The sequence below is a fragment of the Camelus bactrianus genome, chromosome 15 (assembly GCF_048773025.1).
Source record: "Camelus bactrianus isolate YW-2024 breed Bactrian camel chromosome 15, ASM4877302v1, whole genome shotgun sequence".
Taxonomy (NCBI): domain Eukaryota; kingdom Metazoa; phylum Chordata; class Mammalia; order Artiodactyla; family Camelidae; genus Camelus; species Camelus bactrianus.
In genome coordinates, this window is record NC_133553.1 from 39,503,100 (window position 1) to 39,999,548 (window position 496,449).

The 496,449-nt window shown below is 41.0% G+C and overlaps 3 protein-coding genes, 2 long non-coding RNA genes and 1 pseudogene across 9 annotated transcripts; 3 read left to right on the top strand and 3 right to left on the bottom strand.

The window, feature by feature from the left end:
• Nucleotides 1–20,620: 20,620 nt before the first annotated feature.
• Nucleotides 20,621–301,331, top strand: LOC141573403 (uncharacterized). The gene is made up of 3 exons (XR_012499095.1): nucleotides 20,621–22,005; nucleotides 85,980–86,100; nucleotides 301,083–301,331. It is a non-coding gene; the product is annotated as an uncharacterized LOC141573403 (long non-coding RNA).
• On the bottom strand, nucleotides 106,881–131,371 carry CDC42EP3 (CDC42 effector protein 3). Of its 2 annotated transcripts, none has more exons than XM_010967662.3 (2): nucleotides 130,617–131,371; nucleotides 106,881–108,890 (listed from the first exon to the last, which is right to left on the bottom strand). In XM_010967662.3, exon 2 carries the CDS (start codon nucleotides 108,652–108,654, stop codon nucleotides 107,890–107,892), a length of 765 nt encoding a protein of 254 aa, XP_010965964.1. In that variant the 5' UTR covers nucleotides 108,655–108,890; nucleotides 130,617–131,371; the 3' UTR covers nucleotides 106,881–107,889. The 2 variants fall into 2 exon arrangements, with proteins under 2 accessions (XP_010965964.1, XP_074234835.1); XM_074378734.1 differs by lacking the exon at nucleotides 130,617–131,371 and adding an exon at nucleotides 129,951–130,560.
• Nucleotides 301,332–315,172: 13,841 nt separating the features above from the next.
• RMDN2 (regulator of microtubule dynamics 2) lies at nucleotides 315,173–373,241 on the top strand. 4 transcript variants are annotated; one of them, XM_074378737.1, is made up of 12 exons: nucleotides 315,173–315,514; nucleotides 320,967–321,434; nucleotides 342,762–342,936; nucleotides 343,909–344,011; nucleotides 345,497–345,557; nucleotides 351,890–351,965; nucleotides 352,864–352,941; nucleotides 356,329–356,427; nucleotides 361,428–361,481; nucleotides 361,569–361,649; nucleotides 370,797–370,846; nucleotides 372,116–372,922. In XM_074378737.1, exons 2-12 carry the CDS (start codon nucleotides 320,983–320,985, stop codon nucleotides 372,195–372,197), a joined length of 1,311 nt encoding a protein of 436 aa, XP_074234838.1. In that variant the 5' UTR covers nucleotides 315,173–315,514; nucleotides 320,967–320,982; the 3' UTR covers nucleotides 372,198–372,922. The 4 variants fall into 4 exon arrangements, with proteins under 4 accessions (XP_074234838.1, XP_074234840.1, XP_074234841.1 ...); XM_074378738.1 differs by lacking the exon at nucleotides 372,116–372,922 and adding an exon at nucleotides 372,959–373,241 and having other exon boundaries at nucleotides 315,177–315,514; XM_074378739.1 differs by lacking the exons at nucleotides 370,797–370,846; nucleotides 372,116–372,922 and adding an exon at nucleotides 368,586–370,737 and having other exon boundaries at nucleotides 315,174–315,514.
• Nucleotides 373,242–400,539: 27,298 nt separating this feature from the next.
• On the bottom strand, nucleotides 400,540–410,013 carry CYP1B1 (cytochrome P450 family 1 subfamily B member 1). The gene is made up of 3 exons (XM_010967664.3): nucleotides 408,548–410,013; nucleotides 407,103–408,125; nucleotides 400,540–404,342 (listed from the first exon to the last, which is right to left on the bottom strand). The coding sequence occupies exons 2-3, from the start codon at nucleotides 408,122–408,124 to the stop codon at nucleotides 403,754–403,756; spliced, it is 1,611 nt and encodes a 536-aa protein (XP_010965966.2). The 5' UTR covers nucleotide 408,125; nucleotides 408,548–410,013; the 3' UTR covers nucleotides 400,540–403,753.
• Nucleotides 410,014–424,033: 14,020 nt separating this feature from the next.
• On the bottom strand, nucleotides 424,034–439,732 carry LOC141579848 (uncharacterized). Its single transcript, XR_012511867.1, has 3 exons — nucleotides 438,106–439,732; nucleotides 429,562–430,779; nucleotides 424,034–425,205 (listed from the first exon to the last, which is right to left on the bottom strand). It is a non-coding gene; the product is annotated as an uncharacterized LOC141579848 (long non-coding RNA).
• A 23,094-nt stretch (nucleotides 439,733–462,826) lies between these two features.
• Nucleotides 462,827–487,774, top strand: LOC141579846 (small ribosomal subunit protein uS17-like; annotated as a pseudogene).
• Nucleotides 487,775–496,449: the final 8,675 nt, after the last annotated feature.

The window sequence follows — 496,449 nt, forward strand, 5'->3', positions numbered from 1 at the left end:
GATTTGCCAATAAGTCGTGGAATACAGTAGTTCACATGTGACCTGGAGCCCCAGCCACAGACCTTTTGAAAAGTGAACCTCACTGATGCTTGAAAGAACCAGAAACCTGTCTCATCTGATTCCTTTGAGCTTATCAATACTTCACTTCTAGGAGGCCTTTGTGTGCTGAGCTGATAGGCTCTGCTGGAAGAAATGTGCCAACAAACTCACAGAGAAAAGAAAACAGAAAGGCACCATTGGCACTGAAAAAATGAACTGCCACGCTTTTATTCACTCTGTGGGCCCACAGCTTTATGCCGAACAGATCCAGGGACATCAAAATGCTGGTATGGCTTCTTAAGTAAATGCCTGCTCCCTCCTTTAGATTCTCTTCTGATTAGCAATCCTATGTATAACAGGCTCCAAATGCCAATATGCCGAATATTATTAAACGGCACAAGCTTCTCAATTCGGGATAATAAAAATTATATCTATTCTTATATTTTAACTTATGGGTGCCAATAGAACTCTTGGCGGGGGGGGGGGGGGCTTATTTCCTGGGCTCTAATCCCCAGCTCAGGAGTCTAAATTTTTTTGCATTCAGTGCTGACTTTTGAAAGCTGGAGGTTTTGATGGCAAATCTCCAAACATTAAACTGCACAGCAGAAACATCCATATAACTAATCCTACTGTAAAACCACTTTTTTTGTAGCATCTCTGAAACCATCCACAGTTACTGCAATTGTCACTGTCACCCTTCACATGGTGTTGCTGTTTCAGTAGATTTACTGTCCTGCCAATGTTCTCATATATACGCATGAGGAGAGGGGATCACATTTCCAGTAAACACACTATCTTCCTTTGAATACTGTGCTTCATAACACTTGTTCTAAACTTGTTATTCCCTACTCTGCACCCTACTCTGCAAACCCATGAATCTTAACATTCCATCTGGTACACATAGCTGGAACGGTGAGTTTTACTCTGTTGTAGCAAAAATAAATTTTATACAGGGAAGAAAACTTAGCAGCATTCTTATGTGGCTTTTGAGCATGCCTTGGCACACTGCCTTTGCACAATACTGGCACTATGGATAATCAAGAAAATCACAGAAATTTTGGGCTTTGACTTCTCCTTTTTCAAAATCTGAGTAAGTTTGGTTTCTAAAGAAATACCAATGAGAGCACTGTGAGCTCTTTAATGGTAACTGGCTGTGTAAACTTACCAGGCTGGATTCTCCAGGAGACCAACTCTGAGAAGGAAATCAGCACACAGGAGGGGTACTAGGGAGTATTCTTGGGATCAGGAAGTGTGAAGGAATGGAACAAGGAGGATGTGTCAAATAGAGAGATTGGCTGTGGTTCCGTCTAATCAGGGCTCAGCCAACCCCCTAGGAAGCTCTGAGGCTGGCATGGTCCTTTGGAGTTGTGCCAAGTTGGAATGAGGGGAGTAGGCTCCAATTAGGTTGACCAGTCAGTGAATACAGCCTGCTCTAGGAAGGGGCAGTGACTTTGGGTGACATGGCTTTCTTCTGCTGAGGCACTTCCCAAGAAGGCCTCTCCATAGAGAGCTGTCATCTGACAATCTTCCCAGCAGGTGGGGAACCAATTCTCCATTCCTGAAGTGGGACTCTGGACAGCACAGCACAGTATACATGACAGAAACCAAACTAGAAGCAGCTTATGTGAACAACTTCGCTTTCCTTTATGGTGGTTTCTGATGGAGACAGAATTATGGTATGGATGGGTAGAGTGAGAATTCTTTTATTTCCAGCACCATCAGACAAAGTTCCACTATACCCTGATGCTACAGACCTATCAGGCAAGCTATAGAAGGATTCTTTCTCAGGTTGGGTTGATCTCTTTGCCTTCAACAAGCCTTGTCATCATTGTGCACTCAGCACTATGTAATCTGATTGTTTCCTAATATTCAAAGTGGAACATTTATAACACTATGTCATCTTCGTTGTTTATGCAAAAAGATCAACTGTTTAAAAGAGAGCATTGCGTTCAGTTGATATATCTAATTCTTAATTAGGTAGGACAGTGCTCCTAATCTCTCCCTTTTTATGACATTAACATTAGCATTTTGAAGAGAACTGGCCAGTTATCTTGTGTAGACTGTCCCTTATTCCGGATGTGCCTGATTGTTTCCTCATATTATTATTTAACTTTTTCCTCCTCAGGATGGGAACTTAAATAGGTCTAAAGGCTTGAGAAGATTCTGGTTAGACGTTTTGATAAGAATACTTGACTATATCTATTTTGAAAAAGAAAAGTTGTAAAATGCATTCTGGAGCTTCAAAATGTATGAAGTAAAAACTGAAAGAAAGAAGGTAAAACAGATGATTCTAAAATCATAGTTGGAGACTAAAGACTCCTCTCTCAGCAATTAATAGGAAAATAAGACAAAGAGAATTAGTAAAGACATAGGGGATCAAAACAAGACTATCAACCATCTTTACCTAATTGATATTTATAAAACATTATACACATTATACTCCAATATTGAAGAATAAACACTCTTTTCAAGTGTAAATGGTATGCTTATCAAGATAGACCGACCATATGTTGAGTCATAAAATAAGCCTCAATGATTCAAATAAGACTGAAATTATGCAGAGTATATTCTCTGATCATAATGTCATTAAATTATAAATCAATAATAATAAGATATCTAGGAAGTCCCCAACATTTTGGAAATTAAACAAAACAGTTATAAACAATGTATGGGTAAAATAAATCACAAATTAGAAAATATTTTAAACTAAAAGCAAACAAAAGTACAATCTATCGAAAGTTGTAGAAAGCAGCTAAAGTGATGCTCATAGAGAAACTCATAGCTTGAAATCCTTCCATTAGAATAGAAAGGTCAAAATTAATAATAAGAATCCACTTTAAAAGGCATGGAAAAAGAAGAGTGAAGTAAACCCAAAGTAAGTAGAAGGAAGGAATTTTAAAAATAAGAGCAGAAATGAAAAAAAGGGAAAACACAGCGACTGGAAATCTTACATATTGGTGGGAATGTAAGATGGTACATGGAAAAAGGTCTGGAACTTTCTTATGAAACTAAACATATACCTACTGTAGGACCCAGCAATTCCTCTTCTAGGTATTCATCCAAGAGAAGTGAAAACATGTTCACAAAAGCATTTGCACAAGGATTTTTATAGAAGTTGTATCTATAATAGCCAAACCTTAGAAACAATCCAGAGGAATATTTCTCAGCAATAAAAGGAATGAACTACTGATTCATGCAACAACATGCATGGGTCTCAAATGTCACTCATTTTGAGTGACAGAAGCTAACACCAAAGAGTACAAACTGCATAATTCTATTTATGTAACATTCTAGAATGGGCAAAATGAATCCATGGTGAAAAACATCAGAAGAGTGCTTGCCTCTGAGAGTGGGGCGTGGGGGAAGGGAGTGACTGGGAAGGATCATGAAAGAAATTCCTGGTAATGTTTTATTTCTTGATATGGACTTGGGTTATACAGATGTATTTGTTGAAACTCAGCAAATGTAATGTAGTATTTGTGCATTTTATTGTATGTAAATTTTCCACCAAAAGAAATAGTTATAAACAAATACTGAGCTCTATCTGATAATCTGCATACACAATATTTAAGGGTAAACTACTGACATACTTTACTTTGAACTACGTCAAAAATAATATTGATTGATGGATAAAGAATGTATATGGAGAAATGTAAAAACACACAGTAAAACAAGAATAGTAAAAAATTAATTGCACCATCTGGGTGGTGAGTATATGAGTGCACTGTAAAATTCTTTCAACTTTGCTCTTTGACAACTGTCAAAATAAAACGGAGTAAAGACGTTTTGTGGACAACCAGGTGAAGCTGAATAGGGGCTGGATATTATGTGATACTAGGGAATTTTTTTTTGCCAGTTTTCTTTAGTATTTTAGTGATATCTTGGTTACGTATAAGAGCTTATTCTCAGGAGAAGTGAGCTAAAATATATAATAGTAAAGTGTCATGATGTCTGTGTCTCATTTGGAAATGGTTCAACAGAAATTTAGATAACAAGGTAAACAGAAAAATGTTAACAATTGCTGAATCTAGACCTTAAATATTAGGATGTTTATTGTCCTTTTCTTTCATTATAACTGAAAAAGTAAGCAGTAGAATTAATGATATATTATGTTAAAGGGCAGAGAATATAAAGAATGGAATCTCTACACTTTAGAGATTTAAAATATCCAGTTCTTTTTTCAAAGGGATCAACTTTAGGTCAGCAGCTGTAGGGACCTATTGCTGGACCTGGTTCAGAAGGCCAAGTCATCAGCACTCTCTTCTTGCCTTCTGTCTTATTTTGCTTCTCTGGACTGTCCTTATTTCGAGTTTGAATGTGAACATGACCTTGTTCATGACCTTGACTTTTTGTCCTGACTCTGGACTACATTATTTATGAATTTGATGCTATATCTTTTCCACCACAGATTAGGATCTGGGTTTTTAGATTCAGTCTAGTCAATGAACCTTAATGCCTGAACTTTGTTTCAGTAAAGATCCATTAGACACTTAACAACAAATCTACTGCCAAAAAGAAATGTAGGTGGAAGAGCAGGTATAACACAGAAAGTGTCTGTAATCATTCAGGCTTAGCTTTGGCAGTAGGACAGCACCCTGAGAGATGACACAGAAACATAGACTGTGCATACAACTCTGGGCCTGGGGATGAGGCTGGGGGGCCAGATGTTCACACAAAGACCAAGTAATCATGGCCACAGTGCTGTAAATGTGTTGGGAAGCAACATTCGGTTATCTTCTTGGTCTCATTTTATGTTTGTGTCTGTGTCTGGGTACGCTTATGGCTATCTGGGTTTGCTCCAGGAGCTGGAAGGCCTTCTTTGGGAATATTATGCTTTGCTTCACTTCATTGAAAATTCCTCAGTTAACATACTTTCCTATTATGGAATGTAGCTCTCAAAGGACTTTCTGGCTGAAAACAGATAAATTTCTTGATAAAAATGTAAATACAGTGAATCTCAGAGTAGCTCAAGCTGCTTTCATTCTAACTCTGTATGATTTCTGGTGAAAACTTGGGTGACCTTTACACTGGATACTCTAGATTACTGAACCTCAAACCTGCCTGTTCCCAAGGTTTCTGTGGAGAGCTCTTTTAAAATGTAGATTCCTGGGTCCATCCAAAATTCCATAGAATCAGGATCTCTGGGTGATGGGCCTTTGAATATATACATTTTTTAAGCTTCCCAAGTTACTCAAATGGTAAGCAAGTTTGTAGACCTATAGAACAGTGCTTCTCAAACTTTAATGTGTGTGTGAATCGCCTGGATATCTCGTTAAAAGGCAGATTGTGATTCTGTAGGTCTGAGATGCTGCTGCTGGTCTGCAGATCACACAGTAAGTAGCAAGGAACTAGATCATGTCCCCAAATCATTTCCCTAAAATCAGGGTCATACCTTCCTTTGTAGAGAGTCTATTTAGCGAGCCCTCAGCATGCAACAAACTTTCTTTTCATCTCCTTGCTTGATATCTCTTTACTTTGAAATATTGCTTGAATGATTCAGATTAGGGTGATCACTCATCTCAGTTTGCCAAATTCTAGTTTATGGTTATCATCTCGGAATAATATTAGAAGCCCCTCTGCTGCATTCACTCTTAGAAGTGTCTCCATTTGGAAGATAAATTATAAAGTGACCCTTTCTAAACCCACAGACATTGAGAAGTGATATGGTAATAATGTACTGAACATAGATTGCATGACCAAAATCTTCTATGGATTGGAATCCTGGCTTCATTATTCCACACTATATCTATGACCTTAAACAAGTTAAGCCTCAGTTATCTCATGTGTAAAACAGAAGTAGTTTATTATGAGGATTTATGAAAATGATATAGCACTTTTAGCACAGTGGCTGGCATATAAAAGTAGGCACTTTTTAATTTAGGCTTCTGTCTCTTTATGGTCAATGAAGTGAACATCTATTCTACCTCGGAATGATAAAAATAGAATGCTACTATTAAGTTAGGATCAGAAGCAGCTATATTATGAAAATGATGCATCTGCTACACTTGTATTTCTGTGCAAGCCTGATGAGCCTCCAATAGAATCTATCTCTGAACCCGGGAGTCCCATGTGACTTCTGTGATGTGTGTACTTTAGTTATGTTGATAGACTAAATCCTGAACTAGAAAAATGAAAGTACTAACATTTACAGAGTTTCAACTATGTACCAGATGGAGGGACTTCCAAATTGGAACAGATCACTAACATTGCTATAGAACATCTATAAACAGAAACAGTTAACAGATTTCCTAGGCAAACTTCTACATACAGTATGTTAGACCAGAAACTTCGTAAAAGGACTTTGATGTAACTACAAAAACAAGAAGAGGTGGGCAGAAACAGAGAAAACTCAGAGCCTTGATTATACTGTTACTGCAGTAAAATCCCCATGAAAACACACTCAGCAGTGAAGGAAATTTGAACAAGATATGATCAGTGATTGGCTCCTAGGACTCCCATCAACTCGCTAGGCAGGTTCACACAGGCAGTTTCATTACCTTGCAGTAACATGACGGAGTATTTTAAAGAATCAGAAAACTCGGAATACCATTTGAGTGTTGTGGCAGGGTTTTCAATTATGAGAAAGCTTTGTGAGCTAGGCATGTGCTGCACTCACACTCTCCTATTGAATATCCAAAATAATTTCATTGGCTGAATAGTATCTGCCTCCATTTTACAGGTGAGGAAACCGAGATACAGGAAATTCAGTTTTATGCAAAGTCACATTGCAAATGAGAGACAACTGAGATTCAAGCTTGGCTAGGTCTAACTTTGAGGCCCCTCTTCTTCACCACTGTGTATGGTTTCTCTGTGTTAATTCATGCTTCCACAATCTAATGTGGAATACTCTACAATCTAATGTGATCAAACTTGGGAACTGGGCTCAGGAGCAGGGGTTATGTGAGTACATATAAATATGGAGCAAAGGCAGCAGTCCACTGCATTCACTTGAAGTCAGGTCAATTAGACAAAGGGTATTAATTTATTTTACAACTTTATTGAGGTAAAACTGAAGTACAATAAACTGCACATATTTAGAGTGTACAGTTTTATCTGTTTTGACAAATGTAATACAACCATGAAACCATCACCATAATCAAGTTAACAATTACTTCTCCCCCCTTAAATTTTCCTATAGCTCCTTTGTAATGCATCCTTCCCTCTGCCAAGATCCACAGGCAACCACTGATCTGCTTTCTGTCACTACAGATTAGTTTAAATTTTTAAGAATTTCATATAATTAGAATCATTCAGTATATACTTCTTTTTGCCATGCTTCCTTCACTCAGCATAATGATTTTGAGATTCATCTGAAATTTAAATTTGTTGTGCATACCCATCTTTTATTAAATTGGTGAGTAGTTTTGCATTATATGGACATATCACACCTTGTTACCTGTTGATGTACATTTGAGCTGTTCCCAGTTTTTGGCTATTACAAATAAGGTTGCTATGAACATTTGTGTACAAGTCTTAGTGTGGATATGTTTTCCTTTCTTTTGGGTAAAAACTTAGGTGGGAACTAGCTAGGTGATACGGTAGGTGTATATTGAACTTATTGAGAAACTGCCAAACTGTTTTCTAGAATGGTTGTAGTACTTCACATTCTCAACAGCAGTTGTCCACATCCTCATCACTTGGTATTGTTGGCCTAAAAATATAGATTCTATTGGTTGTATAGAGGTATCTCATCATTATTGTAATTTGCACTTCCCTGGTGACTAATAATTTGGGGATCTTTTCATATGTTTATGACCAAATATAGGTGTTCTTAGGTAAAGTGTCTATTTAAATTTTTTGCTTATTTTATAAATTCAATTATCTTCCTGCTATTGAGAGATAAGAACTCCTTATATGTTCTGGATACAAGTACTTGTCTGATATATATTTGTTTTCAAATATTTTCTCCAGGTTCTGTCACTTGCTGTTTTGTTTTCTTAGTGGTGCCTTTCAAATAAACACTTTAGTTTGTGTATGTATTATGTACATATGTATGTATTTATTTATTTTATTGAAGTACAGTTGATTTGCAATGTGTGTTAGTTTCTGGTGCACAGCAAAGTGATTCAGTTTTTTATATATATACATTCTTTTTTGTATTCTTTTCCATTATAGCTTATTACAAGATACTGAATATAGTTCCCTGTACTATACATTAAATCCGTGTTGTTTATCTATTTTATATGTAGTAGTTTGTACTTGTGAATCCCAAACTCCTAATTTATCCGTTTATACCACCCCCCGCCTTCTCCCTTTGGTAATCATAAGTTAATCTTCTATGTCTGTGAATCTTAAACATTTTAGTGTTGTCAAAGATTAATGAATCATTTTTTTCCTCTTGTGGCTCAGGCTTTTTGTGTGCTAGCTGAGAAATGTTTGCCTACTCCAAGATCATAATTCTCCTAAGTTTCTTGCAGAAAATTTTAGAGTTTTATGTAACAAATTTAGGTCTGTGATCCATTTTAATTTTTATGTATGGTGTGAGGAATGAGTCAATGTTAATTTTTTTCTTTTTCTGTATAGTGTATACGCATCATTTGTTAAAAAGATTTTTCTATCTCCAAAGAATTGCCTTGATATTTCTGTAAAAAAAAAATCAGTTGACCATATGTGTATGGGTTTATTTTTGGATTCTCTATTCTCTTTCCTAGATGAGTGTGTCTATCTTTTCACCAGTACATTACTTTGATTACTATAGCTTTATAGAGATTTTTGAAATCAGGTAGGGAAAGTCTTCCAACCTTGTTTTTCTTTTTAAAAAGTTCTTTGGCTTTGGTTAGTCTAGATCCTTTGATATTTCCATACACATTTTAAAATCAGTTTGTCAATTTCTACAACAGTCTGCTGGAATTTTGGTTGGTACTGAACTGAAACTACTATAGATCAATTGGGGAAAATCAAATGATACAGAGTCTTTCAATCTATGAATATGATATGTCTTCCCATTTATTTAGCTTTTCTTTACTTTCTCTCAGCAATGTGTTATACTGTTCAGTTTAGACATTTTGACTATCTTTTTCTTTTTGGTACTACTGTAAATGGAATTTTTAAAAATTTCACTTCTGAATTATTTGCTGCTCACATATGAGAATATAATGGTTTTAAAAATTAGTCATGTTTTCTTGCTAAATTTATTCATTAGTTCTAATACTTATTGTGTAGATTCTCTGAGATTTTTTTACATAAACAATTCTTTCAGCTGCAATATAGTTTTACTTCTTCCTTACTTTATTCCTTTTCTTTCTTTTTTCTTTTACTTTCTCCACCCTTTCTTTTTAAAAATTACTGCAGTGGCTTAAATCTCCAGTATAATCTTGAATAGAAGCAGTGAAAGTGGGCACTCTTGCTTTGTTTCCAATCTCAGATGATAATTCAGGCTTTCCCCATTAAGTGTGATGTTAGCTGTAGATTTTGTATAGATGCCCATTATCAGTTTGAGAAAGTTCTCTGTTATTCCTAGTTTGCTGGGAGGTTTTTTTTTTTTTAAATCATGAATGAGTGTTGAATTTTGTCAAATGCCTTTTCTCCATATAGATCATATAGATTTTCTCCTTTATTCTATTAAAATGATGAAGTTGTTTGATTGGTTTTCAAATGTTAAACCAACATCACTTTCCTGGGATATAGACCATACATGGTCATGATGTATTTTGACATTTGTTTATGTATTTCTGGACTTAATGTGCCAATATTTTGTTAAGAATTTTAAAATCTATATTCTATATTTTCAGAATCTTCTGGTAGTTATTTAAAATTTTTTCAAGAGTTTTTAGTTTACTCAGGGCAAGGGTGGGGATGCTCTCAAGTTGGCTTATGATGGATGCTATATAGAACATGTGGAAACAAATCAAATTCAAATGACTCTGTAGGTGAATATGGGATGCCAAAATTTCCAGATAATCTCAAATACTGGTAAGGAGTAAACCCTCCTCTTTTGCTGTATTTATCTAGCAAGATGCAAGCAGGACCATCCTTATGCAATCAGACTGTAATATGCTTAGGAAGCTAGATTTTTTTTGTTAGTTCATTGTTTATGAATAATGAATGTTGAGAAACATAAACTATTCAACTTCTCAACTAACTCCGGGCTTTATTCTTATAAGATCTCCATCCCAGATTACCACAGGAACTTGATCTGGCAATGAGAACATGCTAAGCAAGTAGAAGCTTATTGAGTATTATTATGCTGGTGGAATTATGAAACACCAGATTATGCTCTCACTGGAGGTGGGAGAGGTTGTCTTCCTTGGAGATTTTACATAAGGTTGAGACTTTTTTTTTTTTTTTTTGATTCTTACACAATTATACTTATCAGAGATAAAGACAGCTAGAGAAACGTGTATGCCTACTTCTAACTGATGGAAGAGGATCTGAAGCAATGTGAGCTTTTCCACTAAGATGCCAAAGACTTGGCTGAGGAAGCCAGAAGGTGTGGGAATAAATGCACAGATTTTGAATCAGATGAATGTGGGTCTGATTATTGACTGTATAGCGTATAGGCCATCTTTTGTTCTGGACGCTTTCATTTTTTAAGCCTGAGTTTCCTCTGTATCTACTCACAAAGATCTTTGTCAAAATTAAATGGACAATATATGTAAAGTCTTTGACTTAGAGCAGCAATTAAATAAACATTAATTCCTTTATTTTTGTAAGTCAGTATTTGAACATTGAAACAATATATTCACCACTTTTTTGAGAACTATTTAAAAAACGTCCAGACTTCTTAGACAGGCAGTTTTTATTCTATTTGTGTAATCAGTTAAACTGTTTTTGGTCTCTCTCTCTTTCTTTCTCTTGCCTGTAAGCTCCAGGAAGATAGCAAACTTGTCTACCTGGCCCATGGTTGCATTGCCAGATATTAGCATAGAAATTGGTACATAGTAAGCAATAATATTTATTTCTTAAACAAGTGAATAAATACTGCTTGCAAGTTATTCCTATGCAACTGTGGGTCTCTGGAAAGCTTAATTGTTTTTTTTTCCCCAAGAGAAGCCAAGATACCACAATGCATTCCAAACAGCAAAGGCTATGAAAGTGAGAAAACATATACAGATGGCCAGAAGTGGCTCAACACATTCTTCTTCATGCCAGAAAATAACTCCCAAAATAGAATACTTTTTTGGATAGAGATATTTTGTCTTGTGGGTTGACTAACAGTTAATCCAAAAAAGTCTTGGTTGTGAATGTTGTGACTTTAAGTTTTTACAAGTTTATTCTGAATGGGAAGGGCATTCCTCTTTCTGCTGTAAATTTCTTCAAGTTTAGTGTCTGTTTAACTTTGTAAAAGTTCCTGGTGTGTAATATAATGAAAGCTAGAGCCCCACCTGCAAAGTTGAGAGCTACTGAGATTCTGGCTATTTAAAACATTCAAAAGAGGCTTTGAATGACCATAAATCAGATCTCTACAGGAGTGACACAAAATAAAGGACTGCTTACATACAGTGATTGAACCCAGAAGAGTCCTTCTGAGAGACATACAGGCATGATGATGGGAGGTGCATGTAGCTAGCTGGCTTCTTGGCTGGCAGGTTAAGCCAATTAATGACAAGGTATACCTGGCAGCTGAATTTTTTCCATCCCCATCTTTTTTTTCAAGAAAGGTATATTTAAGAAAGAAAGAAAAATGCCCCCCCCCAAAAGGAACAAGAAAGGCAGCCTGCTTTATTTATTTATTTATTTTTAAACATTTGTTCTTAAATTTTTCTTTCAGAAATAAGTGCAAGAATGTGGTTTTTGGAACCATCTGAAAAAAATGTGTGCTTCTATTTCCAATAGGACTTGAGCCAGGTTTGAGATAATATTAAGCTTAATTGACAGCTCTTCGGCAGAAAGCCTGAAAATTCAAATCCTTAGTCCTCTCTACAATGGAGTTTTTCTTTAAGATTATCAAATAAATATGTTTTGGAAAGATGGTAATTAAGTATGAACAGATGGTGATTTTTAACTGAGAAATTAAGTCTTGATATTTAAGAGAATCATTTGCCTTTTGGAGTCAGTGGGTGTGTAGTATATTGGTTGGCAAAACATCAAGTTTGTCAAAGCTAATTGGGAACTTTGATAGAGATTCAAATTCCTTACATGGTTTTTAGGACTGGAGAAATGTTATGGTTGGGAGGAAGATTACAACACCGTACTATATTATGCCAAAACCTTACACTGGGGATCTGTAGACTCAAGAATGCCAAAACAGAAATATACTATTTCCAACAAACAACTCTGTGGCGGAGAGAAAAGGCACTGGATACTTGGTCTTATTACTACTTTGCCTTTTGCTGACTTTGTGACTTGGGGCAAGTCCTGAATCTTCCTGGACCCCAGAGTCCCCCCAACCTTTTTTTTCAAATGGAGAAGGGTTGGAATTAAAATGAAATTCAGTTATTTTCCAAAAGCATCATCCAGCTGGAAGGTCTTATTAGATCAAAGGACACTCCCATGCCTTTGTGCCTCACCTAGTGTACTGTGGATACTTTTCTATCTTCTTGTTAGTGAGAGCAAAGTGCTACTTGAAGCTTCTAAGCGTGAACACCCTTCTCTTTCATGCACTTTGTATTCAAGGATTTGAAAGTCTAGGGATGTGTAAGCTACAGACTTCAGAAAAATCTAAGCGCTGAGCTCATACCTAAGAATATGTCAGGGAAAGTTAAGCAGCTCTGAGGTTTGTAAGAAAGTCCATTAAGGCAGCAGAACATTCCCCACTCCTCCAGCCCATGTGGGTGAGGTGAAGGACAAATGGAGAATGAAGATCTGGGTAGCACTAGGGATTTTTCAGCTTTCATATGCCATCTACTCATGCTATGTTTATAATATATTTACATAAAAATTTTCTTTGAAAAAGTTGTGGTCAGGTTATAGGCTAAAAGATTTTTGGGATGGGAGCTGTTGTGAGGGGAACTTGGAAGAAAAGAATATTTAATGAAATGAATTATCTGGGGAACTTCTAGAAGGAAGAGGATATGATCCAGGTGCAAGACAATAGAAAACTTTACTCTTCAGAAATAATCATTAAATATTCAGAAACAATAATAGATGTAATTTCACTAAAGGAAAAGGAAGGTCATGTCTTCATAAGCCCAGTGTTTTCCAAGGACGTAAGTCACCCAGGAAAAAGGTGTTTATAGTCATAATTATCCCCAATATCTACACTCATTACCCTGAAGTACACATTCCTGCAATCATTGTCAGGAATTAGGTCTGTTTTTTAATGAATGGATGCTAACAGACTTGGAGGCAGTTGACAGCCTCCTGGGAGAGAGCAAGAGTGGGGAGATGACAGCACAATCTGACATACAGCCTCACATTTCAGTGGAGGAAATTCAGGGCTGTTAGGGCAATGTTCCTACCTAGTTGTGGCTGAATCAGGTTGGGCACTGGAACCGCTCACCCAGAATCTTTGGCTGCTTCTGTCTGAGCCTGAACAATTGGCCAGATGGATTATAGGTCTGCCTCAGGTAGTGTTTCTTACAGTTTTAATTAGACCTGAATTTATCAAATGCATGGCAACGGTCCAGAATCAGGCAAGGACAAGATGCCTTTCCAGAAAGCATTTACCTCCCTCTTAATCAATGTCAAAACACATCTTGCTTTGTATTCAATCCATCTGACTAGTGAGTCTAAAACTTAGAAGTTCATCTTAATTTACTTTAGAACAAGATTTCTCCATTCCATAATCTCTTAGCCTCTCCAAGGAGCTGCCCAGTAGCTTAGGTTATGGAAGGGGTGGTAAAAAGTGTGAAGAAGATAGTAACTGCTGTTTGGAAAGTGGAGGTGATTGGATAAACAGATGGAAACATCAGACTTTCAGAATTTGGTTTCTACCAGGCAATCAAATTCTTATATATTCTTATATAAATTCTTCCCTGTGACTATGTGTCAGATGTATTAAAAGCAACCAGGTACGGAATGTAAACAGGATTGAGACTCTCAAAGGGGAGGGAGAAATGTGCTTTATTAGTGACCTGATCTTAAATTATCACATATTATAACAATTTAAAAAACTAAACATGAATTAAAACTTTAGTTTGAAACACGCTTAGGTCCATCATGGTTGCTGGTTTTTAATTCCCTATTTATTATGGGGCTGCCTCCTTGTTGTTGTTAGGGCTTGTGTCTTCCCTGACTACTTCATCTACTACTTTATCTCAGACATTCCCATCTGAAAAAGCCCCCACTTGTCTTGTCTAGTCCATAGTACAAAAGGACAATTATGGCAGAGACCACAACTTACACCTTTTATTCCTTTATTATTAAAATAAGAGAACTCTGCCAGTTTTAGATGGGCACCTGACTGTCCCAAAAGACACTGCATTTCCCAGTTGTCCTTGTAATTAGCTGTGGCCATGTGACAAGTTTGGGTCAATGACTCATTCCACTTGGAGCCATTTAAGAATATATATAGAATAGATAAACAAGATTATACTGTATAGCACAGGGAAATATATACAAGATCTTGTGGTAGCTCATGGTGAAAAAGTATGCAGGAATGAATATATATATGTTCATGTATAACTGAAAAATTGTGCTCTACACTGGAAATTGATACAACATTGTAAACTGACTATAACTCAATAAAATAAAATAAAATAAAAAGAATATCAAGTAAAAGTTGAGCAGTAGGCCACAATACAAAAAAAGCAATTATTGATTAAAGTTTCAAGATGAGGAAGGGCTTTAGTGCAGCAGAACTGTTGAAAAAGATTTACTTTCAGCCATAATCTAGAGGCAAAAAGAACACATATTTGAGCATCTATAAACTGAGAAGAGCAGCTGCCAGTTCTTGTGAGATAGAAACATTCTGAATGGAGGGTTCTGGAAATGAGCAAAATGTGAACACACAAGAAAGAGATGAATAGAGAGGAAGATAAGGAAATACATTGCAAAAGGAAAGATACATATCTATGAGACATTTATTAAGGCATCAAAATCATAGGGATCTGTTATGGGTTACAATAGAGCTGTGGGGTTTTTTGAGTGGATTCTCAACAGGCTTATGATATATGTGGTGAGATAACAGAGTAGCAGGATTCATTTGGTCATTCATTCCACATGTATTTATTGAGGGCCTACCAGCCAAAGTGATGAATTGGTGGTGTGAAGGGGTTATTCCTTTATCCTAGTGTCAGGATAGACATCAATACATTAAATTTACTCAAAGAGTGGTCACATAATTCCCCCAAAGAAAACATACAGATGGCCAACAGGCCCATGAAAAGATGCCTAACATCACTAATAATTAGAGAAATGCAAATCAAAATTACAATGAGGTATCACCTCCCACTGTTCAGAATGGCCAGCATCAAAAAGCCTACAAATAACAAATGCTGGAGAGGGTGTGAAGAAAAGGGAACCCTCCTACATTGTTGGTGGGAATATAAATTGGTGCAGCCACTATGGAGAACAGTACGGAGATTGCTTAAAAAGTAAAAATAGAGTTACCCTATGATACCCAGCAATCCCACCCATGGGCATATATTTGGAAAAGACAAAAACTCTAATTCAAAAAGATACATGCACCCCAATGTTCATAGCATAGAAGGATAAATTAGGAGTTTGGGATTAACAGAGAGATACTACTATATATAAAATAAACAGCAAGGACCTACTGTATAGCACAGGGAACTATAGTCAAAATCTTACAATAACCTTTAATAGAAAAGAATCTGGAAAAGTATATGTGTGTGTGTATATATATATTTTATATATATATATTATATATATATATGACTGAATCACTTTGCTGTACACCTGAAACTAACACAACATTGAACTATACTTCAATTTAAAAAGGGTGGTGGTGGTGACATAGATTCATACTTGGTATATTACAAAGAGTCCTACAAATGGGGAACTTAGCCAAGAATGATGTTTACAACCAAATCTGTAATGAGGGGAAGCCACAGAGGCGCACAGTGCCATGGTAACACTTATTTGCCCATCATACCTGTTCTGGGAGCTTTTTATCTTACAAGAAGAGGTGCATTCTCTCTCACAATGAAGCAGGATGAAGTCTGACTCCCACAGAACCATATTCATAAAGTGGTGAGATATTTTATATCTAGATTTTACTGACTTTGACTAGTGAAAGTAAAATCCTTTCTTTTGCATTTTACTATAATTGGTAGGGAGAACAATAAAGCAGGTGAGAGTAGACTCTACTATGAATAAAGAAGTATCGTTGGGAGAAAACTAGGAAAGGCAGATTGAGGTTTCTGGTTGAGTAAAATCCTGCTTGGTTTCAGGGAAAATGATTGATTTCTAGAGTAGGATCCAGAATACAGTAGTTCTCAAACTTAACCACACATAAGAATATACTTAAAAATGCAGATTTCTGGACCCATTCCCAGAGATTTGGATTCAGTGAGTCCAGGGTGAGATTAGGTAGAGAAAACTGCATTTTCTATAAGCTCCCCAGGTGATTTTTGAGCAAGGTGTACTTGGACCACACTGAGAACCACTGTTCTAGAAAAACACCCAATTACCTGGAAGCTTCTGACGGGATTGCAGAGACCTGAGGCAGGTTTTGGGAAGCAACCTGGCACAGGCTTCCACAGGGCAAGCTGCTGCTTTAGTTTTCCATCCCTAATTAATAGACTCTGGAGCCTACAGTAGCTGGCATGTGATTTAGAGCTATTTCAAACAAGACAAAACAAATGATGTGCAGCTGGAAACTGCTACCTTGAAGTATAAATTCAGCTGTAATTTGCATTCAATTTCTTACAGATGTGGCACCGCAACATGATAGCACATTCTAAAACCCGTAATGCCAGAGTGGTGACTGATGAGAATTTGACAAGGACAACCTGCACTGGAACACATGTGACCATTATTATTTCTTAAAGTTATGGCCATGTAAACATGCAACATGACCAAAGATGAAGTACCTCAGCTGTTTATTTAGTGAAACATGCCAGAGGAGAAATTTGCTGAGAATGACTGTGGCTGATTTGAAATTCTCTTGGGGCTCACTCCTTGTCTTTGCCTCACTTGGCGGAACTGCTGAATGTATCTGTAGGCATGTTTATGGATTTAGGTTAGACCTATTTGGGAGATTTCATGGAAGAAATAAAGCCTAAGTGGTATTTGAAGAAAATGCCATAGAGTCCAGGACAATTTAAGTGTGTGCCATGGGCTCTATCCTCCTTTGAGGAAGCTCTTCCCATGTAGTTTTGTCACCCTTTATGTCACATGATTCCTTAACTCTTGTCACAACTGCCTAGATCAGATTCTGGTGGACAATGCAAAGGCAGTTGTTTAGAAGAAGGTGACAAATAATCCATTTGTTTGGAGAGTATGAGTGGAAGATGTGCCTAGGAAGCAATGGACATCTGTGTTTGAGGCGGTGATAAGATGTCAAAGGCACTGCCACTTAAAGGATGATCCATGATTCTGTGTCTGTCCATGAACTGTTACAGGTATATGAAGAGACAAGTACTGACACTGAGAGGAGGTAAAAATTTTCATAGGGATTAAACATTGCCAGAACACCCAACTACATGACTAGCCGTTGTAGTAATAATTTATTAATGCAAAACAAATCATCTCCAAACATAGTGGCTTAAAAAGCAATAAATATGTATCATTTTACACAGTTGCTGTAGTTCAGGAAATCAGGATCTGCTTAGCCGGTTGCTTCCTTAACTTTTTTGCCATTTTTTAAAAAATTGAAGTGCAGTCAATTACAATGTGTTGTTCTCCGGTGCACAGCACAACCATTTTTATTATACTGTGTTTTGGTGTGTGTCTCTCTGGTTTTATCTTATTCCGAACTCCCTAGGCTTCCTGGAACTGAATGCCTATTTCCTTCCCCAGATTAGGGAAGTTTTCAGCCACTACTTTTCAAGTAATTTTGCTGGCCCTTTCTCCCTTTCTTCTTCTGGAACACTTATAATGTGAATGTTATTCTGCTTCATGTTGTCCCAAATGCCCTTTAAATTATCTTCACTTTTTAAAATTCTTTTTTTCATTTTGCTGCTCTGTCTGGGTGAGTTCCATTGCTTTCTCTTCCAGCTCATTGATTCACTCTTCTACGTCATCCAACCTGCTTTTGAACCCCTCTGTATTTTTCAGTTCATTTATAAGTTCTGTTTGGAATTTTCATATATTTTCTCTTTATTGAAGTTCTCACTATGTTTGTCCACTTTCCTCCCGAGTTAAATGAGCATTTCAGTGACAATTACTTTGAACTCTACCTGGTAGATTGCTTACCACCATTTCATTTAGTTCTTTTTCAGAGGTTTTGTCTTGTTCTTTCAATTGTAACATATTCCTCTATCACCTGATTTTGCTTAATTCTCTGTGTTTGTTTCTATGTATTAGGTAATTTCAATTGGGTTCTTGTGGTCAGTCCTGGTTCTGCATTTTAAGGACAGATATTGAAAGTTAAGACCCCTCCCCACTCCCTATTCCCTTCATATTAGAAAAACAATTTGGGATTGCCAGATAAACTGATGATAAGGAGATTAGAGGCATCTTTATTGATGAGACATTCATGAGAGTACTGAATATGCTTAGCCTGGAGAAGAAAAGATTCAAGGATTGTATGAAAACTATCTTTAAATATATGATGGATTTTGAGGTAGCACAGAGATTAGGCCTTCTGCACCTGGGAAGTTACAGGGAGATTAATGTCATTCTTTGTAAGAACTTCTGAAAATCAGAGATTTCTAAAGTTGAAACTGACTGTCCCAGGAGGTAGTGAGTTCCCTATTATTGAAAATACTTAAGCATAATTTGAATACTACTTGGCAGGGATGTTGTCAGTGGGCTTCAACAACAGTTGTAAATCATGAGTTGACTTTTAATATTCCTCTTCAAACTTTTGGTTCTTTTACTCAAGAGATTGATGCCGTATAGGTAACTACTTTAGTCAGCACTTACGAGGACTCAGAATATTGGTGGGATCAACACTGATCTAGGTTCTGATTCTCACCTTCTCAGTTAAAAACACAATATTTGCAATTCTCCTTTGTTATCTTTTAAAAAGACAATATTTTGATGCTAGAATATTTATTTTAATAGGCAACGTATGTTTTTAGACGGAACACTTAAGTCTGTTTTTTAGGGCACCATTTAACCAATATCAAGGCATTTACAATACTAATGTGTCAAAAGTTTTAAACCAACAAAGACTCAAAACCATGGTTATTTGATGGTTTCAGGAAGAGCATTGAGTATTATTGCTCTTCTTCTGAATATTAGTCCTGGAATATTGGTGTTTCAATGATGACTCTAATGAAACGGATTACAAGTAAAATTTCATGGGTATTTTTTTGAATCTGAAGAAGTTATTTCAAGGATAACTAAAAGAACAAATTGGAGGACAGACAAAATTTTTGTAAGTGGAGAGTTTATAGCTGTACTTACATTTTATTAAAATGCTATAATAATTAACACTATAATACTGATATTAAATAGATAGATTGATCAAAAAGAGTCCTAGCCCCTAAATAGACATTGTTGTATAAAATAAGTTAATATATTTTAAAGGAAGCACCATAAATAAGAAAGGTAGTATTGCCAGAGTTGCTCCAAGTCTTTGTTCAAAAACCTCCAACCTCCACCTTTAGCAAAAGTGTCCTTGCCCAAAACCTGCCAACCCGCACCTTTAGCAGGAGTTAACGTAAATCTTTAAGTTTAAGGGTCCAGAGACAAGAAAGGAAGCTACAAACAAACAAACAAAAACCAGATGGAACCAGCTGGGGCTAAGATGCCAACAAATCTGACCTCCAACAGATCCTGAGTCTCATTATACATTGATTTTACTACAGCATATTAAATGACATCTACTGACAGCCGCCACCAGACACCAAGGACCAAAAAGGAATAAAAAGATGGTGGTACCCCAATCTCTTGAAAAAGCACTGCCTCCTCCACAGTAGACTAAGGCATAAGCCTCCCCATCATTAGCCTCACTCCTCCTCCCTTTGTTTGTACTTTTAAAAATTAAATCCCTATTGCCATATAGATGAGACGTTGATCTATGAACAAATTCCTGCTTCTCCATTCTTTGGTCACTGAATAAAGCTTGTACCGTATCCATCTCAGCTTCGGTTTCGTTATTTGCTTGCTTAAACCCAAATGGAAAAAGTACCCTCCTTGGCCAAGGCAGAAAGAGCCTCTGCCTAGCAAGGGCCTGAGCAGGGTACATGCGACTTAATTTGGTAACAGTAAGGAAGATTTATTCAGTACATTTTAGTTGCACACACCTAATTAGCAATATAAGAAAGTGGAGCAAGATTTAGATCCCTACTTCTCTCTTTTTTAAAAAGTCTTGAAAACATACCTTCACTCTTTAGAATAAAACTGTCAATGCTACAGAAGAGAGTGAATCTCCATTTTAATTTGACTCAGCCTCAGTCTTCTCATCCGCGAATACAGGTAAGTTTTGAACTTTTTATCAGGTAAATTAAATTGCTATGTTCGTTTCATTAATGTTCCCCCACCCTCACCCCGAGGTTTTATTTTGTTCTTTCATTTGGAGCATACTCCTCTGTTTCTTCATTTTGCTTGACTCTCTGTGTTGGTTTCTATGCATTAGGTGAAACAGCCACTTCCAGTCTTAAAGGAAAAGCTCGTGTGGATGAACCTTATTCAACCCTGCCCTAGCTCTTGGTGGTCTCTCAAGCCTCTGTGACTGTCCAGCAGCCTACCTCCTTTTAATGGCTCTGAGGCCTGGAAGGCTGTGGCCAGACCTGTCAGTGTCCCCAAAGGGAGGATCTGAGTCCGCACCCAGATTCGGGCAACAGCTTTTAAAGCACACACATATACACAGGGCTGTGGGACCCGTTGTGGACAAAGAATGCCGCCTGCCACGTCAGCAAACAACGGATGCTGTGGCCACCAAGCCAGCAGCCACTGCAGTCGCCCCCTTGGTGAGTCCTGAGGGGACTCAGGATGGGGAAGAACAGGATCCTGGCCCTAGATAGTTAAGATGCACATCAAAGGAATGATTTCAACGAGCCCAAACTCCTGCATCTTCCCATACAGAGAAAAGCACTAAAATCATTAACTTGAGATGTCTTTTTTTTTTTTTTTAATTAAGAGTATAATCTTTTTATGTTACGACTACTTTTTTGTTGTTGTTGCAAAAGCTCCTATATATCCTGGCTCCCCTCTTACCTCTTCTGCCTCCCGGGCTTCAGTCCTCAGCAAGTCCACAGAATAAAACGTTAATTCTCAACTTTCCGTTGTGCATTTTTTTCAGTCAACAACACGCAAAAGCCACCAGAACCTGGCCATGTGGAGGTGTCCCCTGTGTGGCAGGCTAAAACTCCCGGCTCAGACGCTCGAGTGTGGGAGACAGCAGCGCGCTGTGAGGAGGCGGAGGGGGAGCAAAGATGGCGGCGACCTAGTTCCCCAAGGGCAGGACCGTCTACAGCCTCTGTTGTGGCGCCAGCCCTGAGCCTGCCCCTCAGTGAAGCTCCAGGACAAGCAAATGGGCCTCTTTCTCAGAGAGATGGAGATGTGTTTCCATTGCTGTTCGTGCTGAGCCCTAGAGGAGGTGCGTTGGGAGCGGCGCTGCGGAGAACTGTCTCTCGGGTGGTTCCAGTCCCGTGGGAGCGAGGACTCCACGCCTTCCGGCCACGGGAAGCGGAGTTCAAGGGGCGCCTCCTGGGCGGCAGCCGCGAACACGGCGTCAGGAGGTGTAAAAACCCGGCCAGCAGACTCGTGTAAGGGCTGCGTTCTGGGAGATACCAGCACATTGTGTGCGGTAGAGGGGAGAAAAGCGCACCCTGTGAGAAAGAAAAGAAAACAGAAAAGTAAAAGAAAGAAAAAAAGAAAACAAAAACGGCGCCTGCAGGCTTGAGCACCCCAGCAGGAGAGCAGGAAGATGGCGCCCACCAGCTTCGCCCCCAGAGAGTGTGCCTGCCACTGAGGCCCTTCGCACCATCGCTTTCAAATTAGCAAGTGAGTTTCTTTCACAGAAAGTCCGGCACTTTTCAAAGGTCTGCGCCTGTGGCCATGGAGCGGGTGAGTCTGCAGGCTAGCCCTGTTCAGAGCCCTTTCTCAGTTCCTCTCAGCCTCCTGGGTCTGGGGGGTGTGAGCCCCGCTAGTCTTCAAAGCCAGGCGCTTTGGGGGCCAGTCGCTGAGTTTCAGGTCTTCAGAGTTGGGGTGCCCGGTATTGGGTGTGAACCCTTCAGTCTTCAGCAAGAAACTCCAGGTTTACAGTTCCTCCCTCAATGATCGATCCACATTTCATATCATATTTCAAATTATATCCTATGTTAATTAGTTAAGTGTTATTAATAAAACCATAATGAAACCTGGATTCAAATAGAAGAATATTTAAAATCTAAGTATGAGGAAGGTATTTAAGTTAAAAACGATAGAAGAAATAACAGGGAAAGAAAAATTTTGATTATGTAAACATGTAAAACATTGAGAAATAATGTACAATTGAAAGGAAACTGGTAAAAAAATAATTGGCAATATGTATGACAAAGAAATGCTTAATTTCTTAAACAGATCTTGTTCAAATTCATAAGAAAAATTACAAAACTAATGGGACAGAAGGCATGAACACTATTCACGAAAGAGAAAAATTAAGTGGCAAACATATGAAAAAATTTTCAGCTTTATTAAGGAATGTGAATTAAAATGAGGTGTAATTTCACCTTCTAAATTACCAAAGATTTAATTGTTTTGCAGACTAATCATATTGATGAGAGAGCAGAGGAAAGCAATTTAGGAATATGTGTCAAGAGCTTTAAAATGTTAATATTCTTTGGCCCTTTCGTTCTATTTCCAGAATCTATCTTGAGAAAAGAATACAACGCAGAACAAAAATTTTTCATTTTTGCAGAATATTGAAAATCATGAAAGATTTTTTAAGAACAAGAAATAAGGCAATAGTTAATTAAATTATGGCATCTCCATATTAAGAAATACTTTGATGCCATTAAGATTGTATTTATGAGCAGTGCTTAATAATATGGGGAAATGCTTATATTATAATGCTAGGGAAAAAGATAAAAGTATGTGATTCCTTACAAATATGCTTTACAAAAAAGACTAGGGGGAGGGTCACCAAAATATTAACAAAAAATGCCATTGATGCCAACTGTAATATTGCTATATTTTGGATGATGTCGGATAAACCCAGCCAAATTCTTGTTCTTTGGCTCTGTTTTCTCTTGATGCCAGGTAGCTTACCACCCTTCTATTAACTCATAATTTCCTCAGTCAGATGTTAATAAATTTACTTTGATTACAGCTTTCTTTCCATTAGTGATATCAGCAGGTAATCTTGATTATGCTTAAGACATTTTGGCCTCTTAATCAGGTTTGGGAATCTTTTTAGATTTTTGAGAAACTCAATGGCAAACAGATTAAGATGAAGCTCTTCTGTAGATGATTGCCATCACTTATTTTTAAGTTGATTCTACTAGCTTTTGTTTTAGAGACTATTACCCTATCCACAAATTCTGGGGCTGTATTTGTTTGGAGCCTATAGCCAGTTACTTGTGCTGACCACACCATCTACTATCTTTTGTCCCCCTACTCACCCACATAATCTCGATTTTTTTTTTTCTTTTGTTGGCTACAATGTCACGTTGGGCTACTTGAAGGCCTGCATGTTTGGGAGGAAATTTTCAAGCAGTCTGACCCAATTTAGAAATCTTGGTCTTTTAATCAGGAATGCAGGTGGATAAATCTTGCTGTTCAGTAAGGCATACTGCTGAACTCATCACTTTTCTTTGTTGAGCCAGTCCTGTTTGTCAGAGACATAGACAGCAATCATCGATGCACAAGATTTGCTGCCCCTTTTTCCTGATCCTAACAGGAACGAGGTTAGTTTGCCATGTCTTTCCTCAGTAAACTCATGCTGACTTCTGGCAATCACTGTGTCCTTTCCAAGTGCTTATAAACTTCTGTTTACTAATCACTCCTAACATTTTGCCAGGGATACATGCAGAACTTCTTCCTCATTTTTGAAAATTAGGAAATCTGCTTCTGTCCAGTTTCATTCTTCCTGCCTTGCTTTTCATGATTTCTCAAAGTTTACCACAGTCATACATGCATGCTATTTTAATCTGCTGAAATATAGTTAATTTGGGTTAGAGACCTAAACTCATTTAGCATTAGGTGCTTTCTTTAAAACTTACTTACTTGTATGTCTTTGATTCCCTACTGATGATAGATGTTAGTTCTGTCCTTTTCAGATAGAAAAGATAAAGCCACACTGGAATGAAATAATTATCTTTTTGTGTAATCTGTAAACCATTTTCTCCAGCAGATTCAAGACCTATTGTGTTCTTACTCCAAACATATTTAGTTGACTTAAACTTTTTTTTTATAAATCTCAGCTACTTAGTGCTTCTTGGGGATTTGTGGCGGCCTTTTACTGTGACGTTAGGCAAATTATTTAACCTTGGTTTCTTCCTTTGTAAAAAGGGAATCATAATATGATTTATATCATTGAGTTATTATGACGATTGAACGAGTATTTGTGAAGGCCCTAAAGAGTTAGCACTACCTACATATTAAATAAATTTTCTTAGAAAAAAAAATCCATGCTCTCTGGAGAACCTCTCCCTCTATTTTTTGTATGCCATCCATTTTGTTCCATCATTGGGATTATTGTAGTTGAATGATCAGAATTTATTTCTTCACCAATGAATGCCATAGAGTAGCCTCATCTGTTTATAAAGCACACAAAATGTACTTGATTATTTGGTGTATTATTCATTAGTAAGCTCCTTGAGTTGCCTAATCAATTTGATTGTAACTTATTAATCTTTTCATAGTATTTATGAATAATAACTTTTGAAAATGCTTTTATGACCTCTGTGTTCTGGGTTTTGACACATTTTCTTTTTCTTTTTTTTAAACAAAGAACTGATACCATCTCTCATTCTTACAGAGAATAGTATTAATTTAGTACAAGGCTTTTTTTTCCCCCACTGATTTATGTTTGCATGATGACAAAATGATTTAAATCTCACATACCAAGTTATTGTATATGATTTATAACCCTTATCTACAAAGTGATTAGCAGATTTATGTGCTAGAAAGTTCTGATAATTTTTATGATTATTTAACATAAATCAATTACTTCAACTTTTATGTGGAGCATATTTCTTTTTCAACTTTGACAACCTTTATATTTGGGTAAATTTCTCCATCCCAAACATCCATGGCTTCTATCTTGATTTTCCCACTCTGATTAAATAACTTATTTAATAATCAATTTTGGTCCCTTTTTTATCAGATTAGGAAAAGAAGCTAAAATGTATTATTTTTAACACATATATCTATGATGCAACCAACACATGTCTAAATGAATAAATATATATCTTGACTCTTTTTCCTTTGGAGGATATGTAAAACTCAAAGTTTGTTGAAGTTTCTAAGGTTTTTTACCCTCCACTTTTGAGCAGTAGTAGAGAAGCTCTTCAGAAATAAGAGAATGTACAGAATTTTTAGTGATTTAGAAAATGTACAGTTCCCTGAAATCTTTTGGGCAGGATTTGTCTAAGTGAAGAGCAGACTACCTCTTACATACTTAGGAAATGAATCACTCAGCTCTGTGAAAGTAGGTATTTCCAGCTCCCAGTCAGGATGACAACGTGGGGCAAAGTGTGCCTATTCTTTGCTGGTATTTCTAATCCACCCAAATGAGCAGCAAAGGGAGAGTTAGCAGCCCTTCATGCTTAATGCTTACTGCGCGCTTATTACGTCTGTGGAGAATTTGTATAAAAGTGACCCAGAGGACATTTAAAGGTCTCTTTTCTTGCTCTAACCTGGTTTGCTGGCCTTACATACTGAGACTTCCCTATAAGGGCCTGACATCTTGCCTAAATTGAAATATTTGCTACTTCCTAAGTCTCTCTCATGCCTTCCGCTATCTATAGCTTAATCATAGCTAATTAGCACACTGGATGTCAAAAAATTTTGTTTTGTTAATTGGTGAAGCTAGTTACTTGTTAATTAGCACGATAAATGCTGGAAGAGGGAGCTCGTTTGTGAAATTAAAAGTATTCAATATATGTAGGTTTGCTAAATAAAGACCACCCTTACATGAATAGAGTTTCAGAATCTGGAACAGTTTGTGCCCTGTCCCCTTAGAGATGGTGCCAGAGGCTTCGTCCCTAATTGCTTCTGTGTCCAGCTTAGAACAGGGTTTCTCAGCCTCAGCACTACTGACATTTTGGGCTGGATAATTCCTTATTTCATGGGCTGTCGTGTCCATTGTTGGATATTTAACAACATCCCTGGCCTTTGCATACTAGATATCAGTAGTGCACTCCCCTCCTTGTGACAGGGAAAATTAATGTCCCCTAGGGGGCAAAATCACCCCAGTTGAAAACCACTTGGTTAGGTAGATTTCTGATCTGATGGTATGATTCTTTTTTTTTTTTTTTAAATTTAAGGATAGTTGACTTACAATATTTCATTAGTTTCAGGTGTACAACATAGTAATTTGATATTTTTATAGAATACACACTGTACAGGATTATTACCATATCATTGCTGTGATTATTGATGAACTGTGCTGCATCATTCTGATTAGAAGAAATAGACCCCTGCCTAAGGTATGTGCCATGCCTGAGAGAATGTGTCACATGGAGATGGGAACCTAAAGGATGCTGTGACTTCCCTGAGTTACAGAGTAACAATGTAGGAGGGTTCCCTTTTCTCCACACCCTTTCCAGCATTTATCATTTGTGGACTTTTTAATGATGGTCATTCTGACTGGTGTGAGATGATACCTCGTTGTAATTTTGATTTGCATTTCTCTGATAATTAGTGATATTGAACAGTTTTTCATGTGCCTATTGGCCATTTGTACATCTTCATTGGAGAAATGCTTGGTTAGATTTTCTGCCTTTTTTTTTGATTGGGTTGTTTGTTTTTTGTTATTGAGTTATATGAGCTGTTTGTGTCTTCTGAAAGTTAGGCACTTGTCAGTCACATCATTTGCAAGTATATTCTCCCAGTCCATCCACCATTCCCTATTGATGGAAATTTAGGTTATATGCAATTGTTATTTTCATAAGCAAATGTACAGCGAGCATAGTTATCTCCATCTCCTTGTGAACATGTGCAAAATTTTCTCTGGGGTGTAATAGCTTGAAGTGAAACTTTTGGATCACGTTTTCAAAGTTACTATCTCTGGCCACATTGCTTTCTAAATTTGAGTGTGCAAGTTCATCTTGAATAGGAGTTGTGTGTGTGTGTGTGTGTGTGTGTGTGTGTGTGTGTGTGTGTGTATTTCCTGTTTCCCACATCTCACCTTTCCCTGTTGGGTGATGTGATAGCCTCCATGTGACCCACCCGGGTCCGCTGTTGTAAATCAGGTCTCCCATTAGTGATTTGTGATTCTCCTGCAGCTTCTAATTATGAGCCAGTGGGCATCCTAGATCAGTGCACTGTGGTCTGACTGTCCATGCTTCCTCCTGCCACCCAGACATCAGCTGGGGGAGTTCAGAGCAAGAGTTGCAGCTCTATTTTGCTCTCTTTTCACCACCAGGAAGTCTTTCTCACCTCCCATTTCACACGGTGACCCTGGCTCCTTTCCCTTTCCACAGTCCCGTTACCCTGCCTGACTTGAATTCCTGGCAGCCTCTCCAATATCCTGTTGGGAAGCCCAGTAAGTCTGAGTCTTTTCACCTCTGTGTACCTCTGTTCCTTTTCTGGACCACAGGAATGTTTATCCTGTTTTTGAGCACAGCTATGTCTTTTTAGTGCATTAAAAATATTTATTAATACTATATGAGTTTTTTTTTGTTGGGGAGAGATTTGGTAGCTTACAGAGTTATTTTGGCCAGAAGTTTAACATAAACATTTTTAAGATTTTGGAGTCTGTCTTTCTAGACTTTTATCCATACATTTATGCACACACATGCACATACCACACAGACACGTGAGTGTGTGCATATATATATGTATCCATGTACATATCTGTCTTAAGATAAATGGAATCATGTTATACATATTGTTATACAATTTATTGTAATAATATATCATAAAAATACATTCATTTGACACATCTTCCTTTTTTCCTTCTTTCTTTCATTTCTTACATAGTATTCCTTGATATTCGTGTAATGTAATTTATTTAGTCATTGCTCTATCAGTTGACATTTAGGCTGTTTCTAATATTTCACAATTAATAACTATGCTATAATGAGCATACATTTTTATAAATTTTTTTCTCTGAACATGTGTAAATATTTTTGCAGTGTAGATTTTCCAAAGTGAAAGTTCTGATACAAAGGCCAGACTCTACTAAATTGTCCTTCAGGAGGGCTACACCAAGCAGGTCTTGTTTCCCCAAACCCTAGACCAGTCCGATCTGGATTTTATCACAAGGAAACGTTCATATGATGTGATATTTGTACCACGCCCTGGTGTAAAGAGAAGATGCACCTGCATTGAGATGCAACTGGCGGGGAGGCTCTGTGGGTCTCAGGCAACTCCTTGTCACCCTAAGAGCGAAGAGAGAACTGTATTAGCACCTTCAACACATTCTAGCCCAACTGTGGGTGAGAAGCTCTGGCCTAGACTACATCATGATATCAACCCTTCAACTTTTGTCCACTTGATGAGTAAAAATGTATCATTATTATTTTTAATTTACATTCCCCTTCATTACTGGTGAGATTGAAATTCTTTTCATGTCTTTTCTGGCCATTTGTATTTCTCCCTTCATGAATACCTATTTGTCTATTTCTTCTTCTTACTTACTGATTTGTTAGAACTCTTTTTCATATTATGTATATAATTTTTTTTATCTAAGATATAGATACAGGTAGATAGGCTGACGCCTCTTTTTTAACTTGCACATGGTATATTTTGCCATAAAGAAATTTTGAATTTTTGAATCACCAAATATTTCAATCTTTTGTCTTTTGGTTTTGTTTGGGGACTTAGATAATTTTCTTTTATCAGGAAATCACTTAAAATAATTATCATTCTATTAATACTGTAATAGTATTAGAGCTCCATATGAAATTTATTTTTGGGTCCAATTTGACAGAGAAATCTAAGTTAACTTCTTTTGAAATGGCCATCCCAAGGTCATTATCTTCTGATTTGAACTATACCTTTATTATTCTAACTCCTCATAATATAAACATTTGTTTTGGACTCCCTATTCTCTTCCACAACCCACCACCTATTCCCTTAACAAGCCACTAGTTTTATAATATATTTTGACGTTTTGTGGACACTAAGGCTTGTTTTTCTTCCCTTAAAATCATACTATAGTTTCTCTTTAACATTATGGTCAAGCTTAGCTGCAGGAAATAAAGGTGGGGCACTTGTCCACTTGTTGGGATGAAATGGACACAAGAGGTTTGGCGCAGTGTGACAAAACTGAGAATGTGATTGGTGAAGACACTAGAGCACTACAATCTGGAATGAGAACTAACAATCAAGGGCCAGGATGTGTAAGCTCTTCCTGGGGTTCTTGTCCTGGAACATGTGCCCACTGATACGGTGGAACTGGGGACAAAATGTTAAAAAAAAAAAAAAAAAGAATTCTTTCCCAACACCAGCAGCTAGGGGCCCAAGGAGTATTTAGGTTATGATTTAGTTGACTTAGACAGTTTGAGGAAGGAATATGAGTATTGGTTTTGCTTTATAATCTTCTCCTGACACCTGGAAAAGTCAAGAATGCTTCAGCATCAAAGATTGCAGAATGATATAGATAGCAATACTATATTGTATGCTTAAAAATCTTGTAAGAAGGTAGGTCTCATGCTAAGTGTTCTTACCATAATAGCAAAAAAAAAAAAAAAAAAAAAAAGGAAAATATCAAAATTGCAGAATGGGTGTCACTTCTTGGAGGAAAATTTCAGGAAAAGGAGTGGAATACTCAAAAGAAATGCTGCACTGCCAATGCTCTTGAAGGCATGAGGAACAAAAATGGGTGGAAAATACAAACTTTGATGACTTGCATTTGAAAAATGAATTATAAGAGTTTGACTTTGAATGTGAATGCATAGGGTTCTCTATTTAAGTATCATATTCCTTTTTATGTATGTATAAAACTGACATATGATAAAACTCTAAGTAAGTCAAGAGGAGCTTTGATATGAAAGTGTTGATACTGTCAAAAATATTATCCAGAACTTGGAAATAGACAAAAGAGATGACTAGATGTTCTTTCAGTACAGTGCTGGGTTTGATTTTCTATTTACTTGGCTATTTTACAACTATGTAGGGGCAGAGGTTAGTTTGTAGATTTGTGTCCAGTAGAAATGCAAATAACTTTTGTCCAGCAGAACAGATAAGCCTAATGATTATGGATATAATCTTGTCTAACATTAACTAGTAGTTGTTGTTTTTTTAAAATCTAACCCAGCAACCTATTAAATCACCTCTGTATATCTAGCTTCTCAAATTCTCTTTGGAGTGGTTTTAACATCTTACTGGTTTTCTCAATGATTAATGAGTTAACTAAAAATTTTGACATGCTTTTTAAAAAAATTTGCATGAGAGTATAGTTCTTTAAACTTTTGAAAACTATTCTTTACCAAGTCATAGGTTACTTGGCAGAATTTCTTTAGTGGTATGTAAAATAATGGCATTCATGATTGATGACTCATGACTGATGGCATGTTTGATCTGATGAATTATGGAATTGCTACAGCATCAACTTGTGTCTCATCAGTGAGCCAGTTAAAAGAAATTAGCGAGACAAAATCACAAGTGTTGTGGGAGTGCCCATCTCAAAATATTTTGATGAAATTTTAACCTGGACACACTTTGCAGTGGGCATTTGTCCTTATTTTGCCTGCCCAGCATCTGAAACCTGAGTCCTACGTTTGGGGAATATCCTATCTCTGATATCTTATGGAACATTGAACTGCTTTCCTATTATAGCAGCTAAATATGGCACTTACTTATTCCCTTGTCTCCTTTGAAGCTGGGACTCAGATGTGTGACATACTGCTCTATACTTTAAAATGGAAACTGGTGCCTCAAGGAAGGATCTGCCTGAATCCTTTCTGGTGGTGGCCCTGGCTGTTGTATGGTGAAGTCCTCATAGTGGCCGTGGCTAAGGCAGGAGCACTGATGGGGGTCCCTGGGGCAAGCACCTAAGGTCGGACAGTGGTGGCAGCATCAGTTTTGTGGCCTGATTTGATGGCCTGGGTCCTCTGAGGTTTTGTTGCCCCTGAGTCATCCTCTCTAGCTATCTTGGAAATTCTGTGGCCCATTTAATACCCCTTTAACAACGTCTCAATCTTCTTTAGTCAGTGAGAGTCAGTTTCTGTTGCTTGGAACAGTGAACACTGAGTGGAACAGACATTGGTATAAGAACTGTCTGTAGGCAGCAGTGCTTCTGAGAATAAATTTGGTTTTCTACCTGCCCATGTGTGTTGGATGACCCAAACTAATTGTATTTGAGATGACAGAAAATGTATTACTTAATGTAAATGAAAAGAACCCAAAGACTAAGGAGATTAAAATGTTGCAGAGGATTTATTATGGAAACCTGTGCTGCCACCCCTTGCCAGCTGTGGCCCCTGAGGAAGCCTGCAAGACATCCCCTTTACCAAAATGCTGAGGGCAGTCCCAGCACCTCTAAAAAGAAGGGCCAATGAAAAACCTCTAGAACTCCTCTGTTCAAAAATTGTAAATCAAAGATAGCTGTTGTGGCCTGGCTGGGCCTAAAGGCAGTGAAAAGACACTAATGTCCTAGAATTTTCTCTTGATTTTCTGACTATTCCTTCTTAGTCCTCTTGATGATTGCTCTCTGGAGGCTGGTGATGCAGATGAAGGACTCTGCATTTGAAATGACTCCTTGGTTTCAGTGGGGATGTCAGGTTCCCCAAGATTCTGGTCCTGAGCCAACTGATGGATCCTGGGGACCTAGAATGCCATTGTAGCCTCCTGGTTAAGGGGTAGAGGTTTATTTGGTCATGTAATAAACAGAACTTTTAGTCAGGCCCACCCCCTAGTAGGCCAGAGAGGAGGGCAGGGCAGGATCCAGTTCTTTAGGGCATAATTGGAACAGATGTAGTTAGCATCTAGCAGAATTCCCCCATCAGCTCCCTGACCTATGGTAAGAGCAGCTATGGTAGGAAGGGCCAGTGAAAAACCTAGAACTCCTCTGTGCAAAAATTGTAAATCAAAAAAGAGGGTTAATGCACCTGTGGGGAAATTCTATAAGTTTACTTGGTTTTTCAGCCTTCCTGCCAATTCTTAAGCTGCTCACTATCCTTAAAAAAATTTTTCTGCTTAAATCAGCCGGAGTGAGTTCCATTTGAAGTGCTCTGATATAACCATGATGATTATCTCCTCCAATAAATTATATAATTAAACCTAAAATAAGAAAAAATAAGCTACAGTCTTGGCAGTTGGTATATGTATCAAAGTAAGTAATTGCATTTTGAGCAGAGAAAAGTAGCTCCTATGATAAGATAGCCCTAAGCTTCTGCAGGCATTTTGCTATTTACCAGCTAGTCGGGAGGCCAGGGTTAGACACTACTAGCATGTTTTACTGATTTAAACAATGTGTGCACACCCATTTATTGGACCACAGGCAAAAGTCCTGAGGTTAGGTCAAAATCAGAACGCTGCATTATTATGGAACAGAGATCTGGAGAAACATAAATAAATTCAGAGTCTCCAGGATCACTCTACTATAAACAAATAATCAAGCTTCCTGCTGCCATTCCTGGAAAAATAATAAGTGGCGTCTAATAGGAAAATAGTTCCAGGAAGAATAAGCATTTAGAAAATACAATTTGCAGACAGAACAACAAGCATACATTTGAGGGACCATAAAACCCTCTGTATAATAAGTGCAGTTTTTAAAAAAGGCAAAATTAAATTATGCTAAAAGAATTAAGATAGTCTTTTGCTGCTGCAATGATAGAAGCCATACTTATGAAGACACTGTTTATCTTTGTATAATATTAATTTATGTATTCCTGGACAAAAGCAAAAAAAAAAAAACAAAACAAAAACCTGACAGTTTTTTTTTTTAAAATCACAGTCACCAACAGCTATAGGTGATTTTTATATTCAAGCGTTTTTTATTCAATGCAATTTTCTCAGAACCTCTCTTTTCCAGGTGCTAGCAAAGGATGGCAAGGACTGGAACATGAAAAAAACATGGTATATATGGGCAATGGAAAGGAGTTTTTGGGTCACAAAAAGCATAAAGGGCTGCAGATAAGCAAGAACCAGATGATATTGTCCTTTTAGATTGCATTAGAGAAATCAGACATTATACAATGCACCCTGAGGAGATATTGACATGCTTTGAATGAGACATGAACACACTCAGATTTGCATTTTAGAAAGAACACAGCTGCCTTGTGGAAATGGATTGGAGGGGCCCAGACCTGGTGTGTCAATATCAAGAAGGATATGGTGCAGGAGCTCATGGGAGGGAATGGAGGCAATAGTTGGAAGGATTCAAGAGAAATTTAGGCAGTGAAATTATCAGGAGCTGATTAGGCAAATGTGTGTAGGAGAAGAAGAGAGGAGCCCAGATTCTAATTTGATCCAAGGTGGCTGGTAATACCAGTCCCCATTATAAATTACACAAGAAAAACAAGATTGGGGATGGTGTAAATGATGAGGTCAGTGCTAGGTCTCAGTGATGAGTTCCAAGTGCCTGAGAGACATTCGAGGTGAGATCTCCAAAAGGCTGATGGATACATGAATCACAGAGCAGAGATGCAGGCTGAAGATACAGTTTTTGAAATCATCAACCTGACCCCACAGTGAGGCTGAAGCCAAGAGTTAATGTAGGAGAGAACTTTGAGGAACAAGCTTAAGGCTGTGGACTCCACAAAGAAGACTGATAATCAGGAGACAAGTTGGGACTAGAGATGTCATAGAAGCAGAGGAAAGAGAGATTCAGGAAGCAGGGAATCAGGTAGGCTGTTGACAAAGAAATAGCCAATGAATTGAGTAATCAGGCTCTTTTCTGTGAGCTGTTGCTCGAGAAGAGGGTCATGTTATTTCTCATGACAAGGCAATTCTTCTGCCCCTTTGCCTTTCCTTCCTTCTCTCCCACCTTGTCTTTCAGAAATCCTCCATCTTCTTTTCTTCTTCTGTTTCTCTCCTCTTCCCACCCTTCCTCTCCTCATTCTTCACAGACCTCTCATACTCTGTGACAATTGGGATGTTAAAAAAGTCAGCTATGTTCTTCACAACATATGGTTCTTTGTGTGTGTGTGTGTGTGTGTGTGTGTGTGTGTGTGTGTGTGTGAAAGTATTTGCTGTAATGTATCCAGGACAGACTTTCCCATCCAAGATGAACTGTCCCTACCTTCTTTAGGTGACTGTTGTCTTAGAATAGGCCTTGAAGGGGCAGAGGGAGCTCTTGAATCACAGAAGAATTCGTAGAGAAGTCGGTTGCAAAGTTCTAAACATCAAGGGTGCTGGTGGTGAGAGAGATTCAAACATCAGCTTTTTAGGGAGAAAAAAATATTTGAGTGTTGATCAGAACGAGAGGGGAAACAGTGCAGATTAAGAGCCAGGCAACTGAATATATGCAAAAGGAAGATAACTGTTTAAGAAGTCTAGATTTTGAGAGCCAGGGATGAAGTTAATTTTTAACATTGCTAAAGTAGACTGGCAGTCATTGTTGGGTAGATATCAAGGACCTATGAATTTTCCATCTCTGAAGTCTCTTCCCTAAAGCTTCCCTCTTCTCTCACCTATTTTCTCATTGATCTTTCCTATTTGGACTATGCTCTACCTCATTTTCTATTTATTTATTCACTCATTTATTCAACAAAAATTTGTTGAACATTTATTATGCATTAAGTAGTAGTTATGTATATGGAAAGATGATGTCCCTGACCTCAAGCTATTTAAAGTAGAGATTGAAAGATTCATAGAGAGGCCTTTCCACTCATTGTAATGAGTGTTGTAGGGTTGTTAGGTATAGTTCTGCTGAGGTCCTGAAGGAGAGAACACCTAAGTCACTAGGGACGACTTCAGAGAGGAACAAAGTTCTGTGAATCTTTCACAGAAGAGAAGAAGAGATTAAGTACCTCTTATTTTGAGTAGCCTCTGAAGTGTACTTACCCAGAGGAATAATCTTTCCTCACTGCTGCACTCTTACTCTTAAGAGATAAATGTCCTTCATTTCAATGTACCTTCAAGGATAATCTCTCTTGGAATTTTCATGTTAGTTTTCTGACCTCTCATTCAGAACCTCTCAGTTTGATATTTTGTTCCAGGTCTCCATTAGCAGGTTAAGTTCTGAACTAGACACTCTCCTCTCTCTACCTGCTTCTTAGACTATTTCATCCCATGAACTCATCAAGTTACAGTCATAGAGTGAACATTTCATCCCTTTTAATCTCTTATTTATAGCAAAAAAGAGAATCCTAATCTATTTGACCCTGGCCAAACCTCATGACATTGATGATAAAGCACTTGGGAATAATAAAATAGATTGTCACTTTATGAACCAGAGTAACATCCCACTAGGAATGTCTTCCTGCAGTTACAGAAAATGAGAATCTGGCTCTTAAAACTCTAAAAGTAAACATCCAAGTCTGCTAATAATAGAGAATTTAAATTAGTGGAAATAATATTCAGGGAAACAAACAAGGGCAGTTATAAAGCCAACTGGTGTTTTTGAGGGGTGAACTACGGGCATTATTGTAGATGAGCTCAGATGAAACCCCACTGTATGGGGAGTATATGCCACTCCAAGCTATCCTTTTGTTTTTCCATAAGGATATTTTGTTATAAATTCTGTCTAATGAGGAAATCAGAAAAAAAAATTAAGTACTCACCTCAGAATAAATTAAGAATTATATAAATGCACTAAACATAAAGGATATATTAGTGCATTTTTAATGGATTATTTGCAGTCAGTTTACAGCTTTGATTATATTGTGAAAACTGATTCATGGTATTAATAAAGAGGGTGCCTATGCTTTTTTTCCCCCACAATAGTAAAAACGAATGATTGTAATAGTAAGTACTATAAAATTACTGTGAGCTTTTTGGATCATCAAAGAGAGACTATAAATATGTAGAGGATGTTACAGTGGGTGTCTTCCTTCCTCAATTTCAACTGAGGCAATAATATGATAGACATTAGACACCAAAAAGACTATGAAAGAGATTGTCATATGCAATCTCTTTACAAAAGCAATGCCCAAGAAGCAGTTCCCCAATTCCTAAAACTCTTGAGCACCCTAATTCACCTTGAGAATACGAAAGGGTAGAAAGAGAGGAGATAGGGTAGGGAAGTTTTTATCAGAAGATTTTCCTGGGAAAGAGTTGTTGCTTTTTGAGAGTTCCCACCTGTCTTCTTCACAGGAAAAGGGGAGGGTGGAGGGGCTATCTTCTAATCCCAGGTCTCAGGAGAGGGGAGTTTCAAAGGATCACTTAGAAAGGTTGCTGGATGTTCCTTGAAGGGAACTGCAGTTGAAGGGGTCATGGACTAATCCCTGGCTCAGACCTAGGAAAGCTAAGGAGACCAGTGGAAGCTGGATAGAGGTGGTCACTCCATGCCAGCATTTGTCAGGGTGAGGGATGCATGAGTGTTTCCATAAGTGGGTCAGGCAGAGAGAGAGGAACTGAAACTGTCTTAGGTCTGCGATAGCTTTTAAAAAACAGCTCCTGGTGATCCCTGCCTTCTGGTATCAATGCTTTCCTGTAATCGCCTCCCTCTAAATGTAGGCTGGACTTGGTGACTTCTTTCTAATAAATAGGTCATGACAGAAGTGATGGGATGTCTCTTCCATGATTGGGTTGCAGAAGACTGTGACTTCTGTTTTGTGGGACTCTCTATTGGCTTCTCAGGCTTCAGGCTTTGATGAAGCAAACTGCCATGTTGGAGAAGCCCATGTGGCAAAGAACTGAGGGCAACCTCCAATCAAAACCAATGGGGAGCCAAGGCCCTTGTCCATCCAATACCTCATGAAGAACTGAGTCTCAGTAACAATTATGGGAAGTGAGTGAGGAAGCAGCTCCTTCCCAGCAGAGCCTTGAGATGACTGAAGCTCGAGCCTTGTGAGGGCCCCTGGGGCAGAGGACTCGGCTAGGCCAGGTCTGGATTCCTGACCTACAGACACAGTGAGATAATAAATGTGTGTTGTTTTAAGCCATTTAGTTTTAGGGTCATTGGTTACACAGCAAGAGATAACGAATACAAATTCCTGCCCAAAAAGATAGGAGGAGGCTCCAACAGCCAGCATCTGTGTAGAGACAAGTAGAAATGGAATGGAGAGCAGCGGCCAGAGGGACAGAAGCATCACTCTTGTCAAGAAAACCCAGCAGGGGAGCCTCTAATGAGCCCTTAAAAACATCCGTGAGAGAAATGATGGATTGTGACACATTCTGGGCCCAGAGAGAGCAAAGCCATCAGCAAGGAAGGCACGTTCTTTGGACCTCTTTTCCTTCCTCCATCCCTCATACCGGCCCCAGAAGTCTGAGACCCAGTTACCAAGCAAGGAGAAGAAACACAGGAAGTGAGGGAGCGGCAACCACACCCTCAGGCCTCTGCAAGTGGTCTGCTTAAAACAGGTTCCAGATGGGCAAGGGAAGATTTTGCTCTAACTTGAGTTCAGACATTGATTAATATTTTGAGCTGGACAGTTTCAGTTTGTGAATTGAGCTCGTGTTTTGTGACTTAATGTGGCCAAAAAAGTCAGGGACCAGGGAAGGTAACCCACACCTAGTACATTTTAAACATAAAGCTGTGTTTTGATACATCACTGTGTTTGTTTGACAGGCTGGTTACAAATATGTTTTAAGTCTTTGAAAATTGATAGATTAGTTATAATGTCTACAGCAATACTCCTATGTTATTTCATTTCCCAATAATTTTAGGTAATAATTTACTGTATTATTATTGTTTGTTTATGAACCGGGAACATATGAGATTTCTTGAAGTTCAGGATATAATCTCTTGATACTTTTGATCATAATGTTTAAAAATTAAAATATGAACGAATAGACAGAGCACAGAGGATTTTTAAGGCAGTGAAAGTACTCAGTATGTTGTAGTAACGATAGATACAAGTCATTATACATTTGCTGAAACCCACAGAATATTCCACACCAAGAGTGAACCCTAAACTATGGACTTTAGGTGCTAATGATATGTCAGTGTAGGTCCATCAATTATAGCAAGTATACCATTTGGGTACAAGGATTTGATGGTTGGGGAGGCTGTGGCTGTGGCTTTGGCTGAGGGCAAAACAGAGGGTATACGGGAAATCTTTGAACCTTCCTCTAAGTTTTGTTGTGAGTATAAAACTACTCTACAAAGTAAAGCCTATTTTAAAAAAGTAAATTAAAATCTCTCCCTGGCTAAATATGTGATGAGTTACTAAACATGTCATAAACTTGTAATATCCCCAGATAACAGAGAGAAGTACTTTCTTATGTATATTTTAATTTGTAAATTGCCTTTTATTATTGAGCTCTTTGGATTCAACAATGAAAGTAAAAATTGAAGTCTCTTGAGAGAGAGAGTGAGTGTGTGCTCAGGAGAAGGTAAACAGAACATAACTAGTCTGGCCAAAAAGAGAAAAAAAAGAAAACATTTGTACACAGTTACAGACAGCATCTTTTAATTTGTTAAGGTGGTAAGCCAGCCAAATCCATTTTCTCCCTGTCTCTGCTCTATTCTCGATGGACTCTATCACCCAGGATCTCTTGCCCTCTGGTTTGCAGTTGGGTTTGTCCAGTGTGGGGAAGTGTCAGGAGATCGGAGATTGGAGGAAGAGACCAGTCCGGATATTTCTTCTTGCCACCCCCCACTTTGCTTGGCACGATTCTGACAGCGGCCATGTTCTTCCATGTTCACAGCTCCCATTGGGCTTCTTCCTCCTGTGGCTGCAGCTCTCAACAAGCTCTGGTAACGTTAGTTCCTCCCCCTGCCTCTTCCTGCTGCTGTCATCATTGGATTCCCCAACATGCATGGTGGATTCCTTAATCCTGCCTACACCACTGTGAAGAATCCCACCACTAAAAATCTCTTTCAGATTCCCAGTAGAATGTGCTGTTTGTTTCCTGCCAGGATCCTGACTGACACAGGTAGAAACCAATTACATGCCTGAAAGACACAGAAACGCCAATAAAATTGTCTAAACTTCATCTGGTTCATAGGTAGATTTTTTGCTTTTTGCATCTGTCCACATCGTAGAATTATATGACTAGTTCTGCTTAATTAATTCTAATTTAATTTTAATTAAATTTGCTTTTGGGGGAGCTTAATTTCGCTTTTTGTATCATTTAGCAACAAGTGCCTGTTGTGACCTTCTTTCAGCACATTGTAATTAGAGGAGCTTGTTTGCCAGTTTGGTCACTAGAGTGGACTCTGAGCCCTCCTCTTCTTGCTGGCCTCCCGCTGAGCTGACACTTTGCTACACACATTATACCAAGGCCTTGAATCTGGCCTCTGACCTCCCTAGAATCTTTGGCAGTGGCTCCCTTTGTTCCACATATACTGAACCCTGTCATGTCAGGGGAATTTTATGCTTTGAAGTCTGGATTCAGCAACTCTAAACTGGATACAGAAAATTAATAATAAGGAAATAAAGTTAAAACCACAAAATCACCTGTTAACTCAAATTTGCTAAAATGAAATTTCCTCAAAACACTGGTGTTAATTCAGTCCTCACATGAATGGTGGGGTGAGAAATGAATCCTCTGTGTTGTGGAGGTTGACAGGTTCAGACCTTATGGAAAAAAGAATTATAGCCAATCCCAAAACCTGGGAACTTTCCAAAATGAAAGCTGTGTCTTCTGGCACAAGACCAAATTACCCAACCTGGGTTTTGTGAGCAGGATTTTGTCTTATTCATTTCTATGGAATTTTGCTTAACATGAGGGGCATACAGAAAAATCTGCATTTGGTTAAAGTGTCAGATGAACTAAGGTTTACACCGATGGATCAAAATGTATACTTACTCTAACTTTGTAATGATGTCACTGGTTAATAGCAAAATCAGCATAGCTAAAATAGTAAAACATGTTTGAAAACAGGAGACCTTACTTTCCAAAACAAGCTTTGGTAGTCACTAGGCTTAGTTATCAGCATTCCCTCTTCTTCAGTATTGTGCTTCCTGCCTCCTTGAGATTAGGCCTGGCCACAAGGCCACTTCATTAAGTGAAATGTGAAGGAAAGTGGCATGTGTCACTCCTGGGTAGAAGCTTTATGTATATGTGCCACATTTTCTTTTCTTCTGCTATGGCATCTAGCAAGGTCCCTCACAGTGTCTACTCTATCACCTAAGTGAGGGCCAGAGCCAGCAGAGCCCCCACCAACCCAAGGCAATCATGCAGCATTATAATTGGGGCTGTATTTCTAATCAGGGACTAAGCAGCAAATAAATACCTAATAAAATTTCATTATAACTTAAAACAGCCAAGTCTTATGCAGTGTGCACTGATTCTGTAAGCAACTTCAACATTTCTGTCATTAATTTTACCTATCAGAAATGATTTAATGTCAAGCTTGATTTTGTTGTTGTTTTGCTTGCTTTCTTAAGCTTTGAATCGCTCTGGTGGAGATAGAGGACGGAGGTAGGGGGAAATGGAAATGATTTGGATGCTCCACATCTCTTTAAAAAGTCGATACCCTCTTTATTTAATCATAAATATTCCTGTGGGATTCTAAAGTCATTCAACCTCAGAGCTACACTCAAAATTACACTTGTTTATTAAAAAAAAGTCACAGCATCCAAATAGTTGAAGACCTTTCTAAGCTCTTTGTTTCTTTGGGCTCTAGGGCAGAGATTCTTGACTTGAATTTGTCTGGCCCACTTGCTTACCGGGTTTCCTTTTCTCTTTCTTCCTCCAGTGAAAAAACACTGGGTTATATTTAAGGTGAAGAAAGGTGAACTAAGAATGTCTGGAGGCTATGTGGAAGCAGGGAGACTGGCTGTCGTCCCTCTTAGCTTTTAGGATGGTTATGTGTGCTTTTTTATTGATAAACATTTCTGGTTATTTTTTAAGACAATTTTTTTAGAGCAGTTTTAGGTTCACAGCAAAATTGAGAGGAAGAGACAGATTTCCCACATACCCACTGTTTCCCCACATGCACAGCCTCCTCCAGTATCAACACCCACCACCAGAGTGGTATAGATTGTTACAATTGATGAACCTACATTGACACATCATTATCACCAAAAGTCCATAGTTTACATTAGATTTCACTCTTCATGTTGTACATTCTTTGGGTTTGGACAAATGTATAATGACATGTGTCCATCGTTACAATATCATATAGATAGTTTAACTGCCCTAAATATCCTCTGTGCTCTGCCTATTCATTCCCCTGCCCTTACCCCCTGGCAACCACTGATCTTTGTACTGTCTCTGTAGTTTTGTCTTTTCCTGGTTATTTTTTTAAACACTAGATAATAAAGACTTCGCTCTCATAACCTCCCTGAGTCAGTCCCTAGTTCCAGCATCAGTGACCTATCAGAAAGTGACTAGTAACCTCAGAGTAGCCCAAAGAGAATCCTGAATGTTTTTTAGCTGGATTTAACTTTCAGCTGGTTGCCTATTTAAAAATCTCTGTGAGGTTAAAAGTTAACTGGTGGATCTTTTCCAAAGGAGATCCAAAAACAATTCCTATCTAATGGAAGAGATAGCCCCAAAGTTTTATCATCCGTTAAGACATCAGCCAGTTTTTTATACATGTACCAAGCTTCTCAAATGTTTCTTGGGTCAGTTCTAATGTCTTACTCTTTACCTTATGAATTGAAGAGTTAAACAAAATATTTGGTAAGTGTTGTTTTTCCCTTTTCCTGAGAGTCTTGATTCTACCTTTTTGAAAATTATATTATAACAAGTCCTATTTCTGTTACAAATGTCAGGAAGCAAAGCATTGATGGTGCTCTGTGAACGGAAAGGTAGCATGAGCACACTCAGCTCTTGTATCTTATTCTCATGACACGACCTTGGATTGTTGGGTTATGAAAACAGACATCTCTCTTTAAAGCTGGAAACTTTAATCAAAAAAATAATGGCTTTGGAAAGACACCAACAAATAGGTACTGATTTTATAATCACAACAGCAGTTATTGTCAGCATCCTGCTCAGCCTCAGCTCCTGTGGTCATATTAGGTAATAGTAACTCTGTGAGTGACTGAGCCCAGGGACACATATGCTTGTTATATATGCTGTATATGTTCTGTATATTTATGTCTGCTATATCACCACTAGATCAGATTTCCTTGGTCTGCTCAGTAAGATGAATGACTTTATTGCCCTGAGAAGATAAGTCAAAGGGAAATCAATTTGTGGAGTAGACAGACAGTGGGAGTATCATATAAATAGTAAAGGTAGAACTAAAAGTTCTACAAAACCTGGGGCTGCTAATGACCTGCAGTCTGGAGTCAGAAGTCAGTAGAGGCTGGAAACCATGAGGCTCTGAGCCTCTTTAAGTGTGGGAGACATAAATAAATATTTTTATGTATCTGCCTAGCACAGCTTTTGGTGCTTCATAGAAGCTTAACAAATCTTGTTTAAATGAATGATGGACCAGAGGACTATGTGAAAGAGAAAGCTTGAAATGAAAAATAACAAATTTTAGATGGGAAAATGGTAGAAAAACTGGCTGAGGCAGGCTTCTGGAGGCTGAGCAGAGGAACAGAGAAGTGCTGGAAGGGAAGGCTGCTTGGGAAGACTTGTCTCCTGGCCCAGGGTGAACCCTGTGTCTCACTGTGCTCTGGACACGGGACTGAGCTGAGAATGCAGAGGTCTGTGCTTGCCACTGACAGCCCCAGTTGAGCTGAGTAAGTCTCTGCACTTCTCCCCAGCTGAAAACTAGAAATAACTCTATGCACTGCCTGCATCGCAGGGAAGGTGAGGCTAAAAGGAAATCTGTGTGAAAGGGCTCAGCAGGTTTCACGCACCACTCACATATGAGCAATTATCTGATCTGGTGGTGCAGCAGAGGCAGGGAATCCCTGCGTCCCCTGTCTTATTACTGGACCATGACAGAAATTTAAAGCCCAAGTCCTGGAGTGTCTGAGGACTGGAAGCAGTTTTCAAAGGATCAAAAAACATTCTAGTAACAGGAAAACGACGTTCCTTGAGAACAATTTCAGGGTCCCAGGACGGCACCAGCACCCCAAGAAGCCTGATGATTGTTGGATTAAGAAAGGTGTTCATGAAGGAAGTATCGGCTGGACTCTCCCTTCACTTAGCACTGTATCCAACCTTGCGTCTGTTTATTTGGACTGAATTTGCTGATATTCTGTGACAACCAGTTCTGGATGTTTTATAAACAATTAGCTTGACAGTTTGATGGACGAGTGTAACATTTGGGTATCATCTGTATTACAATGAAAGACAGATGATGATTTTTGACAGACACAATCATTGGCAATGAGGAAACAGAGAAGCCAGGGCCCCGAGCCTCATACTATCTTAAGGTGTGGGGTCAGATCAAAACTCATTAGATATGAGGTCCAAAACTTGAGTGACGGTCCTGATCTGGGCTAGACATTGGATGGAGCTTCAGGGCACACAGTATGTTTCAGAAGTGCCTATGTTGGCAGTGACAAATCTCAGCAAAAGAGAAAGAAAAGAAGGCAAGTTTGGTTGTGGTGACTGTAAAATCAGCAGGCCATTCTGGGACCTGGAATTCACTTTGACTTGCACTTTTTCTTTTTTAATTTTTATGTCCTGTTTTGTTTCTTAATCAGTTTTTTATCCTTTTTCAGTTTTATTAGGTAGAATTATTACAGTTTGACTCTACATACACATTATATTGCATGTAAATACATATATACAGTATACTGCACATTTTTTTTAGTTTACATATGTGTACTAATTATTGTTTCTAAGAACAGATTGGATCTTTAGCTTTTTAAACTTACATAGTTACCAAAGGAATAAAGCCAACTACAAAATAAGAATCAACAGAATGTGGTAATCCAGTCATAAAGGACAATCAAATGTGCTTACACATATTCAAGAAATCAAAATAATAATTAGTTCATTTGTATCATTATAATTTTTATTTTTTAATTTTTAAATTGATATGTAATTCACATATCATAAACTTCACCCTTTAAAAATGTACAATTCAGTAATTTTTTAGTATATTCACCAATATCTGCAACTATCACTACTATCTAGTTCCAGAATATTTTCACAACTGAAGATAACAATCACTGCCTATTCCCTTCTCTAGCCCAGCTTCTGGCATCCACTAATCTACTCTTTGATTCTATGGCTTTGCCTATTCTAGACATTTCATATAAATGGAATCATATCATATATGTGGTCTTTTGTGTCCAAATTTCACTTAGTATAATATTTTTAAGGTTCATCCATGTTGTACCATTTATCAGTACTTCATTCTTTTTACAGTCAAATAATATTCTAAATGAATATACCACTCATTCATCAGTTGATGGAAATTTGGGTCATTTCTCCTTTTTGGCTCTTAATGGATAATCCTCTTATGGCTATCCATGTACAAGTTTTTGTGTGGACGTATGTTTTCAACTCTCTTGGGTATATACCTAGGAGAGAAGGTGCTGTGTGTATGGTAACTCTTAAGTGTAACTTTTGGAGAAACCATATCTTAGTCTTCTAAAAGAACAAGGTGAGCATCAGTGCATCTCCTCATCTTTGTAAAACTCCCTGATTTCTTTGGGAAGAGGGCAGTGCTAGTAGAGAAATGTGTGGGCCAGGTGTTTGGAGGAATGATATGAGTGGGAGCTGCCCCTTCAGATGTCCAAGTCTCTGACAGCAGCAGACGTTTTTCTTTAGGAGGGAAACAGAATGCTGTGGCTGAGGACAGGCACTGCTGTTAGCCAGGACTGCCAGTAGGGAGGGAGCTAATGATTTGACAGGTGGAGTGACTGATTTCCTTATTTTGTATCACATCAGGTCATCCAAAGAAATACATTCTTATCCACTGTGTACCCAGCCCACTGTGAGGTGGCTCTGAAGGGCACACATGGCCTTGGCTCTCCATAGGTTAACCCAACGAACAAGGCAAACACATCAAGCAAAAATTTTTGACCAGATATTAAATTTTGTGGTATACATGACAGGCTTTCCAGGAAACAGAGCATTCAGTGCTGGCTGTGAATATATATGGGGGCCTTGCATTCACAGGATCCCCAGGGAGAGTGATGTGAAGCTAAGTTGGCTCTAGTTGTACAAGCATAATTATTTGGGATGGAAGGTGCATCCACTTTGCCTCTCTTTCCTCCTCCAAGCATTGTATGGCACAAAAGTCAAAGAGTCATGATCCCTTCTGGGGCAGTGATAGGATTTGTTTTGGTTATGTGGAAATCCTGAACAAAAGGTCCAGGAAGACATATGGACCTTGTTCCAATATTCTGTGAAGAGCAGTGAATCACCTGGACAAGTCATCCAGCCTTCTAGATTCTGGCCATAGGAAAACAGTGGGTCTTTCTGGACACCAGATGACTCTGCAATTTGATTTCTTTCTGGTGTATGACTCACATGGAATGATTTTAAAAATTGCTGTGAACTGAACAGCTTTTTCTGCAGCTGAATCTGGGTATGTGGAGATGAAGCTGAATCAGTGTGCTTTCCATACTTAATTCAATTTAGCACAGCAGGATCTAGATGAAACAAGAAATCAGAAAGCAAAGGAACCAGGGTGCAGCGTGCATGTGAGAAAGGAAAGTTCTGGTTCAGCTTAAAGTTAAACTAACGCCAAGGATAGACAAGGTATTATGTTAATCAAATTTTTGTTTCTGAATCAGAAGCATAGACATTTGGGGTAACAGAAATAAGAGGCATCTGAACTGCGTAGGGTTTTTTTTTTTCCCTAAGGGTCGTGTTTGAATTTCCTAGAAATCACTGTTCCTATCATTTCCCTAAAGAACATGAGGAGTGAGGGTTTGGTCTTCTAGTCACCACTGATCAATTTAATATTCTGTTAAGAGTGGTACAGCCATTTGGTAAAAAAGGAAAAAAAAATATGAGTTCTTTGGATTTAATAACACATGGTAATCTAGAGCAGATACACTCAATACCAGTGTCAAGGTCGGATACATATGGCATAGAAAATATTTTTTTTAAGTCTGTCAAATCCAACACATTTGAAAATAAGTGAATTTGGCATAAGCCTTTGAGAAGGGCAGAGTCAAAGGGATAGACCCCCAAGCATGTTGAAGATTCCATACAGGGTAGCCACCAAATCACTAGAATATGAAATCCCCATTGAACATCTGGAAAGGTCTTTGGAAACCAAGCATAACAGCTAGTATTTTATGAACTCTTACTATGCATACCAGGCATTATTTTGAGTATTTCACATGTATTAATTCCTTTAATTCTCAGAATAATCCAATGGAAATGATGGCTGCAAGTTATTTTCAAGTACTTTAGAAAGGAAATAATAGGGAAAGAAAAAAAGAATGACAAAGCAAATGAGGAAAATACTACAAAGGGGTAGTAATCTGAATAAAGAGTGGTAGGATTTCTATGTACTATTCTAGCAACTTTTCTGTAGGTTTGAAATTATATCAAAGTAAACATTTACTAAAAACATCCTTAAGAAGAAGACTGTATTAGTCTTCTCATTTTAGAGATGAGAAAAGTGAGGTGCAGTGAGATTAAGTAGCTTGCTTTGGGTCACTTGATACTAAGTGGTGGAGCCAGGATTCCAGATTGTTATTCAGAAAGATTGCTAAGGTGAGGGAGATTTAAAGATAGAACTACTATTAGTTGTTCAATTGGCTCTTTTGGTCTTTGTTGCTTCAGAAGCACAATTTTGATCTTGTCAACAAGCTCAGCTTTTGGGTACTTGGGCAACTTGAGTGGTGGTGCAGGGCAGGAGCTGGGAGGGACCAAAGATATTGCTGAGTGAGGTTGGTGTACTGCTGCTGGTCCATACACTGTTACCCACTGACAGGGAGATAAATATAGCAAGTGAGCATAAGCATTTAGAAACTCTTATAGCAATTTGACATTGCTGTGACCTAAGTTTGTTAAAGGCAAAGTGAGAGCAGTAATTACATAATGTCCCATCTCAAATATGATAGCAACTTCAAATAAATCATATCAAGGTTTTTCTTTAAAAATTTTTCTAATGTGTATTTTTAAAATTGAGATATAATTGATATGTAACATGTTAGTTTCACGTATACAACATAAGATTCAATATATGTATATATTGTGAAATGATCACTACAATAAGTCTAGTTAACATCCATTACCACACATAGTTACAGTTCAAAAAAAGTTTTAATTGAAGTATAGTTGATTTACAATATTATATTAGTTTCAGGTTTACAACATAGTGATTCAGTATTTTTGTTGATTGTAAAATCAGTAACTCCATTTAAAATGATTAAAAACAGTGACTATAGTTCCCTGTGCTGTACAATATACATTTTTGCTAATTTATTTTATACATAGTAGTTTATATCTCTTAATCCCATGTCTCTTATTTTGCTCTTCCCCCTTCCCTCTTCCTTCTGGTAACCTTTAGTTTGTTCTCACAATTTTTTTGTGTGTGTGATGAAAACTTTTAAGATCTTTTCTCTTAGGAACTTCCAAACGTACAATACAGTATTATTACTCAGTATTCATTTTTGCTGTGTTTTGCAAAGGATCAGTCCCCAACAGATTACAGGACAGGGTAAAGGAAGGAAAAATCTTGCTCCTTCGTCGTAGATAGTTTGTAAAGCACTGGTCTAGCCGTGCTCTCTATCTTGACAGATGAGAAAACTAAGGCTCAGAGCTTTTAAAGTCTCATAAGTAGTCAGTGGGAGTACAGGAACTGGGACTGAGTCTTCTGATTTTAGCCCTGGTGCCTTGCATATCTCCAAGGGATGCTGTTCCCTTTGTGCCTTCACACAATCTAGGCAGCCATAAGGACAGCCCAGGACCCCTCTCTCCTCTGTTTTCAAGTTGTCCCTGGACAGCAGAATAAGAACCAGAATTCAGCTAAAGACTACTCATATCAGTCTTTGTAGAATTCAGGTTTTGGGCTGAGGGGAAGGGAAGACTCCTCTGGAACCACTGCTGCTGCAATCTGATTGTTCCCTGACTCCACTGCTGATTGGCTTGTTACTACTTAGACAAGATTGATTGCTGGTGAGAATACATATGAATCTAGGTTATTAGGAATATTTCCCAAGGATATAGCACCTTTTTAATCCCAAAGAAGTTAATATATTATCCAGCCATGCCAGAGGCACATGGTTGCAGTGAGTGGAAGCCAACTGGCATCTTAAGTGGAACAAATGGAAAATTTTGGCTATGGAAACCAAAGGGAATTCTCCACCTTAATTAAGAAAGAAGTCTGCAATATTGAAAGTCTAGGTAGAGGAAGCCAGACCTGGTTCCTGACTTCATTAAAATGAACCCTGCTTAATTAGAAATCAGTTAACACAAATTGGAAAAAAGAAAGGCAAATGCCCATTGAACTCGGTCCAGGTCAGGAATTATAACCCGATAGTTCAACTCCTGCCCTCGAACTGTCTTAGTCTTCCACTGTCTTAGTTTATAGGTAACAAACCTGATCTGCTTCCTAAGTTACCTGCTTCCCTAGGGGAAATGGAGTCTGGTGTTTTTGAAATATTACATTTAAAGGGAAATTTTTATTTACAGTTCTCTAATTCGATAAACAAGGAATTTCACATCAACCAAGAGCTTGTTTAGGATCATTCATGCTGTCTGGCTGCTTGCAAAAGTCAAGTCTGTAAACAATGCAGGACAAAATGTTACTCAGGTTGTTGGATAACTTCATATTAATGAAATATAAATAAAGCAAGGGAAAGGGAAATTTTAGAAATCCAAATAAACACCCTTCATGTGAATTATCTTCTCAGATTCTCTCTTCTCCATGGTCATGTCTCAAGTGCCTTTTAGTGATAACCCTGGATACTCCACATTTCGGCAAGATACAAGTATTTCTCACTTCTATTCTTGTTTATGTTGCTGTTAGAAACATGAAAGCCACATCAGCTAGATGGAGATCCTGGAGGGATTTGGGAAGAAAAGATCAATTGTTTGACAGTAAACATGGCAAATCCTATGTGATTAAATAAATGCTTATAAGTGAAAGCAAGACTATTGTACTTTGAATTATTAATGGTAAAGTTAGGACTGGAAATGTTTGAGCAGGTGACCTGTTGTTGGTGGGGGGAGTTGTATTTCAATCCAAAATCCAAAAAATCTTGGATGACAAAGCAGTGTTCAAGAGATTTGTGAGAGCTGACTTTTTTTGTAACTGAGATTGTTTTGTTCTTGGCTTAAAATAGATCTGGGATAATCTAGTTTTTATGAGCTCCTACAAATGAAGTGGCTTTGGTTATGTTGCCTTTGTTGAAAGGGAATAACCCTTCTCTGTGACCTTGATGTGCAGTGTGAATTCAGGAAATGGAACTTAAGTTTGTCTTTCAGTGCTGACCAGCTAGAGGCACCATTAGTCAGGCCTATATGTCTGTCAGAAAAATCACTTCTCTCCTGGTAAAGCCTCCTCTGTCTCTGGATCATGTGAGACTCACCACACAATGCTTAGAAAACATGAGATCATCTTTACTTAGTGAGAGACAGAGAGCTGGGACCTGATTTCATATTTTTTCCCACAGATTTTGCTTTTTGTCAGTCATATCTGAAAGGCTGACAGTTACCAGGGGATGTGGCTAGGCATGAGGGAGAATGTGTCATTGCTGGCTGTGTTGGCCATAGCAACATGTCTGCCTCAGAACAGATCCAGCATGGATGAACAAACAGAAAAATGTGTCAGAAGGCTTGTAACAGAAAAAGACCAAGAGTGCTGGGGCCGTCCATCAGGAACTTCCAGTGACTAATAACAGAATATTCACATTAGTCATTTTACTTTTCAATTAATTGTCAAACTGGCCAAGAAGATAATAGGTTGGCAACTTCCCCAAAAATCCGTGGTGGAGAAGAACCCTCATTTCTCATAACTGCAGTCATTACTGAATTACAGTATCAATCAACAAATGTACTGGGCACCAAGAGCAACATGTTAGTGGAAGTTGAGGCGTCAAATACAAATAAGACATATTTCTTATTCATAAGAGAAGCTCAGAGTCAGTGGGAGAGAAAGAAAGGTAAAAATGTTTTTCCAGTGCTATAAAATTAGTGCTACAATAATATATGAAGTAGATGCTACAGGAACACAGATAAAGGGTCAATTGATTCTGCTTGGGGAAGGCTGAGAAAGGATCAGAGTGGGAAAGATTTTAGCTTCTTGGAAGGAGTAATAGAATTTACTTAAAAAAATTCTTAGTGAAGAAGTACATCAAATGTGAAGGCATTACGTGCTTGGCATTTTCAGTGTATAAGTGTAGGGCAATTTCATTGTCATTATCTCTGTGTGTCAAGAGGTATATTCCCTCAATAAGTCCAATTTCCAAGACTATTGTCTCACTTTGACTTGAAAATCTAATTTGAAATGCAAATCTGAACAATGACCTTTTTGTTCTGATTGTCTTAGTGAATGCACTGGTCCTATAGGAGGAATTATTGCCGGGGAGATGGCCAGCCTCACAGGGAAGCTCCCCAGAGCACTGCATCAGCCTTGAATAGGAGCAGGGAGAAGCAGCTGCTCTGGTGTGGCATCACCTACAGGGAAAGACGGAGAGCAGTGGAGTTCTAGGTCAGCGTGGGGTCAACACAAGGAGGTGGGGACTTGCAGGCTGGAGGCTGAAGCAGGATCCGTGGTCATCAGCTGCTGGGCAGGGGCCAGCACAGAAAACCAGGGCTGCGGGGGTCTGGGGACTTCATTCCAGTTTGTACCAGAAGAAGAGTCCCTTGGTGGGCCTCAGATCTCTTTTTTGTAAAATGAACTAGTTTGACTAAGTCAGTCATTGGCAAACTTTGTTACTTAGAGCCCTAGGGCTCGATAAAGGTGCCTCTGTGGCTGGAGATGAGAAAGAGTAAGGCCAAGTTGGAAAGGCTAAACCTCACTTCAACCAGAGAGTTTTGATTCCATTTGTTTTCGTATTGGCAATCCACATGAGATACAATTTGAAAAGAATATATTTTATTGTTCAAAAAAAATTCAGTATCTTGGACTAGAGAATCGCATTCTGACTCTATGATTCTAAGCCTCCCTTACTTCCTCTGCAATCTCATAATACTTGATTTATGCCTCTATATAACATTTATCCAATTTTACCTTCTATCTTATGTCTCAAAGATGTGAACTTCTTTTTCACTTACGGATTTTTTTTTTGCTCCATAAAGGCAAGTTCACGACTGTTAAACGTTCTGTAGTTGTACTGGCCTCATTTCTTTCCTCACGTTCACCAAGCTCATACTGTAGGGCCTTTGTACTTGCAGTTTCCTCTACCTAGAATTGTTTTTCCCAGATCGCCATAAAACTTGCTCCTTCACTGCCTTTAGTTCCCTGCTAAAATGTGACCTTATCTGATAGGCTTTCCTGAGCACTTGATATATAAAACAGAACCACCTTACCCCAACACACACACACACTCCAAAGGCCCTGCCTTCTGTTTTATTTTTCTTCATAACACTTACCATCATGTGCCTATTTTATATTTCATTATTTATTTCAATTCTGTACCATCCCACTAGAATGCAAATTTTAGGGGGCAGGACTTTCTCCATTCTGGTCACTGCTCTCTGAAATAGAGTCTGGCATAAAATAATTATCCACTCCTTGGAGGTAGTTATGATTCAGCTCCTGTCCAGCCAAGACCTCCTGTTATAAAAAGGTAAGAACCTACTTGCAGTGACTTACAGTTTAGTCAGGTTTTCTTTTTGTTTCTAACATCCAAACCAGTGACCCAACAATCTCACGTCCTCTCATTACTAAGAGTAATTGGACAGGCTGGTAAAGAACACAGCAATATCAAGTGTGGTGTGTGAAAAGTGCATTGTTTATCTGTAAAGGACAGTGTTAGATGTGACTTCTGGAGAACGAGGCAATAGAAGACCTGGACTCTAAGTTACCTTTGAGTCAATACTAAATCTGTGACTTCTGGTGCTTATCTAATTTCTCTGGAAATTTCTGTTTGAAGGCAAGAAAGTGAATCAGATTACTTAATTGAAACATCTTTCAACTTTATCATCCATTTTATGATTTTGATGAAATTAATAAAATATTCAGTAAAGAATTTTTATTGACACTACAAGGTTTTCAAATTAATCATCTCTCTAAACAGTCCCTTTCAATCGTATACCATTTGGAAAAACACCTTTATTTTGGGATATATGCTAATTTCTTTTCCCCCACATTTATACCACGTGCCTCAGCCCCATAGATTCAGAAAAACAAATCCATGTATCGGAATGCACTTGACATTTAACTTGAATTGCCACTTTCAAGAAACTATTTAATTTTCATTACCATTGATACAAAAGTCTTGAACACTTAGGAGCCAGTGTGTTTGGAGGTACTAAACACTGAAGAGAGAGTTAAGACTGAGTTCTTGTCCTGGTTCTGTCACTGACTAGTTAAATGGCCTTGGGCAAGTTGTCATCTCTCGGGGCCTCAGTTTCTGTGTGTGTGTGTGTGTGTCTGTGTGTAATAGGGAGGGAAAATCACATCAAGTGCTGACTGCAGACTCTCTGGGGGAAGAGCTGCCTCTGCTTAAGAACGCACCTTATATGGGTATGTTTGCTTATGAAAATGAGACCCACTGGGCACAGCTTCACTGGTCTAGGAGTGAAACAAAAAGAATTATGTTTCTCTGCATAATAAAAGAGAACGATATTAGTTAGGTGACCCAGGGAGAGAGAGATCCTGGAAGAGGGGCTGTGAGCAGGAGGAAGAAGGTGGGGGAAAGAAGGCCCAGCAGAATGGCCAGAGACTGGGACTCAGATGGAGAAATGGCTAAAAAACTGTGAGTGAAGGGAAAGGCCTATCAACTCTTAGAACAGAGACAGCTAATGTCCAGTGAAGAAACATTTTCTGGAAGGTCTGAGGAGCAGATCTACCAAACTTACAGACACATTTGTTCTGGAAGCTTTCCTCTTAACACATATACAGTCTCCCTTTTCTCAGCCCCAGCTCTTTGATCTAGCTCTTCTTTCCTTAGAGTTCCCATGGCTTTGTTTGGACCACCAAGTCCCTGGCACTCCAGTTACAGTTGCCTTTTTAAGAATACCTCCTTTCAAGGGGAACAGTGAACAATATTGGTGCTTCTACCCAGATCTCATAAGATCTCTCTTTTTTTCTTGACCATTTTTATGCACACTCCCTGACTCCTTTCTTGTGCATTGCTTCTAATCGACAGTATTTGAAGTTCTTTGCAAATCTGCTTTTAGTTCTACCAGAGCCTATACAGAGAGCCATCAGCCTAAAGTGCCTGGAAATTTATCTGCACAGTCCTGCCCGTGGCCCTTGATTAATGGCCTACAAGTAAGGGGCTATGGAAGCCCAACACTATTGTCTCAGTTGGTGCCACTGGGAAGTGTAACTTACACATCTGAGGTTGATCTGGCTGAAGTCATCCTCTGTGAGGGCTTTGCCTAAAGACTGCAGCCTTGCTTCACTTCCTCCCCTCCCCTCTCTGCCTCCTCCACTCTCTGGCTAGTCTCCTCAAAAAGCACTTTCTTAATAAATCACTTGCTCACAAATCTCAAATCCTCATCTCGAGAAGCCCAACCTAAAAACACCCCCTATCTCCTAATGCTTAGATCCTTTTAAGAATCTGATGAAAGTTCTGGGCACTTTTCCTAAAAGAAAATGTACATATGCATGTAATTGACTTGCCTTTGCTCCATGGTCTTGGAAGTGTAAGAGATGTCTCATCCTTAATTTTCCCAAATCCTATCTGACTCAGCCTTCCGCCCACCAGGTAGTTGAGAAATACAAGTTCAATTACTTGTGGGAGGGCCTTTCTCGTTCTTTCTAGCTATTCACATGAGATTGTACGGGAAACCTGGCCTGGAAATATTGGGGAGAGACTCAGGATTTTACTTCAGTTCTCTCTACTCAGAAGTACACCTGATAACGTGTGCTTCTGCTCAGGGATCTATGCTGAGTTCCCAGACTGCAGCACTATCATTCAGACTCTTTAGGTGTCTCTCCAAGGAAATATACAGCTAGCTATTCTCATGCCTGTCCTTAATACCTCTGGGCTATTCTTTTTGAGTCCTGTTACCAGAAGAATTTGTATGGACAACACCTCTCCCCTCACTCCTTACCCCTGGTTCTAAGGAACCATCACCAACCCATCCCATCCCCACCTATCAGCCATATTCCCCTTGTCTTCCCTTTTCTAGGGCAATTCCCATCTCTGTCCTCTACCTTCAGCAAAGTAGTGGATGGAGATGATCTTCAGGGCAGAACTAGGTCCTAGAAATTTGAAAAAGGAAGCTTGTTTATCTCTCTGGGAGAGAGGAGGGAGAAATTACCCTTATACTCATTCTCTACAGACAGAAACTGATTAAGGCAGACATTAATTACTCAACAAAATATCCCTGCTCACAATATTGTATACAACTTTAGGAAGTTCATAGTTCCCTACCCTAGATCACAGCCATGATCTAGAATCTATATCTTATCCCTGTGGCTTCTTGCTCATCAAATACCAAAGCTTCTTTAGTCGAGAGATTAAAGTGAGGCAAGAATACCAGTAAGTAGAAACTTTGATTCCCCAGCATACCCAAGTTAATAAGCAAGCATAAGGACTTTGAAATCAGGGTGTAGATACTGGGTTGGAGAGGTCTGAGAGACAATGCTCTCCCTAATCCCTGGGCTGAGTGCAAAGAATATGATGTTGGTGTCATTTTTCCTTACCATTGTTGACATCATTGCTGTTATGACAATACGTATTGAATCTATCAAATCCAATGGCATTCAGAATTTTGGCTCATAAGATGATACCAGGCCTTGGGCAGAATATTTTTGCCAGGTGATGCTAATGGTAAACCTTCCCAGTGGTCAGATAGTGGTTCAGAGATCATCAGCTTTTCATGGATAGGGGCCATATGTTATTTATCTTTATATACCTAGCAAATCACATAGTACCTGGCACTTACATTACTAATAAATAAATGTTAAGTTGTTCTGATTCATCTTATGTAAACTCTGCTAGTTTGTTAGCATGAAGAATTGTACTGAAAAACTTTGTAAATATCCCCCTTTGGGTATATTTTCACATTTGCACTTGATGTGAACTTCACCATCTTGAGGGAAATACAGGAAGTCACATCTCCTCCCTATCTCATTTTGCACAAATGTCTTTCAGTACTATAGTCCCTCCTCCTGTATAAGAACTCAAAGAACTTAACCCAATCACAAGGCAGCTGCTCCCACCTTGTTCTGCTATTGGCCAGAAATGAAGCTAGAGGACTCAGTTTGGAGAACCAGATACTCCAGAAAAAGTCATTGTGTGGTTGTTGCTGCTACCAGAGTACAAGGCCCATTATTGCTGCTGAAATGGGCAGTGTGAAGGGATGCCTCTGATCCCATGCTGTAGCAGCACAGGGCTCCCATCCCTTAGGTCCAGTGGGTTACTCTGACTGTTCTTGACTCCTTCCCAGGATAAGAACTCAGATGCACTCCCTTGGGGAGGAGGACATCATAACTACTGCTTGACATTTAAAAATAAATTTCTGCCTTGGCATTAGAGGGAGGAGGAAGGAACATGTAGGTCTATTTGGGAGTATCTATTTATGACTCTTTTCATAATGTGAAATAGTCCTTACCAGGTAGATGAACCATGCTTGTACATGTTCTCTGTTGCCCTTGTTATGTTTGTGAGGCTAAGGTTTTATTGGAAGCCACTCCTCCACAAGTGGAAGCAGAACCTGCTACCAAACACCTATTATTCATTTGATCACCAGAGAAGAGGCATATACTAACATTCCAGTAGAAAGCCTACAAAATAGAAAACGATAGCAGTTATTGCTGCAAAGAGATGTCTTGTTGGTCTTGGCATCAAGTGAACAATTATGGGAGATTCTTTAGGCTTTGATAGAAAAAAAGTTATTTGAACTAAAGTCTGTTTTTTAAATCTAATTCTCATTTTTATAAAATAGAAATTTATTTGCAACTCATGCTCTTCATGCATCTGGACCAATAAGGAAGTGGTTACAATATGGTCAAGTGGTCTTCCATTGACTGGACCAGGAAGATCTTGCCTGAGTTCCTCCACTACAGAGTAGGCACTCTGTAAACCACCATGTTGTATAAATCTCCATTTAATTGTGATGTGACACCTACTTGAACAGACACAGTGATGGGAAATTTTTAACATCACGTAAGTAAAATATTACTTTTAAAAAAATTCCTGACATTTGTTTTGTTTGGTAGTGTCATTTCTCTTGAAAGATTTACTCATTTATACCAAATCTTTCCAAAATTTATCCAGTGGTTTAAATATTAAAAAACATCAAACTGTTACGAAAAACATTGGAAATCAAGCCCCTATAGGGGAATCAGCAACAAATACATTAAACAAGAGGGCTAAACCAATCACTGTGATTAAACATTGATTCTGATCCAAGGTTTCTGGTACCAGGGCAAAAGGATGAGTAACATAATTCTTTTTTTTTTAAGTTGAGGTATAGTCAATTTACAATATTATGTTAGTTTCAGATGTACAGCACAGTGATTCAAAATTTTTATGGATTATACTCTATAATTATTATAAAATATTGCCTATATTTCCTGTACTATACAATATAGTAGCTTATTTATCTTATACATGATAGTTTGGCCCTCTTAATCCCTTACCCCTATCGTGTCCTCCCCTCTTCCCTTTCCCCACTGGTAACCACTAGTTTGTCCTCTATACCTGTAAGTTTCTTTATTGTTATATTTATTAGTTTGTTTTATTTTTTAAATTCTACACATAAGTGATAAAATAAAATATTTGTCTCTCTCTGTCTGATGTATTTCACTAAGCATAATACCCTCCAGGCTATCCATGTTGTTGTAAAGGGCAAATTTTTATTCTTTTTTATGGTTGAGTAGTATTCCACTATGTATATATATAAATCAAATTGGTCTTTTTATATTGATTTGCATGAGCTGTTTATATAATTTGGATATTTACTCCTTATCAGTTGTGTCATTTGCAAATATTTTCTCCCATTCAGTAGGTTGTCTTTTCATTTTGTCCATGGTTTCCTTTGCTATGCAAAAGCTTTAAAGTTTAATTAGATAACCTTTGTTTATTTTTGCTTATGTTTCCTTTGCCTTAGGAGCCAGATCAAAAAAAAAATCACTGCAGTTTATGTTAAAAAGTGTTCTGCCTATGTTTTCTTGTAGGAGTTTTATGTTTCTGGCCTTACATTTGGGTCTTTAATCCATTTTGAGCTTATTTTTGTATATGGTTTGAGAAAATGTCATAATTTCATTCTTCTACATGTAACTTTCCAGTTTCCCCAGCATCACTTATTGAAGAGACTGTCTTTTCTCCATTGTATAAGCTTACTTCTTTTGATGAATAACAATTCTTATCTGCTTGGATAATGCATGCCAATTCTTCATGAAACACCACTTTTCTAGTAATAAGTTTAAAAAGGAATCTGTGGTATTGAGAAGACTCAGGCTGAAATTAGCACTCTAAACAAAATTTTTAAATTTTTAAAAAATGAAATTAAATTTTAGTTCATGTCTTTTGTATCTCACTGTGGTAACAAGCCTTCAAATCCCAGTGGCTTAACAAAATTTTATTTCTTGTTCACATCACAGTGTGATGCTGCCAGTGTAGCTTTCCTAGGTCATTATCATTTAAACAGAAACTCAGGGATCTGGTTTCCTTCTGTCTTGTAACTCTACCAACTAGCAGTGCTTATTTTCCAGTATATAGATAAGAGATACATATCTGTATCTATATCTTTATCAATATCTATATTTATATCTATATCTATATAGAGAGAAAGAGTGCAGGAGAAATTTTAGAGACAAGGCCTGAGAGAGACACATATTTTCATTCATATTCCATTGGCCAAAATATACTCAATCACATTCTCAGAATTTATTTGCAAGGGCAGCTGGAATATGTGGTATTCCTCTGTTCCCTGGAGGAAAAAATGGGACGGGTGACCATCTGGCCAATTTCTGCCAAATCTGGTATTCATCTTAGGGCTTTGCTTCCTCTCATCTCTAAATCTGTTTTGAAACATTTTAGTCTCTGAGGTTCCCAGGGACAAGGAAGTCCACTAGTTATACAAATTTAGAGTAAAATTACTATATTAATATAATTTATAATGGAAAAATACAGTTTTCTGTATCAGTCAACTAAATATTGTGGAATTAACTAAAGAAACCTCAACTAAAATTGGAGTTGGGACAGACCTATAGGAGGAGCTCTCGCTCCCCACCGCAGTTACTTCAAACAGAAAGAGACATAACACCTGCATCTCCTATAGAAAGATGTTGCCTACTTTATTCTCCAGCAGGAAGAAGAAAACTTCTCTCCACCAACAGTCCAGTTAGTCAGAGATTGTAGCAGCCCAACCAATGAGAAGCCTCCAGTTTTTGGATTCATGGCTTCTTCCAGTGGGCACTTTGGTTTTATCGCAGCTACTTCTAACTACCACCTTTGCTCTGTAAAAGCAAATTCTCCTTTCTTGTTCTCCAGATTTGTCTATGGTCTGCCCTAGTTTGAATATCCCGAGCTGCAATTACTCTGGCTGTTCCTGAATAAACTGGTTTTTGCTGGTGAAATAAATGGCTATTATATTTTTGAAGTTGACAATACAAAATGTTGGGACAATTTTTTAACATATTCCGGTAAATGATGAAATTTTTATACACTCAAAATAAATATATCAAGTAATACAGTCACTAAAAGAGGTAGCTCTGTGTCCTCATTCAGAACAGCTCTGATTTTAGTTGATTATATATTAGGGTTTCAAATAAGATTCTTTCATATAAGAATTTACCTTTAAAAAAAAAAAGGATTTGAGAAGTGCTGAGTTTGGACAGGCTGCTCCCTTGGCTCAGGCTACTTAAGTAAGAATCAGAACCTTCTTCCTTGTGATACAGGAGCCAGAAAGGATCATGTCACAAATGAAAAGAAGGGTTGACCTATTAGATAAAAGTGAGAGTTTTCATAATATCCATATTATTCTTGCTTTGAGCCCTGCGTCAGCACCAGTTTGAGCTTCAGCTGATCTGAAATACTGGGCATGACGGTGTTTTGGAAAGTTAATCAGCTTCCATTCGTGAACACTTGCATTTTATGAAGTTTCACACTCATGTGTTGGCTTTGAGGTTTGCTTCTTTCAGACCTATATTGGAAAGGCTTGAATTCCTATCACAGCCAGGATTTTCTTCAGCTCCAGAGATATGTTTGGTTTTGTGCCATTTTTTCCTGACTTTTATTTCTTCCATCTGATTCAGATGTTTCCTTACCAACCCACAGTTCTTAACAAGAAGGGGAGAAAAAGAAGAAGCAAAAATGGCACCTCTCTTACACAGGAAAACATTCTGGTTTGAATTCCCTGTCAGATTTTTGGGCAGGTTAGTTGGCAACTGGTGATTTGGACACATTTCAAATTTCAGAGTAAATTTCACAGAGCTTTTATTGCTTCCCTCTGGGCCCCTGTTAGAGAACAATAAGATGCTAGGCTTAGCTTAATAATTACACTTGCCATTAGTCAGCTGCTCTTCCAGTGTACATCGCAGGTGCTTTATCTTCATCATCTTATGGCTTTTTACTCCATCTGCATGATTGGAAGGGACTCTGAATCAGCAGCAGCATTTTACAGTGCGGGGTGTGTCAAGGGTAGGGCTTAGGAAGAAAAAGCCTGATGTCACAGCATTTCCTCCCACACTACATGTCAGCCACTGCCTTTTCTGTTGTTGATGTTTTCTTAATGAGCCTTTTATTTTAGAGTAGTGACAAAGGTAGTGCAGAAAGTGCCTGTATACCCTACACCCATTTCCCCCTATTGTGGCATCTTAGATTACTGTGGTACATTTTTCACTCTGATGAATCAATAGTGATACTCTATTACTGTTAGCTGAATTTCATATTAATGTAAATTTCCTTAGTTGGAACCTAATGTCCTTGTTCTGTTTCAGGATATATCATGATGGATCCCACATGACATTTGATTGTCTTGTCTCTTTAGGTTGCTCTTCCACTGTCATCTTGTGTGTGTGTGTGTGTGTGTGTGTGTGTGTGTACCAGGTTGTGATATAATATGTAGGTCCCCCAAATTGAAAGCCCCTGGTATAGAGCAAATTATAGTTAGTTGCCCCTTTAAGTGCCTAACAATAATTGGAAGGACAGTGTTACGGAACACATCAACTGTCAGAAGTATTTCTGATGCTAGTTTGTTCCAGTCCAAAAAAAAAAAAAAAGAGAGGAGATAGTTAAATTTATAGAAACTTTAACAGCCAACAGTCAGCATCCTAGAGTTGGAGAGAATTTAGGCCTAATACTATGCAGGTCTATAGGGACCCATAGAGTTTTCAAAGTAAGCACCAATGTGTTTCCACTAGTGATGTTCATTTCTTTCAGGAATGCTGTTTGTCCTTAGTGACTCATAGCTGCCACTTCTACTGATTTTGTTTGAAGTGTCGGATGTGGTGAGTTGCCTGGGTCTAGAAAGAGTCTGGTACATAGGCTTGGGCTTCACTAGCTGCTTCTCATGGGAAAGTCCGTTGATGAGATCAAAGGTGAAAGACTGTCCTGGTCAGCTATTTTAGGCCATACACAGATGGAATGAAGCAGACAAGACAGAGTGTGTGCATTTGTCATAATACTGAGTCCAGATAATTTAACAGTGATTTCTTGCCTTGTTGGTGGAGAGTAGGAAGTGGTAAGGTCTAAGGTGATGAGAAATCCTAAAGTATTTGTTAATGCTGATAGTGTAACCTTTAACCCAACACATACTGCACTTAAGAGTGTCCTATAGGCTTTGGGGAGGTGGCAGAAGAGAGGACAGGAAGAAAGAGAGACAGAGAAAGAAGTGGATTCAGTATTTCTGGCTACCTGAGAATAAAATCTCTATGGGGTAGACAAATAGGATCTGACTGGGGTAACTCATCTTTTATGTTCCAAGCCAGAGCGAACAGAATTCATACACTTAGTGGTTGTAACTAAATAGGATTTGTATGTGTTTCAATTTTTAAAAATTAATTTCCTGAACTTAGACTCCATTGTTGGAAGGAATTTCAGAGACTTTTAATCTTTCTACTTACCTCCAGCGCTAGGTAGCTCAGTCACAACCAGCTGTTTACTTTTTTATTAAATAAAAAGTGATTTTTACTTTGATTTCCTAGGTCTTTTTCATTTTAGTAATTAAAGTGATGTTGAATAGATTACTTGGAAAAGTTAAAATAGGATAATGACATTCTAAATTGTAGCAATTTCTTGATTAAACACTGATTAAAGAGTTTATAGTGTATTCACCTCAGTCATATTTTTCCCCCCTGGCTTTTCCCGCCTATTTTGGACTGTTTCACTGAGTTATGAAAATAAAGAGGAAAACAGACAAAAAATAGAAGTGAATGCATTCTACATTACCAAATGATCCAGTAGTTTTGAGGGTAAGCAAGGGAGTTGAAAAGGTGAAATAATGCATCTATATTAATTTGTTCTCTCTCTTTAAAACCATGAGAAGAAAGTTCTTTCTAAGTTTTAAATATTTACCACCTCTGTCTCCTCCAAGAGGGAATGAACACACACACATACACACACACTCACCCTTAAGTCTCCAGTTGGGGCAGACTTTGCCCTAACATCTCGGCACCTTCTTGGCTTTTCATATTTACTTTTGATTCATTAAAGATACTTTGCTGTTTCTAGTCTGCTAAGGCTTGGTGTTTCCTTTGGGAAAGTAAATGGCAAAAGACCACATGACTGTCGAGGGCAAACACTGCTGAAGGCCACAGCTGCTGCTTAAAGGGGAAAGTGCAGGCTGGTTAGAAAGACAAGGCATTGTGTGAAGGAGCATGGAGTAAGAAGAAAAAAGTTCTGCTCCTTCCCTGTTGCCTATGTTTAGGTCCTCCAGGAAGCAGATACCAGGATGGAAATAGAAATGCAAGACGTTTGGTGGGGATAATACTTAATGAAAGAGAAAGGGAGAGGGAGCAGGAGGCAGTGGGCAGGGCCTCAGATCATGATGCAAGCCTGATGTTCTTGAAGGGAGAGTAGGAAGGAAGAAGAATTGGGTAGGAAGAGCTTCAGACCACAGGACAGCTCTGAGAAAGTCTTAGCTAGGTTGATGAGGAGCCCTAAAGCAACAGTTCTCACTAGAGAAATTCCTCCATTGGGCAGGAATGCCTTGCTTTAGTCTGCTCCCCACCCTGCCCCCATCCCATGTTCCCTAATCATTGGCTAGGAGCTGCTCTGGAAAACCACAGCCTTGGTGTGAATGCTAAAATGGATCCCAAAGCTTTGGAAGCTGCAAACTGACAGATAAGTATACTTCTCACTAGAGATTCTCTATTAACGGAAGAGCTGAGCGTCACCTCTCCATGGCTGCCACACCCGTGAATCACATTAGTATCAGAGCTCAAAAAAGGTCAGGACAGGTGAATCCCATCTTGGCTGTCTGATCATTCTGCTATCATCCCACCCCGACCCTCCCAAACACAAAATTGAGTTACAGAGCTAAGAGTTTTCCTTTATTTCCTAAAATCCTAAGACACCTTGCAAAAGTTAGCTTGACCCAGTTCAGTTTCTCCTAGCTACCATTTGTGGTCCAAAACCCATCTCTCACAATCTGCCGCATACTGAGTCAACTGTCAGAGACGGAAGCCTCTTGGCAGAAATGAGAATTATCTCACCTCTCAAATCTGTACGGAAAGGGACATTGATTCACTGATGTTTTCATTCTTTTTTCTTTTTGTCATTCTCCTTCTAAGTTCTGGAAAATGTTGGCTTTTTTTATGACTCAGAAGCATAGATCTTCTTCTAAGGTGAAGGATTAATTTTCAGGATGGAAGAAAGTTAGTCCTTTCTTGTTTTACACTTTAGGTGTGAGAATTGATTACAAAGAAGCAGTTGATCCAAAATATTACAATGGGGGAGGACAAGAGCATAAGTGAACTTTAAGCTGAAAGGTAGTTTCTGAGCACCAGTCTAGGTAATTGCAGCTTTGCAAGGAGCTTTTGAAAATCATTAGGCCACTAAAGTTCAGTTGGGCTATCACACAAATCATCTGCTCTCTTATTTTTACCAACATGTTCACAGTTCCTTCTCATATTCTGTGTCTCTGGGTCTAGATTATCTTCATGTGAGAGAGAAATTGGAGGCTGACAAGTCACAGGCTCAAAGGGACATGAAATTATACCTTCAGATTAACAGTTGTCCTCTCCCAGAGTTTCAACTTTTCCAGATCAAATTCCAGAGATTTTCCACAGTCGACCTTTTTGACTGTAGCACGTGTGGGCATCCAAGGAGTGGATGTGATGCACTTAATGCAAGAAAGATGGCCAAGCTTAAGTTGAGAAGGGATGGTGGAAGTGGGTGTTGGTGAAGATTGGAAACCTTTGTAGTGAATCTATTCTATCATGCTGCCCCTCTAAACTGAGCTTCCTGGGAAAATCATATCAATAGAAAAGAAAGGAGAGACAGGGTTTGCCTAATTTATTTCAAACCCACTACTTGACTTCTCATAAGCTGTTTTCATTTCTTTAAGATCAAGGTATGTAGTCCTATCCTTTGCTTGCTACTGATTTCATTTTTAATGACACCGTGGTGGAAATCAATATTCTGCAGTGGTTTTCAAAATCATTTTTAGAGTGGAGCTCTTGCTTTAAAAGAAATATCAAATGATGTGAGAATAGGAGATCCAGAACTCTGTCCAGCTTCTCCTTTAAAGCACTTCCTCCAATCCCAAGACTCTATGGGACATAGCTTGAAAGTCACTGTAAAGTGGGAGAGGAGTTTAGGTCTGGTTCGACTCCAGTTACTATTTCGTTTTTGTAAACTTGACCAAATAACAATAATAGCATTAATGAGTGCTGTATAAATGTTTGTTATTATAACAGGTATTAATAATTAGAAAGATCATTTGTATGGCATGCTCCATGTGCCAACCACTGAGCTAAATTACTTAACATGCATTATTTCCTTTAAATACAACAAACCTAAGAGATTTAGGTGAGGTAACTAGGATAGAGAAGTTAAGTCATTTGCCCAAAACCTATAGAGCAAGTGATGAGCAGAGAGGGGACACAAATGCAGGAATATCTGCCTCCAGAGCCAGGGCTCCAAGCCCCATGTATGTGCAGCTTTACAGCCTCAGGGTCCTAATCTATAAAATACAGAGATTGGATTAAGTGATCACTAAGTGTTTCCCAAAAAACTTATTTCCATGAGAGTTGTGTGCTGAGCTCTAAAAAGAACAGAATTGCAGCTTCTACCTATTATTGTGATCATCTGCTTAGAACTCCACCCTATTTCTCATCCCGCCGCAGGAAACAACATGCTTTATTTAACCTCTGTTCTAAAGCCCTCTGATATAAATCATTAAACCCATTACAGTTCTACTCAGTTTACAAATTTTGACTGGCATCACCAGTAACTTTACTCTCTCTCTTCGACACACCTCCTTTTTTCCTTTATCTCCTTTGGCAGAGAATTTGGCATTTTCACGAGTTAACCAAAAATCAATAGATCATTATTCATGTAATACTAGCTTGATGCAAAGGGTGGTATATGGTTATTTTTCTAGTTTTGTCAGCTGAAATTCATTAGAAGCAATGACATCCCTGTAGCAGTGAATAGAACCCATGGCTAGATCTTGGTTTCTAAATACCATTCACCACCAAAATGATCATGTGGCTATGTGTGACTTTGATATGTGCTGCCTGCCCCTGAGTGTGTGGGAAAATCACTGTGACCGAGTGGGCAGAGGGCATTGGGCATGGGATTCGCAGACTGGTTTCGTGACTCACTAGCTCAGTGAACCTGAGCAAGTCAGATTATTTATGGGGGGGGGGTCAGTACTTTATATTGTGAAGTAAGAGGGTTCTGATTGCTTCTTACAATCCATTCTGCATGGTGTAGCCAGATGTTCTTTCTGAAAAGTGAATTTGATCCATGTCACTTCTTTGCTCCCACCTGTTCATTGGCTCCACATTGCTCCCAAGATAAAGCCTGCCTCTGTGACATGGTACAGAATGGTCCCTGCTCACCTGTTCTGAGGAGCGTTTATTCTGCTCTTGTCCCACCCCAGCGTATACTCTCTATATGCTCTGTGATGCAAACTTAGTAACTTGAAGTCCTTTATGTGCTGTGCTCTCTAACCTGCACATCTTTGCTCATGCTTCTCCTTAGAACCTATACAGTTTTCACTCTTCCTCTTCTTTTCACCTATCTTTTTCTTTCTCACCTGAGGTGGATGTTATTTCCTCCAGAATGCTTTCCTGGGACCCCAAACTGAATTAAATGCTTCCCATATGTGTCGTTTTAGCCTATACACTGTGTTGTAATTACCTGTACTGTACTGGTTTGTCCTAGTAGCCTCTAAGCAATTAGAAACTGCCTTAGTCATCCCTTGGGCGTAGCACAAGCCCAGCACCTGGTTATGGACTCAGATATCTGTTAAATGCATTGGTAATTCTTTTCACCTTCTCTAACCTTCAGCTTACTCAGCCATTATGTGAAAATAATAATATGTATCTCCTGGATTGCAATGAGGATTGTCAGAGACAGGGTATGAGAAAGTGCTTTGCTAATGAGAATTGCTATCCCTGTGTAAAATAGGAGGGAAGACTTGCTTTCTTTCTGGTACAGTTTCCTCTAAATCAGGATTAGCAAACTGATTCACAGGCCAAGTCCAGATCACCTCCTGTTTTTGTATTGTCTCCAAGTTAAGAATGGTTTTTAAATTGTTAAGTGGTTAGATGAAACCAAATGAAGAAGAATATGTCATAACATGCAGAAATTGCATGAAATGAGAATTTCAGAGTCCATTTCTAGTTTTATTGAGACTCAGCCATGCTCATTTGCTATGTACTATGGCTGTGTTTGTGCTGCAATGTCAGAGTAGAGTAGCTATGACAGATACCTCCTGGCCCACAAAGCCTAAAATATTTACTCTCCAGCCTTTGATAGAAAAAGTTTGCCGACCTCTAAACCCAAAGCTTGTTCTGTCCTCACTGACCAATCCCTGCTTTGGGCTCGGGTTCTGCTTTGATGTCTTAGCCTTAGAGACATTTGATATTTCCTCATGGATCTAGAGAGTTTTTTTCTTATTTATACCCAAACAACTATATGAGTATCTATGCAGAACACAGCAGGGCATTTTCCGAAAGATATTTCATATTTGAGCGTATATAACGTGGGAGACTTAGGAATAAAATTACTGGGTTCTCCTATAAACTATCTCATTACTCAGGTTACTTGTTAAAGGAAGGGCTCTTCTGGTTTTCTCAGACTAATATCTGAGTTTGAAATTTGTTCAGATGTGTATGAATTTTTTTCCTATGTGTGGGGCTTCCTTTTTATTTCATTTTTAAAGAGAAATTAATGGAAAGGAACTAAAAGCCAAAGCAGTTCCCACTTTAAAAATGAGGGGCTTCGGGGCATTAAAATTAGATTCAGTTACATGGTTGGAAGTGAAGGGAGAGAGAAAGGAGAGAGGGAGGGAGAGAGAAATGGAGGGGGACTGGGGAGAGAAAGAGGAGAGATGGAGAAACAACTAAGAAGTATAATGGTCATCTGATGAAAAGACAAGCGAGACAGAATCCATTTTAGGAAGCTGGGAGCCCAGGGGGATGACAGAAGAATACTCCGGAGTCAGCCTGGCTCTGTGAGGACATTTTTGTGGTAGTTAAATTGCTTCCTGCAGAATCTCTGTAGCTGTTTGGCATCTGAGTCTCTCCTGTTCTGTTTCCCCTATCTGTGTGGTATAGCTGTGGCTGTACGTGAACGAGAAAACTTAAAACACTGTGTTACACAGAGGAACGTGGTGTTCCACCTTCCAGAAAAGAATCTAGGGACTGCCTGGACTCTGAGCTGCATTCCTGAGCTCCTCTGAGGATATAGTAAACAAGTTGTGAGGATCCAGAGATTCATGAGGAGAAGCTTTGACATTGTGAAATAGTTTTGACATCTTGGTTGCTCCATTTGGCACCATATCATGCTTTGTGAAAAAACAAAATTTTTGACAATGTTGTAGACTGGTCTAACCACTAAATCCACCAACTCCTCCTCTCTCTGCCTTCTAAAATTGCTCCAACAAAATAAAACTCAGTGAACACAATATTCCAGGATGATGGAAAAGCAAACACTGAGGTTTACAGGCGATAATATAAAGTATATATGTGTGCTTTAAGTTTGACCAAGTTCATAACACATGCTGTGTGTGTGAATTCACAATTTGAACCTATAAACTGGAGAGACAACACTCTGAGTCAGTTTTGGAAATTGCATAGACTTACGGAGCCAATTGCTGCTACCAAGTATTTTTTTGTTTTGTTTTGACTCTTTAAATTGAGAGTTTTTACTAGATTTTGAGGATTAGCTTCACCCGCGTTGGATGATTCTTTTATCCCCTCTCCTCCCTCCCCTTTTTTGCAATGCTTTTAAAGAGCAGTTTAAGTTATATCAACTAGAAACATGTGCTTCAACTTCATCTGTGATTGGTAGTTCTCTTTACACAGATATGGCAAATTTCTGGTGCCTATAAACATTTTCCTTTTAGGGGAAGGGACTGGATTTATGGTCCAGAATTCCATTAACCTATATTGGGTCAAAGTATCTGGGAGATGCTTATTATATAGTGTACCTGTTCACTGGGAGAATTTCTTTCTGTTTATGTGTCCAATTACATTTTAGTTTATAATAAAATGCTCTTCTTCCAGACATCAGCTTTCCAGGGCCCATTTTTTTCCCTTCCTGTTAACATAAGCAAAGCAGTATGTACTTGACTGATTATTAATCAACAATTTGTAGATGTTACTTCTTTTTCCTCCTAAGCTAGGGATAGGCAATAATCTTCCTATCAAGAACCACAAAACTGTAGGGGAAATTGCAAGTAAGACCTCAAAATAAAAAAAAAAATAATAAAAAAGAAAACTAGAAGGTAGTTTATCAATGTATTTTTAAATTTGAAATATTAAAATGTACAAAAGTAACAGTCATTAATATTTGCACTTCCCAGTGTTAAATATTTATCATTTTTGTATATTTTTATGCTTTTGAAAAAATACTGTTGTTTTTAAAAAGGGAGGATCATCATAAAGAATTTAAAAATAGAGAAAAGTTTAAAAATGGAGATGAAATAATTCACCTCAAATCCTACCACGCCCCCAAAATCATTATTAACACTAAATATCATTTTAGAGTCTATCTTTTTATTTATATATATAGACAGAGCAACTAGAAATTTTTATTAAGGTGAAATCTTATGGAAGACTAATGAAAAAAGTATAATTTTACTTGAATTTAATAGGAGAAAAACTAAAGGAGTTGTTGAATTTCAAAGAAATGTCTTTTTAAACAAGATATATTATTTCTTAAAAGTTTCCTCTCAGATTAAAAAAGGAAATTAAAAAAAAATTAGAACAGTTTTTAAGCCACACATCTTTGACAGTGTTCCCGAACTTTCTCCCATTGCTTCCCAAATTTTGTTAGTATTTTTACATTGTCTAGAAATAAAACATTTACATTTTTTCTGTAACCATAATTCTCTTAGTTCAAATAGTTCATTATTTATCTCAGTATTTAAACAGATTTAATGCTTGTCAGATTCCCTAAAATCAGGGCATTTTTATTTCTGTGCTCTTTATTTTGATTCATATTTTAATATTTGCCCCCTGAGAAGTGTCTATGAGTGTAGTATTTCCTGAATTCTGTCATGTTTGAGGTACCCACCACCCTTGTAGCATCTTGGCTGGGTACCATATTCTTGGATCACACCTTTTTCACATTGTGAATATTACTCCATTGTCTGCCATTCACTGGTGTTATGAAGAAGTCTATTTTCTTCCCCCAATGTATGTGATTTACTTTTCTGACTGGTCACTTAAAGGATTATTTCTTTATGCTTTACTTTCAGTGATATAACTGGGCTATGCTTAGTATAGAGTATTCTGTATCAAACTTTTCTGGAAAATAGAGGACCCAGTCAAGCTACAGATTCAAGTTTTTTCTCCCTTTAGTTTCAGGAAAATTCTCTTCCATTTAGCCTCATTTTCTGTTTATTTGTTGGTTTGCTACTTTAAGGACACCAATTATCCCCAAGTTGGATCATATTTATGTATCTTCCATATCTTTTAAGTTCACCTCTAATATGTTCTGATCTCTCTTCTTTAATTTTATTCAGCAGGAGTAGCTCATCTTTCTTCTATGCCAGTAATTTGATATATAGCAATAACTACTATATTTCATATTTTTTCTATGTCATTTATTAATTCCTTAATGCTATTGTTGGGGCCTCTATTTGTTTCCTCAAATCTGCAATCTCTTTTTCCATCTTGGTACATTATTATCAGGCCTTTGAATCTTTGTTTTATTGAGACCATGTACCTAAGCTATTCCATTGTGAGAAGCAGTTTTTCTTCTGATTCTTGATGTTTTCTTATTATTTAGTTCTTTGTCTTTCTTTTGCTTTCTTCTTTCCTTACCATATAATATTTAATTTCCATGCCATTTCTTTTTATCTTGTTTATGTTTGGGTGGTTTCATCCAGACATTATTTGCTCTAATGCACTGAGGTTTACTTCTTGACTTTTTTTCACATTATTTAAAATCAATTTGGTCTTCCCTGAATATCCTGTGTTCTACAGTCTTTTCTCTAATCCGAGGGAATGACAACTGAAAGAGAAAGTCCAGCTGGGATATTTTCAGCCTTTGTTAGGTAATCTAGGCCTTGCTTATTATTTGGAGATTTTGTTAATGGTTCTGAGTCAGTGTCTGCTTGATGGACATGCTTCTTTCCCATGGGAATAATATCCTTAGCCCCTGGGCTGTGTAGCTATGGAGATTTTCTTTTTGGTACACACAGTCCCTGTGTTACTCCCTTTCCCCCCAACAGCCTCCCATGCTCCCCCATTACTCAGTTGGAAAAGCGAAAAGATAATGACTGGGTTAGTGTCTTTCCAGCTTTGATTTAATCAAATCAGCAGTACAACTTCTGGGAGTCTGGGCAGGGGTGAAACAAAGCTGTATTACTTCTCATTTGATTTCACAGTCAACTGTAGCTTTCCTTTTTTGCCAGTTTTTGAAGTTTATAACATTAACCTAACCCTTTTTCTTTACTTTGTGGCTATTAAATAATTTTCCCTCTAGCTTTTAATTTTTCTTTTTTCTTTTCTCATTTTGTTAGATACTCAGAAGGGAAGTATTGTAACTCAATTGCATTCTATAATCTTAAAGCTAAGGTAGGATTTAAAAAATTATATTCAAGATACAACAGATGATTTAGATATAAGTTCATATCATAAGCAGTTAAAATGGAGGAAGTTGGGAAAAGACATGATGAGAATTTGAAACTATAGCAGAGAAAACCCATGAGAATGAAAGAACATTAGAAAAGAACAGAGGAAATAAAAGAAGAGAGAAATTTAGTTGATTGTGATAACTGCAAAGTGGTGATAAACTGCTTTGTTGGGCAATCTTGTCTCTTTGGACTGAGGGCATTGGTGCTGGAAATGTATAATCACTGTCCTTTGAAATTTTGGTAGGCTTTTCAACTTTTGAAAAACAGTCCATTCTGTTCTGGGAAATAACTTAGCTGTTTTTATTCTCAGACTGCAAAGTTTACATTTGAAATAAAGTTTTATTTTCCTATGTAACCTTGAAATCTTAACAGAATCTTGAAGCAGTGACTCGGGTTTTAAAATTTTTTTGTTATCTGAGAATTGTTGATCCACGTGCTAATTATCCTGAAAGTTCCTGTCATCCTGCATCATAGACTACAGCATTGGAGGGCACTAAGAGAGCAGAGAACATGTGAACATTGGGATGGAGAAAATGGTTAGGGTAATAGTAGAATCAGGGAGAAGAGAAGTGGGCCCAGACACTGGGTGCAGGCAAGGGATCAGGGCAGGTACCAGGGCAGGGATGCAAAGTCCTTGTAAACATCTATTAAGGGATATTGCTGAAACTGTATAAAGGAGGAAGTCAAGTGTCCCAAGTAAAATTCAGCAACCAGGAGAGCCATAGGGAACAGAGAGCAAATGGATGGAAAATCAGTGCCTACTGACAAGGAGAGGAAGCTGAGGTAGGCAGTTTTCTGGCTCCTTTATCCTATCTTGACTGTATGAAGAGGCAGTTGTGAGAAGAGAAACTGAAATGATGAGAAATGATAATTCTGGTTGAGAGGAAAGAGGGAGGGAGGGAGGGAGAGAGAGAGGTGCACATCTTATCCCTTTGACAGCACCAAACTGTCTAGTTGACATATTTCTTTTCTCTGATACTGTAGGTCTGCCTCAAGATTGCATTTGAATCAGCATTTGTGACTCTGATTTTTTAATTTTTCTTTTTCAGATTCAATTTTTGAAATTGAATTAAAAACTTGATTGGGCTAAAACTTGCATACAGTAAACTGTTTTTATTTAAAATATGCAATTTGATGAGTCTTAACAGATGTATATACTTGTGAAACCACCAACACAAACAAGATACCGTACGTTGCCATCAAAATATACAACATTCCACTCCCTTTGCAATCCCTCCCTCCCTCCCTCCACATCCTTCTTGATTTCATTTTATTCAGCTTTACTGAAGTGTAATCAACAGATAAACTTTTTAAATATTTAAAGTGTATAATGCAGTGATTTGACATACATATACCTTGTGAAAGGATTCCCACCAATGAGTTAACACATCCATCACCTCATATTTTATCTTAGCAAGTTTCAAGTATACAATATGGTATTACAACTATAGTCACCATGTTATTATACATTAGATCCTCAGACCTCATCATATCGCTGAAAGTTTGTGTACCTTACCAACCTCTCTGTTTCCTCCCAGGGCCCCTGGCAACCAACCACTGCTCTCTGTTTTTGTAGGTTCAACTTTTATTTTAGATTCCACATGTAAGTCACACCACTCAGTATTTGTCTTTCTCTGTCTAGCTTATTTCACTTACCATAATGCCCTCTAGGTTCATCCATGCTGTCACAAATGGCAGGATTTCCTTCTCATTTAAGGCTGAATAATATTCCATTGTGTATTTAGATGTGTGTGTGTGTGTGTGTGTGTGTATCTCATATTTCTTCGTCTGTTTTTCTGTTAACAGACACTTTGTTTCCATACCTTAGCTATTGTGAATAATGCTGCAGAGAACATGAGAATACAGATACCTCTTTGAAGTACTGATTTTTTTCCCTTGGGATATAAATATCCAGAAATGGAATTGCTGGATAATGTGGATAATGTATAGTTGTAGTTTAAGTTTCTTGAGGAAATTCCATACTGTTTTCCGTAGTAGCTGTTTAAGTTTACATTCCCACCAGCAGGGTACAAGGGTTCCCTTTTTGCCACTTTCTGGCCAGCATTTGTTATCTCTTGTCTTTTTAGTAATAGCCATCCTAACAGGTGTGAGGTGATATTTCCTTGTGGTTTTGATTTGCATTTCCCTGTTGATGAGTGATGTTGAGCACCTTTTCATGTACTTGTTGGCCATTTATATGTCTTCTTTGGAAGAATGTCCATTTAGATCCTTTGTTCATTTAAAAATTCAGGTTATTTATTGCTATTGAGTTGTATGAGTTCCTTCTATATTTTGGGTATTAGCCCCTACCATATATTGGATATATGGTTTGCAAATATTTTCTCTTATTTCATAGGTTGCTTTTCATTTTGTTGATGGTTTCCTTTGCTGTGCAGAAGCTTTTTAGTTTGATGTGGTCTCAATTTTTTATTTTTGCTTTTGTTTCCTTTGCTTTTGGTTTCAAATCCAATGTCAAGGAGCTTACCCTCTATGTTTTCTACCCCCTGAGAATTTTAGGATTTCAGGTCTTCATTCAAGTAGTGACAGATGGGATACTAGGCTTAGACAAGCTCCTTCCAGGAAGATATTGGTGACTTGGTTTAACTGTTAAAGTAAGCTGGGGGGGGGCAGAATATGGGGGAAATGTCCAATGTGCAGTCAAACCCCTTCTGGGGAAGACTGAGAGATGGGTGTTTCTGCTTGCTCCCTCTGCACTGAGCCCTGGGGGGATAACCATGGCAAATACTCCAATGCCAGTTAAGAACTGCTTCTGTGTTTGCTATATTCCTGTGGGTCTCATGAACACAAACCTCACTGACTTTCAGACATAGGTGATTTGGAGGCCCACTCCTCAGGTGGCACCCTTAAAAGCTGAGGGGCTAGCTGTGTGGTTGAAACCCTTCCTTCTTCAGGGAGAAGCCAGGAGTTGCAAGTTCCTTCCTAGTTGTATGGTGCTTTTTCATACAAAGTTTTATGGCAAAGAGTGTGTCTCAGCATTTCCTACCCATTTCGATGTGGGCATTTTCTCAGTTCCTAATGTGTAAGAGTCACTCAGTTTCTGGGTTTTTCTCAGAGGGACTTGCTCTGTGTGTAGCTGTATATTCAGTGCATTTGTAAGAGGAAGGAAATTCTGGAGCCTCCTATGTTGCGATTTTGGTCCAGAGTCTCAGTTAATTTTTTGAACTACTTCTATTCTTGTGGTGATAAGATACGGCATGGAATTTTTTTAAGTGGAAAAAAATGTTTGATAGTTTATACGTATTAATCACAGTTATTTTAAAGTGTAATAACTCTAATATCCAGAATACTTATAGATCATTTCTATTGTGTTTTTTCCTCTGTTTTTTCAGTCATTTAGTCTGATCGTATGGTTTATCTTCTAAGTTTTGATTGAATGCTAGATGTTATATATGAAAAAATTGGAATGACAATTTGAAGCTTTAGATAATGTTTTCTTCCATTAGAGAAGATTTAGAATAGAGGCGTATCACCTTAATCTAGCCTAGGACTGTTATGATTTGGAAGTTTTTGTCTTAGTAAGGGCAAGTCTATTTCCAGTACACCTTCACTCCTGTGGTACAACCTTTCAGAGATCTTATCTAAAAGCCTAGGTTTATTGGTTTATCGGTTTATCTGGAATCCTCTCTCTTGGTGAGCTCTGAGATTCATTTTTGCCTCCTCTTCCCTTGAAATACTGAACGTTCTGCTTAACTTCTCAGCTTCCCTATGGATGCCTATAAATTAACAAATGTCTTGGGAAAAGAATCACTGATTGTCTGGCTCACCTCAGTGTCCCTCTCTTCTCTCTAGAATCTTGGCTTTTCAAGTCCTTCCTGCTTTGGGAGTAGCTCTCTGATCTTTTTTGAACTGTTGCTTTCTTGAATTCTTTTAGCTTGCTTCATTATCTTATTATCAACCCAGTTATCTAAACTAAGATGTCCAAACTGGGTGTCATCTTCAGTTTCTCCAGCATTGTCTGCATACCATAGCCACTAAATTCTATTTTACCTTCTAAATATTTCTCTAATCTCTGCACTCCTTTCTAGCTCTGCTACTAGGTTATTATTTCAATTTAGAGCTCAGAATTACTTTCTTTGAGAAACAATGTCCTAAACAATGGGTAAATTCTCAGGCAAGCCCATGAGAGTCATATTCTGTTCAAAATGCCATCAAGGCCTAAGATATGCGCCCCCATTCCAGGTTATGGGGCCCTTGATCCCTGAGTTCAGTGTTCACTCTAAGTGTAGAAACCTGTGCTCCAGCCCAAACCTGAACACATAAGCCCAGTTGGGCAGATGGAGAAGGAGAAAGAGAGGGATAGGAGCTAAATGTAGGCCCCAGCAATAGAGGGGTGGTGGTGGGGAAGCTGGCTGAGGGAAGGCAGAAAAAGGATAAGTACTCCGGACTTAGTTCTTCAGAGAGGATGCTGGGCTAGGGTCTTGAGGTAAAATATATGCAATATTTGGGATATATTGATGCTAAAATTTTTTTCATTGCTTATCTGAAATTCAAATATAATTGGGTATCCTGTATTTTATTTGCTAAATCTGTCAACCCAATACTAGATCAAAAGGGTTAAGATACCAGAGTATGGGGATATGTGGAGAGTATCTCTGTAGATAGACATAGAGATAGAGATAGCTGGTAAGAGAAAAATTTGTTATTTAGGGGCTGCATTTATAGACCAGTTTGGTGTATAGATATGACCCAAACTGGGTCCTCAGTTGCTATATTGTAATTTTGAATTTATGTGGGCATCTTGCTATCCCTTCTTTATGAGGTAATTCTGTCATCTAATAAGTTTTCCCCCAAGTAATCTTTTTCAGATTTATGCTGGGCAAGAACATCAGTGTAAGTTCAAAAAGCATGCAAGTGGATTGATCTCTGCTATCATAATCTGATGAGCAGAATTCATTTAAATGGCTCAAGAACCTTTCATGAAGACTAATGAATGAATAACTTGGGCTAGATTCTTCCCTAGCAAAATAAACTATCAGCTGAGTTGCTTTTTAATTATATCCATGTATGTTTAGGAAATAGAGGGCTGGGCAAACTATTCAGTGATTTCCGAAGGTCTTATCACTCACCACAGCTTTCTGGGCAGCAGAATTAACAAAGGAAGTGTTGATCAGACCTTAGAGTGAGAACAAACTAATGTCTTGAAAGCCACTTCTGCCAATGTCAGGGACTGTATAAACTATCACCATCACAAAGGGCCAGAGCTTAATTTACGAGTTAATGCAAATCAGATTTTATTTTTAAGTGTACTTTCAGGAAAACTTGCAGGAATTCCTTTGCGAAATAGAGAATCTTTTTGTAATGCAAACCATTCCAAATTTGAAGAATGCAATGAGAGAGAATTTCAATGGTCTGCCAAAATCAAGTTAGAATCTGAATCAGGAATTGTGTAGTTGGCCCTTTAGTGAAGGGACTGACTTATTAAAAAAAAAAAAAATCAGTGTCATAAGTAGAAACATTTACTAGAAGGCAGCTTCTACTATCAGCAGCTAATGTCTGGCCTGGGCTAACTTTATCATTATGTTTGAGTGAGGACTCAGGCAATTAATAATTAGCAAATTAATGGCTTCTGTAAGTGAAAAGAATTTAGAGTCGTGATTTTCAAAATGTTATTGCACATTGGAATCATTTGTAGAATTTTTAAAAACCCAATGCTGAGGGACTTTTAAAAGTTATACCAATTAAATTGAAACTTTGGAGACTGGCCCTTAAGTATCAGTAGTTTTAACTATTCCCCAGATGGTTCTAATGTGCAGCCAACCTTGAGAACCAGTGGTTTCAAGCAGAGCTGAATCCCTGCTCTTTCCTGTGATTTCCTTGCTGGTACCTTGAAATCCCCTTAAGCTATTGGATCATCAGCTCACAGGCAGCAGATTCTACCAGAAAGACCAGTATCCCTGCAGGCATTTCTGGGAGAATGCTCTTTCATGGGAAAAAGTATTAAATATTAATGGGTAATTTCACATTCAGTAGGGCTTGTTTCCTATTTGTAAGTGATTTTTTTAATGAGAAATCAGGGTGGAGATGGGGAGGTGCTAATTCAGGTCACAGGGAGAAGCAGGTCAGCTTTCCCTGGCTTTCAGAGAATGTGTAGGGAACTGCTCTTTTCAGCAGCAGTCGAATCTCATGGAATGAGTAGATGGAGCCGCTTATCATGAAAGTGTATTCCCAAGGATTCCCTTGAAGAATGTAAGAGACCAGCTGGACTGAAACTGGATTTTTTAGGGTCCTGAGGGAAATGTAAAATCCAGCAGCTATTCTGAAATTGATGCTTCTGAGGAAAGATTGAATTTGGCTATGATGCTATCTTTGTACTCTTAAGAAGTACTTAAGAAGACAGAAATTGACTGTGAGTATTCAACTGTCTTCCAGAGGGCTTCTGAGAATGGAGACTCTCCCTGGAGGCACTCCATTAATCTGTTAAAAGAAGAACTCATTATGACACCCCTCCCTTTTGCAAACTGGATTTTCCCCAAAGCCTATTTATAAAATTTGTTATGTATTTTAGATGCATTTCCCTGTAAGTAATGCTGTCTTTCCTCTATCACACAGTACTGTCTCTTAGAGAACCTAACCTCCATTTATAGCAGGAATGTGGGACCCCTCACATATTCCTGCCCTTGCCTTCAGCCTCTGAATTTTTTTGATGAAAAATACTCTTTTCGCCTTAAGGGAAAAGACCATGTTTTATATATCTTCTGTATCCTTCATGGGTTTTAGAAAACAACACTTAGTTCTCAATAATTCGTTGCTTTTCTTGATGTTTCTCAGTTTATATTGGCTGCCAGGATGCTTAAATTCTATGAGTTTAATACAGCTAATGATCTTTTTCTGATACAGTTTAAATTTTGATTATCTTTTAATGGTTTCAGTTTTCTTTGTTTATTATCTGTATTTCAACTTTTAAAAGATCATAGCATATCAATTTATTAAAAGCAAAAATTTTTTTCAGTTCAGTTGAAACCCCTCTTTTGTATCAAACTATGTTTAATGTCCTATTTATTTCTAAACTCTGTATAATTTAAGGCAGAGGTTCTTATTCTGGAATACATATATAGACTTGAAGGAGTCTGAACTTCATACACACATATATAATACTTTATATATATAAAACATAATAAATATATAATACCTTTATAAAGTTATATATAAAATACTATATGTGTATATATATATACTTTATAATGTATTTATATACATATATTTTGTGTGTGTGCATTTTTGGAGGGAAAATGCCTCTCTCTTTCATTATCCAAAGGACTTACGACTCCTCTCTTGCCCACTCTCCTTCCCCAAAGTTAAAAATTACTGATTTTAGAGGCACCTAGAAATAAATATCCAATAATATGAATCCACACAGCTCTGCTCGCAATTCTTCTTCCCTAGTTAGTAAACATTATCATTCCTCCCGGCCTCTCTCAGGAATTATTCTTCTGACCAAGTAAGTAGATGAACGGTTATTGTGGATCCAGTTCAAAGAAAGGCATACGTGGCTGGTTTTAAATACTGAAGGAGGCCCAAGAGGGGAAGGGCCAGCAGGCAAACCCTGCTCTGAATGAGGCTGAAGCAGAGGGAAGGGGCTACCTCACCCCTTCCCTTCCTGGTTTCCCCAGGCACAGAGATGCCTGCTGACTGTGCCAGGCTGTGTGTAGAAGTCGGTGGGCAGCAGGAATGTAGGGCCAGAGGTGGCAGAGGGCACCACAGACCTCAAGGAGCTGGGTGTCGAGCCACAGAAATCAAATCTTCCAAGAAGGCGCAGCAGCAGCCTGTTCTGTGTAAGAAAGCTGTTACCTAGAGGCCAGGTGGTGTTTTGCAAGGATGCTCAGTGGACTCTCCTCTGCTGGCTTAGGCTGCACCATCACTTCCTCTGCATCTTGCAGCAGAGAGGCCCAGCTCTGGTCTAAGGGTAAGACTTCCGTAGGGCAGCAGGTACACACTGACTTGCTGCTCCTTGTTTCCTTTGGGAGAAACCTGGCTCTTCTACCACCTCTGCCCCCTCACTCTCCTCCCCATAGGAGGAGGGGTGACTTATCTGATTGGAGAACTTGGGAGCAACCCCTGAGAATGAGGGGCTCAGCGCTCTCCAATCTCCTTTAGATTTTGGACCAGACTGCCTCAGACACCATGCTTCCCTGTCTCCTCGGCTCCTCTGTGCTGAGGTTTACCAGGGCAGATTCCCTTGTGGGACACTTGGGGGCTGTTCAGTGCTGCTGTGGATCAGCTTAATTTAGGGGTACAGTGCTGGCATGTTCATTTGGTCCTTACATCTAAGCTACCATCTCCAACAGCGTTATCAGTAATGAAAGTGAGGTCTCCATCTGCCTGATTCCTGAGTTTATCTCTTTCTATTGGTTCTGAATATGAGCAGGTAAGAAAGGGATCTTTGTATTAATTCTCTAAAATTCCAATAATTACTTTTGAGGGAAAGCTTTAAAAAAAACTTGACACCTTCTGATTTCTAAAGGTGGTTAGCAAAGCAGGATATCAGTTATGCTGGCAGATGGTCAGTAAGCAGGAGTTCTTGGGGAAATAAGGGAGTAGAGGTGAAGCAGGCAAAGAACTCGTCACACCATCTCAGCAAAGTCTTTCCATTCCTCTCTCCCCAGCCAGACTGATTCTGAGAGATGCTAACCCCAAATTGCCTATACCAATGAACATCTAACTAGTGTATCCAGTTAAGTGGCATTTGATCTCGTGTGATTATGAATATTTTTTTCATGACTGCTTCAGCAAACCCTGTCTCGGTTCCTTCCTCCTGACTTTTCATCCCACCTTTGGATGAAATCTCATGTAAAAGTCATTATTTGGGGGGTATTCTTAGATAGTAATTGGAAAGCCCTCCAACTACACCTAGCCACAAAAATACATCTTATTTGTAATTAAAATATCCAGACTGTATAATCGCCACAACTAGAATGGGAGCTCTGCCATCCTCTGCACAGGTTGGCTTTAGTGTGTGTGAACTGGTCTTGAGATGAGTTAAGGCCATGGGACCCAAGGCCACGATCAGAGCATTGAGATGAGTTAAGGCCATAGGACCCAAGGCCACGATCAGAGCGTGTTTGTAGTATGCAGTAATTAATTGCTTCACGCATGTGTCAATTATACAAGATTTAGAACAAGAATATAGAAGTACGCATGTGCTAGAGATATTCCGTAAGCCTAACGAACAAAGAAACTCAGACTGTGCATGTGCTGGCAGAAAAACAGATAAAAGCGGGACATATGCATCATAGGCGCGCACCTCCCTGTGGCAATGAAGTGTTGTTAACCCCATGGTGTCTCTGGCTGAAGTCTGTCCGGCGGTATGGCAACTCCTCGTGCATTTTTTCGTTTGGGCCGCTCACCTCCTAGAACCCCACATCAGCTTCCCTTGGCTGACAGTGTGGATACATGTATGAAGTGGGGAGGGGAGAGTCCCTGCCTTCTTCTGTGTTTACTGGGCTTTCTTTGATGGCCTCAGCTGAGGCAGAGGAAGCAGAAGTGAAGAGGATGGATTGGAAAAGTTCTTGCGTGGTGGCCCTTATGTGATCTGGTGTTGTCTCCTCTAGCACTGGCTTCTTGAGAGATTCTCCTGCGGCATCCCACTAACTGTAGTTTCTAGTAGCCTTTCCAGCTGCGGTCACCATGCCCCTTCCAGAAAGCACTCCTGGGGAGATCATTTTTAAAATGATCCAAGTCGACAGTTCTACCATAAGTTCCACATCTGGGAGTCATATACCTGCAGCCTGGCTTTTAATCTAAGGAGGCTTCAGCTAACATTCTCTTACAACTGGAAGCAGAGGATTGGTGGCTAGTGTGTGAATGCTGGTAGTATAGCTGGCAGGAACTTGGTCCAGGGAGTTGTTGCCAGGGGCTTGGACAAGGAGGTGGGCAGAAAAAGGGGTGGCCTTGCTCTCTTTCAGCCTTCAGTGATGTCTATTTCCTGCTTCTGTTGCCTTGCCATTGGTTGCCAGTCTTTTCCTTTGCTTCTCTTAGGCTTTTGCCCTGTCCTTTGCATGGCCACATCATCTGGCCCTTTTCATAGAGTCTTGGCTTCTTCGTGGCACCAGCCTTTCTGTAATTTTTTTTTCTGGCCCTGTTACATCTCCCCGTTTCACTTGCTATATTGAGAGTGTTTTGGACAACTTTGGGAAATGAATTAAGCAAAAGTTCCCTGGGCAATCTCTGCACTCGAGGAAGTTGATTGGGATGTCAGGAAGTGTATCCGAGCTTATCTGCAGACATAAGAAGGGATCTTCTGGGCCAAATGAACAAGGGCAGGAGCACAGACACCACCAGGCAGATAGAAGAAGAGAGGAGCTGCCCCAGAGAAACAGTGTAGGCCAAGAGTCCTCAGGGTCCAGCAGCCTGCCCAACTGTCATAGGATCAGAAGAAATTACACAGAGGGAGGAGTTGGCCATCATTAAATTCTGAAGCATTTAAAGGATTCCAAACAAGATAAGTGCAGTGGATATCAACTCAATAATCCCTTCCAGTCCTAGGATTCTGAGAGAACCCATTTCACCAATCCCCTCTGAAAAGCTTCCAAATCACTTGGAAGATAGTGTGTTTTTTGCCTAAAAAACATTCAATCTTTCCTTATCAGCAAAGTTGTCCTGCCAGCAAAGGTGATACTATGTCTTCCTCTAAAGATGTGTGGGGTTATGGGCCTTGGAACAGATGTTTGAGGTTTATGACTACCCCTACTCAAGCCTGGTTTCTTTTAAAATAACATCTTTTAGGTGCCTTCTAACATTCACTGACTGCATTTGCTAATAACCTCTCTGCTTTAACACAGACACTCAACTCCCCTTCCTGTTGGCTAGGTGGTTCCAGGAATGCTTGGATTTTTGTAAAATCCTGGCCTTTGGTGAAAACTGAAACTGGGCTGACTGCTCTAATGGTGCCTGGCGAGCTAAGTCTTCCTGAACCTGGTCTTGGTGTGTTTGCCTTGATGAACTCTTCTCATTTCTGGTTAAAAGAGTGGTGCACGTTCTTTCTCTCCTGGGTTGGATTTCTGGAGCTAAATCAGGTTTGCTGAGGTTAGCATCGCCTCTTCTTCCCCGTGTAAAAGAAAAGTGAGGACAGGTGGTTGCATAAAAGGGCCCAGTGAGTAAATTTAAAGCACCTGTGAAAACTCAAAGTCAATATTTAAAGTAAAGGAAAAGAGAGGGTACCCAGTTGTAGGTCGTTTGACTCAGCTGCCTTCGCGGCGATGACCTTGACATCATCGACAGCTGGCTCCTCTAGCGGCTCAGAGTGGGTCACAAAGTTGGGCAGTGCTCTCTGCCAACTCATTATTAACAAGATATCCCAGTACTTCCAACAAAATTGCGCTGTTTCTGTTTCTACTTCAAGGAAAATAATGATATCGTTTTTACTTTTTAAAGTCTAGCTGTGAGCCTGGCACTGAACTAAATGTTTTATATGGATCATCTTTTTAATCCACACAATAATCCTATGAGGTAACTACTATTACATTCATGCCTAGATGATCAGACTGAGGCTTAGAGAGGACAATTCATTTGCCCACAGTCATATGATTAGTAATTGACTCAACGTATGGGTTTTCTGACCTGCAGTCTTCATCAGTTGAGTGGAACATCTAAATCTGTTTTCTTTTTCCTTCTCAGGTGTTTCAGTTATTTATCAACAATGATTTATTATTTCTCACACAGCTATGGGCACTTCTGCTCTCAGTGGTGTTGGTCCCATTCAGTGGGAATTCAGCTGGGGCGGCTCAGTTATCGTCCACATAACTTTTCTTTGCATGTGGTGTCTCATCCTCCAGGGCCTCTCCAGGTAGCCTCTTTCCAGCAGGAGAGTATAGACTTCCTCACAGCATGGCAGCTGGGATCCAAGAGGGAGTGTTTGGACAAAAACAAACCTTATTGTGTAAGTGCCTATGAAGCCTCTGCTTGTGTCTCACTTGCTAAAGCTTCGTTGGCCAAGTCAAGTCACTTGATCAAAAGCAGCTTCAATGGGGGAGGGGTTTTTCAAGGGGGTGAATACCAGGAGGTGTCCTTCAATGAAGAGACCACAATGGAACAGCCTACCACACCAGTAATAATAGTAATAGTAATGATAGCTCTCACTTATTGAGCACTTACTGTGTCAATATGATTTCTCTTTTATCATCATGGTAATATTATCTGTGAGCTTGGTATCTTTATCATTTTACAGGAGAGGAAACGGAGGCTCAGAGGCTCTAGGTAACCTGATAAGATGACAAGAGTGAATTCAAACACTGGTCATTCTATTTCCAAAGTCCTAGTGTAATAGATAGAAGTGTAGTATGCATAAACATAATTTTTTTTAAAAAAAAGGAAAAGAATGTATTTTTAATGTAACAATGGATCTTGGAATTTGGAAGGGGAAAAGAAAGGTACTAGTCAGCGGCCTTCCATGCTGTGTGTTATAGTGTGTTTGGGGCCTTCCTGTCCCAAGACTGACTTTCTTACATTTGCAATCATTCTTTGTAATTCTGGCATTTTGAATGGAGAACATAGTAAACAAGATTGAGCGTAATTAGGCTAATCAAAATGCAAAAAGAATATAATGCAACTTTTCTTTTAATCAGCCTCTTGTTTTAATCCTTAGCAAAAAGAGCCAGTCTTTACCCTGGCTGTGTTTTCAGAAGTTCTCCTCTGAACCATTTGGGAAGCAGAGAGCTGGAGAAAGAAGAGGAGTGGAGAAAGCTAGACCCTATAATAATGCAGATTTCAAAACATAGCTTAGATTTTTGGAAAATCCCTTCATGAGCATGAAAAGTGCAACTTATGTTCAGATGCTTTTGCCAGCTGAAAACCACCATGACACTTGAGCGTGGTTTGCAAATGTTCCCTCCTTCCCGACCAGCCTCCAGGGCCGTGTTCCAGGCGATGAACACAGTGTTTGGCCTGTCTCAGGGCTGAGTGTATGAAGCATGGGCATTGTTGGGTGAGCCTGGTTGGGAAGGCAGTTCTTAAAAGCAAGGGAATCATGTGGAAAGATTAATGGAAACTTATATTAAAATATGATACCTCCAAAAATAATTCCTTGCAAGCAGTAAGAATTAAAGCATTGTGAAACAAACAGAGCTTTCACTATTAACCTCAGGGAAGAAAAAAAAGTGGCTAGCTCAGTGGAAAATATCGACTGTGATTTTTTTTTTTTTTTTTTTTTTGCCCTTTTCCATGCTAGATGGCACTAATTGATGGAAGGGCTTGCTTGGTTGTTTGAGGAGAGGGGAGCCCAGAGAGGAAGGGATAAAATCAGACCATATGATTTTTGATATATCATGGGGGGATCCTTACTTTATTTTCACCCCTGCGTCTGTCTCATTACTTCACTTTTATTTGGGTCTCAGAGGTAATTTTAATTTTTAGTAGATTGCTTGGCTTTTCTGAATGTAGACACTTGAAGGAAAAGCTGAGTAACAGGTCTACAGAATCATTGGGGTGGATGTTGACAGATCTGACTGACACTTGCATGGCATTTCCCAGTGTCCTTTTCCCACATCCTGCACTCTAGTGGCAGTAGTTTAATGCTACGAAGATCCTGGAAAATAAAAATAGCATTTCTTAACCGATTTCTTTCAAAGTGAAGTCCAAAGAGAAAGGAGTCATTTTATCTGAGCAAATAACAAATTCTTACAGAAGCTTGTAATCGCTGTCAACTCTCCCTCTCACCCCCCGCAAAAATAGACCTTGTGGTGTGAAATGAGGACAGCAGATGATTCATAGGTAAGTGAGTTTATAATTCATTTTAGAAATAAAGCTGAGCCTGTAAAGTACAGTCCAGGAAAAATAAGGAAGAATGAATAGCTTTAAGGGCACATCAGACTGCTTGGGCCAAAATAAAAATATTTGGTATAACTTAAAATAAGTCTATATTTATTTTTTGAAAGGTAATGTGCAATTAAAGTTCCCTCTGTCTTTGGAATGGTCACTTAAAAATAGTTTTGTAACATTCGTAAAGTGACTTCCAATTAATGGAGGGATTGTATACTTTGATCCCATCAACAATTCTGTGAAGAAGGCTTCTCATGTAATATTGACAGATGACAAAGCAGAGGCTGAGAGATTTTTTTCCCTTTCCAAAGGTCACATGGGTCATACATGATAGAACCAGGACTTGAACTTGGATGTTACGGCTCTAAAGTTCATTCTCTTTCCATTAGATTGTACTACATATCCCTCTACAAGGCTTTGTGACAGTGGTAGCCATGGGCCCGCTCACTTCTGATCTGGGTGGTGGAAAGAGTTTTGGATTTAGAATTAGGAGAGCTAAGTAGATTAGAGTCTCACCTGATATTACTTAGCTGAGTACTTGAAGCACATCACTAAAACACTCCACGGCTCAATTTTATCATCTGTAAGCTGAGGGGAGGTGCTTATCTACAGTGTTGTGAGAACAAAGATCATGAATGTAAAAATTCTTTGAAGATGGTCAAGTGTTCTACAGAAGTACACTATTATTATTTTTTAAGCACAGACTGTATCCAGCAGTAGGCTAGGAGCTATGAGGAATTTAGAAGGCTTTTTTTGTAGTCTGTCCTGACAACCTCTCCTTACTTCTTTCACATCCATTCTGGGAGCTTCATGCCCTCATCACATTGAACTTTTTAGATTTTCAATACATAACTTGCCTTTTCCTATCTCTGTGCCTTTACATATTCTGGTCTTCTGTCTGGAATGCCCTTCCTCTAGGAACTCTGATGCATCCTGCAGAGGCCTATTCCAACTCTCCTGGGTAGAGTTAAATTTTCCTCTTCTGGGCTCCTATACAGTGTGTTCACATCTCTATTATAGCACTTCCCACAGCATATTGTAATTCATCTGTGTGTATATATCTGCTTTTGCCCCTTCCTAAGCCATGAACTTCTCAAGGGCAAGTGTTGCCATTGTATTTAGTGTACCTGGCACATGAAGACACCCAAAGGCTTGCTTGCTGAGTGAACAATTAGAGGTGTAAGAATTACTACCCTGACTCACAGAAACATTACAACCCAATAGAGGGGCAAGACAGATAGACGTGGAATGCTAGCAAAGTACACAGGGTAATAGATTATATTATATGGTATGTACAGGCCCTCGGATGAATTCATGCACTGCTAAATAACCAGGGCAGATCAGTAAGTTCTGTGGTATTAGTTAATGATAGGAAATGAGTGAAGGTGGCAGTTGGGGGGACACACATTAAATCCACCAGAATTTCTTTAAGGAGGAAGTCCCATTGGTTTGGAAGCCCCATTGTGTTAGACACAAAGTACTACTAAGTACTCAAGGGATTTGCTTCAGGGCAGAAGTGTTCTCCAGGAGGAAGGAGATCTATCTGAAGTCCCAGAGCAGTAAGGGAAGGGGAGAATGGAGGTGGGCTGAGGAAGATGGCTGAAGACCACAAGCCCAAAAGCTCTCTGTGAAAGTTGTCCAAATCCTGAAGAGCTTGTACTGAATAGATTTTTTAAAATGGAACCAATGGATGGACTTGAACCAGAGTGATTCCACATGAATCCTGGGGCAGAGAGGCAAAGAAAAGCAAGGCACAGGTGCTCTGAGGGTCCAAAGACATTGATTTGGGGTTTGGGCTAGGTTTAACCAAATCTCTAAGAAATGGAGCTGGGGGCTGAGGGATGAGACATTGACGTCCGGATGACAAAATCAAAATGGATTGTTCTCCCAAAGCAAACTACTGGCTGTGATTCTTCAGGAATCATTCACGTTAAAGCAAAGTGATACTTCAATTCTCCTTATAGGCATTCCTGTAGCCGCGGACCTTTTGACCCACGATCCATAAATGTCCATCTGTGGATCATGCTGAGGATAGAGGAAAAGTCTGCACCTGCTTGTGGCTAAGTGAGGAAGAACATCAATGATGTAAGTTGTTTATAACACTAAATTCATTTACCTTAAAGGATTGCGTTTATTTTAAAATCATATTCTTGTGAATCTTTTTGTTTAAAATGTCCTTTCTTTTTGAAATGATGCTTTCTTTTTGATGTCCTTACGTGGCAGAATTAAATTGTCCATCTCCTAAATTTCTTGGAAATTTCATTCATTTATAAAACCCCAAATTCTAGGAACCACCTTTCTTAATGTATAATTAAGTATAATTTCAATTAGCTCGTTTATCCTAAATGAAATGGAAGGAAGGAGACTTATTTTCAGCTCTGAAATCCACTATTGCTGGTCTTGGTTGGTGTTGTTTACGGCAATGCCTTTTGGGTCACATCATTCACAGCCTCTTCAAATTAAAATTTGTAAGTGGAGGAACTGCCACAGCCCCTCACCCCCACCCCAAAACTGTCTGCATATGAACAGGGTTTGGTTCTGTAATCAATATGCCATTTAACAAAGTAAATCTGGTGCCTAGTAAAAACAATGCCTTGCATTGTATGATTACAAAGCAGTGTTTATGTAATTATTACATATTTTAACTTACATAATTATGAAATGCATAATTATTATTACACTGCACAGTAATTGACCACAAATGGCACACATTTCATGTAAATGGCTACAATTCCTGTAACTTTTCATATCAAGGACCAACTTCTTGAGTGTGCAAGCTGTTTAGGCCCATAGGTCCCCTGCTCCAGAGAGCCTGTGTTTGGTTTAATGCTCTGATGTCACTGTCTTGAAATTGTTAATAACTTCTGAACAAGGGACCCCACGTTTTCCCTTTACACTCAGCCTGCAAATTATATAGTGGATCCTTTTTCATACCGTCCACTCTTGTAAGGAGTCAGGGCAGGCTGGGAGGTAGATATAGAAGGACTGTGCAGAGAGGAAGGAGAGAGTCTGTTCTCCACACTCTGAATCTCTTTAGCCAGCTCAGGAGTCCTTGCCTCCAGTCCAGCTGGGAGGGCTTGTCCTGTTATTCATAAGATCCTGGCCCTTTTCTTCCCCTAGGGGAAGAAGGAAGAGTTAACTTTTCAGAAAATAAGGAGCTTAACCTGTTGTAAAGGGAGAGGGCTGGGGATGTGTGTGAAAAGGAGGGACTGCTGATGAAGAGTGGGGAGAAATAGAAAAAATGCCTTTGGAGATTTGGAAACATGAGGTGATGTCAGAATTCAGTTGCAGCCCCTGAGCCCTTGGACACAGGATACAAGGGGGTCTGGAGAAGGCAGTACTCCAAAGGAAATCTTACTCAACATTTACTCCCTCTGGTATGGCCTCTGCCATAATCTGGAGGCAAGGCTTACCTGGCTTTAAGTCTTATTGAGGCTACGGTAGAAGGATGGGCAGAAGATTCTGGGCTGTTTGATTTTTTTTGCAGAAAGAATAAGTCCCCAGATATCTCCCCATGGCCTAAAATCCCATCCAACAGAGATCACTTAGGTTAATGCAGACCAGTCACCCTGGAGGGACTAAAAGGTGGTGTGGGGGTTCCTCTCCAGTCCCTTCTCTGGTATAACCCTTGTGCTGGTGGTGCCTGCAGCATGAGATGGGCTTTACTGGGGGAGGAGTAGAGAGAATAATTCACAGTGGTCAAGTGGCCAAGCAAAGGCCTTCAGTAAAACAGAAATACTTAATGGGATAAATTGTTAATTGTGAATATGGAATGCAACCTACCTAGCTCTCCCTCACTCTTCTATAACATCTTTGGTGAAGACGATACTGCTCCCGTATGGTTCTGTTAGTGAATTTCTTTGGGAACTCAAAAAAATACGAAGTACTGAATCCGAGTTGATTCAACATGAAAATAAAGATTGTTCACATGAGTCAGGAACAAGAAGACAGGTGAACCATAGGCAACTGGCCTCTGAGTTGGGTGGCCTCAGTGATAATCTGAGTTCTACCATGATGGTCCTGATGAGATCTTGAGAATAAGTCTGTGGCCTAGAGTGTAGTGGGGATAATGGGTGCCTTTATGAGCAGATGAAGCCTATGTGAGCTGTGAACTTGTCAGCTTTGGGATTTGTCAACCTTGCTCAGGCTCTTTCTAAAATTTTTGCGCTTGTTAGGGTGATGGTTTGCTTAACTCATATAGTAGACTTCAGACATCATGAAAAATAGTACTTTTATTGTTAGTTATGTTGCTTTGTAAATTCTTTAAGTTTCTTATTTTTTCTTTTTCTCTCTTTCTCCCTTTTTCCCTCTTTTCTTTTTATTCTTCCACATTCTTCGTAAGTCCACTTAAAGCTTTACCAATGCTAGGATGTTAAGTTAAGACAGAGGGTATGTTGCCTGGAGCCACAGGCCAGAACATTGGGCAGGCATGTGGGAAAGAAATATTTTGGCAGCAATATAGCTTAGGAAGCCAATATTTTTTGCCATAAGTTACAGTAAATATTTACAAATTCAATCTCATGTGGGTGTTCAGATTTTGAGTGAAAAGCAATCTCATGCACTGATATTTATTTTGAATATGTTCCCCTCTTTTCAGTAACCATGACTAATTCCCCTTTTCACAGAGAGTAGAGAGCAAGTCAGCTCTCAGTTTAAACACACGCGCACACACACACACACACACGCACACACACACACACCAATTTACTATGCACATTCTGGCAGCAGGCATAGTTAGAATGTAGGAGTAAGAAAACAAATGCAACTCCTAAAATCATAGCACCAATTAATAGATAAACTAAGCACTGTTGTTAAAGAGGCTCAGTCACAAGTCCACTGATTGTTACTCTGGCTTTCCCCAGGAAGGCAAATAATCGGTAAAGTCTGAGTGTGATGCAAATGAACTGAAGCTAATAAAGACATTTATTGAGTATTGTTGATGCTGTGAGAGATGTGAGAATAATATGATAAGATCCTTGCCTTCAAGGAACTTAACATTTGTAAAGAAGATACATCCACAATGCAAATTTAAGTGACCATAAACGATGTCAATGACACTTGAAGATAGCAACAGAAGAGAGATAGGGATGATGAATTTATAAGTGAAATGTATGGAGTTGTCTCAGAGAGGTAAGAGATTATTGGGGGCTAGCAGGAAAGGAAAATCTCTCTGGAGGAGGTAGAATTTGAGTATTGGAAAAGGGCATTGCAGGCAGCAGAAGCCATGAGCAGAATCACAGTGGTGGTGAGAGATTTGTGTGCACAAGAGTGAAATGAGTCTGGCCAAAAGAAGTTTTGGGATGTTGAATAATTGGAGATAGCCAGTGTGTTGGATTACCGAGGGCCTTGACCTTCGGCGTTAGGAGAGTCACTATGCACCATGAAAGCCTTGCTCTGACATGGTAATCTTCTCTGAAACTACCTTCCCCTCCAAACCATCTTAGCCTTCTATCCCTTTCTTCTTTTATGTTGAAGCCAAGAGTCCATTCTTATTGGCTAGGCCTGCCCTTCCTTGCTCCAGTGGTCCAAGTCTGACATAAGTTTAGGATGGCAGGTGAGTGTCCAGGCCTTGTGGAAACTCCTTAAATTTCATTACTATTTCAACTTAAGCAGGGCTGGTTTTGAAAATGGAGTGGTGAAGTCTTCTAGCCTTTAGATGTGTGGAAACTCCTGTGTGCACAGTGGAAACAGAGGGCTTCTCATATCTACTACTCCCAGAACCCACTCGGTCCCCAACCCTAAAGCCTGAGAAATAGGTACAAAACTGAGAATTTGTTCAAAGGACAAGTATTGCATAAAGATTCATTTCAATCCCTGAGCAAGGCTTTATGAATACAGACCTGATAATGCATTATTGTAAGAACATGAAAAGCACAGACTTTGTGGTGATGCCTTTAGAGCTAAGTAATTCTGGAGAGTAATTATGAAGCAGGAGAATGATTATACAAACTGCAGACTAAACATTTAAGCCCTGTGTGTGGGGGGCCAGCTGACAAGTGAAGGTAATTAATAGGCAGTTACAACATGGAGGATTCCGGAAAATAGAGTTTTGTCGTCTGAAATTCAGAGTCTCTGACAGAGGAATATTAGTAAGATGAATGTAGTTGGATCAAGTAATCTTGAGAGGAAGGGCATTCTCAAATCATTTTTGGAAAAAAAATCCCTGGTGGTGTTTGTTTCCCTCTGTCCCTTTATGAAAGAGCGTTCTTCTTGTGTATTACGGTTGGCAAGCATGTGGGTAAAAGAGATGTCACAAGCAGCTGCTACAGCTGTACAAGCAAGCCGCTGGGAGGATCAGACTCTTGTTAGTTTTTATGAAGTTAGGTGTCTGGTCTCTGTTTCTTTGCCTTCCAAAGACACTTCCTGGCAGAAAGTTACAAACAGTGCTTAACAGAAAACCCCAGGCAACATCTGCTCTGTAGCTTGGCAGGCTACAGTTGGTCCCAAGCATGGCTTGCTAATTTTCTGTGTCAGGTGTGTCTGTGGTGGTGATGGGTCTCAGCCAGATAGGACCCTCTAATCGCTGCTCCCTTCTCCTGCCCCAGATGCATTGATTACTAGAAGGTGTGACAGGGATTATTCCTGCCTTCCTTTGGGTCACAGGGGAAAAGAAAGGAGCATAATGGGCTTTTTGGACAGCTAGGAGCCCAGTTCCCATGAGGCTGACCTTTGATGACCTCCACCTTCTTCTATATTCTTTTGGGACCCTTTCCTCCATACCACTCTTATCCTCACTTGCTGACAGATCCCTTTTTCCTACTCTCTCAATGTTCAGTCTGATCTTCCTTTGGAACACCACCAAAGTCTTCTTTCCTTTTACTGTATACCCACCTTCCAAAATGATCCCTTTCCCCACCTTTTCATAATGTCCATTCCCTCAGGGCTAACCTCAGAAGAATAAACTGATTGATTAATTCATACGAATATATGAGTGCTTGGAGGGTTATAAAATTCAGATGGTTATTCATTAGAGAAAACCTTTTAAAGCCAAGTGGTTAAGAATATTTTATATTCTGCTCATCCCTGTAAAGCAGATACTCATACGATCTCAATTTAACAGATTGGGGCTCAATAAACATAAGCAACCTACTTATATAAATAATCAAGGCAGGGCTTGAACCCAGAATTCTCATTCCAAGAGGACTTACTCATTCCCTTACACTCTGCTGCCTAAATAGCTGGTGAAAATGTTTTTAGACAGTTGATTCTTCTCAACTTTTAGGACAACGAATAGGTTAATCTCTAAAAGTTAGCAATTTGCTAAGGGGGTACAGTGAACTGAGTTGTGTCTCCACCAAATAAATTCGTATGTTGAAGCCCTAGCACCCAAAAGGAAGACATTTGGAGACAGGGCCTTTTGGGGAGATAATTGCATGTAAATGAGGTATGAGGGTGGGGTTCTCATGGTGGAATTAGTGCTGTTATAGGAAGAGACACCAGACAGCTTGCTTTCTTTTTCTCTTGGCCATGTAAGGACATAGCAAGGAGGCAAGCCAGGAAGTATTCTCATCAGAACTCGACTGTACTGGCACCCTGATCTCAGGCTTCCAGCCTCCAGAACTATGAAAAAATAAATTTCTGTTGTTTAAATCACCCAGTCTGTGGTATTTTGTTATGGCAGCCCAAGTTGACTAATACAGGAGAATGCAGAGAGAACTAGGACCGTTGTGCCAGTGTGTAGCCATCTCTGTTTCCTTATCAAATGCCCACGTGATGAATCCCAAGAAACCAGGAAAGAACTAGGAAAAAAACAAAAACAAAAAACTGAAGGAAAAAACCCCAGGAAATTCTGCTGCTGCATTTTAATTAAGTTTTCTTAAAAGTATGTTTTGTTATGAAACCCTGAGTATAAGCCACTTGCTACAAGATAATCCGTAATTTCTCTTAGCCTAGTGATATCAGCTTGGAGTTTTCCCCTCCCCCGCCTTTCCTAATTGGACAAAATGTTCCCAATTGTATTAGTTATAAAAAAAAAAATACAAAAGCCATGCACAGTCATTTAAAATAATTCTCTTCTTGACTTGGTTGGTTCCATCTGGTCTTCCAAATGAAAGAAATGCCCTTGAATGAGCTTTATTCTCTGCAAGTTACTTTTTATGATGCCAAAGCCACACATCTGGTGAGTGGCAGATGGGAAAGTTTCCCCCTGGGATAAGCCCAGTGGGGATGATTCACATCACCCAAGGGTGATGTCATAGTCGAAGATCAACTGAAACTTGCTTAGGCAGAGGAATTTGCTGTCTCTCACAACCAAACCACAAGAGGATAGGGGTGCAGCTGGCTTTAGGGGTAAAGGGATTGAGGACTCAACCATAATAAGCCTCCATCCTTCCATCCCTGGACTCTTCTATTCTCTACTTATTGCTTCCATTCTGTCTGAGAAATGTCCTCCTGACAGCTGGAAATAAGACCAGCAGGAGCAACAAACCCACGCAGCTCATAGCCTGGGTCCAGTACTCACTCCCAAAACCAGCTGACATTGATGATAGCTATTTTAAACCACATAAATGGAATGGAGGAAGAGATTATCTCCCAAAGATAAGAAATGCTATTCATAAAAGAAGTGCAGAAAGGAGCTAGGTAAATTCCAAATAAATGATACTATAAAATGGTAATGGGAGTCACAAATAAATGATAGTAAAGCTGATTTTTAATGCATTACATGTATTCTTGAAATATAATTTTCAGAGAAAAATTTGATTTGTAGCATCTAAAATTCCCATTATTTTATATTATTGAAGTAGAAATATGAATGAACAGAAAATTTTTAAATACATAATAAACCCACACTTTATTTATTTATTTGACTCACACATTTTAAAGACAGTGATAGTTTTCAGATGGAAAATGACTCTAAAAAGAACTTTTGAAAAATAATGATAATGCGGAAGAACTGAAGTAATGAAATATGTTTTCACCTATCATTTTTTCTTAAGTATGTGCAATGTAACTGTAAAATAATGGGACAAAAAAAGTGGCAGGCACACAAGAACCCTAAGCCAACAAGTTTAAAATATAGTCATTTTGTTGGTATGACAGCTAATATTTATTGAATGTTTATTAAGTGTGGGTTACTGTTATAAAACTTTTATTGGCATTATCTGAATTAATACTCAAAACAAGTAGTTGTCAAAGTAACACTAATGGGCCAAATCCAGCCCACTGCCTGTTTTGGTCTAGAGTTTTCCTGGAACAACAGCAGCGCCCAGTCATTTATGCATTGTCTATGGCTCCTTTCATGCTAATGTAGAATCGAGTAGTTATAACAAAGACTATAAGGACTGCCTAAAGAATCTGTTAGCTGATCCTTGTAAAACAGTCCTCTGAAGTAATTACCATTATCCCCACTTGATGCCCAGGTCACAGTACTTGGTATTATCAAGGTGGTGATTCAAAGCTGGGTTGTCTGAATATAAAGTCTGTAATCTTTTTATGTATTTTGCACAGCAGATAGCACAGTTCCTGGGGCCAGAATATTTGGGTTCAAGTCAGCCTCTACCACCTAGTAGCTGCGTGTTGGACATCTTGCTTCGCTGCCCTATGTCTCAGATTTCTCCACAGATTTCCAGCTGGTGGCAGACGCTGCTAGTCATCCTGGGCATCAGCACAGCCCCTGGACCCCGTGTATCTGTCCCAGCCCTGCATTGCAGGGCTTCACACTCTTTGGAATGACTTCCTCCATTTTCCAAAGTTCCCCTCAGATACCCGGGAACAACTACCCAGGGTATCAGTGTTATCTGGGCAGGGACCTGGGACCAGTATCCTTGTGGACCCTGGTCCTCATTTCTCCCCTTTGGGGTGTTTTTTGGTCTCTACTCCCCATCTACCACGATGGCCAGACCATATGCCCCAAGGGACTCCAGGCTTCATTTCTTTGGGATCATTCTGGGGCCCCTGGCCTGGCCCTGATTTTAGAAGGGTGACCTGGAAAGCAGTTGCTCCCCAGGATAGCCCTGTCTTCACTAGTGAGATTTTGTGAGATTGAGCTACCATACAAGTGCAGATACACTGATTTTGATGACTCCCACAGAGGAGACATAAGTTCATGGCTATGGGGTACCCATTGCTCACTGCCCACCCTTGGGCTACCACATTTGTCAGCTCTTAACCCTCCATGTTCCAATATATGGTAGCCTCTGGTCTGTGGCCCCCTAGGGAAGCAGTAGTGGCATCATACATCCTTTCCTTTGTGTACCTCCCATCCCTGGCACCAGGTTGGTCAAATCCCCCTCCAGAGATCTGTGACATTCTCCTCAGGCAGCTTTCGAGCTGTTGCTCTGCCATACCTGTAGACCCTTCTAATTGACACCCTCTCTAGGCTCCAAATATGTGTTGACATTGAACTTCATTTTTAAGCCTCATTAGTGAGAGATGAACATTCCTCGGACAAATAGGAGCACTTATCTTTGTCTCCTCCCAGCCTTTTCCCTCCCCTCCCCCTGGTGGTGGTCTGTGGAAGGCAGAGGTGCTGCCAATGTTGGAAGAAATCACATTCTAGGAATCAGCGATTCCCCAAAGGAGTTCAAGAGAAGATATGGTCAGAAAATGTGCTGGCCTAGGTTTATTCTAGAAAATTTCAAACAGTGAATTTAACATGATCAGAAAGTAAATTAACATTCATAGTTTCCTCTATACTCTGGGTAAAGCTTGCCTTTGTGGTCACCATCCACAAAGCCAGGAACAACCTTTGAGAGAGTCACTGGAAGCTAGGATTCACAGGTGGCAGGATGGGTGACGTAACCAGCATTAAATACCTAAATAATATTAGGGAAATGTAGAGGCAAGCAGATCTATGTTGTTTCAGTACAAACATGTTCTGAAGAGCCATGATGTTGTGAGTAATAACGGCACTATTAGCCTCTTTTCCCAGGGGGAATGGTGAAATTAACATATCTAACAATAAAGAACACAGAGAGTTGTAAAAAGATTATAAGTCAATAAAAAATGTTAAAAAAAAAAAAAAAAGAACACAGATTGTTCTGGCACTTGCGCCGGAAGTGATGGTGCCTAGGCACTGTAAATAATCTTCACTCACACCCATTGGACAATAAACAGATGAGAAAATGCCTCTTTTCTACTTATTGTTCTACATTTCCACCAATAAATCATTATACCTCACGCAGGGTCATGAATTTTGTAAAACATTTAAAAAGTCAAATTGCAGGGACCCTGCAAAAAGTCTTTGCCTAGGGATACACGCCCTAAGGACAGTCCTCCTTGGGGTCATCTTATTTTCTTTGCTATTAAGGCACTCTTGCTTTTGTTTGTAGTTTCTCCTATCTCTTTTCAGGCTTTTCCTATGTGATTTCTATTTAGGTTGATCTTTCTTTGTTGTCTCCTTTTCAAAAATCAGCTTATGCTTTGTAACATTGTACACCCCTCAACTTCTCTTCAAGTACATAATACTGCCACCCTTTATCTTTGTCTCTTTGATCATGGCCTGTCTTACTCAGTCTGTCAGTCATTGCCTTTCTGTGTCACGTCCGCGTGCACACACACACACACACACACACACACACACTCTCTGTCTCTCTCTGCATACACAACACACCATGAATATGCACACACAACTGACGAATGTATTGTTTTAATGTATAGGCATTATGTTTACATAGAATTTGTCCTTTGCTTTAGAAACTATGAAACTCACGAAACAAAGAGCCTCATATTTGATGCAGGAAGGAGAGTCCAGGATTACTTACCCTCATTCTCGTATCTGGCATCTGGACAGTTAGGTCATCGTATGCTGAGAATGCCAAGATGCCCAGGATGGCACAAGTGGGGATTCTTTTAGATGCCCTGCTGTGTGCTCCTGTCTGTGATTAGAGCTTAGCTCTTTCAATCTTAACTTGCCTGTGGATCAAATGTCCTCTAACTTGTGACAGCTGCAGTGTTGGATGAGATAATGGAGTGTTATGTGTCATTCAAAGACTATGGGTACATTTTCACTATAGAAAGCTACTAAACTAAAATCACATTTTATATCATTTAGAAATGTCTGCATCGCCAAGATCTGTTTTTGCTTTCTACTAGGAGACAATATAGTCAATTTTCACATGTTGTTTCTCTTCGTTATTACAATTTATGTCTTTATTCCTGACACGATTTGGCTGTTCTAGAAATAGCCAATGCCACCAATTAGGACATAAAATCAGTTACTGCTGACTTCCTGTTCTATTATGTGTTTATGCAGCAGCAGGGTAGGGCATTTGAAATGCATTTGCTTGAGCACATTTAGATAATGTATGGTAAAGGTGACAGGCTTTTTTCTTTTTTGCCATCTTGTACATTAGCATCTCTTAAGTGGCAGCTTAAAAACTTCATAAAGCACTAACGTTGATTAAAAATGTTTGTTTAGGCTTGTTCAGGACTCTGAGTGCTTACAGGCTCCAAATCACATTCTTGTCCTTCTTTAAACCAACAGCATTTAAAAGCTTGCTGTAATGGCTCTGTCTTATTGTAGCAAACAATAAATTTCTATAAGGCTATGTTCTTCTATGAGGTAAATAATGAAAATGTATAAATATATAAAACAATCCAGATCCATGGAAACATTTGCAAGTATATATTTTAAAAAAGGTTTCAATCCTATTAGTCTCTATATCCTTTGAATATGTTGGGAAAATGCATTCTACCTTGTTTTCTTTTCCTCAAAATTGCTTTTCAGAATTTACGGCATTTTTCTCATCCAGTTAAGGCTCCTGAGAAATCTTAACTTCTTGTGACTTTATAGATTCTTGTGACTTTATAGCTGTGGACTAATGAAAAAAAATTCTTCTGATAAACATAAATTGTAGGGTCTACTTTTTATCCACTTATTCATTCTTTCATTTAATAGGATTGAAACCTTTTAAAAAATCCACCACCAACAAAATGAAACAGAAGACATTGGCAGGGGTCACACTGAAGACAGGGAAATCGTTAGGAATTTGTTGCTGTAATAGAAGCAAGGAATGACGAGGATCTGAAAGTCAGTGGCAGTGGGAAAAAAAGAGGCTGGATATGAGGACTTTAAGAGGGTGGAAGGAGAGGTTGTGGTGGGGAGTCAATTCCTAGGTTTTGTCTTGGAGAGCTGGCTGGCTGGATGGTGGTGTCTCACTAGGAGAGGAGGAGGAGAGTGGAAGCATATTACTGGTGATGGTGAGCTCTGTTTGGAATATGGTGAATTGGGGGTTCCCGCAGGACGAACAAGTAGAAGTGTGCAGTCCTTGGTTGCATATTCAGGTATGAAGCCCAGGAGTTAGAATTTGGGCAGGAAACATAGATCTGGGAATCCTCAGTACATCTCTGGTAGTTGAAGCTATGCAACCAAACTGAGGGGCCAAGAGGAGGACAAGGATGACCCCTGGGTACACAATAGCGACAGGGCACGGTAGGGGAAGAGGAACCAGGAGGGACCCGGGTGGGGTAGTCAGGGAGGAAGGAGGGTGTGAGAGAACAAGCAGTGCCCAGGGGAGTCAAATGCTACAGAGAAGGAAGCGGGATGGGACAGGAGACACCTGCGACTTTAGGAACGGAGAGTTCATTTGGACTCTGTTGAGTATAGCTTCAGTGGAGTGAGTGGTGTTGGAAGCCAGAGGACCGTGGCTCAGGGACCACGAGTTGAGGGACCGGGGACATGCTTGTCATCTACTCTCTCAAGGTCATGAGATGAGTCAAGGGTTCAAGGAGAGCTGTTTGGCTTCCCAGGGAAGAGACTTGAGTACAGTCTGTGTCCAAGTTCTCCAGGAGTCCACAGCACTGCAGACAGTTTTGGGCATGGATGGTCAGAGTCAGTCTCAGTTCTGCTCCTCCTGTTGGACGGAAGATATTTGTTGTTTAGATCTCTTTCCCAACTAACCAGATGTCTCCTGGGCCTCCCAGGCTCCTTGTCCTGGGTGCTATCTATCCACTGTCACTGGTGAGGGCCTCACTGTGCCCATGCTGCCTGCCCCTGACATCTGGCAGTCAGGCCTCACCTGTGCCATGTTTGGTATCCCCTCTAGAATCACATTTTCTCTTCACCACATGTGAGTCTCAAGACTCTAAGTCCTGTGAAGAGCCCAGTGTGGTCCCATAGGTAGCCAGGGGGCCAGTATGACAACTGGTACTCTGGAGTGGGAGTTCCCACAACCCAACTCTTGGGTGTCAGATGCTTTATAAGGGTGCAGCTGGGGCAGGTGGAGGTGGGGTCTGCATGAGCTGAAGCAACCCTCTCGTACCCGAGAGTGTCTTCAGATGTCTCCATTTCCTTTGTGAGCCATGAGGTGGGAAGGACCACCCTGCAGGGCTCCACCTCTGGCACACTGGCCATCTCCTGTCCTTGCCAGTCAGCTTCCTGAAGGGTATTTACTGTGCCCCTCGCATCACTCCTGGGTCTCAGTGAACCCTCTTGCTTCTTCTTTGATTTGCCCTTGCATACTGGGAAGGCCTATTTTTTTTAATTGAAGTGTAGCTGGTTTACAATGTTGTATTAATTTCTGGTGTATAGCTTAGTGAGGAAGTTATACATATATATATTCTTTTTCATTATAGATTATTACAAAATATTGACTATAGCTCCCTGTGCTATCCAGTAGGATCTTGTTTATTTTATATATAGTAGTTTGTATCTGCTGTTCTCAAACTTCTAATTTATCACTCCCCCCCACCTTTCCCTTTGGTAACCATAAGTTTGTTTTCTATGTTTGTGAGTCTGCTTCTGTTTTGTAAATAAGTTCATTTGTATCAGTTTTTTAGTGATACTGTATTTATCTTTCTGTGTCTGACTTCACTTAGTATGATAATGTCTAGGTTCATCCATGTTGCTGCAAATGGCATTATTTCATTCATTTTTATGGCTGAGTAGTATTCCATTATATATATATATATCTCACATCTTCTTTATCCAGCTATCTGTCAATGGACATTTAGGTTGCTTCCATGTCTTGGCTATTATAAATAGTGCTGCTGTGAACACTGGGGTACATGTATCTTTTTGAATTAGAGTTTTCTCTAGGAGTGGGATTGCTGGATCATCTGGTAACTATTTTTAGTTTTTTGAGGAATCTCTATACTGTTTTTCATAGTGGCTGCATCAAATTACATTTCTACCAACAGTGTAGGAGGGTTCCCTTTTCTCCACAGCTTCTCTAGCATTTATTGTTTGTGGACTTTTTAATGATGGCCATTCCACCTGGTAATACCTCACTGTAGTTTTGATTTGTATTTCTCTGATATTTAGTGATGTTGAACATCTTTTCATTGCCTATTGGCCGTCTATATGTCTTCTTTGGAGAAATGTCTGTTTAGGTCTTCTGCCCATTTTTTGATTGGGTTGTTTGTTTTTTTCATTATTAAGTTGTATGAGCTGTTTGTACATTCTGGAAGTTAAGCCCTAGTCAGTTGCATCATTTGCAAATATTTTCTCTCAGTCCATAGGTTGTCTTTTTGTTTTGTTTATAGTTTCTTTTGCTATGCAAAAGCTTACAAGTTCGATTAGGTCCCATGGGAAGACCTTTTTAACTTTGCTGGGCATTTGTGTGGAAAGGAACCCTTCTGAGGCAAAGAGCTACTGAGGAATTATCTTCCTAGCAATCACTCAAAGCCCCTCTGCTGTCTTCTCCACTTCCCTTTTGTTGTTATCTGAATGACAGGGATAATCTGGCCCCTGCCCACATCAAATGCTATCTGGGGCTGGAAATAAGCCTCACAACGTGTTTGAAATCCTTTCTTTCCCTCCATCTCTCCCAGGTCTGCCCACCATGCACACACTTAACTTGTGTTACACCAGCAGCATTCAATTGTGAGTGACAGTGACCCTCCTGAAGGTAGCTGACTTGGCCCCCATGGGCCAAGACATCACACCTGTGTCTGATTAGACACTGCGTTACCCCATTTGAACATGTGGCCCATGAAAGCAGCTTCTCTTGTGCACTTGTAGGGTGTGCTTTCTGGAACTGTTAATGCAGGACTGGAGTTTGCTCCTGCTAATCTCCTGCCTAGAATGTTTTCCCCTTCTTCGCCACCAGCTAGAGCACCACTGAATCAGTGTAAATTCTTCATCTTAGTAGGGAGACTGATGTCCAGGGAGGTGGGGGTCATCCTGACTTTATCTCCTTGAAGAACCTCACTCTTAAAGGGGGTCTTCTTTGTTAACAGCTTGGGCTGCCATAACAAAATACCACATAATGTATGGTTTAAACCACAGAAATTTATTTTCTCAGTTCTGAGGGTGCCAGTGAAGCTGGTTTCTCCTGAGGTTTCTCTCCTTGGCTTGCAGATGGCACCCTCTTGCTGTGTCCTCACATGGCCTTTTTTCTGTGTATGTGTATGGAGAGAGAGGTTGGGGTAGGGGAGAGAGAGAGGGAGGGAGAGAAAGGAGGTGAGGGGAGGGGAGGGAAGGAGAGAGGGAGAGAGTTTTCTCTCATCCTCTTCTAAGTCCACAAATCCTATTGGATTAGGGTCCACTTTGTGACCTCATTTAACCTTAATTACCTCTTTAAAGGTGCCATCTCCAAATACAGTCACATGGTGGAGGAGGGTGTTAGGGCTTCAACATATGCATTTTAGGGCATCACAATTCAGCCCATAATATTCTCTGCTTTTAACATACTCCATTTGTCTTCATTCTCTCCAGTGCTTGGGTATTACATTAGTTTCCTATGACTGCTTTAACAAACTACTGAAAACTTGGTGGCTTAAAACAACAGTAATTTATTCTCTCACAGATCTACAGAACAGAAATCCAAAATCAGCATCACTGGGCTGAAATCAAGCTGTCAGCAGGACTGCACTCCCTCCAGAAGCTCTGAGCTCTAAGGCAGAACCTGTTCCTTCCCTCTTCCAGCTTTTGGTGCCTCATAGCATTCCCTAACTTGTGGCCACATCTCTGCCCCTGTGGTCACTTTGTTTCTGCGTCTTCTGTGTATCAAATTTTCCTTGACCTCTCTCTCATAAGGACAATTGAGATTGCATTTAGGAACCATCTGGATAATCCAGGATAATTGCCCATTTCAAGATTCTTAACTTAATCAATCTGTAAAGATTCTTTTTCCAAATAAGGTAACATTTTCAGATACCAGGACTAGGACCTGGTATCTTTGTGGGTCATTATTCCGCCTACCACAGGTATATTGTTCATAAACTGTCATTCAGTGTTTTAATAAGTGGAGTCAGCCTGTGAGGGGAGGCCTTGCTAAAAGGGCAAGAGTCCCAATGATTCCTTTCTCAGGCATGTCCAGGCAGGATCACACACCCTCAAACCATCCTCCAGCCATCTGGCTTTGTCCTCTGCCATGGCCTTCTCCTAGGACCCGAAGAGGGTGCTTTAGGCTGGGAAGCTGAGGTGTCTCCCTGGGGGGGGGAATGCTTGGATGATCGGGGTGGGAAAAAAGGAATGTATCTTCTATGCATTCCTATTTCATGGCTGGTTAGAGGAGTAGCATCTCACTCCTGGAAGCCGTTTCACTTGGCAATATTTTGTTTCCTTCTGGTTAGAGCAATCTTCAGGTTGGGGTCTTGGGTAGTAAGACTCAGTTTCCCCTCTCTTACACAACAGGGTCTGTCCCTCTTCTGTGTTCTGTCATGATACAGTTTTTTTCTCTGGATTGCCTAAAGCACCTGATCAATTTTCAATGTGCTTATGAAGTCCAGAGAGCCAACTATGTTGAAAATTAGCAATTTTAATCACCGGTGAAGGCATCACTTCTTTTTTTTTAAAGAAGGGAGTTACTGCAGAGTGAATCTTCACAAACAGTGCTTTATTTGGTCACAGGAACCATGGTCCACTTTGAGGATGGAACTTTAGTGGATACTAATCTAATATCTAAGATTGTGTTCATCTGCTCTTCCTTCTTGCCATTTATGGTGAAAAATATGAGGCTAGAGCATGCAAATGTTTTGCTTCTTTTTTCAGATCACATCCCAGTTCATTTTCTTGCAATGAGAGGAGGGGTTATAAGATAATTAGCAATGTTCTTCCCCCACTTTTAACAACGTCTCTGCTTACTTTATAGAGATATTTCTGAATGTTACTGCTTACTCTGAAAAATTCAATATGTAATTTTAGTGCTGTTTCAGGCTTTTCAAAGTTTCATGTGTTTCTGGGGCATTGCTAATAGTTTACCTTAGAATGCAGAAAAACTACTGTAAAGGATACTTCAGTATTAAAGCATAATCTTCTCTAGGAAACCACATCACTCAAATGCCATTATTAAAGGCTGGGGTAGGGGGAGGCAGAGGGAAGGTTAGACAGTGATTTAGAAATATCAACATTTGGCATCAAGGCATTAATGCCTTTATACCTGGTGGCCTGTAGGGTGAATGGAACCATGTCAGTCACTGAGAGCTTTATATTAATCTTCTCCTGCACTATCTAATTTATGTTGATTCAAAATTAGATTTAATTGCAATGTTCACATTTACTCCTCCAGGACCAGAAACACTAACCAATAATAACCTTTATAATCTCCTCTGGTGAAGGCCACATTTGGTAACAGGTAAATCTTTTGGAAAAGCCTGTCTCCCTACCTCCCTCTTTTTTGGGATCCCAGGCAAAATAATGCATTCCATGAACTCACTCTTCATGTTTTTTGGGGTCTCGCTTACTCTCTGTGTCTCCCTTGCCCTAGTCCAGTTGCTAGAGACGTGTGCTCCTAGGATAGACATCTGTTCAGTGAGTTCACATCCTGTTGTTGATGGCTCTAAGATGCTGATATTCCTGGGGGTATTTTAAGGGGACTCCATGCCTAGTATAATGCCTTATCCAAAGGAACCCATATCCATTGGTAGATGTTCCAACCCTGGGGCAGCTACATAGAGGAGAAATCATTTTGAGCAATTTTATCTTTCTAGGATCACTCATGTTCTGTCTATTTCACTTATAAACAAGGCTGGTCATGGGTATGGGGACATCCTTTGGGGATTTTATACACATTTCTTGCGACTCCTATTAAAGATGGAATTTTCCATGGAAGCAGTACCTCAAGGGTCTCTTTGTTCCAGACCCAAACGTAATGGAAGGATCTTTCCACTTCTCACTGTGGGTATTTGCAGTGTAAATGTTGGTGACTTGGCACTGTGCTGAAATGACCATTTTCCTGATGTACCTTATAGGATAAGGGCTCATTTTAGGATAGAACTTGGTCTTCTCTGAGGGGTGGGCAGCCCAGAAGTCACCACTGGGAGCATGCAGGTCCTTAGACAGGAAACCAGACTCTGGGAGTCTGGATTTCCGTCTCTGGGCCTCAGTTTTGTGAGTTTGGACTTCAGGGAGTTTGAGAGCATTCCAGGGGCTGTTTATGTCTGCTCCATTTAATTGGTTTTCCTACTTAGCTCAGACTGTTCAGTGACATTGGGAGTTCGCTGTTTACTGAGGCACTTTCTTCCTTAATCCTGGGGCTGCTCAATCAGAAATTACAACCCAGCCTGGGAAATGATGGGTTGAAAGGGGGTGTGAGGAAACTCCCCGGAGGTACTGCTGGTGGGATAGCTGCCCAAGTGTGTTCAGTCCAGGGATGGGACTATGAACTCACTTCACCTGGTGCTGTTTCAGGAGAAACATAGCCCCTTTCATTTTTTTCATCATCATAAATGACTTTCCCTAACAACTGACAGCCTCACTGTCTGCCTTCAGGTTACAGTGTAGGCACTGGCTGGCAGGAGCTTTCACAGGATGGTGGCTTATAGTATACAAATTTCTAACCCTGGGAACCACCTGTTCAGCAGTCTCAGATTCCAGTCTTTTCTTAGTCCATGGGGAGAGTCCTCTCAGGCATGGGCTCAATCATTTCTGGCCTAGAACTGACCGTTTTCTACTTCAATCCCTGTTTCTGGACCATTTTGAGTAGAAACTCTGCTAGGATGTAGTATATCCTTTTGTTTGTTCAAAATCTTCTTCCTCCTGAGTATACCCCTTCTCCCTAAAAAATCTTACCAGTCCCTTGAGGCCCTATTTAGGTCCTGCTCTTCCATGGAGCCATCCTTGGTCTTTCCCTCCCCAGAACTCAAAGCTATTTTCCCAGTGATCTTTTGGCAATGAATCACCCACACGCCTTATGACTTACTCCAGTAATCAATTTATGGTGATCATGATGCCCACTTCACTTCAGCCTCACTAGTTTTGATATATGGCAGACATTTCTGTCTGCACGATGAGTCTCTGAAATATTAACTCTATTCTGCACAGTAGCTTTGATTTGAACAGATTTTTAAAATCTATCACCCATATCAGTCTGCTTCCCGTGAAGGAAATTTGGTTGACCTTCAGAGGATGAAGATTACTGACCCTCTCTAGAAGCCAGTGGAAGTGAATTCACCATCGAATTTTTAAAGTAAAAATGGAAGATAATTAAATGCAGCACAGTCGTTATAAAATGGATCTCATGGTGTTATACACCACTTCATAAAATTCTTCCCATTCTTCCACATGACTTTCTCTGCAGCATTTTGACACAGAATACTGACTCCCTGACAACTTAAGCAAGAAATATTTAGGTTTACTTTTTAATAAGCACTTGCCCTAAGAATAAGGTGAAAATCAAACATTCTCAGATGGACGGCTGGCTGGATGAAATGATGTGCCATCAGAATAAAGCACACAACCTTCCAGGTATCATGAGATGAAACAAACGAGCCTTAAAAATTTACCAAGGAGACTATCTTCTTCTTCAGAAAATAAATGTATTACTTAGCCAGAACCAATATGTTTCATGTGTGTGAATAGTTTTGAGTATAGTGAAGTTCTTGAGTCCCAAACAGCCAAACCAACCAGAGGGCTACCCATCTTGTTAGTAGTGGCTTATCACTTGGCATCTGGAAACTTCTTTTATTTTGCTGGATCTGGCCCAAAAGTATGGGTGGAGACACAGGGCAGCACTTAACAACCTTATTTATGACTTAATGACTTAACTAAGAAAAAAAAAAGTTCAATCATTTCATATTAGTTGGGTGGACTCATTCTAACATTAAAGAATTTTCTTTATTAGGCCTGCTAAATTTGGGACAAGGTTGGGAACATAATTTCCAAAGAAACCCTTATTGGAGAGAAATCATCATGCTAACTTGTTCTATTGTGTTGATGTATTTCACAGTAAAATTGAGTCCCACCAGGTTCCATATTAGAAGGCTCAGAACCATGTCCTAATATATAATTTTCTTCACTGTTTAAAAATATTTATCTAGTTAATTCATGGACTCATGGACTTCTTCCATACCATGACTTCAAGTGCTTTTGCAGGGAGACTTGAGAAAAAATGGTCACTTTCAGTAACATAAAAAATAGACTGACTCTGGAAACCTAGGTTCTCTTTATGTTCAACCAGTTCAGTCTTTTGTTTGTGGCTTGGACTCACTAAAATGTGATAATTAATGGTTTTACATTTGTGAAGAGTTAAGGGAAAAGATCACCCACTGGAACCTTGCCTACTACAACAAGAAGTATCTCTACTTATATACAAATTGAATGATCTTTTCTGGTTGTTGGGTCAGCAGTGGCTTGCCATTCTGAATTTGCAATGTATGTCTTGACAAATGAGGTTAAAAGTAGAATGGTCACAGGCTGAGAACGTCAGTTGAAGTCGGAAGTCTTTTTGCAGGAGAAAGCCCCCATCAGCTCTGCACCTGCTCCCTGGGGAAGGAACTGAGTATCAGAAGGGCCGCCACAGGAGAAATGACTCAACAATGTCATTCACAAGCCGGATGTGGCTTTGTTTCCTTTCTAACGGGCATGTTTGTTGCCATTTCAGTGAAACCTAACCTAATGGGGTGTCTGTATGTGAGAGGGCTCAGAAAGTCTAAGGGGTAAATACCTACAAGGACGCATTATTGCTTAAATTCTATCAAATAAACCCAATACTGGCAGAGCTGTTCTCTGTACTCGTCACAGAGGGAGCAGACGAAATGTGTAGACATTCCACATCATTTCACCTAACAGTTTAATCTTTTCCTTGAGGTCATGCTGCAGGTGAAGAGTAAAATGAGAGAATATGATCAATAAAAGTTAAGATAACAGGTTAAAAGAGTCTTGTTAAAAATGAGATACAGGAATGACTCTTCCTCATTCACCAGGTTTAGAAGAGGCTGGGAAGTCTGCTTGGAACTATGAACTGTGAGTGGAGTGTGGTAGAACAGGAAAAGAACACTGGAAAATCGTGGCATAGAAATACAGCTGGGAAATTAGGGCAGGAACTTAGTGCTCTAAGGGAGCCTGCTGCCTCTTCTACTTGGTTAGTCATTCTGTGTTTCACCTGCAGTTCAAAGGTATTTCAGATGACTAAGATGATGGAATTGCAACAATTCTCGACGCGGTGAGAGAATCACTGAAGTGTCTGGAAGAGGAGGTCATTTCAGGGATACATTTCAAGGAGAAATGAGTTATTGTGTGCAAGTGTTTGTCTTTGAGGGGAGAGGGCTGGTTGACAACGGGACAGAAATCAGTGTGTACACTTCCTTTCCCTGTTTCCTTTACCGACATCGTCAGGACATCTCTGGCTCCTTGTGGGGGGAGTGGTCTCTGCTGCCCTCTTTTTGGCCTCCTTAACCTTGTCTATGTGGCACCTGCAGCATGGAAACATCTGTCCTATAGGGATGGGATTGAGGTTGCGTAAGTTTGCAATGTTAAAGTAAAGGACGAGAGTCACAGAAGTGAGTTTTTGAGAGGCTCGCATCAGTGCTGACTTAAAAAAAAAATTCTCTCACATGTTCATTTTTCCCTAAAATTAAGGGGCCTTGTTTCCGGAATCTCAAACCTTTGGGAAATAATCAAAATTATTGAGTGAGTGGAGATCATCTCTTACCTTATTTTAAAGGCTCAGGTACACTTTAGAGAAGCAGTTTTTCTAGCCCTGGACTTAAAAGAAAATATAACTATTATCTTATGTTTCTGTTTATTATTATAACCAAGAAAATTGATTTTAACATTTACTCTTTATTGTGTTGTATGAAGTACCTATGTAATGCAAGTATGCACTGTACTAAAATACCCATATTTCCAAGTAACATTATGTGGTGTAGCCCACAGTCTCTGCAGAAGCATTGTGAGTAACCTGTGCCTTTACACTTTACAATCCGTTGTTGGCTGCTGTGAAAAGTATGGTAACAGATGAAGGAAAAAAAAAAAAAAGCTAAGTATGAATACACTTTTCTAAGCATACACAGCTTACAGTGGAACCCCAATGGAAAAAGTCAAATGACCACATTTGATGTAGTATCTATAAAATGTAGACTCTGCAATAAAAAGCCAAAGGCACATAAAAATATATTTTAACTTTAAAAATAACTTAGTTACAGTAATACTTTGCTTGTGTCTTACCAACATGTAGCTGACAGTCAAAAATTCGCAATATAGATATAATATATAGGGATATATAAGAGCTACAAGAAAATCCCCAAAACCCATAAAGTTGTTCAAATGTGAAAACAGAGAAGTTTTTAACACTGAAGATTTGCCATGGTGAGCCCAAACAACATAATATAGAAAAGAGTCTAGAAAAAAGGCTTAGGTGTTAAATAAATTTTGACTTCCTCTTGCTCAGAATATGCTGAAATGCCAGAGTACTGTAAAGGTCCTTAATGTGACTGGCACAGCCCTTCGCAGCTAAGCACTGCCAATCTTGGCCAAGCCAGATTTCTTATGGTCTGGAAACAAAAAATGTGAGCTGTACACCAGCAATGCCGCCGAAAATTGGTCTGACTCACTTCCTCTCTTTGCCAGGACAGGTTTCTTTCTTTTTCTTTTTAACTGTTTTTGCAAAACAGGGCATAATAGGTAAAAAAATATTTTGTAGGAAAGTTATTTTAGAAAACCCATCACACGATGGCAAACAGAGCCAGGGAAACTCTTCTCTTTGACTGTGGTTAGTTTTGTTTTGTTTGGATACCTTTTACCCCAAAGGAAAAGAGCCGGCGGTGTCCTGGTTACTTATTTTTATCCATGACATTCAGCACCTCATCGAGAAATGAGGGCCCAAGATCGAGCTGCAGGGAGAGGAGGGAACCTGTGAGATCAGAGAGGGACTCCTCTGATTTACTCTTTTCCTTGACGAGCTCACATGGGGCGGGATGGTCAAACATGTCCTCTGCCGCCCAGTCGGGGTACTGTTCAGAGAGGCTGGAAGAGTGGCTGTCCCTGCCCTGGCTGGACTGGGATGCGGACCCACTGGAGCCCCACGAGACATCCCCCTGGTGGACTGTCCCATTCTCCAACAGGCTGCTTTTCTCTGGGGCCTTCTCCTCCATGACTGGCTCACAGCTAAGCCGGGGCAGCTTTCCCGGCCCAAAGGACTCCTGTTTGGAATTGAATGTCACCGGTGACAATAATGGTAACATGAGTGCTTGGGACCCTCCAATGGTCGGGAGGGAGATGGCGTTTTTGAGCACCGGGGAGGGCGTTTCTGTGAACATGGAATCGGAGGTGCTGTTAGCCCGGAAGAACTCATTATGCCCAGGGAACTGGCCCATGCGTGCTTTCTCCTGGTTTCCAGGTAGAAGCTCATAGTTCCCTTGAAGAAAGGAAATGTCTCCAAAGACGTCATGCTGGCCCTCCTTGCCGATGTGAATGGTGTGGCGGAAGTCTCCAAGGGGAGGACTGATCATATCAGGAGACAAGATGTCCCTCAGTTTAAATTTCTTTCCTTTCTTGTTATTGGCAGCTTTCAGGTAAATTGGGGTCTTGGCTGGCATTTTGGAATTTGAGAATGTCGATTCTACAAAAGGGAAAAAGGGCCACTTTCTTCGCGGATGTTATATGTTTCCCAATATCCTTTTTGATAGGAACTGTCACATCATTTTCTCAAGTAGCTTCAGATGTGGCTCTGAAAAGAGACAGAGGTCTAAGAGGCCTTCCTGGACTTACAGCCAAGCAGGGCTTTCTGGAGAGCGGTTTACATCATCCAATCCCTTCCACAGCATGGAGAAACCTGGAAGAGAAACCGAAGCAGGTTATAATTAGCTGACCCTTCAGGGATCACTTGGGTCCGACTTTTTCACAAGCACCTGTAAATAATGGCAGAGCCAGTTCCCATCTGAAGCCAAGTTTTATTTTGTTGTTTCCCTCTATTAAGTAGGATTAAAAAGTTTAATCTTAACAAGGGTCCACTAATCTTAGACTTGCTTCAGGAGGTAAAAGAAAAAAAAGAGAGAGAGATTAAAAAACCACAAGCTTATGACATCAGCACTTTTAAAACATGGCCATGGACAGTTTTCTGGACATGTCTAAGATTTTAGTCCTTTTCCTCTGTTAGGACAACTGCTGTCAGCACATAACCAGAGTGATTTCAGCTCCTTAGATACAACTGGATATGTTTTAAGATATATTTTCTCTTTTGCTTTGGCCTTCACACCAGAAGACTAGGACTATTTTATTGTTGAGTTTCTTTATATAAATAAAATTAATGCAATCTGATGAGTAGTCGTGTAAGTAAAGGAGCTGGAAATTTCATTTACTAAATGACAGTGACCAACATACTAGTGTCCAACAAAATCTCAGTGAAATGCATTCTTACAGATGAGAAAACTGAGATTCAGGAGTCAAGGAGTCAAAAAAACCCAAGAAAACCCACTCCCTCTCAATAACATACAGCCAGTAGGAACTGGAATCTGGAATCAAGCTGGGGCAGAGAGAACTGGGATGTCAAAAATTTCGGGATTTGGAGGCATTCTGAAATGGAAGGAAAAGAACAAAACCACTTCTTTTTCAAATAAGTTGGGTCTTCACCCAGGAATCCTTTGGAAACATCTGCTGATAAGCTTGTACCCTCTCCCTGTGCTGGGCAGGATTCCAAGGTGACCCCCAGGGAGTGGCCTCCTAGTGTAATTAATGCCTTTGTGGGTGAAACTGTGACTTGCTTCTGACCAAGGTGATGAGATGTCACAACCCTGACTAGTTTACATTATAAAAGATTCCACCTTAGCAGACTGGAAGGAGACTTCCTTTACTGGTTTTGAAAAGTAAACCACTATGGTGACAGGTGAATTCTGCCAATAACCGGAGGGAACCTAGAAGTGCATCTTTCCCTAGTTGAGCCTCTGGTGAGACCAGAGCTCCAATCCCTGGTTTACAGCCTGATGAGACCATGGAGCTAAGCCCTGGCGGAACTCCTGGCCCGCAGACACTATGAGACAATACATGGGTGGGGCTGTGAGCCACTAGTTTGTAATTTGTTACCTGAGAAGAAGACTAACACAGCCTCCCTGCACATGCTGTGCGACACGATTAGAAGTGATGAGCTATAAAGTTTGGGGGCTCTCATCTTACAGATGAGAAACTCTTCATCTCTTGAAAACAATCCTTCAACTCTTTAGTTACATCAGCTGATGTGGAGAAGCTAAAACCTTCCCCACCGTGGGAATTCCTGACATGACTCGGCTGTGACCTCTCCCACTGGGCTCTCCTCCCCCTGGCCACAGAGCAAATATATAAGTAAATACTCTGAGGGCTGGGTTAGATGGTGGCTTGAGGAGAGCCACATTTGCTTTGTAGCAGCTGGAGGCCGTCTGCATCTGCCCTGTGCCCCAGATTTCTTTCCTTTCAGCAAGAGTTTTAAATTCATTTGCCCGTAGCAGGTGGCAAGAACTGTGCTTCAGCACCCACTGGCAAGGTAACAACTGGCTCTGTTTGGGAAGTGGCAGGGACCCAGGCCTGTAAAGGCAGAGAAGTATAAGCTGGTGAGACTGCCCTACCGTGACTTTGGGAGTGGGTAGGAGGCCAAGGTGGCATGAGGGTTTGCACCCAGAGTAGGCTACTCTGGAAGCTGCCAGATAGACTACACACTCCAAGGAGGAACCCAGCGAGACTGCCTTCCTTCAGATGAGGAAGGCACAGAGATACTGTTAAAGGAGATGCCTGATACTGAGCAAGTAGATGGGAAACCCTAGAACAGAAAACATGCTTGTGGGTCCGTCATTCTCATGGTTTTCACTTGTATATGGGTCTTATAATAGTAACAAAAGTGGAAGCCCTGGGTCTTCCTGCAAGAACATCAGAACATCTTTCCCCTCTAAGTGCACAAAAGCCCAGGGTGGCTGGCATCACTGTCCTGTCCCTGTGGGTACAAGCATGATGACTGCCTGCAGGAGCAGCTGGGGCACTAGGCCCACAGAAGGTGGAGGGTAGTAGCTCCGGGGAACAGCTGCCCACTAGAGCCGTGTTGTCGGCACACATGGCCAGGAGGGCAGCTGCCATGGAAAGACACAGTGTGTCCACCACAGTGCCAGGGCCTGCGAGGGCTGTGTGTGGTCAGCTGGTGGAGCCAGGGTTATGCAAGGCCAGAACCAAGGCAAGGCATTCATTTGAGATGCTTTGGAAAATTAAAAATACCATGAAGATGCAACCAGAGAGTGCTTCTCTGCCCCTCTGACTGGATCACTCACATTCACCCTTTATGCCTACAGTGACTGGGAATATGGGGAGCAAAAGCGAGGAGAAAAGGTAGAGGATAGGCTTGCTACACTTGGAAAATCCAGGGGAGGAACGCCCAGTCCTCAGTCCCTGCTGGGCCACGGCCACAGGCACTGCAGGCCCCTTGCCAGAGGCTCGCTCAGCCTGGTAGAAGTTGGGTTTTATGTCAGGAGAGTGGATACAAACGTGGGAGAGAAGCAACAAAAAACCGGAGAAAAATAAGAAAAGGGTTGCTGGGTAAAGGCTAGATAAGTTGCAGGCACTGAGATTCTCCAGAGTGGGAAAAGAAAGGAGATACCTTAAAAGGCATTTTTCTTATCTTTCTACAAATATTTACATAGTATTTACTACCAGACAGGGATGGAGGCTTCTAGGACTTTGGAAACAATAATTTGTATCGAATTTCTACCATGTGCCAGAGCTAAGAGCTCCCCAATACACTGGAAGTGTAGAGGAGGGGAGGAATTTGGTGCAAAAATGTCGGTTTTATAACTTTAGACGAGTTGGTGTTTGTGGTATGAGGCTGGGGAAATATCTGAGAGCTCTGACCTGTCGTCTGTCTTATCTGTCATCTTTCTGCCTCCAACTCAGGGGCAACATGCTTTATCCTAGGAGACACAATCCAATACTGATAACTTGACCCTGACCACTTCCTCCCCATCTTTCTGAATATTCTGGGCTCCTAGGCTTATAAGCCAATGGACAGCCATGCCCAGACTGAATGCTCTCAACATCTTCTCTGTAGCTAATGCAGGAACCTACAGGGCAGTTGCATCACTGAGAACAAAATGGCTGGTCCTGCAGAGGGTATGTATATGTCTCCCAGGAGCCACCAACGCTTCATATGATAGGAAGTGTTTACTGAGAGCGTCTCTATGTGCCGGGCACTGTTCCAGCCTTTGATGTGTACTAGCTCACTGACAAGAACCCATGTTAACATCCCCATTTTACCAGTGAGGCACCAGCTTTGCCAAGGCTGCACAGTACCAGGCACTGCGCCAGGTGGCCAGGCTCAGGCTCCAGACATTGAGGTCTTAACATTTAAGGAGCACACTCCCTGGGAACTCAGCTCCCAAATGTGAAGGGAGTGCCTTATAAAGTCTGTTTTAAGATGCAAATGTGTGATAACACGCAGGGCTGGCAAGGGTCGGGGAGCCTGCACAGGTCCAACCTCAGTGGAAAGTGGTATCTATCAGAACTACAGACCACATACCTTTGGCCCCAGAATTTCACTTACAGAGATTTATCCAATTTACGTATATGGGAATAAGGAAATGATATATATACAAGGTTGTCAATCCAGCATAGTTTGTAACAGCCAAGGGTTGGAACCAACCTAACTGTCCACCTTTAGAGGACTGGTTATATAAATTAAGGTGTATGCATACAAATGAATATTACACAGGTCTACAAATGGATGAAGCAGCTCTTTATATGCTAATATAGAAAGAGCTTCAAAGATGTATAGGAAAAAAAAGATAGGTGCCAAAGTGAGTAGATAATATCTGTGCTGGCTTGTATGTCTATAAACTACCTCTGGAAGCACACACAGGAGGGCACGGGGAGTGCCCACAGGGAGAGTAAGTAGATGGAAGGGGATGAGGGTAGAAGAGAAGTTTCTCACTGTATATCCTTTTATGATTCTGGATTTTTGAACCATGTGAATAATTAGCTATTTTTAGAAGTAAATTCATGGGTGGTTTGGGGCTCAGATTGGACTTTCCTGCAGAGACGGTTTTATACATACATAGATCCTGAAAAGCCTACTGAACCTATGAACTACTGATCATGATGCAAACATCATTATGGGACGGCATGTGGATACAAAGACCCTACGAGAGGGCTGAGCCTCACCTCCCCTGAGCCTGTCGAAGGGACAGGTCACTCCTTCCTGCAGTGACCAGGCCTTCACTGAAGAGGCTCCACCAGTCTGCATTTGCAAAGTGGAAAAGGTCTCAGAAGAGAAGAGTTTTTCGTCAGCAGGAAATGAGAAGAGGCAAGAGACCCAGGCTGCTGGGGCACCCACAGGGAGGGAAGCACAGGCAGGTGGAAGCGCTGGGGCTTAGGGGTACAGCGCCTTGTTTGAGAGGTGGTGGGGGCACAGATGGGCAGCATTTTATGGTGGAATGATCCTAAAGGCCACAACACAAAATCCTGTCCTTCCTCACCATGTTCTGAAAAGGAGACTTGGGCTCCCGACGCTGCTGGCAGCTGACCCACGTGGCAGCAGACAGAGTGAGGGATGAATCAGAGGGAGAGCCTGAGTCAGGGGACACCCCAGAGGAGGAAGCGGGAGAAGAGCGAGCCCTCCTGGGTGTTCTAGGAGCCAAACAAAGAGCATTTCCAGCCTCTGTTATCAGTCAGGCCTCTACCACCATCAGTAACTCTGAACCAATGGCGCACTCGGGCCTCTCCTGCTCTCCAGCTATCTTGCATTGCTATCATTCCTCCCCTCCCACCATCTCTGAAAAAAGAAGGGAGGGAAGGAGAATGGAAGGAAAGAAAAAAGAGAGAGAAATTGTCCCATGTGTAGCCTTTTCTCAAAATCCTGCCCTTGACTATGAACTCCCAAGGCTGCTAATCCTTTTTTCTGTAGTTCTTGGATCACAGTTTGCTCCTCTTCCCCTCCCTTAGGTGACACTCATCTGGGAAATAAGATTCCTCTGAAAACAAAGGTTCCAGTTGTTGTGCACTGGAGAGGACAGATTTGCCAACAAAAAGGCCCAACTCCCCAGTCAGTTGCCTGCCACCCTCTATCAAGGTTAGAGAGGATGTCCGGGGGCAGATGTGTGGGCATGGAGTCCGACAACAAAGGCCCAGGCCCTCACTCAGGAATTTGTGAGAAGCCTAAGGAGCCCAGGACACAAAAGGACTCAACAGGAAGTTAAAGGCACGGTTTTGATAAGAAAGGCAGAGTGTCAGATGGTCATTGCTGCACCAGGCTAGACAATTCCAGTTTCTTACATGTGACTGATTTAAGCACAAGTGACAGTATTAATAAGACAAATCAACACAAAAATAATGATTCAGTGAAGAAAAAAGTGAAGCGACCACCCATGGCTTCATTCCCTTATCATCCTCTTGGATGAGAATGATGCCAAAAAGACCAAAGCAGAGCAGAGGCCAGGAGGTAAGGGAAAAAGCAAGGGGTTATGAAAAAGTCACACACTGAAAAGTCAGTTCCTAGATGACCAGAGTTGACTGTACTGGCAACTCATAGGGCTCTAAAAAGAACAGAGGTTGAGATTTTTCAAAATTCCATTTATTTTAAGAAAGGAATGTTTGGTTTATCTACTAATTGTTTTAAGATTAATTCTTAGGGGAGAAAGAGGGTAAAAAATGTCTTGTGTCCTGCACAGTAGGTTACAATTTTAATTTAAAACACACGTGCATAAAAACAGGGCGGGGGACTGTCCTGAGGGACCTGTGGGCTTTTTCCTTTCTCCAACTTGGCGGGAAGTGAGTCTGCCCTGGACTTCCCCTTTTCTTGCTTAGTTGTCACATCCTTTAAGTACCTGCCAGCTTCTGCTCACCTTTCGTTTTGTCTCAGCATTGAATCAACATGCTCATCTTCCTAGCACCCGGACGCAACACCATCTGGGCCCCAAGCAGAAATACTCAATTATGCCTCCTTTGTGCCTGAACCAACAGTCCCAGGGAAGAATGGCGACCTGGCCAAGAATCTGCCACCCCTTCCCTACCCACAATCATCTTTGGGGTATTTCTCTCTGCTGACAACGTGGAGGAGACAATTCCACTGTGATAAGCCCTGGAAAAATATATTTCACCCTGGGCTCTACACTTAAAAGGGGTAAATGTGACCAGGAACATGTTCTTACATGTTCCCAGGAGTCTAACCAGGAGACAAAGGGACTCGTGACAGAGTGAAGGAGTGGAGCAGCTAAAAGAAAACTGAGGGAAAACAAATCTTTCTGGATTCATTTAATTGTAATGGAAACAGGATTAACTTGTTACTCAATGCCCTAGGGCTACAAAAGCGGAAGCTAGGGAGAAAGAGATTTTGGATCCTCCAAGGGAAAGCCCAGGGTTCTGGAAAGATGGAATGGGTTGCCGTGGAAAGAGGGGCAGTGTACCGGGCACACAATGAGGCTCTCATGGGCAGTGGCCTCCACGATGTGTATAGCGGGTGGGGTTTCGTCCCTGTTCATTCTCAGTCTGCTATGTGGGAGAACTATCACTGCTCATTTCCTTGTGGCCGCACGTCACACTCACCTATAAAGAACACGCACAGACTTTCCCAAGAAGACTTACCATTTGAAGATGGCAGTTTTTACTAACACAAGGGATGACCAGACAACCTTCTGTATCAATAACATTAAAATATTACTACATGGAGGGCACTCATGCCAATCCTTTGCAAACCTCTGTAGGAGCGCTTCTTTGGATCAAAGAATTTTAAAATGCAAGGGGAAAAAAATTGTATTATTAGAGATCCAACACTGAATTTAACATGGAAGTCTAAGACAGAAATAAATGTAACCAGAGAATACCCTAGTAAATGGCATCCTGAAGGGATGCTTTTCATATTTTTAGTCTGTTTTACTCCACTAGTGAGAAGATAAGAAGATGCCTTTTCTATTTTTAGATTCTTATCCTCTCCCCATATTCTCTGAACTGAGGACACAGCTATATGCTGCAAAGCTGTAAAATGCCATCAGCTCAGTTCCCAGCTGCCTGGCTGTCATGCAAATGAACTTATTAGCCAGACTGAGCAGACTATATTTTATAGACCCACTCAGAAAGTCTATGCTCCATCTCAACCCTCAATTATTTATAAATGGACTTCTCTTTTATGATTAAACTACAGCTTGTATTTATTTTTCTTTTACAACCCTAATTATATAGAGACCCACAAATACCATATGGGAGACTCACTGCTTGTGTGGGTACACTCCTCACATTTATAGGATCTAATTGTACTATTAGAAAGGATTTTTAGAAGCAAAATTGGAAGACAGAACATCCACCTCAAAGTACCGACCCTGCACTTTTGAAAAGAGGCCATTACACCCTTTCTCCCCATTAAATTGAGTTATTGGGGAGGACTCAAGATGGATGTGGGTCCCTGGCAGTTATAACAAGTCAGGAGAAGGGCCTGGCTCATTTATCATGACTAGTTTTACAAGGGACTCGGCCTCAGGGCTGGTTACAAGGACCAAAGCAGACGCTCTAGCTGGTGGATATGAATCAAGTAAGACCATTCCCATGAACTGCTGCATGCTTCTAGAACTAATGGATCTGACTTGGTTTGCAAAGCTGCAAGGACAATATCTATCAATACAGGATGAGAACCTGACTGAAGTTGTCAGCACTATTCAGCCAGGAATTGGCTCAAATTTGTAAACTCTGCTCAAATCAAGTAACCTGTGAAGTTACTTAGTTGCTCATCAAAAACAGACAAACAAGCAAACAAAAAACTACTAATATTTAAGTCAGTAATTATTCTCTGAAAATTCCAGCTCTAGCAATAGTCTTATCAAATGATCCAAACAGGTTTGACAGGTGTCCAGAAATTCAGGCTGTGGTCACTTGACCCATAGTACCATATGGTATGGTGTTCCTCGTCCTTTGTTTTTATAACACATCCTCAAATTTGGGCTCTGTGACTACTCCATTTCCCTAATGGGGTGAAGGGACAGATACAGATTTCTGTGCTGTTCTTCCATCCTGCTAGGGCCCTTGACAATCATCCGTGCTCACTGGATGGCCTGAAACTTGGCTTTTCCATATCACACCAACACTGAGTATATCTGGAACCTCACAATGGCCAGAGCATTCTCTGCCCACTTTCATGGAAGGCTCCCCTGTTATTTGTACATTAATATCTGTACACAAATATTTGTTGAATAAATATCCTTTCTGACTAGGCTGAGAACTCTTCAGTGAGCATCAGCTGGGTCTTATTCATTTGCTTTTTTGTCTCCCACAACACATGGCACACAATGCACTTCAAGCTAAGAAGTGTTATTTAAATCATCCATAACCCCTGCTAGACCTTCCATCATGAGAGGTAAGTTGCTTTGCCCCCAGGAACCATCCTCCAGTCCAAGTCTACATGGGAGCCTCCAGAAAGTGGCAGATTTGAAATGCCTGGTTTGCTAAAGAATTTACACATGTGAATAGCAATGGCTGGGGTGCTTGCTGTGAGCCAGGCAAGACACCTCTTAGGAACCAGTCTTAGATTAAGCCCGTGTCTTGGGTCCATCAACCAAAACGTGGAGAAGCCAGGATTTCAGCCACGGCAGGACTCGAGTCTCTGCTTTTAACCACTGCTGAATTGATAACTAATGTGAAGACTGCCATGGAAGTGGGTTGAGAATAAAATGGCTACCCAGACTACCTGTCCTGAAGTCTGACAGCACCAAGAGGAAATGATACACTATGATCTCAACATCAGTGTGAGGCAGAGATAACTTGACCTTGACATGAACTAAGAATGAGTAAAATGGTCTCAGACACCAACCAACCCCTCCAACTCTAACTCACCAGGAATTCTCAATATTTTTGCCCTTGTCAAAAAGAATCTCAAAAGGGATTTGACTTTAGGTAAAAGAAAAGCCAAAGATAAAAAATTTGAGGTAATAAAAGCCCCCTTAGCCTCAAGGAGAAAAACAAACTTCCTGTTCTTAGAAAAAAGCGTTAAGTGCCATTAATTATTTTCCCAGAGGAAGCACATGCATCGTGGCAGTGTATGGGGGTGCCCTGTACACCCACAGGGCTTCCACTGGACAATAGCTCCCTTCCCTTGCTATTGACACCTCACTTCCCTCCTAACTTTCTGAAACTAAGAACCCTGTGTTCCATACATGACTTGTCCCCCCCACCTCCTTACCATCAACCACTATTCATAACATCCTCTAAGACCTGCTTCAGTCACTTCCTTCCTGGAGGAATTCACGGACTTACCTCACGCAATCCAGGCTCAGTACTGCCTTGCTTGGAGGTTTTCTTGGGTCTCCTGTAGACTTTATATTTTTTTCCTGTTCTGTGATTTTGTGATTTTATGTCTGATATCTCCAGGTGCTCAACAAGAATAAGGTAGGCAAAGGTGCTATAAAAAGAGCTCCTTCTCTTTATGCTGGCTCACTTGTAGAGCCCCCTCTTGGGCTGTGAACACAAGAGGCCCTTGTGTTCAAATTTTATTGAATAAGCCCTTTTAGTTTTCCCTATGCCCATCTCTTAGATCAAGGGTCTGCAAATTACCATAGGTGGGCCAAATTGGGCCCCATGCCTGTGTTTGTAAATAAAGTTTTATAGGAACACACCTGTGCTCATTCTTTTATGTATTCAGTTCATTAGTTCTCAACTGAGGGTGATTTTGTGCCTCACCCCGCCAGGTGACATTTGGTAATGTCTGGACGTATTTTTGATTCTCATGACCGTGGGTGGTAGCACTACTGGCATTTAGTAGGTAGAGTCAGGGATGCTGCTAAACATGCTGCAATGCACAGGACAGCCTCCACAGCAAAAAATTATCTGGCCCCAATTCCCTGCAGTGCTGAGGTTTGGGAAACACTGGTGGAGCTGCTTTCATACTGTAAGGTCAAAGTTGAGTACTTGTGATAGATTGCATGTGGTCATAAAAACCTAAAACACTATACTACCCCTTTATGAGAAAAGTCTGAACCTCTGCCTTGGATGTTGGCATTTTCATAGGGTTGATGGTGGCTGTCCATCCCCCAACCCTCAACAATCCCCCTGCAATCACACCCCTGTCCATGGCTTCAACTACCACCTCTAACGCTAACTTCCACACTGGTGTCTTCAGCCCACGTGTATCTCAGTCTAGATCGGTGCTACTCAAAGTGGGTCTGTGGACTAGGGCCAGCCCATGAGGAGATAAGGAAAGAAACTTAAAGCTTCTAGAAACTTTTTGACATAATCAAGCATATGGATCTGTGGATTTTTCTTGTTAGTTAGGCTCTTGGCAAGTTCAAGTTCGGGAGCTGTGTACTGTCAGGTGTGCATGGAAACTGGGTGTGGTCCAAGAAGCTGCTCTGTGTGTCCAGTAGGAGCAGTACATAGTGGATTGGAAATTGAAACAAAAACAAAACACTAAAAAACACTTGTCCTTCGCATAAAGACTCACTGGACTTTTCTCTCCTAGTCTTTTAAACTTTGCCACTTTTCTTCCCTCAGGTACTTCCTATTTAACTTGTCCCAGATAGGATTTGCCATCTTTCTTCCTCTTGCTGGCCCTTGGAATAGGCCTCCTGTACTTTTCCCTCTTGGTAAATGGCAGGAAGTCACTGCAATTCAAAACTCAGTTGTCACCCCAACTCCTTCCTCTGCTCACTCTCCACATTAGGTCCTATCATGTCTCCTCTTTTTTGGGGGGTGGAGGGGGAGGTAATCAGGTTTATGTCTTTATTTTTAGAGAGCATTCCCTGTACCACTTGAGCTATACCATCCCTCCTATCATGTCTTCTCTTACCCATCCCATTGCCTTGGCCTCACTTCTAGCCCTCAAGATCTCTCTTCTACACAGGGCTTTTGCCTCCCCACCTGTCTCCTTGCCTTCAACCTCATCTCCTCCCACTTAATCTTCAATCTCTATCAGAAGGAGCCATCTAGAATGCTCCCTTAACCTACAATGGCTGGCCCACCATTACATCCTGGAGATAAGATAGACTTGAGGCCCACTATAGCAATCAGGGTCTCGTCCACCCCTGCGGCTCTAGCCCCAGCCAGTTCCCCAAGGCTGTGCTACCTTGTTTATACCTCAGACCTACCAAATCTCTCTTTATACTGCAATACTACTGTCTCCTCCACTAGGCTGCCTTCTCCTGGGGAGAGAACTATATTTAATTCATGGTTGGCACTGAACAAATAATTGTTGAATGAGCAAATGAGAAAGTTTGAAAGAGATTGCCTCAAAAAACTCCTTCCTATTCAACCCTGCCTGCCCTGCTGAAAACACAAGCCATGTCTTTCTGTGACTCCTGTAGGAAAATAAACAAATAAATAGATTCATTTAGCAAGGAGTTGTAACCTATTTCCTGGTGGAAAAGGCCTTCTTTCATTTTCCCATCTATGAGATATTTTAACCTTTCTCTATCCATGCAGGGTAAGAACTTAACAGCCTATCAGTGCAAGCCACAGTAATTCTACAGGCTCATACAGATCTTTGGGATTAAGGCAAAGAGTATTTGTTGACAGGCTATTTCAAAGGGAAGTGACTTCTATCCATGACTGCCATGTGCAAATAGTCTTAGACAGGCAAGACTAAAAAAAATTGACAATACGTTTCCCGGAATGCAGACTTACTAGTTATTTTTAAGCCAGTCTTAAAGAATGAAGCCCAGGAGAAACAATGAGCTTGCTCACCTGATCTTTCCTTTCAAAAGGAAATGGATTAAAAGAGAACTTGGGTTATTTAGTCCAAGATGTACAGGGGAACCTGCAAGAAACTAAAATGGATATTCTACAGAAAAGAATTGTTTCGAATATCAATATGTGATTAGCACAGATCAGATATTTAAACAAAACACCTATTAAATGAATGAACACATGGGCAAGCAAAACAGTAGATACAGCTCTCACTGCTGTTTTAGGCCTTAGGGGAGGAAAGAACTGGGTGAAACTTTGAACCAGCCTTGTAGGATTCTTCTACAATTCCAGACACATACAGGTGCCAGCTTCCTCCTGTGTGAGTGGAGACAATCACCCCGAACATGCCTGTCTCTCAGGTGACTTTAACAGCTGAGTGTGAAAATCTTCAAAAGTGAAAATCTTCATAGGATGTGACGCAAACACAAAGCATCTTTATCCCAAATGAAAAACCAGAAGATCTATAGAAACACAGTGTGAAAGAAGAGAACCATTCTAATTGCCAAAATAACCACATCGGTTTCTCCTTAAATGTCTGCAGCAGTCACCAGTATAATTGCAGATGGGGCTAAAATGCTTTGTGTCCACCCTGTGAACAATCGTCACCACTGGAAGGGATTCTTACCTCTAGCTTATTAGAGGATAACTCCTTCTGTTCCTATACATGTACATGCATCCTTTGTCTTCAAGTATAATTCTTCCAGCCTTGAGAACGAATGGGACTCCTTTGAGTTGGGAACATTACAACCAACCATTATCAGTCAGGTAAAGAAAAATGGAAGTGCATATAGTTATTTTCTTTAAATATGTGGTGAGCTATCAGGTGAGAGGGTATCAGTACAGTCCCAAGAAAAGAATCAGGTGTGTGATTAAGGTTCAAGGAGAGGCTGGTGGGGCTGGATATGAGGAATAAGTCTAACCAACTTGAGTTAATCAGCTCGAAGAATAGGAGAGGCCTGTCACAGGAAGTTTTTTCAGCTAAGCCTGAGATTGTGGTAGGGATTCCTGCGCCAGGACTGGAGTCTGGGGAGAGACCCCCTAGTTCATGTTCCTTCTTTAGAGTAGTAGCCCCTGGTATGTGCACGTAAGCTACAGGTACACACAAGCTACAGGTACACACAGACAGGTGACAGAATCATAGATTTGTGTTTGAGATGTATTTATACTTAATATTACAGACTAAGTATTTTAGGACAATGGGTTCCTCACACCATGTTCCCTGAAACCCTTGGGGCTCTAGGAAAGCACCTCTGGGACACTGGTGAAGGGAAGGGAGACTGAGAACTGTAGGGCCAACCAGTCTCCCTAACCATCCCTCCCTCCTCCTCTTTAACCAAAGAAATTCTGTTATTTTCTGTTAATATACTGGGCTTCTGTTAAGATTTTCTTTCTTTGCCTTGGCAAAAAAAGAATGAAAGAAAGGGAGGAAGGGAGGAAGGAAGGAAGAAGAAAGAGAAAGAAAGAAAGAAAGAAAGGAAGGAAGGAAGGAAGAAATGTTGGAAAGAGAACTGAGTCAAGAAGAGGGATTCAAGCTCTCTGTCACTCAAATTCTTAGGGACTTAGTTTTATCCTGTTAGGAGAGGGGCCAAGAAAACAAATGTTAGGGTTCTGTGATTCTAGACATTTACAGAAACCTCTAGCTTCCAGGGAATTTTAGGAAAAAAAAATAATACTTTCTAATGAAGTTAAGACTATTCTTAGAATCAAAGTACTTTTTTAACTAGCTTATAAAATTTTCATTATCTTTTCTCATCCTTCCTGGTGTTAAATTAAGGGTACAAATCAATGCCAGTGACTTTCTCTGGGAGCCTCAGCTTGCTCATCTGTAGAGTGGAGACAGTAATGATATCTTCTTAGGAGAAGACAACACACAAAGTGTTTGACAAAGTCCTGTTAGGCGATGAATTTACAATCAATGGGAGGGGCAGTTATTATTATTAATGATTCCAAAAAAACTAGAGCTGCATAAGGAACAAAGGCTGGAAATTTACCATCGGGATTTTTTCCCAAACTTATTTCTTTTAGACCTTGGGATTTGGCCACTTAAACTGTTATAAATAATGTGAAACCCCCCCCAAAATGGTCTGGTTTCAAGTATAGTCATCCCTCAGTATCTACAGGGGTGGGAGTTGGGGGAGGTGAGGGGTTGGTTTCAGGATGTCCCACGGATACCAAAATCCACAGATGCTCAAGTCTTTTATATAAAGTGGTGTAGTATTTGCATATAACTTTAAATCATCTCTAGATTACCTATGATACCTAATGCAATGTAAATGCTATATAAACAGTTGCTAGTGTATGACAAATTCAAGATTTGCTTTTGGAACTCCCTGCCTCCGAATGCTCTTGATCTGCTGTTGGTTGAGTCTGCAGATGGAGAATCCATGGATATGGAGAGCCAACTGTCCAATTCCTCATTCTGAGAAAAAGCTGGAATTGGGAAGAAATCACTGTTTTACTCCCCACACCGCCCCTGAGCTATGTGGGCAGGGGCACTCAGCCGGCAGGCAGGCGAGTGAAGCACACTTGCCCCTCAGGGGAGCCCACCACAGAAGGGCTTCCATGAGAGGAATGCAGAGCAGAGTCCACTCTTGAGTGTAAACTTGTATGCAACTTAGAGAGCACCAAAAGTCTAGGTTATTTGGGAAGACTTTTCACTCTGAAATCATCTGGGAGCAGGAAAACAGTTTCCAGTTTGGTGCTATGCTGTGCACACAGTGGGACAGGTGGTTTGAGCTGATTCACTCAGTAAGCAGCAGGCTCTGGAGAGAGCCTTCCGCATGCCTTCACCCAGGCCCTGGCTAGTCACTCACCTCCCACAACGTTCATTCAACAACAAACATCTACTGAGGACCTACTGAGTGCTGGGCACTATTCTAGGAACCGAGGCCACAACAATGATGTGGTCACTGAGCCTACATCCCCGCATGGAGACAAGTGATCGGTAAGTATGCCGAAAATGAATGGTTCACGCAGGCATGGCTGGAGAGGTCTAGATGAGCACCAGGAAACAACACTAGGACCGTCATTCTTCCAGCACCTGGGCTGCCTGGTCTGTGCTCTCAGTGGACACATGGTACTGAGACACCACAAGCACACCTGGACAGGAGAAAGCTTCAGTGGATGTTGAAACTGCCCGGCTGAGAAGACACTGAGGAAGTGCTGGTGGTGGCTTGATTTTCAGAGGACCTTGGGTGATCATTACTACCAGAACCAAAGGGTTGGAGGTGCCTCCTTTTGAATTTGAATGTTTTGGTAGCCTGGGAAGGAATAATTTTACTATGGCTGGACATAAGCTGGATAACTGAAAACGATTTCTAGCTTGGCAAGAGATGATGCTCTAGGTAAAATCAGATAATATGGGTAGGACTAGACTGTCTGCTTTTTCATGAAGTCCTATTGTAAGAAAGATGAATGCCAAGCTAAACTAGGTTCAGTCCCTACTCTCAGAAGTCGGTAGTCTACACAGCCACAAGGGTCAATAAATGATAATTTAAACGCAGTTAAGTATTACAATAGAAGGTACAAAACACTATGACAATGCCTCAGATGCAAGAGAAGAAATAATAATGGAATCACAGCAGTTTAGAGCCAAGAGAGAGCTTGGAGAACTTTTGAATGGCTTCCTTTGTAGCCCTACTCCTCCCCTTCCACATCTTCATAGACAGAGCATGCCCAGAGAAGGGCAAGGATTCACCTTGTGACATAACTGGCCAGTCAAGGGCTTAGAGCCTCATCTCCTGCTGTGTTAAAATCAATGTTATATGTCTGAACTGATCCTTGGCAAAACAAAAAAAAAAAGTTTAAAAAATAGGTAAAAAGAGAAAGAAATCACATATATTCTGAAAGGGCAAAGCCACATTTCACCAATAATGCCTTTGCTTCTTTAAAAAGTGTGTGTAGCCTAAATGATTATAATGGATTTGAACAGACAGGTCTTTTTCAACTAAACTCAGTCATCTATCATTGGCATGATGTGTCTACAAATATGACCTTCAAGTTGTCACCAGAACATGACGGATTCCCAATGTGTAAGCTGTCTAAATAGAGGCCTGACTTTGAAGTTCTCTGCCTTCCACGCTGGCTTTGGCTGCTCTGCCCAGATCTGTACCAGTCTGCTTTTCAACACAGGGTTTTACATTATTAGTAGTAAGATTGCTATGCTAATAGGTGTCACTGATCTTGGGTCACTGGATTCTAGAGCTAGAGATTATCTGAAATCATTTGGCACCAAATGTCTCATTTTAGAGATGAGAATAAGACCCTGAGTGGACATAGTTCCATAGCTTGGGTCACCAGAATCTGTTTTCTGATCACTAGTCCCTCTGTGATTCTCTCCTCTTAGTTCTGCATAAGTTTTAGCAAATATCAGATAAAACGAGGTGGTGTTTGCTGGTATCTTCCAGCATGTTCTTGTGGCTCTGTTCCTGTATACCCTATGTTCTCTAAAATGTCCTTGAGTTCCTTCAGCTCTGTGGCGTGTGGCTTGACAGTTCCTAGAGTGTTTTCTGCCAGACTAGCTTTGCCAGCTGCTCTGTGGGCAAAATGACTTGAGAGACACTATCTCCTCATGGAGGTTCACTGTACACAGTGACATGTTAAATGCTCTGAAAAGTCCTGCAGAAAGGGACCTCCATCAGACTGGTTTCCCAAAGAACGTTTTTCTGATGCTATTCATGTAGAGTTCACATTAGATGGTGTGATCTCTGTGACGCAGTTTAACAAAGAACCAAAGGCTAGAAGGCTAATGATGACTTTCTCAATTATGCAAATAAAACCCAAATCACTGAAAATCCAGGTTTTTAAACATTTTAAATTTGAGATACAAAGTCTACTATTAATTCATGACTTGATGAAGCAAATACTAATTTGAACTCATCAGCCCTCAAACTCATCAGTCTTCTTGGCTATTCAGAAATAGTAAACTTTTAAAAATCAGTGTGATTTGTATTATAAAACTGTATGGTTTAATTTCAAAAACTGCTCTTCCACCAGAGGTACTGTCGAACTCAGTCCATCATCATGAGACTGGTGAAATCTGGCATTGAAGAAGTACATCAAGGCCAAGGAAGGCTTTTTTTTTTTTTTTTTAAAGGAAAGAATATACCTGACTATTGCTGTGGAACTATTTAGCTATTTATATTATTTATTCTGGTTTGTGGGATGCCATGTTGATTTGTAACCTTTAGAGGGTAGGGGCAGGAAAAAGGAAGATTCCAAATGGAGGTAGGCAGTCCTAAGGCTACTCCCCTTGATTTTGAGGCAACCTGGGTTATTTTAAGCCAAGCCATCCTTTCCAGAATCCCTACTTCGGTCTGAGTAACCTCCCACAGCTAATCACAAACCCACAGTATCAAAGGCAGAGGAGGCCAGGCAGGCCCCATGGGTTATCCAGGGCACCCCTCTAGGTTTCAAAGGCCTCCTTACTCTATCTTTCACACCAGAAGCTTATCTGGCAGGGTCCGGGCAAGTGCAGAACTTAGAATTGTAATGAGGCCCGACTTATGCCAAGGCCAGAGCCTTCCTGCCTGGTTTACTCCTGGTTCCTGCCTCTTGCTTCAGCTTCTCTTGGAGCAACAACATTATGAAACATGTATTAAATGTCCAGTGAGTGCCAAGGACTGAAGGGCCAGGCTCCATGGATGTGGTCACTGGTCTCAAGGGTGTGACTGTCCAGATCAGTTACTGGACCCTGTAACCCCTGACCCTCTAGAACATCAAAGCAAGGATTGTGTTCCACACACTAAACTCCACTTCATCTTTGGCACCTTAAATTCCTGGTAAATCTCTTTGTGGTTACTGCTAGCAGTTTGATGCAGGATGCACTGCAGAAGACTGTTGCCATACCTGTGAGACTGAACTATCTTCAGTAAATAAAATAATTTACATGGTACTCCCTAAGGCTGGCAACTACTGTCATCTTCTGTATGGCGGTAGTGTGAGATATGGTGTACGACATAATAAGTTGTGCCAGAGGCGAAAAACCCTTGGAAGAGTCAGATGTAATAGCTTCCCTGGCCCTCCTTCCTTTAGCGCAAGGTCAAACAGACCTGAGTTCAAACCTGATTCTACTTACTTTGCTGTGTGACTTTGGCCAAGTTACTAAACCTTTCTGGGCCCAATTTCTCAACTGGAAAATAAGAACAATACTATCTGCCTCAGAGAGCAGTTGTGAATATTAAATGAGACAACCAGTATTAAGCACCTAGGGGAACAACAAAAATAATCGTAAAGCATCAACTTTTTATCGGGTGTCCTCTAGACCTGGCACTGTTCTAAAGGCATTATTTTTAAACTTATTTAATCCTCAGAGTAACATCATCTGCATTTTTGTAATTGATAAACTAAGTAATTTGTTCCAAGACCCACAAGTATTAAGCACCACGGCGAGGATATGAACCCAGACAGCCCCTGACTCAGAGGCCTTTAACCTGAGAGGATTAGCCATTCATACATGCACATATTGGGTTGTTAAATTGCATATGCGTGCTTAGGTATGTTCCTTACTGTTTAATTTTGGGCAAGTTATATATAACTTGTTCTCAGTTTCCATACCTGTGAAATGGGGATACTAATGGTGCCTTCTTCATTGAGTAATTATTAGAAATAAATGAGTTAATCAAGGTAAAAGGCTGAGAAGAGGGCTTGGCACTTAGGACAGGCTCCATGTAGGAAGTACCCTTAACATCCAAAGTCATGGAACAGTGTGATATATTAAGAGAATTCTTGGGCTTCAACGCTTGATAAAGATTTTGTTGCTCAATAGAGTAGTTTCAAATGATTATACTGTTCTTGCTATCAAACATACTGAATTTAAAAAATAAATTTAAGTTCCTTTTCCATCAATGAATAAACAGGTCTGCTGGATTCTGGTTAGAAAGAAATTATGCCAGGGCTAAATAAACTCAGGATGAAAGCAAGAATTTTAATATTAAAAAATCAGAGCAGTCTTCTCAGAGGTTTTTCAGGTTATGAATTGAAGTCCACCCTTTGGAATAAATGCTATGGCTACTGGGTAAAAAGCTTTTGAAAAATTTATGGCCTGGTAAAAATCTTTGGGTCATGTAGGTTAAAACAGCTCTATCCCTGATGCTGTTGAATCCCATGAATTTTAGTAGTGAAAAAGGGCAGCTTTTGTGAACATGTTGGACATAAAACACCACATTAAAGGAAAAGCTGGAGTGCAGATAGGGCAAACCAGTTCATGTGAGCACTTTTGCAGTGATTTTTATTACTTTGTGTTTATTCATCTTTGCACCACGTTTAAATTTACAATAAAAAGAAAAAAAATGTGCAACACTCATTACTCTAGCTGTCTTTACATGTTCTATTGAGATAGAACAGAATTTCACTCTCAGATTTTGGGGGAAGGGGGAGCTCATCTTATTTCATGTCTGTAACTGCTGCCACAGCACCATGTTCCAATCAAGGAATTCATAATGTAAATCTCTTGCAGATGATAGCCACTAGAAAACAGAAACTGCCATGGATCCAGAAACGCTTCCAAATTTCTCCTCTAAAGTTCTTATCTCTGAGCCCAGAGGCTAGAACTGAGTCTTGTATTCAATGAGTGAGGCCTTCTGGGAAATCTGCATTCTTTGGGAGACTTAATGAAGAACTTTCAACCCTTCCCTGGTTCCTTGACTATTAGGCTTTATCATTTATTTCACATATGACAATGCTAAGCATTTCACAACTGCCTAAACTTAATCTCTAAGTGTTTAAATCTAATCTGAAAACATACCTGTGTCGCTCATTCTTAACTGCCAACAAGAGCTCATACAAATTTCAGCTGGTATCAAAAAGAAGACCTCTGAAACGGTCCAGAAAAGAAGCTGCCATTTCCTGGTGGTTAGATGAAAGATCTTTTCAAAGTTAGAACATTATAGGAGTCTTCTAAATTGCCTTAGGAATATCCCGAGTCATCGCCAGAGCTTCTGGGAGAGCCTTTTGTCTCCCAGTGATGTTAAGGGAAGTCCCCAAGAAATGCTTTGCTATTCAGATGTAGACATCTGCTGCTCTCCTGATCTTTGCTCTTTTTTAAAGTCAGCACCCCCAAGAAACTCTATGATGCGGTGAAGCCAAAAAGCTGGGGGGTGGGGAGAAATCTTTGTCTCCCTAACACATTTATCAGTTCCCTCCCTCTACCTAGCACCTCCCCCTCCACCCTCAGCACACAGCAACAGTGACTCCCCCAACTACACCAGGGCTGAAAAGATTCATGTTGCAATACCCTCCTGACATTCCTATTCCCGCCCTCATTTTAATTCACTCACTCTTTTCCTTTTTTTAAAAAAAAACCAAATGTAATTACTTGACTGTCAGCCTGGGCTGCACTCTGGGGCTTTTACTCCTTTCAACACAGCTGCGCTCCCGGCTTTGATGCTGCTGTCCACGCAGCTTGTCCCAGCCACAGCCTGGCTCTCCATAATGTAACATTCAAGTGCATATTTATTTTTAAACTGACCTCTCCTAGACTGTACAGTATAAAGGAGGTCCTGCCAAAAAATATGCTACTTTCTATTTATAAGATGAAACACATGCCTCCTGAAGTCGAGAGGGGGATGGAGTATAATAATTCATAACGAAAAAATGGCCAGATCCATTCGTCCTCACATGTCTGATACTTGTCTATGTCAGAACACTTTGTTTCAAGGAGAAAGGAAAAAGAAAATCTCGAAAACGCTTCAGCTGTTCAGAAACCACCATCAAAACAAAAACAAAAACAAACAAACAAAACCCTGCCTGATCTGCAGGTTGGAGCCAACAGCCACAATGCACCCAAGTCAAGGGAGGAGACGGCACCCGGCGGTTACTGCCACCGCAGATCTGCACGGTGCACTCTTGTGCGGCTCTAGTGCCAGTCCACGATGGGAAGGGAGCGGTAGCCATGTGCGGCTTGTTCTCAGATGGAAAAATGCAATACGCACCCAGAATGGCTGTCAATAGCTCGGAGGGTGCAGTGTAGCCGTGCAGCCCCACCCTGAAAAGTGGGCACAAATGGTGGAGCTCTGCGTCCTGGTCGTGCCACCCGCAACCCCCCCCCCCCAGTTTGCTTTATGTCCCGTTTGCTCCTTTGTAAACCAGCTGGAAGGTGATGCCCTCGGTATCCCCGCTTCCTGTGCGTTTCCAAGCCTGGCACCCCACGCACGCCGGAAGGAGCCACGGCCGGGGGTTGGACAGACTCACAGACACGCAGAGAAGGAGCCGTGGGCATGCAGCAACTCACCAGTAGCGCCAAGGATCCCAGCCGCTGCCCCCAGGGCCGGTCGCCCGTCACCGATACCTCCCGAGGGCGCACGCAGTCCCTGCTTGCCACGCGCAGATCCAGCCGGGTCAGCTGGCACGGCGCCTACTCACAGCATTATCCGTTCCAAGACAGTGAAGGCGCCCGAGGCGGGGGTCTCCCGGCTCTCCCCTAACTCGGGCCCAGCCGCTGCGCTCTCCACCCTCTTGAGCGGCGGCCTGCGGCTGGGAAGGTGCGAGCTAGACTGAGCTCTCAGCGGCGGAACGCCGGGACTGAACCTGCGAAGGGCGGGGCGGCGCGGGGCGGGGCCGGCGGCGCGGAGGGCGGGCCGGGGCGGGGCGGAGGCCGAGGGCCGCGAGTTGACCAGACCCGCCGGGGTACCTGCGCCCCAGTACAGGGCGCGCGGACCGGGGTCACGAGCCGCCTGGCCAGCGGGACCCCGAAGGACAATGCGCGCTCATTGTTATCGCCCCAGTGTTACCCTCACGGATGCGGCTTCCCTCGGAGAAGCTGTGCTCGGCTCCCTCGGCACAAAGACGCTCGGGACGCTCAGTTCAAAAAGGGACCCGAGGTACTAGTGCCCGGTGTCAGAGGACAAAGGGACTCCGCCCGCAACCCAGACACATGTATTAAACCTCGTGCGCCCACCTCTCCTTGTCCAAACGAGCCGATCTAGCCCGACAAGCCTGCGCGCGGGGTGCTGGGGACTCTCGGGAAGCAGAAGCCACCTGATCGCGCCGCCTCAGCCGAGCCACGGGTCCCCGGGCCACTCGAAGCCCAGGCTTGCGGGGAGGGTCGCGCGTTCTGTCAGTTTCCAGCTCGATTCCGCTCGGAGCTGTCGCCAAAACCTGGAGAGTGGATCTGGCGCACTGGAGACGCTTGGGGGCTGCCGGTAGGGCAAGTGGGCACGCGAACAGTCGACGTTGCAGGTTTTTCCAGTCCCGGGGGAGGTGTTTCCTCTCCCGCAGTGTCCCTTGCCTAAAGCTGGGGCAGGCGGGTGGAGGCCGCCCCAGACGGCAAATGGCGCAGCGGCCAGCTCTGGAGCGTAAAATTCAGCCTTGGGCCGCACGTGCGCCCGCCGGTCATTGCGGCCACCGCCGCTGCGCGCCCCGCCCTTCCTCCCGGTAAATTAATCTTCTTAATCCATCTCGTCTCTTCCTTCTTAAGTAGTCCGCCTGCGGAATGAGTAGGCGACAGGAAAGGGCGTCGTTTTCCTGCTGTAAGGTTCCAGTCTCTACGGTAAGCCTGGGGAGAGGGCTGGAACCCAGGAGAATCGGGTGCTCTGGGCCTGGCCTCAGCCCTGCGACTCAGGCTGGCTGCAAATCCTGGCACAAAGAGAGAGCCCCCAGGTGACCTTGACTTTACAGCTTCAGGTCATCACCGCAACGCTCCTGGGTCTGTCTGAAACCTTAGAGGATGCACTTGAAACCTACGTTGTAAACCTCGGCTGACGTTAAGGTGAAATGAAAAGGAAACGGACACAACTGTTGTGGAAAGCAAAATACTTGGGTGGAGTGTTAAAAGCCTCAAAGAAAATAATAGTTGGCAGGTCAAATGGCCATGAAGTTGGAAGTCAAAGACAAAACTCAGCTGAAGTGATGTTAGAAATTTGACAAGCAAAACAGTCCATGAAGATAAGAGACCTAGCATTATTTCCTTTCTTGAAATGACAACTACTCTGAAGTTTCCTTTGGCAGATACCTGGATTTTACTCTAGATTCCTGAGAGTTTTACCAGGGATTCATATTTCAAAATATATGTTCCCTTTGGCACTAATGTATATATTTTATGTATGAATTTATTGAAAAATATTAAATGTTACTGACCTACTTAGATAAAGGTATTTTATAAATATTTATGCATAGCTTTCATTGCACATGGTATTTTTATAAGTACATATAGTATGTTTATATATTTATTAAATACATGAAAAATTCCTTTTGCACACAGACATTCTTTACACATGTGTCTTGTGTGTAAAACTTTTTTCATTTGCTCTGCTGTTAGCTGCTGTTAAAAACACTTTATTTCCACATGACTAAGTAACTTCTTTTTACAGCTTCTGCAAATATAGAGTGGCAGGTTGTTTAAGGTAGTAATTTTATTCCCAAACCCCATTTTCACTTTTCTACACCTTTCCTCAACTTCTAGAGACATTCCTTTTCAGCCCTTTCTTTATGAGACCTAACTTTTGGGCTCTAAGCAGTTTATCCAGAAGCTACCCCTTCAAGGGCCTGGTGGTGCTGATTTGATTTATTCTGGCTTCTTTGATGTTCCACGTTATTTACTTTTTCTGAACATCTTGGTGTTGCACATCTCCAGTGAGGGAGAATGCCCTTATATGGTGGAGTATCATTCCAAGTGAGGGCATTTCCTGTAGTATGATGGCTTTTAGGTTTGACGGATTTTGATTTCAATATGGAAGAGAGAGAATAGCTTTGCTTTAGGAATATTTTAAGGGTTCTGAGATTCTACTCTGGGTTACAGAAAAGTTTAGTCTTGAAAATTGGTGGTAACCTTAGAAGCCTAAGTGAGACTAGGAAGGTAGACATAGAGAAGATATTTTAATCAGGTTCAGTTAGTGCACTCATATCTGTAGAGCAAGCATCTGTCAGGCCCAACTGTGGGCTATTTTTCTGTTAGCCCCAGCCGTGGGAGAAGAGCCAAGAAGGGTCAGCAGAAGCCTGCAATCTACTTAAGGGGCAGAGAGCAACAAGCCAGTGTATGCAAACAAGTGTTGATTAGAAATACAATAGCCTCTTGTCACCAGGTATGGTCCTGGGACCAGCAGCATCAAACCTTACTCCAGAGCTACTGAATTGGAATCTTCATTTTAATGAAATTAGATGGTTCATGTGCACATATGGTGTGTGAGAAGCACTAGTCAAGAGGAGTGGTTCTCAATCTTAAAATCACAGACTCATTTTAAAATCTCATGGGGCTTATGAACACTCTTTTCAGGAAAACACACACAGAATTACACATAAACTCTTTCCTGTTCAATTTGAGGGTTGCCCTGAACACCAATTGATTGATGGCGAGGAAATCCTAAACTCCAGTCACGGCTCCAGAAGGGCCACTGAGTGTCATCGGTCAGGGGAGTTAAGGGAGGATTCTTATAGGAGGTAGAGCTTAAGTTAAGCTTTGAAATATGGGAGACATTGAACAGGGAGAGGAGTCAAGAAGGGCATTTCAGGCAGGTGAAATGCATGGGTACATGAATCCAGGAGATAAAGCAACACATACCCATTTTTATAAGGAGTAAAGTGAAAATGAGGAGACTGTAGTTTTATAGCAGGGTCTCCTTACAATTCATTATCACTGAACCCCCCCCCCCCAAATGAAACTGGACTGTGGGCTCAGTGGTTCTTCCACTTTGGGGACACCAGGAACATATGGTGACATATGGTTCTAGGTAAGACCTCATTTCCAATTACTAGCTCACCCTCTCACTCGCTCAGTCCTGCCCACTTGGCCTTTAGGCTTTTCCAGGAATTCCAGCAGTGCCTGGGGGCACTCCATCTTCCCCAGATAAGCAAAAGGATCCTTTAAGGTCTTTACTCAAATAAGACTTAAGTGGAATGGCTATTCCTTTAGAATAGCAGTCTCACCCATATTCCCTTTCTTTGCTTAAAGCAGGAAGAATTTCTTCATTACCTGACATTGTTATATTTACTTATGGATCCATTTATGGTCTATTTCCTCTGACGTGTGGACTTTGTTTGCCGTTGTATCTTCCATACCTAAAAAGGGGCCTGGCATGTAGTAGGTACTCAATAAATATATATTGAATGAGTGACCCCTTGACTACAACCAGTGATGAATGTAAAAGTTGTGTTCACAAACTCCATAGCTCCAGAAATAATAATATATTAAACATTCCTGAAACATACCACACATATGCTGAGACTGAATTTGCAACCACTTTTCTTTAGTCTAGCTGAACAAGAAATACTAAACACATGGAACATTTTAAGTCCTAAAATTCAAATGTTTTAAAGGAAGGCTTACAAAAAATGTCTTTATAGTCCATGTATAATGCATAACTATTTCTCTTGTAGCAAAGCTGAAACACACTGGTGTGTACTCAGCTGGGGTTTTCTTCCAAAATGCCACATTCAGACTGAATTCGTGTGTGTATGTTCTCGATTATCCCTCAAAGTTACATTTAGGGAAAAATTTAAGAGAAACTGGAAGGTTAGAACATTTTGAACAGGAGTATCATTACAGCTAGAGGATTCCCTTTCTTGCTATCCAATTAGAATTGCACCAGTACTGGAAATAAAGTTAACTTGTGCTAATGAATTTGGCTGAACCGTTGCCAGAAGCTAAGGAATTTTCTAACCAGTGATTTCCTTGTAAATAAAGAACGTCAGGTCACTTCTTGGTTAGGAGATTTCAGTTTCACCTAATCAAATGCAACAGGAAATAGTATATATGAGATGTTGTGAGCATGCAGACTGCAGGCCTAGTATGTAATTCTGGTCAGGTTAGACTGTAAACCACCAAATCCTAGGACTCCTGGCATGTGAATTGGCTTTTGAACTCAGGCAGCACCAATTTTATTTATGGTTAAGTCCTTCAATGACAGATAGATATACATAGTCTGTCCTGATTGTTGACTGGAAACCAGTGACTAATAAATAGCATCACCTAATATTTAAATAGCCTTCTAGGCTTAAAAAAAATTTCCTTTGAAATTAATCTTATTTCTTCCTCATCTTCGGTTGTCCATGTTGGGTAGGTGAGGCCCTTAGGGTTGATTTACACATTGTCTCTTTCCAAAAGGAATTTGAGGCAACTTAAAAGGCTTTTGTGTATAATGAGGAGTCATTCCTATTATATTCTTTGTGATGCGCTCTCTCCCAAACATCTGTATGTCTCCCTCCTTCGCTTCTTTCAAGCCTTTGCTTAAAGTTCAGCTCCCTCAAGGCCCTCTGACACTTCCTGTACATCGGCCTTCCATATCCCACATGCATCTACAGATTCAACCAACTATGGACTGAAAATATTGGGAAGAAAATTCCAGAAGTTTCCAAAGAGCAAAATTTGAATTTGCTACACACTGACAACTTTTTACATAGCATTTACATTGAATTAGGTATTATTATTATTTTTTAACTTTTTTTATTGAGTTATAGTTATTTTACAATGTTGTGTCAAATTTGAAATAGGTATTATAAGTAATCCAGAGATGATTTAAGTATACGGGAGGATGTGTGTGGATTATTTGCAATACTATGCCATTTTATATAAAGAACTTGAGCATCCTTGAATTTTGATATCTGTGCGGAGTCCTGGAACCAATCTCCCTCAGATACCTAGGGATGATTGAATAAAATATTACCCATGGCCCTTTTAATCTCCTTATCCCCTTTAGTCTTCATAACACTTACCACCCAACATATTGTATATTTATTTGTTCATTATCTCTCCTAGCCCTAGCCCACACCAGTAGCATGTTAAGCCCCATGAAGGCAGAAACTTTTATTTTATTCACTGCTGCATGCCAACAACTTGATCAGTGCTTGGCACATAGTAGGGACTTAATGAACATTTGTTGAATGAGTGAATAAACAAATTCTCAGTGCTTAGTACAGATACCTGGCATATGATAGATACTTGCTGAGTAAAATGATGCTTTAATGAATGAACTAGAGAAAGGTGTGTGATTCATTCAAGGTCATGGAGATACTGATAACTTGGTTTGTATATATTTCAATCCCTACCAATCCTTTCTCTGTTGCTTCTTCATTTGTATGCCTGGTAGCAAATCTGGACTGCTGTGTTGTGAAACTTTGTTTATTCAATTTAGTGCCTGTCAAAATGTAACATTATATAGCTATGAAAGTGATTATAAGATAAACAGGGAGGAAAATTATATCCATTAATGCTCTGGGTTAATGAGAAACAAGATGAAAAAAGAGAGGGGAAGAGAGAGGTCTGCAATGATTCCCCATTTCTCCTGTTCCTCTCCATGCATTCATACACTTATGTGGAAGAACAGGTACCCGTGTACCTCCCCTCAACACATGCACCAAACATATTCCTACCCTACAGATACATATCTTCACTGTCTCTGCCTTTCTTGTGTTTCCTTTCTTATGTCACCCAGGGTCAGGATTCCCTGTGCATAAAGGACAGACCATTTTATGGGGAGTTTATTGCAGGTCACTAAACTTGGACTCCCACAAAGAAAACCAGGAATTGGGCAGTGGGGGACACCCAGGACTGTCCTTATATTTATTTCACAGAGAACATTCTGTAGGGACGTTTGAAAACCACATCCTACAATACTTTCCTACTCTTAGGGTCCCGAGGTCACTTACGCTTGGGCTCAGGATCCTTTGCAGCTGCTCACCCTGCTGATGGATTGGACTTGTAAGCACGCCTCTCCCACCTGGCACAGTGGATGCTCTGAGGCCCTCTTGTTGGCCTTTGTCATCAATTCTCTAGAAACAACGGTAGTGGTATTTTCCTCAAGAAGGATAATAGGTAGGTGTGGCCTTGAGAGTGCTTTGAGCTGCCTAACTACTGACTGAACTGGAACAGGAGGGGGGAGGAGCCATTTCACACATTCAACACATAATTATTGGGGGCCCACCCTGTGCCAAGGAAGTGGGCCAATAATGTTGGCACTGCTCTTAGGCTGACCCATTCTTCTTTCATCTTTCCAAACCTGCTTGACTGAATGTTGAAACTGTGTTCCAAAGGCCTTTATCTTAACCTTCCTGGGACATCTAGGTGCCCCTGACTGTGGTCCAGTCACTTGTGTGAGCAGAAGGACATATTATACAAATTAGGCACCCACACAAGAGTCAACACATGGTAATCCTATGTCTTGGACCTGAGCTCAGAAATGCTGTGAAATTTAACACAAATGAACACTGAATGCTGAGCTCCTTCAAAGGTAGCTGTCTCCTTTGTAGCCCTATGTTAAAATCTCTGTTCCTAGAGAGGTCTAAGACTTCCTTTTTTGGTTTGTAAAGTACTATCTTTAAATTGTCTCTAATTATGGATATGTCTAGAAAGCAAAGGTAAGAATTGTGCACATTCATTCCATTATGTTGTAACTCTTAGGGCCTGCTGCATAAACCTGCTTATTAGTGAATGTGACCTAACATTGTTATTCAACTTATACTTGTTGAACACCAGAGTGTAAGGCACTGTGACAGGTACACTAAAGGATGCAGAGAATATGCTCCCTATTCTTAGGCAGTTTAAAATTTATAGAGGTGATAAAGCAAGCACACAAGTAACTATAAGATAAGACAATATATGATAGATGTTATTAACTCCATGATATTTTCCAAATGACAAATAGGGACACATATTCTGGTATGTTATCTGACAATGAGACAACATGTATCTAAATTGAGACCATTTGGATGATCTGGGATAGATGGTCCAGTAACACTGATATTTCACTATACATTAGTGGTTTTGAAATTTTTTTCCTTTTTAAATGGAACTATAAGAAGGACCTTGATATATGGTATGTTACAGGCGAAAGTGTAGCTGTTCTGATTGAGCTGTAGTGGGGAGCCCTTCCCCTTTTAGCCCTTCACTCTTTCACTAAGGAATTTCTTTAAACTCATGTCTGACTCTCATGGGCTCTAGGAAACACAGTTGAAACTATGGTGAGATGATGAGTAAGTGGAGAGATTGCTTTTGATTGGAGTGATCAGGAAGGCCTAATGGAGGAAGTGGCATTTGAAATTGACCTTAGTATAAAGTGATTATTGGACTTCCCATTGTATAGGGCTGGAGCATGTGGTCTGAGTACACCTACACTAGGCACAGATCTTCACAACCTGGTAAATGGCCTCAATAGAGGGTGTCAGTGAAGACCCGGCACCTGATTCATGAGTTTCATGGTGGTGAAGGATCTGCGGTTCATCTCTGGCCTCCTCTGACCTCTTCCTTGCTCCTCATCCTCCTCCTGTTGTTACTGACCAGGGTTCTTGGACTCCCTAATCAATAGAAATTGATAAGAGGCCAGACAAAAATTTCAGGCAAGGCTTTATTGGGACTCATGCTGCAGCGCAAGGGAATGAAAACAAGTAATAGGTTTCTTTGCTCGCTCCCTGAGGAGGCACAAGCTGGTTTCTTAAACAGGGTGAGGGTAGAGACAGGTGCAGGGGTTAGGCCAGAGAGGTGGCTTAGGTGGTCTGCCCAGTTCCTTGGTGGTGCTGTGTGCAGGGATCATGCCTAGGACCCTGCTTTTGCTCCCGACACCCCAGAAGTGTCAGTTGGGTTTTTGATCTTTTTGTATCGTGTTATTCACAGTTTGCCCCAACTGCCCATACAGGCAGTTATTTTTAGTCCCTTTTAGTTTCTTTGTATTTTGTTACTCAAAGGAGGAGACATTTGTCCAGGTGCAAGTGCTGCAGCAAAGGGTTCCAGGTCTCAGGTCCCACTTACTTTCTATCCCACTGTAAGGCACTTCTTATTGTTCCTTTGTCAGCTCAGATCCCCATCTTCTCTGGATATTTGTCCTTTGCCAGCAACAACATTTCAATAGATTCTAACATTTATTTCTTTAGCATTGGATCCCAGAAGCACATACCCAGGTCATGGCAATAATGGGTGAACACAGTCATCCTCAGGGAATATTGTGTTTTCTTCCAAGGAGGGCAGACTTGGGAGGGGGGATCCACTCAGCCATAGAACCAGTGAACTAGAGCCCTGGTTCTTTAGCATAGCTAATTCTGGCTAATCAAAATTTTATAGCACCTTGGAGTACAGTTAACATTGTTTGGGAAGTGGGCTGCCTACTCTGAGGTTCATGCTGTCTTGAAATACTGAAGTATTAGGATTTAGATGGAAGAATGACCAAGTCTCAGAGACCATTCTTTTCCTTAATTGTTTTATTATCCTTTGTCAGGCTAATGACCTAGTTCACTATAAAAGAAGCAGGGTTTATGGAAAACCGAAAGATGGAAGTCATACCCAGACTTACAAATGTGTGAGGTTGTGCAGAAAATTTAATTCGATTAAAAAATATATAGTTGCTGAGGTTTTTTTTTTTCTTTATTTTTTAAAGCAGTCAGGTTCACAGCAAAATTGAGCAGAAAGTACAGAGAGTTCTCATATATTCTCCACCCTCACGGAGATACAGCCTCCCCCACTATCAACATCCTGCAGCAGAGCAGTACATTTGTTACAATCGATAAACATACATTGACACATCATTATCAGCCAAAGTCCATAGTTTGTGTTAGCATTCACTCTTGGTGGTGTGCATTCTGTGGGTGTGGACAAATATGTAATGACCTGAATCCACCACTATAGTATCATGCAGAATAGTTTCACTGCCCTAAGAATGATCGGTGCTCTACCTGTTCTTCCCTCCCTTCTCCCTTATTCCTGGCATCACTGATCTTTTTACTGTCCCCATAGTTTTGCCTTTTCCAAAATGTCATATAGTTGGAATTGTATGGTAAGAAGCCTTTTCAAAATGGCTTTTCACTTATAATATACATTTAAGTTTCCTCCATGTCTTCCATGGCTTGATAGCCCCTTTCCGTTTAGCACTTTATAAATAATATTCCATTGTCTGGATGTACCGTAGTTTATTTATCCATCCTCCTACTGAGTATTTGTTTTTACTCTGAATAAAGTATTAAACTATATGCAAGTAGGAGATATAATAACATAAGACATAGTTTATAAAACAAGATGTTGTTCTGTTGTTCAAGGAGATTACACTCCATTAGGGCCTTTTCTTAAGTGGTGGACTGAAGCAAACTCGTTAGAAGGAAGGAGAAAATTCCAACTGGTTAAGTTTCAGGCTTCTTGAAGAGTAAACACATGAGGAGGGATTAAAAGGATGCGTGGGATTCCAATATTATTATGGACTGAATTGTGTCCCCTCAAAATTCATATGTTGAAATCTAAACCCTCCAGTACCTCAGAATGTGATGGTATTTGGAGACAGGGCCTTTAAGGAGGTAATCAAAGTTAAATGAGGTCATATGGGTGACCCCTAATCCAATATGATTGGTGTCCTTATGAGAAGAGAAAAGACATCAGGAATCATGCACAGAGAAAAGGCCCTTTGATGATACAGAAGGAAAGCAGTCATCTGCAAAACAAGGAGAGCGACCTTAGGAGAAAGCAGCCCCACCTGTACCTTGACCTTGGACTTCTAGCCTCTAAAATGTGAGAAAATAAATTTCTGTTGTTTAAGCCACCTAGTCTGTGGTATTTTCTTATAGCAGCCCTAGCAGACTAATACAAAGTTGAAGATGGGAAGGAGGGTAATTCGGCAGTGAGAACAGCATGGGAATGTGCAGAGGCTGGGAAGCACAGCTGAGTTCAAGAACAAGATGGAGCCTGGGTTGGCCGGTTGTTGGGGGCCATTTCACCAGGCTGTGGTTGGCCTTGGAGTACCCAGCAGAGGGGACTCCATGACGGTGCCAAGATGGGATGGACCCTTGGGATTTCCCTTGTGAGTTCAGCCAGCGTGGCGCTGGTGCCTTGGTCTTAGTAGGTTTTTGTATTCCACAAGTATCTCAAAAATGCATTGGCCTGCTTCTGTTTTACCATTGGTGCCAGCACACAATGATTTTAATAAGCTGAGCTTGCAACACTGAAAAACATATATTGACAGAAAAACACTAGCTAAGAAGATTCTGAGGCGTTTCTCGTCACCAAGTGAGCACCTGGTCTTTCCTGGCTTTCCTTCTCAACTTCAAAGCAGATAGTTCTCCACAGATATGTCTGATTGATTAAAAGAACATCAGAGCTGATGCTAACTAATGTACATAAAATAGATAAACAACAAGTTTATACTGTATAGGGCAGGGAACTATATTCAGTATCTTGTAGTAACTTATGGTGAAAAAGAATATGAAAATGAATATATGTTTGTTCCTATATGACTGAAGTGTACTGTACACCAGAAATTGACACATTATAAACTGACTATACTTCAATAAAAATATATAAAAACAAACAAACAAACAAAACAGAATCATGAGAAAAAAAAATCAGCTTAGTGGGACCTTAAACATCAGTAGTCTTGCCCTCCCATTTTACAATAGAGAAATCAGAAGCCTAGAAAAAGTTAATGATTTTCTCAAGATTATCCAGTTAGTAAGTGGCTTCTAAGTCTACAAAGTTGCTGTTTTTATTATCATTATTATTACTTTTTGCTAAATAATTTTGATTCGGTTTGGAAAAAGAGATTCATCCCTGCAAGGATGAAGATGGGAGAGTGCTCTGAATTATGTCTCTGCGGGGACCATGGCTTCAAGGTGAACAGTGTGTGCTGTGGAGTCAGACACCTGTGTTCAGACCCCAACAGCTCTCCATTGGCCAGCCATGTGACCCTAGGGTACTGCTTAAGCTCTCTAAGCTTTAGTGCTGTGTCTATAAGAATGGCAGTGATCAGGGGAGGTTGTCATAGAACTCATCTTGAGTGTGTGTATCAAGATTAAGTGAAACAGTTCTTATGCATTTGACTGGCACATTATCAAACCTCAAAAAACAAATAAAATCGCAAAAGAAAAAAACCTCAAAGTGTTTTTCTACCCCACAAGGATAGTCTTATTTGTCTCTGTGTTCCTGGAACCGGGCACAATCCCTGTCACAGAGCCTACATGCTGTAAATGTGTATTGAATGAATGAAGCATCAGAAATGGCCTAGGAGAAACAATAGCACATAAGGCTGAGAAGAGAAAAAGGAAAACAGACGATAATAAATGGATAAGGGAGAGCTGTAAATCTATAGAGTCTGAGGAAAGTGAGAAGATTTGAAAAATGTTAAATGAGAATAAAAGGAAAAGAAGAATCCACTGCCTCCAAGGGGTCACATGAGGACCACACAACAGGTGCACTTGACACGCCTTGCAAAGCATGAAGTACAAAACTGATGTGCAGGAGCCATCAATACCAGAAGCAGCCTCGTCTTACTAGGATTCAAAGGGGAGGTTGCCCAAAGCATCAGGAAAGGCTTACACTGCTTAGACCTCAGGAAGCACGGAGGTCAAGGGGGAAGGGACTGAGGACAGTCTCAGTTGGCACCAGCAAAAATAGACCCAACAATAGAGAGTCCACAAGGTGGAGTGTATTAAGCATGTCTTTTTATTCTGATGCTTTGCTGATACTGGAAGGGACTGCCCCTCCCAGGGTTAACTAATTCCCAGAGACAGCAAACAACTTGCTTGAGAGCATGTCTTTTATATACAGATCAACCAATCCAAAGGCTATACCCCACCCACCTCCTTTAGATCAGGCTCACAAAGGGCTCTCAGTGGGAACCCACCATTCCTCCTGCCCTAATCAGCTGAAAACTAGATACCAGACAAGAGACCCTCCACCCCACCCCAGAGCTCATGGAAAATTACTCAAACTAGCTGACCCTTAACCTGCTTACCCTGCCTTGCCTTGCCTTTCCCATGGAAACCACGATACAGTCTCTCAGTCATGTTTTCCTCTTGTTCCTTCTTCCTTTTGTTGGGCCCTGGTGCTTCCCCATGTGGTCCTGGATGGTGTGCTGTGGGTCCTGTTTCTAGGGATCTGTGAGTATAAAAACCTTCATGACAGTCTCTTCCATGTCTGTGTGTCTTACCACACTGGATTAAAACAAATCCCAGGTACCCTTACAAAAAGGAGCCATCAGGGTTTCTAGGATTGTGCCCTCTACCCTGATGACAATCCCCTCTTCCTTTATTGAGCATGTTTTTCATTTTGGTTTGGAATTGATATTCTCCTGTGTTCTGAGAAGTTGCTTCCTGCATTTCCCTCCCTCTATCTCTGTTTCTGTCTCTCTCATTTATTTTATTTTATTTTTTTAACATTTTTTATTGATTTATAATCATTTTACAATGTTGTGTCAAATTCCAGTGTAGAGCACAATTTTTCAATTACACATGAACATATATATATTCATTGTCACATTTTTTTCTCTGTGAGCTACCATAAGATCTTGTATATATTTCCCTGTGCTATACAGTATAATCTTGTTTATCTATTCTACAATTTTGAAATCCCAGTCTATCTCTTCCCACCCCCCGCCCCCTTGGCAACCACAAGTTTATATTCTATGTCTGTGAGTCTATTTCTGTTTTGTATTTATGCTTTTTTTGTTTGTTTTTTTAGATTCCACATATGAGCGATCTCATATGATATTTTTCTTTCTCTTTCTGGCTTACTTCACTTAGAATGACAATCTCCAGGAGCATCCATGTTGCTGCAAATGGCATTATGTTGTCGGTTTTTATGGCTGAGTAGTATTCCATTGCATAAATACAGTATAATCTTGTTTATCTATTCTACAATTTTGAAATCCCATCTATCCCTTCCCATCCTCCTCCCCCTTGGCAACCATAAGTTTGTACTCTATGTCTATGAGTCTGTTTCTGTTTTGTATTTATGCTTTGTTTGTTTTTGTTTTTTTGGGTTTTTTTCCGATTCCACATATGAGCAATCTCATATAGTATTTTTCTTTCTCTTTCTGGCTTACTTCACTTAGAATGACATTCTCCAGGAGCATCCATGTTGCTGCAAATGGCGTTATGTTGTCGGGTTTTATGGCTGAGTAGTATTGCATTGTATGTATATACCACATCTTCTTTATCCAGTCATCTGTTGATGGACATTTAGGCTGTCTCCATGTCTTGGCTATTGTAAATAGTGCTGCTATGAACATTAGGGTGCAGGTGTCATCCTGAAGTAGGGTTCCTTCTGGATATATGCCCAGGAGTGGGATTCCTGAGTCATACGGTAAGTCTGTTCCTAGTCTTTTGAGGAATCTCCATACTGTTTTCCACAGTGGCTGCACCAAACTGCATTCCCACCAGCTGTGTAGGAGGGTTCCCCTTTCTCCACAACCTCTCCAGCATTTGTCATTGCTACCTTGCTGAATTCTTCGATCAGCTCTAGTAGTTTTTGTGTGGACCTTTTAGGGTCTTCTATATATAGAAACATGTCATTGGCATATAGTGACACTTTTACCTCTTCTTTTCCAATTTGGATCCCTTTTATTTCTCTCTCTTGCCTGATTGCTGTGGCTAGGACTTCCAAGACTATGTTGGATAGGAGTGGTGATAGTGGGCAGCCTTGTCTTGTCCCAGATTTTAGTGGGAAGCTTTTGAGTTTTTCACCGTTGAGTACTATGCTGGCTGTAGGTTTGTCATAGATAGCTTTTATTATGTTGAGATATGTTCCCTCTATATCCAATTTGGTGAGTTTTTATCATAAATGGGTGTTGAATTTTATCAAATGCTTTTTCTGTATCTATTGAGATGATCATGTGGTCTTTGTCCTTTCTCTTGTTGATGTGATGTATTACATTGATTGATTTGCATATGTTGAACCACCCTTGTGTCCCTGGGATGAACCCCACTTGGTCATGATTTATAATCTTTTTTATGTGTTGTTGGATTCTATTTGCTAATATTATATCATTTATTTTATATAAAGCATTAGCCCACACATCTTTTTTACTCTCTTATTTGAGGATGGAGAACATAGAAGCTAGAGCCGAATGTGGGAAACAAGTTGATGGTTTCTACACCCCATTTCAAGCATGACCTCCAAAAAAGGTGCCTGTAGCCTGAGCTATTTCAAAACAGTTCTGAATGCCAGTGACTCAGATTTCTTCTTTAGTTTTTAACTTTTATTCCCCACCTGACAAGCTTTTATTATTTTAAAAGGTAACCAAACAACAATGAGATACTATGATTCATCTATTAGAATGGCTAAAAGCAAAAAAATTGACAATACCATTTGCTGGCAAGGATATGGAGCAACAGGATCTCTCATTCATTGCTGGTGTGACTTCAATATGGTAACAGCCACTTTGGAAAATGGTTTGGCAGTTTCTCACATAGTTAAACATAGTTTTACCATAGGATCTAGCAATCACACTCCTACATATTTACCCAACTGAGTTGAAAAACTTATGTCCATACAAAAACCAGCATGTGAATTGTTTATGGCAGTTTTATTCATAAATGTGAAAAAGTAGAAGCAATCTTCAATAGGTGAATGGAGAAACAGTGATATAGTCATGCAACAGAAAAAGCGATCAAACCATACAAAGACAGATGAATCTTAAATGTATGTTGCTAAGTGAAAGAGGCTAGTCTTAAAAGGCTACATACTGTATAATTCCACTCATGACATCTTGGAAAACGCAAAACTCTTACAGAGATGGTGGATAGATTATTGGTTCCCAGGGACTCGTAGTGAGAGGAGAGTTGAACAGGTAAAGCACTGGGGATGTTTCAGGGTGGTGAAACTATTTTTATGATGCTGTAAAAATGGTAGATGCATGAAACTCTGCACTTGTCAAAATCCATAGATTTTACAGCACAAAAGATGAACCTTAATCATGCAAATTTTAAAAATCATTTAGGAGGTTGTAGGATCCTGGGATGGAATGCAAAATATGACAAAAGAATCTAACTGTATTATAAATGCCTGAACAATCTCACTGAAGGGAGTGGGGGAAAAGTGCTGACCTAAGTACATTTTGAAATAAGTGGAATCTGTAATAAAGTTAAAGGCAAAAGGAATTGTACATAAGCACTCTAGTTTGTCAAGTCATTTTCTACAAGGTTATGGGTTAACAATTATGTGAGTGCTCTACAGTGCACTGGAATTGAGCTGTAAAGTAATGGATGGCTGAGCGTGAGAGCCAGGTTTCTTGCTGTAGGTGAGAGGATCTAGAAAGCAAAGGGAGAAGGCTAGGATCATCCACGTGGTACTGGGTTAGAGTTGGAGGCATCAATATGAACCCATATTTAGCTTAATGTAGATACAGATGGTTAGATATAAAAATATTTATAGATATATATGTATATTCATGTGTTACTGTACATACACATATATTCTTTCTCTGTTGGCTGAGAGGACCTAGAAGTGACAACACCCCAGTAGCTCCCAACACACCCAGATGTGGTCTCTAAAACCAGTCTTCCATAAAAGAACCAGGGCTTCTGGGAGAAATCCCTTATTCTAGGACCAAGGCAGGAAACATAGAAGATGAGCTTGGAGCATCTTATAGTTCAGAAAGTAAGGAAGGGCTCAAGAGAAGCCCACAGTGACTGGAGTATTTGAAGGGACACGGGACCCAACCGAAAGAGCTCTCAATGGCTGAAGCTGGAACCATTTAAGCAACAAAACAGTGTTGGGTTTTAACCCAAAGCATAAAATATATATCCGTGAGTCCATACTGATAATAACTAAATGATTAAATAAATAAGTAAATAGAGGACAACAGACAAATCTCTCCTACAGACGAATTCCAAATAATTCACGTAAATATTTCTCTGTGAAAGAGGTAGAATTTAACTTCCCACTCCTTAATTGTGGCCTGCATGTTGTCACTTCCTTTCAGAAAATACAATATGAAATGGTAGGGGAAGGTACTTTCACGGTGGAGAGGCCTGACAAACACTACCTCAGCCAGGTGATCACGATCAGCATCAGCAGTCATAGATCAAGTTGATAGTATGTAACCTTGACATTGTTTGATGAGAATGGACTTTACCTCTGTGGTCTTTTTCTCAAAAGACTCACAGCTACAGTCTAATCAGGAGAAAAACATCCGACAATTTCTGAGGGACATTCTACAAAATACTTGACCACTACTCCTCAAAACTGTCAAAGTCATCAAAAACAAGGAAAGTCTTAGAAACACAGCAACATAGAACCTAAGGAGATGTAACAACTACCTTTAACGTACTATGCTGGATGGGATCCTGGAACAGGAAAAGAACATTAGGTGAAAAGTAAAGAAATCTGAATATTTTATTCAGACTTTAGTTAAAAATAATGTATCAATATTTGTTCATTAATTGTCATCCATATATGGTATTAAAGTAAGATGTTCATAGCAGGGAAACAGTATATGGGAACACCCTATACTATCTTCGCAATTTTTCCATTAAGTCTAGATCTAGTTTGAAATAAAAAGGTTTATTTTTAAAAAAATGCTGGAAAGAGGATCTGGGCTTAATTATTTCATTCACAGCTGGCTTCTGTCTTTAACTCATTCTCTAATTTGGAGCTTGGAAATTAAACTTTTTGAATAATAAAATGAATAAAGTTTAATCATAAAGAGCTGAAAATCTTTCTCTCAGAAAATTGGAAGTAAACTGTTAGACTAGCAAGAAAAGAGGTTTCTGTGTGTACAAAAGTATAGGATTCTGTGTTTTTTTCCATACTGATTATACGGGTTGATTGCACTATTGATTTGCATTACTGAAATGACACTATGAAAATTCCATGACAAAAGTTAAGTTTTAAATTTATAGTTTATATTGCTATACAGTGTCTTTGGACATGGTTTGGAAATGGATGACTTGAGAGAAATCTTGGTGAACTCCTAAGTATCAATAAACAGGTGAGTGGATATTTTGAAATTTTGACAAGGAACTCCTGTTCACGGCACTCGCAGGTGTGTGTCTGGTAGTCTGTGGGGTCTCCTATAAGTCGTATAGGCCCTAGTGCGCACGTTTCTAGGAAGACAGGCAGCTCGGAAGCCCTCTCTGAAGGCCTCTGGAGGCAACAGCTGTGCTGAGAAAGAGCAAGACAGAGAAAGTGCCTCTGCACAGCAAGTGCTTAAAGGACTTTCGATGTAAATACTGACCCTGGCACCACCTCTACTCACTCCCCATATCCAGTTTGTCATGTCAGGTAGATCAGACCATCTCATGTGGCTTCTCATAGCCATCAGAGTAAAATACAAAGTACATAGTTGGCTAAAAAAAACTTCTTTCTTGCCCAGGCCCTTGCCTATTTCTCTAACCTCATCTTGTAAACTCTCCTCAGGTTCCAAACATACAGAGTTCCTTGTAGTATTCAAAACTGCCATGCCTCTTCTTTCTAGAATGCCCCTCCCCCTGCCCTCCATCTGACTACCACCTCCCTGTCCTTCAGGGCCCACTGCCTCTGTCAAGTGCTCTGGGGTCCTGACGGCTGGGCCACTGTCCCTCCTCTGTGTTATTATAGCTCCTTGCCCATGACTCTGTTTCATTTCTTATCTCCTGGAATGTACCGCATGCCTCCTTCATGTACTCTCACTCATCCTTCGAGACTCCCCTTTGGTAGCCCTCCCCCCATTAGTCAGAGTTAATCTTCCTCTGCTCCGGTGAGTCATTAAGATTTTTTCCCTTTATCGCAGTCCTGAGTTACGTCTGACTTGCTTTAGTTGCTGGCATGTTTGGTCTGGCTTTTTCACCTGATTGCTAGCCATTTCAGAATAGGCAGCTTATCTTCACCTTTTATTTAACACAATGCCTGGCATGGTACCTGTTGATTAAGGTAATTGCCCTTTCTGTGGTTACTTGGGCCTCTAGGCAACCAAACATCTCAAGGCAGATGCAGAGGCTGCCCTAGTTGGTCCCATTTCTGGACAGGCTATGCCAGTCTTTATATGACTCAGTGAGTTCAAGCAATAAGGAAATGGAACATACAGCACATTTATTTCTCCTCTCTGGATACCTGTTCTGCAATCATGACCAAACAGAAGGAATAAACCCAGACCAGAATCTGAAATGTAAAAAGCCTACCTGTCAATTTTACCATTGTTTCCTGCTGGAGTGAGGAAAGTGGCCTTGGCTGCACATTCCTGGAACATGAATAATACTGGTTGTGATTACACTACATCTCATCCATCATCAGCCTATGAACATTGAATATAACCTAATTAGGAAATGTGAAGGTCCCTTTGCTGGGGATAAGTGCCTGGGAAAGACATGTCCACATGCCTCTCCCTATGATGGGGACTATGAGGCTCACACACAGGTTTGCAGGGCTCAAGGGCAGACCTCACCTGTCTAGTCTGCATTCCTCACGTAATCACCCGTAAGCCAGATCGTAACACCTTGGATTCCACCCTATGTTACTCTCCTTAAATGCGTTGCAAAGGAGATAGATCACAACTGATACATCAGTCACTTTCAAATGGATGTTAAAATATTAACTAAGTGATTAACTCTGCCTAACACATTTTTTGTTTACTACTTTTGACTGGCTTCAGATAGTAATCCTGAATTTGTTGACAGTTGGCTTCTCATCTTTTATTGAATTCTTCTGAGCTTGTTTGTCTTTTCCTACACAGCTCTTAAAACGCACTCAGAGGGCTGTATTCTATCTTCCAAAGTGCAGAAAGCAGAGGACTAAGTCTGTAGGGATGAGACACCTTCCTTAAAGTTCCTTCTCGAGAGAAAAAGTACAGACTCTTCTTTATACAAAAAGCTCCTGTGTCTGAGTCCTCCTTTCCTGTTTGCAGACTTTAACTTGTTGCATTCATTATTCAGTCCTCTGCCATTTCACCTTTCTGATACTTGGCGAGCATCAGCTGTGGTGCCGATCCACCTCACCCCCACAGCGTCCTGGCACCCAGCATTTACAGAGTAATTGTCAGGAACAAAGAGGCCTGCAGCCACAAGGCAGCTATAGGGACCTACCTGCTCTGAGACTGAATGCCCCGCCAAGCACACAGAGCCCCAACCCACAGAGCTAATGGATAGGTCAACCTTAATTCTACTGGAAAATGTTTTTTGTCAAACCACCGCCTGCCCATTCAGTGTGGATTCCTATAACCTCTCTACTTTGCCCTGATAATGTGTGAGCTTCAGTGTCATGTTCCAAGGTTCTTTTGCTGCTGGCCGTGGTGTCTCAGGGATGATCATTAGAATCCTTTATTTGCCTTGAATCCTGGTTAAGCCACTCTACAGTGTCATGATAGTTTGCCACCTGTTTCCAAGTGTCCTCTGTCCCCCTCATTTCATAGAACTGGGCTTCCCTTGGATTCACATTTTGGGAATTTAGTCTATCTCTAATTTTAAATGCTAGGTTCTCTTCCCAAGGGATGGAACCTTGCTCTGGTAAAGATCTCCATGAAATACTGGGATGGTGTATTCACCACCTACTCAGTTTTGTTCACCAGGTTTTGACCACAAGTGAGGACATCCTGCCACTTCTGCCCTCTAACCTGGTGTTTACCTACGTTATGTCCGGGTGTTGCTTCTTTCCCTTGGTTGCCATGCCCTACCTGCTTGTTTGAATTTCTGTGGTCACCCTAGCCTCCACCTGTCTCAGCGGCTCCACCCCTGCTCACAATTTATCCTGATGCTGTGCCTTACTGAAGAACCATAATACGTGTTAGGGAGAATATTCTTATTGTTACTACTGTTGCTTTACTGTTAAGGAAACTGTGGTTCAGAAGGATTAAGTGACGTGGCCAAGTAGATGTGTAGTATACGGTTCAGCCCAGCCTTTAAAAACTAGGTCTTTTGTCTCTTAATAGTTTGCTCTTTGCCCAAATCTGCATTTTTCGCTCTAAAAATCTTAAGGATGGTTTTGAAAATTAGATATGATAAAAGGTAAAAAATATACAGAAGTAAGTGTTTTATTATTATTGTTGTCAGCAAGTGGGCTTCCTCTGGGTTGCAGCAATGCATTCTTCTGATTCTCTCCAAGTCTTTGAAATGAAAAAAGCTGCTGCATCCTGCATCCGATGAAGCTTGCACATGGATGTGAAATTACAAAAATGTCTACAGATGCTAGGTGTGAACCAGTCATGTTTCAAAAGTTTGTTTGTGGTTATTGAAAATGGAGGCCTCATTTTCCCAAACAAATAATGTTACAAATGGTGGTTAAATTCTTGGGTTATCCCACAAAACCTATTTAATTAATAATGTTGCTGGAGTACATTTCTAGTTCATAAGGTGGCTGAAGTAATGCATATATTATGCCATTTCATCAAGGCCCTGATCAATTAAGTAATGTTTATTTTGAGCCCTGTAGAACTGTCTCCTGACAGCAGTAATAAGTCTGTCACTATTGACTGTAAAGAATGTAGGGGTGGTTGGGAAATTTCCTGTATTTTAATAGCTGAGAGAGCTGGTTTATCAGTCGAGGAGTGAGAAGGTATTCTCGAGAGAGGTCAAGTGGCTTGAAAAAAAAAGTGCAAATGTGGAGTAGAAAAAGAGCAGGGAAGAGAAATTCCAGGAACAAAAAAATGATGGGAGCAGAGGGGTTGGCAGAAGTCAGAATTATCTGAGGATGAGAGGTAAAATCTGACAAGGAAATGGGAACTAATAAAAGGATTTAGAGAATGTAGATTTAGAAGGTTAGGGATTCATAATGTGACAGACAGAAGATGATTTTGGCAGAAGATGATTTTGAATGGCTTTGGATAGAACAAGCTCAATTTTAGAGAAGGGTATTAAAGAAAAAACTATATTACTAAAGCTTATGTAACTTAACTCTAACTAGGTGTAACCAGTGGGCTGACAGATTAGCTACAGATTCTCACTGATGAGGGACAGGGTACGACCCAGGAAGGACATGAGGTCTGAGGACTAATGGGAAAGAGTCTTGTAGGGAAGCTATATGTTACTCCATTAGAGTAAAATAAGAAAAAGGCAATCCTGCAGAGAAAAAAGTAGATGGCTTTGGTGGAATATGCATCTCTATGTCAGTCTTTGCCCTATTTTAGTCCAGCTGGCCCTCCATATCTGTGGAGATTCAACCAACCACGAGTCAAAATATTAGAAAAAAAAATTTCATAAAGTTCCAAAAAGCAAGACTTGAACTTGATGCCCTGGCAACTATTTACATAACATTTACATTGTATTACATATTACAGGTCATCTAGAGATGATTTAAAGTATAGGGGAGGGTATGTGTAGCTTATATACAAATACTGCACTATTTTATATAAGGAACTTGAACATCTGTGGATTTTGGTCTCTGCAGGGGAGTCCTGGAACCAGTCCCAGGAGAATACTAAGGAAGGACTATACCGGAATGGGAGGAAATCTTGACTAGAGTAGGATTTAGTACAAGGTAAAGAAAGCTACAGAATAGCAATTAAATTGATGACACTCTTCTCAAAGGTGCTGTAATGGGCTCCTTGGTTGGTTGGTTGGTTTACAAAGGGAAAAAAGCCTGGACAAATCTGGAAACAGAAGAACAGAAAAGAAGGATTGCTGTCTCTTTATCAGTAATAAAAATGCTATCTCCTTCTCCTGTGGCGAGCTCTGCAGATCTTGTTGCCTTTAGGGAAATGTTTCTTTTCTTTAAAATGGATTTTGACTGTACTTGCTCTGGAAGGGATAAGTGTGTGTGTCGTTTGGCTGGAAGTCCAAAGTGTTGTTCGAGATTGAACAACTCAGTCTTTAGAGGGAGAGCTTACTTTGAGCTACTATGTCTCATGGTTGCCGTAATTAGAAGTGGAAGGTCATATTTTAGGGTAAGATCAACCTTCTTAAGTAGAGGGATAACGTTTCCTAGAGGAAGGTGGAGATTTGCAACATGATAGATTTAAGAATGTTCTTTCTTTATTTCAGAGGAGGGACAGGGGCACAAGGCTAGGAATCAGGTGACCCAATGAGAAGATCTATGTGAAAAATTTAACTGGCACATTAATTTTTTTTTTAATTAAAAAATCTGGGAATGGTGATGTTTAGGGTCATTTTTAATATTATAAATTGTCATTATCTCTATCTCCCAACCCTCATTCAAGTTCAGCAGCCTTGGAATGTGATGTTAAAGGAAAATCTAATCTTCTGTTGAGGTCGGTGTGACAGCATCCTCCCTAGGGAGGGGACAGTGCCCCTGGAGATCTAAGTGGCAAGCTAGCAGTGAGTAGCGAGCGGCTCAAGGCAGATCTGGGAGAGGCAAGCCATGGTGCTGGACCACTTCAAGAGCAGATAAGAACTAAAGCAACTTTTAACAGGGGCAGCGTCCACTGGGATTACATAAATCAAAGGATGGAATCTTTCCATCTGCCCTTCCATTCAGATGTTGGAAGAGCAGATTTCTCAGGATCCTGGGTAGCTGAGTTCATATGCAACTGGGGCTTTCTCAGCAATGCTCTACCTATATTCTAGGAGGGGTGAAGATGAAAGGAGAAGGTAGGATCCAGGAGTGATCCCTCAGAGGAATCCTAACAGAAGCCAATGGGGAAGCCAAGTCAGGAAATCTTTCCACCTCATCAGTCACTATGGGGAGGTGGGGAAAAAATGCATCTCTTAAGATGTAAGATTTTGGCAGGATTGAGAATTGCCATTTCCGTTTGCCATTTATGGATACTATTTATTGTGTTTTGCTTTCTAATAATTAAATTGTATTAAATTAAATAATTGTAGTGAGAGTGTTGGCAAGAGAAACACTTGTTCTTTATTTTGTTAGTAGGCAAGTTGGGGCTATTGGCAGAATATTCTAGCACAAGCAGAATTCTATGAAACTAGTTATCTAGACAACGTGTGGAAGAGTTTGCTGTGGGAGGTGCTACACTTAGATGAGGAAATTTTCAGGAGCTGTGGAGGTCTCAAAAGGATTTATTTTTGAGATGGGATTAGCTGAAGAAGTAAGAGTTAACAGTTTGAGGTGTGTGGAGAAGAAGCAGAGCCTGAGATAATGTCCCTGCAAAATTAGAACAAAGTTCTGGCAATGCTTCTTAACCATATTATATAATTAGGCAGGAGACTTGGTGAAGAGAAAGATGGGGATTTTGGTCTCAATTGTATTGCATTTGAAATGTTGATTTACATTTCTGTTGGATTTTGCTGCATCTATTCCTTCAGCCTTTGAAAATGAAGCAATGTATCTTAACATGTAAGTTCAGCTCCATCAAAATCCTCTCTTCTTGTTGGATAGAGGGGCTGAACCCTAATCTAGTCCCACAGACCCCATCCTGGATGATGATTCATTGCTTTGGGAGCTTTTCCTCACCTCTAGCACCCACTCATACCACTGTTTAACTAGCGTTTAGCTCATGCCCCCTCTCTAATCCTGCATCTCTGTTTGTCAGCAGGATGATATTATTTGAATGTCTTTACACGTTGTGTTATTAAATAAACTCAGTTCTCTTTTAATAGTCACCTTTCATAGATTTTTTTTCATTACTGTCAAAAGAACCATTTGGTTTTTCCTAGTTCCCTAAGTAAAAATTTAGAGCCTTTTTGACATCCTATCCCTTATTAATTTTGCTAATTCCTTTTTACATAAAGTCCTACACATTTATCCCATTCAGTTCTTCATTACCCCTAATTAAACTTCAACGAAATCCTAGATCATTCTTATGTTTTCTGTCTCAGTTTTATGTATACATCTTATAGTCAGCCAGTAGCTGAATCTTCTTCAAACATGATTTTCCAATTTCATCCACATACCTCTGGCTTCAGTTCATTCATTCATTCATTCAGATTCTCCACTGTCAATATGGTTTACCTATTTTATGCCAGCATAGTTACTTGAAAATTAAGAAATACAATCCCTTTTAATGACACATTTCTATAATGCAAGTTAGCTGATACATGAATGGTAAGCAGAAGAAAGATATCAGAATAATGCAGAAGTTATGTTGGTTTATGTATTTCCCATATATTAACATTTTGTGCCACTAAATCATAGTATCGAACACTTGGAACACAAAGGACACCATCACAACTGAATGTGACAGGCCAGTAGGGTGCACAGTGCCCAGTCACTGCGTGTTTGCTCTTCCCATATTTGGTTACATGCTCTAGCTTGGAAGAGTTTATCTTGGAAGCGTTTAATATTGAAAGGGTTCTTGATCTTTGTGTATTTGCTTTTTAAAAAAAAATGCAGTTGTAGAAATAATTCTGAATGACTCCTTCTGCCATTTACCTAGTTTCCTCCAGTGGTAATATCTTATAAAAGCTATAATACAATATCACAGCTGAGGTATTGATGTTGACAGAGTGAAGACACAGAACATTTCCATCACCGCAAGAATCCCTCATGTTACCCTTTTATATCCACACCCACTCCCCTCCCTACTCTCCCTCTTGAACCCTGTAAACACTAATCTGTTCTGTATTCTATAATTTTGTCATTATAAGACTATTATGTAAATGGACACATACAGTACACAACCTTTTGGGATTGGCTTTTTTCATGCAGCATAATTTTCTGGATATTCATCCCATTGTGTATAACACTAGTTCACTCCTTTTAGTTGCTGAGTAGTATTCCATGGTATGGATATACCACAGTTTGTTTATTCAGTCACTTGTGGAAGGACATCTGGGTTGTTTCCAGTTTTTGTCCATTATGAATGAAGCTGCTATAAACATTTGTGTATAGGCTTTTGAGTGAACATAAGACTTCATTTCTCTGGGATAAATGTCCAGGACTGCAGTTGCTGGCGTGTATGAGTGGCATGTTTGGTTGCTTTTTTTTTTTTTTAAAACTGCCAATTTATTTTCCAGAGTAGCTGAACCAGTTCACATTCCCATCAGCAATCCTGTTTTCCTGTATCCTTGCTGACATTTGGTGTTGTCACTATTTTTTATTTCAGTCTTTCTGATAAGTGTCTATTGGTATCTCATTATAGTTTTAATTTTAATTTCCCTAATATCTAATGATACTGAACATCTTTTCATGTTCTTATTTGCCATCTGTATGTCTTCACCGAAAATGCTCTTCATGTCTTTTGCCCATTTTCCAATTGAATTTTTTCCCTCCTGCTCTGTAGTTTGTAGTCTTTTTCATCCTCTCAACAGAGTCTTTTGTACAGAGAACATTTTAAATTTTGATGAAGTTCAATTAATAACTTTTTTCTTTTCTGGATTGTGTTTTGCAGTCATGTCTGAGAACTCCTTTCTTAGCCCTAGATCCCAAAGATTTTTCTATATTTTTAAAAACAGAAGTTTTATAGCTTGAAATTTGACATTTAAGTCTGCTATCCATTTTGAGTTAATTTTTGTATAAGGTGTTAGGTTTATGTTAAGTTTCTCTTTTTTTTTTTTTGCCAATAGGGGACCAAAGGTCCCAGGACCATTTGTTGAAAAGGCTATCTTTCCTCTATTGAATTATTTTTACAGTTTCATCAAAAATCAGTTGGGCATATTTCTGTGAGTCTGTGTCTGGGTTCTCTACCATGTTCCATTGATCTATGTGTCTGTCCCTTTGTCAATACCACACAGTCTTGACTACTGTAGCTCTGATTGCATAGCTTGAAATCAGGTAGACTGATTCCTCCCATTTTATTCTTTTTCAAGACTGTTTTAGCTATTCTAGTTGCTTTACCATTCCATATAAATTTTAGAATAAATCTTATGAATATCTACAAAAAATTGCTGGGATTTTGATAGAAATTGTGTTAAACCTATGTATCAACCTGTGAAGAATTGACATGTGTACTACATTAAGACTTCCGATCCGTGAACATAGTATGTCTTTCCATTTATTTAGAACTTATTTGATTCCTTTTATTTTGTAGTTTTCAACCTATGAGCGCTATACATATTTTGCTATATTTACACCAAAGTGTTTCACTTTTTTGGACAATTGCAAATGGCATTGTACTTTTAATTTCTGAGGCTTTTCCTCTACTAGTACTTTGGGTAAAAAGAGCAGCCTTTTGTTTGAGGCTCTTTTCTTTTTTTTTTTTCTGCACCCATTGGCATATCTGGGACTGCTGGCTTCTTCAGCTCCAAGCCTGAGGTATATGAAGTAAAAAGAAAACCCAGGGAACTCACCTCTGTGTCATTCCTTGGGTCCCACATTTTCTAGCTGGTCCCATAATCCCTGTTATATTTTTGTGCATAATTTGGGCCGACCTTAGTTTTTTAAATATGTATATATTGCATTATAACAGAATGCCTGTATATTAAACCTGAATGCTGCCTTTTAAAAACTTATAGTTTAGAGGACTCTAAACTTCTGCCATATCTAACTCAATATTACATGGTAAATTAAGAGACACAAAGGCAAATTTTTGATTGGTAAATATCTCTACCATCTGCCTTAGTTAAAACTTAAAGCTTTACTATTTGTATTGCATTTCAGTGGATTCTGTTCTTTCTTCCAATAAAATATCATTATCACCATGTCCCAGGAGAGTTCAAACACTAAACTGCTATTGAGAATTAATAAGGTAGTGTTAATGTATTATTAGACCCTTTCCTGACACTTTGCTGCAGGCAGGATATTTTTTATGGGAGGGATGCTGGAAAGATAGATACAGAAGTGGGAATGATCCACAGAAACTGGTATGATGGAGACTTACATATTGCCTACATTCAAGCCCGACCCTCTGCTTATTACTATGTAACTTTGGGCAAGTTATTTAATCTTCTCATTAAGTGACTTGGTCTCCTCATCCGTATAATGGGGATAAAAATAGAACCCATCTGTTTTAGTTTTCTAGGACTGCTGTAACAAATTAAAACAAACTTGGCTTAAAACTACAGAAATGTATTCTCTCACAATTCTGTAGACCAGAGGTCTGAAATCAAGGTGTCAGCCAGGCTGTCCTTCCTCCAGGGGCGCAAAAAGAGATTCCACCTTTTTTCTCTGCCAGCTCCTGGTGGCCAGCAGCATTCTTTGACTTGTGACTGTTTACTGCAGCCTCTGCCTTGGTCTTCACATGGCTTTCTCTCTGCCTGTGTCTTCTTTTCAGTCTGTTGTAGGACACTTCTCATTGGATTTTGGGACCACCTATATAATCCAGGATAATCTCATCTTGAGATCCTTCATTTAATTATGTCTGTAAAGACACTTTTTCCAAAGAAGGCTACAGTCCCAGTTTTTAGGGACACCTTTTTTGGCAGGGTAAGGGTAGAGGGTGCACCATTCAACCCACTACACCATCCCTTAGGATTATTCTGCAGATAACAGCATTCCTGCAGAACACTTAGTCTGATATCTGACATAATAGTAAGTTGTGAAGGTTAGAGAAATTTATTATTATTATTATTAGATAGCAGGAGGGCATAGGATGTTTAAAGTTGGGTGGATACCAGGAGATGAAAGGAATAGGCTGATGTTTCAGTTATTTATTGCTGCGTAACAACAAGTACACCAAAACTTAGTTGTCTGACAAAACAGTGATGTGTTATTTCTCATGACTCTGTTGGTGGCCTAGGCTTGTTGGTGGTTCTTCTGATCGACCTGGTACAGCTGAGGTCACCTAGCAACTTTATTCATCTGGAGGATGGCCCATCCTTCCAAGATTGTGTTTTGTCTTCCAGGTCTCTCTCCATATGGCCTTCAATGATGAAGCCTATGTTTCTTTATGGCATGGTTATTGGCTTCCAAGGAAAAAAGCAGAAGCTTCCAGGCCTCTGCTGGAAGTAGGTCAGTGTCACTTCTGCCAGATTCTTTGGGCAAAACAAGTGACAAGGCTACCCTGGATTTCAAGGGATTGGTAAATAAACTTACTTCGTAATAGGAGGGCAGCAGTACCCAACCCCCACCCCAAGAAAAGAAGGGAGGAAGAAATTGATTTGGAGATTCTCTACCACAGTTGGTCCTAAAGACTAATTCCAGCTTCACAGATTTATTTTGTGTACTTCTTGCACGCTGAACACCTATTCTCATATCTTAATTCAGATACAAGTAGTTCTGTAGTTCTGTCAAGGAAGTGGAGTTGCTGTTTTCTCAATAGAGCTTTTATCTTCTTGTTTTTGCTCAGTTCATTTCTTTAACCTGAAATATTTTTTCTTTCTTTTTTTTAAGCCATTCATGTTCACTGAGTCTTTAAAGAAAAACCTTCCCTTCTGCAGCTGGTTCTCATTAAATTCACCCAGTTCTGATCTTTTTTTTTCCCTCTCCACTTCTCTAGACATTTAGGTATTCAGTTTGTGTTTTATTAATTTACATTTGCTGAAAGGCTTTTTAAAAATTATGTATTGCCAAATATTGCAGATGTGTATAGTCAGATCAGATTGTAAATTCACGGGGACCTGGGCTATCCTAGTTTTGCCTCCTCCCAGATCACCTCTACCAGTTATTTTGCACAAACCAGACACTGTGGTTGGTATGAAAAACTGCTTCTGAGTGAAACTGAGTTTGAGGCATTTCAAGAAGTTACTTCATTTCGAAATAGCAGATAGGTCAAGAATGCTGGATAAATAGGATATAAATATTTAGCAGGTGTTCTATTGTTAAATGAGTAAATGAATGCCTTCATGCATGAAGGCCACTGGGACTTGGCTAATCCATTTTCAGTGGAAATTATTTTGGGGCATCAAATTTTATTAAGCACCTAATATGTTCCTGTCATTTTGCTAGACCCACAGATGGAAATGTAAAAAAAAAAAAAGTTAAAAATTCAGTCTCTGACCTCTAGGAAAATAGATACAGAAGAAAGATGCATACATACTCATATGGTTAATACAAATGAAGCAGAGGATGCAGGGAGAGCACGGGGATGGTTACTGAGCTTGTCATAATTACATGAGAAATTGTTCCTGAGTAAAATGACACCAATCAAAACTTAGTTTTGATTGAGGTAGAGTGAGAAAAGGCATTTCAGGCAAGGGGAACGGCATTCAGAAAAAGCACAGGATTATTTTAGCATGATGAGTGCAGTGAAGGACGAGTTGTTTAAAGCATACAATGGGAGGCAGCAATTTGGGGGAGATAAGAATGGAGAGGTAGGTAAGGACAGATCAAGGAGGGTCTGTTTTCCCTCAGAGGGAGCTCGGTCAGGTTTGGGAGAGTCCATGGACCAGTACAGGCAGAGGAATGACATGGTCAACTCAGAGAGATTCCTCTGGCAGCCAGGTGGAGGATGGTCCTGCGTAAATTAAAGGAGTATGACCATCTCTGCAGATGACTGAGGCCTTGAACTAGACTTTAATAATAGAAACACAAAGGAGGAATGGGTTAGAGAACTATTTAGCAGGACAAATGATCAGGGCTTGGTGAGTGACAGAATGTGGAAGGTGAAAGAGAAAGATGAGTCTAGCTGGGCTGTCAGATTCCTGGCTTGAGTGACTGGGTAACTTCTGTGTCACTGTGTTGTGAAGGCAGGGGAAAGAGAATGGATGGTGTGGGGAAGATGACAGGTTCAATTAGGTTCGGTTTCATCCTTTTGAGTTTGAGGTACCCATTGAGATATTCAGGTAGATATAGGAACTCCTTCCATTGGAGAAGTCTACTTGGGAGAGTCATGTCCTTAAGGGAGAGCCCAATTTCAGTTGTCAAGAAATGGAGGGAGCATCTGTGAAGAGGTTGAAGACATAGGGTGGTTGGATTATCATGAAATAGAGTCTCAGAGGGCACAGTTGATAGCTGTGGGGTGGGAGACAGAGAGGAGTGGCTGATCAGAGACGGGAGGCTTAGAATCCTATGAGATGAGTGTGTGGGAGAGTCAGGGAGCATGGATGGCATTTTGTTTGGTGACCAGGGATGATACAGATTTCAGACTTGATATGGCTAGCTGGCTTTGAGAATCCCCCATGGAATTTAGGATTGAAGGCAGGGCAGGATTTGGGTTTGGGCTTGGGCAGCTCAGGTGAGGGATGGTTAATATTAGTGGTGATTCTGTCTTCACATAACAACATTGTCAATGGAGTCTGTGATAGTGGCCTCTAGACAACAGCCCCATGAACTTTATGAGCCCTGTGGTGAGAGGAAGCTAGATTGGCAAAAAAAGCAAATGGCTCTGAGATATCTGTGTATATAATTTCATCTAAAATTGTACATCAACCAGGAAGTCAGCCAGGAGATACACATTTAATTAGTCAGAATATTTCTAATTTTCTTCTACATTGGTAATGGAAAGAACGTGGGAGAAGATAGAGAAACTAAGAAAACAAACAAATGGCTGACAACCATATAAGTTAAACTAACTTGGCTTCCACTTTGTTACCCAGAAATGATTTTTGAAGTCATTTGCAGGAGTACAATGAATTTCTAGGAGAGATGCTTTTTCCTCAAACACTTCAACTTCTAATGACCTCTCAAACCTTCTGATTTTTGCCAGAGTGCTTCTTGATACAGATATTACAGCTAGGCATTTGACTAATTAAAAAGTTCAACAACAGATAAATACTAGAAAGTAGGAAGCCATCTTAGCACAGGAGTAATGTGTTAGGAATACCCCAGGCACCAGGCATTTAAAGGGTGGATCTTCTTACACAGTCATCATAGTTTTCTCCCAGGCTTACCTCTCACGATGACCTGTCACCCCTATGTCAAAGTCTCAGCATTTCTTCCTGTCTTTCAGAGCCTTCAATAATCTGGCTTCCACCTCATCTGTCAAATGGGAAAAGTAACCACTGCTCTGTTTATCCCATAGGTTTTTGGTCAAGACAAAGGACATCGTACATGTGAAAGTGATTTGAAAGATGCAAAAGCTATATGTATTTAAAAGGTAGTTCCTTTATGGCTATGTTTTTGCTTTATCCTCTTCCTTTAGTGCCAGAATTTCCTGTCCCTAAACCCCAGGCTCCCTAATACTGGGTGCCAGATTTCTTTACCCCCAGCTGCCTGATCAACCTCTACTAATGACCAGTTCTACCTTTGCTTGAATATTTGCCTTCCAACTTAGACTTCAAAACAGTGATTCTTAATCACCAGCATATACTTGTCTTTAAGTACTGGCTTGTCCACTTCAGACCCATTTTCAACCTCCTCTCCCATGTTTCTGAGCATAGAGTAACAAACCCACAACCTCTTTTTAAAAATAAAAAAGCAAGACCAATGATATCCATTGGCCTCTCCTGACCTGGATTATTCTACTTTCACACAAATTGTATATCTAAATCATTCTCTCCTGTGAAACATCATGGGCCCTGGGGGATCTGAGTGTAACAGAGAAACTGTCTCACTCAAAGCTGCTGGGATACTGACATTAAGACCTGTGCAAGAGTAAAAGTCTAGGAAAAAGCAGAGAGTAAACAAAGGTATCCAGGTCAATCTCCAAAGTGAAGAGAAACAAGATAGCTGTTGAAAACTGGAGTATGGGGACTGGATTACAAAGGCCTGGTAGGCCACAGTGAGGAACAGAGAGTGGACACCACCTGGGGTCATTGACAAGGCTACACTCAGTGAGAGCTCCGTGTAAGATGGCCTGTCACCCTCCAGGGTCTCCAGTAGGTACAGGCAATGCAGATAGCTAACCAAGTGTCTATCTTGAAGATCAATGTAGCTGTTTGAGATTACTAAGGGGGCAAATAAGCTGAAATATGATTTACTAAGGTTATCGGTATGGCTGCTATATGCTTTGTCACTTTAAGTCTCTGAATCAAAAAATACCTTCCTCTAAACATTGTTATCTATACTCAGTAGGGTTTTTGGTAAGACTTTAGCTCTGAGGGCAAGAGTGTAATAAAGGTATTCAGCTACTGCAGCTTTTCTTTAGAGAGTGCTTGGGCTTTAAATGAAAGCAGTAACTTTTCTTCTTCTGCAATGATGAGAAAGGCTCAAACCATTTATGTAGCATAATTGAGAAGTTATTGGACAGTTTACAAGGAAACATTTTTATGAGTGATCAAATGCAGCAGTTAAATGATTTTTTTCTTATTTCAGCTTTAAAATGCTAAGACTTCCAGTCATACTGTGAACCAACGCTGAAAGGAAAGGAGCACACCAGGAAAGACCTTGAGACCTGGGTTCCTCTGCAGCTCTGCTGCTCTCTGTCTCATGGGCAGGACTGGCCACCCAGCTCCGCTGCCTGCCTCTGCTTCTTCATTTTTCAAGTGGGGATAATAAAGTGAGGTTTGCCTTGCCTGGCCCTGCCTGCTTCAGAGGGCTATTTGGAGGCTGCTAAACAGTAACAGATGTAAACATTCTGAACACTGCAAAGTGCTCTGAATGTTGCTGTTCCTTTACGATCACTGACCTCAGTGAATGGCCAGGTACATATATAATAGAGTATCTGTCAATATCTAGCATTAAACATTACTGATTTCTTTATAGAGGCTTTACTATTATTATTATTATATCATTACTATTATTTTAAATTACAAACATCATACATAAATGTAAGCTAATTGTAAAAAGTTCAGGCATATATGGTATTTTTTAATATGGACTGTCATAATTTATAGACAGCTTCTTCATAAGTCAGTGAAATGTCTTCCATATTTCCAAATTAAAGCAATGACGAAAGGCTTTATAACTTCACTGCAAAGACTTTCTGCAAATTTCATACATATAAATTCTTTACCTAATTTATATTATTTATTTGAGTGTATTTTATTTTGTGCATCTTTGTAAGAGTTCCTTAAAACCTTTGGGAGCAAGATTTGAAATACATAAAAAATAAATATCAGTTGCTTCTGCTTCCCCTTCCCTTCCCTTGATTGCTTTGCTTTTTCTAAACAAACTCTCAAGCTGATAGCAGCTGGTGACTTCCCCCTCCCGCTTCCTTCAATATTTTCCTGGGTCATTCCAAGTTCAGGGAGTGACTTTTACCTCAAATAACCTGTTTTTCATACACAAACCAAATCTACCTTTGAATTCCTCTAACATTCTTTCATAGTTACCTCAGGAGAATCTTCACTCCCCAATTCCCTCACAGGACTAAAAACCATGACCCTGTGTTTCACTTGCTAGTGATAAATCTGCATCAGTGGAAAAGTTTGTTTGCCAACGTACTTGGGCTAAAATATTTCTCGCGTGCCTACTCTGTGCCAGACACCATGGACCACCTAGCCATGTGGGCCATTTGGGGGATCATGGAAGGCTTCTTGGAGGAATTATTGATCTGAACTGAGGTCTGGGAGATGAGGAGGAGAAGGAGAGGGAGTTAACTAGGTGAACAGCGTTTGTGTGTGTGTGTGTGTGTGTGTGTGTGAGAGAGATGAGGTATAAGGGAAGATCTAATCAGATTTGCATTTTTGAAACAGTAATTCTGGCTTCAGAATAGAACATGTTACAGGGAGACCAGTTTCAAAAGATTCAAATAAGAATAGATAGTATTTCATGACAGTGAACAGCCCCTGATAATCTTGAAATGACACAGACATTCCTTTTAAAAATCTTAAAAAATGTTCATTTATTACCTAATCCTCTGATGATTAAATCTATTTCAAGCATTCAAGTATTATTTAAGATCAAAATCCGAAGAACCTATTTCTCAATTATGATGATTCATAGTACAGCCAGATGTTTCTACTATTTTGGGCATAACCCTATGGTGGTCCTGCTACAGCCCTTTCTGTGGAAGGTGGAGTGAAGGAAGGTCCAAGTGAGGCAAGGCTTGGGGCCCAGCCTTGCGGGGACAGGAGGTCTCGTCAGACCAGCAGGAGGTACTCAGTGGGGCTTACGTTAGTGTCCTTACCTGGTCCAGGCTTTAAGTCACACCACTCGATTCATTACTTTCCTGCCTCTCTTGCTGTAGTTATTCCCAAATTCATCTGAAATCATTTATTCATGATCCAGATTTTAATATGGTCATACTTATCAATAAATACTCAGGAACCATTCGTTGAGAAGGCAGTAATAAAAAAAAAATCTATATAGTATAAGCCAGAATCCCCAAAGCACATGATTTGGCAACATCAGAGGCATGTAAAAATCAGGAGCATATTTCATTCTTGTCCTCAACAAAAAGCTCGGCAGAGCAATATTAACTATCATGGAGACAGACTCACAAACAGATCACCTATTGCTATTTAAGGATTGTCTCTCTGAGAAAAGGATTCTGTCTTCTAAAAATTTAATGATTCTGATTTAAGACACACATTAAAATAGTAAAAAAAAAACCCCACTGAAGAATACTGAGAATGGGTGCTGTCCAGGTGACATTGTTAAAATAAATCTTCATTCACTTTTGTTTCATGGGCTACTCATTTCTATTTTATTTTATTTTTAAACCACGGTTTGATGGATTTATACTCTTCAGCTCCCACTTTTGTTTCCTTTGCTGTGGTATTTCTGGACTTCATTTTTCACGGTGCTTGAATAATTGGTGATGGGTTATTTGGTGAAGCAGATTTCTAAAACAAAGGAAAGATTTTTAGGTTGGTGAATGGTTCTGCTTGGAAATACAACCTCTGTTGAGGTTGAGAACAATAAGGAAGAGTTAAAACACTGAAAAAGGTAAAGCAAGAAAAGAAACAAGACACTGTGAATAAGCAACAGTTTCATTTATGGGGAGAAATGGACAATTTTATGAGCTTTCTGTAGATGCAGCCAACTGGGAATTAACCCATTCCTTGTCTTTCTAACCACAAATGTGGTTAGTTCTAGCTAGAGAAAAAAAATTAGGTTGAAGCTATTACACACAAGAATTCATAGTCTGAGTTTCTTGTTGATACTTGGAACAGAATGGGAGACAGTGGGTAAGGAGCATTGGCTTTGGAGATTTAGATTGATAGATAATTTCATACATATACAAATACAGCATCTATCAGTTGAAGTACATACACATATATCTCTATAAAATTACCTCTATCCCTGTCTCCATATCTGTATTAAAATCACATGGTAAACACTCAATGGCTGATGCTTTTGTTGTCACTGTCAGATTGGCTTAGAGTTGTCAGGGTAGTCTGATGATCCTCTAAAGATGTCCATATCCTAATCCTTGGAATCTGTGAATGTTACCTTATATGGCAAGAGAAGTTCTGCATTTGTGATCAAATTAAGAATTTTGAGGTGGAGAGATTATTCTGAATTACCAAGGGGCTTGATGCAAATAAATGGGTCTTTATAAAAGGCATGCAGAAGGAGTCAGAATCAGAGAGAAGATGATGTGATGACAGAAGTAGAGGGACAGAGAAAAAGAAATTTGAAGATGCTAGCTTTGAAGACAGAGGTAGGGGACCACACACCAAAAAATGTTGGCTGCCTTTGAAAGCTGAAAGGGCAAGGAAACGGGGTTTCCCCTGGAGCCTCCAAGGGGAATTCAGTCCCATGGATCCACTTTAGATTTGTGACCTCCAGAAAAGTAATATAATAAATTGGTGTTGTTTTAAGCCTCTAAGTTTGAGGTAATTTGTTATAGCAGCAATAGGAAACTAATACAGCTGTGGTTGGAAGGGACATGTTGTAACTTCCCCCACAGCCACTTCTCCAGCTGGTCTGTCTGTGGAGAGTCACAACCCCAGTGCTTCAGGAGCTGGAGCTTTGAAGGATGACCTGAAGGCACTCAGAGGCAGGCTCCCCAGTGCTGTCCTTAGAGCCTTTCAGGCAGGTGCCTTGCCTACATCACCAGCAAACAAACTGTACCTGGCCCTGCACCTCCTTTTGAGCAGACACGGGATTTGGTGGGGGCTCAGGGATGCCAAGGAAGAGAGGGAGAGGCTGGGGCCCACCCACACACATTGCAAGTGGTGGATTGCTGGCTGTGGTTTTCCTGGAAGGCTCTTAAATGGCTTTCAGAACATTCTTTGTTGGGGCTCTACATTCTTTGGCAGGGCTGTCATGACCCAAGGGGTGTGGCCAGCAAGCCACATCCTCTAGGGTGTTTTGTGGGCTGCTCTGCAGCGTGGCATAGGGACCCTGGCTCGAGAGACCTGCTTCCCTCTAAACCTACTGCTCAGGAAGTATAGAGCCCTTTTCTGTTTATCCTCGAGATGGAAAAGTCTCTCTATTCTCCCACTACGAAAAGGAGTTTGTTCCTAAGTTTTAGGGAACTGTTATTTGAAATCCTTACACTTGCTAAAATATCACCCCAAGTCCTAAAGGCTAAAAATAAAAAGCAACATCTCACCCTCTCAAGCAGTGATTCAGTCACCATGGTCAGACAAGAGGCCATTATCCTATTCTGTAATATCTTGCTCACTCCTCTGTGCTTCCATATACAGTCAGTGGCTATATTCCCCTCTCCCAAATCTATGCATTCTTCAGTGCTGGAATGGTGTCTAATAAAGCCTGATATTCCCAGAGGTTAGCACTGATAATGTTTGTTCGATGAATGAACTTTACCCTATGTAGCTATTTATGTAGTTGATACCTACCAGATGTAGTTGTTTTTTTTTTAAATTGAGGTATAATTTACATATAATCCATCAAAAAGCGTTAAATATTTTGTTCAGTGATTTTGAAAATTGAATACATGATGATGATTGAATGCACCAAACAAGATACAACTGCTATTCATGTATTTTTTCACCATAGATGAATTTTGCCAATTTTAGACTTCATACAAATAGAATCATATAGCATATACCTTTTTGGTTAGCTTTTTTCCCTTAGCATAACTGGAAGTCTTAAGATTCATCCATGTTTTTCCATCATAAGTACTTTTTTCCTTTTATTTCTGATTATTATTCTAATTTATGAATATATCACTGTGTTTATTTATTTTCCTGTTGATGAACATTTGGTCTATTTCTATTTTGGGGCTATTATAAATCAGGCTCCTCTGAATATTCTTGTACAAATCTCTTTGTGAATATGTTTTCATTTCTTTTGAGAAATATTGCATATGGAATTAAGACAGATGCAAAAGTTAATTTTTTAAAAAGAAACTGACAAACGATTCTCCTAAGTGATTGTACCGTTTTCCATTCCTACTAGCAGTGTTTGAGAGTTCCAGTTTTTCCACATCCCCATCAACTTTTGGTATTGTCATACTTTAAATTTTAGACCTTTTAATGAGTGTAAAATGATACCTCATTGTGGTTGAATTTTGCATATATCATGATGATTAGTGCCGTTAAAAACATTTCATGTGCTTGTTGGTCATACTTATATCTTTTTTTTTGCAAAATGGATGCTCCAATCTTTTGCCCATCTTAAAAAATTAGTTTGTCTTGTTATTGATTTGGAGGAGTTCTTTATATATACAGGATAAAAGCCTTTGTAAAATATATGTACTGGCTTTCCTATTTATTTTCTTAATTGTGTGTTTTGATACACAAAATTTTTTATTTTGGTGAAAGCCAATTATCATTTTTAATAGTTAATGCTTTTTGTGTGCAAGTATTTTTTGCCTACTCCAAAACTGCAAAGATATTATTTCATGTTTTCTATTAGAAGCGTTGTTGTTTTAGGTTATATTTTGCTCTATGATCCATCTCAGACTGATCTTATTGTATGGAGTGAGATAGAAGTCAAATTTATTTTTGTTTTTCACATGGTTATCCAGTTGTTCCAGCACCATTTTTTAACATCTTCCTTTATTTATTAAGTTGTCACTTTAGTCAAAAATCAGTTGACCCTATGTGTGTGGATCTATTTCTGGATTCTGTTCTATTTGATATTTGCCTATCTGCATCTTAACACCACAGTGTCTTTATTCATGTAGCATTATTTTCAGTTTTGGAACCAGGTATTATAAGTCTTCCAACTTTACTCTTTTTAAAAATTATTTTGGCATTCCCACATAAGCTTTAGACTCATCTTGTCAATTTCTCTAAAAAAGCCCGCTGGAATTTTGATGAGGATCATATTAAATCCATAAATATATCTGGGGAGAATGGATGTCTTAAAAACATTGAGTCTTCCAATTCATAACATACTATGTCTCTCTATTTTGGTTGGTCTTCTTGAATTTATCGTAATGATGTTTTATAGTTTTTGTTGTATAGGATTTGTATATCTTTTATTAGATTTTTTCTAAGTATTGATATTTTTCATACTTTTGTAAACGGCATTTAAAAATTTTTGTTTTCTAATTGTTTATTGCTAGTATATAGAAATAGAATTGATTTTTGTATATTTATCCTGCTAAAGTCACTCATTAGTTGTTCCTGTATCCCATAACATTTTCTACATAATCATGTCATCTGCAAAGAATGACAGTTTTACTTCTTCCTTTATGCCTTTTACCTGTATACTTTTAATTTCTTTTGTTGCCTTATTACATTGGCTAGAACCTCTAGTAAAATGGTGAGAGTGGACATTTTTGACTTGTTTCTGATCTTAGGAGGAAATAGCAAGTATTATATTGGGTATAGATTTTTAGAGATTCCTGTTAGCAGTTTAAGAAAATTCCTTCTATTCCTAATTTTCTCACAGTTTTTATCATGAATGGGTGTTGACTTTTGTCAAAAACTTTTATGTATATACTGAGATGATCACATACTTTTCTCCCTTTATTCTTTAATTTCATCGAATAATTTTCTAATGTTAAAGCAATCTTGAAAACCTCATTTAGTCATGATGTATTTTACTTTGAAATGTATAACTGGATAATTTTTCTAATATTTTGCTAAGAATTTTTAATCTATCTCAGGAGGAATATTGTTGTAGTTTTCTTTTACTATGTCTTTGTCAGTATTTGGTGCTGAGATTATGCTTGCTTTGTAAAATGAGTTGGGAATTATTCCCTCTTTCTCTGTTTTTAAAAGAGCTTGTATTGAATTGGTATTATTTCTTCCTTAAATCATGATAGATTTAATCAGTAAAATCATCTGGGTCTCAAGTTTTCTTTGTATAAATTTTTTTGAAAATGATTCAGTTATTTTGATTGATATAGGAATAGTTAGTTATATATTCTGGTATCTATTTTGGTAAGTTGTGTTTTTCAAATTACTTTTCTATTTCATCTAAATTGTTTAATCGTGCCACTATCATCTCTATATAATTTCAGAACATTTCCCATCCCAAAAAGAAGCCCTGTCCCCATTAGCAGTTACCCCCTTTCCCTCCCCAGTCCTTGGCAACCACTAATATACTCTCTAGTAGTCTCTGTCGATTTGACTGTTCTGGATATTTTATATAAATGGAATCACACACAGTATGTCCTTTGGTGAGACATGACTCTCACCCTTTGTAATGTTGTTTTCTTATATTTTACTTCTACATATGCTATAAACTCCACGTACATTGTTGTTTTGCTTCAATTAATAATCTTGTAAAGTGTTATGTATATGTATCTATATGCATGACTATATACATCTGTATCTACATATCTATTGTCTGTCTGTCTGTCTATCTATCTCTATCTACATCTATCTGTCTATTAAAAAAGGAAAGATTCTTTTGTATTTACCCAGGTATTTATCCTGTCTGTTGTTCTGTGTTCTTTTTTATTCTTTAAAATTATTTTTTGTAATGTAGATTTGCTAGAGATGAATCCTCTCAGTTTTTGTCTTTCTGAAAATGTCTTTTACTTTACCTTAATTCTGAAGGATATTTTAAAGAATTCTAGTTTTGTCCTTTCAACATTTTAAAATTGCAGTTCTATATTCCTCTAGCCACCATTGTTTCTCAGAGAAGTCATCCTTCATTTGTATCATTTTGTACAGTATAAATGTAACATGTCCTTTTACTCTGGCTACTTTTAATATTTGCTCTTTCTCTTTGGTTTTCAGCAATGGGACTATGTTATGCCAAGGTTTGGTTATCACTGCATTTATCCTACTTGGAGTTCACAGAACTTTTGGATTTGCGAGTTGACATTTTCAGAGATATTACACTGTTTTCCACACTCCAGCAATAATTACAACATTTTGTAACACACATCTGCCCTCAAAGTTGGATACTTTCCTTCCTCCCATCTACTTTACTTGCAATGTTCTCCTTCAGCATCTTTCCATCCCAAAGCCTAACCCACCTCTAAAATAGGACACTGGGAGTACATCCCAGCCACCTGGAGTGACAGGCTTATACTTTTTATGAGCTGAAGTTGTCCTTGGCTGCTTCTCTGAACTTTCTCTAAAGCTCCACTCCCATGCTCAGTCCCTGCAGTCAGCTGTAATTTCTAATAATTTCTATTAACAGTTTCAAATAATCAACCCAAATACTTTAGTTGTTTCTTTCATATTTTGTCTTAAGTTCATATAGTCCACAGATCAGAGGACAGAAAATAATTACCAGTGCCCTGCTGTTTATACCTATGGCCAGGAAGGATATCTACTCATGTGCCAGGCAGTGTACTGCTGTTCTTGTTCCTACACTATGGAGGAAATTTTCTCAGTCTTGACATCATCTGGAAGATATCCTTCTCATCAAATCAGAGCAGAGCCCAGAAGCAGCAGACTGGAATGGGGAGTACTCAGTCAGACAAAGAGAGAAAGCTGTAGGACAGACTACATACACTAAATGGGAAGCCGGCCCTTTGCACCCCCTAAATCAGAGAAGCGTTTATCAGGGCATATGAGAAGGCATAAAAATTCCTCATCAATGTGATTGAACAATACCCTGAACTTTGACTAAAGCTCAATTCTCAGCCCAAAAGCTGAGATTAGAATTTTTTATAGATAGTAATGAAGGCCCTGGTGCAAAGGTTATCAGACTGATGTGAGAAAAGAAATTTGTGGGAGATTCAGAAGAGGGAGAGTGGGACTTAGATATCCCAAGAAGAGGCCAACATGGAGACAATCCTTTGTAAATCACCAATCTTAGTGATAGGAAATTGGAGGTACATACCAGGAACCCACTGATGACTTACAGTTTGCTCTAAAAAGTCATGCCTGGCTTTAACTACTTAATATATAGTTCTCATTCCACAGTGTAAGCTGACGCATTTTCTACTATCCCCTTCTATTACTGTCATAAATTCCCAACTTCAAGGTCCTTCCATGTCATGATGTACACAGGTGTTTGGGTTTAGGATGCCCTGGCACAAACCTTGTCGGCAGCAGTGTCTTGCCCAGAGATGGAAAACCACATGAACAGTAAAGCCCTTACAAAAAGCTCCTTTAACAAGGCTTTTCTCTGTCAGGGTGTGGTGCTTATTAGACTTTTATACCTCCTCTCCCCAAACGTTCCCCCATTTCCTGTTACAAAGCAGTGCAACTTCCCCTGTGGTAGATACTTTAATAATAGAGCTGCCTCCTACAGAGAAGATTACAACTCACTCCAGAACCACAGTCACCACAGGGTCCACTGCAGAGGTGTGTGTAATCTTGAAGCTGCGGGCAAAGCTTGAAAAGCCCACTGCTGAGCAAGAGGAGCCTGCAGACTACAAACAGACACCAAGCTGCAGGGGTGGCAAAGCAGTGGCAAGGGAGCCGGGGAGAGGGGGCCGCATATCTTGCCTTTGATTGCGCCTTTCAAACCAAACAACCAAAGTCTTCCCTCAGTGACAAATAACAAAACCAGGAAAGCCAATGCTCCTCTGGACTGGCGATCCCTTATAACAAGGTAATTGTAGGGCAAATGGCAGTAGCCTGAATAAAGGCTGATCTCAGCGTCACAGGCTGCGAGTCACAGACTGCAAGTCACAAAGAGAGCTGAGGTTCTGCCAGGAATTACTGATGTTTTCTTTCCTGGTCTGTTTGATTTCCTCTTTTTCTCATTAGCTTTTCTTCTTCTCCTCCCCCTCCCCCTTCTTCCTCTTCCTCTTCCTTTCCTTCTCCTTCTCCTTTTTTTTTTTTTTTTTTCCTGCTTTCTTTGTTCAATGGACCATGATTAGTTTGGACAGAGAACAAAGTGTAGGAACAAGTTTCATTCTTTCTACTTTCTCTTATTCTTTTATGCTGTCCCACCCTTACGTCAGATCTGACAGTGTCAGCAGCCCCTGAAGTCCCCCCCCCCAGCATGCAGTCCACCATCACAGCACCCCCTGTGAATGTTAATGGAGAACTTGTCGTGATGCTGGATGATGGTTTTCAAGATTTGACTATAGGCTCATCTTTTGGGGTAACCTCACAGGCTATGCTAAGAAAGACTACCGTGCCTTATAGTAGTAGACACTCAAGAAATATTCATTGGAATAATTTAAAAATTGAACAGCTTTTACAATGCTTTGCAGAAATAAGGTAATATTATTTGGGCACTACCAGCCAGTTGTATAGTTCTAAGGCACCTGTATGAAGAGATAGTTTCCATTAGGAGAGAATACTTCTTGCCTACACCTTGTGTTTCCATGTTGGAGAGTCTCTGGTAGAGAAACAACCTTTCCTCTCCTACAATTTGGAGCACAGAAGAGTTGAGACACATATGAAACTGCAGCTTCTGTGTTCTTTTGTTTCAGAGCTGCCTTCCTGCAAAAAGTCTGCTGTTTGCTTTTTGGGCCACAGAGTAAGCAGGGTAGGGCAGGCTGTAGCCCGTGTGTGGAGATGGCAGTTGTACAGGGCTGCCTGTGACCCAGTAGCTGTTGGCAGTGGGTAAGCCTGCTTAACTCAAGGAAGTGGCTCATTTACCAAGCTCATGTTTTGTGCCTAAAATGCATCTTCCAGACAGCATTATCACTGGGGATGCTGCTGTTTTGGTATTTCCTATTTGACTCTTATATCTATTTCTCAGCTGGTTCTGAACTTAGGAAAGGGATAAAATGGTGATACTTGTTGACTCATACCTTAAATACCAAAGTTCCTTTAGGCCTAAATCCAGTAAGATTATGGGAATAGTGATCAGACTAGGCTTGAGCCTTCTTTTTGATAAAAGAAGGCATTCTGCCCCCTCTGCTCCCACCACTTCCCGGCAAACAGCATTTCCTAAAGATGGCAAACCTGGTCCACTCCTGCAAGAAGGGCAGCTGGGACAATGTGTCTGGGTCTGTGACCCTGGGATACTTGCTTACCTGGAAGATTTTCAATCTAATGGGTTTCTTGGTTGTTAATGCTCATAATTTATTTTGTTGTTGTTTGGTTGCACAGAAGAGAATTGGTCAGAAGCACTGGCATTTGTTGGTGAGTATTCTACCAGTAAATCATGATATGTCTCGCAATTCATCTTATTTACAGCAAGTAAGAAACTCTGGCTTTTTTAAAATAAAAGTATTTATTGAGCACTGTGTCAGGAAGTTTTCTAGAGCTAGGACTACAATGATGAGCAAAACCAGATATAAACTCTGACCTCATGGAAGTTTTACCCTAGAGAAGGAGATTTAGCAGGCACCAAAAATGAATGTGGAAATGCCTGCTTTTCATTTCTTGATATCCCTGGCCAGATTGAGCTAATTTGTTATTCTATGAATCTCATATGAGGCCCTAGAAATGACTTACTCTGTTGCCATTATAAAGATTAAGCACCGCAATCTTACGTATGTATTCTCTAGAACTAGTAGAGTTACGTTTTGAAAACATTTCATTGCTATGCTTTATAATGCGGATTCAAATCTGTAAATAGGAAACTTACTTAGATTTCATTTAATGTAAGATACTGTCGATTGTAAAACCATTATTTTATAACTGCTATGAGATAAAAAAATTTGTCAATTAAACTGACACGTCAACAGATTTAAGGCATAGGCTGAAATCAGAGATACTGAAATGTGGAAAAAGTAGTTCAGCACTCTCCAAAGAGTGGTCTCTGGACCCAAATCACTAGCATCACCTGGGAACTTGTTGAGACTGCAAGTTTCCCAGCTTCACCACAGACCTCTGGGGGTGGGACCCATACAAGACGGGTTTAACAAGCCGTCCAAAGTGATTCTGATGCATGATAAAGTTTCAGAAGCACTGAAATAGTGCACTTGAGCATCTCTGGGATATGATACTTCAGCAAACATCTTGAAAGCCTATTACAGGTAAGGTATCACGCTAGATGCACAATACATAGAGTCAAACAGGATCTATTGCCAACCAGGAGTTTACAGTCTGAGAGAAGCAGATTTGTAATTCAAAAACTAAAAGATCAGACCCAATGTGATGAATGCTGTGAGTGAGGTACCCTCAAAAGGCTGGGGAAGCCCTGGGAAGAAAGAGATAAATTCTGACTTAAATATTAGTGAGGACTTCATGATGCAGGTAGAATTTGAGACGAGGCCTGGAAAGTGTTCAGGATTTTATTTTTCAGAATGAAAATAAGTGAGAAATAATATTCCACAGAAGTCTTTTTCTTCCCAGTGTACTTCTTCTCACGCATATTCCTGAAAAAGCTAGAAATTAATGAGGGAGGAATATGATGAAGAAATAAGCGTGATGATGGTAATGCCGATCCTCCCTTTGGACTCTCCGGAGATGCTTTTCACCAGCACCTTGGTGCGAATAGAAATTCCAGTGAGTGCCAGGGGAAGAGGCAAGCCTGAGCACTTCCTTTTATCAGCTTGTAATGCCCATGATGAAAATGTTGTTGATGAGAAGCAGACAGTGTCTCAGAGCAAACAATTTTTCTGAAAGCATGAAGTGAGGGAACCAAGAGACCAAGAAGCCTTGGTGTTGTGCAGTGGCAATAGGTGCATCCCCGATTTCACTGTCCCAGAGGGTCTCAAGCTAATCTCATTTACATTGTAGTCACCAACTCTTGGACACATAAAATTTAGAAGCACAGAACATTTGTGCTTAAAAGATAAGCTTAAAGTAACAAGGATAAAGGAAAAAAATTTTTTAAACCCCAGAAGCAGTGTAATGGCCAACTTGGACTACAGTCCATTCCAGAAATTAATTTAACTTTTTACATTGTTTTCAGTAGTAGAGCTCTGTGTACCATACTCATGCTGCTCGTATCTTTATGTGGGAGGGTACAGCCTTCCCATTTATTGGAGGCAGCAAGTAGCCCCAGGCTGTATAGCTACTCACCCAAGAAGTGTTTCAGCCGCTTCTCTTCAACAAGAAGAGTTGTGGATGTGAGAACTGTGAAAGGTCTTTGGAGTTAGAGCCTTTCCTGGGAGTTCCGAGAACAGTAACACCCAGGTCTGTTCCAAACTCCTGAATTTAGGAGACAAAAAGAAAGCAGAACTCTGACAAAAGGGAGAAATGTGATCCTTGCCAAGTTGTCTGAAAGCGTCTTTTAGCCACAAACACTTCTTTTCCATTTCCATTAGACATTAGCCCCCAACTCTTCACCTCTCAGCTCCCTTTTCCAGTTGTGATGGAGTTACATTGTGTATTCTTTACCTGGCAGGCATAGGATACAGGCTCTCAGCAACTCTGGAGGCTTTAGGAAGAGCAGCCTCCATCATCCCTTTCTTGGCAAATCCTCCTTGGGCACCCATGGGATACAGCCAGCCCCTCCTACCCACTGTTCCACCACCTTGGGAACCCCAAGGAATCCTTATGTTAGATAATGAGGCCGTGAGGGACCCAGAGAGATAACAGTTGCAAACTGAGCATAGAACCTTCTTGTTTGAACGAAGACATGTTTTGAAAAGTTATAAATTATTTATTCTTCTGCTTGTGATATCATTCTCAACTCACTAGGAATAACTATCTAAAGGCTTTTTTAAGACACCAGTTGATGTTTTTGAGCTGCACACACGGTACCATGTGAAGGTAACAATCTGAGACTCCCACACTATTTGCTTTTGCCTCTTTAAAATGCAGTAGACAAGAGAACATAAGATTTCAATGCTTTCATACTGTTTTTACCTTGGGGGAAAGTGGAAGTAAACAGGGTTCTGCAATCTTAGTTTTGGATATTCAGTGAAAAATGTACACTCAGAAAAATATCCTGGCCACACTAAGTACATTGCTTTTTCAGATGCAGTGATATTTCACAATGGAGAAATCAAATGTCATGCAAGGAAGGCATTATTAACAAGAGTTTTATTTTGATTCAGAATTGGACTGGGGTCTTGCAGGGCTTCTCTAGGTGTCCATGGGATAGTAGAGGAAGCCCGTAATAATTGGTTAACAGCCTGGAATTTGCATTCAGATAGGCTTGAGTTTGAATCCCAGCTCCTCTGTTTAATTGGTACCTGGAAAAGTTTTTTCACCTCATCTGTGAAACAGACATAATAATATCTATCTTGTAGAGTCATTAGAGTTGTTCCTGAGGAGCAAATATATTAATGTTTGTAAGCACGGTATCTGATATGTGGTTCATTCTCACTGAATGATATTTTAAAAATTACCCATACATATATCAAGGGCTCCACACTCTCTTAAAAACAGAAGACTCTCTTTCTAGTTAGCGGAGGACAGGCAATAGACCCATTCTCCATGGGAGGCTTACAGTAGGGAGACAAATGGGAGAGGGTGGGGAGAGAGTAGAAACAGAGCAGACAGCATAGGGCATTCTCTGAGTGTCTGTTGAAGGAAATCTTTCTCCATAATGTTGCTGCAGGAAATCAGGGCAAAGTAGGCCAATCAGTGCCTGCAGAGGGACCCATGCTGGACCCCAGCCTTGCCCCTAGTCATAAATTCCTGCTTGTAATGAAAGTGGCATTAAGTGGATGCTCTGTGAAGAAACTCTTAAGCAAATGATGATTTTATAGAAGAGGCAAAAAGAAAGTTGAACCACTGGTCACTGTGACTAGGAGGTGAGGGGCTGATGCCATTTGCTTGCAAAGTAACAATGAATACAGACTTCCCAAACTGCTCATCTGTTTTGCATGTGTTCACACTGGCATCTGAGCACGTCATTTGGCACAGATATGTACGGCATTAACATTTTCATACGGATCATGAAAGTATGTAAAAAACTGATGGCCACATGGGAAACCAATAATGGCTTTGGCTAGCTGAGCATTGATTGTTCTTTACCAGAGTGACAGCTGTACTGAGGATGGTGCCTACTCTGCCCTTACTTCCTATTTTGTAAACGGGGATCTGCACCATTCATTACTCTGCCCAGAGAAGCAACACTCTGAGCAGCTGTATTCTTTAAAAATCACAAAACTTGGCCTGCCCTTCAACCACCTTGTTCTTTTAAGCCCACAACTGGGTCACTGAGACCTGTGAGCTCAGAATTTAGGACGCAAGCAAATGCACAGAAATAAACCAACCATGTGCCTCCTTTGGGCATCTGATTTGGCCTATAAGTGTAGAATCAAAAATAACTAGATGCTTAATTGCACATCTAAACTTAGTCCATGAATTTGCATGTGTAAGTAATCTGGGAAGTATTTGCTTAGAAATGTGTTCCATTTCCTCTGTTTGCTCTAAATCAAATTGCCAAGCAGCAGATCGGATTCTGAAATACTTTTAAAAACATGTTCTCGACCCCCACCACTTCAGCCTACAGTTCTGTGGGACCTTGGGACCCCACTGAAGTAGACATAATGAGAACTCTTTTTAGGGAGTCTGCCAGTGGCGATCAAAGACATGGGCTAAAATAGGTCAAGTGACTTGAGATGGGAGTCCTTTTTCCCACACTCTCCACCCCAGCAGGAGCCAGATCTCATCCATATTGATTTTGATCTTTTAGTGACCGTAGTAAGAACATTCAGTAGGCACACGGGAGGGGCATTATGAAGGACTAGAGAAAGAGCCTGGTGTAGTATTGCCTATCTCCATTCATTCATTCACTCAGATGTTTTCAAGTGCCTATTATATACCATATTATAAATACAAAGATAAAAAAAAAATAGTCCCTGCTTTTAAGAAGGTAACAGTCTAGATGGGAACTTCACACAGATAATGGTAATACACTGTAATAGGTGCTATTAATATAGGCGGGGCAGGTTGAATTGTTGGTTCCAATTCCTCACTTCCCTGTAGAATTAGGATTATATATCCACCCTTTCTGTGGCCTCATAAGTGGAGTATACTTCCCTGGCCCTTGATTCTGGATTTGGCCATGTGCCTTGCTTTGGCCAATAGGACACAGAGGCTTGAAGTGGGCTTGCTTGATTGGGCTTGAGTTTTTGAGTTTATGCATGACCATGAGAAAATTAGGCCCTGGTGAACCGCTGCCCCTCAGAATGAGACATGGAGCAAGGGCTGTCCCAGCCAACCTGCAGAAAAATGAGTGACAAATAAGTGCTTTTTTGCTGTATTCCACTGAGATTCTGTGACTGTGTTTGTGTGCAGTGAAAGCTGACGATATACCAGGTCTAGTGCAGGCAAATCTATGAGGGGCTCCAAATCTGGGCTTGAAGGGCCTGAGGAGGCTCCCAATAGATGAGGATGACTAAGCTGAGACCTGGAGGATTAGTGGTGGTGTGACTGGGAAGGGGAAGGGAAAGGGCTGGGGTGGCGGTTGGTAGGAGGTGGAAGGAAGGGCAGATGGAAGGGATGGAGGTCTCAGAAAGTGAAGCTTGTTCTCCGAGCTACAAGTAGTGTGTCTTGGCTGAATTGGGTGGAAGCACCAATGGCCTTGCACAGGGCCACCATCCTGAAGAAAGGGGAGGCTCGCATCTGCCATCTGCTTGAGGGCCTCCCACTGGACACTGACTGCTGTACATCACTTAGGATTTCTTTGCCAGGAGTTTCTCATAGAGAAAAGAGACTCAAGGGAAAGCTTCATGTTATTTTGACCCGTATTCATTTCCTATTACCCATTTTGAAAGTAAAGGTCAAATGGACCAGAAGTCTGGTTAAAGACTAAATTCTAGTGAGAGTAATACAATTCTAGTAGATGGTACACTATGTCACGTACAATATTCCAGCTGTTTCTGGGGGAAACACCTTCTGTTTACCAAATAGCTTTTCTTAAAGACTGATCATTTTTGTTTTCAGGACATATATTCCAGAATCATAGAATTGTAGAATTAGTAGAGACTTTAGGTTTTCTTACATAACTTTCCTGGAGGGCACCAGAGAGGGAAAGTGGATATCTAGAGATCACACAGTAAATTCTTGGCAGTGCTGTAACAGGCAAGGTTTTTTACTTCAGTCTATTGCTCACGCTCCCTTACCTACCTACCTTTCTTCTTTCCTTCATTCCTTCTTTCCTTTTCCTCTTTCTTTCTTTCTTTTCGACCATGCTAGGTCTTATCTGGAGTATTTTTGTTTGTTTGTTTGTTTCTATTCATGTTAGAAACTCTACTTTTCACTATTGGATCAGAGCCACGATCAGCTATCCCGAGCACCTGCCTCTTATGAGAAAGCACCATGCATGGAGGGCCCAGCTTAACACACACACACACACACACACCCGCCACAGCAGCAATTCTGAGCAATTCTGTCTCTTCTCTATTTTACACTGAACGTAGTATTCTAAATATTGTTAAATATTTTTTGTTCTTTTCCTTTGATTAAAAAGGGCTTCATAAATGGCTTGTAGCACCCTGTAATAAAAAAGTATATACATATATATAAAAAACAGAATCACTATGCTGTACACCAGAAACTAATACAACATTATGAATCAAAAAATAAAAATTAAAAATTAATTATTAATTTTTAAAAAAGTCTTCAATATAATAACCCTTGTTGATTCGAAAGGAAGGGGATTTTTAATTATTCAAAAGTTCCAAATACTCAATACATTTCTTTAAAAGAATAATAATATATTTGACTACCCAGGATTTGGCATTTTCTTTGAATAATGCAATGTTAGAATAGCATTATAGACTTAGCAGGATTAGATGACCTCATATTTGTGTTTCATTACTCTACTGAAACCTACATCATATTAAATGGTAATAATAAGAGCCATTTCCGCCCATAACTCATACTGAAAATTGACTTCATCATGACTCACAAGCACAGCATTAACACACAGTTAAGTAGTTAAGTATGTATGCTTTTTCCTTCTTTCTTCTTCTCTTTTTCCTTTCTTTCTTTTTCTTTTTTCTTTTTCTTCTTCTCCTTCTTCTTCATCTTCCCCCTCCTTCCTACTCTTCCCCCTCCTTCTTCCTCTTCCCCCTCCTTCTTCTTCCTCTTCCCCCTCCTTCTTCCTCTTCGCCCTCTTCTTCCTTTTCCTCCTCTTTCTCCTCTTCCTCTCCCTCCTCTCCCTCCTCTCCTTCCCCTCCTTCCCTTCCTTCCCCTCCTCCTCCTCCTCCTTCTTCTTCTCCTTCTTCTTCTCCTTCTTCTTCTCCTTCTTATTCTCCTTCTTCTTCTCCTTCTTCTTCTTCTGGTTTAGAACAATTTTAACTTCAAGTGGCACACACTTTTCTGAAACTTGACTGATATCTTGACTACATACTCCTTTCATGATATTGAAACTCAAAATTCAGAAGATTTCCTTTTCTCTAACAAGTACACAATTGTCAAGATGATCTTAAAAGCTCTATGACTTCGCTATGTACTCTTGAAGTCAATAATTAAATGGAGAAACCATTCAGTTATTTGCCAAGGAATTTTACCTCTTGAAAGTGTCCCAGAGTTAGAAACTATCCAGATCATATAACCAAGAAGTTAAAATTAACGACGAGAAAAACAACTGCCTTTGCCTTTAGCATTTCTCTCTGATGAAATTTGGCTCTGGAGCAGCTTGTAATCTGGGTTCTAGTCCCTGCTCTGCCACATTCCACACGTGACCTTGGGCAAATCATATAAGCCTCTGTGGTCTCAGACTCCTCATTTGTCAAATTAGAGGGCTGAATCAAGTCAGCTTGAAATTTCTGCCTATTTCTATGTCTAACTCTTAAAATTATTATTCCAAGAATGGTTAGTTGTCATTTACTCTCCAAATCCTCTTAGTTGAGAACGAGTAAGGAAGCTGAAATTGCAGCAAGTGGCATGCAGGTTGAATTTAAAGAACTTAACCACAGAAAGAAATATTAACTACACAGCAGGATTATACAGTGAATCTGGCTGCTCTTAGGATCCTTAAGGAGGGCTCGATAATATGAAGCCTGACTTGGTTTACATATAGTTCTTCCTGAGCCTAGCATCAGTTACAGAGGAGTGCAGATTCTTCTAGAAACAAGGCCTGATTCTATCATAAGTGATTGTTTTATTTAGTATCTTTGTTGGGACTCTTCAGTTATAGTAACCACCATGAATTTAAGTGAGTTTTGGTATCACTTTTTGTTTTGAGGATATAGATATCTCATAGAACCCAAGAACAGAAATGCAGGTGAATCCCAGGAGAGGTCAGTAGCCAGGAGCAGAGAACTTGTCAGGAGCCTTGGTAGATCCCCTACTCTATCTCTTGCTACTACTTCTCTCTAATTATTGCCTTCATTCTTTGCTCTCTGCAGAATATGCATCCTCACATAGAAAGTTCCCCACTTCCCAACTACCACCCAAAACATATACACACCCTGTTCCAGAAAGCTAAATTCTACTTTGTCTTCTTATAAGGAAACAGCTTAGATTTGTTGGAAGTGTCTCTATTCAAATTCCAAATTCCTAAACGAATCTGATTGCTCTGATATAGCTCAACATGGCCAACATTCATTCATCCCTGGTCTAGTCAACTGCAGCCAAGGGGGCAGGTCATATGTTACAGATGGGGCTGTGGAGCAGGAATTCTGCATTGCACAACTCTAGGGGGGCACTTTTTACATTGTGTTGTGTGTGTGATGCCCCATGGAGTTAGTTGTGCAATGAGAGGTCCTCAGCTGTAGTCAAAAGGCTTTTATTATAGAGACCCAGTTAACTGCAGATGCTAAAAAATCCCCAAAACAACTCCCTCCCACTTTCTAGATCTTAGTAACTTTCCTCTACTTGAAGCTAGAAATCCCACCAATCAGTTGGACCTATGACACATGTCAGATACTTTACCATTCTGTATCCTTGTGCCTGAGATGAGCCTCCGGGGACAGATGGGGCAGGGATCTGAAAAGCCACCCTGATGTCACAATGGCTCTCAAGACGTCTATGACCTGTTCCCTCCTCCTCACTTAGAGGCAAGAATTCCAAGTGGGTGATCTTCTGAGGTGCTATCTTCTAGAATCCTGCATTTTCTTGGTTCCACCTCTACAAACTCAATATGCACTGAGAAGAGACAGTCCTCACAGCAACACCAAAACAGACCAGCCAGACATGAACCAGTATTACACATTTTTAATTTATTTTTCTTTGATTCAGAACTTCTTCATGTAGATTTATGAAGACTAGATGTGGAGATCAATTTAGCCCTGATTCTAACTTATTTAACTTGGCCATTCCAGGACTAAGCCTTTACTCAAGTGGCTACAGTTATGATATCAAGTCTTTGAAAAGTTGAGCTGCTTTGTTTGGTGCTTGGCATCCGGTACATGTAAAACGGCTTGGATCTGATATTTCCTTTCCTCTAAGTAAGAACATATCTCTTGAAAAGGTTTGGTGCAGGACTGCCAAAGAAGGAAGCAGGAAACTCAAGCCAGCCTGGAGTTTTGTGAGCCATGGAAAACTGGCTAAATTCACCATGAAAATAATTTGGAAACATGAAGGGAGTACAGAACAGTCTCTTCCTAGCCCAGTTTTTCATTCCAGCCTTGGGAATACTATGCATTAATGCATATTTGCTGAAAACTAACATGATGTTGAAATGCTATTCATATGAACCTAGCTCAGAGTTGTGGTCATCTGACCAAGTGCCAAAGTTTCCCTTTGACCTATCTTTAAAAAATAATGTTTGTAATGGAACTGATGACACAAATGCTAAACTAAACTGTTCTTTTTAATTTGCATATGATAAAGGTGTACATTCAAAATGATCCTGTGCTTTTATTAAACTAAGTCTAAAGTGTTAAAGAAGCAATTACACTGAAAACATCCTATGATACAGAATTTCATTAATTCAAACAGTTGTCTCACCCTTCAGTCTGAATTAGTGAGGCTCAACTGTACATAAAATGAAGGGGAAAATGTTAGTCTCATCCTCAGAAACCAACTTACTCTGGTCCTACAAATTCCTAGGAGTTTCCAAATATGCAGATCTTTGCAGAACTCAGTTAATCAACTGTAAGTCTTAGTTTTGTTCAAAATCACTCCCATATTCTTTCCCCTCTTCAAAGGTTCTTTTCTTTTTCTAGTATATTGTAAGTGGATTTTTTTGTTTATTTGATTATTTGCTTTTAAATGTTGATTTTAGCAGGTCTCATACACAGGCCTTACTAAAATCAATGGGGAAAAGCTTTGATTTTACTCAACATGAGAGCATTAATTAACTGGAGAATGCCCATTATGTGTCAAGAAATCTGTGCTCAGTGCTGAGGTCAATGAGACAAGGTGCTAGGAAAATAGACAAATGAAATGACAATGCAGGGTAGGAGATGGCGACGATGAAAGATCATAATACCGTGGGAGCACAAAGATGGGAATGATTATCTGGGGAAGTTGAGGAAAGTTCAGTGAGGAAGTAACAAATGAGCCGTGTCTTCAAGATTGTGTAAAAGACCTTTGTAGGGGAGATAAGCTGGGAAAGGTAGTTCCAACAAGGGGCGTGGGAACCCTGATATATGAGAAGTTACGTCCTTGGTAAGGGCTTGGAGCTGAGGTTATTGGGAGAAATGGTAGGAGAGGAGGCTCTGGAAAGGATGGGGCTGTCCATCTGGGGTGACTTCCATGCCATGAAAAGGAATTAGGGTTTGATCTTGCGGTCAGTAGGGTTTTTTGTTTTGTTTGTTTGCTTAAGGAACAGGCTTCCTTTTCAATAGAATCTTTCATTCAAGCTCCAAAGGACAAAAGAGATAGATGAGGAGCAGCTCCTATGATATGGAGGGAGGGAGTTTTGGGGCTTAGTCTGCTCAGCCCTTAGGGCTCCCTACAAACGGCCATCAAAAAGCCAAGCTGCAAGACAAAGGATAGACACCTATGCACAGATGTGATCCAGTGCTGTTCACATATCTTAAAGGTCCATCTGGCAACACAGTGGGGAATTAAGAGAGACAGGAAGCAGGGAAACCCATCCGGGACCTATATTCACACACGTGATGACAGGGCCCAAAGAAAGAAGGTCAGAGTGGGAATGAGCTGGAGACAGTTCTAAGGTAGGATTGTTGGTCGTTGAATGTGGGAGGAAGGGAAGGGTACATTGAGGGTGATCCTGAAGTTTCCTTCCAGCAGCGGTGAGACGAGCAATAATATTTGAGCTCCCAGATCCATTTGACAAGAATATTTCTTCTAGATTTTAGAATGAGTGGTTTTATTCTAATAAAGGACTCTGCAGTCAAGTTTGGAATGTGCTGGAGTCTCATGAAGAAAGGAAATGCCATGAATAGAGGATTCGCTTTTAAGATCTTGCCTGTTTTTGGATTTGGGTAGATGCAGAACAGGAATGAACAGTTGTTTAAACGATCCCCCTGGGCCCTCTCTTTTGTTCCTCCTGTCTAATCGGTAGTAAGTGGGAGACACCACTCTAGTACTGTCAACCAAATCTGAGCTACCTCTTTCTGCTGCAGATGTTTTTTGAGGAATACATAAAAGACGTAGATTATTGTTCTTAAAAAAAAAATCTGAGAAATTTCAAAATCAGGCTTATTATGTGGAGGGCTTGTTGGCAGTTTGAGTTTTACAGCCTCCAAGATAAAGTATTTTGATGGAAAACATTTTCTTAATTTTCATCTGTAAACTCCTGGAACTCACATTCACCAGGAAGGAAGAATGTCTTATTTCCGGAAATGAATGCTAAAACTACCCTTGTCTCCCACTTCTTGCACCTTCTGAGTTAGACCAAGGAGAAAAGTAGCATAAAGCAGCTTTGTTTCTTCTTTGGAGGAAGCAATTCTATAATCATAAAGAGCATATTCTAGCACCAAAGAATTAAGTACTTTCTGTTTGCCCTCTGCTAGTTGGCCAGAATGCACGCCAACACTGGGGTATCCTAGCGTGAACAAGAACGCTATTTTGGTCTGTTGTAAAGAACTGTGGAATGCAGATTTTGGACTGTTTCATCACATCCGTCAGCAACCACAAAACAAATGTTATTTCGAAATGAAGACTATGGATGTAGAAATACTAAAAACTAAATAAAATGAAGATCATAGAGTCATTTTTATAGTTTAATGAGTATGCTTACTACCAAAGTTTTGCCTTTTTTTTTTTTTTAAACTGAATGTTTCTACACAGCGTTGGGTGTTTGCAAAGTTTGATGAGGGCCAGGTGCAGTGCAGGAATTGAAGAATTCCACTGCTGCTGTCTCCAAACCCTGGTGGGAGAGGGGAGGACAGAACAGTCCATTATATGAGTAATACCAAACAACCTTTCTTAAAATGAAATAAAGACTCTGTTACCTAGAGAATTCAATAATTACAAGAAAATTAGATTCCTTCCTGGAGAATTTCTCTGGAGAATATGGTCATTTTCAAAGAAACAACTATAAGTGCTTTTAACAGTGGCAACACAGTCCCTGGAGAGGGAGGGGCTTCATAAAGTGACTAAAGTGGCCATCTGATGCTGCTCCTCCGACCCCGCATACCCTGTGTGTATATGTACACTTTATCTTTGTGTCTTCCTCTGGACTTTAAGTAGGAAATTTTGGTCAGGAATCTCTAGGGTTCTCTCCGTTAATGGAATTAAATGCTTGTAAGAGTCTATGATTTATAGTAGGCATTAAATGTTACCACCATTTCACAGAACTATTCATTTTAATGAGTTAACAATTTTGCTTTCCTTAAATAAATAGAAATACTATAATGATGAAGAGTATTGAACTAAATTCCACTGGTGCTGATACATCCCCCCTACCTATTACCCTACTGCCTAAAATTTTATGATTAGAGATTCATTCCTTTAGATTAAACATTATCCTCGCTCCTTTAACTTTTAGATTGCTTTCTGAGGAGATTCTCTGAGGAGAATCATATTAAATCCCTTAAGTGAACTAATTTAATCCTTAAGACAATTAGAAAGTGTGAAAATACCAAGAGTTCATGAGGATGGAGAGCAACAGCAACATCTGTACCATGTGGTTAAAAGTGTAGATTGCTACTACTTTCCAAAACAGTTTGGGAATTTCTGCTTTTGACTTCTGACTAAGATGGAGCAATAAGGGCTGAAATTACCTGCCTGCCTGAAGGAAAAAGAAAAGAGAGAGAGAGAGAGAAAGAAAACCTAAGTTAGATGAAATAATGTTTTTCAAAACACTGAATATCAGACAATGGACAGTGACCCCTAAGAAATGGGAAACAAACCTAGTGAGCCTTACAGTGGTCCCATCAATTGCCCCGAAAGAGTTTCCAGGCCACAGCACAGGGAAGGGGAACCCAGGAGGAGCCCAGTGGACTCCCTGAGTGGAGGAGACAGAGTTGAGAGTCTAGGGAGACTTAAGTTCATAGGGCTGAGTGCTGGAGAGCCCTGGAGTGACCAGGAAAGCTGTTTCTTGTGAACCCCCATGGGATACGGAGAGGTGAAAGCATCAACTACAGACACTTCTTGGTGTCCTGTCACCTCGGTGCCCTTGGCTCAGCCACCTACACTCAAGCTCTGGCTTTGGCACTGATGCTGCCAACGATGGGACAAGAGCAGTGGGATCCTTGCTAAGCAGGAGCAGCTGAGGTAGTGGCCTTAACAAACATCAGGGGACAGAACTGATGTTTTTCTTCCTCAGCAATGATCAGAGTCGCTGCCACAGCTAAGAGGGGAGCATGGCCGACAACATGGTGGCTGTAAGAACCAGTTTTCAGAGTTCAGGAGAGATATCCAGGGACACCCAGAATTATTTTCAAGGAATTTGAGGAGGGCAGGCCAGAATTCTCCCAGAGCAGGTTGGGGCAGGGCCAGGGCAGCCCTGTTCCATGGCTATATCATTGCCCTGTTCTTACATCCAAGCTGGAGCAGCCTGGGAAGTGTAAGACATATTCCTGAGGATTTTTATATTCTGCCCAGGAATTTATTTGAAGGGGTTATCATTTTGATGATAATCTTAAAAAAAATCAAATCTCTACTTAATCATCTGGATGACCACTGTCTTTGCTCAGGCTGCCATAACAAACTACCATAGACTGAGTGTCTTAAACAACAAAAGTTTATTTCTCACACATCTGGAGGCTGGGAAGTTCAAGGTCAAGGTGCTGGTCAATTCATTTCCTGGTGGGAACTCTTCTGCAGGCCTACAGGTAGCCCCTTCTCTGTGTCCTCACTTGGTAGAGAGAGAGCAGGCTCTGGTCTTTCCTTCTCTTCTTATAAGGACACTGATTCCATCATGAAGGCTCTACCCTCATCCTCTCAAAGGCACCAGTTCCAACCAAACACCATTGGATTAGGGGTTAGAGTTTAACTATGAATTTTGTGGAGAACACCAACATTTAGTCCATAATAACCACATAATAATGAAATGCTGTTATTGCTACGTTCAGTGCTGTTTGCAGTTTTGTTTTCTGCTTATATTTGCATCACACAGAAGACAATGACACAGCACACTGTTTAAAGGAAAATTTTGTAATAGAAAGAAAAAGGGGTGGTGTGGGGGAATTGAGCTAGCACATGCCCGTGGTGATACAGGCTTGCTGAAGCAGCTCTGTGCAGAGTATTGTTTTCACGTAGGTAGTGAGCAGATATATTACCCAGACAGCCTCTTTGTTCACACCAGCCTGCAGTCAGTGAGAACAAAATGCACAATGGAAAATGTTCTGTTTCTGATTCGCACCGTAGTTGTATTAGATTCCCATGAAATGCAAGTTTCAAAGATGCCACAAATAGAGCCTCAACTTTCAGCAGCATATAAGGCAGCTTTGTATGGTTATCAAGTAGCAGATCATCAAAATTGGCATTTGAGGATTGCTCATTGGCAGAATTTTTTTAAAAATTACTATTATTAAATTTGAGGTCTGCTTATCCTGAACGAGAAAACAAAGCTTTGGAATTTTGCAAAATTTTTTGAGTATACTTATCCTAATAAGTACTCTCTACAAAAACCTGCCAAGGTCAAAATGTAGAACTGGAACTAAACCTGTTATTTTCTGCTCTTAAACCATTTTGGCCATTTAGTTTCCCCAAACACCATCATCAGTTACATTAAATTGCTATTGTTAATAAAAGTGTACTTTAGTAATTTTGTTTAGATTAACCTTGAAATTTGTTTTGGTTTTATGGCTAAAAACTATAAAGATCAGGACTTTGCAAAAAGGTAACTGGTTTTATATAATAACAACAACAACAACAACAACAACAATAATAATAATACTGAGAATCTATAAGAATTCTTTCTTTATAAAGGTCTGTTCCTTTAGTTTGAGAAACACTTGATTAGTAAAATGAACGTCTTCTACTATGTATCCAGCTGGTTTTTCTGCTATTGTTCAGAGTGGAAATTATTTCAACATAACTTAGATTTATTTCCAGACCTCCTAAAACTGTGGCTAAATGTCCTTTAATATCCAAACTCCCAAAGTCCAAGCCTCTTTCTCTCTCAGATGGGTTATCCTTTCCCTCACTGGGTACCTTTCCTTTTGTAGGTTCTGGGCCCCAGGAGGCATGCTGACATGGCCCAGCATTGCCCGCAGCCCTCTCTGCACAGCCACATGTGTTTCCAGAACACTAGCCGCCAACTCTGGCTCCTGTTGTGATCACTGGCCATTTTTCCAAATGCCCAAAGCATAGTTAAAACCAGTCTCTGGAGATTAACTGAAAGCCCAGGGATAATCCAAGAATAACAGAGGATAGTATAGTTAAAACCACAAGGGGTTGCTCTTGGGGCTCCCAGGCCAGTCCCTAACCTCTGAACTCTCATTCTCCAACCCCCAGCTCCCTGCCTTGTCCCCAGAAGCTCAGAGCACCACCTCCCACCCCCACCTCCAGGCCTCTCCCCTGGTCTCCTGCTCCCTTTGCAGCCTAAATGACAGTGGAAACCTCCATTTTCTTCCCACCACCACCCAGAGAGTGATACCTACCCTCCAAATTCTAGATTTTTCAATCTTTACAACAATGCATGAGCTATTTCAACCACACAATTCCTGTCCATATTAAGGGACCAAAAATTTTCTCTAATTCTGTAAGGATACAGTCATCCTAAAAATACATTCCATTTCTATTACAAAACAGAACTTAACAGGATGGGCTGCAGCATCTATATCCGGGTTTATGATAACTTCACTTTTTTTCCAAGAAAAATAAAAGCACGTGTTTTTTATTTATGCAGCCAAAGAGTCCTTTCTGATCTTTTCCCTCCAAATATAGAAAGTCTGCTCCAAAAGCAGATTGACATCATATCTAAAATTCCTAAAGTAATGACAATAATAACTAATAGTAATAAGAATAATAGTAATAAATGAGGTGTCAGCTCTACTGGATATTACATTATACAAGGAAAAGTTTTTTTTTTTAAATGCAAAGATAGAATAAGATATTCAAAATCAATTTGTGTTCTGAGAGGCAATTTAATGTAGCAGCAGAACCTGTGAGCTCTGGGGTCAGACTATTTGGGGTTTTGGATTTGGGGTCCTGGCTCTACTACTTACTAAGCTAATGACCTGAGCTCAGTGTGTCCCTCGCATCATCTGTATAACAGGGATGACAGTATCTCTCACATAGTCTTGTAATGAAGATTTAAATGTACAAGTGCTTAAAATATTGCACAGCCTGTAATAAGTACTCAGTGGTGGTGATGATGGTTGGCATTTGGGTCCTCTGCAGGAGGTAAAATCCAGAAGGGGTCCCAATTTGTGCTCCTTGTCAACATTATGGATAATGAACACTGTGAAGTGGACACTCCCCTCCATCCCAAATGTGGCCACGTCAGATAGAACCCAGTAAGGGACTCAGAAGAAGCTGTTGTTGAACCGATCAGCTTTTCCTGACCCTCACCGTTTTCTGTGGTTTTGGTCATGAGTTACCAGGAGCCCAGGTGGGTGTGGTTCTCTGTGGTTCTTTGTGTCGGATTCTCAGACTCAAGGCAAGAGACAGGGGGAGTTCGAAGAGGGGCATCAGGCTGGGGAGCTCCAGAGGGGCAGTAAGTGAAAGGACTGTCGGGCTAGGGCACCAGAGAGGAAGGTCTTCAGATCAAAAGGTGAGCAGCTAAAGAACTTCTCTCTAAACTTCTAGAAACAAAGCACTCCTGCAATGGCTGCCCATGTAGGGTGGGCTGGCAGCCCAGGCTCTGAGGGCCTGGCCTTGGCTGCTTCTCCAGAGGGCTGTGAAGTTGCTGAACTTATTATCCATCTCTGTATAGACTCTTGGTAGGAGGCAACGATGAGATTTCTGCACGTTGATCTCGGTTCTTTCTGCTTCCTCTTCTCACATTTACCAGCACCTCTAAAAATCTTTTTTGCTGTCAGGTCTCAGTAGCAGGAAGTGGACCCCCCAAATCAGAGCCCCTCTCTCGGTCCCCATTATGTCACAGCCCAGTGGACAGAAAAGATATTCATGATGGGTTCATGAATATGGCTATTCATTCAGCCAACAATATTTCATTATGTTAGAAGTGATGAGCATCATAAGGGTTTCCCAAGAGCAACCTTAAATAATCCTCAAGTATGTCACTATATTAATAAATAAATATGAAAACAAAAATGGTCAAAAATGCTTTGGGGTCTTGAAGTAAAAGGTGATATCTGAGAAACACAAAGTCAAGTCTCAGAAATTGGAGCAAAGCATTGGGAACCCATCATCTGAAGTGGGTGAAAATGGGCTTGGACCTCCAAAAATAAGTAACTGTTCACAAACTCAGATCCACCATGTTTCCTACTGTGAAAATGTTTCCTCTCATCTTCTATTGGGATGTATTGGGAAATGGCTAACTCAGCCTTACTCCTTAACTTTTCTTATCTGTATGACAATCTTAGGGAGGAGAAGATGCTTCAGATCAAAGGCTGGGTTAGGCTGTTTGCCAGGCAAACAATAATGATGAATAACCTAGAAAACTAAATGTCTGCTGAGCTCTCCAGGCAATGATGACACAGACCCTGGGGTCTGACGGAATTAGCTTGCATCCTGGTTCTACTAGTATTTGCAGTGTGATCTTGGACAACTCATTTTGTTTTACAAATCCTCAGTTTCCTCACCTGTAAAATGGGTATATAAATTCCTACTTGGTTGAATTTCTGTGATTACTAAATGAGCTTTTCATGCTCAGTTATACTGATTAAAAATGGATGGTTTATCAATGCAAATTCCCCTTCCTGAACATCGTAGATCTGGGGCTGGAATTTCTCTTTTCCTCAGATTCCATAATAAAACCAGAATCACTTGAGTTGTAAAAGCTGAAGATGTAGTTGTTACCTCCTGCAATGTTGAGACCTGTTCTGTTTTGGCTACCTGACCTGAGGGGACAAGCAACCTTTCCTTCTCCTGATAGGCTACCTCACCAGAAATGCCCACTCATGCCTAATGCCATCTCCTCCCTTCCCCATGGTGTGCAGAGCTGGTGATAAGCAGGCCTTCAAAAATGGTTATTGAATAAATAAACAGTGTTGGCCAAGTGTTAATTTATGTCCCAGGACCCTATTGAGAAGGCTCTGTAACACAGTCTGGTTTTACTTAATTACCCAGTTAATCACACTAGGGCACAAGTGTCATTTAAGCCTAATCAGGCTTAGAGGTTGCCATGTCTCATACATTCTCAGCTGAAGGTTCAGATGCCACCTTAATATGGCAGCACAAGAACGGTTTCAGCTGAGGTTTGCAGAAATGCTAATGGAGAAAGTCGAGTCAGGATGGTTGTCTTCTTTAAACTTTAGGCTTTGCCTCTCAGCCAGAAAAAATGGCCCTGCTCAGAGCAAGGATAATCACATTCAATATATCCAGAGCTTCCTTACTACCTATCCCAGTGTTTCAGGGTTGTCACCATGCTTGATACTATCAAAGCTGTGTCAGTTTTTATTCAGTTACCTGCTGATTTCATTCAACAGATAATTATTGAGCACCTTTTATGCACTAGGCACTGTGCTAAGTATTGCATGTATAGTACCCAATACTTAAAAGCACTGTGAGGTCTTCCAACTCTTCAGTCTATATTTGATTGGCTTCGTTAGTCCATTTTCAGACTCCAAAAATTAATGGAGAACCATTACAAACCTCTTATCAAAACTCATCTCTTCTTGTGAAGGCAAGGCAGCTCTTTTTCTTCCTGGCTGCTCTAAAATGAGAAAGCCTTTCTTGTATTAAGCCTACATGTGTCTCTTGTCCTAGCTCCACCCCTCTGGGGCCAGAGAGATTAGGTTTAATCCCTCTCCATATGCTGTCCTTTCAAAGCTGTGAGGTCAGCTATCATAGCTCCCTGAAGCTTTGAGAAATGCTTCTCAAAGCCAACATTCCCAATTCCCTGTGTAGCACCACGCACGACATGTTCCCCTCCCCATCCTTGAAACGGGCTCCCAATGCCCAAAAATGGTGGACACAGAGAAAGCAATGGATACCTGTCTGAAAACCAAGCATGAAGGCAATACTCTGAAAGTTCTGTTGACCACATGAAGGAGAATGGGCACATGCAGAGTCTGACGATATCTAACATGTATCAGATACAGGATTTGGAACAAATGAATTAGCCGGATATTAACTGCAAGGAAATGGAATAAAAATAGGAGCATTTAGACAGACCTTCAGGAAAGTTCCCAACCATGAGCCTGCTCTGTGCCAAGCCCCAAACATTTGGAAAATAGCTTTAGATGTGCAGAAAATCCCAAACTCAAGCATTTGGGGATGGTTTGTGTTGTCTTAATTGTCCCTGTTTTCATTAGAATAACTTTACAAGATACTCATTTGCTGAATTTCTTCCAGAGGAAGTAGTTTCTGATTCTTCCTTATTTATTTATTTATTTTTGGTCTTTTCTTTCTCTTTCTCTTCATTATTGGCCAGAGTTCTTCCTCTCGCTGAAGAATGTTTTAATTATCAGGTATGATGGGCATATTGAGGAGGTTGATTTCTATTCAGTCTGAAGTTTCTCTTTAAGAGGGAAAAAACCAACCATGCCTCCTCTTGAGTAAAGTAGCTGGCACTTGTGCTGCAAATGTATTAAACGTTTCCAGATTAGATTCCAGCAGAGTACAGTCTATCTTTGTGCAGGGGTAATGGGCTACAGCTTCTAGACAGGCCTTTGCCTTCTGCCAGGGATTTCTTGTCTCGGTTCGGGTACAAGAGGCCCTATAACACACAGAGGACAAGGGCTTCAGCATCCCAGAGACACATGCTGGGGGTGCTGGCTGATATACCTGGGTCATCTAGACTGCCCTGGGGACTATAATGAGGAGACTGTCCTGTGGCTAAATCTGGTAATACCTTCCAAGAACGATAAAGCAGTATATAAGATAAAAACATTTCAATTTGGCTAAGCCATCCTCTCAGGACATTTGGTGTGAGTATCCTGGTGGCAGAACACCAAGCCTGATGGTAGTGCTTCCATGTGACACAATCACTAGGAAAATAGAAAAGTTCTGGCACCGAGGGATGCAATTGGGAGATGGCTTGGCAGTCAGTGACGGAAGATTGGTTTTTCCCTTTCACAAATGAAAGATTCTTTATAATCAGGAATGGGACAGGCCCAGACTTGCCAGCACTTAGGCATTTTGCTCATTCATAAAGAATTGAGATCTAACTAAATTAAAAAATATAGTGTCCTACAGCCTACTCAGATTCACAGGCTAATTCAAGCAGTGGATGGTCTATCAGACATTGCTGATTGTCTACCCAATAGGTTGTCTACCTAACCAGAGAACCCTGATTTTGTTAGGGGCTTCATCAACACCATTGTAAAGCTACATTTCCCAGCATCCCTTGCAACAAGGGCTAGACTTGGGATAGAATTTTGGCCAGGGAGGTATAAGCAGAAATCTCTAGGAATTTCAGGGAAAGTTTTCCGTTTTTGGATAAGGGTCACTATTTATTTCTTTGACGTTGCTTCCTTTTTCATCTTCCCGTTTTAAACATGGATATGGGGCTGGAAGTATTGCGTTAGTCTTGGGACCATGAGAATGAAAGTCACATACTAAGATGGCAAAGCAGGGAAATGGAAGGTGCCTGAGACTTGATGACATCATGGATCTGTAGCACCAGACCTGGACTGCATCCTTCTATAAACCCCCACCCCCACAACATGCGCGCGCACGCGCACACACACACACACACACACACACACACACACTTGCCATCTCAGGAAATGGAACCACCACACTCCCAAAAGCTTTGGGAGTCATCTTTGACTCTTCCCTTTCCCTTGCCGCCCCTCCCACTCTTCCATATTTAATCTATTATCAAGTCAGTCAAGTCTACTAGCACAATGTATCTCAAATTAATCTGCTTTTCATCTAAGCTGCCACCTCTGTAGTGGACTCATTATCCCGTAGAATATTACAAGAGTATCTTACTGGATCTCTCCACAATCTTCCATCATTGACTATCTCCATGCAGCAGCAGAAGTGCTTCCTTAAAACCCAGCATCAGATTACACCACTCCTTATACCCCTACTCAAAACCCTTCACGGCTTTCCACTAAACTGAGCACAAAGTCAGAACAACTTACAATAGCCCCTGAGGCTCACGTGGCCTGGACACTGCCACCTCTCCAACCTCATCTCTCACTGTTCACCTCTCTTCCTTCAGTTGCTTAAAACCATCCATTCCCCACCCAGAATGTTCTTGCCTTCAGTTCAGTTCCATCTCTTCCTTCAGGTCTTAGCTTAAATGTCAGAAGGATTTTCCTGCTACCTCATCTACAAGGAATTCCCCAGCTGTGATCTCTAGCCTGGTTTAGACCTTCCACAATTTATGATTGAATTGGTTTTCTTACCTGTATTTATTTGTTTTGAGACATTAAGCTCCACAAGGACAGGATCATGTCTTTCTAGTCATCTTTTATCCCCATTGTCTAGTCTATTGCCTAGAATGCAGTTAAAGCTCAGTAAGTATTTGTGGAATAAATGAATGAATGACTAAATGAATTTAATCTGGTATGATAGAGATGCGGCACATATAATTTTTTATTTGGCAGAAATATAATATGAAAATTTCTATGACGATGTTATTTCAAGCCACTATTTAACAATTATATATATATAAACTTTGTTTAACTCATTTATTTTTACTTTCTCATTTTTCAATTGAAGCTTGATTATAAAAGAGAACGTGATTTTAGCCATAAAAGCATATTAAAATAAATTGAAATTTAACTTTATGTCATCAGAAAACTTTCATGACGTGTTTGGAATTTTTTTTCATATTATTCTTATAAAAACTAGTTTCTCTTAATAACTTTGCATTTCATTTTCAAATGGAAAGACCAGACAGACATTTTGAGGCTGGAATTTGTAAATCCTTTGCAAATGACATGTGGTTGTTGAGAATAGACTTACTCCTGGTTACGAGCTTGGTCTGTGAAATTACACAACCTGGGCTCAAATCCAGCTGTCGTTTACTAGCTGTGTGTTGAGCAAATTGTGTGCCATCGTGTGCTTAGTTTTCTCAGTTGTACAATCAGGAGATAGTAACATCCCTCAGAGAGTTTGCTGTGAGGTTTCAATGAGAAGATGTGTTGTAAACATCGTCAAAGTGCCCAGAAGTGTAAACATTGCTTATTTTATCTACTTGTATCAGTTTACTAGGGCTGTCATGTCAAAGTACCACAGACCGAGTGGCTTAAACAATAGAAATTTATTTTCTCACAATCTTGAGACTAGCAGTACAAGATCGTGGCGTGGGCACGAGTTGGTTTCTTCTGAAGCTTCTCTCCTTGGCTTAAAATGGTCATCTACCTGGTTCTTCGTACGGTTTTCCCTCTGTATCCATCTGTGTTTAACTTTGCTCTTCTTCTAAGGACATCAGTAGTCATATCGGATTAGGGCCTACTCTAATCACTTCACTTTACTTTAATTACCTCTTTAAAGACCCTCTCTCCAAATTTAGTCATATTCTAAGATATCTGGGGGTAAAACTTCAACATAAGTACTTGGGGGGTGGGGACACATTTCAGCCCATACCAATATTAATATTATTCCTCCAAATAAGCCAAATCAGATATGGTGTCTATAGTTTCTTTTTTCCACATTGGTTTTTAATGAGAGTTTTGCAGAGATGAATACAATGAACAAACCCAGTAAATAGCATCATGAGACAAATTTGCAGAATGAGTAGTTATGTTTATGTTCTTCACTAACTTATTTTTAACATAAGACTTCCTTATGCTTCCTATCTGTAGCCAACAATCTATTACGTATACTTACATAATGTGAGACTAAGAGTAAATACAACTGTAAACTGTGTATGATGGTCAAACCTACCCTGGAAGTAGATAGTGTGCTGAGCTGGGCACTGAATGAAAGTTAAGTCATAAACACCTTTCCTTGATGCCCACCAGCCACCCACTAGGCCCTGTCAACATCTATGTGGACACTCTGACCCATTTCAATAAAAGGTAAAGTATTTTAAAAGTCATCTCATTGATTTTTAAAAAATAGAAATGGAAATGGATCCAGATCTGTCGTTAGCGATGTAGACATCCAGAAACCAACACCAATCTGAGTTTTCACTATCCATCCACTGAGAAATGCTAATCTAGACTAAAACTTCTCCTAGCAGCAGGAGAACTCTTTGCAACACATATTTGAAACTTGAGCAAGGACTGTGTATACTGGAATTCCTGGTCTTGAATCCTATCCTGCCATTTATTAGCTGTTTAATGGTAAGCACATCATTTACCCTTTCAGAATCTCAATTTCCTCAGATGTAACATGGGGATAACAATATATATTTCTCTTCTCCTTCACAGAACTCTTACGAGGATCAAGGAGTATAGTGAAGCACATAAGAACTATAATCAACCAACAAATCAATACAACAACCAATACAGACCAATAGTGATAGAAAACACTTACATGGTCCTTGCTTTTCTAGCAACCATACTAAGAATTTTATATGTGGTGGTTCATTTAATCTTCACAACAATCCTGTGAAGTAGGTATTGTTATTAGCATCCCATTTTACAAGTAAGGAATCCAAGGAAGGGAGAATTTAGGTAACTTAACTTATTTGTAGAGCTAATGAGTAGCAGAGGTAAGGCAGTAACTCAGGCATTCTAGGACACCATAATCCCCCACACCTGTAAATCATGTAACTGAACAATTTATCATTTAAACTAGGACACTTAGAGAATGAAGTGAAAACAGAGATATGGATGGTTATGCTGGCACAACAAACATATTGAGTTGAACTAGGCAAATAAAATAGTCACCTTTATTTAAGGAATGTTGAATATAAGACTAGCTTGAAAATTTCCTGTCCATGTGAGGATATTGCTGGGGAGGGTAGTGGCTCCATGGTGAGCTCCACAGAAATGGGTCATGCACTGCTCCTCTGTACTCCCCTCCTTCTCCAAATTCAGCCTGGAGTCCAGCAGGCACTGAACTGAATAATTTATTAAATTGAAATCTCTGTTTCCAGAAAACCAATCCACTGATTGGTTCTAGAAACATCTTTGTAGCAATGATGGAGACACAAATGGAGACAAAAACTGTGCATTTATTCCTGGCAGTCTTAGGAGCTGCCATGCACAGTGTACCCAATGGATAGGACACAGATTGGACACAAGTTTTCAGGGTTGTTCTTACCTAGATGGATTTCCAGCATTTTGTACTAAGAGTCATTTTTGTACCCTCCTGTGCATTGATGAAGCAGAGGTCTGCCATGTGAGTCTTTGGGGAGAAAGGGAGAATGGGACTTGGGAACTAGTTAAGAATATGTTCAAATACCTTCTCCTCTAGGAAGCACTTCTTACCCTTTCTCTGTCTGTGTCTCCCACTGGTTCCCATAAGTTCATTTTATATGCTTTTTAGAGCTTGTAATACAGAAAACTGTATTTTAATTGGAGAAACAGCATAGCGACATAGTTTATGGACTCTAGAGCTGTGAAGTACTTACCAATAACATGACCATGGGCAGGTAATTTATTCTTGGCTATTCTCTTTGTACAATGGGGATGAAAAATTTACCTACCTCATAGGGTTGCTATGAAGATTGAGTTAATTCATACAAAGTCCATAGAACATCGTCTTCTCCGCTTCCTATTTTTTTCCTTCCTCCAATGAGACAGAGACTGTGTTTTATTCTGTGTTTGTTTATATATTTACTTCTCCCATGCCAACACAGAGTATGGTACAGAGTGGATTTGCTTCAGCGTTTACTGAAAGAATGAAAGGAAGCACAGATAAACAAATTAACAAACAGGAGATCAGTTCCAGGACCTAAGTTGATATTTAATTGATTTAAAATGACTCAAAGTCTAAAAATATTCAGTAACACAGTCATCCAGCAATATCCAGTTCATTTGTTCTCTGTCAACAGAAGATGCACTTTAAGTGAACTACAATGTCATCTGAATGTCTTTAGGACTCTGGGCTGGCCTTGTAAAAAGAGTTGCAGACTCATGGTCAGCAATGAATAATTTCTGTGCAGTACCAGTGGGATCCTTTCAGTGCCTCCACACCCCTCTTATGAAAGAAGCAGGTGGAATTATTTCATTTGTGATAAAAACAAAATGACCAGAAATGGCATAAAGTAATATAAGTGCCTCTGAAATGAAATCAGTGACATATATACAGCTATCTGCAACCCAGTTAAGAATCCAGAGCCCAGGATGAATCTAGTTTAGGGAAGGAAAAGGAACAAAAAGATATAGCAGCTAGCTCAAGGAAATGACCATAAGAAATGCTACAGATCACAGAGATCAGAAAAGCCAGCAGGGTCAGAACACAGCTATGGGGATTGTTCTCAGGAGGTGGCAAATTTACCACATCTCCTGGCAGTGCTTGTTTGTCTACTATGCAACTCCGTGAATTCTTTGACGGTGGAGACTGTGCTTAGTCTTCCCTACCTGTACTTTTAAATTATGCACACAGATGCTCTGAGGACCTTCAGATGCAGTAGAATGACTGGCACACAGTAGGTATTTAAGAAGTATTTGTTAAGAAAATGGATGAGTAATTCAAAAAAATGGCTAAGTGAGTGATTAACTCAACAGACCAACATAGAACCCTCACCTTGCTCCTCCTGACCTTTAGAGATAAAGAAGTTTTGGAAATTGTGAATGGATCCCCTATTGAATTATCTCCACACCTTTCTTGTGATAGTTAAATTTTATGTGTGTCAGCTTGGCTGAGCTATGGTGTTGGTCATTTCTGTAAAGGTATTTTATGATGTGATTAACATATGCAGTCAGTTGACTTTAAGTTGATAGAATAATACTTTTGATAATGTGGGTGGGCCTCATCCAATCAGCCGAAGGACCAAAAATGGAGGTTTCCTGGAAAAGAAGGAATTCTGCCTCAAGACTATAACACAGAAATCTTTTGAGATGATCATGTGATTTCTGTCCTTTCTCTTGTTGATGTGGTGTATCATGTTGATCGATTTGTGTATATTGAACCATCCTTGTGTCCCTGGGATGAATCCAACTTGATTATGGTGTATGATCTTTTTTATGTGTTGTTGGATTCTGTTTGCTATTATTTTGTTGAGGATTTTTGCATCTATGTTCATCAATGATATTGGCCTTTTTTGGTAGTGTCTTTATCTGGCTTTAGTATCAGGGTGATGGTGGCTTCATGAATAAGCTTGGGAATATTCTCTCCTCTCCAATCTTTTGGAAGAGTTTGAGAAGGATTGGTATGAGCTCTTCTTCGTATGTTTGATAGAATTCCCCAGTGAAGCCATCTGGTCCTGGACTTTTGTTTGCACGGAGGTTTTTTATTGCTGATTCTATTTCACTTCTAGTGATTGGTCTGTTCAAGTGTTCTATTTCTTCTTGATTCAGTTTTGGTGGGCTGTATGTTTCTAGAAACTTATCTGTTTCTTCTAAGTTGTCCAATTTATTGCTATATAGTTGTGCATAGTATTCTCTTATGATTTTTTGTATTTCTGTGGTGTTGGTTGTAATCTCTCCATTTTTAGTTTTCATTTTATTTGTGTTCTCTCTCTTTTCTTCTAGGTGAGCCTGGCCAGCGATTTGTCGATTTTGTTTACTCTTTCAAAAAAACTAGCTCTTGGTTTGATTGATTTTTTTCTATTGTTTTTTTTAATCTCTATATTATTTATTTTCTCCCTAATCTTTATTATTTCTTTCCTTCTGCTGACTTGGGGTTTTGTTTGTTCTTCTTTTTCTAATTCTTTTAGGTGATAGTTTAGGTTGTTTATTTGAGATTGTTCTTCTTTTTTGAGGAAGGCCTGTATCGCTATGAACTTCCCTCTTAGGAGTGCTTTTGCTGCATCCCATAGACTTTGTGTGGTTGTATAACACAGAAATCTTGCTTGTGTTTTCAGCCTGCTGGCCTTCCCTACAGATTTCAAGCTTGCCATCTCCCACACTGCATGAGACAATTCCTTAAAATAAATCTCCTAACTTACATATACATATAGCCTATTGATTCTGTTTTTCTGAGGTAACCTGATTGATACACTGTCAAAATCCAACTGACCATAAGTGTAAAGGTTTATTTCTGGACTGTCAATTCTATTCTATTGATCTATAGACCTACCCTTATGCCAGCATTGGTTACTATATCTACATAGTAAAATTTGAAATCAGGAAGTGTGATTCCACCAACTTTATTCCTTTTTCTTCAAAATTGTTTTGTTTATTCTGGGTCCTCTGCATTTCCAAATGTGTTTCAGGGTCAGTTTATCAATTTCTGAAAAAAAGGCAGCTGAGATTTTGATAGGGATTGAATCTGTAGACCAATTTGGGATTTACTGCCATCTTAACAATGTTGAATCTTCCAGTTTATGACCATGGAATGTGTTTCCATTTATTTAGGTATTCTTTAATTTCTTTCAACAACATTTTGTAGTTTTCAGTACAAGTTTCACATCCCTTTTATTAAATATATTCCTAAATATTTTATTTTTATGCTATTTTAAATGACATTATTTTCTTAATTTCATTTATGGATTGTTCGTTGCTAGTGTAGAGAAATACAACTGATTTTTTTATATTGATTTTGTATCCTGAAACTTTGCTGAACTCATTTATTACTTGTAATAGTTGTGTGTGTGTGTGTGTATGTGTGGATTCTTTAGGATTGTCCGTATACAAGATCATGTCATCTGTGAATAAAGGTAGTTTTACTTTCTTCCTTTCTGATTTGGATGGCTTTTATTTCTTTTTCTTGCCTAATTGCCCTGTCTAGAACTTCTGGTGCAAGGTTGAATAGAAGTGGCAAGAGTAGATATCCTTGTCTTGTTCCTTATCTCATGGAAAAAACCTTGTCTTCCACTGTTACTATGATGTTATCTGCAGGGTTTTTTTGGTGATTCCCTCTAGCAGGATGAATAATTTCCATCCTATTTCTAATGTGTTAAGTATTTCTATCATGAAAGGGTGCTGGATTTTGTCAAGTGATTTTTCTGCATTTATTGAGATAATCCTGTGGTTTTTGTCCTCATTTTATTGATAAAGCATATAACGTAGATTGATTTTTGTATGTTGAATCACCCTTGCATTTCTGGGATAAATCCCACTTGGTCATGGTGTATAATCTTTTTTAAATATATTGCTCTAGACACAGACACAAACTTAATCTAAAACACAGTGTATTTAAAGCATTCAGCAATAAAACAAAATAAAACAAGTAAAGCAACCAACTAAACTAAATAGAAAACAAAAATAAAATTCCTCCAGACAATTTTGTAAGTTGAAGGTGCTTTTTGTAACTTTAAGAAATTACTATCTTTAGAATGTTGTCCAAAACAGTACACTGGATTTGACCAAAACCCAAAAGTGTTTAGTTCATTCATATGAATCAGACCTCGTTAGGCAGAACTCAATGTGGTTCATAGGCTGTCTCCAGATTCCTGTCACATTTCTCAAATGTCACATCCTTTCGTGCTTGTTATCTGTCCTTCTGTTTGCTGCCTCCAGAGCCCTGGAGAGTAGAGGCAGTAGGTGATGGTGCAGGGTTGGTGGGCAAGGCAGACATGCTGGAGTACTCTCACAAATGCAGCATTTTAGGGAAAGCCAGACAGGCAAGTAGAGACAGGAATGACCCAGGCATTACGTGTGTCTGGTTAACTCAGCTGCTAATCATGCAGTGGCTGCCGAAGGGGTCAGAGATCCCTTAAATCATTTGGTTCCTCAGCCTTAAGCCAAGCTACTGCAGCACAGGGCTGGATGATCATTTTCACTTGGGATTAACTGTTGCTGATCAGTTTCTACAGTTGTCTTAGATGTGTATTTGTATTCTTGTAGTATTTTGTAAGGAGTTCCATTTATTTAGAGTGGAATAGCTAAATGTACAGAGGAATGGAGGGCTGTTATGAAACCTTGGTCAAGGGCAAAGGACTTCAGCGTGCATGTAAAATTTCTGTAATCTGTGCCCTTTAAATGTGTATCAGAGGAGATGGCTTCATAGCCCTCCCTACTCTCCTCATTAGTCCCTTGATGTTATTATAGTTCTCACCGCTAAGAAGAAAAGTCTTCCTTACCTCTGACCAGACTTTTCCTCTTGTTCTATCATCAGAGGAGATGGAGAACAGCTGTTCTGTTTTATGGTCTCACAGTTAATTTAATTTATATCTGCTGTAAACATGATTTCTTAAAACTTAATAGAACATTTCAGTTTGGCATGTAGAAAGAGCTCTCTGCCTTGCCCCAGTCATTCCCAATAGTTGTGTTTTACTGCTTTAATTTATGTTTTTGTCTTGTTGTTGTTGCTTAGTTTTTTTTTTTTTTTCCAATAGTGTGATTTTATTTTTATGACCACATTCTTCCTAGGAATTTTCTGGGCACGTGGCATTCCAAAATTTTACTAATTTAATGACCCGTCTCACGGACAGATAGGTGATCTCAAAAAAGATAATGAATGCAAGTTTAAAGAGTGCTGCATGGTCTCAAAGTTAGCAAAGACTCAGGTGTTGTTTCGGCAGCTCCTCAGAGATGGTGTGGGTGGAGCTTGTGGACAAAGGGTGTGCAGGCCACTTTGGGTATCTGGCATCACTGCTGATATTTTACACAAGTAAGAAACATCAAAGAGGGAAAACATGGAATAAAATGAAGCCTCTTTCCCTTGTCGACTTGACTTAACAAAAACCACACAACATAAAAGCTGTGAGTAGAGTTTATTCAGTCTTTCTGAGGACTATAACCTGGGAGACAGCCTCTCAGATAGCTCTGAGAAACTGTTCCTAAGAGGTCAGTATATCTGTGATTTTGGTGAAGAGGGTACGTGCAATCAAGCACACATCTTGATAGAAGGTTGCTGCCAGTCATGAGGAACAGATATCTTGGTTAACGGTTTAAAGGCTTTTTCAAGTACAGGACGATGCAGGAACCCAGGTTCATAAAAAATTTCTCCTGAAGATATCTAATTATATTAAGGCTTGCTCTTCCAGCTTTCTTAGAGCCCAGAGTGTCTCATTCCTGATGTCTGCCCTGAACTCCTTTCAAGGTGTGTTAAAGGTCAATGGCTGCAGTAGATATTGACTCAATCCTTGTGACAATCAACCATCTTTAGTTGGCACCCTTTAGACGTCTTTCTACCCTGGACAAATGATAGAAAAGTCTTTCCTAAGGATGGTCTGGTACCTTCTGCACTGGTGTCTGACCTGTGGCCCAGAGGGCAGGCATGAAGAATTTAGAAATAGGCGTATGATTCCTCCAGAGGAAGCTGAATAAAGTTTAAGCCATGGGGCTAGAGTTTCTCCCGCCCTGTGGATTTATGGCCTCACACGTGGATGAGGGAAAGCACAGCAGATCTCCTTGGGGTGAAAGAGCCCCCTCTGCTTGCCTGCAATTTCTCACCCTATCAACGGATGCAAATCAGGTTACTGCCTTTCATAGCAAGGTTTTCATTCCAGCCCATCACCTAGTTTTCTGTGAGTTTAGAGACATCCCTTACTGATCAAAACAATCCCAAAGCTGATCGAGATTGTCTTCAGGAGTTTTAGAAATAAGAAAGGACAGGTCAGATGTCAAAGCAGGTGCTTTTGTTTTCATTGCTAATTCAACTTCCTTTTTTTTCCTGGAAGTAGTGTCAGTTATTTATTCTCTAGCATAACTCTGGTTTTAAAAGAAGAGCTGATAAGAAGAATCTAAGATCTTCCTGAGGGATATCTCTTGTCCATTATCAAATTCCTTGGAAAACATGAGTTCTTCTGAAAGCCTGTTTTTTCACAAAGGAACTCTCCAAAAATTGGCCTATTTTAGTTGTAGGTTTACACTATGTATTGTCAATAATTAGTGTGCTGAGTTCCACTTCATGAATTCTAATCCTAGATCCACTGCTCCTACCTCTGTGAGTTCGGGCAAATTACTTAACCTCTCTAGGTTTCAGGCTAACAATACCTACCTTAATGCACGTCTCTTAGAACAATGCCTGGGAGATGGTAAGTGCTTAGACTAATGTTGGCCACAGTGGTAATGATGGGGATGACATGCTAGGTGCTTTACCAGGCTCTTCGGATATAGTCTAACCCTGACAACAACCCTCCTTTGACAGATGAGAGAGTGAGGCTCAAAGAGAATAAGGATTCAACTCAAGGGCATAAAGTTAATAGGTGACAGGGCAAGAATTTAAACCCAGGTCTTTCTAACCCAACTCTGGAGCTCTTTTCTTTATTGTACTACCGTGTTACTGGTCCAGACCAGCATATGCATGAAGCAAGTTCTTTACAGTTTATATACATTTTTGTGAATATTACTTGTAATCACTTAGACTTCACACAAGTCTGTAGGTTTGGATTACTGGCATTACAATGAACAGAGAAAGTGGATTCAGGTAGAATGAAACTGACCTGGGTTTACCCAGCTGGTGAGTGTGGACAGGAACCCAGGACTTCTGGCTCAGCCCCTCATCTTTTGCCCATGTCACTCCACCTGAGGAACATCTTCTTTCTGAAGTCCACCATGGTTTCCAGTTCCTAACCTGAACTCCTTTCCTTGGCAATCAAGACTGCCATCTGCTCCTTCAAGTCATGCTTTCATTTTTCTTTAAAACTCTGGCCAAGAGTCCCCTCATCCAGGAAGTTTTCACTGATTTAAATTTAGCTGGTCCATTCACCAAGTGTTCTACACAGACCTTCTGCCCTTGTCATACTGCTCTTGACAAACTTTTCCTTACAACTGCCCTGTGCGGAAGGCGCTCTTATTGCCTCGTGCACAGAGCTGAGATTTGATCTAATCTGATTTTAGAGACCCTATTCTTAACCGCTCAAGAGTTGCTGCCTCCTTACCCCCAACATGTGAACCATTCTACGACAGGTCACTGGCTCTGAACAATCATGCAGAGGAAAGGGCGTTTCTGAGACAACCAGTATCTGACTGAAGTAGTGGTGGCTCTTCAAGAGCTCCTTGAAGTTCTTTTCAAAGTAAGTCAGTAGTAGCTGCAGAATAACTGAGAACTAGTAGAGGGCATAATTTGGTTCAGTTCTAAAGAAAATAGGTAGTCTGCATGGCTAGCTTGGAAATTGGTGGCCTGGGCTGCATTTGATCAGTTGGAAATTATAAAGACAAGAGATCATCCCTACATACAGAAGGCTCCCAGTGAATGCTTACTGAGTGTACTTATCAAATCTTTATTGAATACTATCTAAATGCTAAACTCTATACCAGGCACCATGGATACAATGGTGAACAAGATACAAAATCTCTGTCCTCCTGAAGCTTATATCCTATTAGAGGAGCCAGACTACAAATTAAACATGTAGTATTATATCTGGTAGTATTGCCTGCTATTGTTCAGAAAAATAAGCATAATAAGGAGATAGAGATTGAGTGTGATGGGGGTATTGTGATGACAGTTTCTGTTAGGACATGGAGGAAAGCATCTCTGACGAGATGATTTGAGTAAAATTCTGGAGAATAAGAAGAAGCTAGCAATGCAAAGATCTGGGGGAAAACATTCCCCCAGAAATATCCTGAGCAGAAAGGAACCGGGCATGTTTGTTAGACAGCAAGAAGGCCTTCCATTGTTTGTGTCCTTAAGCAAGTTGCTTACTTTCTCTGAACCTTATTTTCCTTACCTACATTAAACTTAGCTGATGTTAAAACCTATGGCCTCTCTCTCAAAACCTGGCTTAATATACCCTCCTCCCTCTACCACCACTGTCGCAATCCTGTGGCCAGTAAATGTCTAAACCCTCCTGCTCAAAGATGTTCCAGCTCCTGAGGGGCTCTGTCCTCATGCCCCTTCTGCATCCCAAGCCCCTGATTCCATATGTGCGGTTTTGACTCTTGAGATGTTGACCCAGATGGGAAACCCAGGACCTTCCATAAGAAACGCAGGAAACCCGCCCTGTTCTAGGAACTGTGTGCCCAGAGATGAATGAAAGATTTGAGGATGAAGAGAGACCCAGAGGAGCACAGCCAAGTTGGCTGGACAGGAGTGGCAGGGCCTACACCTCAAAAGGAAGAGTCCCAGGAGTTTCTCAGCTCTTTCTCAGGGCCAGTCTAACTTCCCGGCCCCTTCTCCTCTCCTTTTATTTCTTTTCCCCTTTCTTTCCAGTAGCAAAGCAACAATTTTACCTTTCAAACCTCTGCCCCCACCCCCTTTTCTGATACTATAAGAGCTCAACCACCCCAAGAACATATTTCAAAGTATTTTCTTGAACAAACACAAGTGGCCTCTTTGAGCATAATTCTGGAGCCAGTTTTAGAAAAAAGTTATTGTTCACATCCCTACACTTAAGTTACAGGTAATTGTATTAACTTTGTTGGGCTATTGGAAGAATTACCTGGGATAATATGTGCGCAAGCTTTAGCAACATTACTGGCTAAATAAATATTTGATAAGCAGAGGCAGCAACAACAGAGTGTGATAATTGTGGTGGAGGTGGTGGTGGTTGTTAACTCACTACTTGTTTGAGGCCAGGTGACTTTGGGGCTTAACTTAGAGAAGCTGAGGGAATGAAAGGCTAGGAAAGCTTTGCCACAAAGATGACAAAGAAAGTCACTGTCAAAGGAAGAAAAGAGAATAGTGAGTTTGCACTAGGAAGCAAAAAAGCAAAATCAAAAGAGCCTATATAGATTTGGAGGTAGAGAAAAGCAGAGCAAAGGGAATGAAGAAGGTGATGGATGAAATAAAAAATACACTTTATGAGACTTCAGAGCGAAGTCTCAAACTCTTATGGCCTCTCCTGTACTCTGTAACACGAATTTGCCGAATGCATCTGAAAAAGCTCAAAATGAGTTTCAGTTAAAGATCCTTGAAAATTTCAAAAAGATTGAAAAATGGAGACAGTACTTTAGTTGCCAATAAAATAAGAATATGACTACAATCTTAAACCACAAACTATGTAGCAAACCTGGTAAATGCTACGAAATATGGACCAAAATGCGGAAGAACACTGAGAATGAACAACATATCCTCAGACCTTGGGCAAGATGGACATTTCCCCACGAGCAAGTGAGGCTACCCTGCAACGCCCATCCATGGATTCCTTAAGTCATATAAAATTAAAGGGCACAGAGAGCTACAGCAGAAGAGAACTGTCCCCAGAGGGACCCCATTTGACACCACAAAATGAAATCAAGGGGAAACCAGGCCGACACACAGTTTTTGTCTACTCTCTATTTTCCTAGCTGTGGAGATGACCAAAGGTGAGCTAAGACGAAGACAGTGGAGGAAACCACATCTTCCAAATTACCAATCTCTTGAATGCCAAAGACTGAGAGGTGATACATAGTCACAGGTTAAGAAAAATAATAGATTTGGTGAGAGGCTCTAGGAGGCAGTATACTCTGTTTGAACTTACTAATGTCTTCCACTACCTCTCTTCCTCTACAGACTGTCTTTCAGACAGTGTATGAGATAAGTAATGATTAGAAAGAAAAAGAAAGAAAGAAAGAAAGCATCATCCCCCACAGATCTGCTTTGAAACGAAAGAGGAAGTAAAGAAGAAGAAAAGGTAAGACAAGGAAAGATAAATGACTAGAGAAAAGTTCCAGATAAATGGAGGAAGAGTTCAGACAAAGAGTTCTCTGTACTTGCAAAGAAATTGTAGGAGATAAATATGAATGAAAAATATTACAGAGAAGAAAGCTATACAATATGCAACAAAAATTAGAATAAACCTAGCTTAAAATAGGACTTTCACTCATTCATTCAACATATAATTACTGAATACCTGATACGTGCCAAGAGTGTTGCCAGATGCTGGGTTCCAGGAAGGTTTGAGGTTGGCAGCATCTTTACCCTCGTGGAGCTTACAATCTGGGATGGAGGTAGAGAAAATAAAATATATAGACTAAACCTATGTAGTCCTATAAAAATATAAAATAGGACTATGTAATAGAGAATGAATAGGTAGGGCCTTTTTTTTAGATTGGGTGACCAGGAAAGGTCTCTGACCGTGTGACATTTTATCTGAAACCTGGATAACATGACTGATTCAGTCTTGCAAGTATCTGGGAAGACAGTCTAGGCAGACATAATAATAGTAAAAAGAAGATTATAAGGAAGATAGCCATGAGTGACAGTTAAAGTACATCCAGCAAACACATAATTGGTATTTGAAAAAGAAAATGAACAAATAAAATAGAAAATATGGGGGGAAAAAGTAGGAAAAACAATCCCAAGATAAATGCTTAAATTTGCAAATTGAGTGAATAACGCTATAATGAAAACTTGGTATTTGAACAATCAAGATCAGTGCATAAGAATAATATGGATAACTAGGCCAGAATCTGGGCTGGTCTTATGACTTGCTTTGGCCAATAGTATCCTGTGACAGCTCAGAGCCTAAACCTCAGAGCTCTTACACAGTTCCAGTCTCCTTCTTGCAACTCTGCTACTGGTATGTGAACAAGCATGAGCTAGCCTGCTGGAAGATGAGAGATCACACAACAAAGTCTCCCCCATTGTTCCTGCCAAGAGATAACCAGCTTCCACACCTGTGAATGAGATGATCGTAGGTCAGCAATGCTCCAGTTGCCCCATGCCTTGACCACAGACACTTAGGGGATTCACCCAAGATCAGTCAAGCCAAATCAGCAGAACCACCCTCACAGACCTGTAAACCTGTGAGCTATAATAAATAGTGTTTGTTTTCAGCCACAAAGCTTCGAAATGGTTCATTAGGCACAGCACTAACTGATCAATATCTAAATGTCTTCCATACTCCTTTTCTTGCCTTTAGAGAGAGAATTTAGGACATGTCTTTTATAAGGAAATAGTTACCTGAAACTCAGCATATCTAATTATATTTTAGTTTCTTTTTTTGTTGTTGTTGTTAAATTCAAGTGGAATTACATTTACTGCTTTTTATTAAAAATGGCTTTAATATTTTTATAATACTTCTATTAAAAATAATTTCATTCCATCAAAATTCATCCAGCTATCCTCTTTAACTGTAGATAAGCATAAAGAGACATCAGGAATAATGTGTGTCAAATGTCAATAGTTGTTCTTTCATGCCATGCTCTTTCATGGTAAAATTTTGTATAATTTTTACACTGTGTTCTGCAATTTTGGGTATTACCTGAATTTACTGTAATGGATAACTTTATAAAAACCAGTTGAATCATTGTTTTAAAAAGAGCATAGTAACGAAGTGCTTAAAAAAGGACAGGGCCATGTTGAAGGATAAAGGTGCAATATGGGATCCTGGATTGATTCCTGGACCAGAAAATGGACATTAGTAGGAAAGCTGCTGAAATTTGAATCAGGTCTACAGATTGGTTATTAGTGTTGTATCACCATTAATACACTGTTTTGATCATTGTATGATGGCTTTGCTACAATAGGGGAAGTTGAGCAGAAGATAAAGGGAAGTTTGTATACTGTTTTTGTACTATTGTTAAGTCTAAAATTATTTCAAAATAAAGTTAGAAAAGAGCATGACATGGTATTAAATCACGTAACTAAAAAGTTGGATTTTGAACTACTTTTGAAATGTAGAATTTGTGAAATAAATGGAGGAACACCTTAAAAATGGCCAATTAACAAATGCATATAGTAAATGAAAATTGCTATTAGGTATGTGCTGATTGTAATTCATAGTTTTAGAGTTCCAGGATTTTCTGGGAAAGAAATTTGTTGATGAAAGTATTTAATGTCTACAACATATTATCACTGTTGTTATTAATATATTGATAATATTTGGACTGCCAAGGACAAAATCAATTCTACATTCTGTACAAGCAGAAGTTTATGTACACTGATGGGAAAACAGGTGATTTTATTTGCTTCAGTGTCCTCACTATAATCTACATATCAATCCCAGACCCCTCTTTTTTCCCCAGTTTTATTAAGAAACAATTGACATACATCACTGTTTAAGGCATACAGCATGATGGTTTGATTTACATATATTGAGAAATAATTACCACAATATGTACAGCTAATGTTCCTTTTCTCATATACGTACAATAAAAAGAAAAGAAAGCAAAAGAAAAACAGGAAAAACATTTTCTTTTTGTGATGAGAACTCTTAGAATTCACTCTCTTAACAACTCTCCTACGTATCAAAGAATAGTGTTAGCTGTAGTCACCATGCTGTACATAACATCTCTAATGCTTGTTTATCTTGTAACTGGAAGTCTGTACGTTTTGACTACCTTCTTTCATTTCCCCCTCCCCCTGCCCTCCACCTCTGGTAACCATAAATCTGATCTCTTTTTCTATGAGTTTGTTTGCTTTTCGATTCCACATATAAGGAAGATCATACTTTCGTCTTTCTCTGTCTGACATTTCATTTAGCATAATGCCTTCCAGATCCATCCATGTGTTGTTGCGTATAGCAGGATTTCCTCATTTTTCATGATTGAATAACGTTCCGTTGTCTGTCTACATGTATATGTGTTTTTGTGTGTGTGTGTGTGTGTGTGTGTGTGTGTGTGTGTGTGTGTGTATCCACTCATCTGTCTATGGACACTTAGGTTGTTTCCCTGTCTTGGCTATTGTACATAATGCTTCTATGAATATGGGGTTACAGATACCTTTTCAAGTTAGTATTTTTGTTTCCTTTGGATATATTCCTAGAAATGGATTTGCAGGATTATATGGAAGTTCTATTTTTAATTTTTTGAGGATCCTCCATGCTGTTTTCCACAGTGGCGGCACCAGTTTACATTCTCACTAAAGTGCACAAGGGTATTTTCCTTTTCTCTACATCCACACCAACATTGTTATCTTATCTTTTTGATGATGGCCATTCTTAACCGGCATGAGGTGATATCTCATTGTGATTTTAATTTGCATTTCCCCAGTGACTAGTGATGTTGAACATCTTTTCATGTTGGCCTTTCATATATCATCTTTGGAGAAATGATTCTTCAGGTCCTTTGCCCAATTTTTAATTCGAGGTTTTTTTCTGTTATTGAGTTATAGTTTATATATTTATTATACTTTTAAAGTAATTATTAATCTATTTCCAGCCTAGTTTTTTAAATTGCATTTACTTAATCAAATAAATAATTAAGAAATTAAAACACTAGGTTACATCTCCAAGATAGCAAAACATGACAAATACAAAATATGTGTACTGAAAAAAGATATGTCTGTGATTTGTGATGCATGAAGGGAAAAATCATTTGGTCCAGACTGAAACAGCAGTTTCCTTAGAAGAGGAGCACTCTATTATTTTATAATCAGTTATACTCTTCTTTGCATACATTTTGATGCTGTGACTAAACAGTATCCATTCCACATACCACATGCCAAGACACTTTAAATGTGTAAATAAACAACTCCAATACATTCCAATTGTTTCTAAAAGCAGCTATTTTTAAAAAGAGCAGAATAATTCCATACCAAATTCATTATAGAGGAATTCTCTGGTAGATTCTGAGGCAAATAGAAAGAAAACAACAAAAACCTTAGAAACTTGTAACTGACAAAATAAATTGTTTTTTTTTTAAATTTTTTTTCAGTTTGGAAACAGTACTGACTCTTTTCTTATAAAGAGCACTAACTCACACTAAGAATATTGTATTTGTTTACAAAAGTTGTGTGTTAGATCTCTAAAATACTACTGTCGAGTCAAATGTCAGGAATGTTAATTAGTAAAAGGAAGGGGAGGAGTTGACTCCAGGCCATCCGTCAGCACCAGCTCACTCTGTAAACAGAGCTGTGTGGTTTGAATTCCATAGCAACTACGCGGAGCTGTTCATTGAACACAGAAGATAATAAATGATAAAGCATCTAGCAAAGAAAATATGAAAAGTTGCTATTCAAAAACTGTTTATCAAACAAATACACTTTTATTGTAAATTGACAAAAACTGGGTGTCAGTTTGTTTAGCTTATCAGTGTGTGGATATTTACTATTTGAGTCTTATTTCAGCTCTTCTCATTGTGTTATTCCTTACTGGGATGAGTTTAGGCCTTCTGTTGGAAGGTCTCTCCAAAGTAGATTACAGAATTTAGAGATATTTTTAAAGTCCAATGATAATTTTCCAGTTCTAAATATTCTACTGTTTAACCATCAGCCATTTGCTCAGACATAAAACGAGGAAAAAAGATATTGCCACATTAAAGCCAACATGCTTTATTTTCTCAGTGCTCCTATATCTTATTCTAGTTAGATATCATATCATGGTACATGCAAATGGATGTGGTTTGACAATTTTTTAAAAAATTTCTTTTAGCCCTAGAGTTTAACCAAAACCATTTCTTCTGTGTAATGTCCCCCTTAATCAGCAGAGTGAGACCTGGCAGGCAAGCCTTGGTAACAGACCCTGCATCTGTCTCGTGTCCATCAGTGTCACAGCTAGCTTGGGAGTTAACAAGGCATTTTGCAGCATCACAGGTGCAATCCATTTAAAATTAACCCCAATTAAAACACAAAATAGCACGAATTGAACAGGGTTTTTTTTTGCATATTAATTTCATATGCACACTGTCAGAATTTTAAATCAGCTTTGCCTAAGGAGCAAAATAAACCATACTAGCATGCTATATCTTTAGGAAAAATGTCCAAAAATGACTACCCATGTTACTGTGAATTTTTGTTAAAGATAAACAAATTCTCTAATGTATTAAAAATACTTAAGAGTAGTAAAAATCTCCCCCCATCAGTGCAATTATTCACATATTCATTGGGCAAATGTTCTCTCCTTGGACCCAGAGTCTAGGATACAACCATGAATCAGTTCTCTCTCTGCCCTTCTCCCCCAATCTAAAAAATGTCTCTAACCACCTAAATACTCATATAGAATTCCAAATGACTTCAGCAGCTCAGTTGGGCAAGCAGTAAGGCACAGGTCAAACTCCTGTTGTATTTTTGACATTTGCTGATAAAGACATGCGAGTGTTATTTTTCTTTCTACCTAGGGGTTTTCCACCCATCCTGGCAGGGAAGAAAAAGTGGGCTGAGGGGACCCTTAGCCAGGAAGGTCACTGTCTATTCTGCAGATGCTGGTGGGGCAGAGGAGTCTTGACGAGAATGAGGACTTGAGACAGGGCAGAAGAGACCCAGAGGTCTGATTTGTCTTCTGTTCGGAAACCAAGTGTCTTATTTTCAAGCACAAGTTTAAAAAAAAAAAAGAAAAGAAAAAAACTTATTTGCAAAAAAAAGGAAAAAGAAAACATTCTCATTTGCAGCATGCAACCAGTCGCTGGGTGCAAGGCTCAGGACCCACCCTGAGGGATGAGCAGCACTGTGGCCTCTGAGACCACGGTGCCACCCGTGTGTTCAGATGTCATCCCTCCCTTCCGGAGAGCCAGACCAACTGCTGGACCGGCTGTGGGACCGTTATTTGTATACAGTGTTTGAAATGGATATCAGAAATGGTGACAGGCAGGATGCCCATGTAATTTATCAACCAAACTAGACACTTTTGAAAGAGGGCACTATTAATCATCACACCAGGTCACCAGATATGAATGGAGCCTGCCCCAGGCAAACTGGGACACAAGGCTGTGCTACCCAGAGGAGGCCTATTCAGGATGCCTGCATTTTCTCTTTAGTAAGGTTTGCAATGAAAACATTTATAGCTTCCCTGAAGCTCCACCTCCAGGGTTATACTGCCTGGAAATGATTTTGAGAATGTATTTTGGGGCAAAACAGATTTGTTGAAGACAATGTCCTCATTAAGTGTGTAGCAACAACTACAGAAGGAATTATATTCCCACTTTGCCATCCCAGTGTGGTTAGAGGAGATTCTAGAATTAGAAAAGAAACCCAAAAATGAAAGACCTGATCTAAGGGCTTAATTTTGCCCTTCAGGAAACAAAACACACAGAGTGGCCAGTGGCTCTTTAAAGATGTTCCCCATCAATCTTCCACCTCAAGTTCCTTTGGTCTGCCTTTGCCTGACTCTATCTTCATTTTGGGGGGGGGGGGGGGAAGCTATTTTTATCTACAGCCTAGAAACCCTGATATAGTGTGTCAACATCAAGGAAGCCCCTTGGGTAGGAATGGTGCATTTACCCTGACAGAGGACAGTTTCCTGTCCAGTGGACGTTGTTTTATGCTTTTGTGTTTCTTCATTTGAAATACCTGAGATTTACCATTTCAAACAAAAATGCAGCTGTTCAAGGAGAGAGAGAAGGAATGCCCGAGCTGTCACAGGAAACGAGACAGGGCTGGGGCTGGGGCTGGGGCTGGGGTGTGGGGGCGGTGGGAGGCGGGGGGGAGGGGGCGTGCGGGGGGAGGGGCGGGGATTGTAAATAAAGGCCTGGGCCTAAAGACAAGAAATAGTTGGCATTCTTGGCTTCCCACAAAGGGTAGGTCAAGGAGAGGGAATGGGCAGTTGGGCTGAGTGTACACCACAACTATTCTTTTTCAGGCTGAATCCAGTTCACAGTGTCACAGAAACGTCCCCAGTGGGAAGCCCCCGTGTTTACTCCACGCTGTGGTGAATGCTCAGGGTAATTAGACACGAGGCCTGTCTATACGCAGGATGGGGTCAACGTCTGTGGCAAAGACAGCTGCTGGTTTCCAGGCTGTGTGTTAAATCCACTTTGGCTAACAACTGTCAAAGCTGTATTCAGAACACCATGTGTTTAAGGGATGGAGCACCAGAAGTTTGCCTCCATGGACCCCAGTCAAAACAAAGTCCTTTTCTTCCTGTGTGCCCACAGGCGGGCTGTTTCAGAGACCTGCTGTCCACTTATTGGATTGGGATTTTGGAAGAGGAGCCATGCTTACTGTTCCCTGGATAGTGAGCTGAAGATATGCCTCTCTTTCTCTGAAACTCTAGGGGGAAAAAAACAAAATCAAAAACACCTTAGCATCAATAACAAAATAACTGCACATACACCAAGACAAAAACAGCCATTCAGTTTCAAAAAGACTTGGTCATCAAGAGGCTTTATTTCTGCCTGCCTCTCTGGTCTTTGCTGGGTAATTCAACCCCCAAAACAGGATCTATAAAATGCAGTATTGAGGCTATTTCATTAGGTTTCCAGCAGTGGGAAATTCCAGCTACTGGAAATACCCAAGGTCCATGTAAGCTCCTTTTTTTCCCCCCTTAATTCAAGTCTCCGGCTAGAGAACAAACAGCAGAGCTTACTTGTTGCTCGATGTCTAATTTTCTCAAGTGCTTCTGAGGCAAACGTCACAGGTCAAGAGTTGCATGGATGTACACATGGAAAATGGGACACCATGACCTGAGGGTCAGCAGGTAGATGGACAGCATGTAAGCCTACTCCTCTGAGTCCTTCAGATAAGCACATCTTAGGCAGTAAATCTGAGAAGGTACCTCCCAGAGCAACAAGCTGGCTTTCCTGTCCCCTCACCCATTCTCTGTCTCCACCACCCAGAGTGAAGCAGTGATTTGGTAATTGTGTTGAGTTTGATACGCGGCAAAAGTTGCTTTGGAATTGTTTTTGTTTCATTCAAATGAACAAATAATCTTAACAGAGTGGCCACATGCATTTCCTGAGACAGCCCTAATTCCTAATTTTGTTTGATCATCCTTATAAGTACACCTGAGCCAGGTTCCCTCAATTTTTGATTCAGAAAACGTGGTTGGAGACATCCGGGTGCCTCTGTGTATTTCATAGGAAGAGCAAAGAAGTAGGAGACGAGGGAGAGCAAACATGGAACACCTACTTGGTGATAGGTAACATGCCAGGAGTTTGCACAGTTAGTGTAACAGTTGTAGGCATTATTGCTCCAAGTAGCTAAATTAGAAAAGTAGCTCAAAGAAGTTTAGTGACCTGCCCAAGGTACCTGGCTATGACGTGATGAAACCAAGCTTCAAATCCAGATCTGTCTGACTCCAACACCCATGGCTCTTCTATCATTGTGTCAATGGCTGATTCTGTTCTCAGGAAGCTCAATCATTCTTAAGGAGGTAAGAATTATATGCATGGAAACTCTAAATAATAAAGATGGGAAATAATGTGTTACATTATGACAAATGATCAGTCCTATGAATCAGATAATTTACCCATCTGCTGCAAAATATGATCCATGTATTCCTCTGAGTTTTATTCCCAGTGGAATAAATTTCCTTTTTTTAAAATTATCTCTTGAGGAGGATCCCCAAAGCAATGCAGCCTGGAGTGTCTTTCAACACCACATGGGAACTGAAACTCAAAGGAATCAAGAGCCTCCAGTCAAGACCCTGTCTCTGCTCAGGAGGCCCAGCTTTCAGTCAATGTCGTGCTACATGCTTGATGTCAGGTGGCACTATCCTGTGGAGATGGAGGGAGTACCAACGGTTGCCCACTAACAGGTAGTGAGGACTATGATGCTTTACAATTCCTGTTTACAGTGAACATCTTCCGTTCCTTAAATGTTCCCTGGATATCTGTTACATACAAAGCACAATGTTGAAACCTGCTGAGACTAGAGGGAGACATAAGACCCAGTCTCCATTCTCCAGGGGCTTACAGAGGAAGGAGATAAGAAAAACCACTCAGTAAGAAAACGCCAGATGATAAGAGTCAAACAATATACTCTGGCAATTCCAGAGGGGAGTGATATCATTGCATCTACTGGGGAAATCAGTGGAGGAGACATCTGACATAGGCCTTGAAGTATGTGTAGGAGTCCGACAGATGGGGCTGGGGAGAGTAAAACAGAAGTGAAGGAGAAGAACAGGATCTGTGTAAATAGCAGTGAGTCATCCAGCTTGTCTGAATATGTGAGAGGGAGTAGCAGGAGTAAGACTTATTTTCTGGGCTTGCACTTCACCTTGAACTTCAGTCAATGTGCAGTTCATCACTTTTGGCTTGTCCTCCCAAGCAGGACCAGACTCCCCCAGTCAGCAGGCAGCACTGGCCAGCAGCCTGGGTGCTCTTCTTTGTGGGTGCACATGTGGGCCAGTGATGCAGGGGGCCAGGGTGGTTTCCTCACTTGGAAACTCGCCTGGTTCATGAGAGCCTCACTGGCCTAGGAAGCTGGCCTGGACTTCTTCCTGACCTCCTGTCTTCTCTGTCCTGAAGCTCTGATCCCCTAGACAGAAGGCTGGATCAGCTCTTTTTGCAGCCAGTGGACACTAAAGAGACCACCCTTCACAGGGACCTCCTCCTCTCAGGGCCCCTGCACTCCTAGGGTGGGCAGCCAGCATCCCTTTCCCTCTGGTTCCAGGCAACGTCTACCTATCAATTAAGCTGTAAGATGTTTGCCCTTGAAATGTGGCTTGAGGGTCAGTCTGAGGTTTAAAGCAAAACAAAACAAATTTTGCCTCACTGCATCTTAAGTTGTTGACTTCTGGTGAAGTATCTTCTGAAAACGTACGAGGCACTGTCACTCATGGGCCCAATCTTGTGAACAGAAGTAAGCAACTAAGTAAGCAACTAGCTCTTCCCTCATTTCATAGCCTCGTGAAAGTGTCTGGTTCTCAACTTGACACCGTCTTATCAGCTCGGATGTCTGCTGCACATCAACACTGACCAGTGAGTTGTTAGAAATGCAGATGCTGGGGCTCACCCCAGACTTGGTGAATTATAACCCTGGGGCTGAGAGATAGGCTTGTGGGTTTTGTTTTCTAAAAATCTGCCCCAAGTGATCATTTATACACAGCCAGGATGGAAAACCCCTGCCTCGGGCAAATGCCTTACAGCTTTTTGCATTTACATTCCCTGTCCATTGCATCCTAGAATTTCAAGAGTTGGAAGGGATCTTGGAAATCAGCTAGTACAACACTTTCCAAACTCATGGTAACAAGAAGCTGGCCTAGGAGCTGGGGATATAGTGGGTAGCATTTCTCCAAGTACGTGACTGGAAACTGTCTTCACTTGGAGCATAGATTAGCACCTCACTGCCTGAAGAACACAGCAGGAAAGGGAAAGACTCCTCATTATGTCTTTAAAGGAAGGAGAAGTAACCTATCTGATGGCGCATGGCTCAGAAACTCCATCCTCACCACCCCTACCCCTGCCTAGGCTGCTCTGCCCTACTGTCTCCAGCTTGGGGTGAGGATGGCATGTGCGAAGAGATGTGATGCTTGTGGGAACACCATGTCCTAGAAGTGTGTGAGGTGATGCATGCAGCTAGCTGGGGTGACTTGGCTGTTTTCTGAGCATTGCCTTGAGACCATCGCAACCATTGAAACCATAGAGCATCTTAGAATCATTGAAGAAAGGGGAACTTTTTTCCACCTGGAAGGAGTTCCAGATCTTGGGAGTTGGAAACCAAGAATCCTCTATTTCTACTCCAGATTGAGCACAGCTTTCTTGTTGGATTCTCAGGGCCTAGAGCATAGCCATCAGCCTCCAAACTGAGGGTCTGTCTAGGCTGAGCTCCTGCCAAATGCCAATCAGGAGTATATGTTTGTAGCAGAGAGGAACATGGGCAGCTGGAAGATCAGAGTGAGAAGCAAAAGGAAACTGGGAGCGTGAGCAGACAGAATGAGGTTGTTATGGTCCCTCTCTGGCCCAGGGCTCTGGCTGCACCTGACATTCCACGTGCCATCAATAAAATGGGCCTTTCATCTAGTGATGCAAGAGCTACGGAGTTATCTGCTTTACCACCTCAGGAAATCTAGACTGATGCCTTGTTCATACAAGTTGTTCAGGAATTGTATGAATGATGATGGACTAAAAGTGACACGGCAGGGACTGCTCCATCTTCATAGGAAATCTGCTCGTAAACTCTCCTAGGGAAATCTCTCTCTCTTCTAGGGGGCAAACCTCTCTGGCTACTTGGTGCTGCCTGCTGACCCCCATTCCTCCTCAGCCCATCAGTCAGAGGCAGAGCTATTCCTGGATACAACCCCTCCCCCCAACACACACACACTTAATCCATTTACTTTCAGATCCCTGCCCAGATGTCTCCAGGAGCCCAGACCAGGTCCTGCAGCAAAATTTCTGCAGCAAGAAAGGCCTTTCTAACCTGAAACTTTTAATAGCAAATAAATAAAGTGATCCAGGCTCCAAATGGCCCAGGCACGGCCACCCCATACAGGGCTGTGAATATCACAATAGGTGATTGTTTTAAAGTGTTTTAATGAGTCTCAAAACATCCTACATAATATCAGCCTCCACTTCGGTCCTCCTGACAGGCTCCAGTAAATAACATGAGTTGACAGGAATAAAACAGCTTGCTCAGGAGTAATTGAGTGGAATTAGAATGAACAGACAAGAAAGAAAAATTGGTGCTTGGGTCACAAGGAACTTTTTGTTAGGAACGCTCTGGGGGATTTGGTGGGATGTAGTCCCGCTGACTAATCACCAGTATAGAAAGTTTACAGTCTCTCGGCCATGCCAACATCTTTAATAACTTGAGAAGCACAAGACGTGGCTGTTAATTTCAAAGACAGTTATATGAAGCTTTTATTGAGTGTGGAGCAGAGTATGTAGTTAGCAGCCTGTGAGATAATGAACCCTTTAAATAGGGCTTTCCAAAAACAGTCTTATTTTTTGCTTGAACCAAAAGAACAGTGATTTTCTCCTGTTATTGGAAGGCAGAAAAATGTATGTGAAGTAGGATCTCTCCATTGCACACCCGGTGGGTCGTTTTCCTCATTGAGGTCATCTGCTGTGCCAGAGAGCCATGAACGTTCAGACCCACCAAGCTTGGATATTGTCATGACATGCCTTTGAGAGCAGAGTGGAAAGGAAGGGGTTAAATGTGTTGGGCTCCCTCCCTTCCCCCAAATCCCCCGTGGACATTGGCTCCTGGGCCTTCTCTCCCTGCCCTGGACTGGCAATGCAGAGTAGAGGTGGAGCCCCTTCATGCCCCCAATGTCATGATGTGGACAAACCAAAGATCAAACCAGTGGGTTCTTGGAGTTTGAGACCAAGAACCAGCCTTGAAAAGAGCAAGACTTCACACACTTTCTCAGGATCACTCTGGGGCAGGAGACCACGGGTGAGGAACAGTGAGGGTACACACTGCCCTAGAATGGTCTAGAACCATTCACCATGGCCCACTCTTACCTCTTGACACTGTAAAGAATGGATGAAGTGGGCAGGTGATGCACCTGACTTCCCTGAGCCATGGTGATGCGGGATGGGACCTCCCTCCACCTCCTAAGCAGCCATCCATGATTTCAACCCATGGAGAACCTTGTGATGTGTCATCCTCTCTCCCTCCCTCTACTCTCCCTCCTTTCCCCACCCCCCCACCCCCGCTCCTCCTCTTTTTTCACTCTCCTCCTACCCTCCTTCCCCACAACTTGAATGCATCTGTAAGTAAGTGTGTGAAAAGGCTGAGATAGAGAAATTTACTGGGCCCACTTTGGAGATCGTCTGTTGTTTCCTTATCCTCTCATTCTTGTATTTGACATTCATGAAGGACTGTGCCAAGAAGCAGACCTATGGATGTGAGAAAGGCAACAAGGCTCCCCCTCTGCCCAGCAACATGCAGGTCAGCCCTGCCCGGCTCATCCGGCCACGGGCAGGGACTGTGCTGCTGGACAGGGCAGGTGCTATCCCAGCTGGGGAGCAGATGTGTCCTGGTGTTTGCCGTCTGCATTCTTCATTCCTCAGTGAGTCTGCTGTGCCTCACAACAGTGGCCTCTGCAGTGGGGCTCTGGGCCGCTGGGAAGGCGATGCTGCACCACCAGCTCCCTGGTCTGAGGCTCAACGGGACCAAATCCCCCTGACCAAACACTCAAAACCAAAACAAAAGAAAAAAACAGGCCTTCTCTGAGCATGTCCTATGGAGCAAAGGAAATAATGTAAACAAAGAAATTAAAGGAAAAGGAGTTATTTCCTGCCTTGGCACCGGCAACAAGTACAGTTGTTCTTGTTACTTAATTCAGAATGTTGTTAGCAACGCGCCTTCTGGCTTCACTCATTTTTTTTTTAAAGGCACATTTCTGCCCTTCACACAATATGGGAATTTAGCTCTTTCCAGGGGGTTCATTCTGCAATATTCATCAAGTTTTACCTCTTCCTGAGCTGTCAGTGCTCAACAGCCAGGGAGAACCCCTTCTAGAAGCTATTGGGATCTGGTGAGCCCTGAAGGAACGCTCACAGTCTCATTTCCAGCAGTTTGGGAACTTACTGGGAGCTGCATCCGTGGGAGTCTGGAATGCTTGGAAGGCAGTTTGCAGCCCACACTGCACTGGAGTCACTGGAAGATTCTTGCTGGTCTAGGACGTAAAGAACCCAGAGAGTAGCTTGTTTTAGGAAAGGAGGGAACTGCTGCTTCTAAAGCTGTCAGGAAGGAAAATGGTCATTAGGGGTCAAATTTACTTCTCCACAGGTTTTAACAAAGAAAGGGATGTTTTAACGCACTTTTGAAGTTTTAATGCTCTAATTTTTAGTGATTCCCAGTCCTAGTGGTGTCTTAGAAGGGCCTGGGGATGCGTCTGAATTCAGGTTGCTGTTCCCCTCTTTCCATCTCATCCCAGGAAGTGTCCTGAGTGGGGCCCAGGAATCTGGATTTCCATCAAATTTCTTAAGTGATCTTTGTGCCTTCTAAGCATTCGGGGGAAATGCTTCTTTCCCCCTCATCCTCACAGGAGAGCCTCGCTCTGGCCCTCTGGCAGCAGTTCCTGGAGAAAACAGCCTGAGCAAGGTGCTTCCTCTTGCTCCCTTGATTCTGGTCTCTCCTCCTAGAGTCTTCAGACTGGAGTGGGTGGTGGGTGGCTCAAACCACTCCCATCACCCTCCCAGTCTGAGTCAAGAGGAAGTGTATTCTCCTCCCAAAGGGAAGCAGAGCTAGAATTTCATCATTTGTTCCTTCATTCATTCGTCTACCAAATATTTAGCGAGCTGCTACTAGGTGCCAGGCAGTTTCTTTGGAACCCACCTGGTAGCCTGCTGGCCCAGGTGCTCAGTGCACACTATGGGGAAGGCCCTATCAAGATGAAGCCGGGCAGGCCGGGTCAGACCCTGGGACGTCAGGTGGCAGGGCAAAGTGCAGGGGGGCATCCTCAGTGTAAGTGTTCAAGTGGTATCCAAGAAAGCTGCAGGGCTATGGAGTGTGGGGGGAAGTTAACACCACAGAGCTCCCAGGGGTCCTTCGTCATAGAAACCAGGAAAGTGGTCTGTAGCCCCTCCTCCACTGAGCTGCTGCCCACATGCTCTACCCTACACAGTGCCCAGCTTGCCTGGGCTTGAGGAGTGAGTACAAACTCAGAACAGACACTTCTCTTGACAGGGGCAGCATAGAATGAGATCCAAATGCTTAGACCCTTGTGATTCATTTCTCTTGAGGTTAGCAGGGAGATTGCAGGAGCCCTGACATCTGGGCCTGGCCCTAGAAGTTTCTCTGTCTGTGGGAGTCCCATGGACCTCCTCCCTGTAGCTAGGAGGGGGAGTCCAGGGACAGGAGCCAGTGCCCCAGAGCCCCCTCCACTGAGAAATTATGCCAAAGCATCCCAGTGGCTCCTCACTGCACATGGTGTGAAACTGCTTCTTACTCGGCTCCGTTCCATGCAGGTCCAGGCCCAGCACTTCCACATCACCATGTGTTGTCTATCCCCAGGTTACTGGAAGATGAGACTAAATGAGGCTTTTTAGATTTTTAAAGTCTTACCTCCTCCGGTTTCATAGATGCTCATAGAGGAGGATTTTTTTTTTTAATCACAGGTCTGTTTATAAGGCAGATTAAGCCTTATAAAGGTTTCATAGACTGAAACCACTAAATCATCCAATACTCAACAGTCTGGTACCAAAAACTGAAGTAAAAAGACCTTGAGCTGATTATGACATTCAAGTAATAAATCACTTTGATCAGAAAAGGATGCAAGAAAAGCAGCCGAAAGTCAGTCTCCTCAGCCACATGGCTTTGATCTCTAGGAAAGTGGCAATTCGTGCAGACAGCATTTCATAGGTCTTGATTAGCCCATTCAAACCGGTGATGGTGATTTCCCCATGGATGCAGCACAATAAAGTCAGTAAGTGTCGGGCTGGGCTTTAAACCGCTGTCTCTTCAGAGAACTGCACAGGGGGAGGGTTGCTGTGCCAGCCTGAAGACAACTGTTCTCACATACTGTGCTTACTCTCCAGTCCAGGGAGCAGTCTTGTTCGAGGCATCAAGAGGAAACAAACGCCTCTCATCTTAAATAAGTTCCCTTTAATGGGCAGCAGCAAATCAGCACCAGTGAGGACAAGCGTCCTTGACTGAGAGGATTTCCTCCTTCTGCCCCCAAAATGCCACCAACCAGGCTATAGACAGCCATCTCTTAAACTGGGGCCTCTGGCTTCCATGGTGGTTGGGTCGATTTGGTAGAAATTCAAGCCCCTAAACCCATTTCTTTGTTTAAATCTCCAGTTACTTGTCTTATATTTCTAGGCAGGCAGCAATCGCCCCCATGGTTCTATTTTGCACCTTTTGGCCAGTAAACGTAAACGCAGCACCAGTCAAGGGTTGAGTCCACAGAATTTGCAGCAGGGCCAGCAGAGACAGGTTTGATGGGGAGTAAGTGTGCACACAGGCCCCAGTCTTCCTGGGACAATCCCGCTTTATGCCTGTTATTCTAGAGTCCCACCACATCTGCATTTGCACTCTCCAGTGTTTCCAGTTTGGATGATGCATGATGGAGCCACCCTGGAGGAGACCACTTCCCCAATCCTAGGCGTTATTTGAAGGAATTGACGTGCACAGGCCCTTTTGTTTGGATGAAGGACGAGGATGTGCTTAGGTAAGTTGGGCTGAGGAAAGGGGTCCAGTCTTGGCTCTTCACTCTCTGTGGGAATCACAGACTAAGTCAGAGGCTTATCGGGCTCCACTGATGAGAGATCTTGTGAGATATGGGGGAGAAGGGCAGTCTTCACATTTTTCTGGTGAACACAGAGGCAGCATCTGACAGAGACTCGGGAGGTGCAGCAGCTGAGTGGCTGGAAAGTAGGCTCTGTCCTACAGCTCCAGCTCCCTTCCTCCCAGGGTGTGGCTGGTGGATGTGCACACTTGTCCCTGAGCACAGTCGGGACTCCCAGTAGTCACCAGGGCACCTTCATGAGAAGGTAAGATCCCTGAGATTGTGTTTAACTTACTGGATAAGCTTTAAACTTGTGTTCAAGGATTGCTTTAGAGACCCAGGTCACCATCCTCCTTCTGGAGACCTCTTGGGCCACAGAACAAGGGATGCTGGTCCTCAACTGCCATGTTGGGTCTGCATGGCCGTCAGGGGAGTCACTTTCCCTATTTAGCCACACATTCCCTGCGCAGATGGTATTTATGCTCAGGAAATGACTCACTCCTTGTCAGCATACCTTTCTATATTAAACATCCCTGTCACGTTCAAACTCACTGAGTTTCAGAGTGGGTTGGGCGGTATTGAAAGAACCTCTTCTCCTTTTCTAGGAGCTGTGTAGATTTTTGAATTTACTCACAAGATCCACTTGTCTACAGACTATGACTTTGTGAGACTTCTCTATTTAAGATCTAAGTTTAAAGCCCTGCTCTTTCATTTAACTACATCATCTTGAGATTCTTATTGCCTCTGTGCCTCAATTTAGTCCCTTATGAATGAGAACAATATTATCAATCACATAGAGTTGCTGGGAAGATTAAATGAAATAGTGGCACAGAGAAAATTTGAAGCAAATATTTTTTGAGCAAATAAATGACTAAGACAATAATAGAAAATGTGAAAAACTATCAACCAACCTGTTGTATATGATGAAACTTTTATTTACTGACTGTTGTCTATGTATTAGGAACAGTTCTAAGTTCCTGAACACATACCATCTTACAGTTAAGTGAAGGAGTTGGGATGCAAACTTATGTCTCTTGGCCACCCAAGATCATGTTCTTAGCTTGTGCCTGCACTGCCTCTTCTGTATCTTTGTCACCAGTGACGCCCTGGGAAGGAATGGCTAGGTTCTTTACCTGTGGTTCCCTTTTCTCTAATGTAAATGAGATTCCTATGGTTTTATAACTTACTGAGTTTAAAAGGAAAAGTATTCCTATAACATATGCTGATGTGTACAAAGATTTTGGTGTTTGCACTAAGGAATCTATACCAAATATTGGAATCAAGTCTCCAGCATGCATTACCTGTTACTCTGAGCAGAGAATGAGTTAGGCTTATGTCATTAAAGTGAGAAAGAAACCAGTTTTTCTATTACCTGTCTTCCAGTTAGTGAAAACCAAAGTACACAACGACTTGGTTCTGTACCTGTGGTAAATATGGGTCCTCCCTCTCTGGTCGTTGGGAAGAGTTTCCCTTTTCTTGGGCACAGTGTTTCCCTGGGTTCTCATAGACTCTAATGATTTTGAATTCATCCTGTCACTATGAAAGCATGTGCAAGTATTTGCTCAGAACTGTGTTAGATTCTGTGTGGTTGTGTCAAAAGATAGTCATCCTGGCCTTTGTTGTAAAAAACAATATAGCAACTGTCATTTGTGATGAGGTCACTACTTCTAAGGGCTATGCTAGGTACTTCAGAATGTGTTGTCATTGTCGAGGTAGGCTAGTCTATGCTGTGGTAACAAACCAAATCTCAGTAGCAAATGATAAGTTTACTTCGCGATCTCATTAAAAGTCCCGTATGGGTTGGCTAGGGGACTCTGCTCCGTATTTCTTTATATTTTGACCTGGAATAAAAGAGTTTCCATGTGTTCCATCTATGGCATTACTGGTTGCCATGGCAAGAAGGGAGCACAACTGTGTCTTACACTGGCTACTAAATGCTTCTGTGTAGAGCAACACAGAACACTTCTGCTCTCATTTCATTGGCCAAAGCAAGTCCCACGGATAAGTCCAACTTCAAGGACTAGGAAAATACAGTCTCCCATGGACCCAGAAGGAGGAAGGTAAGCACTGTTAGTGAGCTGCACAAATGACCACCACACTTATAAGATCTGTCTTAAACCTCAGGACAGCTCAGTGAGGTGGGTCTGTTATCTTTCCCATGTTATAGATGGGGACACTAAGAGAGGTTAAGTAACTTTCCCAAGGTCGCACAGCTGATGAGTAGAGGGACAAGATTTGAAAAGGGACCTAGGGCACAGGAGGGACCTTCTATAAGGCCCCTGATCACATGGGGCACGGTCCTTATGGATTCATTCTTCTCTACCACTCTGAGCTTCCCTGCCTTTGGTTCTCCTTCTGTATTATCTTAGTCCTAAGCCACAGCTGAAATGTACAATTCCCAGACATCGTCATACCATCTGAACTTGTATGACCCACTCAGGTTTCACAATACTTTACACAGGTCAGTTGTGGTGAAACAAGCCAGGGAATGGAGTCCAAGATACATGGACCTCTGTGCTGGAAGGAACCTTAGAATGTCCTCTCCAGCTACCTTATTTTATAGGTGAGAAGGATCTTGCCCATTAACCAAAAACCAATGACCTGACTTGCAATTCAGAGTGCTTTGATTTGTGGGACTTTGCCTAGATATTTCTATGCATGATGTGTTTTTAAAAAGAAGGAGAAGGCATGGAGTGTAGCCCTGGTGGGATGGCTATGATGTGCTTGAACTTGAACGCAGCTGTAATGGGATGAGGACTGAGTAGAGGGGTTAGTATCCCTAAGAGTGTGAGATTTCAGAATCCCACCTCTGGAATTCTTGTGTAGGGTACATTATCAGAAAGCCTCCCTGAACTTTCTTAACTTTGCCATCTTGAGCTTTTAAAGAAAACACTAATTGTATGTTTCGAAATCCAGAAAAGGAAAGGGGGTGAGGGACACTGAGACCAGCCATTCCAGCCCTGGCTAAGCCTCCCCTGGCACTGGCCTTAGGGGTGAGCTTGCCTCTGTGGATTCCTAGCTGGGAAGCACCACCCTGGTTTATTTTCAGAGGTAGAAATTCAAGCAAAAATTATCTCCTCTCACAGCAAATTAAAAGCCCAGGCTCATCCATCCCGGGAGCGGGGTGAGCACAGCCGGTGGCCGGCAAAGGGCTGTAATGACAGGCTGAGGTTGGTGTATTTCCTTTAAAGGCATGAGCCACTCACGAAACACACAAAGTAAACAGAGACATAAAAGTCCATGGAAAAGGCCCACAAATGAGAGCAAGAGTCTGAGCCAAGATCAGAGTGTATTTTGATTCTGAGGGTGATCGAGGATTGTGGCAGCAAGAATTGCTCAGTGGAAGAAGAGGCTGGGTCTGTGTTTAAGATAATGTGGAAGCTGTTGTGCATGACATTGCAGAGGTGGGGTGAGGGGCCCTGCCTGTCACACATACATGCTCACACATACACATGAACGCTCACATATACACACACGCTCACACACACAGGCACACACACCCTCATTGTTATGACCTTAACAGCATCTCCTCCTTCCACTGATTCTCTTTCCACTGATTCTCATCAGAATCTCCATCTCCATCTGGACTCCTGCCTACCTTCCCGGGAACAGGGCAGCCTGGCCCTGCTGGTCAGTGTTTCTGCTTGGAATACCTCTCCTCTCTTATATTCTGTACCTGCCATATTGCTGAGAACTTAAGCAAACTTAAGTCACCTCTTCCATGAAGTCCTCCAGGACTGGTGCTTCCGGGCTCCTGCAACTTCCCTTTTTGACCTTTTTGTGTAGCTCTGCCACTTCAGTGAGGACTTGTGGTCATGTCAGTTTCTTGGAAGTTAGTTTGGGCTTTGTTATAAGATCTGCAGGAGTTGAGATTTTAATTTTTCCTTATTATGCCTCACACGTTTAACTTTCAAAAGCGTTTTCACATCTATCATCTGATTTTGCCTTCAGTATGACTTGATGAGGTCAGCGGGTGGGGAAAATCATTCCAATTACCAATGGGAATTTTTTCAACAAGATGGCTCAGAACGTGAGTTTTGGCTGGTTGGGTTTCTCTGATCTCTCTAAGCCTCAGTTCTCTCATCTGTAAACACAGATGAAAATAGCTCCTGCCCACAGGTTATTTTAAGGATTAAATGAGATAACACAGCTAGCGCGCTTACCTCACACAGAGACAGTGTCCAGTAAAGTTGTCATTATTTCAATGATGATTGAACTCCGACTTAGAGAAATTAATGTATAAGGGATGGTAGGAAAAGCAAAAGAGTTGGAGGCAGCAGATTCTGGTTCTGTTTGCCATGTGCCTTTGGGCAGGTTGCTTTGCCTCTCTGAACCTCAACTTCTTCATCTTAGGTAGGAATAACAACACGATACATCATGCATGTCACAGTGGGCTTGATTAATTGGGAGGATTAATTCAAAACTACTTTTGAAAGCAGATTGTAAATTGAGACAAAAATGTTAATTTATTAATCTGCCTAAATTCATGCAGCCTATCAGTGCTGGAGCCAGATTTCCTGATTCCTGGTGTCCTTTCCAGCAGGCTGTGCTTTCCCCTGGAGCCCCCTCACCGCCCCCATGAATGCTGCTGACTGCCTGTGGGCTGGATAGGTGGGCTGCACACCACAGCTCTGAGCGCCCAGCACTGAGCACTGGGGGTCCCCAGCTTGGGCCACCCCTCTTTGTCCTGCCTGTCCTCATGGGCAGTGGAATTGTGCAGAGAAAGCAGAGCTCAGAAACCAAACAGCCATTTCTGCTGTCCCGACTCTTTTGCCTTATCTCTACCGTTGGCCGAGAGACCAAGAGGGGAGGGTGAGAGAGACCTAATAAAAACGGATCTTAGCCACTGGGAGGAACCTTAGAATCTACGCAGCAAACTGTGCCTCTATACTTCACAAGTGACTTGTGACCTATGTTATTAATCTCACTTTACTTAAGGGGAAGCGGATGCACACGTGAATATTTTACTAGTGTTTTCCCAGTGGCCCATGGATTAATTTCTCCAAAGCCAGTCTTTTTGGCCTGCAGGGAGAATGTGGTGTGATCTCCACTGCATGAAGTCACTTCAGTCTTCTCCCTCGCCCATGATCAGGTCTAGGGTTGGAACTACCTGAGAAGTACCCCTGGGTTTTCCCTGCTCAGGGAAGAACAGGTTACTTTGGACATTTCATTCCAGTTGTGAAGTTCTTCAGGGACTGTTTCAGTCCCTTCAGACCACAGTTCCTCTGAAATGTTTATGTCGACCCAGACAGCGTCAGGTCTGGAGTAATCAGTTCAGCCTACCCTGAAATATCTTGTTTCCATCCTTCCTGCTTCTGTATCCCCTTTCAAAGCATTATTTGCTCCAGAACAATTTAGAGGTCTCTGAAAGTCTGATTAGATGATGGTGAAGTGACCATGCTCTCTCCACATGGTCAAAGGGACTGATGAGGGTCAAGGACTGAGAGATTTGGTCCCAAGCTTGACTGTGGACTCCTAGCATGATGTTGGGAATATTCCCAAAACTTTCTATCAGAAATAAATGGTCTGGTCCTTTATTGGTCATAAAGATGAGGTGGGAATCAATGACTCTGAGCTTGAGCCCCCTGGATGTAAGATCCTACCATATCTAGTAATCTAAACAATTACATGTATTAGAGCCATAAGTCCTCACAAATTCATTTGTTCATAGTTCTATCTTTAGTCAAAAGGATGACCAGATGGTGTTGAGTCAACCATAATTTAAAGGAGAAAGGTGATACCATGGGGTCCTTTTGTACCTGATTTCAGTATCTAGGCAAACTTACAGACACTGTCCTAGCATCTGATCTTAGTCATGTATCAGTTTTCTATTTCTGCTCAACAATCCACCCAAAATTTAGTGGGCTAAAACAAAGATTATGTATTTATTCATGATCCTGTAATTTGGGCCAGGAACCTGGGCAGTTCCTCTGCTGGTCTCACCTGGGCTTGTGTATGCTGCAGTCACTTGGCAGGTGAGGGGGTAGGTACTGGGGAATGCTGACTAGGAGGCTGACTAGTCCAGCTGGCCTCAGTCATATCTGGGGCCTCAGTGGTGATGGCTGGAATTCCTAGGGTGACTGGGACTCTTTCTCCATGTTGTCCCTCATCCTCAAGGAGACCAGCCTGGGCTCCCTAACGTGGGAGTCACAGAGCATCAAGAAGGTTAGAATGGACACTCAAGGTCCAGTGTCACACCTGCCACATTCTGTGGATCAAAGCAAGTCATAGGACCAGCCCAGATTCAAGAGGGAGGGAAAATAGACTCCGTCTTTAATTGAAAGGATGATAATTTCACATCACAAAGAAGCATGCACCCAGGGATGGAAGCTATTGCTAGGGCCAGCCTTATACTCTATCACGATCACTGAAGCTGCCTGCTTATAAACTATTCCTCCCTTCTCTCATGAATGACTTGCTCCTCAGTGGCAAATACAGACGGGAACTCTAAATCTGCCTTTCTCGGGCTGAGTAAACTGTGGTCAATCATTTAAGTCGAAATATAGAACGAAGATTTATGGAATGATAACTGTGTGCAAATACTGTGTACACATAACCCTATATAATTCTCAAAACAACTTTGTCCTAAGTCTTCTTCCTATTTTATTGCTAAGAAAGCTGATATTCAGAGAGAGTTAATGATTTATTCAGTGTCACTCAGTTATAAGGGATGGAGCTGGAAGTTTCCTCATCTATAAAATGGGAATCATGAAGTTTACCACAAGTATAGTTGGGAGGATGGAGTGAGATACTATATGTGGAAGTGCCTGTTAAACCCCAAAGCACTGCACAAATGTTAGATGTAGTTTTCATCAAGCCAGGCAGACTTTTTTGGGGGAGGAGGTTGTCTAAGAAGGCGCCAGAGCCATCTGAGCCAGACGCCAACTGTTGTGTGTCTCTCAGCTGCTATTTGCTTTGGCTTCAGACCAAATCCTTCACCAAGTGCCTTTGGTGGTGATGGACAAGAAAGAACCCTGTGGGCCAGGTGGCAAGCCAGGGCATGCTACAGGTGAGGACACAGACTTTCCCTACAGGCATGTTTCCATTGAAAGAAGGGAGAGACCTAAGCAAAACTCCAGCTGCCTTAATACTGCCTTGCATTGCCTCAGCAGCACATCAAGGGTAGAGGAATTGTATGCTTTTAATTGACTCATGACCACATACATATCCTTGAACTGCCCTGAGATTACTTTCTCCCAACTCTCCTTTTTACTAACGCTCATTCCACTTCTTTCCACTTCACCTTATTTAAACTCCATTCCCTTATAATGAATACTTCACCTCTTCAATCTCCATGCCATTGTTTCCTCCACCTCCTTGTCTTACCTGGATTGTTTCCAACCTAATTCTGTGGCCAGGAGGCAAGGGCAGCCTTCCCTGATCTTCTCATTACACACCCACCGTCCACCCATAGGCAAAATCTCTTCCTCCTTTGAGCTTCATGCTCTTCAGATGCACCATGTTCTCCCTGCTCTGCCTTGTTGCTGTCATCTGCTAACCTCCCATCACTTACTACCATCATGCTTTGAGAATTCTGGCATCTCAGCCACATCCTACCTGCCATCACCAAAGACAACTATGACACTCATTAACATCCTAGACTCAGAGTTCCTGAACTTTTACAACCCACTGCATTTCATCTATACCCCAATGACAGCTGAATACAAAGTGTCAAAGGCCTCATAGGGGGAAGTAAAATTAAATCTATGCCATGTAGCTGAAGATGGCAGAACCAGAACCTGTGGGAAGATTTAAAGGAGGCAGGTTTCAGCTATTAATCAGGAGTCTCCCAGTAGAGTCATCAGCTAGTGAGATAGGCTTCTTTGCAGATTCATTACAGAATGTGTTCACCAAAAAAGCCTGGAGTCAGAAAATCTGGCTTTGAGTCTTGTCTGAGCTCCTTACCGACTCATGGAACTTGAATCGGACTCAACTCCTCTTAGTTTTTTCATACTTAAAACAAAAGAATAATATTTTTCAGAGTTTCTACCTCACTAGGTCATAGTAAAAACCAAATGAGGTCAAGAGTGAGAAAATAACTGTAAACTGTAAGATCTCATCAAATATCACTATAATCCTTGGGAAGACAAAGCCTGAGCATATAACTCATACAAATCCAAGTTTTTGTCTATGAAGCCAAAAGGAAGAAAGAAGACAATTAAATAATGGATTCTGGTTAAGATGATGGATTAAATACATACATCTATTTTCACTTCATCCCCAAATCCTGGAATTTTTTTTAAAGGCATAAACCAACAAGGGTGGGAAGAATGAGAGAAGAGATAATGACAGCAACATGTTGGAGGCGTGACAGCAAACCCGAGAAAGCTGACTCCTCAGGCAACTGTGGAAAAGTGAAAAGGGAACTCGATTTACCCTACAAAATTCTGAACCAGTCAGCTATCAGAACACCGATGGATGGGCCTTCACCCTCCAGGCAGAAGACTGAATATGTCTTCTCTGGGAAACCTGACCAAATCAAGAGGAAGCAGCACCTCAAGATATTGACACTGGGGTTTCCAGCCAGATCACCCTATAAGGAAGCTAATATTTAGTAAGAGCCACTCATGATTTGAAGCTTCCAGTCAGCTTTTTAGTGCCTTAAATAGTAAAGACAACCAAGGATCATCAGACATATGAGGGAAGCCTCATATGAAAGACTGAAAGTGAAACAAATTGTAGAAAAATAAAGGAATTTAGAGGAAGCGGAGACTTTGTAAGAGGGAAGAGTGTGTGTGTTTATGTATCCTAACCCTATGTCAATAGCTTTAAGGAGATAAGATGTTGCAACCATGAAGCAAGATAAGGATGCTTTATTAAAAAGAAACATTCATGGGGAAAAAAAAAGCTCTTAAAAATTAAAAATACGATAGCAAAAATGAAAAAATAGGGGAGCTGAAAGATAAAGTTGAAAATTTCCAGCAAGTAGAGCAAAAAGACAGATATAGACAATAGAAAAGTTTTAAAAAGTTAAGAAAAACTATCCTAAGGAGTCCAAGATGCAAACAATAGGAGTCCCAGAAAAAGAGAAGAGGTAAAATGAAGGAAGAAAATCAATAAATAAATAATCTGAGAAAAATTTCCAGTAAGATATGAATTTCCATATTGAAAGGACCCACAAAGTGCCCAGCCCAGTGAATAAAAACAGACCCATATCAATGCAAATTATTGTGAAATTTCAGAATGCTCATGACAAAGATAAGATCCTACAGGCTTTCACAGAGAAAGCACATTTACAAAGAAACAAATCAGAATGGTATCATTCTTTTCAGTTGCAATGTAAGAAGTTAGAACAGAGGAGTTTCATGCCTTCATAATTCTGAAAGAAAGTAATTGGCCACCTAAAATTATACACTCAAACCATAAGTAAAGTCTGAGATAGAATAAGGACTATTTTTGACATTCTACATTTTTTAAAGGTACTTCCTCTTCACCCTTTCTCAGGAAGTTCTAGTAAGATACGTTCTACTCTAATGAAGGGCTGAGCAGAAGAGGAGGAAGCCATGGGATATAGGAAAGAGGAGCTCTAACACGGGAGAAAGTCCAGTGATATTTCCGGGATAAGATGGAATCATGACCCAGGACGACAGCTGTGATCCAGCTAGGAAGGGTAACCAGGCCATGTAAGAATGGGTCAGAAGGCTCCAGAAAATTTCTCCAAGATAAAATTAATTGACCCTGTGAGGCATTTGAACATAGTGGCAGGAGATTTGGAAAACTGGTGGAGGGTTTGAGGTTGCATTAGTTTAAGTGCATAAAAAATCGAGCAAATGAAAAGACAAAACAAAGCATCATTATTAGCTTCAGGGAAAATAAAAGGTTGTTCAAAAAAGGAAACGAGTAAGTTTCCTACATGGTTCAGCTGTGAGTACCATTTACATAGACATGAAAATGTAAACACCGAATATTGATCTAAGCAAAAGTATAGTTGTAATGGGAGGATGAGGAAACTGTATGGGCATGTGATGGTGAAGGAAAATGAAAAAGAACTAAATTCTCTGTCTTCCACAGTAGGAAGTCAACAGATAATGCCTAAAAATGAAAGACCAAGAAGTAGCAACACAAGTGTGTTATTTAGAGTTAAATGTGGTGACACAGTCATTTGAGTTGAAAATCATTGCCTGTGGGGAAAGGAAAGAGAAGATGGGGGAACTGATCATTTCTGCCACAAATCTGGTAGAATAGTTTGATTCCATAAAATAAGGCATTTATAACTTTGATAAAAATACAAATGAAAAATGATTAAATAGTGTAGCGAATTCTCCATGCCATCCCACTTATAAGGTTGTTTCTGCCCTGGGGTAAGAGTGAGACTAAAGACATGGGTCTGCCTCCCTCCATCCCACATTGCCTCAGTTACCATGTGCCTCTTATTTTGGGATTTTTCAAAGGTGATGCTAACAATACTTGACTTCACCCTACATGCTGACTTTGGAACCTAATGCCTGCTTAAGACATGGCTACTTTTTATGAGAGGGGCTTCCTGGTTTCAGTTAGAGGTTGTTCTATATGTCTTCTCCAATTCCTTCCAACTCCCAGACAGAGCATAAAAATATACAAACCAACTAGAGTTACACAGGCACATACCCAAGGGCCTATGCGGCTGATGAATGATTGAAGTGGCTGGAGCCAAGAAGAGGTCAGGGAAGGCTCCTTGGAGGAGGCAGTCAACTGTGTTGACATTTTACATTCTGCTCCTTTAAACAATGCACCAGCCATGTTATTGCTGCATCAAAGCATGCCTGCATTGATGCTTTTTAATGTTTTCCTTTTTTTCATGTAGTTGAGCACACAAAGTCACAGCTGATGGAATCGATATTTTCAATGCCCAGTGTTAGGGCATTATGTAGTAGAAGTATGTGTCTGCTGTGTAGCTGATATGCCTCATAATGAGGAGAGGGGTTCCAGTAGTGTCTGCAGGAATGCCAGATTGCAAGCAGCAAGTGGATAAATAATAGGACTCAGGTTTGATTTTCTTGGCTGCATCTTTTACCCCACTTCCACCAGCCCACTATCAGCTCCCAGTGGGGCTACCAGGAGCCACATGAGAGCAGTCTCCCTGGCAAGGCAGAATTAAACAAGAGATGAGAGAACATAAGACTTGAAGCAATAGTTGATTCTTTGGCAAATTAAATAGCTTGTGATAACCTCATTCCAAGATTTAACATATCCTCTGCCAAAAATGCAAAATACCAAGTGGAAGAAAAGCACTAGACTTCTCACGGGCCCCATCCGAGAGCCCTCACAAACCGATTCAAACATGATTGCTCTCATTATCACCTCCCAACATGTTCAGGGCCCCTTCAAACCCCTGGGTGGCACTCAGGTTTCTTTCAGGCTGTGATCCAAGCTTGAAAAATCTCACCAAAGAGCTCATGTGTGGGGTGACGTCTTAGACAGCCCCATTCTCAAGCTTAGCCACCCCCAGGAGATGGCATTTTTGCATAAACAACATGAGGATCCAAAATACAATCTGGCATAGGCTTCATGGTCACAATAAATGATTTTCTTTGGGGTGGGGAGGGGCACTTCAACAAGGCTATAGCTGTGATGGGGAAACACTATACATTCAAGTTAATAAAATCTCTCCACCATGTTTTAAGGAAGAAGATAAATCTGATGAGGTATTGTGTAGATGTGTCAACTTAGATCCTCTGGGAAGCAGACTCTGGGATGGGAGATGGGAGTGTAAGAGATTAATTGGGAGGTAAAGTCTGTGAAAGATAAAGAGGGAGAAGGCAGTATTGGGCAGGGAACGTCTTTAGATGGTGATACGGATCTGATACCTGAAATGGGGAAGAGGAGCAAAATTGGGCAAGAAAAGGCTCAGACCAAGTGGGGGACAATGGAAACTCCAGGACAAAGACTGCCCATTAGAGGGGTCCCACACTGTACAGAAATGTCTATGCCCTGGTGCTCCTCCTCCCAAAGGCTCAGTCATTGCCCAGGGGATGGAGCAGAGTAAGAAATCAGCTCCGGTGCTGTGGGTAGAATCTCAAGGCATAGCAGATGGCTGGCTGCACTTAGCGCAGCTGAATGTCAGTATCTTTCTTGAAGAAAGTTGTTAGCGGCATGCCTGTCACAGTAGGGATGACCATAAAATAATAAAATGCCAAGGCAGTCTGAATTCATGCATTAAGATTGGATGTGGAAAGAGTATGGCAAAACATTGTCTATCTAGAAGAGAATATACTGAGCTGCTTGAAATTCGAATGCTTTAGCTTTCTCTCCAGTTCCATATTATGAACACATTAATTCATTATTTTTAATTCACCATCAGCAACTTTTTATTGATGTTCTACTATAAGGCACTGTGCTTGACCTCTATCCATGTAGAGTTCACGGTGATAGAATCAAATAATGAAAACAATGCATGATAAAGACTCATGGAAATACATGTGAATTATTGCAGAAACTCAGGGAAAGAAGGGCAAAATATGCAATGATTTAGGCATTTGTTTTACTCTTGGATACCCTTGGTCCTGGGAATCTATTTCATACCACACTAACTTGAGCATGTATGTTGTTCAGGTATGCCTCCAAAATGAGTTGGAATAGGTTAGATGAGGAATTATTGGTAACCATCTCTAGAGAAGAAAGTTCTCTGTTGAAAAAGAGGGCAAGGTCTCAGTTACCAAATTTAGACAACAACGGGATCCAAAGCAGTCCATTTTTAGAAAATGGAGAGTATCTGCTCTATCCCAATCAAACTGGACCTCAACTCCAGGTGGAGAAAGCCATGCATTTTTCATTCATGGAAGTAGAAAGTTCATGGGCTCAGGGACAATTTTTGCCACCCAAATAGGTTAGGGGACCCCTTTTTCTCACTGAGATTTCTTTTCCTTTTGGCCACATAGACCTGATGCCTGGGGGTGTAACTGGTGGCCAAAGAGTTCACATGTTCAACCACACGTTGATGTGTATTGTTTTAGGGTAAGGATCTGAGGTAGGTTTGGGGGTTATGGAATGGTTTATAAAACATGGCTCTGCTCTTAAGGGGCAGATAGTATCAGGTCTTGAAAAACCCACTAGTTCCCATGGAGCTCTTTTTTTGTCCTAGGACTGTCTCTGGGCAACTCTGATAGCTCAGATCCCATGACCTCAGACTGGCTGTGTCTGCTTCTTGCCTGCACCTTGGCTGCTACCCTGGGCACTGCCACCTCCAGCCTGCCTAACAGTTCAGTCTACAGCTTTGCTACTGCTGTTATTGCATTGGTTTCACACTGTAGGATCTTACCACGGCCTGAAGCCATTGCACCCACCTGACATATGGGCTGGACCCCCCGTTATCCTGACAAGCATCGACTGGGATCACAACTAGTCTTTGTCAATCCATATTAATGTGTAATTATCCACAGTGGCTCAGGAATCATGGCATTTTCTGAAGACCTGTCATGCATGTCTTGAGATGTTTTTTTAACAACAGGGAAAAATAGATCAACCCTATGTGAACTGATACAAAACCAACTTCCAAGTGCAGAATGACTTGCATCTTAATGCTGAAAAAATATACAAAAATGTATCATATTTTATTCCCAAAGCTTATTCTTTGTTTCCTTGTCCTGAAGCAGGATAACTGGAATTCTGTCATGTTTTCTTTATTCTTTTTCTTCCTAGTCCTTTATATTTTACCTACAAATCACCCCATTGGTAAGAGAGGCTCTGTTAAGAACCACGTGCTTCCTCAAGAGTAAACCTCACATTCTTCTTCTGATTGTTGCCCCATGACAGGTCAAGGAAAATAGTTTTGTTTTCACAGTGATGCCCCAGACATAAATCTCCAGGATTAAGACCCTTACAGCAATCCAGCATGCTCATCTCACCCTCGTCATGCGTACTCCTTCAGGTTCACTTTCTGGCAGACAGACTAAGAGAGATTCTTTCTAGAAAACTCAAATGCTGGAGGACAACAGTGCTTTCAGCAGCCCTTAGCTCCATGTTGACTACTCAGCTGGTATCCTAAATTGTGGGTCCTGACCTCCGTTTGCATCCAAACAACAAGATAAACCTCTTGGATTTTTTTTCTTTTACTTCCTTGTTGTATTTCCTGCTCTTCCTCCTCCCTAGCTCCTCTGCTTAATTTCTTTGTTTTTAACCTATAGTCCACAGTAATGGTGGAGACAGAGCACTTGGCTCGGAGTTAGAAAGAACCAGGCTCAAATCCCTCCTTCTCTGCTTTCAAGCTGCGTGACCTTCAGTGCCATAGCTCAGCCTGTTTCCACAGCTGGAATTGAGGAATAATCACTTCACAGGGTTTGGGGGCAGGGAGGGGGAACCAAATGGCAAAACATATATAAAGCTGTCTGGCATAGAGGCCCTTAATAAAATCCATGATTCCCCACTCCCCTGGCTAAATGCTCGTCTGAAACAGGACTCACAATTAGCAGGCCCACTCACGTCCCCAAAGGTGAGATAGCTGACTTGTCAACAGAAGTCACCTGCAGTGACCAACTAAGAAGGTCCAAGCTTAGGATGCAAACCACTCAGCTTGACTGCAGTATCCAGATTGACTGCGGTATCCGCTGCCATCTACCCTCAAGTAGAACCCGAGCTACGGTTTTCTGCAGGAGTTAAAGAATCCATTTGCCTTTCCCTTTCTCCTTTTCCTGGGTTTAGAGGCCCTGACATTGTCCCAGAAGAATCAAATTAGACGAACCAGTTTACATGAGTGAATAAGTTTATCAAAATATTTTCCTTTAGCCTGGCAAATATTCCTCCAAGCCACCACACCCTCTGGACTACCTCTTCCCTATCCACTCTTCTTCCACACCCATACATCCTTATTTCCTGCCAACATCATTGTTGACAAAAATAATCACTTTAAAAATGGCCTAGAGAATTATTAAATGAGATGAATGGTTGCACCACTCAAACTAAGACTGAGAGGTGACCCAAGAACTCTGTCTCCCATGATGAATCACGTGGACAGTCCTCATGCATTTCAAGGGCTTCCCCATTTGACCCCATCAGGCTTTCCATCTTCAGCTCTCGCTGGGTCCCAATATGAAACTGAGTCCCAAGTAGAGAGGTCTTCCCTACTCTCCATCTGTGTCCTTACTCCTCTGCCCCAACCTCAATTTGAATTTCTCCTTTTCTCCCTTCTACAACCAATTTTCATTCATCCTTCAAAGGCCGTCACAAGCCCTCTACCGTGCTGCTTTCCCATAGGCAGGCAGCGCGTGTGAGTTTTGGATTCAGCTATTTCTGGGTTTGAATCTCCCTCTCTTTTTAGTTGTGGAACTTAGAGCAATTCCCTCACACTTTCTTTGCCTCAGATTCCATACCTGTAAAGCAGGATAACACCCCCTCACTGTGTTGTTAGAAGGATTAAATGAGATGAAATGTAGAGCAGGGTGCCTAGTAAGTAGTAACTGATCACTAAATAATGGGCATTATTATTATCCTCCTGTAATATCTGCCACATCTCAAACTCATTGTCAACTAATGGCAGTGCTGTACAATTTGACCACATTATATTTAGTTCATGACCAACTGCAGAGATTAGGTTTGTGAAAACCTTTGTGGTGGGAAAATTTCCACTTGAGGAACATGTGACCTTATGAGAAAAATGGGATTAGGGAAAAATGAGATTACAAATATTAAAATATGTCAGTAAAGGCAGAACATTAAACAAAGAAATTATAGTCATATTTTATGTGTATCACATTAGTGAGAATTAACTTCCACTTATTATCTCTTGCTCACTTTTCTGGGACACTTTGACTCTGCAGAGTCCAAATGATGCTTCTGCATTCAGTTTTCTTTGTAACAGCTAATGCTGATAGCATGAGGCTTTCTGATCTAGGCCTGTTTCTCCACCCAAGTGTTTAATGCATTTTTAAATTGAAGGATAATTGATTCACAATGTTGTGTTAGCTTCAGGTGTACAGCAAAGTGATTCAGATATGTATGTGTGTGTGTGTATTCTTTTTCAGGTTCTTTTCCATTATAGGTTATTACAAGATATTTAATACAGTTCCCTGTGCTATACTGTAGGTCCTTGTTGTTTATCTATTTTGTATATAGTAGTGTGTTAATGCATTTTTGATTTGGTGACTTTGAGCTATTGACTATGGCTTCCCAGATTCTTCCTTCCAGTCCTGCTCCCTTAGCCTATCTTACAACATCTCAGCATCCTTGAAGAAACTGATCCATGCCAGCCTTCTTTTCTCTGCTTCCCCAGCCTAAGAGTATCCTGAATCTGGAGGAAGAGTTAAATCTATTTTCACTGAAGGGTTTCTGCCTTATTCTCAAAGCTGTGCTCAGCCTAGGAGAGGAAATCGGGTGTTGTGGTCCTGGTCCAGCTCCCTCTTTCACTCACACTGCACAGAAGGTGAGACTCCACACCGGAAGGCTTCTTAGGAGACATGTCCTCTCATCCTAACCCTCCCTTCCTTCTCTTCCCCTCCTTCAGGCCTCAGCTCTTTACCTCTTTGCCCTCTTCATGCCTCTACTTTCCTCATTTTCTCCAGAGTCCTTTCCTCCCTCCAGGAATAATTTGGCTCCCAGGCCTAAGATTCCTCTGGCCTGGGCTGTGTCAGGTGTTCTTGGATTGCCTCGACTTCCCTCCCCAGTGACTGCAGGCTCTTGGGAAGGGAGGGAGGAGAGTGGTTCTGATCTCCTCTATAGGGAAAAAGTGAGGGCACTTGCACGCTGTACTGAGATTTCTCCTCCAAAGTTTCTCCAAAGTTCAACACACCTCACTGTGGGGATTCATTTCTTTGCAGAGTCTCTCAACTGGGCTCCATTTTTAGTCTTTCTAGTAACATAATGTGATTCTTTTCCATGAGAACCTAGAGACCTTATCTACCATTATAAGGTGGGTGATTGGTGGCAGCGGGGGAAAGAGAAGGTAAGTCCCTAAAATAGACTCACATTTCTGAAAGGATGACTACGAATGTTGGTACTGAGTTACTGACCTTGCTGCCTGATGACCAAAACCAGCACTGTTTATAAGAGGATGTTCAGTGGCTCCAAGGCTCAGGGCAGCCTCTGGGACAGCTGTTTTGCCAATGTTGTTCTTTCTTAAGTGTGGTTATGATGAATACCCTTTATTAGAGTTTGTTGGACTGTATCTCTGTATCTTGTGTCCTGAAAGAACCTCATTGACTGTGTGTGTAGAGCTGGGCAAATAAAGAAAAACTTGTGGTCTCTAGTTGAGGAGATGGACTTATAGACAGTAATGTCAGTAAGTGGAGTTTTAGTTGCTGCCACCACAAATTACCACAAACTTGGTAACTTAAACTAACACAGATTTATTCTGTTACAGTTCTGGAAGCCAGAAGTCTCAAATCAGTTTCACTAGGCTAAAGTCAAGGTGTCAACAGGGCTGGAGGCCCATCTGGAAGCTGCGGGGAGAATCCATTTCCTTGCCTTTTCTAGCTTCTGGGGGCTGCCTGCTTTCCTTGGCTCATGACTCCAACCTCTCGTTTCCATCATTTTATCTATTTCTGTCTGACTTCTGTCTTCTCCTGTATTCCTCTTATAAGGATCACTGTGGTAACATTAGGCCCACCTGAATAATCTCCCTGTTTCAAGATCCTCAACTTGATCCCATCTACAAAGTCCCCTTTGCCGTATAAGGTACCATTCACATGTTCTGGGGATTAGGACTTGGGTATCTTGGGGTCTATTAGTCAGCAGACCACATGGAGCAAGTACTGTGATTGGTGTAAACACAGGGGGCTGTGGGCATCCACACTAGGGACAACTGGACCATGGTAGAGAAAGTCAAGCATGTAGTAAGCTCTCAGCAAAGTTTTCTTTATTATGTAATTTTCCCTTTCCCCATTCTCTCAATGTGTCTACCATCTCAGGACTGCAGGAAAGATATGAATGTGAAGAGCCTGTCAGATGTGTCACTCAGGGTGCTGCTGCCCTGCTCCCCATCCCGTCTTGGTTGAAGGGCATCAAGCTTGCCCATTTCCCAAAAAAGGATTTGGAAATGGCCTCAGTACCCCACTTCCTCCAGACAAGGGTGTACAATGATATGTGCTAGGAGTCATAATTGGGAGTAAGATCGCTTTTCTCAGGGATGATGGCTTGGGATGAGCAGAGGCTCAAGGTGATGTTTCCTCAGCAAACAGAAAGCAAGGTGAGGGGTTCCTGACCATGATTTGAGTTGGAGCTGAGATGTATCAGAGGAAAACTGTATGGCATTTATCCCTTGGATTTAGGGAGGTGATTTTGAATAGAGTAACTAGGTAGTTATTAAAAATTATTCCAGACACCAAAAAGACTGATACGGGTGGTTCTATTAGGAAGGGAGGCTTTGTTTACTGGAGAATGGGGAGGTTAATTAAGAAGCAAGGGTGTTTATAAGAAGGATGCTTAGTGGAGGTGGTGATGTTGGCCTTGTCATTAAATATTTTCCTGGTATGAAAATACTCTCTTGGCCCTTACTTCTGGAGAAGTTTGATATTCTTTATTAGGCATTCATTTATTCATTTCAAAATAAAAGCGTGTGTGTGTGTGTGTGTGTGTGTGTGTGCATGCGTGTGTTGTGTGTGCATGTGTTCCCAACCAAAAGTCAGAAGCAGGGACTATCTTACCTAGTACATAGAGATTTAAAGCCTAGATGGATGGTTGGATGCGAGGATGGAGGCATGGATGACCTGTCACAATTGGAACCTCCAGCTCTAAGATCTCTGGCTCTGAATCCAGACAGAGAAAAGAGTGGATTCACTAGATTTGGGAGAGTATCATTCAAAACTTTTTCAAGAAGCATTTGCAGCTACTTCTGGTTTATCTCTACTGGTGTATTTGTTTTCTCTGAAGCCATGTTCTGGCAGGGCCATCTGTGACTTATGCTTGGGGTTATGGAAGGTGGCTTTCCCTTCCCTTTCACACAATCACTGAGTATCATGCTGCCCTTCTGTTTCCTTCTCTACCTTTCTGCATCAATTTTCAGCTTATCTGAATTCTCATTGTGAATGCTCATATGGGCCAATTCCATTTCATTGCTCCACAAAAGAGTTCTTGGACTCTATTTTCTAGAGTAATTTAGCTGACTTCAATATGAATCAAAAGAAGCCAAAAGAGGTTGACTTCAATATGAACCAAAAAGGAATGATGTTTGGCAACCTTTTGATAGCAATTATAACGATTAAGGGAGCACACTGTCCCAGGCTAGCTGTGGGTGCAGGACACCAACGCCTTAGCTACAATGGACGTCAGATGAGAGTCTGGGGCCCACTGGGCATGGAAGGCATCACTTGAGACTAACTCCTGGTGGTGGTGGGGCCTTTGGCTTCACAGAAGGGTTAAGTCTCTCATTATCATTTAAGGAACTTATGGCCTAATGACTGCTTAACTTAATTATATTAGCTCTCTTACTGTATTTAATAAAACTCTTTAACTATAAAGAGTTACTGGTCTTACTGGTTTTGTGCTTGAAGATGCTGCACAATAATCAGCAATGAGACCTTCTTTTTCTCTGAAGGAGAATGAACAATGGATTGGGAAAATGGAAAGTTTACAGTGGTTCCTTACGAAGTTGCTAGACCAATACCAGCTAGGACTAAGGATGAGAGCTTTTCCCTGCTTTGAGTCCCCAGCTAAATTCCTAGGCTAATTCTATGTGAATCATGCTAAGCAGAGTTTTGAGAGTCATATATGGTGAATTAATGACTTCCCAACAGCTTATGTCAGCCTAGCTGTACTTTCCCGAATTCACTGGATAATTGCCCAACGCTGTTTAATTAATTGGATTTTACATAAGGGAAGTGACATTACTGAGTGATGGCAAGTTCACAAAAGTAATACGTTAAGAAAATTAAGGTTTTTTTGCAAACTTGAGGCCACCAATACTTATTCCAAACTCTAAATCTGTAAAGATCAAAAGTTCTGCTGGAGGAAAAAGCATACCAAAGCCACGGAGAAACGTTAGTTTTGGCAAGATGAGCAAAGAGAAGTGGGAAGAAAGGAAGCAAACAAAATACAGGGAGGAAATTCTACCTTAACTCTCCTCACAAAAGTTTCATTAAAAAACAACAAACAATCAGCCAGGAGTCTTTTTATATCATTGAAAAAAATAATTAAAAGAAAAATATTTAAAATTAGCAACCTCTGCAGGTTCTGCTCTTTTCAACCTATGAAATTCTGAATTTTAAAAGTTTTGTGGAATTTAATCTCTTAGGAAATTAGGAAGGTCCAAATGCTCGCAGCCTCAGCTGTTGGTAAGGCTGGGTCTCTCCTTCTAGGTAAGAAATACACTCACTCTGCGTAAATGTGGCTATGTCATTAGGTGAAACCCCACCCCTGAAACATAATGATTCAATTTGGTGGGCTTTAATAAGGGTATCAAGTCCAATACTCCAACAAGGGAGTTAAGAAGTCACTCAGTTGTGTTTGCCCAGCAGAAACAGTAGAAATACAGTTCAAATTCCTCACCTAAGTTGTTGATTTCCATTGACTTTAAAACATAAAACCATATCAGGCTACATGATAGCACCATTTGCAGAGATGAATCAAGTGTAAGAGCATTATTTTTTTGCTAACACATACCTGCCCGGCAATGGTAAACACACAGACGTAGGATAGAACATGGCTTCCTTTTCATGCTTTATCCCACCTCAAAGCTACCTGGCCTCAGGGAGCTAGTTCCCTAGGGAAGCTGAGTTGTGTACAATCTATAGTGCTAGTTCCTTTTGCTCGTAGAACTCATGTGCGTAGGATGAATAATGGAACTTATCCTTCATAGTAAAAACTCCCAAATTCTTCCCTGTACAGCCAGTTTAAGCCCAACTGCAGCATTTGGCCTGTGCTCAAAGAAAGAATGAAATTCAACTACAGCCTGTGCTTGAGCACACCTGAATTTATGGCCTATTTCTCTGCTTGCTCCATTCTCCATGGGACAGATCTGAGTATGTTTCATTTTCATTGAGAGCAACCCAACTCCAGGCCACAAAAATCAATAGAAGCCCTGTACTCATTTTGGCTGCAAAGCTAGAGAACAAGGTGAGAAATTGTCCCTAAGTTAATAAAAGGAAGTAGAGTACGTGGACACACACTCACCCAAACACAGGCGTTTGAATTCACTTCCACATGGGCTGCCAGAGGAAACTGACTGTAAACGAAGTCGGCACAGAGCACAGAAAGTGATCAGCTGTGATGAACGTGATAAAAATGACCACTCTCCTCCCCCTAAAAGAAAGGATGGTGAAGAAAGACCAACAAAATGAATGTGAATGAGATCTGTGGTTATTATCAAGTGTAGCATTTCCCATCCCTGACTGAGATTTGAGTGATTTGATAAGTCGTTAAAAAATATAGACGTTAAGTCTATCTTATAGAACTTTGGGGAGAGAATAAGGAGAGAGCATTAACAATTAAACCTGTAATAGGTAAAGGGAGCATTCCTGTCCTAAACTCTCAGGTCTGGGTCCTTTCTCGGGAGAGTATCTCAAATGTTGTATTGTAAGTTTTGGTGGTGTGTACACGGGGGGCAGCATATGTGGCTGTTTAACATAACTATCCTAGGGATATGGCTGCAGTTGAGGAATAGTTCACTCTCAGAAGCAAGTACAAAAAAATCTTGACTCATATGTACGATGTACCTTTTCTCACTTTCAATGTTAATAATCTCTTTTCACGTGGGCAAAGAAAGACCTTATTCTGGGTACAGTGTGCATACTTTCATAAAGAAAATTTCCAATCTCTCCCTCATGATAAGTGCTCTGAGACAGGTCTTCACGGGACACTTAACAGGCTTTGGGAGCCCTGGACTATGAATGCAAAGCAGTCGTCTCTTTCAGAGGGTTCGACTGGACTTCCAGAAAGTCAGTTTTCTGACTCTCCACTTTAGGGACTGATGGAAACAATCCTTACCTCAGTTGTAGACTCTGACTCACAAACTAAAACTAGAAATGATCCAGGTATTTGTCAGCAAATGAAAAACAAGTTGTGGTGACTCCATGCAAATGGAACACTACTCAGCAATAAAAAGGAATGAACTCCATTATTACCTGTAATAGCATGAATCAATCTCAGAATAGTTCTGAAGAGTAAAGAAGTCAGACAAAAAAAGAGGCCATATTGTATGATAGTTCCAATCATATAAAATTCTAGAAAATGCAAAGTAATCTAGAGTGACGGAAAGCAGATGACTGGCTGGTTATCTGAGTGTGGGGCTGTGAGCCAGAGAGGGGCAGGAGGAAGGGACAACAAGGGGCCATCAGGAAACTTTTGGGTTGATGGCTGTGTTCATTATTGATTGTGGTGATAATCTTATGGCTGAAAACATATGTCAAAGTTTATCAGACTGTACATGTTGAATATGTGTAGTCTATTATACATTAATACTGTCAATAAAACTGTTTAAAAATGAAAAAGATATATATAGATAGCACTTAGCACTGTGCGTGGCATATGTTCTGCGCTCAGTAAATAGGGGCTATTTTGATCATTTTCACGCTGGGCTTCACTTGCACCAATTTCCATAATTACAGGAGCTAAAGCCACAGAGGAGGCATCAGGAGCCTTTGCATTTGTGTCAGCAAAACACAGGGCGGGGGTTTCAACCTCCTCTGAGGATCAGGCATCGAACAGTTAAAAAAAAATCTATTGTGAATGCCTGGATAAAAAGGGAATTTTGAGCTGCTGTTTTAATCAGGTGAAAGCCAATTTGATGCTTCACTATTTGAAACTTTCTGATTTTCTTGCCTCCTAAATTCAGTCTTCTGGTTACTGGGGAAACACATTTTCCCCCCTGAATCTATATCTGTCCTTTAATCACCCAGGAACTGCAATGTCGATTTCATTTCATACAGAAGAATCATAAAACTGATCAGAGAGGGTTCATGATAAAGACAGGAATCCAAAGGTACCAGGAGGCCTGAGCAAGGACTTCTCAGGTCAGGCCAGCCCCTGGGCCAGGTGCCCCTGCCTTAGGGATGTCACCTACACCTGGTATTAGTTCCCACAGATTCTGAGTCTAAAGTGATGAGGAATTGCCCACCATGCAGACCTCTGTCCATCCAGGGCTTCTAGTGCACTTAGGAAGCCATTGGCAGGGTTGGAATGCCTCAGAGAGGTGGAGATTTGCACCCCCTCAGAAATGTCAGAGAAAAAGACCAGAGGTCAGGGAGGAAAGTGTGTCCAGGAGAGGTGCCCCAAAGCCCAGGTTAGTCAGCTGATTGATAACTGACCCTGGGGAAAGGGTGAAGTCTGCAAAAGATGGCTTTTAGTCTACAAGCACTCATTTAGCAACTATCACACACCAAGCACTATGTTAAGCCATGGGGAAGCATTGGTGAACAGGAAACAGGAACTTAAAGTTCATTGGGAAAATGGAGACTTAATGAACTCAAGTATCAGGCTCTCGTCAAGTGACCCCACACACATCCAGGACCCCCTTCTCCTTCCCAGAAATGTCCCTGCACCACCCAGCCTCTGGTTTCACATGAAGACCAGATACCCAACTGCATTTCCATTCTTTGTAGACAGCATCCACGCTGCCCCAAATCCCTTTTCACTTGCACCTTCATCCCTTCAGTACTTTAAAATGCCCACTTGCTGGGGAAATTAGATCTATTGACTGATCACTCATGGATTCTGTGTTAACCTTTTCCCAAAGGTGTTTGCTTTTACAAGGGGCCACCGGAGAAGAGAGCCTTATCCCAAAGAATCATACTTTTGATGGCAGAATTTCTGTCACAGGGACAGAATGGTAAAGAAGATATCTTTAATAGTGACATTATTTTAATATTCCCTTCTATGTCTAGTGACATTATTTTAATAGTCAATTTCACAACAATCATATGAAGTGGTTAATAATGTATAGATAAGGATATGAAATTCAGAAAATTCCATTGTTTTACACAAGATCACACAGCTAGGAAATAACAAAAGTGAAACATGGAAGCAGGTTCTCTGACTCCAAAGCAGGGGTCTTTCCATTGTACCCCAAGTGCTTCCCTTGGCAATTCCTATGTGCACATCTTTGGGCCATCAGCTGGCTTGAGTTGGGGTGGGGACGGGCTCCAATGGGACAGCAATATTTATGGGACTTTCCATAACTCAAACAGGTACCTTGGGAATTACTTTTAGTTTTCCTAGGTGGTCTGCCAAAAGTATTACCTCTTCTATTTTGCTCTGAACCTAGCTAGCTTAAGCTCCCTTCTAAAATTTTGAGGTGTTGAAAAGGGAGAGCATAGTGGCCAGTGGAATCATGCCAGTGTTCCCAGAGTCCGTGGGCATTGCTTATGGATTGGCCTGTCCTTCTCCCACCCGCCATGACCAGGGATCAGCCTTGGTGGTTAAGAACTTCTCCTAGTGGTCCAGCAGCATGGGAAAAACATGGCCCTTCTGGTGGCCTTGGCCCAGCCCTGGCCATAAAAAGGGATTTCATGTCATTAGCAACTTCTCTTTCACAGTTCGTTAGCATGAAATGTCTTGGCAGCTGAAATGACAATGGGGACTCCCTCCTCACCAGTGATTTTACAGAGTGAGTCGGAAAACACCCCATCCTAAGAGCAGCCATGGTGCAGCTGTATTTGCTGCTTTAATCTGTGGCTGTGACACTAGCAAGTTGAGATGCTGGAAAATGCTTGTAGCAGGGGTCAGCTGGCAACCAGATGACAAGTTGAAATTAACTTCACACGGCAGGTCTAGGGGATAAACTGGCTGCGTCTGAATGCCTAGCTTTGTCCACATTACTAGAAGAAGGCTCCACTACCAAGGCTGAGCTGGAGATAGTGGGGTAAACTGAGGCTCACTAGGTGGTCCCAATGAAGTGTGTGTGGGATGTGTATGTGTGTGTATACACATATATTAAAAATACATATATATATATGTGTGTATATATACACATATGCACAAAATATAAATAAAGAAATTTATTTTTACTCAGTATTTGTTGTCTATCTAAAGAGGATAGAAAATACAATTATATTAGCCCCCAAGCAAGTTGCATTTGAGATCAGGACATGAAGTGCAAGTCTGTTTTCTAGGAGAATTGATCACTGTTTCACAAGTTAGGGCCAGAGTTGAAAATAATAGCTCCCAAGGCTATTTGAAATGTATACTCCATTAATGACAAAAACAGAGTGAGTGACCCTGTTGAGTAATTGAGTCTCTCTATTGATACCTAGGGTAACATCTATGTGTGAAAATCGAGGCACTGACCAACATTAAACCTGAAGGTTTGTTTTTCTTCTACTTTGGGCCTATGATTTAATTACCAGCAATGGACAGGGTTCACTCCAGCCCCACCTCTACCTACTTACCAAGTAGAAATTAAAGGGTGGAGAGGAAGATGGTTTGGTGTAGAACTTTAACTCTGCTGTTTGCCGGGGGCAGTGTGGCAAGTATCCTCCCAGATGGCTGCCAGTGACCCTGAATCCTGGTGTTCACACTCATGTATAATTTCATCCCCTTGGTTATTAACTCATGTCTAGCAAATACAGAAAAGTGATGGGATGTCAATTCTGAGATTAGATCATAAAAAGATTGTGGCTTCCAGCTTGAGTGCAAACTCTCTCACTCTCATTCTCCCTCTCCCTCTCTCTCTGATCACTCTTTCTGGGGAGCCACATAGTGAGCAAGGTTGGAGGAAAAAGGACGGAGACCTGCCAATACCTATATAAGTGAGCATGGAAGAAGACTCCCTCCCCGTTTTGTCCCCTCTCTGGCATTCAGATGAAACCACAGCCCTGGCCAACAGCTCGCCTGCAACCTCAGAGAGACCCTGACCGAGAGGCACGCAGTGAATCTGTGCCCAGATTCCAGATCAACAGAAACTCTTATAAATGTTTGTTGTTTGAAGACACTAAGTTGGGGTGGGGTGGGATGGTCATTTGTTAAGCAAAAATAGAACACCAATACAGGCAGCAATGGGAGACAAGGTGATTCCCTCATTAACCACCGTGTGGATGGGCCAAGTCATCACAGGACTCAGTGACCAGTAAAGATCTAAATGAATACTGATTTTGAGGGGGACTTTTTCTAACGTTGGATAGTGGAATCACCACCTGTGACTCACCACGCATACAGGGGACTCACCAGACACATTTCTACCACTGGTTAGAATGGTTTAAAAACAGTCCTGATCTAGAGGCAAGGGCTCCACCACAGACTTACTAAAATAGGATCTCTAGGGTGGGACCTGGATCTGTATTTTTGGAAAATCATTCTGGTAATTCTGCTGTTTAGGTCATTTTGGAAATCCCTGGAATAAACAACCTCTCCAGGCTGTGTTCTATTATTGGATCGCCATGATTCTCTGTGTTAAGGGAGTTTCACATCTAGTGCAAGTGATACCTAGCAGGTGAGCTTAGCAGACCTGAATGTTCTAAATGTGGTGTCAGCAGCCTGTAGGACTCAGAAAGTTGAGGAGTATCACAAAGCTTACTTACATACCTAGTCTAATCTAAGTAGTAATGGAGATTCTAGCGTAATTCCACAAACAGTTTGTTCTCTAGCAACTCAAACATCAATGATGTGTTGCTCAACTTATCTGCGTTCAGAGACACTGTAGTGTGGGGAAGAAGACATTGGGATTGGAGCCAGAACTGGGGTTAAGTGCTGGCTCCTCTGCTTAGCAGCTGTGTGACCGTGGGCAAGTTAACTCATCTCTCTGAGCACACTTCCTTTACACTTTAATTTATTTTTAAGAAACTTGTTGTGGTGGTTTTTTTTTTTTTTTTTCTGGCTACAAAAGTAATATAGCCTCCTTCTAAAAATACAGAACATACAGAAAAGTATTTTTAAAATCCAAAATTATACACAACCCAGAAACCTCTGATTACTACAGTTCTGCTTCCTCCAATCTAGTGTAAATGGATTTACATACATATAGTTTTTATAGAACTATGATCATGCTATTATGTAAGACTTTCACCCTGCTTTTTCACTTAACATTGTATTCTGAATGGTTTCTCACATCATTACAAGTTCTTCAAAGATCTCACTCCCAGGGGCCCTATAGCACCCCCTTGTGTAGGTGTATGATTCTGTAGTTAAACATTTCAATTATTTGTAAGTTTTTACCTTTGTAAAGAATAATATGAGAAGCATCCTAGTATACAATATTTGTCCACATTTCCTTTTACTTCCTTAGAAAGAACTCTCAGAAATGAAACTACTGCATCCAAAGGTTTGAGTATGTGTAAAGGTTCTGATACATGCTGCAAACTGCTCTTCAGAAAGGAGCAATGTGTACTTCCACCAGTAGAAAGAGAATTTCCATCTCAACACAACTTTGCCAACATAAACATTATTTTAAAATATTGCTAATTTGATGATTTACAGGTCTTTGTTGGTTGGATAGTCAAAATACGCTTTCTTGTTTTTGGGTGTACTTCTTATATTGCTAGTAAGATCAAGCTCTTTTCCTACACTTAATACTTCTTTGGTAAAATGAGAGTGATATTCCTTACCCATATCGTAGGGTTATTGGGGAAATTTATAAAGTGGTGATTGTGAATACTTTTTATAAATGTAGTGATACAGTATATTTAAATAAATCCTATGGTCTCAATGTAGTTGAGAGCTATTTTATATGTAGACAGATCAATCTGTCATAAGGCTGTGGGATCAAGGGTAAGCCCCATGCATTTCAGAGTTCAGTCGCATTAAGAGCTGTAATAAAGGAGTCCTCATATACAGCAAACAGACCCATGCCCCCCTGCACGGCTGTCTCCATACGCTCACTCTTGGTAATGGGAGGGGGTGGGGGAGGAGTGATTTGGTTGGTTGAATGTTTGTTAACAGCAGCTCTCCATGGCCACTTCCTCTTCCTCCACTGGCCACGTCCCTGAGTCACTGCTTAAATGTCGGTCACAGCAGCTGTAGGCTCTCCTACAGTAAGGACCAAGACTCTGCCCCTTTCGACATGCCCTGAGAACTGGTCTGCCTAGATGTACAAACTGCTTGATTTCAATACACATAATGATGATGAGCACCAAAAGAAAACCACAGTTTGTAGAATTTCTGTATTAAGTGGATAATGTATGTATTATTGCTTATTTAGTTTGATTCTCTCACTTATTTGAAAAAGAAGATTAAGAAATAAAACCAAGGGGGGGGGGGTTCAACTCAGTGGTAGAGCACATGCTTAATATGCATGAGGTCCTAGATTCAATCCCCAGTACCATTAAAAAAAAAAAAAAAAAGGAAGAAAGAAAGAAAAACCATTATGATAGAGGCCTGAAAATATTGCGAGATTTTTTTTCAACAAATTCAACATAAAGCAACTAACATGTTAAATAATATGCGGAGAATATGTGGGTTTCAAAGTAGAAATATGGTTGATTTAAAATATAATCAACACTCAGTCAGACTATAACTTCGCCTTCAGAGGCCTGGAATTCAGCCTTGCCTTTTTTCCCAGAACTCTGTCCTTTGTGCCTGGTGACTACAAGTTCCTAAGTGGAAGTCATGAGGGTAGAATCTGTTCTTTCTTATTTATAATTAAAAAAATTAAAAAGGGTGTTTGGGGACCACTTGTACAAGTGCCTGTAAATCCACAGTAAGGAATTTTGCCTTAGTAGCCCTAAATAGACTATCCCTTTTTCTCTAAATTTATGGAAGAACTTTAAAGGCATTTTGTGTACATAGTTACACAGTCTCTGCTTTAATTCAATGGGACTTTTGGCAGAGTACGGACTACAAAGTTAGATATTTGGGATTCAGTTCTCTTTGGTGTTTATTTCCCAGACCCAACTCATTTTATTTATACAACCTCATGGTGTCTCTATAAACTTGTTCTTTCTCATCATCTACTGAAATAAATAGTGGTTGCAAAGGAAAGAAAAAATTAATCTCCTAAACTTTTTCAATGAGAGAGCTGTCATTTTGTCCAGAAGGGTAGCTCAGTTATCACAGCTGTCATCCTGATGACCAGAATCTGCAGTCCCCTTGAAGTCAGGGTCTCTACGATGCCCAGCAGGCGTTTGCCAAGGACGCTTGCATCAGTTGTCCCACATACCACCTGGGGTTTGTAGAACTGAAGCAGATTGAATCGGAGTGGCACTGGGCTTACCACGGAGCAGTGTTCTTCCAGCTCATGGCCGCCTTGGAACAGGCATTACTATTGAGAAGAGAGGGCACAACCAGATGAACCACAATGGAGAAGAAGTCCTCAAGGAACTCACCAGTTTGGAAACAGCCATTTCTGAACTTCAGGTCCTGTGTATGGCAACACCAAATGCTTTGGAGTGGGATGAACTCAAGGAAAGGTCTGTATGACTACCTACCATCCTCCTTGCTGCAAGTTCTCTGGCCAGTGCAGAGCTTTCTCCCACTTTATTATTAGAAATACTATTACTCTATGAAAGATACAGTAATAATAACCAGTGTTCATGGGAGTTTACTAAATGCCAGACATTGGGAGAAGTGCTTTACCCGTATTGTCTCATTTAATCTTCACAATGCCTCAGCAAGGTAGCTGTCATTAATTAGCATGCCTTAGAGGCTTGGAGACTGGGTCTGAGAGGTTAGATAACATGTCCAGGTATTTGCCTAGGAACGAGGTCAGCCAGAATTCAAACAGACAGTCAGATCCCAGAGTCCACCTTCTTCATGATCATGATGACTGCAAGTAGGACAAACAGTGTGCTGGCCTTAGACAGTCAACGGTCTCAAGACAAGTCTCAGTGTCCCTCACTTCCTATCGGAGAGTGAAGGCAAAAGGCATCCAACCTGTAGGGGATGAGATGAGCTGCAGGTACCAGGTCAGCAGGACTTTGTGTCGAGTCTTTCAGCGCATCGTCAGTCACGTAAATTCCCTCTTTCTAATGCTGTGACTGGGATGGGAAGGCAAAACAGAAAGAAATACAAGTGCAGTATTTCTTTCCTTACTTGTCACAAACGGAAGATTCTGTGAAAAGTTGAGAAACAGATCATCCAGGGCAAAAATCAACAAATTTCATGTCTAGGATTAAAGACCAGAATCCTCTAGAGGGACTTCAAAGAATTTGCCCAAAGCCCCATGTCTCTCTTTCCTTTACGGAAGTAAACTTAGTCTTCCATGCCCCTTTGCAGCTAGGTTCTCTCTGCAGTGGACTGTTCCCTGGGAAACATTTTGGGAAATGAAAGTAATTTTTCAGGTGGCCAGGAACAGAGAAATCTAAAATCTTATAGCTTCCAGCAATTTAGTTGTTTCACTGTGATGACAGATCAGACGAGGTCCCTACAGGCATCAGCTCCTCTCTCTGACTTTCACACTATGATTCAGTTCACTTCTCCTCCTGGAGATTTCTCTCTCATTCACATGTACCATGAGTTTCCTCTTAGCTCATCATCTCTCATTTGCAAAGTCAGTCTCCCTTCCTCATCCCTTCTTACTCCATTTTTGAACCTAAGAGTGACGCTCATAATTCATGACTCCAAATCATAAGTGGTGCTAGACACACACCTGTGTCAAGGAACAATGTAGCTATGGAAGTAAAATTTAAATAATATAAAACTGAGACTATCAACTTTTAGAGTTCTGGAACCATCCACTGAGCCCCTTTGGAATCTCCCTATACAAATAACCTAGGATCACATTACAGAATCTCCAGTTTGGAAAAGATCATAGAGGTAATGGGACCTGTTTGCATGCATTCTCTGTCATTTACATCTGCAAAGACCCTTTCTCCAAGTAAGGCCACATTCATAGGTTCTTGGGGTTAGGGGGCACTCATATCTTTTGTGGGGAGGGGGCACCATTTAACCCACTGTGGCTGAGCTGCTGGGATCCAGTCAGGCAGTCCAGCTCCAGAGCACGGCCTCGTAGCCATTATGCTACCCTCTCTCACACGCTGACTTTTCACAGGTGTCAAGAAAATGCCTGCTAAATTAATCCGAGCTTTTCACAGATCATCACGAGGCTGAAGGGCTCATCTTTCTTCATTGATATTCTGTCCCTGTTCCCGAAAGGCAGCAAGCACATAAAGTCGACACTGTCCCACGCACACCCTGATAGAGAAGGGAGGAAATACAGCGTATGGGGTTCCTTTTTAAAGAGGACTGAATTAAACTTTGCAAATGTCAAAAGCTTATATATTTAAAAAATTTCAAGCACAAGTATAAAATTTCCTTGCCTCAAAAACTGCAGTTGACAAAACCACCATTGACAAAGAATTACTCCACACGCAGTGAAAATCTGACAAGACACAGGGATAGTCCAAAATACAGCGTTAGGTCGTTACCCAGACGCCTGAAGAGTGGGGAGTTCTACCATCGTTCCTTTGTGATGAGGGAAAACAGATTTTTAAATGAAGCCCGCAGCTTAAGTGTAGAAAACTTAAAGCTGTAAATAATCAATATTGTCATTTAAAGGGTGAGCTTTATTTCTTCTGAGGTAAAGCAATGAGCCTAGGCAGAGCACTCCCTCTACCAGACATGATTTGAAACAGCTGAAACATAAACGTCTGACCATAAGATTTTAGGACAGAAACACTGCCAGAGCTCTAAGTGTCTTTGAGAATAATAAAAAGAAAGTAAACAATGCCAAAGGCCAGACGAACAAAAGGAAAATTCTTACTGCGTTTGTTCGAGTCAAATACCGTAGAAAAAAAAATCTGTGCTTAAGCAGTTCTTCTGGGGTCCAAATTCCTGCCCCACGCGCATCATTCTGTTTAAGCTCCGTGCTTTCAGAATGTCATTAAATGGCTTTCCCTGCTGGATGGGGCCAAGATGGTTTTCAATCTAAAGCCAGTGAGAGCCTCCAGGCAGATTCTGAGGGCCTTTACCACCTGAGCCTGGCCATCTGGGCTCTTCCCTTCACTGTTGTGACATTGTCTTGGCATCTGACCCCTATGGGAGAGCAGAGTCCATGAGCGGAATCCTCATGCCTTCAGCCACATCAGTTAGCTGAGAGCATGCCGTGAAGCAGAGGTGCGGGTAATAGAAAACAACAGATCACAAGAAAATCCTCTGGATTAGGCATCGCTAACAAGAAGCTCATTTTGTCAGACACCCAGAGCTGCATTATGAACAAGCTAGAAGCTAACTGGGCAATGAGGGGATGAAGAATGGGCGAGTAACAGACTGAGTTGTTGCTTCTTAACTGAGGCTTGACTGTATTAACAAGCATGCAGTGATTCACTGACTAGCACCAGAATTTTACCAGCTGCCCCGAAGCTTGCCCATGAACACTGTCCCAGGGGCACATGTTAGGATGAGGTCCTTCTGATAACTTCTCCTTTGGATGGCGTCCAGAGGGCCACGTGCCCTGTGGAATTTCACATTGTAACCGGGCATGCTTCAGAGAGATTCCAGAGCAGTGATGATATTAGTTATTTAGGCTGAAGGTTATCTGCTCGTCCTCCTCCAGATCTCTTTAAGTCAAGGGAAGGGCACCTCATTAGTGTCAGATGACGGGAGTCTGGTTCCCTTTTCTAGTAGGAGCTACTCATGTCGTACATACTCCGGAAGATCTGGAAAGCCTTTTCTTTTGGCCTCTAGTTAGTAAAGGAGGCATCTGAAGCCTGGACTTACCACTTATCTTGGTGCTGTTCATGGATGCTCTTGGGGAAAATATTTAACAATCTCCTTATAGCTCTTGTGATTAATACTGAAGCTCTGGTTGCCAGTTGTGAATTACAAATGGTTTATTATTATTTTAAGAAAAAGCTAATGCTTTATAATGAGGATTAGAGTACAATAGTGAGATAATATAGGTGGGGTAAGAATTTGTAGTATTTCTTGTTTCTTTCATTCTGTGCAGAACCAGCTAGGGGAAAATGACATTTTAAAGGGAACTGATGAGATTTATTTAAGAAGTCAGTACATAGCATCTCTCTTTCCTCCATCCAAATTCTGAACTAAGAGATGGACAAGGAATAATGCAGAGGGTGGTTAAAATATCACCTTGGTTAATGAGAACAGCTAAGATGTGCGGTGTGGCTAGCTCTGTGCCCTGAATTGGGAAGCATTGCCTCACGCCATGGACAGTCTTTGAAGACTTAGGTCTCCCCCTGAGAGACCCTGTAGAACAAGACATAGCAGAACAGACTGTGAGCTTTCCAGGGGAAGCTGGCTTCTAATGGGAAGGGAGGGAGGGAGGACCTGGACCACACATGTGAATTCCCTTCCCTTAGTCACCACCGGAATGCCACCTCTGGGGCATTAGTGGTAAGGCAAGAAGTAAGGCAGGTTTAGGGAAAATCTCTATTCCTGGAAACCAGAGAGGAGGGAGAAAGTGTTCACCCATGAACAGGAACTTAAGTGGTAAAATTTATCTTCTTGAAACAAACATCCATGTAAATATTTGCAGCCGGAATGAATTTCTAGTTGTGTTCTTTGGATGATTTCTCCAATGGAGGCCTGTAACATGTGGGGAATTTTCACCAAGACCAGAGTCCTTATGGGTCCAGAAATTCATCTACCCCTAAAGGATTCTAAGATTTGTATTTGCTTCCACAAGCCATTCAAACAGTGAACTCCAATCTGCCATGGATACATCCCATGGAGGCAGCCCTAAACCTGAGTTTGATTTATTTGGAGTCTGACATTTTTCATTATGAACATCAGTGATTCACACCCCAACTGCTCTTAGTGTCACCTGGGGAGAGCTTTTAAAAATGACTGATGACCTGGCCTTTCCTCAAACCAAGAGCACTGGAAACTCTGGGGGCGAGCCTGGCATGGGTAGTGACAAAGCTCTCCAGGTGATTCTAATATGCAGTTTGGCTAGAGAACCACTAATGTTGATGATTTCCCTTCGTCAGGATTGGGAATCACTGCTGCTCAGGTTGGCAGAATTCTGAAGCAGGCACTGTAGGCTTATGGTTAAAAGTGTTTTTGCTCTGGTGCCAGGCAGTCTGGGTTTGAATCCTGATTCCCCTCCTTACTGAGAACTGGTGAGGGTCTTCAAACATTCATAGACTCTTCAAGGTGACCAAGGACATCCATAAAAAGAATCTTGCTCCAGTGAGTATAGCTGTGCAGCCTTGGTCTTCTGCATTTATGGTAGTGAACCCCAGAGGGCTCCTTCTGTTTGATCCATCACCCCTTCGTGTTTGTTGCAAATGGCAACAGAGCACAGCTCTGCCATGCGACGCTTAGGATGTGCTCTCCATGCCATGGAGTCCCTATGTCTTAGTTTCTGGAGCAATTGAAATAGAAGGTGCAATTGAAATAGAAGGTGCTGGGCTTCCCTTGTCAAAAAAATTCCCCTTTCACTCACTGTCCCGTGGTATAAACTTCTCTTTGGCGTATTAAATTCTGAATATTTACATTATTAATTCCTATTAGTTGAATTTTCGGACACTCACATGCATAACTATTGGTCCGTGTCATGGCTCTCCAGCCTGTAAGGACCATATCTTCTTGCTCCTATCTTCAGAAAATCACACACTCATTATTTAATAAATAGTTCTGGATTATGAGAGTAATTATGGTCTTGGAAGAATTCTGTCTATACAACCAAGAACTCATAGGTCTTAATTTTATATCTGAAAGGGACCTTAAAGACCCAGGTCTTAGAGCTGAGAGGTGACCTCCCTTGGGCCACACAGGCATAGGGACAAGGGACAAATCTGCAGTCTTACTCCAAGTCCATTTCTCTTTTCACTTTATCACTCTGCCTCTCTGCATGACTCACTAACCTACTACTCTTTTCTAAATCCATCTCATCCCATTTTCTCTCTTTGCTGCAAATGCTCCAAATTCACAGGGAAGGAAAATGGAGGAAAGGTTTGAATATACATTTTGGGCTTCCATGTTTGGATTGCTTTGGAGAAGTCTTTGTTTTGCTTTGTAGCTTGTTTCTCGGTCAACCCAGGGTGCAGAAGTTTCCCCAGGCATTTGATTGAGCAGCAGGTTGGTCCTCTGCCATCCTCTCCCCCTGCCAGGTGGCGCCAACTGTAGCCCACGGGCAGTGATTCTGCTGCCACCCTCCCTGGAAAGGAGCTAAATGAGGCAGAGAACTGCAGGCGGGGAACCTCTCAGCTGGGAAGCCAAGGCAATACCTGTCACTGCTGTCATTGGCTTGAGGCCTAGTGTCCCTCACTGCCGGCCGTGATGGCTTTGGCTGTGAAAAGTCTCCTTACAAAGGAGGCTCTCACAGGCTCCAGCCACGGGAGTGCTATGGCCAGGGTTTCAGGAAACTGGGGTGAAATGGACAGAACAAGAGTTTCTCCAAAGACCGAACAAGACAGGAGGTTCCCACTGCTTGGAAAGCTATCTGTGTGTTCCAGAGGCTTGCAGAACAAAGGCCTACACATGGTTATTTTGGCAAGAACAGGAAGGTGTAGATTATCCTTTTCCACCCCGTGAAAGTGGCCACCTAAGACGTGCCTGCTGGAGGAACATCTGTTTTAGCACTAACAGAGCCTCCGTGAGGGCCTCCCCATGGTCTTCATAGCAGACACAGCACTGGCAATGGGAGAGCTGCAGCTGTCAGATGCACACGTAGTGAAGAGTTTTGTCTCCCCCTTTCATCTCAGTGTTTCCACAGTGACAGTGGGCACTGAGTGTGCTCTGATGGGCTCCGCTCCCACCAGCTCCCACCAGCTACCCACCAGCGGCTCTCAGTATCCCATCAAGCCACATCTTCCCTCCCTAAGGTGTTATTTTTGGAGATGGCATTTGGGAAGTGACAAAATCAAAATATCCAGCTTGAGCTTTTGTACATCTTTTGTGCATTGGGTGCCTGAGTGATGGAATTGGATCTGGTGGCATATGCTTGTGTAAGACAGCTTTCCGCATCTGGAGCCCAGGTGTGTGGCTTCACCCCTGAGTCCCAGATAGAGATATCAGTGAGTAGTGAGAGCAGGACACATCCAGCTCACCTATCTTTGTTTCAGAGAAATGATTTTACCCTTTGAGGTACAAGGTCAAGATCTAATTTTATTTGTAGACCAAGGTTAGCTGCAATGGAACAGATGAACACACTAAGAACAATGGGATTTTGTAACTCCTTGTTAACAGTCAGTGTGGAATAGTGGTTAAGAGTTTGCATTCTGGAATCAGAGAGATCAGAGCTTAAGTGCCAGCGTTGATTTGTTCTCTTGTGACCTTAGGAAAGTAAAGCAAAAAGTAAGGCTGCAGTTTCTTCATCTACAAAATAAAGATAATTATAGTTCCTGCCTGGGAGTATGGTAGTGATGATTAAGAAGGAGAACATTTGTGAAAAAAATTAAATGCCCCAAAACCAGTCACATCATAAAAGCACAATTAATCTTAGAAGCACAGACTCCCCTCTACCTGACCCCTTTCTAAATACTTCTATCTAGAGCTTTTGTCTTCTCCCACTGTTAGAATGTCCTTATCCTAAACCCAAATTTCACTAACCTTGTCTTCTGATCTTTGCATTTTTGTTTACCTTTTGGAGCCACATGTTAAAAACCGAATCCCTTTTTATAATGGCAGTGACGGGGCTACTGCCTTGCACAGGGACACCCTTTGCGTTGCAATCTGTGTGAAGGGCACCCCCTCGTGCCAGCCCCATTGGAGAGGAGAATAGGAGGGATGGCACGGGAAAGGAGTGTTGAGAGACTGGCCATATCCTTTTCAATGAAAATCCCTGGTGAAGTGAGGACCACACGAACATTCCACCTTTTCCCAGCAAAGTGGCTACAACGCTATCAACACTTCTGCATAGAACATGATTTCACATCAAGGCCCATTACCCCAGGATCATGCTCTTCTGAAAGTGGGACACCAAACCAAGTCCACATTCCAGGTGAGACGTGACCAGGCTAAAGGGAGTGGAGCTTGACCTTCTTTGTTTTGCTGGATACTCTAACTAGGATGCCACTGAGATTGAAAGCTATCTTAGTACTGGAGTCCTTATAACAATTCTTTTCTGAACAATAACTCTGGCTTTAATCACATGTTATCCTGCAAAATCTCTTCACTTAAATTGTTACTTGCCTTTTGTTTCACTTTATGTTTATTTGTGTCTTTTCATACTGTCTATATTGGGAGTTCTTTGAGAAACAACTGTGTTTTGAACAGTTTAATGACTGTTGTTGAGTCTAGCACAGTGTGTGAGTCAATAATAAAAAAAAATGCCTAATTTGAATATTTAAGTAGAATTAAAGCAAAGGGACAGTATTTGCTAAAATTTAAAATGGCCATTGTGGCAATGGAATGAATCTATTCTGTGTGCATCCCAGCATCCCTGGGATAAAGTACCCTTGAAGAAATGGTGGCAAATTCTGATTTGGTTAATGAATCACAATTTCCCAAAGTACAAGCATGACGCTTAGGGGAGCCCTTAGTAATAATTCTTCACGTGTGGTTTTCCCGCTCACATTTTTAACGTATTCGGTGATTTTGAAACTGCACTCTGTGGAGCCTGTGAGGTTCCAATGGGATGTCCCAGGGATGCGTGGGAGGGGCAGAAAAGGGGAGAACAGAGGGTGGGGCTCTGTCAGCCCTTTATTTCACCCAGAGCTGTTGGCCTTTGGCTGTTGTATGTATTGGACTTCCCTGTAGTATTTCCTTAGGGGGGAAAAATGTTGAAAAGCCATCAGTTTAGCCCATCCCTGGTCACTTCAGAGTGGTAGGGAATATGACCAGTTCCATGTTTCCACTTACATAATGCATTTCTAGGTGAAGTGGATTTGAAAAAGAGTCGAAATTAAGTTTTTAATTGCTAAATTTGGTCCTAATATGTTTAAAACTCTTAACAGTCCTGGTCTAAAGGGAAAGGAACCACACCATCCCCATCACTCTTTGTCAAGCCTTCCCCCTCCCTCTGCAGACCTAGCTGGTGAGGGAATTAGACCTGAAGGAACCCTGGGGACTTGACAGACACCGAATAAATGGTGTTGCCTGTTTGTGATTTGCTTCAGATTTGGGGGCAGTTCCTTGAGAACCAATCCTCAACTACTGTTTTGATGACAGAAAAAAAAGTACCTATTCTTCCTTCTGGAAAGAAATTCTTGTGTGTTTTTCTTACTCAGAGATGACGGTCAAATATCTAAAAATGGGTCATTTACTGGCCCCGGTTGGTGATCTTCTCTGGAGAGAAAGGGGCAGGGTGGGCAAACATATTTCCTTTCTCCACTTCTCAGCCAGCTTCCTAGGGGTCCGTGACGGGCGAGGCCGGGAGAGGAGGGGGGAGCTCTGATAGCTACCTTGGTCTCCCAGATTATATTTTCTGACTGTCAAGCCTCCTCCAAGAATCATATTTTAATAAGGATTCGGGGCTCATACCAAACTCTCATCATTTTATGTGCTATAAATATTTGGAAATATCTTAACTCTGCTGGCCCATTGTTTCTTTATCTGCAAGATGGAGGCAATAATAACTTTCTCAGAGGGCATTTGGCCTGATTAAATGAAGATGGATGACAAAATAACTAGGAGAGATCTGGAATAAAGTTGGAAAGGGTCAGTAGCAAAAATTTACTGGCTGAGATGGGCAACCCCAACTCCAAAGCACTAGGAAGCAGGGGATGAGGAGCACCACGTGGGGCAAATGCCATCACACTAGAAAAGGGGATTTTGCTATGATGTCTTCACTACCCCCCACCCCCGCCCCGCCACACTTGTGGAGTAGCAGGAAAAAATCTGAACTATGTTGAGTATAAAACATACACTAGCTGAAACATAAGGAAATATTTCCATTTTTCTTTCTTTCAGTGTTATAATAAACAAAACCAGCCCGCGACCAATAAAAACATATAAGCTTTCTTCCTAATCTGTGTTAGCTGCACTTAATATACCAGGAATGAGGAGCTTCTTTGAAAATAACTTTAGTTGAGAAATGTATCTTTTCATTTTGAGGGATTCCACCCGATTTGATATTTTCAGTTACATTTAAGGGAACTCACATGCACTGTCTCCTATCTGTGGTGCTATTAAATTCCGAGAAGGGTTAGAATATAAGAGTGTACAAGTCAGTTAGACTTTTTTATTTCTCTGCAACTAATCCTCATAAGTCCCCATCCTACTGAGCCAGAGGGTAGGGCAAAGGCAGACAGGAGACAGAAACTTTTCTATTTACAGGAGTCCTTGGATTTGAAACAGTCTCTTACCTAAAGTTCAGACAGATGCTCCAGGGTAACCTATGTATCTTTGGGAAAACGTTATATCACTTAGGTTTCCCACCTCCCTCAACTAAGATGGCATCTGGCTGAAGAGGGAAGCGCATTCTCGTGGTGATGGGGAAAAGGGTCCACCAGCTGGGTCTCTGACCAAATGTGGTTGGCTAGGTCTGTACCCTGGGCACTTATCTGATATCCGTGGCTCAAGTCCATGGCTGATGAAACTCATGGTCTGTTCGCTGTTGGCTCCAGCTCTGGTCCCCTCAAATGGTCTGGTCTGGGGTGTTGGCATCTTAATTGCTGGCTCTATCATGCAGCATGTTTGCTGGTCTTTGAACAACTAACTAGATGTCCACTACGTAGCTTCCTGGCACTCCAGAGGCATGACTTTCTGTCTCCCTCACAGCTAGATAGAGTCTACCCCATAGTCATTGTGTCAGGTTCTTTTTCCCCATGGGACAGCTTCACTTAAGGCTAGTACAATCTTCTCTGGGCCCCAATAAACCTCGGTATTCACACGTTAACCTCATTTTTGGAGAAAATCTACACCATATCCCCGATCATTATGCTAACACTTTGCATTTTCCAATACTTAAGAGATGTAATATTTAATACAGGAATTCTTTAAAGGGACTTAACATTTTCTCAGTCTTCTCAGGGAACCCTGTCTTCTCTGGGATCCCTTTAAAGTTATTTTACTTCTTAGAACCTTTTTAGAGTTTTGATTCCTTTCCTATCTGATAAGGATTCTCCTACATTATACCCTCCCCTTTCCTGAGTCAGTGTCCACCCTCTTCCTTCCTCAGGGTCATAAAGGTGCAAGAAATCTGTCAAAGGAAAACACAGCAGGAAGTATTTATTACTGTTATTATCCTCTTCACACATACTTTATTTTGTTTAATCCTTGCAATAGCCCCCAGGGGTACTTATTATTATCCCCATTTGCAGATGAGGAAACAGAAGTTCAGAGTGGTTACATCACTTACCCAAGTGACTGAACCAGAATTGACTGCAAATCCTGTGCCATTCCATCATGCCAACCTGCCACCCAAGGAACTATAGGAGGCAGACACTGCTGAGTTGCTTTATTAACAAGGAGTTACTCTTCTGCTGGATGTCCCCAGCACTTCAATCTGATTTGTTCAGATTCACTCCCCCACCCTCATCCCCAGTGCAATGCAGGAGAGCAAAGCTGCGTAGCCTTTTAAGGCGCTTGGTCAAGAAGTCACGTAATACAGAATTAACACATCATCACTGCAATTGCAATTTGTTTCTTTGGGAAAACAAATGAAATGCTCACTTATTTATCACCACTCCCTTTGGAAAGAGCTAGCGACATGGTGAAGTAGAGAGTTTACCATAAACAATAAAAGGTGAGTGCAGAGGCTTTTTAAAACAAGACCAAACATTTGGCTGGAGCCCAGAAAACATTACTCTTTGTCCATTAGGATTCTCTCCTACACAGTTTTCCAGAGGAGGATGAAATTCCTTGGGTCATGTTATAAACATTCATCTTTTAAATCACGCCCCTAATAGAAAGAACAGAAGACGAAGCATGTGCTGTAAGTCATTCGCCTGCAGAATGTGCTCTGCACACAGTGATATAACATGTGGGGTCAGCCCCTGCGTCAAAGACCAAATACACAAGTGTAAAGAGATGGGGGAAAAAGACAGACTCCACATGGCCAGCCTAGGGGAGGGCGGGACAACCCTCTGGGGAGGAGAGTCTTGGAAAAAGCTTGCTGGGGAGGCGCTGAGGGGAACATGGAATCACTGGGCTTTGCAGCCATCTGGGACAGAGATGGGAATACATGCCTGGATGTAGGGGCAGTGCTCAGTGGAGCAGGGAGGAGATGCTGGAAGGGGAGTCCGGAGATTTCTTGGCTAGTGTGTGATTGGATATAGTCCAGAAGGGGTCCAAAGCTAAGGAAGGCACTTTTCCCTCTCCCCAGGACCCCAAAACCTTCTAGATTCCCAAAATCTTCCTCTCTCATCATCTCCTTTCACTCTGGACCGAAAGGAAAAAGGTTTGTACCCTACTGGCAGAGCAGACAGCACAGGGGATAGTTTCTGCCCCCCTCTCTCATTAATCCTTCCTCTCCAGCCAAATACATCTTTTCGCTTTTTAATTCCTGTCAAGGAGTCAAGCAATATACACATTCTGTCTGAGCCCTGTGTTCCCCACACCCATGCAGGAACCCTCTCTAGATGACCCACCCTTTGTAACTGATAAACTTTAATTTGCCCCATCTTTGTTAGCCCCATACTCCTCTCCTCCAAGTTCACCACCCCTGTCTTACCTGTGCTATTTAATTCAAGCATCACAACCCAGTGGGCCAACTGTGACAGAGCACTACGCAAAGAGACTAAAGACAGGTTCTGCTTTTAATTAGCTGAATGGCTGAGAGTAAATGTTATAATAAAGGGTAGATATCTATCATTGATTGAGCATCTAGTAGGTCAGGTCCCATTCTAAGTACTTAGAGTTATTAATTTAGGAAAGTGAGCACCATTATTTTTAAGTTTTTTAGTAACTGGAAGTTTTGGTACCTTATTAACTTGCCTTCTTTTTCCCCGTGGTCATTAAATTTGAAAATAAAACAAAACTCCCCATAACTGAAAGGGCTTCCTGGTTCTCAGGGTCAGGGGGAAGAAGGGATTGTGTGCATGTCAGGATCTTCTGGCAATTCCTTCAGTGGAATCCAAGTGGGAGAACAGAGGGTAGGCAGTGGGGAAAGGGCAGATGGGCAAATCCCTGGGATACTTAGGGGACAGAGAGGAAGGAAGTAGGATGCTTCCCTGTGAGACATGTACCTATGCATTGAGCAGTGACTGGTCCCCTTGGCTCTGCTAAATAATCAGAGGCCTGCGCTCGAGTCTCTGCTCTTGTACACGGTCCCTAGGTAACCGTGGGACATTACTTTACCTTGATGAGCTTCAGGTCCTGCTTTTAAAGATTAGCAATGGCCAGTGACCAAACTCAGAGGATAAAACCATGGTTCAGGCTCTTTCTCCATGACAGACTAGCTGTGTGTGACCTTGAGTGAGTCATTGAACATCTTCTGAGGTCATATTTTCATCTAAAATGGAAATAGATGACTACCCTACCCTACAGATCAATGTGATAATGTGGGGCCAGTGCTTTTTCAGCTTGAGGACATATTGATGAAGCAAAAGTATCGGAAGGCGATGAGACAGGTCCCTTTTAGCTCAGACAAATTCGGATTTTATGAGCAGTGACTTTATTCACGGAGAACAGCCTTGCAAAGCTTTGCAAAGCCCTGCCTCTCCACATGGCTACTCCTTGTTTCCAGCAGCTGTAGATGAGAGAAGGCTCCTCTGGGTACACACTCACCAGGCATCATTATCTTATTTCTCTGCTGATCAGAGTCTGGCCAAAGAATAAAAGATTTCTGTCTCAGTCTGGCAGTCGTTTTCTTCTTCACTCTAAAGACACTAAGCAAGGTCAAGTTCAAGGAACTGAATTCCTTAGAAAAAGATTCCCTCATAGTCTGGGAGAAATTAGTTCATACTTAGAATGGGTGTGTCCAGACCCCTGTGGCTTTCTCTCTTGTAGTTTTTGTAAATTAAACTAAAGGTGGATCGTGTTGACCCAGGCATTAACCATGACTTTTTTATGGGCTGTTTCAGGTGCCCTTTGCGAATCTCATGATCCTTTCTTACAGAATGGGTGGAGTGGTGGTGGGCTGTGTTTTTCAGTTATTGATTTAAATTAATCATAGCTCATCCTGTCCAAACACTGGACTGTGTACACAGGTGGACAGGCAATTCATCTTTAAGCGTTTAAATCCTGCCTACTCTTGCATATTGGTATATATAGATTATCAAGCTGCAAAAATATAAGGATTATCTCCAATGAGACCTCTTACACTGCTTCTAAAAGGTTATCAAAATAGAAAAGAAGCATTCAGCTTTGGAATTTATACTCTTATTTTTAAGTAGTTAATGTTGGGGAAATGAGCTGAATTCTATCTTTGGAGTAATCAAACTTAGCCTTTTGAGAAAGTCCCAAATCCACTACCTAATAACTGTGTACTCATAAGTTAAGTCACTTCACTTCTCTGAACATTAGCTCAGTTTCCTCATCTGAAGATGAGGGTATGGTACAAAACTATACTACATCGTTAAAAAATATATATTGATTTAAATTCTAATATGCAAGATCTTCTGTTCCTTATGAGGTATGAAATGAGAGTAAAGAGTGCCTATTGTTTCTCATTGTCATTAACATAGTGACTTGGATGTGGTAGATGTTTGACATATATTTATTGTAAGTGGTCCTAACTCAGAACATCTGATTGATTTCTCAGTGGCAGCACTACTGAGCCTCCTCATTTTACAGAGGAAGGAACTGGGAGGGGAGAGGAGCTCTCCCCAGAGAGGTCAGACAACAGCCAATAGACAACACACTGTCTTTCATGGTGGACCTCAGACTAGAAACCAGCTCACCTAAATCTCAGGCCACTTTCTTTTACACTGCATAGTAGTACAAGATTTTTGACCTAAACAACTAATAGGAAGCAGCCACCATTAAATGAGGTGGAGAAGACAGAAGGAGAAGTAGATTGGGGGTGAGAGTGGAAATAAAGTGTTGGTATTTGGAAATGTAAAGTTTGACCTTCATATTGGATATTCAAGTGGATATGTCAAGTGGGAAAGTGAATAAAGTCTGTGGCTCAAGAGAGAGGTCATGCTGGATATACATGCTGAATTTGGAAATTATTGATGGAGAGATGGTATCTAAAGTCATGGGACTATATAAGATAACCTAGGGAAGGCACATGCTTTGTGAAGAGTTCCCAGGACTGAGTACTGGGGCATTCCAGTAGCTGGAAATGATCCCAGTACAGAGAGTTCTGGATGAAGTTGATGGGAGGAGAAGGCATCCAGGGACCCTGCAGAGGGTTTAGCCCCAGGTAGGAGCCCAGGCAGTTAATTCATTGTAACTAGAGGGCAGGCTGAGTATTGTTATACAGATACAGGCAGCAGAAACTGTCAAAGTTCTCTTCTGCTAACTCTTGTTTTCTCAATGAGATGAGAAAGATCGTTGGCTAAGAGAGAGGAGGATAGATAAAGAATTGGAAGCTTGGGAGAGAGAATAGTTGGGAAATAATTGCTAGAGAACTGAAATAGGACTGCTGGACACCTTGTGCACTGCTTGGCACAGAGTCAGGCTCAATAAATCTTCCCTGAATGAAAGATGGACCCAAGAACCTAAAGAAGGAGCCAAATTGAGAATTTGAGTCCCAATATAGTGCATGACTCAGCCTATCAGATTTGGGTCCATACTCAATAATGCATATTTGGCTGTTTTCCTGAAGTTCCATTGAAGGAAACTATAAAAATTGTGATTTAAGCATCTTTCCTGGCAACCAAAAAGAGGGCTCCAACCTATGCCAAATGATAGAATTACAGATTCTCTGTGGAAATCTCCTTTCCCAAATAGAGATTTTTATTGCCACATTTCATCTCCCAGTATGGTACTGTTCTCTTTATTGGTACCTTTACATCGCTTACAGGTTTTTTTTTTAAACATCAGTTTCCCAGCATCCATCATTTTTATAGCCTCTCTTCCTATTTTCCTCACAAAAATTTTTCTCTTACATTTTCCTTAGGAATGTCTCATTAATTTTGTATGTTTACAAACTTTTACTATCCCGTAAAGGTACTTCCCTCTACCCCCAGAGAAGTATCTAGTCAGAGAAATAAAATATGTGAACCAAAGGCTTAGCATTCTTTGCAGCTAATTCATCTACATTGACAAGGTCTCCTGAGTCTTTGGCTGCCTTCTTAATGGATGATTCACCTGCTTGCAGAGAATTTCAATAATTTTTTGATAATGGTCTTTGGTTTTCAGCCAGAGGTTGCCTCTGATAGTATATCTTTCTAAAGTTTTAAGACTCACAAACTTTGACCAGAGTAATTCTCTACAGATATATTCCCAGGTTCTTTTTTTCCTCTTCCTTTTTCTTTTCTTTTCTTTTCTTTAAATCTCAGGCCATTTTGATTAAAACCAATCCTTCTGTAAATAAGGAAAACATCTTTAGAATCAACTCAAGTCCAAGACTTCATGTTTTGGAGATCAATGAAGGCAGCAGCTAGAAGCTATATTACTTTAGATAGATTTAGATACATAAATAGGTAAGGAATTTTCATTTTACTTTTGGAACATATCAGAAAGCCAGAAATATACCAAAAAAATAATAAAACAGACCCCGCACCTTCTTTCTGGAGCATATCTTTAGTAGTTCTTTTAGCAATACCCTATAAACAGTAAACTCTTTCTGTTTTTATCTGGAAATGCCCATGTCCATACTCTCACTCTTGAGTGATAATTTGGCTAGCTGTAGAATTCTAATATGATTTTAATTTTTGCTCAGCACATTGATGTATTACTCCACTGTCTTCTGTCTCCATTGTAGCTGTTGAGAAGTCTAAGTCTAAATAAATTTCTTTTTAGATAAATGGTCTCTCATCTTGGGTTTCTTTTAGGATCTTCTCTTCCTTATTAATGTTCTGCATTTCCACCCTGATGCCTCTACATGTGAATTTGACTTCTTATCTCTGAAGACTCATGTCATCAATTATGGAAATTCCCAGTCATTGATTTTTCTTTAATATTTACTTTCCCTTCATTCCTTTTCCTTTTCTTCTTCTTAAACTCCTTTTAGGCATAGGTTGGATTTTCTTTTTTTCCTTCACACTTTTCACATCTATTTCATAGTTTCAGTTTCTTTATGTCTCTGTATCAATTCTCCTCAGAGAGATCTTCTAATTTTCTGATTCCCTCTTCACCTGTATCTAATCTGTTGTTTTATTTCTTTTTGAGATTTTGATAGTAATGATATTTTTACTTCTGGAAATTCTATTTTTATTTTGTTGTTCTTTTATTATGCCTCTGATTTCTTCTTTTATGCTCTTAATCATTTAAATTCATGTGTTTTAAAGTCTCTAGGCAGTTATTCTATTATCTGAAGTATTTTATTAACTAGATCTTCTTATTCTCATTCATGCTGGATTTTTTTATCCCATGTATTTTATAACTTACAGTGAGTTTATTCTTAGTAGAAATTGTTTTTCTGTAAGAATTATTTGCCATCTTGATTGTGGGAGCAGCCCTACAGGGGGATGTGATGGGGAGTAGGGGATAATTTGCATTTCATTTGCTTCTACAGGTGTCCCATAGGCATCACTGGCTCTGGCTTTACCATTTCTGGCCCATGAGGGTTGCATATATTTGAACCATTAATTTGCCAGGAGCTCAGGCCAGTTTCTGTAAGTGCTTTTATTCACCAAGAGCCTAAGCATAGAATACCTATGGTCTCCTTGGGCAGAATGCTTTTTAGTCCAAACTCTGATACCCTTTAAGAGTCTGAGCTTTATGCAGACATCTCAGCTCCTTATGTCAGCCCATAATCTTGTCTCTGTCCCTTCACAGCTATTAAAGTCCAACCTAAGGCTGTGCCTGACCAACTACCGTGCCCTCCTCATGGTGGCTACAGCACTAACATACAAGCCTGCTCTCCCAGGTTTTAATTTTCTCTTTATTCTGGCACCTAAGTAGCTCTCATTCTATGTTGAAAATTGAAGCAGACATAAGAGAAATTTCAAAAACTTCCATTCTACACGTACTCACCTACTAGCAACTACCCGCTACCCTCCCTCCTATTTCTGTGGATGAACCATTTGTGTCAAAAGACCAATTCCTCCATTTGCGCACTAGCTCCTATTCCCTATCACCAATTCAAGAACATCACTCCAGTAATTCTCCTCTCTCTATCTTGACCAAATTTTCTCTTTTTCCTGGACTACTCCTATCAGAATACATATACTGTTATTTCTCCTATCTTAAAAAAAAAAAAAAAAAAAAAAAACTTGATTCCTCTTCCCATTCAACTACTGCCCAACTTTTCTGCTCTCTTTACAGAAAACTTCTCAAAGTTTCTGCCTCCAATTCCTCTTTCCATTTCTTTCTTATGCCCATGTCAGTCAGCCTTTGTCCTCACTGTTTCACCAAAAGCACTCTTTTCAAGGTCACCAATGACATCCACATTGCTGATTCAATTCTCAGTCAGCATCTTACTTGATCTAGTAGCAGAATTTGATGTTGTAGACCATTCCCTTCTCCTGGAAATCCTTACATCTGTTGGTGTTCAGGACTCCACATTTTCTTTGTTTTCCTTCTTTCTCATCAGCATTTTTTTCAGGCTCCTTTGCTGATTCTTCATTTTCTCCCCAAACTCTGGAGTACCCCATAGTTCAGTATTTGGATGTCTCTTTTCTAGCCACACTCAGTCCATGGATGAGCTCATTCCAGTCTCAAGACTTTAAATGCCATTTATAGGCTGACAACTTCCAGGTGTATATTTCTAGCTTGTATCTTTTTTCTAAATTCCAAATTCATATGTCAAACTGCCAACTCAGCATCTCCAATAGGTTGTCCAATAGACATGTCAAACATATCTTGTCCAAAACTGACCTCTTGATCTTTCCTACCAACTTTGCTCTATCCTCAGCAAGAGCTAGGAATAGGGAGGGATGCAGAAAGATGAGACCAAAAATTTAATACCAGATCAGACTACTAATTGCTGAGTCAAGCTAGATGTATTTAGATGCTTTCGGATACCTTTAAAATTCTATCTTACATCTTCCCATCCCCACCTACAGCTGGTGTGTGCAAGGTGGGCCCTGGTCAAAAAAAAAAAAAAGTTTTTATCAGTTACTTGGAAAAATAAAAGCAGTCAATGCTTTTATTTTCCTGATGCAGTGCTCTTCAACCAAGGCAGTTATACTCCTTGTACAACTCTGGCAAAGTTTCTTAACCTCCAGAACTGCTTTCCTCTGCTGAGAAGGGGTCACCCCATCACACAGGACTTGGGGTTAAGAAAGCTCCTGTACAAATCCTTTAAATGTCAGCTCCCTGGCACTGAGGAGTAGATGGAAAATTGGCCTGGCCAAGGAAGGGTAAGTTATCTATTCCGCACTCTCATTAACTTTAACTGATTGTTAGAGAAAGAGACCATGCCCTTGTTCCTTCTCATCCTACAGTCTAGCTTAAATGTCACTTTTTCAGGAAGGTCTGTCTTAGTCACTTTAGCCAAAGTAGGTGGAGCCCGGGGTCATCCTTCAGCATGTTTCCTGTTATTGCCTTTACAGTCCTAATCAGGATGTGATATTATTTAATTAACATATTTGCCGAATTGTTCCTCATCTATGCCCTAACCCCCAAGACACTCCCTGAGGTCAGAGCCTTTCTTTGCTTTTCCTCTCTTGTGTGTCCAGTGTCCTTAAATTTGTGCTCCTTAAATTTGTTAAATCTTGTTTCTTGAGGTTCTGGGCCATGAGTTTAAAAGTTCTTTTTCCCTATTTAAAGATTTTGAAATGATTTGTCTTCTTAGTTTGGTCCTTTCCTGCTGCTATTTGCTTACTTTGGTAGAGGGAGAGTGAAATACTTATTTTTTTTTAACTTTTCAAAGCCATTAATGTAAAGCCCAGAAACAGTGAGTTTGAGCACCTGAAACTCTGTGCATAATTACTGGGTAAAACTATCTTCACAAGGGAATTTTCTACTTTCTCTGTGAAATAACCCCCCCAAATGTGTTACTATGGCAGCCTACTTCCTTACTGAGACAAATGCATACAAAACCTATGAATTAGCATCAGCCACTCCCCTGCATCATGGATCCTCCCTGAGATTAGCCTCAATATGCTTGGAGATACACCAGATGTTAAATTAGTGTCATGTTTGTCACCTACACATGTGGGAAAAAGCATGCACATACACGAACTGTAATTTAGCAGCATCAGCAACAGCCCCTGTACTGAAAAAAAAACAAAGAAATTTCATTTAAACATAGTGGAAGGCAGCATTTCAACAGCAAGGGAAGGAGCTGTACACTAATTTGGGATAACTTCCTCTTTTTCCTACTGATCCTGGCCCAGCACAATGAATGGATTCCATTGGGACCCTCTCTGGTCCCAATCTTGCCATCCTGGGGCAAATTCAGTGGCCAGGTCCAGTTTCTGTCATTAGTCAGGATCCAGAATTAAATATTTTTCACAGATAGGAAGCCTAGGCACCTCCCCCTGACAGTCAGAGTAGCGGCAGTAACATCTAGCACCCTCGTAGAAACTATAGAAAGGGCTCGGGAAGCCCCCGACTCACTCATGGTTGGGCTCCCAAGAGGCCCATCTGGTACTGACATCTCCTCAGAATAACCAACAGCAGGAGGTCATTCGTTAAACGATGCCATTTCTCTTGGCATAGGTCCCTTCAGAGGCATCCACAAGACACACCCTGGGTAGCAGGCTGCTGTCCTGGCCCTCTGCAGCAGCCAGGACCAAGATTATCAAGGACCCTTTCTCTCTTACAATACCCTATGGCCTTGGAAATGATGTTATAGCTCCTCCAAGGAATCCAAATCATTCTTGAGCTATGGATAGACCGATCGACTTAGGATCCACATCTTATAGGCAGCCAAAAAAAGACTGGCATTTTATCATTTTTAAAAATTTACAGGGTTCTTACTGTGTATGAGGAATTATGCTCAACACTACACATGCATTTGCACATTTGATTTCCACAACAATCCGTAAGGTAAATACTAATATTATCATTTCCATCACCAATGAAAAACCTGAAGCTTAGCAAGCTTAAGTCAGTTCCCCAAATTCCATGTGTGAAGCAAAACCAGGACTCAAGGCTGGCTTGGCTTGATATCCCAACAAATACTCTTAGCCACGATGCTACACTACCAGTGGACAAAATCCCTCTGATACTCTGCAGCTGGACTAAAATTTCAGCCAGGAGGAGAGTTTGTGGTGGGATTGACTTAAGGAGACCAAGGCAGAAAGTGCTTCTGAAAAGCAGACTGTAGTTTCCCAAAGTGGTCCAGGACCAACAGCATCACATTCCTGATGCAGAGCCTCAGGCCCACCCAGAAACTACTGACACAGAGGCTGCATGTTAACAAGATCCTGGAAGAGTCTCAAGCACATTAAAGGATAAGAAGCGTTTGTTGACTTTGCAGATCCTCTAAATAAACTTCGTGGGAAAATAAGGCTATAACTGTAACAGAGGGGGGAAATATGAACTCATGAAGGACAGGGATGGTGACTTATCCATTTTGTAACCAGTGCCTGTAGAAAAGTAAGCATATGACATATTTATTGAATAAATGACTGGATAAAGAAAAGATTAAGGCAGTTTGTGGTAGACCCCATCCCGGGCCACACAGATGGCCTTTCATTCATTTCCCCCAACTTCCTACTCACCACGTCACATGACACAGAATACTGGGTCTAGGTTTGAGGCCTGGTCCTACCTCTTCTAGTACTGGGCATATTACCTCTGCTCTATACTTCAGTTTCTCCAATTGGAAGTAAAATATAACAAAAAGAGAATAAAACAATAGACCTGAGCAGGTCTATGAAGACCTGGCCGTGTCGGCACACCGCGGGATGAGCTGAAGAGGCTTCTCACTGCAGAGCCTGTGGGCTCTGCTGAGGCTGTCCTGGGCCTGCCCTGCAGCACGACGTACCCCTCTGGCCACTTCTGCCTCCTTTCCCTCCCTGCAGCAGGGGTTTGTTCCAAAAACAAACGCCCAAATAAACATTGGACATGCTAAAATCAGAATCTGCTTCACAGGGACCAAGCCACGGCACTCACCACTAAGCATCAAAACTGAATTTATTGAGCAGCTGCTGGGTTGGGGAACATCAGAAATGAACATTCTCAGGCATTTATGATATGGCTGGGATCTCTACCATACAACTTGGTTACCCTGTCGCACTGTGGTAAGTTTACACAGGTTCTCCCATATCATGATGCTATTCGTACTTAATACCTTGCTGTTGCAGTATGTATTTTTTATTTTTGCTGTTTAGGGTTTTTTGTTGTTATGTTTTATCTCTGATTGGTGGAACTGAGGCACAGAACAGGACTGACCTGCCCGAGACTGGAAGAGGCAGAGCCAGAATTCAAGCACAAGCCTCCTGTGGTGGGTGGCATAGTAGTAGGTAGGAGGTGGTGGGAGGGATCAAAGTGGCTTCTTTATCCTTCCACGTGGGAAAGATGTCCAAAGAAGCTTACTGTCAACAGATTATAAAAAGATTCACGTTGTGTCATTCAATTCTATCCAGAGCTCCTGTTCTCTGTACAAAGGGTCATTGGAACAATTTGGTGGGGTTAACTTTGGTCATGAGATTGGCTGGCTGGGGGCAGTGCACTGGGAGCAAAGTTTAGCAAGCATCACTGACCCTGAGCCTCAAAGCCTCAAGCCTCAAGGTGAACTCCTTGAAGGAAGGCACCACGCCCTTTGTCCTTGTATTTCCCCATCACCCGGCCAGGGCTGAGCACGGAGTTAGTGACCAATGAATGTCGGCTCAGTGACCAAGTTGAGAGGCAATGGCTCGGCAGTGAGTACCACCTGCCTTAGAGCCTATGAAATGGTGATTCAAAAGAGACAAAAGAACCGCATTTGAGGACAGACTCAAAACTCTTCCTGCACAGGCGACCGAGAGGCTGAGCCCTCCGGACCCCACAAGGCCCACAGCATTCCTGCGTATGTCACCCTCCCCTTCTTGGTGCTCTCTGGACCATTACAGCCCCTACCACGCAGTTCAGGACTGGATTACAGAGTTTTGTCCCACTTGAGTCTGCATACAAGTCTTGTGCCCAGGGCAGGGCAAGCCTCCAGGAGTGCAGTGGGTGTGCTGTGTGTTACAGAGCCACGGGTGTTGCCCTCCAGGATCTGGGCCAGCTTTCCTTGGCAGGAGTGATGCCTATTGTTGGAGCTGCTGGGCTGTTCAGGGGCAGGAGCTAGTAACAGGGCTTCCAAGGCTGAGTTAGATGCCACACACAAGGTAGCAGGGGCTCCTGGTGGCAGCCCGTCCCTGGGACCCCCAAGGCTGCTTTCCTACTTCCGTCATTTGCACCAGAACCTGCATTATGCATATGAGGCATCTTCTGGTCAAATCTTGCTGGTAGATAGACTATTTATACAAGGAAATGTTGGCTCACAGCCAGGCAGTGGCGTCGAGGTCCAAGAAAGGAGTTGCAGCTCTGGTTTGCGGGGTCCAGCATGGGCAGCTCCTGTGACACCGTCAGGGCACATGTCAGGTTGGGATGGCAGGCAGCCTCTCTGAGGGCAAGAGCCACCGAAGGGAAAACAGTCATCTTGGGCCCAGTGAGGATGGATGGCACAGCCAGGGAGCAAAAGTGTTTCCTCCTTCAGAGTCTGCAACAGGAAAACAAATCTGTTGGACAATAACCCTCCTGTTTTATTTACTCTGTCTACAGATGTCTTAAGCCAACAAAGTCATGTGGAAGGTGGGTCAGGTGCTGCAGCTGGAAGACAGTCAGGATGGTCAGCAAAGCCTCACTTACCACCTTCTTCTCGTTCCTCCCTTCGCATCAGGCAGCTTTAATGTCCCTAAGCACTTGGAGCACCTCTCTGTATGGATGCTCTGGGAACAATTTATAGATAAGTCTCTACTATCTATGGAAGAGGAAGGGGTCCAGGCAAGTTCAGTGACTTGGTCCAGGTGCCATGGCCACTGAGTGCCTGAATCTACCAGGAGGGCCTGACAGCCACTTGGACCATTAGCACCAGCAAGCGGCCCTTTCAGACACAGCAAAGGCTATTCTGCCATCCTGGGCTCCGAGTGTCTGTGAAACTTCAAACTCATTTCCTGAGATAAGAATGATATTGAGAAAGGCTATCTGGAAATGGAAAACAAGTGGCAAGAGCCTCGCCACCCACAGGCCCACAGGGCCGTCTGCTAGGGCCTGGTGAGCACGGCCCTTCTGGAAATTGCTCTGCTCCTCTGTCCACTCAGCCCTGTTCTCTTGCTTCCCCTCCTCTGCTCCAAGCCCCGAGCCCCATCCAGGCCCAGAGGAGGTCACAGAACATTTCACCAGGATTTGAGCACTCCCGGCAGTGCAAGTGATGGCCTGGCTGTGGAGCACCTGGGAGGCCAGCTGGACGCAAGCAGAAGGGAGTCAAGGTGGGTGCCATGAGCAGCTGCCTGGAGCCCAGTTTCTCCCACTCATGCTCTCCTCCAGAGCCGCACGCCCTCCTATCCAGTCTGCTGGCCTCCACTCCCACCGTCCCCCAACCCAGTCTGCATTCTGCAGCCAGAAGGAGCATTTCCAGCCACAAATCTAATCACATTGCAACTCGCTTGAAACCTGTGATGGTTCGCCAAGGCCCTGGGAACAGCCTGACTTTGAAGTCCTCATGATCAGTCTGCTAGCTCTCAGTCTCTCCCTACACCTTGTGCCTCAGGCCCAAGGCTTACCCAGCTCTGGGAATCCATCCTACTTTCTCCTACCTGCAGGGGGTTGCTGTGAGCTTGCTGTCCCCTCAGCTCACAGCACCCTCACCAAATTCTTCTCCCCCTAAACCTGCAGTTTGCCCGACTGACACCCATTCCACGTCTGTACTCCCCCATCCCGCCCCCAGGCCGAGTGAGGCTGGATGCTCCTTCGACAGCACCCTGAGCACCCCTAGCGGGAGACCTCACCGAAATGCAACCCCATCGCCTGATGCTTGTCTCTGTTTCCAGCTAGACAGTAAGCCCCACGAGGCACTCTGCCGGGTTTTTTCACCATTGGGTCTGGCGCTTAAATGACCAATAAATGACCAATAGATGAAAGACACTGTGAATCAGTAAATTAACAAAAGGCCCAGGAAGCAATATGGACAAACACCCCACATCAGCCCCGCCAGGTTTTTCCTCCCTTCAAGGCTCCCTGCAGCCATTAGTGGGAGCAGGGGTGATGCTCTAGTCCTGCCACCACCTGCTTCAGGCAGGTCGCTGCCCCTCTGGCCCTCAGTTTCTCTATCTCTTCTTTTCTTCCTGTAACTAAAGCAGCCAAAGGCAGCTTGATTGACTGACTCCCTTTTAAAATGTTTATTTCATTGTGATAAGAACACGACATGAGATCTACCCTCTTAACAAGGGTTTAGACATACAATACAGTATTGTTACTCAGTACAATATTGCATGGTTGACTCCCTTTTGCGTGGGCTGGGAGAGCTGGGCTGCTGACTGCCCCCACCTTCTGCCTGTTTCCTGTGTCCCAGTCTGAGCAGCTGCATTACATGGGGCAGGGGTCTGGAGGCTGGGTCTGTAGCAGTTCAATCAAGGGAGAAAGTATGGGCTGGAAAACAGCCTGGTGGGGTGGCGACAGGTGTCAGGGAATTTCCCCCAGATTCTTCAGAGATATTGTACTTCTTACCTCTGGTGAGCAATTAATCGTTTCTCAGGGGACCCAAGGATACATAGAACAGACACTGTGCCCACACAAACACCCTTACAGAGCCTGGGGGCCAAGGCAGGGGGCGTAGCCAGGACACCAAGCAAGACAGGAAGATGGCAGGAGAGATGAGACAACTTGCCTTGGGGCCTGTGATCCAACAAATTGCACCTCTTCCCATCTGGCTTCAGGACAGATAGCGCCTTGCCCTGCCTTCCTGCTCCTCACCCCTCTAACCTACTAGTCACCGTAAAACTTAAACCAAGAAACCAGAGCCTGTTTGTCTTTGAGCCTTCATGTAAAAATATGCTCGTGCACATTTTGAGACCCAAAAGCCAAAAATGGGTTCATGAATCACAATTTTCCATCGAAATTCTACCATAAGTGATAATCATTGACCAGGATTGCCTGAGCCTGGGTCCCTGACACCAAATGAAAATCAAACCCATTACTATTTGCTTATTGGCATTGATGACCTAAAAGTGAATCATCCTCTGTCATAGACTATGAACGGAGTTAGAATTCATGAAGCTCTGATGCTTTCATAGAGATAAATGCACTTATTGTCAGAAATAAAACCAAATGAGTTTTAAGGAATAAAACTCCCTTCTACCCCAAAGGAGGAGGTGATCAGAATGCTGGGCAGAGAGAGAAACTGCATCTCTTCCTTTCCAGGCTGCAGGGCAACATTAGATCAGCCCCCTCTTTGGAACGTGCCTTTTTCTCCTCCTGCATTCCTGGGTTTCCAGGCTAGTTGAGCTTCCTAATTTGGAAGTCGCCACAGAGCAAACCCTGACAGTATGTGGGTGTCCTGCTGTGAACTCCCTGAGAGGCAGTGGTCCTGGTTACATAACAGGCACCTCGGTTAACCTCTCCAAAGGCCTCTGAGGCTCCTAAGCTGAGTGGGAGATGAGGTTCTGGGCCCAGGCTGCCCCACTCACTGAAGTGGTGGCATCCAAGCCCAGGCATTACAGCCAGAGACATTCCCAGCTAGTCCTGCCTTCTGCCCACTCTTTCCACCTCTCCCACCCTCTCACAGAGGTGGCTGTGGCTGGAATCTCACTTTGGGGGAACCCTGGAAGGCAGGGACTTCATTTCCTTTTCATATGCCCTGACACTCAGCACACAGCTGGGTTTATCAAGGGCAGACGAGCAGTGATTGTGCAAAGACAGAGAGTGAGCAAAAGACAGACAGAGGGAGGTGGAGGAGAGTGGAAGAAGGAAAGTCTGTAGCTCACCAGTTTTGAGCCCCTTCTGGGTCCCAGCAGGTGAGTGTCCACAGAGGGGTGACCGACGATGTCCCCAGCTCCTGCTTGGGGTCTGACCTTATCAGTCAGACATCGCCTCCAGACTTGGCATGTGGATAATAGTGAGGTTGCTGGTCAATAGTGGGCATTATCCAAAATTTATTTTTCTATTGATTTATAAATATTGTTTTATCATTAAAAGAAGTTTTAAATAAAAACATAAACCATCACTGATCCCCAAAACACAAGTATTTATTTTACTCCGGCCAAATCTTGCTGACTGGATTTATTTTATTTTTTTTTTTATTGAAATGTAGTTGATTTACAATGTTAGTTTCAGGTGTACAGCAGAGCAATTCAGTTATACACATATGATTGGCTTTATTTTGATATTGGACTGAGGACAGCAGATTTATAGCCAAATCAATAGGGATTCTTGTTGCTGGTGTGTACCTGTGTGTTATAATTTTCTGTCTCTTCCAGCCTGAAAGCTCCTTGAGGATGGAGACATTTACTTTCACTTTGGTATCTCAGTGTTTAGCCCAGTGCCTGATACTTAGCAGTTGCTCACTACACATTTGTTGAATGAGTGAACAGATTGCCCCAGTACCAGGACCTCATCAAAAGTGTACATGTTAATCAAGAGGAGGGCAACATATTATTTTAATCTTGAATAAATTAAAAATTCTTATATAAATAGAAAGCATGGCCAGAGTGGGGCATGGATGTCAACCCGTGGCACCCACGTCAAATTTGGAAGGGAACATTGTGCACTGAGTCCTGTGAGAGGAAGAACAGAAATGGGAGGATGAAACTGATGACCTGAACACACAAAAGCAGGATGGGGAGGGGGAAAGTAGTGGGTTGAGGCAGGTGATTGAGAACTAGGTCCGTGAATTGACAGGGTCTACGAGGGGGTTTCACGGTGTCATGGGGGATAAGAATGGAGGCTTGTAGGAAACTCACCAATCTGAGTAGTTACTGCTGCTCATAGATTGTCAGCTGCTTTATATTCTTAAAGTAGAAATTCTGCTTTTGAGGGTATAGTCATAATTCCTAGTGTGGGAATCGTTCTCTGGGGGAAAATAGCAGTGACCGTGTGATCATGCTTTTATTACTTACACGTAGCACAAAAGAAAATCTTTCATCAAAGGCAATGAAATTTCTGTTCCTATGCACAGATTGGATCAGACTATGGTTCTCTTTCATTATTACTTATATTGTCTATTTCCCAATACACCTTTATATTTATACACACAATATGATCTATTTAAGTCACACTTGAAATCTAAATGCCTGATTGAACCCCAAAGGAAAATTCTAGGAAGGGCTCTGTTTACCACCAAATTATGTACAGAGTAACCATTTCTTTAGTGACAGGACAGCCTTCTTCCCTGGCAGATACGACCCTCCTCTGTAAGGCAAGGACAACCTGGATTGCCCTGAAGTGATTCCTGTTTTAAAGCACCTGGGCTTGGAGCTGTCATGTGGCCTAAACTGGCCTACAGAGCCGTGTAGTCTGTCCTCCGGTCGAGCAAACTAATCTAATACTTAGTTCCTAGTTCTGAGCTTCTCTAGTACTTCTTGACCAAGCATGTCTTTGGGAGTTTGGGGATACTGTAAGTCTTGATTTTAAAAGATTAATTACATGTTATTGTGACATAAAGACTTTCTTAAGGGGTCAGACTAATCTATCTGTGAAGACTCATAGAGTAGGAGTAAATCCTGCATGATGGATAGAGTGGATGTGAGTTCCCAGATTGTAAGTGAGTTAGGTAATGACACCGGAGAAGTCATTAATATCTGTGAATAAGTAACAAAGTGACATTTTGGAAGTGCTTCCAACAAATCAACCTTGTTTTGAGTCTCATCCAACTCCTAGAACCATCCTATCCAATGGATTCCCATCCTATTTAAGGCTCATCCCATGGAATAGCCCTTCCTAATGTCTCCCACATCCTTTGTTTCCTTGGGCCCCTGACACTTCCAGTTTAGGTCCTTTCCACGTCATGCCTGGGCTATTGCAGCAGCCTCCTCATTGGTCTTCCTGTCTCTGATTTCTCCCTGCCTCTGATTCATCCCCCACACTGCCACTGGGCTCAGGGCTGGTTTTTAAAATAACATACCGCTTTTGACATGCACTAGTTCTGCTCATTAATCTCTTACTGCTTCCCATTGCCTTCTGGGTGAAGTCTAGATCCACAGTATGGAAGTCAAGTTCCTTTAGACTCCAGCCCCGACCAAACTTCTCTCCTGCCATTGCTCAAAGCATCAGCCAGGGGGAGGTAGTCACTGTCTCTCCGCAGCAAACCTGTGTCTCTCTGTTCATTGGTCCCCATGGACACCTCCACCTGGCTCATCCTTAGGAGGCCTTTTCCCTTCCTCACTCTGCCTCTTCAAATGCAAACTTTCTCCCTCCAGCTCATGCCAACATCTCTCTGGAAGGAGCTTGTACACATGCGTGGTGCCCCCGCTTTGTGGCTGCGTTCAAGGGATACTGTATTGTACAATTGAAATTTGCCGAGTAGAACTCAAGAATTTTCACTAAAAAATATATATATATATATATATCAGGTGATGATGGACGTGTTAATTAACTTAATTAACTTAATGGTGAGAATCCTTTTCACCATGTGTACGTATATCAGATCATCAGATTGTGTGTTTTAAATAGATTACCACTTGATTTGTTAATCATAAATAAAATTGAAAATAAACTTTTCAATAAAGTTGAAAAATAAAATAAATAAAATAAAAATAAGTACTGTTTAAGGCCCCAGAGACTTCAACCCTAATTACATCCTCCTCTCTTTCTGTCCATCCTTCCCAGAAGTAACTATTGGCCTGAATTTTTGCAGTTCTTTGGCTTTACTCTATAGTTTTTATTGCAGATGATTTAAAAAAAAACCATATATGCATATTGTTTAGATTTGCATGTCAACCTTCATCACATTTTCCACCAAATGCTAACGGTCTGTTGGCTGCTTTTCCTGCATCTTGATTCATCCTCCCGCCATTCCATTTACTTCTTTAGTCTCTGGTCAGGTCACCTCACTGCTCAACAACCTTCGGGGACTCCCCATTCACCACGTAATTAATCCCTTCACAACCTGAATATTCTGAGCTTCACCAAGTCTTTTCATTTCTCTGAGCCTCAGTTTCTTAGTCTGTGAAGTAGGAATGAAAATACCTTGCAGGAGTGTTTTGAGGATCAAATGAGACAATTAGGTAAAAGGCATCCCATGGGGCCTGACACACAGTAGGAGTGCAATGCATTGGAGTTGATCTTACTTTTACTACTCCTCCCTGAGTTGTTCTTTTATAAATGACAGTCATTACTCCTCTATGAATTCCACGCCCCCCAGCCCTGCACATAGTGAGTGCTCATGTTTGTTGAGTGTGAAATAAACCAGTCTCAGGGGCCGACTCACACACAAGCTGATAATGCCCAGAGTGGGGATTTCTATTCGTTGATCTTTGAAGAACCCCCAGAGAGAGGTCAGTATTGCCTATTCTGAAAGGAGGGAGGAGGGCGCTGCCAGCTTCTCTTGCTAAGGAGAGTAAATAAGATGTTATAAAATCTTGAAGACACTTTCAGTAGCATTGTGTGGGCACAGGCTTGGGCTGGGCTGCTTCTCCAGCTGGCTTTTGTTAAGCATGACTTGGCTGCCCTTAGAGCAGAGCTGCCTGCCTGTGAAGACCGCAAGATTAGCTGGGGCCCCAGCTGGAGGGAGGGAGCCCATTCCTCTGATGTGCACAGTTGCCTCAGGGCCTGAAACCCATTCCTTGCTGAGTTGTCAAAGGACTATTTTAGATCCTGTAGAGTTGGCAGGAGTCCCTGGTACGCCCATGTCTTTGTGTGTGAACTACTTGTCACTTGCCTCTTCCTCTGGGCTTTTTCAAAGATGGCAGAAGACATTAATGGCTGAAAATGATTGAGATCCTCTAGTTATGGTTTTATTTATGCATAATTTCAACAGGTTGTCTGCTTGTGCTTGTTGAGTAATGGCATGTTTCTTATCTTTTGAGAACAATTGTTCTCATTAATCTGAGAAGTGGTACTATCCGTGATGCTGGAGTAGGACAACATGAAATTGATTTTAGCAAAAATAGGCCCCAAGAGGCCTGTGGTCCCTACAGAGCCACTTCATCTTTAATTTGGTTGGTTTCCCCAGTGGATTTTCATGCGGGCCTCTCTGTCACCACAGCCTGACCTTCAGACTTGTTAAGTGAAATCACCATTTGTTCTCCAAAGAGTGCCATGTTTTAAAAACTATGTATATTCTGAAAACCAGAAAAACTTGTATACATGTGCAATTATTTGTGCTTAACTGCACATGTATATGAATATACTTCTATACATCCTTTCAACAAAATAGAATAGTGTTATATGATGAGAAATGCATATTAACGTCTCAAAAAATGATAAAAATTTATCTTCTATCTTGGGTAGCACAGAGTGACTTATCAAATGTCAATGGTTAGGTTAACATTTACTTTAGTGAAGAGATAATTACAAGGTTAAAAAGCCTACTGAACCCGTCAGATTGTCCACACATCAACTGGTTTTCACCCAAACCAGTTTATAATCTAAAACAGCAAAGTCTTTACTTTAGATGCAACCAAGGTCATAACCTCTTGGGCTTTTTGTTCTTAAAAAGGTTCCCTGGCCTGAGTGACCCCAACCAAGTTTCACGTTGTCTCTGAACTTCTGAGTGCAGCTCTCCTGCTAATGTCAGTAGGGCGAGGATGAGAGCTGACCAAGAGTTCTAATCGCAATTTCCACCTATGGAAAAGTGTCTGTGGAAGTAGACAGAGCCTCTCATGGCTTCCAGGCCCACCGAGCTGCAAACTATGTTTGCATAGCCAATTCATAGGGTCCTGAAGTAGTAATAGTCAGGTTATCCTTGTTTCTGTATATTTTGTTTGAAAGTCCAGGTTACTCACAAAATAACCCTCTTCTCGAAGACCTTAGTTACAATTTATGATTTGACAATGAAACTATGGACACATTAGATAGTTTGAAACTTCTTGCTGACTCTTGTGAAAAAAACAAACATCATTCAGATGTGCTTTACCCCACACAACAGTGTCACTAGCTGCATGCAGAGCCAGTGTTCTCTTTCCCACTGTTGTTTCTCCCAGCTCTGAGGGGCTTTGTCTTAATGGAGACTAGATAGAACTCCATTTGGTAGCAAACACTATTACTGAGGCTTTGCCCTGCCCACGTTTGAAATTTGTGTGTGTGAGTGTGTTTCATTTTTAACTTCTTTTTATTGAGTTATAGTCATTTTACAATGTTGTGTCAAATTCCAGTGTAGAGCACAATTTTTCTGTTACACGTGAACATACATATATTCATTGTCACATTTTTTTCACTGTGAGCTACCACAAGATCTTGTATATATTTCCCTGTTGAAATGAAAATTAAGTAAATAATTGCTTATAGCAACTGGACAACTTCCTATTTAAATAAAACTTTATTTGATAACACAACTCTTTTGTGTGCCTAAAAATCACTTGTAAAATAATTACTCTTACTCACTCACTATGTAATCTTCAACTTTCTTTGTTTCCTTAAAGGATACCTAGGTAGGTTTGCTAGGTAATCATGTAAAGTTTCAGGTTTGGACTTTTCATGCTTTCAGCCAAACTTAATTTCCCAGAAAAAGAAGGTGGCTAGTCCATCCTTCTCCTTTTCACCATTATTTCATTTATCCATTCATCTCACATTTATTGAGGTGTTCCTGTAGGCTGGGCATCACTTTGGACTTGGTTGATCTCAAAATGAAAAAGACTGTCAGTGGAAGAGGTGACTTTGTAAGCAAATCATTGCAATGGGGTCAGATAATTGCCACCAGAGAGGTACTAGGAGGAGGGACTGACAATCTTGCTTGGAGTCAGAGAAAGTTCCACAAGGAGGTAACATTTGAGCTTGATCTTGCAATAGCTTATCAGGCAAAAGAGAAAGCAGGAAGGACTTTGAGGTTTAAAAAAAAAAAAGTATATCAGCATGAAAATGTAAGGATGATTTTAAGATTGCCTGGTTGTACAAGGTGGAGAGTGGCAATTCATGAAACACACATGCACACACACATTATCAAATGCCTACTATATGCCAAGCACAGGGCCAGGTGCATGTTTATTCATTATCTCATTTAGTTTTCATAACAATGCTATGAGTTTGGAATTTTCAAATCACCATTTTACAAATGAGGAAGGTGCTATTGTTGCTACTTTACAGACGAGGCTCTACGTCGTGAAGGGGCTTACTCGAGGTCCTATAGCTCATCCGATGTCACTGATACTAACGCTTTTGCTTTTAGTGACTGTGTGAGCAGGTTCAGGCAAGGTGACGGGGGTCCTTCCATGCTATGAAAGACTTTAGGGTATATTCTGTTGGCAATGGGACACCATCTGTATTTCATAAAGCAACGAAGTACCGAATGGTACTTAATTGAATAATTAAGTTTCAAAAGGATAAAAACACAGCAGGAATGTGGAGGGAGGGTTGAAGTGGGAAGAGACCAGAGACAGGGAAACCAATTAGGAGGGCATGAAAATATTCTAGGTAAGGAATAGTGAGGACCTGAGCTAGGGCAGGAGTGATAGAGCAGCAAAGAAGGAGTTGAAGGTAATTCAGAAATAAATAGGAAGGATACACATAGAGTGATGGGTGACCGGGGTTACCAGGTTCTTTGTTGAAAGCCGTGGAACCTATGTGTTCCATCTGGTTTGAGAAGAAAGTGAATTTGCTAAATGATGCAAGAGAGCTTACAGAGTCTTTGGGAGGACCAGAGAATCAGATTTGCAAGTGTTGTAGCTAAGAGAAGTGCCTGAATTGCAGGAGCAGGGGGAAAAGATGTTGGGGCACAAAGAGAGGATTCAAATATAGCAGATGAGAATTGTACTAGATGGTTTCTAAGTTTTCATCATTTTGTTCTTACCCAATAACCCAGTCATTGGGGTGTGCTAAGGACCAAATCACACTTTTACATGGAAGTAGTATTTTTAAGGAGAAAAATGCTTGAAAATGCTTTTTTTTTTAATCTTGTGCTTACATTTAATTTTCTGATTCTTGATTCCTTATTTTTTTTTAACAGTAAGTAATATTTTAAAACAGTGTAACTTGTTCCTACTCTGACTCCAAAGTCTGGTTTTTATCTCGGGCCTGCTGCCGTGCTGGAGGACTTGACGTGCCTTTTGTGTTTGGTAATGTCTTCATCTGAACAACAGGCCTGGAAAGGTTGATCCCCTGGTGCCGATGCCAAACACTGACTGGATAGAAGTTGATGAATTTATATAGGAACTAAGTGATTTTGATCTGTTTTCCTTTTTCTATGTGTGCAATTCCCCGTCTGCATTCCAGCCTTGGTCGAGAGGCCCTGGTCAGTGGCCCCAGTTTATCGTCTCCGTGCAGAGGTGGTGGAGGCTGACAGTGGGTGGGGGCCACGCTGACCTGCTTCTTTCCAAGCTGCTCCAAGGGTTACACGTTTACACACACACAAACAATGCATTTTGGAGGTTATTTTGCAAAACTGAACCTAATGCAGGGAACTACATGCCTTTCTAAGCTAAATGTCAAGACGTTTCTGCTTGGATTTAACCTAACCTTCTTTTGTTCTGATCCAAGCTCCATATTGCTTGATATGACACAGATTTCCTGAGTGACCTGGGCACCATGAGTAACAGGCACTTAGGGTTTTGTATTCTTTCTTGTAAAATGGGAAAAACAACTTCTGTTCTCTGCAAAGCACCATAATGGACAGTGTTTCTGAAACTGACAGATCCCACGTTCAGAGTGCTGGTGGGGTGTGTATGTGTGTGTGTGTGTGTGTGTGTGTGTGTGGATAGAGTATAGGAAACGGCTAAAAAAAACTTAGTGCTTTGTCGACCTTCTTCTACCAACCAACCTTTCCCCAAGTAACAAAAAGCAATAATGTGATATGTTTATAGGCCTTTTATCCTTTGTGCTTAGAAAGCATGCCTTCTGGGTTGTTTTGTTTCAGTCCCGAGCAGGCAGCTCTGCTGCATGAGAACAGAGGGAATCTTCATGAGCAGGTGTCGCCAGAGAATAAAATTACAACAAAAGATAGTCTGACAGATATTCACCAGACTGATAATGCTTACAGCCTGCTCAGTGATTAGCTAGAATGCTAAGCAGCAAGTCCCATAAATGACTGTAATTAGTAATCTTTTTAACGCAGCCAAACCAACTCTTGGCATCTCTTCTTAGAAGTTCTCTAGAATCTATCATTAGAGTACGTTAAGCATCCCTCCCTACCTGGAAGCCAAGAAAGATTCACAGTGACCCTGGGGGCTTCCCGAAGATGCTTATATCCAGCAGGCGAAGGGACTGAAGCTCAGGGAGACCAGCCACCTCTTGCCTCTTGCAGGAGAAGAGGCCTGAGTCCAGAACGTGCTTCGCTCCACACAGGGCAGACAGCCATGTGGCCACACACAGGCCTGCCCCCTGCTCTCTGAAAGAAGCCCTTTGTAACTTCTTGAAGAAGGAAACACCTCCATCAGGGGAGGAACGCTATTCGCTTCCTGTTAGAACAGACTGACTTAGGATCAAGCTCGGTGCCAGCCCCACGCCCACAGGGAGCAGTGAAGGGAAGAAGCAGAGGGGCAGGCAGACACACGCTGGTGGGACTGGGTTCGCAGGAAAGGCTGGGGAGAGCTTAGCACATGGGGGCTGCAGGCCACAAACCCAGCCTGTCTCAACTAGAAACTCACCTCTCCCCTCCGTAGGTCTGTCCTCCTGAGGGGCCTGAGAAGTGGCATCAAGTCTGCCAGTCTGGGCGCTTTGTGGGTGGCTTAGTTTAACCCCTAGATGCCTGCCAGCCCTTTCCAGGGAAGGTTAAAGCCAATCAACCATTCTTTCAGTCATTCAGCAACTCTTTGCTGAGCACCTACTTTGTGCTAGGCCCTGTGTAGGGCATAGGGATAGAGGGGTCAAAAAGACAGACATGTTTCACATACACCCTGAACTGAGAGTTGGTGGGAGAAATTAAACAAACCACACAAACACCTCTATAATCATAAATGCAATAGGTTATAAGGTATTGCCCCCCGGGGCATGGGACGCAGCCCTGATGGAGGCCAGGCAGGGATTCCTGCCTTAGGATATGATAGAATCTGTAAAAGCAGAGGGGAGGGGGCAGGGGACTGGAACCTGCCCCCTGTGCTTTTACAAGCTGGCCAGTCACCGTTATGCCAGGACGATGATGCTTTAGGTTCCCAAAGCCCAGATCCAGTAGTGGAGTATGGGAACGGGACATTGACTCCTGCCGGGAATGGAGAAGCTGCATCTGGCCTCCTAGAGCTGCTGGCATGGAGGGTGTTCACTCCCTGGGGCAGCAACTTGGGGCCCAGCAGCTCTGCCATGAGATACCCAGGGTTCTTGAGGCAAAAATGGCAATACTTACCATCAACAGCAAACATTTGTGAATCTTTCGTTAAAAGAAGAGCAGAGGATCATATGGTAGTGCCATTTTTAAGTTTTTAAGGAAACTCCATACTGTTTTCCATAGTGGCTGCACCCATTTATATTCCCACCACCAGCATCACAGAAAATTCTCTTTTCTCCACAATCTAGCCAACACTTGTTATCTTTTGTCTTTTTGATAATAGCCTCCTTGACAGGTGTGGGGTAATGTCTCCTTGTGGTTTTCATTTGCATTTCTTGATGATAAGAGATGCTGAGCACCTGTTAGCTATTTGAATTTCTTCTTTTGAGAAGTGTCTATACATATGTATATAAAAGATATTGCAATAAGCTGTCTAATGAAAGGTGGGGGAGCAGAGGGAATGTCTTTGCCTCTTGTGAAAGTCAAGGGGAACATTCCACATAGTCTTCTTTAGGGTTATGACCATCTTGCAGCTTAAGTTTACTCAGCAAGTCTGCTTGGTCTGTACCCTACAAACACGTATCCCACATACCCACACCCCCGCCACTTCCATACACGGGAACACACGCTCCTACTGGGAGCACAGTGGAAACAGGCTGCCTCAATTCGTTTATATGCTTTGGAGTCGAGCATTCTTTTATTTAATTTTCTCATCACTGAATATTAAACTAAACTTTCTTTTTATGGTTGAAAATACCTTAGTCTCTTTTCTTACATGAATCTAAACACTGAAGGTTATTATATTGTTTGTGGACAAGTGAGGAAATTGAACCGTCAAGTCTTCTAAATTTCAGTTTTCACTGTTATGATTGTACCTATAGGAGTGAATGTATGGAAAAGATAAATAAAGACTTATTTGGATGTAAGACATTGCATTCCCAAGGTGTTTACACTACTTTACTACATTTGTTCTATGTAACTGTCCTGTGAATTAGGCGAAAAAGAGTTCACTTTTACAGATGTGGAAATTTATGACCTGAGATGTTAAGGAACTTACTCAAAGGTCAGATAATTAAGTTGTTTGTGTTTTCATCTTGACCATCATATTCCTCTGTACTCGTTTTAGGACTCTGGAATGGAAGTTATGTATATTTTAATATAAATTCATAGTTGTCTTAATACTCATCTCTTCCTAAAATTATCTAACAAAGAACTCTAAATTTATTGTCTGTCTAATTAAATTTTACTATATTTTGTTTTAATCCTGTTAATGAAATTTTGCAAATAGCCCAGGAAATTTTCCCTAGAGTCTCAAATAAAACACATCCAGCTCAATGACATGGCCGTTCAAACTATTAATTTCAACCTTTCATTGGAATGAGAAATTTACTTTCTTTTTTCCAGGTTTTTGGATTTTTTTGTTTTGTTTTTGTTTCTAGGGCTAACAAAAGGAGTGGGGGTGGGATGTTAAGGCCACATTTTTCTCTTTTTGGACAATCAACAGCGCCATCTACTGTCAATAAATAAAATCATGAAGATTACAACTTGTCGATGAAAATTAAGGCTTAATGAGGGAAAGACAATTTTATAACGCCGGGACTTAACCGATAAAGATTTGTATATACACATCTTTATTTTAGATTATGACATCCTTAAGCAACTTACAGAAAGAACTTACAAAAAACAGAGGGAATTATAATTATTTACGTAATGCTTAAGAGGACTAACTTTGGAAGAGAATAAAAATGTGATGAGTCTTAGCTAAACCACTTAGCAGATACATGACTTCTTACCCTCAGTCCTTTCATCTGTAAAATATAATAATTATAAGATTATTTTGTTGATTAAATGATATATGTAACATTTACCCCGAAGCTAGCAGAACAAGGTAGCTATTGTTATATGACGTTTATTGAGCACATGCTTAGTATCAGACTGTGCTAGGAGCTTTCTTCACAGCAATCCTGTGAGATGGAGAGATTCTGAGATAGTAGGTACCATGCCCAGCTAAGTGAGAGCCAAGTGTAAGTCCAATTTTGCATCTGGTTCCAAAGTTGTTCTCATTCCTATTAACTCACAAAACGTGGCTCTAAATCCCCTTCTGATATACTTCTGTGGATGTTTGTTTTGGGGCACTGGGTGAGAATCTGCTTCTCGTGTATTGAGATGGGCCCCGTCCTGGTGTCTGACGCATGTGTAGGTGCCTGAGGTCTGATGCATTGTATGAATGTGCCAAGTCTGCCTAACCATGCTCTATATATATTCAAGAAAGTAATTTCAGGAAGACTCTTCGAGGGTTTGGTATGCAACCTTGATCATAGCCAAGGATGAAAAGGATGATAAATCTACATTTCCACGTGTCCTCATAGCATGTTGCACAGACATCTCTGTTACTGTTATCTCACTGGGTTATCAATGGATTTTTACAAAGCTGTCTTTCTCTGTGGAATAGAACTCCTCAAAGGCAGAATTCGTGCTTGTTAAATGAATGAGTGGATGAATAAAAGATGATTGTGTATTATTTCTCCCAGGATGAGGAGATGGACGGGGTCCTTAAATTCTCCCCACTCCAGCACGTAGTAATTACTCATTTGAGATTTATTGACTTGAATTGAGTCAGGTGGGCTAAAAATTATCCTCATGGTAGTTCCTTCCAGACAAACCACTTTAGAGTTGCTGTCCTTCCCCCGCCCACCCCCACCCCCCACCGCTGCTTCTAACAACTAAATCCAAAGAGAATTTCTTTTAATTCAAATTTCTTCTGTAGGGATTGTGAGAGGATTTTACTAAGATTCAAAAATGTCAACAATTGGAAACTGATAAAATGCGTGTATAAGTCACGAAATTATATTGCTAAAGTCACTTTTAGAACTAAGGATGTTTTGCCACTCTTCTGTGAAGAAGAGGAGGAGGAAGAAGAAGCCGCCGCTTACTGCACAGCAGTGTTTTAAGTGAAATAACAGGTATATTAAGTATCTAGCACTTACCTACTACTCATTTCATTCTTTCATTTAAAAATACATCTCCTGAGCTCCTACGATGTGTTGAATAGACAGTGTTCCAGGCACTGACGGTACAAGAGTAAACCGAAAAGACAAAATCCGACCCTCATGAAGCTAATCTGGGAGTCGAGGGAGGAGTGGCAGGGAAGGAAGCTGACAAATCATCAAATGAAGTGCTATGAAGAAAGCAAAGCAGGGGCAGGAGACCAGAGCACCAGGAAGTGCTGGTCTGGAGAGAACAGTCACTGAGGGCCTCGCTGAGAAGTGATACTTCAGCAAAGAGCTGATGGAGTCTTCTAAAGATACCTAGGGGAAAGCATTTCAGACAAGAGGACAGGAAAGATAAGCTCCTCCCCCCCCAAGACAGAAGTACCCTTGGCTCAATAGATACCACGAGGTTTCCTTCCTACCTCTGCTCCTACACCTCAGCCCTTTGGTTTTCCCAGTGATGGCTCCCATGATCGTACTGATTAAAGGTGCATAAGTATTGGCCAGATCTGTGTACGCAGATGTAACAACATCATTGACAAAGACCTAGTCCTGCAGCATGCCTCAAAGGATATAAAGAAAAATAGCCAGGGTGAAGTTCTCTGTGGCAAGACCATTCCCACTTTATAAGTATTTGATTTACCATGTTATAAAGGGTGACTGGGTTTCCAGGCTAGACCACAGGACCCTACTTAATGTCTAAATGTAGATGGAATGTGGGGAATTCGTAACAGAATACAGTGGGAAACAACTGTTACCAGTGTATGGCACAACGTTCTAAATTCCATTTGAGCTCTGACATTCTGTGAGTCTACAACGCATACAAGAAGCAAAGGGAAAATTCATTACCTGTGCTGGGGCTGAATGGGCCTTTGTGGCTTGACCTGGAGACCCAACAAACACTTACAACATTCTCTCTACAGAAAAATGAGTTCTGGGTTTCAAGTGCTACTCTTACAGACGTTCCATACACAGACCATTCATGAATTGGAGACTTCCTGTGGTGGGTGAGAGCATCCCTGGTGGCAGTGGACAGGAAGAGATTAAAGAGCAAAGCCCAGAACTGCTGGGGATGGAAACATGGTTGGGGAAACACTAATCATGACAGAGAGCCCAGACGCGGAGTCCCCAGAGGGCCATGGGCTGCAGTGCGGCACGGCTGGTGCTGCTGAAACTCAGGCCGGCAAGCACGGTCTGCAGAGTGACGGCAAAGCCTCCTGCAGACGCTGATGGAGCTCTGTAAAGAAAGAGACCGAAAGATATCAGTGTGTTTTCTTTTTACATTTTAGGGGGTCCATGCCCTTCTCCCTAGGCAGCCTGACACATCGTCTAAGATTAAAATTGTTCCAGCAGGAATGCAAAGTGGGGGCAAAAAATGGATATTTTGAATAACAGCTTTAGTTTGAATAACAGCTTTAGTTATTCAAAGTAGGATTTTGCAGCAAAACACTCAGCTTGACAACTAGGCCTAATTCATAGCAAAAGAAAGTTGTTCCAAATTCTTCGATTTCCTTCTTTCATATGTGAAAGTCCATACAAGACCGTTGAAGTCCATATCGAAAATTCAAAAAAGAGGAGAGGAAAGTTTTTCTCTTTAGACCCAGAGTAGGAAAGAGAGCAGAAGAAGAGCTGAATGAGTAGGTTAGACAGACTCTTCTTCATACTCCTTTGTGGCAAGGAAGCACCAAGAAGTTTGCACCAGTGATTGTGAATCAACTCACTGCTTTATTCATCAAGAAAAATTCATTAAAAATCTTTTCAAAGTGGGCTGAACTACACAGTGTGCTTAATGACACTGTAAAGATGGAATGACATCAAGGTCAATGTGTTCAATTCAAATCATTCTCTTTATTATTATGTGCTAATATGGATGCTGATCCGTGACGAGAACAGTTGTTTCTCGATGAGGCATGATGGTTATTGAGGGGAAAAGTTCTATCAAGTCAAGAATGTTTGAACTATGATGTGAACTCGTGTTTCTACAAGCTAAGAAACCAGTTTAGTCCCAGCTTTTGTAGGTATAAATCGGACAGTCAGACTTGCTTATTGGTTTGATGTCCTCGATATTTTTAATGATCATAATACTTCCACACAAGAAAGGGAGGCGGCATGTTCTTCAGTGGTAGATAAGATCAGAGGGCAAACACAAAACTTAGGAGCTTGGAAGCACAGTTTCTACACACTGTGATTCACAGTTAACTACAGATATAGCAAACTGGAGAAAAGTTATCACCAAATGCCGTATGCATTTGTTAGAATGTTTTGAATGTTTCCATCGAAAGAAGATTCACACGTGGGAAATCCATGGATATGGAAGCCATTTTTTTTTCATTAAACCATCATTTAGCAGAAGAAGGTTTTATAATTCATAAATATACTAGGGATGTAGGCTTCAACAGTTTTTGCTCATTGGGTTCCATAATCAATAAAGTTTGGAGTCCACTGGATTAGAAGATAGAAATATCAGGATATTTTAGCTTGATGGAATTAAATATTTGACTTCTTTATCCTCCCATGTACAGATTCCCTCTGATTATGTCCTGCCATATATGCATGTCTGTGTGGAAAGAGAATGTTGGTGACACAGGCTTTGAATGTTTCCAGACCTGTGGCCATGATTTCTTTTGCTAAAGTCATAAAGTGGTTTCTGATTATGATTGAGTTTGTCGTGTAGCTTAACTACAGGGAAAATACATAAGTAGCCCAGACCATTTTTCTCATGGAGAACCGAGTAGTTGACATTCGGTGTTTCCTTCAGTCTCCTGAGGTCTCTCACCTGAGTTAATCTCCCAGGATCTGAGGAGCCTGAGGCCTTCCTCGTCAGGATCCTGGAATGAGGTGCAGGAGCTATTTGGCAAGATTCTTTAGTCTTTGAGAGCCTTCTTTTTTTCCAGCAGTTTTCCAGCCCTTCCACAGTGTTCTCCATCCTACCCCACCCCCACTTCACAGCTCTGCTTTAATCCATTTTTTATTTTCAGCTTCTCATAAGACTTGTTTCTAAGAGAAGTTGGAAAACCACTGCCTTACTCGACTGTCACTATTAGTATCAGCTCTCAATGCTGAGTTCTCTGGTTTCATCTAATTTAACCTGTAAACCCACAGGCACATCTTTTGGGATGAGCACTTCTTCCCCAGGCTCCATCTGTTGGTCTCCACATCCGTCTGGGTGCTTCTGGCTGTGCGGGCTCCTCCCCTCCCTCCGCTCAGCAATTCAGGAATTACTGGACCCCCTCAGGTGACACCTGTGTCCACTTGTGCCTGTGGCCTCCTTAAAACCCAAAGCTCTCTCTGGCCCTCCATCGCTCCTGTAGAATCCAGCCCCATCTACACAGTAGCTGCTTAACAAACTTTTGTTGATGTGAGTTACTGATGAAGGAACAGGAGAAAGTGTTAGGAAATCAAATTCAAGGTGCCAGTGAAAAGACTTTGATGAAATAAAGGGTTGTCCCAGCATAACATCTGTTTTATGGTTGCCATAGAAACCAGGCTGCTCTTCAGGCCTCATGCTTTGAGGCCCAGATGATTGAGGACAATCAGCAGCAAAGAGGCCATTCCTGGTAAAGAATGACCTTGGCTCGATTACTCAATGTCCTTATCTATGAAGCCAGGGGGACAGATGATGTCTCAATCCCTGTGCTGGTATTTAGCCCATATTCCCCCGTAAGTGCATTCCAAGTATTAATAGGTTTAAATACTTTCCTACAGGTTTGTAAATAGCTGTTGGCCCAGCTCCCCTAAGGGCTTCCCTCCAACCTCCTCCTCTCCCTTTCACTGTCCTGACTTTCTGTCCCTCTCCAGTCCCCCTAGATCTAGCAACTAAAGGGCTAATGCCTGACCCAGCAGGGGATTTCCAGACCCAACCCTGCAGCCTTGGGAAAATACTGCTGTTCCCACCCTGGTCAGGCCCCTGCAGTCCACAAAAGAAACATGGATTAGACCCTCCTTGGAGGGTTTGGTTGGATCAGAGAGATGAAGATTTGCTTAGGTCTGAATGACCCAGTCTGGCTGTCCAGATTGTGTCTCGTTTTATGCACAGGGGCTCTACCCAGGCAAGGCCTGGAAGGAAAAGTCACAACCACAGGGGTGGGCTTGAAGCCTGCAGCTCTGGAAAGGCAAACCAATCCTCTTGGACAATTGGTGGCTCAGTGGGACCTCCCTTCATAAGGGCTGAGTTTAAGCTGCTTGCTCAGATTTATCCTGTTGACCCAGGCCACAGCCAGTGCAGCACACACCCAAGGCTGCTGTTGAAGATAAAGGAAAGATTTGTATGAAAAATTGAACTGGAGGAAGGGATTTGAGGGTCAAGTCCACAGAAGATTCAGAGAATTGACTGGACCCATGTTTTCTTCCTTCCACATCCTATGTGGTATGTTGATGGCTAAAACTTCAATATTGTAAAATGTTCTGCAGTCTACACAGAACTTTAACATGCACAATCTTATCTGATTCTCATGACAATCTTATGCCTGGCAATAGTTATTATTACTCCTTTTACAAACAAGGAAACCAAACTCAGAGAGGTTCAATAATCTGCCCACATCCCTTTTGAAGTCAGGCCCTCAGACTTTAATCCCAATGTTTCCTATTACATCATGTTGCTTTGTAAAGTCCTTTGAGTAAAGACAGTGCCCTCTTTTGTTTGATTTAGGAAGCAGCCCAGTGAATCTTAGTGATTTATATTCATTTCTAAAGCAAGTAGGTGGCAGCATGCTAGATTAGGTGAAGGTTGAAAGGAAATATAAGACAGGGTCCCGGGAGTTGCTGCCTTGTCAGTAAAACAGCACACATACACATGAAATGCTTAAAGAAAAATATAAGAATCCATCTTATTTTTGTCATAAGAACTAACTGATTTCTCTACAAGGGAATATCAGATGAATACAGTTCATTGCAACACTGCCTTTTCAACAGTGAGTGAAATAAACACAAAACCTAGCAAGATAAAGTTTACTTTTTGGATGTGTACCTATAAGCAAAGAACAGAATGACAGATTTATTTAATGGAGAAGAAGGACTTCCCAGGATTGGAGGAGAATGAAGAAGAAAGAAAAGCAACCTACTCTGATAGTAGAACTGGGAGAGGCACACATTTCAGGTAATATGTGTTTACAGGATCCACTAAGGGATGGGGTTTGTGATGAGAAGCCTTTAGACATTTTCACATTTGTCCTCACTTGTCTGTCTGGGTTTCTCTATGTGGATTTTTCTCTGTAGAAGATGGGACTAAATAACTTTTCACATAGTTTTGTGATTTAATGATCATTTTACCTGCCATATTTATAAGGAGATGAAGACATTTTTATTCTTTCAGCAGCTGGTAGGTGAATTCCTCTTCAACAGAGTCCCATCTTTGTTGGGAAAATACTCGATAGGGCCATTCAGAGCAGATTAGTCTTGGGGACAGGGAGATGTTTGGGAGGGCTGGTGCCAAGGTCATGCGGGCAGGGCATACAGTGCAAGATGAGGCTGTCTGCTCCCTGTGGAAGGATGGAGGTGGAGTTCAGAAGGAGAAGAGGGAGGAGGAGAGAAGTGAAGATGTAGAAGATGGCAGGCTATGGAGTGTTGTCACATGACCCCCTGTGACTCCTCTCTGATGTCATTAGCTTTAAGAGATGATTGAGGAGAATGACCAGTTACAGAACCCTCCAAGGACCTGAGCGTCCAGGTTGAGGGAAGGCAAAACAGAGATACATTTGTGAATTCAGGAGCTTAACCAAGTTTCATTAGAAAGTTTCCTCAGTCCCCAGAGGGCAAGGAAGTCTCAGCCAACATCTGGGTTCCATAGTTATCCCCTTTAAGACATTTTTTTATATCTGAACCAATACAAATTGCTTGCTTTACTAGTTTTTAAATCTGGGGCGGCAGGGGGAGGTTGTACCAGGTATCTTATTGGTCCTCCTCAACTCAAAGCACCACGATTCTTTCTGTGCTCTAAATTATAGTTTCTGAAAATCTGGTCTTTGAAAGCCCTCCAGGTGGTCTGTGGTTGCCCAAATGCAATGAGTATGTTTTGTTTGAAGAGTATTTTCTGCTAGAGATTTGAATTCCCCATAAAAGGGTACAGAAATAGATATTTGAAAATTATAACCACAAAGATGGTCATATGCTAGGCAAACACTTCAAATGGTATGGGGTATGTGTGTGTGTGTGCGCGTGCGTGCACGTGTGTTCTGTGGTTGCGAGCAGAAGCTTTGAGATAGGTGGTCCAAGGGATTCCTTTGTGTGGTTTACAGTCTAGAAATCTCATTTGGGGTGAAGTTAAGCCAAACACTTTCAAGATGCTAAGAAATCAAACCACTTTGTTTGAGAATCTTTAAAATAGGTATTTGAAACTGATATTTCAACTGAGAAATGATCCTGACCCTAAACCTTTGCAATTTCATTTCTGACCATAATGGAAGGATATCTTGGCCACATCACCCTCATACCCAGTTTTATTTCTAGTAGTATAAATAACTTCTCAGCTTTGAAGTTTAGTGCTGAGTCATTTTTTAGGGGATGCTTTGGGAAGAGAAACAATTAGGAAATCCATTCTTAGAAAGGGTCTTTTGAAAACCTTCATTAATTTTTATCATTGTACTGATTTTTTAACTTCAATATTAAAAAAATGCACTTCTATCCATTGAAGCCATGGCAAGAGTGCAGATCATTCAGACAGCAAGAATTTGGTGGCAGTATAGTTTTCTTTAATCTCCCCACATCATAAAAGCATAGCTACTAAGATGATAAAAAATATTGAGGAATCTTTAACAAAACTAGGTAAAAAGGAATTCCCACAGCCCCAGAATAGAATATGGATGGGTGTGCCAAAATATGGGACAGCAGCAGAGCCTGAGAGAGAAAGGAAAGGCCAGAAAGATCTTACAAGTAGAGATTCCATAAATTACCAGCAAAACTCACCCCTGAAAGGGGAGGATCAAACACTGTGAGAACCTAGGTGAGCAAATTGAAAAACCTCCGGTGAGAAAGGCTCCAGTTTGATGGGAGAAGGCGGCTGGACTGTGTTGTTGTGGTAGACTGAGTCACGACCCCCGAAACATGTCCGGGTCCTAATCCCTGGAACCTGTGAATATGTTTCCTTACTTGGCAGGAGTCATGGCAGATGCAACTAAGGATGGATGGGGAGATGACCATGGACTATCCAGGTGGGCCTAATATAATCATCCTCCTTATAGGAGGGAGGCAGGAGGATCAGAGTCAGAGAAGAGATGTGCCAACAGAAGCAGAAGTTGGAGTAGTGTGCTTTGAAGATGGAGGAAGGGGCTCCAAGCCAAGCACCAGGCAGCTCCTAGCAGCTGGAAAAGGCCAGGAAATGGATTCTCCCTGAGAGTGTCCAGAGGGAGTCAGGTCCTGCCAACACCTTGATTTTAGCCAAGTGAAACCCGTTTTGGACTTCTGAACTCCATAATGGCAAGCTAATAAATTTGCATTGTTTTAAGCCACTGAGTGTATTATGGTTTGTTACGTTAATAATAGGAAACTAATACAGATGGAAACTACATTTCCCACAATCCCCTTTACTATATGTCCTGGTTAGAGCTGGCCAAAAGATGAACTCAGACAAGATTTGGGATGCAGGAGTGAGTGAAGCAGGAGCCATTCCTCCCAGAGGGTCTTTGTGATGAGATAAGGTGCCCTATAGGGTCCTTGCTCTCCTCCGCTCCCTGACTGGCTCCTCTGTCAGACTGCAGGCCCCACTGCAGCCCTAGGCCTCCCATCAGATGTTTGGCTGTGAGCCCACAGAGGCCACAGCTACACCACGGCGAGAGCTTCCTGTAGACCCCGTTCCCGAGTTCCTTCCATAGCCCCAGCTTAGCGCTGGACACTTGGCTTCTCAGATTCCACTGCATTCTTCAACCTGTCCTCTAATACCAGAGCCTCGAGAGGATTAGTTAGATAATGTTGGAGTGTGTCAAAGTGATGATACCATTTACTTTGCAACGCATGGAAGTTTCTATTGTCCCATAACCTCAACAACACTTGTTATTGACAGGTTCTTAAATTTTGACCAATTTGTAAGCTATGTGCTGATATAACCTGGTGGCTTTAATTTGCATTTCCCTGATAACTAATGAGGTCGAACATCTTGGGACACTTGTAATGGCCTTCTGGATTTGCTGGTTTGTAAAGTGCGTGTGACTTTTGCCCATTTTTATACTAGGTTGTCTGCCTTTTTCTTATTTATTCATGGTTCTTTATATTCTCTGGATATTCATCATTTATCAATTATACGTATTGCAAAAATATTATCCCAGTGGGTGGCTTGTCTCTTCACTGTCTTTAAAAAGTTCCTAACTTTAATGTGATCAAACTTATCAGTCTTTTTTTTTTTTAAATGGTAAGTGCTTATTATGCATACACTAAAACCCAGCAATTCTACTCCTAGATATATGCCCTAGAAAAACTCATGCAAAATTCTCCAGATGTAGAAGTTTTCATAGCAGCATTGTTCCTAATAGCTAAGGGGGGGGGGGGGGACAAACAAACAAACAAATCTAGATGCTCCCTAAATGTCCGTCAAGAAAGGTGATAAATCCATGTAGGCATATCCATGCAAGGCAATGAACTATAAACACATGCATTCACATGGATTTATTTCACAAACATACTGTTAGTTGAAAAAAAAATTACTAAAATTCAAAATCAGCCCTAGTTTAAAAATATGCTATTTGGGGGTAAAATCAGAAGTTCTAAGCTTTAAAGAAAAGGAAGGGGGCCATTCTCACAAACCTGAAGATTAAAGTTGCCCCTGGGGAGGAGGGAATGTGAGATGAGAGGGGCACACAAGGGGCTTCTAAACTGCTGGGGGTTCTAAAGTTCTTTTTATCCTAAAAGGTGTTTGCATAGTTATTTGCTTTATTATCATCTTTGAAATGAGCATATGCTTTACATACTCACTGTTACATGATCTATTTTTCCAATAAAATATTTTAACAGATATTATTCTCCTAACAACAGTATTTGTCATCTTGGTTTAAGGGAGCCCAATAGAAGATACAGAATATTTTAGGGGAGCAATTCCCAAAATCCGGCTGTGGAGCTGCTATATTAGAATCATGTGGGCCGTGTATTAGAACTACAGACTGTCAGCCCCGACCTAGGCTACAGAATCAGAATGTCCAGGGTGGGGCTGAGGAATCCGTGCCATTTTGCCTGGGTAATTTGCTACCTAGTTAAGTTGGGCTACCCCAGAGCACTTAGTCCTTTGTAAGAATCTAAGGGCGTCTGTGGCTCCCTGCTGCCCTCTCGTGGCCAGTTTTTCCTCCCACCCTGAGCAGAGTAAGCCAGCCAAGGTGAGCAAGAGAACAGATTCTATCAGTGGTCTGTCCGGGGTTGGTGGTAGCTCTGAGAACTTCACAGTTGGGCTAGATGCCAAAACATGGCACCTAGAACCCACTAGCTTGTCTAGTATTTCTGTTGAAGTCCTAAGTGCTCTTGCCTGGCTTACTTTCTTAAACTTACATGTGCTTCTCCTGATAGAGATGATCTCAGGGACCCACAGACCCCTCCTACCTGCTCCAGACACTCGTGCCGCTTGGACCTCCTTGCCCACAGAGATGCTCTGACTCTGGATCCTGCCTCCCCACCTGGACCCACCATCCACACACACACCTGCCCTGCGTTAGCTGGTCTCCATTTCTGCCTGAATGGACATCCATAGTCCCTTGGTCCTGGGCTCTCCTGCATGATCCTGTCCTGCCCTGTGACTTCCACAAGACCAGGGCTGAAGACAAGGTAAGACCCAAAGCCACAGAGAACTGCAGCCCTGAGGCAGATGAATGTTCTGAGGTTGCATTGAACGTGTCCAGTGCCTGCTGCTCCCCCATCTCCAACTTGCTTCCTCCTCCTTTGTCTCTTTTCCCTCCTCAAATGATTAGTTTCTGATTCCTGACATTGAGCGTGGAATGGGCAGATTTGCTAAGAAAAATCATGGAATTTCTGTAACTCAAAGAAGGATCCTGGACCAGACCCCAGTGGCAGATTTTAACTGTATAGAGTTCCCACTCACTTTGCCCCATGTCTGTCCACAGCTCAGTCCCTGTAAGAATCCTGAATTTAGACCCTGTTATTGTACGTGGCCACTGACTTCTCTAGAGGAATAAATCCCTGCTCCCTCCCTGGGAGGACATAACCCACCGGTGAAGTATGAAGACAGTGAAGTATGACGATTGAAAATGTGAATTCAGAATAAGAATTGGATTTGGAATCTCTGCTTGCTTATATGCTGGGTGGTCTTGGGACATTATTTTAGTGTCTCTAAACCTCAATTTCCTCATCTGTAAGATGGCAGTTAACGATACTTAACTCAAGGTTTGCCATGATTATGAAATGAGAACATGAAAAAAAAAATACTTATCACATTTCATACAGAATTACTAAATAAATATTATTTCTTATTATTTATTTTGAGGTCTAGACCTTTTAGGGCTCAAAGGGCTGTATCTTTGGGGTGGAGGCATTTGGGACCCTGGGCAGCATATGTTGCCCAAAGGCTCCTTTCTAAACAGCCACCTCCCTGGGAACTCTCTAGAGCACGCTCCAGCCTGACTCCATTCCGACCCCTCCGAACACCATCATGACTCTGGCCCAGCAGCTGGAATCTTCAAGCAGGGGTCACACTTGTCAGTCAAGTCAGCCAAAAGCCCTGCTTAGTCTCTCCAGAATTCATACCCAAAGCAACCTTTGCCTGCTTCACTGGGGACATTTCCTCAAGTCACCCCTCTGTTCTCTAGGACACAGAGCCTGGAGTATTACTCAGAGTGCTGTGTGCATGCTCGCTTGGCATTTAATCATAAAATAAACTCTTTATTCATAATTAAACATTGGGGAAAATTAAAACCTCACAGTAACCATAAGAGCTGAGGTATGAGCCTAACCTGCATTCATTGACTATATGATCTTGCTAATAAGAGTGATTTTCCTCTCTCTGGGCTCCTCATCTGCCAGGTGGGAGAGCTGGGCTGCACGGTTCAAGAGGCCTCTCCCAGTTCTGATGGGTCAGCACCAGGCTCACCAGTGCATAAGACAGTTATATGAGTCGTTTCTGCGGCAGCGCCCTTCTGAGATGCTGCAGTTGTGCGACCAATATGTCTGTCTGCTTTATTGCTCAGTGAACTTCAAGGCTAGGTCCTTTTTTTTTTTTTAAACATTTTTTTTATTGGTTTATAATCATTTTACAATGTTGTGTCAAATTCCAGTGTAGAGCACAATTTTTCAATTACACATGAACATATATATATTCATTGTCACATTTTTTTCTCTGTGAGCTACCATAAGATCTTGTGTATATTTCCCTGTGCTATACAGTGTAATCTTGTTTATCTATTCTACAATTTTGAAATCCCGTCTATCCCTTCCCACCCTCCACCCCCTTGGCAACCACAAGTTTGTATTCTATGTCTATGAGTCCATTTCTGTTTTGTATTTATGCTTTGTCTTTTTGTTTTTGTTTTTTAGATTCCACATATGAGCGATCTCATATGGTATTTTTCTTTCTCTTTCTGGCTTACTCCACTTAGAATGACATTCTCCAGGAGCATCCATGTTGCCGCAAATGGCGTTATGTTGTCGGTTTTTATGGCTGAGTAGTATTCCATTGTATAAATATACCACATCTTCTTTAACCAGTCATCTGTTGATGGACATTTAGGCTGGTTCCATGTCTTGGCTATTGTAAATAGTGCTGCTATAAACATTGGGGTGCAGGTGTCATCCTGAAGTAGGGTTCCTTCTGGATACAAGCCCAGGAGCGGGATTCCTGGGTCATGCGGTGAGTCTATTCCTAGTCTTTTGAGGAATCTCCATACTGTTTTCCACAGTGGCTGCACCAAACTGCATTCCCACCAGCAGTGTAGGAGGGTTCCCCTTTCTCCACAGCCTCTCCAGCATTTGTCATTTGTGGATTTTTGAATGACGGCCATTCTGACTGGTGTGAGGTGATACCTCATTGTAGTTTTGATTTGCATTTCTCTGATAATTAGTGATATTGAGCATTTTTTCATGTGCTTATTGATCATTTGTATGTCTTCCTTGGAGAATTGCTTGTTTAGGTCTTTTGCCCATTTTTGGATTGGGTTGTTTGGTTGTTTCTTATTAAGTCATATGAGCTGCTTATATATTCTGGACATCAAGCCTTTGTCGGTTTCATTTGAAAAGATTTTCTCCCATTCCGTAGGTTGTCGTCTTGTTTTACTTACGGTTTCCTTTGCTGTGCAGAAGCTTGTAAGTTTAATTAGGTCCCATTTGTTTATTCTTGCTTTTATTTCTTCTAGGAGAAAATTTTTGAGATGTATGTCAGATAATGTTTTGCCTATATTTTCCTGTAGGAGGTTTATTGTATCTTGTCTTGTGTTTAAGTCTTTGATCCATTTTGAGTTTATTTTTGTGTATGGTGTAAGGGAGTGTTCTAGCTTCATTGTTTTACATGTTGCTGTCCAGTTTTCCCAACACCATTTGCCGAAGAGACTGTCTTTATTCCATTGTATATTCTTGCCTCCTTTGTCAAAGATTAGTTGACCAAAAGTTTGTAGGTTCATTTCTGGGCTCTCTATTCTGTTCCATTGGTCTATATGTCTGTTTTTGTACCAATACCATGCTTTGGTACCTGTTTTGATGACTGTAGCTCTATAGTATTGTCTGAAGTCTGGGAGAGTTATTCCTCCAGCAAGGTTAGGTCCTTGACTCATCCATGACAAAGATCCTTTAAGGTGATTTGCTTGAGGTCACAAAGTAGGTCCATTTCAGAGGCCAAAACAGCAGCCCAGGGGTCCCTCCCAGAGTTACTCTATCAAGATAGCCCCAGGCTAAAACCATCCCCACTGCCACCACCCACAGGAAAATTCTTGATAAATTGATATCCATATGAAACTTTTTAACTTAAATTTTAACTTTCAAAACAGTATATTGAAATACGTAGATTGTCATCATTCAAAACTCTTCCTTTAAACTGCATGAAACATTTAAATATTGTGGTGAATCTTTATCAGTCATCTTTTTCTTTCCATGTTTAAAAAAAACAAAAAAAAACCCAAGAAATGCCAGTTTCATTACACAGCCCCTAGGCCACTCAGGGCCCGCAGCACTAATTCGTGTGGGGTTACTTAGTATTTCATAGGTCTTCATTTCAGAAGTGAGTGCTTTGTAAGTAGAGCTGACTGACACAGAAACCCACACTGGTTCAGCCCTGAGTGCTGAATCCCCAAAGAACAGTCAGGCTCCCAGGAGGAAAACCACTTAAAGCAAACATTTTCCCCCAAGGCAACATTATCTTATCTCTGACTCTGTTCTCTTATCTAAGAAGAGAGGATCGAATTCTTTCTGCGGTCCCAGAGCAGTACTTGTATGCATGGAGAAATGCTGATTTCTTATTTTCCTCTATCATAATTGCGACTTTCATGCAAGTTTGTTAAGGAAATTAGAGATTTTGTAGAATCTCGTGGTCAGGATGTCATTTTTTGGATATTTATGCTTAATTGTGCCACTGTTATTTTTATGAATAGCCAGTTTTTCTCAGAAAGTTCTGCTCCCCCTGCCCAGGTAGGAAAGCCGGCAAGTGTTTCTAAAATCCCCAGGGATGGAGTGGGTGGGGGAAGGCCGAGTGCTGAGAGGGCCAGAGGCCAGAAAAAGCTTATGGTTGGGCCGCAAAAGAAACATAGTGCTAGGCCTTAAAACTAAATGTCATGGAAATGACCAAAGGTGGCAGCAGCTGAAGACAGAGCAAGATCCGAAAGAGACAGAAAGCAAACAGGGAGAGGAAGACTCAGACTTAACATCTAGAAGTAACTGAATTACCCTGGGTAGACAGTTTTGATTTCTGCCCTCACGTTGCTAGCCAGAATTAAGGGATTAAGAATACTTGACTGCCTGTAATATTTAGGCCCTTGTTAATGATATTTCTGGCAACATAATATGTTGCTGGAACACATTCTCCTTTTTAACGCAGTCATTACTTCTTAAAGTGCAAAAGCATATTAGCAGGAGAACTAGCTCAGGCTCATGACCAGCATCCTATTTCCTGAAGTCGGTTAATTAGCTAGAATTACTCTCGGAAGACAGGAAATATCTGGACCTGAACTATTCTGATATGAAGTCAGGTTTAGAAATCTGACTCACTTTTGTTGAAACATCTAGAGGAAGATACCAACTCTGTTCATGAAGTAATTTTGTTTTCTTGCTCACAAGGTTCCCTGCACAATGGCCATTCCCCTCCCTGTTTTTGCTGTTTGACAGAGGCTGCCTCTCACAACAAAGCTGCAAATGGCAGTTACTTGTTTTTTTCCCTAAAATAGCTCCCTTTTAGCTAAGGCATGAGGATAATCAGTTACAGCTATTGAGACATAAGGAACATTTGGGGAAATCTTTCTCACTCATAAAAAGAAAGAGATGCATGAGGAGAGCCTCTTTCTTCTTTCCTGCCTTTGAAAGCAGTTGTGAGAGGGCATGATTCCTAGAGGTGTGGCAGCCATCTTGCAACCATGAGGATACAAACCTAGGATGAAAGTCAATATGCTATGGGTAGCAGGATGGAAATATGGAAAGTGTCTGGGCTCCTAATGATACTGAGGGGAAGCTGGATTGATCTGATGTTCAGACTTTTTAAGATGTGAGATAATAAGAATTTTGAGTGTTTAAGACACTTCACATAGGTTTTTTTGTTACTTGTAGTCAGAGACATCCAAGCAATAAATTAAGTCACAGAAGGCAGAACTAATTCCTGTAAGCTGTGAAAATGGAATAAAAATGTTTTAGTTTGTATTCCAATTTTCTTGCCATGATTCTTTCTAGAATCTAGAAAAATTGGATAGGGAAAATCAGGCATATTAGAATCCAGATACTATGATTGGACACTCATTACAATTATTTTAAATATTTAAAAATAAAAAATAAATGCTAGCTTACCTTTAATAATTCTTAATGCTTTGACTCTAGTTTTAAAAATTATATTTCCCCCCTCTAAAAAAAAATCATACTCTCCAGGCCCAATTTTTTTCCTTATAGCTTTATTGCATCTACCTTCTATAACCCTCAAGGCAATGTTCCTGAGAGCTCTCTTCTTTCAAAGTGCTCACCACCTAGTTACTATCTTCTCCTGTTCTTTTTTCTTCTAGTCCATCTCGTCCATCCTGCTGAAGGCATATCAAACCATAGGCTTTTACATATGTCACAGAATACATAAGAATCCTCTTTTCAGAAGGAAATCTTGCCTGAGTCTGCCAGCAATTGGCAGTTCCTGTGAAGATATTCTTAGAATCCATAGTGTATGAAAATCAAGCATTAAATTGCACCTAAAAATTAGGGTACTGTGATTGAAGAGACAATGATATTGCTTTAAAACTCTTCCGTGCAAGAGATCTCACAATAATTGCATTAACATGTTATTATAGGATGTGAAACCTTGAGACAGTATTGAACCAAGACAAGAGAGAGACTGAGAAGACATCTGGTATACACAGGAGGAAAGTAAAATCCACTGCTGCGTGTTGCAGAGTTCCGCATCTAGATCTTGGTTACTCATTCCACCTTCCACTTGGTCAGAGTGGCAGACCTTGTTGGCTGATTAACCCCAAACCATTCCCAATCTCCTTCACTCTTTCATTCTTCTAGCCTGGAGGTCAGAAATCCGGATACCCCCTTTCCCAGCTTCTCCTGCAGCTAGAAATGGCTATGTGTTCCATGTTTGGCCACTAAGTTTCACGAGCATTTCTGAGCAGCTTTTCTTTCCTGGTAACTGGCACCATGTCTCTCTCTCCCTTCTTCCCACCTTGAGCAAGACAAGCATTAGGACCGAGAGCCAGTGCTGTGGATGATAAAGCAGAAAGATGGAGCTTGGCCTTTGATGGCATCATCGACTGATGAATCAATGCCAGTAACCACTGGGCTTTTTCTTTTTTTTAAAGCTACAGTTAGTTGGATTATTTTGTTGTTGTTACCTGTAGTTGGAAGCATTCCTGAGTGATACGTATTTTCCATTTTCTCCTTCAGGCAAAAATTCTCAGAGCTCATTCCACTTAATGCATGTGGCTAAACAAACCCACAAAACTATTAACTATAGTCTCAGACGTCTAATTCCTCCTATGCACCCCCTTCCTTCTCATATCAACATCCTTTATCTAGAGATTTACAACTGCTAATAATGAGCATGTGACTTTCACCAGTGAAATTTCTTGCATATCCAGAATTCAAAAATGGAAGAAAAAGCACTCTAACCACTGAACTTAGAAGCAGTAAGTCCCACAGGCTGGGAAAAACACATCATTATCTGAATTTTAAGACACTGGCAGACCTGGTAAGTCCATATGGACAATGAAGTAGATCTGCTGACTCAACATAATAGCCTAAATATAACCCAGGTTTCACCAAGATGCCCCAGATGGTGAGTATAAGTAACATCACATTAATATTAGCATTCATTTGATGATTCTCTGTCCCCAGTTGCTGATACAGCATCTTGATTCTCAAAAATTAGGGTGCCCCATGCATTTCTGGAAATCCCCAGGGGGTGTCTGATGTGTTCTCACAAACATATCAGTTCTGCTTTTAGATAATATTCTGAGTCTCCTCTGAGCATAAGTTTGAATTAGTATTTTGCTAGTCACTTAGTAATAAAGGGTAGCACTTTTATTCTTTAATATTTTTAAATTTTCTTTCCCTACTAAGTAAAAGAATGCACAAGAGGAAAACCTCAATGAACTTCTTGTTTTGTGCACTAAAAATTAACTAGCACTGCCTTACCTTTCTGCACATTTGTTGCTCGAGCCTAAGCTCGCTCTCACAGCTCAGCCAACACGCAGTAGAAATGCAACCAGCAACTAGGTTTCTGCAGAGAGGCAAGAAAGAGCCTTCCGTTGTGAGTGAGGAGCGCTGAGCTCCTGGTCACTGTGTGACCTGGACAAGTCACACTTCATCTCTGACAGGCTGTTTCCTCATCTGCAAAGTGAAAATGAAAATCCGTGCTCTGCCCATCTCAGAGGCTGGGGTGACAACCACACACAAACACATGAAATCACATTGAAGGAGCCCATATTCCCTGCCAATGCACTGCTATGTGTCTGATGAAGGGGCAGAAAACATTCTCATACCTCTCGCATGAAATCTTTGAGTGTGTTCCCTGGTTATACACGTGCTGAGGATTAACTGGTGGGAGCAAAGGAATTTGGCAAGCAGAGAACGATTGTGACATAAATGATTAATCTGGATGACAGCACTGAACCTGTTGGCAAAGAACGAAAGAGCAGGAGCTGCTCATATGATTGTTGCCTCATCTCACATTGTGAAATGAAGGTTTGCGAGAACACATGGCTCAAGAGCTGCCAGTCAGGCCCTGGGCTGGGAATGCACCTGTCAGAAGAGTTGGAAGAAACAAGGATGTTTTCCTCTCCTGCTGAAAGAGAGGGAACTGTTTTCTCACTGTGCGGGCGCGCTCTCTCTCTCTCTCTCTCTCTCTCTCTCTCTCTCTCTCTCTCTCTCTCGCTCGCGCTCTCTCTCTCTCTCTCTCTCTCTCTCTCTCTCTCTCTTCAATCTCTCTCTCTTGCAGGAGAAATTACCAGGAGAATTTATTGCCCCTAATGAAGTGCTTAGTTTCCAAAACCAGAATTTCATTTGGTCCCTTTCATGGTCTTTGAATCCCTTTTTGCACAGACCAAAAGTGAACGAAAAACAGATTCAACAGTTGTTCCTCTAGAATAAGCTGCCTGATCTCATTTTTCCTTTAGAAATTTGGCCACATGCGATATTTCTCAAAGGGTGGTCCATGCAACATCAACTCAGGATTGTATTTTGAAATGCAAATTCCTGAACCCCCATCTCAGAACTAAGAATCTGAAGGTTTGGTGGTTGGAGAATCTACATGATCAGGGAGCAACCCAGTTGATTTACATGCACATAAACATCCCAGTCTTTCAGTTTGTCTTCTTAATTACAAATGCTACCCAAAAGATGCTTTGGACCTTGCAAAGCAAAAACCAGTGACGCTAAAACACTTTAAAGTATGAATACATTTTGAAAAAATTCCAAATCCCTAGATAGTATGATTCTGATGAGAAAAGTAGCTTGATAAACAGAGCTGACTAGAGGCAAAATGAGACTTCATCTGAGGTGAAGTCATAAGCTTCTATTAAATTTTGGAAACTTCATTTCTCCTCTCTCAGCTTCCCTACAGTTCTGTGTCCCATGACCAAAGGGACTTTCTCCCCTTTAAGCTACCTTACTTGGAATTAGCCAATTAAAACAATTTTTTTAAAGCAATCCCATAGGCTGGTTACATATGTGCAAACTTGCCAAACGTGGTTGAAAAATTCAGATACCTCAATATTTTCATTTATCCATCAATCTACTTATTCATTCAAGATCTGTGTTACTGAACATCAAGTACCAAGAGTAGAAAAATGAATTAAGACATGGCTCATGCTTTGAAGAAAAGTTATCCAAAACATAGAAATTAAGAATTTATAGCATTTTCTTTCAATGTTCGGGCATTGCTTAGCAAGCCTACCCAAGTATTGTTTAATTCTCTAGGAAAATGTACTTACATATCGACTTACTTGTGGGTCGAGACAAGAGATGCTGCTAAACATCCTACAACAGAGAGTTCTCCCTACAACAATTAATTGTCTGGTCCAACATAGCAACAGTACTGAAATGGAGAGACTCTTCTAAAGATGAAAAGCCACTATTTGGGAAATCAGGAGACCCTGTGCTCCTTGGTGAGAGCAGTTTCAGTGCAGTTTTAGTGGTTTCTGCAGTGAGCTTGTTACGGAAACGACAAGCCAGTCAAGAAACAAGCACCACTCGGAGGGTTGGAGTACTCAGATGTATTACGCCGGCGGGCTCAGAGGGGCTTCTGCTCCGAAGCTCTGAGCACCTCCAAGACGTGCACATGAGGTTTTATAGGGTAAAGTACAAGCTTGGAGTATTCGGCCAATAGGCATGGAACAGCTTTAGCAGCATTATCATCACAAAAGTGGAGGCAGGGAGGCAGCAAACCAACATTCCAAAGCCAGATATGTATCTTTGAAAACCCAGCTGGCTAGCAAAAAACATGAACAGCAAACCAACACTAATTAACTTAGATTTACAAGTTAGTCCAGCAGAACTCAGATCGGTATTCCGATACTTAGATATGTGAGTTATCTTGTTAGACCAGCCCAGCCTCTCCTTCACATTCCTAGACTTGTGAGTTATCTTGTTAGACCACCCCGGCTTTTCCTTCACAAGCTGATATGTGGGAGGAAAGTCAGGAAATTTTTGATAGTGATGGGTGTGAGATAGGGTGTGAGACATGAGAAGGGAGGCAGGGTTTTAGACAAGATGATGGGCAGTACCAAAATATTTTGAAGTATTTAGATCAACTGAAATTTTCATTTTTTATTTGATGGTTGATGCCTTTGAAGCCAAAACCTAAGACACAGTAGCAATAAATTATTTTGATGAAAGATCTTTACAGATTCTCCTTATTAAGAAGAGGAGAAAATAGTAATACCTAATTATGGTCATGTCTGCATAATCACAAACTTTTAGCAGCAGAAAATAATGGAAGTGCCTTTATGTCTAAAGTTGGATTCTCACAGTTAAATGCTTTATGAAAAAAATTTGAAGCTATTCTCACTGTGTAAAATTTCTGTATGTAAATGACTAAATTATTCAAACTAGTTTGTTAACAATCTTTCATTTACAAAATACAGACAGGTCCTGAGTTGTGTTTTCTGTACTGAGTGACTAGCCAGTCATTATGCCCAGAAAGTTAAGTTCCTCTCATCCCCTTTTTGTTTGAGAAATGGGAGTTTTCTACTAAGAGAGTAAATGTCATTACTGTCAGAATTGTCTCTCTCTCTCTTTTTTTTTTTTTTTCAAGGAGTATTGGAAGAGTTGTTTTGCTTCATGTGAGAAAGTCATAGAAGCCCCATGGCTGAGTGGGTAATTCTTTTCATGCTGGAAACCTGGCAGAGGCTTGAGGCTGGTGGTAGGAGTTTTTTGCATTAGCTGGTAAGCAGACGTCATAGCTGGAGAGTGGGTATCTCTTCTCATTGGACAGTTTTTAGCTGCTGCAACTGACAAGGTCAAAGCCACTTTTTTTTTTTTTTTTTTCTCTAAGTGGAAGCAGCTAAGGCCATAGCAACAAATAGATGATTTCCTGACATCAGCAGTTCTGAGTTAGAATTCAGCTGAAAACCATAGAGTGTATTACCATATGCATTACCAAGGATTTTGGGGGGGTGCTTAGGAAACAAACCACAATTTACATAGGATGACTTTCATGGTAAGGTATGTTCCCAGTTCTCAAGAGTCAAATTATAATTGTTTTTTTATTACAATACAAATGGCTTAGTCACTTGCTTTATGAAACAAGCTTTCTTCTAAAATTATTACAGTGGTGAATTTCAATTTCATCTTTTTCTAGATTCACTTCTGTGAATGAGAGTCCAAACACATGGCTTGATTACAAAGATGGGAATACAACTTCTACGAAATGGAAGAAGTTTTAACAATGGTTGATTAATTAATGTGTCTCTGTTGCATCAGAAAAGTCATTCTCTGTGGATTGATTTGCTAACCAAGAGGCTGCCTCCATCTACTGAACAATTTCTTGAAAGAGATATTGCTCCTAAAGGGAAAATGATTTTTCTTTGGCTAGTCTGAGGACAGTGGGTCTGGCAAGCTGCCAACCCCAATTTTTCCCAGCAGAACCTTGGACAAAGTTGATTTACCAACCAAGTCCTAAATGAAATCTTTCGTTCTAACTTTTATATATAATTAAAACTATTTAATTCCTTTAGCTAATTTGTACATACATATAGTGTGACAGCATTTTTTCTAACTGAGGAACTTTTTTTTTTCAATCTGCCACAAACAATGAAAATAACCTTGGCTTGTGAAGTTGAGATATATACTGTCAAGGGTGCCCCTGAACATTTTCTCTCAAGTGAAGGAAGAATGCTGAAGGGTGGGGCAAACTGACTTTTTGCTCTGAATTTGTTGAGTTCCATTTTAGAGTGTATCCAAAGCTGTTCCTTAAACAGGCTGACTACAGAAACTCAGCCTAAGAATGTGACTTACAAAATCTCCTGCAATTTCTGAAGAATCTTCATTCCTATCTTGAAGCATTACGGAAAAACTGCTGATAATCATTGACCAAGGTTAGTATTCATCAAGCAAAGTATATGTCTCTCTGAAAATGACACTGAACAAAAACTTAATTTTTCTGACAATTTTTAGAAAATTGATTCAATACTGAATTGCTAAATCATATTACATAAATACTGTTGCTAACTTTTCTTTTATACATAGCTTAAGATTTGTTCAGTACAGGAATATTGGTTCAACTATTTTATTGTATTTATGTGATCAATAATTTATTGCACTAATTGCTTAGTCTTGTGGAAATAGCTGATAAACTTATCCTCATGCCTTTTTCAAAAAAGCATTTTTCCCTTAGAAGGTCCAATTTATTTATAGTTATCTTTTCAGAAATTTTGAGGGTAATTTTCTTGTGCTCTAGGATCCTGTAAAGTTTAAACATAAAACAAACAAAAACCCTGTTTATATTAAGCACAGGATTATTTTTCCTCTTTTCCCTAAACTCTATTCCTAGCCTACCCTGAACACAATAGACCCACCATAATTTTATACCCTGTGGCTGAAGAGATAATGGCAAACTCCTACGGGGAAGCCCTCCGCAGGGTAAGTGCTCTGATATGGAGATTCAGGCTCTACAGAGGGAGCAGAGAAGGCTGAACCCCATGTAACTGAAGTAGGAGTTGTGAGGAATGAAAATGTCTTAGTTTGGGCGGCTACCACAAATTATCATAGACTGAATGGCTTAAATAGCAAACATTTATTTCTCATGGTTCTAGAGATGGGAAATCAAAGATCATAGTGCCAGTATGGCTGGGTCCTGATAAGAGTCCTTTTCCAGGTTGCAGTCAGCTGGTAGAAAAAGAGCTCTGGTCTCTTACTTTTCTTATAATGGTGTTCATCCCATTCTGGAGGGCTCCAGCCTCCTCACCTAATTACTTCCCAAAGGCCCCACCTCCAAATACCATCACATTGGGGATTAGGGATTCAACATAGGAATTTTGGAGGAACAGAAACATTCAGTCCATGACGAACAGCAACTTTGAGATTCCTAGTGGTTTCTTGGTTTATCTGTTTTTGGTTTTTCTTTTTTTTTTTTTTTTTTCCTTCAGACATTCCTTTTGGACTATATTCCTAGTAGAGGTAGTGGGGAGTCAGTTTTTTCTTTTTCGAGTCATTCTGACTACATTGCCTGGCAAATACAGCTCCTCTCTTTGCTTGTTAGTTTTAACTCTACCAAAGATAAACGGCTGTGAGTTTCTACCCTCTCAGATAGTTTTTACTGGTCAAGAAACAGAATCAAAGAGAAGTGGCGTTAGTTACATGCAGAAAGAATCCAGCCATTTTATCCCACTTCCTGAACTTGAAGAGCAAGTCAGTACCAGCTGACATCTTCACTTTGGAGCAGAGGGTGGGTAAGGCCCTGTCCTCAGCCCACACAGCACATTTTTATTGCAGATCTCTTCTGTGCTGTGTGTTGGTGCAGCAGTGAACACCTCAATGGACTCCTTCTGGAAAAGCTTAAACCTCAAGGCGCTTCAAATTTCCTTTAAGTGTTATTGGAGACAGTATAAAAAAAGAAACCTATTATCACCCTGCTAGACAGGTTTACATTATATTATATTCTGGTAAATAAATCAAATATTAGCATGATATTGTATTATCTTTGCAGACCACAACAAAATGTGAATAAAAGTGGTTCTTAGAAGGGAGTGCTTTATAGTTTCAAATCTTAGAGGCTAAGTATTACTCTGCTGTCTTCCAAAATATAACTTAATTTTACTAAATGACCTGGCTAGGCTTACTTATTCTTGTATGCAGCTTGCTTAAAGCTCTAAGAACATTTTATAGTCTTAAAGATCCTATAGAATCTTGATTAGTAAATAGTTTTGTACAGATTGTTAAATTAGCCTTCTGATTCTCTATAAAGGAGTTTTTTGGTTTTGTTTTTTGATAAATAGGAGTGCACCCGTTTTTAATCCATTCAGTACACTGGTGGGGAATTTAGTGCTCAAGACTTAAGTTTTCTGCAAGCCTAAATCTAAAGCTCAGAGTGAGGACAACACAGAAGGGAGTGAATATGCAGTTTTGTTAAGTTTATTTGGCAGAATTTTATTTTCCTTATACAAACCACAGAAAGTGAAGCTGGGTAAAATTGCGACCGCTAGGCATCTGAGAAGATAGTGGTTTCCGCCTAAAGGCAACTCAGAATGGTGGTGCGGGTTGACGGGACGAAAAGGTTGGGGATTTAGCTCATTAAAAGAGAAAGTGAGTTCAAGTGAAGCTAGGAAAACTTGATTAGTAATTCGTGCAAGACGTCTGCGTTTGACTCTGCGTAGGGTTCAAGGTTGTGCCTAGAAAGGGCACAGAAGAAGGGTGATACTAGGGGAGAAGGTGGGTTTGGGGAGCGCCAGTGATGGGAGAAAGCGCGCAGGAGGTAGGAAGCGCGCGCCGAGTCTCCGGCCGGGCCGGCGCGGTGGCCCTGAGCCAGGGCGCGGTGGTCGGGGCGGGGAGCCGAGCTTTGAGGGAGGCGGCACCCGGGCAGTAAAGGCTGGCGCGGGCCGAGGCGTGGGGTGGAGCGCACTTGTCCCTGTGTGTCAGAGGTGCGCAGGGAGCCCCCGGGTGAGCAGATCGCCCCACGGGAAGAGGCGGGAGCCGCGGGGCGAGCGGTGAGGGCTCCTCCCCCCGCGTCTCTGCTGTTTGGGTTGGGCCGCGGCGGCCGCGGCGAGGGATCTCGGGACCCGCGGGCTGAGGGCTACTGTCCGTCCGCCGCTTCGCTCCCGAACGCCTAGCCCGCGGGTCCCGGGTCTCCGAAGGCAGAGAGGCCGGCGCGGCGAGCACAGGTGCGTGCGCAGGCGGGCAGTGGGCGGCTCGGCGGGCCAGGGTAGTACACGACCTGGGGGCCGAGGGCTGAATGCTGAGGCGGCACTTCCGGCGACGGCCACCGCACTTCCGGGTCGTGCGGGTGTCGTCCTGGCGGGGCATCCTCCTGTAGGCCAGCCCTGCTGTTCTCCCGCAGCCGAGCGTGTTTGCAGCGGCTTCCCCCGTGCAAGCCTCACGGAGCCGGCGCCTCGGAAGCTTCAACCCCGGAGGTCGTCAGTGTCTCCACGCGGGCGCCCGGCGTGGGTGCTTGGGGAGCGGGCAGCTTGATGCCTCGGCCCCAGAAGGTCCTTGCAAACCCCAGATGAGTTTTCTGCCGGAGACTTTTGCTCGCCTCTCACCGCTGCTCCCTGGGTCTTTCTCAGCGTTCATCCTCCAGCAAACGTTTTGTTTTGCTTTGTTTTGCTCACACTCAGATTCTCTACCTATTTTACACAAAGTGAAGGCCAGATTTTCAGTGCGACAAACATTTGCAAATAAGCCAAACATCAGGGAGTCCTAAGTGAAAAGAAACTACAAAATAAGAAAAATAATGGAAATCAAATGAAATAAGAGTGTTAGAATTCACTTAGAAAGTATCAAATTATCCAGGTCGCCGTGGGGAATCTAATCGCTAATTCAAGGTTTCAGAGCAGTCCCTTGGGAAACTTAAAACTCAGGCTTTTTCGTAACCCATACTGTGTGCCGTTCTCGCAAAAACTTTCATCCGTCTCCCGAGTTTATCAGAGTTGTATATGTATTTCCCCCTACGAATCTGCTAAGTAAGTGAATATATATGCTAGATGTTGCTGAAAGCTTTGTAACTTGGTAAAGCATAATTTCCATGTCTAAAGATAAATTTTAATTAAAACTTGGACATGAAAATTAATTGTTTTCTGAAGTTAATTTTTTATGACAGTTCCTACAACGGAATTTTAACGTAGGAATTTCTGTAGAGGCAACATTTTGGTGATTTATCATTTCAGAAGAATTCTTGATTCTCATCTCTGCAAATAACCTTTAATTTGTATTACATATTAGTTTTAGATGCTAATAATATATAATAAAATAATATCTATTATTTTACATTGGTATGATTAGCACCTTACAAATTGAAACTTGTAACAGGAATAATACTTAGCATCTGATTATCTAGTCAATATATTTTTAATTGCTGTATTTTTACACCAAAGTGTAAGTGTATACTACTAATGTGATAATTAAACGTATTAAAGTTATATAAATGATGCAATATAACTTTTGAAATTATACTGTAGGCAAGCAAGTGTTCTGACATTACCTTTCTATATTACTATTTTTTAATGAGTAGCATTTTTCGAATTATTGGCTTAGGAGCACATTCATTTTATACTGATATAAAACTCAAACAGCTTGAGCTATTATTCTCTAATTGTGGTTATTGAAAACCAGTGCCTACTCCATTGATTCTAGTTTTTTTCCAAGTTGATTTCCATAGTTCTGAAGTCATATTTCAGCTCTGAACATCTTTGCCCAGTCAGCATTCTCTTTCATGTCTTTGTTGCTGCTTTCTGAATCTTCATCATACTGCAGTGCATCCAGGACTTGTCAAGGGTAACAGTTCTTATTCCTAGTTGGGTAACTCCTGGGTAAATGACTTGACAGCTACGTGTCTCAAATAGAGATAATAAAAGGACCTGCCTGAAAGAGATAATTTGGGATTGGTATAATTCCTAAAGACAGGGTCAAACAAAATTAATACTCTTGTCTTTCTCACCTGTTTAAACCTGGTACCATCCCAGGGGTAAGATCTCCCTAGGTAAATTTTGACTTCCATTTATTTATTTATTAAATGAAAAAAGTTTCAAACTAGGCCATGTTTTTTAATGCAAAGTTCCAAGCAGGCCCAGCAGGAATGAGCCAAGAAAGCAATCAGAATAAGATTTTAATAGACCTCAAGATCAGCATGTGAACATCCTGCATTAATTTTTTTTAATTGAAGTATAGTTGATTTACAGTGTGTTAATTTCTCGTGTGCAGCATGGTGATTCAGTTGTACATATATATATGTATATTCCCTTTTTCATTATAGGCTATTACAAGGTACTGAATATAGTTCTCTCTTGTATTAATTTTGTATTGACAAAGAAGAGCCAAGATGATCAAGCTTGATGCATGATTATTAGATGTGATACAAATGTTTTCTTATATCTGTTGCCTTTTTGTAATGATTTTTCAAAATAATTTAGTTTTGTGATATAATTTTTTGTGGAAATAAAATTTAACAGCTAATAATAATTACCTCCAACTTTAGCTGAAGTTACAAATTGATCTGAATCTCCTCCTGGCAGGTCTTCTGGGTGGGATGGGAGTGGACAGATGGTTACATTTAAGAGTTCAAACACATACCAATTAGGTAAAAATACTTTTTACTTAAAAAAATAGTTTCAGGTAAACTATCCTGATGTCAGGTAGGCCAGATTAAGCACACAGGTTTTCTACTGAAACTCTTGGCTTTAGGAATAGGGATTCCTAAGTCTCTTGTATCTAATATTCACCAACACCTGAGGTAGTTTCTGGAAGATTCTTTTAAAACCATTAGTTCTTCTTTTTTTACTTAGACCAGTAATGAAATAGGACATCCAAATAGGATACTCCCTGTGTTCAATGCATATAGTCTAGTGTATTCCTGAGGAATCTAAATAGAGACATTCTTTTAGACAGATTTCTTAGAAGTAGATGCTTGCTTATTCTTTCTCTTAGGACTTCATTTGAAACATCACGTTTATTTGGCCATTTAGAGGATAAGAAAAATGCTTTGCTTGAGTTTATGGGATCATAGAATATAAACCAAAGGAAGGCTAATTTCACATACACAACTGAATTCAGAATTTGCATCTTCACAATACTCTATCCCCCATTCTCACTCTCAGCTGTTTATTTTGTTTCCCATTTCACTTAGAATAATGAAGCAATCAAAGAGAACTTTCATAAACTCCCACCATCACGTCCCACCTTCCTGAATCTGCTCACATAATCTGCCTTTTCTTTCATGCCTATGAATGAATGGTTTGTTTCCATCAAAGGTCAGCCTCTGTACTGGTGCACTGGAGATTATCCATCCTCTTTGCCTTCTCATGTTTATTACAGTGATTCTCTAATCTTTCTTTTACTTTCATTAATTTAATCTTCCTTAAAAAATTGAATCTTTGCCATGGGCAAACAGAAATAATGTGATTTCTCCATCTTTTACCAATGTTTTCCTATATAGTCGTGGCAATTTCTTTTCTCCTTGTTTTCTGTTTGCCTATTTGTTCTTTTTCCCCTTTCCTGACTTCTTTTGGACTAATTGAAAATCTTCAGTATTCCATTTTTATTTCCACTATTGGCTCTTTCATACTTTTGTGGAATATTTTTTAAATTACTGTTTTTGTTTTTTTTGAGCAGTTGCCCTTGGGTTTACAACTGTGGATCTTTAACTTATTGTAACACTGCTTTATAACCTGAGACCCTCACAACAGTATGTTCTGTTTTTCCCTTCCCACCCTGTGGGCTATTGTTGTCCTACTTTTTTACTTCTACATATGATATAAACCCCATGATATGTTATTATAATTTTTGTTGTAATGTGCAAATATTTTATGAATAAATCTTAAAATGAGAAAAATGAATCTTATATTTAGCCACATATTTGCCACTACTGGTGCTTTTCATCCTTCTATAGATCCAAGTTTCTGTTAAAATTTTCCTTCTGCCTGAAGAACCTCTGTTAGCATTTCTTGTAGTGAATGGCTACTGATAATGGAGTCTCTCAACTTCTCTTTGTTTAAAAAAGCCTTTATCTTCATTTTTGAACATTATTTTACTTTGTATAGAAATGCAAATTGACATTTTCTTTCAGCATTTGTTTTTTGCCTGGCTTAATGGAGTTCCACTCTATGCATGTGCAGACTGGTATTCAATTTAAAGATTCAAGAAGACCCCTATTTCTGGAGCTCTTTGTCTGCATACCTTCTCATTTTCAGTATTAAGCTGCACAAATTCTAGATGCTTCAGTTTCTCTGAACTCTGATCTCTGTTCAACTCAGTGAGACTACGAGGCTCTGTTTGGTCTTCCCTTCCCTGTGCTATAGTCCAGAAATTGCCTCCAATTGGAAACGTGGGGAGATCAAAACACTCTATTTGTTTGTAAAAGAAAGATTAGATAATCACTATCAAAGATATCAAGTGCTCTAGTAATCTGCTCCTTGAGAAACTGAGGAAAAACAAACAAAAAATTGCAAATTTAATTTTCTATAAGGACAGTTTATATTGTTTGTAACTTTCTCTCAAGTTGCAAACAAAATTTAATACAGATGTTTACCTATTTATAAAATAGGGGAAATTGATGGGAAAACAATTTTGGAAACTTCAAAGTCTATATAAAAGCCTTACTGTATTTTACTCTAATTACTAAAGTTTATCATTGTACAAGTATGATTATTCCCATTTTAAAGTCTCAGAAGGAAAGGGGGATTTATATTATTGTTTTCGTTTTGTGGTATTCTGACTTTAGAAACAGAGATAAGCAATAGAACAAGTGAAGAGAGAACATACTAAAGAAAGATTATGGTGCGTTTAGTCAAAGTAGCTGAGTTCATATGGAATTAGGTGGGCCAAAGCTTAGTCTTGAATGCAAAAAAGGTGAAAGTTCAGGAGAAAAGGGTCAAAGAAATGACTTTTTGTTACTTTAAAAATAAGTGAAAATTTGAAAGAAAATAAAACCCTTAAGCCCTCAGACAGAAGTAGAAATGTAAGGAGCAGAAGAATTCTGGGTCTGAAAAAGAAAGTAGCATATTAACATTTCTGCCTTCCATGTTGAATAAAACAAATGGGGTGGGTTACAAACTTGCCAAAACTCTCTGTATATTTTATATCTCAGAGCCTGTTTTAGAATGTTATTTATCACTCTAAATTGAAGTACAAAATTTGAACTAGATGGTAAGGAAGAGCTTTTATTGGGGGGTTTCCTTAAAGATTAGATAAAACCAGACATCAACACACGAGTTAATTTTATACAAATAAAAGATTCAAACACAATTAAGCATAATTAGAATTCTTAAATAGTTTTTTTTTTGTAGAAATTTATAATGATGCTTTTACCTCTATCATACTCTTTAAAGATATGTAGCAAAGAGTAAATTTCAGATCAGTAATGTAGAATACAAATTCTGATTAAAGTTGATACTTTAATTTAAGGTTGTCAGTCACATCCTTAAAGATAATATTTCTATTTGGCCACATACATTATAGAGGCAATTACTTGTAATTTATTTTAGTTTGTGATTTATTGAGTGTTTTTAAATTTTTTTGTGTGGTGATATAGACTTGGTTTTTCTTGATTGAAAAAGCTCTAATATTTTTGTCTTGGGCAAAGACAGAAACAATGTTCATTTACATTTATACTTTTAATTTTAGAAACAGAAACCAAGAAATGCCTCTTTCCAAAAACAAAGAAATGATACTTGGCATCATGGTGGGAACTACTGGAATCAGCTTGCTTCTCTTGTGGTTCCACAAGGTTCGCAAACCGAGAACAGCAATGGATTTACCTAAATTCCTTTCTCTGAGTAATCCATTTGATTCGATGACTTCACAAGATGAAATCCATATTGGTCAAGGAACAGCAGCAGCCTTTCAAGGAAGGCAGCTTCAGATATTGGAGAAGTTAAATGAATTACTGACAAATATGGAAGAACTCAAAGAGGAAATCAGGGTTCTTAAAGAAGCCATTCCAAAGCTGGAGGAATATATACAAGGTGAACTTGGAGGGAAGATAACTGTTCATAAGATAAGTCCTCAGCACAGAGCTAGAAAAAGAAGGCTTGCCACAGTTCAAAGTTCAGCAACAAGTAATAGTTCAGAGGAAGCGGAAAGTGAAGGAGGGTAAGTTTCTTTAATATGTTTACCATGTGGAATGGATTATTGCTTGCGTTAGTGCTGTTACTAAGGCACTTTCATTATACATTCCCAGTCATATTCTACTACTAAGAAGGAGTCATTATTTTGGCTTATGTTACAATTAAAACCATATTTAATAGAGGTCGGCTTTTAAGATAGTTTAGACCTCAATAGCAAAAAGAGTTATTAGTAACTTACCAGTGCTAGGTGGCAGCATGTGAATATTGAAGAAGACAGTGATTTGTTTGCCAAAATGTGTAACTTACATGTGGCCACTCTGTGACTCCGTATATAACTGTCCAGTAAGTGCTAATAAAACTTTCTGTGATGATGAAAATGGTCTAATTGGTGCTGCCCAATATGGTAGCCACTAGCCACATGTGACTCTTAAGCACTTGAAATGTAGCTTGTGCAATTGAGGAACTGAATTTTTAATTTCATTTCATTGTAATTAATTTAAAATTAAGTAGCCATATGGGACTAGTGGCTGCTGCCTTAGGCAGTGAAGACCTAAAAAGCTTTGAGGATGTACAAGTGATTTTGTTTCATCCTTGCATGGAGTAATTCATTGAATTTTAAAATCAAGAACAAAAATAATATTCTTTTAGGGAAAAACAAATGATTTATAAAAAAAAAATGAATTGTGCCTGACTAGTGTTTTTAAGGAGTAAAATAGGCAAGTAAATAAAGATGCATTAGTGAATATAATGTAACGTGAAATTCTTTAGGGCAGGGACCCTATGTTTTCTTCATTGTGGTCCTAACACCTATTCTTGTGTCTACCACAGAGTAGATGCCAGTAACTATTTCTTGAATTAACGAGTGATCTGCTAAGTAACTAAAGAATTGGGAGAAGGGATCTGGAGAAAGGAAACAAAGGGCAGAGACTAAAGGGTGATTCCATAGGTTGATCAGGTCTCTGAGATCAATGCTAGAACTGGAATTAGTTAGTCATATAAAGATGCTATGTGAAAGATCTTTTCAGAGAGAGAAGAGTCACAGATGCCGGATCTAGATGATAAGAAGCTCTTAAAACTTTGGTGTTCCTGAACAACAAAAAAAGTTTTGGACTAGTTTTAAAATAGTCAGTGAAATGTTTAAAAGGAACCTAAAATAGTTCTAAATAATTCAGAACCATAACTCAGAAAAGGGGTGTGTTAATTATTATTGTTACTGAGTCGAAACTCATTCTCCTCACTGCACAACAGGCCAGTAAATCAGGAGATGAGGTGTTGGGGCAAAGAATAACAACTTTATTAGGAAAACCAGCAGACTGTGGAGATGGGAGACTAATGTCCTAGAGAACCATCTTCCCGAGTCAGAATTCAGGGTCCTTTTATACTAAAAAGGAGAGCGGGTGGTTGATTGTTGCAAATCTCATGGTGTCGGAATGCTTGGAATCCTTTGTTCTTGCAGCTGTCCACGTAGGTCAGGTCATGATGTTACTGTAAACTTCCAACAAGACGAATGGTATTCTCTGTCCTGCAAATTTTTATCTCTATAGGAGTGGAAAAATGTTATACTCATAAAGGTTGGCGCCTTGAGAATGGGCTATCCAGTATATTTCAGGCTCTAAGCAACATTCTTTTACGAAAGGTACAGAAGCAGCATGGCTAAGCACAGAAAACAGAGCACAGGGTTAGACCTAAAGGAATAGATCTAATATGGAGTCAGATTTGTTCTTCTCTATTCTATTACAGGTGTAGAGAACAGCAGCTTAGTACTCTAATAAAGATAAAAATCTGAGTATAACATTGAGCGTCAGTGAGAGTTACTGAAGACAAACCAATGGTTATCTTACCTAATTTATGGTACCTGAATCTGTGGTGTTTCCTTATCAGTAGTTCTGTGGGCATTTGTGGCAGCCACATCTTAGAAAGCACATAATGGAAATAAATTTAAAATTTTTTTAATTTTTAAGAAAAGACTAGCCGGAGAAGATCCACTAGAGTGAGAGGAGAGATGGCAGCCCTGGTAAAGGAGTTTAGGCCAAAAGCATCAATGGCCCTTAATCTAAAAAGACCCTGGTTAAGCTGAGCATAGGCGTGCTCAAGAAATTCTAATATTCTAGAAAGACAGGCAACCTTTGATAAGTTTAGGGCAAATAAAAAGAAGATAATTGTGGGACTTAATTAACTTCAAGTAATGGTTTAGGTGTACGTTGTTTATGTGGGTTCAAGAAGGATTTGTGAAATTTATAAATAATAGTCACATACCTCTAAGAAGAAAAACTAGACATATCAAAACGTTAATTAAGATTGATGTCAAGTGAGACATCCCCTCCTCTTGCTTGATTCTGAGTGCCTTTGTTAGCAAGAGTACTACAGTAAATGTAATAGAGCCCTAAAGACAGACCAGATTACAGTGAATGGCACTTAACTAGAGGGAGGGAAACTGCTTCCTACTTAGCTCTACTTTAGAAAAATAAACAAAACGAGCAAAGAATTTTTTTTGAAAAGAATAAGATACAGAAAGAGCTAACACATCTTCCTAGATAAATACCTAGAAACAAACTTTTTAAATAAGTAAAATGTTTTTTTGAAAACAGGGTTTTGTAAAGTATATTTGTACAAATTTTAGATTGCTTGTTCTTTTATAACCTCCCATGGGACAGAAATAACTGGTCATGGTGAGGTACAGCCATAATCTTATTACCACATTTAAGACGGATTGCATCCTTGACAAATGATGTCCTTGATAGCAAAATTAAAACAGCAAATGACAATTAATTACATGTTCCATGAAATGTATCCTTTGCAAGAGCCACCTAGAGATTTTGGTTTCTTTTAGTAAAATAGACGTCAGTCACAATTTGCTGATAACTATTAGTTTTACACAAGAAAAGGAAAAAATCTAATTGTATCCTTAGCTATTGACAAAAACTTGAGTGAGTAGATCAGTAGAATGCTTTTTCTGTGAACACTATTAGAATCTTCTGTGTGCCTCTCTCAGTATCATCATAGACTTATGGATTTAAGCCTTTTTTGGACTCAGCTAATTTCATCTAATTTGTTGTGGAGGTGATGATGACTAAGGCTCAAAATCTCACTGACATGGCCATCAGAGGGTCTACCAAGTTTCTTCCTTTCCCTTCTTAGCACTAGCATGAACATCTTGCAAAGCATCTTTGCTTCTTAGTAGTATGTTTTGACTGATTTTGTTTTTACTGCTGTTCCAATGCTTGGAATCAGCTGCTGTCTTGGCAGCATTGGTTCCTTTCAGTGAGAAATAGTTTCAGGATGATACCAGAGGCTGTTTTGGCCCTTTTAGGGACAGGCTAAAGAAAAATAGTTTAAAATATTTTTAAAATCACTAGTTCACACTGATGTTTTCAGTTTATGTTTAAGTCTTTCCTTAATTTCTGAAAACTTTTTAGTTCATTTTCTTTTTTAATTAAGCTGCCCACTTTTCTTCCCTCTGTCAACCTTTTACCTGTATTGCTCTATCAAACTATGAGTTTAAAAAGTGTTATTTAAATCACAATGTTATGTAAAGCTTTAGAAACCTCTCTTTCAAAAGTTAAATCTTATTTTAGTTTAGGTTAAAGTAATACCCCATAATAAAATTCATTGTTCTCCATTTTATGTGGGCTTTAATAAGAATATATGACAGTTCTGTTAGGTGAATCAGGGTTGCATAGTGACCTTATGGGCTTTCTTGCTTTTTTTTCTTGACATAGGCATTTTCATTTTAGTGTTAAATTCACATGATGCCTTCAGATAGCAGCAACAGACACAGTACTGATTATTTGAAAAGAAAAATAAACCCCAGAAATCTACTCCCAAAGAGCACCAGCATAACCCATGCCATCATATCTAGTACCTTAGATGATATTTATAAATAATAGAAGATGCTCGTGAAAGTGAGACCACAGACAGATACAGGTTTTTGAGGTTTTATTTAAAACTTCTTAAACTTTCATTATCATGAGCCAAAAGGTAGACTTTGCTTTTTGTTCATTTACATTTTTGTTTTTATCACTATTTACTGCTGCCAAGTCAGTTTCAGTGTTGAACTTCAATTTTTCAAGGCCATGAGAGAAAGACAAATTCAGATACTCATTATGTGATGATTCTATGTTCTTTCATGTTGTAAAAGTAAAAATTTGCAAAAAAAATTTATTTTTGTTTCAGATCATTTTTTTTAGTAACATTACACGTATAATTGAAATTGTCTTTGTACTCCTTCTCTCAGAGGTAGCCATTATCTTGAAGTTGGTGTGCATTCTTCCTTTGAAAGTTTTAATGCTTCTCCTCATGTGCTTTGTTTATATAAGCAGTGAATAAATGGTCTTTGGTTCTCAAAATTTACATAAATGGCATTGTATGGTACATAACATTTTGTAACTTGCTTTTGCATCAAATTGTTGGGAGATTTTTCCATACTGATATAGGTAAACTTATTTCATTATTTTCACTTGCTATGTTGCATCCCATTGTATGAATACACCTTAATTTATTTCCCTATTGATATATATTTAGATCACCATTTTGTTTTGCTCTTATAAACAATGCTTTATTGAACATTTTTCTTCACAATTCCTTAGGCACATGTGGAATAATTTGAAAGTATATGCTTAGAAGTGGAATTGCTGAGCTGTAGACTAAATATGTTGTTATTATCTATTACTAAATTATTCCTCAGAGTGAACCAACTTACAATCCTATAAGCAGTGAATGAGAATTCTTATTTTTCCATACAAATTCTTCTATTGTTAGATTTTTTAATTTTAGCCAATCTGATGGAGATGACATGGTAAGTAGTCACTGTTTCAGTTTGTGTTTTCCTGAGCACTAATAAGACTGGGCATCTTTTCATAGTTTATTTGCCATTTAGTTCTTCTCTTCTATGAGTTTCTTTAAAGAACAAAAAATAAATAAATGAAGAGTAACACTAACAGTTGAAGTCCCCTTTATTCATTCGATGAGAGTGCCTTCTCTGTGGTAGGCACTCTATAGTTTCTCAAGATACAGCAGGGCATAAAACAAAGTCTCACAAGTGAAATATATTTAAAAAAAAAAAAGTAATAGAATGTTAAAGAGCAATGCTCTCAGTCTGTTTTAACCAGAGCTCCAAAGGCCAAGAACAAACAGTAAGTGCCAAGTACCCCTGCATCCTAGAGCCAGACGCTGACCCCTCCAGGGAAGAACTTGCTAAGAGGTGGAGACCACTGCCAGCAGGAGCAGTTGCCCTATGAAAGGAAGTACTGAAGGCCAGGAGCAGCATTTCTTTGGGGAAAGGTGTTCCTGTGCTGGGCGTCCATCAGTGTGTGTGTGTGTGTGTGTGAAGCTGAATGCTGTAGGAATGGGTGACGGTGCTCAGGCAGAACGTGGAACGTAGGAAGAAAGCAGAGGGTGGAACCAGTATTGTGGGAGTGGATGGCAGGGGATGAGCCTCCAAAGATGGACTGAAGGCTGAGCAGAGAGGTGGGAAAGGAACCAGAGGAGAAAGATGTCAAAGAAACCAAGAGAGGACAAGGTTTCTAGATCTGTGGTGAAGGCCACAGGTTTTAGAGTCATTCTAACCCAAGTATGAGTTCTGGTTCAGCTTTTTACTTGCTGTGTAATTTCAATTCTCCAAACCTGAATTTATTCATCTTAAAATGTGGTCAATAATACATGTCTCATGTTGACTTAAGTCTAAAATGAGATGCTATAGGAAGACACTTTGCACTGTCTAAATTCTAAAAAAAAAAAAAGTTATTTTGTCAATAATATGGAAATGATCAAATGTATTCAGTGCAGTAGAAGAGGGGTTGGCAAACTTTTTCTATAAGAATTTTAGGCTCTGAGGACCATATGAATTCTGCCTCAACTATTCAGCTCTGTCTTGTAGCTTGAAAGCAGCCATAGACAATGTGGGTATGGCTGTCTTCCAAAAAAACTTTATTTACAGAAGCAGGGAGTAGGCAGATTAGCCCCCCAGAGTATAGATTGCACACACATGAGCTAGAAAAATACGTTTAAAAGTAACCTTTCAGTTGTTATATTTTAGATTAAGTGAAATGAGGACTGAACTGTGTTTCCTGGCTTTGGATCTTAGGAAGTCATTTGTTGATGAGTTTTGCAGGAACAGCTCCTGGGGGGTGGTGAGCACAGAAATGTGAACTAGGCCTGGACAAATGCACGGAGAGGTGAAGATGTGGACACCAGAATGGGAGACCCTTATTTCAAGGAGCTTAATTTCCAATGCAAGGCGAGTACATAATGCACAAAGAGGATATCGAGTTCAGAGAGAATTTATTTTTTGTTTTGTTTTGGATTTGGACTTTATTTCAAGCTGGGGGGCACATGAGCGTATTTTTAAGCTGCAGAGAGGAAGCCAACATAGAGAGTAAGTAAAAATACAGGAGAAGACTTTTTTTTTTTCAAGTCAGAAATAAAACAAAGGGGAAATACAGGAAATAAGCTATGAAACATGGTGTGGCCTGGCCCTTTTAGCAGCAGTACACCTTAGGCATTGAGCTAACATGCAGAAGAAAAGAGAACAGTATCACCTGCAGAATCTAGGGAAATTTTATTAACTGCAAGACAATACTGGGTAATAACATGGCAACTGGCAATATAAAGTCTCTAAAACCCCCACTCCAAATAGGGGGAAAAAAAGGTTACATAGGTTAAGCCATATCCTACATTGCGTTATCTTCCTGGTCAGGGCCTTCATTGCTGTGACATTTATAAATATAATAGGCAGTGGGTTAAGAAAGACAGAACAAGCTTGCAGATTCATTCATTTCTAAAATAGATGTTTATTGACTGACTGAGCTGCGCTCTTGTCGGTGGCAACAAACAAGTCCCTACACCCATCGAGCCTCATCGAGTGATCTTGCTTCTGGTGCTTTGTTCACAGCTAGAAGTGCACTATATTCATTCATTCTGCTAGTGAATCCACGAGTAAATCTGGGTGCCCCTTACATCTTGGCACCAACAATAAAACTTCGATTCCTACATGCCCTCTTCAGTGCCCAGGACCAAGAAATACACTGCATTTAAGTATTGCAGTAATTCTATGTGTCATATAAGGGAAAGGAGAAGATCCCTGTTCTGTGACTGCAAATATCACAGAAGAAAATGGAAGTCGGCTCCATCAAGAATTTGTTCCAGATCCTGCCCTAAGTGTTTCATATTCATTATCTTATTTAACATACAGTAACTCTGAGGTAGATGATGCTATTATGCTCAGTCTAGAGATAAGGAAATGGAGTCTGGGAAAGGTTAGGTAATTCCTTAGTCAAGGGCAGAGTCTATACACTGTTCTACACCGCCTCTTTCCTTCCTCGTCCCCAGTTAAGAAAGTACGAGGTGTCAGAGTGCTCTAAAGCACTATCACAGGACGTAAAGGGAGGAGGAATAAGGCCAATGTGCGTGTGAAATGCCTGCTGAATTCAGACTTTGCCTCCCAGGGCGCCTGGCTACTGAAGTACTACAACACTCGCCTCAGTTCCAGTTGAGTGCTCTTTAAGCCTGACCTAACTCAGGAGGAGCGCATGGGGTCAGACATACCATATGTCACTGATTATAAGATGAACCTTTTTTTTTTTTTTCACATTTTAACATCTCCTAAATCAAGATGTGTCTTACCACCAGTTAATAGCATCATATTGCTGTGTCAGAGTTTGTCAACATTTTCTCCTTTCTTGCAATTGGTGGTGGTTTTGAGTCTATGAAGTGCCTTTGTGGGTGTAAGGGCCAGAAGTTAAAGGCGTTCTTGCCTTGCCACTCTAGTTTTCTAAGGAAGGAGGACCGTAGGTCATCTTTTAGAGTGGAGGCAAATGAACGCTGAGGCCTTTGAGGAAGGAGAGTGCGATTCTTGACTCCTGTCTTCCCCAGACCTCCTTCGTCTCCCATTCTCTGTCAGTTTCCAAGACGTAGGGCTTCAGCCTCCTTAAGAGCCTGCACTGATTGTGTTTACTGTGGTGTGCCCGGTGCTTAGCACAGTGCCCGGCACATTATAGATGATCGTTAAATATTTAGATTAATAAATGAATGAACATATGAACCAAGAAAGTTTGGAAGAGACGTTGTGGGGAGTGGAAGAGAACATTAGGAACATGAGTGAAGATCACTTTGCAGACTGCTGCTCCGCTTAAGGTTCAAGATTGTACCAGTTTGCACAGTAGCATGATTTTTTCCCCCTAGTTGTTGGCATTTCATATGTAGAAGTCAGAGGGCCAAATTGATCCAATTTAGGAGATCTGCAGGGTAAGTTTGATAGAGAGGCTAGAGGCTGAGATGTCGAGAGTACAGGTAAGGAAGTCAGTCCACCACTGTTGCTGGAACACATCTATATTTACTTGTTGACCTAAAGTGTATACTTTTTTGTTTCTATTGTTTTAAAAACTACTTCCAGTTTGTTGTCAGGCCAGTTCAAACTCTTGACTGTGTACTATTTCCTTATTTTTACTAGACTGCATTCAGTAACTACTACCTAGTGAATCAATTTTATTAGCATTTCTTTCAAAAGAAACAAATAGCAGATAAGGAAACTCCAGAAATAACCCATGAAATTATTTGATGATCCCCAAGCAATATTTTTTCTTCCTTTCAAATCACATACAGATAACCATGCTATCTGAGTAACAAACTACAAACAGTGGACCTATGTAGGTAGAGTTTAATATTGTAATGAAAGAAAATATAAGTTAACCTGGTGCTAATTTAGTGATGAACATTATTGTTATTTTGTGTAATTAGGTATATTTGGTAAGCCATTTGTATAAATAACTATCATTAATGTAATAGATTGAATAGTTTACATTCACTACACACTCAGATCAACTAAACATATAACTGTATGTGACTTTATAACTGAATTCAGAGTAGCTCACTGTTGCTGTTTTGGCTAATGAGGGAAACTTGAATGTGCCAATTCCAGGTAACTCGGTCAGTTCTAGTTTAGAGCTAGGTTTTTTTTGTGTTACTCAGTCTTTAACGTATATGTACATCAAGCTCCCAGACTAGATAGAGTGTAGGTGCTGTGTCTCAAGACCAGCCCCAGACCCAGCAAATCAGAATCTCTGGGATTCTGCATTGTGCCCAGGAATCTGTATTTTAAATGCTCTTCTGGTGACTCTGATGTACCCTAAAGTTTGAGAAGCTTTGTTCTGGAAGATATTCTAACCATCAGCTGAGATATTATGACAAAATTGTAGTTTTAATTAGGTGCAGTTATGGTTATGGATAAAGATGTCCATGAGGCATAACTATAATTGCCCCTAATTAAAACTACAGAACTGTATTTTTAGTGAACATAAGTTTTCATCTCATTTGGGTAAACATCAAGGAGCATGATTGCTGGGTTGTATGGTAAGAGTATGTTTAGTTATGTAAAAAAACCTCCAAATGGTCTTCCAAAGTGGCTGTACCATTTTGCATTCCCACAAGCAGTGAATGAGTTCCCATTGCTCCACATCCTCACCAGACTTTGGGTTCATCAGCATTCCGGATTTTGACCCTTCTGATAAGTGTGTGGTGGTATCTTATTCTTGTTTTAATTTACATTTCTCTAGTGATATATGGTGTGAGGATCTTTTAATATGCTTATTTGCCATCTGTATATCTTCTTTGGTGAGGCGTCCGTTAAGGTCTTTGGCCCATTTTTAAATGAGATCATTCATTTTCTTATTGTTGAGTTTTAAGAGTTTATGTATATTTTGGGTAACAATCGTTTTTCAGATGTGTATTTTGCAAATATTTTTCCTCAGCCTCTAGCTTCTCATTCTCTTGACATCACTTGCCGAGCAGAAGCTTATCAGTTATTTCTTTCTTGGGTTGTGCCTTTGGTGTTGTATCTAAAAAATCACCGACACCCAAATGTATTTAGGTTTTCTCCGATGTTATCTTCTAGGAGCTTTATAGTTTTGCATTTTATATTTAGGTCTGCGATCCATTTGGAGTTAATTTTTATGGAGGTCTGCATGGCCACTCTTTATCCAGGCCGTTTCTCTGGCTTGTGGTGAGAAACTTTGAGGAACGGTCCCTTTAGGACCAACAGCAGATCTAGCAGATTTGGTTACTGCTTGCTATGACAGTGGAGGATGCCCTGTGCTCAGTGCTGCTTTCTTTATAACATAACTCACTGTGGATGCAAGAGTCTCTGGGTCCTCTGCATTGCTCTTGTGTGTCCTGGGTCGAGGAGAACCAATATAAATAAGCTGGTGATCACATTTCTTGATTTGCTGTGAGTAATAAAGTCTTCTGTCTCTGACCCAAGAGTCGTGTGTCTTCTGCCAGCAACCATGAAACAGTAACAGATTAATTCATTAGCTTGTATGTTGTGTAAAATCAAATTACAAACTGACAATGTGATAAGAATTATAGAGTTTTAGGCCTCTGAAAAGGGATTTGTTCAAGGGTTTCCCGAAAAAGTTTGTTAGAAAGGGAACAAAAATAGGTGGTGGTAGTAGGGTATTCAGGATATTGAGAAGTTAAAATATATATATTTGAGGGAGTGTTTATGTCATGAGTGGCTGCACACACACATACACCTATTATATGGACAGTGCTCCAACTTGTTTTGGAAAAGGAGAGGGCAGTATTTCTTTTCTAATAGATCTGGTAATCTTGCCTTTAAGTGGGCTTAAGTTGTCTCAGGTGTTATAGACAGTGGCACAGCAGAGCTCCATAATCTGTGCACGTGGCCCATGCAATCACGTGGCATGCTTCACTGCCAAGGTAGATGAAGCCTGTTTCATTTTGGGGGCAATGACATTTTCTGTTTAGGCTTTTAAAAAATACATACCTCCAGACCAAAATCTGTCAGAGTAACTTTTCCATATCACTGGAGGGTGTAAAAACCTGGCATACAAAGCGGTCAAGTGAAGGAAGGATGAGTTAGTAGGCTAGGGGTGTGGAGGGCAGCTAGTTAGAGAGACAGTCCCAAGTTAAGGATTGTACAGATGACATATATGTTATTGCCTTCATCTTGTTGTTTTCTCATCCCTTGATTTGTTGGCTGACTCCTTAAACATGATGAAGTTAGAGTACACATTCCACAGTCATATGAATTGCAGTTTTTTTCAGAAAGATGAGCCACAGAACAATTTTATTCTAAATTGTTGTCACTAGATTCTAGAATCTGCTATCATCATATTCTGTGTTATTGTCATGTTAATTCTACACACAGCTTAAGCATTCAGCTTCTAACCTGTTCCACCTACACAGAGCATTTTATGGCTTAGGGATGATGGCTTAGAAAGGAAGGGAGAGATATACTTTGGGTTAAATTCAATATGGGAAAATGCTTAAGGTAAGCCTTTAAAAAGAAAAAACACTTCTCCATGTGTTTCATGTGCTAAAGAACGTTGAAATACTCACAAACCAAGCTTTAATGCTTTCTTTACTTTCTCACAATAATCAAATAGCTGGAATAGCTGGATATTTATCAGAAATACTCTCTCTAGAGGGGTTCTGTTTCATCCATGGTTAATATTTTAAAATGCATTAGTTAATAGGGTATACATTTATTCTACTTAGTAACTCCTTTAATTATAGTAGTTTAATAGTCTCAAGCAAATATTATGACTTACTATTTTTAAAACAGGAAGTTCTGCATTTTCTGTTAGGGAATCCTTTTTTTTTTTTTTTTTTTTGATGCCCTCTCATATGTTTTCCCCCTTTCTTCCTGCCTGCTTCCCTGAGTGTTTCAACTTACCTTCCCAGGGTTTAGTAGACGGGGCAAGTACTGTGTAGGTATTTAGAAGTAATCTTTTAGACTTAGGCATTCTTTTGGGTATGTCTATGTGGCTGTCAACTTCAGCTGCCATAATTTCTTACTCCCTGTTGTTTCCGTATGGATAAGGTGGCCATTATTCTTCAGGGGGCTTGGCAGGTTTCCACTTGTGCTCCCTATTTTTTTCCTCACTTTGACACTTTTCTCACTCTAGCTGCCACAAAGAGGACCAGAGCTTCCAGCCAAAATGTCCTGCAGATCCAGTTACTTCAGACCCCCTGCACCATGGAGCCTCTTCTGTTACTCAACCAACAGCATTTCTTAATCTTAGAACAATTCGTCCTTCGATACGTAGAGGCAGTTCACCTAGAGGAAGTAAAATTTTTTCTTCTCCATCAAATACATCTTCTTACTCATCTTTCTTTGGAAGAAGACATTCTTTATTTGTTAAATTTCAGAAAAGTGGACAAAGTAGAGCTAACTTTGATTCTCAAGAAAAAAGAAGCTTCAGTGATTCAAAATCTCCTTCAGACCATTTTCGCTTTAGATCCGAAAGTTTTTTCTCTGCCCCAAAACTGAATATAATTTCCTGTTATGAGAGTGCTAGTACTTTTTTTGATACTCAGTCAAGTAGTCAGTGCATGTTTAATCCAAATGAAGTTGAAATCATTTCTAAAAACTCAAGTATTACTAATGCTGAAAAATATATAAACTCTTGTTCTCCTGACTATAACACTAAACATTTTATGAATTCTGAAACAAAAGCTAATTCCTCAGCCCGTCGGGACACTGTTGACAGCATCTATCACAACATGGTGACCATCCTTTCTCTTCCAACTCTCACGTCCTGTTCCTCTCAACAACATGGAATTGCCAGCGATACTCAAGGAGGAGACCAGTTAAGGAACAGTTCCCTTCATCCTGGTTCTCAAAGTCACAGTAGAAATAACTCTCCAGCTTCGATTCAACAGCACCCCTCTCAGAGTGTAACTTCCCCTGTTTTCCATAAAGTTGGATTTTGTAAAAATGCTAGTAGCTTTACCCCATCTCAAAATGAAATCACCTCAGATCCCTTTGAAGATGAAAACAGTACTATCTCATCTAAAGATGAAGACAAATCTGCACCTAATGAAATTCCTAAAATAAGATCACCTCAGACTTTACCCTCTCTTAGAAGGGCAGCTCAGATCAGAAGCTTTCCCACCAGGCACACTCTTTAGTCTGTAGAAATCACTGCTCAGTTTTCCTAGAAGTCTCCTCCCTTCCTAAGCTTCACTGCATATTGTGAAAAAGATCTCCACATTGCAGTCTAAATTTAACTTTAATTTCTGTATTTTTTGAAAGATAGCTTATTAACATTGGAATATGGAAGTCAAAGATTATTCATCTGTTTCAGGCTTTTGACAGATTTACTGCTTATGGATTGACTAGTCCCAAATTTTTAAGTGACTACTATAATACTTCTGTTATCTGAAAACATCATCAAACTTTGATATATAGGTCTTCTAAATGTATTCTTTGAGAGTTTAACACTTTTTTTTAATTCTACTCCAATTATCCAGATAGTATTCCTGTGTAATCTATAGAGCTATATTCATCAGTTTACGAACCCCCATTTATATCAGCCTTGCTAGCTTTATTATTCATGCCAAACACCTGCTGATAGACAATGTTTTTACTAATACAAAAATCAAGTCATAAGTAGAAAATATTGTAGTGGAAATATGTAGAGTATATTGAAACCAAATATTTTAATTAAATAATTTTAATGCATATTTGTTTATGCATGTCTGGGAATTCAGAAAACTCTGAAATCAGAGATAAAACATATATATATATATATCTTTATTTTTAAAAGTAAAAAAACTAAGATTTTTCCCCCAAATTTTTATTTTTTTAATTTTAAATGAAATTTTTATTTTTAAAAATGTCTCTAAAAATTTTACTTTTGAAGTGAATATTTAAAAATTTTTTTCCATTATGTTAAAGTTTATAAATGTATTTATCAGAATAACAAATGGAAAATGCATTAAACAATTAAAATACTTAGAATATAATTGTTTTTCTTGGAGGAAAGAAATTTGTATTCAATTATTTGTCATAATAAAATGCCCCCTAAATTTATATCATTGACTGAGATATTTTTACTTTTGTTTTTTTTTCTCCTCCTTTTAGCATGTATCATAAAATTTTTTTCAATTTTAACTTTTTAGTTGTGGTGAAATGCACATAACATAAGATTTGTCATCTTAACCATTTCTAAATTCAGTGGCATTAAGTAAATTCATATTGTTGTGCAGCCATCATCATCACCTGTCTTCAAAACTCTTTTCATCTTGCAAAAGTGAACTTCTATACCTATTAAGCAATAACTCCCTGATCCGCTTTCCCCCAGCCTCTGGCAACCACTATTCTACTTCCTATCTCTGTAAATTTGATTCCTCTAGTACCTTATGTAAGTGGAATTATATAGTATTTGTCCTTTTGTGACTGGCTTATTTTATTTAGCATAATGTGCTCACGGTTCATCCATACTGTAGCATGTGTCAGAATTTCCCTCTTTTTTAAAGCTGAGTAGTATTCCACTGTATGCATGTATCACATCTTATGTATTCATTCATCTGTTGATGGATGCTTTGGTTGCTTCTACTTTTTGGCTGTTGTGAATAATGCTGCTATGAATGTGGGTGTACAAATCTCTTCAAGACCCTGCTTTCAATTCTTTTGATAATATACCCAGAAATGGAATTACTAGATGATATGGTAATATTATTTTTAATTTTTTGAGGAATTGCCATAATTTTTTCCATAAGTAGCTGGACCATTTTATGTTCCTCCAAGATACACAATATTCCATTTTCTTCACATCCTTGTCAACTTGTTTTTTATATTTTTATATATATATATGTATGTGTATATATATATATATATATATATATATATATATATATATGTATGTGTATATATATATATATATATTTGGTAATAACCATTCTAATGAGTGTGTGTGAGGTGGTATCTCATTGTGGCTTTGGTTTGCATTTTCTCTCATTGTGGGGATTGCCTTTCACTGTTGATTGTGTCCTTTGATGCCCAGAGCTTTTAATTTTGATTTCCAGTTTATCTGTTTTTTTAGTTTGTCACCTGTGCTTTTGGAAATCATTGCCAAATACAATGTCATGAAGCTTTTCCCCTATGTTTTCTTCTAAGAGTTTGATAGTTTTAGATTTTACATTTAGGCCTTTGATCCATTTTTAGTTAACTTTTGTATATAGTAAAAGATTCTAGGGGTGCAACGTCATTGTGAGATTTATCATTATTTTTATGCTTTTCTCTTTTAAATACTGTAAAAGAATCAGAAATGGAATTATGAATCAAAATTACAATAATATTGATTTTTATATTTACTCACGTATTTACCTTTACCAGAAAGCTATATTTTTATATGGCTTCAAGTTACTACTGTCTAATGTCCTTTCATTTCAACTTGAAGGACTCCATTTCTTATAAGGCAGATCTGGAGGTAATGAACACCCTCTTTTTTGTTTTGTTTTGTTTATTTGGGATTGTCTTAATTTCTGTCATTTTTTTCAAGGACAGTTTTCCTGGATATAGAATTCTTGGTTGACAGTTTTTTCTTTCAACGTTTTAAATAATAGCATCCCACTGCCTTTAGGCCTCCAAGGTTTCTGCTGAGAAATCCAGTGGTAATTTTATTGAGGATCTTTTTTTTGTAATGAGTTGCTTTTCTCTTGCTGCTTTCAAGATTTTTAAGATTTGTCTTTAACTTTCTACATTTTGAGTATGTGTTTTGGTGTGAATCTCTTTGTGTTTATCCTATTTGGAATTAATTGAGCTTCTTGTATTTGTGTATCTATGTATTTCCTCAAACTTGGGGGGTTTTGGCCATTATTCTTCAAAATGAGGTTTCTGCCCCTTTCTTTGCCTTCTGGGACTCTCATTATATGTATATTGGCCTGATTTATGATGTTCCATAAAATCTCTTACGCTCTATTCACTTTCCTTTATTCCTTTGTCTTTTGACTCTTCACACTCAACAATTTTAAGTGCTCTGTCTTCAAGTTTGCTGATTCTTTTTTCTGCTTGTTCGAGTATATTGTTGATCCTATACAGTGAATTTCTTAAGTTAGTTTTTGCTTTCTAAGCTCCAGAATATCTGTTGGTTCCTTTTTAAAAAAAATTATTTCTAGCTCTTTGTTGATATTCTCATTTTGTTCATATATTATTTTACTGATTACCTTTTGTTCTCTCTCCATTTCACCCCGTGGCTCTTTGAGCATATTTACGACTGTTGTTTTAAAATTGTTGTCTTGTAAGTCCAAAGCCTCAATTTCTTTAGAGGTAGGTTCTGGAAATTTATTTTGTTCATTTGAATGGGTCATCTTCCCTGTTTCTTTTTATGCTTTGTGACCTTTTATTAAAAATTACACATTTGAAAAAAGAGCCATCTGTCCTAGCCTTTGTAGATCGGCTCCATGCAGGGAAGACAGGCCTCCACTAACTAGTGTGAAGGCTTAAGGTCGTCTTAAGTCTTTTCTAGGCATTAGTTTCCCCTGGGCCTGTGCATGTGCTTCTTTTCCAGTTCCCCCCTATACACAACTGTTTTTAAATATCTTAATTTCAGTAAGAGTCTCACTCCTGTTCTTCTTGGTGCCTTAGATGTCCTATTGTGTTCCTCTCCCCATAATCTCTTGCACCCAGGCACCTATGAGTCTACAGTCCTCCTGTAGTTCTCACATACCATAGTGACTGCCAGAGTGATATCTGGTATCCGCACTATGCCTTCATTTCTGTCTGAGCTCTTAAGGCAAGCTAAACAGAAAGCTAGTCCTAGGAAGCCTCTCAGTGTGCCAGAGCACTGCAAACAGGATCCACTCTTTTCCTCTGTCCCAAGGGAGGAGCCAAGAATTGGATGACTTCTTCCCAGCCATGCTGTGCCATGCCAGGGAAGGGTGAGACAGGGTGACCAAAATCACCATGACGTTTTCTACCATTCCGAGTATGGATTTCTGGCTGGGCATTTATTTTGTTGCTGCAAATCCTTGACTACTTTTTAGTTCTTCCACAAAGCTGTTTCAATCTATCTGTTGTTATTTGTTTAGTGTTTCCATGGAGGAATGAAGGCCTAGAGTTACCTACTTCATTATCTTGCTGACATCAGTCTCTTAGGATGTATCTTTTGAAAAAAAAAGTGGGGCAAGTGAAGTGTTAGGTAAGGGTAGGCAAAGGGAACTGAATCAGGATGCCTGATATGGAGAGAGGCCACAGTACTGTAGTCAGGCATGTTTTTCCCTGTTCTGATGCAACTCACTACTGTTATACTTGTGTAAACGCACTTCTTTATTTTCACAGTAAATAATGTCATTTTCTCTTTAAATAATGCAACTATGCCTGCAGATATGCTGTTGTTGCTATTAAAGCAAGTAATTGATTGTGCAGCAATGAATGAGTATGGAAAATGGCACAGTTCTTAGTCAGATTTGGAGCAGAAAATAAGCTGAAAAAGTATATTAGGAGGTGAATGTTTGTAAGTAAATTTGATATTTGAGGGCAAACTTTTCCAGGCCTGCTAAAAGAGTGTTGGAAGATTGTTTGCCATCAGATAATCTGTGAAATATCTGTTTTTTTTTTTCTTGGCCCCAGTGCAAATCTAAACTTTAACCCAAAGTTAATACACACATTGTGAATTTTCCCAGGTGTATTTAGATACGCCTTACTTTTAAATTTTTTCTTGAAACTTTCTCATAATTTTTGATAAATGCCCAGTTATAGGTAGAAGTATCCTGTCCAAAGTAGGAGAACAGTTTCCCACGCTTGGGTGCTTTTTTAATGTGGAGAAGATACTGGCCTAGTTGTTCTCTTTTGGTTTTTGGCCACTTTGTCTACTGTTCCGCCAATACCACATTGGAGTACTTTAACCACTTTACTTTATCCTTTAGACTGTAGTCCTGTTGTCTGTAAAATTGTCTTTGCTTTTCTTACATTTGTCCTTCCGTGTTAATTTTAGAGTCAGGTAAGTTCCATTGGAAACCTCAATTGTGATTTTGATTGGAATTGCATTAAAACTGTAGATTAAAAATTTGGTACCATGTGAAATTGTTTTAATGTTAATTGTTCCTGTCCATGGATATGGTATCTGTTTCCATTTATTTAGGCACTCAGTGTTCTCAGATGGTATTTTGTAATATTCTGTAGAAAAGTCTTAAAAATTTTAGTGGAATTTTTTCTTAGGCGCTTTGTATTTTTCCTGAATATACTCCTATAGTATATAAATGATATGTTTTATAAAACTACATTTTCTAACTTGTTCTATAGACATAAGAACACATATATTCAGTATATGCATATTTAGTATATATATTCAGATATATGATTTGTAAGTCTTCCATTTTGTGAACTACCTTTTCATTTTCTTCATGATGGCCTTTGAAGCACAAAAGTTTTAAATTTTGATAAAATCTATTGTATCTATTTTTTCCTTTTGTCTCTTGTACTTGTGATGTTATATCTATGAAATCATTGCCTAATCCACAGTCACAAAATTTACTGCTGTGTTTTCTTATGAGAGTTTTATAGTTTTATCTCTTACATTTAGATTTTTAAGCCATTTTGAGTTAATGTTTATATATGTTGTGGTTTATATATAGTGTAAGATTTCAACTTCATTCTTTTGCTTGTGGATATCCATTTGTCTCAGTCCCATTTATTGAAAATAATATTGTTTCCTCCACTGAATTGTCTTGGTATTCCTGTCAAAATAAATTGACCATAAATGTAAGGATTTTTGTACGTACCCTTAATTCTTAATAAACCCTAATCTTTTCCCGTATCTGCATCCTTATTGACAGTACCACACTGTATTGATTACTGCAGCTTTATAGTAAATTTTGAAATCTGGAGGTACGAATCCTCTTTATTGTTTTTCTACAAGATTATTTTGACTATACTGTGTCCCTTGTGTTTCCATATGAAATTTAACACCACTTTGTCAAATTACTGAAAAAAAAATTGGCAGCTGAGATATTAATAGGAATTACTTTGAATCTTAGATAAATTTGGGGAATATTGCTATGTTAACTATATTAAATCTTCTAATCTGTGAGCATGGGATTTCATGTGTTTAGATCTTTAATGTCAACTATGTTTTATAGTATTCACTGTACAAGTTTTGCACACCTTTTATTAAATGTTTTCTGAAGAATTTTATTCTTTATAATATAGTAAGTGAAATTTTTTGTTTCATTTTTGGGTTGTTTATTGCTAGTGTGTAGAAATATATTGATTTTTATATGTTGATCTTGGATCTTGCAACCTTGTTGACCTTGTTTATTAGTTCTAATAGCTTTTTTGTGGATTCCTCGGGATTTTCTATAAGCAAAATGATGTCATCAATGAATACAGATAACTTTACTTCTTTATTTCCATTGTAGTCACCTTTTATGTCATTTTCATGACTGATTTCTTCTTGAGCAGTTTTGGCCAATTATATTTTTGTAGATGGTTATCTGGTTCATTTCAAATTTTAAATTTATTATCATAAAATTGTTTATAGTAGTGTGTTATTTAAAACCTGTACTGTATCTGCAGCAATAATGGTTCTTCGTTTCATTCCTAATGCTTTTCATAATGACTTCTGCTTTCTTTCCTACATTCTCTTATACATGAGATTTGTATTTTAAATTTCTTTTTAAACTTTTTGAAATGATGTAGAAAAATAACAAATACCAAGTATATAGATAAACGAATTTTCACAAACTGAATACACTTCTGAAGGCAGCACCTAGATTTGCAGACAGAATATTATTAGCACCTCAGCTATTCCTGCCATGCCCTCCTCCAGTCACTCCCTGCCTCTTGGGCCCAATAAGATAACCCATCTTGATTTCTAAATGCATGAATTTGTTAAACTTATCTTTTTACTTTATATCAATGAAATAATACACTATGTACTCTTTTGTGTCTAGCTTCTCTCATAGACATTATCTTGTGACATCCACCCATTTTGTTGTGTGTAGTTGTAGAGCATTCATTTTCATTACTAATTTTCTTTCACTGTATAAATATGCCACACTATTTGAGCTTTCTATTCCTTATAGGCATTTGGTAGTTTTCAGTTATGGCCTGTCATGATTGAATAAACATAGGTACACGTTTATTTTGGATATATGCCTAGGGGTCAAATTGATGAATCTGTAGAGGATGCATATGCCAGCTTTAAGATACATTGCCAAACATAGTTTTCGAAGTGGTTGTACCAGTTTACACTTGCATCATCCATGTATGAGAGCTCCATTTTCTCCACTCTCTCACCAACCATTTTTTTTTTTTTTTTTTTCATTTTAGTCATTCTGGTCAAGCATATAATTAGAAGTGTATTTTTAAATTATTCTTAAATATTGGATTTTTCTCTTCTACTTTTCAGTGGTGATTTCTAATTTAGTTGCTTTGTGAACAGAGAATATGGTCTACATAATAGAGTAATTGTTATCCTTTGTGACTTGCATCATGGCCTTGTGTACATGACAGTTTTCATAAATATTCCATATGTGCCGGAAAAGAAAGTGTTCTCCAGATGTTCTTTGTCTAGTTCTATATAGTATGTTGGTTGGATTTGAGCTTGTTAATTTTGGTGTTTAAATTGTATCCTTACTACTTTTCATATGCTTTATCTATCAATTACTTAGAATGTTATATTAAAAATCTCCTATTCTGATAGTGGATTTAATTGTATGCTACCAAAAAGGAAATATGGGAGGAAGCATGAATTTTTAGAAACTAAGCAAAGAATTAGAACATCATCTTGAGCTACAGATTAATGCACATATGTGTGCATATGTATGTATCTGCATGCATATGTGTATATATAAATACATGTGCATGTGTGTATAGAACATAGATTATATAGATATCATATAATATAACACACATTTGAGTTCCTCCAACTCTGTATCATTCATTCAGCAATATTTAGTGAGTATCCACAGTGTCAGGTGCTGTTCCAGGCACTTGCTAAGTCAATTAATAAAACAAAGAATCCTATTATTAGGGAGCATGTATTCCAGTGGGGGAGATACTGACAAAAAATAGCATATGTGATAGGTTAGTAAATTATACAGTATATTAGAAAAAGAAAGTCAAGTGTGATAAGGGAGATTGGAGGTGAAGGAAGAGGGAGTTGGAGTGTGGGGGATGCAGCGTTAAATGGAGTGGTCTGGTTGAACTGCGCTGAGATGATGACATTGAGCAGAGGCTTGAAGGAGGTGAGGGTGTGAGTTATATCCTCTTCTGAAGGAAGAGCCGTTCCATCAGCCAGAACAGCAAGCAAAGGTCCTGAGGTAGGAGTGTCCCTGGCATACTTAAGGAACAGCTAGGCAGCCAGTATGCAGTTGAATGAGAAACGCGGTAGGAAACAAGGTCAGAGAGGTGGATTGAATTGGGAGACAAATCTCATCGAGCCTCATAGACTGTTACTAGGACTTGAGCGTTTTCAGAATGGAGGAGGGCACCGTTGCTGGGCTTCAAGCCTGAGAGTGGAATGATTTGACTTGCACCTTAAAAGGATTATTCTGGCCATGGTAGTGCAATTTTCACGAGAGTTGATGATTATTTCTGCTATTTTAGGTATGTTACAGCTAATACTGACACTGAAGAACAGAGTTTTCCAGTCCCTAAGGCATTTAATACTCACATAGAAGAATTAAATCTAGATGCTCTTATTCAGACGGCCGATAATTTACGTATGAATGAGTCTAGCAAAATGGAGAGTTTTGAACTACTTTGTGACCACAAAGAAAAGGTAAGAGATATGTGATAATAACATGTTTGTATAGTTTTAAATTCTTGATTTAATCTACTGTCCCATTTGTGTTATGACCATAACAATCCTGTCACAGTTTGCACAAACTACATGATTGATGTAAGTGTTTAAAATAATATTACTAAAATTTATAAAGTAAATATAAGAGTTTACTAGGCTCTAAGATGATAAAAACAAGAAGCAGAGATATAATTATACAGATTGAGTTTGATTTTTATCAATTTGATATATTTAATATTTTATAAGAGATAAAGAACAAGACATACTGCCTCTCTGGGGGGAGGAAATGCTACATTTTAAGATTTCTATCTTATAGTCATTAATATAACAGCAATTGATATTTAAATATATTTCTACCAGTAATCCTTTTTCAATGCTTAATATTGGGCTGAATTTGGAAAGCCCATCCTTACCACCACCACCACCAAAAAAAGGGTGGGGTTTGCAATATAACCGTTTGAAGATTTAGCAACTCTAAACACATTATCTAAAAGGTTTTAAATCTCCAGGATTATGTTTTTAGGTAATTTAGGTTAAAAAAAAAAGTGACTGCTCTTTTGAGTGTATGTAATAACTTACAAATATTATCTGAAATGCCCATTGAGGCATCACATTGACAGTAGATAACTCAGAAAGGAGAATAAGAAGGTGCTACAACTTGGGCAGAATTTATAGATTCTGACACCTATCAGTTCTCTCTTCTTTGTAGGTGAGGGGCTAGTGTCTGGATAATATTCATTGGTGTTATGATCCAAATGTAACACTGTATCAAATCACATTTATAGCCATGAATATTTGAATTTAAAGTCTGACATGCACATGAGTAGACACAGTCATCTCTAGGTACCAATTTACCTGCCTAAGTTTTTATAAGTTGCAGTGGAAAACATTTACCATCTGATATAAAGTCAAGTTACTGAGTTAATCTAATGTGCAGTTCTGTCCTTTCAGTTTAGAGATGAAATAGAGTTTATTTGGCGGTTTGCTCGTGCGTATGGAGACATGTTTGAGCTATCTACAAATGCACAAGAAAAGAAACATTATGCTAATATTGGTAAGCAGTTTGTAAATATTGATTATCCTCAAGTGGTAATCATTATCTGTAATAAACCACTAATGAATTTTAATTAAAGCTAAATTATCTTAGCTAAAACCGGTATGTTAATCTATTTCACTATATCCTGGTACTAAAAAATACATAGTCTAAGGACAGAAAGATTTTTTAGGATGAAAGTAAATGTTCTTTAAAAATATTTGAGCATATTAGAATAGGCCACTGAAAAACTCAGATTTCAGGTTTTAAAGTTGATGAAATCACAGGAAGATGAAACATTAAGTGGTAATAATTTGAGAAGAAATCATAGCAAAGTCTTTCACCTCAATTAAAATAACTCTCCTTACTTCTTGTAATGTAGAACTCCAGATACCACAAAGAAATAACCACTCAAACTTTAATACTTTTTTCAAAACTTATCTTAGTAAAACAAGATTAGCCTTGAGCTGATAATTATTTAAGCTGAGTGATGAGTCCATGGTTGTTCATTATACTGTCCTTGACACTTTTTTGCATAGTTTTGAAATTTTCCAAAATAACAACAGTAAAAGAAAAACAGCCAGAATGTCAAATCATTTATATATTTATCACCATGACTCTCACTGAATATCAGACTCTTTCTTTCAAAAAGCCCCTTAAATGCCATCTTGCTGAGCTTCAGGATAGTAATTTGACATCAGAATGTCTTTAATTTTTCTTTTACTCCAAAGTCTTCTCTTTTCAAAACTTTCCAAGTCAAAAAAAAAAAAAAAAAAAGGAGCAGGGAAAAGTAGATGGTATTTAAAAAAAAAAAAAAAGCTGCTTTTAGAGAAAGAGTTTCAGAATATGATTTAGACAGACCTCTATGCAATGTATTTAATACATTATTAAAAGTTATTCTAAAACTAAATAAAATTATTTAGGAGAACTATTCATGTACTGCGCCTGTTCATTATTGTGAAAGATTAGGCGAGAGCTTCTCTGGGACGCCTTCACTTACCCCTTTGGATAGACTTGCTCTCTCTGCTCTCTGCTGTACTCTCTTTTTTTTACCTTGTATTTATTTTTTGCACATCATTTGTTTATATACCTGCTGCCTCCTGAACTGTGAACCCTTGGAAGTCAAGAAATGTGTCTTATTTGACTGTTTTATTCCCAGAGGCTCACATAATATTATACTTCGAAGGCACTCAGTAAATGCTGGTTGAGTTAATTATAAAACGATTTCTATTAACGCTTCTAAATAATGATTGAATGACTTTTCTTGCACTTGGTTAAATCACTTAGTGAGTCTCAAACTTGAGTATACCTCAAAATCACTAGATGCTCCTTAAAGTAAATTGCTGAGTCTCAGAGTTTCTGATCGAACGAGTCTCCAGTGTGGCCCAAAATTTGCTTTACTGATAAGATTCAAGGGGATCTGGTCTTGGGACCATACTTTGGAAGTACTGGCTTAATTCACCAACTCACGTGAAGGTACTAAATGTAAGTCCATTTATGTTTCAGGAAAGACTTTAGGTGAAAAAGCTATTACTAGAGCACCCATGAATGGACATTGTCATCTCTGGTAAGTACATAGAACTGATGCAGCCTTGTGAAATTCTAATATATCCCTTTATAAATTGCAGTGGATTTTTAAAATATTACTGACCCACCTAACCTGTCTGTCACATTCACCCAAAAGTATATTTAGTCTATAGCACAGTAACTGTTCTTTTCTTTTTAGTCTCATGTATTAAAAGTATGTGTAACTTTCACTGAAGATTTCATAAGGGAATCTACCAAGTCCAATAGCTTTGAGCCTGATAATTCTATAAAATCTCATTGAATGTAACAGTTTGTTTGAAAGCAAACACTAGCATGATGCCATGTTTCTAAAAGAAATGTAGAAAGAATGCTTCAAAGAATAAAAGCACATCGGCCACTTCTTATACCTTGATGAGTGAAGGTATACAAATTCACAGGTCAGAGAAAAGCCATTTATAATATAAGAAAGCTCAAACAAAGGAAATTTAATTAGTTGGATGGTGGTAGGTGAATATCCTTGGGGCAAAAAAAAAATTTATTCTTGAGTATGTTTTGTTTTGGATCCTTGGTATATATTTAGAATTATAAAACACAAATAAGCAGAAATATATTTTTTAAATTAACACTTCCTCTTACTCACAGTTGCATTTTTATAACATTTCTTAGTTCCTTGGTTATTTTTTCTCCTCAGCAATACAGGTTCTTTAGGTGCTAGGAAGATACAGTAATAAATTTATTTATGACCCTTCTGTCAGACCTAGGTTTTCAGAAATCCACCTCTCTTATGGATTATTTTATCCTTTTGGGGAACTCTTAGGCAAAATCTCTCTCAAAATGGCTTCTTTGCTGCAGATCCACACTTATCCCCCAGGAAATTCATTTTTGCCTTACCAGTTCAGAAGTGCAAAACCATTTTCCCAAAACAGACCTGTTTCTTTACTCTGCCATCAGCAGGGGGAGCTCCACTCACAAACTCTCCTCTCAAAACTTCCCTGGGCAGGAGTCAGATAACATTTTTTATGTCCCCCAAACTCTAAGGGACACACACCAAAATAAGAATAGATATTTTGAAACTGCCATCTCTTGGCTTAAAATGAGATGCAAGCTTACCCCCTTCCCTCTCCCATGAAAAGATGAGAGGCGGAACTCTAACAGTTCTATCCACAGAAATCCTCCCTCCAGGTTGCTCTCTGCCACAGTGAATTCTTTGCCTTCTCTTATGCAGCCTGGAGGTGGGTGAAGGGCTGAGCCTGGCAGAACCTGCGAATAATTTCACTAATGTGTCATGCATGGGCAGTAGAGTCCTGCTTTAGGACCTGGAGTACCTTATAGATAAAGTATTGTTCTGTGCCCTTGGTGCCTCTGCCAAAACTCTAGGAGAAAAGTAATTTTGCAGTTAACAACATCCTGGTACATATCTTTAAAATCATTTCTCCAGTATATAAGGGTCTTGGGTATTATTTCTATAGCCAACTTCACCTTCCTCATCTAATTTGCATAATACTAATAAATTAATACAGGTATGTGTTAAGGTACTTCTGTTCTTCCATTTCTGGTATAGCTGTGATGAATTTACACTGATCGAGCTATACACTCCCCTCATCTCCTTGGATTTTGGAGGTGTTTGGGAGCTGGTTAGCCAGATGTGGATGCAGAAGGAACACCCAGGCCCTAATCTTAACTCTGAGCCTCTCCCTCCTTCCTTCACCTCCCTTTCCTCCTCTTCCTCTCCCTCCTCTCTGCTCCCTCCCCCTCCTCCTCTTCCTCCTTCTGGGTTGCTCTTCCTCTGTTGTCCTCTTCCTTCTCCCATACATGCACCTGCATCCATGAAGAATCACATTTAAAATATGCATTTGATGTTAATCCTTAATTTGAGGACACTTACCAATGTGAACTTCCAAGTTTTCATGGAGGAACAATGTTGAATCTTCTCTGAGGGCTTCATAAACATCTTGTAAGGATAGATTATGCTTATCTTCCTTTGTGGGTTTCTCAGCCTGTCTTCTGCTGATCTGGCTACTTCTCCTTTGTTCATCTTTTTCCCTTTTTCTTGTGAACTAATTGTCTTGTTTATAACCATGGGATTTAACCCCAAGGGTAAATCTTATCGACACACACCCAGATACATGCAGAGTACGGATCCAATTCTGTTTGTTTCATATGATTTTTTATTCAGTATCAGTTTTTAATTAAAAAACAAAATCTGATCCATTGATAAAATTTAATAAATTCAAATGTTAATTTTATCTTAATTCTTAGAATATATTATAATGTGTCTACTGAATATAAGAATTCTCATTCCATTAAATACAGTAGTAGAGGTTTAGGGTGATGAAAAAGAGAAATTAAAACTTTGACTTGAGAAGCAATGGGTGTAATTTAGGTTAATGGATTCCATAATTAATTGTAATAAAATATTGTGAAAAGCTCTTACTCTGCTGGAATTTTTTTGACTATGTTAAGGGTTTATCTCATTTGTTCAGCTTCAGTGACAAACTGTGGCCTACAGACCAAATACAACAGCCTGCTTTTATAAATAAAGTTTTATTGGAGCACAGCCGTGCCTCTGCTTTTGTACATAGTGATGAAGACAAGTAGCTGTAACAGACTTTCTGATCCCACAGCCTAAAATGTTTGCTACCTGGTCCCACAGCAACTTTGCTGACCTATGGTTTACAGGGTTCTGTGATGTTTTATAAGCCTTCAGTTTGAAATAAAATATGCAATCATTAGAAATAGGTTATCATAAGGGATTACTATCAAGGGAATAATTGAAAAACAAACATTATTTTAAAGACTTGTTTTTCATCCTTTCCAAAATGAAATTACTTTGTAAGTTTAAGGCTACATAAGCTGTCTATAAAATTCTGTTGTCTTTGTTGTACCAGCCTAAAATACTTCTAGAATCAAGAGAGCAAAATCACCAATGGATTTGCAGTTTGTTAGCTAAATAGTCCTGACCTTAATTATAAACAACGTCTTACGTATTTGTTGTGCTCTACTGTTCACAAATTATATCCACATGCCTTCTAGCATGTGATTCATAGAACAACCTGTTTCCATTTTATACATAGTGTAAGCAAGGCTGTGTGTGTGTGTGTGTGTGTGTGTGTGTGTGGTGTGGTGATTAGTAACCTAGAGTCACATGATAAGTGGGGAAAAAAACAAGTCTTATATTTGTATATACTCATTATTTCATGACATCCTCTGCCCTCTGTCACAGTATAAATAGCATTGGTGCTAAATCGAAAATGCTACTGGAAAAACTAATGGAGTTGTTTTAGTAGTTGTTTACTAGTTATTGAAACAGGAATGTTTGTCAGTTATTAAAATATTCAATATCAGTGCTAAGAAAAATGCAGAATTTTTGTCAAAGCGTGTATAGTTAGAACAACCTCTAGATGGAAGTAATGGACCATGTTGTGCATTAGCTTTCTTCATAGCTCCCATCAATGTGAGAGTTTACAAAGTAAAATTTTAAATTACATTTTTAAAGATAAACAATATAAAAAACAACATCCAGAGACATAGGTGGGATTGATTGCCAGAAAAGAAGTGATGATCCTTTGGGAAAATGTGGTCAGATGAACTTTGAATTCATGGCACATTGGAAGATAAATACTTTAGATTTTAAAGAAGCAGACTTCAAAAAAGATTATGAAAGACATAAGACTCTGGTGACAGACTATCTGTAAGGGAAAATGTTCATGTTTCATACAATGGTTTTCAAAAGTCATGTTTTTTTGTTCAGTCAGAGAACTTGGAGAGAACGTGCTGAGCAGAGCTCTGTAAAAGCTAGAGATGTGCATCAGTTGTTCTGATTTTCAGAAAATAGAAGATTGATTCCACTGCTATAGATCAGAGAGATAGACCCTTTTCCTTTGATTGCAGCACAAATAATTAGTTGGGTTTTCTGTGAATGGGGAAGTTCAAGTAGACCCAACATAGATTTTTCTAAAAATGTGACATGACCTATTTTTAATTTGCTAGTAGGTAGAGTAGAGAAATTGAGCTAATGTATCTGGATTTAAGCAATGAATTAAGACAAGTTCACTTATGATATTCATGGGGACAAGATGTTGATATGGGCAAGGATCAGGGTTACCTGTGTTGGCAGAAGGGTTTGAGCCCTGGCTATTCAGCAGAATAACTGTTGACAATATCATGATTCCAGGTCTATATTTTAGACACTAGTGTGTTCAGTAATTTAGTCAGTGGGTAAAGATATGGAAGGTGTGCTTATAAAAGTTGCAAATGACACAAAATTAGGAGGAACATGGTGCATGGTTGTTGTTGTAATTGATTACAATGGTTGATAGTAGTAATTAAAAGATTTTCACATATTGAAAGAGATACCAAACAAGGTGTGAATTAATAGGAATAAATATGGAAGGAAAGATGGAGAGAAAAGTGTCAAAACTTAAGGGTATCAGGGAAAAACAGATGGAAATTAGAATGAAGCATAGGGTTTAGTTAATAACAATGTACTAATATTGGTTCATCATGAAAATAATTGATATTGTATATCAATATTGGTATAGTTGTGATAAATGTATTTTAGTAATATAAGATGTAAAGAATAGAGAAAACTGTATATGGGTATACAGGAATTCTCTGTACTATCTTTGCAACTTTCCTGTAAATATCAAGCTATTTTTATTTGTATTTAAATTTTTTTTCACTTTTATTGAGAAATAATTGACATACATCCCTGCATAAGTTGAAGGCATAGAGCAAGATGGTTTGATTTATGTATATTGTGAAATGATTATCACAGTAGGTTCAGCTGGTATCCATCATCTCATATAGATACAATATAAAGAAAAGAAAGAAGAAAAGAAAAGAATTTCTCCTTGTGATGAGAACTGTTAGGATTACTTTCTTAAATTTCCTGTATATTATACAACAGAGTTAATTATGGTCATCATGTTGTGCATTAGTAAGCTATTTTAAAATAAAAGTTTTTTTAAGTGGCCTAAGGTTTTAAATCCAAATAAGTTGGAAAATGATGATGCCCATAACAAAAATGGGGAGTCTGGGGATGTAGTTGTGTGGAGTTTTTCTCCACAATCTGGAACTCTTTGAGAGGAATGATAAACCGGAATGACAGAGAGCATTTCAAAAGAACATGATGAGGCCGGAGACAACAATAGCAATTTTCACAAGAGAGTTCAAGAATCTTTTTCCTTAAATGCCCAATCTCTGGTGGTGCAGAGATGCATGTGAAATGCAGTCTGATTTTGGATTTTGTGACTGGAAGTATCTCCTAATCTCAGATCACTTTTAATAGGTTGCTTTTGTCATTACTCTTGCTTCTACTGTAGGAGATTCTTCTGTTCGTTATAAAGAAGATGAAAACTAAGAGGTCAAAAAAGTCATAACTGAAAAGTGGCCATTTTATTGATTGTGCATGAGTTCTGTGAATTATGAGATCTTTTGTGTCCCGAAATGGTCTGACTGTTCCAAATTAAGAAAATTGTTCACTTCAAGTTTATATTTGAAATTTATGTGTATCCAGAGAAACAATCAAGATAAATAACACCTAAAATTACATTTTTCATTTCAGTTATGACAATGCAAGTGAAAATTAAGACCTACTCTTGAAATATTTAGGCAAATGAATATTTTGTCTCTGACAAAAGTGCTCTGAAATACTCTGAAGGCTTTTGCACAGGCAGAAACAGTCTGAATGTAATGAAGTTATATATGCTCAATTTTTAGAGGAAGCAAAATGCTGAACAAATATTGTATCCAATCTATAGTCAAATAATTATTTATGTAAATTTTTTATTCCCAATGGAAAAAAAAAAAGTAAAGAATCCATGAGGTGCACTATTCTTGTGATAAATGCAGTGTTTCCAAGGAAGAATTGAAGGACATGAGGAATTTTTGAAAAAACGTATTCTAAAATTACTTTTGATTTTATTTGTTTTTAGTCATATTTATTTTAACTTTCTAATGACATTAAAAGGGGCCATGAAATTTTTATTTTTATTAAAGAGAAACAGGGATCTATTGACAATATATTTTTCAATGTAATACATGATGAGCCTTTTCTGAGAGTCTCTGTGACTTTGACGTTGATGATGGCGACTGCAGCAGCTAATCTTTCTTGGAATTCACCTCGTGCTAGGCGCTATTCTAAGCAGTTCCGTTTTAGATATTTTACCCTCACAGCACACCTCATCCCAGTTGTAGATGAGGAAACTGGTCTCATATTAATGTCAAGCATTTATTATTTTTAGGGCCCTTGCATCCATATGAATACTCTCGTTAAATGAACAATTTAGAGATCTTTTTTAAATGTTATATATTTGGTGGTAGTTGATTAAAAGTTTACACAATGTCCACTGTTTTTTTTTTTCTTTTCAGGTATGCGGTTTTGTGTGGCTATGTATCTGAGTTTGAGGGCTTACAGAACAAAATCAACTATGGATATCGCTTCAAGGTATTTCTTGATACCTTGAGTCATAGGTATCAAGAATGTTTTAATGTAGCTGTATGTTTCATTAATGGTATAAATCAAATTATTCAACAAATTAATCTCTAGGAATTTATCCTTTTTTACTTAAATGAAATGACAATTTTTAAATAGTACTGTGCCAAAAAGAATCAAACTCTTTGGGTAATTAAAGATTATTATTTTTCTTGATCCTGAAAGAAATCACATAGTAGATGAGTATTATTTTTTTCAAAGATAAACACTTAGCCTTTTGGTCATGAGCTTACCAACATCATAAACATGACTGAGACTAGATAACATTTTCTATGTATTGATTTGGTGGGAGGAGTAGAATTCAATCTAAGGCTTAAATTTGCCATGATAGATGAATAAAATAAGTAATGCACATATTCATTATTTATAATGTGCCTATAATAGCTCAGTACATAACCCCTCAAGGTCAGTAATTACAGGGATGGGCAATGAATTCTTTGTTTTCTTGCTCCCTATAACCATTTTGACAATATCAAGGGAGTAGATTCCTCTGTCACCTAGTTCTGCTATTTTTTACTCCATTAGATCTGTATCATTTGATATTTGTAAGTTTGCTTCTCAGTCAGTAAGTATTAGCTGGGGAAGTCATGGGCAGACAAAAATGTGACTTGGATGTTTTCTATTTTTATAGTGACATTTTCTGTAGCTTTATTAAATTATAGTCACAGTTCTGGTTCTAGTTGTGAGCATTTGATGACTGAATTATTGATAAGCTTAATTGCATTAATGATAAAGATTGAGGAGGGGGGCAAAAAAAACGTGGTAGAGCCCCTTTGAATATACCAGGCAGAGTTCCATTCAGCACTACCTGAAACTTGGGAGATGATGTTTCTTTTGGATTTTCTTTCAGGAACATCTAGATAAAGCAATTGAATTTTTACCTGAAGAACCATTTTTATATTACCTCAAGGGAAGATACTGTTATACTGTAAGTTGAATGCTTTTGTCTGTCAATCTTACTTGAGTATACTATGGTTATATGATGTATTTTCTGTGACTTAGTCTTTTTTTTTTTAACACATTATTGTGGTATGATTCCTGTACAGTAAGCTACACATATTTCAAATGTACAATTTGATGAATTTTGACAGATGCATACACCAGTGAAACCACCACCACGATCAAGATAGCTCTTATATTATTTTACCTAGAGCCTGCTGTAAGGAAAATGATCAAATCAGTACATATTTTATGAGTTTATAAACTTGTATATTTTATAATTATATGTTGCATTACATACAATATACAACTTTATAAAGCATGTATTTTCTTTCTTTACTACCTTCCATTTCCCCTGCAGCAGTCACACTGCCTCTCTTCAAATGTGCTTTCTCAGGTGATCAGCTACCTACACACATGCATCCTGTATTGGTGCACTGCTCTCTGTTTTGTGGGAGGACGTTTTTTCATTTATCAGAGTTTATTGAGCATAAATTATGTGCTCACTGGCCAGAAGATAAATAAAACACTGTCCTTGTCATCAAAGAACTTAATTAGAAGAGGACGTGAAACATATAGAAATAAAAGTGTCTGGTAAATCTAAGACCCAATGTGTTATTAAATTACATTTGTTTATGGAAAACTAACAGAATGTGAAGGAATATTTAAACAGATGCATGAAAAAATTACCCCAAATAGAAATGCTATTTCTGAATGAGAAAATTAGGGTAGGCAAAAGAGGAAGCTTTTTAATTGAGGCTCGTAGAGGATTAGGGATGAAGAAGGAAGATTACTTTTGTTGAGCACCTGCTATACATCCATTTTATAGTTTATTTTTCTTAGCTCATTTCATCTTTTTAACAGCCCTGGAAGCAGTTTTTATTATGTCAGTTGTAAATATTAAGAATCTGAGCCTTCATGAAGATTGGGAACTCCCCTAAGATTTAAAAACCATTGGCCCAACCTCACTTGAGTCTGGGGCTTGAATGTACACTATTTGGTTAGGCTTTAAAAAACCCAAGCAGAAAATTTTAATTCCAGTTGGAGCCTGATCTTCTTGCCACAAACAAATGGCAGAAGCTGATATTTATCCTCCCTGGAGGGTTGTACGTACCTTCACACAGGCCTTAGAACATTCTTACAGAATTGAGCTCACAGTCAAAAATAATAGAATATACAAAGAAACAAACCACTAGAAATGACAGTCAACAAAAACAAAAAAAGAGTAGAAATAGATCTAAAAGGACTTCAGATTTTGGAAACATGGAATACAGAATATTAAACAGGTACCTATATAATGTGTTTTTAAAGTAAGAGGAATTGGGGGGGGAAATGAATGAAGAGTATGAGACTACAGAAATGAACAGGTAGATTTGAAAAAGATGGAACAATTTTTGATATAAAAGTGAATTATTTGACTTTAAAAGAAAACTCACTGGAAAGATTTAGCAGTGGATGGGCACCACTAGAAACGGAATTAACAAACTTTACGATAAATCTGAAAACATTGCTGGAAGCAGGAACAAAGATATAGAAAATATGAAGGAGAAACAAAAAGACATGGAAAGGAAGTAAGGAAGTAAGAAATTTTCACACACACACCCCCTTTTGGTAATTAATAGAAGAGAAGACAAAAAAAAGTATTAGTAAGTATGTAAAACATCTGTTGGAGCCTCACATTTAATAACCTCGATCTAATAAACATATATGAAAATATATATCTAACCATCAGAGGATACATGTTTCTGAAGCATATGTAGAATGTCTGCAAAATGACCATATATACAGTCATGAAGCAAGTCTTAATCATTTCAAAGAATTGGTAGCATACAGGTTTTCTGATCATAATAAAATTATATTAGGGATAAAAAACAGTTTAAAAACCACAAATCTTGAATTAGAAATAATAGAAAGTGATAATTAAACAAGGAGATGCTACTTTATTCCTACTTGTTTGATAAAATTTTAAAATAGCAATATAAGTTGTTGCAAGAATACGTAGCAACAGGAATTCTTACATTGTTATGGGAGCACAAATTGGCACAATCATCTTGGAAACAGTTGGGTATTATCTCTTCAATTTGATTATTTGCCTGCTGTATGACACTGGTGCCTACCATAGGGAAACTCTGGCAAGCGTGCTTTGACGGCGTGTACAAGAATGCCTATAGCAACCTTGTTCCTAAGAGCAAAAAAATGGAAAAGACCCAGATGTCCATTGTGGAAAAAAATAGTTCGAAAAAAGCAAAAATAAACATAGCAATAAAGTAACATTATGTAGAAAAGCAAGGGAATAATTTGGGGGGCTCTGTTTTTTTGAAGTATAGTTGACTTACAGTATTATATTAGTTTCAGGTGTACAACATAGTAATTCAGTATTTTTATAGCTTATACTCCATTTGAAGTTATTATAAAACATTGGCTATATTCCCTGTGCTGTACAATGTATCCTTGTAACTTATTTATGTTATACATAATAGTTTGTGCCTTTTTTTATTGAGCTATAGTTGATGTGCAATATTATGTAAGTTTCAGATATACAACTTAGTAATTCACAGTTTTTAAAAGTTATACCCCACTTATAGTTATTACATAATATTGACAGAATATATCTTTTTAAATAGCGGTTAAAGGCTACCCAGACCCCTAGAAGATGGGATTGGGGAGGAAGGCACTTGATGGGATTGGGGAGAGCATAGTGCCCTTTTAAGTATTCACTTCTGAATACTTTTAATCTTTTATTACATATACTGGGAAAGATGAAAAAATTTTAAAAGAAAGCAACAAATAAATGGTAATATGAGATTTAATTTTGATGGTCATTGATTTAAAAACTTTCTCCAGAATTGTAGATATTTATACTGGGCCCTCACCGTGCACTACTCCTAGGTTGAGGATCCTCATTCTATTCACACTTCTGAGCTGCTACTTTCTGGGTCAGGTTGGCAGCATGGAGAGACAGGAAGAGAGCAGAGGCAGGGTCTTCTCACTAACTGCACTCTGTGCAGGGAAATATCGTGTGTCAGCTCAGAATCATGAATAATGTGAACAAACAGGATCAGCATTATTCCGCACCCCACCCCTCTTTCTCTCACTGGGGACAAACCTTCGTATGAGTATTTCAAATTGGTGTGTTAACCAGTGCTTTTAGAGCTCATAGTTTGTTGGAATTATGAAAAAGAATGGCAAAATATTCATACCATAAAGGTGGTATCTCTCATATATAATTTATGCATATGTATTTATATTTTTATTTATTATATTACTTTACATGCATACACATGCATATATATGTACACACACATCTAACTGGGGAGAGATTACTTGTTCAAAAGGTGAACAAGTTTCTAAGAGTGAGGTTGCTCTATATTTGCAGGTCTCGAAACTGAGCTGGATTGAGAGAAAAATGGCTGCTACTCTGTTTGGAAAAATACCATCCTCAACTGTACATGAAGCTTTGCAGAATTTCCTTAAGGTATATTATATTTTGTCTGTCCATTATTTCAGTGTCAAGTACAAGGGCCATGTGTTTCTTATTTTTTTATTTAATATGATCTTTTTTGTTTTATAAAAAGGGAGTCAGGACCTCAGGAACTTAATTTTTTCCGGTGTCACATAATGACAGATCAAAGACATGAATAAAGTCTAAGACTGCATTATCACTTCACCTTTTTTCTACCACTGAGAATTATTCCTCCAGATTAAATTTTATAAGAATATAGATCATAGTGTATTTAAGGTAAATAATTTATAAAAGGTGTTAATTAACAGAAACTTGAAACTCATTTATTCGCAGTATCAAAGTTATTATTGTGGGATCAGGTTTTCAGGACACTGCACGAAAGTCCTTAAGGTGCTAATGCACCTCAAGTAGTACACAGATAAAATCAAAAGTGGTGAGAAGCACAGTAATACAGAGATAAGGATTGCAAACTCTGGAACCAGAGCGCCTGATTAAATCCCAGTTCTGCCTCTTACTGGCTGATTAGCACTGAGCGAGGTACTTGATCTGTCTCCCAATTTAATCAATAACACAGAGATAATAGAACCTGATTCTTAGTGTTGTTGTGAAGATTACATAAGTTAATGCAATTAAATGGCTTAGAGAGTGTCCAGCACCTAGTAACTTCTCAATAGAAGCTCACAGAATTTTAACTTCATTAAAATGTAAACACCTTGGCAAGCCATCTTGGGGACCTCGCCATTCAGCCACGACTTAGAATCTATGTGAAATAAGTTCCGTGATATTTGTCAAGAGGGTGGGAGGGCATCGGAATGCTTCTCCCTGTGTTTCCTGCAGCAGCTGAGGGTACTGAGGAACCTTAATATTGTTTATTTCTCCCAATCTTAAGTGCTTCGTCTGGAAAGGGGGCCTAACAATACCTACTTTATATGGCTTTGGTGAAAATTGCATAAAATAGTACATGTAATTTTCCTGACCCAGGTCTAGCACATTAAGTGCTCTAACGGAAAATAAATACTGCTATTATTTTGCTCGTATAACAGGTGAGATCTGGTTCTCCACAGCCTCAAAACATCTAGGGAGGTGGTTTTAGACCAGGAGTCGTCTGTGAATCCCCTGTTGGAATTCTTTCAAACTATAGCATGCTTCCCATCTCATCCAAAATTCTAGCCTGATTCCCTTGGGCAGTGGTTCTTAACCTTGTCTGTAAATTAGAGTCATCAAGAAAGCTTTAAAAAATGCTAATCCAGGCCACAACCCAGACTAGTTATTTCAGAAACTCTGAATATATTTAAGTATAGTTTATATTACAATATGGTGTACCCACTTTGTGTGTGCTGTTCAGTGAAATTTGACAAATTTATATACTCATGTAACCACCACCATTTCAAGGACACTGCCATCACCCTTGAGAACTATCTTTGTCCCTTTGCTGTCAGTTTACCCTACCCCCGCCCTAGGCAATGGCTGATCTGCTTTCTGTCACTATAGATTACCTTTGCCTATTTAAAAAGTTTATATAAATGGAATCATTGAGTTTGTACTTTGTATATCTGACTTCCTTTGCTCAGCATGATGTTTTGAGATGCATTCATTTTATTGAGTGTATCAGTCGTTCCTTTTGATGGCCTAGTAATATTCCAGTGTATGGATATACTACAGTTTGCTTATGCACTTAGGTTCTGGTGGACATTTGAGTCGTTCCTAGTTTGGGACTGTTATGGTTAAAGCTTCTTTGGACATTCATATGTAGGCTTTTGTGTAAGCATGTTTTAAATTTTCTTGAGTAAGTACCTAGGAGTGGAATTATGAGGTCATATGTTAAGTGTCTTAAAGCTTGATCAGTGTTTTTAAAGTTCTCGGGGCTCCATGTGCAGCCCATAGCATGGTTGAGAACCACTGGATGGATGGATGTAGTAGATGACAGGTGTGGCATTGTCGGCCACCCAATGTCACTCCCTGTTTGCAGTCATATGATCCCTGAATCTTCCTTGGAGGTTTCACAGGCTGCACAACTTTCTTCTGTGTCTTGATGTGACAGAGGGCTGCTGCATATGGTTATGAGATGTTTTAAAACAAAGCTAATTTATTCAACAGCATTTATTAAGTACATACCTAGTGCCAAACAGTGTCAAATGTAGGGAACACAGAAATGACCAACACAGCAGCTGCCTCCAGGGAACTTGGACAGCCGAGACCAAGTAAACAAGTACAGTATTTCCTGCCAGGTGTTGTGACAGTGTTCTTCGAGCCTGGGTAGGAACTGCCCCTTCATGAGAAGATTCTATTGGGTAACACTACCTCCCCTGTTATTCAGCCAGAGCCTTTGGCAAAGGTCAGAATCTACTCCATTTTAGGATTTAGGTGGGGTTAATTGCCTGCCTGTGTCCTTTTTTTTTTTTTTTTAAACCATGAGCACAAAAAGAGATGTTCTCATTTATGATCATTCTGGTTAATTAGATGTAAGTGTTAAAGTGTATATGTAGAATAAAATGCCAACCTTAAAGAAATAAACTGCTTATGTGAATAGCTGGGGCAAGTTATCCAGAGGGGATTTTGACAGAACAGAACTGGGGCAACTACTGGCCATAGAGGGTGCAGTCAAATAAAATTTAATCTAGGTCCTCCCTTTTTTTTCTTCCAGTTTTATTGAGATATAATTGACATACAGCACTGTTTAAGTTTAAAATGTACAGTGTAATGATTTGACTTTACATACATCGTGAAATGATTATCACAATAAGTTTAGGTAATATCCATCATCTAATATAGATACAAAATTAAAGAAATAGAAAAAAATTTTTCCTTGTGATGAGAACTCTTAAGATTTACTCTCTTAACTTTCATAACATAAGCAGTGTTAATTATATTATCATGTTGTACATTACATCCCTAGTTCTTATTTATCTTATAACTCAAAGTGTATAACTTTTGACTGCTTTCATCCAATTCCCCCTCTTCCCACCCTCACCTCCTGCCTCTGGTAACCACAAATCTGATCTCTTTTTCCTGTGAGTTTGTTTGTTTTTGAAGTATTATTGACGTACTACACTATGTTAGCTCCTAGTACACAACATGACTCGATATTTCTGTACATTTCAGAATGATCATCACCATAAGTCTAGTTACCATCTGTCACCACACAAAGATGTTACATAAAATTATTAACTATATTCCCTACACTGTGCATTTAATACCTGTAACTCATTGGTTTTGTAAGTATACACAATTTTTATTAGCATGGCTCAAGAAATGCACTTAGTAAAGTCAAAGAGTTAAAGTGCAAATAACTGAACAAGAGAGAGGGAGCAGGAGGACCAGAACCTATCAGCACCACAGATGGCTCTACAGGACTTTCAGGGCTCTGGCCAGGACTGAACTTGACAACTTCCTTCCATCTGTCAGAGGTCTTGCTGTTTTTGCCAGAAGGTTCTGGGCCAGATCCACACACTGTTCATCCACTTGGCCTTAAAGAGTTATACCCAGTCTGGCTTCGTCCCAGCCCAAGAAATTTTGTCTTCCTCCTCCTCCCAGGACCCTTCTGTTGTGGATTCTGCAGAGAGTAAGTGGCCTTTACAAGGGATTTGCTCTCGTGAGGTGGTGGAGCACTCCTCAGCACCCTGGGTCTTGCTTTCCCCTCCATTAGTATCCATCCTTAAAATGTGTGTGTATCCTTTAACTCAGCAGTTCAACTCCTGGGAGTCTCTCCTACACACATAATCACATACACACAAGTATATAGGAGCAAGTGTGCTCATTGACCATTATTAGTAATAGTGAAAAATAAGTCTAAATGTCTAATGGGGAGTGCTTAATTTAATTATGGTATATGTGTGGTATGAAATACAGCTCTTAGGAACAGTGAGGTAGATCTGTCTGTACTAACGCAAAAATGTATCTGTGGTATGTTGTAGGGGGAAAAAAGTTTTGGACCAATACATAAGAAATGGTCCCATTTAAAACATTTTCTTAAAAAAATTAATTATCTTTTTCTTTTCTTTTCTTTTCTTTTTTTTTTTTTTCTGGTTTGCCTCTGCTTGGTAAAAGGTCTGTAGGATGCATTTGTCAAAACTGTTGATAGTGGTTACCTCTGGGGAATGAGATTATAAATGAGAATAAAATTAGAACAGAGAAACTTTCACTTTTTAATTTTGGAAATGTCTGGTTTGTTTGTATGTTGTGAAACAAGCAATTTTTGTAAAATTTTTTAAGTATCCTTCTTCTCTTGGGTTCTGCATCTGGGGCCGGGGTCAGGTTGGGAGCTTCCTTGCATAGGCCTTTACAACAGCAAAATCAGGCTTTAATGAAAAGATTTACTTAGATTCTAAGAAGAACTCCCTAGTAGCAACACCATATACCTGATAGACTTTTTATTTACAGAGATAAAGAAAAGGAACTGGTATGTATGATGAGGAGTAAAGTACCTTTGTGATACACACATATTAAAATCTGCAAGGAGGTCTGCTACTTGGACTAGTTATTTTAAGCATCTGTCTTTTCTTTAGAAGTACTTGATGTGAGGGACTGCAGATATTATTCAGTGCACATGGAACGTGCTGAAATCACAAGAAATCAAATATTAATATAGTGGAAGATGCTTGCCATGGGATACCAGTCACGCTTTACTCTCATTTCCTAAAGAGATTGTGAAATGTAGGGACTTGTCCTGGGGAGAGTGTATTAGCAGTTGTTTTGTCCCTCAAACGAAAAAGGAGAAAGGATGGGGAAGGGGAAGTGAGAAAGATGGTTATACAAAGGAATCCCCAATCCTAAAGTATCTCAGTACTTTATAAGCTTTATGACCATAAAAATTCTATTTTAATGGATAAGCTCAAAAGCTGTATTTCCACCCAAAGGATACTTGAGCTGATAAAATGATTCGGATGTGACACCACCAGTGTAAATTCTTAGGGAAATTTGGTTAATATTTGATCTATTGAAATATATCCCCTTTACTTGTTGTTGTTTTAATATTTCTCTGTCATTCTCTTTTCTGTCTTCTCTTGAATCAGGTTGAAGAACTACACCCTGGTTTTTCTAAGTCCAATTACATGTACTTGGCCAAGGTAATGAAGACCACTGTTTTAAGAGCACTTCAAATCCATTACATAAAAATGTGACTACCCTTCATATCGATTATTCTTCACTTCTAGTGTTATATCGATCTTGAACAAACAGATGATGCTGTGAAGTTCCTTAATCTGGCGGTGTTGCTTCCTTGTGTTACCAAAGAGGTAAGTCCACACAGTGATGAGGAGTGCTGTTATTGTATCAGTACTAGCCCAGCCTCAAATATGAACTGGCTTAGGTACATCTGGAGCTTTCATTTTGACTTGGATTTAACATGTACTGTGAAGTTTTTTAAATTGCTATAGATAATCCTTCACCAGGAGACTGCTTGTATCTTTAAGGGACATGCAAATCATGGGCTAGCAGTTAAAAACATGCTGATGCTTGTCAGACAGCAGGAAATGGGAGAAGCCCCACGAGGAAGGATGGAGGACAGTGTAATTCTGGGGAGCTGGTGATCAAACTGGGATAGGCGGCAGACAAGCTAGACAGGCTGTCCACCCAAGAGCAGGAGCGTCCATGTGGTTTCCGTGTCGTCGGTCCCCAGCACACAGCAGGGTGTGGCTGTCCAAGGTCGTGAAGATTAAAAATATGTATTAGCAGTTTCTTGGTCTTTGAACAACATTTATGAAAAAGAAACTATTGCATTGCTTCTCGCCTTTTTATTCAGTAATTCGGGATTCTGGATGTGCGTCAAGTTTCAGGAATTTCACAGCACTAACCGCTCAGTCTGTGTTCGTATATGCTGTTATTGTGGGAACAAAAGGGAACAGATGTTTTCTTGCTCCCTCCTCATGCCACATCAACATTATCATCCTGGGAATCACTCTGTTGGGGAGAACAGGCTCCAGCGTTTTTTGTGAGCAGAAACATAAACCTGTGACATGCCCACCGCCCTCTAGGAGCTTACAGCCTTGAAGAGAACATAGGTAGTTATGTTCCAAGTAGCTGGAGCTCAGGGTAGAAAGCTCGAAGTGCTAAAGGAGGTGCTAATAATTGATCCTGAAAATATTGAAAAGGGAGAAATTATTTTCACCTAGAAGAGATTAAGGTAGCATCAGAGGTGGACTTTGAAAGATGTACAGAATGTGGAGGTGTGGGCGAGGCATGTCGCAGGTCATGAACAAAGGCACAGAGGTGGAAAAGCAAAGGCTGGTTTCCCCGGAGTAACCAGAGTGTTCAGGGCAGTAACAGGAAGTGAAACAAGACCTGGCCAGAAACTCCCAGGTTCGGGGATGCCCTTGTCTCCAAACAGGGCTAATCAGGCCCCCCTGGGCCTCTTACACCTGCACAGGGGCTCGGGCTGCTTACCTGTTCGGGATTTCCACGAGGTTCACTGTCCTTCTGACTCATCCCTCCCTTGGTTAATAGGGGTACAAAACAGCACTTGTTCTCCAGAACACAGTTGGTGTGACTTGTTCAGCAGAGAACAGAGTTTGTCCCTTTGGTTGCTTGCTCCATATTGGTGGTTGGGACAGTTCTGTCTTACATCTCTCCTGAATGATGTCAGTTTGGGTTACATGCAGTCATTTTACACTGAGTGTGCATTCTTATTAGAATATGAGATTCAAATACAATATGATAATGAGGTTTGACTTGCAGATGTTTAGGCATACTATTTAGCTCTCTCACAGGAGGGCTGATATTGACAAGCTTCAGGGTTTGATCCTTGTCCCTAGGCCTCCTCTCTCCTTTCCTCCTCCCTGCCTCCTACTCCTATCCTCCAGGCTTCAGATGCTATGTGCCTGCCAGAGGTCCTCATATTTGAGCTCTCCTCTGAGCTCTAGACCTGATTATCCACCGTCCTGCTTGACACCTCTGCTTGGATGACTCATAGACGTCTCAGACTCAGCTCGTCAACTTTGCATCTGCTCTTCCTCCATCTTCCCTATTAGTAAAATGGCACCTCCATCCACCCAATTAGGAAAGCTGGGAATTATCCTTGACACCCTCTTCTCCCAGGCATTCACCCAGCCACCAAGTTCTCAGTGTTCCTCTTCTAAAACATGCCCTGAGCTATCCAACTGCTCGTGCCCTGTCTCTCTCTCTCTCTGTCTCTCTCTCTGTCTCTGTCTCTCTCTCCCCAGCCACCACTCCACGCAGGGCTCCACCCCCTTTCACCTGAGCCACAATCTTGTGAGCATCCCAACTGGTCTCCTCACAGCTTCTTGCCCCCTGCCCTGTCATTCTTGGCTCTCGATATCAGCCAAAACCACGGATTAAACATAAACCTCATATGTCATTTCCCTGCCTTAAAACCCATTGCTTTTAGGATGAAGTTCAAAATGTTAACATGCCCCTCAGGGCTCTGATCTAGCTCCTACCAATCTCTCAAGCTCCGTTATGTTCCCCCTCTCGCCCCTCCTCTGCACTGTGTTTTTCTTGCCTTGTACCCTCGGGTCATATTGTTCCCTCTCTCTTAAACATTCCCGAACAACCTCGCCCCTCCCTTCACCAGCTTTATTCCTATTCATCCTTCAAGCCTCACCATAAATGTCATTTGTTCAGGAAAGACTTCCTTGACACCCCCAGGCAAGAAAGTGCCTCATACTTTTCCTTCATGTCATTTAGCACAGTTGTGATTACATAGTTAATTTGTGTGATTGTTCCATGAAAGTAGCAACTGGGTGTGTTTTTCATTACGCTCTCCTACTGCTAAACGTAGTGCCTGGCATATAGCAATGACTCAGTAAGTATTGGTAGGAAGACTGAAAAGACTGATAACTATACAAATAAAAATAATACTGCTACTAGGAATAATAAATAGGACTGATAATAAGTGTAACTAAGAAAGCTGGACAGTGTGGAAATATGAATGTAATAAGCAAAATGGCATTAGCAGGTATTCCTGTGTTTCTTATTTTTTCCCAGTGATGTTTCTATTTGTATTCCTAGCAGTTTTTTTTTTTTTAAAGTGGTTCTAATACTGTTAAGAATACCTCAGTTTCTTTTCCAATTAGACAATAGGATGAGGCGAGTTATCAGTCTTTCCAGATTGCAGTGTACCCCAGCAGTGATTTGCTGACCCATTTGTTCATTTCCAAAATGTCTAGCATCGGCACTCATTGCAACGAAGGCGACCCAGCCATTGGTTCTCTCCTTCCTATGAACTCGCATAACATACGTGCTTCTTCCCGGGGCACTTGCACCCCATTCCTGGCATCACAGTCATTTGTGAACACAACTCTGTCCCTATCAGGGAGCGTGGAGCTCATCACACTGCACTGAATATTGGGAATGTCAGCCCTGGGGCCTCTAGAGCCCAGATTCGTGCATGTAAGCAGCTTTTCAATTCCAGAGTCTGAAATTACAGTATTTTATTATTCATGTGGACTTTTCTTGACCCTGAAAAGGTAATATCAGGTCCTTTTAAAAAGGAATATCATTCCTTCAGAAAAAAAAAAAAAAAAAAAGAAGAAGAAGAAGAAGAGAGAGTCCTGTGTCTGAGGCAGTGTGAGAACGATCACTGAGTGAAATACCGATGACCCCGGCAGCCTGGAAGTTATTTGCCTGGAGGAGGTATCCAAGTGACTGACTTGGAGCACACTGAGAAAGCTCAAACATAAATAACACTGTGTAATACTTTGTGTTACAATGAGGGATGTGCTAATCTGGTAGAGAAAAAACTATTTTAAAATTGTTGTAATATTTTGAAGTGACATCAATTGCTCTTCTAAGACAGACTCCTATAGGATAATAAATACAGTATCCCAGAAACAACACAGGAGGGAGAGGACTCTGGGAGTGCAGAAAGTAAAGAACCCCTTCATATTTACCAGGTGCTTATGATTGTCTTGGAGGTTGCCTGTAGTTTCAAGTCCTGGGCTATATTTCCGAACTGTTCTATGTTGAGAATTATTACTCTCCTTAGTAACCACTCATAGTAATAAAATCCTCATCCTACTTTAAATGTTCTGTCTTAATTACAACTTCATATTTGATTATCTTAATTAAGACATCGATTTTTCATATAAGTTCAGAAAATATAATTAGTCCACAAACGTTCACCCTGACTTCCTGTTGTAGAAATGCTACAGCTCAGAGGGGTGAGTGGGTCACTTATGAAATCCAGCCAGGATCTCATTTGCTAGAAATTCTTATTTGCCTATTTCTTTCTGGTTTAAACTTATTTCTTGTAGATTAGTTCATCTGTGTTATCCATGCCTGGAGAATTTATTCTTCCTTGTACATAAAAAAAAATTAATTCCTTGTACATAAAAAAAAATTAATTCCTTGTACATAAAAAAAAAATTAATTAAGGCCACTTCAGAGTGGACAGACTTTACTGCTGTCTGAACAGACATTTCATGAATTATAGGCAGAAAGTGTTACTCTGTTTACACCCTCCTGTTTCTGCTCTTTTGTCTCTTACCTTCTATTCATCTGCATCCAAAATATATTATTTCTTAAGCTTTCTCAATATATAATGGCCTTAGCTGTGTTTTTAAGTTGATCTTAAAAACACCTTAAAGAAGTTTCTTAGACTTTCTTGTGATTAATTTTCTTAAAATAACTGATGCTATAGCATCAGTTTGAGATCAGTCATTTTTAACCAGTACCCAATCTAGTAAAGTTGATACTTGATAATCATTACCCAAATGCCAGGAGTATAATGATTTAATATCAATAAACCTCTCTCTTATTTATCAAACAACATTGATTTATTTTCTCAAAACGTAATATTTTCTGACACTTTCAGATCAAATTATTCTCTATTTTTGAATGTGTGTCCTTGAGTGAGTGAAAAAGATTACCTTTATTCATTTGTATTACGAATCTGGGCATGCTTTTCCGGAGGCTTGGGATACAATGAGAAAAAAATCCTGTCTTTGCCACCATGAATTGTGTAGTCTAGTGGGAAAGGCACACACTGAACACATAATAGCCCTAAAGTGTGGTGAGTGTTATGGAAAGGAAAGCACAGAGATTTATGAGAAAATAAAACTGATACTGCAACCTGAACTAGGGTCTCAGACCTCCCTGAGGTTTTTATAGGTAACCTGAGATTCTAAGGAAATTAGAATTTAAACCCAATGCTTTAAATCTTTAAGATTTTCTTGGGGGTGGGAGGCTTGTTAAAAATACGGATTCCTGGCCTTTTTCTGGAGAGACAAAGAAGCTGTGAGCTGCAGAGTGTGGTGACAGCACCTCACTATCAGTGTGATCTCACTCAAGTTTCCGTCCATTCGGTTCTGCTCTGCGGGCTTAGCGCTCAGACTGTGCCCTGGTGGGAAAACAGAGGAAGGCAGCTGGTGGCTGAGTGCTTGGAATTGCAACCAATGTAACAAAGACTTTAACTGGAGATTACACTGAAGGATCAGCACAGAATTCATGTGTAGAAGAATGAATAGATGGGTGGATGTAGACAAACCTTTATCAGCCTCTCGTCTCCTCAGTAGCAGAAGTTTCACACCAGAGAGAAGTTCTTTGACTATAATGTTCACTCATAGCTCAACACTGACACATGTGTTAACTCACACTGGAGAGAACCCCTATAAATGTAATAAATGTGGGAAACATTTTCACCAGAGTTACCTTTTGTTCGTACCAGAGAACTCACACCCAAGAGAAACCCTTTGTGATCATTATGGAAATGCCTCCAGTAATAATTCATCTTTCAAATGACATGAGTGAATTCCTACTGCAGAGAAACTACATGAGCATCATCTACGTGGTGAAGCCTTTAGTTGATGCTCTAACCTTAGCCATCATGATGCAGTGTACACTGGAAAGGAACCCTAGGGATGTAATGAATGTGGAAGAACCTTCAGCCTCAGCTGTAACCTTTATAGACACCAGACACCAGTCTACACAGGGGAGAAATGCTGCAGCCTTCAGCCAAAACTCAAGCCTTAGTCTACACAGGAATCTCAGAGTCAAGCAGGAAGGGAAGCAGCAGATGTCTACCAGGAGGAGGAAGCCATATGGGAAATACCAGATAATTCATGTCAGAGAAGCAATTTGATGAAGTAAACATGGGAAACCCATTACTCATACAGCAACATTCCCGGACACGTGAGGATTTTCACTGTATCAGACAGTCTCAGTGTCTGAATGAAGTGATCACACATGTCCTGGTCAGCCTTAAAGTCCTCACACTTGGGAATTCCTCAGGCCTCAAGTCAATGTAGAAATTCCTTCATCTGGAATTTATATTAAAAAAAACTTGCACTGGGGAAAAAACTTATTAAAAATAAATACCCTTTAATACACAATTCAACATATAATTAGACTTTTGCAAATGACATATTACTGAAAATAATATGTGAAGATGTAGAACTGTGATGTGTTCTTGGAAACATTGAATGCAGAATTTGATAAGATGTAATAAACAATGAGATACCCACCTCTTCAGTAGATTAATAAAAGTTGTTGATGAAAAATCTAATACATGGGTATTTGTCTTTAAAAAGTTGTGAAACATTATGCTGAGTAATTGGGGCATTTTTCCTTTACTATATATCACGTTGACTAGTTGATCAGTTTCCATTTTTTACGCAGCTTTAAAAAGACTTTGTTCAGTCAGAAAACAATTTTTAATATAACTGAAAAAAATGTAGAATACAAAATAATGTGTCCTAATTATTCTATTAGTATCAAAATATGTACCCACATGGCAAGGGTGAAGGGAAACACGGACACATAAACACACACTTCTAAGTGATTCAAATATCCCAGATGATACTGATGCAGGTGGCATACACGCCATATTTATGAAATACTAGAAAACAAACAGAGGCTTGGAGTTGAGAAATATGATATATAAAAGCACTGAATCAAGTTTACAATATGGCTGAAATGCTGAGTACTTGAGGAGAGAGAGATGAGAGCCTTATATACCCTTTCCTTACAGGCAAGAGAAAACCATTTTTGAGTGTCTTAAGCAACAGGTAACACAGAGATTGTTTTAGAAGGACACAATAGCAACCATGTGGAGCCTGACTTGGACTGGAGGGGAACAAAACTGGAAGTTAGAATACCATTTAGGTAACTACTGCAGTGATACAGATATGAGATGAGGACCTGGACTAAGGTGACAGCAGTAAGGAATGCAGAGGACAGGACAGATTCAACAGATTTGTGGGTATTGTTCTCTACAGAAGTTGGAGATTGAACATCCAGGAGATGGAGGGCTCAACAATGACATCTTGGTTTCTGGCTTGGGAAACTGACCAGGGTAGATGGAGTTACCCTTGATGGACACAGGGAGGATTGGTGAACCGGGTTTGGTAGAGAAGGCAAGTTCAGTTTTGGACATTTTGAGTTTGTGTGTGTGAGATTTTCAGATCCATTAAGTGATTGAGTATTTGGCATATAAATGATATTTGAAGCCATGAGTATGGCAGAGATCACCCAGAAATGTGATGTAGTACCTGAAAAGCAGGGTGTGAAGGATCACCCCTGAGATACACAGCTCTAAATATATTTACAAAGACTTTGTTCAGTCAGATGTACTGGGAGGAAGAGGAACCTAAAAAATGAGATTGAAAGAAGTGGCCAGAGATGACAGGGCCTCAGAATCCAGGGGATGGTGGAAGTGGTCAAACTCTGTCAGACACTCTAGGGAAGTCCGGGCTGGAATGAGCACGTGAAGTTAAGGATGCCCATGTCATTGGTGCTCTCCACCCGGGCTATTTCAGTGGAACAATAGAGGTGGAGACAGAGAGCAGAGCACCAGAGGTGAGAAAATGCAGTCCGTACCTGCAGACACCCCTCCAGTAATTTGATGGGGAAGAGAGGAGAGATGTAAGGTAGAAGTTAAAGCAGTGCTTGAGTTAAGAAACAGTTTTATTTTAGATGAAAAATACAGGAGCATATTTAAATAATAATGAGGAAGAGCCAGCAAAGAAGGAAGGATTCAAGCAAGACTAGAGAGAGGAGATAATTTAAAAGTCTCCTGACAGTAGTTGAGCTCTGCCTGAGAAAAAGGGGAGGGGGGAGATTAAGTCAAGGAAGAGAAAGCATAGAAGGGCGGAATTAGGGTGAGCACCAAAGAGGATTAACGGTCTGAGGGGCGTACGTCTTGGACAGTGTGCCAAAGGAAAGCATGATTGGAGGTGGTGGTTTTAGTTGGGATTTTTTTAACTAAAAAGCCCTGCCAGTGACCTCTATTCATAAAAAAAAAAAAACAAACAATTAAAGACTTGGGTGGAAACCCTGGGGAGGAGGTAAAGTGGGAGGGGTGGCATGTGTGTTGGCAGTTGGATTGGGGGGTGATTGGAGGAATTCTTTGTGGTGCCTGAGTGCGAATAGTGCTAAGCCCTGATCTCAATTTTAAATCTTTTATTGTAGTTTGAGCATATTCATTTCTTTAGACATCTAGTTGAAATAATTCTCTCATCTATATCATTCATCTGTAAGAAATTGATTCCTAGATATGGGACATTTTCACTGAGCTCCAGTTTCTAACCACTTATTTAACAGGCATTTATTTAGGGTCTTCTAGGTACCAGGGACTGAGCTATCCCCAGAGTTACAAAGATAAACATGAATTACGGCTTTTTATATGTTCTTTTAAATAAAGCATTACTATTGTCCTAGATTCATTAACCATATTTTCTCACAGCCTTCAAAAATATTGATTTGATAGAAGGTAGACCCCTACTTGATCAAACGCTGCAATAGAATCAGTGTATTAATGTTTATGATTAAAACTATTGAAGAGCTTCCAGTTTTTAAAAAATCTAGCTAACAACTACTTTGTCCAGTTTTCCTCATCTGTTTATTTTAAATGTGTTGAGTTCCTTCAGTCCTTTTGGATAGGTGCTTAGTAAACATTTGTTAAACACAAAAATGCATAGGAGTAACCCTCCATCTGAATTTATTTCCACTCTTCCTAACTTCCACACTAGTTTCAAGGAAATAACGTGTGTGGAGTCCTATAAAACATATTAGATGATTTTTAAATCTTAAATATAAATGACCTGATAAAGTAGGTAGTTTGGATCTTTCAGCAGAATCTCAGATTTCTTCAAATCCTGCTACTAGGACTAGGACTTCCACATGTTACAGATGCAGCAGAAAACAGTGTTACCATTAGCACACCAGTAAGTCCCGTGTGGGCACGTGGAAGATGCTCTCCTTCCTGGGTCCGCCCCTCCAGACCAGCTGGAGGGAAAGCCTGCAAATTGCGCTCGACGTCGTTTACGTGCTCAGAGGTCTGAATCATGCCTGGCCTGAAGAAATGAATAGTTTCCTTGTAATATTCTTTCAGAAAGTATCCCCTCATTCAGCATAAGTCTGTTTCAAAGTACCTGGAGTATCAGGATGAATGTGTGAAATTTTATTGTATATTTGTATTTTCTTTATAGGATAAAGATGCACAGAAAGAGGTGAACAAAATAAGCATTTCCTTGAAGAGGTAAATAAAAGAACTTGCTCTTCAACAAATCAGATGTGGCCTACTAAAATGTAAACTAGTCAAAGTTGTGGGGTTTTTTAATTAGCCTTTTTTGTGTGTGTGTGTGATGTAAGGGCAATGTGCTCAGATTTGAAGGTAAAACCACATTTCTGCAGACTGCATTACATTAGTAGCACTACAAAACTAATCATGTTATTTGGAGAAATTTATTTCTGGTAATGTCATTACAAAATGATCTTTAAACATGTATGCTTTACATTTTTCCTATCAATAAACTACAGTCTTCAGAATATTTCTTTAAATAAAATATTTAAATCAGTCCAATAAGATGAACCCTAGTGAATGCTTTATTGCTTCAATGGAGATTTCACAAAACAAAATAATTTGATATGGATGAAAAATGGAAAAACTGGGCAAAGGACATAAACAAGTTGTTGGTAGAAGAGGAAAAATAAAAGAGGAAATATATTGTAACTAGTAATCAGAGAAATATGAATAAAATTACAGTAAGATTCTGTTTTACCATCCGATTAGCAAAGATTTTTTTTTTCTTTCAAGAAACATTCAATGTTGGCAATAATGCCACGAGGTAGAACATTCCCATATGCTGCTGCTGGGAGGCGTTTTGACACAAACATTTGGAATATCTAGTCTTTAAAATGTATTAAGTCTTTAATCTTGTAATTTAATTTCACAGAAATAACCCTAAAGAGAAAAAGTATACAATTATTTATGCATAAATGTTCATAACAGCATTATTTTTTTGACAGCAAAACACTATGTCCAACAATAAGAAAGCAGTTAACCATATTAGACTATAACTGCAATAGTATATTATTTTGACATTAAAAATAATTACAAGAATGACATAGGGAGATGCACAGAGCATCTTAAGTTCAAGTGCAAGACATAACAGTATAGGCACATGATCTCAACTATATGAAAATGTGCATAGAAAAGCAGCTATTGGAAATACACTAAACTGGTAGTAGTTCGTATTTCCGTAGAGTTGTGTTTGATTTATTGTATTTCCCAATTTTTAGTAATTAAAATAAAAGGATTTTTTTTTAATTGAACTTACCTAGCAGTGATTTATAGATTCCCTGCTACTCTCTAACCAACCTTATCCTGGAAATCAGGTCAAAACTTAAATTTCCTGTTTGCTATCCCCAAAACATGGACACACACTTATACTCTCAAAATTTCAAGCCCTGACCAGTTAAGCAAACTGAGCTAATTTCTCTCTCGTCTTTTATAACGGCCCATCAGGATACCTAAATCAATCCAACTGACTCTTGCCCAGAGTCTGACAGCTGATCTAACACTGAAACTACCAGTGGAAAGGACGTGAGTTTTGCAGGTACCCTCATGGGTACACGGTGTCCACCAGGCTGTTACCTCTAACAGCCTGTCTCTAGACAGCTAGCAAATGTGCAAGTTGGGACCGGTGATTCTGGCAACAGCAAACGAGTAGAATCAACCACATTGTAGGCTTTGTAGGAGCAGCTCATTCCAGCAGAGAGCACTACAAAGACTTCTGCTAAGAATTATGAGAAACGTCAGGAACGCTCTTCGTGACTTGGGTTGTAATTGAAACATAGCATCTAATCAATCTTACCTGTTTGGACAAAATTCCTATTTGGCCCCTATAGTCAAAATGTCTTTAATGGGCAAGTTGGTGTCTTGCTTGAGTGATCAGCTTCTGGATGAGGACTTGACCCAGTAGGAGTGCAACATTTCTAAAAGTTACTTGAATCTTTAAAATACTGGGAATTTCTGACACATCTGACAAATTTTTCAGTAGGATGTTAATGGGGGAAATTTCCCTCCTCATCATGGTAATGCCATATCCACTTCAAATTAACATCGAAGCCCTGCTGTGTGCTCTGTTCCAGGGTCACGCCTAGTCATAGCTAGTCTTCATCAAGTTATATAATCAAAGGATCTATGTGTGATGAAGCCAACTAAAGACAGTTTCCACATTAAATCTCCCCTCAACCCTTTTAAAAAGCTGAGTGGTTTTTTTGGATGGCAGCATTATGTGTAGATTATTACACTTACTCCAATGAATTTCACACAAAGTGAACCATGTGAACTCTTTCCTCTCGATAGTTGCTTCACTCACCACTCATCCTGCTGACCTGCGAGAAGACAGAATAGCTGCAGAGTGTTTCTGAAACGATTTCTCCTGGTGGGTCACTGAGGCCAAGCTAATGGCATACCCTCCACAAAGTACACAAACTCCTACTAAACTTTCAAGAGACTTGGTGCACAGCTTTGGAAAGGCGGAGTTCCGATCCAGAACTTTTGAATATGTTCGATTTCAGAAGATAATAAGGTGCATGTTAAAATTTCTCATAAAACATTAAAGAAGCAACTTAATGTTCCACTAAAATTTTAAGAGTTGTCATGTCCTTATAATTTGCGATGTTTTCTTTCTTACTAGATACTGAATAACCTTCATCGTAACATGAAAATCTCTGTTGTGCCTAAAAGCTGCCAAAAAGCTTCTCATTTGGTCATTTTCGCATACTTTTGAATTACAAAAAGCAGTGTTAACAGGTGAATGGGATCATAGAGATAATCTGCTATACCAGCCTTCTCGTTTTTTTTTTTTACCGATAAACAGTTCAAGCTCTGCTGCATAAGTAACACAAATGGGCTCAGAAACCTGGTGAGTGGCTGAGCCAGGACCAGGTCCCAGGTCTGGGACTCTTAAGGCTTTTGCACTCTTCTTGAGTCCAGAGCCTCTTCCATTTAACTAAGTAGAGTCCAATGTGTTTGGCATAGACAGCGGGTGTAGGAGGGAGGGAAGGAGGTCTGAGAATGGGTAACATGCATGTTTCTACCCGTTCTAAGTGCTTTGCCTGTATTAGCTCATTTAATCCTCACAGCATCTTTCATGTATCTTGTTTTTGGGGCTGTATTTAAATATTTTGCGTAACCCAAGGTCATAAAGATTTTCTCCTAAAAGTTTTATGATTTTTCGTTTTACGCTTAAATCTGTGACCCATTCTAGGTTAATATTTGCATATGATGTGAGTTGTGGATTGAAGTTCATTTATTGTGTATGGAAATACACTTGTTCCAAGCACCATCTACTGAAAAAACGATTGTTTCTCCACTGAATTTCCTTTGCACCTTTATCGAACATCAGTTTTCCATTTATGCATGGGTCTATTTATCTACTTTCTATTTTGTTCCATTGATCTATTAACAGTAATAACGCCAATACCACACTCTATTGGTTACTGTGGTTTTATATTGTCTAAAATCAGATAGTGTTATTCTTCCAAGTTTGGTCCTCGTTTGTAACTTGTTTTGGCTATTCTAAGTTCTTCGCATTTCCATGTGAATTTTAGAGCCAGTTTTTCAACTTCTAAAAAAAAAAGATCTAGCTGGAATTTTGATTGGCATTATGTTGATCAATTTGTCTCCTCAACTAAAGGAGATGTGGGACTCCTTTAGGGTTTCCCTGCTGTGCACCGCTGACTGGAAACTCTGCAGGCAGTGATCTGGGCAGTTGTAGGGCTTGGCTTTGTCTGTTACTCATCTCTCAGGGATCAGTGTCCTTTCTTTCCTGCTGACCAATATCTTGAAAGCAATTGATTCATATACCTTGTCCACGTTTGGGATTCTGAAAGACAGAAATCGTGATTTGGGGAGTTGTAACTGCAGCACTTTCCAGCCCTATAAACCGTTATTTTGTACATAGCAAACCCTAACATATTGAACTTCTTTTTTAAACATTTCTATAATATTCATCTATAAAATAAAGCAAGTCGAACAATTGCACTATGAAGTTAGTTACTTAATTGGACTCTGGTTAGAACTCTGAGGTAAATTTTTGTTCGGTTTTATAGAACATTCTTAAATTTTGGCCAATAAAGTTTGCATATGAAGAATTAAATTATTTCTTTCCTCCTTCTTAAATACTTGATATTTATGTATCCCAACTGATTTAAAATTGGGAAACCTGATTGGGGAATAGTCTGCTGAGAATTACAGGTAGAAATAGCATTGGAAATTTTTAATGCGCCGTAACTGTGCCTCTAGCAAAGACCTATTTGGACAGCCCCCTCCAGTCAGGCGGCTGCGGTGGACTGTGGAATTCGTCAGGAGCCTAAGACTGTCCTATTTTTTAAAGGTCCCAGTCATGAAGATAGCAGTTTTCCAGCCAAGCTACTGATTCGGTTATTTATTTATTTTGTCTCTTTGTTTGAAATGCATTTTATTTCCTTAGTGTTCTTCAGTCCTAGGAGGTCGGGGTACTTAGCAATGGTAATTAATCACATATATATTGAGCTAATATGGGATCATCCAAGGTCTGATCCATGTTTGTGAGCCTCAAGCTTATACAGTTTGGAGAATCATTGAGAAAAAGAACACAAAAATACAAAATTAGGTATGAAATTAACTTTCCTTAGAATGAAAGAGACATCACAACCAATTATAAAATTTTAAAAGCTGACAAATGTCACAAATATTACAAAATTTTTTTAAAAAATCATTATTTTCATTAACTCTGAGGCATACCTCCAGGGTACTTTTTTCCTATATTTTGCCACATACTCTTTGTTCACTTTGTCGAAAGACATTAATTTTTTTTTAACATCATTGTCTATAGAGAGAACAGAGGACGGCCACTCCTGCAGCAGCTAGTCCAGCTCTGCCCAGCCTTAGCACCTGTGGTTCCCAGCCCCGTTGCACCCCAGCTGCGAGTAGGTCCCCGGAAGCCTTGAAGCCTGGACTGTGGTGGCTCTGAGCAGGGGACCAAGCAGCACCTTATTCATATCTTCCCTGGAGTGCAATTCAGGGTCTAGAGTGTAGGCCTCAGAAGTGAGCTATCCACCAGGGTGTGTAGGGGACCTCAGCCTGCACAGCTCCTCAAGCCTTCCTAGTTGGGGGCTGGGGCTTCTCTTAGGAGGATAGGCAGGGACAGGAGCAGGAGGAGGTGGGCGCGAATCCATACAGGTGAGGTCCCCTGAGTAAGAGCAGGCTAACTCTGGCAGGAGGGTATAGCTCAGTGGTAGAGCTCGTGCTTAGCACACATGAGGTCCTGGGTTCAATCCCCAGTATCTCCATTAAAATAGATAAACCTAATTACCTCCCCTCAAAACAGACAATATGAAATATTTTTTTTTAAAAAAAGAGCAGACTAATACCAATATCTCGCCATCTTCTTCCAACTGCTGACAGCGTAAAAGCCGAAGTCCTCAGCGAGGCTTTCAGGATACCCGTGCTCCCACCCGGTCTGTCTTCCAGCGGGCCTCCCGCCGCCCCCACGTCCCCCATGCACGGTCTGTGTTCCAAACCTGCCTCAGATGCTTCTGCCATCTGGCTTGGGGTTTTTTTCGTCTTCTAGGGCCACCTTCCCTCCCCCACGTCCACTTGTGGAAATCTCCCTCCCCACTCCAGGCCTGGCTCCAGTGAGGGAAGTTCTCCCACGAAACCTTCCTGATGTGCATGACTTGATGTGCTCGCTCCCTCCTCAGAATAGCAGGGCACCTTGTGGTCCTTTAGCCCAACCACCCGTAAGATCTTCAGCAAGGCCAGGCAAGGACCAGCCACCGTTCATTTACCTTTGTGTGACCTGTCTAGCTCTAGGTACTCAAGTAACGTGCGTTAAGCTAAGTCAAACACCTCAGGAAAGAGAAAAACACTTCTCATGTTCCTACAGTTCCCAAAAGAGAAAACAGAGTCATTTCTACCCTCAGATATGATGAGACAGGGAGAGAGCAGAGAAAGGGGCGGGGGGAGGAGAGAGCAGAGGGCCGGGGAGGCAGGGCAGAAGATGGAGAAGCCCAGACAGGAGACAGCCAGCCTGAGGTAATGCCACGACCGGCCCTTGGAGCACAAACTCAAGGTGCTTTCTGACTCCCCTAAAAACAACACAGACCTGCGTACGTTCTATGTAATTTTTTTTGTTGCGACTGCCTTCATTCAATGGAATACAAACCACATACTAGGTTTGTTTCGTCATTGTGGCATTTCTGTCACCCAACTGCTTTCTTTTTTTTTTTTTTTCTTTTTTGAAATTTTAATTTTATTCCATTTCTAGGCTTCAGTTTTCAGTGTATTGTTTTAGCAATAAAGTAACTCCTGCAGGAGCCCAGTGTGACGCTTAGAATGATTTAAAGGAGTCACAGAGGCCCATCCCTGACAACCCGGTAGAGGTGACTGTCCCCCTGGGGGAGACTCAGCCCCTGTGATCTTTGCTAACAGATTGGGAAGTAAAAAGACTGATGATTTTTATTGCTTTAGAGATCTGGTCCTACAACATATACATATAGTGATACCACATATAGCATTTTAAAAGTTTTCTGTTAAATGCAAAATACCCCCTACTTTATATTCATATTAAACTTTTAATTTTTCTGAGTGTTATCATGCCTAGTATTTTAATGAAAGCTTTTTACTTGCTGAGATGGGTTCAGAAAGTGATGCCATTTTGACCATTGAGGAAAGGAACAAAGGTGAGATTTGCTGGAGGTCACACACCTAGTTAATGAGAGAGTGAGGACCAGACCCAGGTGTCCTGACGCCCAGCCCCAGTGCCTGAGCAATAAGGAAAGAAGTCATATTCGGAGCTGTATAGTCTTAAACCGTTTAGAATTTAATGTCCTTCAGGAATCAACCCTTTGTTTCCTTTTCCTTTGTTTTCATTTCACCTGGAAGAGGGATTGTTGCATCACTTGGTAGCACAGGTTAGCTTTACAGGAAACTGCTGTGCCGTTTCTCAGACAGTGGCACCATTTTGCATTCCCAGCAGAAATGTCTGAGTTCCAGTTCTTCCACATCCTCAACCAACACTTGGCACGGTCAGTCTCAGTCTTTAATTGTAGACATTCTGAAGGATGTGTGGTGGCATCTCATTGTGGTTTTAATTTGCACTTCCTTGACTAACGATTTGAACGTCATTTCACGTGCTCATTGGGTGTCTTCTTCCTTAATTCAGTCGTCCTGACTCACCCAGGGACACTAAATTCAATAATCCCACTGCCAAAAGCATCCTTCTCAGTTGCTGGAAGGTTGTTACTTTTTCTTTCTTGCTGTAATGCCGGCAGTACATAAAAAATCTGACAGGAGCTCTGATTTCCCTCCTGTCCCAGGGTGAGAGCATCAAAACAGACCCTCAGGAATCCCTGCATCGGAAGCTGAGCAGGTAGATTGAGCCTATGGCATTGGAACATTGCTGGGGAAAGGGAGATACGTCACGTGTCCGTCTCTCTTCCTCCCTTGCTCGTCTATGCTTATAGGAACCCCTGTTGATACAGCCCCAACAACTAGTTCTGAGTTCTCTGACCTCTCCCAACAGTCCATGGTAATTATATTGTTCCTCAATTCTATCTATATTTCTTTGAATTGTTAACTACTCCATATGTGCATGTGTTCATTCCCTAAATAAATTAAAATACACCTCATCTTATCTTGCTTCTGTGTTCTCACAGTGCTCAATAAATGCTTTTAAAGGTCAATTAAATTTGCAGGAGAGGAAGAGAGAGAGAGGGAGAGACAGAGACTGAACTTACTCTAGGTTTCAGAGCAGTTATTTCGTGTGAACCCAAACTTTTCATCTCTTAAGACTTTATGAGATTCCTCCCCATCCACCCCCTACTCTTGTTGACAATGTAAAACAAACCACAGTTGGCCTGGGAAGTATCTTTATGGAATAAATCAGCATATTGTTTTGAGTTTTTGCCCTGCATGTATTAATTTTAAAAGAACACATGTCTTGGTTCAGTAAAAATTTGCAGAGAGCCAGACAGCCCATAAAAAGAATTTGTTGGTTGAGATGTTTATCCCTCCAGCTCTCTTTTCCCTTTTTATGACTACAAAGAATACTGGTGTTTCTTTACTTTTCAGAAACATCTACTCTGGAAGGCTTCTTTCTGGCCAGGGCCCTAATGGGAAGTCCCACTGGGCTGAAGCAACAGGTCTCTATGAGGCCTGGTTCCTTCCCTGCTTTTGACTGGTCTGTCCACAGGTGTGTAGTCCCCACCCTGCGTCTGCCAGAAAAAGCATCTCTCAGCCGGGACACTTTACTTGTGCAAGGTATGATCCAGAGAGGCTGGGCCAGGTCGCACTGGCTCAGCCTCTATCTCTGCCTCTGTCATACTGTGATGTCTACATGATGGGGAGTTGGGAGTCCCGGGGGGACCCGGGGGAGCCCAGCGTGTTGCTGCTTCACTTCACTGTCTGACATAGAGGTGGACATTCAGAGGGCCACAAAAATCAGACTTTTTAAGAGGAGAGCTAAAGTCTTCCAATGATTGATCCTCAGTTAACCAGTCTTTCATCAACCAGTAAGGTTACCAATATTCATAATGATGATCCTTAAAACATTCAAGATCTGGACGTGCCTCCTGCATTAAAAATGAAAGATTAAATCATCTGGTAAATGTTAGTATCTTAATATAAGTGATTTTAGTATAATCTCAACCCGTTGGCCTCCAAACTTTTTTGATTGCATGCTTGAATCAGTTTTTAAAAACTGGCATCTCCCAATATATTTACAATTATTTATTTAAAAATTATGTGTATGTGTGTGTATATGTATATCTATTCTACTAAAATGTTCATGATAAAGCATGTAACATATATAAAACATTTTAAAGGGTAAGATTACCTCCCTTCTTGATTAAAAAAGAAATTCTTAGCAAAGCATAAATAAAGGGGTACTTTCTTACCATGATAAAAGATACTTAGGAGCACATTATGCTCATCAACACAGAATTTAGAAGCATTTGTACTGAAGTCAGGGACAGGATAAGGATGACATTATCACTGTCATGATTTAATATTGGTCTGGAAGTACTAGCTCTAATTAGAAAAGGCATGTCAATTATAATATAACACTTGAAATTAATGTATTCACAGGGTATAATAAATATTATTATTTGTGTAGGTAAACTTATATGCATGAAAAACCTGAGAGAATTAACTTCAAAACTATTTTCAACAATAAGAGAATTTACGGAGGTAGCACAGTTAAAGATTAATGTGTAGAAATCAATAGTCACCACAAATACCAACTAACAGCTACTTAGAAGATGTAATAGAATGTAAAACCTCCTTTACCATCATCACAAAACAAAATCAAATATCTAGGAATAAACCTAAGAATCATGCCTGATAGGTTAGCAGAAATCTAAGAATTCCAAGGATTTGAACAAATAGACAGTGTATTTTGACTAAGAAGACAGCATCGTAAGTTAGCAAAGACTTCTAGTTGATCTACAAATGTAGTGTCATTCCAATTAAAATACCAGTAAGATTTTTTTTGCATTCTAAGATTCAAATGGAAAAACAAACAGCAAGCATCCTTGTGGAAATTCTGAGAGAGTTGAGTAAGGAGAAGGAAACATACCTCCTAGATATGAAAAAATGTACTATAAATCTATAATAATTAAAGCAGCATTGTGAATGAATAGATGAACAGATCAGTAAAACAGAATAGAAAGGTTATAAATTCATCCAAATACACATGAAAACTTAATATACAATAAAAGTGGTGTGTAAAAATGGATCATTCAAAAATGAACCTCTGACCATCCACAGATAAATATCCATTTATATCCATTTATTTAAGAAGATGTAAAATATACATACAATGGAATACTATGCAGCCATAAAAAAGATGAAATCTTGCTATTTACAACAACATGGATGGACCTTGAGGGTATTACGTAAAGTGAAAAAAAGACAGAGAAAGACAAATACCATGAGATTTCACTCATGTGGAATATTAAAAAAAACTAACAAACAGGCAACCAAAAACAAAATAAATGAACAAACCAAACTGAAGCAAACACAAAGATAGAGAACAGAGTAGTGGTTACCGGAGGAGAAGGGACAGGGGGAAAGGAGGGTGAAATGGGTAGAAAGGATCCATTGTATGTTGATGGATGGGAAATAAATTTTTGGTGATGAGCACGTGGTAGGGTATACAGAAGTAGAAATGTCATATATACATGAAACCTAGCTAATGTTAAAAATCAATGTTACCTCAATTTAAAAAATGAGCTCCTGGAAGAGAAAGGAGGGTGGAAAGATAGACTGTAAAATTAAGCAACTGGTTTAGATTTAGTTTAACCAGCAGGAGGCAGCAGCATCTCGAGATCTGTCCACCCACAGCACCATGATGTTCAGATACACCTCAGGGCACCAACCGTGTTACAGGAGGGTCACAGTCCAAGTGTGCATGGCTGTGTCTGGAGCCACACACAGTAACTGCTCATGAAACGTCCGTATGCTCTTTAGCTCTGAAAACCACAGCAGGGAGAGGTTTGCCCACCAGAAGGGAATCCCAGGCTGAGGATTACAGAGGACAAGCAGAAAAAGAGAGGAAGAGGCAGGGAGGGAATAGCCTAGCTGGGCACCCACCCAGGGGACCCTTGCTTGATGGACCCACCCTGAGGATAAAGAAAGAGGTGCCTGTGTAGAGACCCCCAGAGAGCTCATCACAGGGAGACCTGATGTGTCACCTGGAACATCCATCACCTGCGGTCTGTCCACACCAGGAGCCCAGGGTGGCTCCAGTGTGATCTGGAGCAAACCAAGTACCCGTTGTTGGGGACACTTCTCCTGTTGTGCCAACTCATAAGGGTCACATCAGAAGGATGTAAAATGACAAATGTGAGCACACTTTCAAACTTGATCAAAGGTAATTGTTCACTTTGAGGTGAGCCTTATGTGTAACCTGCACTCACCTCACCATTGGCCCCTTTTACTTCCAGAGGAGCCATGGACTGTGTAGACCCAGCAAGAATCCCGGCACCCTCCCCCAAAGTAAGTTAAGGTTAAGAGCCGTAGAATAATCAGCATCTTCTTGCTGCTGTCCAAGTGCAGGTCCTGGGAAGGAGCACTTACCCTGTGAGCCTCCTGCTTCGTTTGCTTTGATCTTGGCAGGCAGCAAGGCGTCTTGTGGAACTTGATGAAAGACGCGAAGCTCAAGCCAGAACAGGGCAGCAGCGAGGGCTTTCCTGGATGCGGAGCTCACATCAAAGCTCTCGTCTTCTGTGCTGACATCTGTAAGTCTTTAGCTAGTCTGATAACACACACAGACAGACTCTTGGGTTCCCGTGGGGAGGAAACAGAGCCAGAGATGTGCTATACTGAGCTGGCGGATACAGTGTTCTTTCTGCACAAGTCTGATGGGAAAGCAGCGAGGCCAGAAATCTGACCACAGCGCAAGGACGACCAGGGCTGCCTCGGGGCTCCTGGTGGCTTTGTTGTCTATTCCCAGAGAAAGAGGAGGAAGGGATCCAGCACACAGAACACGGAAAAGGTGCTGCTTTGTCACTGGAGTTCACTTAGTTCCCAGAAATTTAGGCTTCTAGGGAAAGGTGTCATGAGAGAGGAGACAGTCCCGCATTCTGATTTGGATTCAAATCCAGACCTGGTTCTTTGAACTTCAGCAGGTGACTTAAGCTCTCTGAGCCTCAGTTTCCTCATCTGTAAAATGGTGGCAAACATTCCTACTAAGCAGGATTTGTTAGGAAGTTTAAATTAATGTGCATAAAATAACAAGCACGTAGAAATGGAGATTATTTCTTAGCTTCACTCCTGGCTCTTTATATTTTCCGGAGACGTGTCCGCATTGCTTTTTATCTCCACATCCCTGCAGTGCCACAGATACCACGCTCACAGAGGAACTTGGTAAGAGAACTGGCCGACGATGCCCCTAGATTCTGGCTGTTTAATGACTATCTGCAGAAACAGACCCAGCCACGAGCTCACTGCCCAGAATCCCAGAAGTGCGTGGCGACATCCAAGGAACTTCTCACAAGTCCTGGGAGAGGAGCTTCTTTCATTCCCTCCCACGTTGTGTTGCCCCAACGCTGTGCTGCACACACACTGGGTGGTGAGCCCGGGCCGGCTTTCTGCACTTAACTGGGTCTCAAAGCATAGCTTCGAACCCTGGTGAGACTTTCCTGAATTCACTTGTTTTATCTGATGGTGTTTTCGGTTTCCCATTGGGTCTGGGGAGGCTGGCAGAAGCTCAAGGAAGAAATCCTACTCTCGTGGGATTTTTAATTTTTTTTTTTATTTATTGTTTTATTTTTATTTCTTATTTTATCTAGTGGGATTTTTATTAAACTGCTCTTAGAAGATAGTGTGTGAAATGCTTTACACACCTTGGCTCTTTTAATCCTCCCATAAGGTCAACACACCCATATTACAGGTGATGAGACACAGATTCCCTGAGGTTAAATGACTCACACAGGGGGACAGGGCCACTGACCACCTGAGCTGAGTCATATCCAGCGCTTTCAGGAGGAGATGATGAGAGAATGAGAGTCTTAAGAAAAGGTAAAAATGCAATATTTTCTGGTGTTTTTAAGCCTGCAGAAGCCTCTGAAACTTGGTAGTTATTGACTTTACTTGCAAGCCTGATGGTCTAGGACTCTCCCTGCCCTCCTTCCCTCTTCCCATCTCTGCTCTCTCTCATCCTTTCTTCCCTGTCTTCCCCAAGTTGAACCTAAAAAGGCACATACTGGCTCCGTTTTAGCAGGGACCTCCCAAACCCAGGGCAGGATTTTGGGGACGAGCCAGGGGAGGACCTCGCCTGAGCCTCAGCACCCTCCGGCAGCACAAGGAGCATCTTCGGCCGCTAATTCAGTCTTTTTTTGCATAAGGCTCTTTGCCCTTCCTTCCCTTGGGGTGTTTTCAGTGTCTCCCAATAATCAAGCTGAGTTCTGTGTTACCAGCTCAGTCGTCTCGGTACGTGGCAGAAAAAGCCAAGGAGAAAACTGATACCCCTGTTGTGTACACTGTCTTCTGGGAAATTCTGTCTCCTGCCTGGTTCAGGGCTGGTTAGAGCCGGCAGCCCCCCGCCCCGCAGGGCCATCTGCTCCTTTAGTGTAAGAGCCTCAGCATCTGGGGGTGGGGTCTGTGTCCTCCTTTCATCTTCCTGAGCTGTGGTACAGCCAAATAGAAGCCACACATCTTTGAATCCACAGCATCTAGAAAACCTGCCAAACAGCCAGTGTCCAGCAAAAGTCTTCTGGAGTCAGAATGGAAGGTGGGTTGATCACACTGGGTGCTTCTCATAAGCTCACAGGGTTGGGACCAGCAGCTATACCATGGACAGGTAGGGGCAGAGACACCTTGATCTCAGCTGATCTGATTCTGGAGTCTGATTCTGAGGACATTTCTTGGCATCTCCCACAGCAGCCCTGCCCTGTGAGGTTCTGCCTCAATGGTTACAAGGGTTAAAAACCAGATAACATTCAATACTTCATACATATAATTTTAACCCTGCAAAGGACAATCTTCACTTTAGAGTTGCCTTTTAGGATTTTAGTCATTCAGGATTGTCCTCATTTTACAAATGAGAAAACTATTGCCCAGAGAGGCTAATTGACTGGCCTAAGGTCACACAGCTAGAGAATCACAGAAATGTGATTCTAACTCAGACCTCTCTGGTTCCACAGTCCATAGACTGGCCATGGATGGAGGCTGACACGTAGTCTTCCAAGTTTTTCTTGAGCACTCCAGGCCCTGTATTTTCTCACTTCTTCACTGGAAGCCCTGATTCCTTTACTAAGAGGTACAGTCTCTCCTATCTGCATGCCCTGCTCCTCTGATATACCGTTTCTGTTTTGATGGAAACAGTCACCCTCCCATTCACTCCGATTAACTAGAAGGCCCTGGGTCCACTCAGAGAGGAATCAGGTTTGAGGACAGATAAGAGAAGGCCCCTTTTCCTCCTTTGCCAGAAAACCACCCAGTCTCTGAGGCTGAACTGTGGGTCCCTGAGGGATCTGGAAGGACAGCAAGAAAGGATTCTGGGCTGGTCCTGTTCTCCTACGGCCCTAACATCTCCAGTGTCACCACCTGCCCCAGGACACCAAAGATCAAGTCTTACTGTGAGGGTTAAATAAGACAAGGGACATGAAGGTGCCCAGCACGGCATCTGACCAGACACACTGCAATCCTTAGCTGCCCTCCTCCCGTCTCTTAGCACCGCCATCTCTCTCTGCTGGACCGTCCTGCCATCCTCCCCAGCAGGCCCCGGCTCCCCTCTCTTCACTACAGAATTATGTTCCGGGTGGGAGAAAGACCCTTGCCCTCCTGCACCCGGTGGACTAGGAGCAAGGAGCGGTTTCAAGTTGGGGGAAGGGCGGTGTGGGGTGGGAAGACAGAGCAGGCCGTCCTGAAAGCCCAGGGATGAGATGAGAAGCTGGTGGAGAGACTGAGGATCCAGTTTCTTCACCACCTACGAATGACTCTGCATATGTGTGTGAGTGTGTGATTCAGGTGGGTGGGCGGGAAGGAGAGAGAGAATCACAGCTATAATTAATAGTCACCATTTTTGAACACCTATAATCTAGGCCTGGGCTTGAGTCCTGGCCCATTCATTAATAACCATCCATGTGACCTTGAACCGGTCATTTGAACTCACTAGGCCTGTGTGAGCTTATGCTTCACTGTTGTGAGGGAGGTATAATTATTCTCAATTTGCTTATGAACAAACCAGCTGAAGTCTGTAGATATCCTCTGGTGAAGTGTCTGTTCCCATCTTTTGCCCATTTTTAAAATTGGGTTGTCTGTCTTCTTATTGCTGACCTTTAAAAGTGCTTTGTGTAATTTGGATACAAGTCCTTTATTAGAAGTGTATTTTGCAAATATTTCCTCTCAGTCTGTGGCTTATTTCTTCAGTTTCCTTACATGGGCTTTTGCAGAACAGAGCCTTTTAATTTTAGTGAAGTCCAACTTACACATTTTTTTTTTCATGGATTGTGATTTTGTTGTCGTATCTAAAAACTTATCACAAACCCAAAGTCATCTTGGTTTTCTCCTGTTTTCTTCTAGGAGTTTTATAGTTTCGCATGTAATGTTTAATGATGCATGTTGAGTTAATTTTCATGAGAGGCATAAAACCCACATCTAGATTCCTCCCTTCTTTTGGGCATGTGGATGTCCAATTGTTTCAGCATTATTTATTGAAAAGACTATTCTTTCTCCATTGAATTGCCTTTGCTCTATTGTCAAATATTAATTGACTGCATTTTGTGTGGCTCTGTTTCTGGGAGCTCTCTTCTGTTCCATTCATCCATACATCTATCCTTGTGTCAATGCCATGCTGGCTTAATGATTTTATAGTTAGTCCTGAAGTCGAGTAGTGTTAGTCCTCCATTTTTTTCATAGTATTGTATTCGCCATTCTGGGTCTTTTGCCTTTTCCTATAAACTTTAGAATCAGTTTGTCGATGTATAAAAATAGCTTGATTTTGATTGGAACTACACTAAATCTATAAATTAAGTTGGGAAGAACTGACTTTTTTAATCTACTGAGACTTTCAACCCATGAACGTGGGTATTTCATTATTTATTTAAATCTTTGATTTCTTTTGTTAGGGTTTTGTAGTTTTCCACATAGAAATTTTGTACATATTTTGTTGGCTTTTGACTTGCTTTGTGTACTGTTATAAATAGCACTGTTTTTAATTTCAAATTACAGTTGTTCATAGCAGATATATAGGGAAGCAACTGACTTTTGTATATTAGCCTTTTGTCCTGCAAACGCTATAACTGTTTACTAGGCAATACTTTGTGCTTTACTACATAGACTATCATGTCATCTGCAAACAAAGGCAATTTTCTTTCTTTCTTCATAATCTATATACTTTTCATTTCCCCTTATAAAAATCTTATTGTACTGAGAGGACTTCCAGTACAATGTTGAATAGTAGTGAAAAGAAACCCTCATGTCTTGTTCCTGATTTTTGGAAGAAAGTGTCCAGTTTCTTACCATTATCTGTGATGTTAAATGTAGATCTTTAACATGTTGAGAAAATTCCCCTACGTGTCTACTTTTCTGAGTGTTTTTTACATCATGAATGTGTTTGGGATTTTGCCAAATGCCTTTTCTGCATCATTTGATATGATTGTATGATTTTTCTTCTTTAGCCTGTTTGTGGTGGATTATATTCATTGCCTTTTAGATGTGAGACCAGCCTTGCATAACTGGAAGAAATCCCACTGGGTAGTGGTATGTAATTCTTTCTATATGTTGTTAGATTTGATTTGTTAATATTTTAAGGGCTTTTGCACATGTATTCATGAGCCATGTTGGTCTGTAGTCTTCCTTTCTTGTTCTCTTTTACCTGATTTTGATATTAGGGTCATTAATGCTGGCCTTATAGAATGACATAAGGAGTGTTCCTTCTATATTCTAAAAGAGATTATAGATTATTAGTATAATTTCCTCCTTAAATGTTTTGTAGGATTCACCAGAGAAACCCTCTGAGCCTTCTTTTGGGGGAAGCTCATTAACAAATTATTCCATTTCTTTTGCAGATTTAGGCTTATTTAGATTTTCTATTTCTCCTTGTGTGAGTTTTGGTAGTTTTCACTTTTAAGGAATTAGTCCATTTCATCTAAGTTATCTGATGTGTGGACACTTTTCTTTTTAGTTGTATCTCTTGGGAAGAAAATTAGTAAGGGATCTCCAAGAATTGAACCAGGTTCTGCACGTTGATGAGAATTTGAGGAGATGATGCCTGTGAAACACTTAGCACGGGGCTGACAAGTAGGAAGCACTGCATAAATGTTAGCTGATGTTATGCATTTCACATTCCAGGTTTACTAGACTCACGAAGTCCATGCATGTATGCTTGAGCTTGATGGTCTGCTCCTCACCTAGCCTGATCTTTAAAAAGCAGAGAGCAGCAGATTCCTCAGAGGCAGGATTTCCATAATGGTAGAGTGAGGAGCTTGAAAACTATCTCCCTCCAAAATTATGATAAAACTAGACAATATTGCAAAAATGACTATTTCAGGACTCTGGAAATTGATCGAAGGCATGTAACAAATTAAAGAAGCATGAAATGAAGAAAAATGACTGAAATGTAGCTAAGAGCAATGGGAATCTGTAACATTTTTGCCTGGAGTTGCCCTCATTCCTGCCCATCCCACTCTAACTCAATGTGTGTGGTAGTTCTACCAGGGTGGGCAAACAATGAAATCTTGTAGCTTCTCCGCCAGGGCTGCTGACTTGATTTGGAACAATGCATGGAAGAACTCAAGCCAAGGGATGTGACCATAAACAGTAGTCATTTGAGAAATTAACAGGGAAGGCCAACATAACAGCTCACCTTAAGTTGTGACCGTGGTTGAAGCAAGCAACAGAGAGAAAGACTAGCCAGAAATTTAACAGGATAATCCAGGGAATGAGGTAGATGCAGTGAGTTCCCACATATCCCTGGGAGTCTGAAAGGCTGGACACCTGGCCGTGACTACATACTCACTCAGGAATGACCAGAGAAGGCCCCCCTCCGGCTAGTCACACACCCCTGGCTGAACATGAGTCCTTGCACATGCAAGTCACAAAAGAATTTGAAAGAAGGCAAAAATCTGGAGTAGACTTGTAAACTGTAGAAACTTTGAATGCATTTTCCAACCCATACAAAGATTCATTGACAAAGGATTGATTTGATTGGTTTGATTCTCTGACTCAAAGTATTTGACCACAGCATCTAACCTACAGTTACTGGACCACCATGCTGTCACAGGGAAAACCCCAAGGAAACCAAGCTTAAGAATAAAAATAAGAATAAGAATAATCTTTTTTAATTAAGCAGAAATATCAGCAACAGAGAAAGGGGCAGAAAAAGTATTTAAAGAGATAATGGTGAGAAAGATCTGCAATTTGTTGAAAAACATTAATTCATACATCTAAGAAACTCAAGGTAAAAAAGCAAAGAAATCTACTCTTAAGCACATGATAGTCAAACTGCTAAAAACCAAAAATGAAGAGAAAAATCTTGAAAGCAGCAAGACAAAAAAGACTCACTACATAACAAGAAACCACGATGAATAGCAGGCTCCTCATAGGCAAAAATGTAGACCAGAAGGAAGTGGGATGTCATAGCCAAAGTCCTAGATGGAAAAACTGTCAACCAAGAATTCTATATTCAACAAAACTATCCTTCAAAAATGAAGGTGAAATACACTCTCAGGTAAACAAAGAGAATTCATGGCTAGCTGAGCTTTCTTGCAAGAAATCTTAAAAGAAGTCCTTCAGACTAAAACGATACGACAGCAGATGGTAACTTAAATCAACAAGAAAAAACAACATGCTCTGGAAAAGACAAATACCTATAAATACCTAGGTAAAAACAGATGTATAGATCTATGTCCCACGAAGACTTCTATGTGAATGTTTACTACAGCAATATCTATAATAGGCAATCAGTGGAAACCATCCAGGTGTCCCTTAACTGATAAATGAAGAAACAAAATGTGTTCTACCCATACGGTGGGACACTATTCAGCACTAAAAAGGAATGAATGACTGAGAAGTCCCTTTTAATTTGTAAAAGCCCAGAATGGAGCTCCAAAAAGAAAGCTGATGACTCAAACTTGGAGTGAACACATATGGAAAAGCAGCTCTAACACATGAAAAACCCCTGGGGAGCTAGAAATCCTTTTAAGTAGAAGCTGCTACAAAAGCAGCAATAGAAACATCCAGATTACACCTGGGCCAACCCACATAGGCGGTGGGGGAAGGGGGCTTTATTAGCACCAAACCCATTGCAACTTGAGATTCAGGGAGAAGTACAAAGCTGAGTTGGCAGACCTGAGATCAATTTGCAGCTCAACAACAGAATTTAATATACGGCCTTCATAGATTAATTAACTCGCTCCGATTATTCAACAACCAGGTAGTGAGTACTTGCTTACTCTCAGGCACGGTGTGAGGTGATAGGGGTATAAAGTAAACAAAATCCAGCTGATGATCGTGAGTAACTTGAAAGTTAGGGCCATAGGCCAGAGGCCTGGCAAGAGCCACACAGCCCTGATGGTGGACCGGCTGTGCTGCTGGGAAGCGGGAAAGAAGAATAACAAATAGGCACGGAGGGACTCCGTCCCGCATCCTCGGGAATGACCCCTCAAGGTTCTCCCTGGCCTCTGCACCCCTGCTGAGAGCGAAATGTGAAGGCTGTAGAAACAATGATTTGATTCTGCTTTGTATTACTAGGGCAGACACCCTGATTGATACATTTTGTCATTTTGCGACCTCAGCCTCTGTGCCTAATACTAGCGGTAATAATAACTATTATTCTGATTGTAGCTTACGTTGGCAGCACGCTTACTTTACTCATGCTAAGCTCATAGCGTGCATTCTTTACTTGAACATTCACAACAGTCATTGAATTTGAGAGCTTAGTCCCGCCATCTTACACATGAGGAATGGCTACCCAAAGAGGGTAATTTGCATAAATTCCACACATCTCTACACACTGGCAGAAACAAGATATGAAGCCAAGATGTGAAGAAATCTCTTAAACTCACGTGACATGATCTCTGTGTTCTCCGTGCAGTGTTCTCCGTGCAGTGTCCTCATGTGCCCTGCATCCCACCCCTGGTGCCTTCTCAGGAGAGCATCATCCAACCAGCTCCTTCTGTCCTGCCTCATCTTTTCCTCTCTCCTGGCTGGACCACTGTGTCCAGCACTCACACAGGCTTAAGGATTTCCTGCTTTGAAAAAAATCCCTCCCTTTTCCGTATACCTCTTACCATGTATCCCCACAAGTAGCCCCAATTTCTCTGACTCTCCTCTCATGTTACCAGCCCTTTACAGTTTTCAGATTGCAGATGTTTTTGTGGAGCCTTAAAAAGTCCACAGTACCTGTGCCCCGCCTGCCTGGGACGCCATCTGGTTTTCAGTTGGGCAGAAAAGTTGGCCTGGGTTATCCCACCAGGGTTCAGTTTGTAAAAGAGCTTCTGGTCACCTCATTAAGAACCTGGAATTGAGAGAAAACATGACTCTGCATGAACACCACGTATATTTCTTAATGTCGAAAGAAAGAACCATTTCACTATGTGACTCTGAGTGATTCCTTTAACCTCTTCATCTATTGAATCGGTATAATAACATGTGTTATTCTATTGGATTATGATGACTTACATTATCTGTAGGATCTATATAACTAGAAAATCAGGCAATAAATATAAAAAGAACTTGAAAAGTTGGGAGCACTCTGTGAAGGCAAGATACTACGTAAAGACATAAGGTTAAGAAATTGAAATGAGTTCTTATTTAATTTGGGGTGATTATTCCAATGACTTTTACTTAGGGTATCCTCCTGATAACACTCTAACAGAAGCATTATAATTCAAAATTGAATAGTAATTTTTAATCTGTCTCACTTCCCGGCCATGAGGGAGAGTCACTGAACTTTGGAACTCAAGTTGGGCCACCCCCAGTGGTCGATGCCTAAGAATCAGGAGGAAACGAGAGAGCGGAGTCTTCATACAAAGAAGGCTCACGGCTAATCCTTTGCTTTAGTGAACCTGCCACCTGGAAAAATTACCTGGAAAGTATCACAAGGGGCACATCATTTCTAAGTGCCAGAATCAGAGATGGGGAGAGGAGAGAACACGTTGTAACGTGGCCTCGAGAGGCTGTCTCTGCCCGGGGAACGAGCCTCTTCAGGAAAGACATCACCAACACCAGTGACAAGGATTAAGACTTCCTGGAGGGCATGAAACCTCATCAGCTCAGGCTTCATTAACCCGGAATTTATGCAATTAGACTGAGTCTGGTTTGATGCTTATCTTTCATTTGCCAATCCTTTCTTCAGGGCACTGCAAATTCATAGCTGAAATCCAAACTGCAAGGGGTGTGCTGACGACATAGCCGACCCTTCATGTACAGCAGGGCTATGTCTGGAGGCGTCAGTGTCGGAACTTTGAGTTCCCTCTTTAAAATGCAGTCAAGTGGAACTTAAGTAACCTTCATATTCTTTGTTTTAAATATATTTTTTACTGAAGTACAGTCAGTTTACAATGCTGTGTCAATTCCTGGTGTACAGCACAATACTTCAGTCATACAGGAACATATATACATTCCTCCTCATATTCTTCTTCACTGTAGGTTACTACAAAATATTGAATATAGTTCCCTGTGCTATACAGTATAAACTTGCTGTTTATCAGATTTTGTGAGAATCCTCCTGTATTTCGAAATGAGAGCCACCCTGCCAGAGTTCAGTAGGTGTTCTGTGCGATTCAGGGGGTTTGTAGATGTAATTCTTGGTGTACTTGTGGGAGAGGGCGAGCTGTGAGTCTCTCTCCTCCGCCATCTTGGCTCCACCCCCCACAGTCTTAATGATTCCCCACAGGCATTTACTAACCTGCCTAAGGATCCTTCTTCATCAAACTACTTCTCTTTCTTTTTACTGCTGTAGCCCCCAGTTGCTGTTTTTTCTGGAGCTGTTTTCTACAGATTTTTTTTTTTTTAAATAAGTCTTCAAGAATTACAAGGTCTCTGAAGTCAAGTAGAAAATGTTAACATTACTTTGGATTCACTCCCATACTCCGGCTTTGTTGTCCACGGGATTCAAATTTGTGTCTCCGTAAAACCACTGTGTGGAACGGACCCTCCGTCGCTAACTCCATGATTGCCAAATCCACAGATGTTGTGCTCGGCATACATTATGTCTGAATATTTTCGTAAAATGTTCATGTGTCACAAAATATCCCTCTTCTTTTGATTTTGCCAACCATTTAAAAACAGAAACCATTCATAGCTCACGTAGCTGCACAAAACCAGGCAGTGGGCTGGATGTGGCCCAGGGGCTATAGTTTGCTGACCTCTGGTATAAACCCTGGAAGACTTATCTACCAAGGTGGCCAGTGGCCAGTGGAGCCCACCAAACATATTTGAACAGTAAACACTCAGGAGATATTTATCTCATATTAGTGGCATTAGAGAACCACACTAGCTCTTCAAAATTTAATGTCTTCCTTTGGAAATAATTGTGCCCCTCATATGCCTTGTTCCTTCAACCTGAGTCTATTTCCACTGGGATTCTTGGGTTCTCCAGCTCTGGGTGAAGGTCAGGTTAATGTGAGTCAGCCCCATTGGGCTCAGAGGAAGAGATAAGTGAGCCCAAGTGGAGACTCTTAGGTATCTGAAGAATCCCATTCAATCATTCATCATCCCTGAATATAGCTCTTGGGATGATGACATCAACTTTTGTCCTGCAAGGAGAAGCAGCATTAGAAGGTCCTCCTGGGACTGCAATCCCCAGACAGAAGGGAAGGATTAGAGAAGCAACATCCAAGTTTTGTTAGTCCCCACCGGCTTTTCTCTACTGTGTGCAAGCAGTGGGCATCAGGACCAAAAGTCTTAGTTTCTGCAGGTGTGGGACTACTTGTCCCAAGGTAGGGGTGAGGAGGAAGTAAAAGCAGAGCTCCAAAGTCACGGTACCATAGTCATGAATCTTGTTCAGAGATAACTTCGCCACCAGAATATGACTTGGTAGAGCATCTCTCCTTTAGTTAGCTTGCATTGTGGAGCGTGCTGTGCTTCAGACCTGAGGGAACACGCACTTTTCTGCTTCTGACCTACCTCTTCCATGAAATTTTCCTTGATTATCTATCCTGAACTGGAAAATGCCAATCTCTCCTTCCTTTGAATTTCTGCAGCACTTATCTGTCTGCCTCAAGGCTCTTGATATGAATTTTTATATTATATTTATCTTCAGGCCCACTTGCTGAAGGAAGCAAGGTGTCTGAATCTTCCCTGCACAGTTCATATTTCTTATCATTTCTTACCCAATGTAGATACTAAATATATAGTTACGAATTGAGTAAAAGTACAAAGCCAGTAAGTTGACTACTTGATTCATCTATAGCCGTGCTGTCCCATAGAACTTCCTGCTATGATGGGAATGGTTTTCATCTGTGCTGTCCACAGAAGTACCGCTGGCCACATGGGGCTACCAAGCTCCAGAAATATGGCTGATGCAAGTGAGAAACTGAACTTTTCATTTTACTGAATCTTAATTAATTTAAATTTAAATTGCCACACGTGACTATTGGCTACCTAATTGGACAACCCAGGTCTAGAGGACAATAAGTTGCTAATCTCTTTTTGTGAGTGGATTGTTTATTTGGGCAGTTATCAGACCATCTGAATTTAAAAATATAATGCAAACCAGTTGTTGGATATTGTGTACAAAATGCAGCAGGATGCTTGGATAGCCTACTTTTTAAGCAACATAAAGATGCCCAGTTTTGCGGCATTTACACTCTGGGAATGGGGTCTGGTGAAGAGAGACAATAAACCATGGAAAAGGAAAACAGAGAAAGTAGAGCATGGTAAGGGAGTCGAGAGTGTCAGGGGAAGGGGGCAGGCTGAGTATTAAACAGAGAGGCCAAGACAGGCTTCATTAAGAAGATGAAACCTGAGTTCAAACTACAGGATGGTGAGGAGAGTTTGGGCAGAAAAAGTTACTAAATTCTGCAGAGCCAAACAAATGGCAGGTCTATACTATGAGCTGAACTCCCTGACACTCCTTTGTTGTCACAAAGAAAATGGGGCTGGTGGGGCCAGGAGGAAGGAGAAGTTTTGGGTTGTTGTTGTTTTCATTAACCAAACCTCCACAGATGTTTCCAGAACCATCTCTTGAAGTTAGAAATTAAACCTAAGTGGCAGGCAGGCAGGCTCACTGCTTTTTAGTGCAGTCCGTTTCTGGAAGCCATGTTGGAAAGCACAACAGTGAACATTCAGCCTCGTTCTCCCACCTTTTTGTCCAGCCTGTGTTTCTCCCTCACTGTCAATGCCAAGCACAAGGCAAGCAGAATGCCAACTGCATCTGCTTGGGGGCTGCAGGAACAACGGAGGCGAAGGCTTCCATTAAAATGGTGATGGCTGGGAAGGGCAGCAGGAGACTGAGGTGACAACTGAAGGGAGCGGCAGTGAAGTGTGCACGGGGGAGTGAAGCAGAGGAGGCGTTGGACAGGGCGGTGTGGAGCCCGCCAGAGCCAAGGGAATCCTGGCAGCTTTCTCCAGGTGCCCGGAGGGAACTGTATGGAGCTCCCAAAGTTGGACGTGACCTGGGCCCTGGGGTCCCCAGCCCAAGACAAGACCCAAAGCTGTGGGGTGGACAGTAAAGCAAGGCCCAGCAAGGGAAGCATTGCTGAACATGCAGTACAACCCCAGGGGCAGGGGTGTGAGATCCTGGAGACGGGACCCTGAGGCTGCCCGCTCTTCTCAGCAAGCCCACTGACATGAGTGTGGAAATCCTTTTCAATCAGCTATAATGAAAATTTCATTCAAGAGCCAGAGGTCGAGTCTATGGAATAGCTCCAAAGAAGATCCGTTAAGTGCTTCAAAGAATCAACGGGAGTCCTTCGGTGCGCCAAAAGTCAGAGTCAGCTGGCCATTTTAATGTGGGTATTTCAAAGCATCATTGTCAAGTCTGTTAGTGCCAACATACTTACATCCGTAGACAGCCTGCTCTCTGGTATTCTTCAGAGATTGTTTTAGTGCTCCCAGGGGAACAAGATCGAGAATGAGCTTGAGAGTCGAAGGCAGGAAAAGGTCTGGACCATATGGATGTCTTCTGACAAAACCAGAAGCCGAGACTGATTAAGAGCCTGCCTACAACATCCGCCGCTGAGTGTGCTGAGATTATTTTATTTCAGACTATGGGTTGTGATCCATTAGTGACCATAAAATCAATTTAATAAGTTGCAGCCAGCTTGGGTGTTTTTTTTTTTTTTTTAGGCGATGAATTTATTGTCAATGACTCAGTGCTGGTATTTCCTTCACATTAGGAGAGAGGAAATGGCCCATCATGTTGCCTCCTTCAGAAAGACTTCCTTGACTACTCATTCTGAAGAGTACCCGCAACACACAGACACAGACACATGCACACCTCACCCTTTTACTGTCTTCACAGCACTTACAATTAACCCAATCCTATTTATGTTCTCTGCACCCACCCACCCACCCCACTAAAATATCAGCTCTAAGAACTCATGACCTGGGTGTCTTGCTCACTGTAATATCCCCAAAGCTCATAACGGAAACTGCCACCTAGTTGGTGCTCAATTAACACTTATGGTATTGAATTAAAATTGCCCTGAGTGGCAATTTCAGCCCACAGCTTTAGCTGCTATTGTTCATCCCACCGGCTGGTGGTCTATTTTCCTGTTCTGCCCTGAGAACCTGGTACCACCCTTTTCCCCCAGCCTGTAAGAACTCAATCAATATTGGCTGTCACCCTGGTTCACACATCTGGGCCGGACTTCATTGGTTCAATACTTCTATGTCTGCCAGCAGCTGTAATTCTATCTGTCAACCTTAATTCAGCTTCATTTAAGCTTAACTTGCACCAATCCTCCCTTAAAAATATTTTTCAATCTATTTTACTGTACAGTTTTATGAAATTTAACACAGTATAATCCCTATAACCACCACCACAATCAGAAAACCCCCCCCAAAATACCATCATACTTTCCTCCACCCCAAACCCTTGGCAAACTGTGATGTGTTCTCCATCCCTTTAATCTTGACTTTTTGACACTGTCGTATAACTGGATTCATATAGCATGTAACTGTTTGAGGCTGACTTCTTTTACTCAAGAATATTCTCTTGAGGTTCATGTAAGTTGTTGCACGGACCAACAGTTCATTCTTTTTATTGCTGAGTGTCATTCCACTGCACGGATGTAACGTGACTTGTTTAGCCAATCACTTGCTGAAGGACATTTGGGTCATTTCCAGTTTTCAGTGATTATGATCAGAGCTTTTTAAATAATCATGTAAAGCTTTTATGTGAATGAGTTTTCATTTCTCTGGGATAAATATCTGGGAGTGAGATCGCTGAGTCCTTCTGTACCATTTTGCCCTCCTCACCCCCACCACCCCAGCAATGTTTGACAGTTCCAGTAGCTTCACATTCTCTCCAGCATTTATTATCAGTTTTGGTTTTGGGTTTTGGGTTTGTTTTTGATTTAGTCACTCTTATAGGTTTGTAGTGGTATCTCACCATGGTGCATTTTTTTCATGAAAAATAATAAATATATTTGAAAATAGACTGCATCACAGAAAGCAGTGGTAAGTACTGTTTTTATGTAAGTATATATGTATGTAAGTACACACAATCTCTTAGAACATACACAATCTTAGTACATACACACTAGGTATGTACTAAGTTATAATGCAAAATATATTTCATACTGTGGGTTATGGTAAAAAAAAAAAGATGTTTAAAAACTACTGTTCACCCTAAAGGATGGAGACCCCATATCTGCTCATTTCAGAGAGACTTAGAGGAAACCTAGAAACCTTAAATTATCTCAACACGACAGCTGGGAGAAGAAACTGAGATGGACTTCACTGGTACCAACTGAAAACAGGGAGAGGTGAAGATCTCATCAGTGCAGAGAAGCAGGTTTAACAGAACTCACACCTCTGTTCACTTGTACTTCCACACAACAAGATACCTTTCAGTAACAGAGTTTGGGGACCCAGACCCTGCTTTCAATGAATGTACCATCTAAGAGAGGCGATGTGATAGAAACACAAATAGAGCTACAGGGAGTATTGAAACATGAGTGGATGTTACTCTTTCTTTCTGGTTTAAAAAAAGTCTATTTAATACATTACCCCTTCCTCAAGGGTATATTTCATTTTATTTTTAAATGAGGTCATGCTACATGTCTGCGGGGAAGCAGGTATAAAGGAACCTCATGCGCAGCTGATGGGTGTGTGGGCTGGTTTGGCATTCTGCAGAATGTTCTGACAGCACTTACATTATGTAGACATAGATTTGCTTACCTAGCAGTTCTAATCATGGGTATGGTGTGTATTACAAATTTTTTCTAGGTCGGCAAGGGAACACGCACAAGGATGTTCCTTGCAGCACTGGCTGGGGGTGCACGAAGCTGGAGGCCATCTGGGGGCTCGTTCCCAAGAGAGTGAGTAGAGAAAAAGTGGTGGATGAACAGCATGGAATCCTAGGCAGCAGTTAGAAACCATGGGAGTAGACAGGAAAGGGACTTTAATATAATGTGCTAAGAGAAGATTAAGCAGTGAGATGCGATACGAACAGCATTTACACAAATTAAAAACACATGTATACAAAACACAAAAAATGCACATTTTGGTAGAACACATACAAGCAAAAAGTACACATTAGGAACTATTGAGAGGGAGCAGGAAAGAAACCAAAGTAGGCAAAGAGGAATAAAAGCAGAATTTAAAATTTTAAAAAGAGGCTGGAAGGTTTTTCAGTTTGGTAGGTTGACTCTGAGCCCTGGCCCTCAGGGGCTGTTGGGATTGTGCTGGAATATTGTGTAATTTGTGTAATATTGTGTTGTTTATGTAGCATCCAATATTTCATTTGTTGGTTTATTTAGCCTTTCTGTCACCTGAAGGGATCGCAAGTGGTCCAAAACCAGCTCCAGTAGCTCCAGTCACGCCGTTTGCTAAGGCAGGCTTCCCGTCAGCTCTCCTCTCATTCATGCCTTTGTAGGCACTGTCTCCCTGGCCAAAGAGCCGAGCTATCCTATTTAATCCTATTCAGTCAGGGTCTCTGAGAGCAGGAAAGGTTCTGATTGATCACCTGAGCCAGTATCCAGTGTGGTGCACTCCTCCCCTCCTATCAGAGAGAGTTCTTGAGTCAAGCCACTTCACGGGCAACTGGTCCAACCTGTGGATGGCCTTTGGCTCAGGCAAAAAGCCCCTGGCCCACAGATTATGGGAGAGAGGTTTTCGGATTATAAACCAAAGCATGTTGCCCCACCTCACCCTGCCTCACCACTTCTTTTTTAATTTTTTTGCTTGAGGATGCTTCTCTCAGAAGCGAGGAGTCTTGTGAGTCTTCCTAGGACTTCACATCAGTGTGAAATGTGCCCTTAGACAAAGGAGAAGCATTGCTTGTGAAACTCCAGGGACTGAAAAATCGATGGACTAGGCTTTATACCTAAATTCAGGCAGGTTGGGAAGTGACCAGTTCTCTAGTCCAAAGACAGCAAGCTGTGGACTCTGTTCATCTCTAGGGAACATCCAGACACTGCCACTTTTCCAAGTATAATTTTGGCACGACACTACCGTCTCCTTCACAGGACTGCTGTGTGATGGTGCCTTCACACGCTTAGCACGCTGATGGACCATAAATGCTCAACCAATTTTCGTTTCATTTCTTTCCCTCATGCTTGACTCATGCTGAAAAGTGTTAGTGACGACCGCACAGCCTGTGTGTGAGTGAGTAAAGGCGCTGATTACCTAGCTTCCCCAGACCTACTTAAACTAGCTTATTCTCCTCCAGTCTTTCCCATTAAAAATAATTGCTTCCAAATGTATTTGAATATATTAAATTTTTTCTCTTCCTTTGAGAATTATAACTAATACATCAAAACTTGAGATTAGAGAGTATGTGCATCAAAATAAGGGAGAATTAACAGCCAAAAGGTCTGTAGCACTGATGCAGAGAAACTGACTGGCTTTGAGGTTATAGAAACAATCTGCGAGTTTGCAGCAACCACGCCTGTTTTATGTCCAAGGCTGCATGCGTTTCCCACCCTGTGTTCTAGCCTTATATTCTACCAGATTGATCGGGTAGAATCCAGTTCTGCTTGACATTCTTGCAAACACCTGACCCCAAGTACCATTTTTTAAAGACACTTTTTCCTATGAAAATATTTATTTCATTTGTCCTGAACCCTTTCTGACCATTTCCAAGATCCCAGGTCAGTACAGCTGGAAAACAAATGAGTATTCTCTTACACCAATGCATAGCCATACCTTCTGGCTGCTAAAGTGATGTTCTCAAGCCAAAGTATCAACGACACTGTGCAACTGTACTTCACAATTACTCTTCCTGATTTCACAATAATGGGAGCGAAAGTCTGGAAGAAATGAGGTCCTTGGCACAATGTGGCCCTGCCATCTGAGGGGAGGTGGGAGCGGGAAAGCCCAGAGAGTCCCAGCAGGGCCCTGGGAAGTCAAGTCTTTTACCAGGTAAAAAAGATCAGCAGAAAAATATTTCCACATAGTATATTACAGAGTACTACCATCCATTCTATTTTACTGGACATTAATTGTGCTTATTAATTAAGGCACATGTCTGGTGAAAAAAACTGAATGAATGAATGAATGAATGTTTATCAACCAAATTAAAAACAAAAGCTTTCATGTCAAAAAAAATGAATGAATGGAATACTCAAGGAAAAGGACTGGTGTGCTGCTGAGGCGGGGGAAACGTGTCCTGCATTTTTTAGATGAAGCAGAAATATAAGGTCAGAATCTTAAAGTTCCAATCTATACTATCTCTCAAAATTAAAAATTCATTCCTATTTTACTAGGCATTTGCCATTGAAATTTAACTTCCATGTTGATTCTTATAAATTTAAAACTTACCACATATGCGGAGTCTAAAAAATAAAACAAATGAATGTATATAACAAAACAGAAACAGACTCACAGATATAGAGAACAAACTAATGGGTACCAGTGGGGAGAGAGAAGGGGCGATGGGCAGGTTAGGACTTTGGGATTAAGAGGTACAACTACTATGTATAAAATAAATAAGCTACAAGGTTATATTGTACAACACAGGGAATATAGCCATTATTTTGTAATAACTTTAAATGGAGCATAATCTATGAAAATATTGAATCTATGTACTATGCTGTACACCTGAAACTAATATAATATTGTGCATCAACTGTATTTCAATTAAAAAAAGAGAGATCAAGAATTTGGTAGCAAACTGGATGTGGAAACCTTATTAAAAAGAAAAAGGCAAGCAGCCTAAGATGTAGAATGGCCAAAGGAAATATTTACAAGGCAACATTTTAAGTCAAGCACTTATAAAAAGTAGTTGAAATGAATGGATACCTTAGACTATATTTGCTACAACATAAAGAAAAACTTCCTAACAAGATTATGAAAGTGATTTTTATTATTTTGGAAATGGTGTCCTATCATAGGTAATTACAGATACAGAATTTTTTTTTTAATCTGGTGTATCAAGCAGTAAAAGCCACATATTAATGCTGTGTCCGCAAAATCCATTTCAGTTACAACAATGTATTATAGCTGCTGTGTACATATGAAAAGCATACATGATAAAATACAAAAATAAGAAAAGGTTAAGTATGAACTTATCCTTGGATATACATGTACTAAAGCATACCTTTGCATTACACTGTTGTGTCATAGCTAAAAAACATACTAATTAATATATGATGCAGTGCAACTATCTGATCTAATATAGACCTAATATGAAAATATTAAGGCTGTAATAGCATTTCACAGGTAAAGGCTAAGTTCTGAGACATGAAAGCTTTTAGATAAACCACAAAACAAACCTGAGACATCTTCCTCTTGTTTTGGGAAAAAAGCAATTTTCTTACAAAATCAAAACTTTGATATGTAAATGAAGCATTTAATGAACGATATACTTTAACTATTGCAATAACCTTGAGTAGATGTTCTGTCTAAAGCGGTGACAGGCAAATACACTTTCTCTAGCAGAAACTAAATGAGGTTTTCTGATTAAGCCAGTAACCTGATTACGGTAGCCCCTAAATGTGGTTCTTTTTATTTGTTTGTTTTGGTTTTGCTTTCCTTCCTTCAACTGGTTTACAAACATATTAAATAAACCAGGAAACCTCCCCGCGCCCACCTTACTTTCTTCTATGTCCACAAGCAGATGAACTGAACCTACACACATAAAAACAGATTACAGCACATCTGGACCTGGTTGACTTAATGAGGCATTCAGATTGGTACATGTTACTTTTGCGGCCACACATCTCTCAGAGCAAGTAGGCTAGGGCAGCCCCAAATTACCATCTCACCCTGCTCCAGGGGCAGGGAAGGGTGGATAACAATGTTTTAGAATAGTCAGTGTCCAAAAAATTGAAATGCATTGGGTAAGCCTGATTTCAATAGATGACTTTGGTGCCTTTAAAAATACTGGCACAGGTTTTTCATATTCAAGAGATAAGGCTGTAAGATTTTATAAATTAAAATTACATCAAATTTGTATTAATAAAAATTTCAATTTATAAAATTGAGCTGCTGTGTTGTAGACTTCTTTTTCATCTACTTGGGATTTAACACTGCATGCAAAACATCTTTTTCGTAGTCATACTTCAAATTAATTTTAAATGAGTGGAGAAATGTTTAATCATTTTTCTTTTCCATTCTTTTCTCTTAACACTCCCACACAGAACCATCATATACTTCTTCCTTTATCATTTTGATAAAAAGATTCCAAAAAGCTTAATAAAATGTAACAAGCAGTAAGCTTTTAGGACCCATCACAACTCCACAACTTCCTTTGGATGTTTACAAGCACCAAAAGTTCCAACTTCAAACTTCACTTTGTACTTTTGCAATCTTCCGTCACTTTTTTTTAAAAAGGTTTTCAGGTTATTTACATAAACTGAACATCAACATTTTGTTCAAGCTTTATGTTTTCACACTTACCAAAGTGACTGCTCACTGCGTTGGCCATCTCAAGTAGTACATCTGATCTGACTGGCTCCACTGAAACACAATGCAATCCTCAACACAACCTCCCAAGACAGATTCTGACTTCCCAAAACACAAACACCAATGCTACCTTTTAAAAACTCATTTAAAAGAGAAACTAAGTCCATTATAATGGGAATTTCCCCCCCTAGTTTATTTAATAGAGAACATCCAGATAATTCATTGCATTTTTCACTATTCATCTGGCAGACATAGGTTAAATCTCTGCCTTCCACAGGCTAATGGTCAGATTTCCAGTAACTTAAACTGGAATGCAATAATCAGAATAGCTTTAAAATTAAATTAAATTTTAAGCATGCCAAGAGTTTGGAATGATAACATATTAACTAGATCAATTTCAAAGAGATTCTGTATTGTGAATATAATTTTAATATATATGTTGTCAAGTGATAAGGAACACATTTTACAGATCCAATTTTGAGATTTTTTTCAATTCTCATCCAAGTTTTGAATGAGAGAAGAGACTTTGCTTCAACTCGGTTTCCATGATGTCAAAAAAATAAGTGGCTGATTTAATCAATCTCCTATCATGTATTTGAACCAAAACTGGCTAAATTGGTTGTACTTTTTATTTGCTATGACATTATAAAAGACATTGTTCAACTTTTTCTTGACCAAAATAACTAATACTACTTAATACTAAAATATCTAATATATAATTGCTTATGGATAATTATGTAATATATGTATATACTTTGAATACTATTTGGTGACTTTTTTTAACCTATGAGAGTTACTGAAATCAGTACATTACAATCATATAATTTAAAGCTTAGTTGAGCTGGTAAGAAATTTTTTGTTTTTGTTTTTGTTTTTGCTCATAATTGAAATCCTGTACTCTGGCACCCAAGAGAGGTATGGCTTCAGCTTGGAATTGTTTACAATTAAACAATTTACACTTAAAAATTCATAATAAATCACTGAAACCCACTAAATCAATTACTATTAATTTCTTCTCAAGCAAATAACTCTATGATGACCCAAAAAGTAAGAGAAAGAATATCAGTGGGCAAAAAGAGAAATCCACCCATAGATATTAGCGTCTAACTAAGCTGTTTCTTTGAAAGGTGAGAAGGGAATTTCTGGTCTTCACCTTTTCCCTTATCACCCCAAATCACATATCTTACACTGAAATTATTTGCCTTTGCGCATTTAACAACATTTTCTGAAACTCTGCTTAATACAAATTTCCTTGGAGCTGACTTGTGCACACAGAACATCAAATTTGGATCCCACCCTGCACAGTGTGGCTACTGAAACCAGGTAGTTCTGTATGTGTGCGCATGTTTTTTTTAACTCCAAAGAATGCTCCCTCAAGAAATTATTATTACCAGCATTAGATATGTATAAAAATTCTTTGGGCCCTTTCACTCTTTGACTCCAAAACTCTCCCAGAGCCTCTGCACAGCCCAGCACTCATGAGGTGCCATTCTGAGGACACGTGCGTGAAGCACATTATCTGCGGGTCAGTTGGTATATGCTCACTTTAGAGGCTAACTGAGGAGCCAGGAAAAAAAAAAACAAACAAACATGCTAATTTTACTCCCCATCCCCCAAGTACTTATCACATTTCTGCTTGCCTCTGGCTTCTTAGTGGCCGTCTTCCTCGGCTTGTAACTTTTGCACAGTGCGATCAAGGAGCTCCATGGACTCTCTGAGGGTGACATTGATTTTGAATGACTTGGGTTTAATGGTCAGGCCGTAAATAAAATCCATTTTCGGGGGCTCGTCTGGATTGGCCCTGAAATTGCACTGATGAGCCAGGATGGAGATGAAGAGAAACAGCTGCATCTTGGAAAGCTCTTCCCCGATGCACCGCCGTTTGCCCACTGAAAAAATCATCACGCTGCTGGCCAGGTCTTTGTTGATGCAGCCATCCTTGTCCAAGAATCGGACTGGATCAAAGTCTTCTGGGTTAGACCACTTCACCGGGTCATGATTCACGGACCACTGGTTAACAAAAACCACTGTGTCCTTGGGGATGTGGTAGCCCAAGACAGATGCGCTGGCCTTGGTGGCGTGAGGGATGGTGACTGGCACAAAGCTGGAGAAGCGCATGGCTTCATAAAGAAAGGCCATGACGTAGGGCAGGTGGGGCTGGTCGTCCAGGCAGGGCAGGCGGTCCCGACCCACCACTTGGTCCAGCTCCGCCTGTACCCGCATCTGCACTTCCGGATACCTATTTGATTTTTAATGCAGAGAGAGGAAAGGAGTGAGGAAAACGAATTCTTCTTTTATCTAGAAAACACATTACAATTTATTTTAATATCACTTCTCTTTAAACTGGCTATCTGAATCAGTAAGTGAATGAACATTTCCAACAACAACAAAACAACCTAAAACAGTTTCTTAATTTACCACTGAATTATAAGATAGAATGCAAGTTGTATTTCTTGTAATAAGCCTCCAGTGGCTCAAACTCTCTTTCCTATCATAAGTCAGGAAAAAAAAAAAAAGACTTTAAGTTTTCTCAGTCTGAAAAATGTGCAGCAATGGAGGCCGACTTTTCCATTAGTCACGGCTGGGGCTGTGCCTAAGGACCCACGAAAATGTTTTCATTTCTCTTAAAATCAGAAGAAAATGAACTTTTAAGTCAAAGAAAATGTTTTAATACATAATTCTAATATATCTTTCTTTATACCAATGTAGTCATAATATTTATTTAAAAATTTGTTTATGGACTAAGGAGTCTGCAAAGGCAAAAGCACGCTGGGCTCACAAAAATTAAAGTGTTGCCCTGAAAGCGGTTCCTTTTTTTCCTCATCTCCCTAGACAATTCCAGCAGACACACTGTTCTCATTTTATACAAAGGTAATTGATACCCTGATAGATAAAGCTACATAACTTCTAAATTTAAAAGCAAGTCCCCAATGTTCATGAAATTATGGTACAAACTGGAATGCTTATTCACTGTTGCTGATAAAACCAGAACAATCTTTTTGGAAAACAAAATCTTATTACAAAGGAAGATAGATAAGGGTAACTCCTCCCCAACATTTTTAAACCCAGGAATCCATGCCTAGAAATGTATTTTCAAGAAACAACTTAGCAGGTCCAAAATATATAGCCACAATAGCTGATATTTTAAAAATGCAATCTAGAACGTTAAAGTACAAGAGATGCCAACGATATGTTACTATGGCAAAATATTACATAGCCATCAAAAATTACTAAAATAAAGTTTAAGAGATGATGAAGCGTCCACTGCAGTAAATGGAAATGTCAGACGCCAAAACATTTGTAAATAATTATTGCAACTCTGAAAAAAATGTAAGCATGTATTTGATGAAAGTATGGGTGATTTTAAAAATTACTTCTTTAGCATCATACTTCAGGAGTCTGCAAACTTTTTCTTAAGGGCCAGATAGTAAATATTTTAGGCTTTGTAGATCAAACTCTCTGCCTCACAACTATTCAACTCTGCCTTGTGCTGTAATGTGAAAGTACCCATAGACAGTGCATAAATGAATGGGCATAGCTATATTCTCATAAAACTTAAATAGGGAGTGTAATTTGCCATCCTCTGTCATATTGTCTTTTCACTAAAAAGAAAAAAAAAAGGGACTCATCAGCTTTACTGAATTGAAAGCGACCCCAAGATTGTTTTATTTCCTTTTGCTGCCCAATTGGAGTACACGCAGAAAGATTTCAATTTGGTTTCAAGTGGAAAAGACGTTTCAAAAAATAACGTGCAAATCAGGGGATGTAAAAGACCTGTTGAATTCATTTTAGAATCATTGTCTTCCTGATGTATCACTCCTGACTTGTCTTTATTCGATTTCTGCCGCTCCTCCATATGTGTTTCTATGGTATTAATACTGAAGTGATTTTAAATATACCAAAAAATTGTGAAAGCAGCTGTACAGTATCTAAGGAAATGTAATAGTCTAATTTAGTGGGATCTAACATCAAAAGAAGCTGTCTTTACTTTCCAGTTTCTAAAGGCGCCACAAATTCAGCTTCCCCTACCGCCTACCCGTGCGCCAAGGAAGTGCACAACCAGGATTTCTGGTCGCTCAGAGGCTATCACGATTTGCCTTGAATGTTATAACCCCGGGGTAAGGTTGCCGGACAAAACACCACAGGCTGCCCAGTGAAACGTGAATTTCAGATAAACAATGGCTAATCTATGTCCTGTGTAAAATTTATGTTTTATTTGCTCAGTCTGAGGCTACCGGGAATCTGTTTAATTCGTGCGTGTACAAATTTAGCAGAACTCTTAGATTCGGTGAGCTACCCGAGCCGAGCGCAAGGCCCGAGAGGTCCGCAAGTGCCTCCTGGGTACCCCATTTGCCGTTTTAAAAGCTGTTCTGCGTTCGGTAAAGTTACTGCGTCTCCCATTCTTTACACCGACACTTCTAGCACGGCGGTTTTATAAACCTAGCACAGTCTGCCGGTTTCTGGCCGCTTTCTTAACGCCTGAGATTAGCCGTCCGTGGGGCCAGGCCTGCCGGCGTCCGGGCCTGCCTCCGAGAGCTGCCTTTACCGGGGAACAAAGACCTGACAAGCGGCTTGCTTTTAGCTTCAGGGCCGAGCAGCCTCGGATCCGCGCTTAAGACCAGTCTAGGCTGCTGTTTATTTAACATATTTACTGCGTGGCCCTTTCCTTCAGAACCGTTCCAATTTGACTTCTCCTGTGCCAGGGTGGGAGATCAGGGCTGGTCTGCGGGCATTAAAAAGATCTTGTTTTTCCAGGAGGTTTCACACAAATTTGTACCCACTCAGAGATGCGGAGCCGAGAGGGCGCCGCTGGGTTGGGTCTGCGTGCGCTCAGGTCTCCGCCCGCACTGAGCCTTCCTGAGCCGCACTTTCTGACAGAGACCTCGAGCGAAATCTCGCGACCTAGTCGCGACCTCGGCGACCTCGGCACATTCTAGTTTCACCCCACCTTTTACAGAGGAAGGGAGGAAGGCCAGCCCAAGCCTCCTGGAGGCTTTACCTGATGAAGAGGACAAGCAGCCACTGCAGCGCGGTGGAGAGTGTGTCCTGGCTGGCGCCGAAGATGTCAGTGATGCTGGCCAGCACGTACTCCACGTCCGTGCCCGAGCCCGCCTCCTTTCCCGCCGAGAGGATGAAGGCATCCATCATGTCGCGGGGAGCGGCCCCGGACCGAAGGCTTTCGCGGTGCCTCAGGAACTTGTCGAGGACAAAATTGCTGAAGTTGCGATTGAGCTTTTCGAATTCGCGGAAGGCGGTGCGCACAGGGTTGGGAAAGCGCTGCAGCCAGGGCAGTACGTCCACCAGGCTGCCCGCTCCCACTGTGCGCCCGAACTCCTCGTTGTGGCTGATTAGCTCGCGGAACTCGGCGTCGTCGTGACTGTAGCGGCAGCCGAAGCACACGGCGCTCATGACGTTGGCCACGGCCACTATGGTCATCTGCCGCGGGTCCAGGAAGGCCCCTCCCGAGCTGCCGCGCACCAGCAGCGCCACCAATTCCCGCGCCTCAGCTAGCACGTGGCCCTCGAGGACCCGGCGGCCGCGCGGCTGGCGCGTGGAGAAGGCTCGTATCGTGCTGTGCGCCGCGCGCCGCTGCGCCTTCCAGCTCTCCGAGTACTGGCCAAAAGCCAGGCTGCGACCGCCCGACACCACGCGGAAAGAGGCGAAGGGCGGCCGGTCGGCAAAGGCGGCGCCCTGCTGCAGCAGGGCCTGGCGGATGGCGCGCTCACCGTTCAGCACCACCACCGGGCAGTTGCCCAGGCGGATCTGGAAGATGTCGCCGTAGCGCCGCGCCAGGCGCGCGAATGAGAGGTGCGGCGCCGGGCCCATCGACGCCGCGTTTCCGATCAGAGGCCATGCGAAAGGACCTGGGGGCGCGGACCCCAGCTGCCGCCGCCGCTGCCTCAACAGCCTCTGGGCCATGTGCACCGCGGCTAGCACCGAGAGGAGCAGCAGGAGCGTGGTCTGATGGGCAGACAGAGGGATCGGCGGCAGATGATCCTCCGGGCTGAGGCTGGTGGCCATGCTGCAGAGATAAGAGCGAACGCGTGACACTCAGGTAGGCAGAGAACGGGGCGGACGACCCACGCCCCTACCCCCAGCCTAGGGCTACAATGCGCTGCTGGGTAAGGAGAAGGTCGTGCGTAGGTTAGGTCAGGGTTGGCTCACTGGAGAAGCAGCTGAAAATGCCTCTTGCCACCCCAAACCCATCCCCAAAGGCGAAGTAAAGGGTTCCGTTTCCACCTCTATCTGACCCAGACCCCCCACACTGCACCAGCTGCCTAACGGTTCCTGCAATTTGGGGACAACACGGCGGACATCAAGGCGGTGGCGCTCAGTCCCTTCAAAATGCTTACCATCCTGGCCCCTGCGCATCCCCCCGCCACCCCTTATTGCGAGAACCCATCGCAAGAGGCCGCGGGAATGTAGCTCCACCAATAGACTGACCTGCGAAGAGGCGCGGTTTCCAGCAGCGCCAGACCGCCGGCTCCGAGAACCGTCTGAGATCTTTGTGGGGTTCAAGACGGTAACCCGAGTGTCTCCAGGAAGTCGGGGGCCCGCGCTGGACACCTGTTGCCAGCTCTGGGAGCTTTAGCGCCCACTCTGCAGTCTCTAGGCGTCGTCAGAGCTAGGGACGCTTGGATTGGAATGGGAATGGAGAAAGATATCTCCTTTGCCGAGCCCAGCTGCACCTGGGGCCTCGGCAAAATCAGGGTTTTCTTACTGCGTGGGAATTGCGACTGGGGGTCGATGAATGGAGTCTATTCCCAGCCCTCCCGCCTCCCGCACGGCTCTGACAGCTGGCGTCGCAGAAGCGTGGCGGGTTTGTACACCGTCACTCGGGAGAGTCAAAACGCGCCATCCCGCTTCTTTTTTAAGGTCTGCGTTGGGGGAGGAGGTAGTCGGACCTGGCAGGGGCGGGGCTTGCGGGGGGCGGGGCGCGTCGGGAAGGTCCAAGTCTCTAGGACTCCAATTGGGGTCGCCTCGCGCGGGCTGTCACGCGAGGCGCCCCCGGCTCGCCCCGACGGCCTTGGCGCAGTAGCTGGCAGCTTTCCTGGAAGCCGTGGAATGAAATTTTCGTTTCCCTGAAACCCACTCTTCACAATTAGCCCCGATCGAGGCCGCACGGTTTCCCAGGACGCGAGCTCGGGACAGAACCTGAGCAGCCCTCTGCGCTCTGGGTGAGAACGCGCTCCACGTCCCGAGAGCCCGACCTCCCTTCCCTCTCGGTGACTTCAGCTTCCTTCCCCAAGAGAAAACCGCTCGGGATCCCTGGGCGCCCGAACCTGAAAAGGAAACCCGTCAGTTTGGAAACGAGGAAAGCTCGCTTGTGGTAGCGGTTTGCCTTACAGCATCCCACGTTGTTGTATTTTTATTTTATCTTGACATTCTTGCACATAAATCGGCCCGTCAGATCAGGCCCTTTGCCGCACAAAGTTCTCCCTCCACCTTGCGCGGCGAGATCAAGAATCCCTGAAAGACGCTGCTCCCCCGCCCCGGGGCCCCGACCGTCCCTGGCACACAAAGGCCAGCACTGGCGCGCCGCAGCTGGCCCCGAGGTTTCCCGCGTAGAAGCTCCTCCAGGTGGCGCCGCCCACTGGAGATCGCGGGGCCGCGCTGGCCGCGTCCGAGGCCCTTGGCTCCCAGCCCGGAACCAAGCCGGGACGAACACTAGGGAGAGGAGAGGAGGGAGGGTGCTCTGGAGATTCCTGGAGGGAGGAGGCGGGAAGAAAGGAGGAGGAGGCCAATCTAAGCGCGCCTGCGAACTTTATCGGGTTGAAAAGTTTCTTCTGCTGTCACCTCCCCCTTGCGTGCGGAGCTGTGCCTTGCGTGCGCCGCTTCTGGAAAGTCGGCTCCAGTCATATCCCTCGGCGCTTCTCACGGCACCTGACACGCCGAGGCGGCGGCGGGGGCGGCGGCCGAGGGCGGGGTGCAGGCCACCACCACCCTCCGCGGCGCACGCACAGCCGCGCCCGCCAGGGCTGCCACCCAGAGGCCGGGTCTGGGCGCGCGTGCTCTCCGAATGAGTACTCTTTCAAAAAGGTAGCAGGAGGTACTTGGGCCGCTGTAGCCTCCCTGGCCGGCCACTACGCCCTTTCCTGCTGGCTAGTACAAAGTATTTTAAAGACCCTGGAGAGAAAGGGTCTTTTCCGCTAGGCTGAGGAAAGAACAAGCCCGGGGGGAGGGTGGGACGTATGGTAGTTACATAGGTAGAAGTGTACTTCAGAGCCTCCGGGGTCATTAAGTTTAAGTAAAGAAGTTGGGCGTTTACCACGTGACAGACCTGTGCCTTGAGCATAACACGCGCTGGGAATCTCTATTGTTTCCCAGTTTGCAGAGGAGGAAACGGGTTCAGAGAGGTTATGTGATTTACCCAAGATAACAAGCACTATAATACAATTACAATCATAGGATATAGTCTTAAATTATTCCTTTCTAAGGAAATTATCTAAATGCTTGCATGGTCAAAGTGGGGTGGTTTTCTACCCTCCCACCTTCCCTCTTACTAGCAAGTAAGAGAGGTGGAACCAAGATTTGAACCCACGAAGACCCCATCATACAAGTTTATGCAGAAGGAAATCTTCAGGTGAAAGGCACAAGTGCCTTCTTTCCTGCTTGCCTTAAAAAAAAAAAAAGCTAGAAGGATTTTTTGGAATAGTTGTTTTTGTTTACAGAATTGAGGATTCTGAGGACCCAGAAGAAATGGTCTGCTCACCTTTTGCAAATAAATTGGTTTTGAATGAGGGAGCCTATGGACTGTGCCTCATAGCTGACTTTGGAATAACTAGCTACATTTTAAAGAAAAATAAAGGGGCATCTGAAAAGAGTGTGACTTTTTGAGAGAGTGAAACCAACAATAAAATATCTAATCTGATAAGAAAATGCCCTTTGGTAAATTCCCTGTTCAGGAGCTTTTGGGAGGTTCTCTGAAAATGATTTCACACTTCATGATGGGGTTCTCAGATCCCTAATGAAGTTAGTTTTTGAGCAATTGAGTAAATAAGCATTGGATTCCCTGGGCTGTGTTAGCGTACATATCCTTTGAAATTTATTTTATAACAACCTTACAGTGTCCAGCTTTAGCAAGACCTTTGCCTAATAATTCAAGACTGCCACGTGTATCAATCTCTCAATAGACTTTAATTTAGTAAACAAGAATTATCTGTGGGCTAGTGCCAATTCTGAGCTATCAATGTTCCTGAAAGCTTTCATCACAATGTCTCTATCAGAATCAGATGGATGGAGGTGCCTTTGAACCAAGTAAATTCCTATCTTAAAAATACAAAACAAGACTGTTCCTAAGACCTACTGTTTAATCCCTGAATAATGTCATATAGTTTTTAGATAAATTAGATGCATACTTTACTTTAGTTCAGTCATCCCCTCCAAGCTATGATGCCTTGGGCTCAGCTCTTGTAGGACATGTCTCTAAAAAGCAGAGTAACCAGTTGGGCAGATGATGTCTGAAAGATAGACCCTTATCTCTTATGACAAACCAAAATGATTGGCTATGGTAACACCTTTAAAATCTGCATGCCTGGGATTCTCCCAGGATCTGTGGTGTAGACCTCTGTTGGAGGGCCCATTTGATACCTGGTGAAGACACAAGTGAATCCAAAGAGGCCTGTGGGGTCCCCTGAGCCAGCTCATGGTAGAGCCCTCCCTCCAAGTGAAAATCCACACCAGGCTCTTTAATTATCACAACTTTTCAACCAAAGCCAGTGTCTAAGGCCCAGGGATCCTCTCTCAGTCAACAGCACAGAATATGGGGATTTTGCCCTCCCAAATCTCAAACTTGAATTGTTTGGTACAAATAACTTTCAAAAGAACAGCTAAGCTAGAGAGAGAGTTCAAAGCAGAGGTTTAAAATGCCTTGTATTGTATTGATTCCATAGAACAGAAATCCAGCTTAAGCTTGTTTAAGCAGGACAGGAATGCACTGGCTCCCGTGCAGGAAAGGATAATGGTGGTACCACACAGAGTGGATGGATGTGGGGCTGCTCTCCTCCATGTCTAGTATGCTAGTCTCTGCCTGGGCTTTGTTCTGAATACTCTCTTTAAGTGGTGGGAAAGCTGGCCATAGGCAGCTTCCAATTAACCACCCCAAGAAAAAGACCATCTCTCTTCCAAGGTCATTATCCAGGCCCCTGGAAGGACTGTATTTGTGCCAGACTGGCATCAGGCCACCCTTGTGGCCAAAGGGCTAGGTCTATTTTCAGAAAAAGAGGGATGGGGGTGGGGGGAACATGCTAGGAAACCAAAGATAAGAGCCCTGTCAGTTTTCATGTACCCCGCTTCTGTCCATCCTTCCATTTTGGGTTGAAGAATAACCCAAAATAATAATAATAGTAATAGTAATAGTAATAAAATAGCAAATGAAATAGATGCATTGTGCCTGGAGCCAGTAGCCAAGAAAGCTAAGCCCTAATGTCATCAGTGTAGAAGCTGGTTTTCGTCATGGGATTTCTCTCTAGCATAATCCCTGTGTTGGCTTTATGGCTGAGCCCTATGCTCTTCCAAACCCCTCCAACCACATACACACAAGCACACAGTGGAGTAGAAGCAGCAATCTCTGGCAAGTCTTTGACATGTGGGATGGGCAGGAATCAGTAATGAGACACATGTTAACGTGCTAGTAGGCAGAGAAACAGAAATAAGGAGATACACCAAGTGTCTAAGGTGACTGAGGGTCTGGCAGCGGGAGGAGCTGTAGGATCCTGCAGGCATGTGCTGGAAATGGAGAGGATGGCGATGACAGAGGAGTTAATACCCAAACCGCATGCTCCCCCTGACTTGCTTCTGCTTCCTTCTTCCTGGTAATACACAGACTGAGACCCATAGAGCTAAACAACATATCTTAGTTCATTTAAGCTAAGAAGCTGTCATTTATAGGATACACCAGTATTTTACGTACTAATATAAAGGCTAGGGGGCTGCGAATTGTAATTATGTCAGTGATTGTAAGACATATTCTAATTTCAGACATTTTTAAAAATTTTTAAGTGTTTTTAAAGTCAACAAAGCCCTATACATGTGAGCAGTGATCCTCTGGGTTCTTTACCTTTGTCTTAAGCATTTGTGGTCCTGAGGTTTCTTGGATGGGGCATTTGGGCTCCCTACCAAAGCCATCTCCCCTGCCATTTATATTAGTTGATGTGAACAATTGATGTTTTCTCAATCCTACGTGAAGTGTGAGTAGAAGTAGCTTTGGAAGATTTGGCTAATTTTATCCACCTAAATAAATCTAAGAAAGAGATAGTCACTTGCTAAATGAGTGTGGATTAAGACAAGTTTCTTAGCCCTCTTCCCCTTCCAACCTGATTGCCCCACGAAACTCTTTCCGTATAGTCTGGTATTAGTGAAAACCACAAAGGTACACTGTCCTGTTCTAGTTTCCCACCAGAATAGTTTCCTGTGTATTTATTAGAAGTAAAGGGGCATCAATGTCTGCATCTTATTTTCCAATGCTTCAAGGAAAAAAGACAGAGAGGGGATGGAGAGGAAGAGAGAAGAAAATGGTAAAGTGAATGTGGTAAAATCTTCATAATTGGAGAACTTGGGTAAATGAAAGTTCTTTGTGATGTTCTTGCAACTTGTCTATAAGTTTGAAACTATATCAAAGTTAAAAGTTACTAAAAACAAAAAATAAGAGCATAAGAAAGAAATAGCTTCATAACATGATGATTTTGCATTGTCCTCTTAGCTTTATGGAGAGTCTCTTAGAAGAAAGGACCGTGAAAAGAACCTGGGAATGACATGTTCATTGTCCCCCACGATACACTGCTTTTTGGAGTTCAGGGCTAAGAAAAAGTTTGTGCTCAGTTAACAGTAGTTTTCCTCAGTGCTACCTCATAGGACCCTTACCTCCTTCATTGCCCTTGCTCTTTGAATGGTTTGAGTGTATCTGTCTTTCATTGTAAGCCTTCTTCAATTCCTTTTGAAAATAGAAGGAATATAAGATGCAACCACCCTTTAGCTTCATTGAGTCCTTGTCTTAAGGAACTCATCCACTTCAAGTTTCAGGTGCTTCGTAAATGTAGCAAATGGTCCAGTTCTCTAATGGCTTCTCCCTGCTTCCTTTAGTTTCCTTCCTTCTGTGCCTTCTGTCTTCCCCTGACCCTTCCTTCTTCCTTGTCTTACATTCTCTCCTGTTCTCCCTTTCTCTGAGTCTTTTTTTTTTTTTAACATCATCCTCACCAGCATGCCCTGGAAGACCTCCACGTTTTTCTCTGTTCTCCATTGTCTCCCTTTCTCGCTCCATCCTCATGCCTACCTTTTGTCTCTCACAGAAGAGTAAGGGTAGAGGTAGAGGAGAAAAGAGAAGCAGGAGTGAAGAAAGGGAGAAAAGGTGCCAGGGAGATAGAACAACTAAGGAAAGAAAAAGGAGCAAACTATGAAACACTGAGGCTAAAAGATAACCTCAGTGATCATTTGTCTAGTCTCTCAGCCAGAATGCGAGTCCCTCCTGTACAGTATTTGTGGATGAAGCTTTCACTAACCCAGGACAGCAATGATTCCACAGGAAGGGAGGGGCACCAACTATAGATGTTCCATGGGCTTTGACTACCACTCAGTCCATTTCCTGAAATTCACTGTTCTAACAGTGCAACTCGGAGGCTGCTGTCCACTACTTTGGTTAGCAGAGGAAACCTTTGCTTTCCTAATTCTTTGATCAAGCACAGAAATCTTCGCTCAGGTGAAGGATATTATTTTTCATTTTTATTTCCTAAATAAATATTTAGTGGATTATCAAGAGAATGCATAAAGCGACAATAAGTACCAGGGAAAAAAAGGTGGAATGTACAATTTGGGTTCAGCTATGTCACAGTATCTAGTCAGGGCCTGTTGATGGGTAGAGCTTCCAGATTTGGGATGAATTCTTGATTGAGAATCCATATTCCTGTCTTCTTTTACTCCATTAACTCTTAGTTTTTAAGGTTAGGTCTGTGTTCCCTTACAAGGTTTTCTTCTCTTTTCACAAATGGACAAAAATTCCATTCAGAAACTATAGTCACATCCAGGGCTTGAGAAAATAATTGATAGTTAAATAACTAAAGTAGTTATTTCTCCCCTACACATTCCCAAAAGAGAACACGACGGTTGGATAATTATACATTGGCTTTTTGACCATCAACCTCCAACAGGATTTTTTCGTCCTATGCTCGAAGTGTTGATTTCTCAACACTGTCCTGTCCTGTTGTTGGACTGCTCTGGTTAGAGAGCTTTGAATGTTAAGAGGTTCTTTCTAACACTAAGAAAGACTCTGGAGTGAATGTTCTTGTCTTCTGCTGAATTCAGAGCTTCCGTTTTGAGCAACAGAAACCAAGACTGATTTTGCTTTCACACAACAGCCCTTCACATGGTTGAAGATGGGAACTGTGCTGCCACTGAGCCATCGTCCCATCAACTAACAAATGCCCCAGCTCCTCAATCACTTTGAATAACTTGGTTTCTAAAACTTTATCCACCTGATATGTGCCTTCACTCGTTCCTCGAATGACTTGTTTTCCAGTACTCTATCCAGCTTTCTGTGTCTTCTAGACAACGCAGTTTTCCCATAGGCCTAAGTGTGTACCTAAAACTGAACACAATATCGCAAAGGCAGCATCCTGTCCAGCCCAGAGAGATGCAGTTACTTCCGATCAGCCACACAGTGTTTCTTTTAATGCAAACAAAGTTTGGGGACCATTTTAAAGTAACTGCATCCATTTTTGTACCCATACTAAGCTTGTGATGAGCTAAAGTCTTCATCTTTTATTTTAAGACTTGACACCATTCTGAGTCTTTAGTTGCACTTGTGCAACTGTTCAAAAAAAAATCTAAATATGAGATTTTACTTTAATTCCTATTAAATACATCTTGGAGCTCCAGGACAGTGTTCCAGCCCATGGAGGGCATGTTAATACTCCTGTTGGCCTTGAGGGCCACAGATCAGAGCAGGAGCAGCAAAACAATGTGGGGAAAGCATGTCTGGTGGCCAGGGGACCACTAACCTAATCTAGACTACTTCTAGGCCAAAAAATCTTGGGACTGCGGTTTGTATTATATATCCACATTATTATACATCCCCAATATTATATATGTGTGTGTGTGTTTGTATGTGTATTTAAAATATTTGTTATATAATGTTATATAATTATACAAAATGTATATACTACTTTTCTGTTTTGGCCAGATATAAATTCTTAAAACACAAACACACGAGTATATAAACAGGCTCTTGTTGCAAAAGATTAGATTCAACCAATATATATAAAAAAAATGCAGAAAAATGGGAAAGCCCATACTCCCAACCCTTCTCAGATGTAACAGTGGGAACCATGTGCCTTCTGTTTATGTATGTGCATATGTTTGTACATATGTATATATTTTAATACAAATGAGATCATACTAAAATTACTGTTCAGTGATTTTTTTTTTCAACTTAACAAATGTCTTGGTGACCTCAACAGAAGGTATAGATCTTCTGTATGCTTTTAAACTACTGTTTAGTATGGCTGTAACATAATTTATTTAACCATTTCTCTTAGATGGTCATTTGTGTTGTTTTCACCTTGTTATAAACTCCACTGCAATGACTTCACTTTTCTGTGCAATTCTATATACATTTATAAGTGTTTCTCTAGTGGAAATGCTTGAACCAGGGGGATATGTATTTTAAGGGTCTTAACACCACCTGCATTGTCTTCCAGAAAGATGCCAGTTTGCATCTTCATGAACCAGGGATTCTGCACCAAGCTGCATGTGCCAAAATACTTTTCCCTCTATAAAAAACTGCTGCTTTAATTTAGCTTTGCAAATGTGGAGCGAAAACGCGAAAAATATGAGTTGTCTTTCAGACCTGTTCTTTACTGTAAAGATCGTGTATGCTTGTGTTCAGACCGTCTCCCCTTCTTGACAGATGAAGGAAATCCCCAGGGTAAAGCCAGTAAGACTTTCGGGGGAACATTCCCGATTTCCACATCCTTGTGGAAGACATCACAGAGGCCAGTGGGAGAGTGACCTCAGCAAGCCTCAATATCCCCTCGGAGATGATGACAGTTCTTTACAGGCCCTTGGGCACAGGCCCAAATGCCTTCTGGGCTTGTCTAATCCTCCAGAGGGGATTAAAAGCAGTAAAGCCAGCATAACACATCATTAGGAGTTTGGCTTCTGGAGCTGTGAGACCCAGCTCTCCTACTTACAAGCAGCAACCTTGGCCATGTTACTTAACTCTTCTGAGCCCAGGGTTCCTCATTCATACAAGAAGGATAATAATATCACAGCCTCAGAGTAAGTGAGACATCGTGAGGACACCAGTTACCATCGCTGATGGCAAAGAGTGAGCTCTCAGTAAACGTTTGAAAGTTAGCCATGATTATTATTGTTGCAACTACAACTAAGCCCTTATTCCTGTCCCGTAAAATCAGAGTCATGCAGGAACTTGGACCTCACAGATGTGGTCTGCTTGGGTCAGTGTGCTGGCTCCCAGGGCAACACGCCCTTACCCACCTGCAGGCTCCTGGAAGCTTAAGGTGGCACCAGTCAAGTCCACCTTGTCTTTCTGAGGCAGCGGTTTGCGGGGTTAATAGCACCACTCCAGAGCCAGCCAGGGTCTGAATCCACCTCTGCCACTGACGACTGGGTCACTTCAGCTGCTGTACATCACTTCTCGGGGTCCAGTTTCCACTGAGGTACAATGGGGACCATACCAGTGCCGATTTCCCAGAGTGGTGGTGAGGCCTGAAGGAGCTAATGCAGTGCCTGACACTGGCAGGGGCTCGCACAGCATCAGCTATTCTCATTAGTCTGGGGAGGTCATTTGCTGCTGCCTTTAAGTGGCTCTGCTCTTGGCAGAAGAGCTCGGGACCAATAGCCAGTGTGGATTTTCCTCCAGCTCCCAGATGGCAGCCCCGCCATACCTCTTCTTCACCTCATTTCACCTCACCCAGACAGCTGTGCTCCACATCAGGGCCCTCAGTACAGAGGCCGTCCCTCGGGCTGGAGGATGCTGGGTTCCTGAAAGATGCTGGGCGAGGCTCTGCTGGGTTCCCTCCTCCAAGCTAGGCCCTGGGCCAGTCCCTCCTGCAGTAATGAGGCTCTGGGACCACAGTAATGCAACTCCCTGCCACGGACAGTTGAGAAAACACCCCTCAATGCAGTGCAAACAGGAGAGGACTCCAGGGAGCACTATCGTGGGACCTCCCAGGGATTTGGGCAAACGAAGCAACACTCCCCAGCTTCCCAGAAGATACCACCTTCTTTCTTCCCATGACAGGCCTGGGTGAAACACAGGACTGGGACTCAGACCTGGGGCATCCGGAGCATCTAACAGCTTCGCTGAAGAAGCTGAGGCCATCTCGGGAGCCTGAACCAGAAGGCTTGGCTAGGAGGGTCTCAGCTCTCCCTTCTCAACTGTCAGGGAGGAAATGGTCCAGAACGCTCCTCTGTCCACAGTGGAAAGTCAAATTCAGTCGTCTGTACTGTGGTGGTGACTAACCTGCCTATTTCCTTTTCCACTGGACTGAGTCAGTCCCTGGTGGCTTATTCATTTTAAGGGTTTGATTACAGAAGGAAGGAGGGGCTTCTCAGTTTCTGGGTTTGGAAGCGCCCGCTGTGCCCTGTGCAGGGGTGGTTGGGCCTCCTCCCACCAGATGTGTCCTGGGGCCCCTTGCTCTCTGTTCATAGTGTCAGGGACCTTCTGATGCAGTCACCTGAGCTCCCATGTTGCCAGGTTGCCAGTGGAATACCTGGGGCTCTGGAGTAGAATGGAAATCTTTATCCCCAGCAAGAAGAGCACACGAGGGACTCTAGACTCGCAGGAGTCCTCGTTTCTGCATTCTTCTACTGCGGGGCTCAGAGTACTTGAGGCTCCCTGAGGCAGATCAGAGAGGTGAAAATCAAGTTACAGGTATCATTTCACATAACAAGGGATAAACACAGCATCAGTTCTGAGTGCCACCTGCAGATCACTGTGCACGGCCAAACCGGAGGACGAGCCTCCTCTCTGATGTTACAGTCATCCCGGGGCCCGCGGCTTCTGCTCCTCTGCCCTCTTAGAATGCCTGACAGCACAGGGCGATGCGACGGAGAAAGGAGAGGAGTTCTGTGCTTCACATCTACTCTTTCATTTACTTCTGTCGGTCATCCTGAAAGTATTGCTGTCTTTAGCTTACCTTTCATGTAAGGGGATTGAAATTCAGAGACAATGAACTATTTGCCAAAAGTCTTATAGGCTGCAAGTGAAGGAGTCAAGGTTTGAACTCAGTTCTGTGAGCCCATCCAGACCATAGCAGTAAGCACTCGTAAACTTACTGCCCATCATCGTGAATTGTACACAAGCCCCTCCTGTCTAACTCTGCATGAGCATAGACTTCTCTGGCACTGTTGTGCCTGTTAAGGACCACACTCCTCCTCCCCCTCTCCCAGGACAGCTGATGTTCTCCAGGGCCCAGGACCCTAACAGGCAAAGCCATCTTGGTTCCAGCGCAGGATTCAATTCAAACCCGCCTTCTCCCCTCCCAGGGGAGAGCAACCCTGGTATCTGCCCTGCAAAGTGTGATCTCTGTAACTTACAGTCCAGCCTTGGGAGGGTTTAGAAAATTTTCCTTTAAAACAGTGGCTGGAACATGCAGAGAACTGGAATGAAGCCTCCACCTGGGCTTCAGAACTAGATCTGTTACATTCAAATGCATGATATTGAACTTACTATAAAATTCGCACTATTCCAAACTTCCAGAAATGATAGTTTTATTTAGAAGTAAGTGAGCAAAGTGATGACTTCATAGGCCCCAGTGCCAAAATCTTAGCTCAGTACTTCTCAGATGTTTTGTGTTCAGGACCTCTTCATACTCTTAAAAATTATTGCAGAACCCAAAGAGCTATTGTTTAATCTAAAGTTAAATCTATCAATATTTACAATTTTAGAAGTGAAAAGGGAACAAAGTTTTGAATGTTTATTCAATAAAAATTATAAACCTAGCACACGTTAACAGAAATAGCATACTGGAAAATAATATATTTTCCAAAACAAAAGGTATTTAGTAGGAATGGCATTGTTTTACATTTTTACAAATCTCTTGAATTTATGATTTAACAGAAGACAGATGAAAACTCACATCTGATGCTGCCTCCAATCTGCGGTGATATTCAACATCATGTCGCCCCTGAAAGACCCCTGGTAAACTTGTGAGAGGACAGGGAGAAAGGCAAAGAAGATCTTATGATCATAGTTTTAACCTCGTGGGTTTCCTGAAAGGGTCTCCAGGACCACCCACCCTCCTGAGGAGTCCCTGGACCACACTTTAAGAATCACTGTCTCAGCTTAAACATGTGATTTTTTTTTTTTCTTGTGAGAAAAGTTCATCCAAGAAATATCTAAGGATTTCTGTTCTTGATGTAGGAAGTTGGTGAGAGTGAGGGTAGATTTCAAAGGGAGTGATGCCCCAGCGACTGATTTTAGGAAGAAAGCCCATGAGAGACATGTGGGCACATTCAAACAGCGCTGCAACCCTGCTGGGCTGTCACAGAGGTACCACCCCACGTATCTGGCTGGGATGGTGCACCGTAGCCCCCAAGCAGGGCCAGGAAGAAGAGACTAACAGAGTGGTACCCAAATCTCTGCTGCCCAAAGCCCAGGTGATGCCGGAGTCAGTGGCTGGGAGAGCGGCTCAGAGGAGGAGGGGGAAATCCAGCTCGGGGGAACCTCAGCCACATTCTGAAATTGCAGCGGCTCATTCATTAGCAACTCTGCCAATAATAACAATGGTAACAGTAACATATACTACTAACAATGGAAGAACGACCATTTATTGAGCACTTTGAGCCAGGCAGTGTGCCAAGCACTCGACAGGAATCATTTCATTAATCCTTCACAACCAACCCTTTAAGGTAACTATTACCATAATCCCTTTTCTACAGACAAATAAAGCGAGACGGGAGGAGTTGGAGTTATCAACCAGGGTCACAGAGTTCCTGCGGTAGGTGAGCCACAGTCTGAATTCAGGTCTGCCAGACACCACAGACGCCCTGCTGCCTTCCAGCCACACCAGGTAAGCAAACTCCTGACGGAGAAAATCTCCAAGTTTGAGGGCAAGAGTTATGAACACTACCGCTTCCCATGGGACGAAGCATGAGGACAGAAGAGAAGACACTTTCCTACTCCAACCAGCCTTCTGGAGGCTTCAGGGCTGAATTGTAGTGAGGTCTTTAAAAGAGGTGGGGAGGTGGGAAGCCCCCAGAGGTGACAGCTCTTGGTACATGTCCCCTTCCCTTGGTTTCCGGCTCCCTCTGGTGACCCTCCCCACCCAGCTCCGCCCCTGCCAGCCATGGGCCATTGTTGCCACCCGCCAGGAAGTGCAGGCATTGGCACTCCCACCTCTACCCACAGCCCTCAAGAACTACACCCCTTCAAAGCTCCAACTTGGAGTCCTTCAGAGCCCTGCTCCCAGCAGACAATCTGGCCCAAGTCCACCTCCACATCCCGCCCCTTCTGAGCTCAGCTTCCCAGAGGTGCAAACTTCCCATAAGCAAGCTCAGCCCTCCACCCCGATTCCCTGAAAAAGTAAACAGGCGATGGTGTGAGAATTCTCTTCCAAGGCATCATACCTTCTCCCTAACCAGAGGCTCCGAGGAGTTGAGCTTTGCACGAGCTTTTAATTTGCGTGCAGACAAGCACAAAAGACCCAACCGGATATACCTGTTATTGCCCAATGACCTGAGAGCCCGAAGTTTATGTTAAACCCTGGGTTAGGGCTCGGCTTGCACGCAAGCCTCCTCCGGGATTCCTGCAGGCAATTGAGAGGTGGTGGTGGAGAGGACAGAGCAACAACTCTGAAGTGACAGCACATAATTTAATTCCCCCTAAGCTTTCCAAGCATTCAGACTGTTCCTTTTTTGTCAGCATATAACCTAAGTGATTTGTTCTACTCAGGCAAGAAATGTCTAATTTAAACCATATTGCAGCTAAGCCTTTGGTGGAGAAAGAGAGCTCCCAGCAGCTTGGCTTGTGTGTGGTGGGGCGGGATGGCAGCTGAGGCAAAGCAGACTCCGCCGCCCCCGTCTTTCTTGCCCAGGTCATGATTGGAGAAACGTGCATGCCTGGGCTTTAATTACCACACTCACTCTTCTGTCTCGTGCTTCATCCCTCGTGAATGGGTTTAATTTCAGTAAGAATGTTTACAGGAGAGTGTTGGCTTGATGTCCCTAATGTCCTCGGTTTGGGTTCCATCTGAGCCACTGGTAGCAGTGGGACTTCAGGCAAACCCCTTAAACACCAATCACTGTTTCACTGTCTTTTTTCCTTCTCTGAAAAATAGCTGGGTGGGTGCAGACCAGCATATGTTAGTGGAAAGTGATCTGGTTTAGGAAGAAAGAGATCTGTGCTTTGCCCCTAACTAGCTGTGGATTTGAGACAAGGGACTTTTCTCTGGGCATCAGATTCCTCATCTGTTTTTAAAACAAGGCAGTTGGATAAGATGGTCTTTAAAGTTCCTTCAGCTCTAAAAGACTATGAATGTCCTAAATCACTTCCAGTTTGATGTAATCATAGTCATTATTATTCCAAATATCACTATCATTTATTATTATTATTATCATCTGTGAGTCCCTTCTATAATTCCAAAGGTTTTGCTAGCCAAGCAAATCTTATTTAAAAATTCTTTTTAAAAAATACTTTGATTTGCCTAACTCACATGAAATAAGGAGGATTCTCACTGCCTTCCCTCACCCCTACCCCCAACCCTGTAAGATTTGATGTGGAGGGTCTATGTCAGTCTCATTCCCCATCAGATTATCAAATTTCCCCCAGAGCAACACCAGACTATTAAAAGTGATCTTTAAATACAGACGCCATTTCAAGGCTGTTCCCTCAGCCAACAATGCCCCCTCCCTCTCTCTGCTGTGAAAATTCTCGTTCCCTTTCCCTCCCCTCCCTATTATGGAATGGATTGTTTTCCCCTCTGGATCCCTTGAGCAGTTTATTATTCCATTGACTTTATTCTCTCCAGTGTTATGTTTGGTCTCATATCCAATACATCTCTGCTCAACTAGATCCTCAGGACCTGGAAAGCAGGGACTTGGTCACGTGCACAGCCCAGTCTCCCCGCTCTGCTTCTTCCCTCCCCCCGCCCAGCACCTGGTATACATTCAGTGTTCATAGAGGAATTAAATTGTTGAACCCTGTGGATTTCATCATAATGGGATAAGAATGCTCCTTGGGTTAGAAGTTCACAGCCAGGGCTGAGCAGCACAGATCCCCATCCCCCAAGGAAGCCCAGTTAGGCTGGGAATCAGAGAGAGGCTAAGGGTTTGGGGTGATGCTCGGGGGTCCCAGGAGAATGCTGGCTTTTTGGTGGTAGGCAAAGTTGGTCGAGCCTCACTTGGTAAGAGGTGCCACATACTTCCCTCTCCTTAGCCAGGCTGAGAGCCAGCTGGGTGACCCTCCTGTCAGCATGTTTTGTAAATGGCACCCAACTCAGATTACTTGGCAGTTTTTCTGAAACCTTAAAAAAAAATTGCTATTCAGTTATATTTGCCCATTCTTCCTGCATATGGTAACTACGTTATGAACATCTCCTTTTGCCCTCCTCTTTCTCCAAGGTGAATCCTTGAATGCATCTATGCCTTTGTTGCCTTTAGTGTAAAAGTCCTGTTTGGCGGCATCAAGTTCTGCGTGGGTTTGTCTTTTCTTCCTGAATGTGAGTTCTAATTTAAAGTAAATTCCTTGGTTTTTATTAGGTAGAGATTTTGCAGAAAACCTGATTCTTATTTTAAAATAAATGAGAGTTCGACAAGTTAGCCTAATTAAGAAGTTTGGGTGCAACGCTTTTAAACACAGTGGTGGAGAGATACAGAGAGCTATGTTATTGGAAAGATTCAGCAAATCTTCTATGATAAAAATGAACAAACAGAAAAACTTTGTCATGAAGAGCAGCCAAAAACCACTAAAAACCAAGCAGTAAAATCTACCTTTAATCATTGCCCTCCCGGGGATGATGGCGTCATGAAAGCTGCAAGTATTAAGTTTATTGAAAAGCTGATCATCTTGGTAAAATATTCTAACTGTTGAAAGAATCAAGAGCTAATATAACTGTGTCCTTGAAGGTGCCTGTTTTCCTTGAAGTATGAGAATTTTCTCACCTAAGATATTTGAAGAAGAATTTTTGTGGTTGTTGCATGTAGTCACCAGTCCCCGGTCACTAAGAGCCAGAGGAGGAGGAGAGGTCATTCATGGTGACCAGGAGGGCACTGGGTTGGAAAGTCAATGGAGAGTAGTTAGTGTCTTTTTCTTTAACAATTGGAATAAGCATGGCAAACGCAACTTTGCAAACAGTCTCAGAGAGTGAGTAGAGAGAGAAGGCTGAGACAAGTTAAATAAACACTTGAGAACCGAGCAGATAAAACCTGTTTGCTGCCACAAGTGCCATGGGGGAGCAGCATTCCTGCAAAGGAGGGGAAAGGAATGAAATCTCAGGTCCCAGAGGGGAGAGGCAGCTAAACGCCGACCTTTCCCCTCCCAGCCTGGCTGGAATGCCGGCTTAGAGAAAGAGGAAGGGTTGGGGGATTTTTAGTTTTAGTTTAGACGTCTCAGAAATGATCGTGAACATGACAAAGCCGACTTTCCAAGATAAGCCGGGGACTGAGGAAGGTGGTGGTGGGTGGCAGCTGGTAGGTGGGGGAAGACAGTGTCTCCAGGGTTTAGGTCAATAGATCAGAGCAGAAAAGTGAAAGTGCAACAAGAACAGCTTTGGGGAAGAGTCGTTTTCCTTTCTGAATCTGAGAAGGGAAATTTGGAGCCCAGGAGGGCATGGGGGAGGAGGGGAGAAGGGCCAGGAATGCCGGGAAGCTCTGCGATGTCTGATCTTGTGACCTCCGCCAGTGATCTCTGCGATGATTGTGACATTGAGTGCACAGGTGTCGCTTCACCTCTGCTCTAAAAAGGCCATTAGGTAAGTGTCCGTTTATCAATACTAGGCAAAACTGGCTTTGGTTGCAGAATTCCACACAACTTGCAGTATCAGGAGGCTTCAAGGGTGTCTGGGACATAGGGAGAAGCAGGGCCTTCCCTGAGTCCCCAGGGCCCTGGAGACACTTCTTAGAACCTTTGCTTGGAGACCCTGAGGATCCTGAAACGGGAGAGAACGTTTGTAGAATATATTATTACTATCATGCACCAACCACAGCCTCAATGCCCAATGAGCTTAAATCCCCTGGAATAATTAGCCTAGAAAATTGATGAGTCAAAATGGCCCCACAGCAGGCCCCGCAAGGTCGGAAGGGGAGGGAAAGATGAAACCAGAAAGCCAGTAGAATAAGTGTGTACATGCAAATAAGTACATGCAAAAACATTCCTCACCTGTGGTTGTTTGGGGAAGCAGTAATTTATATGTCTACGTAGGACATGTTTCAACATTTGGTCCAAATATGTGTTAAGAGATCTGAAAACAACTCTTTGACCAACTCCCGCCATCTTGTTCTTATCCTGAAGGCAGTGTTACATGGAGATCCAGTAGTTCTGAGAGGAGGGCCTGACATACACCAAGGATTTCCCAGCTTATCACCACACACATGATGTAAACAGTCACCTACAGGGCTGAGCTGAGTGACGTCCTTTTCACTTGGAATTATGAGTTAATTCCTGGCAGGGGGTCTTAGATTTCAGACATTAGTCACAGCAAATTGCAGAGGAAAAGCAAGATGGTGTGATTCATGACCTAGAAAGAGCAGCAATAGCTTCTAATTTCCTCTTATCCTCTGTGTCACGTGGTGTATTTCAGAAACTCACTTAAAATTGAGAAAATAAGCCATTCCTAATTGTACCTAAGGAAATTGCTCATTTATGAATCTAAGAAGATTAAAAAATCTTTCGTGTGTTTGTTTAGAATCTATGCCAATTTTTTTTCAGAGGCACAGACCTGGTTTTCCTTTTTCCTTAAAAAAAACTCTGATAAAGCTAAATGTTTAAGAAAAAAAAAAAAAGAGGCCTTCGCATGCAGTGACCCACTAAACAATCTTGACAATTAACTCATCTCTGCTTTGAGTTTGAAACCCGTGATTTTTGTACGTTATAGGGTGTACTTTTGAGCTGGATTTTTTTTAATGAACACATCGTTGTATTATTGGAGTTTCATATGACTCAATAGAAAAAAAAAATCATTTTCCAACTAGTTGCTTGAATTCCCATGACACACAATTTCCTCAGGTTGACTCAAGAGAATTTTTAAAAATTAAATTTTAAGCATATTGCTTGAAACTCTTTAATGTGTTCCCAATGAATTTACAATGCATGCCCACCCCTTTAGTGTGGCCCACCTCGTCTGGACCCTTACTCCCTCTCTTCAGGCATGACTTGTCGCCCCTTTCAGTGCCTCAAATGTCAGAGTTCTTTCTTGCCTCAGAGTTTCTAGGCTTGCTGTTTTTTTTGGGGGGGGGGTTGTTTTTGTTTTTTCTGCCTGGGAAGTTCTTCCCTGGTCTGTTGCCTGGCTGACTTCATCAGATATGCCTCTCAGAGCATCATTCATTGACCCTCCTCTGTAGGGCCGTGCCCCATCCCCACCCCACTGCTCTCAGTCCTATCACTCTCTCTCTGCTCCAGCTGGCATCCTTCACAATCTGCTTATCTTGTTTCTTGGTTACATCTGTTTTTGCCACTAGATTTTATGCCTCTCAAGAATAGAGACCTTGTCTTTTCTCAGTGCTTGGCACATAGTAGGTGTTCAATAAATATGTATTGACCGAGTAGATGAATGATACAACCTTGATCTGTATCTGTTTTTCTTCCGGGGTTGTCTTTTTCAAGTTTTGGTATTGATTTTATGTGCCAGTTACTGAGCAGGAGAAGAGGGGATGGGCTTTGAGGGCCAAGGACTGAGCCCTGGGGCACTCCAGTATTCAGAGTTCCCATGGAGTGGGTGAGCTGGCAAACAAGTCTGAGCAGGAGAAGCCCGTGAGTTGGAAGGGAAAGAGGGGGAAGTGTTTCAGGAAAGAGTGACCGACTGTAGACAATGCTGCTGCCACTGAGAATCAATGAAGATGCGGACCAGGATGTGTCCATTAGACCTTGAAAGGAATCAGGGATCTAGACAAGAACAGTGGGAGTGAGTGGTGGGGACTCACTGCAGGTGGGTGGAAAACGGGTGGGCCGTGAGGAATTGGAAGCAGAGAGTACGTTCAAGAAGTTTTGCCGGAAAGGAACCAGAGAGAATAGAGTGAAGGCTAGAGGAAACATGGGCTTAAGAGAGGGTTTTCGTTTGATTTTGTTATCTTTTATTTGTTTGTATTTTTAAGATGGGAGGTGACAGATTTTTTTTTAATGCTCTTGAGAATGAGCCAGGAGAGAGGAAGAAACAGATGATGATGATGAGGTAGGAGAGAAAGGATATTGTAGGAGAGAAGTCCTTGAGTAGCTGGGCCAATGTGGTTCAAGTAAGTTGTTGATCATTGCAGGCCATGTGGACGCTTTGCTACGGTGAAGGAGGAAAACAGAGAAAACAGATGCCAGCACATTGTGTGTGTGTGTGTGTGTGTGTGTGTGTGTGTGTGTGTATTGATTTGGGGTGGACCGATAAGAGTGCTGCCCTCGATGGCTTCTATTGTTTTAGTTATAAAACCAGAACATCAGCTGGGCATGTGAGAGAAGAAAGGGATGTGGAAGGGTTACTGAGAAATGAAAATATTTGAAAGAATTATCTTAAAAAGTAGGAAAGCAAACCGTGGGGAGGAATAGTAAGATTGCAGTGCTGAGTGTCCATTTGAGTTTTATCATCGTGAATTTGAGCTGAGCCAGCTGGATCTGGGGATTTTCCCAACACTTGCAGTGGGAATGTAAATTGTTACCACTTTTCTGGAGGGCAGTGTCCTTTGACCCAGCCATTCTAGGAATGCACGCTAAGGAGTGTTGGACATGTTTGAGAAGATGTATGCACAAAGATGTCCAACAGAGTATTTATAATTGTTAGCAAATAATTGGAAAATATCTAACTCTTCCACAATAGGAGTTTGGATAAATAATGAGGTGTCCATACAGTGGGATATTTTGTAGCTGTTAAAGATGGTAATTCTGTAGTCTTTGATAGATTCGTAGATAGATAACTGTGATAAGTTACTGAGTGAAGAGAAATGGTTTTCAAAGCAGTGCAAAGAGTAAAACCCTGTTCGCTGAAGCAGGTGATCTTACAGGGTATTCTGGAGCTGGGATGGCCCTTTAAAGTTGTCCAGAATCAAAACAAAGGCCCAGGAAGGGAATGAAACCTTGGATGGGCAGACCCCTTCCATAAAGGACAATTTGCAGTGAGGAACTCCGTTGTGGCCCTCAGCAGCCAACACTCCCCACAGCTGGGGGACCGAGCTCCTCTCTCCTGAAGGTGCGCGTGCGTGGCCAGCCACAGCATCCTTACAGGCCTGCAGTTCCTCGGCTGCAGCTACAGAGAGAACAGGATATCCTCCTCCGGCTGCTGTGAGGAGCTGGGATGAAAGGAATGACATCCCTCTGTAAACCGTAAGGGACTCTCAGCGGTAAGGTGTGGTTACTCGTTATTATCTGTTATTTGTTCCCATCCTGCTTTCCTCACCTTCCCTGGGCTTAGACCATCACATTGTCTCTTTCTCCTTAGGTTTACTGATATAGAGAAAAAAATAAGAAGGAAAGAAATGGGTTAAAATCCTGAAAAGTCCCGTGTTTTTCTGCCCAGTGTATGTACAGGCCTCTGCGGGTCCTGTCAGGAGTTTGGGCCTCCCCCACCCAGAGGTGGACCCCTCCCTGTCGGATAGGCTGCGTGGTCTGGGTCTGGGTCAGAAGAATGACCCCAGAGAGGCCTTGAGCCTTCCTTCCTTCCTCCCCCACTGAGACATGGGCCCACGGAATCCTTGGGGACTTAGAGCAGGGAAGGAAAGGAAAGCCACCTCAGGCAACAGTATTTCACAGCAGCAAGAGGAGGTTTGAGGAGGGAGTTGAAGCCCAGGCGAGAATCTGAGGCCTGGTTTACAGAGGCCACAAATACCTTCTCATGGAGAGTCAGACAAGGGAAAGCAGAGAAAACAGAATATCTTTTTACCTTTCCTAAGGAGATTTCCACCACCCACCCTCCCGCCACGAAGCTAGTGAACCTCTCCTTAGAGAACGTGTGTGGTCACCGAGTGGAGGGGCTGAGCAAATTGCCTCCCTGCCCCCAGATGGTTTTAAATGGTAGCAGACAGGAGGCAGAGCACGCTAAGCGTCCCCGGCCGCGCTGCGCCTCCTCTGGCGCTGGTTCTGGAAGAGTGAGGGCGGCTTCACAGCCCCGGGGACTGCCAAGTGAGCAGAGAGAGAGAGAGAAAGCAAAGGCAGTCGCAGGAGAGAAGAAAATGGTGTCTCCTCCCAGAAACACTCAGCAGAAAGACAGAACAGAAGCAGACCTGCTCTGGGCCCCTCCTTGCTCAGTGAAGTAGTGGCGTCATGAAACTTAGAGGGCTACAGGCCCACGGAGAAATCTAACCAGGCTTACTTGCGCCAAGGCTATGATCCAATGTGTTTATCCGGATTGTGGCTGCAGGATCTGGCTGGGTACCTGCAGACCTGGAACACGAGACCAGTACTGAACACCGTTCATTGTACATCCTTAACCTGAAATAGGTTACCGGTCCATCATTACGTTGAGTAGGATCCCAATTTGGAAAAGCAGCATAAAGAGCTCTCAGTCTGCCAGGCGAAAAGACCGGAGTCCCAGAGACAAAATGTTAACTGTTTCTCTCAGTGATGGGATTGTTCTCTTCTTTACACTTTTCTGTGTTTTCTGATTTTTTTTTTCCCTCCTACAATGATCATATGTTTCTCCTGTAATCTGAGAAATAAAACCCAAGGAGAGTTTGGTGAGATGAGCTGGTTCCGTGATTGTGAGCGCTTCTCATGCGGCCATTCACACGCATACATGGAATGAATACGTGTGTGTGCACGTGTGTTCCAAAGCTCTGGGCTGCTCCTTCCAACTCAACTAGGATCCTTTTTGTCTCTGGTGAGTTCTCGAATCCTGTGTAACCTCAGACCCACAATTCTGGAGAAACAATCTCCTACGTCTGCTACCAAGGTACCTTAGTACCTTCCACCAAGGTTTCCGGCAGGTGGCCCCTCCCGGTTCCACTCCCTCGAATAAGGCCACTGGGGACTCTGCCTTTGGTCTCCACTGTCACTCTCTGGGGACAGGAAGAGACGGTGGGAGAGCATGATGACTTGCTGACCCGTGGCTCTGCTCAAATGCCCTTTGGCAGGATTCACAGGTGGTGTCACGTTCTGTAACATTCAGAGAGGACACCTCCAGAGATCCTGACCCTAAAATGGATGAGCTCCAGGGATCTGAGAGAGGACAGACTCCGCCAGCCGATCGCCCTAGGGCTGCTGGCATGCAGCTGAGGGCGGAAACAGGGACTGACTGCTTGATCCTGCAGATTCAGGTTTCATCCTCACTTTCAGAGGTCTGGATTCTGACACTGCTTCCTTTCCTCAAAGGTTAGTGCCATCCCTTTTCTCAAAGCGCTTTAAAACGCTGTTTAAACAGAACCGTGTACTTGGCCAAGGCTTGTATGTATGTTTGTTCTCCTGTGCCCTTTTCCTGTGTGTCCTGGTGGCACTCTTCCCAGTCTATTGTTACTGTCTTTGTAAAAGCCCATAAATTCTGAGCTGCCAGGGCGTTGTCTTTGGGAGCTTAATGCTGAGCATCACCACATACCTGTAAATGATTAATAAGCAGTGTGTGGTTAATAAATAACATTCAGCTCTGATATTAATAACAGGTTTTTTTCAAGCAGGACACAGCTGGTGACGATTTAGTGACACAGAGTCACCTTAGTTTTTTTTTTTTTTTTTTTTTTTTGAGCTTGGAGGATAGACTGAATACTGCCAGATGTCACCATGCTAAAAAACCCAAACGTATCTGGGTCCTAAGAGAACTTGGAGGATGCGCACACAAACACACACACACACACACACACACACACACACACGACCAGAGATTCCTGCTCTTTTCAATGCCGCGTCTACTGTTACCTCCCGAGATCCTGTGGGTCCATCTCATGGATTATCACTCTTCACATGCCTAAAGCAAGCATATTTTCTGAACTAAAAACCAGTGTTCATTGGTTGGCCATGAGTCAGGAATTAAGGATGCTTTGGAAAAGTTGGGGGGAGTGGGTTTCCCAGTAGTGAGGCACAAGCAGCAGTCTCTACTGGCCGTGTTTGTTCAGCTGTATTGAATAACTTACTCAGTGCTGAGTACTTCCAGAGACTGGAGTCACAAAGACGACAACTCTCTGCCCTCGTGGAGCTTTGCTTGTCTGTGAGGGTGCCAAGTAGACGTTTGACCTCACTTACCTGTTGTCACAGCCGATGCTTCCCGCTGCCCCCCACCCCCGCCTCAAGCCCTTCCCAGCACAGACACCTCTTCTTATTTCTTTTTCCCAGCTCTTATCTCCATAGGGATTGGAGTTCTTGCTCTGCATTCTTTCCGCCAGAAAAGAAGGTCCTTTTGCTTGCTTTCTCCGGACCCCACTCTTAAGTTTGGTCCAATGGGAAACCTCTCTTGGCTTCGCTATTCACATAGGACCTTCCTCAAGTCAGGCCAAACCTCCTTTTTCCATTTCTCATACTGGCTCTGTCCTCACTCATGGACTGGCTACTTCTTAAGAACCTCTTCTTCTAACTGTTTGCAGTGCGACAGTGGCTTTGCAACCGTCTTTGAAGTTTCTCCTCGTCATGAACTTGTTATCGTAACTAAAGATCTAGAAGTGTCTTTGTGTATATTACATACACAATGTAGGGAGAGAAAGAGGTATAGGGACCATGTATCTAGTCCACTTTGTCCACAGCTGTCGACCTTACAAAAGACTGGGGTATAGTGACAGGTGGGGGCAGGTCCTAGCCAGGAGTCGCTACCTCTTAGGTTTACTTTTTCTACTTGCAATTCAAAGCCCCTGCAGAATGACTGAGGTAATAAATTACATTCCTGCTTTGAAGACAAAAAGAGACTCTTCTTTAGCAAGATCAGAGCATTCACAAATTTCTGCCCTCCTTCCCTTTCCCACCCCTGTGGAGTCCCATCCCGCATCTCAAAGAGCGGCTGCTCTGCCGCAGGGAAGCTGGAAGAAATGCCTTCGTGCCTTCCCCTTTCTCTGTTGCCTTCTTCAGGATCAGCACCCCTTTTGTTCCCTTCCCACATGCTTCCTCTTCCTTCTCTTAGGAGAGAATGTGACACTTGATGGGCATGTTGTCAGGCATCTAAGGTTCCAATTATAGCTCCATCACTATCCGTCTGTGTGAGCTGGGGAGCAGGACTGTAACCAATAAGAGACGACAGCTTTCATTGTGTGATTCATTTCTTCATATCAGTGTGTCATTCTGATTCCTTTCTATTTAACCAGATGTTTTGCAAGAAATTATAGTTTAATCATTTGAAGGACTGTGAATAAAGGAATAACAAAACCCCTTCCCCTCTGGCCTGAGCATTTGGCTTTTGGGAAACTCCTTAGCTCTGTTTCCCTGGAGACCTGATAAAAGCAAGTAACAATGGCCCTGACTGGTAAGCTCTGTCCGGACTGGGACAACTATAAACACCAGGCTGAAAGCTATATCTTTGGGTTTCCCTAAGTGCGGTGACTCTTACAACTGGCATGACTGTGTGGGGACCACAGAAGCTATCTATGCCCATGGAGTTCCTCCAAAAGATATCAGCTGCTGTGGAGTGTGGGGCTTCCAATCCGGGGTGGCATCCGTACCCTCCTGATGTGACTCTCACCTCCTCACACCTGAGTCATCCCCTGGGGCCAAGGAGGATAGCTTCTGGCCTCGGTGTGGATGGTTTGGTGGTCCCCTGCAAGGTCCTGCAGAAGAGGGACACCAGCTGTGTCCTACTAGCACCCTCTGCATCCTGACCCGTGCTTCCCTCTGAATCAAATGGTGCCCTTGTGGCTCGGCAGTCTTGTGAATCCGTGTGCTTAGCAGAGCCTTAGAATAAGACCTCCTGGTGGGCATTGCAGGTGAGGTTTTCGACTTTTAGTGGTTTGAACAAGCGCTCTTGCCTGCGATGCTGTCTGCCTGAGGCAACAGCCCAGTCATATGGGTGAGGGGGATCAAAAGGTACAAACTTCCGTTGTAAAATAAGTAAGTCACAGGGATGTAATGTACAGTTTCGGTTTTGCAAGATGAAAAGAATCCTGGAGGTTGGTTGCACAACAATGTGAATGTATTTAAAACTCCTGAACTGTACATTTGAAAATGGTTAAGACGGTAAATTTTATGTTATGTGTCTTCTACCACAATTGAAAAAAAATGGACGGGTTCTTCTAAATGCCACACTTAAATCATGTTTTCAGTGGCTGGGCTAATGCTAAATGTTTCCAACTTTTATCATAAGTAGTATAGGTAGATTTTTGTGTCACGTTTCCAATTCTGTCTTCCAGTTCTGCTTAAAAATCATCTATACTTAATTTCTTATTGTTTAACCAGTTGACAATTTCAGCCACCAGCTACCGCAGGTTTCCGTGTTAGTGGTGACCACGCCCTTTACTAACCTGAGAACACCATCTAGGGGTCAATTGTGGACTACAGGCTACACCCAAGGAAGCAGGGGGACATCTCCCCCAGGCCTTTCACTTCCTGAAAGCCCATCTGGAAAGGGAGGCAGTTCAAAGCGTCACCCTTTTCCTAGGTGGAAACTATTCTTCCTGTCAGTCTAGTTTCCAAGACCTTGTAGCTATGAAAAGAAAGCTCTCCCAGTATTTATAGTACTTGAGGTTAGAATAAATAATCTTTTTATGGGATAGAGCACTAATGTCTTGCTAATAAAAGCTTCAACTCCTAATCCTTTGTTATTCTCTTAAAACGATATAACATCTCCAGTGCAATTAAGGCTAAAATATTCTTGCATAGACTCATGTACCCACTTAGGAATGTAATAGAGCAGTTTTTGAGAGTCATTGAATGATTTTGCTTTTGGTGAATCACAGGATCAGAGAACACTAAAACTTAAACAGCTTTGGAGACCAGCTGGTTTGGAGACCATCTAGAGACCAGTGGTTCTCAACCATTATAGGGCCCCAGACCTCCTTGGTACTCTGATTAAAAATTAGAAGAATTTAATCCCATAAAATGTTATTTTATACAAACCTTGATTACCATTTTAAAGGGTTCATGGACGTTCAACCTTTCCCCACCAAAGTTTGAAATACATTGAGAACTCCTGCTTTAGTCCCACCCTATAATTTGGAAATGAGGCTTCTGAGAAATACCACATGTGAAGAAGCAGTGGGAAATGTGGTCCCACACGCAGCATGATGCTGCGCCAGAACCAGCCCTGGTAAAACCCGTTCCCGGAGTGCACGTATTCTCTATGGACAGTCAGTCTGAGTAAGAGGGCAGAGAACCACCTGGCAGAGGCTCCAGCTCTGGTGGGGGAACCTCGTCGGAATCAGCAGCCATGAAAAACAAGAGTTGTCTTAGTGGCTGGAGAGGAAGAACACCATTAGCTGGCAATCCAGGGACAGTCAGAAGAGCGTGGACATGACCCAGGGGCCCAGTAGAGACGCTGTGGTGAGGAGTTTGGCAACAGCATGGGCTGTGACTCAGGAGCACAGAGAAGTAATAGTCAAAGGAGCAGAAGAGGTATAGACCAAGAGAAGAGGCACCGCGGAGCTGCAGGAAGAAGTCTGGACTCTTTGTGAGATCCCTCCCCAGAGACTCGTAGAAGACGTCACTAGGGAGGACCAGAAGGCTGGACTTCCGATGTGGACAGGAGCACTGCTGTTTGGGTTCGTACTACACATGGGACGGTTTGATTTGCCAGGAAACAAAGGGTGTGAAGAACCAGTTATGGTACGTTTTTGCTCGCATTCCCCACTGAAATGTGGCAGGAGCCAAACTGACACTCCAGGTAAGTGTGTTGCAACTGCCACCTGGGGAGCACCTATCTGCCATGGACTTTGAGGCAAATCACCATAAATCTTTCTGAACCTCAGCTTCCTTGTCTACAAAATGAGATTGGGAATCACTGAGCACTAAGTTTCCTTCCAACGTGAAAAAAAATCTCCTGATTCTATGACCAGATTGGAAGGCCAGGGTTGGGCCCTCTCAGCTCAGCAGATTGAAGTGAGTCATTTCTGAGTTGCTGGCCTAAGCACTATCCTCTTCAGTCAAATATTCCCTTGAGACGTAATTTTTTGGAAAATTGGGAAAGGGAGGATCCAAGAAGCTGGAAGGAAACTTGTAAGAGACTAAAAAACATGTCCTATCATTAAGAAAGAGAATGAACAAGATGACAGTCAGAATTGGGGTTGTGATTTGGGTTGACTGATTCCAAGAGTTCACACCACTGGAACTGGATCTCACAGGAGGAGAGCAGGGCAGCCTTCAAGGTCGGCTAATGCAGGGGCTCCAGGCCCCCTTCCCTGGGACACACAGCTTTGCTTCGTCTGTGTTTACTTCTCAGGCTGGCGGTAATGAGGCTCCTGCAGCAATATGGCCAAGCCTGACGCCTGCACATGACAATGTTCAGGGAGAGAGACTCTCCCTTCCTATGGCTCTCCTAAGGATAGGGAATTTTCCAGAAGCCCCAGCATACTTCCCCTTGAATGTCACGAAACTGAATTGGTTCACATGCCTGTTCCCGAACCTGTCACTAGCATGGGTGATGAGATTATGCCCAGACAATGTTGGTTTCCCCGAAAGGTACAAGGCCTGCCGTGGGGAAGGGGCAACTACCTGATACAAACCAAGGTCTGTGGGGATGAGGAAGAGTGGCTGCTAAGGAGACAACTCTCAGTGTCTCCCACGCGCTGTATTTCAAAAGTCTTTTCACGTACTTTCCAGAATCATCTTTTGAAATACAATGGGATGGGCGTGACCATGTTCCCTATTTTATAGGTGAAGTGATGAGCTCAAGGCCACACAGTTGGGTTATCGCTGGAAACAAAGACACTGTTCACCAGGAACCAAGGCTTCTCTATGTCCACTCCAAAAGGTTTCAATTCCTGGCTTATCCTTGTACCCAGATAGTCTTTTCCTAGGGATTATTATCAGACAATAATGAATGAAAAAATAGGAATAAAGAGTGAGAGACAGGAATGTTTATCATAGGGGTGTGTGTGTGTGTGTGTGTGTGAAAAAGTGGGAATGATCAGACAGCCCAATAACGTGTGATTAGTTAGATCGATTTTGGTGCATAGATACAGTGGAATACCATGCAGCTATTACCATTACATTGTAGGAGAAAAAGCAGTGGCCTGCAAAAATGTTCACAATATGATGTTACATCAAAAAGCAAGCTCCAGTATTCACAGCAGCACTACTTACAATAGCCTGGACGTGGAAACAACCTAAATGCCCATCAACAGAGGACTGGATAAAGAAGTTGTGATATACTTATACAATGGAATACTACTCAGCCATAAAAAAAGAATAAAATATTGCCATTTACAATAACATGGATGGACCTGGAGATCGTCATTATAAGTGAAGTAAGCCAGAAAAAGAAAGAAAAATACCATATGATAGCACTTATATGTGGAATCTTAAAAATGACAAATGAACTTATTTACAAAACAGAAACAGACTCACAGACATAGAAAACAAATTTATGGTTACCGGGAAGGAGAAGAGGTGGGAAGTGGTAAATTGGGAGTTTGAGGTTTGCGGATACTAACTACTATACGTAAAATAGATAAATGGCAAGTTTGTCCTGTGTAGCACAGGGAACTGTATTTAATATCTTGTAGTAACCTATAATAAAAAAGAATATGAAAGCGAATATATGTATTTATATGTGTGACTGAACTCTTATGCTGTACACCAGAAATTGACACAACATTGTAAACTGATATAGACAAACTTCAATAAAAAAAAAAAAGCAGGCTCTAAAACTGTTTTCAGAATAAAGCAGATCTAGATAAATGAAGCGATGTATCCACCAACACCTTATCAGTGCTTATCTTTGCATTGTGGAGAAAGGATGACGATTTTCCTTTCCTACTTTGTGCTCATCTGTATTTGCCAAATTTCTTTGGTGAGAATATATAACAAAGGATTTCTTTGGTGAGAACATTATAATCAGAGAAAAAATGTCTGTTCTTTTTAAAGGTGTTTTTATTTAATCAATTTTCTTCTCACCAGAACACTGATTTCAGACACAGATGCCAGTATCAGAGGGTTCCAGAGGGAAGGAGAGGGAGGGAGGAGAGCCTTCACGGACCTGTCCTCTATGCTGATGGGTGAAATGTCAGGATAAGAAGCATCGCCGGGAAGGATTCTAAAGCTTCTACCCTCAGCTGCCTTCAAAGAGTGGTCACTGTATCCACGGCCAATGAGCAAAGCACGATGTGTGCTGTGGGAATCGTGGGGGTGAACAAAACTACAGATTCTTCTTAAGACAACACTGATGATAATAGTTATTTCTGAAGTTTAAAGTTCCTCACACATATTCAGAGCCTCATAAATATTGGGTAAGGGAAGAGACATTAGGCCAAGAAAAATTATTGGAAAATATTAAACAGTGAAATTACCAATTAATGAATACTCAGCACAGTGCCGTCGACAGATTATTTTATGGTAGAGGACAGAATGACTCTCATACACTCTGCTTTTTCTGGAAGCATTCCTGGGTCTCCTGACCACCCAAGTCTTGTGGAATTCTCCCACATTTATCCCCGTTGTCACCAAGGAGAAGTGCTTTCTCTTCTGTTGACCTTCCAGCCTCTGGTGAGTCTGTCTCCCTCCCGCATGTATGGAAAGTACCCAGGAAACAACATGACCAAAAAATTCACATTTTCAGTCTCAAAGCAAAACCCCAAAGAAAAAAATGCCCAAAGCCTGATGGAGTTTAAGGACCAGAGTTATTCGGGTCAGAAGCTAAAATGAGGTGGTCCACACCGCATTTTTCAAATAGGTGAAGGTTGGAGGCTGCCAGGTCCTGAGCAAGTAATGTTATGGAAGGGCACGTCCAAGGGTGCCCCAGCGTTCACCCTCCTTTGAAGACAAACTGCCCCCTATAATTAGAAACAGCTTTACTCACCTGCCAGATGTCCATGCTTCCATTAGTGACAGTGTATAATGCTCTTTTTAAAAAAGAATCTGTCCAACCTTAAGAGTTCAGTCTGATATGAAGATTGCAATCTGTTTATTCCTAAGGGCTGGGTTTTTGGGGTTTTTTTGTTTTTTTTTTTTGGCAAGATAGCTATGTTTTTGATTTGAACTTTTATCGCCAAAAATACTACCACATACTTGGTTTCATCACAAAGAGCAGACAGTGTTACAAAAATTTTAACCAAATTATTTTGCATACACAAGCACACCTGTGGACACACACACACACACACACACACGCAACATATAATATCATACCCTGAGCGCTTCCTAAGAAGAATATGAGTCATCAAAAGTTCTTGGAAGCACAGGGTCCATATCATGAAGTAATAGTGCCTCTGAACTCTGCACTGGTCAGACCTCTTGGGAATGTAGTGTTCCACATTTGGAAAGGGATATTGATCAATCAGAGAGCCTCCAGAGAGTGGGAGCAGCACAACCAGCACGGAATGTAGACTTCTTTAAGGCAGAGTCTGTGTCAGGGCCTCTCTTGTACCCACTGTCCTCAGCACAGTGTCTTACACACAGAACATACTCAAAAATATTTGTTGGACAAATGAATGAGTAAATGAATCCATATTTTATGTATAATTATTGAAGGAAGGACATCTGTTTAACCTGGAAAATAAAAGATCTAGACGATATGACAGTTTGTTTCAAGCACTTGAAGGGTTATCATAGAGAAGAAGGCAGAGGTTTATTCTCTTTTATTCTTTGGACCAGAACTAGGGCTAATTAGTGAAAACTGCAGGAAGGTGGCTTTGACCCACCGTCATGACTGATCTGTGTGTCAACCTTAGGAACTATGGGATGCTTGGGTACATTCCCGGGACTTGATTTTCATTTGAGTATTGTAAGGGTATAGAAAGAGAAATTTGGGCTTGTGCCAACTTAAAAGTTTGATCATGAAATCTTAATGGTGCACGGTACCAGACGATGCTGAGGGCAGGGTGGGCAGGTTAAAAACGCAGGACTTCTTCCCTTTTGAAGCATGTAGTCGATTCAGGAATGCATACCAGTAAGCAGGTAATTACAGGACCCACAGGGTGAGAAGGGTTCTCACAGCAGAAGTTCAGGCATCGACAGCAGTGGGTGCCCAGGGACCCCAGGAGGCTTAGATCAAGTGAGGGGATGGGGTGTGATTCAGCACACAGGAAGGTCCAAGGCATGGGAGATGGACACTGTGGAGAGTCCCCCATCACCTGAGCATCTTTAAATCAGCCACACTTCCCACTAGCAGTTCCACTCACTCCTGGCCTGGGACATTTCCTCCTATTTTGGTCTTGGTGGCTGAGTTTTGCTTTCCAGTTTCTGATTTTCATTGCCAGGGCTTATTTTGAGGCTGGGTGTCTATCTCATTCCTCCTCTCCTGGCCCATCCTTGAGGGAGATGTGCCTTTTGGAGACACCAAGCTCCTCAAATAGAGGGTGAACTTAGGACACCTGGTCATCTCAGCCACAGGGAACACCACATGAGGGCCAGACGCAGTATCCCTGAATCAACACCAAGCCTCGGTGGAGCTACACTCAACCTGACCAGAAGGACACACGCAAAGCAGCAGGATGATGAAAATGTCCTGGAATTAGATAGTGGTGATGGTTACACAGCCTGTGAGTATGCTAAACCAGTGATGCGTACACCTTCAAATGGTAAATTTTATGGTAACTGACTTGTATCTCCCATAATTTTTTTAAAGCAACAAGAGAAGTCTGCTTGGGGAGGCTGAGCTGAAAATTCTCTGGTTAAACTTCCTGCTTTCCTTGTATTTACTGGAAGGAGAAGGATTTGTCTATAGACAGAATATCTTTGCCATCTTTAGAAATTCCTAACACTCTACAGCCCCATTAAGGCATGAAAAAATGTGATTAGTGCTGATTCCATACCCAGTCTATTAATTAATACCTAAATAATATACATGCTGCCAGTTTCATGATTTATCATTTTAAGCATACTTTCATATTTATCATCACAGGTGGCACTGAGTAGGGCTGGAGCATCTGGGGAAGACCTGAGACTTGGTCCTGGATTTTGCCATTAACCAAACTTCCGTGACCTTAAGGTCAAGATGGGGGGCAGGTCACAGAACCTCTGGGTCTCTGTTTTCTCAACTCTAACACGAGGGGCTGGACTCAGTAGGCCCAGTTTGTCTCCATGATATCTAACTTTCAAAATCTTCCGAACAACCCTTACAAAAAACAGTAGGGAGGGATTAATGTCCATGTTTTACCCACGAAGAAATTAAGGACCAGGGAATTTAAAGGACTTCATAGTGTTTGAACGAGGACCAGAAGTCAGTTCTCCTGAGTTCTAGTCCAGTGTTTTAATGTGAGAGAAATGTGGACCCTCTGTGCCAGGAATTCACCACCTAAGTTTATTCAGCTGAGGAGGTTTCGAGGCAAGATTGTATGTTGTTGCGAAAGGTAAGCACTGGAGGCAGGAACATCAGAAAGGACGAGTGGGTCGGATCTGGGTCACGGCCACGGTGGAGGAGGCAATTCAGGAGAGGTTGTTTGCTGAGGAGCATACATTCCCTAGAGCACAAGGAAAGTGAGAAGTTGCCAGGAAACCCGAGTTTTACAACTTGGCCATCAGTACATAACTGAGTTTTTACAGGAGATTGCCCAGTTCTTTGGCAATTTCATGTGGTGTAAATATGGCCTTGAAATTCTATATATTAGCTTAGCAAAAAGAAGAAACATCTCGAAACCCCTGGATCTGGGAAGTCTGCTTGTGTTATTGTTGTAACTACATTCAGCAGAAAGTATAACATGAAATTATATTGCTGAAAACAACTTAATTTTCTGATCTTTGAGACTTCTTAGTAACAAGTAGACCCCCAGCAGGGTGAAGGTGGAGTGGAAAAAGCAGTCCCTTCTGAATCAAAAAAAATTAGGTCTTTGCACTGCATCTAACCAACAGCTGTGTGTCCTTAGACAATTCAGTTAACCTCTCAGATCTTCAACTTCCTCACTACAAGGAGGGAGTTAGAGGAGGTGGTCTTTAAAGCCTAGCTCAGCTCTAAAGTACTGTGATCAGATGTCATATACTTCACCAGACTCACCCGAAATCTAGGGTATTTCTGTCTCCTTCAGCCTGTACAAATGGAACCTTCCAGGTCACCCTCATTCCTCTTTGCCCCAGAATGGGAAGCCCAGCCCAGAGCCCACAGTCTGGTGTCACCTCCAAGAGCTAGCTACAGCAGATGACACCGAGTGGCTCTACCATGACTGTCTGCACTGCTAGGGAAAGTTACCTTGGGGGAACACATTACGCCTGACCTTGGCAGTGTAGTGCAGTGGCTAAGAGCATAGGCTCTGGCGTCTGACAGACCTGGGTGGAATCCTGAATCTGCCACATAATAGTGACTCTGGGCAAGGACATTCACCACCCCTGGTGACCAGTGAGTGCTTAATACACGTTAGCTGTGTCAGTTTCTATTCCGGAGGGACAGCATGGCCCTAGAAGACCATCACGAAATGGTAAATATCACATGGGCTAGATTTCTAAGAGGAAATGCTGTCTGTCCATCCCTCTCTTCTCCAACACCTCTGACAAAACTGTTTCCCAAAGGTAACAGGCCCAGCCAGTCATGGAAAGGATGAAATGGTCTCCACCCAAGAGGAAGAACACCTGACTCAACATTTAAATGAGTTGCTTAAATTCTCATATGAAGGAGTAGAATAAAAGAGAAGGCAAACAAAGAGAGGGGGTGGGGCAGAATTGAAGGAACAAGAGAAGAAACAGTAGGTAGTGAATGAGAAGATTAATGCTGATAATTTCTAATTGATGATAAAAGGCATTTCTTAGCAAATTTGGGCCATTGTATCAAGAAGAAGGAGTGTATCAGCTAACTTACATTTCCACTTAGAGAAATGCATGTGTGTTTTTCTGCATGTAGAGTATGTTTAAAAATTAGGCATTGGGTGTTTTTAAATAATAGGTGTATTTGGACACACACATTCCGTCTGATACCGTCTTTCTTCATCTCTTCCATATGTCATTGATTTTCTCACCAGCTTCAGGCTCAGAGCACATACTGCACCTGGTACCTTGGCACCAACTGCCGGTGGCCTCACATGAACCTTTTACCACTGTGGATGGCAGAGCAACTCAGAGTCCAATGCTCGTCTGTGCAGGCCTGTGGCTGCCACATTCTGATGCGTTAAAGCCGTAGTAAGTTGCTAAACCCTGAGCTCTGCATCCAGGTGCCCTTGGTTCAGCTTTTGACCTCATCATTTCCTAGATGTGTGACCTGTGATAATTATTTCCTTCTCAGAGGCTCCGTTTCTACATCTCTAAAATGGGGAATGATTGTACTTGCTTCTGAGGGTCGCGAATTGAATGAGATAGTATATGGCAAGCACTCAGCCCAATATACACCTGCAGGCAATGATAAATATATATTTAATGCATATGTTCTTTCTCTGGGGACCATGGGATGTAGGCTCTTATAATTGGTTCCAAGTTCAAGGATGTGAGTTAATGTAAATATCATTTAAGAATGTGGAGGAGATGGTTTTAGAGGATACAGGCCATGGCCCCTATCCCATATCAATTTAATACTTATTTTCCAGTGTAACACCATGAATCCCAGAAGACAAAATAATTTTTATTTTTAATTTTTTTTTATGGAGGCCCTGGAGATTGAACTCAGCACCTCATGCATGCTGAACACTTATTCTACCACTGAGCTATACCCTCCCCTATAAGAAAATAAATTTTGTAACAAACAGAAACATGATGGGGGTGAGGGTAGGGCTCAGTAGAAGAGCGCACGCCTAGCATGTACCAGGTCCTGGGTTCAATCTCCAGTATGTCCATTAAAAACAAGCAAATAAATAAATAAATAAACCTAATTACCTCACCCCCACCAAAAAAAATTAAAAAGTTAAAGTGAGATTGAGACTGATAAAAGGTACTTAATTTAAAAAGAGATTTAGAAAAATTTTAAAAAGAAGCATGATAGAAACATCAAATTATTTTCATTTAGCCATGCAAATTGTAAAAACAAATAACAATTCTGCTTGGCCTTAATTTAAAACAACAAATTTCCTGCAAGAAAAGATAAATAAAAGCAAAGGAAAACATTGACTGCCATCTGTGGAAGAAGCACTAATTTGAGACTTTTTCAAAATGTTCTTACTGTGGTAAAATACACACATAACCTAAAATTTACCATCTTAACCATTTTTTGTGGGTACAGTTCAGTGGTATTAAATGCATTTATATTGTTGCACAACCATCACCACCATCCAACTCCAGAACCCTTTTCATCTCACAGAACTGAAGTTCTGTACCCATTACACAATAACTCCCTATTTCCTCTCCCCTCTGTGTCCCAGAGAACCACCATTCTGCTTTCTGTCTCCATGATTTTGACTACTCTAAGTACCTCATAAAAGTGGAATGAAACAGTATTTGTGGTTTTGTGATTGGCTTATTTCACTTAACATAATGTCCTCCAGGTTCATCCATGTTACAGCAGGTGTCAGAATTTCCTTCCTTTTCAAGGCTGAATAATATCCCATTTATATACCACATTTTGCTTATTCATTCATCCATCAATGGGCCTTGGTTGCTTCTAAACGATCGTGAATCCTGCTACCATGGATGTGGATATACAAATACCTATTCAAGATCCTGCTTTCAGTTCTTTTGAATATGTACACAGAAGGGGAGTTGCTAGATCATTTTACAATTCTATTTCTAACTTTTTGACACTATGCTGTTTTCTAAAGTGGCCGATCCAATTGTTATCCTGCCCATCCCCACCATTTTTTTCACAATATGCACATAAAAAGTAAAATTGCCAATTAGCATACCACGCAAAGTGCTAAGTGCTTTTCCAGCCCGGTCTCATTTAATTATCTCAGCCCTATGAGTTGGTGTATTAGTGTTGTGCCGATTTTACAGGTGAGGAGATGGACCATGTCAGAGAGGGGCGATGGGATTCATACCCAATCAGCCTTGCTCCAGTGCCCGTGTTCTCATCCCTGCAGTGCTGCCTCTGGTCTGGGTTGTCAAATTTCAGGGACCCAGAGCCCCTGGTTTGGGTAGAAGGGAAAGGTGGTGTGCTGAGAAGAAGTCTAATGCACACCTAGGGCTGACGTTGGAACAGAGACTGAGTGCAGAGCCAGGGGTAACGGAACCATGACAAAAACTGAAATTAAGCAGTTTTGTTTTTAAAATTGATAGGCGCAGTAGGGGATAAATGCAAATCTCATTTCCGTCACCATCCCACCCCACAGGCACTTTTGGTAGCTTCGATAGCTTTGGAGCTCGGAAAGACGGATCTGGAATGACGGGGTGCTGCTTAGACTTGGGTCCTCTTAAGCAGCTGGATACAGCATGGAGCCAGGTGTTCTCTGGGCCAAATTGTTTTCCCCCCAAACATTGCAGTGAGGCAGCCTTCTCATCATGTGAGGTTCTCGTATGGTTTTTTCCCACCTACTCTGTAAGATTGAAAGTGCTTTTATATAGAGAACTTCGCGATCTAACCAATTCACCCGAAAAGTAGGCAGTGGACAGCTATTGTGATTTCCAATTTATGGACTGAGAATTTGAGATACACAGAAAGAAACAAAGCCACTCTGCAATTTGGAAAACCATCTGTGATGCTATAAAAATGTCTCACTGGACTCTTGACCACATAGATCATTATTTTTATTGCCCTCTCCTTAGATGAGATGTGGCTTAGTTTGAGAGAGTTGTTTATAGTTTGGCAAGCTATTAAGTAAAAGAACCTAATTTCAATTCTCCCTTCTGGTGGGTGGTAATAATAAAGGGAATTTAGTTTAGGGGAAGAGGAAATGATAAGAACAGGGAGGAAATGTTCAACCTAAGAATTCTGTTCGAAAGTCTTTTGGATAATCTGTGGATTTAATTTAACCAACTGGGGGTCAGATGGAGTGGGTTGAGTTCCTAAGCCACCACTGTGACCACACGGCTCTTGTCGGTTCCCACAACTCCCTTCCTCCAGCACACCCGTGACTGAGTTAGCACCCACGCCGTGAGCGCGTGCATCACTGGGGTATCACGGAGGAGAGGGCCCAGAAGCAGAGGAGAGATGAACAGCTCATTTCTTGTATCTTCCTCAATGTTTCTTGCTCCCTCTCTGTTGTTGGCACTCATTTTTCATTTCAGCCCATTTCCTCTTTTTTCCCTTTCGTTTCCTCATTTTGGGACAGTGAGAGGTCACGGTCTTTCTGCCAACGGTTGCGACACTCTTGGTAGTCGTGGCAGCCACGAAGCCAGGGCCGGACCCCTCTAGCAGCCTGGAGGGAGTGTCTGGTCTTCAGCGGGAGGCTGACTCCTGAGAAGAGAAACCTCTTCCATTTTCTGCAACCAAACTAAGGACTTGGTGGTCTATAGAAGGAGCAATGGAGGGGCCTGGATTAGTTACAGCAGCCTCTGTGAGGCTCTGTTTCTTTATCTGTAAACGAGGGAACTGTCTGCCCGGTGATGGAGAACCTTATACGATCCCACTAAACTCCAAAATAATGTTGTGATATTAGTGTGATTTATGACTTACAAATAAAGTAATCAGCACACCACTTTTTTAGCACACACACACAAAATTCATTGCTAAAATGCTCTGTGTGAAAACGAAAATGAAGGCCACATGATGAAACTAAACAAATACAAGAATTTTGTTAAAATGCCTCTCTTCTCCCCTTTGCCTGTCTTTAACCAAACCACCCTCCTCCAGAATAGTCCCCAGAGTATGAAACGCCACCCTGGCATGAGAGGACTGTGGACATTTGTAGTGACTCTCCACGTGGAGGCTGTTATAACACCCCGCAAAGGCGCGGAGCTGGGTTTGAGAACACTTTCCCCTGCCAGTTTTGAACATTGACCCAGACTCCTGGTGCTAACACGGGAATCAGGGCTGAGGACTTTTGAGCAATCAGTCATCCTCTTCTAACACATGATTCTCTTGGAAAACAAAAAAATATGACACAACAATGGCAATTCCCTGCAATGGTTTGGGTTTAGATTTTTGCCTCAGAGTTCAGGCGTGGTAAATATTAGGAGGGTAAACGCGGTTTAAGGTGATTTGCTATCCCCTGGGCCGCTGTAGATGGAAAGGGTTTGCAGTTCTGTCGTCTGGGCCACCTCTGAGTGAAGGCACGGGCCTGTTTCATGACAAGATCTAAATCACATTTGCCCAAATGTGATCACAGCTGTATCCACCTCAAAGCAACTGGTAATCAGCTTAGCAGTATTGGTAACTAGATTTGTTTTACGTGAGACACAAATGTGAATCCCTCGTTCTTTTTATTTTTGGTTTAGTGTGATGCCCAAATAGTTAAGATTCTCTACTGTGAGCACCATCATTCCAGCTCCATGGAACGACTAGGTGTATAAGATGGAAACTCTTGCCGTAAACATTAAGGGCTTACAGCCTCCCCGTTGGACCACCCTGGTTTTCTCATCAGAATCAACTGGAGAAAATGGACTGCGTCCCCCACCCCGTACTAGGGACTTTGAGCAAGAGCAAGGATAACCCCTTGCCTCCAGAAAAGGTGGTCTTACTCTGACTCAGGAGCCAGCAAACTGTTTCCAGAAAGGGCCAGATACTACATGTTTTTGCCTTTGTGGGCTTTTCAGCCTTTGTTACCCGGCTGTGCCATTGGCAAACAGTCATTAGACAATACATTTATATGAATGGGCATGGTTGGATTTGGCCTGCAACCCCCAGGCTGTGGTTTGCTGGCCCCTGAAAGAATCAAGCCCTTTGTGAACTGGAGCGTTCTATGCTTGAAAACTGGTCCAGGAAGTAAGAGAAGGCAAGCCCACACAGCCTCCTAAATGACTTGTATCATTTTTGTTGGTCCCCAGGAAGGTCTTGGACACCAGCTACCTGTTGGCCCAAGAATAAAAGGGGTATTGGAGTAACAGCTAGAGGACGGGTGCCTAGTTGTCCAGGGCCCTCCCCCTCCAGCCTGGCACAACAGATCGTAGTCTCCTCAGTGGGAGCCACAGATACCCTGCTGGGCTAGGGCCCCTGGCTCTGGCGTGGGGCTGCAGTAGCAGTGAGTGGTGGGTGTGCACTGTGGATGCTAACCTGGGTCTCGTACAGGGGAAGGAGTGCTAGGTGGTACTCAGTCAGCAACTGTCAAGTATCGGGTCTCTTAATTGTGTCATCAGATGTGTATCGTTGTCCTCTTTTAAAGAGAAGCAGTATGAGCCTCTTCCTGACACAGGAAGACCCAAGCTTCCAGAAGTGTAGTCTTAGTGCTGTGGCGTACTAGCAGCTGTCCTTTTTTGATATCCTTCAACCTTCCCGACTCTGGCCATGACCTGTGCTCTCCTGACCACTTATCTCCAAAAGACCTATGACCTGTCCACTTGGCTCCACCGAGGACCTGCACCCAGGCTGCCTCCCTCCCTCTGACGTGGGCTGGGGGTGCACCCCCTCTTTGGGATCTCGTTTCAAGAGGCTCACATTCCCACTCAGTTCAGCAAAGCAACCAAAGCCAGTAATGTTGGCCAGCTTGCCATATATCTTTTTAAAGAATGTCCTTGAAGCATCCATGTTTCAAAACATCTTCAACAAATTTTCACCGCATTGTTTTCAACTGTTGCTACAGGGGAAGCCCTGAAACTAAGGCTGGCGTTACAAAGGAACTCAAACAGACAGAGGCCTCCTTCAATGTGTTTCCTTTTCCAAACAGGTTGAAGAAACAGAGTCCAGGCAAGTAGTACAGGAACGATACTCAGAGATGCAAAAAAAGCAGTGAAACTCTGTAGTATCAGAGCTGAGATGAGAAAGGGTGGAAATTACCCTCGAAGTTCATTTTTTTAAAGTTCATTATTTACTTTTAAAGTACTGTTTGTGCAGAACCCAAGGACAGGAACGTACTGACCCATCCTTCCTCTGGCCCGCTGCCCTTCTGATGACGGTAAATGTAAACGCCCAGGGTACTGGTAAACCGCCTGGTAGACGCACGAATTGGAAAATACAAAAAATCAGCTTCCTTGAGACCCTGAATTCGCCAGTATCATGAATATGTAAGACACATTAGTTCATTAGTAAGCTCAGAGACAGATGCTGGGTGTGGGGGGTGTGGGCGAGTGCCACTGACGCAGAAGTTAGCATGTGTGGGACGCTCTGCAAACCCTGGGGCCTGTCTGGTTTGTGACAACACGCGTTGAGACCTCCATCAGGACTGGGTGGAGGCCAAGGCAGGACGCAGTGGCCTGGGGTTGGGGGGAACAAGACAAATCTCCACAGGGGCCTCGAGTTGGGTCTGCAAAGCATTTCGTGCAGAGCAGTGGGCGTCTGTGCTGTGTCCTCTGCAGCTGAGGGCCTGAGTCCCCAAAGATGTGAGGTGATGTCAGCAGAGAGGGGCCAGGAATGCCCTTCTGCCTGCAGAATTCAACAGGTTTTCCTAGGCTGAGGATCTCAAGATTTCAGGCAGAGCATGAATTCAGGTTGCTCCAGGACCCATATGGCGTGAGACCTCCCTGGGCCCATTTAAATGGTGCAATTATCAATCATCTTTTGAAGACCTGCCTTTTAATGCCTTCTCCCATTCCCTTCTCTTGGTTTTCAAGGGAAAACGGGTAAACTTTTTCAGAAGTACAGCAGGTGCTAAAAGGGGATGCTCATATCCTCTTAGTATGATAAAAACAAGAAGCTAGAAGAAATCAGAGATTACTGGGAAGGGAAGTGGTTTCAGAATATGCCCTTAATGCTACCATATCTCTGACACCCCGGAAACCGTTGGAAGGCAATGGAGCTGGATTCCGTGACTCAGGCTGTGTGGTCTTCTTATGAGAAGTGCAGTAGTCTTCCCCATCTACTTCCCCACTTGTGGAAGAGCCCCTTCCAAACTGCCCCCATCCTAGAGTAACTGGATCTGATTAACCACAGGCAGACGATGCAGCAGTGGGGCAGTCGGAGGCTAGGATAGTCCTTGCTGTCTCTCATTGAGGCCTGGAGTTACTGATGGGGATTTCAGAGGACTCTACCTCTGGCCTTCCTAATTCTCCTGGGAGGTCTCTTATTGGATGGGTATCTGAGGAAGTGGGAGCCAAGAGAGCTTTATCTCTCCTGAGAATCTTGATTTCCCCAGTGCTGATTGACTAAACTCTTCTAGGAAGTTAGCTACAGGCAAATTCACAATCTCACTCCATGCTGCAAAAACCTATGGGGTTGAGTATCTCAAAAATGGCCATGATTCTGGGCCCTAGGCTGATGAAGGAAAAGAGATGGTGAAGGAAAACAGAGGACCAGCACAGAGTAGCAAAGATACGCTGCGTTGGGGTCAAACGCACTTATACTTAAAAGTTGGTTCCGCCACTGATGTTGAGGTGACCTAGCACTAATTGTTAGCTTTACTGAGTCTCAAGTTGCTCATCTATAAAAACAGTGCCAGCTTCTGAGCTGCCGTGAAGTCTTACTCTAAAGTAGCCAGCCCGCAGCAGGACCGTAGGTGACTGGTGTAGGTAATTGGTGCAAAGTAGCTGCTATCAGTTTTCTTAGTTTTCAATCCAGTTTAAACCATCATCTAGAACTGATGGGCTATTGGGTCTATTCAGCTGTTCTATGAGCAAAAGCTAAGTTATTTCCCAGCAGTATTTTAATTTTCTAAGTTAAACACTTGGTGTGTGGAAACCTACCACTTGTGTTTACGTTTCTTGTTTTGTATAAAACTAACTGAACATTCAGCTCTTTTGTTTGTGATGAATTTCATCTTTCTTTTTGTTTTCCAAATCGTTTTTAAAATGCTCTTTGTAACAGGGAAATGGCCAAATATGTTTTCTTTGTTTTCAAAAAAAAAAAACAAAAAACACAACCATTTCGGTTGGAGGCCAATCACATTGGAAATTTGGGGCATATAAGTTATTTTTTCAGAAATGAGGGTTTGGAGTGGGAAGGAGGGGACAGGAAGGGCACAGTGAAAATCGGTTTGTCCCAGAGTGGGGCCCTGGGGATGGCCCCCAGCGTGTCAGTGGCCCACTAGCTTTTTTCTTTGCTTCAGCTTTTGTGATTCAGAGAGCATCCTGAATTATTCATCTAGATTTTTTTCTTCTTTTCTTCTTCTTTTTTTTTTTTTTTTTTTTTTAACAATTCTATGACCACAGATGTCAGCTCATTGGCCCTTCTCCCGCACAGTGAGCACATGTTTCGAGAGATCGTGTTCAGGCTTTGCCCCATATCTCTCCCACTCTTTACAGCACAACTCCTGGTCTCAGTCAACTTGGGCTCCTGTAACCAAATACCATGAAGTGGGTGGCTTATAAAAAAAACAGAAAAATTACTTCTCACAGCCTGGAGGCTGGAAGTCCAAGATCAGGAATCAGGGTCCCAGCACAGGCGGCTTGTAGAGAGAGCCCTCTCCGGGTTGCAGACAGCCGTCTTCTCCTTGTGTCCTCACGTGGCAGAGGGCAGAGAGAAGAAGCAAGCTCTTGCGTGACTCATAAGGGTATGGATCCCGTTCATGAGGGCTCCACCCTCATAACCTCATCTATCCTAACCTTCCAAAGGCTTCACTTCCTAATGTATCACATGGGTGGGGGCAGAGTTCAACGTACAAATTTTAGGAGAATACAAACATTTCCGTCTATACCATTCCTGTTGTCTGTAGTTGCCATCTTTAATCCCTCTCCTCCTATGTGGGGTTTTGAAGTTTTGGGGAAAGTGTGGTCCTTCTCCACAAGTCCTATCAGTGATGTCTTCATCAAAGAGTCCTTGGGTGTAAGGATCCCTATGTCACAGGGCATGCTTTTCTGGGTGATATTCCTTTAGACTCCCTCTGTTCACTATTATAGTGATGATACTCATTTTAAGGTCACCACATTTATTGTCACTTGTTTAGATAATGGCCACACTCACCATCTACACATCTGGGAGGGCCATCAGAGATGAAGGGCTGGAACCCCTGCCACCACAAGGCAGATTGTGGCCTGTTCCCTGGTGCCTGCACACCCACGATTCTCTCAGATCTCCCTTCTTCCAGGCTGCTGGGTCCTGGCCCTGGCATCTGACCTGGTGTCTGTTTCTCCTTTAAGTTCTGTCAGATTTGCTTCCTGTGTTTCAAAGCTCTCTTATTAGGAGCATGCAACTTTAGAGTTGTTGTATCTTCTTGATTAATTGACTGTTTTATCATTATAAAATATCCTTTAAAAAATATCTGATAATAATGCTTGACTTCACCAAACTTCAATCTCTGTCTGCTCATCTCAGGAAGATAGCAGAGTTGTTTGGGCTCTCCCTCCCTCCCTCCCTCTGCTGCAAACTGCAAACTGCCTCCAGGCACAAGCAGAGTCAGGCAGGGTTTACTTCATTTGTTTTCCTCCTCTTAATCAATGCACTCCAGGGATGCTGTTGTGCAAATTGTGCCTGCTCACCAATGTTTGAAAACCTTTGTTTTATATATTTCATCCAATATTCTAATAACTAAAAGCAGAAGAGTTAACCCAGTCCCTCTTACTGTATCATGATTGGAAGTGAAATCTTTCTTTCTTTCTCCCTTTCTCCCTTTCTTTCTCCCTTTCTCCCTTTCTTTCTTTCTTTCTTTCTTTCTTTCTTTCTTTCTTTCTTTCTTTCTTTCTTTCTTTCTTTCTTTCTTCCTTCCTTCCTTCCTTCCTTCCTTCCTTCCTTCCTTCCTTTCTCCCTTTCTCCCTTTCTTTCTTTTCTTTCCTTCCTTCCTTCCTTCCTTCCTTCTTTCCTTCCTTCTTTCCTTCCTTCCTTCTTTCCTCCTTTCTTTCTTTCTTTCTTTCTTTCTTTCTTTCTTTCTTTCTTTCTTTCTTTCTTTCTTTCTTTCTTTCTTTCTTTCTTTCTTTCTTTCTTTCTTTCTTTCTTTCTTTTTTCTGCCTGCCTGCCTTCCTTCCATTTAATAGGGGAATTAAACTTTTTCATATATATTGATGTAACTGATATTTTTGGACCCAATTTTGTCATATTATCTTATGACATTGCTGAGTGCATTATGTCGTATTTCCTGAGTTCATTTTTTCATTGGGTATATCTGAGTTAGTTTTTGGAGAAACTCTTTTGGTATTTAGGAAATTTTTAGATTGTTTTTTCTAATGGTTACTTTTGTAGTGCTCCTAATTGTTTTTCTTTTTCTGTTTTAAAATAATTTAATTTTTACTCTGTCAATTTTAAATGATACATTTTGACCTCTTCCTATTACTTATAGGTGTAAAGTCAGTGATCTTATTCTACTTTCTCTTTCTGACCCTCTTCTCCCATTAAAAAAAACAAACTGCATTTTTTCACTATCAGAATATACAGTGTTTACATACCATTCTTATACCCATGTCTCCAACCCTGTGCAAGTCCTAGCTGTACAATTAAACATATGAAATGCTCACCCTCAGTTCTTCAGCTAAGTGTCCCGTTATCTCTTGGTTGAATGAAGCGCATTCTCTTGGCTCCCTCAGGACGGGCACATGGGCATGGTATTCCCGGAGTTCTTGCACTATTCAACAGTTTTTCTATATTCTTGATACTTGAAGAACAGCTTGGCTACATATAAGGTTCTTGGTTTGTATTTTCTTAAGTTTCTTTTGAAAACGCTGCTCCATTCTCGTCTTACTCTCTGTGTTGTTTTAGAGCAACCCAATGCCAGCCTAATCCTCTCCTCCTTTCAGGCTCATGTTTTCATCAGGGGGCCCTATGGAATTTTTTTCCTTTCCCTTTAAAGCAAGCAGTTTTACCAGGATGTATTTCTGAGGTGATCATTCCAGGTCAGTTTTACCAAGTGGACTCTTTTACTGTGTAGATTGAGTTCATGATTTATTTCTGGAAGATGTTCTTGGATTATAATTTTAAGTATTAGTTCTGTTCCATTGTTTTGATATCCTTGTTCAGTAACTCCAGTTTGATTTGCCTAGCTTCCATTTCAGTTATTTTCTCTGAGCCTTTTTATTTCTTTCTTCATTTCATTTTTACTCTCTTGGTTGTTTTCCTGCTTTTCTTCAATGTCTTTTTTTTTAAAGGGAGTACCGGGGACTGAGCCCAAGACCTTGTGCATGCTAAGCATGCACCCTACCACTGAGCTATACCTACCCCCCTTCAACCTGTTTTATTAAATTTCTATTTAAATTTATTCTTCCCTGGGCTTTGTAATTTAGTTTTCACTTCTGGTATGATTTTGTCATTTTCTTTTACATCTTTCTTAAGTTCAACACCTATGATTTTCTCTTTTCACTTTTTTGATTCATTTGTATTGTGAGGTTTTATTATTTCTGATTCAAAGTTGTTTTAAGAAATATATCTGCAAATTCTTATTTAAACATAATTAATTTTTATTTGAATAGTTTGCTACAGTTTTCCTCGGTTTCTTGGTTTTTGTTGTTGTTGGGGAAGGTTTTTTCTTCAGCTGAATTACTTTTATTCACATTTTTTAAACAACAGTTTTGTTTGGATGTGGTCTCTTTTTTCCTATGTCTATTCATTCTGTGGAGCAGGTTTCAAGTGTGAGGGCAGCATTTTCTATTACTTCTACCCTTTTCTGTGCAGATCCTTTTATGGAAGCTGTTGATGGTGAGAGTGTAAAGAAAGAAAGGGTTTAGTGTGTCTTTTTTTTTTTCAGGATCATTCATTTTATCCTCATTTCCTTCTTTCCTTTCACGGCCATGTCTCCAAAGGATACCACATGTCTCTGTTTTAGTCTCTGCAAGAAGCAGTGCTGCTCCCTGGCCGCCACTTCTGGTCTCACCCATTTCCATTTCCCTTCCGCGTTGCTAGTGTTGTGCACTACCAAGTTCCAAATCATGTTCAGTATTTTTAAACTTAGTTGGGTTTTCTCTTCCTGGGGTTGAATCGTCTATGCTTCATGTAAGTCCTGTTGCCCCTCTGCTTTTTTCATACAGCCCCTTAACCCCCCCTCTCCCACTTTACACACTTACAGGCTTGAAGCAGTGTGCAAAAGGGAACTCTGTTGGAATTTGGTTCATTTTTCTACTTTCTGATAATTGAGGCTGGTAATATTCTCTGATTCTTAGTAATGCTGAAAGCATGGTATTATTTTCCATTTTCTCTCCCTATTTATTGTACAGGTTTGGGGTTTGGGTTTGGGTTTTGTTTTGTTTTTTAAGTTGTCTGAGGAGACTCAAAGCTAAGCAGCAGCCATTGTTTTCCGTATCTGGAAGTCAGCAAATTATAAGTAAAGAAACAAGAAATGAATGCCTTTTATAATTATACACATATTTTCATCTCAAGTGCTCTATATTCCTTTATGTAAATATAAGTTTCCATTTGGCATCATTTCTTCAGCTTTAAGAACTTTTTGTTTGAACATTTCTTTTAGTGTAAACCTATGAGCAACAGAGTCTCTTAGTTTTGGTTTGTCTGAAAAACTTATTATTTTGCCTTCATTTCTGAAAGATGTTTTTTGTGGATATAGAATTCTGAGTTGAGAGTTTTCTGTTAGCATTTTAAAGATGTTATACCAGTCTTCAACTTGCACTGTCTCTTGAGAAGTCTAGAATTATTCTTATCTTTGTTTCCCTGTATTTAATGTGTATTCTACTCTCTGGTTAGTTTTAAGATTTTCTTTTTGTCTTTAATTTTCAATAATTTGATTATGATGTTCCTAGATGTGGTTTTCTTTGTTTTTGTTTGTTTGTCTGTTTGGTTTTTTCCTACTTGGTGTTCATTGAATTTCTTGAATCCTCAGTGTTGATAGTTCTCGTTAGATTTGGGGGAAAAATATCTGACCATTATTTCTAAAAGTTTTTTAATCTCACTCTCTCTCTCCTCTTTTTCTGGGGCTCCAATCACATTTGTGGTTGGACACGTAATGGTCTTTCACAGATAACAGAGGCTCTGTTCTTTTTTCTTTTCTTTCTTTTTTTTTTTTTTTTTTTTTTTGATCTTCTTCTCTCTGAGCTTCCATTTGGATGCTTTCTATTGCTGTCTTTAAGTCGACTGATCTTTTCTTTTATGGGATTCACTCTGGTATTAAGCCCATTTAGTGAAACTTTTAATTTCAGATATTTTATTTTTAGTTCTAGAATTTCCATTTCTTTTTTTTTATATCATTTTCATTTCTCCATCAAGAGTACCCATTAGTATACTCATTATACCTATCTTTTTCTTTAAACTTGTAAACATATTCATAGTGGCTGTTTAAAGTCTTTGTCTATTAGTCCCATCATCTTTGAGTCTGTTCCTATTTCCTGTTATTTTTTTTTTTCCTGGGTGTAGATCACATTTTCCTACTGCTCCACATACCTAGTAATTTCTTATTGTATGCTGGTCATTGTAGATACTTGATTAAGGCAAGGATACCCACTCTTGTCACTTTTATTCAACATAGTATTGACAGTCTTAGCCACAGCAATTGGACAAGAAAAAGAAATAAAAGGAATTCAAATTGGAAAGGAAGAAGTAAAACTGTTACTGTTTGCAATGACATGATACTATAAATGGAAAAGCCTAAAGATGCCACAAAAAAAAAAAAAAAAAAAACTACTAGAACTCACCAATGAATTCAGTAAAGTTGCAGGATACAAAATTAATATACAGAAATTTTGCATTTTTATACTAGCAACAAATTATCAGAAAGAGAAGTTAAGGAAACAATCCTATTTATAATCACATTAAAAAGAGTAAAATACCTAGGAATAAATTTAACTAAGAAAGTAAAAGACCTGTACTCAGAAAACTATGACACTGATGAAAGGAAGTGAAGATGACAAACAAATGGAGAGATATACCATGTTCATGGACGGAAGAATTAATATTGTTAAAATGACCATATTACCCAAGGCAATCTACAGATAAAATGTAATCCCTATCAAAATACCAATGGCATTTTTCATATAACTAGAACAAATAATTCTAAAATTTGTATAGAACTACAAAAGACCTTAATAGCCTAAACAATCTTGAGAAAGAACAAAGCTGGATGTATCACACTTCTGGATTTCAAGTTATACTACAAAAATAGTAATTAAAACTGTATGGTATTGGCACAAAAACAGACACATAGGTCAATGGAACAGAATAGAGCCAAGAAATGAACCCACATTTATATGATCAATTAATCTATAAAAAGGAGGCAAGAATATACCTCTTCAATAAACAGTATTGCAAAAACTGGACAGCTGCATGGAAAAGAATCAAACGGGACTATTTTCTCACACCATATACAAAAATAAACTCAAAATGGATTTAAAAAAAAAAGCTTCTAGAAGAAAATATAGGCAATGTGTTCTTTGACATCAGTCCCAGCAAAATTTTTTTTTTTTTTTTTTTTTTGGTATGTCTCCTCAGGCAAATGAAGACCAAAATGTGCTAGTTTAGATCACAAAATGTTGGTAAGCTGGTTTTGTTGACAATTAAACTAGATAGATTTGAGGCATTTTAGTCTATGCTTGCTCCTCATATGATGTTCTTTCCCTGATTCTTACGTGATTTTTGTCATCTTAGACACATACAAGTAGAAAGACAGAGAGAAGTAAGTTCTTGGATAGCTTATTAGTAAAGAAGCGGAGAACTGGAAGAAACTGATCTTTCCTTTCACAAAGACCTTCATTCCTCACTAAAATAGAACTTTCAGTCAAGTATTTGGTCCTTTTAAAAAAGCAGAAAAGAAAGCATGAACTCTATCCCTTTTTTGACTGAATACTGCCAACAGACTTCTCTGTTTGGAACTAGATACTTTCCCTCCTTCCACATGTTAAATGCATACTTTCAAAATGCCATTTGGCTCCTTGGTTCCCCTGTTCTCACTAGAAAAACAAAATGGTCAGTAATTCATTTCAACATTCACATTTAGCTGAAAAGCTCTTGGTAATTCAACCCCACAAATGAAAGGTGAAGGAGTTCCAGAGAGTGAGTGGGAGCCATGAGTTTACCAAAAGCCTGTGACTTTCTTCAAAGCTCTCAGAATCCCAAGACTTAACCTTGTATTAGGAAAAATAACCGGTTGACACCTGAGAGGCTTTGAGCCCCTAGAAGGCGAGGCCCACCATGAAGAGGGCAAGGGCAGCTGGGCCCAAGCCGCGTTTGGCAGCCCCCGCCCCCGCCTGCCTTGCGGCCCTCCCAGGAGACATCCGCCGGGTGGGAGGAGGCCCACAACCAGAGAACACAGTCTGATGTTTTCTGTTCCTGCTGCAGGAAGTCCCCGTTCTCCTGCCACCCCCACATCCGCAGGCTGGAAACAACTCTTAGAGAGAAGGGGAGCGAGGCTGTGAAAGGCAGATACCCGTGCTGGGGTTTGAAGCACTTTCCCCCAGACTTCGAAAAGACACTTTAGATTCATTCATTTTCGTTTTGACATTTCTTCGATATTTCAAAAGCCACTAAGGGACTATACCCTGGAAGGACAAATTCCTGAAGCTGGATGCAGACAACTAGCTACTACCACAGGAACGGGCTTCAAGTTACCTCTGTCTTCACCTCTTACCACTCCCCTCTCTGCCTGACATGGCTGCAGCCACACAGGCCTCCTTACTGATCCTCAAACAGCCAGACGTGGTCCTACCCCGTGGCTTTACCCATCCAGGTCTGGCCCCACACATCTGTATGGCTGGCTCTCTTACTTCATCTGGGGCTCTGCTCAAATATCATCTTCGCAGACAGATCTTTCCTGGCCACCCTAATCATAACCTTATTCTACTTTTATTTTTCTTCGTAGCACTTTTTTTTACTGCTTGATATGTTCAGTGGTTCTATATTTGTTTGTAGTATGGCTTGTCTGACTAGAATGAAAGCTCCATGAGAGATCTTTCTGCTGTACCTTCAGCATATAGTTAGTGTTCAATAGACATCTGAGGAAGGGAGGAAGGAAGGAAGGAAGGAAGGAAGGAAGGAAGGAAGGAAGGGAGGGAGGGAGGGAGGAAGGAAGGAAGGAATGGAGGGAGGGAGGAAGGAAGAAAGAGGAAGGTGGCTGGGAGAGAGGGAGAAGGAAGAGGGGATGAGGTAAGGGGTGGATGGTGAGCAAAATGTAGTCTATGAAAGTGGACATGGGAGGCACAGAAAGAAACATTCCTCCTTCCTCTTTCCCCTGTGCCTGGGATAATCTACTCTGGATGGTAAAGAAATATCTTGATTTTGTGTGAAGTCCATGTTAAATGAACTATTGGTGACCTTATTCTCTCCCATTCCCTGTGGAGCCGTGTAAGCCTCTGCCTTTATGCCTGTTCTTTCGTTCTGGCCCATTGACCCTACCTGCTCCCCACCCCTTCAGGATGGTGAGGATGGTGGCCCTGCCCTAATCCTCAATCTGATGTCTAGAGACCTCTCTGCCCTGCCTTTCAGCGGTCTGTCCTCCTTCCTTGTCCACTGTCTCAGCCCAGCAGAAGGCCACACTGCCTCCAAAACCCCTTCCCATGTCAGCTGAACCTCATGGCCTCCTGTCTGCTGCACAGACAGAATGGCCTTTCCCTTCAGAGCCAACCCCAGCTGCCCACCTGGAATCAGTCACCACAGTGACTTTCAGTCTCATGCTGGACTCCAATGTCTTCTCTTGCCCACCTTTGCTACCGCAGAGTGGACCATCTTGCCTTGCACCCAAGTCATGATTTAAAGTTATAGAAAACAGAATTAAAAAAAAAAAACTTTAAAATGCCCATATATACTTCAGAAGGACTTCGGCTTAATTATGTGTCACGTAAGGAAATGACCAAACAAGTAAATTTTTTCCACTTACCTCCCTAAAGTGGACTCACCTGCACAGATATGGGCCTGGCCAGATTCCTGATCACTTCCTGCCCCCAAAGACACCCCACTGCTAAGCCTGTCAGATTCAGAGCTGACCCAGTGGCTCACATGTAGGTCTAAGCTGAACCAACAAGAGGTGGCTCCCTCTGAGATGCCAAGTGAGGACCTGAGCTCCCCTGGGCTCATACCTCTGGGTAAGCCCTGGCCTGCTTCAGCCTCTGAGAGGCCCTGAATGGCAGCAAGGCCTCCCTGGTCTATGCAGGCCCCTGTCCCAGACAGACTCCCAACATGGACCTAGAACCAGCGCCAGGTGGCTTTGGCCTGGAGTTTTTCTCAGCTAGACTGACTGCGCTGGGAATTTCCCAGAAAGTCTTTGCCTGAGAAACTCTTTGTCCTTCCATAGCCCTCCCCCAGCCCAGTGAGATTGTTTGTGAAAAAAAGTTGATCGATGAAGGGGTGATGTCACAAGCTGCAGCCAGTCTGTTTTTTTGTTTTTTGTTTTTGTTTTTTTTTTGATGGCTAATCACACAGTCCTATAATCATGCAGACTGAAATTCAGAAAAGACAATGGTAAACTGCAGTTTGTCATCCTTGTTAGCAATGGAATTCACGAATGAAAGGTCCAGCCATCCAAAAGTCCCTGAATTAGGTCTTCTTATTCAAGAACAACAGCAACAACAAAAATTGACTTTTAAGGTGCAAAGTAGACAAACTGAGAAATAAACAGTTGTTGAGTGAATTTCAGTCTCATCTCCCCTTTCTTGCTTCTGATCTGGGCTTTTCTAACTTTCAGTATGCAAATCAAGTGGAAACAAATTACCTGAACCATTAAAAGCTGGATAAGCAGACTGAGTAAGGGTGGCCATATTGTAGTAGTTTCCTGGGTTATTATTAAATATGCTAGAACATTGTCTACTTTGCTATAGATTAGATAACTTGTCCCACTTCCAAGAAAGGCCTAAGGTAAGCAAACGGTTTCCTCAATTTCTCTTGCTCCTTTTCTATAGCCCACCTAGCAGAGGCCCAGGAGCTGAACTGGTCAGGAGGTTCAGCAGTTCACAAGGGATGGTACAGACAAAAGGATGGGGCTACAATCAACTACTACTCTGGGTACAAATGTATGGCCTAGCAAGAAGGATGTCTTCTTAATAGTTGGGTACCAGAGAATCAGACAAAACTGGAGGTAACAGACCATCAGGAAATTCTAAGCAAACGGACCAGGGTTGATGTCAGAAGAACCAGATAAACCAGGAAAGAACAGGTGGGCAGTGGCTGTCAGACCAGAAGCATGAATGGCATCCTTGCACAGATCGGCAGGTCTGAACTAGTGGTACAGCAAAGCCTGCTCCAAGGATGGCGGCTGGTTCCCTCTACCCTTCCCCATACACTCTGCTGGGTGGACAAGTCTTGACAGAGCTGTCATTTATAGTGCTCTTGGCAGATTCCTCCTCCTAAATGCTGGAGTTCTTGGGTTTGGCTTCTCTTCTTTCTCCTCTCTTTCTGTCTTTCCTCTTAGATCATTCCTCTGGTTTTAATAGCATCTCAAATCTCAGGCTTCAGGTCTGAACTCCAGAACCACTTGTCCCTATGACCACTGTCCATCTCCTCTTGAACATCTTATGGGCATTGCAAACATGAAATGCACAAATCTTTCTCCTGCTTCCTTCTAAAATGTCTTTGTCCCTTCCCTATCTTCCCCACCTTAATAAATGGCGTGTCCGCTCACGCATTTCTCAACTCAGACATTCAACCCAAGTTTGGTCAATTCTACTTCCAAAGTAGGTCTCAGAATTGGTGATTTCTTTCTGTGCCCTCTGGCACTTTTCTATTACAAGTCACCATCATCTTTTGCCTGGATGAGTCTCCTTATATCCACTCTTGCTCCGTCCAGTTCATCCAGAGTTACTCTCTCAAAAGGCAGATGATCATGTCAGCCTTTCAATGAATTCCCACTGGATTCAGGAGAATCCAGTCTTCTTCCCATGACCTAGAGACCCTTCATAATCTTATTTCTGCTCATCTTTTCAACCTTGTCAATCGCCCACATTCCCTTCTGACAGATTCTATGACCTTAAACACGAAAAGTTTTGTTTGTTTTTTATCTCATTTATCATCTTTCTTCCCCATTACACTTTCTTGTTTGTTACTGTAAATCTTGTTCTTAAAATTGCCCTGCAGTATGTGCTCAATAAAATTTTGTCGAACAAATACTGATGAGTGCTGCAAGCTAGGGAGAAGCAACAATCTTACAGCTACTTGAATGCTTTTAGTAGTTGACTGTAGTATACTAGACTATGCCCTGAATCAAAATATGTCCTGTGTTCCCTTCTCTCAAGATCTGGCTTAGCAGTATCAGTGAATTTAATAACCATCTGTTCTGGTCATTATTGTGAAACAAACTACACCCTAAATGTATGGCGGCTTAAAAAAATCAATTCCTCATGCTCAGAGGTCCTGTGGGTTGGGTAAGTTCAACCAGGACACAGTAGCATTGACTTGTCTCTGCTCCACAGAGTCTTGAACTTCAGCTGGAAAGCTTCAAAGGCTGAGGGTTACTCAATGGCTCAGAGTTAAAATCGTCTGTTGGCTCCCTCCCTCACATGTCTGGTTCCTAAGCAAATATGACTCAAAGACTAGGACTTTCCCATGGCCTTTCCACATGGGGTGGCTTGCTTACAGTATGGTGGCCTCAGAGTAGTCAGACTCAGGGCTCCAGAGCTAATATTCTAACAAACAAAGTGGAATGTGCATCACTTTTTATGAATCAGCCTCAGCAGTCAAACAGCATCATTTTTTGCCTACTGTACTGTTTAAATAATCATAAGCTTGCTCAGATTCAAGGGAAGGAAAATGGACTCTCTTGATGAAAGAGGGGCAAGGTCACATTGGGGAAGAGTATGTGGAAGGAGAGACATTGGCCATCTTTGGGAAATAAATCTGCCACCTATCACATGCTAATGCGCAGACAAGGACATGGTATTTGCTCCTCTCCCCTCCTCAGTGCACCCTGCCTTCCTGTGTCCCTAGTCCTAATCATTTATTGCACATGTTCAATATAACATGGATGTTTTGAATCCCAAGGGAGTGAATCCTCTGATGGGCTTTTCAATGAAAATAGGGGGGGAAACTTTAGGACATGCAGCTCTAAGGAACCACCCAGAGTATACCAGGTAGAGGCTCTATAGATATTTGACCCCAAAATTTCTAGAGGCCACATGTCTGATGGTGTCAGAAGGTCAAGTTTATACTTGAAAAATGCATGTTGAGCAGATGCAGCTGAACTTCGTTATTCGTGAATTCATGAATATTTGCAAATTTGCCTACTCACTAAAATGTATTTGTAATCCCCAAATCAACATTCACGTTGCTTTCACAGTCATCTATAGCCATGAACAGAGCAGCAAAAAATTTGAGTCATCTGATGTGCACATAAACAGCTCAAGTCGAACAAGGCGATGCTTTGCCTTCCTTCTCTTTTGCATTCCCTCATCCCGTAAACAAGTGTCCTTCCCTGGGCCATTTAGTGTCATGTTTTTCACATTTTTGTACTTTTTGTCGATGACTTCACTCTTTAAAATGGCCCCCAAGTGTAGTGTAGTGTAGTGCTGTCTAGTGTTCCTCAGCGCAATGAGGCTGTGATGTGCCCTACAGAGAAAATACGTGTCTTAGATAAGCCTTGTACAGGCACGCGTTACAGTGCTGTTGGCTGTGAGTGCAATGCTAAAGATTCAACCGTATGCATTAAGTAAAGTGTCTTTCAGTAGACATACGCACAAAACAAGGTTATATATTGACTGGTTGGCAAAAATGTTGTGACCGGAGGCTCACAGGAACCTAATGCTGTTTTTCTCTTTTTTTCAACTGAAGTATAGTTGATTTACAATATTGTGTTAGTTTCAGGGGAACAGCGAAGTTATATATATATATATATATATATATATATATATATATATATATATATATATATACATATACATATACATATATACACACACACACATACACACACATATATATACACGCATATATACATATATATATATATATGAATCACTTTGCTGTACCAGATTCTTTTCCATTATAGGTTATTACAAGATATTGAATATGGTTCCCTGTGCTATACAGTAGGTCCTTGTTGTTTATTTATTTTATATATAGCAGTTAGTATCTGTTAATCCCAAACTCCTAATTTATCCCTCCCTTCTGCTCCCTTTCCCCTTTGGTAACCTTAAGTTTGTTTTCCATGTCTGTGAGTCTATTTCTGTTTTGTAAATAAGTTCATTTGCATCATCTTTTTAGATTCCACATGTAAGAGATAGCATATGATATTTGCTTTTCTCTCTCTAACTTATCTCACTTAGTATAACAATCTCTTGGTCCATTCATGTTGCTGCAAATGTCATTATTTCATTCTTTTTATGGCTGAATAGTGTCCCATTGTGTGCGTGTGTATATATATATAATCACATATTCTTTATTCATTCATCTGTTAATTTAGGTTGTTTCCATGTCTTGGCTATTGTAAATAAGGCTGCTGTGAACATTGGGGTTCATGAATCTTTTCAAGTTAGAGTTTTCATCTTTTCCAGATATATTGCCCAGGAGTGGGATTGCTGGATCATATGGTAACTCTCTTTTTAGTTTTTTTAAGGAACCTCCATTATGTCCTCCATAGTGGCTGCACCAGTTTACATTTCCACCAACAGTGTAGGAGGGTTCCCTTTTCTCCACACCCTCTCCAGCATTTATTATCTTTAGACTTTTTGGTGATGGCCACTCTGATTGGTGCAAGGTGATACCCTGTATTTCTTTTAGAAGCAATCATTTAGGATTTACTAATTCAATGTTTGTGGCAACTTTATAGAACATAACTATCACAAATGATGAGAATCAATTGTACGATGTACCAGGACTGTTGGAGGCCCTGGAGAGGCAACAGTAAAACAAAATGGACAAAAATTCCTGCCCTCATAGAATTTACACTCTAGAAATGAGAAGAAGACATAAGTCAGTCAGTGATAAAGAATGTTAGATGACGGGCACAATGGAAAAAGTGGAGCAGGGGGTGGGATGGAGAGTATGAGGCTAGATTTGCTTTTTGTTCTTGTTACTGTTGTTTTTCTGGGATTTTTTTTCCAAAATAGAATAATCAGTGTAGACATAACTACGAATCAGATGACATTTGAGAATTCATGAAAGAGATGAGGGAGCAAGCTAAGCAACTTCGGGGGGAGAGCGGAAGGAACAGCCATGCACAGGCCTCCGGTGGAAGCATCCCTGACATTGTGGAAACAGGAGGGCGCTCGTGTGCTTGTGGCAGAGTCAGTAGGAGATGGGGTCAGAGAGGTTGGAAAAGTCAGTAAGGCAGCCCGTCGTAATGACTGGAGCTGTCACTCTGCCTGAGAGACTGGAAGCAGACTAGGTGGAAACAGGACAGCAAATAGAAGAATGCTGCAAAAATCTAGACTTAGAGGGTGTTTATGGTCAGTTATGAAAAGTGGTCAGATTTCAGACATACGTATTCTGAAAGCAGAGCCAGCGAGGTTACTGGTGGATTAGATGTGAGGCTGTGAAATACATAGTGAGGTCAAACATGACTTCAAGGTTTGGGGCCTGAGCAGCTTCAAGGATGAAGCTGCTTTAAACTGAGATGGGAAAAAACAAAAAACAAAAAAAAAACTATCGAGGAAGCAGGTTTTGGACAGAATCTCAGGGTTTCTATTCTACCCATTTCAAAATGAGATGTCTATCAGATATCCAAGGAGAGCTATAGAGTTGGCCACTTGGTATACAGGACTGTAGTTCAGAGAAGTCCAAACTAGTAACATAACACACATTTGAAGTCCTCAGCACACAGGTGGAATTTAGAGCTATAAACCTGAGTGAAAGCACCAAAGAATGAGTGTAGGTAGGGAAGGGAAGAGAAGAGGTCCAAAACTGAAATCCCAGGTTCACTCAATGTTAAGAGATCAGGGAAAAGAGAAGGAATGAACAAGGCAGATTGAGAAGTATGGTCTCCCGGAAGCTGAGTGAAGATGGTGCTCCCAAAAAGAGAGAGTGATCACTGTGTCATCAAGTCCAGATGTCAGGTGGGATAAGGACTGAGAATTGACTGTTGAATTTAGCAACATAACAGTGGTGTGCTGGTAAATGTTTAACAGCTGGCTCTCTGGGGGTGAGGATGGTGTTGGGGGGAGGGTCTGATTTGTTGAGTTTATCAATTTCCATGTTGAAAATACTTCTGACATGGCTGATTTCAAGCTTTCAATGTGATGTCACTGAATGCAGAGTTTAGAAGAGACATATACAGTTGGCTCTCAAGAGGCAACACAAACTGGCCCCAGCACATCCCTGAATGGGATTGCTAACCATTACCTCAAAAGGCTTTGGCTTCTAAAAGGAAAATGCCAGGTCAAGTGTAAACCTGACATGACTAAATTGACATCACCTAGACAGAGTCAACTGACATTTATCTTAACCAACATTCATTTACTGGGGTCAGCCCAACCACCTTGCTAAAGGCACCTGGGGCCAGAGGAGGGTGTCTTGGTCTCTGCAGCCCAGACTCATGACAACCTTTAAAGAGAGTGCATCAAGAATGAACAGGTGCAAGGCACAGCCCCTATATCTATAAAAAGTGCATACTGGAGTTAATGCCCAGCTAACCTGAGGAGCACAAAAGGTTGCCAACAGCCTCCAAAAGCTAGCAGGTGTGAAATAGATTCTTCCTCAGAGCCTCCAAAAGGAACCAACCCTGCTAACACCTGGATTTAGAACTTCTGGCTTCCAGAACTGGGAGAAAATAAAATTTAGTTGATTTAAGCCACTGGGTTGTGGTAATTTATTATGGTGACCCTAGGAAACTAACATAGACTGTCCAGATGAGAGCATTTTTCACAGAAACATCAGGGAAGAAGGAGAGAAAAAGAAAATTGAGATGTGTGGTCCCTGAAGTGGAGTGAAGATGGCAATCCCAGGAGGAGGGTGTGATCCCCTCTCTGCTGCCTGTAACAAGACCTAGACTCCTGGGTCCTGGCTGGATCCTGAGCGGCTCATCATCCACTGTGCAGTTTCCCTCAGAACTCCTAACAGCAGGTCTGTTTCCTCCACTTACTGATTTGACTGGTTTTGTTGATGGGAGCAACTTCGTGGGCAAGTTTGATCCATGTAGACAGAGCTCCAGGAATATTTGTCCTCAAAGTCACTCAGTTGTACACAAGCTGAGGATAAGCTTGCAAGAAGTAACACTGATATATTTGGTGATGACTACTATTGGTCAAAAGTAACGTCCTCAGTGGCTCCTGGTTGTGCCTAAACTCCCCATTAGTTCTGCCTTTATGTGCAGGCATCAGATAAAATGCAACCACTTTAATGGAATTAAACCATCATCAACACATCAGCTCTGTGGGAAGCACCTTTCTGGTGATGAATTGTGGAGTGAGGAAGGAGAGAAAATTCTTGAGCCTAAGCAAGACCCAAAAGGAAATTATCTGGGAATCCTGGACCCTTGAGAATGTTTAGCAAGGGATTGAGAAGACTAAAATGGAGTTGATGAGGAATGAGAATAAATCATGCTATGTCTATTTCTTTTCGTGTTGGCTGCTCAGAGACCAAAGTGGCCCCTCGCTGAATTCCATTCAGAGCCACTTACTGAGGACCTGCTAAAGGCAGTGCTCCCTATGCAGTGGGTACCAGAGCTACAAGGATAAGTGGATCCATCTGTCCATCAGGGAAGAAGGCCGACGCCTGGTGGGGAAGGGAGTACATGTTGCTGTGAGTGACAGTAGAGGGGAGGGAAATGAGACCATATTTCTCAACTTCTGAGTGGTGATGCTCCCAAGACTGCAGTAGTTTTTAACAATGAGACCTACATGAAGTTCTACCAGAAGGAAGCCACGGACACTAATAACTGACTAAAGAAGATTCACTGGAATCTGGTGGCTCAGAGATCCAAACATAGGTCAGGTATTTGTCACCTTTACACAGTCCAGAACTCACCTGCATAAGCTTCTGCCGTTTCCTGGGAGGAGGAAGTCTCTATCCCTCAGATAAATGGCAGAAGCTTGATGGACAGAGGATCGGTGGAACCTTTTGGTTTATGTGGCAAGATGTTCTAGGATCCTGATCAGGAAGAAAAGCACACAGTGTCTTCATGAAGCCCCTTGGGTTTCACTGTGGGGGTGACTCTGACCTCCCCTTGGCCTCCGCTCACACTCTGAACAAAAGCTGTATGTAAAAGAGTTCAGATGGAGAATCCATTGGAGGAATCTTTCTTTGTTATTACAGGCGAGAGGAAAAAGGCAAATGGAGACAGGCCCCTTGGAGTCATACATTTTGCCAAGTTTTTCATGATTTGGGTATAAAAGCTGCTTTTAGGCCTAAGGAACTCAGCTAATTGGTCAATTTTTCAGGAATGGGCACAATTTCAGAAGAATAGTTTTTCCCTTCCCTGTCCTCTTATTCCATCTCAGACAAAAATGTAGTAAGAAAATGAGGCCAAATGAAGCAAAGTTCAGGAGCGGGAGAAAAGTTACCATAAAAGCTTCAGCGACCACAGCTGGCCCAGGAACCAGCTCCTGATAAAAGGGAACTTCGGGCAAAAGAGCTTGAGATGAAGAAGGTGTTAGTGAGTGGAGCTGAGCCAGCCACACAGTGAAGTTTTGCAGGAAGAGGGGGTGGGGAATTAATTACAACGAATTCCTCCTAAAACACTGAGAGTCGGAGAGAATGCATAACTCAGAGGGTAACTGCTACTTCTGCCGGGTTTCAGAGAGCTACTTACTCAAAGGAAGCTCCAGGAATCTCTGCCAAGCCGATGAAATTGCCAACTTAGAGTCAGGAAAATTTGCTTCCAAGCCTCCTGGAAAAGGGTACATGGACACAGATGGCAGGTTTGCTTTCTGGTTTAGTAAGGAGTAAGCTTCTACTTGTTTGGTTCTTTTACTGGTCTCTACCCCCTGCTGATATTGCCCTTGGCAGAGAATGATTGCACTGACCAAGCCAAATGCAAGCTATAAATCCAGAGATGCTTTATATTGTATTAACTCCAGCGAGGGGTTGGAAGGCCCAACACAAACATGCCCATCACGATATCGGAGGTTCATTATTTGAAGGGCAGACTAAGCCCTGGAGGGATCTAGTGTGTGGAGCAGAGACTGAGAACAGGAATTGAGGTTGAAGCAGGGCGGTGGGAGGTAAGAGGGGGTCACTCCAACTTTGCTTTTGGTCACGCTACTCAGAGGATGGCTAGAAAAATCATTCTGGAGGGGAAGTCAAACAAATGAAGGTTCAGTAAGGCTGAAAATGAAGAAGGCCATATCTTAAAATAAGCTAATAGGACCAAGAAGCAGCTGCCAAAGACTGCTCCAACTCCATTTTATTGGCAGTGAAACAAGTCAAACACTGGCCCTTTCTTAGGAGTTGAAAAAACATCCTGTGTTTTGCTAAGTGGTCTGTCTCTGAAGAGCACTGTAAAAAAAAGAAACTCTAGCTGTGACTTTAGCCAAGGCAGGTGGTCTCACAACTCATGAGGGGCTGACGGGGCCGAGTCCTCAGCATTCAGAGTGAGGCAGGAAATGACACAAACCAGAGGAGAAATATGGAATTCAATATACTGCTTTCTGGGGGGATAATCTCCAGGCAGAATGTCCCCACTCCCTATACCTGACCTGGAATAGGCTGTTACCTCTAAGCTGAGTTGGCTTTGGGGATGAGGTGTAAGGTAAATTGGATCCCCTGTTGGTCTGTGGTTTTAAGCCCAAAGTACTTTCTTGTGGACACAAAGTGGGTGTGAAACATTCATTGACTATTTCCCCTGTTGTTTTAAATCAAGGCTCAGGATTCTTAAAGTAGACCGCTTGTGCCAGAACAAACTACCAGAAGACACATTTGATGAGATAGCCAAAACGGCTTCTGGGGGCTCGTCCTGGGACAGTTGAATTCAGGGGCTCTGGGACAACGCACTGCTTCCTAGCTAGCACTCACACCTGTGTGCCACACTGCCCGTCATCCCGGCCTGTGCCCCTGGCTGTCTCCCTGTGATCCCCTTCAAACTTCACCTAGCTCTCAACATCTGTTTGGCTGAAATTACACAGCAGCATTAGCTGCTGGTCATGGTTGAAACCCTCCTGATTCCAGATTTTCACCAGGGTGGCCCACCCAAGTTTGGGTCTGCAGAAGAGAACGTGGAAATGTAAAGGCATGCTCTCTTACAGAGAACAGTTGACTGTCAGCAAAACACCACCCACTGGCTATAGAGCTGTAAACAAAGGAAGGCTTGTCCTTCCTGACATGTTAAAAACTAGTCAAAAGCTTGGCTGGTTACTGGAGTAGTTACAAAAATAGGTTAAACACCTTGTGCCCGAAGAATATATATTTTTAATAGTCTTACCAGGTGATTCCCCAAGTACGCTAAAAGTTTGGGATCCATGCCTTAGTAGTAGCTCTTGATCCTGGCTCAGAGGAGGATCAATATTTTAAAATGCCACTGCTCACATCCCACTCTCAGAGACCCTGGGTTACTTGGATTGCAGTGCAGTTCTGGCACTGGATGTTTTAAAAGCTGCCTAAATGATTCTGATTTTCAGCCCAGGTTTAGAAACACTACCATTAAGGAGTCTTGCTGGGTGAAAGATGACCACAGATTAATTTCCCCTTTCTCTTTTCTGAGTTATTTAAAGATAGTGGCTTTCAACCTTGGCTGTATTCTCCCAAGGGAGCTTTATAAAGTCCTGATGCCCAGGCCATACTTCTACCACTGGAATCAGAATCTGGGGATAGGACTCAGGCATCACTATTTTTAAGGCTCTCCAGATGTCTCCAATGTGCAACCGATTTTAAGAACCAGTCATTCAGGGCCATAATTCAAAAATCCACACATGACAAATGCTGGAGAGGCTATGGAGAAAGGGGAACCCTCCTACACTGCTGGTTGGAATGCAGTTTTGTGCAGCCACTGTGGAAAACAGTATGGAGATTCCTCAAAAGACTAGGAATTGACTTACCGTATGACCCAGGAATCCCGCTCCTGGGCATATATCCAGAAGGAACCCTACTTCAGGATGACACCTGAACCCCAATTTTCATAGCAGCACTATTTACAATAGCCAAGACATGGAACCAGCCTAAATGTCCATCAACAGATGACTGGATAAAGAAGATATGGTATATTTATACAATGGAATACTACTCAGCCATAAAAACTGACAACATAACACCATTTGCAGCAACATGGATGCATCTGGAGAATGTCATTCTAAGTGAAGTAAGCCAGAAAGAGAAAGAAAAGTACCATATGAGATTGCTCATATGTGGAATCTAAAAACAAAAAACAAAAACAACAGAAACAAAGCATAAATACAAAGCAGAAATAAACTCATAGACAAAGAATACAAACTTGTGGTTGCCAAGGGGGTGGAGAGTGGGAAGGGATAGATGGGATTTCAAAATTGTAGAATAGGTAAACAAGACTATACTGTATAGCACAGGGAAATATACACAAGATCTTATGGTAGCTGACAGAGAAAAAAAATGTGACAATGAATATATATATGTTCATGTATAACTGAAAAATTGTGCTCTACACTGGAATTTGACACAACATTGTAAAATGATTATAAATCAATAAAAAATTAAAAAAAAAAAAAAGAACCAGTCATTCAGTGGGGAGGATATAGCTCAAGTGGTAGAGTGCATGTTTAACATGCATGAGGTCCTGGGTTCAATCCCCAGTACCTCCTCAAAAAATAAACTCTAATTACCTGCCCCCCACAAAAAAAGTAAAAAAAAAAAAAAAAAAAAAAAAAAGAACTAGTGATTCAGAATATTTACCTGCCTTCTCCCATAATTTATTTCTCTTTTTAATTGAAGTATGCTCAGTTATGTGTCAATTTCTGGTGTACAGCATAATGTCCCAGTCATATACACACACACACACACACACACACACACACATATATATTTGTTTTCATATACATATATTTGTATTCATATACATATATTTGTTTTCATATTCTTTTTCATTAAAGGTTATTATGATATTGAATGTAATCCCCTGTGTTATACAGAAGAAATTTGTTTTTAATCTATTTTTATATATAGTAGTTAATTGTGAATCTCAAACTCCCAAATTTATCCCTTCCTGCCCCATTTGCCCCAGTAACCATAAGATTGTTTACTATGTCTTTAAGTCTGTTTCTGTTTTGTAGATGAGTTCATTAGTGTCTTCTTTTTTCTTTTTTAAGATTCCACATATGAGTGGTATTATATGGCATTTTTCTTACTCTTTCTGGCTTACTTCACTTAGAATGACGATCTCCAAGTCTATCCATATTGCTGCAAATGGCATTATTTTATTATTTTCTATGGCTGAGTAGTATTTCATTATATAAATATACCACAACTTCTTTATTTCTCCTTCAACCTCCTAGTTCAAAAGAGCTTGTGAGGTTGAGGGTTAGGGTGAGACTGGATAAGAACTAACGGGCAAGATCCAACCTGGTTCTCTTTGCCACTTAATTCCTGGCCATTGCTTATCTGGCGCTCTGGGAGTAGTTAAAGGGCAATGGAGAAACCTCCAGACCTATTGTTATATATTTCCAAGAGGAAGATTCTTGGACCAGTATCAACCTTATTTTTTTTTTATCTTGATCTTCCCTGAGGTTTCTAAATATTATTCCAGGATAGGGATTTCAACTTTTATTCTTTTCCAGTATCTCATTTATGTGGCATGTGGGATTAGAGAAGCAATGGAAAGCTGGAAGCCATTCTCTTCTAATTAGAAGACGTATCAGTGCTTGAAATTTCTTACAGTAATGGTGCCATTACAGCACCAGGAATGTTAATTACTGTCATTGGTCCTCAAGCCTGTTTCATAACTGATAAGGATTGTTCATATGTCAGCACTGCAGTTAGAGACTCATAAAAGACTTCTGTCCTATATCTATTCAATGTCACTGGGTAATGACTCCCAAATTTGCCTTTGGGTGGGTTAGAAGGCCAAATTTGCCCCCTCTTTTAAAGGAAATGTTCAATCTGGCCTCAGCTGCTAATAGCAGAAGAACAAGATGAAATTCCAGTCAGAGCTGCTTCATCTCTGACAGGTTTTACAGTCATGTCGAAGCAGAGGCTGTCTGTCCCCATTCCCAGCAGCTTCAGCCTGATCTTATTACTGCTTCCATGAGATGGAAGGGAAGGTTGTTCTTCCTGTGCCAGCCTAAGTCCCAGGTGCTCAGAGTCAGACTGGAAGACAGGAGTGCTGTAGCTCTTAGTGTTAGGTTCTTTCAGTACACACACACACTCAAATACACTCACACACACTCACACATTTTCTCTAAAACACATCATTTGCACTGGGCTGGTGGACCCTGGTGTTCATTAGGAGTCGTTAGTCCACACCCTCCTTCTCTCTTGATCACCAGTCCTTCCCTGCCATGTAGCCTCACTGAAGTCCAGTTCTGATCTTCAGATAGTTTAATAAATCTGAACTGCAAGTCTTTCTTCCTCCAAAGGGTCTCTTCTCCTTCTTTAATTTATGTCAGCAAATAGATATGGGGACAGAGAGGAAACAGTACAGCCTGCTGGCATATAACAATAGCATCTAAACCCAAAGCAAAAGGAGGTAGATACTTGCCTTAAAACTGCAAACCCCAAAGGGACCACTCCAGTAATCCTTCCCAGAATTCCAAACATTATTCACCTGAAATGACATCTTAGAACTTAAAATGGTGACTTCAAAAATATTAACATTTAGTTCCCACCAGCTACTATTCATTGAGAATTGTGCTAAATCCTTTACCTCTGAGATATCAGTCTTCGACAATCCAAAGAGGGAAGCATAATATCATGACCTCCACTTAACAGAGGAGAAAATGTGCCCACGTGTACACAGTCAGGAAGTGTGAAGATATGAGGCAAGGTGTGTCTGGATCCAGAACTACTTCCCGTTAACTGCTGTGCCTCGTGCATTGGCTGCTGCTGTTGCTCCACTGGCTGGCCTTGCTGTGGCACGGGAGCATGGTCTTGCCATTTTTCTGTGCTTTCATCACACTTTCCCTCGTCACATTTGTTGACCTTATCCCTTTTGATAGCCTTGGTCCAGTTCTCTCTGAGGTGGGAGAGGTCTTTGCCAACCAATCTCATGGTTCTTTTACTAGGTTTCAAATGTGGTGTCTTTGTGCTTCCAGATCTCTTACGGGTTCCTGGTTTGAGTTGAATTTTTATCACTTGAATGAATGGGTTCACAACCAATACAACATTCTTCCTGTGGATCATTCGATGGTTCCTCATGAAAAAGGAGAGCCCAGATGCTGTTCTGGGACAGATCAACATAAAAATACTTCTCCACTAGTAATCACCCATACACCCAGAATCCTGTGAGAAATGGCTTTGTAAATAGTAAACTGAGCACTGTTATGAGGTAATATTCTTATATCTCAGTGTGAACTGACCTTCTCAATATGAGAGTTAACTGTAAGAAGATAGAGAATGTATAAGGCTTTGGGCAGAGGCTCCTGAGATACGCTAGAATGATTAAGGGAAGAGACTGGAATAGGAGAAGTTAGGAGGAATTGATAGGTATCAAAAATAAACATCTTAATTTTGCCTGAGGCCATGTTTCCGTTAATTGGCTTTTGGACCCAAATCAAGAGTTAGCAGAATTGAAAAACCTAATAAAAACAAAACACACAGAGAAAAGAAAAGTTTTCGTAATAGCCCAAGTGAAAGTAATGACATGAGCTAATCCAATTTGAAGTATAAACAAAGAAATTACTCCATGCAATGGGACTGACTTGTTTTGTTTCAGAACTAAATACCATGAAGTAAAGGGTAGGTCAGGGAACCTGGCCTAAACGTACCAAAGGGTAAGGGAGCTGGAGACTAATTATCCCATTGAAGGAGAGAGAGAAAAGGAACAAGAAGTTGTTCCATGACAACTGACCATAAAGTTTTTAAAAAGAAGCATTCAAATAGCACTTCAACCCACAATGCATGTTCCAAGAGGCTCACTGGGGAAAATATTGTAGATTTTAAAAACTCACTGATAAATAATACATTAAATTTTATTTTCTACTTATAATTGATGGACTCGACTCTTCAAGGCCAGGGAGACAAATTGGCTTTCAGATATTAAGTTTAGCAGAAAGAAGGAACATTTAAATTTTCCTTTAAGATAATAGTTCCCAGCGTTTTTCATGTCATTGCACACAGAGGAAATGACCACAATTGTATGGCATGAAGGTAAAAGGACTAGGTCATCTGAGGCAGAGGTTGCTGACCTGTGTCACCCCAGATCCACCTCGTTCCCAAAGACTGAGGAAGACCTCCCTTTCACCCAAGTAAGCTAGGTCCACCAGTTAGGAAGCTCAGTCAAAGACTGGGCCAAGCCTATACAGAGGCCTCATGGGAAGGAGGACAAGGCACTGCAGTGGAGGCCACAGACCAACACTTTTGTTCCAGCTCTGCCAAGTGTAGGCTATTGGACAAGGCCCTTAACCTCAGTGAGCTCTGTCTCGTTATGTATAAAACCAAGTTAAAGATTCTTACATTCTCTACCTTACAGGGTCACTATGAGGATCAAGAGTACCATGTTCATGAACATAATCTGCAACCATAGAGTACTATAGACATGCATGGCATGATGACAATGGGTGTGATGGGCTTTTCTCCCCAACCCTGCCCCCATCTAGACCACTCTCACTTTCAAGACTCACCCTGCAATGGACAGCAGTTGACACTGAGGGGAACAATACGGCTGCTGAACTAGAGTGACTGGGAGCCTGGAGTGTGGGAGACTATCCTGCAGCTGGGCTTTTGAGTTGGGCCAAAGAGCTAATGGGGTTTTGGCTTCCTGAGCACCTCTGTTGAAACTCCCTGGGGAATTTTTGCTTTATGAAATTCCCAGCAACTTGGGATCCTGCTGGGTTGGTGATTAGAAGCCTGGAGGGCTCCCTACTGAATGAAAAAAAAAATGTGTTTGAAGTCTGCTGGGAAGAGCTGTAGGAGGGAGTTGAGAGTTCTTCCCTGGCTCCACTGTGCATTGACAGAAGTTGCCCCTACCACTGTTTATTGCCAATTACTTTTGTCTCCAGAGCCAAAGAAAATATATTTGAAGTGAACCCTTTGAATTAGACCCATTTTTCCACAGATGGTGAAATGTTAATGAACGGGTATGTTGCACGATACTTCCAGGTTGCATTAGAATTGATTTTTATAGGCTAAATTATTAACACTAGAGGTGCTTATATATCTCCTGATATGATTAGCAGATTCAGGAGCCATTCACATTAGCACAGAACAAGTTCAGAACCATAAAATACAGTATCTATTTTACTGAGATTGAAGTTGTACATAAAGAGATTGAGGTTACATATAATACATCTCTGAAAATAGGAACAGCAAATTTTGTAATGGACTCCAGCAAAAGCGATAGCAATGCCTACTCTGGAAGTCTCTTAATTTTCTTTTCCCGTCTAGGAAGGGTATTCTATGATATTTACTGAAGTAAGAAGGGATGAAAGAGTTAGAATATTTCTTCTGGAACTCATGTCCAAGAACAGAACGAATCCTGGATTCCCTCAAATTTTAGTTCACACAGGGAGTTACATTTAAAGAAGTTCTATCTAGCAGCTAAGCAGTTTCAGTCTTTTCTTGTGCCTCTTTAATATCATTATTCAAAAGCCTTTCCTCCAGCTCACAGTTCTTTCCCGCCCTTCATCTGCTTCAGATGCTCTCCTATACCAAACCCTAAAACTCTTCTCCAGCCCCGAACAGCTCAATAAAACACATGAATTTTGCTTAGATCCTGGTTTGAGTAAACCAGCTATAATGCAACACTTCTAAAACAATAAGGGAAATTTTATTCTGGACTGCGTATGAGACATTACCAATAAAGTATTATTGGTTTTGATAAATGTAATCATGGTATGGTGGTTATATAAGAAAAACACCCATATTTTAGCAATGTACACTTAAATACATAAGGGTAAGATGACATGATCTTGGGATTTGCTTTAACATACTTCAGCCAAAAGAAAGAGAAGAAAATAAAAAATATGGATGAAGCAAAAGTGGGAAAATACTAATAATTCTAGAATTTGAGTGATTGATATTTGAAGTTTGTTATTCCATTATTGCTACTTTTATGTGTGCTTGACATTTTTCCTAAGAAAAAATTTTTAGAAAAGAGAAAGAGGAAAGCAAGTCCAAATATACTGAGAACATCATAAGCAAAGGCAAAAACAAATCAGAGAAATGTATTTTTAAAAACAATAATAAAAGAAGTATTTTATAGACAGGTAAGTCCCTCAAGCAAGCTTGACATATTTGAGTGCCGTTCATGGAATCATGGGTCAAACAGTGAAGTGTGTGGTGTATTTCAATACAAAATATTAAAATTACAAAAGCAGGATTGTACACACAAACATTTTAAGCTTTTATAATTCTTTTAAGCCTGAATGGCCTAGCCTCTTTCATAAGATATTTCCTAAATTTATATCTCTCTTAAAACTGACCAATATCCTCTTGATATCTTTATTTAAATTTTTTTAAACAAATAGATTTTTTTTAAAAAAAAAACACTGAAGTAAAAAGTAATATGAAGTGAGGTATGACTCTGGGGGAAGAGAAGTCGTGTTAAAGCTTTTCAAAATGGAATTTAACCTCATGTTTTTAAAGCATTGCTTTCTGGCAGGATTCATAGTTTTCCTCCCACACCCTCCGGTCTGTGGCCAGTGTCTGGAAGAAAATATTGCTACTTATAATTTTAAGGATTTTATTTTAAATTTAAGGGATTTTAAGAAACTAATATGGATTCTAAAAGCAGCAGCCATGGGAAAAACAAAAAACTTTCTGAGAGTTCTAATAGAGTTTAAAGAAAACTGACATTTACAGCCAGTTGTTGCTAAAAGCACAAATTTCATTTGAAAAACATTCAAGAAATTGGAATTGACTTACCCCATCCTGCATGGAATCTTGCATTCCTAATCACTAAAGCAGAGAGCTGAAAAGCAAGGGAATAACAGGGAAAGGGATGGGGGTGAGCAGAACATCGCATAAGCTAGAACAATCAGACGTTTTCCCTTTCTCATAATCACAATTATTTTTCCAGCTTTGACTCTTATTTGAGCAAGACTTTATCCATCAAACATTGATCTAGCCAACTGATGTAGTGGAGAATTTGTTCAAACTGGTTCTTTTGCATCTTGTTGGCAGAAGGGGAAAACGAATGCTTGAACGTTCCAGTTTTCACCCTGACCTATAGAGATTTGAGGATGGGGAAATGGAGGTTCCTGCAGCTGGAGAGGTTAAGATGAACACACAGACAACTACAGGACCAGGAAGAAAGTGGGCCATCCTGTAGAAAGGTGTGATTATATGCCGAGACTTTAAAAGGAGAGAAAAAGACACTGAAACATAAGAAAGAAGCTATTTGGGGTTAGACCTTAAAGGATAGGGAAAGAATCAAACAGCAGATTCAGCACAAGCAAATGCACACAGGCTATAATATAGAGGTGGTGCAGGATGGGGGAGGAGGTTCATTGACTGGAACACAAGGCAAATAGAAGGGAGTAGAGGTCAGAAGATGGTGTTGCCAAGTCCAAGCTCATACTGCTCACTGTACAACAGGCCAATAAATCAAAAGATGAGTTGTTGGGGCAAGGAACAGTGACTTTATTAAGAAAACCAGTCGACTGAGAAGATGGTGGGCTAGTGTCCCTAAGGTCCATCTTACCTGAGTTAGAATTCAGGGGAAGGGGTGTGGCTGGCTGTTTCAAACTTCTTCTTTCAGGAACAAACTTCTTTGTACTTACAGCTGTCCACATAGGTCTGGTCCCAATGTTCCTATAAACCTCCAACAAGACAATTGTTATTTTCTGTTCTGCAACTTTCTATCTCTGTATGAATGGAAATGCGTTATACCTTTAAAGGTCAGAGCCTTGAGAATGGGCCATCCTGTATATTTCAGGCTGTAGGCAACATTCTTTCACAAAAGGTGCAGCGCCAGCATGACTCAGCACAGGCAACAGTGCACAAAGGTGAGAGCTAAAGGAATAGATTCAATGTGGAATCCGGTTTGCTCTTCTCTGTTATAATGGGACAAGTACTTTATGGAAAATCTGGAATGCCAGGATGGGAATGTTAGGTGTTAGGTAGATACTGAGAGTGGCCATTGAGAGTTTTTAAAATATGATTGGAGCTGCTTTGTTGAGGGTAAATCTAGCAGTGGTGAGTAAAATGAATTGGAGTAATGAGAGGACAGATGGTAATAATTACTACTGTTACTGAGTACTTTGCTGGTGCCACTTAATATACGTATACTCTGATTGAGTACTCATAGCAAGAGGTATTATTATCCCACTTTGTAGATGCAGAAAATGAGGCTTAGAGTGTCTAAGCAACTTGCCTGAGCCATGCAGTTAATAAGGAGTAGAGGCAGTATTCTTACCTACTTTTAATCGCTCTGTGTGACTGTTTTTTAAGGAGGCTGGAACGGGTAGGAGGTGATGAGGATCCGAATGAAGAAGATGGTGATAGTAACCGAAAAAAGGGCTCAAACTCTTGAGAAGCAGGATTGGCAAGACTTAGTAAACAACTGCCCATGGAAGTCCTTGACTGGCAGCCTGGGTAAATGGGAAGGTGATACTGTCACTAACCTAAGTAAAGAAACCAGAAGAAGAACCTGCTATGGGATAAAAGATTATTAATTTGCTTTTAGCCATGTTGAGTTTGGAATGCCATTAGTAAATTCCACTGAAAATGCTTATTGGGCACTTAGAAACATGGTTTGGTTGCTAAAGGGAGATGGAGTTAGGAAGAAATTGAGACACCATGAGCAAGCAGTGGCAAGGTAAACAGGTAAAGGAGGATGGGGAAGGAAATCATCCCAGCGTTTTGTTTTGCTTTTCGTTTCTCTGCTATCTCAACTGAGAACAGAGATGCCTTCTGAGTTTTGTCAGGCATCCCGTCCCAAACTATCTGCCCCCATTCAGGAATGAAATAGAGAAGTGTAGGACAAAATTTGACAAAATGGTCATGTAGAATAATTCTCCAGCCTTCTATTGTTGGGAAGAACGGAGGCAGCTTTAGTAGAAGTATGAGGATTCTTAGTAAAATTGTAAGGGGCAGTCCACTCTCTGCCTTCCATCAGGGTAAGACAAGGGCGTCTGTCTTCAGACCTAAAGTCCTGGTCAGTGTTCCAGGGAGCCAGCGTGCATTGCTGTGCAGGGCAGGCTTGGAGGGGTTAACACAGGTCAGGGAGCACTTATGCCTTGTTTTGGAGGGCAAGACAGGCTTAGAGCTGGTAGGATATGCACTGTATCCCGAGATTCTTCATCTAAGGAGTCAGTTCTTCCCTAAAACATCCTAAACAACAGGAAGTGCAGTGGAAGGGCAAGATTCCACTGGTGAATTCCCCAGCAGACCTGACAAATGAATGACCTTGTGTCAGTGGGGTAAAAGTGAAGCAATAAACACAGAAGGAGTTTGTGCAATCCCATGTTGGCCAAGGAATCTGCCTCATCACTCTCCTGTTGATGGTAAGCTTCTCCTCCATCCTCCACACAACTTGCCTCAGCAATTTTGGGGTGAAATTGCATGTTCAGAAGGATATTGCATGTTTCTGCTAGGAGCATGCAGGGGTCACGGTGGGATGACTTCCCTCCTATGAACTTGGAATGACGAGAAATAAGATTGCCTGATGAGACTAAAGCTTCCAACTCAATGCTGATGAATCAGAGAAGAAATATGAGAAACCACTTTAAAGAGCAAATGTGTCCCTGGGACAGCAAGATTTGACTGGACCGTGATTGATGAGATTAACGTATCTAAAGAAAAAAGGCATCCATGAGAAGGGGAGTTCTGCTCAGTTATCAACAAGACAACTGCATTCAATGAATATTTGCTGAGTACCTACTATGTGCCAGCAGTGAGTCACATTCTAGTTGGGGAGACAGAAAATAGACAACTGCGTATGTAACCAAATGTCAGGCAGTGATAGTGCGTGTCCCTCAGACAGGGTCCTCAGAGCAAGCAAAGCATCTAGTGTTCAGTTGCAGCAGCAGAGATGTATTCCTTTAAGTTCCATGCCTTTAGGAAGTATGTTTGGACCTACAGACCCAGACCTGCATCTCCAGCATTTACTAGTGATATTTTAACCTGCTTATACCCCTTCTTTTGATTTCTTCTTGTGTGACTTTCATGAAGACAGAGATAAAAGAGTACATATCAAGAGTGTACAGCTCGATGAATTTTTCAAACTGAGCACATCTGTGTAACCAGCACTCTGAATCCCTCCTCATGTCCCTGTTCAGCCCCTCTACTGTTACCAAACCAAACTAGGGTCCACTTGCCCACACAGTAAAGCCAATCTAGAAGAAGCAAACTTGGATGCCACCGTGACTTTCCTTTTCTCAGGCACCCGGGAAGATGGCAGACATTCAGACTGAGCATGCCTACCAAAAGTGGCTGACCATCTTTCAAAATAAGAAACAGATCCTGCTTGGAGAAACCAGCAAAGAGAACTCCCACAATACTGCAGGAACATCGATCTGGGCTTCAAGACACCCAACGAGGCCATTACTACATTGACAAGTAATGCCCTTTTACTGGTAACATCTCCATCCGAGGTCAGACCAAGATAAAGATGCAGAGGACAGTTGTCATCCATGGAGACTAACTTCACTACATCTGAAAGTACAATTGCTTCGAAAAGCACCAAACGAACCTGTCTGTACCTCTTCCCCCTGCTTCAGGGATGTCCAGATTGTTCCAGTGGGTGAGTGCCAGCCCCTGAGCAAGACTGTGTGCATCAACATATTCAAGGTCACCAAGGCTGCCAGGACCAAGAAGCAATTGCAGAAGTTTTGAGACTGGACCCCTGCCCACTGCCCCAAACAAAATAGTTATTTTCCCAGTTAGAGGAAAAAAAAAAAAAAAAAAACCCAAAACATTGGGTTGTGGTGAAGAAAAGTGCAGCGTTAACTGCAGGGCACCAAGCAAGGAGACCAGGTGGCTAATGCTCAAAAGACCCAAACTTCCTGATGGCTTTCAGAGAAAGGTTTTTAAAGACAGGGTGAGGGAGAGGGTTGTGGTGAGCATGATGAGTTCATGGATATTCTTCTGGTTGGTTGTGGTGAGGTGAGCCGGAGTCAACATCACCCAACCTTCTGGTTCCAGCTGGTTTTGGGTATATGAGCTGGTGGTCAGCATTCAGTTAACTTCTCCCACCTGGTGGGGGCTTCAGTATCAACAAAACAGCTCAAGGATATGGCTCAGAATATTACCTATAGCTCTTGAGGAGGAACTAAAGGTCCCTGACTTTGTTTAATGCCTAAACTATTGTTATTTTGTCCTGTTTGTTTTCCTTTGTTTCTGCATTTTCTCATTTCTCTGATTAAATTTGCTCTTAGGAATCAGGGAAGGCCTAGGAGGCTGAAGTTTTTCTACAAACAAGAGGCAGGCAGAGGACCCTGGGAGGTTGGGGTGGGTGTCTGTCGCAGGAAGGCCTCACAGGGTCCTGTTTGGTTATATTACCACCAAGAATTAATCTCTACCGTGACACTAACACCATAGATTTATTTTGCCTGTTTATGGACTTTATATAAATGAAATATACAGTATATACTCAGTACCTAATGGCTGCCTTGTTTTACTCAATGCTGTGTCTGTGAGATACAGTCATACTGTTGCGTGTTCTGATAATCTGTTCTTTTTTCATTGTACATTTCATTGTACGACTATATCACAATTCATCTATCTATTCTATTTAAATGGACACCAGGGTAATTTCCACTATTCTTTTAATAAATTATTTTTCTTAAATTATTGCTTAAATCTGTTGGAGCTAGTTTCTAATGAATCCGGCCTAATACCCTTTTGCTTTAAATTTTTCTTGAGTGGGAAAGTGACCAGAGAGCTCTGCTCTTTTGTAGAAAGTCTTCCTTTTTAACAGTGCTTTGGAGGACATGGACCGTTTTTCCACCAGCTAGTTGGTAAGAAATATCAACTCACTCTGTTTCAATAGTGAGGCCAAATGATTAAAAACAACATTCTGTGTAGATAAAGCTCTGAATTCCTGGCTTAAATACGGTACTTTCTGGAACAACAGCTATAACTTGGGGTCCCTTGGAGTAGCTACACAAGTTGGCTAGGAGGTTTTCTCTGCAGGAGCCAGTAAAATGGCTGCTCCCGGGCATGTGTCTCAGCAGTTAGGGTGGTTTATGTCTCGATTGCACAAGAGCAGAGGTTTTTGAAACTGTGGTCTTCTCCACATTCCCTGTTGCTCTGGCTGCCACCCCCAGGAACTCTGAAGAGCGTTATTACTTAGGCAAACACCATCCAGTAAAAAAGAAAAAGATAGACTCAATTAAAAGACAGTCATATCAGTTATTCATCAGTTACTTCAGTTACTAGGATCTTTCCATTTTGCAAGCGTACATTAACAGTCCTCCCGTGGGAGCCCGCCTGTCTGAGCAAGGCTGTAGAAGAGAAGAATGGACCACTCTGTCTTTTCATCCTTTTCCTCTTTGGCCAGGCTGTATCGACTTATGATGTAATTATTTGCACCCTCACTTTTGAGTAACGAGTTGGACCAGCCAACTGTTGTTCCTCTTGGTTATTTGAGGAGACAGACACTTGTAATAAGGGCCAAGTACCTACTGAGCCCCTGCTATGTGTGCCAGGTACTAGGCCAAGGACTCTGTGTGCACGCCCACTTCATTAAGGGCCAGTCTCTATACTTCTGCTCTGGATATCATCCTCTCATCCTTCCCTAGGACTTCCCTCCTGCAGTTAACCTCTCCCTCCCCTCCATGACCAATTTCTCCCTCCCTCCTGGATCATTTCCATGGACAGTCAGACATGTTCTAGTGTTTCCTTAAAAAAAAAAAAAAGAAATCCCTTGATCTCATATCGCCCTCCAGGCACAATCCACTTCTTGGTTCTTTTAAATGCACAACTTCCTGAAAAATTGTCTATTGTCACTTCTCCACTTCCTCCTCTCCCAGGCTTAGCTCAACCAACTCCAGTCAGGCCTTCTTCCTCTCCATGCCATTGAATCTGCTCATTTCCAGGTCACGAACGACCTCCTTTGCCATTCCAGGAGTATTCTGCATCTTCATCTTACTCAACTTCCCAATAACTTTTGACACTAGTGGACCCCCTCCTTCTTCAAATCCTCTTCTCCCCTGGTCTCCAAGATGCCACTTCCTTCTCTTCCTGCCTAACTGGTTGCACTGCTTCAGGGCTTTTGTGCTGGTTTTCCCTTCTCTGCCTGGCCTCTAAATGTTGCAATGACTGGAGGGTCTGTCTTAGATATTCTTACACTATCATCTATCTATCCCCTATCCCTAATCTCTTGTTTTTAATTACCACCTACCTACTGATGACTCTCGAATTTAAAATTTCTAGTCTTGATATTGCTGACCTCTCCCCTGAGCTCAAGTCCTTATAAGCCACGGCCTGCTCTGTATCACCACAGGGACGTCTAAGAACCATCTCAAATTTAGTATCAACAAACAAAGCTCTTGGTTTCCCAATCTCCAACTCCGCCATCTCAATAAACAGCACCCATATTCACCCTGTTGTTGAAAGCAAACATTTAGAAGTCATCTTTATGTCCTGTGTCCCTAACTTTCCCAAATGAATCATTGGCAAATCCTGCTGGCAACAACTATGTGTCAACAGTTAATTAGAAGGGTCTGTCATTCCTTCTAACTTGACAAATTAAAAGAAAGTTTGGAAAATAGGAGTGAAACCACTCGTATTGTCTCATAATCTTCGTAATTGCTGTTTTCATAGCTGCACCTTGTCTTACTGAGTAGACACATCCTCATTTACTTTACACACTGCCTCACGTTGCATCTTCAGATTCTTCTCATATTTGACTACTATAAACAATTATGCAATGAATATCCGCACGCACATATGTGTTCTGTTTTTATTTTTAAAATAGAGAAGCTGACATTTCTTGTTCAATAAAAGATCCCTGAGTGCTTGCCTTAGTTGTGCAATCATGGCGAAATAGGTACCCATTATTCTGGTGTCCAGGTATCACAGAACTCGTTTAAAAACTGTTACTCTCTGAGAGCTATCGTAGCACAAAGCTGATCATTGAAGAGGGGGCAGTTAATTTGTCTGAAGAGCAAGGGCCTGTAACAAGGGAAGAAACGAATATCTAAAACCTACTCCCCACAATCCAAATTAGAGAAGCTTAGAGGGGCAAACTGGTGTAAGCCCCCAAGGTCCTATGGCCAAGAAAGGTAATGAGACCCCAGAGGCAAACGGCTGTGAGGAAAGACAGAATCTGGCTAGCAATTCAGATGGAACATGGTGCTGCTTGGACTCAGCGTGCAGCTGAGGCTAGAAGCTCCTCCAGACCCAGCCACCCTGGCACAGTGCCGTGTTCTGGGAAGGATTACTGAATGTGGCAATGGGGGCCTCCGAGCTGGAACCTTGAGAGCCAAACCATGGAGACTGTTAATAAGCTCAGCCCTGAGTCATGGGATTGTCATGCTTCAAAGAACCTCTGTGGGCTGTGCCTACAGGGACTCCAGTGCAACACTGGACATAGATGTCCTTGTCTGTTTCCAGTAGCGAGGCAGATGGTAGTGACGGAAGCAACAGTAACTGGCACTGGACGATCTGCTGTGGACTAGTCCAATTTTCTTCTTCTCTGTCCCTCTTGGGACCAAATAAGCTTTCAGTATTCTTGATCAATAAAGGTTGAGGGGGTAGGAGGAGCCTCAAAAAGTCAACACTTGGGGACAGGTGTAGCTCCAATGGTAGAGCTCATGCTTAGCATGCACGAGGTCCTGAGTTCAATCTCCAGTACTTCCGTTAAAAAAACAACAATAATTAAATAAATAAACCTAATTACCTCTACCCCAAAAGAAAAATTTAAAAAAAAGTCAGCACTTGACTTCCTGCTAATAAAGCATCAGAAGCTCAAGCAACAACTAGGAAGAGTGGAGTTGTACCCCACACTGTGGAGCGGACTTGCAGTTAACATGGGATCTCTTCCTTAGACCATATTCCCAGAAAGGGAATTACTGATTAAAGGGCACGAACATTTTTCATGACTCTTGGCCAAAAGTGCATTTTTTAAAAAGGGATACACTAATTTCTACTGTCTATTTTGCCACACCTTCTCCAGTGATGAATAGTTATCTGGATTTTTTCTCTTTTTTTTTGTCACACCAAGAATTCTTGAGAAGAGTGTTCAGTGTGAGGAGTGGTCGCCCACAGTGGGGTCCAAATCAGTGCTGTGGTGAAGTTAGCAACATTTAAAAATCCACTCATTGCCACTTATTCTAAAATGAGCATTCCCAAGCTCCCCCATCCCCCTCAAGCCCTTCATCCGTTCTCTCAGGGGCATCCCTTTGCACCAGGCCCCTCAGATACTCATGCCCTGGCCTTCCCTTCCCCAGGCCCATTAAAACCGGCCTAGAAGCAGATACGACATCAGTCACTCACCTCTTCATGTGGCTCTAAATCAAAGCATCACTGCTCTAAGCAGAGGCTTGAGTGTTAGCTAGGATTTAGGAATGAAAAGCTTTGTTCTCTGTTAAAGGAACTTAGAGCTTAGATGTCCCAGACTGAGAATCCACCAAAAGCTGGCCAAAGACTCTCATAATCAAGCTGTGATTTGAGAAGCTTCAAGAGGCCAGAGCTTCAAAGTTGGGACCTAGAAGGTGCAGTGGGAGGATAAACCCACCAGAGGAGTGAGGCGGTGGGAACCAAACATGAGATAAGGAACTACACGTGGAAGTCACAGAGGTTGAAATCATGCCTCGCTGATGTCAGAACTTCACCTAGAGTCACTCCGAGGTGAGCATAACTCACTTAAAATAAAAACCTGTAAGTGGCTTTTTATGCCAACAAAGTGCAATTTAATAAATAATTGTCAATCATTTTTATATAAAATGCATGTGAAGCATGAATGGTTTTGATCTTTTATAGTCATGACACAAAAGCTTTTAGTCCTGCTCATGGTTATATCATTGCATGAGCCTGGGCAAGCCTTCCAATATTGCTGGCTTTGCCTTTTATTTATGAGTTATAGACAGTTCTGCCCTGCCTAGTGGCCTGGGGGCTGGTGAGGATGAGAGGCATAAATTGGATGTGTAAGCTAAAGGTGAGATGTGGCCTTTGATAGCTGATTCCAAGCATCACCTATGGTCAGGGTCTAATCTCTGGAAGTCCAAGATTAAATAACAGGTAGAACTGAATGCTTTCAGCTTTTTGTCCAGTGACATGGATGTGTAGTTAATAGCCTGCAGCCCAGATTTGTAAGACACTAATTGGAATATAGCATTAAACCCACAGAGAGTAACGGATAAAGGGAATTTTAAAATAAGAGGCAGGAAATAAATGATATTTAATTTGGACATGTGCCCCCAGTGCATCTGGAGAAAAATCAACAAAACATAGATATCAGTGAAAAACCTAGAGAAATGAGCCACAATTACTCTAAAATATATATGCACAGGAAATTGGATAGGAGCTTACAATGTTGTTTTGGGCTGCACAGACGGCCTTTTGAGCCTGCAAAGGGAAATGAGAGTTTATCTCTGAAAAATCAGATGGAATTATATATAAAATCAGGCTAAAATTTGTCATAAGCCATCTCACAACTGCAAGGGTTTCTATAAATTGCAGGTCAGTCCATGATCCTTGGAGAGACATGAGACAGTTGGTAAAGGGGTCAGATTTTGCAGTCAGACATCCTCATGGGATCTTTGCCTCTTACTAGCTGTGCAACCTTAAATGTGTTTTAAATTGTCTGTCCCATTAATTTAGCTCAAGAAAATGGAGAGGGAAAAAAATCTCTCCGTTTTGCAAGGTTGTTGGAGGGACTATAGATGAAGTATCTGAAGTTCCTGACACATAGGAAATATCAAATAAATGTCAGTCAGTAGCAGCAGCAAGGGTAGGAATGAAAGCTGACTCCCAGGTTCTCAGACTCCACCCACCAGAGTCCTTCTCTGCCCCAAGTGTCCCACAGTCCTGGTCCACACACCTGTGCTCCTCCTGCAGCCAATCGAAGCTCTAGAATTGTTGAATAAGAGGAATCTGTGTGAAAGGAAAGGCACATGGAGTCAGTAGTGCTAAGAGAGCACTCTAAAATGGAGCCAGGAGGCCATAAAGGAAATGTGAGTTATGCACATCTCAGCCTGGAAGGAATCTGACCTTTGGACCTGATGAAGTCACCCAGAACATCTGCCAGGAACTCGTAACAGCCTATCTACTCATCAGACCCTTACCCTAAATTAACTCATGACAGCCTATCTCCTTATCGGACCCTTACCCTAAAAAAACTTGTGATTCCTTAAGGACAAATATTTTCTGACTTGTGTCAGAGACGGTCACAGTTCTTACCAGTCAACTTTTAAAAATCTTGTGCCTTCTTGTCTTTATAAGCCCCTGACTCTTTCTTTTCCCTGGAACTCCCTTTCAGGGTTACCCAAAGCTGTGTCTCCCAAATAGCAGTTCTTAAGACCCAATAAATTATTTTCTTACTTGCAGCCTCCTGCATTGTTTTTTTGGTTGACACTTAGGAAGGCAATGAGACTGGAGTGCAGGAGGTAGCCAACTACTAGGAGAATCAAGGTCAAGCTAAGCTTACCTGGTAGATGAGGTCACTAGCTGACCCACTAGCCAGCCAACACCACCAGCTACAAGTCCACCTAGAAGGTTTCTTAAATGAACTTGATAGAATCAAAATCTAGGATAGTTCAGCCTGTTAAACAATCCATTTTCCAGCAGCAGAGTACAGCATTTTCCTAGTGTCTTCCTTCTACAAACTATGGTGGGATGCATTTTAGTCACATGCTTTGCCAATTATTTTATGTATTTGTTCATATGACAGTTTTGACCACATGCTTTGCTACATGCTTGTGAGTGGTTTTTAAAAAGCTGTTAAAGATTGGAGCCCCAGCACTCACCCCACCAAGTCATCCATTGGTGCCACACCACAGCGTCCCAGCTTCAGAGAGGCAGTTCCTAGGAAAACAGGAACCCATTGAGGCAATATTTTTGATCCTGATACTAAAGTTAACAAGGGAATATGCTGCTTGTGTTGTATTCTCAACAACAGAAATGACAGTTGTGCCCCTCAGAATCCTCAGAGACCCTGAAAGGAGGGGGAGGGGAGCAACCAGGATGTCTAAGGAGACACCATGGGAAGACCTTTGCTCCCTGACTTTCCCTATCCACAAGTCCTTTATGCTGAAAGCTTGCTTGTGCCAGCTGGATTCTCTGAATATGGGTTTGGTATGTCGACTGAAAAAAGTACACAATTTGAGACCTGTGAGTTCAGTTTTATTTAGGGTAAAATGAAGAGTATAGCCCGGGAGATGGGCCCTCAGATAGCTCTGAGAAACTGCTCCAAAGAGGTGGTGGGGGGAGGTCAGTATATATGTGATTTGGTGAAAGGGGATCCATACAATCAAGCCCATTTGGGCAGAAGGTTGCTGCTGGTCACGAGCAGCAGATGTCTCCGTTAATGATTTTAGTGCTTTTCCAGATATGAGAAGGTGCAAGAAATTGGGCTCACAAATCTTCTGAGGGTATCTAACTATTAGGAGGCCCATCCTGACAGTTTTTCGTAGAGCACAGAGCGCCTCGTTCCTGATCTCCACCCTGAACTCCTCTCAGGGTGTGTTGAAGGGCAGATACTACAGTAACTAGTGACTTCAACCTGGCAGAGGCAGGTGGCGAGCAACAACTTTTCGTCCACAGGTATAATGCTGATGTTATGCGGATGAGTCAGGATCTCTTGTCCTCACCCAAAACGTCACCATGTTGAATGATGCTTTGCCCTCTGCCCTCTCTCTTCATTGGTTCTAGATAAGTGTAGTATAGCCTTTGGGTCAGAGGACTTGTTAGAGAGAGGACTTAATAATAAAAAATAAAGCCTCTGTGAGCACACAGAGGGAGAATGGATCAGAGCAGTAGACCAAAATTTGAACTATAGGAAAGAGAAATTGGGGTGGTAGGGGAAACTGGAGTTCAGAATTTTTATTAGGACTGACTTCTCAAAAGCTGGCAAAACATTTGAAGCTGGAGTAGAGAATGTAAAGAAATTCATAAGTGGTTGTTACTTTAGCTAACTTAAGGAAAAAGCACTGAACTTCAAATGAAAGTGATATTCAGAGATGAACATTGGGGCCCATTCAAGATGTGGAGGAATAATGAGCAGAGAAATGCCTGCAAAAAGAGACTCCATGGTATTAGGAACAGAAATGGGACTCAAATAAAGGTTAACACACACACATACACACACACACAGAGATAAAACAAATTATTTTAATGATTTCCTTTTCCTGTGGTCTGCTTTAGAATTCGCCCCAAAGCCATTTGTCTCTGTGGTTATTCAGATTTTGTTTCTCTTCTTACTACCTCCTACTGTGTTTTCTTGATCCCCAGAGTTTGGGCTGAATAAGGAGAGGAAGTGAAATTCAAATCACTGTGTGGTAGCCTTTGGTAGCCTTTTGGCTGAGAGATATGAGGGGTGAAGCGGTACTTGTGGCTAAATTGTGGTTTATAGACCATGTGGGTGTTGTTTATTTTTGTTTTTAGCTACTGTACTCACATTACCCCAGTTTACCACATCAAGTCCTGTTTGGGCAGGAAAAAGACTCAACAGACATTTGTTGAATGCCTTGACTCTGCTTTGCTCCTGCCCTTAAATACTCCTCAGGAGAGTCTTAGCAACTTCCCAATACAAAACCCATGCTAAAGTCTGATTACTCCAGTCCTCAATAATGTGCTATTAGTTGGATACAAAGTGGTCTAAAGTTGATACCAGCAAAAGATTTTATAACATATTCTCTAGTGTCAGCAATAACGTAAATAAGAGGAATTCTAAAGGATTCAGGAGGATAAGCCTGTTTTCAGATAGTTTAGCCGTAAACATTTGATACCAACAAGAAACATGCTAGATGTAAGTGGCATTTCTCAGGGCATTCAAGCAAATCGGCAAAGACCTTAAACTCAGAGACACTTTCTGAGCCACTGAGTCATGTCATTATGTATATGTATTAATTACAGTGATGCAGCCTTTTCACAATTTTCAGTATTTCAGGTCATTCACTAACCTGGCCTGTGCTTTAATCATTTTAAGTCTGAATAAGTGAGGTTTTAGTATGATTTACAGAAGTATATAACATGGCAGGAAGAAGTATGTTCATCTAATATTGGCTGTTTTTTTCTCCTTGTTTAATCTAGAAAGGAAGGGTGGTGGGGAGGCAAAATTCTGTCCGGCAAGATGACTTAGGGCTGGATAAAAAGACAAGTGTCTCTGAGGTCAGTAAGGATTACAAATGTGATTTGGAAAAAGAAAAGAGATCCAAGAAGTTAGAAAGCCCAGCTCAGTGTAGAAAGTGTCATCTGTCAGAACATGGATTCCAATTCTATCCCACCAAGCTGAGCATAATCATCAAGGAATTTAAAATCCCTTCCAGGCCAAGCATTCCCCATGACCTGGGGGAAACTCAGTCCAGCAGCATGCATTGGGAAAGGTGCCAGCCATATCAGGCTTCCAAAGAGCCCTACACTTTGGGAGTTTTGGGAGAGAATCCCAAGGTATCTGGAGAAATAGACCCCGTGCCTCTAACCCTTGCTGGTAAGCGTTACTTCAGAGTCATCAAAAGAAGATAACACTTTTCTTTTCCCTTTGAAAACTGGACAGCTGAAAGAGAAGATAAAGATAGAAAGACATATAGCGTGTTCCAGGAGTCTCTCATCTGTGAATCTCTCCATCTGTGAATCTACCTTCCACTGAGGCCTTCTGAAATGCTTATCACTCTATCCCAAATCCATCTCGTGGCGGTGAGGGTATAGGTCAGGGGTAGGGTGCATGCCTAGCATGCCTGAGGTCCTGGGTTCAATCCCCAGTAACTCCATTTTAAAAAAAAGAATAACCTAATTACCTCCCCAGCAAAAAAGATTAAAAAAAATAGTTGGCCAAATCTAACTCAGCAACTTGTTCAACTTTGACCAAGAGATATTTTTAAGAAAAGCCCTATAAAAGTATAAAATATTAGATATGGCAAAGGCGATCAATATCTACATAAAAGTGAGACATGCATGGTTCAGAGGAGGATATTTTCCTCTGTGTATCATCTACTATTAAAATTAAAGTGGTTTAATGAAACATTTCCTAGGCTGCCTTGAGTGTGTCAGACTGACCTTGGCTCCTGGGGAGTAGGGGGAATAGAAGAGGGAACCTACCATTTTATCTTAAGCTCACTCCTATCCCTGTGCCTTTGCTCATGTGGATTTCTTTGCCTGGAATTTCCACTTTGTTCTCATTTAAGGCCCACTACAAATTCAATTTCTTCATGAATCCTTCCCACAAACCTTGCCCACAAGTCTCTCCCCTTTTTCTCTTTCTTAGTTATCACTAATTAGTACAATGCCCCCTTTAATACTAGGTCACATAGCAAGCTTTGTCTCATTATATATGGCTGTCTTTTTCCCCCAGTATTTTTTAATATCAGTTTTTTGTTTTGTTTTGTTTTAAGGGAGGCACTGGGGATTGAACCCAGGACCTCATGCACGCTAAGCATGTGCTCTACCATTTGAGCAATACCCTCCCCGCTTCCCCCAGCATTTAAGTTTTTCTAAGGCCTGAAAATTCCTTCCCCTCTCTCGCTAAATTTATCTCTCTCCTCCTTATCTCTCATTCCTTTCTCTCTTTTAATTTTCTGTGCTAGGAAGCTAATGATAACAGATATTTCCTGCATATGTACTACATGCCAGTAAATGTGCTAAGTGATTTACACACTTTATCAAGGAAGATATGTTGAATAAGTAGTCACCAAATTAAGTTGAATTTAGTTGAAAAAAATTAGTATGATTTATAAATTGAATAAAATGTGGTCATTGAATCACCTGCTCTGATCTTTCACCATCTTCCTCCTTTCCTTTTCACTGCTTTTGGAAACTGGGTCACCTCCAGGGACCCTTCTCCACAATCTCAACATCGATATCTCAGGGATTGTGGTTAGGGCAATTCAAAAAAAAAATCAAATTCAGTTGTTCGAGTACCAAGTATATGACTATAAAATGACCTTCTGACGGGATTGGTTATTAGGTTCTGGGCTCACCACCCCTCGGAGGGAACAAGAAGAGAATGCCCAGTAGGTGGAGATAGCTGGTCTATGTCGTTGACAAAGCAGTTAAGAAGAAGTTAAATTTTCAGCCCCTCACGATTCATCTTCCCACTCTCTCTTCCCAAGCCGTTCTTGTCTCCTGAATACGTTCTCATCTGGTTTTCCCAGACCCTAAGTCCTGAAAGAAGCCTCATTCCCTTCTAGATCCCCCTTCCTCCGTGAAAATGAAGACAATAACTATATCTAGTTTCCCTTTCAGATGCTCATATTGACTTGATTTCTAGCCGAGATTAAAATTGGCCAGAGGAGGTGACTTCAACATGAAGGTTAATTCTTCTTTTGAGCACCAGATCAGCAGGACGGGCCCTTGTGTCTAGCAGTCCACCCACAAGGCAGTCGGTTAAATAGACAATGCCTAGAGCTATAGATATGCTATCTTCTTGGCTCCTTCAAATGAACCCTTATTCAGTTGTTTAGTCTAAAGCAGAAAGCCAACTGCCTCACTTCAGTCCAGAGGGCGAACGCTGAGATATTGCGCAAACTGCATGCAGTTTTCTAAGCTTCGGGAAATTTGAACTGAAACATGGACTGAGAAAGCCCACAGTGCACTTACACATTGAGCTGTTGTTTAAACCCTTTTCACATGTGATGAGCTCTTATTCAAAATGTTTTGACTCAACACGCATGAGGGCTTGGCAAGGACTGGTTGGGAGGAGTGCCCTGTCACGGAAAACAGGGCTGGTGCAGCTCGTTCCCTGGGAGCACACAGGCCTTCGCGGGCCAGGGTTTCTGTTATTTAAAAAGGCAAGTAGAGACTCTCTCCTCTCAAACTGGCATGAATTCCAAGGTTACAATAAGTCAACAGTCATTTTTTCCATGCTTCCTACTACAGAGTGTCCCAATAAAGTATATACGTAGTATATTAATATGTGTTTTACAGGGTAGAGCAGTTAGACATTAACCAATATCTGTTTGAGTTTTGTTAAAGTCACAAATGTTTAAAACGGCCACTATCTCAGATTTGACCACATGCAAGATACGTATTGCTTTAATAAATATATTTAACATCTGAAAGGGATTGACATTTTCCTAGGACACACTGTTCTAAGGGAGTTTATAAAGGCCCTCGGTTGTTAGCTGGAAGGCTGATAGGTCTGTTATTCACCAGCATATATACTCTACAACTTGGGTCCAGCCACAGATTTACTCTCAGATTTCAATGCATCTTGAAAAATTCCTTGGAAAAGACTATCGACACAAGTCATGCATAAAGTTTTTACCCTCAGAAAGACATTCAATTCCTGTGTTTCAGTTGAACCTGTAAGTAATCCAAGTTAAATGGCTGCAATGAATGGACCACACAGAATGCCACGCTGAGCAATGCAGACTTTATCTTTCCATTAATGGGGCATCCGGTAAGGTTTGAAAATTCCATTGGAGGATATTAATCCAGCAGGAGTAGGAAGATGGATTCAAGGGAGTAGGTGTTCTAGGGAGATGTAGGGCCTGGATGTGAGTACTGTTGGTAAGAATAGGAAGGGAGGGAAGAGAAGATGGGATGCTTAGAAAGAAGAACCGACAAGCTCCGGTAGCTGAGCAGATACAGGGGATAAAGAAGAGAGGTGGGTGGGATGCAGGGATGACATCAAGGTTTCTCCAGAGAGCTGGGAGTGTGATGGGGTCACTGACAGGAAGAGCAAAACAGGAATAGAAACCAGTTTGTACTGAATCAGGAAGAGGGTTGAACTCAAAAAATCTTAAAGCTACAACAAATCTTAAAGAAGACACCAACCCCAACTTTCTACTTCCACGATGTATTTCAGAGTCCAAACTGAGGCCCAGAGAGGAGAGCATCCAGGCTCGTTGACGGTCTCACAGCTAGGTGGCATGAAGCACACACTAGCACCCAAACTTTGGTCTCTTGGTTCTTTCTGTCCTGTGATCATTGTTCAATTGTCCTGCCCAAAAGCCAGAAATTTTTGGTTGCAAGTGATAGAAAATCCAACCCAGGGTTAGTCCAACATGTCACTGAGTACCCGTTTCTTTTTGTCTAGCCTCTGCCCAACATCCTTGGTGGTTCCGAGATGGGTATGAACAGGTCTCTGGGCTGTGTGCTTGCTCATTCATATCCAGCTGGAAGGAGAGAAGGTATCTGTTCTGGAATTGCAAGCAGAAGTCTTGAGATTTACTCCAATTGGATCTGCTTAGTCACATGTCCACCCAGAACCAAGCACAATGACCAAGGCATCAAATGTGCTGACCTGAGTCACAGGCTTCACCCCTGGAATCAGATGTCATAGAGCCAAATGGTACCCTAAACTGAAATGAGGGTGGCTATTAGGAAGAATACAATAGAAGCTGCAGGATCAACCAAAAATGTCTATTACACATTGTTTGGCCAAATTCCTTTCTCTTTTTTTCCATATCAAGTATATAGTTTCTATGTTAGATACAATGATTAAGTGGTTTGCCCAAAAGTTTCAAAAATACATTAGACAGAAATCAGAATTTTCATACTCACCATAGTATGGAGAAAGGGGAACAGGAGTTTAACAAAAATGTTTCAGAGGGAAAGAAAAGTAATTAGAGTAAGTAGGTTCAAATTCTAAGCAAATGCAACTGAGGCTTTGCCCTTGAAATATATTTCAGGCAGCATTCTCTAAAGCCAAGTAAAATCTGAGGCTGCTGTGTGCTGGGGCCTTTTCTCCTCGCTTCAGTGGGCTGGCGTGGTGATTGGTGACCCCTACAATATGAAGGCTGTTGTCACTCTGGCATCAATGATGAGTGGTGTGACAAGGTTTGGTGTATCTTTGATAACTACTTTAAAATGACTCTAAACTACCCTGTTGTTGGGTTTTTTTTGTTTTTGTTTTTTTCCCTACACCATTGCCTAAGGAAGTCTTTAGCAACCACTGGTCTATGCTTCTGAGAAACATTTGACCACAAGTGTCTTAGATTCAAAACACATTTCTTTGTGGGAAGAAAGACACCACCCAACACACACACCCATCCTAATTTTGAATGGACTTAATTTCTGAGTTCTAGACGCTGCCTCACAATGCTATTAAAAATAGTAAGAGCCTCATGAAAACTCCAGAGGCTGAGCTCACAAGCAGGGACTAATGGAGTTCCTCAGAGAAAGCTATCTGGACAGCATTTCTAAATTTTGAGCTGTCTGGCTGATGAGGAAGATTATCTCATTGCAGGAATGATTTACAAAATTGTTGACACTGACCAACCAGGGCAAATGGCTAACCAACCAAAGTACACACTGATTCTTATGCTGCCTTTCCTTACCAGTGAAATGTCAGCCCTGCCATGTGAACTGAGGTCTAAAAAGGGAAATTAACACAAGACTCGTTGGAGCAAGAGAAAGGCTGCTTTGAATGGTGAGAAGGGGAGTCAGCCCACCCATCCTAAGTCAAAGGGGACAACCAGTCCCAAGGAGGAGGCACAGATGGAAAGAAGAAAGGAAAGAAGAGGAAGAACAAGTGAGAAGTGGGAGGTGATGGACAAGGCCAGCAGAGCAGAAAGAAAAACAAACAGAGGAGAATAGAAAGGAGAGAGGACATGGAATAACAGACCAGGAGCAAGCGGGGATAGTGAAGGAGACTGAAGAAAGGAGAGACCTTGGAAATTCAGACAAGTAGAGGAGGAAAAAGAATAGTGAGGAAAAATAAGGCAGAACAAGGAGAGGTGTTAAACAGCAATAAGAAAAATGACCGTGTTAATGAGTGATCCTTGTCTCTCTCCACCGTGTGATGCAGGGGTCAGCAAACTGTTCTGTAAAAGGCCAGAGAGTAAATATGTAAGCTTTGTGGATGGTACAGTCTTTGCTCAACTACTCAACTCTGGTAGCATGAAAGCATTCCTAGACAATAAGCAAACAAATGGACACGGCTATATTCCAAGAGATCTTTACAAAAGCAAGTGGTGGGCGGGGTTTGGTCCCTGGGTCACAGCATGCTGACCCCTGGCGTAATGGAAACCCCCTGCAGATGAGGGTGTCTCTGATATTTCTGGTGCCCTTAGAGTGCCCAGCACAGACCTCAGAACACAATACTAGAAAATATCAGAACCACATGGAAGGGCCATTTTACAGGTCCCCAAATGTCAAAAGAGCAGCAGTTTTCAATGGCTTTTGATAAGTTTTTGCCTACAAAATGGTTGTTTCCCATGGTTCATTCTACCTACTGCTTGGTTGGCCATCTGTTGATGGCTAATATATTCCTCTTATCGCAACCTGGTGCTGTTATGTCCCAGACTTTCAGACAGATTTTTATTTTTGTGTGACTTGTTTCCCAGGAGTAAGGTGGTCATTAAATTTGCATGACCAGGTGATTTTGCTATATCGGCCTGGTCTCTTAGCTTTATTAAAAAATAAATGTCTTATTAGGCATTTATTCTCATTAGTGGGGCCCCCTTGAGATTCCATCTCTGAGAAGATGAAAGATTACCTCCACTCCCCACAATACTGGATAATTCATCAGTGCACAGCGCGTCCTGGCGCCCTCCTTCTGTTCACTAACCC

What these genes read in the sequence shown, in the direction of transcription:
- CDC42EP3 (XM_010967662.3), bottom strand. Translation starts at nt 108,654, where the DNA reads ATGCCAGCCAAGACCCCAATTTACCTGAAAGCTGCCAATAACAAGAAA.
- RMDN2 (XM_074378737.1), top strand. Translation starts at nt 320,983, where the DNA reads ATGCCTCTTTCCAAAAACAAAGAAATGATACTTGGCATCATGGTGGGA. An exon ending in GAAGCGGAAAGTGAAGGAGG is followed by an intron (nt 321,435 to 342,761) that starts GTAAGTTTCTTT and finishes CTGCTATTTTAG; the next exon opens with GTATGTTACAGCTAATACTG. An exon ending in ATAAGCATTTCCTTGAAGAG is followed by an intron (nt 370,847 to 372,115) that starts GTAAATAAAAGA and finishes ACGGCCCATCAG; the next exon opens with GATACCTAAATCAATCCAAC.
- CYP1B1 (XM_010967664.3), bottom strand. Translation starts at nt 408,124, where the DNA reads ATGGCCACCAGCCTCAGCCCGGAGGATCATCTGCCGCCGATCCCTCTG. An exon ending in CTGCTTGTCCTCTTCATCAG is followed by an intron (nt 404,343 to 407,102) that starts GTAAAGCCTCCA and finishes AAAATCAAATAG; the next exon opens with GTATCCGGAAGTGCAGATGC.